The sequence below is a fragment of the Hippocampus guttulatus genome, chromosome 13 (assembly GCF_054856545.1).
Source record: "Hippocampus guttulatus isolate MCC_2025c chromosome 13, RoL_Hgut_1.0, whole genome shotgun sequence".
Taxonomy (NCBI): Eukaryota; Metazoa; Chordata; class Actinopteri; order Syngnathiformes; family Syngnathidae; genus Hippocampus; species Hippocampus guttulatus.
The window spans coordinates 7,037,507-7,559,739 of record NC_141273.1 but is presented as its reverse complement, the minus strand read 5'-3'; the positions used below and the strand labels follow the sequence as shown (position 1 = coordinate 7,559,739).

Below are 522,233 nucleotides of genomic sequence, written 5' to 3'. Positions count from 1 at the left end.
ATATCCATCGTAAACTCGACAAGAAAACTGACAATCCTCCATGAATTTGCAAAGTTGTTCAAAGTAACAGTGTTGACTGTATATTTGACGTTAATTTTATCTCACTTGGAACATGAAGCACATGATAAACGCTTGTGGTGATAGCCGTAGTTCATCTCCATGAAACGAGGATATTGAGGAGCATCGCCCCATATCTGCAAAACATTTCTACCTCCTCCCGCGTCGCTACTCTGTTGCTATGAGGTGATTAGATGAGCCCCTAGAGTCTAGGGGTGTCCAAACTCGGTCCTGGAGGCCCGCTGTCCTGCCCGTTTTCCAGCTCCCCCAGCTGTAACACACCTGAATTCAAATGATCAGCACATCACCCAGCTCTGAAGCAGCATTAGAACAAACCTGATGATGTGAATCAGGTGCTCCTGGGAGAGCTGGAAAACAGGCAGGACAGCGGCACTCCAGGACCGAGTTTGGACAGCCCTGCCCTAGACTGAAAACCTGGTGTTAATTTACACCAAAGGTGTTCATTTTAACATTGGCAAAATGTCTAAATACATCCACACTTTCTGGTGCTAAAGTAACATCAATGAATTTTTTAATAGACGGATTGATGTCTCTTATTAAATCCAGCTCATTTCACATGGCTCATAAAACCGTAGGGCACAAAGTACAACATGTTCTTTCCTCATTTTTATGTGAAAACTGCCTACCATGCCAATAATAAAATCAGGGCAGGCACACCAATAACAATCAACAAATCCTCCTCAATTGTAAATGCATTTAGGTTGTCAACATAGTTGTCATTAAAACCCACAGCGATTCTGCCTGATTGTCATGAAGATGGAAACAATTTTCCTGAAAGTAGGGAATTCATCCGAAACAGAAGTGGATCCCACAAATGCAGACCAGGATAAGATCCATCCATCCATCTTCTGATCCGCTTGTCCTCACAAGGGTCGCGGGGGGTGCTGGAGCCTATCCCAGCTGTATTCGGGCAGTAGGCGTTGTACACCCTGAACTGGTTGCCAGCCATTCGCAGGACACACATAGACAAACAGCCAATCGGGCTCACATTCACACCGAGGGACAATTTAGAGAGTTCCATTAACGTGCCACGCACGTGTTTTGAATGTGGAAGGAAACTGGAGTACCTGGAGAAAACCCACGCAGGCATGGTGAGAACATGCAAACTCCACACAGGAAGGCCGCAGCCGGGATCGGACCCACGACCTGTGCACTGTGAGATCGACGCGCTAACCACTGGACCACCGGGCCGCTCCAGAATAAGATCAATGACTTACTTTAACCAGAATCGCGCATCACGTTGTGCCCAACGGTACAATAGAATCCTGGTCAGTTATTGCATCTTTTAGTGCTGGAAATAGGAATTCCTTGTCCTTGCAACATTAGTTGCCATGAGTACTACTACTTCTTGTTCTTCTTCTTCCATTTCTTTTATCTTTTGTCGGTTGGCGAATACTTTTTGGTGAATCACCCCCACAAAAGTTAGCCTCCAAAAGTATTTGCCAACGCTAAAAGAAAGTCAACATGATTCGAGAATCGGGATTTTCGAGCTCTCATTTTAAGATCCAGTATACAAGGCGTAACTGATTACAAGTCGCAGGACGAGCCAAACTATAGTCCCCTAAAATCTGGTGTGTGTTTATGACATTAGTATATTCAATGACTCAAGTATTTGTCGACTTGATTGTTCCCCCGACTGCTATCTTAATGAGAAGTTTATACCTGCCTCCTTCCTTTGCCTCATTATGTGCTTCCTTTCCTTTCCCTTCATTATCATTCATATTCACATTGTGCTTGCGACACATTCCCTTTTATTACTAAGCAACCGTCGTGAATGTTCCACAGAGGACTGTTAAAGTGAAAGCTGTGAGGATCTTGGGCATTTATGAACAAAAGTTGTTCCATTGGAACAAAAGAGTCTTGAAAATAGAAAAGCTGTGAATGAGTCAGTTCCAATGGCATGACTGGTTGAGTAAATTGTTCATTCAAAACAAATACCTCAGAGCAGTGTAACGATTATCACTTGGCAGTTACTGTGTGATCTGAAGTCTCCTGCTACAGTAGATGGCAGTGTTCCGCTTTGTGTTGTCTGATTTGATTTTTTTACACATACTACTGATTCGGAGCCAACGGAATGTTATGTGGCTGCTATGTCCACCCAGCCCCTGGGCCCACAGGATAATGGAGGGACAAATGTGAGTTTGCAATATTTTCCTTCCCTCAATTTTATAGTGCTGCTATTAAATTGATGTTCAGAGTGTTTGTGTCAGATGTCCTGTTCTGGTCAGCTGTGTGTCAAGAGGCACGGGATCATCGATCTCTAGTTTGCGGCTTTTTTCCAAAACATATTCAAAGGAGGCATTTTGCATTTTCTCCCACAATTTAAAAGAATTTCTAGTTATCTTAATACCGTGTGCATCTATGACATTCTTTTGTCAAAAGACAACAAGTATCAAGGATTATCATTTACACCTACCTGCTTTTTGGTCTCTGTGAATTTAGCTTGTTTTGAGATGGCAGCATGGCAATGAGCCGGCCGTCATCCCAACTCACATTCTACTGGGCTACGTCGACTCGGGCTGGATCTAGTGTAGGCTCAACTTAGCACTATTTTTTAAAAAGCCACCGCAGTTATGTGTGAGCTCCCGCAAAGACGGCATAGATTCTTTTTTCACTCGTAGAGGCAGCACTTCACCACCAAGCGACCACATTTCATGTCAATGATTAATGTGGACCTGTTTATCTGGCGCATGTCGTGGACATTTGCCAAGCGCAAACAATGCTTCCTCCTCAACTCCAGTATGTGCTGTTAATTTCATCAAATGTGTGCATTCAACATGGCTCACTGCAGCTTCGCTTAGTGTTTATCTATGACAAGATAGAAGGTGTCCATGAGGAGGTTTGGATGGATATTTCTGCATGATTGTTGCTCTGCACGCAAGTGTTTCAGACACAGTCGTCCGGCCGTTGCTTGAAAGTGGCCTAGCTGACCATGTGAATAGCAGAGTAACTTTGTGTGTGGGCGGTGACGTAAATTTACTGTTGTGTAACCGCAGTGCAGGAATTCAGAATGGCTTGCTCACAGATGTATTTTCAGGAAAGGGCAGATAACAAAAGCTTTACTTTTGTTTCCCATCTATTTGTAAGCCATCAATTAAAAAACACATTTTCAATCATTTTCCTTGTTGCCTTTCATGCAAAATAATGATTCGTTGGCAAAATGGATAAGAATAGATGATCATAATGACAATCATAACTATTGGAATATATTTCGTTTCAAATATGTCATCGATGCAATAAATTAATCATATATTATTATTTGTAATGTTTTAAATGTCCACAAGCGGCAGAACGACTTGTACAGCGAGGCTATACGGAACCGTGGAACAGCCAGTGTGGATGTGGACATTTTTGTCATGTTGCGTGATGGTTGAGGACCCAAAAAGCAGGCAGGCAGAAGAAGCAGTGTGGACGGAACAAACGGTATCAACAAAACATTGGAAACAATAAAACCACTGCACTAACAAAGTCTTGAAAAGATTGAAAATTGAAAGTAACAGCAATACATCAGGAACTAAAATGCCACTATCAGAAACAAAACATGACTTCAACAGAAACAAGACAACATGACATTAACACAACGATGGAGCACAAAGACTGACAGAACCCAGGAAACTCAATACAAGCAAAGTGACGAGACAACAAGGAACACCTGGACAAGACATAAAGGGTTGAGGGAGCTGACTGGTTGACACGAGGGACCCGGATGACAACAGGTAGAGAAAAGACAAAAAAAAAAAAAAAAAAAACGAGGAAGACAAAAAAATATGAGGTAACAAAAACATCATGACAAATTTTGACTGGCAAATACGTTCAAACTATTTACAAGTACGCTGGAATGAATTGTTTCAAGTAAAATTTAAACTTTGTGCAATAGTTAATAATCAAACAAAAATGTAAAAAAAAAACTCCATTGAGAAATTCGAATAGGCCATTGCAATCAAATGTTTGTTGTGTTTTCAAGAAATTAGGAAGGACTATTTTAAGGACTTTTGAAAGACCGTTTTTTGTTTCACTACAAATATGTGCGCATCGCGTTATTAATGTTGGGGCAATAAATGAAGACTTTAAACGGGAATGATGTTTTCGAGGCGAACCGACGTCAGAAGGGATAGCAAGCGCTTTTCTCCCCCGAGTCCACACCCGGGGAGGGCGGAGAGGATTGTGGTAGTGACGTCAGTGCGGCAGCATCAGCATCACTAAAAACCTCACCAAAAACATCACTACACATCGACCAGTGCCGCACGTCGGGCCAACAAGCGAGCAACCAACCAACGGCCGCCGCAACAGCCCGCCACGTCTCTTGGGGCCGCTTGCGTGCGTCTCCTCTACGGCTACATGAGGAGCTAAAGGCGCCCGACCGAACAAGCGCGGGGGGACTCTTGTTTTGTTTTGTTTTTTTGTTTGGTGGGGGGGTGGACTTGTCCACAAAACAACGGAGCCATGGACGATGTTAAAAAGCAAAGTGCCCTTCTTCACGTCGCCTTTCTATTGAGTAAGTGCTAAGTTTCATCAGTCGATTGCCTCCTGAATCTGAAACTTTTCTCTCTGAACCAGCTGCTGAAATGTCATCTTTTTCTATTTTTTATTTTTGCATTTTAAATATGAAAACTGTCATTTTGGTCCAGACTTTTAAACGCATTTCATTTGCATTTATTATGAAAACAAATAAAGACAAAGCTTCGAGGCATATTCATTTGGGGCAAACTTGAAAGAATTGAAATTATTATTCGAAATTGATATTTGAGTGGTGAGACCCGGCAGAAAGTTAGGGAAGTTGACTCAAAAGGGGAAAAAATATTTTTTAATCAATTAGTTACCTACAGTATACTTTCTTCACAGTGTAGACTGCAGAGGGCACCGGGCATTTATTAGAAACCTTCTTTTACATTGCCTTTTTTTAATCTTAAAAAAATAATCAATACCATGTATTGTACATTTTAATCTTATCTATATGTAAAATTAGAGTGAAGTGTTAATCTGATCTAATGATTCAAAAATAAATGGGTATGGTGAATGAGGAGAATTCACCTTGAAATTCCAAACAAAGTTTGTGTTGTTATAGTTATGTACGGTAAGCTTGCTGCTACTGTACCTGCAAGTCATATGAGTGTTGTTCCAAGCATGCTTCCTTATTTGCATTGTTGATTTTGTGTCTTTTAAAGTGTTTTGCACAAAGCTTGATTAATTTTGAAACGCTGGACCTGAATTTTTCATCTCCATTTCTTCACGTATTGGAAACCTGTGTGTGTGCGTGTGCGTGCGCGCGCGTGTATAAGAGAAAGCTACTACTGGCTTTCTCGTTGGATTTCTCATCAGAACATTTGGAGTAGCATTTGCTGGAGATCTGGGCTAAATTGCATCATTCGTCATGTTGGAGAATCATCAAAAATGTATTGGCACCATTAATGAAGCAGGCTTTTCTGTCTGTTTTTCATGAAATTTTAGTGGACTTTTCAATGGAATTCCTCCATCGACTGCATACTATCTAAAATCCGTCAAACATTTCCATGTAACATTTACATACAGTGTAGAATGTGGAGACTTAAGTTTACGCAACCCAGTATTCGAGTATCAAAATTGCCACAAATTATGTTTTTTAAATCTGTTGAGGAATATAAACATGGTATTGATATTTGAACAAGCTACAATAAGTCCAACTGCAACTCCCTGCTATTTTGGGTCAGCACTCCATGCTGCGCGGCCTCGATTAACAATAAAAACACGTCTGTTTTGTTCATCTTGGAGTGAAATTTAGCGTTTGCAACTTATAAATCTTCTGCTCCCTTCGTATTGCGCTTAACGTTGGAAACAGTTGTATCACCAATTGGTCCCATATTGAATTGAAAAACAAAAACAGAATTTACGAACTTATTGTTCTGTTGTCATGACTGTGAAGCTCAAAGCTTTTAGTTGGCCTGAAGCTGGCAGTATCCTTTGACTGTTATGGCCATGCCAAGCATCATAATCTTTTTGCCGAGTTTACGTTCTAATTACCAAAAGCTGTTTGGCAAAACGGAGTGCCATACTTGGTAGAAACCAGAAGAGAGCAGTGTCGATTGTCTCAACATATTTGCCTGCTAAAGAAGTTGAGTTTTGTTTGCTGCCAGCTAGCCCTTGGAGCAGACACATTGTTGAACTCTCCAACTTGAGTGTCAATCAAACACATCTCTCTCCATAATTTTTAATCACTTGTCGTGTTTAAACTTGTGGGAAAGTCTCACTTGTTTTCTGCCATTTAAATGCCATGCCGTGACAATTGAAAAAGCCTAGTTTGGCATTTTACACGAGATGTCATCGCCTGTGATTGGCCCGCAACCAGTCAAGGTTGTACCCTGCCTCTTATCCAAAATCTGCTGGGATAGGCTCCAGCACACCCACGGTCCTAATGAGGGTAAGCGATATAGATGATGGATGTCCTAATTGTGAGAACATGACCTCGTTTGGCCCATAGCTAAGAAAATGGCCTTGTGACTTGCAGTGAGGACCCAGAATGTCTCCCGTGAATGTTATCTGATGCTGGAAGTCAGCCAGGACAATGTCAGAGAATGTAGTAGTTTGATCGTCGAATGCATTCTTGTTTTCAATGGCTCACTGTTTAGCTGATATCTTCTTTTGAATGGCCGCTGAACACCATTGCAAAGCTATTGTTCTGATTGGCATTGTCGTAAAACCAAGTTGTTTTTGGGAGAATAGACAGTCCATCGCACCCTCTCGGCACCATCCAGGAACGGGTCCATTGTTTTTCTTTCGCCTCTTTGAACATAGAAACAGTGCACATGCACATAATGCCTCCCTTGACATGGCTTTGACAGCTACTTGTCCTGCCTCTCCAACAAACGCGTGCCGATGAGCTGAATCTTGACGGAAGCACGGTGATGACTGGTCAGGGTCTGGTCGGTGACATCTCGCCCGTTCCAAGACAAAGAACGATATCGATCTGGTAGTTTGACAGCGCGACCGTCGTGACCGGCAAAAAAAGTCGTCCGGTTTGACAAGGCCAGTAGACAGCAGCCAAGTTGCCGCAATGTCCTCAAAACACACTGAACCAACAACAAACTCCACACAGTGAGCGAATTCAAAGAGTGCAGTTTAGATGAAATTGTTTGTCACTATAAATGTGAGCGTGAATGTTGGTTTGACCTGCGACCAGTTCAGGCTGAAGCCTGCCTCTCACCCAAAGTTGGTGTATTATATTATCCTTGTTAGAGTGGTGGGGGAGCTGGAACCAGTCCCACCTAATTTTGGGCGGGATACACCCTGAACTGGTTGACAGCCAATCACAGGGCGCATATGGACAAGCAAACATTCACACTCGCATTCACTCTTAAGTACCCAGAGAAAATGCTTGCGAGGGGGGGGGGGCATTCAAACTCCTCACAGGAAGGCTGAGGTCGAGATTTGAACCCCAAACCTCGGCAGACGTGCTAACCATTCGTCCTACTGTGCAGAGATTGCCTTAACCTTTTCATGCACCTTCTAACCTAATACATGATAACATGTCCGCTGTAGTAACCGCTGTCCCTGAAAGGGTTAAGATGTAAAACAAACAAATGTATTATTTTGAGCTTTTTAACTCAACTCAACTCAATGCGATGCTGAATACAAGCTTATGAAATCGCCGGTTATTTTTCAGCAAGTGGCCATGATGTGCACCGATCCAGCAATAGCTCTGACTTTCATTCAAAGAAACCTCAAAGAAATTCTAATGCAGACCACATTGCTGCGCACAAACAAACAAAATATTCTGTGTTGTTCCCCACACACATTCACCGCATAGCTGTAGATTTGGAGCAAGTTTTATCCATGGTTAGGATAAATATTTTGACTCAGCAGATTGGGTTGAAGATTGGCTTAACCAAATTTTCAACCCAATTTGGTTGAATTTTGAGCCAGCAATTTTAAGAGTGTCTACTTGTTGATGCTGTCCAATCATTTTCCTGAGAAATATACCCATTAGCCATTATGCTGCTCATTGGTAATGTGATTACCAAGCCTGGTAATTACCAAAGAGAACATTTGTCATTACTTTACATGATTTGGAGGCTTCCCCTGCAGCGTGCGTGAATTGGTTGCTTCGCACTGTCAGCGTTTGTCTGGCCCGCTTGCTTTTTCAGCTCTCACTCTCGCGCTGTATTGCCATGTTGCTCCAAAATCTGCAGCAACCTAAGTGCTCGAGCCAAGTAGCTGGATGAGAGCCAGCTTGATGTTGCAGATGAAAGCGGCGCTTCCGAGGCATCGCTCGGCCGCCTGCTTCACAGACACGTGAACGAGCCTCCGCTCCTTGTTTTGTGTCACGCACTTGAAGGTCCTTTTCTTTATTCTGGTCATTAGGAACAAAGCATGGAAAGTAAGCATCTTTGATGGCTGGAGAACACTTGAGGCATTTCCAGTTTGAGTCAAAAGCCTCGCACTCCTGTTCGGATTGTTTTCTGTTCGCGTTGGATTTTTTGATTAGTATATCACGCTTGCGTTTGGGCTTTTGTTTAAAAAGTGTTCTTTGTTGTCTTGCAAATTGGTATTCAGTTCTCCTTATGATTTTTTTTTTTAAGTGTCAAATGTGTGTTGACAAAACAGCAAAACAAATGGCTACCTTTTTATTAGCTCCTCTTTGGGAGAGAGGCAAGTTACACTCTGGACTCTGGACACGGAGTTTTGATTATTGTTGACCGGTTTAGTATACGCCCTGCCTCTTGCGCTAATTTTGATCTTTTTTAATGTGCCAAAATGAATTGTTGGCATTATACTGCCATAAAAATCATGCATTTTCCTGCCAATTCAGTACCAGCAAAAAAAATCCAATAACCACTTGTGGGGATATCGTTTGCCTGTTCACCACACGCCGAATGTTACAATTCATTCATTGGCGTCGCCAGTAAATTAGATGAGATCATTGCCGCAGGCCTTCTGCTGGTGACAGTAATCCAATCCTGGTAAATATTTCAAAGTGAAAACTTTGCGTTGTTGGTTATTTTGGTCTTCCATCATAGGAACGTCTAAACACATCGGGGTTGTCTTAAATACAAAAGCACATTACATCGAGCAAGACTCATGGAAGAAACGTGAACTATTTCTAATTCAGCAATTTCGTAGGGCTCTCTCTGGGGTGACTTTGCAACTGCTGATGAAAACAGACTGTTTCAAGCACATACACACAAGATGCTAACAAAGTGGCCAATGTCAATGGCTCCATGGCCGCATGATGTATCACAAGACTTGAGGGCAAGTCATTTCAACGCCGCATCGCGTTATGGCCAAAGTTGTCGAGGTGGAATTAGTTTTTTTGCTCAAATAGGAAATAGACACGCTCATTCATTCATGCTAAAGCGCAAGCGGTGACTCACACTTGAGACATGCCGTGGACATTGGTTAGTTAGTCATAGTGTATGTTCTGATCCAACTTCAGAAGCAGACTTCAGCTGGATTTACACTGCAAGTCCAAGTACCCTATTCTGGTTGACTGCATTTACCCATTCTCCATGTACACAAGTGAAACACATCGGATCTATTATATACTGATCTAAAGATAGCACAGTGCGTGCACCCCCGACATTGCCAGGGCGCCTATCACACTTGGGCTACTGGAGAACAAAACTTTCAATTTTGTCACGTGAACCGTTCAGTTGTAAATCCAGCCTCAGAGACTTACTTTATGGAGGTATGTGCGACTGTGAGGCAACATCAGGCCAACTTTGGCGATCACACTTCAGTCCTGCAAAACTGTCATTCTCCTCAGCAAAGTGCTAATTGCTAACATTCGCATCGAACACTACATTGTGTTGTTCAACATAGCTGCTTAACCACATAAACCAGACCGCGAAAAAATACAACTAAGAGTCACTGGGTTTGTCCCCCCCCCCCCCCCCCCCCAATTTTTTTTTTTTTTTGCCTGCCTCATTTTAATTAATTAATTTATTTTACGCTGGGGGGAAAGAAAAATGCAAATTTATTGGACACTAACATCTTGTCATTATAACTTCCTATAACTGGATTGCTTCTCTCCACTCGGTCCACGGGCCTTACGAGTCACAAGAGGGCACTCTCTGAAAACCATTAGCAATCAATTTAGGTGGTTCAACAAACAGTCTTTGTTCTCCATGTTAGGACAGTTGCCATCTAATGAAATTTTATTCTCACTGCCAAGACCTTTACTGCATGTTTTAGTTTTTACTGCAACAAAACACCAATGAAGTCACCCAGTAGTGGTCCACAGTGGATCCTCGCTATTTGAGGGGAAAGGAGACCAATCCTTGTCATCAATGGGGAAAATGGACAATTTCCACTCCTAAAGCGTTTGTACCCACCTATAGATGCAACAAGATGTCAGCAAAGAACTTTTTTTAAATTAGACAAGGCTATGACTTGAATTAATGAAACTTCCACCCTCCAGTTCAACAGGTACCACCAGATGGCACCAAAATTATATTTTTATATTAGAAATAGCTTTGACCCAAACACAAACAGAGCAAAAAGGTGAGATTTCAGCAATAAATATAAATTATAGTCCACATATTATGAAAAACTGACTTTTAAATGGCTGGTATACAAATTGGTCTGGGCAGTGCCTGCCATTTGATTCAAGGTACTGTTGTTTAACTGGGTTTAAATCATACCTCACAGCCAGAGGATTTTATGTTACCATGGATGCAGACTCCGGTTTGATTTGTGGTGTACCCCAAGGGCAACTTTTAGGTCACATTTGACATCACCCTTGATGGTAGGCCAAATGTTCAAAAATTGTGCCCACTCCCACGAGTTTTGGTGTACTACGCAACATCAAGGATGTTTGACTTAGTAGAAAGCGTTTTGCTTTGTTTTTGCTCCAGTTATGAATGTCTGTCTGACATCGTCTTGCTGTGTTCTTGCCGGGTGTCGCTATCCTTTCACTACAGCGTGAGGCAAGTTGCCATAGCGACAGCAGAGGCAGAGTCACTTTAGTTTGATACGTTACGTCGTGATTTTTAATTGGCAAAAAGTGGCAGGTTGCTGTTTGTTAAGTTGTGAAAGTTCTGCATCATTAGTGAAGTTTTATAATGAAGACATCTGCTCCTCCATTTTTCTTCATAATATTGCTCCTGGACCTGTTTTAACTTGTACATTTTAGACGCATGCTTTCCGAAACGTGTACTCCTCCTCTCGCCCAGTCAGCTGGGATAGTTTCCCCACATTGATGTGGAAAAGTAAGATAGAAAATGGTTGGCGAAATTTGCAAAAAACAAGTTCCTCTTCAAAAGTGATTCTGCTAATCGACTGCGCTCCCTTGTTGAGGCGCTTGATATTGGATCATCCAGCGCTGGGCATTCAGTCCCTCTTTATAAATTTCAGCCACACTGATCAACATGCAAAAAAACATCACGTTAATGTAAAGAGGGCACGTCACCATGCCGCTGAGCTTTTACTTTCGAATAAGATCAACATGCCAGCTCGCGGTACTTGTGCTGAGTCACCTTGAATTAAAATTTTCTTGTATTAGTTTATCTTGTGCTGCCATTTCTTATTAAAGCTGATTTTCATGGACTTGTGTGACCACACACACACACACACACACAAATTTAGATATAGTGTAGCAGATGGCCAGAAGCAAGGGTTGGTTCAAACAACTGCATCATGGCACATTTTAACTGTTAACTGAAGTCAGGCTGCAGCCACTTGGGTCATAAATGAAGTCATGGGACTTGATTAGTTTGGGGAGGCCTGATTGATTGCACATGAATATTTGTAGGAGGTGTATTCAAAGGTGGCAAGGTCACTAATTAAAGCAGTATGGACTGTTTGGACAAGAATGTGCATACTCGCAGCCAATGATTCATCAAAAGCTGCTTAACTGGAGCTTAAACAACTTAAGTTTGAATGATGACATGGCTGTGAACTCTCTTGCCCCCCTTCGCATCAAAGTCTCCTAAGGCCCAAACAATTGAGAAGTACTTTGTGTTTCATATATCATGTTTGGCTTGGAATTGCAGGAATCCTCAGCAGAAACCGAAAAGAAGTAACAAAATAAACACAATAACTTATGAAACAGCTTTTATAGCTACAGCTCAAATTTTCTATTCCAAAATTAATAACTTAATTAAAATTTTGGGATGTACTCGAAGACAATATTCGGACCAAAACGAAAACATATATAATAAATATAAACGAGTGTGGGCAGCCCGGTGGTCCAGTGCATACAGGAAACTGTGTACAGTCAAACCTCGGTTTTCGAACTCGGATGACGGCCGAATTTCGGTTCTCGAACAAACTGAGCGCACTCGAATGCGTCACTTGACTCACCTTCCTTACACGAGGAAGTGACGCTTCCTCGGGTAGACGAGGAAGTGACGCTTCCTCGTGGAGCGTTCCATTGTGAACAGACGTGTTCAATAAAGATTTTTTTTCTAAAAGAGCGTGGTTTCGGTTTTTGAACAGCCTTCTGGAACGGATTATGGTCGAAAACTGAGGTATGTCTATTTTTAACACAAAACCCGACTAAAACCTTTTTGAATTTTCATCCGCTAAAACTAGACTAAAACTATCATGAATAGGAATGGCTAAAATGTGACTGAAACTAATAAGCATTTTTGCTAAAAAAAAAATAAAAAAAAATCTAAGACTAAGACAAAATCTAAATTGGCTGCCCAAAACAACACTGCTGGGTTTCAGTACACTCGGCGGACACGCTCTCATCATTTGAGAGCAGAGACAAGAACTTGATTTGTTTCCCATGAATGAAAATTCTTCATTTTATCAATCAAAGTAGTTTGTAAACGCCGACAAAGCAAGGTCTATAATGGCATGCTTGTGACTTTGTCATATGAACGGACTTCCCTAACTACGTAAGAGGCTGACTAGAACAGAGACAGTGTGCAAACATCATTGACTTTGCACTGCGCGGGCAATCAAAGCCATACTCATGCATTTTGTAACAGTCTTCCCTGCCGAATAGAAGCTGTTTTATCTTCAGAGGAGACGACCGATCATTTGTGAGCTCAGAATGGAAAGGCATGCAAATTGACCTTGGCTCTTTTGCTTTGGGGGAACTTTCCATTGGAATCAAGCCACAAGATGCTCAAATAGAAATAACACAGTGGCACGTTTTTCCTCTTGAAAAGGGCCAGCCAAATTTGGAGTCACTGAGCTTCAAAATAGACTCATGCATTTGGCACTAGCGAGAGGACATTTTGGCAGCTGACGTGACAACTTTTACAAAGTGATGTTATCAGCTGCTGTTTTGTAGTGGACAAGGCCCTAAAGATACACACACAGAACCCCCTGTCCCCCATGTAAACTTGCTCGGCAAGTGCCCCCAAGCTTTTCTGTCCTCTTTCGAAAAAGTCTGCTGCAGTATTAACATTTGTCTCTACTATGTCACTGACTATATTTACTGGAAGACGTCAAGCATGCCATGCAGTATTCCAGTCACATTCTTATGTGTGTGTGTGGTGGATGATGAAGTCAGACAATGTCATTTAGCAGCATCATTGAGTTAGCGGAGCTCCATCACTGAGAAAGCGCTGTAATCGAAATGAAGAATGATGCTTGTGCATTATAATTGTTCTCTCCGCCTCAGTAATAAGATATACACGGTACTTGTACATCCATATTACTTCTTACCTTCTTGCGTGGATTTAGTATCCCTCTCTAACTGCAGGAAATGCACAGTTAGTCTGAGCCTGAATTAGTTTAGCCGCAACCCTGGCCCTGTCCAAAGAAAATACCATTGAGCAGTTTTGAAACTCTGAAATTAAAGAAGAAAAACGTTTCAAACGGATGTGATGTCCTGACATGTGAGTGTTGCTCTGTCGTGCTACTGTAAACCAGTAACGTGAATTTGAGGCAAGGCATAAAGTTTATCGTGTTTAACCCTTTCATAGACCCGTAAGCCAGGGGTGTCAAACTCATTTTTGTCGCCCGCCACGTTTCTGTTACCGTTGCCCTTGGAGGGCCGTTATGACTGGAACCACATAAAGAAGAACGGTTTATTCAACTATTGTTTAAGTTACTGTCATGAGGGGTTTGGTAACAAGAAAATGCTTACACTACAGTATCTCTCTTATTTAGTACATCTAAGAATTTTAAATTTTTGGAAGAGATCTTGGCAAGCATCATGGAAGTAGACATGTTTGATTGGCTTTTGTGGGCCACAGAAAATGATGCGACGGGCCAGATCTGGCCCCCGGGACTTAACTTTGACACATAGGTTGTAACCTGCTAACATGATACGCTGCCCACTGTAGTGACTGCTCTCCCTGAAAGGGTTCATTTTCTCATTACCCCGGTAATGTGCTGTAAGAAGATGGAATATCTTGGAGTCCATTGCTTGAGGACGGAATGCGGGGTAGTAGATACAATCATAATATGTGCAGATTAAGGCTAAAACAGTAACAATTCTGTTCTGGTCAATTCACATGTAAGCAGCCCGACTTCTGCCAGCAGCCTACTTGCAGTATACGGCAAAGTTGTCAGATGCACTTTTAATTTAACATGGCTCAGTGGGAATAAGGGACGTGACCCGTCAGGGTTTTTTTTTTCTTTTTAAATGGATCAGGGATATGTTAAGCAGGTGGAGGGACAGCAAAACATGGTTCTAGTCCATGTAAATTCATGTTGCTGTGTATTTTCAGTTGTGCTATACAGTATTGAGGGCATTACGTTAAGGACTCCACTTGTAATTGCCTCCAACTGCCATCCTGTGACAGACAGATGAGACTTGAATTGAAGAGTAGAACTCGGACTCGACGCCATCACATTCAAAACAATGAAATGAGAGAAGTGTCAAAAATGAAGACACGAAAAAATGAACTCAAGTAGATAAATTTTGAAGTCTTTCATTTTTGGAAGACTGAACAAATTCACTTCTAAATTATGAACTGAATTGGTTCATTTTAAAAATTGGAGGCTGAAATTTGAACTACATTGCATTGAAAATGAACTTTCCCAACACTGGGCACTCTTAAAAACCCAACGGCTCATTCCAGTAACGCTGCGAGTTTCCGAACGGTCGGAGTGGAAGAGTATCAACGCAATCGGAATCGATCCGCCCAACCACCTTTAGTTGTCAGGATTTTTTTTTTTGTTACTTTCTCTGACCTAAGGCTTAATTTGTAACATACGTTTCACTAGTAAAGTCATAATAACAGTAAATGTGTGGGAAAAAAACATGTCTTGGCCATAATAATAACATGGATCTAGCTTTGTTTGACTCCTGGAAATTAGCCACACGAAAGATTTGGTCAAGATTTTGAAATGAATCTGCGATGTCTCATGGATAAAACACAATCCTCTGAACACGATACTCTGTGGGTTACAATAGAAATGAGCAATTTACTGGTTGGTGGTCTGGACCAGCACTATGTTTCACTTCAGAACCAAACGCTTGAATAAAATTGAATGAGAACCGTGCAACCACATTCACCACCGCTGGGTAGTTTGAGGCCTTCACCCTCAATCAGCATATTATATCATGTTGAATAACAGAATGAAGGTTCAAAATGTTGATCCGTTGCTGTTTTGACTCAAACCAATCGGATTATTTCCTCCACTTTTTCTATTTCAAATTTTCTGGACAGAACAAGTAGATGAGCTGATGGTTGGGAAAGTTTTTTTGAGATTTGAGGCGGATTCCAAATGTCATTAAATTTTAATAATACCCCATTTGTGTTTTAACATTAGTGTTTATATTTAACCCTTTCATGAATCCTGTAATCTGATAACATGATAAGTTGTCCACTGTTGTAGCCGCTGTGCCTGACAGGGTTAATGATGTCCCTTTTTTTTTTTTTTTAAACAATGTCATCGTGCTTTCTTGCATTCAGGAGGCTCCATAGCTCAATTCATCCTACAAGCATAACTACCATTTAATAGCTTCACGCCCTTGTTAGCTCTCCTGCTACTTTTATTAAATAATTTCATTTGTCACGCTTGCCCTTTTTGCCCTTGCCCCAGGGGTGTCTTTGCACAGTAACGTGGCTGTTTAGAGGCAATAGCGAGGGCTTATGTTGCAGTGATACCATCATCGTTTTCCTTGTTTGCCGGTCATGCTCCTTAAATGTCCACCATATCACGTGTGGCGTCATGTGCCTTGTCAATTCGGCGTCATACCCCACCCCCCCCCCACACACACACAAGCAACATGTTTACAACAGAACCTCAGTGAACCACCACGTCTAGAGGAACAGCAAAATACTGTATGGCGTTTTCTACTTTGACCTTGAAAAGCAGATTACAACATCTCCTTAGCAGCTGACCTTTGCTTAGCAACCTCTTCCAGATGAGTGCTATCACTGGCGCCATGGCCAGGTACTAAAGTCAGTTGACAAGAGCTTAGTGGTCTCATTCATCTGGATCGGCTATTCAAACAGTAAATGAAGCCACAAAGACAGAAAGGCTTTGGTAGAAGACGGTTGATCGACGGATTGCTGCTGGACTGATCAAACCTGACTACGTCATCGGGGAGACAATGGCGGTTCGAGACCAATTTTACTTAAGGGGCCTGCCTGGGGCCAGGGGTTCTGTCAGAGGGGGTACAATTAATGTGGGCCAAGAAAGATAAAAAAAAATCTAAAGATGACAATTCAATCGACCTGTTTTGAATATTGAAGCCAGGAACTTGATGTGGCACCAAGCTGTCTTGAAGCTCTTCCTGTCACGTACCAAGGTAGTGGTGGACCCCAAAAAGCAGGCAGGAGGGAGGAGCAGAGTGTATTTGAAGAATTGTATTTAAAACAAAGAAAACTAAATCCAAAACAAACAAAGTCCAAAGTATCAAACAAAAACTATGACTAAAGCTAAAACATAACAATGAACTAAACATGACAGAAACTAAGAGAAAACAGCAACACACATGACAGTAGCAATAAGCAAACACACATGACAGTAGCAAGAAGCAACAATGACCCGACACCGAGTGTTCGGGCAGGAGTCCTTTTATACAACTAATTACCAAATGACCAACAGGTGTGCAGCTGCCGGGGGAGCCCTACAGTGCCACCTGTTGGTCCCTAAACCGAATCATGACACTTCCTCCTGTCCGCCATCAAGGCCTTCGGGAAGTAATTTAGGTCAAACCGCATTGGTGGCCCGGGACGAAGACTGCGAATTAGCTGAAGCTAGACATCTTTAAAAGAAAAAAAGCAGTAATTTATGTTTGTCCCTTCATACATGCAATTTTTTTTCCCAACGTAAACTTGTGATGTTGTTGAATGATGATACTGTGGTGTTGAAATAGTGCTCGTTGTTTCACATTTATTCTGTCTGCTTTTGTCTCACTCTCAGCCTTGTCATCCTTTTCTTTTACCTCCGATAGGCCCTCTCTCTAAAAAGCAGTATTTCCCAAGTCTTCTGGCTCTTTCTCAGTGGTGCCCTCAACTAGTGTTGGCTTGAAGCATTTGATCAACTCATGCTAGCAACTTGTTTGGCCGGCTGCTATTAACCCTTTCATGCACCAATAATGATAACCTGTAACCTGTTAACATGATCGGCTGTCCACTGAAGTAACCGCTGTCCCTGAAAGGGTTAAACGCTTGGCTAATTACGAGCTTGTCTTTCCCCCCCCCCCACATCATGAAAACTTGATTGCCCTTTTTAGTGGTACGCCAAAGGATCTGGCTCGAATGCTTAGTCACACAATTGAAAAAGGTTCTGGATGTCAGGAAATTTGTAGGTGATGACGTAAACTCATACATTTGGCCTCCCAGTGATGGTTTTCTCCCTGGTGAGCCGCAGTCCTGACTTGTCTACGATGATCACTAATTATCATATGTGATAATAGGCCGCAGGACTGTGAAGTTTTTGATCAAGTTTGAACATGCATGCACGGAAATTAGTGTACTTTAACCCTCCATCTACAGCAGGGGTCACTAACTCCAGTCCTCGCTTTCCTGCATGATTTAAACGTTTCCCGTTTCCAGCACACAATTTTGTCATAATGACTGAGAAAGAGTGCTGACTTCCTTGTTTTCTTTTCTTTCTCCTCAGTCTGCAGCCACTGCCACGCTTTTCTGGATGGTTTTCTAGAGGACAACCCGTCAGATCAGCTTCTCCCTCGTCACTCCGACTCACAAGAAGACAGTCAATGTAAGAGTTGTACACATGAGGACAGGCAGACACACAACTCTTTTGAATTAGGTTGATTGTTTTCATTTGTCGTAGTCAGGAATATGGGACTCTCTGAAAAAACAAAATGCACTTTGGTCCCGACCACATAAATGCCAAGAATTTTAAATACAATTTTCGAGGCAGCTCGGTGGTGGGGTGGTTAGCGCGTCGACCTCACAAAGATACGGAGTTCGATTCCGGCCTTCCTGTGTGGAGTTTGCATGTTCTCCTCGTGCCTGCGTGGGTTTTCTCTGGGTACTCCGGTTTCCTCCCACATTCCAAAAATATGCATGGTAGATCAATGGAAGACTCAAAACTATCCCTAGGTGTGAGTGTGAGCGCGGATGATTTGTTGGATGGATGATTGGATTTTTGAGGCAACCTGTCTGCCGTGGGGCTTTACGGTTGTCAAGTTTACCCAAGTTAAGCAGGATACACACTAGTTTTAATGTCTGAACGCCTTCTTTTTAGACAAGCAAAAAATATAAATGTTACTGCTCTTATATTTTCATATTTTCACCAACCAGAAGCAAAGTGGGTTTTTTTTCCTTCTTTTTAACTCAGGTAATCAGCATGATAAACGATCTCAATGCCATGTGCTTACACGGGTGTGTGAGTGCACTCGCGATTCTGACCCTCTCTGTAAATGAGAAGTCCTTGTTTACCATCACAACCACACTTACTGTTTTGTGAAATAAAAAGCACAAATATAAAGAACTTTTCCCAACACACTCATACAGGCAAGAGAAAGTAAAGCAATGTTTTGCTAAACTTAATATACTAGATACTGCTCTGCCATTTCCTTTTTTATTTATTTTTTTTTTGCCGTTGCTTTATTTTATGTATTTATTCATAGATTACTTGTGTCTCATGCACGGATTTGCTAGCTAACAGCCAATCAGCGTGATCCCAAATGGCCTACGCTACTTTGCATACAGCGATGGATGGCTCGTTCATTCATACTGTATAACTAAAAAGCACAATGACACACACATCCCATAATTTTTCACACGTCTCAACGTTGCTTTTTAGTCAGGTTTGTTCCTGCATGTTTTTACGAACGTCTTAGGCAAGATTGGTATACGTTTGCATTTTATTTCATGAAACCAGTCCTGTAGATGGTATTGTATGATAAACGATGACTTCTCGGCCATATTGGTTATTTACTTTGATATGAAAGTCATGGTGTTGAGTGAAGCAGACCCTAAGAATCAAATGTTTTGGCCTAAAGATGAATTATTTTTCAGTTTGCATGCAGATCAATTGTAAATATATTCTTTCAATATACAATTCATATAAATTCATTGTGGCAGAGTATCAACGAATCTAATAATACCGCATACATGAAGTCACACGTATCAAAGTCTTCCTCTCGATGTGTGACTGGCCAGAGAGTGACCAGAGATGGCCACCACGTAGTTCCAACCCCATCACTGATGATGCGAGTCTATTGTCATACCAAGACTGACCTGTGAAAGGCGGCATGGTGCCAAAGGGCATACACACTGGGAAAATGCAAATTAAAGATTGATGTAGAAGCATGGCAACAACGCAATCAACTTGTTTTTGACCATCCACATAACATATTTTATGTATATACGGCGGCATCTACTATTTTCTAAGCAGGGAGGAAAAAAAATCACTTTTAACTCCCCCTCCACCAGTGAATAATCATGAAGGATGCTCCTTTGTTGCATTTGAGAAGAGAAGAAAAATGCTCAAATTAATCCAGAATGTTGGTGTACCCTCACACTACACTAGTCCCAAATTTCTATGAAATTAGTCTGGAAGTTATACACAGCAGTATTACAAATAATTACACTTTGTTCCTCAATCTATGCCAGCAAAGTATAATAACAAGCGAAACACATAACTGCTCTCCACCAGAGGACATACAGTTCAGAAATAACCCGTGTATCCACTTTTTGGGACATTGTAATTTGGTGGTGTGCTGTTTGATTTTCCTCATGTAAAAATATGCCTTGGCTCAGTAAAAATTGGGATATTAATGTCATGCAAAAGAGAGTTCACAGTTTAATTTAAGATGAATTTCTTGGAACCTTTTTTTTTTCCTTCTTATGGTCCATATCATGGTCCATATACATTTTTTCATCAAGAGGATGCAAAGTGGGACACTTTCCAGTTTATTCACGAAAACTGCTCAATAAAGTAATCCCTTCAAATTAAAACTATCAGAAAATGTCTTCACATAAACCTCTTGCGTCAGAAGGCAATAAAGAAGTTTTACGCAGATAATGAAACCTGATTCTTTTTCAGCCCTTTGTGAGCAAAGCATTGACTGTAATTAAATCATGACGGGAGGAAATGAAGTCCGTTTTTTAAAAAGAAAGATAACACTCCTAATAATGGACCTTATGTTCTGATTATCCCCTCAGGGAATCCGTTTGCCAAATTAGCTGAAGTGCCAGTTTCCTCTCCAGCCGTCACATGACCAACGTGTTTATCAATGAACTGTATGCCTCTGACATGGGCACACAAACAATCGTTCAATATGAACAGAGTGCTGTTATGTTTCCTAATTTTATCCAAAGGAATTTAGGAGCATGGCCCAAGGGATGTGCTAATTGTTTGGTTGGTGATTCATTATTTAACATTCCGTACATTTCCTGCAAATGAAATGACTCTAGTACATTAAGATATCCTTTATTTGTCCCACACTGGGGAAATATTAATTAAAAAACATTAATATGCAGCCTTGAATTAATGATTCTTAACAAAAGAAATTTCCCCTCTTTTCTGATAAATCATATAGTTTGGCGGCCATTGTATTTGAGTATTTGTGCATACATGCGGCGAGCTTGTTAAATTGATGCAAGATTTGGTAATGCGCGTGATGAAAGACAAAAGACATTCTGTGGGTTTTGGCTTGAAGAGGAACACTTCCACTAATCACTGTAATTTCCCTCTGACTTCCATTCTGGTTTTGAATTACACTCTCACATGTTTGAATGATAAGTGCTTCCTATCTTGCAGTTTTCTCCTGTGATTTCGAGTCACCCTGTATCTGGACTTTATCAAATCACAGTCAGCAAAGTGACTGGTTGGCGGTGTCTGCACGGCAAACCGAGCGAGCAGGTTGGATGCCGGAGGCGGACTACTCAGAGGGGAGCTCTGATGGTGAGAGTCTCACACTTGCGTGCTTCATGACATAAAATATTTATAGGGGAAGAGCTTGCAGTTTTCAGTTATGGCCCTTTGTCATTGATATTCAAGTCCACTGTTTTTCTCAAGCATGGATAAAACCGTTTCGGTGACATTGTTATGAAACAGCTCTATATCGACCGTTTAACGTCAAACTTTGTTTTTATTCTTTCAGGTCACTTCCTTCTCCTAAGCCCTTCCCCTGGTGCCGAGGCTTCTAAGAGATGCGAGTACCATTTAACCAGCCCGATCATGCCGAAAAGTGCGCACCAATGTATTTTGCATCTGGCCCTCTATGAGACATCGCCATCGGCAGGAAACCTCACAGTCCTGATCAAGCCACTTTACTCCAGTTCATTCACGAACATCGCCGTGTTCAAGCCTGAGAGAAGAGAGGACCTCAGGTCAGAAAACACAATGCAATCGTTATTTTGTTGACCATTGGAAGTTTTAAATCAGATTTAATGGCTATGACCATGGGGACACCCAAGGGTCAGTTCATGCACCCCTTTTGTTGAGTCTGTATGCTTCAGGATGTCAATGGAGATGTTACGCAGCTACATCTGTCAATGTCCGCGAGTGACAACAGTTTAATTAAGGTGCTCTGTGACTGTCTAACACAAATAAAAATTAGATGAAAAAAAATCCTTCAACAACACCACCCCCAAAAAAAACAAAGGTCTATTTAATTTTTTAATTTTTTTTATACAATAAAGCAAAAAAGATTGCTGTTCGTAAACACTTCAGTCCCTATTTTCGCAGACTGACGCCTATGCTCTCAGCATAAATGCACGATCAGGTGTGCAAGGCTGTCTTCAATTAAATATGCCCAAGTCACATGCGCGGGCAAATACATCATCCGCAAGGGGAGATCTTGCAGTTTCCCGGAAGAAACGCATATGGCATGTTCCAATGTCCATCCATGGACCCAAGTGAGTCAATTTCACATCCGTAATGTCATGCTGAGTGTGCACCTCCATCATACTGATTTTAAGGAGAATTAGGGGAGCAGCTTCGATTGGCCGGACGTCAGCTACGTTAAATCAATAGAAAAAGGATAGATGAATGGATGGTTGGATGGATGGATGGATGGCTGATGCATGAATAGGCATCATTCCGGCAAAACTCTCTTACAGAATTTTCCGTAGTTCTTTAGTTTCAAACTCAATTTGTTAGAAGCCACACTGTTGTCGTTTTCTCCAAGGGGCTGTAAGGACTGCAACACCATATAAATGAATAACCTTCATCCTATATTTCCCGATCGCATAGTGAGTTGTGAAATCAAAAGTCATTCAGCTATTGTTTGATTTATTTGAAAAGGTTTTTTTGTAACACACAAAAAAATAAAAGCTCAATGTTTTTGAAAGAGGAGACATTTCACAATTTTGTTTTGATTTTAGGAAGAAACATAAAGTAGATGCACGAGATTTCCATGCCAAGTAGCCCCGATCTTAATTTTGACAACTGCTTTAGTCTGATAACCTTTTATATTCTATTTCCTATCCCCATGCGATGTTATCGATTCTATAAAACTTGCAACTGCAAAGAATGGTAACTATGTCGTCAATTTAACATGAATAGAACAATCTCAGTATTTGGAAACTTTGTCCTGCTCGTGTCACACTGTTGCCAGGTAGAATTTATTCGCTGTGCCTTTCCAGAGGACAATTTGGTGCCTCAGAAACATAAGAGTAGAGCCAAGATTCATCCAACTGTCCCTTCGAGACAGAACTTACCAACATTTTGGATCTGAAGTGCTTCTTAAAACACCCGTTGTGGGTTCACAGTGAAATAATTAGATGTGTGGCAACATCAGCGCCACCTTAAATGCAGGTGGCATCCTGGCTCTATTATGCTTCAGAGGTCATCAAATTCACAAGACATGGGAGAGAGAAAACAAATTTGTGGGGCACAATTGTTTTTGCTCAATGGGCCAAGGAAGAAAACGACCCCTGCTTTCCACACATTGTTTGACTGCAGATGGGAATTGTGCAAAACACATGACACACATGACTCCAAAACAAAGTATCTTAAGAGATATTTCTATAAACAACATAATTCTAAAATTCAATTACTGCTTTGGATGGTTCTTTTCCTCTTTGACCCAGAGGACACGATGTCTGTGATTCCAAAAAGCAATTAGAAATGGGACCATAACACACTTTTCCACTCTGTCAGTCCACCTCAGATGACGTTGGGTGCTTTTGAAACACGGCTTTCGAGTTTTAAGTTGCGTTTGTCGATGTAGCAACCACCTGTGTTACCCGACAATAATTTTTCAGTTTTCCTGCGCTCACCAAGATACAATCGTGGATGCTCCTTTTAGACCCGATCATGACACTCACCTGTTTTGAATATAGGTTGAAAAGAACTTTCAAATCATTCTGTTCTGTTGATATTTATTCATTTGTTACATATTTATTATTTGACACGACATCCCAACATGATGGGAATCGGGGTTTGTATCTGACCACACTTTTTGGGAACAAATTGAATTTCTGTTGGAAATGTAATCGACTGCCTCGGGCTAGGAAAGAAGGCTTGGCTGGCTTTGACTGCTCTCACCACCGCTGCAACCAAAATAATCTCGAAAAACAACAAAACATGATCATCCTTGAAAGAGCAGAAATAGCTGCTACGTTTCTTGTATTGGGTATCAATAGATGTCGTAAGTTTTCATAATAGTGTGGCTGGTCAGTGAGGTCTCCATCTTGCCCATTTAATTAGTGTGTGAGGGAAACGGAATGCAATGTGGGGCTGGGGGGGAAGCCAGGAGAATTGTTTCGCAGATGAGAACAGGTATTTGCTATTGATTTAATGCCATGGTGCAGCCATCTCAAGGGCAGATCTTTCTCTCAATAGGGACTCTGGAAATTAATTTATATAATCTCTCCGTGTCATGATTCGGTTTAGGGACCAACAGGTGGCACTGTAGGGCTCCCCCGGCAGCTGCACACCTGTTGGTCATTTGGTAATTAGTTGTATAAAAGGACTCCTGCCCGAACACTCGGTGTCGGGTCATTGTTGCTTCTTGCTACTGTCATGTGTGTTTGCTGTTTGCTCTTAGTTTCTGTCATGTTTAGTTCATTGTTATGTTTTAGCTTTAGTCATGGTTTTTGCTTGATACTTTGGACTTTGTGTGTTTGGGATTTAGTTTTCTTTGTTTTAAATACAATTCTTCAAATACACCCTGCTCCTCCCTCCTGCCTGCTTTTTGGGGTCCACCACCACCCTGCATCGTGACACTCCGGACAGAAGAAGGGTGGGTGGCATATGGAATGCATTTGTACAATGGTGGGGGTCAGTGTCTGCACGACTGGAATCAACAATTCTGATGTGCACACAGAAACACTCCATGTAAACCTGTCTGTCTAGTTTTGGGTGTGTATCACACTGTTGCATAGGTACTTCAACTACATCCTATGATTAGCACAAGTGTGTCAATTGTGATTGTGTACCCATCATTAATTTGCTTGCCTACAAAGCTGCTAAACATGAACATATTCATAATTGTTATGGGCAACGCAAAAGGACAGAAATGTTCCCTTGGTTTCAGTTTTAAGTTTGATCGTTCGAAATGTGTCCTCTATATTTCCGTTCGTTTCTATCCATAATACAACACGGTTAAAACTGCTGGGTCAAAAATAACAACTAGCCAGTATTAAAACAAATCAAAATATTCAGGTTGAGGTTTTTTGCCCAAAAAGTTCAAAGTTCAAGTGACCCAAGTAGTGTGTCAGTCTAATTTTGGACAAAAATGAGGTTACTGTATTTTTTACTCAGCAGTTTTAAGGGTGGAGCAAATCTGATCAGTCGATACATATTGACGCTTCCTCCTCAGCTCAGGAGACATCACATGTCATGCAAATGTCACGTCATGCACTAGTCAACCCCAACATAGTTTACTCCAAATGACCCACAACCAAATCTGTCCGTATTGTCCAATTTGTTGCCGCAGGGAACGGTGCATCGTGCGCCCTTGTGATTATCCCAGCATGTGCCGATGTGAAAAATACGGAATGGATAGAAGCCAACTAAAATAGATATTAATTGGCACATCAGGGGGCGGCCCGGTAGTCCAGTGGTTAGCACGTCGGCTTCACAGTGCAGAGGTACCGGGTTCGATTCCAGCTCCGGCCTCCCTGTGTGGAGTTTGCATGTTCTCCCCGGGCCTGCGTGGGTTTTCTCCGGGTACTCCGGTTTCCTCCCACATTCCAAAAACATGCATGGCAGGCTGATTGGACGCTCTAAATTGTCCCTAGGTGTGAGTGTGGGCGTGGATGGTTGTTCGTCTCTGTGTGCCCTGCGATTGGCTGGCAACTGATTCAGGGTGTCCCCCGCCTACTGCCCGAAGACGGCTGGGATAGGCTCCAGCACCCCCCGCGACCCTAGTGAGGATCAAGCGGTTCGGAAAATGGATGGATGGATGGCACATCAGGAGATAGATGTTGTTCAAGACAAAATGATAGAATCTTAAAGACACGAGTAAAGCTCAGTTTGATTATGATGACCGTTTAATAATAAACTAAGAGGTACTCTCACTTTCACTTTTCGCTCACTGAAGCTTCCGACTTGCTTTTTTTCCCCACTTCTTCCTTATCTGATTGGCTTTTGTTGTCATTACAAATTGAATTAATTTTGCAGGACGGAGTGGGAAGCTGTAGAGACTGGAATAGGCCCAGTGGATGAGCCCTTTCAGGTGACTCTGAGCTACACTGGATGTTTGCAGAGTGGATCCACTGTGGCGCTCGACTCACTGCACTTCGTAGACTGTCAGTCGGGTGAGTTCATAGACTCTATTTTCTATAGCGGGTATCCTCATCAAGGTTGTGGGTGAGCGGAGAGTTCCCACCTGACGAATATGCTAACTCCGCACAGGAGGTCGAACAACAAAACTGTGAGCTGGACACGCTAACCGCTATCCACCGTTCTGACCGAGAAAAGGGACTTTTACGCGTAACGTTGAAACAATAAGTGGAAGCTCTCCTCTTATGCTCAACATGTTTGATCGTGTAGAGCTGAAAGGCAAATCAGTAGATGCATCAAAGAAAAATTTATTTGCGTCTATCTTGGATGTGTGATTTTCTGTTGTCTGTCCTGCCTAAGATGAAGACAATGAGGTCATCCCACCGGATGTGGACTGTGGCGATAATTTCTACTGTGAACACTCTGAGTATTGCATCGAGCAAAATCATGTGTGCGATTTCCACACGGACTGCCCTTTAGGAGAGGACGAGGGCTTCATCTGCGGTAAGGATTATTTGGCAGTGATAACATGTCAATAATGAGCATGCATTTGTAATGCACTACCAACAGATGTGCGCAGAGATTTTTGGGAGGGAATGCTTCAGCCAACTCCCCCCCAAAAATGGTACCCGTTGCCGAAAATTTAGTCACAATCAAGAATAACAATCATGGATACTTTACTGTAAATCGCAATTATGCATCATTTTCTATTAATACAATCAACATCTTCAACAAACCGAACAAAGGAAGTGAATGGAAGCTTACAGTGGATATAAAAAGTCTATATGCCCCAATGGTGGAGGCTTGTGTGCACTGCAAAGCTAGGGGAGCAACACTTATAAGAACTCAAATGAATTCCAGTATGATCCCAAAACACTTTTAGGAGGAATAAATGAGGCTATTTTGTTACTTTTTAATTACTGTTAAATTAAAAAAAAATAATGTCAAAACCAGTTCAAAATGGCTGATGCTGGAGCACCACAAGGGGGTATATCTATGTACGGGCCTGTATACCAAATAATGTGATTTAAAGTATGGCACAAATATATAATATCCAACCTATACTTGTTTTTAATAGCTGCTGGGAGCATTTCATGTATGTACTTTTTTTTTTTTTTAAAGAGTATGAGGATTTTTTTTTTTGGTCTTCTCTCCTCATCGCCTGTCAGCTTCAGTCACCTACACACCGATGCACACACACAATGGTACCATTCGCAAAGCTGCTCTGAATAATAAAATAATTTGATTATCTGAGTCATGTCACGTTGGAGTAGTTACTATGCGCATGATTGGTCTGTGTGTTTGCTTCACAGGCACTTTTGCCATCGTAATGACCAAAAAAAGCTGCTCGAAAGTTGCATCAGGTTAAATGACAAATGTTGGCTCAAATAATCTAATCATTGGTCGAGATTGAAAGCGGTCATTTTTTGAGGATTCGAGCTACGTGCCATGTTTTTGCACTTCATGCAAGCGCCAAAAACCCAACCTCTTTCATCATTACCGATTGAAATGAGAAATTGTAATCAATTGAATTTTACTGTTTACCCTTCAGTACAGTATAACAATGGGATGAAAGAGTAAGGATTGAATTGAGCGGCTGTGGTTTTTATTTTATTTTATTTATTTATTTTGAGGCCTGTGTACTACAAGTTAATATTTGGACAGTGCCATTTAATGATCTTACGCTCATATACACAACCACAGTGAAAATGAAAACTTTTCAGATGTGGGTGAAATGGAGACTTTCGTTGTTAGTTTAAGAGATTTCACCGAAATAGCATATTTAGGAATTCCACCATTTTTATACAGAGCATTTGGATTAAATATAACCACAATTTGTAATCCTGGGAAGTAGTCAGTGAGTGCCTCAAGTCTACAAGCCATGGTTATCTCTTCCGTTGAAGCGGAAAGTCATCACAGGCAGTTGGCTCTTGATTGCTTTAATTCCATTGCGGTGAGGTGTAAACACAGTCATAAAAACTGATGACGACAATTGCCATAGCCGTATCAATAACAAGATCCCTGAAGCATTGCACGTGTCCTAATTCTGAATTTACAACGCACTCATCGCCTTCCACTGGGAAATTAGCATTCTGAGGTAGGAATAGGGTTCTTGGTAGCAGCTGCAGTCTTTTGTTTCAATGAGTTTTAATGAGAATCTGCTGTCTTGCTCAGGTTCACTGCCATTTGGCACACACTGCTCATTTGAGCAGGACGCTTGCGGTTGGTCCGTGTCCAAGCAGCAATCGGCTTGGAGGAGGGTGGCCGGTGAGGAGCTGCTGCAGAGAGAAGACATGCACAGCCTCACCCTGAGCAGTACGCCCGGTAAGCAATATGTGCAAGGGGCATGTTGACACCAGGTGCTTGTTTTACAAGGTTCCTGACATACGAAATGTCAATGTTCCAAACACCATGAATTCGTTTGCTGAGCCTCGTAAGAATATGACTTCCCATTTACCACAGTACTGACTGTTTTCCCATTTTTGTTCTAATATTCATGGCCTGAAAGGATAGAACAAAATGCAAAACGGGACCGGATGAGTATAGAATACAAACTACGATATTCAAAGTGACTGGATACAAACAACTTGACGATGAGAGTTGTTGAGATGGTGTTGTGGTGGAGTTCAAGGACATCTTAAAAAAAGGCAGCTGCTAACTTGTTGGATGAGATACAGCTGCTGGCTGGCTCCCACATGTCTGTGTCCAAAGGTGAAATTACACACCTACACATACATACGCACACCTGGGAAGGAGTGGTACACAGGATGGAGACAATCAAGCCTGCTCTTCACTGGAGTTATCTGCCGAGCAAAAGTCACACGGAGACCGTTTGCTCAGCAGTTAGCTCGCTGCGTGTAGGTAATTTACGGTCCGTTTTCTACCGCACTTGGCCTTGAAATGAATATCGAACATGTTTCATATTTTTGGCCTTTGACTGTTCCAACCAGTTTTACCGCATGCATCCCTCGAATAAATCTGCCATGCACTGTCCAACGTTAAATTTTAAATGGCCAATAAATGGCTTGCTCTCACTCCTCCGTGTGGCTCGCTCGCTCGTTCGCTCTTGCTCGTCCGTGTGGCTCACTCGTATGCCTTGGGATCCCCCATGAAGAGCTGAGTAAAGTGGCTTGGGAGAGGGAAGTTTGGGCTTCCCTGCTAAAGCTACTGCCCTGGCCAACCGAAATTGGATGAGGGGAAGAAAATGGAGCGATGGATGGATGAATAAATTAGTGTGTACATGATGGTATGCCTTGAGAGATTATTACTGAATTTCACTTAATTTATTTGATAATTATTTACATCCCACAAATAAAGTGTCTTTTTTTTCATCAATATACTGCAGCAAAAATGTTCATTTTATTTTTTCCAGAGAGCAGTTTTGCTAATCAATTACTTCATCTGAGGAACAATTTTTATGCAGGCTGATCCCAGGGACCTGACACAAGGGTTATAATAAACAATAATAATATGACAATAGAGCGAATAAACATTTGATGTCCTTTTTGTATCTCGTCTCGAAACATTTTCAGTGGGACAATTTGAAGCATAATTATGAATTTTGGTTTAAATTGAATCATTCTGAATGGGTTGTATGCTCCTTTAGCTATGTTTATATTGATTTAAAAAAAAAGATAATATCTAAGATATGCTGTCGTGTAATTTTGAGATGTATCACACAGATCTCAAAAGTTTAAATAAAAACGCAGGACTGTCTTGAGACAACAAATAATATTACTGACATTATATTGGTGAGCCGATACAACACCGTACTGTACTGCTCATTTGCTTCCACCACCGACTTCCTACGGATAGGTGGCATAAGCGCGTTGCACCACACTAATATGCGTCCATCTAGCCCAATGAAGCTTTTTGGGACCTTCTCGGAAAAATCTTTAAAATCTTCGATTCTCAGGTTTTCTACTCGCTGTGTTGTAATGAGGCACAAAAGGTGAATTTTGACTCGAGCCTTAAAGTTTATTGTCTACCGCCAGGACACTTTTTGTTTCTGGAGATCAGAGAGACACATACGCTGCAGAAGGCATCTGTCGAAAGCCCCTTTTTCCCTCCTCTTGTCGCTAATAGAACTTGCCAGGTAACTTCACCTTTTACTTCCCTGTCATACACCTTAAATGCCAACTCCTTGTTTGAAATGACATTTCTTTGTGCAGATGCGTTTTTCTTTTTATCTCTTTGGCTCCTTCAATGGCTCCTTGGCGGTGGCTATAGAGGAGAATGGGACGTCCACAGCACCGCTGATCTGGGAGGGACGTGGTCAGTGGAAGGATGACTGGGAGGATGTTGTCCTGCAACTGACAGACCTTCATCATGGGTACTTTATTCATACACCAGACACTTTATTATGAGCCTTGCTCATACTGTGTTGAGCATTCTGTTGCTTTCCACTCAGCCTTAAATCTTTATAGCATATTTGTAGATGCAAAAAAAAAAAAAAAAAAAAAAAAATGCTGCACCTATTGAGTTCCAAAAACTGTTTCTGATTATTTCTAAAGTGGTGGATAGTCAATACTGCATTAGTACATTGTCTTTGAGGAATACACATGATCAGCAGCATCTACTTAGATTGCTTTTTGGCAGCGGTGGGTTATCAGAAGCACTGACTTACATGTACAACCTACATTTTAACCTTTGCTTCATGGAACAGTAGTTCTTTGAATTTGTTTGTCAGATTTCATATTTTCCTCAGAGGGCCAGTTAGCCGGTCCGTACTAAAGTCAGCATTTTCCAAACTTCTGGTCGATTGGTCATAGCTACCCAAGTTCAACTCGCAAAAAATATCTGAAGTAATCATAAGGAACATGTTTATGATACTTACAGGGTCAAACAAACAAAAACTTAGAATGAACTTTGTTGCCTTTGACAACATTTTTTTTGATTCTGTCATTAACCTTTCATCACTGATAAGCTTTTGATAGATTTTCATTTTCATTATGCATTGTTTCTTTTCCTTGTCCATGCGACAATGGACCCCTGCTGTTTGAGCTGGGTAGGGACTGAGCCCAACAGCAAATTGCAAAAATTTGCAAATATTTGATTTGATGCCTATTCCTTGGCATTACACCGGTTGACTCTGCATTGCACAGATTGAGTCCTGGCTGCTGTCTGATAGCCAATATCTCTTGGATCTTTGAGCTTATGTCAGAGACTTACAGTCGTTGCATTGAAGCATAGAAGAGAAATACATTCCTCCATCCTGGCAAGGATCCCCACTCATCTTTACTGGATTTCAGCTCTTTTCTTGACGGTTCTTTGTGCGTCACTGCAGAAATTGTGCCATTCGTCTTGTGAAGCTGAAATGCTGACTAACACGCTGCTGCCATCCACCAACTTCCCAAATAAGATCTGAACTATAATAATGATGCTTATGATCATGTCGTTTTTGTTGGGATTTTATTTTTCGCATGTGATGTCCTGATAAACCGTTGGCTTATTTACTTATGAAACCTTAATGACTCTTAATTTGATGCAATGTGTGTCTTATCACACACACACAAACCTTTTCCTGTCTTATGGTCTGACTGTCTCGGATCTAGAATTCTGATGATTTCTAATCTTATGCCATTACTGTTAGCAGTTGTTTTTTTTTTCCTGTACTTATGTAGTATTTCATTAAATCACTCCTCCTGCTCAGAGCCGTTGGCTTTTCATGCCTCACACTGCTGGTCACTATGCCGCTTTCGAACAGCTCTGCCGTCGCTCTGGCTTAACTTCTGTAAACACAGAGGAGCTCTGATCCTGGTTTGCTGAACCATTCTAGACTCTGTGGCTCCATTCAAATCCGAGCAGCCTAAAACAAAACCAAAGCCTGTGCCCACTGAAATAATTCACACAGCTGAACAGGAATACTGCAAAGATGAACGCCAGTGGAAGACGGACAAGCTGAAGGTTTCTTAAAAAATCCTGAAAGACTGTTGTCGCCACTATCAGAGCAATGTTAATGAGGCCAAAAACACCTGTCACAACCACGTGTCCTATTTAAAACCATTGACTCTTTTCTTGACCATCCTGAGCCCCCCATAGTTGATCCCGCTGACCCCGTTTGTTTTGGCTGTTTCATTTGAGTCTGTGCCTCCTCACTTTTATAAAGATATTTGATCTAGTATAGAATCGTCAGTTCTGGTTATCATGAACAACAGTCTGTCTTCTGGTCTTGACCCCCAAAGTTTTAAACATGCTGTGGTACCACCCCTACTTAAGGAACCTGGCCTCAATTGATTGTAGTCTGCTAGCCAAGATACATCTCCATGCTAACATTTTAATAAAAAAATGTTGGGCATTTTAGTTAGTCATTTCTGTATGCGCATGATGTCCTGGAGGCCTTTCAATTTGGTTTTGGAACACTGCATCATTGAGAGTATTTATTATTAAGATTGAATTATGTCTTTCTGTCAAATGACTCTGAGGACAACGTGTGTTTTTTTCTGCTGGACTTGACTGCACCATTTGATATGGGAGACCCATAATAGTTTTGTGGCTCTGTTAAAGCACCGTATGGCCATTAGTGATAATGCTTTAGATTGATATACTGTAGATACAACCGAGCAGAGAGCGCTCCATGTTGGTAGAGTAGTTCTGAGTCCCTCTCTGCACAACTGACTTATGGAGTTCCACAGCGTTCCATTTTAGGGCCCCTGCTATTTGCTTTATATTTACTGAAAACATTGTACTTCCTTCAATTGCTATGATGATTTTAAGTGAGATTTATACAGTACTGTATGCCACTAAAAAAAAGATTATTTTCTTCTTAAAACCATTTTCATCATCTCTGGATGGTTGACAAATTGATGCAAGTCCCGCTCTTTTTCCCTATTAGCTTTGGGCAGTGCCAAAGTTGAAGCCCTTTCTTACTCAAGGGCATATTCAAACAGTCATCATTGCCTTCGTCACATCTCTACTGATTTACTATCATGCACTTTATTTTAGAGTCTGCCAGTTTTCCCTCAGAAATCTTCAATTGCTGCTGTTCACCTCTTAACAGGAGCATCTAAGAGATAGCACGTATCTCCTATTTGGCCTCCCTCCACTGGTTGCCAATGCACTTTAAATGTTATTTTAAGAGTCTTGTATTTGTTTCCAATCTTTAAATAGTCCCCTACTTACCTCTCTAAGTCACGCCATCCTTGTCCGGTGTCTAAAGTCAGTTGAGATGGTCATATGGCTCTGTTTCATTGCTGCTCCTGGGGGTACCAAATTCTAAGCGGAAGCTCAGACGGGATCTACCTTTTTCTGTTGCTACCCAACTTTGCTCCCAGTGGGCCTGGCAGTGTCTTGCATGGCAGCAGTCACCCATTGGTGTGTTAATGTGAGCCTCTCTAAAGTGCTTTGGGCACCATGATGGTGGAAACACAATACAATAAGCGTACCCAAATGACCATTTCTATTCTCTGCCTTTCAACTCAGCAAGTTGTTTGCATTGTATTTTTGTTTTATTGCTTAGCTTTGTTACTGTTTGTTTTTAACTTTATTGTTTTGAATTATTTTGCTTTTTGTTGAAATTTTCTCCAATGTACAGCACATAGAAATGTAGGAACGACTTGACTTCAGTGCAGTTAAAGCAACAATTATCTAACCCTAAGCCCACACATATGGAACGGGTTTTTGTGCAGGTTCCGTGTTATGGTGACAGCTGTTTGGCTCCAAGGCTCCCGTGCTGATGTCGCCTTGGATGACATTGCTCTCGGGGCAACCTGCTTTGACACAGGTGAAAAAACAGAAATTATTCAAAACCTCCACTTTTTCCACAAACCCTTTTGATTACTTGACTAAAGCATCTTACAGTATAACAAGGGTTCTCAAATATTTTAGGTACAGTGACCCCTTACATGGGAGAAATTATTCCATTGACTTCCCCCCACCCCCCTGCCCCCTGTAATCCTAATGCCAATTAAACATAATTACCATTTGCACCCCTAAATGCCCTGGGCACATTTTTCCCCATCACAACCAAAATATTAGTGCTGTTTTATATAAGAGAACTTAACCAAATTCAATGGAATTAAATATTTTTCAATCGTTGCTGACATGCACCGCTTCCACTAACAGCATGGCTGCCAATGGAGTTATTGTATTTTCCGCACTATAAGGCGTTTCAGAGTATCAGGCGCACCTTCAATGAATGCCCGATTTTAAAACTATTTTCATATATAAGGCACAGCACATTATAAGGCGCATAAAATAGAAGCCACAATAGTGAATGCGGTTGCGTTATGCATCCACTAGATGGACCTACGCTAAAGGGAATACAATACAATACAGCTTTATTTACAGTACATAGAGCTTTCACAACTGGTCGCAGCTGTGACAAAGTGCTTTCCAGAACATTTGAAATACTACGTCCAAGAAATCAGAAAACTGATCCATATATAAGGCGCACCGGATTATAAGGCGCACTGCTGGATCGTGCGGAAAATACGGTCGTTTACAAAAGGCAAACGCATTGTTGTCAACTTAGCCATTTGACTGATAATAAGTGACTTTACAAAACCTTCTAGCATTTTTCTTAAGTGACTTGCTAATTGTGCTCGCCCTAAAAATCAAACAACATGATTTGAATTAATGTCACATTGTTTTGCGTGTATGAGAAGCACGCAGCCCAGTTGAAGGCAATTACGGATTTAATGGTGTGCCACACATTTTCAAAGACAGTGCCCACTTACATGTTGCATAAACAGTGATTTATCGATTTTGAAAACTTTTGCCGAGATCGCCTTGTCTCATCTATACGCCTCTCTCTACATGAGAAAAGATTGTGAGAGCGCAAGAAATGCTTCAAGGGAGTGCGAATTGTGTGATTTGTCACAATGCTGTCAGTGATTTTAATTGCCCCAAAGCGACTGTAGGAGGGGAGTAACTGGTCTGTTGTGTTTGTTTCATTGCTGCACCAAAAATATTTTTTGCCCATAGTATTTTGCAAGCTATGACCCAGTTGGAGAACCACTGCCTCATAGCATTGCAATTTTGACGGTGGACACGTGTGACCGTGCACCAGCTCATCAGACACATTCTATTCACTTCGGTGTAGAGCTGCACTGGATCATATAGTGAGCTGTTTCTAATATTTTGTCCCCCTGTGGCTGCAAGGGCAGGCTCATTCAATTTAATGTTCCTAGTTTCTTTTGGAAGAAAAAGATTGGATGTGTGATTCTTCACCTTTAACGACACCCTTCGTTCCTGTCTCATCTCAGATCTCAACTCTATCCAGCCGATGGCCGACCTGAGGGATTTCTTTAGTCCTGTTGCAGAGCCTTCATTTTCAGGTGATTTTTTTTCCAAACTCTGCGCTGCATCATTTCTAATCCATTATGAATGACAAATCTTATTATCATGAAATGGATTGTTTTGCTGGTGTGTCTCTTGATGCATGAAGCCTCCAGAGAAGCTGTTAATCCATTCTGCATTAGCACCCATCTTCCAAGTGCCTCCTGGAACTTTCTTCTCTCTTCCTGTCCAACGTCTTCTAGAAGTGTCACTGAGGACGTGGTTTTTTAACTCGTGCGGTGCCAGCGGTCCATACGGGCCGACCCAGGCCCAGTGCGACAGCACCTACAGGAACAAAAATGTCAACGTGACCGTGGGGAAGGAAGGCGGCTTAAAGGGTGTGCAAATGTGGAGGGTCCCTGCCACCAACAGATACCTGTAAGTCACATGGTGCTTTATGCTGAAATAGAGTGATTCCTATGTAAGGTGTCATGCCACCAGTTTTCAGTGGCAGGTCATCAGCAGGTGCTGCGGGAGATTTACAATTCACTTCATTTATAGTACAATTGCATATACAGCATGGAGGTGTTCATTTATTTACATGTATGTCAGAGACATCTAATGACAGGCAGAATAATGAAATGGTTTTCCAGTAGCTGGCAGAAGGTGCAATAAACCTTTGTATGCACCTGTTGCCGTTCATATAAAAGAATACGTCCCAGGTCTCCTGCGAGGATATAATCTTTGTTTTCAATTAAACAGGCCAACATTTCGCATTGAGCAAGTCAATTAGTCAGCAAATTGAGATGAGATCATCATTAGCATTTTTTTCTTTTTGTGATATTTTTTTTGTTTGGCAAGAGGTTTTGAATGTAGACTGGGTGTCGTGACTTAATAGAGGTTGGGCTCTAATAGCAGGTTTTGTCTTGCAACATGGATGTGAATGAATGTGCGGGAATATAAGATCCAGCTATGAATGTGTAATTCTGAGCGCTCCGTTGAGCTTATCATATGCGTCTTAAATGTCAAGTCACCATGATGAATAGTACTAATAAAGGTGGCAGAGTACATCCTGTGCCCGGAAACTGTAATAACTGTTCTTAAAAAGTTGGGTTATTGTTTTAACGACTGGAGTATTGTTTTAATGACTGGAGTAGGTTTAACTGACTGTTAACTTGAACTACACTGTTATCTTTTTGTTCAGAACCCGGTTAACTTTAACCGACTGTGAACATGACGTTAACCCTTTCAGGGACAGCGGATACTACAGTGGACAGCTTACCATGTTATCAGGTTACAGGGTGCACGGAAGGGTTAAAGCGAACACATTCATGATCCTTTCATTCATTTCAAAGCCGAAAGATGATTTGAGATTCAAATATTTTGATCAGTTCGTGTGGTGAAAGAACAAATCAAACTCGTATCTCAAGGCATCACCGTACTTTGTTACTTTGCGCCACTTCCCACCAGAGGCATAACCCGTTTGCATCATTCCATCATTCAGGATCTCGGCTTACGGCGCCGCAGGAGGGAATGGAGCCAAAAACCACAACCAGCGCAACCATGGAATCTTCATATCGGCTGTGTTCCCTCTTGAGAAAGGGGAATTACTTTACATCTTAGTGGGCCATCAGGGAGAGGACGCGTGCCCAGGGGTGAGTGTCACTCACAGCTGAATGAATATACTTGAGTGAAAAAAAGTGAAAAAAGGTAAAAGGATCACCTGGATTCCAATGAATGTCTTGAGTGTCCTCCCCTCTTTTGATGCAGAGAAATGCCCAAACCCAGAAGATCTGCCTAGGGGAGTCATCTGTGATTGACAACAGGGGGGAGGCTAGCACAGAGTGGTCTGGAGGTGGAGGCGGAGGAGGGGGAGCTACCTACATCTTTAAGGTGACGCGTCACATTTACAGATGACTTGCATGAACATTTCCATAAGCTTACTAAAAAGAGGAAAGGTCATTTCCGCTTTGAGGACATTTTAATTGTTGTGGGAAAGGTGAAGTTATTTTCCCCATTTTTTTTTGTTTTGAAATATATTTATCCTTACACATTTCTCAACTAATTAAAGCTATTCAAATTTCCAATTATTATTAAAACTCAGGTGCTATTTTGCAAATTCCAAAATGACCAGTTCACTTAGGTACACCTGGCCAGTCTAATGGCATTTGATACAATCTTAATTTTACAATATATTGTACTTTGTTGGGGTGTCACCCAGGAAGAGGTATCAAAAATTGTTGACTACATCATGATACATAACAACAGAATGGGTAAATTATTCATAGAACCCAATTTCAGATTGATGCAGATTAGTTCTATACCTCCATTTTCTAATCGGTGTGTGTGTCAGACAGGGCATAGTTCTATACCGGTCCAAGAAAAATGGACATGTTGTTAAATGAACACCCCATTGGCAGTGTCAATCAAAACTGAGCATAAGTATCTTTGTAAAATCTGAATTGGATGATTTTCAGGTTCTCTAAAGTTGTGGGTGCAGCAGGATATCACGTGAGTAGATGAAAATGCCAAATGATTTAGGTGATGCTATTTTAACAGATGGAGGGAGATGAGATGGTTCCTCTGCTGATTGCGGCCGGCGCAGGAGGGAATGCCTACATGGAAGACCCAGAGTCCAGTCTGGATCAGAAACCACTGGAGCAGTTTGAGAACAGCACCACAACGCCCAGCACCAATGGCCAAAGTGGCGCTGCAGGTAAGATGATGGCTGCGATAGAAAAACAATCCATACATATCTTCTCATTTAGCATCTGCATCCATTCCAATGTCATGAAATGTCAGCTTGAATTTCTCCAACTGTCATGTTTTCCTTCCTTCTTATTTGTAGAATCAATGGAAATCAAATCAGGTTTTCACTTTGGCTGCTTTTTATGCACGGTTAGCTCCAAGTTTGTGGTTTTATTGACGTTTCCCATAATAAGGATAGTAAACATTAACGCACCGTTCAGTGTAAATTACTTGTACTACTTTTTCAATGATTTAAATTTTGTCTATTTTGGGTGACTTTCAGAGAAGTTTCAGGGTCAACAATTTCCTCTGCTAATTAAATGTCAGAACGGGTCAAAGTGGACTTGAATGGTGTGTTAAGGGTAAAAATGCTCCCTTTGTAAATAAAATAATCATTTTTTTGGCACTGTGAGAGAGGTATTATTTAACCATTTGTTTATGATTGTGTTTGTCGTGGCGTACAGTTGCTCCGATCATATGGAGATGTTTATAATATTTTGCCCTCATGCTCGCAAGGTATTGCGTTTTGCCTAATTTTGTCTGCCAAAAATCAAAAACAGGCACACAGGAACATGTAACACACAATGCAATGCTGCTAATCGTGTCAAAAAGCAAGGCCAGGAACATAAATGTTTAGACAACCCCAATGTATTCCACCGCACACCTTCTTGATTTTCACATGCATTCCGCCACATGTTAAGTGGGTGACAAATGCAATAAGAATGGCACTCAGTCGTGCAGAGGTCTGCCAAGAATCTGTCCAATGCTTATGAAAGGAGAGAGGGAAATATAGTGTACAGGCAACATGTCATCCCGTGTAGGAGAATTAGCTGCAATAATAAACTTGTGGCTGAATGAATATGTCTCTTACGGTGTCCTCAAAACTTTTAAAGGCACCTGGAGCAAACCCAGTCCCATTTTAGACACCAAGCGTAAACTGCATGGGTCGTAATGGATAATAAGCATGTCGAGATCATATGCACTACAGAAGGAATTTCATAAAATTTTCACTCCAACCTTCTGCAAAACATCATCAACAACAAAAAGCTCAACTATTCTCAGTAATAACCATAAACATTGAATTCTCACAACACATACCTTACTTAAATGATCATATGATACATAACAATTTGCACACAGTCATTCAGTCAGTGTCTGTCAGTTTGCCCCTTTTGTTTTTTGTTTTTTTTTCAGTTGCTCATCAAAGTGAATAATGTGTTCAGCAAAGGCCCTCAAAATAAGACCCCAGTTTTGAGTTTAATAGGACCTCAACAATAGCCAGCAAGCAAAGCAGTATCACTCAAGTAACGAACACAACTAACGGTATGAAGGTCCAGGGTTCGATCCTAGCCCCTGAACTTCCTATGTGGAGTTTGCATGTTCTTCCCGTGCTGGTGTGGGTTTTCTCTGGGTACTCAGGTTTCCTCCCATATTTCAAAAATGGTAGGTTAATTTATAACTGTAAACTATCCATAGGTGTGATTGTGAGCACAAATGGTTGTTTGTCTTTGTGTGCCCTGCAGTTGGCTGGCAACTAGTTCAGGGTGTACTGCCTGAAGACAGCTGGAATAGGCTCCAGCACACCCGCGACACTTGTGAGGATAAATTGCTCAGATAATGGCTGGATGGATATGTTATACAACATCATTATATGGAGTGTAAAGAACTTAAACTGTTTTTACCACTTTTTTTTGCTTCAATTCAATGTACATTGTGCTGCTTCTTCTGCTGTTCAGGCCTTGGCCACCTAAGAGCAATGTAATACAAACATATGGATGGTTATAGAGTACTGTACATGGAGACAGTCTTAGCTCCTGAGTAATATTTGTTGTTCTTCACAGAGGATAAAAAACTATACACCTGCGACTATTGTTATATTATCTGTCTGCATGTGTTGCTCCACTGTTTGTGTTCAAACGTGTTGCTGAAAGGGATATAACACCACAACACAGATGCTTATAGGTTTTGTTAGTGTGGGGTGGCGAAAATGATTGGTTAATGTAAAATTCTGATAATGACTGAACGTATGTAGACCTTGTTTTGCAGTGGTCAGTCCTGTTTTCTCACAGCACACAAGTTCTGGCAAAGAACAACAACTTCATGTGTATGGCTTGCATATTGTTGAGGATTGCATAGTGCACACATGACTACATACGTTCAATTTGAATCTATGTACCCTATGTTGACCATCCCGTTATCCACTATGAGGCCATGTGAATCTCTTAATTGAATGAGAATGTTTCTCGGTCTTTTCTGCGGAATAGCAGGAAATATAAATTTTCCCACACACAGCGCTCAGTTTGCTGGAGTCGGTGTGCTCTGTCTAAATGAACGCCTCAGGCTCCACTTGTTAAATCCAATAAATGGAACACCAATAAGGGCTGACCAGCACTACTATGGCCAAATACTCAGAAAAAAAAGGGCTCTCTGGTAATGTAGTCATTTTTCCATAAATTGAAACAGTTTCCAGGTCTGACATTTTTCCCATCAAATATAGGGTGACTCAATTTCTTTACAATTCAAAAAAAGCAAATGAAAGAATAAATCAGTGGAAATTATTTCAAATTGAGAATCGTATGTTAAAGGTTTTTCCCCTGCTAGTCAACATCCAAATTTGCCATTTGTTTTGGATCCTATTCTCTAATACCAGTCGGTATTGCTTTGACGCCATTTGTTGGAACTTGGTGCTGTGAGTTTAGACAGCTTCAGTGACTTGGCCATTTACAGGGGATAGTGACCAAGCCCAGAGAAGTTGATCATGCCTCTTACTGGGCACCGTTAGTGACTTGATTTTATTGGCATGTTTGCTGTCGCATAGCCTCATCACTGGCTGCAAAGGCATTGTGGATCTTTTGCCTCAGCTCATTGATGTTCCGTGTGCTTGATGCACATTATCCTTAACAGAACCCTGAAGAGATGTGCACTAGAAATCACTCGGTTTTTGAGGGTGTGTTTCTTCTGCAAATGCCAACTGCGTCCAAGCGAGCGGCTATGAGGAGTTGTAACTGAGTGATTTTGATGAGTTTTGTTTAAAATAAATAAAGCAATGAGCAACTGATTAAGTGGTGCTATTGGAGACTCCTGGAGACTCTGAGAAGCGGGTTTTCGATCCTCTACCTCTGGCTGAGACAGGAAATGTGTTGCTTGTTTTTTGTCACTCTTCAACTCCATTAACTTTATTCAAAAAGCACTTCAATAATGCAACCATAGTTGAACAAAGTGCTATTCATATAGACTATACAGAAATGATAAAACACAATAACAATTGCAAAAACCAAAACAAAACACGAAACTCTCCCAGTTCTCATGTTGGTCGCCTGCTCTTCAAAACGAACAACTATGAAGTAATATTATGCATGGGTGATCTCGGTGTCTCCCCAGGTGGTGGTGGAGGCTGGAAAGACTCCTCTACCGCTCACCTCGTGGCCGGCAGGTCGCTCTCAGAGGGTGCTGGTGGGGGTGCAGCGTGCCTTTTGTCCCAGTCCAAACTGGGTTGGTCCACCTACGGGGGATTCGGAGGGGGAGGTGGCGCCTGCACGGCCGGAGGAGGGGGAGGTGGCTACAGAGGTGAAAATATTGAATCACGATGACTTAGCGATAACGTTTCATTTCATATCTACGTAGTCATGTGTTGATCACAGATGGCCCTGAATGAAGTTGAATGCATTGTTGATGTTGTATAATGGCATTGTATGCCTCCATACATTCGTCCAAAACAGAGCAGGTTTTGAACCACCCTTGTACATCAATTCTGTGATAGGCGGCGATGCTGCTCTGACGGATGACATCAAAGCAGATGGACGTGATGGGATCTCCTTCATTAATCCAATTGGGGAGATTTACCTGCAGCCTCTGGCAGGTGAGTTCAACTCATTCCATCCCACAATTTTCACCTGTTCAATTGCTATTTATAAACACGCAGCCCTACCAAAAGAAAGATGAGACGCTCCTCTTTAAACTGAAAAAGGAAAAGTTTGTTTCTATCTTTTTCCATAGGTTTACGCGATATAATAAAGACTCATGGACAATAAAGACAAATGAACCATGAAGTAATATGAAAGACAGTTGATTTATCCCCTTCAATTAAAGTAGTTAACTTACGAAATACTTGCCGTCTTTTCAGCGTTCATTCTGACGACTTCGCAAAAGTCTACCAAACAAGTGTGGCGTAAAAATAAGTCAGTCTGTCATAAATCAGATCACAAGCATTATGCAAACAAAGTGGCGGCTTTCTCGCTGTTTCACCAAACGGTGATATGTAAATCCGTGGACGGCACTTCTGGAAGCACTGAATTTATTGAGGCACTATATAAATAAACAAATCAAGACGATCACATATACATATATGTAAAAGAAGATGAAGCCTTCCGGCTGATCGAGTTTTGTTGTTGTTTTTTTCTGTTTGAGCATTCCACATAATTGATGCATTCTGTCATCTGTTTGTGTTCAAATATCTAACACCCTCATGTTTGGTCAATTTGTTTTCTTTTGTGGACCCAAGCCTTTTTTTGTCTCCTTGAGACAACTTGCCATCTGACTCTGATTATGTCGTGGCTGGCACACTAATTCACAACCTCATGCAGCTAGTTGCCCTTCCTTCAGGACTTCAAATTACAGTCCACATGACATGAAAGACATTAGGAGTATGATTTAAGGGAAAACAAAACCATGAAACAACCCTCAGTGATGTCAATGTCATCTACATCAAACGTATTACCGAGTGAAGATTTTTGTTTTGTGCATTTCCCCCAAGCCATGGAGAGTCACGGCGAGTGTGAAATCAAAGTGCAACTGAACTGCAGCCACTGTCAGTCTCAGAGCTGCAAGCGGGATAAAGACACACACCTCCTCCTCTGCCTGTGCCACGGCGACGAGATTTTGGCCAGCGATAATGTCACCTGCGTTGATACAGCAGGTGAGGAAATACCTTCAAGTGTTGGTGACCGTGTCCAACATCGCTGGCTCTACTCCCCACGAAGTTGAGCTACCTCCTTATTATTTCCGTCCACTAAACACACAAGTCACCCTGCCTTTTTCATCTTGAAGCTCCTCCAGTCCCGCCTCCTCCGGGCCAGATGTCGGCCGCACTGATCCTGGCTGTGGTCACCTCCACCGTCGTCAGCGGCGTGGCGTTGATCTGCCTCGGCGTCATCCTCAGTAAGAGACTCGGGCAGTTTTGCGCTGGCGTGGTGCCCGCCACCTTTCATCGTCTGTGAGGCACATCCATGGGAGCAAACCCACTCTTAAGCTAATTGTTGTTCATGGTGATCTCCTCCACAAGTCGTGAGAGGAAAAGGTGGCATTAGAAAGAGGGCATTGCGTTACCATGTGGAAATACAAATGCTCTTGATTCACGGACTGATACAGCGAGACCTGACTCCATTTAGGTGACGGCCAATTGTTCATTCCGTTTTGAAAGCAAACACACACAGAGCAGCAGTAAATGGCATGCGTGTTCTAAAACCGACAACAAAGGTTTGGCATTTGGATCGAGAGTTTCCAAGCTTGGGAAGTGCCGCTGATCGTGGTTCACAGAAGAGGAGGGAAAAACATTTTCTATTGTCTTAGTTACAATGCACAAAATGACAGTTTCTGGATTTTATGCACCCATGGGCATTGATGTTTTGTTACATGTGTAGATCAGAACCATTTGCAAAAAGCCACTTATGACTAACTAGAGTCCTACATGCTCTAAGATATTTTACTTATTATTCTTGCTATCATTAAAATTCCTAAAATAGGAATATACTGTGTAGGGAATTAACATCATGTCTGTCCTGTTAAAATGTTTTGTCAGGAGTGAGATGTCAGAATCAATATATAAACACTGCTAATACATCTAATGAGGCATTATTATTATTATTAGGATTATAACTGTACTACGCTGCCATGCTGTTAATTTATATGCTCGCTGCGAGATCATATTCACCACTTTTGTAGTTCATATCCAGCACCAACCTCGATGAACAGTGTTGGTGTACATAGATGTATGAATCTGCGTAAGACAGTGAGTGGATGCCACTCTGTTTGAAATACAGCTGGGAAGAATAAATGAGATTTTCTTTGTTTGAAGAGGGTCTGGAAAGTGATGTAGATATACCCTCACCTTCAACATAATTTGGGGGGCCAAGATGCTGTATATTAGACATGACCAGAGATGGACACTTAACCCGTTTTGCCGGTGCGTCCTCCGTTTACGACCTGAGTACCCTTTCGTCATCGTCCCTCCATCCTTATTCATATAATAATCTTCCTCTGACCGCGTCCGTTCTCTTCCTTTTAAAGCGCTTCCATCCCAGCCCCCACACCCCCACCTGAAAAAAAAAAGAGGCATGAAGAAGTGGGCAATTAATACCCTACAGATGAGACGGCACTTACTTTGCTCCATACATTTGCGTAGCACTGCTGATCCCATCTTGATGACGTTGACAAATGCCGAAGCACGCTGAATCATTGCAATCTGTTCCTGGTGCAAACCGTCAACATCATAAAACCTTTATTAACGCGAGAGGAAATTTTCCCAAACACATCCTACATACAATGGTAGCTTTCCCCTCTGCTCACAGCATACTGTGTAATCATATGACATTGAATACACGCACACAAAGAAAGACAACATTTATTGTCTACTTGTGTAATTGAATAGAATTTTGTTTTCAATGAAGAAGTGAAAGGAAAGCAAAGCTCCACAGGTTAATGGTGTCTCTTCACCTGAGCTTTCCCCCATGCAGGGAGGTAGTCTGTTCCCTGACCCGCCCCGCTCCCCCCACCCCAATGTCCTCCACTTCAACCCCAACCTCCTCCTCACCATCCTCCTCCTCCACCCCTGTCCTACCTCCATCTCTACCATCCCCTCCTCATCCCCCTCCCTCGAGACCCTCGCATCTGCACCGGGCGCTGGCTCGACGGCACCTCTTACCTGCACGCAACGCCCCCCCCCTCACTGGCAGACTACCAACCTGCATCGGGGCCGCGGCGGGTGAGTCTCAGCTCACTGGTGTAGTCGAGGATTTGTAGATATGGAGGAGCACCCGTATATGCGCCCCTTGCATATAATGTGGAACGCGGCAATACAGTATTCCCCCAGCTGTATTTGCTATTAATGTGTGTAAGAAATGTGTTTTAATACGTTGAAATGTGTTTCAAGCCTATGTAAGGTCATTAAGAAAAGAGGTCCCTGAGGCGGTGGGTCAGGAGCGCAATAGGCATGGGTTCACTGTATTTGCATAGGAATGTTTTCAAGGGTTGTTTGTATTACCGCTTCCTTATCCAAATTCCATGCAAGGGAACTGATACTTTTCTCGACTATAAACACATTTTAAGAATCGTTCTTTTTCTCTGTAATTGTCCCCAAGTGTGGCATCGCTGGAAAAATGATCTGCAAGCAATGAGGGGCCACCTGCAGAGCCCCGAGTACAAATTGAGTAAGATCCGCACCTCCACCATCATGACAGACTACAACCCCAACTACTGCTTCGCCGGGAAGGCCTCGGCGCTCAGTGAGCTGAAGGAAGTACCGCGCAAAAACATCACATTGCTCAGGTATAACTCCGCTGCAAACGTTCCACCAAACACAGGTGTTTTAAGACTTTTAGTGAGACTTCGGCACCCTTATTTTAATCATGAAAACAAACATTGGAGAAAGGATGGCTCATCAAGGTACATCAGTGAAAAAGAGACTGTGGGGAGCTACTTTTTTTTTTTGTGTGTGTGTCCATTAGTTTTAGTAAGCAGGCTACTTTCTGGTTTGTGGAAGGCCTTATAGATAGACTGATAGCAACATTTTAATTTTGGGCAGGTACTTAAGAGTTGAATGTACAGTATTTCTCTCTGTCTCTCTCTCTCTCTCTCTCTCTCTCTCTCTCTCTCTCTCTCTCTCGTGTTCAATTAACCTATCATGCATGTTTAGTTGGCTCACAGTATTGAGTATATGATTGGCTGGCAACCAGTTCAGGGTGTCCCCCGCATCTACAGCCCGAAGACAGCTGGGATAGGCTCCAGCACACCACATGACCCTTGTTGAGGATAAGCAGATCAGATAATGGATGGATGGATGGATGCACATAGACTATATGGCAATTTGCGAAATTTGTCATTCGAATTACTCTGCCCACACTTTTATCTCGAACGGCACCAAAAGTGAGGACTGTATTTTCCTCACGATAAAGCGCTTCGGAGTGTAAGGCACTCCTTCAATGAATGGCCTATTTTAAAACTGTTTTCAAATATAGGGCACACCGCATTATAAGGCACATAGAATAGAAGCTACTGTACAGTAGTGGCTGCGCTTGCGGTATGCATCCACTAGATGGAGCTACGCTAAAGAGAAAACAATACAATCCAGCTTTATTTAGATGGAGCTTTCACAACCGCTGCAGCTGTAACAAAGCGCTTTACAGAACATCTCAAATACTACATCCGAGAAATCCGAATATTAATCCATAGATAAGCCGCATCGGATTATAAAGTGCACTGTCGGCTTTTGAGAAAATGAAATTCTTTTAGGTGAGCCTTAAAGTGCGGAAAATACGGTAAATACCACATTTTACAATCCCTCCTAACATCTATGAATGTCCACTTTGTGCTTATTTTTTGTGCTTTGTGCTTGCAGAGCTCTTGGCCACGGCGCCTTCGGTGAGGTGTATGAGGGTCAGGTCCTCGGAATGAATGCAGATAATGGCCCCATGCAGGTGGCCATAAAGGTCAGCAACCATTCACAATGTGCACCTAAACACTAGATGACAGCTCATCAGCGGGAGTGATATTCATTACACATAATCCACTCTGCAAGGGTGTTCCTGCTCATGCAAAGGTCACACGTGCGGAGGAGACACATTGAAGTGATGCATTTCATTTCATGAAACTCACCTGAAGATGGAGTTTATTTTTCCTCCTCTGCAGACTCTTCCAGAAATCTGCTCAGAACAGGATGAAATGGATTTCCTTATGGAGGCACTGATTATGAGGTACACATCCTGCGTCAGCATAATCATACAAAGTGCACTCCGAAAAATGAATCATGGCATTGTTAAGAATTTTCATCAATTTAATTTCATTTTAATATCAGATTTTTTTCAGATGTACTGTATTTATTTAGATTTCCTTCAAATCAACATAAATCAGCACATTTCAATACTAATGAAGGTGAATCAATTAAAATGTATGAAGAGAGTATACATATGGAAGGCTGTGGATTAACCAAGATTCATTTACCGTAGTTCAAATTTATGAAATTACTTTCCATTAGGTTTACATAAATATTTCAGTGTGTCGACACTCCATATTTCCAGACGGTAGCAGTAATGCAACCTGTGTGTCAACAACATTTACAATTGACAAGAAGACATTCCCAGCATGCCTAGCAGCATTTGTACATGGATACAGGCTGTGTCCAAATTCACAGGCTGTATCCTCCCAAGGCTACATTTTCGGCTTCTTTTTTTTCGGCCGCATGACGTGACTTTCGGCCCAACTCGACCGCACGTGTTTTCCAAATTCGAGGAACAGAATTCGCACGCTGGTTCCTTCCACGCCTGCAAAGGCTCCTGGCTTAACAAGAATTTGGACACCACGTGCGGTCGAATAGCGCCGGAAGTGATGTCATCCGGTCGAAAATGCATCTTTTGTGTGGGCCCCACCACGCTGTGAATTAGTACACAGTGATAGTCTTCTAGCAGCTTGTTGTGTAAGAATAGGTGTGAGTGTTTTAAGTATTTCATGTGCATAATTTTGTGACACACAGGTAAATTTGCTGTTTACTTTAATGACTCCCCTGATCATTAACCTTTCATATGTAAATTGTGAGGGAGCCATTAGCAACTATTGACATATGGAAAGAGTTCTGTCTTTAAGTATGCCAAGGCAATCCTGACGTTTTGCATGACAAATTTTTGCTGCAATAAAATAGTGTAAGCCAAAGGTAATAAAATGGCAATGTCTGATTAAAGCTTTGAAATGCATTGGTTTTAGATATCTACAAAAATGAATACTACTGCTCTATTAAATATCAAACTTATTAAAAAATAACCATGCCATCTGATGGTACACTGTCCTGTTATGCGATCACCGCTGTGGACTGATGACTGAGATTTATAAATAATGTCCAGGGATCCTTATTTTACGACAGTGGTTAGAAATTGACTGCGAACCAGTTCACGAAGCCGCACCGTAATATGTGGCACAAGAAGTCAAGCCCAGTTATTGCCCTACTTACCTCTTTTATATCTATGACCTGCAAGTGTTTATCTTCCAGATATTTACCATACTATGACTTTACGGCTGCACTAGTTTACGGCACATTCCGACTCCAAATTCAGGTTAGGCGTGAATGTTATCGTGAATACGTGCCTGTTCACTGTATCACGAAAACATCTAAGATGGATCCAGCTCTTTTTCTCTCTCCAGATCAAGCAATTTGTCCCCTCTCCAAGCTTCTGTCACACATTTCTAAGCACATGCTTTTCTTCTTTACATCACAGCCTCTGTCCTTATTTGGCCTCATCATTTATTTTACAGCGACACGTCGTGTTTTTATTCTTCATACACGTCCATCATTCCGGCTATAGTCCAACGTCAACATGAACAGGGATCCCTCTAGGGCTATTTCATGTTCGCAGGCGCTCGCCCCTAATCGCATTTCTGTGCATAGTGGGAGCTTTGCTAATGTGAGCGTGACTTATTATCTTCTGCGCAACGTCTTCAGGATAATGACTTACTCGTCTGCTGCTGCGCTCAGCTTTGCTGCCATCTACCAAACGACATAAAGATTGGGTCTTAATACTCCTCCTGTCAGTGCTCCAGCTGCCTCGTGGGAGCTTTGATAATATACATGCACGTGTTGGACATTCACTCCAGGTAGTCACGCAGCCTATTCTCAAAGACTTTTTGGCAGACAGAGCTCATTTTCCTTCATCGGGCAATTCTGTCTCGTATTTTTCGAAGTCATTTTTTTGAAATCCCTCTGTGATATAAAGTATGTGATTCAATTTATGAATTGTGCAGTCTGTCTGAAAAATGGTTCAGCGACGGTATTTTTTCATCAACGTGAAGTGGGGGGGGGCAATGCATGTGAATGCTGTTGGAGTGAAAGTGCATGCGTTTGTGTCTGAGGGGAACGTACACAACGCTACACAGAAAGGCTGACGGGTTTGAATATGAAATATTTAACAGTCAAGACGTCATTGCTGTCAGCACAGTTGGCAAATGTGCTCCAACTCTCTACTGAAGTAAAAATGCAGATACTGGTGTAAAAAGCAGACTGGGGTGAAATTAGAAACACTACTACTTACCTAGAATTACTCACCGCAAATCTATCGCACAAGTAATACATTAATAGCTTAAAGTAAAAGTAGAGAATGCAGTTAGTTCAATGTAATGGAGTAAAAGTGCCATTTATTCTGCACACACACACACACACACACACACACACACATATATATATATATATATATATATATACTCACGTAAATGTAAAAAAAATACTGTATGTTGCATCAAAACTACTCTGACAAGTACAATTTATCCCCAATGGAGTGAATGTGGTGCCTCTGGAGGTATGGAACCTCAATCTAAAGCAGATATACACTGAAAAGAAATTGTGGACATTTTCACTAGACAGACAGACAGATATTATGGCTTTGCGTGAATAAACGTTTAAGCACACAGTGGAGTGGGGAAGTGGACGGACATGTGAATGACCCCTTGTGAGAGAAGCCTTCCTCTCACCTCTCAGTCGGTCGAAAGGTGCTGCTTCTTGTCTCGCAGTGCTGAAATCATCCGCTCTGCGGATCACAGAGATCCAACGGAAAACCTGACTAGCCTATAAATGATTCAGCTTGGTTCTGTTTTGTTTCTTATTCTTCTTTCATCTGGTTGCGGCTTTTGTGGTTATTCTCAAAATGGCCATGAACTTTTGTCTTGTTTTATTCATTAGTTTCTTGGTTTTCCTCAGAGGCGAGACACGGAAGAAAGACGGCGTTTTACTTTTCTGAATTGAGCGGCTTTTCTCGGACTGGGTTTGAAAGCAACATAATCTAAAAATGGATTTTTAAAAGAACGGTTTCAAAATTGTGGTGAAACGCCGCCTTGGCATAACATTTATATCGTTGCCTTTCACCTTGGGTTACCTTCTTGAAGCAGACCATCTTGGATGGTCATATTCACCGTTATGGACAGATTACCGTCTTCATTGCAGCAGGAGATAAACTCCACATCGGACGGACTTAGCAGAGATTCAAACCTCTGAAGCGCTACTTCTGCCTTCAACCACTGTTTGAAGAAATAATGAATCTGTGTGACTCTGTTTGCCCTCAGCAAGTTCAACCACAAGAATATTGTACACTGCATTGGTGTCAGTCTCAACATCTTGCCACGTTTCATTCTGCTGGAACTCATGACCGGAGGAGACATGAAGAGCTTCCTGAGGCAGAACAGGCCTCAACGCGTATGTCATCTCACCCACGCCTCATTTTAGATGCATTGCACAATTTTTGACAAGAGCCTTGTGGCTTTCAGGGCCAAGCTCCTTCTCTCAGCATGCACGAGCTGCTGCAGATGGCCAGGGACATTGCATGTGGTTGCCGCTACTTGGAAGAGAATCACTTCATACACAGGTACCGGTACTGACAAAGTAGACAACCACCTTGAAGCCACGCAACAATTATTTACATTTGCATGCTGTTCAGGTCAAGTTTGACCCGTTAGGGTGATTTTGTTGCTGTCAAATTTCCAAACGGCCTATTTCAAGTGCAGTCTAACTGTCCGCATGGGTGGAGTTTTCTTTCTTTTGGTGTTTTCATAGACAGGCACAGATAAGAAAGTGGCGAAGCGCTGTTGTGGGAGTGAACACAGCCGACTTACTTCCTGGCCAATGACAGCAGCTGCAATCATTCCCTTGAAATTCAGCACCGAAGAGGCATGCACATAGTCAGGCAGAAATACACACATCAGCATCAGCTTGAGTTGATCTGCGAAAATACCAAAGCTTAGTCTGGGCCGCCCCCGTACAGATTTGTTCCATGCCTCGTACCAGACTTGCACTGAAAGTTGTTTGCAATATTACTGAGTGTGTTTTCATTAATATGTTCATATAGAGATATTGCAGCTAGAAATTGCCTTCTTACGTGCCCTGGACCGGAAAGGGTGGCCAAGATCGGAGACTTTGGCATGGCCAGGGACATTTACAGGTTTGTACGCTCATGTGCTAATGCAATATCCCATCTCACTGTCAATAACGTTGTAATCTTACCAGAAAAAAAAATCATTTAAACAGACGTGTGAGAATTTGGGGGAAATGGAAAAAATGATTAAACCATGGTTACTTTAATGCCTCGTACAAGTAAAAGCGTACAATGTGACTAACTGGCACAAATACTGCTACAAATCACTGCCAATACAGTGCCACAGATATTGATGTATCAAAGGGGTCACCAACATTTTTGAAAGTGAGAGCTACTTCAGAATATTTTATCTTCGTGAAGATACTGGTCAAGCTAATTATCACAATTAACATGGTGGAGACCTGGTAAAGAACAATATGCAAGACTTTGTTTCTGCAAACGTCTGCAAAAATTAACATTGTCAAATGATCACTTCACTGGTGAGCTTTTTTTAGAGCTACTCATGTGATCCTTGGAGGCAGTACATCAGTGACCCCTCATGTAAAAAATTTGAGTGATTTTGGTCACTGTGAAGAAATCCCTGGAAATGGCTGGATATCAGCACTTACATTTAACTCTTATGAGCTATTTTCATTATGATTATATTTGTCAGAACAAATGTACCGTACCGTTACTTGTACCAGCCATTTAAAATGAACAAGAAAATTAAGAAACTTGGTCTCAACATTTTTTTCCATGACTGTGTATGGTGGGCCTTGAAAGAAAGTGCGCTCATCTCAGAGTGTTGAGTTGGTTGTGTGGGGAAATTGATATTCACGCCAATACATGTGTGGCTACGGACTTCTTTTTTGCATTTTCCCCCTCAACTTGAGTGATTTGAAACCACATGAGAGGAAATGTCCTTTGATTTGTCACCTGTGGAAACACACCAAATTCACACTAAGTTTTGTAAACATAGCAGACTAAAAGTCATGAAACATGGAAAATTATCATGTCACATGATCGATCTTACTGGGCTTCTAGATTTGTAATGAAATACAAAAGTCACTCTGACATACTATATCAACTTTGCCTTGTCAATTTCCCCTGAAGGATTAGAATCATAATAAATAAATAAAGCAAAACCGGTTGACTTTATGATTTTTTTTTCTCGGTCCTTTTTAATTAATTTCTATTGACTTGCCATTCATGATTTTTTTATTTTTGTTGTTTAGAGCCAGCTACTACAGGAAAGGTGGCCGTGCCATGCTCCCAGTCAAGTGGATGCCCCCTGAGGCTTTCATGGAGGGAATCTTCACCTGCAAGACTGATACATGGTGAAAACCCACCCTCATAATATACTGTACTATATACTTACTGGACACAACATTAGGTACCCCTGCACAAACATGTGAGATACTATATAAAGGGAAAATGGCGGACTACATTGTAGTTGGATTTAATAATGACAATATTTTTACTTTTGAAAGATTTGCATTGGTATAGAAGTGCTCTCCATCACAATGAGAGGTGTTTTTAATATGGTGGTTGGAGTTTAGCTTTCTCACCAATGTTTGAAAAGCCTGAGTCAGAGTATTTATGACAATGTCCTTGCTTTAGACCTCATTAATGTTCAGCCATCGCCATTTGTCAATGCGTCCCTCTGAGGCAGGTGTCATATTCATGAGTGCCGTATGTTCACTTTAACGTCAACTTTGAGGTTTGGCGTTCAATCAAAAACATCCAATAAACTCATTTTATACACCCACAAAAAAATAAAGAAAAAGGGGTGAATTCCGATGGGAAAACATAGTAATGAACATAAACCAGATGTTGCTTCATAAAGTAAAATCCTCCTCTTCGTGAAAGCAAATGTCTGACATCTTCCAGTAAATGACATCATAATGACCAAAGCCTATTTAGGAACGGGGCAAGTGTGGCTGAAGAGGGGGAAAAATAAACACGATGAAGAACAGCAACCACATGGACGTAACTGTCAGGATGTGAATGCAATTGAACAAGCCAGACATAAAGCAGAGGCTAAATCAGGGGTATCCAACTCTGGTCCTCAAAGGCTCCTGTCCAGCATCTTTTAGATGCCTCCTCTCTTCAACACTCCAGATTCAAACTATCAACTCTGCAGAAGCATGATAACGATTTTGATCATTTGAATCGGGTGTGTTGGAGGAGGGAGACATCGAAAACATGTTGGATAGGGGCAACAACATTTTTTTTTTTTAAAACTACTCCTGTTTTGGATCACATTCGACTGCTTTTAGAAAATGCGGATTGTTAATGGTATCAATACTCATGCGTGAATGAACAAAGGAACAAATGCAGAGCTGCTGGGGGTATTTTTATTTATTTTTTTGCTATGCGACTCAGCCCTCACATGATTGTCACAATAAATGAGCGCAGTATGACGCTATGATTCCACATTCACTCCATCTTGAGCTTGAATAACCATCAGCGACATAGACTTTTATTTAGCAAGTCATTTCATCGAAGGGAAACCTTCTTAGAGAAAATCTGTTGCGTTTTTTTTCCAGGTCTTCATGGAGTTTATGAAAATTATGCCACAAGCTTTGGTCAATATATTCCAAGTCTTATGAATTATAGTACACTTAACACAAAATCAGTTTTACACCTGTGGACTGGAATAACTAAAGACTATCAAAGCATTATTACACATGGAGGAAGCACTTTCTGCTTACTTTTGACTTTAAGATGATTACTGAGGTGTTTGACATTGTGTAGTTGAACCACTGCTTCAAAGTGGCTATACATCTTCACCCTGCTGAGTTGACCATGTCGCAGGAGGAGAAACTCAGTTTGGGGTGGTTATCATCAGGTAGAGTGCAGAAGAGCTTGCACTCTACCTGTGACAGAAATACTGTAGTCAGATAACAAAAGACTTACTTGGTTGTTTCATTTTGCACTCCAGAAACCCAACTATATATAAACAAACAATTAAAAAGTAAATTTTCCAGAACATACATGTATATCCATCCATCCATTTTCTGACCCGCTTATCCTCACAAAGGTCGCGTGGCGTGCTGGAGCCTATCCCAGCTGTCTTAGGGCAGGTCGTATGGTGTTCCACAGGGTTCAATTTTGGGCCCCTGCTATTTTCATTATTTGTGTTGTTGTTATATGTGTTAACTGTAATTAATTTATTATTTTAATTGTCAGATGTTTCTGTTCATGTACAGCACGTTGTATACGTGCTCAATTGTAGAATGTTGTCCCCCCCCGCAGGTCGTTTGGAGTACTGCTGTGGGAGATTCTCTCTCTAGGCTACATGCCATACCCATGTAAAACAAACCAGGAGGTGCTGGAATTTGTTACCAGTGGAGGTCGGATGGACCCCCCAGAGGGTTGCCCCGGCCCTGTGTGAGTGCTCACAGCACAGTAAATTGGCTAAGTCGAGAACTTTTAAATCCCAGTCAAGCCAAACAATTCATAGTCGTGTCTGTGTTTAGTTATCGGATCATGACCCAGTGCTGGCAGCATTGTCCTGAACATCGGCCCAACTTCTCCACTATACTTGAGAGAATCAACTACTGCACTCAGGTACACTTTTTATCACTTCATTCGGTACACCTGCCCATGCTGATCAGATCCAATTCAAGAGTTGTGTGAAGCATTCTATTAACTCATTCAGTACCAACCAATTCTGGACCAAGTCTGAAAAGACGTTTAAAAACGTCTTTGGGAGTGAATGAGTTAATGCCCATTGTACAATTTATTGGCATTGTGTGGTGGAGAAGAACCGTATGCTACTGAAGGCTGTGTTTAATAGATTACATGTGAGTTGAAATATTAGGCAACAGTCTGTGTGGTTTAGTGCAGTTGTACAACACCGCAAATTACAATAATAAGCAAACTGTTACATTAAATTATAATTTCCCTGACCGGGTCAAACAAATGTGTGCATGATTATCTTTACAAAGAAGGAGTGTTTGATTAATCTCTAAGACTGGATTTGATAGTGTAATTGGTTCTTTTAATATTTTCACCACCCTCAGGGCTTCTCTTTGTTTTCAGTTTGGTTGTCAATAGCTGCTACATTTTGGACTTATGGCTGTGTTTCATCTTGGAATTTTCTTGAGTTTCATTTATGTACTAATTCAATAATTTGCACATAATACTCTTTCATTACTTCAAATGGTGAATATTACATTTTACATAACACATTTTTTATATAGGTAGGAATTGGTGATCTGAGAGCAAATGTTTCTGTGTATAACAGTATGGATTTCACCTATTCAATATGCCAACTGAAATACTGTATATATTTTTTATGATATTCACACAATAAAGTGCTCCATTTTACTAATGTTAAAATTTCCTGGGATTCTGGTTCCAGTAGATAGTCCATTTTTTTGGGCTTATCTGAAACATTTCAGTAGGGGACAATAAAGCTCCTATTAGACTGTGTAAACCAGGAGTGTCATTTGCGTCACGGGCCACATCGTAGTAATGGTTTCCCCTCAGAGGGCCTTTGCAACTGCATTTGGTTATGATTACAAATTGTTAACAATGATTTGATTTTAAAAAGTTCACAAACTATCTTCCACTTTATGATGAAGTAGGATTTGTTTAGTTTTTTTGCAAGAAACATCAAGTAGATGCACTTTGTTTGCTTTCGTGGGCCACAGAAAATGATGTGGCGGACCAGATGGAGTTTGATGGTTTAAGCGGTCAGTATGTTGTGGCCAGTTGGTATGGAGCATTTCTATGAGATGTACCAAATGAAAAACGGTCCTTTCATCTTTCTCGTTTGATCTCACTTGTCACATCAGGATCCGGAGGTGATCAACACACCTCTGCCAGTGGAATATCGGCCCACCACCGACGACGATAGCGCCGCAGTGATCCGTCCCTCCGACCCCACGCCTACCAGCTTCGCTCCTCTCCTCTCCTTGGCCTCCTCCTCCTCCTTGAGCCTGGCACCCTCGCCTATGTTCCCTCAGCCCGCCAAACCTCGCTTTCTACAGAACGAGACGTTGCCATGCCGCGAGGTGCTCCCGGATCCCTCCTGGGCTGAGGCGGCCCCGGCGGCCAATGCGTGCACGGGTGGCCTTGTGCTGCAGCCCGAGCCTCCCTTGCGCCAACCTTGCTCCACAAACAAGTCTCGTTCGGGGAGCCAACGGCTGAAAAACAAAACCAAGAATTTGTGGAACCCAACGTATGGCTCTTGGGTCTTGGAAAGCTTCAAGGGCAAGAAGACCTTGGCTCACACTCAGTCTGTGCCCATCTCAAGTCCTCCTTCCTGCAACACAGCCGCTCAGTCCTCCTCAGAGTTCAACCGAGCAGGCTACTCCAATTGCTCCCTCATTAAACCTGCCGCTCTCTGTATTTCTGCGTCCTCTTCTTGCCAGCCTCAAACCGTGCTTAGCGCGTCCCACAATAAGAGCCAAAGCAGCGGCGCCCCCTCTAAGGGGGGCATTGACCTAGCCAAGCTGCAGAGTTTCCCCTGCGGAAACGTCAATTACGCCTACGACGAGCACAGCTATGAAGCAGAGAGCATGCCCTTGGTGGTCCAGACCAAAGCTCCAGAAGCTCTCAAAAACACCAACTCTGCCCCCAGCATGTCCTCTGGGCTGAGCCTGGGGCTGACTCTGGGCCTCTACACGTCCTCCTCCTCATCCACTTCCTCTTTCTTCATGCCCAAGCTGCTGCTCAAGCGCCACGCCAGCTACGGGCACGAGGACGTGAAGAGGCACACTAAAGCTGAGAAGCCTTCACGAGACCGAGACTCCGGCTTCTCTCTGTCTGAGGATCTGAGCGTCACACCAATCTGAAAGTCAACATAGCAGGTTTTCTTTAAAAACAAAATGAGACCATGATAACCCCTTACAAAACTTTTTGTTTTTAATAATGTGAAAATGTTACTTGTATATGCTGTCTACAGTGAACCAACACTTACTATATTTGCCTGTTCGTAGATTTGACTTGAAGCGAGGGCCTATCCTCCGTTATTTGCTCTAAATAATTCAGACTGATTCAAGAAAACTCACATTTTTTGTTTACTGTTTTTGCTTTGGTCTAAGTTAGGGGTCAACAACCTTTTTCTCTATCAGCGGCCATTTCAATTCTCAGATGTCAGTCTCAAAGGGTCGCACTAAATTGAAGACAAAAAAATGCGTCCATGACAAGTACGCGAGTGGTTAACTCATCTGCCTCACAGTTCTGAGGTGTATCCATGAACAGTACAAGTGGAATACAAAATGGATGAATGGGTGCATTGTGCAGTTCATATAAAAACATGTGAGGCTAAGCTGTGTCAGATTTTTCCTGACCCTGTATTAGATATTTAGTAACACTTAGGAGTTAAGGGGTAGGTTCAGCATCTAGTAGAATTTTTTTCTGAAACGTAACCATAAATTACAACCTATGGCAAAATCCGTACTGCGCAAGCTTTTTATAAATTAGACTTAACAACAATAACAAAAAATGAACTCAAAGACCTGATGTGCTGAAAACAAACGTAAACACATTTTAAAATCAGAGTCAAAAATACATTTAGAGATGCATTAAGCCATTTCTGATTGACTTTCTATATCCACTGTGCCAGCCAGGTAGTAAATGATGAGCTCATGTAATGGTTCTGATGATTACAACGCTGGAAGGAGACTCCTCTGCATTGGGATTCAGAGAGCAGGAGTCTTTCATTTCTTCCTTTCTATTTTTTTTTTTTAAACCTGTCCTGTTCGGCTGCTTGGTTACGCAGTGCGGTGGATATGTACGCCTTTTTGATATTTGAGTAGTTTTACTGAGCAACTGGGGACTTTGATATCCAAGTACTCCCCCTGTTGTTTGGAGCAAGATGGATGTTTACTGGACATTCATTTGAATGTTTGAAAGGGGTCAGACAAAGAGAAAAGAGAACGGAGCAAAAGCAACATAGGACAATATCAGTATATTATAACCTTATTGTGTTTATTCTGGTCACATTGTCTCCAAAATGCTGAAATATTTTCAACTTTTTTTTTTGATTTGATTTAATTTTTGTCTCCGGGAAGCTTTGGCACTTACAATTGTGGCCAGCGGTTTGGATGTTGGAGTATCCAATATAAGAACCTCGGAGCATTTTGCTTTGTTGGAATTTTGAATCAACAACAACAACAAAAATTCAGGTTTCACAGAAGAGTTTTTGGGACGTTCTGAAGGAATAATGTGAAAAATACCAGAGTTTTGAAAGAAGAACGAAAGCGTGCCTCATTTTTGGCAATGTTGTCCAGGCGACGACTTAATGATGATGATGTAGCTGTTTGTACACCATGTAGCGCTTTTCTTGCTGGCTTTTAAATTTTAACTCACGTGGGCTTGGCCCACGGGCCACATACGGCCAACTTTTATGGTACCTTGACCTATGAGTTCAATTCACTCGAAGCTTGCTCGTACCTCAAATTTATTTGTGAATGAAACATTTCGGAGTAGACTCATAAGTAGAGGTGCAGCAATTGGTTAATCGACAATTGTTTTTGACAATCGAGCAATCGTTTTGAGACATTGTTTACCCGAAAATTGTTGGAATTTTACCCTCTCAACAGTAAATATTCTCATATTTCTGTCGTCTCTTTTTGATTATCTTTGTGTTTAATCAAAATATGACATTTGCAAACATTTACTTTGTAAAATAATATCTTTTTTTTCTTCTATTTCCTGACATGTTATGGACCAAACCAATAACTAAATCATAATCAGTTTGTTTGCACATTTCCTGCACTGTCAATTTGAAATAACATTCTGTTTTTAAATACAGAGAAGAAAAAAAACAACTTCAATCAATTAATCAATTGCAGTCATACGCCTAAGTCAGGATGCCACCACAGTTTTTGCCGAAAATTGGTAGTAAACATGTTTTTCTTCATTTTGTGTTCTTTGATCTCAATAAATAATCTGTTGTAAATAATCATTTGTATTCACTAATTAGTTGATTACCGGTAAGTATAATTAAATTCATTCTGAATAATAAAAACTTAAAATGATCATTAATTTACCAGTATTAATATCAATTATTTTACATACACATTTTCATTTCGGTGAGGTTTTTTTTCTCACACATTTGAGTTTGTGTGTGTGTGTGTGTGTGTGTGTGTGTGTGTGTGTATATATATATATATATATATTTTTTTTTTTAAATTAAAACACAAGTCTGCTCAAATTGCTGGACAAAACCCGATGAGCTCCTTTTGGGAGTTCAGGAGCTAAACTAGGGCGGCCCGGTAGTCCAGTGGTTAGCACGTCGGCTTCACAGTGCAGAGGTACCGGGTTCGATTCCAGCACCGGCCTCCCTGTGTGGAGTTTGCATGTTCTCCCCGGTCCTGCGTGGGTTTTCTCCGGGTACTCCGGTTTCCTCCCACATTCCAAAAAACATGCATGGCAGGTTGATTGGACGCTCTAAATTGTCCCTAGGTGTGAGTGTGGGCGTGGATGGTTGTTCGTCTCTGTGTGCCCTGCGATTGGCTGGCAACTGATTCAGGGTGTCCCCCGCCTACTGCCCGGAGACGGCTGGGATAGGCTCCAGCACCCCCCGCGACCCTAGTGAGGATCAAGCGGTTCGGAAAATGGATGGATGGATGGAGCTAAACTAAGATAAGATAGTTAACCGAGTTAAGCTAATGACTACTGTACAAGAAAGTATAAATCTTTGACATAATGCTGATATTCCACTTGAAGGAAAGATATGTTTTTGTGCTCATTTATGTTCACTCGGTGTAGCATGTAGTTATGAAGTTGTTTCAGCTTTAGGCATCTTGACTCAAAACAGAAGATGACAGCTGTGAAGTATTGGATGATTTTTATACTGAACTAGATAGAATGGACTAACATTTTAATTTGATTTTAACTTCTCATAAATACATACTGTATATATTGCACTTTTATTTGAAGTCAATCACTGCCATTGGATATTACGACAAGAGTTGTACTAGCCACGTTTACTCAGCAGAGGGAGTTCTTTAGCTGTGACATGGACAATGAGCTGCTCTATTCGTGTGCCTGTGTTCTTTATCACACAACATATATTATGTTGATTATGAGTATTCTTGTGAATTGTTCCTCAGCAATCAATAATAATCTGCAACTATAAGTGTCTGTATTTTTACAAAATGGGTTATATGTATACAGGTTGTGCTTTTTGTCTGCTTTGAGACGCAAATGTTTATTTGTTAAGTGGGGTATACACATAACGATATTTAATATGTGACAGACACCACACGACAAGTTAAAAAAAAAAATCATTATGTTCCTGCTCTATACTTTTAGGTGCATATTCTTCTGTTTGCGCTGAAGTCAATTAATTGCTTAACTTTCTTGCGACCGTTCTCCCATTTAGGCTTCTGAAACATCCACCATACGTAAACTGTGAATCCCATTGCATTCACCAAAGAAATTAAATTCTGAGGATTCCTGCAAATCTCGGATTATGGAGTTTTCCTTTGACATTAATTTCACAGAGCCCCATTTGGAAAACACTTTAAATGTGAAATTAACTCGCGTAGTAGATGTTTATAGGGGTTCCCAACCTTTATTGAGCCAAGGCAGATATTTTAAATTTGTAATTTCACACCTTTTGACATATGATAGACCATTTATTTTTTTCTTTCTGTCATAAACGTTGTCAGCATAGAAAGAGGGACAAAGACACATTTGTTATTGCTGAACAATTTTGGGAGAATGTCCCAGAGTTGTCCCAGATGTTTTGCAAACTAAAAGCGATGAGGGCAACCAAATATCGAAATTGAAACTAAACCTTGATTCAGACCTGTATTCAATTTAAAGACGAGGTTAACATTGTTTAGCCCACTCCAGTTCTCAGTGACTCACTTAGTAGAAAAGCACCCTATATGAAAAAGAAGAAATGTTCCCTTACCTGATAATGATATGGCGGTTGCAAACTATTTCGACACCTTACAAACACTCAACACAACCAATTGTTTAAATAGTGAGCTTCCTCACTGGCTATTATTCGTTCCATTTCAGGGAACGATATACGTGCCGCGGTACAACTCGGTTTGACCACACTTTGACCATCTATTATATAATTTCCAAGCATATCGATGAGCAGAAATTAGTCTAACACATCTCATACCACAGGATAATCTTACAATAAAATACAGGTAATGAAATAATCTGGCCTCTGCCGATTTTTGATCATAAAGGAAGAAAAATGCCCAACTTGGCTCTGATTGCATGTACCTCGAAATGCCCCCCGCCCCATACGTTGCCAAACGCGGTTTATGCATTCTATATTCCATTGAGCTGTCATATTTGCTGAGTGTGAACACTATGCAATGTAATTGTCTTTCACACTTGCATCTAACCAAAATGTGCCCAGAGTTAATAAACATATACAGAGCTTAATCGTGTGTATTTGTTGTGTGTAGTTACTCTGTGTATAATTCCTCACCAAACAAGAAAGAAGCAGAAAGAAAGAAAATAAATGCAAGCGAACCCATTAGGATGCCACAATAGTGTTTTACTGTTAAAAGGTAAAAATCAACGGCATTTCCCTCTTTACTGTAGCCCCACATACATTCGTCTGAGCCATTTGAATAGGCCTAAATCAATGTGTTCATTAATAGTATCTTTAGACATTTGTCAAATCATGACACACTGTTGAAGAAAATATGGGAAATAAAACAATTTGACTCAGATTACCTAAAACTCGAAAGGCTCCTGACATTCAGTTAGAATATATAAATGTTTAAAGATTTGGTACATATTTTATTCAAAAGCTGTTGGCTTTTTGCTTTAAAATACATTTTAAATGACCATAATGTTTCCCGTTGATCACCGTCTGGGAAAGCACGATTAAAGTGGTCTTGCGCTACCTAGTGGCAGAGTAACTGACAGACTTACCAAGCCCCGTAGCCCAATGTTGAAATCTCTCGTCCTGCTCTAAATATCAAATTTAAATGTGTTTTCCGAAATAATATTCACCTTGATCGAAATGATACTTAGATTGATGCCCTTTTGTCATGATCTGGCTTTGTTGACTTTGGTTTGGGTTTGAAATTTTATTTCGCGTTCTCCTTGTGATCCATTGTCTGGTGTCACGCTTGGTTATTGGGTTCACCTGTGCTTTTCATTTGGTCCCTTGTTTTAATCGATCAGCTCCCTCCAAACCTTCGTGATGTGCAGGTGGTTCTTGTTGTCTCGTCGATTTGTTTCTATTTAGTTCCGTGCTTTCACTCATTCCTTGTTTGTTCGGTGACCTGTTGCCCATCCCGGTGGCAGTTTTTTGGTTCTTGTTTTGGTCAAGTCAATGCTTTAAGTTTTTCCTGAATCTTATTTTGGACTTTCATATTTGTTTTTGTTTAATTTTGAGAATGAACACATTTTCTTTTTTTCCTCCTGCCCATTGATGAATTATTCACTGTGTTAGACTTATTTTTGCAGATCTCTCAAAATCATGTTGAACCTGTTAACAAGGCTCAACAGAACTTGCTGCTCGTTCCAGTAAGTCTGTCCCAGAATTTTGTTAAAAAAAAAGACTAAAAAAGCTAAACCCACAAAATTTAGGTTCACTTTTAGCAGGGATTGTAGAGCTCTGTGAAACGGTGTCGAGGTCATGAAACTGAGGTCGTGCTTGAAATGGAAACTTAATGTTACATGAAAAACATTAGCAGATGGTTCCTTTCCATTTTCAAACGAACACTGCTTTCTTTTGGTCATATGTTATGAAAGCTGAATTAAAACTTTCAGTTTGTTTGCTCGCCGACTAGTTCTCTGGATCCTTTGTGGCAAATTACATAAACTGAATCTTAATTGTTCTTCTTGCCAAGCCCTTTTGGATAATTATGTACCTTCAACCCTGTATTTTGTCGCTGGGTCTTAGTTTTGTCCACATGGTGTGCACACCTGCTGCCTTCGACATAAAAACCTCGGTCCGCTTTCATTGCTCTTTAAAAGCCTGGCGACCTTTCACCCACTTGCGTGTCCACTTTCCAAGCCAGACTCATTTGTTGCTTAGGGCCTCCATGGTGCGGATGAGGTTTTGCAGGCCCAAAAGGTATCCGTCCTCTCGGTTGCCCTCTCGCCAGGGAACGTCGTGCTTTAGCACGTGGCCCTCCGGCAACGCGGTGGTCTTGCCAAAGTCAATCATCCACACCTGAGCGTTGCCCGTGTGGTCGTGGATGAAAAGCAGAGAACTGCCGATGACCTGGAGGGGGGAAAACGACACCTCTCACTAAGGGGCCGCGCAACTCAACAGCGCAATAATAAACGGACTGTTCAACGAAAGGCAACCAGATGCGTGCGCGGAGACCAAACCCTAACAAGACCAGCGGGAATGAAAACGAATGGATGGAAAACGGTACGTAAATGCCTACAGAAAATTAATTCATTCCAATTTCAAACTTCAAATGTCCATTTAAATTTTTACAATGAATCAATTAACCAATGATTTAATGACAGTATTCAAATGAACTTATTTTGCTGACAATATGGATTGTGAAATGGTGCAGTGGACCTAAAATGACCGAAGGCCCTTTTGCAAGCACGCCGTTACTACTCCTCATCATCACCTCATGCTGCTTGAAGAACGCCGATGTTTTCAGCGCCTGTTGGATTTCCATCAGTCTGCTCAGGTAGGACTGCTGTGAAGAAATCAAGACATGCACATGACATTCATTAAACTTGCCATGAGCAGCTTAATGTGACAGTACCGCAGAGGGTATGAGTGAGACCACAGGGCAAAAGTGTGGCGATAGCCATAGAACACGGAAATGCATAAGAACGCGTCTGGACATTGAGCAACACAATCGTTGACGTTCTAATATTACCAAGAGTTCCTCCTTTCTACTTGAGTAGTTTTACTTTATGATAGTGGTTCATTTTTCTTTATTCTTGTGACAGTTTAAGCCACAAAGACTACAATTTTCCCTATGAGATAGTTGTTTTGAAATTAGAACTTGTAAGTCAATCATTGTGATAGTTGTATTCGAATTTGGAGCTTCCCCTGTCATGACACTTTATATGTGACGTAAAGCAGATGTGGACACATCGATATTTGGGTAGTGTGTGAATATTTGCTTTGAGCTTGGAATCCTTCTGCCAGTTTGCTAATGCAGGTCAAACGGTATGACTTGGCTTATTTCACGTACTTTTTTCCACAGCGTAACAGATGTTTGCAGATGTGCAACCACATCCTGCACCCATACACACGTTCACCAGCCGCAACATTAGCTACACTTGAAAAATGTCATCTACTATACTTTCGACGATAACTACATTTGACTCTCATGTCGTGAAATACCAGGACCACTGACTTCACTTTCATGGAGTGATATATAAATTGTAAGCAATAATTATATTCATTTTTTAAAACTCACTCTGATCTTAAATTTTACTAAAAAATCATTCCTCTAAATTTCCATATATATCCATTTCCTTTTGTATTTGTCCTCATTAGGGTTGCAGACCACCCTGCGCAACAGAAACAGTGGCCTGTCGATAGCAGGGCACATGTAAACAACCATTCACACCTTTACAATTATTGACAGTTTGGCCTGCAATTAATATAACATTCATGTTTTTATTTCATTGTATTGTAGCTTTTATTTATTATCAGGGTTGCCTTGTACGTGTCTGTCCTTGCGTGCAATATTCCAGTGTTCTCATCTTTGTTTGCTGCCACTTACTATAATGTTGACGTTGTCACCAACAAAGTCCTTGAACGACTCGATGATATCCTGCTCCGACCTGGTTTTCTTGAAGTCGGTCCGACACGTGCCGTCACATTTCTGAACACAAGGAAAAGACGCATAATAAGACAATAAGGTTACCGTGAACGCATGCATGTCAGGCAAAGCTCCAAATGATTTGTTTGACTTGACCTGAGAAAAACAGAAAATACACTTGATTTAGAAGATTCCGTTGACAAATGAATTTCCGATCTGAAAAGCACCCGAGGGCTTTAATATGAGCTTTGGCACGATGAGCTTTGATGTAAATACATTTTTGACCTGGATGGGGCAACTTAATGTACTTCGTTTGAAAGTCAAATGGTTACTGTACTTAAGTAGATTGCCAACTTTAGGGGAGTATGGTATTTATTTTTCTAATGGCTTTTAACATTTAGCATTTGGAAACAGATTCTTTTTTTTTTTGTCTGTCATATTTGGAAAAAAGGGACAGCGTTGATATGGAGGAATGTTAACCAGGTAGCATTAATGTTAGCAACGCATTTGGAAAGACATCCACCATCAAATGACCTTATTTAAGTGTTTCATGAGGTTGGCTACAAGAATGATTATTGGTGAATATGTTGAATGGTGTTGGTATTTTTATCGCCTATGAAGTCAAGGTTATCATGTGGGCGGCACGGTGGGCGACTGGTTAGCAGGTCGGCCTCACAGTGCAGAGGTGCAGGGTTCGGTTCTGGCTCTGGCCTTCCTGTGTGGAGTTTGCGTGTTCTCCCCATGCAAACGTGGGTTTTATCTGGGTACTCCGGTTTCTTCCCACATTCCAAAATCATGCATGGTAGATTAATGCAACACTCCAAATTGTCCCGAGGTGTGATTGTGAGCGCGAATGGTTGCTCGTCTGTATGTGCCCTGCGATTGGCCGGCAACCATTTCAGGCTGTACGCCGCCTACTGCTAGACTCCAGCCCGCCCGCGACCCTTGTGAGGTTAAGCGGATTGGAAAATGGATGCAATGGATGAAGTCAAGGTTATTATGTGAAAGTGTGTTACAAAGTGGCCGTCTGCGTGTACCTTGATGCCGTCTATCCTGAAGCCCATGGTGTTGCTGGAGCTCAGGCTTTCCCTCCACTGCATGTAGCGAGGTTTAGTGACTCCACAATGGGAGTGTTCCTGGGCTGTCGGGCCTTCGGTGTCAACCTCCACCATCTTCCTGTACAGGTCCTCCCTCGGCTTGGGCCGCTCCCGCGCTCGAACCAGTTCTTCCTCCAAGTAGGTTCTACAAGCAGGAGGAGAATGTTTACACGCCATCGGCATTGAAGGCCACACTCCAAAATGTCAGAGTGTTTGTGCAAGTGAGCGGTTTTGAAAGTGTGTGGTTCACAAACAAAGGGGAGTCTCCAGGGACACCCAGAGCGTGTGAATGTGATGCAAATGTGCCGCCGCACAGCTCGCGTGTGGACGGGTACTTTAGTTTTTGAAGACTTTTCCGGAACAAAGGGGAAGTTAAAGGGTGCAAACCTGTTTGTGCATATTTTGTGTGTACTTGCACATCATGCTGTGGGAGGAAGTCAAGAATAAAGTGTGCAATTAGAACAGGTGTTCCCTTATAGAGCACTTTACTCTAAGCAGAACATACTGTCACCATTCTCCACGTCTCACACACACACACACACACACACACAGAGAATTTTTAATTCATATTTTCTTATAACTATGACTATACAACTGCGTTGTGGGGGTTAGTGACTTCTGCCGAAATTTGCGTTACCTTGGCAACATGGGCTCACTGTAAACTGACAAGCTCCTGTAGATACTAGCATGAAATGTTACTGTTAATATTTTTAAATGATAGTCAAATGTTTGCATCAAATCCATTCAAAATAAGAAAATAGGTGAAAGAAATGACCCTTTAGACATAGCTTAGTTACCTTACTCCCATCTTGCAGTCCATAACATTTGGAAGGTCAAAGGCTGCCAGCAGGTCAGCCATGCGTATGAAGGATTCTCCGTCTTTCTCCACCACGCCGTGGTAAACGGGCACGAACGGCAGCAGAGCGTCACCGCTCAGCCTTTCAAAGCACCGCACCTCATTCTCAGAAAATTTCTTCAGAATGCTGCCCTCGTCTGCTGCTTTGAAGTTACCTGGCATCACATGTTCAGCCTCCACTAAGTCTGGTTTTATGATTAGGAATGACATTAAGGGTGGGGAGGTGCGGCGGGGCTGAAGGAGGGTCATGGGAAGTGATTCAAGTGGGCCAACCTTACCTTTATGACCAGCGAGCTGCACCCAGTTTAGCTTTCTTCTTTGGGCAGCGCTAAAGGGCCAGTGGACGATAGTCTTCAACTTCCACCATGGCCTGGTCTGATGAACATAGACATCATCACAATAGAAAAGATGTTATGTCATTTAGAAAAAAAACCCGCAACTGAACCACGGAAAAAACAATGTCTGTCCCTAACTCAACCATAAAGAGTGCCCTGAAGAAGGATAAATCACTGCCCAAGTTTAATATCAGATGCAGAAAATGAAAGGATGGATGGTCCGATATTTTTTGAGGGGAGTGTATTTTGTTTTTCTACTTGCGTCATTTTCACACAATCATCCAGAGCGTTTACTTACGGTATGGAAAGTTGTCACACAATTTCCTAAACCAAACCAGACATGAACATAACCTAAAGACATGACAGTGTGTAATTTAATTTTTTTTCTCAACACATTTCATAGTTTCATGCTCAGTTGGCTGAATCAAACAATTAGAACTACAGCCCATGGTACCACTGATGTAATGTGGCTTTCTTTGCTGTCTGCAAACTGTGTCTGTAACTCTAGGGAGCTGTATCCCCCCCCCCCCCCGCCCCTCCCCCCCCAAAAAATCAATTGCTCTGTTTTGACAATCAGAGGTATTAATGTGTATGTGTATTTTTGTGGTTGTAGTTTGCAGATGACAACTGTACTGCAACCAAAACTAAGCATTGGTATCTTTATAACCGCAGAATTGTAGGACAAAGTTTTTCGGGGCATAATTCTCCTTTCGGACTGCGCCGAGTTGCTGCTTTACTTGGCAGAAATGTTTATTTCATATGCTTGTTTGGAGGGCTCCTTCTTTCACCGCTGCTTTCTCGCCCCTCTCTTGTCACACATGCGAATATGCAAACAGACACAAGGAAAACAAAGTGACAGCTTGCATATTTCACAGAGACGCACAGCGGTGCTTCACACTTTCAGGGAACTGCGTGTTTTATTTCCCTGCAATAAAAGTGGCTCGAGCTGAAGTGTTCGAAATGTTTAGTGACATTATCACACTTCTCAAAAACGCGACACACTCGATGCTAGATAATTCCCAGTTGTCTGTGTTCAACTTTGACATGTTGTCCTCTTCCACTGGCATGACGGGGGCGTCGTGTTGTGCTACGGCGACGTGATGGAAAGAGGAAATGAAACACGCGCTGTTGTGTTGCACTGATTACTTCTCAAATAATTGTTCTACATGCAAAATGTTTTAAAAGTAAAAATGGATTTGTCTTTTTTTACTTTTTTTTTTTTTTTTTTTTTTGCTTCAAGTCCTTCGGCCCTTCCTCTACCTGCATGTACCAGCTGCATTAGTGTATTATTTATACGTTTATCATGTTTATGTAATGATTGCAATATTTCACAACACCAGCATATGAGTTACTGGTCTGTCAATAGCCTCGATTTTTCTTTTTTAAATGCGCGTATAGATAACATGATTATATTACATTATATAAATAACAGTGGTTCAAAATGGTATTGCTTCTGTCAATGTTGAATTTATGACAGGCAACTGAAGGGTTGGGTAGAGAAACTCTCGTTGATCCATCCACTCGTTAGGGTCATGGGTGAGCTGGAGTCTATCGTAGGTGTGATATGAATTTTAGTTTGTTCAGTCATGTCTCGTGATTGACTGGCAACCATTCCTCTTGTGTGTAACTCGAATGAGAAAAGTCAAAAGATGGAGCTTCATTGGGGGTCATTTATAACCATCGATCTCTGTGTAACTGTCACTCCAATCGGTTGAGGTAACTGCCTCAAAACTCAATTGCATTTGCTTATTTAAATGTAATTTCATATTTTGGTTTGTTCTCGCCAACTTGCACATACTGGACAGATTCAATGACCAAAGTCTAAAGATGTTTAGGCTAGGTGTGAGTGTAAGCACGGATGGGTTTTTTTCTTTTCTTTTTGTCTATGTGCGCCCTGCGATTGGCTGGCAATTGGTTCATGGTGTCCCCCGCCTTCTGCCTGAAGACAGCTGGGATAGGCTCCAGCACTCCCCCCGCGACCCTGGTGAGGATAAAGCGGATCAGAAAATGGATGGATGTTTCATTTGGGCCTTTATTTATTTATTTATTTATTAGCTAGCATGATTTCCATACTACAGATTTCTCCTTATTGTTGTTTTCTCATCTATAACATACTGACTCATGTTTATACCACCCTAGTTTGGTAGAACTTTCCGAATTTGTTGTAGTGAACGCTTAAAAGTCTGCAGGCGTTTACCGGTAAGTTTACTCAGAATGAAGTGGATACTGGAAATAAACTGTTGTATTCATGGTTCATTTGCTTTTGCTTTCGAGTAAATCTAACCTATAAGACTAAAACGTGTGCATAATAAACCTCCAATTAATTTATTGCTTACATGAGAAGGGGACCTTGAAAAAAAAAACCCACATCAAATTGGAATATTGAGGGGGAAAAAAAAACAATTAAAATATTTTTCCAAATCCTTCAGCCCTAAACAATCCACTGCAGTCATTTACAACTGTGCATTCCTGTGATTTGTCGCTAGATAAGGTGCGTTTGACATGTCTTTCCCGATCAGCACTGCAGCTCCTTTGTGTCTGGCCAGAGATTCCTGGCATGTGGGACACCCAGGCTGGCAAAGCAGAGCTGATCAAAGCGGTTGCCCATGGCAATGCTGCGAGCACAGGCTACAGAGGCACTCGCATCCAAGGGAAAGAAAGTGAAGAGGCAGGCGTGAGACAGACCGACAGGCTCTGTGACTAATATCTGCCGTATTAAAGTGTGCCGACACCTTTGACAGGGCGATACAAACTCAGCATGAAAGCAGTAGAAATGATAAGTCTCTTCTGAGCGCTTAACTTATGAAATACTGCAGCTCTATAGTGATGTGGAAGTGATATTGACTTCCTGTAACGGTGCCTTGTTAAATGTCAAAGCTCGATTTGCTAAAAAGGGGGGTGGAAAAAATGAAAAGAGCATTATTGCATAATGCCATGTTCGCCATTCAAATGTGTGTGTGTGTGTGTGTGTGTGTGTGTGTGTGTGTGTGTGTGTGTGTGTGTGTGTGTGTGTGTGTGTGTGTGTGTGTGTGTGTGTGTGTGTGTGTGTGTGGGCGGAGAAGGGCACTAAACACTGTCGCTCCGATCCGATCTGGCGATGAAAACATTTCCCTTTGAAGCGATGGTTCTATATTCTCTAGGAATGGTGAAACCCGTGTGAATGTGCGCTCCTATCGGGTCATTTGTATTGACGATGTTGAAGAGAAAATGACAAGCGCCGACCTTTTAATGGAGAAGCGAGAAGGATGAGTGAAAGAGTAACGTTTAGCGGTGACACTGTTGACCTAGAGAAGACGAACCACCGCAGTGTCTATGAGCACAGTCAGCCTTGCAATTCTCTTACTATCGTGAGAGAAATTCAAACCTTTCGTGGCCATTGTGTCTCGCAAACTGCGCTCAATAAAAGCACGTCAGGTCTGACTGAGAAGCATCGACAAACAAAAATGTTCTTCGACCAAGAAGATTAACATATACACACAGACACCCTCGGCCTGTGTTTAACTTGAGGCCGCTCCCGCAACACCTGCAGTATGTGTCTAAGGAGGGACAGAGCAACATTGAAACTTTAAAAGGCTCGACGGTCGGGATCCTAATAGAAAAAAAAAGTGTTCTAGTGTTCGTGTTGTGGCGTCATCACAGTTGAATATACTTTTCAGTCATGCGAGCGTTACAAAAAGTAAACTGCTGTTACCTTTGATGACAAGTGATGGAAATGTAATGTGATGTGGAGAGGAACGTTGAGGCAGGGAGAATTTAGCCAAACAACATTGCCTGCTGCCACCGAAGCGTAAAAAAAAAATCCAGAGTGGACCCAAAAGAAAAAAAAACAAACTTAAAAACAGTCACCATTAACTGTGATGATGAATGACGGATGCATTCCTGAATACAGACAGAGCGATTGCTTAACACGGAACGTTAATTTGCAAGTATGCATTGTCGGAGTGTGCATGTCTCCAATAAATGATGATTCGATACATACCTAGTCAATACATAGTGTCCGATATAAGTCAAAAACGGTACCGGTACGTTTTCAAATGTAATGATTTAGTTTGATTCAGTGGGATTATGATTCATTTCAAAGATGTGTGGCTGTAGTTTTTGTCATGTTAATTTTTTTTCATGTAACATGTAAAAGCTTTCCAAAGCCCAAACTCTGAGTGAATTAAATTCAGAGAAACTACAACTGGTCATCAGCAACGTTGAATCAGAGATGGCTTTATGTGTCAGTGTCACTCAACATTTGTTTGACACCGATTTAAAAAAAGTCTCCATTTTTTTTCTGCCATGGGATTTTGTGATTTTAATTTTTTTTTAGCTTGTGAGTTTGACCTATAAAAGCATTTCAGCATATAGAATAAATTATAGCAATGACATTTCAGAAAAGAAAGCGCACTGAATCTACCTATATTACATATTATTTTTATTATTATTAAAACCTCATGTGCTAGAGAAAAACCCAGGGCTTATTCGGAAACACCCCAAAAATAAATAAAATGTAGAAAAATTAACTTGCATCACTGATTTTAAAAAAAGTATTAAATTGTGGACCAGTATTGTATTGTTGCGTTGTATTGTCAAAAGTATTAAAGGTTATGGTTGGACCTTATTGTGACAAAGTGCTATTGTCAAAAGGTGCCCCGTGGTCAACAAAACTTGTTTCAGTTCGTGAGCACTGCAAAGCTCATTACGGTGATGGAAGTCTTTGATAAGTTGAGGCAGAGATAACCTAATTTCATTGGTTTGCTTAATGACATGGCCAGACGATTATCTTTTGTAATAGGAAGGAAACAAACAACGTCGCGAGATTTTCCCAATATGTCATTATGATGACCTAAAACAAGACAAAACTTACATAAGCAGAGGACAGGACAGTGGTATATAAATAACCACAGAAATGTAGAAGTGGCTTCTTTCCCGCAATGACGCCTTTGCTAAAGTACTCACGTTGACATTTGATGGCACTTTAAAATCAAGCAGACAAACAGACATTTACCACGGTATAATGGGCCCCGTGTTAATTGTCTGAAAGAGATCCTTTGGGAGGATGTGCTTTGCTTACTGCTGTTTATGTGATGCGATTATGTTGGCTTTGGCCTCAACGCTGAAGTGTTCTGTCATGTGGGTAATTGTACCAAAGGACAACGGAGCGGGTCAAGGATTTCATTCAATTCATTTGCACTTTTGCTTTCAATTGATTGATGCGTGGAATGAAATTAAGCCACATCAATCGACATTTGTCGAATGATTCTCCAACAGGAAAATCCCAATGGGAAAGTCTACCTCCTTTGGAAGACTTTGGTAACGTTAAAATAGACTGAGATATATACTGTACATGCATTTTATTTAGGTTTTCATTTAAGGGGTCATCATTAAGGCCAGATCCAGCCTTCCACATCATTTTTTGTAGCCTTGCATGACTCAACTTTTTGTTGACTTCTTCAACCCAGGAATAGAGTCAACCCTTGTTATTTGCAGAGGTAAGGGACTAAAACCTGCAGAGCAAAGATTTGCAAATAACATTCAAATATTTGTACTTGCCAATATAAATAGTACAAAGCCTAAATGAAGACGAAACGTTGACTCCCAAACTCTTTCATCCTCTGGCCTTGTTCAGTTTTACAACTCATTCAATTTTATGTGGCAAATTTTACAATAGTCTGTTACTTTTCTGTTTTTTCCTGCTTGGTTTTTATTTTTTACCTTTAATAGAATAATGTTTTTCCACTGACATCAGTTCTTGTCAATAGTATAACTATCCATGTTTTTGTTGTTGTTCTTGTAACCTTACAGAGTCCAGTTTTATTCGCGGCAATGCACATGTTGTAAAATACACCTAAAAAAGTGGCATAGTACATATATTCTTCCTACATTGCTAATAATATAGTGCATAGTTGCTATTCACCGGGGCTTGGGACCAAACTCAACCATGAATAGCAAATTGTCTCGACTCATTTAAATGTAAACATCTGGTAGAAAACATGAAGTAAAAAAAATAAAGAAATCAAATGTTACATTTGAAATGTCACTCATTTCCCACACATTATATAATTTAATACAATTGAGAACAGAGAAGTGAAAAAAAATTGGCTTTCAGGCATTTCAACTTGCCAAACGTGGCCATGATAGAACCAAAAGAAAGAAAGAAAGATGTATTGTCAAGAGAACTTTATCTACATATCAAGAGCTGACATTGTAAATAAGAAAATTCCCACCCTTGGGAAGTTTCATTACATTTGCCCAAATGTGGCTAATTATCTCCCCACAAAAATAAAAATAAAAATAAATAAATACTGGGTTATTTTCCCAACCCTCTCGCTTGTAGGTAACTGTGAATTTTGTGCAGATTGGGTTACCAAGGTTGGCTCAATTGTGTTGACCCAGGAGACTGGGTCACATATCGATGATCAATTGATAGATATGTATATACCAGTTCAGGTATGATATATAGATTTGCATATACCAGTTCAGGGTAAACCGCCCATAGACGGGTTGAATGGGCTGCAAATCGCCCGCGACCCTCCTGAGGATATAGTGGTTCAGAAAATGGATGGATGGATTTACTGTGATTATTGATGCAGTTTCACCCTGCTCTATTTTCTGTAATGGTGCACCCACCTCTCCACTGTCCACCAGGGGCTCCAGAGTGATGATGCCTTTACTTTTGCTCTCGTTGTCGCTCAGGAGGTCATCCTCTGATTCCACCGCAGAGGAGCCGGTGGAGGAGACGGAGGAGGTGGACAGCTTCCTCCGCAGGCTCCCGTCCACCGTTTCGCCGTCCTCCCAGTCCTCCTGTTTCATCTCCCGCGAGAAGCCGCCCCCATCCGGGGTGATGGTCACTTGCGGTACTCGATGTGCTTCCATCACACTTCCGAACGCGCTCGCCGGTTCAATTCGCTCGACAAACTGTGGGAGTTCATCGCAACTCTGTAGGAAGCACTTGCCAAAAAAAAAAAGTCAGACCCGAATCTTTGGAGTTCCTACGCTCTTTTGGGTGACATTGAACGCGTCCTGGCAGAGCAAGACAAAGACTTCGAGGCTCGTGCTGCCTTCAGGAGCTTCACGCTTGTGAGGAAGCTTTTTTTCAGTACAGTATTCAAACAGTTCAACCCACACTTCCTCGTTGCTTCTTTGCAAGAGTCGTCTCCACTGAGTTGTGTGCTGGTGCACGAACCGCGTTCATGTGGTTCACGCCTGCGCACTCAATCCAAAATTATGTACAGTGCGGGCGAGCAAACTTTTTTTTTGCAATTAAATAAAGAATTATGCCTTTAGTCACACTTATTTTGATCTAAATAAATTAATACAAACAAATCATAAAAATACCAAATGAATACAGTACTGTATATGCTAAATATGTAAAGTAGTTACTTTTGATAAAATTATATATTCTCCTGTTTTATTTCATTGTTTCATAAAATACATAGACAAAACAGTGAATGAATACATTTTTAATTACACAAATTCATAAATAATAGGTAGATATTTTATTCATAAACTGTAATTTTCTGTTCTAGTAATTGTGCCAAAGATGAGGTTTTATTATTCTTATTTTTAAAATGTAGTCACGCCATTATTACGGATATTAGTAAGAATCCATATGCAATGATGAAAGCGCTACATAAATAAAGATTCATTTTATTGTTTTGTTATTACAATACAGTAAATAATTTCGGCCGATACCCACGCCATCCTATAGATGGCAGTAATAAATGATCTCACATTTAGCCACGCGTCTTACATGCCGTAGAAGAAAAGCTGCGTCAACCGAGGTTTGCCCTACTATTGTAAAAGTAAGACCTCCAGTGTTCCGGCAATAGAGTACTTCTCTTGAGTTTTCTCCGTGGACGCTCGCGTTTAATCCTCTCCATCCGTTCACACATTGAAGGGGAACGCCATGTTTGCTGTCAGAAAATTTCTCCGCTTCGGTTCGAAGCTGTTGGTGCCCTTCGTATCGAGGCGAGGATGCGCTGGGGCTGCCATCCCCGTGGACGATGTGGTGAACGGGCTGACAGACGAGCAGATCCAGGTTAGCCACACGGGTTAAGGTAGCGCCACCAAATGCGCAATTTTGCTGCAGAGAATTGGCTACTTTTAACATTTTCCGTCTTCTTATATTGGCATTAGGAGACGGTCCGCGTGACAAGATTACATAACAGCTAACTACAGTAACATTCCATACTTTGGAAATAGCCGACAGAGCACAACGCTGTTGCTAATTTGTTTTTTATTTGCATCTCTGCTTAAAATATATTGACCAGTGTTATCTCTGAAAGTCTTATTTTTTTTGTTTTGTTTTATACACTATTGTCTTGTAGGATGCATGTGTGCACTTAACCTAATGTAAATTTAAAAAATCTGGAAACACATTCTTTTAATTTGACACCATACCACCTTGTGTGGTCCTCTGCTGTTTAAATAAAGGGACAAAATGAGAAAATATGATTTCTTAATCATTTTTGCCAAATTGTCACAAGTCAGTGTTTTTTTTCCCCCTTTGTTTTGCACAGCTCAGGCAAAGTGTTCGTAAATTCTGTGCAGAAAAACTTGCACCCCATGCCGACGAGATAGACAAGAAGAATGAGTTTGCTGGAATGCGGGTGAGTTTCAGTGCTTTTAGAGTGTATGAATATTGGAGCGATGATACTGAGCATTTCAACGCTATTATTGGCACGCTGCAATTTGTTTATTGTGTTGTGTTGCCAGGAATTCTGGAAAGACATGGGAGAGATGGGGCTGCTAGGGATAACTGCACCAGGTCCATCAATTATTATTCAACTTCTTTTAATAGTTTTTATCAAATTGACCATGAAGGGAACTTCATTGGGATTTTTTTTTTTGTTTACATTTATTCTTTAGTGACTTTTTTCTCTCTGTGTGTCTTCCAGTGGAATACGGCGGCACTGGATTGGGCTACCTAGATCATGTCATTGTTATGGAGGAAGTCTCTCGCGTGTCGGCGGCCATAGCTCTCAGCTATGGCGCTCACTCCAACCTGTGCGTCAATCAGATGGTGCGCCACGCCACCGAGAAGCAGAAAGAGAAGTACATGCCAAAGGTTCGTACACGGGTGCACACCGGTTAAAGAATGGCCTCACAAAAGAAAGTTAATGTTCATCTGAAATTTGCGGTTTATTTGCAGTTACTGACAGGAGAGCATGTAGGCGCTTTAGCCATGAGTGAACCAAACGCTGGCTCTGATGTCGTGTCCATGAAACTCAAGGCGAAGAAGCAAGGTAAGTTTGTTCAGGGTCGAATCTTTGACATTTCAAAGGAAACTCAATTTTTCTACTGCAAACGTTTTCATCATAATACTGTTGGCTCATTGTGCTGAGCTTTGAATGGAAAAAAAGAAACCCCGATTGGCCAAAGCAAATTACTTAGTGCAGTGAAACAAATGACAGCGTTCCGTCAGTAGCGATGGGGGAAATGTAACGATAGATCGACTACAGATTAAAAAAAATTTGAAATTATCTTTCTGCTAAATCTGGTGCAAGCGTCTCTTTGTCATTTTGATATTGGTTAAAGTATATTCACATTGTCCATTAACAAAAAAAGTTATGCACGATATAAACAATATAGAATTAACTGATAGAATTAAACCGTTTATATTGATGATTTATATCTTTGTAGCACACAACTGAGTCCTAAATTCAACACGCTGCCTCACTTTTTAACATTCTCATTCATGGTGTGTACAGATAGAAATAAGTGAATCACATAAAAACAAAGTGAGCTGCTTTAAAAGTACGGTAAGTCTTATTTGACAACCCTCTGCCGTACATTCAAATGCTGTACAAAAAAATCCCAAAGAAAACCCAAACATCAAGAGTTCATTCTTCTAATACTTGCTGGAGTTAGTTCTTGAGGGCTTGTGTTGCCAAAAAAAAAAATACAAATACATCCATACCAAGAATGAACCATTGTCATGCTTGTTAAAATGCAGATATCTTTTGTCATACATGACGGTAGTGCAAATTGAAGTTGAAATTGTTTGGAACTACTGTTAATTGTGCGACTTCGACTATTTGATGTTCGAAATTCCACTTAAGTTTGTGTGCTATATCAAGGACAGCGATATCATTTTTTTTTTCTTCTTCTTCTTTTTTTTTTTTTTGTGGACTGTATCCACCTATCTGTCACGGAAATTTCTTCTGAATTGCGGAAATCCAGTTAATAACGATTGTTTTTCCAATAATTTTTTTACAGAACACTTATTTACTGTGAAACCATCGCCTGTGGGAAAGGACAACCACACCGGTGCACTTTTCACTCCTTCATTGTATGACAACTGCTTATCTCTAAAATTTATTGTACCTCAGGTGACTACTATATTCTGAACGGTAACAAGTTTTGGATCACAAACGGACCAGACGCCGACGTCCTCATTGTATACGCCAAGACAGACCCAGAGGCCTACCAGAGAGGCATCACTGCTTTCATTGTTGAGAAGGTGAGTCAGACCATGTTTATTAAGTGCAACCAGTATTTTTGATTCAATCACCGATGCTGTGGTGGTCCTCACACTTCCATGTGGTCCTGTCCTGTAGGGGATGCCAGGTTTCTCCACAGCACAAAAGCTGGACAAACTGGGCATGAGAGGGTCCAACACTTGTGAGCTGATCTTTGAGGACTGCAAAGTCCCAGGTGTGCGTCCAAGAAGCGTATGCTGGAGAGGAGAGAGAACAAAGATTCTGGTTTTTAATCATGCATGTTGTTTTTTTTAGAGAAGAACATCCTGGGGCCATTGAACAAAGGAGTTTACGTGATGATGAGTGGTCTGGATCTGGAGAGGCTGGTACTTGCAGCTGGACCTGTTGGGTCGGTACTTGATTGGTTAAACCTAAGTGGATTTGATGTTGTTCATTGAAATATCGATGAAATCTACATGCATTTAACACAATTACTTCTGTTCAGCATCATGCAGTCCGTTTTGGACTCTGCAGTTCCCTACCTACACGTCAGAGAAGCTTTTGGAGAGAAGATTGGACACTTCCAGGTTGGTGCATTTTTGTCTTTATCTGGAAGGAAGAAAACACTTCAGTTCATCACGTAATTTGTTTGAATCTGTCTTTGAGTGAAATCAACCCTATACTCTCTCCCAACAGCTGATGCAAGGCAAGATGGCTGACATGTACACCAGGTTGAGCTCCTCTCGGCAATATTTGTACAACGTCGCCCGGGCCTGTGACAAAGGACACTTCAGTGCCATGGTCAGCCTCTCATACTTCTTTTGGAACGTTTGTACACTCGTCATCTACAATATTCGGTACCCCTGCATAAAGTAATGGAATCGAGAGTTCTACACCAATGCAAACTACAAATATACAAACTGGTGAATTACTGTTTACATGAAGGCCGAACTCCATCATTTTATGTGCCCCCTGAAAGCAACATTTGTCAATATTTGATAAATAGCATTGACATATTGCAAGCATTTTTGGCAACCTGTTTAATACCGTGAAATAACCTCCTGAAGTCATTTTCCTGTAATTACGCCCATGTGAGTAATCTGAAGCAGAAGTGACAATGATTGTTGCTTTGTGTTGCCACGGCAGGACTGTGCCGGAGTCATTCTGTACTGCGCTGAGAACGCCACCAAGGTCGCGCTAGATGGCATTCAATGTTTGGGTGAGTCATAGGACCTCTGCTTTTTCATTAACAATCAAGGAATCATTCTGTATTTGTGGAGTGTGTGAATTGTGACCGACTACGAAGGGGTTACTCAAATAAAATGTTTTACAAATATTTTGCGCATGAATGTATGACAAACTTAAACTGGAGGAGAGGAAGGTGTTTTTCTTCACACAAAACACAAGAGCTGGGTGAAGAATGAACGTGACATTTCACTGCTGACGTTTTTAGTCATCGTTAAATAAATAAATGGAAGAGAGGCCAAGGCTTCACAACAACTTAAATGATAGTGCTGCACTAACTGTGTGTTAGTAGTACGTTGTGACATTTAAGGCAGCATGCCGAGCGCTGACAACCCTACACATAATGCCATGTACGTTCACAGCTTCAGCCGCGTGTAAGCAAGAGTTGTACCTGATCTTTTAATCTGTTCATGGTGAATTTAATTGATTTAACCTTCATATCAACGAGATTTTGTGTTTTTTATTTTGCCGCAGAAGACTCATCATAGAGTTTAGTAGTTGGCACAACCAACAGAGGGTGCAATAAATTCAGACCTAATTTGTTTGCTCTCTTACGGGCTGCCATACAAATCAAAACAAAGCACACAGGAGACAAAAGTTGGTGCCGGGCAGTTTTTAACCAAGACATTGAAATGTAATACACGTATTATACAAAATTGTAAACATTGCAGTATTTTTATAATTATTGATCAATTATTTGATTTGCTGGATACCAGTCGAGGGTGTACACTACCTTTTTAACCAAAATCAGCTCGATAGGCTCCATGATGCGTTCAATGTGGCTTGGTTATCATATGTTTCTGCCGACTGTATTTTGAAGTTGACTACCATGCTACTCGGAGAACATCTGATCTTAGGAGCTAAGGCAGTTCATACAATGAAACAGGCATATTTCGGCATTTGCCTGTTTGCAGATTTTGGGGACGTAACCCGTCCTCTGTTTTTGGTTAAGAAACACACCTGTTTGCTGTTTTTGTGTTCTCAGGCCAAAGCAAATTGCAACAAATAAATACTGTAGTTGTTTGGTGAGAAGCAGCCACGTTGAATTGAGAGGAGAAATTTCATTTAGTCAGGCTATAGCTTTGCTGCCACCTTGTGTCATCTATAGGTCATGATAATACTTTATGGTTAGATGTCATTTTTTTGCGGATTTTATTTGTGGCAGGGCTTGACTCCTTTCCCCCTAAATAGTCGGGGGAAGGTTTGGCGTCAGGGAGGGCACAAACAAAAAATTAAAAAATGCCAAAACTTCTTTACAACGGTGACCCAGAATGCATTTTGAAGTGGAAAACATACTGCTCCAAACTGAGGTGATCTGAGTCAGGCTAGTACTGTGCAGTAGCATGCTAACTAACAAACAAGCTAATGCAGGCAATGCAATGATCAAATGAACTTTGTTTGCCAATGTGAGAAATACTCCATCTGTGGCTCTGTTATTACACACCGGTTCATTCAATTGCTACCCTGCCATGGAGCAAGGCCACATTTTTCAGCTGCATCAGCGTCACTGTTTTATCGGCAGGTGGTAACGGCTACATCAACGACTACCCCATGGGACGTTACCTGCGGGACGCAAAGCTGTATGAAATTGGCGCTGGCACTAGTGAAATCCGCCGCCTTATTATCGGACGATCCTTCAATGCCATGTTCAAGTGAGAGAGAGAGAGAGAGAGATAAAAGAAGAGAAGCGCTCGACGAAGTGAGCAAAAGTGCAATTTTTGTCCACCAGAAACACTTCTTCACACCCCCAAGGCCTTGACTCATCACTGCCGCTGACCTACATTATGTTTGGGTGTCTCTGTTCTTGTTCTATTTTTCTCATATCAATAACTTGATTGACTCAAATACCAGTCATAGAGTTGTGAAAATGTCGCTGTTACAACAAATCATTTGTGCAATTAAAATTCAATTAGCATTTGAAAGTCTTTTTCACTTCACGTGAATGTCTGGCTTCATTTTAATTCCAGAACCTCCCGGCTAAACGAACCAGATTTTGCAAACGCGCATATTTCCAGTATGTTCACTACCTCTGCTCGGTGCATGGCAATAATGTGTCAAATGAATCATGCGTTTGAATCTGTCATTTTACGGTTTATAAGTTAAAATTCTTCCTGTTACAGTACTGTGAGAGTGAAATAGCACACAGGTGATTATCGAGTATACGTAGGGGTCTGATTGAGCTTTTGGTCTCATTCTAGGGCACTTGGTGCCAAGTCCTGACGCTGAAATCAAACAGTCATGATCGATATTGACTTTTGTCCAGCTTTCCAGGTTTCCGTTGCTATCATAACCACTTATGATTGGGCACTGTTGATAAAACAATTCAGCGCACACTCAAAGTGCTCGTTGGGCTTCTTTTGTGAGTAAACAATCTTGAATTCATGTTTTAAAAGAGGTAAAATTATTTTAATCTTGCATTGTCGCGATCAGGCTCTTTCAAATGTTTTGTCTTCTCTCCAATGCTCTTGGATTTGAATGTGTTGATTTATATGATGTGTGAACAATTTTGTGTGCAGTAAAAAACATTTTCCACGTGTGTTAGTTATTATGTGCTGCTGACCCATGACAAACAGTTGTATGGTGTAATTATGGATGCAACAAAATATTCAGTGGTGTAAAAAGGAACTATGCATGAGTGTAATTATGGTATAATAAAAGCACAATAAAAAGCAGTGGAATGCCAGTGAAGTGGTACAACAAAACAACTAAAGGGTAAAAATTCAGAGGGACATCATGCATGATGTCACGTGAGATGTTAGCTCAAAATATAGGTTTTGTTTTTTCTTTTTTTTTCTTTTGTTGGATTTTTATGTGATGGCAAAGAGGAAAAGTGAAGCCATAATGCAGTATGACCAATACAATTCATTCATTAAATACCAAATCCATACATTCATTTTACAAAGCATACATTATGTATATAATACCTATTAAATGCTTACAAAATCAGTCTGCAAACACTTTCCTGTTCCCTCTCCATAATGCGTTTTTCAGGATGAGTATTTTTATTTATTTTAGTTGTACTTTACTGCAGTTAGCTTCTCTGTGTTGTATGACAGTTAAGAATGTTAAAATGTTATGTAAATGTTGCAATATTAAAACACATTGCTCAGTTAAAAATGGGTTTATAATTGCGATAATTCTAGCCTGGAACATATGAATAACCTTGGAGGTCAACAGCATCAAGGGACCAAGGTTCCTCAGTAAAATCCTCCTAAATCTTCAAAATTACCCGTTCACTTACTTATTACTATGCATTATCACGGACACGAAATGGAGAAAATGGTTAAATTCTGACGCATTAAAGGTATTTTCAATATTAAATGTGTACAAAATGCAAATTTTAATAATGTTAATAACTTGTGGCCACCAAGTATATGTTGTGTGCATTATCCAAGATGATATTAATGCTCTAGTTTGGGGGGTGCTCATATATCTATATTGTGGCCCATTTCTTTTTTCACCATGAGGCTCTGGTGCTGCACAGCATAAAACTCCTTCCAATTCGATGTCGCCCCCCCCCCCCCAGTCACATTAACAAGGGCTCCATTCCATTAAGTGCTGGTGAAAGCCATGAAGCTAAGGTAGCTTGCACCCAAAATGGAATGTGGCCATGAATAATGTAACCACACTTGTGCTTTTTTCCTGCTTTGCCTGACAGCTTGCAAATATGACAGGAGGGGAAATTGACATGTCACATGACCACCACCTGTTAGGGTGAGGTACCTTTCTCCAATTACCAAAATAATAACTGAAGACTGAAAATGGTTTTCCTCTCCCCATTTTTTTGACTGTGAACTGAATGCACTGCTGAAAGAGGCTTGAACTATGTTCACAGATATATTTTAAAATGATTTTTCCTTCATGAAAAGAAGAACAAAGCTGTTACATCCTCAGTGAAATGGGATTTTAGTGAAAAATAAGAGTTAAGTTTCTCAGAGAAATGAATTATGTTTTTGGCCCTGGCCAGTCATGCAGGTATAGATCGATCATTGTTTTACTTATCACATTAATGAAATGAGTCTAAACATATTACAGGAGTGACATGTTTGACGAATAGAGGTGGCCTATGTAAAAACTTGAGATGTGACCAATGAAATCAGTACCGGTAAGTGTTATTTACCATGACATCAATTCGGTTTTTCCGGCCCCCTTTTGGACCGGGCTAAACGAAAGAGCAGATTTATCTGCTGAAGGCATTACGAAAATGACAATGATGGGAATTCATGGATCAACACTCAAGAAAAAGTTGTTTGGCTTTTCCTCCCCTGAAGAATTTCAAAGATTTTCCAGATGAATGAAGCCGGTGGAGCCAATAATCAAATTTCTTTTGGCTCTTTTCTTTTCAAGGAGCTTTAGCATTGATTTTATTATTACTCAAACATTTGTGCTTAAGTACATGTAAATTCGCTATTGAAGATATGAGGCAGTGAGACTACGGAAGAGGATTAGGGCCACTGAAGAAGAAAAAAAATAAGGTTGGCAAGATTCTCACTTTTATCTCAGAATTTTGACTTTATTCTCATGGTATGTCACACTACTTGGTCATATCAAATTTTAGCTGAAGCTATATTTGAGTCATTTGATGGTTATCTGTCTCATTCCTCTTCCGTAGTACGATGATAACTTGACCTAATGTGGTATTTTAAACAACCACATGCAAGAATTGTATTTTTATACAAAATTATACCATATACTTATTTATAAGTGCCCCTTGATTGGTACTTTAAAAGCCAGTGAGCCCTTTATCAGCCATTGGTCAAAATGCAAACCTGTTTCCAAAATACTAGTCGTGTCCAAGGAAAGGTTATCCTGAAAATGTTATAGAAATGAGCCTTTTTATGGCGTCACAATTTGTCGAAAATCAAATTGGCTTACGTAAAAAATATTACTTCTCAACTCAACTGTATTTACAGAGCACTTTATAACAACCACGGCTGTATACAAAGTGGTGTACATGGAGCAAAAATAATTCACACAACATCAAACGATAAAACAATAATCACAAAGACAGTAGAAAACACAAAAAAAATCAAGTCTTATGCAGATTTAAAGCCAAAAAATACAAATGAGTAAGACCAGTTTTAAAGATGAACAGTGAGGGGGCTTGACTAACGTTCAGTGGGAGGTCATTCCAAAGAGAGGGACCGGCAACGGGAAAGGCTCGATCGCCTCTGAGCTTCCGGTTAGTTTTTGGTACCGTTAATAATATTTCGTCTGCAGACCTGAGGCACTGGGTAGGTACGTAGGGGCGCAGGAGCTCAGAGAGCTAAAGTGGGGCGAGGCCATATAAAGTTATGAAAACAAATAATGGGATGTTGAAAAGAACTCTCAAATTAATAGGGAGCCAGTGAAAGGATGCCAGAGTAGGAGTTATGTGCTCCCTCTTGCGGGTACCAGTCAAGTGGCGAGCAGCAGCATTCTGGACCAACTGAAGACGCTTAATGGAGAATTGGCTTACTCCAAAGTAAAGTGCATTACAGTAATCCAGCCGGGGTGTGACAAAGGCATTAATTACTGTTTCAAAGTGCTCTTGAGAAAGGAGAGGTTTTACTTTAGCCAGTTGCCAAAGATGAAAGAAGCTGGATTTAAATTTAAGAATGCAACCAATTTTCTGGTCCAATTTAAAATCGCTGTCCAATTTAAGTTCGACACTTTTGTTTTAACCCTTAATGACTGGGCAGGCACCTCTATTTGCTGACAAGTCTTGAAAAACACAATTCCAATCAAGCCCTCCTTGGGTAGGTCATTGGGAAACATTTTGACTGTCAGAGACAAAATAATCAATCGAAATGTCCTCTTTGCTTGTTTCGACAAAGGATACACAAGGGAATAGTTATAGGCATGACAACAAGATAATAGCAATGGCTGTCATTTCAACCACTCGAACCATTTATTACACAATTGCATTTTGACAACAATGATTTGAAGTGCTTTTGAATAAAAATTGGTTTGATGGTGTTCCTTACTGTCATGTCTGTTTTTGCTAACAGGTTGTTGTTGTTGCTCATGCTGTCCAGATATCAAACAGATAGTGGACTGTAGATCTGTTCATCATCTTGCATTTACAAGAGCACCTATTGTGAACAACTGTGCCACTGCAATCCTGCTTTGTATAATACAGTACCTGGTACGTCACAATGGACATTGACTGCATGTGACATCGTCGAATTGTGGTCAAAATGTTCTTCTGCCTTGACAATGGTCACTCAGCACATAGAGGTTTTAATTACTGAGGTTCTGGAACTGCACCCCATCAAAGGTGTTTACATTTACCGTACATCCTGTGAAATTAGGACATCTGACAGTGTCAATTTGTCAGTTAACTTTGTAAATATTTGATACATCATTAGTGTGCAAGTGTACCAAATGAGGTGTTTTCCTTGAGCACTGTTGCCTCAGTGACTTTATTATCTTTCCCCTGCAAAGTATCTTGAGCCATTTGTGCACACAACACATGGAAACTTGTGGAACCCTTCCTGACAATGCAGCAGAACCGAACCAATGCTTCGAAAGCAGATGACGATGTGAATGCTGTGTAAAGCTATCATGTGCAGATCATGACACAATTGAAGGCCCCCTCAAATTACATTTCAAATACTGTAATCCATGCATGAAATGCAGAAACATCATATTTTTATTTCTCCAAAAATGATACAATTGGTCAGTCCAGATATTTTTACAAGTTGATTATTATTGACCAATATAAAGTGTTAAAAATGACATGTCATTGGCTGAACATCCATCCATTTTCTATTCCGCTTAGCCTCACAAGTGTTGTGGGAGTGCAGCAGCCTATCCCTGTCTTTGGGCAGCAGGCGGGGTACACGCTGAACTGGTTAACAGTCAATTGCAGGGCACACATAGACAAAGAACCATTCTCCGTCACATTCACACCTAGGGACAATTTAGAGTGTTCCATTAACCTGCCATGCATGTTTTTGGAATGTGGGAGTACCCGGAGAAAACTCACGCAGGCACTGGCAGAACATGCAAACTCCACACAGGAAAGCCGGAGCCGGAATCAAACCCTGCTCCTCTGCACTGTGAAGTGGATGTGCTAAACAGCCTTCCACCGTGCTGCCAACCTAATCCTAGGCTATTTTTTAAGTATACCATAGTTTCCCCAAGTCATATTTAAAAGTTTGAGGTAAACGAGCAAAAAGCACAACAAATTAATAACAAAGAAAATGTCCAGTAGTCTTGATTCAACCTTTGCTAATTACCATGACATGAATGATTGAGAATCTACAGGGCAATTTTTTTTTTTTTAAACCCAACACACAAAATAGCAAGCACGTGGGTAGTTTTTATGGATATCGTGAATGACTGTGCTATTAGGCTAACACAGGGGTGGGCAAACTTTTTGGCTCGGGGGCCGCATTGACTTTTAACATTTGACAGAAGGGCCAGGTCAGCACGAGCTATGGTAATTAAAAAAAAACTGTTGACAGTCCATATCAAACATCAACAGAACAAAAGCATGAAAGTACGGCATTAATATACTTTTTTTAAATGACAAAAGTGTTGTTGATGACCTATTTTAGCCTGTGCATCGCTGCAGATGGGTTGTGATCAGACCAGTAGAAGTAGAGCGATACAGAGGTACTAGGTGGTCGAAAAGATTTCCCCGCACCCGTGTTCTGCAACTTCAAGTCAATGCGCCACCTGGCGGTGAAATGCCTGTCATTACAAGTCCAATTGAAATGAATGCAATCATTCACATCGAACCTTAATTGTGGACCAACCTTCGGCGGGCCGGATTAAAAAGACCAACGGGCCGGATTCGGCCCGCGGGCCGTAGTTTTCCCACCACTGGGCTAACACAAGGTTGGAGCATAAATTATCGTCCAGTTGTGGAATAACCCCTACAGTAATAGTGTGCACTATTACTATTCACATCTAAGTATACTGTACATGCGAATGAATGTATGATGGCCCGGGCAAGGTGTCGTCCGTCCGTGTGGCCCTTTAAGAAACTCCATGTTTTCTCTTCGTGATGCGTCAACATAAAAAGCGGATGATGCTGTTATGTAAAAACACGCACAAGTGAGCCGTACTTTTTTCTCTTTTTTCTTCACGCCGGAGACGACACACAGCGACTGCTCGACTCTAAATCGCACGCCGCCGCCGTGTGTGTGCGCCATCCACTCGGATTAGCTGTCGGAAGTGTAACGACCGGAGCTTTGGCCGTTCGGAGTTGCCTGAAAGGAGCTTTAAGTGAACATGAGCGGCCGTGCACGGGAAGCGTACACCTGACACATTCCTCTCCTTGCCCCTACTGGAAGACTTTCCTTTCCACAAAGAAGAGCTTTTGCTTCAGAGGTAAGACACCGAGCCGTCAACGTCAAAGTGTCCGAAAACGATGCGAGCAGCCGGGGGTAGTGCGCCGAGCTACACGCCGATGTAGCGACCCGCGTAGCTAGCAACTTTTTTTTCTTCCAAAACAGTTTGTTTCTTTTAGTTGCATCCCTTGTGCTCTCTTGTTTGTTTATTTCATCGAAGTGCTTCGGGTGAGTGTCCACGGGGTTGGAAATGTCACTCTTAGTTGTGTATGTTTGACAGCTTTACCTCAAGTTTGAGCCTCCGCTCAGGACGAGAGCTGATGGGTTTTGCTGTTAAGAATGTTTTTAAACGGAGCCTCAATGCTGTTTTACTTTCTTTTTGAATGCAAACACTTGATGAACCTTTTGGTTAATTGTCCTTCGTGTTATAAGGTTCATCTTGACCCGTTTGACATAATAGAAAATATTCTAAATGGCATTCTTTCATGCTGAAAGGTGATTACTTTTGCAAAAGTAACCTAAAACACATCACAATGAAAATATTTTAAAATGACCTTCGTGTGTGCAAGTGCGACACTGTTTGTGTACACTGAGGCTGTTCCAAGTCAAATTTGACCGTGTCTACTAAAATTGGATTTTTGATTTACCAGTGTGTGTTAAATCAAAAGAAATAGTAGTAATCTTGAAACTATACATTCCATAAATGTTTGTATTTTTTATGGCAGCAGTAACAATGTTGGAAGGGGAGCTTGAAATAGCCATGAGAATTGTCTATGTTCCACCACATTTGCAAAGGTTCCCACCAAAACATGCACTCGTTAGTCTTTGAAGGGTCATCAGAATCAGAATCGCCTTTATTGTCATTGTATAGAATACAACGAAATTTGGGTGCCACTCCTTAGTGCATTTCGCAAAAAAATAAAATAAAATAACGGTTTAATAAATACAAAACTCAACAACACACAACAACAAAAGCAGCAGTAGTGGTAGTGTGGACTGAGGCTTATATCATGGATGGTCATGGATGGATAAAACGAAAAGGGACGCTTTGACTTTTCCCTGAATATTGATTAAGGATTAATCATTAGCGTCAGACAGGCATTTAATACATTTTGAAAAGATCTGTAGTTCATAATTTAGCATAGACAATTATCATTTGGAAATGTTTGACCAAGGTCAAAATTTACCTGTACTGTAATATGCTATGTCAGCATGGGAAATAAACACATATAAGGGTTCAGGAAATGTCACTTTCTGATGCACATCTAATGAGGTCCAGTGTCATTATCAGTACCGGTAATTCTGAAAATGACATTTCTGTTTTAATTGACACTGTGTGGAGGGTATTCATTTAGCAATCAGTTCATGATTGTGGATGTCGCCAAAGTTATGATTAGCCTCCGTTCAGTCCCTGTTCCGATCAGTCCTCATCAGAAACAAAGTTACAGCTGGAGTCCATTCCTGCCATGTGCTACACTAATTTATCATAAAACATGAATTTTGGGGTTTCATGTCAGGTGTTTGTGGTTTGTCCGGAGACAAAAATGTGGTGAAATTAGTATTTAAAGGATGAAACCCTAGTGACAAGACACTGTCACATTCCCACATTTTGGTGTGGGAATATCTGCTGTGCGACCACCCACCCATCCATTTTCTTTCTGTAGGGCTTGTCTTTGTAAAGGTCACAGGTGAACCGAGGCTTATCCCAATCGCATCAGGGTGAGAGAGGTGGTACACTGGTTACCAGTCACCTGCAGGCCAACAAACATGTCAGGCTCGCACCTATGAACAGTTTAGTCTTCAATGAACTTAACATGCATTTTATTTATTTTGTTGTTGTTGTTGCTTTTTTTGGGGTGTGGGGGCGATGTCTCTACAGTATATGAAGTGGAGTGGCCTATAAAGTCCTATTTAGGATGCTGCCATATTTTTACCCCCATAAAAACGTTTTGGAAATTGAATTTGTTCAATCTAGAGCCACCAGAGTTGGCTTTGTAAAACCTGAAATAGATGTACAGATGTGTTTTAGTTGGCATTTTAACATTAACTGTCATACAGTCATTAAAACAGGTTAACTGCCGTGATACTTATCTCGAAACAATAAAAATGCCCTTTAAAGCTCTGTTAGCTTTTACAGAAAGGGTGAGGAACCTTTTTTTCTAACAGGTGCCTTTTAAAACCTCAGATGTCAGTCTTGAAGGGCCTCACTACATTTCATAAAAACTATGATGCATCAAAGGCAGCATGGTCAACAAGTGGTGAGCACGTCTGCAAAACGTTGCAGCCCAAGGTACAAATCTCCGCTCAAATCTCTCCTCCCCACGACACAAACGCATAAATATTCACTGCTCAGTTAGGACACTGAGGAGGACAAGCACCATCGAAAAGAGATTGATGGATCATGCATTGATCAAATATTTATTCTTAAATATTCTGAGAAATTGTGGGTGCAATGTTTTAGTGCTTTTCACAACAGTTCCTCTGAATCTGTATTCGTAGAATCGCAGGGTGGGCGAGATCAAATGCTCTGGCCTGTTTTAACTTGGGAATTACTTTGAAAGTAGGCAAGAGGTAGTTACTTGTATTTTATTTATATGACTGCTGACATTGTAATTGTTTGATTGCCATCCACTGAAACACGTAATGCAATGTGTTATTTTTGTTGTATGTGCAATGCCTCAGAATGAACAAACTATAAAAACACTTGACCGATTCTGACCGTTTGGTCAGCTTTCATTCGCTGCAGGTAGCTCGCTTGCTATTTGTTGGAGCCCACTCGTCACGTTTAATGAGGAACTGAAATTGCGATTTTCTTTCATGTGTCAACATTAAAAGTGTATTCACACAAGCTAAGTTGTTTGGTTTGATTGTTGGGTCCGGACCAAAATGGACCAATTTTTGTTGTTGTTGTTGTTTGGTGCGGTTTGTATTCACACTGCAAGTGAACTATATATTTTAAACACAACGATTTGTGTTACAAACGGTGCTCCCATTGGACGGAATTGATGAAGGTGGCACTGAAAGCACAAACCCAGAAATGAAGGCAGATCTGCAATTCCTACGGCTGCATTCTTGCTCTCCACATGTTGTGCTGTTATAAGAGCTGCAAAATAATTTTGAATGTCAAGAGCAGGTCATTCAATCCACAGAACAGCGTCTGCAAATGAAATATAGTACTCGTTATACCAGTGGTGGGCATGTCACAGTCATCTTTCCATTATTATTTCAGGCTGGCCCAGTCCGATCTGGCCCGCGACATCATTTTACGTGGCCCGCGAAGGCAAATCATGTCTGTTGACCTCATGTTTCTTGCAAATTGTCTTCACTTCACAACATTAACATATGAGATACCGCAAGATTATTGTTTTTTTTTTTGGTTACAAATCCAGCCGTCAAAATAAACTGAAACATAGTCGAGAGGAAAGAAATTTCATCTGTGCTGTGTGTTGTACATAGAGCAAATTTGACAATAATGCTGACTTGACTTGATTTGACTTGACTTGAAGAAGGCAGCACGGTGACCGTCTGGTTCGCACGTCCGCCTCACAGTGCAGAGGTGCAGGGTTCGATTCTGGCTCCAGCCTTCCTGTTTGTAGTTTGCATGTTCTCCCCGTGCTTGCGTGGGTTTTCTCCAGGTACTCTGGTTTCCTTCCACATTCCAAAAACATACATGGCAAGTTGATTGGGCTCTCCAGATTGTCCCTCGGTGTGATTGTGAGCGTGAATGGTTGTTCATCTCTGTGTGCCCTACGATTGGCTGGCAACCGGTTCAGGGTGTCCCCCGCCAACTGCCCGGAGACAGCTGGGATAGGCTCCAGCATGTGCGTGACACTTGGGTGGATGAGCGGATTACAAAATGGATGGATGAATTGACAGTTGAACAAACAATTTACAGACTTCTGATTTAAAAAAAAAAAGTTATCTATTGATTTAGTGTGCAAAAGTCATGTCATCACCTGATGACATCGCTTTTTTGGGTTTGCAGCAATTCAATGAAAATAGAACAAGTGGGGAGTCTGATTATAAAGAATTTTGGTGTTGACTAATGTATGTTTGACTAGTATGTTTACAAAATAATCAACATATACTGTAGTTGTCACCACTGTGTCACTCAAAACATGATCGATTCAGTTCTTGTAAAGTGTGGCTTCTGGATTTCATGTTTACGACACGTTTTTTTTGTTGTCGTTATTTTATTTGTTGGTCACATTGGAGGCTCCATTGAGAGCATGTCGCTGTTAAATTTGAATGGCTCTTTCAGATGTATTTTGATTTGGTGGGCCACATTTTGCAGGTTGTGCTCCAGAGAAAAAAATTAAATTGTGGCGGAGAAATAAGTCTCAAGTCGCAAAGCAAATTGAAACGCCTTTGTTCTGTGAGAGGATGTTCAGCTGGACACAAATACGGTTTCATACACGACATGTTACATTTGCAAGCAGCCAGGCCAGTTCTGTTGTCTAAATGCTGTGTGTAAAACCCATTGTGCACACAAAAGCCTGTCAATGGCACTTCAGCTTTGTGGTCCGTCCTTGACAAGCTCGTCATGGCGTGCCGGCCGACTCGCAGCGGCCGCATGTGAGCTATAAAGCTGGAGATCAATCCTTCTCGTAATCCCATTATTTCCCAAGAAGCGTCCTGTTGTGGCCATTAGACGGGGGAGGGACGGGCGGGCGGGCTGCTGCTTCACGTGCCTGCTGTCACCCGAACGCGCCGTCCCGACGGAGGCGCACACACACTTCCTGCTCGCACACAAGCCACATGTGATGGAAGACAGTAGAATAATAGAGAATGTAACCCAGATGATGCATGCACACAAGAGAGCAGTTTAAACATCAGTGGGCCATTGTTGTCTCGCCTGAATGGCAAACAAACAGTTCAGAAAGTGAAAACAACATGCCACCCTGCATGAATGAGCCATTGTTCATCAACTTGCCCGTAAAGTGCAGTGGCACAACCCCTTTTTTTGTCTTTAAATCTTCTCGGTGTCACACGCCCCATTTTTACCTCCGTAGCTGATTCCCCCCGCCCCTTTGAATTCGCAATAATACAGTTTGAAAACTATTTCAAGCTTCAAATCTTTAAAATAGCTATAGACAAATACATTTGGATTACTATACAGTTTATTCCCGGACAAGACCTAAAGAAAAATGCAGCAACTCACTTCTTTTAAAGTAATTCGTGGTTAGCATGCGTGCCTCACGGTCGGGTTTTATGCTGCTGATTCTGATGTATTAGCTGCACATTTTTCAATTTTAGAGCTGCTCAATAATTATTATTTTAATCATTGATTAATCTGTTAATTTTTTTTGGATTCATTAATGAATCAGATGAAAGTTAAAAAAAAAAAATCCAAATTTCCATCTCCTTTTTATACCAAAGCAGGACATTATTTCAAATTGACAGGGCAGAAAAAGCGCCTACGTGTGTTATAATTCAGTTACTGGTTTGGTCTATAACATGTCAGAAAATGCATGCTTGTTTGGTTTCTTGCACACCCGTGCAGTGCTAAGCAAAATACGAGGGGACGCTTCACAGCACACAGGCCTGTCTCGAGTTGGCCGCAGGCTGCAAAGAACAAGCTACAGGTGATTTTTTTATTTTTTTTTTGGAAAGCCATTGACCAGCACACAATTACTGAACATGTAACAGTGGACCAATGAAATGTCATATTGAATATTCATTCGCCATTTGCAGTTGGAGCGCGCACACGGGCTGCCTGAAATTGAAAATAAAATTCCTCTGAGTTCATTATCATGATTTTCAAAATAGGTTTGACGATTATCACTTGTAACACTTCAAATTCTATTGAGAGCAAGTTTATTTGGCTGGCTTAATCATAAATATCAACGTTTGATCAAAAAAGAGCACTTTTGGAGCCATACGTCCCTTCATGCAGTCATTGCTCACATTCAATGCGTCAGCACTTGATTGTGATTGGTTAATCAGGGTACAATCATTAACCAACACTGCTTACATCACCCAAATTCTGCATCTGTATTAGTTTTTGAAATGCAAACGTCATGGCTCCAGAGCGTCCGCTGCTCTGCACTCTGCCCTACAGTACGTAGCATCGGAGCGGGTGACTGCCGTAACACTCAGGCGACACAACAAATATGATAATGACATTCATTGCCAGCACTTTCAATTCTTGATTTTCATCGATTTTTATCAGATTGTTGTTGCATCCCTACTTTGCATTACATCCCACTGTACTTGGTGAATAAAAAATTGTAAATGAGGTCCTTCACAAGTACAGTGATCATGTACAGTCAATATATCCTTCACTTACTTTTTAAACTTTAAGAATGTGATCACCGAGGTGAGTTTTATGAAATGTGATTGTGAGTGTGAAGTGTTGTTAGCAATCGGGTGTATCCCTCCTCTTGTCAAAAGTTGGCCGGGATAGGATCCATGATCCTCATGAAGTTAAGGTTCCGCTTTGCTGAACTAACGCAGCACATTAGTTGTATCACCACTATTTCTGAAAAATGCTTTATATATGTGTTGCGCGGAGTCCACCTACTTCTGGCCCCCGTGAACTGCTCTTCCAGCCAAGAAAAAAATTGAGCTACATTTCACACTTTCTGGGCCTGTATTGGTTTTGCCATAATCGCATTTGTTTTTGTCACTTCACAAGTTCTCTATTGAATTAAGGTCTGGACATTGGGCAGGCCACTCCATTTCGTTAATCTTGTTGGGCCTCAACCAAGTAGCCAATCGCTTACTGCGCTAGAGTAGTAGTTGTTTTCTCGTTTGCGTGGACACTTTTTGTTTGTCAGAGTTTTTGGTGCACCATCATTTGTGCCCCACAGGCCACTGGGAAAAATGTGTAGATGCAAGCCATGCCCTCTAGGCTGTTTGAATAAGATAGAGAGGAACAGGAAGTCAGACTAAGGAAATGCAATGCTTGGTTGTAGACGACCACAATGCATCCCACCGCTTCCTTCGTTTGTTTATAATGTACAATAAAAGTCAGGCTCCAATAATGTGGGTGAAAATGTTAATTGTCTTTTGAGCTATGTTGCATCAGTTTCATTTAATATTAAATACTATAACTTCAAATCAAATTGGAGAAAGAGTTGTCTGGTTTCGCCCAGGTTGACATCTCACAAAGTGTTACAATGCAAATAAAAACGTGACTTGTATTCTACACCAAAATAAAAAAAAAAAAAACTTGCATGGACCAAACACTCGAATGCTTATTTATCAAGGGATATAATAAACGGCACATAAAGATTATTGACAGATTTTTCCAACAAAATCATTTACTACCTGGAGAAAACCGATGATTTTCCCCTATTATGGCTTCCCGAAATAAAACATGTTAAAGATCCATGATCAGCGCAGCCATAAAAAAAAACCCCACAAGATGCCTCCAAATATATTTTTGGGGTTTTGTTTTATGATCCATAAAGTTAATTTTCATAAAATAACCCATTTGCTCATTAATTAATGTCTTTTACTGTGATGGCACTGCATCCCCCCCGATCTCAGCGTCTACCGCCACTTGAATGATTTCAACACTGCATAACATGAGCCGACATGACAATCTTAAACCCTAAAGGTTCCAACTAGCACAAATATACACCATGAGCTATAATTTGTACTTGGTAATAAAGCGGGATTATCCTCTGTGGCTGTGCAAATTCCAAGACATTGTTCTTGTTTTAATGCTAGGTAGTTTTAGCCCTGTTTCCACCATCGGATACATTCAGTTCAGTACAATCTACCCAAGAAAAAGAAGACGGTATACCTTTGTTGGTGTAAAAAAACTGTTTCGTAACTGATCTTTGCAGAACCAGTATGTACAATAGTACAGTACCAACGTTCGTTGCAAATAGACATTCCAGACTCACTCATGATAGTTGACAATTTGGAATGTATATAGAGACACATGGAGAAAAAAAAATTTATCGTTTTATTCTTCCCACATACACTTTAAACACATTTAAAGAAACTTTCCAAGTACGACTGTTTATTTGACTCATTTTGCTTGTGGATTTATTAGCGAGTGAAACAACTTGATTTGCGTCAAGAGTCAGTCAGAGATGGATGTAACAGAGAGAATAACAGCGAGAATTTGGTCCATTTTCAAAATAAAATATTTTTCAGCCTCGGATAATAAATAAACTGGAAGTACTTTAAGGATTTTTTTTCCTTTCATGGCATGGCCCGCGGCCCCGTGGTTGGGAATCAATTATTTAAACTAAGTTCTCCCATTGCAGATGTGCTCTGGTAGGATGTGTGGGACACATTTCTTTGCGAATATCTCATGTTTTACGTGGAGACCCATATGTGTACATATTTATTTTTACGGGCAAATTTAGTTGCGGCTTTAAATCAGGCGTGCTTTGTGGTTTAGAAGTTACGGTCGTTTGGTTAGTTAAAAGGTGGCTTTAATACGGCACCTTACTCCTGCTCAGTTTCTGGATTTGAACGAATTGGGACCCTTCGGTGGCTTAGGTTGTGGAAAGCTGTTCTGGAGCCTCTCAAAGCCATTAGCCATTACCCCTCCCGCTCTCCTCATCCTTTCTCTGCCTGCCTCTCTCTGGCACAGCGCCGAAGACACAGCTGTGAAAATTACAGGTCTGCTTTGTGGAAAGCCAGAAGAAGAGAAGGCAAGCCCGGCGGGAAGGAAACGACAACCATGGCTCGCTCTGCCTCAGCTGTTGGCTGCTTCACAGCTGCAGTGGATGAGGGGGCCTTACGGAGCCTGGGTGTCTCTCACTTATCACACACAACTGGGATTGTTTACGCGTGTGTGTGTGCTTAGTGTGCTTGTGTGTGCGTGTGTGCGTGTGTGCGTGTGTGTGTGTGTGTGTGTGTGTACAAGAGCGGGCGCGTTAAACCCTGTTTAGCTGGGGGAATGGAACAGAAGGCCTCACTGTGACTGACAAATGTCACACTGAAAAGCTCGCGGCACCAAAGCGTCCTTCAGTTTGGCAGACGCCAAAGACCATAACTGAGGTCCTGGCGGGTGAGCGGACGGGCAGGCGGCAGCCCCTGATTTGCCTCTCACTCAATGGATTGGGAACACAGTGACGACGGGCCTCCTTTTTCAGGAACTTTTTGCTCACCATGACGACGATGACAATCTCTCGCCGTCTCCACTCACAGCACTATCTCAATCCATCACTACCTTGTACTCTCCTCCCTCGGCTCCCGTAAACTCTGCTTACTTTTCTCGGAGGCTTGTTCTCGCCTGCCGTGCTCCCCCTGTTTGCGTGTATCTCCGAGGGCCTGTCACGCAAAGAAACGCGGCAGGCCGAATGTGAAAAATAGCCCCGGTGATTCACAATGAGCCTTCCGTTGCTTTTTTTTTTTTTCTCCTGCTGAATGAGACGTGCGATTCCCTTTCCGTGCCTCCCTGGCGCTCTGCTGTCTGAATGCAGTCTTCATCTATTTCCGACTCGCTCGTCGTCTCTCCTCCTCCTTTCAGTCAGGCTGTCTGGCATGTCATGTGAGGCGTCTCCTGAAGCTGAGCACTAGAAATCATCGTTGGTGATGAAACAATGTATGACTTACGGCTTTATGTCACAGTTTCAATCTTGAAGCTCACTAAAAACGATACACTACAGCAGAAATGATTTTTAAAATGTGAGAGACCTTGTATATGACAAGGAAAAAATTGGCAATTGTACGCATACTGCTCTTGAAGTGGTGTACTTAAAATGACCAATGCTGCAAATGACACACATACCACTTTCTCCACTAACAATGGCAGATCTCCTCTCCTAAGCAACATTCCTCTACCAAGCAGTGCTGGTCCAAGCCTTTGTGGGGTCCTACAGACTGTTTGATTTAAGGATGGGTAGCGCGATGCTTCTGTTTAGTGTATTAGATAATCCTCACGTTTTTTGGAGGGGCTCCTAGTGGCCCGGGCCCCCGAGTATCCGTTTAGTTCGCTTATACCTCGTGCTGCCTCTGGAAGTAAGACTGACCTGTGCAGCATGTTGCCACAGGGTATTCAGACTGCAGGGAAATATAAAAAAGATTAAAAAAAAAAAAAGAGGAGTGGCAGTGATAGTGTAGTAGTTGTAGAAGAGATAGAAGTAGCTCGGTTAAATGTCAGTTTATTTGGTCACTACTCAGTATGTTGTGGGTGCAAACTCTTGATCGTGCTGTTTCTATGGTCGTAGACTTGGTTATTAGTCATATGTGTCTACTCTGTTTAAGCGTTTCCCATCTTTGAGCGTCACTCGGCACCTCATTTACAACTTTTCAATTGTGATCACTTCATCGCTCTATTTTCTGTTAACAGAAAAAAAATATCCTTTGAATCCGTTGGATTTACTTAATTCAGACATTTAGTTCGGTTATGCGTGATCAAAAGGTGTTAAACATCTGTCATTTGAATATTTTTTTGGAAAAGAGTTGAAAATTACGTCCGGTGGCCACATTTTAATGACGTGCAACCGAAAGTGAAGTACTTTTGTTTTTCAGCGTACTCACTACTTTTATCTGTATTTCCATAAAAGTTGGCAAAGGGTTTCAGTACATGCAAAGAAAGAAACAATTGAATTTTGGTGCACTTTGGATAAAGGTGCTGATTCAAATGAGTGATGTTTGGCCTTGTCTGTCAAAGACATACCAAAAATCGGGCCAATTTTCAGACCGATTTGGCTCTTCAAGATTGGCTCGTGGTGGGGCAAGTAAGTAAGTTTTAGTTTCTTTAACAGGATTGCTCAGGACTAAATTGCTCTGAAACTTTGTGAAGCAGTGGTGCATGGCTCAAAGAAATGTTGATGCTGGTCTAGTATTTTTTTCTTCTCACGACAAAAACTCAGATTCAGAAAAAAAGCTTCTTCACGCTCACTTATTTGGCAAGTGCAAACCACTTTGAAGTGGCTCACCAATGACGGCAAATGCGAGTCAACTGGTCGATTATAAAGCCTGACTCTGTCAGGCATGATTGTTTGACCTTTGCGCAGGTTTGAACGCTACCGTGAACCATTCTTGCTTGTTTGTTCGCAACAGTTTTTTTTCGACAAAGTATTACTTCGAGAACGATTGTTTCAACAATTATCGTGCGTCACTAATAACATTTCTGATGCCACGTTTGCCTTTTTTCTGACAGCAAACTTCTTGACATTGATGTGACTGCTCCTTTGCTGGTAATAGACAGGTGGTGCACTCTATTATGCCTCAGTAAACAATCAATTCGACACAGTCAACAGAATCATTGAGCATTTCATCCATTACTGTGCTCATACCAAGGTTTCGTCATTTTCACTTGTTTGGTATTTGAAATATTTCAATTTTTAATGAACGGAAAGAAATTTTTGGGCCTTGGTGAATGCCCATTTGTAATGCTAAAGCATTCACATTTAGCCAGGTTCATACATGGCCGACTGTAATTGGCACAGTGTACATCAAATGTATGCCTGTAATATAGTGTTCCTCCGCTATATTGTGGTTCATTGTCGGCAATCCCAGTTATATCACGTTTCCTTAAGGTCATCATTTTTTTATGTTTTTAACGGGGAACAGGACACCTACTTCCTATTATGCCTGTGCCTTTGGAAAAGGAGATCCACAGTCACTGGTGCACATTTCAGCCATTTTTGGAATGCCAGGAGAACAGTAAAACACATAAACACGATGAACACAGACCCGGCCCTCTACTAGGCCCCGCTTCTTAAATGCACATACATGTACTCTGACAGCACGTTGCATACGATATATTCGATCAGTTTTATCCTTGCATTTGTGTGTGTGCGCGCGTGTGTGTGTGTGTTCAACACACCTAATGTGTTTAAGGGGTGTTTAACTCATTCACTGTCTGCCCATGGTAAAACAAGGGTGCTGTTAACTTCCAGAGCCGTCAATGGCAGTGAATTAAAATATGTTGGCATTTGTTTAAAGCGTATGGGAGAACTTTTTCAAAAGTTTTTTTTTCTAAATGGTCTGTCTATATTGCAGATGTTCACCTATTGCAAGTGGATCAGGAACATATCCTCCCCAAAATCGTTCACAGTTCATGTACAACTTTACTTAACGTATTTATGCTTCTCAAGGCTCTAAAGCAGGGGTGGGTAATTATTTTCCCGGGGGGGCCAAATGAGAAGTAGAAAATATTGTGGAGGGCCGGGCCAAAAGTTAGAAATAAAAATAGAAAATGAAGATAGCACAATGTCTTTGTATGCCAGTAATAATGTAACATTCTCCTCCACCATCACACTCAGCACCGGTTCTCCTCAAGGATGTGTACTGAGCCCCCTGTTGTTCACGCTCTACATATTTGACTGCTCTCCGACTCTTATTAGCGGTCCAGTTTGCGGAAAGTTTTTAACATGATAACAATCAAACCATTCTAGGAAATGTTCATTTACTCGAGCCACAAGCAATTCACTCTGAGCATGGAAATTGCCAGAATCGGACTGAGTAAGAATCGCTTCCTTGTTTTTCAAAGTCTCGTAGATTTGAGTCTTTCCGACTCCAGGCGTCTCCTGAATGTTTCGTACTTTGTTACCCGCTTCGTTTAATCAGATACATATCACTTTCCCTTCCATGGTCATTACTCTCTCCCTCTTTCTTCGTCTTCCCCTCCCTCCCTGTGCTCTGCAACTTCAAGTAACTGCGCCACCTGGTGTTGAAATACCTGTCATTACAAGTCCAAACGAAATGAATGCAATCAAACCTTAATTGTGCACCAATCTTCGGTGGGCCGGATTAAAAAGACCAACGGGCCGGATCCGGCCCGCGGGCCGTAGTTTGCCCACCCCTGCTCTAAAGGGTACGGCTTTGTGCATTGTCTGTATCGAAGTCTTCATAACACCAACAGTCCTCTCTGCCCTGTCCTGAAGAGAGCTTCAGTGTTGCAGAGTCAAGTTTAGCTTTTATTGATTTGGAGCGCAAGGTTCTTCTTGTACAACTCCGCCCCTTCATTTCCTCTCCCTGGATGTCAAGTGGGACAGAAGGCCTCCTGTTCCTCTCCACCCCGTGCTCACTGCTTTTTGCAGATGGTGAGCTTGTCTCAATGCACTTGTTTCAGTCCTCTGTTTGTCTCGTTGGGTGCTTTCTCATTAGAACCATTTAGTTAGTTCTAATCTGACTCTTGTTCATAATCCTGTTCAGTTTGACTCGTGTCAACACCGTGCACAAAATCCATTGCAGACCAAATCGAGAACTCCTGCAAGAGGTGGTCTCGATTTTATTCAGATATTTACAGCACGCCTTTTCGATATGCAAACGAGGGGGATATGTTTGAGTTGTGCTTTTCAAGTGCACTTGGCTTTTTGCTTGTCTGCTCGTTGGTCCAGATAATTATTCAAATATTTAACACTAGTTTATTCCCCTATCACTTGCCAGTCTCGACAGCCAACCTTCATCCTGTCTACATTCTCGTGACCATCAGGAGAAGAGTGCGACATCACGTTGTTCGTTGTGACGCATTTTGAATCCAACATGAGGAATTTTTACTCTATGAATACAAAATAAATCAGTAAGGACACTGACATTGTTCACTATGCAGGTAATTGATTTGGACCAGGGAAAGCAAACTGCTTGTAAAAGCACCCTGAGGCGGGTGATATATAACCTGATAAATGGCCAAATTTGACACCCCCGCCCCCCGGCTTTCCTGTGTGGAGTTTGCATGTTCTCCCTGTGCCTGTGTGGGTTTTCTCCGGGTACTCCAGTTTCCTCCCACATTCCAAAAACATGCATGGCAGACTGATTGAACACTCTAAATTGTCGCTAGGCATGAGAGTGTGAGCACGGATGGTTGTTCGTCTCAGTGTACCCCGCCGACTGCCCAGAGACAGCTGGGATAGGCTCCAGCGCGCCCCGCGACCCTTGTGAGGATAGGCAGATCAGAAAATCGATGGATGAACCCAATCATAGAGGTATGCTAACACCAAGTGGGGCCATGTTATAAGCACCGTAACTGCGATGTGAAATGCCGATTAAGAAGCAACCTCAAGCCAGACAGTGATTTACCTTGTGGTGTGTTCAGAGGGGTTTTCCCTCCCTGATCTGTTTGGAAATTTTTGGTGAATGTTAAATCTGTTCATGGATTTAGGTTTCGATAGGTGTGTGGGAAACATCAAGTTAGGCCGAGTCACGGAAGTGCTCTACATAATCAAGGTCGAACATCAACTTAAATCACAAAAAATATTTTTAATAATATGAGGATAATAATACGAGTAAATTGATCAATAAATGGAGTCTTTATTTTGATTTGATACCCTTCTTTAGAGAGGTTGACAAATGCTGTTAAAGCTTGTTTATGTAGCCCTTCCCAACGGGAAATGAACATTCGCATAACAGGCCATGTTTGCCTTCCATCATCCTCAGGTCAACTCAATTAACCCTGAGTAAAGTCAACCTTTCGGCATGTCGAGAGAAGCATTCTTCGAGCAAAGGTGTGTAATTCCAAGGCAAAGAGGGAGATGTCTGCCCTAGCGAGCTGACACGGTATTATCTCTTATATTATTTATATCATATTACTAGCCCAGGTGTTTGCTCCTCCAGGATGAGGCCATGAGGGTGTGTTGCCGCGGCGCACATTTGGAACAGTCAGGAAATATTTGCTTGATTCTACTAAGTGTTTTGGAATGAGAATTTCTGACTCCAGTCCAATTCATCCCGATTGATTCCATTCATCTCGAGGGCGCAAGCTGATGTTGCACAAACACGCCAGATCACAGAGCGAGCAGCACTTATAAGTTGTACAAGTGGCGAATACAGGCTGGTTGCTCAAATGTTAATTGGAGATAAATGACTCAACTGCCTCGATTATGACTGAGTCATCAGGCCTGTGTTTAATGTCATGCTGTATACAGCGTTTCCGCTCCCGCTGTTTGCCGGTACTGACGGTAAACAGCCACGCTCGCCTGCACTAGTACTGACAGTCCATTTTCAGCATTGAAGATGATGATGATGATGATGATGCCGACGACGATGATGATGCCCAGCTGTTCTGCGCTTAGCGTTCTCTGTGCTCCAGTAAATCTCACTGACAGGTGGGCGGAGCTCCATTACTTCTGGTTAAAAGCTGTCAAGGTGCAGTTCAAGGTAAGGAGGTGGAAAAAATAAATTAAACAAATGCAGTGGAAGTTGAACACAATCACGTCTGCTGGTCGATCTGATTTGAACGAATAAATAATTTTTTGGGGAAACTGAAAAATTCGGTTCCTGCAGATTAACTTCCAACAAGCAAATACCTTTTATGTATTATTCGTACAGGCAGTGTTTTGATCGTTTAAACATTTGGTCGTCCGTACATGTATAAAAAGAACCACTTCTAACAGTAAAATATAAAACATAAGTAAATGGTTACTACATGGGCTGGGGGACTGAAGTAAAAAAGATTTCATAAAAATAAGATTTCTGGTGTTAATAATTTTTTTCCTGTTGATTATAAAAAAACAATTGATGGAAAAGCAAATAAGTTTGCCTGTTTGTTTTTTATTCTTCTAGGATTTGTTTAGAGGCGCAACAATCAATTAATCAATCAACTAATCGATTACTATATTATTTTTAATCGGCTTTTATTGTGATAATTGGGTAACCGTTTTGAAACATTGTTGAATGACAAAAGGCAACTGTCCAGTCTCCACACGAATGAATGACCAAACTAATACAAAATGCTGTTTGGACTTAGTGAAGGTCTGTGCTTTCTTTCATTTCAGGATTGTTGCTCAATATTTTAATTCACAGTTTACCACTATTTCTGACTCTGAAATCCCACACTGCTGCATAAATTCCCAAGAGCAGAAGTTAGCTGGTGTGAGCATGCATGAGAAAACAGCTCAGGGGAACAAGAAGATCCAAACATGAGTCACATTAAAAAATAATGTCAGCAGCTTCTCTGTGCATGATGCAAGCTTTTGAATAAAAGGGAATATACGAAGCAATCTTATTTGATGTAAAAACACAAAACAAATACTTTTTTACACATTGGAACCGGAGTTTGAAGGCCCCTGCAGGTGTGTTATCGCTTGGTCTGTGATGTCATTCTTATTTACTGCGCCAAGCTGATGCCTGTTGATGGATCTCTGTCCAGGCAGTTCAGTAAAATTGGGTTAGTTGAGTAGTAAGTTAATAATAAAAAAAGAATGGAATGTACAATTGAATGTGAACTCTGTTCATGTTCATGCCAAATGGAAACCCCTCTCCCTTCCATGTGCCATCAACGTTATAGGAGGTAAGGCGTAGAAAAAAAAGTAGTGTGTTTCCGGTAACCCGACCGACCGAGAATTTCTACGTCGAAAAAAAAACTTTACGGTCGGAATTTTTTTCGAACAACCATCTACATTTTTGTGTAGAGGATTTACATCGGTGCAAACTCTCGCGATATTCAAGTTGAGCGCGTGCATCGTTTGCCCTGTCAAAAAAAACTTTGTCCGACCTACCGACCCTATGCTGAAATTTCATGTTACCGGAAACACACAATCTTTTTTGTTTGGCCTAAAGATAAAGCCCATAAATCTGTACTATTGGTGGAGGTAGAACAGTTTTCCAGAATCTTGGTTTTGGTACGTACTTTGGTTTTAAGGCCATGATGCAAAATTCAGAGACATTTATAATGAAACAAGGACTGAAATCTTTCCTTTTTAGGAACTTCCGATTTGTCTGATTTTCAGAAAACGCAGAATGCAGACACGTGTAACTGTGAATTATTGTGCCATAAAAAGCAACAAGAAACAGATCTTATGGGGGTTTTTTTCATCTGTGCTGCACCTATTTACATTCACCTAACGCCATTTCAAATGTTGACATGTTTCACAAGCATATGTCTCGCCATGGCATCTGCTTGCCAGAAGCTGAATTCTACTGCGTTTGTTTGTAGATTGAGTGCGAGGCAGTTTGACCTCGGTGCGGGAACTCTTTTCTTTCTCCTCTCATGATAAATATTTGCCCCTGAATTTCATTAGCAGTTTTTTTTACGACGAATGACTGGTTTTGAATAGTCAGGTCAGTAATTTTTTTTTGACAAGCTGGTTTCTTGAAACTATGTAAAGGGCCAAGTCTGGCCCGCTGGCCTCAAGTTTGATGCTGGAGCGTGCACTGTATTGTTAACAATTTAATAAGACCTTCTAGTTGTGCTCTCTGTAATTGTCCTGGTCAGTGTGTTATTAAAGTGCAGGTCAGCACTCAGCAGTCAGTCGCCCACGCCTCATTAACCCTCGACACACTCAGCTGGTTTACAGCCGCTAACTGTGCACTGTAAAGCTCGTATTGACTAGGGCGGCCAGCTTTATCACAATTAACTTTGATTTTTTTTGGACGACGTGCTGACCTGATCACATTGTGGCTTTTTTTTTCCTTTTCAATTTTGCACATCCAATCATCTAAATATGTGACTGATTATTAGATATCATGTGCCAATTAGAGGATATAAATTCAATGAGCCCAATAACGAGCGCTGAGCTATGTTTATTATGGGCTGTCATCATCCGACAATTGCTGTATGTTGTTAATTAGAGAGCTGGCATCTCTCATATTTTCTGATATTATCACTGGGACGTGCGCTATGATGCTGTGTTACATAATCATAATTTACAACGTTTACACACAGCCTGGAGGTAATTATTGACATTATTGATTACACTTCTTGTTTTCAGCGGATCCCTTTAGACTACTGCACACCTGCAAATACTGTATGGAGGAAAAGACACCACTGTGGTGTCGTAAAAGATCTTATTTTGCAAACGGCTGAATATGACAAATCATTTTTGGTATGTGAAAGAATATGTGGAAAGATTTCACCTCATCTTATGCCCCATCATTTCGATACTGCTTGTTAAACAAGAGCCACACTTGAAAGCGCAAGTCCTTTAAGGGGAAAATACCATTGTTTCCATGAATAATGAAGCTTGCTTTGCCGTGTTGCATCATCTCTTCCATCCTGTGCTTAGTGGAGATGAAATAGATAACAAAATATGATTGTGTACTAGAGTTGTGCGATATTCCGATTTTGACACCATTTCAACGTGTCCTCATTACACCGGGGTGTACGATAATACCGTTTGCTAATTTTAGACTTATTTTGTACGTTTCGCCCTTTGCAGCGAATCTGTCTGAATTCGAAGCACAAATCCGAAATCGATGTTTGTTTACCTTTTAACCAAGTTGGAATGGATTACTAATTGTAATTCTGCTGTGAAACATGAAATAGTTAAAAAAAGAAACAACCAATTTGATCATAATAGTGGCTGGTGAATGAAGTGCACTTTTATAGTTATTTGTATACACTATAGTTTTATTGTTTTATGTTGTCTTGAGAGGGAAGAAATTTCATCTGTGCTGTACAGCACATTTGACGAAGTTGTATTTGACTTGACTTGACTATAGGTTGTCCAAAAGCACTTTTTTGAAAAGATACCAACACACTTATGACAACGCAGCAACACCCTTTGATTTAAATTCATTTACCGCCTTAAACTTTCGAATGGCAGAACACAGGGTGTTTTTCCAACTACCGGTATTCATCCATTCTTTTTCTGAAGCATTCATCCTTTTGGACTAATTTTAAATCCATTTGCTTGACGTCAAGCTGCTATGTAGCGCTAAGCAACCGTGAATATTTTCATCTCTTCTCCATCATAGAAATGGCTCTCGTATACCGCGGCGGCCAGCAGACAAAAATGTAAATAAACTGTCTCGTGGGCTTCAGTGACTGGTTAAGAGTTTAATTTAATCCTCAATCGCAACTCCAAATTTTCTTGCTCAAAGTTGGGCTTCACAGAGCCTTTCTCTTTACTCTTAAGCTATTTCTAATTTTTGGGCGATTTTCACACAGAAGGGTTTGTTACAAACATCAGACATGCAGCTAGGATATAAGTCACGCGCAATGTGTCATTTCAACACGGCAGCCACTCAGAATGAAGACTATCTACCGATAGCTATGCTCTATCTATCAATCAGTATGCACTGAAAGCAGCCTGACTGAAGAGTACGGATTTTGCTCCCTTTTTCTAAATGATTGTCAGCCATTGTAGCATTATACAATGTCTTGCGAATGTTGTTATGCTGATGGTGTCTGAACTAACAACCGAAAACAAGATGCCAAATTGCAATCGTTGCATTTGCGGGAGGAGGTGAGGGGTCAAAACGCTGGAGTTGCGAGCTGTGTGACGGCCATCTTGATACGTTTTCGGAAATCAACTCTGCCGCTCCGAACACATTCAATCTCATCAGAGTCGTGCACAAGCGTCAGAGTGAATATTCAAACGTGCCCCTTTGTCTCGTGTGGTCTTATGGGCTGTCAGGTGACTAATAGAATGTCAATCCCCGTTGCAGTTACAAGAAATATTTCTAACCTTCTATTAGTTAAGAGTAATACTGAGTTGAAAACACAACTGCATATTTATATGTGCGATCAAAAAATCTTATTTAATATCATAATAGATCCCCATGGGCTGCAGTTATTTGTGACACCGTTGCTATTTTTACACACCGCGAGATACTCTCACCGAAATACCGCCCACTGCTATTATATACAAGAAATTTCCCATCACCTTTTACATTTATTTAATTTTGGACAAGGCAAGGTCAAGAAAAGGCTGCTTTATTTACCTGTACATAGCATGTTTCATTCACAAGGTAACTCAATGTACTACACATAATTAAAAAGACAACATTAAAACTAAATAATTTAAGACATGTCAAAGTAAAGACAAAACACACGAGGAAGAATTTACTACATTTAAACTCTAAGTAATGAAATAAAAAGTAGTTTGCTGAAAGTACTGAAAGAGCATGTAGCGCGAGAACAAGATTTTGGGCAAATTGATCATAGAAATGTTTTAAAAGTCCTTACGCATTGGTATGTGAAAACAAGCACAGTTTTTCCACCTGGATTTGAAAGTATTTACACTTGGGACTCTAACAACATCTGTTGGCAGCGTATTACATTTACGTGCAGCATAACAGATAAATGCTCATTCACCATGTTTACGTTGAACTCTGGGCTTCACAAACCAGCCTGAGTTGTCTTACCCTTGTCAGCTTGTTTGTGCCCATTTTTTGTCTGCAAATCAAAATTGTGTCATTGTGTACATTGCCGTGAGCCATGTAAAGCCTCTTTCAGAAACTCGGAATATTCCAGGAAATTGCACCCTTATCCAAAAATCCGATGAATAGTTGAATCTGGTAGAACATAGAAAAAGAATGTTTTGAGTGTTGAATGAAACCCATTCAACCCAAACTGTACAAATCAGTCGCTAAATAATAATAAAAATAAGTTTCAGTGGGTTTCAGTTGGCCCAAAAGTACAATTTGAGATGAACAATATATTATTATATTCAAAGGTCTACATTTCGAATTTTTTAGAAAATCAAGGCAAAGGAATATTTGGTTATATTGGCATTAACTATGCTAAATGTTTCACAAAAACGGAAATGAGGTGGGCACGAGTGGCCAGCATGAAGCCTCAAAGGTTAAAGCAGGGGAAACAAATGTGAGTACCGGTACTTCCCCGGCACATTATAGCAGTGCTGAGATAGAATGGCCAAGTGTGTGAACTCCTGAGTGATTCATTATTGATTAGGTGACATGCCTTAATGCTCTTGTCCACGTTGTGTAATGTGATGAGCTCTTTGTGAATCCACAGCACCACTTTTCTGATCATGTGACAATGTGATCGTGGAAAAAATTGTGATTTCTACTTGCCCTAAATCAAGAACAAAATTGTTCTTGATTTTCCACCTGTTGCAATACTACAGACTGTGTGAGACAAAATATATATCGGTGGCACGGAGCTGAAGCCAACACACTATCTGCACAGTATCAGTACTTTGACTGCTTGACTCAAGATTTACATAGAGTACTGTATCATAACTTTGAATGATTGACTCAGCATTCAAATATCGTTGATGTGCTGAAGAATTCGTGACTATCTGTTACCCAGGATCATTCCTTTAAAAGCTTGACTTTCAGCGTTCACGTCATGTATTTGAGAAAAGGCAGCGGTGGGGATGTGTTACTCTCAACATTTTTATTATATTTTTGCCTACTGGTAATCTTAGTTTAAGAAATCGTGGACTGACTCTCAGCATTCAAATATTTTATGTCACTTCTTTAACATGCCCACAACCCTCGTGAGGATTAATGGTTCGGACAATGACCGTGCCTTTTTTGTGTCAGTGTTTGAATCTCTCAGCAGTGGTGCAAATACTTGACATCAGCATTCAGATCATATTTTCCATACCCAGTATTATTATTTGAGTCAGTCAGCATTCGGCACAGTATCATATCCCTCGGTATTATTACTTTGAAGTCTTGACTTTGTCATATTCTGCAAGAAAGCATCATCCTGAATGTTTGACTCTTAGTCATCACCTAATAACATACACAACTTACTCCTTTAACCATTTACATACAATATGTTGATGTGCAAAGCCATTGCTTTGACAGTGTTCCCGTATTTTTCATGACACGGGGTCATCAGTTAATATGCTTGACTTTCAGCATTCAAAGATATTTCTTCCTCCAAAGCATTTCGTTGCGAATGCTTGACTCGGAGCTTTCACATGTTGGATTCCCATGAGTAATGGTGTGCATGCACGGCCCCACTACAAAACGGGTGTTCTTTGGGCATGAGTGTGGAAGTGTGGTTGGTGGTGAGTGCATAGTGGGAGTGATTAGGCGTTGGAAAGACGGGGGAGAGATGTCCCGGCGCATGCACGCAGCCGCTAGCGCATGAATATCATCTCCACTGTGCCACTTCGGAAGTAGGTCACCCACCGCACGCCGATTTGTTCGCCGCGTTTCCTGCTTCTCGCTCCGCCGATCGACACGAGAAGCGTACCGAATCTAAACCAGCAGCGACGAAAATCGGATTATTATTGTGTGTGTGTGCGCGCGAGTGTGCGCGCGCGTGTGCGTGCGTGCGCGTGCGTGCGTGCGTGTGTGTGTGTGCGTGTGTGTGTGTGTGTGCGTGCGCGCGCGTGCGTGTGTGTGCGTGCGCGTGCGCAGGGTCTAGTTGGCAATCGCGACGGGACACGGAAGCTAGACGATGAACCGCGGCGGTGATTCCAGGCGGAGATGATCGCATCGGAGCTTCTCTAAAAACACTCGCCCGTGATTCGTAGCTGCGTGCGCGGACTCCTCCGAGCCTCCGTGATGGATTGATCGACGATCTGCCTCTTTTGCGCTCGCCTTTTTCTCCCCCCCCCTCATCTCAGCACTCCTGCCCCGGCATGCTGTCACACTGACCGCGGCCAAGTAAGTAGGCGAGTCTCTTTCCACACACCCATGACAACACATGCTTATATCCCCACCTTTGCTTGTAATAATATAACGCGTTTAGAAGAAAGGATGTGAGTTGTTTGCTTGTTGCGTCGACCTACAAGGTGGTGAGGGTGTGTGATGATGATGATGATGATGACGATGATGATGATGGGGGTCGTGGCGGTGATGATGGTGCTGGTGGTTGCGTTGAGCACTGTTTCCCAACCTTTATTGAGCCAGTGCACATATTTTACACTAGAAAAACGGTATTATGGCACACCGGGAAAGAAATATGTTTCAAAAAGTGGATACACAGGTTTAGTTTGTACAAATCTCATCTAGTGGAGAATATTTAACTCTTCTGCCTGTCACAATAAGTCTCTGGTGTAGATCGAGAGAGGGGGAAAAAGATTAACTATTTGATGTAAATGAATTCTTTCCTAACCAATGATGTGACTTTTGACCATTTTCTGCTGCACACCTGATGAGTCTAGTGGTTTTTCCCCCCAACCTTTGGTGAGCTCAGGCACCGATTTTACATTCGAACATTTTCAAGCTACACCACCAAACAAAAATGTTGCAGAAAAGTATATAAACTGAAATATATTCTTGTTTTACTTTCAGTTGCACCTACTCAATGTGCATTAAGTTGTACACAAAGCTGATATAATAAAAGGAATTGAAGAAAGACTCAATAGAGCTGAATAATTTTCTGACAAATTGGGCTAAAATTAATATATATATTTTTGCAGTGCACGGGAGGATTTGTTACAGTGCAGTGGTTGAGAATTACCTGTGTGGAGAGCTTTGGATGGCTCAGGCAAATCTATTATCATAGAAATGATCTTGTGTTTTGCATCTTCTTATCTCTTGAAAGTTCTTTATTTTGGCGCCTATGTGGATGGCACAGTAAGAATTTATTGCGCACAGGGAACATGTTTCCCCAACTGTTCATATGACAATAAACACTTTGAATCATGGATGCTGAAAAGCGGACCTAAGCTGCACACCAGCTGTGATGCTCCACAGCTCTGTAGGGGTTTGACCCCCCCCCCCCCTCCCCCCAACCAAGCTGCCTGCCTCCTCCCCCTTGGTGGCAGTCACCCATGTGGTGTGCTCTCACTTCACTATTAAATAGGAACATGCATGGCAGATCCACTTCTAATAAGGGTATCGTTTCGTTCGTGTCCCTCCCTGAGCAGTGGATTTTTATTTTCAGCACTTTTAAATAATCCCAGAGCCCCCACGGGGATACTTCTGACAGGTGTTACAATTTAAACGGCTGATGTTATCCCCTCCCACACACACACAGCTCACCCCATACATCCCAAATATAGCTGACATAAATTTTGTCTTCTCAGTTCACTTCTCAACATTTTAAAATGCATGGACATGTAAATAAAATGCCTTTTAAGTGAGGGAATGTGAAATTAACGTAATTGCTTCAAATACACAGCATGGTGGTCAGGCACAGTGTTTAACAAGGACAATGTGCATGTACAAGTATATATAAATATAAACACAATGTCAATAAAACATTCTATGCCCTATATTAATAGTTGAATCCAATAACTTGTGCACAGGAGGTCCTTCTATGGTGGGGACATGCCCCAAGTCAGAATGTGCCACAATCTATCACTAACCACGCACTAACACAGTGGTGAAGTCATAATTACAGTAGGAAAAACACTTGTAGGCCATGAATATCAAGCAATCCAATGTAAAACCGTTACGCCGCTTTGCAAACTTGTTCGTGGCCCACTGTAGACCGGGACCCCTTGTACTCACCATTTGCTGACACGGTGATATAAAGACGAAGTGTTTTTTTTTTTCCATTGCTCTGCTGTACATGCCGTCCCTTTTATTATTACGGTTGACTTACTGTCGCTTAAACCAGTGATTACCAACCTTTATTGAGCCCAGGTACATTTTTTTTTTAAGTTTGAAAAATCGGACAGCACACCACCAAACAAAGAGGAGACATATGTCAATTTCATACTTTTCACCATCTCATAGATGATCATTTATTTGTTCTTTCTATAACGATAAGTTGCTGGCATAGATAGATAGCCAAAGATACATTATATGAATAAATAATTTTCCCGCCAATTAAGTGAAATTTGATAAGTTCCCGCAGCACACCGTTAGAGCTCTCACGGCACACTAATGTGCCCCGAACCACTGGTTGGGAATAATTGGCTTAAACCATATTGTATGGAGCAGCTAGGAGAGTGTATGATTTTCGGATCGATGGTCATTATCAGATTTTACCACTTTGCCACCAAAAAGCAAATCTCATTTTTGGAGTTAATCCTATTCGATGAGGTCCTGTGAGATATGCTTAAGTCTAAATGCCATGCATGACCACTTAGAAGTTTTATTCAACTTTAAAGGTGTGCAGAGAATTTGTGAAAATCGGCCGCCGTTCCACATTGCTCTTTACTTAGTTATAAAAATTGAAAAGCGCCATGTTTTGGCAGAGAAAAATCCCACATGGTTTAAGTTGATTTAATTTTTTTTTTTTTTAACAGTCGATTAAAAAGTCAAACGCTCCTTTTGAAATGCCAGGTTGTTGTGATGTATGACAGTGAAATGTGAAGCCTGATGAGAACAAGATAAATCATGTCAAAACTTTTCACATTCGGGTGAATAAATTCATAGGGTGCCTATGAGCAAAGTATCAATCCTGAATTTCTCATGTTTGCGTACCCCGGTCAACTTAACATGTCTCCCTTGCCTGCCTGTCTCTGGAATCTCTGTGCTTGTCCGTAATGGGGGTGTGACTGTCAGATTCCAGGAATAACATTTAGACTGATTAACCCCAAATAAGGTGGAATTCTGTCATTTTCCTGACATTTACTCGCCCACGGCCCTCCATAAACACAGCCGCACAAAAGCCACGAAAGCGACCTAATAGATCAAATTAGGAACGTCGTCAGCAAGTAGATAGAATGTGTCACAACAGTAATTGGACATCCCTGCAAAATTTATGAAAGGTCAAGAAGAAAACAGGTCAGGGAGGACGCCAAAAGGAGGCCTCCAGCAACATTAAAGGAACTGTAGGAATTTATGGTTAAGTGCGACGTGCATTTCTTGTATGTGCCGTGTTTCTTATTTTGGGGTATGATCGTGATCATGGCATACCATAAGCCTGTTGAAATTTTGCACAAACATAACCGTGCTTGCCAAATTTACTAGACCCCCTGTCATTAAAAATGAGAAGAGACCAACCAGTAGTGTGGAGTGCTTTGATGCAGACTCTTTTGATTTCGGTGAGGTCTCCGCATTTTATCATTTTGAACAGGAGGAATTTCGAGCCGCATTCACGATTTATGGCCATATTTGAGCCGGCTCACTGGGCTTCTCTATGAAGTCACAACTATATTGAGCATAGCATGTTTCTGTTCACGAATTCAATTAACTATAATTTGACATCTTAATCAAGAACTAATAAATTGCTTTACATTTTTGCCATGGTTTTTTTTTTGTTGTTAAACACATTTTAAAATTCATAAATAACAATACACCCAGTAATCCCTGTATATTTGCGGTTTACTCTTCACAAATTCACCTCGTTTTTTTTTTTTTTTTTTTGATCTGGCTGAAAACATTCGCAGAAAAACTCACCTAATTGTGTTTTTTTTGTGGGTTTTTACCGCCCAGCTGAGAGATTAACTTTGTATATCAGGGAGGCGTTAAATTTAGTGTGGGTTGTTAGTAGCAGTTATGGAGAGTCTTTGGCATATGTGCAGGTACACCCACGCATAGGGTTCATTTTCTCAAAATCATAACTTATTTTTTAAGGGTAATGTTGTCGAATGCATTTGAAATGTTTTTGTGTCATCCAATCAAAGTTTGGTGGTATAATTAGGTTCTATTTTAATAGACATGCACATGCGCTCTGGCGGAAAAACTTGCACATGTTGATTTTCGTTCCGATGCAAACCTTGTTGAGCGTGTTTGGGAATTTGGCAGATGGCGCTGTGCCATGCTGGGTGTTCCAGTGGACCGAGGCCATTTCTTTTACATGCCTTCGGGTCACATGACAATTTGGTGGCTTAAAGTAAATGAAATGTTACGCCTGCTGGAAGCGGATCAAAGTTGTGATGTGGTGTGATGAGGATTTTGGTGAATTTGATCAAAGTGCGGGCCGGCAGATTCTGTACCACAATGGTATGTGTGGTGGATGCCATCATATTTCTTTCATAAATATAACAGCACCCTCGAAACCCTCTGAATCATTGTTGATATGTTAATTGAACACATTATTATTGTGTGTGTGTGTGTGTGTGTGTGTGTGTGTGTGTGTGTGTGTGTGTGCGTGCGTGGTGGGAGTCACACACGGAGTATCGGGGTGGGAGGCGGTCTCCAAGTGCCTACTTGACAGTGGAGATCTGTGGTCACCCTGGCCAACTTTCTATCATCCGCAAGTGGAGATCTTTCCAATTGTAATTTACGTGTGTTGATCTCCTGTGTGGATTCCACCGAGTCAGATCTGGTGCCGTCATGTGAAACCCGCACCTCTCCTCCGCTGAACTTAAAGGGAATGAGAAGAGCTGCTTCCATTGGCCAAGAAGCAAAGTTGGCTGAGTTCAAAAAACTTGTCACTTAAATGTACGAAAACCATGATTGATTGTCACCAAAATGTATGTGCACATGTTACATGCATGCCCACTTCATATTCCAAAAATAGTAGAACTATTGCAACGTTATTTTGGATTTTGTAGACCTTACTAAACTGTTGCCTTGTCTGGTTAAGCCATTGCAATGGCTATAAAATCCCAAATTTTGGGAGTGTGTGTGTGTGAACAGTAATTTTGGTTATGAACCAAACCAGTAACTGAATCAGTCTATGGGGAAGAAATAGTCAGATCAATCTCGGGAAAACAACAAAAAAGTTATTTGCTGCCATAGTATGAATCAAATTGACACCTGAAGTGTTTATCACTCGAGTAGCCATTGGCATTAATCAGTACCCTTTCAAAAAGGTGAATAACGATATTATTAGTCCCTCAAGTGTGATATTTCTTCATCGTTGCTTATTTGGTTGATTGTTTGGCGCAAACTAACAGTGCACCAAAACAACTAAGAGAACCACAATGAAGTGTGGTTGTGCCGCTGAAAAGTTTTCGGGCTATCGTCATTTTTGCCTTCAAATCCTCAAGGATCTGCGACAAAGTTGAAAATTCTGAGGAGTTAATTTTTTTTTTAATGGCTTCACTAGTAAATGATGACGGTTGCCTCAAAGATATTAGAGCCCGAGTTTCAAGAATAAAACCGTAACGGAATACGTTGCAAGAATAGACGACTTTCTTCTCACAGTGACTGCAACTCCATTCTCACAGTATAATGTTAAAGTAATCTTTTTTGATATGCATGTGATGAAGAGGTTTTGGTCTTGCCATAAAGGACTAATTGTACAGAGCAAATGTATAAAGTACGCGGGGTCTCCTGACAAACAGCCTTTTAATGCTTTCCGCATCCACGTGTTCCCATGTAATGTAAATATCTCCATCCACCCGTGTGTGCAAGGGTCCGTGCAGACACGCGGTGGGCGACCGAGCGCAAGCGGTGTTTTGCAACCACACAGACTGAACAGCGACCACACGTTTGCAAAGCAACGAACAACAACGAATAGCTGCTTCGCTTCATGCTTGCGTGAGGAAATCCACGATTCCGCTCTTATAATAATTCAAATTTAAAATAACTTAAACATAGACAAATAGCTCCACCTCCAGATGCAAGGAATAGGCCGGGTTGCATCAACAAGGTTTAAGATTAGCCCTGATAAGATGCATTCATCATTGATGAATAAAGAGTCTGGAGCAACAGAATTAAATTTAAATTTGGTTTAAGAGTACAAATCAAACTGCGCTTCAAAGAGAGGTTTCAGTTGAATCTGTCTTCGTTTTAACTACGTAGTTTTAAAGTTAGGTGCAACAGAATTTAAACTCAAACTATTTACTCTACTTTTAAAGTTAAAGCTTGTTTGTTTAATCTGCCCATGACTTGATTGATTGTGCCGTGTCTTTAACCTTCTTGCGCTGCTTCGAATCAATCCAAAGGAATACCTGGTGGCTGGTTAGCTCCCTGATTTAAACCATGCAAGAAATGCAATTGAGAATTGTTGGAACCGAAATCCAATTGAGAAATTTGGAATGAGAACCGTCCACATTGAAACGATGCCCAACCCTACTTGGAAGACATACAAAACCTGAAGTATAGAATGAATGGAACCGCGTGTGCATCTGGGGTCTGCATGCAAGTCCAAAGCGGTCTGTGGACGGGCAATGCAGAAACCGTACAAGAGCCTTAACACGCCAGCTGCTGTCACGTTGAGCTGCCTTGTGATCAGAAATATACAATTGTTTACCATTTCTTGAAATATCCATCCATCCATTTTCCGAACCGCTTGATCCTCACTAGGGTCGCGGGGGGTGCTGGAGCCTATCCCAGCTGTCTTCGGGCAGTAGGCGGGGGACACCCTGAATCGGTTGCCAGCCAATCGCAGGGCACACAGAGACGAACAACCATCCACGCTCACATTCACACCTAGGCAATTTAGAGCGTTCAATCAGCCTGCCATGCATGTTTTTGGAATGTGGGAGGAAACCGGAGTACCCGGAGAAAACCCACGCAGGCCCGGGGAGAACATGGAATCGAACCCGGTACCTCTGCACTGTGAAGTCGACGTGCTAACCACTGGACTACCGGGCCGCCATTTCTTGAAATAGAGCGTTTAAAATCAATGATGAATAAAGAGACCCATCAGAAAATCAAGACCCTATCATCTAATCACGTTTGTTACATACGATATATTCTGGTGAATTCCCTTTTGTCTTGATCGTTTTTTTTTTTTTTCTTTCTTGTAATTGTTGCAAGAATCAAGATGTAATTTGTGTGGCAGCTCCCCTGTAAGGACTTGGTCTTTGGATCTGGAGGGTCAGAGTTTGAACCCTGTTGCAGACAGAAGTTGCAATTAGTTGTTGGAGTGATGGAATGTCAATTCTCCCCGCCCCCCAACACACACACACACGTCCCATCCCCTTCCTTCGGTAAAGGGCCACAGTCACTGTTTGCGCGCCGCCTCTCTCCGTCTTATTTCCTTGCATGCCTGCATGTGTGAGTCCTTTGCTTGTCTCGGTGGTGTGCAGCAAAATGCACATCCGAGTGGAGATTGTTTTTTTCCTTTTCCTTTTAGATATTATTGTCCTACTATATTCACAAAACGCCATTTTTTTCTGATGATATTTACGCTTTATGAACATATTATGTTGTCTTTTTGGGATGATCAGATATTAGACTAAAATCTAAACAAAAATGTGTGAGCTGATCTGAAGGGGCTTGTGCTGTGCCCTCATAATAGAACGCATTTAGAATGCTTTTGCATGCAAGAGTCGGAGAATGCTGATAGACTCCTACCCGAAAAGACTGAATGCTGTAATTAAATCAATAGAGGCTTTCACCAAGTATAAATTTAAGCGCGTTTCTTTTTTAGGTTTCTGGATTGAATAGTAGAGGTGCTTTTCTGGCAGCACACTGAACATGTCTGCCTCACAGTCTGGAGATCTGGGTTCGAATCTCCTTTGGAATGTCATTCTGTGAAGTTCACATGTTCTCAAAAAAATCCCTAAATCATGTTTCTTCAGGTTCAGGTCGAAGACAAGCCAGATGTGGATGTGTTTTTTGTCCAGTGTCTGTACAACCACAGTGTTAGATGTTGACAAATGGTTACTGGTCATTGAGCCCCCGTCCTTCCACTGTACACGTCTGCGCTATTCAAAAGGAGCGCCTTGATTTGATATCCCCGCACAGAAACTTGACGTGCGTCTCCCCACGTCCTCTTGTTATCTTCAAATTACATTTCTCTCTGATGAATTGCATTTCACGCTTCACCGAGTCGTGCGACGATAAGGGCAATCTCAGCTATTAAAATGCTTTGAGAACAGTTGGTGGCACCTCAAGAGTTCGTCAGTTATTTCTGTATTTTTATCAACTTGTAGAGTTTCAGAAATAGTTTTCAGAGATGTAAAAGGCTGCTGCTGTTGATGAGAGCATAATTGGACACTGCCGTGTCGAATTATTGCAGTAAAACGAAGCACTTTTGTTATTAGAGTTGTGCGTAAGAATGATGACTCAAGGTCATTTATCTGTTTGGATGGTCGAACAAAATGTAAAAGTGGCAAGTTGTTTTTGGTGAGATGTTTGTATTTTTTTTTTCTGATGATTGTTGAGGTGCCCTTGAGCAAGGCCACACCCCACACCATACCCGCAGCTGAAAGGGTGCCGCTGTTTGCGCACTTTCTTTCAATCTCACATCTCTTCTCGTGTCTCCGCATGTGTGATTTGGTTGGTCTTTGTTGATGGCTTTAATTCACTATTTGAAACATTTTGGTGTCATCTCACGAGAGATGCCCATTTTGCTGCGACAAAGTTTGTGAAGATGCTTTTACGGAGGGAATTTTCGATTGGTTCAGAAATCCTTCTGACTGTTACACAGAAGTCTCCAAACTGAGCTCACCATGCAGGATGTTGACGTACGGTATAGAATCATCGGCCTTGTCAGTTCTATCCAGTCTTTTTTTCTTTTCTTTTCTTTTTTTTAAGCGATACACCCAATGAGCCACTCTTCGGGAAGCCACTTAAGTCATTCAGCTGCAGGCTGTGTCCATGTGACGTCAATTAAACAGTGTGGCATTGAAGCACAGATCCAAACTCATCCCTAAAAGCATCCGTCAGCTAGAACAAATAATAATACATCACTGATGTGTGTTGTTGTGCTACACTGGGTGAGTGAAATGTGTTCCTCGTGGGCTAGTTGAGTCATCAATCTGCGCATGGAATGGTGATAAAAAGGCAATGGCTTTTGGCAGCAATGTCATCATATCATGTGGGCAAATTTGCACGTTAACTAGTGCAGTCGTGGCATATGACGACAGTTAGAGGAGCGCAATATGGCCTGAGGCATTAATCTATACCCGAAAGGAGTTATCATACCTTGTGCACATTACATTTATATTTAAAGCCACCGGGCCTAATCCTCTTGGGATGTATCTGGGAATTGGTTGCGAATGAAGTAAAATCTGTTGCTAAATCATACAGGTATATGTCTATTACGTTCACGTCACACTGTAAGCGACTCCTTCCGTCTCTCCCCAGAGAGCGCGCGTGTGGCCCCACTTGACGTTCCATGATGATTGGTGCTGACGGGCCACTCTGAGTTCCAGCCGCCGTCATAGAATCCCGTTGATGAAGACGAGGGGCGTACTTTCCGCTCCAGGACGAGATCATGGTGAAAGCTCAGACACGCCAGCCAGCAAAAGATGGGAAGCGAGGCAAAGAAAAGGGAGGCGGGCTGAGAAAAGGTAAAGATGTAACAAAGGAACTGAGGAAAAAGAAGCAGAAGAAGAAAGAGTCACACGCATTTCGGAAGAAGACTTTGGCGGGTCAAGTTCAAGATGCACTGGATTGTTGTGTTCTGCTCACCCGTCTGGAGGAGAAATGTGCCGTGGGTAAGCCGAAGGATGCGCAGAAAACCTGCAAGCAACCAAGTGTTAAGACCAGTAAGAAACCGCAGTCTTCTCAAAACCGGACCAAAACTCACAAGTCTCCTAAAAAGTTAAAGAAATCTACTTGTCAACAAGCACTGGAACCAAAAAGTAGCAAATCTGACACCTTACTGATGTGGCCCCCGCTTGTTCCGGAGCCTCGCAGGAGAAGAATGGCTTCTCTCAACGCAGAGGCTGTCAACAGCCTGCTGCTCTACAGGGCCGATCCCTTGGCATCCAGTCTCATTAAGAAAGAGCAGTCTTTGAATCAAGCGCCGTCTAAAGGTGAATGCAGACCCCATAAAGCCAAAAAGGTTCTTCGGGGAGGGAAAACAGACCTGAAAGAAAGTCGTAAAAAACAAAAACGGCCCACGGCGGAGGCGCCGCCGGTCGACTGGTTGACTTTGTTCGCCCCGACGCCTCGGCGACAGGCGGGCCTCACTGCCGCTACGCTGCTCAAACTCACCGGTTCCCTCTATGGAAACAAGCGGCAAAAGAAGCAAGAGGCCAAGCCTGCCGGCGAAAGTAAAGCGAAGGCTTTAACTCAGGTTGAGATTAGTGGTAAACCTTTAAGTGGAGCAACACTGCAGACCAAAAGAAGAACAAATCCAAAACACAATGAGCAGCTAAAGCACATTAAACAGGGTAAAGAGGATCCAGGCTTTCCGGCCCAGGGATTCTGTAGTCTTTGTAAGACGGAAGCTGTGGATCCCGAGTGGAAGTCTAGTGGACAGGATTGTTTAAAAACCCCGCTCCACTGTGGCTCGGCACTCGGATTCTCCTTAAAAAAAATCAAAGAGGAGCAGGAGGAGACAGACGTCTCCTCCTGCTACTGCTGCAGCCAGGAGAGATGTGTGGAGTACTGTCACAGACTGGCCCTCTTCCTCAAGGATAAGGCCGTCAAGGAACCCGACGACGAAGGTTCACTCTCCGAGGTGTTCCACCACCATCACCACCACCACCACCATCACCACCTCCACCACCCGGCAGCCATAACCATCACGCCGCACGCGTACGCCTGCTTCCCCAGCTACTGCGTCCACTTCAGCCACCCGGACACCTCGCCGTCCTCCATGACGCCCCTAGCTCTGTGTCCAAAAAGCAGCAAGAGACCCAAACTGCTGCCCAGATCTGGCCCGCAGCCCTCAGGGATTTCCCATCCAGTCTACTGCTGCACCTCTGTGGAAGCGTGCTACGGAGAGCCCTGCAGGATCAACGGCTATTCCACCTACAGCAGTGTGATTCCGGCCATTTCCAGAGGAGATTGCGCCAAATGCACCCGTGGCATCAACAGAGGTGAGTGCAATGTTTTGTTGGCGCTATCTGAAATGTTACAGTTTTGTAGTCTTGGATCAAATACACATCAAGCTTGAAGGGATGTGTGGATAAGGAAGAGTTATTCTTCAGTACAAAGTCCCTCTGGAGGCATTTCCTGCTTTTCCATGCCTAAGTCCAGTCACCGAGAGGCTCCCATTTGGAGATGCAAAATTCCATTTCATTTCAAGGGGTTCAGATTGGCAATTCTTAATTCAGTAGAATTAAAAATGTTTTGCCCAATTTAGTATAAATTTGCCCTGATGATCATTTGCAAATGAAAAGCGGTGGAAGCTCTGAAAGAGAAAACAAAAAGCTTCGGAACGTTGGCTGATATTCAACCATTTTTTTTCCCCAATAGGAAATAAGCATTGCAAAGTTAAACTGTCACCATGATAAAACCCTCATTTTGTTTTTATACTGAATCCATTTGATAATTTTTTTTAACATTACCCTTGAATATAAACGGCATAATTGGAGATAATTTGGTTTTGAAAATGTGAATATGGCAATGATGCCCCAATAACTTCCGTGAACAACCCAGGCCAAACTTATCTCTTCCCTGAGACACAAAGAGTTTATTTGTCACTTCAACAATACTTCCTTGACAGCAATGACTATTATCCTATTGGCGTGGTCTTTGGCGCCGCCTTGTGAGAGCTTGGGACATTAAAGCACAAAAAGGTTTTCAGCAAACACCTGGAAATAGTTTCCACAGTAGAGCTGAGATTATTCGCCAGGCAGCACACCCACGATACAAGTGAGGATAAAGCAGTACAGAGAATGAATGCATTAATTGCGCATTCACACAGAAGTTGTAGCTTGTCCCATTTAGATAATCGGAAGCGTGGGGACAACACCGACAGCTTTCAACACAAAGTGGCGTGTATGCGCCTGCCAGGGTTCCACTTCTGTTAAGTCTCTGATACGATATCGGAAGCCGGCAAAGTAATGCTTCCAAGTCTTCATCATTTGTGTCCTCTTCACAATTAAAAAAGAACATCAAGAAATAGATGCTTCACGATGCTTGAGTCTCCATTTTGTACAGCTGCTGGAGGTTCCACTGAAGTACTTTTCTAAAGGATGCAAGAACTTACAAAAAAAAAGACTTCCATAATATCTGTTACAAAGATTGGGGTCGTAAGAAATGTCATGTTTGTTATTTTCTAAACCACAATAACATGGCCTTAAATATTGAACTGGAACAATCTTCCTTCACTGTGCCAATACAAATAAAAACGAGCCATGAGTTCCAATCAGTTCCAGTCATCTAAGATCCACTTGATAGTCGCAGTGTGAAGCCTGTTCAAAAGAAGTTGTCTATTATTTTGGGGGGGGGGGGGACTCGTTGAGCGAATCCCCTACAGTGCTGACTGCATAAAAGCGTCGCAAATTGTGAACAACTCCAGTTTTTCTCCGGGCGTGCTTCTTTGTTGTTCTTTGTTCGCATCTGCCTTCTTAATTATTTGAGAGTTTACCTCAAATAATCTGACAAACCAAAAACGTCACTGCAACAATACTGTCGATCTGTTTACTCGGCTACATATTGTCCCGGGGCAGGCTTCTATTTTCAATTTTTTTTTATTGATTTATCTAAAAGGCAATTTATTTACTGTTGTGCTGCTGCTTTGCTTATTAACAGAATTAGAGCAAAAGCCCTGACTAACCGAATGTCATGGCATCCCCAATGCAATTCAAAACTTTTCAGGGGCCGTCAATTACTTGTGGTTGTTTGCTATTTCCAGCAGGATTCAGTATTTGCACTTCTTTCATGTAATTTTCTTTTGGGGGAAAAGGGAGGCATCTATTTTGTCTTGATTGGATGATAGTCATCCTTTGTGATATTGTGCTTCACTTTTCATGGTCTCATTGTATTGCAGATTTTTAAGTTGCACATTTGTTTTTCTGTTGTGGATTTTTCACTCCATTGCTGGATTTTGCTATGATAGTTTTACCACACAGACTCTTACTGCCAACTCATGTAGCAGAAAAAGCGAGACATGAGAAAAGAGTTTATAAAAGGCAAAGAATGTTCAAAGTTTGGGAACATTTCACACTTCCAAAAGGAATTGCACTGAACTCACTGACAGTAATGTAAACATCGTCACCCAAATTCAAGAACACACTGCAGTACTAAAACGTCACTCTGCTGACAAACTGTGATGAGAATACACCGCCATCGTTGAGCAAATTTGACTTTTTCAGCCAGTAGTGAAGAATAAGAGGTTGGAGAGTTTTGTGTTGACATAGAGCCTGAAGCGCGCTGTTGAGTGAAAAGTGACTTATCCTCTGTGGCTGTTGTTCTGAAAGTCATGTGCCCCACATAAATATGCCATTGTAATGTTTGAGGCATTAATCTCCAGAGGGGACAATGCAAAAAGTGGTGGACGCTCTGCGTTGTGTTAGCAGGTGGTGGCCGAAACAGCGAGCGACTTCGAGCATTTTTGTCTTTGGCTCGATGATTTCTCATGTGCCTGCCACCATACTAGCAGGGTGATGATGTCTCACCAATAAAAAGTGCTTTAAAAAAATCTGTGTCCACCCACTCAGGGCACTACAGGGAGAAGTAACTTGAGATGGGGGGCATAGATAGGTTATGAGGAATAAAAGAGATGGAGGAAAAACGTAGAGTTGTAGCAGAAGAAAGTGCTGGGGAAATCTATATGACTGCTGTGTGCACCCCTGCCTTTTAAAGTCACATATTTAAAGCCACAGATACGACAGTGTAGAATGTGAAAATGGTGGACAAATATTAAAATGAGGATATGCCCACGATGAGTTTTACTCGAGTGCGTGACAAATGATTGACGCTCTTTGTGTCTTTTATTGGTTATAATGTTTCCCCACAAGATAGGGCTAGAGACGGCAGATTTTGTTTTGTAGATCATATTTATTATGCACCACTGTTAAGTTATGTTGTCAGTTTTAACAAATCTAATATTTTTTATTATTATTTGCCAAGTCTGAGACCTCATATTTATTTATTTATTCCCCCCAACCCCAATAATTAAAAGACACTCACTGGTCTATATCAATTTTTTTGTTACAAACATGGTTATGGGTGATGATGGGCCAAAAAAAGCCTTGATTCGGCGCGTCGGTTCCAAGATAATCGTGTGACCGATGACAAAAGGCTTCAATACAATACAATATCCATGTACCCATTATCCAAACCGCTTATCCTCATGAGAATACATATTTATTTATATAGTGCTTTCGCAACAGCTGCAGCTGTAACAAAGCGCTTTAATGATTCATGAAGCTTCATTTCGCCATATTCGGACACTCTTAACATCATTTCAAGATTTCCTCTACAACAAGTGTCAGTAGAGAACTAATGTGAATGAAACATCAAGTAATGATTCTTAAGCCGAAGCAATTCCCCTGATGGTTCAGGAGGCTTCATTTTACCCATCACTAATTATGGGCAGTTGCTGGCTGTCTATTTATTTATTTATTAAATATCTGAATGGCTCCATCAATACTGGTTTTGGAAATGCAGTGAACCAGCACCACACATGTCGGGGATGCCACCCTGGCAAAATGACATTACATTACAGAATGGGAAAGGTGAAAGTGATCAGCAAGGTGAGCAGCATGCTGTACGTCTACTGACAAGAACACAACTGCCAATCAGTGGCTGGCAAAACAATAGCGACACTGATTGAATCAGTAGGTATTTTTACTGACACCAAAATGCCGGCAAATGGTGAAAACCAAAATGAATAACATTCATACAAAAAATATGCGGAACTCTACACCCGCGAATCCAGAACTCACCTTGTAATGGATTTTACTGTAGTGTATAGTATTAATCAGAGAGCTTTTGTGCGATTATTATATGTGTGATTGGCATGGAATGTAATAGTATAATTGCACATCTGGATTTTCGAATCCTGTTTATTATTAGACATGTCACAATATAATGAAGAATGAATAACGCTTTGGTTTCTCAATGCATATGTTATCTCATTTGGGTTTTGTGTTCGATCTAATTAGATTGTGCGAGTGTACTTAACAGAGTGCCCATTATCTTTCTTAGTGTCTCGCTACCTTCTCTGTTCTTCCCTTAGACGACTACTCATCAACCCTCAAAGACCACCACAGCCCGTCCTCCGTCCCCATCTGTCCCAGCCCGAGAATCCTCACTGGCTGCCCCATTCCCGCAGTGCCTCCAGCCAGCCAATCAGTGCCCCTTGTTCAGACGCCTCTGTCGGACCCCAGCCAACCGCAGCCCCCGCTGCAAGTGGCCAAGGAGTGTCCGCAGAGCGCCAAGCCTCCCAGCGGGTCTCGGTCTGGCGCCCGCAGCACGGGAAGCATCGGCTCGCTTGTGTTCCCGCTCAAAAAGGAAAAGAAGCAGAAGTTGGGCTCTGCCGGAGCCAGAGGGCAAGCGCTTGCCAAGCAGCCCAAGAGCGGACGTCAAAAAAGTACCAACGGCTGGCGCCCCGTCGGCCTCCCCTTTGAAAAAGAAGTTTTCTCTTTGGTACGTAGACAGAAGTCACTCTGCTACTTTATGACGCTGCCAACATGCATCACGGTCCCTTATCGTCTTGACCCATCTTCAGCTTTGATTTGTTTAGATTTTATATTCATTTTCACCTTTCAGAATGACTGAAAATACCAGTTATTTATATTGAATTTATCTTCTTTATAAAACATCTACTGCAAACGTTGTATCGGTAATATTTGAAGTCACATCATTTTAGCATACGTGACTGTAAGTGTTTACTGTCATTCTGGCTTTGTTAATTTGTGACCGCAGCTCAGTGATAGTGTACTGTGCACTCAGCCTTTTGGGTTATGTCGGCACTTTTGGAACAGAGCCCCATCCAAATTGGAAGGCAGTTAGAAGGATGCACTGAATTCACATTTCTGTCGAGTCACAAGAGTCAGTCGGTACAAAAACCATCCTGCGGTTTCTTAGCCGCAGCCCCTCACAACTTATCAGTCGCTGGTTGCCAGACAACATGACTCAATGCTTCCTGCCGCCTGTATTATCCCAGGGAGAGGAAGCTGTGGTGCCGAGGAAGTGTTTCCAGGGAGTCGAACGGGACGGAGAGCTGATCCGGGTCAGGGACACGGTTCTGCTGAAGTCCGGGCCGAGGAAAAAGTCTCTTCCTTATGTGGCAAAGATCTCAGCACTGTGGGAGGAGCCTGAGACAGGTATTAGAAACGCTGTGTTGTGAACTTTGACTTGACATGGTGATCGAATGAAGACCCCCTATACAAGTTCTAGTTCTTTTAGGCTTCTCAAACCTTTTGTGACAAGTATATCATATGCATGTTTTTGTTGTGTTTCTTTCCCAGGAGAGTTGATGATGAGTTTGTTTTGGTACTACCGTCCAGAACACACACAAGGAGGACGCAACCTTAATGTACATTGTCAGGTGACGAGCTTATTTGCCCACTAAAGTCATCGACTGATAAATTGAATCTATGCACAGCCCACAGACTATAGCTCAGTGGTGGGCTTTAAAACATTCAATCTGTAATCTATTGTAGCTCATACTCATTTTCATTTATGTGCAGAATGAAATCTTTGCATCCCGTCACCAAGATGTGAACAGCGTGGCCTGTATTGAAGATAAATGCTATGTCCTGACACTGGCACAGTATTGCCGGTAAGAAACACATCGAGTTCATTTTCTCCTGTTGATCATATGAACACATACACATCATTTATAAACACGTGTCTGTGCTTCCAACACAGACACTTAATTTAAACATGTGCATTCACATAAACACTTTGGGCCCTCGTTTTGTGCCCAGCCTAAGTCTAGTGTAAAGCGCAATTATGCAAATTGGGTGGAATTTGGGTTGGGGTTTTTTTTTTCATGGGCAAGCGCAGTTAGAAAGGGGCGTTTGCGCCGTGGTCAAAGTGAACACAGCTGACTTTGAAGCAGTTCCTCTCATTCCTTTTAAATTCAGTGCAGGAGATAATCACAGAGTCTTTGACATACTGAAAGCAGAAAGGGACTTGGTGGAGTCCATGCAGAAGAGTGAAGCAGCCAAGATCTTCACTTGACCACTGTGAAGTGGGTACTTGGAGATTGCCTTCCACTCCAGTCGTTCCTGTCGGTGTCCGACCCCCCTCGCATAGCTGTCTGCCTCAATTTTGAAGAAAATATGCTTTGCACCAGAGCCTAGCTCTGTGAGCTATTTTCCACCAATAGTCCATCATACTCATACCAGATATCATAAGAAATCGGACAATATTACATGAATAAGTGAGAGTAAAATGCAAATGTAAACATTTCTTTTCAATAAAACGTCCTTTCACATGTAAATATGTCCATGTATTCTCATAAAACATATAACTGACATTTGTTCCTAGGGGTGTAACAAAACACTGAATCGGAAAAGCGATTTTTGATTTCAAAGATGCAAGTGCGTGCAATCAAACCGAATCGAATCCTTCCACTTGAAAATATATGAAACGTATCGAATCATCTTTTATTGGACCGTTATATCTTAGACAGTGTTGGGGTGGGGGTGATGCGGCGGGATCCTTTCGCCGTCCTTCGCGTGTTCGTTTGAATTCGGGTTGAGTTAATGTGTGAAATCAGAGGCTGGAAATGGAGAAGTTGTTTCATGAAGATTTTATCAGAACGTTCTGGGCACAAGTGTGATACAAACAATGGTTGTGATCAGAGCACAAATGCGCAAAAGCAATATCTCAAGGCAAGTCTTATACTGTAAGCAGGGCGTCGCTTTCAATCGATACTTCACTTTCGTTTTCCCGATGACTGTTATAGTGCTTTCATTTTTCCAAAAACGGTTCCAATATTTTCGTTTACAAATAACATAACTGTTGCAGCGCTTTTGTTTCTCCCAAAACTGTTCCAACACTTTCATTTACGAATAACATAACTGTTGCAGCACTTTCATCTCTAGCAGGTTTGAATAAGACTGGGGGTGTGAAACCGGAAGTCAGCAAAGAGGATGCATGCACAGCGCTGTCTGTTATTCATCTGCAAAGTTGTCAAAAATAGTCTCTTCGCTAAGGAAGTTCAAAGCGAGGTCACACCATCAGGGTCAAAGCGAGGTCACACCATAGTCAAAGTGTGTCTGTTCGTAATATGCCGTCAAGCTGATAATGCACATCGCTAAATAATGGCTTCAATATCCACCATACTAGCTGTACCGAAATCGAGTAGTACCACTTTCAAATCGCATCATCTGTGAATCGTTACGCACGACTCGGATTGAAAACTATACCGAATCGTCTTTGGTGGAGAGTTACACAGCGCGATTTGTTTCCCATTTCCAGATTTTGTGCCTTGGTAAAACGGCGCGGGGAGGGCGTACCCAGCAGCGCCGCCTCCCTCCTCGTCCCCGCTGCCGTCGGCCACGCCGCTCCCAGCCACCGCTGCGTGCCAGACGACGTGGATCCAGAGCTCGTCTTTTTCTGTCGCCACGTCTACGACTTTCGCTACGGGCGCCTCCTCAAGAACCTACAGTAGCGGCCGGCAAGCAACGGAACAGCACAGGGACATGAGATAAGGTGGTTTCATCCGCCTCGACTTAAATGAGCTCTCAGCCCCGCTGCCTTCGAAAGGGAGGGCGTGGACGTTTGAGGATGAAGGAACGTGAGATTACTTTCTCTTTGAAATTTCACAATGATACGACACACACCTGTGAAGTAAACGTTAAGGTCTGACGCGTTGCATCGAAGCGATAATGGCTGTCCAAATGAGTTTAATCATACACTGCTTCCTGTTTTGAGTGCGCTCTGTGTAGAATGTTCTCCTGCAGGTCTTAGAAATGTGCCATTTGATGGATTTGAAGGAGCTTATACGCGACTAATGGAAGTATCTGCCTATCACTCGCGCACAGGCGCAACATCAGAGGCCTTTACTTCCATCATTGCTTCCCGTGAATGTAGGACTTTCCCCTCATGCAATCATTCAAAGATCACACTTTAAGACGGACGGAGAGAGGATTGCTGCCGTTCAGATATATCCAGAGGATTGCTGCCATTCAAATATATCTCTGTCATCATCGATAAGAAGTTAAAAATGTACGCAGTGTCACATCTTTATTTTGAAAAATAGAAGGAAAAAAAAGACAAAATCAGACAATTATTTTCCTTAAAACACATCATGACATATTTTTACTTAGTGTTTGGTGGACATATCTGGCAGCCAATGGAGAAACTCAGAGAAAGTATGAATGATGTAACTAAACCTAAAATTTGAACAATGCATGGAAAAGGTCTTATTATTTAGTTGCTGACCCGTGCGGTGTTAGTAGGTTGTTAAAAATTCCAAATTGTCTAAAAGTGGGCTTTCAGGGTTGTCGTAGCACAGATACCAAATGCTAACGTAGCTTAGCTTTTAAAACAAAAAACAAAAACAAATCAGGAGCAAGAAAAATATCTGTTTCATACAAAATTGTCTGAAATTGGACTTCTCTGGTTTTCTTGGTCGATATGCTAACTTAGCTTAGCACCTGAAACAAACCGATTCATATATCCTTAACACGCAAAATAACAGCTATAAAACAGATTTTATTACTTTGTTTTTGGCGACCAACGGGGATTCTCGGAAAAAATATATCAATACACAGGGTTCTCGCAGCAACCAAATGCTAGCTTAGCACTGGAGAAAAATAAACAAGACCAAAACACATTTTTAACACTAAATGATCAGAAAGTGGACTTGCAGGGTGTTTACAGTAAACAAGCTAACTTAGCAATACATGCTTGAACCAAATCTAACAGCATAGTGATCAACTCTACGCAATTGCAAATTATTTCCTTAAAACACAACACAGAAAATATTCAAGAACAGAATTCTGACTTTGTATTTGGCAGACACATCAGGTGGCCAATGGAGGTGCTCGGTAAAAACACAACACAACAAATAACATTAAATCGTCGATCAATCCGAAAGTGGACTAACTCAAATTTTAATGCAGACTAGCTCCTAAAAATACAGCATACATTAATGAACTGATTTAGACTTAGTGTTCAGTGGACACATCTCGGCTAAGAGCAAACAATGTTTTAAATAAGCTGTGTTTAATGAGTGCATGTTAATAAATTACACTTTAAATGGTTGCGCTATGCTCAAATCATCAAAAAATGTGGCGTTCTAATGATAATACCGTGATGATACATTTCTTCACCTCCACTTTTAAAACTGAAACTCCTCTTAAAATGGCAAATTGATGACCTTCCTCCGATATAAAAATGCAAGACAAATAGATATAATAGTGGCTTGAGTTTGTGGTTTGTGGACACATCCAGTGGCAAATTGAGATACTTGACTGATACTATGACCGAATGATAATAAATTCACAAATGTTTTTATTGAAAAAGGCAAACCCGGTAGAACGTGTACTTACAGGGTTATAATCAAACAGTGATGATATGTTAACTTAGCTTCACATCTGGAACTGAAATCCAACTTCAAATGGCTGAATAATGGTGGACCTGAAAAATATTTTCTTTCAGAATTTGTGAGCACAAGGAGCAAAGACCAGATTTACGACTAATGTAGATTCTCGCTGAAATGATAGCAAATCTGAATGAATTTACAGAGTTGTGGTGGCACAGCAACAATACGTGAACTTGGATTTGCATCAAAAACAGAAACCAGGCTCAACAGCCCAACAGTACTTTCAAAGAAGCCATTGATTATTATATAAATGTAAGTGTTTTCATGTGCAGGTAGTTGCCAAAAAATCTTTGTTAAAAAAATAAATAAAGATTTCATGTCACATTTTTAAGTGACCTCAGAAGAAAATTTCCACCGTGTGACGCACTCGTACACTCAACAATTTTATTTTATTTTTTAAAAGAGTCCTACTAAGTTTATTTGCTGTAATGGGAAAAGCAAACGTAGCTTGTGAAAAGGCAGACTGTGTATTTGCATCTTATCTGGGTTGACGCCCGACTGCAGACGGTGTTAGTTCGACACTCGGTACAGTATACTCTTATTCTCCATGCGCTGAGTCGACATGTAGAGGCTTGCTAGCGTTTGGCTGACGTGATGGATGATGTGTTCCTGGACGTTTGAGAGAAGATAACCTATTTATTTATTAGAGAGAGAGAATAAAAGTCAAATTAATTTTCTAAATGTCATTTTAAAAGAAGACTTTTTTTTTTTTTTTTTTTTTTTAGACGAGAAGAAATCTCAAGTCGCCTCCCCTTTTTAAGCTCCACTGTCCCAGACACATTTTCAATATGTACACTAACAAATTTGGTATACTCAGCTTTGGGGTGAAATTTCAGCATGAACCTAAAATGACGTTTCCAGGTGAACTCAGTTTGACCTTCTTTAATCTTAGGAACGTGTTCAGCACTTTTTGAATAAATTGTTCTTGAACAAAAAGCTGAATGACAAAATATGACAGCAGATGCTCAATCAATTAAATGACCAATATGTTTTTTTCTGTTTGTTTTTTTTAATGCCTTTCTGTGACTCTTCCATTTTCTCTGTGGCAACTTGCTCATGGCGCAATCCATGAGCGGAACAATACATACCCAGTCCCTTGCCAATGCGAGGCTCTGAACAAGACACTACAGTGGTGCCTTGGAATACAAGATAAATTTGTGCCATGACCACGCTTGTAATTCAAAACACTCATCTCAAATTATTTTTCCCATTGAGATGAATGGAAATGGCTTGTTCCAGCCCCCCCCGCCTCGCAACCCCTCCAAAATAAAAGCTATATTTTTGTAATGTGTAGTTTGTTAGAAAATCCGCGCGATTTTGTGACCCCTCCCCCACGTTCTTTTGTTTAATTATTAAAAAGAAATTGTAGATCTTGGAGATGCATGCTTTTTATTGGGTGGATATGAAGCAGCCTTTGAAATATTATTGAATCCTTTCTCACAAAAAATTCGTAGCAAAGCGCAAGCAGTCATGGCAGTCATGTGTGCGTGCATGCGTGCGTATGTATGTATATATATGTGTATATATACTGTATATATACACTGTATATATATACACACACACACACATACAACATATTATACATTATTTTAAAATTGAAAATCAGTTCTCTAAATGTTGGGTTTTTTTTATTAATCAACCCATTACAGAAAATAATTTTCCCAACCTCGTTTTTTTTCCAAAATTAAATGTATAATACAAATATGATGTTTGTTTGCTTTTTTCTTGTACAAGAATGCAACATTTTACCATTTATTTTAACGGCCTGCACAAAGCTTGTTTCGATGTTTAGGAAAGTGGCACATATTTTGGATATGATACAGCGCTTAACTTTTTGTATAATTTCCTACTAAATTCCAATGAGAACATTTGATTGATGTGATTTGATATGAATGAATAGTAATGGATGGATGAAGTACGACCGCTTTGCTAAAGCGCCATTAAATTAAGGAAAATCCCACTCAGTGTTCTTACAGTACAGTAGAGTGCAGCATACATGCAGTATGGCCTTAGAAGTCGCTCAGCTCTCCTGATGAATCAACGTGTGATACTAGATGTCTTAATTGGTCCTCTGTGCCTGTTCCTGTCAACCCCTATTTAATTACAAAAAACATATATATACAGTATATATATACAGTGTATATATATATATATATATATATATATATATATATATACACATACAGTATATTCAGAGTGTTTTTTCCAAGAAGAGAAATGTGAGCAGTTAGTTTATTTTTGATGTAACTTCCAAATGCCTTCTCTGTCATATAAGTCAGATGACACTGGTCTCATGTTTAATTGCACCAAAAAAGAGAGACAAGAGGGAGACAAGAGTGTCCCATATGGAAAAGAAGAATTTATGAAGATCATTCCTCTGGGTGTAGAAGAACGTTCAAAATCAAATTGCGACATTGTTTCTGATGTGAGCTGTTTTCTGTTTGTGTTCTCTTGCATGGCATTTTGGAAGTATCTTGGAAATATTAATCACAGCACAGTTTATTTGTATTGATTGAAATGGACCTCTGTAATATAAGACAAATATTTAATTGTAATAAATAATATATGAGCTCAAAGTGCCTGTGTGTGTGTGTGTGTGTGTGTGTGTGTGTGTGTGTGTGTGTGTGTGTGTGTGTGTGTGTGTGTGTGTGTGTGTGTGTGTGTGTGTGTGTGGCGGGGTGTTAAAAAGAATTATGTCTGCGCAGTGTGAGTACCCTTGAGGGGCTATATGGGCCCTGCGATTGGCTGGCAACCAGTGCAGAGCATAGCATGAAATCGGCTCCAGCTCATCCTGAGGACACCCTCTGTTGAAATTCGATGGATGCCTTTTGTTTGGGGTAGCCCGGTGATCCAGTGGTTAGCATGTTGACCTCACAGTGCAGAGGTGCAGCGTTCGATTCCGGCTCTGGCCTCCCTGTGTGGAGTTTGCTTGTTCTCCCCGTGCCTGCGTGGGTTTTCTCCGGGTACTCTGCCTTTCTCCCACATTCCAAAATCATGCATGGCAAGTTAATGGAACACTTATAATTGTCCATAGGTGCGAGCGTGAGCAAGGATGGTGGTTCGTCTGTGTGTGCCCTGCGATTGGTTGGCAACCACTTCAGGGTGTCCCCTGCCTGAAGACAGCTCGGACATGCTCCACCACCCCCCGTGACCCTTGTGAGTCTAAAGCGGATCGGCAATTGGATGAACGGATGGTTTACTTCACCCAGCCAAGTTGACTGTTGTCATAATAGTTGTAGTCCACAAGAGGGCTCTCTAGCCAAAATCATCATTTTACAGGAGACGAAAAATAAATGTAATTGCATTATCAAAGAGAGCAAACTATTTAATAACACACACACACACACACACACACACACACAAGCATGTTACAATATCCAAGCACCACAAGTGAACCATCGGCGACTTATAAAAAGGAAAACGTTAATATTAACAGCAACTACTTGTCAAAATGTAGCAGGGATTGACTTCAACATCATTCTTTACTGCGGTAGCTGAAATTGGCCTGTTTTGAGGGGGTGGTGCTGTCACATGCAAATGATCCATCAAATACAACTTTGGCAACGGGCCGGCATATCACTAGTGGCACACCCTTTGAGAATCACTAGACTGTGGCGTATCAGTGTATGTGACATTGCCAAACACAAGTACGATATACAGTCCAACTATTGTTTGATGACTTACTTCGTTGCTTCATGTGACACTTAATGGGTGTGCCAAGACTTTGGACACAAGCATAAAAAGTCAATGACGCATGATTTCCCTTTTAAAGGGAAACAACTGAGACAATCGCGAGAATTTGAATTGAATTGAATTGAATACAACTTACCGGTAATTGTAGGTTCGATCACCAGGACTCGAAAACACATAGACCAGTTTTTCCAGGATCTTACTTGAACAGGTTGAAATAGATATTCGGCGGTAGTTATCAAAGACCTTTGGATTGACGGTTTTGAATACTGGATAGGACGAGCAATTTGGAGTCCTTGAGGGACTATACCAGATGAGAAAAATACCATCATGGCCTTGGGTAGAATTTTTTTATATTCCTGATTTATTTCATATAGTTTCTGCACTTGAGGGATCAAAATCCCAAAGGGAAAAATACAATGTACCCTTTTTTCAAGCTACGTGGAGTCACATCAGACATCATCCTCCTTTGATCTGTTCTAAACATTCTTGCTTTGTGTCTTGAGGGCTCGTTTCTCCAAAGTGTCTGTGGGTCGAATGTTTTGGGGTTTTATTTGTTTTTAGACATGCGCGATGGGGGGCAGCTAGGCCACCCCTCACCGAATGAATGTGAGTCCTCCAACTTTACAGCTTGTTTGACTCCTCATCATCTCAAATAGAGTTCTGTACTTAGGCTGTCATTTCCCATTTGCTTTCTTTGCGGGCATGGCTTTTGAACATGGTCGTAAATGATGTTTCACTTGACATTTAAGCGCAGCACAGCTTACACATGAAGTGCAACACTCAGCAAATGTCACAGCTGTGGCAGAGAGCGCTAAAAGTGTTTAGTCACCAATGCTCCTTTTAACCTTTAGCTGCAGGAAAGTGAAATATAGACATGATTGAAAATCAGCAGACTTATTCAGGGAACTTTTTACTGAAATAGGATGATTGGCACCTAACATCACACGGTGTGTTCAAAATGTTCCTTGACTGTACAATTCAATTCATTTACTCCAAAAGCAATTGGGTATCATGCAAATCTGTGGAAATTCTTTAGACGTGAGGAGTACATATTGAAGTTGAATTAAGTATGTAGAGCAAATCAGATCAAATGTTTAAAAAACACGATCAAGATTCATGTTAGGTAATTGTGTTTTCGGGCATGAACATGGTCTCTGAAAAACAATTAAAACCCTATTTAATGACACCACTTTTCTGAAGAAAAAAAAACATGTTTATCCATGTGTTCTTTGTTTGAATAGCAGTAGCACTTGAATTTGTACAGATCCACGACGGTGACATGGAAGAAAAAAAAACTTTGCATTCCTTCACAGAAGACTGCGTTCCCTCGCGAAGAATGTGTTCTTTCGCAGTTATTGCGAAATAACGCTTTATGCGAGGGCAATGCATTTTTTTTGGAGTGTTTATGTACTTCCAAGTAATCTGCCGGTAAACCTATTTTAAATGCTCTTCGAAAAAAGTGAGAAAACGCAATCTGCGACAGAACTTTAGGTACTTCTTTTACTACAAAGACTATCCTCATATTCCACCTACAATTTGTAACATACACAGCTCTTGGCTCTTTTTCAATGGATTACAACTTTATTCTTGTACTTTTGCAAAGAAATAGATTAGACGCTCATAGTTTCGTCTCTTAGGCACTCAGAGTTTCTTCGGCACTCATCAGCAAAGGCAGAAACTTTAACAGGTAGAGAGGACTGTTTTTAGTGTTTTATTTTTCCTGTATTTTTCATTTGTGTGTGTTAAACTTATTAACAAAGGATTGAAAAATGTTTGTACAAGTTTAACTGTGTTCAAAGTGTGTGACAGGAGTAAAGCTATATAAAAATATGATTTTGACTATCATTTTATAATTGATAATTTTACAAAGAATTGGGTCAGTCAACCAGTCACGTAACAAAATTGTCAGTCTCCTTTTTAATTTTTTGTTTTCAATTGGCAATTGAAAAACGAAAGAACGAATGATACACGGATTCGTAATGTATTGAGGTGATTGTTGAATTCATTTTCATACACCACAAAGTGAAAGCCATTCCAAGGTTTTCAATGATACACATACTAAAATGTCTGCGTTTGTGTATTACTTCAAGACTACTGATGAAGACGTACATCTTTTTTTTAAATTGAAAACATGGGTCAAACATCATTATGATGCGGGGTAAACATGAACACCTTCATATGGATGCACTTTCACATGAATGTAAGCATCATATTTTACATGTTCATACTGCAGGTGTTCCTTCATTAGCATTTCTGAAGCTCGAGCATTCTAACAGATACAAATGGCATCACAAATAACTCTTGTGGTTAAAAAATGCAAGTAGCACAGACAAAAACAACAATGACTATCAAACAGGAAAGAGCAGCTGATGACCTGCGAAAGACGTTTTTTTTTTTGCATTCCGTATTTGACTTTCTCTTTGTTTTAGTGTCATTTCTCCGGACTGTGAGCCTCTTCTTCCACAGTGTGACGCTCTTCCTCCGCATCCCCGTGTCCCGCCTGCTGGTCCACTTGGGGGGGTTCCTTGGTCTCAGACGGCCTGAGCAGATATTCCAGTTCCTCAGCACTGATGGCCACTTTCTCTGGAACCAGCCATCTCTTGAAGTGTTCAACAGCACTGCAAAAGAGTGACACACAAGTCAACCGTATATGTATGTGTATTTTATTTAAACATTTACGTGTTGTTCATTTTCTAAGCACAAATAGTATATTTCTGCTCAATTTTGACCCAGACCAACATCATCTTTATAATAATTGTCTATATCAAATTATGATCTACAGACCCTGTCCAAGCAATGTGCCTGTATGATTGGATCATCCGTTAAAGTGAAAGCCTCAAATGTTCTTTGCAAAAATATGTTCCATGTGCCGCCCCTAGCCTAAACGCGGTATCCTGATTAATATTTTATTGGAGGAATAAAAAGTAAGAAGATTAATCCATTCATTTTCATCCATCTCATGGTTCAGCCAATTTGACACTACACCACCATCAGGTGTCTACTGGAATTGACGTCAATTAATACTGTCATGTTCATGCATTGAGAATATCTGGCTTTCACCTTAATACCTTTCATCCATGTTGTTGCTCTGGAAGAGCTCAGAGGCCTGAGAGTCATGCAGGAATCTATCCCAGCATTCCTTCTTGGCTTGAGACAAGGAGCGCAGCATGTCCCTGGAGGTGACGTCGCTGGACTGACCCTTGAGCTTTTTCAGGCGATTCTCTGAGACAAAAAAAAAACAAAACAATGTTTCAGCGACCTACAAATAGTATTAAATATACTTTTTGGCACTAAAACTTATGCATCCTTTTAAAGGCCATTTAGGTATACTATACAATGCTGGTTGGAGAACTCAACTGTTTTTGTAGTAGTACTTAGTGTAAAAAGTTGGAAAACTTTTGATCCAAGACATTTTTGAAAGTGCTAGAAACACTTTGAACCACTGTGAGAAGTGTTTATTAATGTTTTCTGGGTAAAATCATGCAATGTTTTGGTTGAGTAATTCCCATCCATTGTAACATGACACATTGGTGTACCATGAGAGATCATGCGGTGTACCGTGAGGAATTATCCACTTCGATGGATCGGTTGGGGGTTTTCAAATCCCGTCTTTAGCTGACATGCTTTCCGTCGTTGGGGGGGGATTAAGGGGTGAATAAACTATGCAATCAAACCTAAACTGGCAATGTAAGTCTCTGAATCCTCCATGGGTTCCCATCGACCACTGGGGAAAGCGCTGGTGTGTATCCCATCAGACTGGTCATTGCCGTGCCCTCCCACCGGATGGAAAGAGTCGTGGAAGTCCGTGCTGTTGTCCGGGGAGATCTGGGCTTGGATCTCAGGCAGGCTGGGGCCACAAATTTGGGACCAGAGCTCCCCGCTGCTCCGAATCTCCTGTTTCTCGAAGTCGTCGATCCTTCTGTTGCAGTCTGTCATTTTGACAACCTACATACGTCATAATCAGATAGATTGAGTAACGTTAAAAAAATGCATAAACGGCTAAAATAGATGAGCGAATGTGAGAACAATTTCAAATTTAGTTCATTGTAACATGAACACACGTGTTACCTGATGGGAAATCTTGACCAGGCTGCCTGTTTCCTCTGCTTATCTGTTTTTGTTAACAGAAAATGTTTAGCTTTACGCGCTTACTGTCTCCATGATCTACTAGCTTCAATGAACGACAAAAAAGCACATTTCCGTATTTTGTGACATGGGATTGGACATAGACACCATCAGTCAACCTTATTGTGATGTGATTGGATCACTGGTGTTTCCGGTTAAAAGCGAGCCAGATGATTGGCTAGCTACCGGTTAACCCAGAAGTCAGGTCGCGGTGCTCGTTGTGATAGCTCAGGTAAACCAAAAGAAATTAAACTCTACTTTGCAATTGAGTAAGCGCGTATGTGAATTGATACACGCCTAGCTTTAATTATATCATCCACTGAAGTCCGGGGTGACTGTCAAACGTTTGCCGTAGGAGAGAGACTGGCAGAATTCGTATACGTCCCAGTATGTCTGTCCGTCCAATAATTAAACCTTCCCGTATCTTGCGTGTCCTCTGTCTAGGTCCGTGATGTCAGTTCAGCGAGATTCGTTGTAGAAGATGCGAGCAGCGTTGCGGCTGGCAATAGTGGCGATCCCGATGGGGGTGCTGCTCTCCCGTACCATGGGGTGGATGTCTAGTGGCAAAACACACCAGGAGCTCATAACCAGGCTCGGGGGTAAATTCAGTCACTATAATGGCTGTTTAGAAATTTTGAAATTAAGTGCAAAGTCATCAGAAAAACAAATTAATCAAGTAAACGGAAATAAAAAAGTACTGCTATACTGTGTGCACTTGGTGCATGTACATATCACCAAACACTGCTCTGTAGTTTATCAGAAGCTAATGCTAATTTTTGCAATCAGCAGAAATCAATGCAGCACTGCCTACCTTTAGGCTTTGACTTGACAACAGAGACGTTGAACCTGTGGGGCATGTGGGCGTTTATTTATGAGTGAACAATGAATTAAATCGAATTACAAAGGCTGCAATATATATATATATATATATATATATATATATATATATATATACATTTTCTTTCACTCGACTGGGGGTGAAAAGCAAAAGATGAGTGGAATTGCCAATGTTGAGTAAACATTTTGACTAGCTGTACGTTCAAATGTACTTGCAAATGCGCATGCACAACTCCATACCTCATGAAATAATCGGGAAAAAAATTCTGAAAGGAAATCGTGCACATAATAATAATTCGTAAAGAATATGGATACACGCTGTTTACTTACTTAATTTTCAAATGTATTGGTATAATGTAGGCCAAATGCCTTTAAAAAAGCATTCTTTTTACTTGTGTATTTTTAGCCTACAAGTACTTTTAAATATACTTGCAAATTGATTTGAACGTCCTTGCAAACACAAATGTTTACTCCACATTGGCAGTTCTACGCTTCCGTAGGCAGCCAACTTATATACATAAAACGTTTTTAAAAAAACAGTAAATATTTTCCATCATCATATGAAAGGCAGCCTTTTTGGCTGTTCCTCCTATGGGCAGCTCATAAGTCACAAATCGCCATAATGTCATCCTGTCATCTATTTGCTTATTCAGATCATGGCGTTATCCACAGCGACAGAGTGTTCAGTGCCATGCTGGCCACAGACAGAGCGATCTACTCCAGGGATTATCCATATGCAGACTCTCCTCAGTCCATAGGTCTCCGTTTGCAGGCTTTTCTTTGCAAACGCACCAACATTGCCGCACACGTTTGTTTGATGAAAGTGACCGTGTGTTTCCTGTCACAGGCTTCAGAGCCACCATCAGTGCACCACACATGGTAAGAGTTTGAATGACGTCTTATATTTGTGTGTAGCATCATCAGATACGCCAACAAGTAATTTAAATCAAAAAAATGAGATGTTTATACTGGATCAAAGCAATTTTTCCCAAACTGTGCAAGAAACGGCGAGTCCATTTTGGATTATGGGGACATTATCTACGGACATGACTCTCTTTCCACACACTAAAACCACTTGATTCAGATTTCACCCTGCACTTTCACATCACTGAATTTTACATCACAAGACGTGATGGGCACCTTTATCTGTACATTACACACTGGCTCTTCATTTCCAAAGTCTGAAACGGGAACATGCCACCCCTAAACCTGTTCATGGTCTTGGGGAGCTGGAATAGATTACAGCTTGCTTTGGTTGAAAAGTGGACTACATTTGGTACTGGACACTTTATTTTTTAATCTGTTCTGTCTGCCTTGCCCTCAATTGTTTTTCAAGGTTTAAATAAAGATTTGGAATTAAATGAAATCCCCCCCCCCCCCCCCCACCCCAATGTTCTCTCATCCTGACAGCACGCCCACGCTCTGGAGCTATTGAGTGACAAACTCACAGAAGGGGCATCGGCCCTGGACGTGGGCTCAGGAAGTGGCTATCTCACCGCCTGCTTTGCAAGAATGGTAAATGTCCAAATCAGGTCAGATTGTTCCTTCGTAGTGTGGACGCTTCACTCATTTGGTTCCCTCAGCAGCTGCCTTCCTCTCTCCTGCGTGCAGACAGGAAGCAATGGGAGAGTAGTGGGAGTTGACCACATCGACGAACTGGTTCAAAGTTCAATCAGAAACATCCAAGCTGACGACCCGGAACTTATTGCCTCAGGACGCATCAAACTTGTGGGTGAGTTAAACACAAACCACATTTGAATATCTCAAGTGGGCTACCGACAAGAAGGCTGATTTTCGACAACAACTCCACCTTTCTCAATCAATGGAAGAAAAAACGCTCAAAAATATTCTGAGCAGTTATCCGGTGGTGTGTGCTGACCAGACACGAGGTTTGGAGAGTGGAAATGTTGGGGAGACTCAGCAGCCATCATATAAACGTGAGACCCACATAGGAAGGGTTACTATTTCATTTGAATTACAAAAAAAGGGGCATTCATTTGAAGACAACAGTATGCAAATGTTGGCGAGGGAGGACTGCTTGTTTAATAAACCAAGTGTGAAAGAAGCCATTTTTATCTCAATGTGTCCGCAGTGGGAGATGGAAGGCTCGGGTACCCAGAGGGAGCCCCTTATGATGCAATTCATGTTGGTGCAGCTGCGGCTACTGTTCCCAAGGCCGTATGTATGCATTTTAGCAGCCTGTAAATGGACTATATTTTTCAAAGTACATTTTTTTCTTCTTCCTGATGCATTTTTTCACTGGTACGACTCATACTCTGCAGCGACTTGTAGTGCAGAAAATATAGTCATACCTCGGTTTTCGACCATAATCCGTTCCAGAAGGCTGTTCGAAAACCGATTTGTTCGAAAACCGAAACCACACTTTTTTTAAAAGAAATCTTTATTGAACACATCTGTTCACAATGGAACACTACACAAGCAAGCGTCACTTCCTCGTCTACCCGAGGAAGCGTCACTTCCTCGTGTAAGGACGGCGAGAGGAGTCAAGCGACGCATTCAAGTGCGCGAAGTTTGTTCAAGAACCGAAGTTTGTTCAAGAACCGAAATTTGGTCGTCATCCGAGGCATAAAAGCTCCAAATTTTTGGTCGAAAACCGATTTGGTCGAGAACAGAGACGTTCGAAAACCGAGGTTTGACTGTACTGTAATACCTGATAACCTTCCACATCAAATGAATTTTGAGTTGTACAATTTTCCAATGTAACCAAAACTTTCTGGAAAAATATGCCTCAAAAGATGATGATCAGAAAAGTACCAAATTATGAAATCTGTAAGCTTCACTTCATTTTTGTAGCTTTTGTTGCAACATTTTTCCTCAATGACACACGAGATGTCAGCATATCTCGTTAGACTTAAGCATACCTTATAAAATCTCAATTCAGTGTGCTTACTGTGAAAGGATCTGTTTGCTTTTCAATGTGCATTTTGCAACACTTATTCCAAAATACCGAGAGAGAAAGGAGACACACAAAAAATGAAGGGCATGTCATTTTGCGCCCTGTAATTGGCTGGCAACCTTTTTCAGGATTTACCCCAATCTCTCGCTCAAAGTCAGCTGGGGTAGGCTCAAGCTCACTTGCCACTCTAATAAAAACAAGCGCTGTATAAAATGAATACTCGTGGAACCACTTCTTTTTATTGCCATTGAAAAAAAAAACCATAACATTGTGTTTACCTTCAGAGTTTCCGCTGTAAAAAAACTATAGAAGCCAAAATAGGCTAAAATTGAACTGAGCCTCTTGAATTCCCTTTCCTCCTGCTGTAAAGCTCCTGGAGCAGCTGAAGCCAGGCGGGCGCTTGGTGCTGCCAGTCGGCCCCAGTGGTGGCAGTCAGGTGCTGGAACAGTACGACCGTCAGAGTAACGGCACCTTCCTCAAAAGAGCTTTAATGGGAGTGGTTTACGTCCCCCTGACAGACAAGAGACGACAGTGGCCGGGGTATATCGAAACACGATGTTCACCCACATAAGCTTAATGATGTTCAGTGAACATGTCAAGTTCACACACCCAAATGCCAGTTTTTTAAAACGTTTCTTTCATAGATATTCCCAACATACAGATGTCAGTTTGAAGCTGACAAACCCCCTTTGCTCATTTTGTATTCATTTTAACAATTCTCCGTCATCATGAGCATTGGGCCAGGAATCAGCAGGATTTTCCATAACAATCCCCATGAATTGAGTTACTGCTATTTTAGAGATCACGACCCCAAAATACTGGCCTCTGATTGGTCGATTGCCATTCATTAGCGTAGCAAAATGCTCGCTCAGTGTCGAAGTAGACACACTGACTCAGCTTGCTGTGCCAGGTGTAAATATTTTCTTTACGTCACAAAAACCTGGCATTTGAACAGGGGTGTGTAGACTTTTATTATCCACTGAATGTGTACAATATTAATGAGTGAAACTATATCATGTTGCTTTATTTGTCTTCTCAGAGGCGAGCTCTGACTACAGTGTGGTTGCCCCACCCCTGCAGTAGGTGGAATTGGTGCTGCATGTCTTCAATTCTTTGCTGGCTTCCCCAGAAACTTATGTTCACTTTTTCTTGCGGAACTGTCACCTAACTCAACATGCACAAGGAACATCTTGTATGGTTTTCCTCACCTCATTGTCTTTCAAGAGCATAATACCAAATTGAAACAGTGAACATTTGGCCTGAAAAGGGTGTCAAAGTAGAATTCATTGGAAAATCAATTTGTTCTAACAAGTGTGAATTTTCAACTTTGCACTTCAAAGTGTGTTTTGTATGAATGCTAGTGGGAAGTCAAAGTTTTGGTCTGAATCGTGTAAGCTTGTTGGCATTTTTTATCCAGTCAAAGTTAAGGGAAAACACGCCAAAGACGTGTGTGTGTGTGTGTGTGTGTGTGTGTGTGTGTGTGTGTGTGTGTGTGTGTGTGTGTGTGTGTGTGTGTGTGTGTGTGTGTGTGTGTGTGTGTGTGTGTGTTCGACCATGCTACTTTGAAGAACATGATGTATTGTGCCAGAACATGCATCGGTATGAATTTTCACAAGCATATCAAAATACTCATTATGTTGTCACTGAACCTTAGTTTTATAGGTTACATAAGCTATGAATAGATAATAAATTGTATTCGAGAAAACCTTTTTCTTATGGGGGGTTTCCCAACCTTTGTTGTGACTGAGTACTTTAGTTCCACAAATTGAAATGAAAATTTGATCATTAAATATTACTACATAATTTGTGGCTTTGAGTTTGATATGTGTGCTGTGAAACTTTATTTTACTGTAATTTAATTACACATTTATAAGATAGACTTGAATGTACTATGAAACTTAATATAGAAATCATATACTGTCATTTATGATGGTATTTATACATTACAGTATTTTGTTCAATTATATACAAATAGAGCAATGATTTTCAAAATATGGCACCAGGTCCACTACTACACGAAAGAATCGCTGAATTAAAAATACAAATAAACCATTGATTGAAAACATGCAATACTGTACAATTAAACACATCAGAGTAAATCTGCATACACCGGTTGCTTTTTGTTTTGTTGACGGTACACTTCTAATATTCAAAATGCACAATGTCACGATGCCTTGTTATGATCGACACTTGAGCCTTACAGTACAGTACAATATCTCAATGTTGTCATTATGGTGGCATTTAGACAATTTTATTTTTTGAAGTGGTACCTGTACTTAGAATTTTTTTTTCACCAACTCTTTATAGAACAAATTGTAAACTGCATATAGAAGCAACACAGGGGAAAAAAACATTAAAACAGTAAAATAACAAATTAAAAACATTAAAATCGGAACACAAGTTCAAGGTTTTGACCGATTTCTTATTTTTAGCCCCAGCATTACTCTTTCAAATTGTAACCGACGTGTTTATTTGTTCGGACTACATAATGACGTCACATACGTGCGCCGGCTGTTGGGAAGACCCTCCCAGCGATGCACGCGGCGTGGACGGTCGTAGCATTTGGAAAATTAACTCCACGCTTGTCATTTTTACTTTGCGTTGAAACCACAAGACATTTGGTGAACAAAACGATATATGTTCAGTACAGTTCTGTATCTTTTAATTTCCGTAAAAGAGCTATTTCTAGTCGTAGTAGCCTCACATTTTGGCCAATTTTTACACAAGAGAACGTCACAATTCGTTGTGAGTCTTCCATGGAACTGGAAGCTATCACACCGGTGGAAGAAAGCAGCCCGGTGTCAGCTGAGGGAACCGCGGTGGAAGAGGCTAAAGTAACCAGCAAACGGAAAAGCGACGAGGTGAGCGGCAGGGGCAAAAAGCGCAGAGGAGACCGAGGAAAGAAGCTTCGTCCCGGGGAGAGATATGTGCCTCCTCCGCAGAAGCGTAACCCTGGTGTCAGTTTCAGCCAGGAACATTTCGACGAGACCTCGTACTACTTCGAGGACGGCCTGCGGAAAGTAAACCCGTATTACTTTGACTTTAAGACCTACTGTAAAGGTCGCTGGATAGGGAAGACCCTTTTGGAAGTGTTTCAGAGTGAGTTCCGAGCAGAGTCCATTGAATACTACCAGAAGGCTGTCAAAGAGGGTCGCATCCGCTTGAATGAGACCCCCGTGGAAGACCTGTCAGTGGTCCTCAAGGTCAGTGCCATGATAATTCTAAATACAGTACAGCATTTAATTGCATGCTTAGGATATGCCAAAACATGGAATCTGTCTCTCAGTTTGTGGCTTTCAGTAAGGCAGCAAGGTGACCATTTAGTACAGTTCATTCATTCATTCTCCGAACCGGTTTATCCTCACTAGGATTGCGGGGGTGCTGGAGCCTCTCCCAGCTGTCTTTGGGCTGTAGGTGGGGGAAACCCTGAACTGGTTGCCAGCCAATCGCAGCCATTTAGTACATTTGTATCACAATTACTTACGACTTATAATTAACAATGCTTTATGTACCACCATAATGACTAACACTAAAATACACTAGCCGAATAGTCGCAAGGCTAGTGTTAAAATAAACTCAACTACATTTATAGAGCACTTTAAAAACAACCCTCGCTGCAACTGTCCATGCAATAAAAGTTAGACCTACAAAGACAGTTAAAACATTAAAACAAGATATATGCATAAACAAGACAGGGGTTTTATTGCTAAAATGTATATTTGGGTGTGATTGTAAGATCATAAAACAACTCTACTAAGCCATTCCATTCAAATGTAGTGCACAATAAAGTTTCACAAAACATTGCACCAAATTAAATGTTCAAAAACAAGCAGCTAAAAAAAATAATTGCAAAGTTGAATACAACCGACCTGTTCTTGACAAATGTACTGAGCATGATTTAAAAAAAAAAACAAAACAAGTTTAAGCCAGTGTTATTATGCACATTTAATCAAGTATTTTGTCTCATACAACTCTCGAGGTGGCAAGTGTACAACACTTGCCCTAGATTAACTTTGACAATAGGTGAAGATGGAGTCTATTTGCTCTGACTGTCAGTCTGCTCAAATCAGGCTGTTCATCCGATGTGTTGTGAGTGACTTCCTTCAGTCCAAGTGGTCCTCTGTTTACAAAACAGTTTGATGAAACCCAAGTTAAAATCGGTAATTGTTTCACATTAACGTGCGAACACTGAGGCTACTGCATTGTCCCTGACGCAGAACAATGACCACATGGAGAACACAGTCCATCGTCACGAGCCCCCTGTCGTAGGCAAACCTCTGGAGGTCCTGGTGGACGATGGAAAAGTCGTTGTGGTTGACAAGCCCGCTTCCATCCCCGTCCACCCTTGTGGCCGTTTCCGACACAACACGGTGATTTTCATCCTGGGCAAAGAGCGGGGGATCTCGGAGCTGCACACGGTCCACAGACTGGACCGGCTCACCTCGGGAGTGCTGCTCTTTGCCAGGACTTTGGAAATCTCGAAGAGATTGGACCAGCTGGTGAGAGACAGACAGGTAGGTTCTTTCCTCCAGACTTGTTTCTGCCACTTGTGCGTGGAGAGCATTTAGAGCCTTGCATTTTCCCCTAACAGCTTGAAAAGGAATATGTGTGCCGAGTGGAAGGTGAGTTTCCAGAGGGTGAGTTGGTCTGCGAGGAGCCCATCCTGGTTGTGTCCTTTAAAATTGGGCTCTGCCGTGTGGACCCGAAGGGAAAGGAGTGTCGGACGGTGTTCCAAAGACTTAGTTTTAATGGCAAGACAAGCGTGGTGCGTTGTTTGCCCCTGACTGGCCGCACTCATCAAATCAGGGTGCACCTCCAGTACCTGGGATTCCCCATCCTCAATGATCCCATCTACGGTGCCTCCGCTTGGGGTCCTCACAGGGGAAAAGGGGGGTTGGTGGGAAAGAGTGATGAGGAGCTCTTCAAAGCTCTGGTTGAGGAACATCAGGGCCAAGAGGTCCTCCACCTGCTGGATGGAACTGACAATGGCAGCATGTTGTCTCAAGAGGGACAGAAGGATACTAATCTGGGAGATGGTTCACGTGAAGCTGAGAGGAGTGGAGAAACTCACCAGTCGCAGTCTGGTAAAATAATACCGCAGGCCAATGTGAAGGAGGCGGCATGTGCTTCAGATGTTGTCAGTGACAACACCTTTCTTAAAGAATCTCAGGACCCTCTTCCAGATACATTACATGAAGATCAAATGCAGACAAGAACAGACCCCCTGTGTAGTGAGTGCAAGCTAGTACGAGCTGACCCCACCGAAAAAGAACTCATCATGTACTTACACGCTTTGCGTTACAAAGGACCCGACTTTGAATATTCTACACGGTTACCTGACTGGGCCAAAGATGACTGGTTGGAAGTGGACTGATCCAAGAACTCCACTGAAAAGAGTTATTGCTTTCCACATGAGATGAATTTTGCCGTGATTTCCATGTGGGGTGGACTGGAAAAATATTCCAAAATATGCATTTGTTTTATTGCCTTCTGTTCTTACAAATTAGCTTTCCCATCTGGTACCAACCACATTTGTTGGCCATGCTACAAATCACATGCATCCAATGAAAAAGATGGCATAGGATGAAGAAAGGACATTAAAATTTTATTTTTATTTTGTACTGGTATGTGAAAATGATTGGCCTCTTATGATTGGGCCTTAGAGTTTCATTAGTCTGCTACATTTTCATAATGACAGGGTAATTCTGTTGAGGACACCAAGGACACTTTATAGTGACAATGACCAAGTTTCAGCTCCAGAAATGTTTCCGCCAACCTTTATGGAGTGTCTCTGATCGTGAATGTTCAAGGAATATTTTCCCATGATGAATAAATCCAGTTACTTAAAAGGCTTTTTTATACTAAGCTTGTAACAATGTGTATCAAGATGAAATTAAATGTTTGGGTTTACATTTTACATAGCCTAATTTTTCAGCCACCTGATTTTCTCTCAAATATAACTTCCCAATATTGCCACATTAAAAAAAAAAGTACCGGTAATTCATTTTCCAAAGTTGTGGACACATGGTTTATTAAAAGAAAGTATGAGCAATCAGCTCTTATCTTCAAAGTGAATGGGAAGGTGAGGTCTGAAGTGGAAGTACTGCATGTGTTTGAAGGGCATGTATGAGAGTCAATGGAGATGCTCATTATTTTTTTTTCATAGTTTCGCTGCGCAATAGTGCGTACATGCAGCAGAATCTTAGAAATCCTGATAAAGTGGACGTGTGAGGCAATGAGAATGACAATGACTTTTTCTGTTAAATTCTTTTAGCTTAAGGGTAATAAGTTGTAAATGAGCTGTGGAAAAAAATAAAAGCAAATAAACCTCGCTGCAGGAAAATGTTTAATTTCATCTGAATGGAAAATGTAACCGTTTCAGGACCTGTTAAAGGCAGTGCCCTCCATGACCTTAACTTCAGAAGCGTGAAATAAATGAAAACGTTCTACATGTCCGATTAAGTTGTTGCGAAGGCTCGTTAAATTGTCGCAAATAGGAACGTCCCGATCCAATCACGTGATTGCAAATCGAGGGCGATCATGTGATTTTTTTCAACGGAGCCGGTATCTGATGAAAAGGATTGTTTATTTATTTATTTTATTATTATTTAAACGTTCAAGATCAAAACGCTACAAAATAATCCAAACGTGCTAACACAACAAAGTTTGGTTTTACATTGTACAATGTCATGTTTCTGACTTTTTATGTTTTAATTAGAAGCGGGGTAGTTAGTGACGCTAACAGAGCAAGTTTGAGTTGATTTTGGGAATGATACACAAAGCAATTGGCACTGATTTGGTGGAAAGTACCATATAATATAAATTTATATAAAACAACATACAACACATACAAAGTGATATGTATACATATCTGTATGTATATTTCGCTATTAATTTTTGAAAATCTGATTCACGTTCTTTTTTTCTTTATGCGTTGCCAAATGAAGTATCGGACTTGGTCTCGGCAGATACTTAAAACGAAAGACTCGGACCCGTGTGGAGAAAAAAAAAACATGATCGGGACATCCCGGTTCACAATGCAATCTAGGTTTCCGAGACAAGTTTCTGAACCTCAAGACAGTATACTTCAATTTTACACTCACTATTGTAGTACTGTATATGGTCATATACCATACTGCTACATAATGTTACAGCAGTGTCGCAAAGTAGCAGTTGACTGAATGCGAATACCTGTTACAGCAGTTGGAATAAAGACCGTTGGCAAAACAAGTCGTAGTCGTCACATTCTCAGACACAACTATGACATCACAATACGAACACTTTCATGTACCTTGCGCACATAAACAGCTATTTTTGCATATACGATTCATGATGTTTGGCACGTTTTGTTCTTTTCTGTTTTGTAATGAAACACGATATGATACTCTTGGAGTTTGGGAAAAGATAAAACATTTCTGTTCCAAAGAAAATTGCCCCCTCACCCTCTTTTTTTTTTTTCTTTTTCAACAACGCTGCAACAAAGTCAGCAATGACTCTTCTTTAATTATCATAACTCGATTACACTTCATGGAGTCTTATGATATACTGAAACCCACACATACTTAAACGTTCACTTAATAGCACAAGCACACTTTGCCAGCAACTCTTGACAATTGACAAACATTGAACTGATGGCTTCCTCAAAGGCCAGAAGAGACAAACATTGTGGTCCAGCCAACTCAAACTGATGCATTTAGAGTCTAAATGCATTAGTTTGATTACAAGTCCACATGAAATGAATTCAATCATTCACATCGAACCTTAATTGTGTACCAACCTTTGCCGGGCCGGATTAAAAAGACCAATGGGCTGGATCCGGCCCGCGGGCCGTAGTTTGCTCACATCTGATTTAGACCATCACACTTACTTGCCGATTTGAATCAATTTTGATTGTAGTTCAGACTGGTTTGTCTGAACTTTAGCAGACTACACAGATATTTAAACCTGAAATATAAATACAGTACTGTAATCTTCAAAAATCTGGATGTGAATACGTTTGTTGCTTTTGCTGGACAAGAGCACCCCCTATTGACCAATGTTGTAACTACAATTGTGTGTTATTTCACGTTGCTTTACCTCAATCGGCCTTCCAGTTGACACTCGGGGTCTTTGGAGTACTACGTCGATGATGTCTTACTGTTCCTTCTGATTGTTCCTCCTGATATTGTTTTGTTGGTAGTCTAGTAAGGTTTTGACAGTGACTTGACCCAACTTTGCGCAAGTTTTATAAACATTAATTTTGGAAGGAAGTCACTATTGTTTTGATTAAATGTAATCTGCGGTCAAATCTTTCCATTTTCTTTGGGGGGGTGGGGGGCTGTTTATAAATGTAAAAGGCCAGTGATACATGTGCCAGTGACACAAGCTTTTGCAATACGTGATCATGCTCGAGTGGATGGTTGGCTTTAGTTTTTTGTTGGCCAAATGAGTTAGTTTCCATATACTTGCATAAAGACACCAATTAAGTCTATTCATGCATGTCTTCTGCTTATAGCGCATCATTCCGTTGTCCATCTCTCTTTATCCAAACATCCGGGAGGTCTGGCTTACTGTTGGGTAAAATAACAATTTCCTCAGTCTGACTGCTCCGACCTTTACCACCCATCTCATAAACTGTCTCTTTGAGTGAAAGACGCAGAGTGTCTCTCTTCCTATTCAGGTGTCCCGGTTGTAACTGAGCTTCTCCGACGCTTTGCTGGGCATTGGAAGACCCGGGTTTAATGTCACTCAAACATGTTTCGTTGGAGTCATCCAGAAACTCGCAGGAGCTCAGAGACTGCGAGGAGGGCTGAAGGATTCTTTCTTCTGTGATTTGATCCTCTGCGCACAGACATGGCTGGTCAGTGGTCTCCAGTGTGTGGCTAACTACAGTTTCATCCATGCTGGAGGAGGATGAAAATGTTTTATTGGTCCACTGCTGCAGCGTATTTGAACGATTTTGGCAGGTTTTACAGAGCCTCTTGCCACTGGCCATGTCATCTTTTGCCAGGCATACGGATCGTGTTGGGTTCTCTTTGTATGGTGATGAAGTCTGCAGAGCTGGAGGCGCTTGGCGACGACACATGTCCCCACTTTCCCCATCCAAGGATGCATCCCTGCCACAGTACTCGATCTCATCAGAGAGCACGGACGGCCTATTGGACAGCTTACTTGTGCAAGTGCTGTTCTCAAAGCTGTCACTCAGTCGATAGGCCAAAGGCTGCAGCTCGTACTGCTCTGGCCCCCTGACTCCGCCTCCTGTTCCCGTCTGTTTCAGCCTCTGTTGGTTTGGATAGAGGTAACAACCCGTGTCTTTGTCATAAGTTTGCTTTGCGCTTGCTCCTCCTAAGGCCCCGTGAGTAGACACGGGGCCCGGTTCTGCTCCTGAACAATATGACAGCATTCCCCCAGACGGGTCAGACAAACACGGGACTGGATTTTTCCCACGTCCTTTCTGAGGGCCAAAAAAGCAGCACAGTGACTGGAAAAAGAAGGTTGCAAATCCACATGCTACGCATTTCACCAAAAACAAGAAAATTCCCAATTTCCTGAAGAGCAAGACTGTCGAAGGCAGCATGATGATCCCAGTACAGAAAAATGCGCCAGAAACTATTGCTACAGGACAGCCCATTCTTTTAGTCGAATGTGCTACTTTCCCGATTTTGTCTGAGTGCGGTGCAAAACAATAGGACATACAATAGTTGGCCACAAAGTCAACAGATAACCCGGCTGCAGATGAGATGAGGAGAGCCTCGATGCCACTCAGTTGCCACTCCAGGAGAACCAGGAGTCCGACAGTGACGAACACGCTGCCACCTACTGCCACCGTCCCAAACAGGCTTAAGGGAACATTGCAGGTGGTTAAGAGCAGCAAAACAAACGTAAGAGACACCGAAGTGCCAGCTACCAGCAACATCTCCGAGCTCAGTGCTTGTTGTAGGTCAAAGAGAGACAGCTGACTGATGAACCAGCCGTTTTCCAACCCTGCCGGCGCCCCCGATATTTCTTTGTTAAACCACGCCAGGGTTTCTCTGTAGAAAACCTTTGTTTGGCTGAAGTTGAAGCTGTAGCGGTATGTGGTTTTGAATGCCAGCACGAGGGCGGCAATCCGACCATCTGGCTGGAAGTACACCCCGCCGCCATGTGTCAAACGGCCCTCGGCGTGCCTCTCCGCCAACATCATGCTCAGGCACTTCTCAAAAACACGAGGAGGGAAAGGGAACGTGACATTGTTACAGCAAATATGGAGTGTGACGTCACTCCCCGCGCACCTTCTGAGAGAGACCCAATGCAAGAGCTGCTCCACAAAACAGATATTATCTGTCATGGCTTCTTTGTCCCCAGGGGAAGGCGCAGAGTAAAAACTTTGGTTTTGCACATGTCCGCACAGGTCCCTCAACCAAACCTGAGCGTGAGATCGACTCATTGTAAAGTCAGGATCGAGCACCAAAGAGCCGTTACTTTTTGGGTTGAAGTGATCGCCGTTATCGGTGGCTTTGATGCCCCAAACAAGCATCAGTGTCACAGGCCGATCTTCTCCATGCATCTGTCGGTCAAACATAAACATGTGACGATATTCCGCATCGTATCGCTCAAATGGGTGACTGGAACGGAAAAGCTGAGTGATTGTGCTGTCGAGTGTCGGCAGTTTCATTCCTGGATCAAAGCAGGACATGTAGGTGCCACCCGCAGCCAGCACAGCGAACCAGCACACCCAGATGTATCGGAACTTGACCACTCCGCAAGGCAGGATTTTGAGGAACACTAAATTGGACGTGTCGGCGAGACCTCGTTTTAGTTCTCTCAGCTTCTGCCCAAATGTGAAAAGGAACCGCTTGCGTGAGCCCGCATCCCAGAAGCCTTCTGGCTTTTTGACACAACAGGGCTTCCACCCCGGCGGTCGAGCGGATGCTTCCGTGTAACGTTCACGCAAGATAAAAGAGCACGGCAGCCACACAAGTGCCAAGAGGGAACTAACAAACGAGGCGGTTCCAAGATAAACCGCAAAGCATCTGATAGCCGTGATGCTGCTGAGATAACCGGAGCAAAATGCTGCGCTGGAAGTCAACCCCGAAGCTAATATCAAATAGCCCATTTCCTGCAAAACCCTGTGTACTCTCTTCTCCAAGGCCGCCGAGGGCTTCTGGGACAGCTGCATATTCCAGAAGTCTGCAAAGATAAAAACGTGATTGGAGCAACTTCCCAGGAGAATAAGCGCCGCCGAGAGGTTAACCGGTGGGAAGAAAGTCAGGCGAAATGCTACTTTATAGAGGAAATAGGAAGTGAGGAGGGACCCGCTGATTGCTACCACAGATAATGCCACCATGAAGAGAGAGTGAAGATAGAGAGCCATTGTGATCAGAAGGGAAATGATTGCGAGAATGGGGAACACCGAGTCTCTTGCTAGATAATACTTGAACAGTGTTTGCTTGATTCCGAGGTCCATGCCGGTGATCGTCGTGTTCTTATACGTCAGATCTCTTCCCTTTAGACTCCTCATGTAGATCTCCAACATGCGTTCCCCCTTTTCCACCGGTAGAAAGAGAAGACTGTATTTGAGGGTGGGAATCTGATACTGGGCCGTCTGCGGTCCAAGGAAATCTTTATCAACCAGGAAGTGCAAGATTTGGAACACTATGCGGGACTGTTTGCAGCGTGACGGGACAGAAGAGCAGCTGCCATGTTTGGGTCTCTGAAAACAGACCTCCGCTAGATGTCCATCATGGTAGTACGGCGCACACTTGCGGAGGAGGTGAAGCGCCTCCGAGACCTAAGGGAAAACAATTCATTCGACATGAAATGGCTTTCAATCATGTCAAAAAGGAATCGCTGGGCCAAATGGATCCCCGATGTGTCGGCAAGTCTGTGTTTGCTACCTGTTGTGCGGTGAGGTCAAGGCAGAAGGAGGCGTTAGTGAGGGCGGCTAAGTAATTTCCCAGGGACCAGCTGGGACAGCAGCCGCTTCTTGATGCCATCTCAGCCTCGCCTCTCATATGTTGCTGGCACACATCCTGGAACGGAGCCTTGGAGCGTATCTGAGACAAACAAGGGAGACGTTTTTGAACGCGTTCTGTGACTAATTATCCAGTTAAGTTTCATGGGAGCCAACGTTCCCAGGGATTTCACAACGGCTTGTCAAAATGGGATGATGATGCTGGTCAACAACAAATTTGAATCAGAGATGGCTTCACTTTTTGTTCTAACACATTGGCCTTTTGAGATATTTTCTTTTTTTTTTTCAGAAAAAAACAATTCCACCTTTTGCTGAAGGTAACACCTAATTCATAAATATTACTGACGTGCTCACCATTACATCCTTTTAAAGTTATTATTATTGTTATCATTATTACTATTATTGTCTGAAGTAGCAGTCATACTAATTACTGTAATATGAAAACCTGACGTGCTAGAAGTCAAAAAACAAGGGCAGATTCTTAAGCGGTGCAAAAAAAATAAATAAATAAAGTATACTTGCATCTCCGATGAAACAAATTAGTATACATTTGTTGACCGGAGTGATTTGAGGAGCCTAGGAAGCAAGCAGATGGCTGAAGAATAATGCTGAAATGGATGCACGAGTTATAAATCAGATCATACCCTGGATTGCTCCATCTCACACATGGCATGGATGGCCTTCAGGCTCCAGAGACTGGCTGAGCTTTCTGAGCGGAACACGAGCTGCGCCAAATGCTCGCCTGTGAGGAGGAGACGGATTGACTCAACATATAACATGACAACTGAGGAGTCATCCTTTTCTTCTGGCATTTAAAATAATTCGGTGATTTTGGGCATTCGATAAAACAAAACGCGTCGCGCTAAGCCTGTGAGGGTTCAGTATCAAAACAAAAAATGTACGGTAAGACGCAAACCTGCGTCGCCTCTTCCAACTCCCAGTTTGTGCCACGTGAGTGTACGGTTAAACAATCCATCATATAATTAATATGAATAATTATTCAGATATATTTCTTCAGTGAACCTCCAACCAACAGCGTGTCATGTCACCACTTAATTTGTTGCCGGTCATTTGACAGGAGATAGCAAAACTGTGGCTACTGCTAATGATAGTTCAACTATATAAGTACTGTTTAGCTGAGCGGAGCAAAGATAGCTAGTTTAACTAATAACCATAAAATTGCGGCCCTTCCAAGCTCATTTAACTCAGTTGTATGCAAAGAAGGAAATTGTGTTATCAGCAAGCCTCATAATGTGCTTCTCCACGTCACGGGCAACACGTCTTAATGTGTTCATGCACCTTCAAAGACACCGTCCCGAAATTAATTCAAGTGGGGCATAGAAGAGAACACAGTCTACTCAGACAAGTGTATTCTTATACGGATATCTATTTTTATAAATAAATAAATTAATTAATCTCACAATGTGTTTATGGACCCTTTCATGCACCCCTGGAACCTGATAACACGATGTAGTACTGTAGTAACCGCTGTCCCTGAAAGGGTTCATTTGAAAAAATTGAACCATATGCCAGAAATTGAGATCTGAATCGATCAAACCGCTAGATGGTTAATTCTGCCTTTACAAAGATAACGGTACTCGACAGAAGCCTCACTACCCATTTTGCCTCTCAAATGCAAACTACCCCCCCCCCCCAAAGAAATCTCTTAGTGTAATGCGAAAACCCCACAATAACAAACATACAGGATTGTTACATGTGCAAAAATAAAAATGAGGCAGACTTCTGATCAAGACTAACTCACCAGGTGCGTCACAGAGGAATGACTCTGAACTCGAGTCTCTGGCTAGCATCCTCTTGAATCGAAATCCAGTAGTGTTGTGGACGACATCTCCACGGCTGCAAGTCACACAAGACTGTCCTATTGTTTACTGCTTTACCATCTCAAAATGATGACCGCCAAGAACATCATGAAACTGTAAAGACTTGTAACTTTCACAGCACTGAGAGGGAATTGTTCTCATGTCATCTGTAATATCTGTCCGTGCGAAATAGCGCTGGTTGTCTCGAGAAGCGTGCCTTCCGCCCAAACTCTCCGCTGACCTTTTGCTGAGCTGCTGTGGCAAAAGAGACAATGGTTTCCCCGGGCCGGTGTTCTCCTGCAGCTTGGACAAGCTGGATTGGCGAACTGCGATATTTGTTCCTCGTGGCTCAAAGCCCTGAAGAAACAACACACACAAAACAACAATAAAACCCCCCCCCCGACAAATCAAAACAAGGCGACTCTGTGGATGCCCGAGATCGGCTTCTCCGCAGCAGTCACGCAGCTGTTTTCAGTTACACTTCAGCTACACGTGGATTGTCCTCAACTGACACCACAAACAGGACATTTGATTTTCCCTATCAATTTATCTCCAGTGAGAATGCCTCGCTTCTTTCTTTAATTAAAATTCATCAAGATCACAGAGCGTGTCACTACATCTGATGCATTGCGAAGAATGATCAAGATGTGACCAAAGTCATTCTGGAAAAAGTTAACCATCGACCCGAGGTGGTCCGGAATTGGTCGTATTTCAATTTCAAAGAGATGGTTCCCAAGGCGAGTTCAATTTTACAGGCTGTATGCTTTGGCGTAAACAGCAAATTGTTTCCTGGCTGTGAATGAGTTTCCCTGAGAAATCCGTTCTTATGAGAATTGTTTGAAAAGGACTGCACTGATTTGTGTGGACAACTGAAATGTTCTGGTTGCAGTGGAAACTGGAAATTTGAACAACCCAAATGTCTTCCAATTTCAAGTTTGACCAAAGTTTCCAAGAAAAATAGTCCTGGTTTTAAAGCCGGTATCGGGCGGACTTGAGCAAATCTCTAAACTTCAGATTCGAAAGTGTTTTGTGTTTTCCATTAGATTTTTTTTTTTTTTTTGATGCCACCACAGATGGGACTGGGATGGCAACAGCTGTGTTCAGTGACTCCAAACATCAAAGGGTGAGTACGCAATTTGTTGTTTTAACATGCTATTTTTGAAGCAACATTTATCTTCTTTTTACACTTGTGTCGCAGTGAAGAATGATGAACTTTGAAGCAAACCATTGACAAAGAGTTGGATGATGGTGACAGTTTAACTCTTTCAGGGACAGCGGTTACTACAGTGGACAGCCTATCATGTTATCAGGTTACAGGTCATCATTGTTGGTGCATTAAAGGGTTAATACAGCCAATTCTGTTATTTCTGGTGGGAAAAAAATGCGATTCGACATTGAACGCATCAGAGCTCAATAAGCTGACTTTTTCCCTGTGCTTGAATTTGTACCGCGATGACCCCAACCGTGACCTACTGGTCTCATTTGAACATGCAACTGCTTGTCTTTTTGTACGTCAGACAAAATATTCTGACGGGGACAAAATTCTCAACCACTCACCAGCAGAGGCTCGGAGAAGTCTGGCAGTGGTCCAATGAGGAGGCCGGCCAGAGAACATCCGAGTAGCAGCAACGCACATCCCAGCAGAACCTCGAACGGGTAGTTCACCAGCATCTGGGAATAACTGTCAAGCGGAGGTAGGAATGAAGACCGCAAATGATGAAGCTGTCAATGTCGGAGTAAGTGTTTCTTTTTTTTTTTTAATTTTTTATGCAAACAGGCACAATGGGACACTACAATTCAAGACCAGTAAAATTTACAAAGACATTGGATTTCTGCAAATATTAGCTAGGGGTCTTTATTTACCCAGCTGCAGATGGATAAAACTTCATCAGTGGCATGGCGACTACTTGAGGAAATATCGTGAATATGGTCACTTCACAAATTATAAGTGTGACTGTTGCAGTTGATTTGGGCCTTGCAAGTGGGACATGCAATAGATCTCTCTCTCTCTCAAAAAAAAGCAGTCTTTTCTTACTTTCTCACAAAGCAGTCAAGTCCTCCATCCCTGTTCAAAACAGCAAGACGCTTTTATTTAGATAGCACGTTTCAAACGTTATTACAAATAGAAATAAAGTCGGTAAACACACCCAAGTGTTACCACGTGCTGCTGCGTCGGTCTCTGTGCGCTGCCTTCACTGGATCCATGCAGCCAGTGGCAGTCCATCGCAACGTTCTGGTGAGAACGTTGATGGGTTGAACTACAGCTGTGGCCCACTCGCACCGCCGCACTTGCCCCTGTGTGAGCGCCGCTGGTGCTGTTTGACTCGCAGCACGCGCTTGCCTCGAGTGCATCGTACGGGCTGCAGTGGGGGCATTTACGGAGCTCAGCTTGACCCCGAGGAACCTACATGCAGGCGAGAGAGAGGGAAAAAAATGCTTCCAGGCAATGCAAAAGGGACCTCGGAGAGACGTCTATCTGGTAAGACCTGCGTCTTTACCCACACAAGTCAAGCTTTCAAAAATGATTCTGGATCTTAGACTGTTGCAATATTATGACCCTGTTAATCGACGTAGAAGTTAAAAATGTTACAGGCTAGCCCTCTCACTCCATGAAGTGGTCTGACTTGAAATAGGAGTCCACCTCAGTTCACAGAATTTGACAGAACAAGCTCATCACTTTATGTTAGACTTGAAAACTCTCAATCAAACTGTTCTCGACAAGAAATATTTTGGGCAATAAAATTCACAAGACTGTAGTGCTGTGATTAGATTTGAAGACGACAAACCTGACAGGCCAAAGCTGTCACTCCAGAGATCAGACTGCCTTGAAATCTCTCACAATTCCACTCCACTGTCCTCCACAATAAATCATTTCGAGATTAGAATTGCACCAGATGGTGGTGCTATTTGAAGTTAGGTTTGACAAACTAAACCTATCCTTTCATAAAATGGGATTGACTTGATTAATTAGCCACCCCATCACAGAAGCGCCCCCCCCCCACTTTTTTCAACCCCCCACACCCCCCAAAGAAATTCTGGGGGGGAAAAACAACTGGTAAATACTCATTATGGCGAATGTGGAAAAATGATCTAGCAAAACAGAAAATGCCCCCCGCAGAAAATTAAATACTGAAAAAAATGCAAATTCTTGGGGAACAATCCGTGAGTATGCAAGGAGTCGACTGTAGGAATAAGTTGTAATATCACCATTCAGTACGAGATGGTATACATGACTTGGTTGCACTTACACCGGTTGTTGTACTGCGAGTAGGCCTAATATTTTTTTTGCAGACTGGGAAAAAAAAAACCTGAGTGAGTTGATTTTTGGGAAAAATGCACAAAATTAATTGCTTTGCAGTTCAGCAGTTTTGTGTTGTCCTTGAATTGTCAATTGTAAGCAAGAGAGCCCTTTGTTTGCTTTAAACCCTTTGTTGTTGGATTAGGATCGCGGATCTTTTATACATGCATTGAGAAATGTATTATAAAAATGAAGTTATGAAAGAGCCTGTATTTTGTGCACATAAGCACATTTTTTATCCATAGTTAAAATGGCATTTTTGTCACACATCTGTTTGAGAAGCGTGTGATCCTATGTGGCCCCACCAAAGTAGCACTGATGAAAAATCGGGGTCCCCTTCAACATTTAAGTTGGCCATCCCCATTTTAGTTCATGGAAATTCAAGACATGGTGGTTCTTTTATTACGTAGATTTAAAAGTTAAAAATTGGTCATGCCAAGTCTCTCACTCCATAAATTGGATCGAATTGAAATGTTTCACTCCAGTCAAGATCATTTTCCTTCATAAAAAGTCATTTCACTTGATGGTGACACCGTTAGTAGATAAGAGAATTACAAATTTGCCTGGCCAAGCCCGTAACTCGTACACGAGTAAGCCTGACTTGAAATTTCCCATATAAGCCCATCTTATTGTCAGCTGGAGGATTTTACCAGATGGCTCACTGACCTCATGCCTAATGCGTGGCCGTCGTCGTATATCATAAAACACAACACTAGCATACTTGTGTTTCATACATACTTGGTGATAAAGCTGGCAGGATGAAGAGGGTCCATCGAGGCTGCTGTAGCTGTCACAAAGCTCCCGATCAGCTTGGATGGCATTCAGATCGGTCTGTTCCGGATACCCGCTGTCGGGAGGGCACAGCGACAGCACCGGGATCCCGCTGTGGAGGACGGGTCACGGGAGCGATGACAAAATCAGTAGTAGTTGTGAACAGAGCTAATGAGGCAAAGAACGGAGCTCCGGGTGTCACGCAGTGACAACTGGAAGCAGGTAATTAATGAAGAAAGCAGGAAATGGGAAAGTAAGAGAGTAAGCAGATGTGACTCATGCGGTGTCACGTCTAATGATATGCTGATACACCACATCCTTGGGTATCCATGGACCTTGAGCTTTTATGCACGGCAACTGGCTGGCATGGGTTGTTTTGCCAGCAGCCGGTCTTGTAAACTAATCGGCGAACACAACGCCACCAGGCAGCGGCAGGGCTCGTTTTCTTATTGTTCACGTGAAACCAAAAAAGACACACCGTGATGTAAGACTGCATACCGGCTTCGGGATAATGTAATACGAGACAAATGGATGAAAATGATGAGAGCAAGCTCCCTAGTCCCAATTGAGTCGGCAAAAGAGAGCTCGGAGTAGTGTGCCGCCTGTGTGGCACTTGCTTGTTTTTCCACAGTGGACTCGATGCGACCGCACTTCCTATCGTGGCGTCACTATGGCAACACGGTAAATCAACACAGGCAAGTGACCTCACGGTCTGTAATGTGCGTCTCTAATAAGGCACAGAATGGAGAAGAGCACCTAAGCGCTGGTCTGAGTTGTTTGTCGCACATTAACCAGTAACGGAGACTCTTCAAATTTTAACCACGTTTAATGTCTGCTCCTTTTGAGCGGATTACTGAATCATTATTAGATGCTCCCTAGCAGAGGTCTTATTTTGTCTGCCATGTCGAGAGGCGGCAGTAATGAGCAGAGAAGCGTACGACGCAAGCAATTTGAGCAAGTCATCAATATTTCAGCCAATGAGTCCAAAAAGAATCCATGGAGATTTCAGCCAGCGTCACACCGTGCTCTGAATGTAAATTCTTATTGCACCCTGACGCCGGGCCAACCCAATTCCACATCACAGCATGCAAAAATACACAAAACAAAAGGTTCTGTTTTATTAGGTACACCATTCCCAGATGTTGTCAATTTGTGTGCCTTTTTAATTACGAAGGAATCGTTTTATATTTACTGCCGCTGCCCTGCAGTTATGCAAGCTTCTGTAGCCGGTAGCGGAGCAAGCAAACTAGATGGAACATTCAATTGTATTTACATTTCTTCCATTATTCTATACGTTCATCTTTTTTATTCCACTTCCCACACTTTAGGCAGGATACTCTGTGCACGGTTTGCCAGACAATCACAGGGCACAGTGATTCACAACCACGGTAAGAGATCATCAAGTATGCCGGTAAGTATGCAATTTCACTTAATCTACTAATTGTATCTTTGGTTCTATTGATCCTAGCGATGTATAGTGACAGCCAGAACAACCGAATGCTCTTACACAAGATGGCAGAAGCGACAATTAATATGCTGTTGTCATATCACACAAAGTACATTTGGAAATAGAAATACAATCACTTCAGTGTACAGACTTCTTCTGATATTTTGCTCAGGGATGTGTTGTGAGATGCCCTGCGACTGACTGGCGACCACTTCAGTGAGTTCGCCTTTTGCCCAAAGTCAGCTGGGATAGGCTCCAGCACCCTCCCGCGACCCTTTTCAGGATGAGCAATGTTGAAAATGGATGGATGGATGTGTTGTGAGATTTTTGGAATGTAAAAAAAAAAAGAAGCTACACTTGTGCCATCTTGCATCAGTTACAGTGTTGCTTAGTTTCAAATAATTGTACTGAGAAGTGAGTATTGTTTTACTATCATATGCATACCCAAGACGGTTCATGTTTTGAATCTCAGGGTCAGGCCTGCCTGCGCCAAGTTTGCCTGTGTGTGTTTTTTGCTCCAGCTTTGAAGAGTGAGCTGTATTGGGTCCAATTGGACTGCCTAGGCTGCATTTACATTGAGAGGTTTTCCTCGTAATTCAGTGGAAAGGGTCGGAATATTGTACACAAGTGCATAATTAAATAAAACCATAAATAACCACGGTTCAATAAATGCCTTTTTGACACGCACTGATCAATTGAACAGTATTGTCTTCGCAAAGGCACTATTTGCGATCTCTTGGATCTGATTAGGTGTCGGCGTACCTAATTAAGTGTCCAGCCCGGTAAAACAATAGAAGCTGTCGGCGCGTGCGCTTAATTGTTCACAGCAATGTGGTTTCTTTAATCGTGATAATAACACAGTGACTCCACCTGTGATAAGCCTCTTGGGTGTCCCTTTCTTCTGTAGAAGAATCATCCATCACTATCGCATCCGTGCTGTCCCCTGTGGTCGAGCCAGCATCCATCTCCTGCTCGCTTACATTTGCCGAGGACAACCAAAGTGGATCAATGTGAGAAAGGTTCGAGCAAATAACGAACACTCCCCGTCTGCTCTGGACGCGAGCCTTGTTTCTGGGGCGACTACGGAGCACCGCCGGAGCTCTGCGGGTTAATCTGCCCGGAGCTGAGCTCCGATTGGCGGATCCATTGTGATGCTCAGAGGACGCCGCCCGGTGCTGTCCAACCCGCCCGAGTCGCACCGCCACTGACGGATATAAGTGGCTCTCCGTTGTACGGAAGCGACCCGCTGCTTGAAACGGTTCCACAATCGGTGATGTTACATTAACCTAATTAATTGACGATGACGTCATTGGAGTAAAGCGATCGCTTCGATGTGGCCTTAACATTAGGTACACTTGCACAACACAAGTGTCAATGATTGTGTCTTTATAGAGATAGTAATACACCGTTTTCATGGTGAGTCATATAAACTATATTATTGCAATTAAATGCATTTTCATCGTGGACTACAGTGATGTTATCACTGTGAACATCCATAATGTAGATTATCTCCTCCAAATATAAATACTATTGTTCAAATTACGGTAAAAAGGGATTTGATGGAAAGAAATGCCTGTAATTTCTAAATAGTGGTGGGGGATGGGTAATTTGTTGGTCGGCCTTTCTGTGTCAAAATCCATTTTGCAGTAAAAATGGAGTGGACAAACTTTACTTGCTTTCATGGGTGACAAAACTGATGTAGCGGGAGAGATCGGTCCCCCAGTGTGTTCAGCAAACAGATGCTGGATAAACACCAAGAGGTATAGAAAGACTTGGTTTTTGTTTTGCTTTGTTGACCTGGAGAATGGTTATGATTGTATCCCAAGAGATCTTGTATATTGGTATTTAAGAGATTGAGAAGCTGATCATCAGAACAGGAGGAAGGGCTGAGTACAGAGAGACGGATGAGTTTGGTTTCGACCTGGTTTCGGTCCTGGGCGCTTTCCTATTTTTTGTAGTACTGGGTATGATTCGTGAAGAGTACAAGCGCTGGCGACCCTTGCTTGTATGGGGCCCTGTGCGAGATCCCCTTTCGTACTCCCTACGTAACCCTGCTGTTCGGTGATATTGCTCCTTATCTACTGCAGTTAACCGTTCTCTTGGCATACCCTTCATTCCCTCAATAACTCATAAGCCCCCTCAAATACAGAGGTCTTCAAACAACGAAGATGTCAAACTTATTTGATATTGATTCTATTGATTTGGGCAACACGCTGGTCGACTGATTAGCACGTCAATTGGTGCACAAATTGAATGGTATCATTTTGAAAGTATACCTGTCATTTCAATGACTGCTTGTAATTTTTCCTAGTTATAACAATACATACCATATCTGTATATGTAGCAATTTATTGAAAGACTATGCTTTTTGTAAATACATTCACGTAAGATAATTTTAAATAATATAGACAAAGTTGGGTGGCACGGTGGTGGACTGGTTAGCATGCTGGCCTCACAATACAGAGGTGCAGGGTTCAATTCCGGCTCCGGCCTTCCTGTGTGGAGTTTGCTTGTTCTCCCTGTGCCTGCATGGGGTTTCTCCGGGGACTTCGGTTTCCTCCCGCATTCCAAAAACATGCATGGCAGGTTAATGGACCGCATGTGCCCTGTGATTGGCTGGCAATCAGCTCAGTGTGTAAACCGCCAACTGCCCGAAGACAGCTAGGTTCCTGCACGCCCATGACCCTTGTTAGAGGATAAGTGGATTAGAAAATGGATGGATGGATGATGTTGATTAGCAAAATCTTTGACAGCGCCTTATATCTCCACAAGGGGGTGCAGATTCTCCATAGGAACACCAGCGATTTACATTTTGGTGCCAGTTTAAAAAAAAAAAAAAGTTCAAATATGCTGCCCTGTGCGGTCACACATTCAGCTCATTCTAGAAACCACTGCTGAGTACAGGGATGGTTTGCGGCAGGAACTACTGTTTGCAGAAAACTCGGTTTGGTTTCCTGACAAATGAGAAGAGCTGCAACAGAAGTGGCTGACATGTATGGTGTTAAAAGCACTGAAGTTGCACACTGCAGATGAATGGATTGTGTTCATCCTTAGAGGCTCCAGTCTGTAACCCATTTCTGTTGACGTGAGAAGACAAATATGATTACACAGTATCATGTATTGCAAGGTACACAACTACAGAGCCCAGGCAAGATTGCCAGTTGTTAAAAGAAATATGTTATTTTCTGATTGAGTTAATGTAGAAATTATGTTTTGAGTATCATTTCCCTTAAAATGAGTGCTCAAACCTCAAGATAATACGTTTTTCGGGTGCGCTGGCTTAAACAGACAAGCACGAGTGTGACAAGCAAGTGGCCATTAATGAGGGCGGCTGGCAGGATGGATGCCGGTCTGGCTCTGCTTCCTAATAGGAATCATGGCACCCGACCCTGGCAGTCTCGCGGCGGCCACTTGAAAAGGCATGGACCAGTAAAAGGAGAGATCAAAGTCAGTTTAGCGGTTTTAAATGAGAACCATAGCAGGGATGAAGGCTTTTTTTCATCTTTGTAATGTGACCTGATTTCTATTTATTAGTGTGCATCACTGAATCACAACAAGGAACTGACTCGTGAATGAGACTGGCTTGAAGGAAGCACAGTCACTTTGATTGGGTAAATTCATCACTTTGTACAATGTTTATCATCAATTACATGGTAATTTTTGTAATATCTGGTTAGGAAGTGTGTGTGCGTGTGCGTGTGCGTGTGCGCGTGTGCGTGTGTGTGTGTGTGTAACTCAATGAGACCCACCAGTAGCACTGATAAAAAATTGTGCCCCTCCCCTCAAGCTTAGCCCTTGTGTATGTATGGATACGGCATAGAACCTTTGATATTGCTCACTGTCTCAGCATGTAGCATGTGGCAAGTAGCCAGCGAATGTATGTTACTGGCCACATTTTTATGTCATCTTCCAACCCTGCGACATTCGCAAGAAGCGGGATTGAAATGTTTTCTCTTAAAAACCGCAACAACCAGCATTTGTACATTGTTTAAGCCTCACTGCCACAGGAAGTGGACTCAACACAAATGGTTACTAGGCAAACAAAACATTACTTCCGGTTTATGCCGTAAATTGCACTCATAAATCACATAATATAAGGTGAATACACTTGAATATCAGTTGGATCAAAATTAACTCAATTATTGGTCCTGCTTCTTGGGTCAATTTGACCCAACATTTTGGGTTATTTAGTACAAATGGCACTATTTGTCCAAAACAACCAACCAAAAAAAGTTTCAAATCAACCAATCTCTTTTCGACCCAGCATTGGGTTATTTTTGATGTAACTGTTTCAACACACGCAGACCGAGCAAACAACAATGCTCACAGGCATATATTCTTTATCCTCCGTAAATAACAACCCATGTTATTGCATCTTAGCTGCACCGCGCTTCTGTTTCATCATCAAATTTGTGTCGTTATGTCTCAGTGTTAGCAATGAAACATACAGCAGATGATGGTTGGTGGTGCTGACGAGAACTCCTGCTGGCAGGCCTGCCGGGTGTAAAGTTACGCGCGCAGGACACACCCTCCGCTGGGAGTTTCCACGAGGAGTAGGAGGAGGAGCGACGGAGCTGATCACTTTTCATTTCCACCCTCTAATCACCAGCAGTCGTCCTCCTCGCGCTGGCAGTGGAACATGCCCTCCGCCGTGGGCAAGTCGTTACGCGCGGCCGCCGTGCTGTCAGTGGCGGTCCTGTCCTTTCTGGTTTGCTTGCTCCTCGGCAGCGTGCGCCGCCTCGGAAGCGGCCACGGGGATCTGGATGAAGAGTTGGCGTCTCTCCGATCAGCGTTGAGCCACCAACTCGCGCAAAGACACCAAGAAATCCTCCCTCTGCTTCCTCCCGGCCGCGACAAGGAGCTTTTCTCCACCTGGGATTCTAATCTGTGGGCCGAGTTGACGCGTGGCTCCTCCAGCAACGGGACCCCGCTGGGTTGCGGAGCTCTGCGGGACATGCAGCCGCTGGAAGTGCTCGGCTCCGGGTACACCAAGCTGGTGGTGAAGGTGACGCTGGCCGGAGGGGAGCCGGTGGCGCTCAAGATGGTCAACGAGCACGGCATCGACATGGGCAAGTGCGTTGAGGGCTTCAAGGACCCCCACGGGTGCCGTCAACTGGTCTCCTACAAGCTCAGCAAGGAAGTTGTCCTCCTGCACAGGCTGCGGCATCCCAACATCATCAAGGTGCACCTTCATTAAATATTATTGTGATTGTGAAGACCTTCTCATTCGCTTTAACTGACTTGACAGTGCTTTTTAAAATGTAAGCCCTATCGGGGTATTTGAGTCGTCTCCCGCAGGCTACCTTTGTGAAACCATATCATGCAGAAAGTGATTGCTGTATATTGCGAATATTTGTGAATTCGTTTTACATGGCTTGTCAGAAATACTCTCACGGGCCCATGATCTTAAAAGAAAGAAAGAATAACAAAAAACATTGTAAAATGTCCAATTTAATAAATAATGCAGCCCTTTATGCCAAATGTCCCAAAAGTTTTGCAATCAAGTATTTCTATAGTACTTTTCCATCTCTAAAGTGCTTGAAACGGAAGTCGCAGAAGGCACAGAGTAGAATGAATGTGATTCAAAGCTGTGCTTTATCATAAAACGAGGCGCAGTCATGCAAAATGTCAGTTTGCAAAAATCAATCAATTGATCGATTGATCAATAAAAATCCTCTAAAGTGCACATAATGTATTCATACTTCATATTGCAGTATAGCTAAAAGTGAGAAAACAACAAGAAACCTATCACAACTTTGCAACTTAACTGGATGAATTCAGCATTCACATCTACCCAATTACCTCTCCGGGAGCCGTCACCTTACCGTGGTGGAGGGGTTTGTGTGTCCCAATGATCCTAGGAGCTAAGTTGTCTGGGGCTTTATGCCCCTGGCAGGGTCACCCATGGCAAACAGGTCCTAGGTGAGGGACCAGACAAAGCACGGCTCACAAAACCCCTTATGACAGACAAAATCGATGGCACTCAGTTTCCCTTGCCCGGACGCGGGTCACCGGGGCCCCCCTCTGGAGCCAGGCCTGGAGGTGGGGCTCGTTGGCGAGCGCCTGGTGGCCGGGCCTACACCCATGGGGCCCGGCCGGGCTCAGCCCGAAGAGGCAACGTGGGTCCTCCTTCTCATGGTCTCACCACCCGTGGGAGGGGTCAAAGGGGTCGGGTGCAATGCGAGCTGGGCGGCAGCCAAAGGCGGGGACCCTGGCGGTCCGATCCTCGGCTGCAGAAGCTAGCTCTTGGGACATGGAATGTCACCTCTCTGGCAGGGAAGGAGCCCGAGCTGGTGTGTGAGGTAGAGAAGTTCCGACTGGATATAGTCGGACTTGCCTCCACACACAGCCTGGGTTCTGGTACTAGTTCTCTCGAGAGGGGTTGGACTCTCTTCCACTCTGGAGTTGCTCATGGTGAGAGGCGCAGAGCAGGTGTGGGCATACTCATTGCACCCCGGCTCAGTGCCTGTACATTGGGGTTCACACCGGTAGACGAGAGGGTTGCTTCCCTCCGCCTTCGGGTGGGGGGACGGGTCCTGACTGTTGTTTGTGCATATGCACCAAACGGCAGCTCAGCATACCCACCCTTTTTGGAGTCCTTGGAGGGTGTGCTGGAGAGTACTCCTGCTGGGGACTCCCTTGTTCTGCTGGGGGACTTCAATGCTCACGTGGGCAATGACAGTGAGACCTGGAGGGGCGTGATTGGGAGGAACGGCCCCCCCGATCAGAACTCGAGTGGTGTTTTGTTATTGGACTTCTGTGCTCGTCACGGACTGTCCATAACGAACACCTTGTTCAAACATAAGGGTGTCCATATGTGCACTTGGCACCAGGACACCCTGGGCCGTAGTTCGATGATCGACCTTGTGGTTGTATCATCGGATTTGCGGCCGCATGTTTTGGACACTCGGGTGAAGAGAGGGGCGGAGCTGTCAACTGATCACCACCTGGTGGTGAGTAGGCTCCGATGGTGGGGAAAGATGCCGGTCCGTCCTGGCAGACCCAAACGTATTGTGAGGGTTTGTTGGGAGCGTCTGGCGGAATCCCCTGTCAGAAGGAGTTTCAACTCCCACCTCCGACAGAGCTTTTCCCATGTTCCGGGGGAGACGGGGGACATTGAGTCCGAGTGGACCATGTTCCGTGCCTCTATTGTTGAGGCGGCCAATCTGAGTTGTGGCCGTAAAGTGGTTGGTGCCTGTCGTGGCGGCAACCCTCGTACTCGCTGGTGGACACCAGCAGTAAGGGATGCCGTCAAGCTGAAGAAGGAGTCCTATCGAGCCTTTATGGCCTGTGGGACCCCAGAGGCAGCTGACGGGTATCGACTGGCCAAGCGGAACGCAGCTTCGGTGGTCGCCGAGGCAAAAACCCGAGCGTGGGAAGAGTTCGGTGAGGCCATGGAAGCCGACTTCCGGACGGCTTCGAGGAAATTCTGGTCCACCATCCGACGTCTCAGGAGGGGGAAGCAGTGCACCACTAACACTGTGTACAGTGGGGATGGGGCACTGCTGACTTCGACTCGGGACGTTGTGAACCGGTGGGCAGAGTACTTCGAAGACCTCCTCAACTCCACCAACACGTCTTCCTTGGAGGAAGCAGAGTCTGAGGACCCTGAGGTGGGCTCTCCTATCTCTGTGGTTGAAGTCACCGATGTGGTTAAAAAGCTCCTCGGTGGCAGGGCCCCAGGGGTGGATGAGATCCGCCCGGAGTTCCTCAGGGCTCTGGATGTTGTGGGGCTGTCCTGGTTGACACGCCTCTGCAACATCGCGTGGTCAACGGGGAGAGTGCCTCTGGATTGGCAGACCGGGGTGGTAGTCCCTCTTTTTAAAAAGGGGGACCGGAGGGTGTGTTCCAACTACAGAGGGATCACACTCCTCAGCCTCCCTGGTAAGGTCTATTCAGGGGTGCTGGAGAGGAGGGTCCATCAGGAAGTCGAGCCTCAGATTGAGGAGGAGCAGTGTGGTTTTCGTCCCGGCCGTGGAACAGTGGACCAGCTCTACACCCTTAGCAGGGTCCTCGAGGGTATGTGGGAATTCGCCCAACCAGTCTACATGTGTTTTGTGGACTTGGAGAAGGCGTTTGACCGTGTCCCTCGGGGAGTTCTGTGGGGGGTGCTTCGTGGGTATGGGGTACCGAACCCCCTGATACGGGCTATTCGGTCACTATACCACCGATGTCAGAGTTTGGTTCGCATTGCCGGCAGTAAGTCGGAATCGTTTCCAGTGAGGGTAGGACTCCGCCAAGGCTGCCCTTTGTCGCCGATTCTGTTCATAATCTTTATGGACAGAATTTCTAGGCGCAGCCGAAGCGTTGAGGGCGTCCGTTTTGGTGGCCTCAGTATTGCATCCCTGCTTTTTGCAGATGATGTGGTGCTGTTGGCTCCTTCAAACGGGGCTCTCCAACTCTCACTGGAGCGTTTCGCAGCCGAGTGTGAAGCGGTTGGGATGAAAATCAGCACCTCCAAATCTGAAACCATGGTCCTCAGTCGGAAAAGGGTGGAGTGCCCCCTCCGGGTCGGGGGAGAGATCTTGCCCCAAGTGGAGGAGTTTAAGTATCTTGGGGTCTTGTTCACGAGTGAGGGCAGGAGGGAGCGAGAGATCGACAGGCGGATCGGTGCAGCGTCTGCTGTGATGCGGACGTTGTATCGGTCTGTCGTGGTGAAGAAGGAGCTGAGCCGAAGGGCGAAGCTCTCAATTTACCGGTCGATCTACGTTCCAACCCTCATCTATGGTCACGAGCTATGGGTCGTGACCGAAAGAACGAGATCCCGGATACAAGCGGCCGAAATGAGTTTTCTCCGCAGGGTGTCCGGGCTCTCCCTTAGAGATAAGGTGAGAAGCTCGGTCATCCGGGAGGGGCTCAGAGTCGAGCCGCTTCTCCTCCACATCGAGAGGAGCCAGATGAGGTGGCTTGGGCATCTGATTCGGATGCCTCCTGAACGCCTCCCTGGTGAGGTGTTCCGGGCATGTCCCACTGGGAGGAGACCCCGAGGAAGACCCAGGACACGCTGGAGTGACTATGTCACCCAGCTGGCCTGGGAACGCCTCGGGATCCCCCGGGGAGAGCTGGAAGAAGTAGCTAGGGAGAGGGAAGTCTGGGCTTCCCTGCTAAAGCTGTTGCCCCCGCGACCCGGCCCCGGATAAGCGGTAGAAGATGGATGGATGGATGGACATCTACCCAATTACTTTCAATGAAAAAGCAAGTTAAATGTATTGCAATGTTACTTTTTAAAGGCCAAATGAGAATACAAAAAGAGTTTTCGCACTTTAATGAATTCAAAGCTTTACCCTTTACAGTACCAGTAATGATGAACTCCTTTACATCACTCTTTTAAGTAAAATGTATTTAAAGTGCAACTTTCATAGAGCCAAAGTACCCCACTGAACAAGTACACAGAATGAGAATTTTTCATCGTCAGTATGATAATTAACTGATCACAATTGATGGTTGGATCCTCCCAAAGCTAATGAATGTCAAACCAACAGTTTCTGCATGTGAATGGATGGGGAATTGCTCAATTGACAACGTGTTTAAATATAGAAAATGCAAACTCGGCTTAAAACACAAGCATGTTAAGCAGACTAATTTTCATCCCACCACTTTTGGAAATATATATATATATATATATATATATATATACACACACAGTATAATATATATATTTATAAAATATAATATAATATATGGGCGGCCCGGTGGTCGAGTGGTTAGGTTACCTCACAATGCAGAGGTCGTGGGTTCGATTGGCTCCGGCCTTCCTGTGTTGAGTTTGCATGTTCTTCCCGTGCCTGCGTGGGTTTTTCTCTGGGTCCTCCGGTTTCCTCCCACATTCCAAAAACATGCATGGCAGACTGATTGAACACTCTAAATTGTCCCTAGGTGTGAGTGTGAGCACGGATGGTTGTTCGTCTCTGTGTGCCCTGCGATTGGCCGGCAACTGGTTCAGGGTGTCCCTCGCCTACTGCCCGAAGACGGCTGGGATAGGCTCCTGATTAAATCACAGCGTATACTATGGGAAATATTTAACACTGACTTATGTTACCCAAACTGGTTGATTTGTATACAGTATGTCAGATGGCTCTTCTAGGGTTAAACATTTTTATGCAAATTGGTCTTTTTTTCTAGCTATTTTAGACAATTTTACTTCCAAATTTGACGAAGGGTTTTGAGAAGTTGTTTTTATTTTGTTCCAGCATGCACAACAAAGCAAGGTCCATGCTTAGTGGGGTTTACTGTTTTCACAAATTTCGAACAAATGAACAAAAAAAATCCAGCAGGCACACTCATCTTATTATGTGCCCATAACATCCATGTGTCTCACATTGGGCCTACCATCTCACAATCCCAGTTGCTGTGCAGCACCCTACCATCTAATTCAATTAAATCCATTGACCCCTCCTGGCCTTTAGGGTGACATTTTTCCACGGGCAGACAATGTGCCTCTGTGCTCTCTCTTTTCCATCCACTCATTCCCGTCACAACCCACTTTTAGTTTTCCCAAATCCCCAAAATATGACAAAGTGCCGTGTCATTCCCTGACATTTCAATGTGGTTTCAACAGTTGCGCGGTCATTGTGCTGGAGACGAGGGAGGCCGAGTGACCGTCATCCTGGAGCAAGGGGACCCTCTCCAGATGCTCCACCTCCTCCAGAGCCCCTGGGAGGACCGCTTCAGGGTAAGATCTTAATGTTATTTGCATACTTTGTTGCTGAACCACAGTCCTGTTGGCTGAGCGCCTCTTGCTGCCCATATTTGCATGAAGGCATGCCCAGCCCTCCAGATGAAGGCTGAAACTTTAGGAGCGCCGACATCTGTCTCTCAATGTATTTGATGAGGCTTGAAATGGAGATGGGATAGGTTAATCCATTGCAGGCCAGGAATGTCATCTCGACGCGTGCGCACACACACACACACGACACACACACACTCTTTTAGCGCAACCCCCATCACAGGTATTCTCACAGTGGGAGTCCACAGAGGCCGACTTTATTCTGCAACGAGTGTGTGCTGCTGTGTTTGAAATAAAAAGAGCGACTTAGGGGGAAAACACTCAGAGCGAGCACTCATCTTGATTTTGGAATATAAAACGCAATTAAAAGTAAGACCAAAGACCAGAAAACTATTTTGAACGGAAAACACATGAAAGTGGCGCTGATGTCAATAGTTTTTCAAAAGTAGAAAATGCAAACTTTGTTTTCAAATGCCATAATTGTTTGACTGATTATATAAAACAAAAAATCTGTAAAAATAAATGTCTTCTAAAGTGGACTCACTAGAGAGAAGGGTGTTGTTAACAACCTTCCAAATTTGAATGATCACGAAAATCACCTACTATACAAAATAAGACTTCAAAATCAAAATCACGCCAGTGGTTGGATTTACTGTCATAGCAGGTCTTTTCCACGGCACAACAACGAGTCACTCGAAAGCAGTGACGCCAGCGTGAAGCCCTTTCTGTACATGCTGGCGATATCAAGTCAGACTTCATTTTTTTATTTTTGTACCCTCGCTGTTCCATCTTTCTCTGCATGCACTCACAGGGAAGAACGAGGCACTCAAAAGATTCCACGCCAGCCCGGGGCCCCTGTCCACACGCTGGCTGTAATGTCAGACTTTTTTTTTTTTTTTTGCCTGTTTCCTTCTTCCACTTTTCTCTGGGTCACGTGCGCACACTCAAGGCAGACAATGAGGCACTCCAAAGCAGCCCTGCCAGTGGACTATCAGAAGGGAAGATGCATATTTGTAGGCATAGCTACCTAGCAAGCCTACTGCATGTTGCAGTTACATCACATAACCACTGATGCGAAGAAAGGCTCTCAAGTCCATATGTAATGACGGAGGGATGACTCATATAACGGCCGCGGTGAATCACTCTGCACCGTTTTAGCCATGCCCCAAAAAAGTCTAGAAAATGGTGGCAAACAGTTTAATGCTTTCTCTTCACAATCTGGTCCTACAGTCTCGCTTTTTGCACATGTTTTGATACATGTCAAATCTCTGGCTTCACGTGAGTGTTAAAAATCAATCATTCAATACGTATGAATGACTTTTTATGTCTGTCAGGATTGCATTGAATGTTTCTTTACTCAGTGACCAAGCTAACTACTGGCCTGATAAAGACGGATACAACATTTTCAGTTGTTATGACGTTATTTTGACAAAGTTGTATGTTCATTGAGGCGTCATGTCAGGAAACAACTGCGACCCCATACACCAATTTCTTTCATGGTTCGGAGAGAACCAAGAATGAAACTATAGTACATTGGCTCATTCATGACTTCACCTGTTCCCATTTCTCTCCAGTTATTGCTGAAAACCCCAACCTATTCATGTTTTTCATGCTCTTTTGACAACACCCCAAGCTGCCACAAGATGGCACCAAAGCCCTGGTTAAGTCGGAGAGTCGTAATTGGTGTCAAGGAGGTTTGTGTGAAGTTATACAGAACATCTCGACTTAGAGAGAGGTTTTGTATGTCACTTGTGTTTAGATAGGCTCTCAGTGGAAGTTACGGCGAGTCTTAGCCGTATGCGTTTACACGCACGTTTTTGGTGCGTTATTCACATTTTAGAGAGGCCCTAATTATGCATCTTACAGAATCTTTTGTCATGTTCACTTTGTTTTGGGAGCATGGTCATCTGTAGTTCAAAGACCTTGAGGTTGTACGAAGTCATTGTCATGTACATGTAACCCTCACAATTTAGAAAAATCAGGGTGTCGATGCTTTAGTCTGGTTGTGCTTGATACTTGACAACAACAACAACAACAAAAATCCTGAACCACCATGCTGCGCAGGCCACTCGGTGTCAGCTTCATGTGTGAGGCGCTACACTAATCCAAGCGGTGTCTGGTTGCACCCACTGCCGTTTTTACTGTGCCAGTGACGTACAACTCGGAGCTTTACAGTACCCTCAGTATACTTGGACTGTCACACTCGTTGCATGGTTTGTGGGTGTGCAGCGGATACCTTCATTTTGCTGTTTGCGGCCGTCTTGTTTTTCGTTTTTCAGCCTTGAGCGAACATACTGAAGATAATGAAACTTGATTACAAGATTCTGTGTATGAAACCCAAGTAGCTTGGCTGACTCACAAAAGCAAATGATCATGTTTTCCTGGTAATCATTGGCTATATGAAGTAGCAAATGTTTTGATATGTTTTGAGAATTATAATCCAAAATGTATTGTTATTTTGTTTGATTCCTTTCTCCACCCTATTGACTTTATTAATCTCACAAAAAAAGGGTAAATGGTGTGTGTGTGTACATGGTTGCACAAAATGAGATTTTCTGGATCCAGTTATATTTCATAAATTGACAACTACTCAAAAAGGTTATTTGGACCCACATACTTTTATTTTGTGCAACCAAGAAAAAAAAATATGTGTAATCAGTTTGAAAAACTGGCGAATTCGGCACTCACAGAGGAGAACATATTCCGTCATAATGATACTAAGCACATTTTGCAGCTATTCAATTTTCTGGAGAACCCATCTTCCAACCCATCACGACTTTTCACTCAGGTCAATGCAATAACATCAATGCTTTGGCATCATCCGGTGACATCTCAGTGCACTGAGGTATATCGAAGTGAGTTGAGGAGTTTCATTTCGACATACAGTAGGCAGTGCTTTGCTGACATCTTCTGACACCTAAAGGCAATTCTAAACCTTCTTAGGGGTCTCAGTTTGCTTCAAGGGCGAATAGCAGGGTTTCACAGTGAATACCGTGCCAAAGCGACTTGTGAAATAAATACCGAATAGGGATTTTAAAAAAAAAGACACGATGGGATCTATAAAGGGGGAAGAAAGTAGATTACAGTAAATTACCTTTTAACATCAATAAACAACTGTCTGATTAATCCCATCTGACTATCTTAACAGGATTACCTCTCTGCAGCTGAACAAACAGTGAAGCAGATAATGAGAAGGCTTTTGTCTTGTGTCCCTGCAGGTTTGTCTGGACCTGGTTCGCCTGCTCCATTTCCTCTCGCGCTCTCCACTGGGATCGGTGGCTCTGCTGGACTTTCAGCCCCGCCAGTTCGTCATGGTGTCGGGCGAGCTCAAGCTCACCGACCTGGACGACGCCAGCGCGGCCGACACGCCCTGCGGCCGACACGCCGATTGCTCCCTGCAGTTTCCGCACCGAAATTTCACCCTGACCTGTTCAGCCCGCGGAGTGTGTGAGGACCTCAATGAGAAGATGAACATTTACAATGCCTATAGGTAAGCGGAATTACTTGCACGCTGCACCTGTAATTTCCCCATTACGGGACAAATAAAGGGATGTCTTATCTTATCTAAGCAGAAATCTAGATACTTGAAAAAAAGACTGGTAAAAGATTCAATAAAATCTGTAATTAAAAGCAACCATATAAACAAGATAAATTACATAGTTTTACCTCTTTCAGGTGCTTTAAACATGATGAAACTTAAAACACACTTAAACTGATTAAAACACTTGAAAAATATTTCTTAGTTGCCTGTTTGGACTCTCACATATATCCTGTTCTGCATGGTACAATGAGAGGACAAACGTGCTTTGCTTCAAGCTGTATTTGCACTCCAATTTGAAGTTAACTGTTAAAATGTCACATGAAACAAGACAATGAAACATTGTGTATTTACAAATGCTCAACCAGACCATATAATTTCATCTAATATGTGTTTGTTAGCTTAATGCTAAAATATGCGATACGCTATTGCTGGACTCACAGGAACGAGCATAGATGTTACGGTCATCATTAATCTTGAAACAACCGCTACTTTAACACACGTGACACAGCAACATATACAAAGAGCATACAACAAATCTCACAGGCAGATATTTGCTCTGCTCTGTTGGAACAACAGCGGCTACTAGAGCTTAATTGGGTGCTACTCGGCAGGGGCGGTTCTGGATCAATTTCACTGACGGGGCCGGGCTGGGGCCAGGGGTTTTGATGGGGGGGGCACATTCAACCCAGGGCTAAAAAGACAGATTCAAAATCTTATTTGACTTTTTATTTCTTCAGACTTTGAAATTGTAGTCATAACATTACAGTGATGAGAAAAAAACAGTATTAGGAGGGCTAAAATGTCTGCAAGCGTAACAATATATCTGTTGAGAATATTCAAGCCAGGGGATGATATGGTACCAGCCTGCCAGGGACAAAAATTGCAAATACACTGAAGCTAGATGTTTTACATGCATATAATTATCCAAATTTTAAAAGGCAATGTCATATATATTGATCCTTTTAAATAAAAATTAAAATAAAAAGGGAGACTAAACAAGTTACACACACACGCACACACAAACACGCGCGCGCACACACACGCACACACACACACAAATAGCACTCGTGTCGTGGTAATTTCCTTCTCTGCGGACTGCTTCTCATTTTCCCGCTCATTTTTAAATGGTGCAGCGCACTAAAGGGTCAGACTAGAATGTTAAATCACGCACTTTGGTTCCACCTTTCGCGTCGGCGACTCGGCACGACTGCGTAATCTGCGCTCGGAGGGGGGCCACAGGGGGGGCCAGAATCGGTGCTACAGGGGCACTGCCCCCCCCCCCCCCCCCAGAACCGCCACTGCTACTCGGCCTGTTCTCCTTGCTCTTAATTACTCTGCATCTCTTGCAGTCGACCTTATTCCTGCCCGACGCTAAGTTGTACAACAGTTAGGGCGCACACTTCTAAATTTGGACTTTCACTGTAAAAGTAAATCAATACAAAAAGCAGTCGCAGTCAAATAGCGCCAACATTCCTCTCAATCAAAATCAGTGCTAGTACACGCGTGCAGCGTGAAGGCCTAACCATCACGCACAGATACTTCTGTCCGCAATGGGTCCACACGAAAGACAACAAACACCATGTGACAGAACAAAAGACTAAATCATTTACATTAACCGTTTCATGCACCAATAATGCTCACCTGTAACCTGATAACATGATAAGCTGTCCACTGTAGTAACCGCTGTCCCTCAAAGGGTTAAATTAGCTCAAGTTATTCAGTGCATCCGCCACAAAACAGTCTTGTCGGCAAAAACATCAAACGATTCTCTTAAATAAGGTCTTGCTCCTTCGTATCTGTGGCATCATTCGCAGTAATGCACCCCGCGGGGTTCACATTACTCCGTGTGGCAGCTGTCCCTGTTCCGTCCGCCGCATAAATACCGTCCCCAAAATCAATCAGTCAATGAATCAATCTAAATCTCAATCGTGCTTGACTTCACCTCTCTGGGTTTGGGGAAAAAAGCCTCATTTGACAAAATAATAAATTAGAAAATACAGATCTGTTTCCTTCAATATACGGTGTAATAGTAAAAAGGGTGTCAGAAAAATAAATACTCAAGTTTCAAATTCCTGAAAAATCTTCTCAAGTATAGTCATAAAGTATTTGTACTTTGTTTCGACCTACCATTGAGTGCTGTGTTGACACAACGTTGCTAGTGAAGGCGTACAGGAGCTGCAGATTTGAGGTTTACGGGTGTGATTCATAAAGCGGCGAAAAGCGAGTCCTGTCGCGTTTGATCAGCCCTTCAGATCCTTGACAACATTATGGTGTCGAGTCACGTTCCATGATGGATGTGCTCTTTTCCTTTTTTTCTTCTCATGCCTCCCAGGTACTTTTTCACCTACCTGCTGCCTCACCAGGCCCCGCCCGGCCTCACACACCTGGTGGCACGCATCATGAATGTCACAGGTGAGCAAAAGAGCAGCGCCTTAACACAGCATCGCTATAACTTCACAAGCTCACGCATCACTTTGTTATTGTGGTCTTGTCATGACAGGCCCCTGACGTGCCCTATTTAACACTCCACAGCGAGCTGACAGGTGACAAGATAATGAATACAAGTTATGAGGAATATATGTACAAAAAGATTCCGACACGCCTTTCAATTGAGTACAGAATATGCCACGGGGGAATACATTGGATTCATAATTGCCATTTTTGGGTACGAAACACATTTTTGTGTTTGTAGCGGCACTGTGGACTTGTTAGCTCGTTAGTTTTGAATCCTCTCGTGCCCTGCACATTTCAAAAGCATAATTTGTCAGGCATCAACTGGATAAATAGTAGCCTACTTTTGTGAATACATAATTCAAAACATTATCGCAGCATCAGAGTCATAGTACATTAATTTTTATATAATATAGCATTGATCGCTAGCTTTGATTGTATGTACTGATAACGTGCTTCGTGAGTGGTTTGTACGTCTGCCTTACAGTTGCGAACTTTTGGGTTCGAGTCTCGGCTCTGGTCTTCTTATGTGGAGTTTGCATGTTTTCCAGTGCTTGTGTGGGTTACTTTCCTCCCACATTCCCCAAAACCTGAACGTTCAATTGAAAACCCTAACTTGTCCGTTAGTGCGAATGCGAGTGTGAATGGTTCTTTGTCCGTATGTGCCCTGGAGAATGGGATGTACCACATGTCATGTAATGAGGACAAGCACGACAGAAAATGGATTTATGGATGCATGTAAAAGGCATGCCCAAAAAAAAAAAGTATTTCTGCCTTTAATCTTTATGAAAGCTTTTTTCCCTCATGGATGCAATGTCATTCAATAGCCATCCGATAGTTTGGCCTTAAATTGATTGATTTATTTTAATAGATGTCTTTATTTATTTATTTTCAATGCTTATTTAACAAGTTGGACTGTAGCCTAGTTAGCAGCATAAACATTATAATTTTGCAAAAAGGCCACATGAGAAAATAAATGCTTGCCAAGGGCCAAAGCAACATGCAAACCTCAACTTGGTCCAGCCATTTTCCAATCCGCTTAACCTCACAAGGGTCGCAGGCGTGCTGGAGCCCAACCCAGACATCTTTTTCGGCAGCAGGAAGGGTACAGCCTGATTTGGTTGCCAGCTAATCGCAGGCCACACATGAGACGAACAACCATTTCGCGCTCACACTCAAACCTAGGGACAATTTAAAGTGTTCCATTGACCCGATAGCTCGCTCGCTAGATAGATTGATTGAGAGATAGACTCAGTGGTTCAACTCCTACTATGAAGCTTAACTCTTCAGCTTGCCAAGACATTTTTGACAATCCTACACTTGCAGATTCCAAATGTTTGGCCCTACTCCTTAGTGAACTTTAACCTCACAAATGTTCTTCTAGATGAATGGACAAACATTCCTGCAGACACACTTCATATCATTTTCCCAAGAGAGAAAAAGTCCATATTTTCTTCCTCCTTGTGTCCAAATAATTTTGTATACATAGCGGGACTGATTGCTGTGCCGAATGAATTGTCCGTTTGCAGGTGAGCTGAAAGCCGACATCAACGAGACGCTGGATGCTTTCGAGCACATTCTGCACCTCTACCAGTCTGGGCTGCACCTGGACAAGCTGCCTTCATCTGTACTGCGAGGTAAGCCCGCTTTTTACACGCTACACCGACCCCACCTTCAGCGGACACAATGCCGGGCCTTATTTGAAAAGGCGGCACAGTCTGCACCTCTGTTTTCATTTTGTTTCAGAGGCTGGGAGCGTGTGTGTGTGTGTGTGTAAGGGGGTGAGGGGTCCGGTGGTCTCTTGCTCGCTTGGGTTGTTTTGACAGGTTATTAGGCGGCTGGAATGAGAGGACAAAACCAACAGAGTGAGATTAATCCTTCGTGTCTCCAGCTCAGAGAGTCTGTCGGGATTGGGATACACGGAAAGTTTGGCCACAGTTTTTAAATAAATAAGAACCACTCAAGGCTACGTCCTGACTTATTTTACCATATAAAGCCTTTTTCTTTTGGAGGTTTTATCCTCTAACTGTAAACATTTAGTAATTCTAATGCAAGCCCTCCTTACTTGCAGTCTATGAAATATTAATAACAAAAAGACTGGCGACGTTCCTGTGGTGAGATTTTTTCCACCCCCCCCAGATGCCGGACTGTTTATATAGCAGCTCTTTGTGAATTTAATCGTCGATTGAGGGGAAAGAGGACACGGGCGCCGAAGCTAACAACCAGCAGGGAATGTTTTAGCTTCGCAGGAAGGTGCCACAAGTCAAGCCTCCGCATGGTTGATTGGGAGTGCGATAAGCGAGCCTCAAAAATGTGTATATTATTTCACATTTTTGTGTGGGAGTTTTTGCACCGGTGTTGTCTGAAGTGACTTAATATGCGGGCTCAGTTGGGTTTTTTGAAATAGCAGGCTAAGCTGTGGGAAAGTGGAGCGAGCAGGTTGTTTCCATGCGTAAGGTGAGAAGGTCACAAGCAGTCACATGACATCCAGTTGGCCACTTTCACTTAACACTAACGCGATCTTGTCTGAAGCTGCTTTTTCTTGTTCAAGTGTACATGGAAGGAATAAACCAGATCAAAATAGAGCAGCTAATTGTGATTTTTTTTTAAACTCCAGCAAACTCTTGTAGCAATTCACAAAAAAATGTTTAATAAGTACATAAAGAAACATGGTGTACTGTCTCAAAATTCTGATATTCTATGTTTGAATCCCTGGGCACTCCATCTTTCTCCCACATTACAAAAATATACATATTAGGTACATTGGAGACTCTAAAATATGTATTTGCTGATCTCCATTACTATCATTTCCTGTATTTACCGATTGGCTGGGATCGATATCGTATAATGATATGGCTCATGATGATCATGTTTTTAGCAGGGTTCTCAATCAAAAATCCTGCCTTTGCAAAGACAGTATTGTCATAGGTATGAATTTAGAAACTTAACCTGAAGTTTAATATTGAGATATGAGTTTGCAGTGGTGTACAACTATCCCGCAATAATATGGTTATTTTTGCCGTGACTTACCAAAAAAATTATCAGGAGGGGCGAGGCTAAAATTACTGAACTCAACCTTAAATTCATAAATATTACTATATCACGTTTTATATTATCCTTATTATATTACTATTATTATTATTATTATCAAAACCTTATGTGCTACAGGAAAAATGAAGGCAGTTTTGGAATCGGCACAAAAAAAAAATCTAGAAAAGTTTACTTGCACTCACAAAAAATGGAATGAAAATGTGTTGACCAGTGTTATCGGTATGTGGGTACTCCTGATTCGACAGCAAACTAGTTGAGACTGAATCAACAGCACATCTGCTCGTTGCAGCCAAGTAATGCGCTACATTTTGCTTCAAGATGTGCTATCGATTAATATACAGACTTTTCCTGGCAAAGATGAAAAAAAAAAGGGGGGGTGGCTGGATGATGTCAGTGTATGATCAAAATGTGTGCGAGAGAGACAGAGTGAGTGTCAACAGGTGATAAGTCTTATTTTTCAAATGGCTCGCAGATGTAAAGTACATTCTCCACAGATGAGAGGCACAGCTGAGGCTAATACGACATTTAAAGTGAAGCGTTGGAAAGGAAGATAGCTTTTCTATGCATTAGACCGTTTCCCGCCCTAAACGTGAAGCACAAAGGGAGCTTTCATCCATACGTCCCTGGTGCCCGAACAGCTGAGGTCGGTCACCTTTTCGCTCCACAACAGGCCTCATTTCTCCCCACCCGAGTAAAGATCCTCTGAACACTCCTTGTTCTTCTCCTTCTCTCTTCATCCCCAGAAGGCTGACCCTCGTGTCTTTTTTCCCCTTTAACAACACACACACACACAGACACACACACACACACACAACCCATACTATTTAGTGTCTCCTCTCTATGAACTCCCAGACTCAGCTTGTGGCTGTGTGCAGGCATGTGTGTGTGTTTGTGAGTGTGTTTCTCATGGCTAATGTGGAGCAGATGATTTAAGACAGGCCGCCTGACTGGAGGAATTAGAATGATTAATGTAAGGCAAATGTTTGGGTCGAAGCGGGGGTGATGCGTTCAATGTGGCGCAGCACGCTGGGAGAGGAGAGCTCAAGATGTTCTGGATAGGCATGGTGCAATTACAAAAGTTGCGGTAGGCTAACGATATGTTGAGTAAAGGGAGTGAAAAAGGGGCCACTAAAAAGGACCAAAGGCAAGCGTTTATTTTGATTGTAATTTGCTTTTGTGCACGGTGCAGACGTGAGCCACAGTCAAACACAATCTGTTTCTAATCTGGAACAACGGTCATTGAAAGGAATATATTTTTCATTCATCTACTTTAGAGCCAAACTGCTGCCATCATATAAGCTTTTACTACTAAGGCAATGTTTGAAATATAATACAATAGTTTTTCAAAAGTGCTATTAATGACACGAGGTGTCAGTGAAATAAGAACTCATCCCTGGTGCAGAGACAGAGAGGAAGTCACTTTCACTTTGTAAACAGTCACAACAGCAAACACTGTCAAGTGTGGCTGGCATTTCTGTGTAAAACAGTTTCTACATCATATTTTCCATAACTGCAGTGCGGCAGTTGTTTTTCATAATGACCAAAAGTGCAAATCATGGTGTCTTCTTTTGGCCATTCAGACCACAGAACAATGTGCTTTAACTCTATACTGTGCATGTTTGTGATGCTACATTCAAGAATGCGTGGAAGGCAGAAATGGCCAAAAACAAACAAACGACAGAGCAAACACCACAATAAACTAGCATTTGTTTGTGACGAGACCTTTAGCAGTCCTTTTGCGCAGCATTGGTCATGTCAAAATAATATTTAGCAAATAACTTCATACAGAGAATGTGAAATAAATATAGCAAGTAGTATAATCATTGTAATTTCGCAGAACCTTTGTAGTTTGCTATGGCAGTGGTCCGTGGACCAGGCTGCACAATTCTATTAAAAAACAAAGGTTTTTTTTCTTTGTTTGTTTTTCGTAAGGTACAATTCCTCTCCTTGAGTTACGAGCATTTTTTCCTTGAGAGTGCAAATCTGGAATGCAAGTGCAATTAGCAGCACGTTGTGAAATAGTCCAAAAGAAAAATCAACCAGAATGATGCCTGAAGATGTTGAATGCCACTTTCAGTTGAAGTTTCATGCCAAAATTCATATAAAACTAGGAGAATTACACGTTGTGTCTCAAAACAAGCGCATACCTTAGCCTTTAGTCGGCTAGCTTAATGCTAATGCTAACACATAATGGGAAACATGTGTCGCGAGATTTTTCTGTTTTCACTCATGACCTGAGTTCCTGTGTAGTTTGCTCAGCGTAATCCAGCTTCTTCCCGCATTCCAAAAACATACATGTTAGGTTCTTTGAAGACTTGTCCACAGGTGCGAATGTAATCTCAGTGTGAATAGTTGTTTGGGATCGGCTCCAGCTCACCAGTGGCCCGAACGAGGCGCAAAATTAATGGTTGGGCAGACAATCAAATACTTGTGGGGATTTTTTTTTTCTTCTGAATTTCTCAGTGACTAATGCGTCATGCATCTTTGACATTGTTTTATTACTTACATGAATGCCGCCGCTCGCCTCTTGACTGGTACTCGTAAGAGGGAGCACATAACTCCTACTCTGGCATCCCTTCACTGGCTCCCCATTCATTTTAGAGTTATTTTCAAGATCCTCTTATTTGTTTTCAAATCTCTGAATAATCTCGCGCCACCTTACCTCTCTGAGCTCATCCGCCCCTACACACCTGCCCGGCGCCTCAGGTCTGTGGACCAGACTTTATTAGAAGTACCAAGAACTAAACTGAGGCTCAGAGGGGATCGAGCCTTTTCTGTTGCTGGTCCCTCTCTCTGGAATGACCTCCCACTAAACATTCGGCAAGCCTCCTCGCTGCCCATCTTCAAAACCCTCCTCAAAACTCACTTGTATTCTTTGGCATTCGACTCAGCATGACTTAGATTTGTTCTTGGTTTTACTGTTTGGTGCTTTCTACCGCCTTTATTACCGATTTGTCTTACTGTTTATTGTGCATGTTAAATTGCTCCATGTACAGCACTTTGTATGCAGCGATGGCTGTTTGAAAGTGCTCTATAAATACTGTTGACTTGACTTGACTTGACATGAGACTGTGTCATGTTGTGTTCAGACTACAACGTGACGCGAGGAGTGACGACATCAGGAAACACAGACTACCATTGCTGGCCGTCCTACAGCCAGCAAAGTTGCGTGCTGTCCGTCCACAGCGCCAGTGAGGCGGCGCACATCTGCAACTCGCACTCACAGTGCACCAGTTTCACTCTGACAGGACAGAAAACATGGACAGGTCAGTCAAGTTTACCACTCACTTTCATTTGTCTTAACATTTGGCTTCTTGTGGCCAAACACTAAAAATAAGTAGGACTTCATTGCAATGGGTGATCAATTTGGCAAATATACTATCGACCCGAATGCCTTCTGAACAACGTCGATCGATTGAGCATACAGAGTAAATTGTTTGCATGATGATTTTAAACTTCTTCCATAGTGCCGTAGTTTGAATGTGTGAATTGTCAGTCAGAAAGAGTGAGGTGGAACACAGGCCGTAGTTTGTTTTACCAACTGGTAAGTTTGTTTCCCAGTCTGTTCCTGGCTACTAGGCCACCAGGCAGCCTTGCAATTTTCTCTACATAGCTGTTTACACAATTCACACAATTCATCACACAAGTCCAATCACTTCCTGCCACACCCGGTGCCTCTTGTTTACAAACGTTGAAATGGTATAGCTGAAATAAAAATAAAAAGATAAAAAATAAAAAGATGACTGGTAATTAATATGTGTTTCTTGCCCTACAGGTAGGCCGTTGGCTACTTTCAGGAGTAGCTTCAGTCTTCTGGTGCCTGACGAAACCTCTGAGGTGTATGTGAAGCACAGCACTGCCGGGTAAATGGTACGCATGGATGGGACTTGTAATATCAAAGACTGTATGGAGCGAGCTTATGTACTCCCAATGATGTGAAGCAAAAAGCAACATGTTGCGCTTAAATTAGACGAGTCCCGCTGCGTCAAGCGGCGCCCCCAGCTTTGCGGGAGAGAATTCACAGCCAAGGCGGGTAAATGTGACTTATTTCTAGGCCTTACGCATATTGCACTCATTTCATGCGTCTGCCAACTCACCGCCTCTGCCAACTGCTACTTCAAGGGATTTCCCTTCAGATACAATTAGGGAAAGAGAGCCTTGTGCTTTTTTTCCTTTTCTCTTTTCATGTTGCTACCTTGACTTTATTTGCTGCTTGTTGTGAAGCCAGCTCCCCTGTGGTGGGCTTGTTGGTTAGAAGTCGAGCCGCGGCATCAGCCCAAAAAGCCAGAGGACAAGGAAAGAAAACAAGCTCTTATTCAAGTACAGGCTGATGCGCTGAGGTGCCAACTGTTTTGTCACGGCTTTTGGGACTTAGCTGCACTGTGATCTGAATAGGAACTTTACAACCCCGCTTTTAACTTGGGGTTGATGTCTGTTTGTACAGCTAATGTAGCATTTGAAGCTACAGCCAGGAGCTTGTTTTAGCATTGTGCAGTGAATAGAATGAAGTGCAACATTTCGTTAGCGTATAAAACTACAACTGGGAACTAATTACAAATAAACCTATATTCAGCAAGTAGTTAGCATAACCTAGCATTATGATGTCACAGCCGACAGCTAGTTAGAGGAAAATAGCATATAACGCTAAAGCCAATCAGCAATTATAACTCAGTCTAGTGAATAAAACTAACGGCAACACCTAGCTAGTGCAAGGCAGCATATGACACAAAAGCTGGGTGATAATTATAGCAAAGTCCAGCGAATCAAATTGAGCTAAGACAACAACTAGTGAGCGCAAGATCATATTTGAAGCTCACACACGGAGTTTATAGCTCAGTCTAGCGAATAAAACCACTAGTTAGCACAAGGAAGCGCATGCAGTTAAAGAAAGGATTAGTGGCAGTGAGCCTAAACTAGCATTACGACACCAACAGCTAATTACAATAAATGAGAGCAAGCTAAACGGACATTTGAGTTAATGACATTTTGGGGCCTGAAATTTTAAATATTCCAAAACTGGTTTCCAAGCAAAGTTGTTTTCAAACTTTCACTTTTACAGTGGTAGTCTGTAAAAATGGGAAACGTACTTGCAAAGTAATTGTGGATAAAATGATATAGTATTTATGCCTTCTCCAACAAAGTGTATAATTTACTGCACTATTAATTCACTCAGTGGGGATGCATTAAGTATGTCAACAGTGTGACATCATCAACTGCTGGCCTGGCATGCACATAGCAACACTTTTGTAAGTTCAGGTGAATGTTTTTTTTGGGGGTGAATATGACAACAGCCTAGTGAAAAGTATTTTTAATTGGCATTTTTCAAAAATATGCCAATTAATAAATAAATGCAATAATATACATGACAGGCCAGTAGTTACCAATTTCACTATGTAAAGAAACACCTCAAATGTGTACCATCTGATCTTCTTCCTTCACAGAAGCTCCTGTTTAATGACCTGTGTGATATCTGAATGAAAGTAATGCGACTATACTGGATGTAGTTTGTTGCGTTAAATGCGCTTTGTGCCGACATTGCGCCGACATGATAGTTTTCGCGTAATACAGCTTTTTAGCATTTCTCAGCTACTAGACGTGACTGTTTTAAAAAATCTGAACATGAATTGAAATCGTTTTTTTCTGTTCAATACAACCGCTGTAAACTACCACTTTTTACAGCAAAATAATTTCAAATCATTCCATTTTGTTTACATCATTTTATAAACGAGTTCATTTAATTTGTCTGAGGTGTCATGATCAAATGTAATTGTTCTTACATGATTGTGCTTTTAGAGTTTTATGTGCACCTTGTGGGTGAAACCATTATTTTCAATGGAAAATGAGTCAGTCTTTTTTTTTTTAAATACTGCACCATATGTAACTGCAGAGTCTTATTTTATAAATGTGTACTTAAATTGTGTCTGTGTTCATTTTCTTCTTTATTTTATGAGGTTTAACAATAAGTAGCACCTGTGTTTGTTTGTCTGTACGTGCTTGTATTTGGGGGCTCAAATGTGGTTTAGTTTGTGTGCTTGTCTTTTACGCCCCACGCCTTGAACATGCGGCCTATCTGAATGAGTTTGGCCCGCAAAGCTCCGGAGCTCAGCATAGTTTGCACAATGACTACGGAATGCATTGAAATGCCGCGTCATGCTGAGCTCATTATGGGCCTTAATTAATACTAATGTAAATGAGCACACCTACTGGCTCTTTCTCATGGGGTGAGAGAGTTACTGTAAGGCAAAGGCACAGTGTTTGCACAAGAATGGGGTTGAGGTTGAGATAAGGGCATGGCTTGCTGGGTTTTGAGAATTCTTGACTCACATCAACAGATGCCAAACAACTTCAACAGATTATTTAAAAAAACAAAAAAGAAATACAATTTTCACTGAAGTGGAAAAAGCCCGTCTAGTCCACAAATTACACTTTTATGGTGGCGTCAGCGGGAAGGCCCAAGGGTTCAGTTGGCCTCACATTGGTCCCCGGCTGTCTGGACAAAGCCCATTGATTAGTCAGATTAACATTAAGATAAGCAGGCTTTCATTCGATAAAAAAAGAAAACTGGATCAACGTATTTTAACTAACTAGAAGGACTGGTTGAGTGGTAACATAAAATTACTGGCGACTGGGGAAGTTTTCACTCATTGCTACAACAAATAATAAAGATAAAAATCTGAGGGTAAAAACTGTTTCTTGTTTTTAAGCAGTGAAAAAAAAACTTAGGCTCATTATATGAACAAAGCACAACAAACTAGCCAGCAGCTATTAAGCACAATGTGGCACATAAAGCTAAATTCGCTGACTCCCTTACATGGCATAATAAAACTACAGAAAGTTTTCAATCGTGTACTTGGGATTCGTTTGTCCGACATGTTGAAGGTTGAGATTGGGAGCGTAAGATAGACTTGCAATGGAAAAACTAATTGCCTGACTTGTTTTTGTTTTGTTTCTGGCTAACCCTCATCACTTAATAATAATAATAATAATAATAATAGATTTTATTTATAAGCGCCTTTCAAGACACCCAAGGACACTTTACAATAACAAAAAACACAAAACAATACGGGTAGCATTGTTATACATGTTCTCATCTCCTTAGAATGTGCTAAGAGAAGAGGAACTTTGGATGCAGTAGCAAAGACATGACACGATGACAAAATATGAGTCATAAAGAATTAAATTACGATCCCTACAAAATTCTAACATCTCTCACTGACTGTGTGTGTGCAAAGACAGTTACAAATAAAGTGGCCGACAACGCAAGAGAACTACCGATCCCTTAGCAATGACAATGTAGTACAACAACCCACTATGAATTGAAAACAATAACGCTAGACTAATAATCGCAGCCTATATAGCTTATCATTCTTCCAATCGTGATGGGCTACGTCCCCACTCTCCATGTCCGGTCGTTCGGGCACACCATTTTCCAAATCCTGAGCATCTGGCTCGTACATGTATGGTCCAACATAAATATTGCCAACAGCCTCTTCTTCGTCCAACTCTTCAAACATCTGGATCCCCTCAGACAAGTTTAAAAATCGCTTTCTGACTGAATTTCAGACTGGCTTTGTCCACTTTCAATACTGAGTTATACCATTTTGTTCTTGAATTGACGTCAGACATCCGGGTTTGTCGCTCGCCAGTGTTTCACTTCAGGAAAACGATTACTTTGTCAAATTTATGAAAGAGAAGTAATTTTTTTCATGCTTTATTTAATGTTTTTTTGTCTAATTACTTTATTGGTGACATCAAAGTATTTCAGTTGGGATTTTCTGAAATTACTTCACAGCTAGGCTTTAAGTAAGACTTCAAAAGAGAGCTTCGATGATGTTTTTTGTTTTATTTTCCACCAATACAAAGAATGCATCATTTAAAACAACAACATATTAAAAATATTGTCATTGTGATAATGATAAGAATGTGGTTTTATTAGCATACCTAATTGATACTGGAAGCATAAATTTAAGATGACGGTGAGGCTAGCTGACCATCTTTTGTCTTTACAGGCACATCTGATCTTTTTCACTTTGTGTTCTCAGAGAAATGTGAAGTATTTCTTGGAGAAAAAAAAAAGCACGCTGATATTTCTTCCAGTAATAAGATGTGATTTATGGAAGTGTGCAGCTGCGGTTCATCCTCCTCCACATTAGCAAAAAGAAGAAAATTTCTGCCATCTGGTTTGTTTTGGCTGTTCTTTTGGGAGCGACTTAATGAACGTTCCGTCTTAGCGTGCATGCTGCACTCTGCACACTTTCATATTGGTCTCATATGGAGCAACTTTTATTTGAGAATTAGAAAAATAATATACAGGTGACTGTTGGGCCAAAAGTGGCGAAGAAAGAAGGGCTTCTTTCAAACGTCTTTCTTGCCATCCTTTCCACCTTCCATCCATTTTTCCTTCCGTCATGATTTCATCGTTCCTTGCTTTCCTCCTTCATCAGCATCATCCTCCCCTTGTTTTCCTTCCTTTCTTCAATAAGTGAATTCAAAAATGCAATGTACATATTAACTATACGCTCCTTTTCGCCCACTCCGTAAACTCTTCTAGTTAGTTTGTTTTTTACATTCCCTGTTGAATCAGAAAGTATTCCTTTTTCTCCTGGCAGTGTTTATTTAGTTGGAAATGTGCGCGGAGCTTTTACGCTTCGGCTGCTTCAAGCCTTTCTCTGTTTTGATATGAAAGTCGCGTTTGTACTGTGGAAGTTTTCATTTTTGCTCGGCGGTCAAATCCTTTTCGTCAGAACATGGCAGCGCTGTTTGTGTATGGCACAGTGTACCTCTGTGTTTTTTTAACCGTGTAATTGACAAGCTCTTTTTTAAGGTTCAGAGAAAGAGAAGGAGGAGGAGAAAGTCTGCTTTTTTTTCTCAACACCAAAGACGTCAGTTTCTGTTTGTTTTTGTTTTTTTTAGGTTTCTAGTTTCACCTTACTTGTTTCCGTTGCGTTTTATTCATGACCTCCATCTGGAAATAATATATGTTCATGAAAACAAACCATCAGCAATTTTAGGGAAGAGTTGCACGTGTGTGTGTGCGTGCATGTGTGGGTGTGTGCATCGTTTGTGTACATGTGTGAATGTTAGAGAGGGGACATTAGGGGACTCTTATGCAAGTTTAACTTTGTAATATTGGCTCCTTACACACTGCGTGTAAATCCCCCTTTTTTTCTCCCCCATGACATTGTTCTGTAGAAATGACACCAACATGGAATGCAGGGAAGAAGTCGTCATGGTAATCTTACAACGTTGTAACATCGTAGTATCCTAATCCTCTTTCTCAGACAAATACTGTCATAACAGAAGACCTAGAATCTTTCCACCTTTCTATTTTCACACAGAGCCCAGTAAATTTCAAGTTCAGGTTTGTAAAACCCGGCGAAATGGGAAAAGCAACATTTTTCCAACACTTCATCCACACAGCCCCGCACACAACCGCTCCTCACCGTCCAAACTGCATTGAGTAAACATGGAAACCATCAGAAAATAGCCAGAAACACTCAGCTCGCATTTGGTCTGACCACACAATAGGTGTAAACATTTCACACATTTGTCCCTGAATTGTCGCTTTAGATCTTGCCCCTTTTTTACATTGACAATGATTTGAGACAGACGCAGAATGGGGACATAAAATCGGCCCGGGGGTATTTCTAGTTTCGGAGGTAGTCTACCACACGATTCTGAGGGTTGAAGTTTGAGCTGGCCTTCCTGTGGGGTGTTTGAATGTTCTTCCGGCACTTGCTTTAGGTTTTCTCCGGGCACTCCTGCCTCCTTCCCCATTCCACAAACATGCACGTTAGGTTCATTGAAAACTCAACACTGTCCATAGATGTAACTTTTCGGGGGGTTGCCTGTATGCACTCTATGATTGGCGGGCGATCAGTCCAGAGTGTACCCCGCCTCTCACCCAAAGTCAGTTCGGATTGGCTTAAAAAAAGGGAACATTTTATATTCATTCATTTTTATTATTACACTGATTATGATCCCTTCAGGGTAAATTCAGTTTACACCATGCCAGATTTATTTTTCACACCACACACATGCAGGCATGGAAAAAGAGATGGCAGAATGAAAGGGACTACAAGCTGTGTGCTACCTCTTGAGCTTGGTGGGCTCGGTACGGTGCCTTGCTCAAAAGCACCTTGACAGTACCCAGGAAAAGGCAAGCATCTGTCCAACAACTCCTAGTAGGCATTTATACTTGAATGCAGCGTGACTTAAGCCGTCACTCTCTCGTTCCAAAGCCAAAGTCCTTACAGATGACCTACTGCCGCCCCATTAATGAAGAAAATAGATAAATGTGTAGACTTAATCCCCTCCATGTAGAAAAGTCCAATGGCTGAAAAATGACTGATTTTTTGGTTGTGTAAAAGAGGCTATTGTTAGTTCAGGACGAGAGATGCTTGACTGAGCAAAGCAGAAAAGCCTCCAACATCCTCTCTGTAAAGCTCATTGCAATGCACATGCGCTCAGTCTACATTCTTTGATTCCAGTGCAAAGTTATTCATGAAAATATTTCAAACGCAGCTGCAGGGAGAAATGATGCGTCAGGCAGCTCTTTGGCAAATGCTTTAACCCTGGCTCAGGTTAAAAATATGCACTGAAAGCCGGTACAGTCCTCTGAGGAAAGAAGATCTGGCTTGTGTCGGGGGGGCTTGCGACCGTGTGAGCGGAGAGATAGAACAGATATTCACTCAAGTCGGGTTTTACCGAACAATTGCTTGTCTGTCTGGAAGCAGGCTGGTCACACCTGAGAGCCTCTGTAGAGCAGCTAGACATTCAGCAGCTGTGTGTGTGTGTGTGTGTGTGTGTGTGTGTGTGTGTGTGTGTGTGTGTGTGTGTGTGTGTGTGTGTGTGTGTGTGTGTGTGTGTGTGTGTGTCTGTGTCCACCCTGACCCTCCAAGCACAGCCGCCTCTAAGTGCACATGCAGGTCATTGTCTGTATATCTAACTAACTATTTGTCAGTCTGCCTGGAGCCGATACAATCTCTTTTAAAGCTATAATGGCTTCACCAGGCCCTGAAGGAGGCAGCGAGCAGCGTGTGCAAGTGTGACGAGAGGTTTGTTTGCCTCGGGGGTGCAGCGGAGGGGTGTGAGTGGTGGTTGGATCGTTTTTAAAAGCCCCCATGTTAACCCCAGTGCAATGGGTGATGCCTGCCACGAAAGCCACAGTGCCCTCTGAAAGGTGTAACAGCAGAGTGTCGTATCGAGTGGCATTGGCAAGGAACCACTACGTATCAGTGAAAAAATCTGATTTTGGAAAGTGGTAAATACTATCCATGAAAATCCTGTAAAGTTTACCAGATTATTTTATGTAGCAAAGGAAAGAGTAACTTCATTGATATCAATACTTGGCGTTTCTTAGAAAAGTTTGTAAAATATTCCTGCAATTAAAAAAAACAAAACATCTGTAGAATAATGAATGTGTATTGTCAAAACAAAATCAACCTGTAGAATGTACCCCATAAATACAATGTAACAATTTATAGCCACTTTAATTGGGTGAATGTAAATCATATATTTTGGGTAGAGTACCTTAATTACATAAATTGAGTAAAGTTTACTTCACACTGCAAGTTACCTATATAAAAAAAATTCCTTCGTAAAGGAATGCATTCATGGCATTCATTTTAATGGGCTAAGAGGATTTGAGTTGCATATATTTTTAAATAAAGCATGGTTATAGAACAAAGTAAATTCCTAAGTCAAGGTATGACTGTCTCGAGATTTTTATGTAGCAGAAAATTATAGTTCACTTGTAAATCAAAGGAAAATTAGCTTTCAAAGAGGATTTTGGCACACCGTTTATGATGTCATTACTTTTTGCAGAATTACCTTAGGTAATGGATCTTTCCTAAAAATTGATTAATAACCTATTGCACAAATAAATACATTACTTATATTGAAGGTATTTCTGCGCCACAAATCATGAAATGACACAATGGGATGAATTGCTTTTCTGCTGCTGATTGTGAAGTACGTTGAGTTCGCTGCCGTCGCAGCGCTCATATCTCAAGTTTGTGCACAAAAGTCAAAGCAAAAAAAAAAAAAAAGTCTTACGTCACGAAAAACTCAAAAGTCTGGTTATTCATATCTCAATTCCCGAACGGAGCCATATTCTTCTTGAGAATTTGGGATGAATTCCAAACAATATGACATAGTCAAGACATTCCACTTTTGCTGCGGTTCCACTGCAATTACGCTGTTTACCCAGCTGCAATAGCTTTACAGCACATTTGACTAAAAACAACCCCCCCAAAAAAAGGCCTAAAAATAGTCCTGTTCTGTGTTTAGTCTTCACCGAGTGTCTGTATTTGGATAAATTGGTCTTGCAGCCACACTGTGGTCTTAGTGCAAGCCCTTCTGGTTTGCGAGATTCGCATACGTGCTGCTGTCTCACATACCCCTATCATGGCTCTTCAATAACCCCAAACGCCCCCCTCCCCCCAAAACCAATCTTTTGAAGCGCCTCCGCAGCCAATCCATCATACCCAACCTAGCTTGGGATTGTCTTTTATTTCACCCCGCCCATGCACGTCTCTTTCCTGGCCAATGTCCTCCTCTCCACGCATGCCAAAACCCTCAATAGCCTTGCTATTAATTTAAGCCTTCACCACTACTGCTAAACGTTTCCATTTCATACATAATTCCAACCTTCCACTCGTGTCCTCCTCCTCCTCCTCCTACAGCCACTCTTCCCCAACTTTTTTTTTTTCATCCTTTCCTTGCAACCGCTCACAACTTCTGTGGAGCATCTGGAGTTTCCCCCCTCTGTCAACTGGCTGGGACCTGAGGGCAGTGCCTGTTGAGGATCAAGAGTGTATGTGTGTGTGTGTGTGTGCGCGGGTCCGCCACTGCTGTTCAAATCAAAGTGCCTTTTGTTGCGTGCTCTGGAATCCCCTCTGTCACACCTCGGCCCTTTCTCATATTGGGGTGGGGGGAAGGGGAACTCTTGTCCCCCAGCCAAAGGGGAACTTCCTTCTCCTCCACGGTTAATCTACTAGAAATACATCCTGTGAACCCCCTCCGAGTTACAGAATTCCACCCAAAATGCATAAAGTGGATTGTGGAGCATGGCATCTTCAAAAGCCACGAGGTTGTGTCATTTTCTGTCCAAGGAACCAAATTTGGTTACTGGGTTGGGTGTTCAAAATATGCCCAGAAATTTAATTATTGTCCCTTTTCCATTGCAACAGCTTGCTTGCCATCGCTCTCCCTACTCGCTTTTCGTGCTTTTCTCTTGAAAAAATAACAGTTACTCATTCTAGCATTAAAACTATGTGGCTATAAATGACAAAACCCAAAATTGAACTTTAGCTTTGCTTAACTTTTGGTCTTTTGAAAATGTAGAAATACTCAAACCGTGCAAATAGAAATGATCTGTCCAGTCACTGATTGTACAGGCATATTCTGTTAACTGCTTCACAATTGCACTTTAAAAACAACCACAGCTGCATACAAACGTGTGTACACATATGAAAACAAAGACGATTAAAACAATAGATAACATAAAACAGTCAACACAATAAAAAAACAAAAACAATGGCGTGTTTCATGCTGCGTTGAACGCCAAAGATTAAAAATGTGTTTTAAGGCGAGTTTTAAAGATGGACTGAGAATCAACATACATTTACTAACCTTGTGGCCAGTTTAGTCACATTTTAACTTTATTTTTCTTACGAGTTTAAAAAGTAATGACATTCAGTTTGTCCTAGAATTGGAATTTTATTAGTTTACTGGAATTCGTGGAAATAAGAAATGAGCTGTTCCTTTATTAATTGCACATGTTTTTTTTTTTTTAATTTACTTGCACCCTTTATGCGATTCGCTGTTCCCCAGCCACTGTTTTGGGAGGGTTGTGTCAGAAAGGGCATCCGGCATGAAAACTGTGCCAAAGATATCACGCGAGTCACTCACTCTGGCAACAGGTGACTAAAAAAGGGACTCGGCTGAAAGTCAACAATGTTTAACTCTTTTTACTGCCAAACGTAAAAGAACTAATTACCGATTGACAGAAATACATGAACAACACTAAATAATGAATGACAAATAAATGAAGAAAAAAAATTGTTACAGAGGTGCCTCTACTATAATTTTACCTCTCATGCAAGTGTAAAAAGATGTTAACCAATGCATTACAGGCGAAAAAATAATTTCACCACTGGAAAAAGTAACAAGGAAAAACAAATAGAAAAATGTTGAATTGCTTTGTCTTACTTTTTTCACATTCTTAACTGACATGCAATCTTAAAAAGAAGTTAACCGCTCACTCTGTACCTTAGCTAACCCAGCTCATCGCCCAGAGTCAGCTGGGAGAAACTCCACTTCGCCCGTGACGTCGTGGGTAAGCAAACACATTGTCTTTTAATACACTTCAATAATTGACTTTGTCTAAATGTAAAAAGTACTTTCAAGAGTGTCCCTTAAGAGTTCATTGTATCCCAGGTGCTAAAAAAGACAGCTCTCCGCTTTATTCAAAGCTATAAAACAGTAGTTGTTTGCCATCTACTTGCATAGTTGTAACATAACATCGTCTTGTAATCTGGTGAGGCCTGAATGTCTGGAATGGCCAAGTGCAAAATGAATTTAATGGCTCGCTACCATTGTAAAAGCAAGAATTGTTTGTGCGCTCTGTCTGCGTTTGGCAACAATGAAGTGAAGCATCAACAGTAACCCCCCCGCCCCCGTTCAGGTTGTTAAACGCAAGGAACACCGCGACTGAGCTCTCTGCCACAGGTCCCCAATTAGGGTTCTGCCCACAGCGTCATAAAACAGTTAGCGGATTCATTCAGAGGCTGTTAGATTTAACACTATTAAGAGTTCATTAGTTGCTGCATTTCACAAGTGCTGCTGCCGCGAGAAGGTCATTAACAAAGAGTCATTAATGGGCTCCATTTCACTTAGATGACTGAATGACGTACCCTTTAGCTATCACCTGTAAAAACAGCAATGGGGAATTTTGTTTTATGTTACACGAACCCATTTCGGCTCTTCCATGTGGCATTTGATGCCCATTTAACACAGACTGCGGGTTTTAACGTTAAGATCCAGCTACAAATAGAAACAGATTAACAGTCTTATTTGGAGGGTTCTGGTTTATCAGCACCCTTGACACTTCAACAACAAATGTGAAGGTATTGAAAGAAGGCATGTGATTTTTTTTCAACCACAATTTAAAACAATTCCAAGGTGTATTAACATCATTTACTTCCTCGTTTAATTTTTTTTTTTTACTCTTCCTCATAACAACTATGTACGACAACAATAACATTAGGAGCTGATCCCTTCATGTTGTTTTTGTTTAGGAAAAAAAAAGCAACATAGTTATAATCTGGAATTGTTTGTTTTTCCTGAATGTGCAACCTTTGTTCAACTCTTTCGACGTAACGGAGCAACCAGAGAAGACTCTTTCCAGCCACTCAGTCACAATCTCGTTGCTACACTTAATTTTCACTCAATTTCACGGTCGTTGCCTCTAGGCGTTCTACTTTCTCACAAGTAATCTGTTCCAGTCCCACTTTAGAGTTGTTTGGATTTTCCAAAACTATTTTTCCCATTGAAAGTGTGGGACTGCATAGAATTTCCCCTTTCACTTTCAAAACGCCCTGTCAAGTGATGACAGAGATTTGTTTACAAACATATTTATATGTTGAAGATAATTACTGAAGACCTGTACAAAACATGAACCACGATGAACATCCAATCGTCCATCATTAATCTTGCAAGGAACTGCTGCTCATCTCAAATGACTTTTGGGCTATGTTCACACTGAAGGTCATGATGCCCAATTGAGACTTTTTTTTAATTTAATATTTTTTATGTAGTCATCCATGTTTCATTGACAAATGTTGCAAATAATATGAACAGAATTCAGCCGCGAAACTCAGGCATGCACACAAAACACAATGGCAGGTAACGCCGTTTCTCAATTTGCTTTCTAGTCCATTCTTACGTCCTTGTGATCTCGTGAAAGATGATCAGTCGTGGCACAAATATTATTCCAATTAAAATCATTAACAAAACTAAAAATAACTTTATATTACTACTATAAAAATAACAACATGATATGTCTCTTTCATGGATTTTGACCTATAACGGGTTGCTATGGAACCTACAATGAATGGGGGCTAGCTGTGATATGGGCCCTCTGTTTGAATGATTGAATATTAATTAAGTCAAATTTAATGACTTGGATAGACACACTGGCAGATTGTCTGTTTGCCATGCAGGCAAAAGGGTCGAGAGGTCCTAGCAGGGTGAAGGTTGGGGTTATGTTTGGAAAGACCCTCCAGCTCTTCTGCAAACAAGAGCAGCAGATCAAACAGTGCTAGGGTGCTGTGTTACATCCAGGTTTGGGACTGGGGGGGGTAGGGGGAAGTCTGGTGCACAGATAATACCCCCCCCCCCCCCCCCCCCACGGACTTCTTCCACGCACTTCTTCTCCGGTGTTGTAGGCCTAGATTAGCATTGTGTGCCGACACTTAAAACCTAACCTCTGCGACACTGCCGTATTCCTCGGACATCTTTACCATCGGACCCCTCCCCAGTCACATGCTGCACTTTTCCCTCTTGCCATAATCCTCATAGTCAAGTAACAGTGAGCCAATTGAATCCCTCAAGAACGACTGAATGGAGATTTGAAGAACATTTCACTCTTTTAACAACTCGCATGTACTCATAATGAGAAAAAGGAAAACAAAAATCATGTTACAATCGCATGTTATTCAGCACTAGCTAGCATTCAACAAATTCATCAAATCGCATTTGGCTACCGATGCCGCTCTTTCGACGTGGCCCGTTTTACATACTCATTGCCTTTTCATTTTCTTGACGTGCATGCGCCTCATATAGACATGAAACTTATGACCTCTGGTTAATTGATAAGAAAAAAACCCAATCCGTTATGATTGTTTTGTTCAGATTTCTTTCTGGATTCTTATTTTGCTCAACTCGCATTTATTTGTTTCGAACAGTATCAGGTAGCATTCTCCCCATAGTCATTTTATTTCTAGGCGTGCAGTCATGGTATACAAATGGCTCTTTTGTGGACCGATGGTTGGTTTATTGGATACAAAACACATCATCAAGATTCTTTGTTCAAATATGACTTGGCTTGGGTATTTTGCTGTTATATAGGCCACTGGAGAGAAGCTGTTTATTAGGTTCTAGCGCCTTTCACAGGAAATTCCAGTTACTACAACTTGTGGAGCACAGTTATGCCAGGTTTTGGCCAATTATGTCCCAAATTGAAAATAAATAGAGCCACATGAACTGACCTAATATTTAATCAGGGATCTAGTGAGGACACGTGTGCTGCATTTTATTTGAATGGTGCAAGCGATTTCATAAAAGGCTTGTCATATCTGAAGGAAACAGTATCCCAAGAGAGGGGGCTGTTGGTTACACATTTACTGCCCAATAGGATAGAATGAGGTATTTGATTGACACGTGCTTAGGCCACTGCTGATGCTGTGCAGGGAGCCAAGCGAGAAAGGAAGGAGAGTGAAGGGGGACTGAAGTATAGTTACAAAGTTAAAACAGAGAGTGAGGGACACCGTGGAATAGTTGAGAGGATATTTTAAAAGTTAAAGGCCACAGCAGGCACTAGTGGTGCTGTCTGCTGCCATGTCTGACTGCGAGGGTCTTCCGCTGGGTAAGTCAGCCTATGTCTTTATGGAAGTGTGTGACTGAAAGATGAAGTGCCTAGACTTTTGCAAGTGTACGTTTTCAACTATTGTGTGTGGTTGAAGGGGAGAAAGGAGGGGCTACTTTTTGGCCCACTCTGTTTTTGGCACATGTCCCCACTGGGACATTACACCCGGCGAGTATTCAGCTGGTTTGGTTTGGGCCCTTATATGGACACTTGGAGGCATTTCCCTTATGGAGATGGACTTTCCACTTATCTCCAAAAGTTGATTATACGCTGTCAGTCTCACTAAACCGTGAGGAAGACTTATGCGTGTCTTGGCAGCTCCTATACTATCTGATTAGAAGAGATGTGAGAAAAGTTGGCTTGCACTTGCAAGTGATTTCTTGTGTGTTTCTCAGCTGACCATGAGAGAAGGTAGGCTAAATCTCTGCAAAGAGCAGCCAAGTTGAGAAGGAGAAATAAGTCCCTTTATGCCCTGGTTGACAGATTAACACCGACAGTCATTGGGGCATAGCAACATTCCCCTTTTGGCTTATATTTTCTCTCAGCCTTTTACTTAGGCTTTGACTCATGATTCCATCTGTTGCCATTTTTCACTATTAGCCCATCCATCTATTTCCCCCACCTTGTTCATTGTACAAAAGCTATGCAACTCATTCTGTCTATCTGTGTACTCTGTCTATCTATCTATCGATCGATCGATTTATCCATTCAACCATCTCATTTCCTCGATTTGTTTTTTATTTTATTTACTCAAGCAGTAAGGCATTTGAGTGGAGCCCTAATTGTATGATTGCATTTGTGTGCGTGCGTACGTGTGTGTGTGTGTGTATATATATATATATATATATATATATATATCCATCCATCCATTTTCCGAACCGCTTGATCCTCACTAGGGTCGCGGGGGGTGCTGGAGCCTATCCCAGCCGTCTTCGGGCAGTAGGCGGGGACACCCTGAATCGGTTGCCAGCCAATCGCAGGGCACACAGAGACGAACAACCATTCACGCCCACACTCACACCTAGGGACAATTTAGAGCATCCAATCAGCCTGCCATGCATGTTTTTGGAATGTGGGAGGAAACCGGAGCACCCGGAGAAAACCCACGCAGGCCCGGGGAGAACATGCAAACTCCACACAGGGAGGCCGGAGCTGGAATTGAACCCGGTACCTCTGCACTGTGAAGCCGACGTGCTAACCACTGGACTACCGGGCCGCCCTATATATATATACACATCTGACTTGGCGGCTGAGACATCCTATATATTTTATATATATATATATATAGGGCCCGAAGACGGCTGGGATAGGCTCCAGCACCCCCCGCGACCCTAGTGAGGATCAAGCGGTTCGGAAAATGGATGGATGGATATATATTTCTCGTTTTTTTTGTTTCAGCTGGTAAAACTTGCAAATAATTTTTAAAAAATAATTTATAAGATCATAACTGGGACAACAGTATACATAACGGTTCATATGGTTAAGAGTGCACGATTGTCTGCGTCTCATGTGTTGTTTTGTATTATTTTGTCTTTTTTTTTTTTGTTAACTTTTCTTTTGATAGCAGCGCGGACACCCGCAGCGGCTCCTCTTGTTTTATGTTGAGAGGGAAGAAATTTCATCTGTGCTGTATGTTACACATATAGTACATTTGACAACAAAGTTTATCCAATCAAATATAAATTATGACGTCAGAGTGCAGGTCACCGTTACCCGTGTTTGGAGTTTCAAGAGCAGTTCATCTCATATTCCTGCAGATGGAACTGTGAGTCCAGCTTTTGTGTGATTGTGCAGTGCGAGGAAGGGTTTCTTCAAGCACGAGACAACTTGATGCAAGAAAGAGTTGGGGTCATTACAAATACTGTTGATGATGTGCCTGGAGTAGAAAAGGTAAGGCCTCGGTCGGGCTGAAGCATTTACCTATGAACGTTTGAAAGAGTATTTGCTTTAGCTTGTCATACACGGAGTCATATTCCTGTGAGTGGACGTTTATGGCATTTGGATTCAATGTTTAAAGTCCCCGTCAAATGTAAATATATTTACAAAGATCCTAAATATGAAACAATAGGGCTGGTTTGCATAAAAAATATGGAAACAAAGAAGCCAACAACATTTTCGGATGTAGAATCCGAATACAGTATCTTAGTTTTTCTCAATATTCCCTTTTGCCTGCCTGTGTGCGTGCGCGCGCACACGCGCGCGTGTGTAGTTTGACGTTTTATTTCAGTGAAGGAAACTTTTTTTTTTAATGCAATTTGGATTTTTCTACAGTTGCAAGGCATATTAAGGTACTGTATGGGTAAAGAGTACTTGAGATGCAATAATGAAGATAACAAAAACTACTTGCTGAAAGGGTGCACATGGACATTTGCTCACAGTTTTTCAGCTTTTCCACGTAAATGGACAGTTCATGCACTTCATTGTACTGTATAAGCAAATTGTACATGTGCAGCGGTAACTGAGAATGCCCTCTTTTGTCATAAGACAAGAACGTTTGGGAAAGCTGAAATACTTCCTCCTGCCAACAAACTGGATGAAATGTGTGTGCATAGGCTGCAGAGGAGGAGATGAACGGTTTCCTTAGCATCTTATTTTGGGCTTTATTGATTTAAGGTTTGACTTGCTCTGAAATCGAAAGGATCAAGAGGAGGAGAAACAGGGCAGGGTGCACAAAATCAAACCATTTTCTACAAACTATTTTCTAACACAAAAAGAAGTGAAAGGAAAGCAATAGAACGCTCGTGCTGTGCGAAGACGTCTGTTTCGACTTTTGCAGAGAGGAGAAAAAAGGTTGTTCAGGAAATAGGGGGAGGGTGAACATGGATGTCTCAGGCGCCAAGTCAGATGTGATTAATGTTGTTACTGCTTGAGAGAGTGCAGTCTTGTACTCTGCAACATATACTTGTGTGTGTGTATCTACCCCGGTCAAGGATGACGCCTCGTACTGATGTCCAAAAACGTTTACTCGTGGAACACCGTGAAAACTAAAACATATTTCAAACAACAATCAAAATTAAATATCTTGAACAGGACATTAAATAAATAAACACAAAATGACATACCGTGTGCACCTTGGTAAACCGAAAGTAGATCAAATTACAGTAAATCACATAGACCACACGGCATCGTAGTTCTGTCTCTCTCTTTCTCTCTCTCTCTCTCCAGTTGTCTTCTCGATCTTTCTCTCATTCCTCGCTATCCACGGCACGTGACCCGGAAGTGATTCTTAACAAAACATTCCAAATACCTATTCAGAGGATTCAAAGAAAAAACATATATGGAAGTTCACATAGAAATACAAAATACTTTGCAAAACAACAAGCCTAAAATAAATTGTATTTTCGTTGTCATGGCAACCAACAACTCAGTCTTGGCGCCAGTTACAGTGTGTGTGTGGGTCCATAGAGTAAAACATCACAGATCAAAATCTATCCGTATCCCTGTGATGAAACACTCTTTTCCCCTTTTTTTTTTTTTGCATAGGCATGGTCCAGAATTGTGCCACTCTTCAGAGTCCAAGTTGTGGTTTGTAGATTGCAGTCTGAGAAATCGATGTACCTGTACTGCATAGATGTCCTTTGTGTTCACTCGCTTCTATGACTTTGATTCACATTTAGTATTACTGTCTGCCACAGGTGGGGAAAATGTCCCTTTTGAACATCTCGCGCCACCTTACCTCTCTGAGCTCATCCGCCCCTACAGACCTGCCCGGCGCGTCAGGTCTGTGGACCAGACATTATTAGAAGTACCAAGAACTAAACTGAGGCTCAGAGGGGATCGAGCCTTTTCTGTTGCTGGTCCCTCTCTCTGGAATGACCTCCCACTGAACATTCGGCAAGCCTCCTCGCTGCCCATCTTCAAAACCCTCCTCAAACCTCACTTGTATTCTTTGGCATTCGACTCAGCATGACTTAGATTTGTTCTTGGTTTTACTGTTTGGTGCTTTCGACCGCCTTTATTACCGATTTGTCTTACTGTTTATTGTGCATGTTAAATTGCTCCATGTACAGCACTTTGTATGCAGCGATGGCTGTTTGAAAGTGCTCTATAAATACTGTTGACTTGACTTGTCTTGACTTGACCACAAAATGAGCCATTGAAACTGTGTTTTATATGCCATGTTGGTCAGTTATGGCTCGGAACAACTTAGCATCATAGGGCTGCAGCTGTCGAATATTTTGGTATTCGGATATCCTACTGAAAATTCTATTGCATATTTGGCAACAGTTTGTGATGACAGTTTAAAGTAGCCCCAACTCAAGTCTGTAAAACGCGTTAAGACGGCGTTAGCCATCACGCATCGATGAGCTGCTAGCAACCGCCTGAAAATAAAGCTGCACCAAGGCATTGATGTCCATATATTACTTGGTAAGGTTTATTGTGTTAGATGGCCAAGCATACCATGAACAGTTGTTGCTTTGGTTGGCTTGACCTCTTTTCCTGAGAGTCTCCACTAAATAAGCGGGTACCCAAGGCAGAAAAGAAATGCCTCGAATATTTTTTTGAACTGAAGTACTTGAATCACTCGAGGACTTGTTTCACCCTCAAATGTATCCCTACCGGCTCATGTTAAATTGTGCAGGTATGGCAAGGGGACTTCTGCAAAATATTTGTGGCTTGGAAGCACATACTTTAGGTCAAGTTTCCAATTTCCAACATGTCCTTGATCACTGCCTTTGCAGCATATGAATTGGTACCTTTGAAACAGTGTGATTGACCCAACGACTGCCTTCAACTGTGCTTCATTCTTGCTACACAGAAAGCAATGTAAAAATGATTCCACTCATGTTATCTTTCTTTGCAGAGATTAATCGGCAGTCGCTTTTTTTGGGGGGGGCGGGGGGTCCAAAAAGTTGCTAAATATCGTGACAATGTTGCTAAATACTGACTTGTGCTTTTGTAAACTAGCTCCATTCTGTTTGCAGCCATGTTGTTCGTGGAAGTAGTTCACGTTAACAGGGACGTGCTCTGTATAATGGAGGCAGATTAAAAAAAGAAAAATCGCCCTACCCCATTGCAAACTTTAGCACCTGATCACACAGTCGTCTCACAGGCTTCGTCCAAATGTGAATCACCGAGGCACCAGGTCAGATTAATTCATGGTGTAAACCAACTCAATAACCAGGACAGCACGCAGATGGTGGTTGGATCACCCAGAGAGAGGATTGACCTTGTTCTCTCCTTCGTTCTAGATTTGGTTGTGTTTAATCCCAGCCCATTGGCAGACTGATTGATCGTCTGTGGAATTTAAAGAACGTCAGCAGTTTTTTTTCCTTTGGACAGAAAAGAAATGAAAAATCTGCCTAATTTGATTGTGGCCTTCAGTAGCCTCTTGGGAGCTGACACCATCTAAATATTTATTTTCATTGCTCATGCATTTGCAGACACTGAAATGTTTTTACTCTACTTCACACTATTATTAGTTGCAAAATGTATTTCTCTTATTATTGTTCTAATAGTAATAATAGAGCCGGTATTCATTTGATGTCTTTCAGACAATACTCTTGCCATTTCTGTGCGCACATTTATGCAGCTGATGTCTGTGTGTGAGTTGTGATTTACTTTGCAGTTGTGACTTTCTTTGACGATTAAACAGCTGAAAGTGCATCTTCACACTGTGATTCCCACAATCCAATTCCGTATCATTGCTTTCACACAGGACAGCAACCGTAAGCAAGACTGTAAGACGTAATAAGAAGGGCAGCACGAAAAGGGCTCTCGCTTGTCACAGTATACGAGTCCATTAATAGAATGTTATTGAGCAAAACACTTTCGCCACACCGATGGGGCGGGAGAAGTGAGTGCCATACGTCTCACTTCTGTCCTGGCGTTTCCTGAAATACAGCTACGTTCTACCTATGTTACAGCTCTGATACAATGCAAAATACATTTTTATCCGATTACTCGCTTCAATCACTGGTTCACCTATGGAATACTTGAATTGAAAAATATTGCATAGTTGCCGGCCGAGTGGGATTCATACTGAACTTTAGACTTGTGAAAAATGGCCCAATAATTCATCGAATGCTTTAATGGTTTATTCAGTGTACCGTACTATAATTCATCATTGCCATAAGTGAACATAACTTAGATAAGATTTGATTCCAATCAAATGTATTTGGATTATACACTTTTGACTTCTGTCTTTTTCCTCACCGTTGTTGTTTGTAGCCATAACACTCAGTTGATGGGGGTTTGTGATGTCTGTGCAGAAGCAGAGATACACTGATTGATAACGCAAGAAAGTGTGCTGGTACAGCAAAGGTCTCAAATGGTTCTTGTGTTCCATCGAATTAAACATGAATGGAGTTGGACGCTCTTCTTCTCGTGTGTTTATTACACATGAGGGTGAGGCACTTCCATTTGTTACTAGGGGTGGGATATCATCACACACTTTGTTTATTTTCTAATCGTGACAGAGAGAGAGAGAGGGAGAGAGAGAGAGAGAGAGCGAGCTATAGGGGAAACAGTAGGGATGGGAGACCTTTAGAGCGGAGGGCCTGGAGCAGCCGTTGTCCCACCACCTGCCACCCACTGTGTTGTTAGTGTGGGTTGGGGAACAAGCAAGGGTGGTGCTGTCGGTGGCGGGGGAGTAGATCAGATGCTTATCCTGATCCCAAATGTACGCCAGAAAGAGATTTACAATAATCTGAGCCTCTTTTGACAAAAGGTAGCTCGCACAACAAAACCCAATGGCATGTTTGCACGGTTGTGTTTGACGCATGAAATTCATGAATCTGAATCTGAGGTGATTGCCTACCTACTGGCTAAAAATCATGTTTTATCTGAAATAATTCTTGATGCTATTTTTGTAGTAGCTACTTTTGTCTATTGATGCACAAATGTTGTAACAGTCGAGGTTTAATCCTGCTTTGCTTCATGTGGCTTCCCGAATGTAACCCCCATCTGAATTCCCACACCGAAATGCAACAACGCACAAACAATGCCTTGTTTTCCCCCTATAATCCTCTCTGCTGATAAACGAAAATCCGCGAAGTGGCGACCAATTAACATATTTTAAAAAAGAATTTATTTTTTTTTGTCTGCAAACGGTCCGTGAGAAGCTGCGAAAGTCAGCAAAACAACAGCGAGTCACATAGAGCAACATATACAGTACTGTACTGAGTACAGTACTCAGTACAGTACTGTATATGTTGTATTCCATGTATATGAAAAAAAACAGTTTTTTTTATTTTTATGAATATGTTTGAAAAAATCCGCGATGCACTGAAGCCGAGATAAACGAACCGCGAAATAGCGAGGGATCACTGTATCCCAAATTCTTGATTTAAAATTTATGAACGCTTAGAGGTGTTCATTTAACAATTAGTTTCATCGTGAGTACAGTAATCCCTCGCGATAAAACGGGTCATCTTTCATGGATTGGCTGTTTCACGAATATTTTATTTATTTATTTATTTATTTATTTTTGGACGGTGCATTGTGTTCTGCATCCTGATTGGCTCAAGGACTGTAGACTCCGTGCCTCATCGCTGTATAGCTTGCCAAATTTTCTTCATGATAAAACCCATAATGTCGATGAAATGATCTGTACAGTATTTCTAAAAACGTTTATATATTTTTTAATGCTTGGGCCTGAAAAAAAGGTTTAATCTTTGGTTTCATTCAATACAGTATTGTTAGAAAGCCCGCGTTGTTTTACTACTAGTAGTTGTCGGTGTTGTTACATTTTCTGTATATTTAAGATGTCCTACACTGTGACGGGGCATTGAACGCACCTCGAGTCTCATGCTGAGTGATTTATCCATAACGGAATAACCAACCACCAAACTGCACTGTGTTGTACAATCAGTTTCATAAAATTTGTTGGAACATGCCAAACAGACACGGGTCAGTGAAGCGTAGCCACTGTTGAGTGACATTTTAGCCTTTTGTGTTTATTTCGGTCCTTAAAAGTAGGCCGATGTCTTCACATGAAAAGGCTTTTATTATTATTTTTTTATTGATTAACTCTTTGAACCATGAATATTAATTTTTTCAGTGCAATTTCATAATTTTAGTGAAGTTAGTGTACAGTCATAGCAATTAATGCAATTCTAAAGTTAAAGTTTTTTTCTCCTTTTTTATTTTGGTGAAAAAAATTATATTATGATAAAGTCAGGCAAGACCATCTTCCTGGGGCGATAGAAAAGAATGGTCATCAAACAGAGCACAGTCTGTGTTCAGTGAATATCCAGTAATACACATTTAAAAGACAAGCGCAGTGACATTGTTTTTTGAAGTCATGGTGTAAGCTGATTTTGCAATGTGGCTGTTGTTACTCCATGCAAGATTATTCAAGTGTAGCCACGTTTCCTCGATGTTAACGGAATTTTAACTCTTAACTTTTCTTAATATGTCATTTATCAACAGCGTCTCGCAAGATAGTGTAAGTGTGAATATAGGCCATCAACACTGTTTACTTGATTACTCTTCCAAGCAAGCGTGAATTATAAATAATGCAGTGCCCCCTCTTTTGTGCACATACAACCCCCTGTCTGAATTAGGAAACACTCACTTCAAACCCTTTTCCCCTCAATAAACTCCCTCCCTGCTCACTTTTTAATTTGATCCTGCTCCCCCCCCCCCCCCCCCCGCAAGCCCTCTTTCTCTATTCCTTCTATTCTGTGTCCCCCTCCCCCTCATCCCATTTATTTCCTCACTCTCCCTTTCACTCTTCCCTCCCACCTCTTGCCCTTGTTTTAAGGATTCCTCAGTATTTGCGACATCTGCAAAAGCCGATAAGAGACACAGACAGACAACAGTATGGTAATCTCGTTGAGGCCGGGCAGCGACCCCGGAAATGTACCGCTAGAAGGTTCTGTTGCTGAGTGCAATGTGACGTACTGTTATAACCTTGCTGTGCTGTCCTCGTGTGACTCCCAATCCTTTCACTGTGGATGATGTCACGTTTGTGTCTCGAGGCCCATGTCTACACGTGTATTTAATAAAACAACAACAAAGAAAAAGTCCACTCTTCACACTCTCTCTCAACATGAATACACTCGACTGTACAGAACCTGTGACAATATCAATGAATATATTTTTCAATATTAATAAGTGGTGGCCTGGTGGTGGACTGGTTAGCACGTTGGCCTCACAGTGCAGAGGTGCAGGGTTCGATTCTATCTCCGGCCTTCCTGTGTGGAGTTTGCAAGTTCTCCCCATGCCTGCGTGGGTTTTCTCCTGGTACTCCGGTTTCCTCCCACATTTCCAAAAACATTCGTGGCAGGTTAATGGAGCACTCCATATTGTCCCTTGGTGTGAGTGTGAGCGCGGATGCTTGTTCGTCTGTGTGTGCCATGGGATTGGCTGTCAACCAGTTCAGGGTGTCCCCCGCCTAGTGCCCGAAGAAAACTGGGATAAGCTACAGAACGCCAATGACCCTCTTGAGGATAAAGTGGCTTGGATAATGGCTAGATGGCTGGATGGATATTAATAAGTTCCATGTGTCTGTCATTGCGTGAAATGAAATCAATGTGTCATTCCACAGAAATCCTAAAATTGTTTAATGATATGAGATATTGGCAGCTCAAAAAACAGGTGAGCCATGATTGGTCGTTACCTGAGTCCTTAGGCACTTTGATGTCAGTGGCAAAATGGCTGTCTTCTGAGATGGATAAAAACGTGGATTTTGCCACCTACTTCATATTCCACAAACAGTAGTAATCCAAATGCTGTGTTTAGACAAACGGGGGCGGCATAGAACATTTTATTGGAATATGGATTGTAATTTTTTTTTTTTTTACTTGACTTCCCCTTTTAAATTAAATGATTTACAGATTATTTCATTTTGTAAAAAACATGCATGCAAGTGCATGTTTGCATATCTGGTGAAGACTCTGTAACTTCCACTAACAACCCAAGCAAAACTTAACTCCACCCCAACATACAAAGCTTGTCTCTCAGTTGAGATGTATCACTTCATCATAGTTACTTGACACCGAGGGCCTACAGAGTACTTTTTATTACACTTGTCTTTGATGCCATTTTGAGGCATTTTAGAAAGGGCACAATAATATGTAATAATTGTAAAAAATAAACATAACCCCCACGATAAATGAGGGATGACTATATACTATGGCATTAAATTCGGCGTTGGGCACTTGGACCTGCAGTTTGAATCTAGCCTGACATTTTGGCGACTACCAGCGCCACTGTTGACATTTAATATTTTTCAGAAAGCGACGCTTGCTTTCAATACAGCACACCACTTGCTTCTGTTACAGCTTTCTCTCTATCTTCTGTAGGCTGACGATTGCCTTGTCAGTGCGTTTTTTACACAACTGTTTTTTACACAGGAAAAAGGTTGAAAAAGCCACTTTTCTACCAGCAGTCTCTCATCCTCCGTGTAACATCCTTCCCAGTAGCTTAAAATTCCTCATTCTCATCTAATTTCATTTTCCCCATCTCATCTGCTCTACCTTGTTCTGAACCACCAAGCAGAAGGAGGACGAACCATTCCACAAGCCACGCCCCCCCCCCCCCCCCCCCCCCAGCTCTGACTCGCCTCTCCTGTGTGACAGTGGGAAAGGCTGGGCCCTCCCTAGCATTATCTAAACACACACATAAGCGCGCAGCCACGAAGCAAACGCCTCTGCCCACTCAGACGCTCCTAAAGCTGTTTTTCTGCTGGAGATCAGCGAGAGGGAACAGCTGCTGAGGACAGGCGAGAAGAACACAGAGGAGGAGGAGAAAGAAAAAAAACATCCTCTTGAACTTCTGTCATCCCAGTTCAGTCAGTCTTCAGGGAGAGAGCCTTCTCTTGGAGTGGTTTTTTTTTTCTTCCCTATGTGACACAAGGTGGAGAAAAGAAGAAGAGGGAACTGGAGTTCGCACAAGTGATTGGGTTGCCATGGATACTCGCCCAGGGAGCCTGACTCGTGCAGAATGAATGGAGGCAGAGCCAAGTGAAAAGATAAACTAGGCAAAAGGAGTCACAGGAGAAAGAGCGAGTGACTGAGAGAAGAGAGGAGAAGCGGTGGATAGCAGAGGAAGTGGAGCAGCGTCTGAGAATGGAGGACGGCTTTTCCAGCTACAGCAGCTTGTATGACACCACGTCGCTGCTGCAGTTCTGCAATGGTAAACAATTCTCCCACTTTCTGCATGATGTTCCTCCGGGCTTGACACGTCATAGCAGGGGTTAGCTTGATTGACCTCTGCCGAGAAAAAAAAAAAAACATTTGGAAGTTTCTCCAGGGCCACATTCATGTCAAGTCTGAGCCTAGCAGTAGGCAGTCATCAACAAAGTGCGTGTGGGACAGCAGTGATGTGTCCACTGGGTGGAGGCTGTGGGGTGGTAGCCGGTGACTCAGGAGAGAGGGTAAGCAGCATGACGCATCAATATGACATAAGTTTGAAAAAGATTTACTCCCGAGCAAATTGTAAGTTCTTGAGCCTCAGCTATGGCGGACTGCTTGAGAATATTGGCCGACAGAAGCGGTCAAGGATGTATTGGAGTGCTGGTGCAACACATGCACAAAGGGGATTATCCTTAACAAACTGAGGGACTTTTGAAGCAGATGGACTTAAATCTGCTGTTGTGTTGATGACTCATTCTCTTTCTGTTTCTCCCTATCTCTCTCTCTCATATCCTCATCCTTTTCATGTGGAACCCTTCCCTTGCTCGACTCATCTAATGTGGATAATTTTATGTTTGCTGATTCGTTATCCTTGCTACAGAATGTTGGTGCCCCCTCCTACGACGATAAATTATCTTTATGGATGGACTGTTGCTGTGGCGATAGTATACGACGTTGCCACGGGTATGACAACTGACATTGCTGGATAATAAAAACATCAACAGTGTCTACTTCGTACATGGTATTAAGCACAACCATTGAGGGGGTGAGGGCTTTAATCCTGTCTAAGGGCGCAAGTCATGAACGAGTCTTTACCTTAAATCCAGTTATTACTAGTACTAGCCAGTATTGGTGGCCAGCCAGGGCCAGCTGGGCCTTTGGTGCAGAACACTCTTCGAAGCGGCAACCTGAATTCTATTTGTTTCATGAAATTGCAATCATTTATTCCAAACAAGCGCCTCTCTTCATTTCATAGCATTTCTCTTGACTTGACTACAAAGTACTTCCAGTGAGTATGTGGATGTTGGATTATTTATTTATTTGTTTATTTGGTCCAATCAGATTTCGGCCTCTATGTGTTGCCATGTCATTCTAATCTGCCCAGGGCCTTCACAATCAGGTGTATTGGCTGAATTAATTACAATTATTGTACTTGGACACGGAAGTGACTGACGAGAGGTTTTATGTTATTATCCTAGCACTTGGACGTTTGATGTTTGTCTTCTACTCACGTGATCATTTTGCATGTTGGAAGCAGGTTCAAGTCCCCCAACTTAAGTGTGTCAATTGACCCGAAAAATAGTTGTAGCGGTAATGATGGAACAGTTATACAACAAGCTTTCCGTAAACGATCGACTGAATTTACCTGCAAATTGTATTGTAGGGGCAAGAAGTACTGTACTTTGTTTGTAGCAGCATAATTGGCCGAGAGGTTCAGTGGTTTGGTGACAGGTGAAAAGGTTTTGCTATTCGAGACATTTTTTGCGGTAGTACCAGATTCGTGAGTAATGTCTGGTGAAAGCGTCTTTTCTGTTGCATCATGCATAAATCATGATTGAAAGAAGCCCTCCAACCACTCATCGGAAGAATTACAAGATCGTAATACCTTTTTTTTGTAATATGGTGTATGTTCTAATGCCATATTTAAGTGTGTGAAAATGGAATGGACAGGTACCATCCGCAGTCTGCTGTAATTGTCCAGCTTCAATTCTCATTGTCACATAACTTGCAAGAACACAGACATAAACTTCCCATTTTCAACTTGAGTATAAAGGGGAGTAGCTTCTTATTCGTTCTTCTGACTTCTTAATTTATTGCAGGTCTGTTTGAGTAAGCCTGTGTGTCATTGTTGCGCCTCCAGGCCAGAGTGACATCATAGCAGCAGTTGGACTTGACCAAAATACAACGATGTCATCCGCTCCCCTCTCTGCAGCGCCATGTGTTGTGGAGCATCCAACCACACTAATGTTGAGAGACTAGGTCAGCTAAACTGCCGGAACACACGCAGGCTGCACGTTTTATCCTCAGGAGGTCAGAGCTAGCTTGCTAGTTTATGCCAAGGGAAAATTAGCCTCATTATAGACTCAGGCACACAGACAGTGATTTCATCTCTTGGGCTGAGTTACAAGGCTTGACTGAAGTGGTTTCACATCACATTTTGTGAGGCAAAATTTGCAAGGAAAAGGCGTCTTTGGGCACGCCTGTCGCTCCCATCATCTACCACTGAAGTCGAGGCAAGCTTTGTGTTACTTATGCCTTACCAGCTAGCTAGAAACGAGCTTCGGCTAGCTACTACTCCGGCTAAATATGCTGTGGAGTTGCTCTTCATTCATCATCACCTCCATGGTGGCATATAAGCAATGTTTTGTTCTCACAAAGCGATGATGAGGAATGATGAGCCGCTTTGCTAATTGCTAAGCTAAACTAATGTAATGTAATCATGAGACACTGGATTTAAGTGCTTAGGTGATCGAGTACACTTTTTATACGAGTCTGGATGGAACCGCGTTAAAGCGTTGGGTACGCAGCAAAATAACAAGCAGAGTGTCTGCACTCTGGAGAGAAAATCGACTAAACAGAACCCGAAACCGGAAATGAATTCAGCGCTAATGCAGCATAATGTCAACCAGGAGGTGTGGTCTATAATCTTAAAAGTATTAAGATAAGATAAGATAAGAAAACCTTTATTAGTCTCGCAATGGAGAAATTCCCAATTCACAGCAGCAAAGTTATGAAAGGAAGAAGTAGAACAACAAAATATAGGAGCTGCTGGAAAGGCAGCCACTCTCGCGGCGCCATTTTGAAGTCAAAATAACAAAAATAACACAACACAACACATAGGACACAGATAGTCGTGCAATCTTCACCAATTTTCTGCATGCACTTTGTAGTCTGAAGCAGTTCTAGATGAAAGAGGAGAGGATCAAAGTGTCCTTTCACCAGTGGATCAGAGACGTCATGCTGAAAATGTGCACACGTCTGCTACAAACTAAGTTTTGAAAGCAAACACGAAGCTGTAGCATCCATTGACGAAAAGAGATTAGTTCACTTCTCCTGTCCCACGTAATCCGCTTCAAACTCCAAGCCGCGACTCCCAGTTCCAAATCCGCATCGGCGCTCCGCGCTAACGCTCCTTTCTTCTCATCGTCGGCTCCTCAAGACTTACATCCATCCAGCCGCAGACCGTTCAACAGCACCGATCTCTCCGCTGAACAAAGCGGGGCTGTGAAAAATGCTGCCCATTACAGGCGCAAGACACAAGCGCCCCGGGACTGTCCAGCAACGAGTCAAATGGCGCTGACATTCCTCCCAGTCAAAAACAGTGCTGGTATACCCATGCTGCCGAGAAGGCGCAACCACCGAGCACAGAGTCTCCTCCTTGATGAATGTCGTGGCCAAAAAATGCTGAAAAAGTCCACATCAATATATACAGTATGTATGTATGTATATACAGTATATATATATATATATATATATATATATATATATATATAGATATATAGATAGATAGATAGATAGATATATTGTAATATAAATATTGGTAATATCAGTCATGTTATTTGATTGTTTTGACAATATTTTTGAGTTTTGATTTTGACCCAACTGTGCTTTGGCAAAAGTCTTTTGTATCTCTCAGAGTCTAACACGAGTATGTGGCTCACTAGTCAGGACTCTGTGCTGACAAAGCGGAGACATGTTGGTAGAGCGAGTTAGATCCCTGAGTTGGCTAGACGCCACAAGAGTAAAACGTCACCAGTAACACATATCCAACATGGCCGATCACAAAAAAGGTTGTGAACGTTGCTTTAAAGCAGCATATTTTGTTGCTTTTTCTCCATAAAGAGTTCCAATTTGATCTTGAACAAGATAATTCTGTTGGAGTGGCACAAATATCCATCAAGGCCATTGTGGAAAAACACATCACATATGATCCACTACAATCATGTAATGGGTTCCTTGTTGACGTGTGTGCATTCCTCTTCTCATTCATTTCTAATACCCTTGGTATACATTTTCTTGTGCTGTTAATAAGTCAATGCAGCATTTAAAGCACTAAATCATCAGTGGTTTTCATGTTTATTTCGACGACACCCCGCACCACCATTTGAACAAATCCACTCCCCCTCAATTCATCCCGTTAGCCTTTTCAACTCACAGTGTGTGGCTTCATGTGGATCCAGCATCCCTTTATCTCTTTGCTCCATGCAGTTCACCGACAGGCACACTTGCAGAGACCCCCACCTCTCACTCTTGCAACATGGGGGTTAGTTTGACACACTCCATCTTGCAACCCTTCTTTGGTCCTTGGTCCAAAAAGCATGTCTGATGATGGCATGTGTGCATGGATTAAGATTAAATCCACGCCGCGCACGGCAGGGAGGAGGAGGACTGGATATTAGGGCAGCAAAAACACCCTGAGGGGTTGAACAGCCAAGTTTAGCATCCATTGTCTTCACGTTTCTGCAGTTTGGATCCAAATTGTCACTCTGGTTCACATAGCCTTTCCTTTTATTATGTGGCGTTACTGAGGTTGCTCTATTTCGGCCAGATTTCAACTATTAAAGTGGAAACCAGGACCCGAAAAACAGGGATGTTTTTGAGGCTCAGGCCAATTCAGATATTTGGGAGAATAAAATTCCAATCAGTAATAAATCTGACAATTACATAAAAAGTATGTAATTAATAAAATAGCTTATTTTTGGTCCCTTCATGCTTATAGTAATAAACATATTACCATATTTTTTGGACTATAAATCACAATTTCTTTTCATATGTTGGCTGGTCTGGCGACTTTTCCTTGGGTGCGACTTGTAGTTGATGTTTAAATTAGAGCTCAGACTGGCACCCAAAATCCCAGTTGCCTCATCGTGTTGACTTTCTTTTGACAGTTGGCAAATACGATTGGTGCGTTATCGCCGGTGGCCAACGTGGCGCTAAAGCATGAAAATTATTTGCCAACTGCCAAAAAAAGTAGAAAATGAAATGGAAGTAGAAGTAATAGGACTCACTCTGTGACCTTTCGCAAGTTTAGCATGCAGCTTCTGCCGTAACAATAATTTACAGCAGTGAAAGGTGCAACAACTGCAAAAACAGAATTTAATTTTAGAAAGTGATGCGGGATTCTAGTTAAGGTAAGCCATTTAAAATAAAAAAGAAAAGCTTTGCGGTACTCGTTCACTGCCGTAAGCACGGGACCAACACCACTCTGTTTTGACTGTTTTACAATATGTTCTTAAATATTTGTGAAGCTTTACATCAAATAAAAAAACAATCTGTATTTTTGTGGTGGGATGGAGGGGTTGAATGATATATCGATCGATAAATCAGTCAGGACCTTGTGGAAAATTCAAGAGATGTTAAACTTCTTCCTCATCTACACTCTTCATTTTTACCGGAAAACGGTAAACTCTTTAAATTAATCAAACAATCTGTTGTGATCACTAATTGTTCCAGTGTATATTCCTTTTCTTCTCGAGACTGGTCCCTTTTTCTTTTTTTTCTCATCTTTTTTCTTTGAAGAACTTTGATATGTTGTGCTATTTGTCCAGTCAATCAATGTTGCGCAAACTCAACTCCGTGTGCATATGTCCCCAGGTGTCCACTCAATTAAGATCATATACTTTTGTGAGGGGTTTCAAATACTGTATATCAACACATGAAAGTTCTGCTTGACTGTATTCTCTCTCTCTCTCTCTCTCTCTCTCTCTCTCTCTCTCTCTCTCTCTCTCTCTCTCCTCTGTAATATACACCAGAGCAGCAGTCTGATAAATATCCGATTGATCTGGCGTATCTCTTCCACTACTGCCGAATCATTCGCCTGACATGAATTTCCCGTAGTCCAGCGTGCTTACACCACTTTCCATTTCTTTTTAGCTTTCTGCAGCCACGCTCACTCACACCCACAAATTTCCCAGGATTCCTTTAAATGTTCATACTTTTCTTATCAGCCCTTCATTTGCTTTAGCTCCCAGGCATTTGTTTTTCCTCCTCATTTTCCCTTCACGCTCATTTCTCGCTCTCCCACACGCACTGTTTGATCTTGGGAAAATGCTGTAGCTTCATTTTTAATACCTACAGAAACACCGTCATTTATAGATCTGACACATTGGGCGCCGAAGATCTAAATCCATCTCATTTGTTGGCAAAAAGCTGGTCTGTACTGGCGTATCAAACAGAATGCGAAAGAAAAACAAATTAGAAAACCACAGAATTCAACCCAATTGCATGTGAATTTAAACAAATAGGCTGATATGTATTGCATAACAGAATCTGTCTTTGTTCACCACAGATAATAAAATGGTGGAGATGAAAAAAAATCAAAAATACTAGTCGCAATATATATATATAGTTTAAATTTATTAACCTTTTCAGGGACAGCGGTTACTCCAGTGGACATCTTATCGTGGTATCAGGTCACAGGGTGCATGAAAGGGTTAACTTCAAAAAAAAAATTCCAGCATTTAACTGGAGAGGTATTCTTAGAACAGGTTTACGGCTACTCGGAGACCACGTTGATGACCTGCCTTAAGGCTTTTAATTTTGTAAAATCTCCTGTAGCTCTACAACACTTCCACCCGCATTCCTCTTATCCCTCTCTGCTCTGTTTTTGATCTTGGTAAGAGTTCACGTTGCACTTTCACTTTTATGGTCACGAGTCAAGGTGTTAACACTTACACAGAGTGACAATGTGCGCTCATTACCGGTGCACACGGTGCAGCTTGCGGCAACAATAAATTAAAATATAGCTCAAATGCTGTTGGTGCTGCAGTGCTTGTCTGTTGTCAGGTTGAGCAAGCTAAAGTTGGGACTTGATATCTAAGGCCGGGTACACATACAAGTGAATGTCTGAGGTGTGCTCAGAGTGGATTTGACTCTATAATAGGGTCAAAAATGAGTCGCGGCGACTATTGAACACCTTTATTAATTATGACCACAAATCTTCATGTGTGTGGGGAAAGCCGAAAGGTGGGTTCTCCAGACGGTAGGAAGTATTTTCCATTGCAAGTCTTTTCTTGCTGATGCCTCCAGTCCTCTTCAGAAACACTCAGCAACCACCGTCGCATACCCAGAAGTATCTGCTCGTTTTCGTGTTGGTGAGCATACGTGCGATCACGTGAGCACTCTTGTTCAGAGGATTGGATTCTAGACTGGTGTCGGAGAAGAATCTTTGTGTGTGGTGTTCTGCGTTGAAGTTATCGGAGAAGACCATCCCATACAACCAAAGCTGTTAAATGTCCGACTGCCTGTCTTTATGTAAGGAGTCTGTCACAGATTTAAAAACCAAAATCTTTACACGTGTACCAGTCCTTAGGCAGTGATTGTCAAAGTGTGTTACTTGTCCCATTAGTGTTAAGAATTGCTGCCCCGGCACAGTTCACTTGTATTTAACTTTTTAGTTCCAACTGCCTAATGTTACGGTGACTTGCAATAAAACTATATTCATATATTTTAATGTTGGTCACGATGGTGTTACTTGAAACACTCAGTATTTTATTAGGTGGTACGTGGTGATAAAGGTTTGAGAATGACTGATATAAGGTAGTAAGAGTCCTTGGCCACTTGATCCTCTTCACTTTGGCCGTGATGCATCTGGTAAATTCTGAAGGCTGGCAATTGGATGGCCATCGAAATGTGCTTCTCGGTGAGCAAGCGCTTGCAGAGGAAGCCTTTTGTTTCTCCTTCTCTGCTTTTATCATTCTTGCTGTCTCGAGCTCGCCTTTTGCTTTCATCGCTCTTTCTGTCGCACTCTCGCCTTTTCCTGCACTGACACACATTCGTGCAGCCTCATCATCTGACCCACTAAAACAATCATGCATGCAAAGGAGGAATGTGGAAGGTCCTGCGTTCAAATATAGCAACTGCACCATCATCTGCGTGTGTGTGTGTGTGTGTGTGCGCATGCATGTGTGTGTGTTTTTTTTTTTTTTTGCATGTGTGTGTGATGTGGCTCTTTGCAGTAACACAGGGAAAAAATTAGCTCTTTGTCTCTGACTGGTTGGCCACCCCTGGTGTAGGGCAACACCCTCATGAGTCTTTGAGCGTGATATCATGCATGCATTCAAATCTCATGAAAGAGCCATAAAAAGCAAGCACTGCATGTGAACACCAGCGGTCTCAGCCTCATCTGTGTCATCCTGTACCTGCGGTGGGGGGAGGTTTTGAGAAATAAATCACACCAGTCGATAGAATCCCAAAGAGATTATTTTTAGTTACTGATTGTAGTCCCTTTTACACTGCCTGTAAAAGTTTTTTTTTTACCTTATTTTATGGAACACTGGAACGAGATGCAATTTTCCACCTTTGTAGTCAAGATGAAGACTGCGGGGAAGGGAAATTCACAATGGCAGCTAATTGTGTGTGTAGAATTCCAAGAAATGTTGAAGTTCTCTTTCCAAGTTTTTTTTTTTTTTATTTAACATCACACCAGATGCTAGCACTGAAATTGTCGCATGCCACTGTCTGATTACATGATGTCAGCGGCAGCAGTATACGGCCAATAAATGTTAGGGCCTCTGTTTTGTTCAGATGTGCCAATTTTGCGGCTAAAACATCTAAGTCTGATTTGCTCTCTAGGTGCTCGGCAGCATATCGTATGCGATACACAAACATGTACATTTAACCTCTCTGCTTGTACAGTGCAGCTCCTGCAGCCTAATTGGTCTCTAACGTCAGGAAAGAGGGAACCTTCTGATCCAAGTGCGTGTCCGGTTTGCGTGTGTTTCAGCCTGTTTCCAACATATGGAGAGGGGGAAAGGGAACGGTCCCATTTAGAAAGCCCATTAAAAATGGATTAATCAAGAACACAGGTGCAGAGATGCGAGGGAGGAAGACACGCCTAATTGGGTCTTGGCGTATAATGAAATTATGAACGAGCGCTTGCAGCGTTGCTCAGTTGACCGGTCTGATTTAGAAACGTGTCAAACTGGACGGACATCCATGCAGCTATTAAGCCATAAAAAAGACTTCTAGATGTTATTACGGGTGTGTGAATCATGCTGGTGGGGAAACGACCCAAAATATGCCCAACCACAATCACTGGATGATGACTGCATTTATTATGCTTGCTTTTTTTCTTTCCCCCCCCCCCCCCCTCTTTCAAATGAGCTCTGATAATCACATGCAGCTGAAAACAAGTGAAGCATGAGTGTCATCATTACAAATAGCTGTAAAACAGAGTAATATTTCAAATGCGTTAAAACAGATACATTTTGTACTCTTGGACAATGTACTCGGGGGTCGAATAAATTCCTACACTATTAAATCAGCCGTTAGGCTGCCAGTTGACAGTCAACTACCGCAGAGCAAATCTTTTGACTTTGGACTCGGCTATCAGTTTTATATTCCGTTGTGTAACAAGGATGTCGACACCCAGCAGCACGCACCACTGTATGTTCTCAACCCTCCAGATGGTGGAAGTACTGCTGGCTGATGTTCAGCGTGCTGACAGTGTCTGGCACTGCAAGCGTTTCCCATAACAACAGTGTAAGTGGACGGAACAAACAGCGGTTCACACAAACCCTGGATGGAACAAATGTCTCATCTCTCGTTTTTGGTTTGTTTGTGACTTGGGGACAAAGGCTCGTTTCATGTGGGCAAAAGGTTGAGTTTGACAGAGACGTTTGTGTTGGTGCCTGGAGCCGCCGCCAAGCTTGACTTATGGTCTGAATCTCTTCTTAAATGGTCACACAGCAGTTGGACCAGTGTCTCTTAGTCTCACCTTGTCACATTTTTCATTCAAGTTGAGTTGTGTACATTCAATTCAAAGTGGTGAATCACATTTAAATCCTTTGCTGTATATGCAACTTCTAAAAAAATTGGTGTTACCACACCCAACGAAGAAGAATCAAATTCCCCATAAAACTGCAGATAAAGGACGTTTCTCTTTTGACGATTTATGTCGCTATGGAACTATTCCCTCTGACGCAGACTTCAAATTAAAGAGGCCTGTCTTAAATCATTCGCCACGGATTAGAAAGTAGCTTGATAAACAAACACACTGGCACACAACCACAACTATGGCATACCCATATTTCTACACTTTTGTCCATAATTTATTTTTGTTTTGAGTTTTGATGGATTCATTCTTCCCCACCCAGAATGCAAATAGCCCCATCCTTCAGCTTTAAATCATTCTTCCTGATCCACATGGTATTTTTGCTTGCTAGCAAAAGGAAGGACAAACAAAGATGCTATGCTTCATTACTGGGCGTGGGGGAATGTAATGGAATTTATTGACCATTTTGGCCATTTGAGTCACGACATGACCATTCTGTCACTGGTTCATGAAAAAAGATACTGCCTCTGTTCACATCTTACACCTGCTAATAAACAGTTGACATAACGGCCATAAATCCGTTTCGCCACGACAGTCTTCATTTTCCATCGTTCAACACTTTGGTGGAGGCCTGCGCTCAACTAAGTGGTATTCTAGTTATGTAATGATGTGACAACAATCTGTTCCCCACCAACTCTAGTATAGCCTTAGCCCATGGTCGAACATGTCTACATGATGCACGGCATCCCAATGGAAAAGAAACATTAATACTTGGCTGTGTTGTTTTCACATTCCTGACTCTGAATTTTTATTTTAAGACATAATGGAATGTTAATTTCGAAGGACAAATAACTTTCCCAAAATTGGAAAATTGGTATCACTTGTTATTTAACCTCATCCACTTGTTGACCTCCCATTCTTTGGCTCTTGACTAAACGCCTGACTTGCTCACTCTTCAGATTTTTGGCATCAAATGTGAAGGCCTTACGTGGCTTACCCTTACCACTTGCTTTACAAGATAACAAAGGGCAAAGGCGGAGCAATGCCGTATCTTTTGTTACGATTGTGACGCGCCAATTTTGAAGGCTCTCTGTCTAAGTGTGTTGTTGTTTGGCAATAGCATTGCTGTCAGTTTACCCTTTGTCTGACCTCAGGAAGGATACAGGAAGGGAGGCTTTAACAAGCTTAGAAGACGGTCAGTATAGGATGCCACATGGGAGTCATTTGGCCTCCCTTCAGGCTTTACTCTCTTTATGACCTCTCCATCCGCTTGTCTGTGTTCCCCAATGTCTGGTTTTGACATGAATACAAGCTTAAGAAACCACGATTTCCGTTGTCTGGCTCTTTAATGCCCGTCCAGGTCGCCTGTTGTAGCTCTTCTTCCTGTTGGCCACCTCTTGTTTATAAATAACTCGAAAAGCCTCTGTCCGGCAGAGTCGTCTGGAAGCTCAGAAAAGCAACTGCCGCCGTCGAACGGCTGATTTAGCTAATACACCTCTTTTGGGTCATCCTCACAGTAAAACATTTCTTGATCAATGAGCAGGAGAAATTCCAAGTCCAACGCACCTCTCACAAGTAAACATAATACATATCATCCTCTCCATCTGGTGATCACACGTGATGAGCATATGGCAGCTTGCGAATTGGAAGCGAGAAGCTTATTTCAGGGCTCCTTCCTGACAAACATCACAAACAGACTCAAACACCTCTCACAGACAATTCAAATCAAAGTAACTCATTCAGTACCAGCCAATTCTAGACCAAGTCTGAAAAGACGTTTAAAAGCGTCTTTGGGAGTGAATGAGGTAATTGGGTCAATATCTGCTTCAACTGAGCAAGTACAGTGGAATGTGGAAAAAAAAGCAGGAAATAGACACCTACCAAAATACAAGCAGTTAACAGTGCGAAACATCGCTCTGGGTCAGAATAGTGTCAGAAAAAGCCGGAGGGAAAAAAGTTACGTGAAGTTCATCTACAATGTTTTTGGGAATCAGGTTTTTGTTTTTTGTCTGACTGGTGGAGGAACTCTACCTAGTCATAATTAAAACATCCTTCAAAAAGATCGATGATTTGAATGGCCTCTTGAAAAAAATATTGTCTTGTTGTTGTCACAGGCTGTTTCCCAGGTTGTTGCCTCACTCTCCAGTTCTCTTCCAAATGTTTTAAAATGTATTCCCAGATGTGTGTAAGCTATTATAGCTGAAAAGTGTGTACCAAGCAAGTCTATATTCACATGAATTTTCAGTCGCTGTAATAACCAGGCGTCCCAAGACACCACAAGTATACTCCAAAATGTGAAAGTGCCTCCTGTGCGTTATCACAGCATTTACCATAAGACAGTCCTTTGTTGTTGATCCTGAGAGTGCTGAGAGGGGAAATGGATTAGAACCCATGTGCCGCTCTACAATTCAATTATTGATGAGAGCGAGGTCAGTGCATGACTCAGGAAAGTGCTTCTTTGTTTGTTCAGTGATGGGAAGATGGATGTGCCAAGTGCTTGTTCACATTTTCCCCCGTTACTTGATCCAAGGGAATGATGCAAAGTACGGCGATGTGTGCCATATCAAATAAGGATTCAAATAATAGTCTAAGATGTGTGCCCTGTTCTCACTTGGACTTGAAAACGAGGCAAGAAAAGATCAGCCAGAGAGGAATGATGTCATAGAAGCAGCACCGCCTGCAGTGAGATTGGTTGGGCGCGGTGTAATAATGTGGGTTCATTGCATTGAAAGAGAACCACCGGCGTCCCAGGGTGTGCATGTTGATTGATTTTTTGCGAAATGGAGAGTGACACATCACTGATGGCAACTACACAGATATTTATATACCTGGCCTCAACCTCAGGAACTTGCGTCCAGTTCCTTTTCTTGGGTTCTGTCACACGACTGTGTGTTGTGTTTGAAGCTTTCCTTTCAAGACAGGCAGGTGTCAGGCATTGGTGCGCAGGGAATGGCTTGTGTGACAATCCGTCTTTGTACGCCCCCGTCAGGGATACTGTTGTGCGTCTTTGCTGGGAGCAGAAAGGGGCAGATGCTCATCAGATAGTTGCGGCTTTTTTTCCGTGCGATTCGTCATATTCACAAATGAAGATGAAGAAGCGCTGCTTCAGCGGACGCACCTCAGGTGAGCACATTGTGTTCTGGGTAAAGAAAAATAACCGTGACAGAGAATTTTTGCATGTTCTTTGTGCGAAAATTCACCTGTGAATCCCAGTTTATTTAGTTTTTCACTGAGAGAACAAGCGCTATAGAAGATGGATAGATGGATCGTCCATATAAAGGCACTTTCGAAACCCTATTCAAAACACTGTTGGAAAATGCAAATTTTAATCAACATACTTTCATAGAAATGTTTCAATTGTTCTTTTAGTTCAATGTGAAAATTAACAGTAAATATATTTGGTAATAAAGTAAGTTAGTGACGCCAAAATATAGGACAGTAAATTGTTTGTTTGTTTGTTTATTGAACATAAAACATATATACAGTAATAATTTGACAGAAAATAAAGTAGATAAAAAAAAAAGTAAAAAGAAAGAAATCAATCTTCATTCAACACAGTTATTATGTTCAAGGGAGTAGGAAGAAGTAAAAAACGTATCTAGTCCTACCCCGTTATGTGTTTATATCTAATAAATCATTTTTATATCAATCAGAAAAGAAAAAAGTAAGAAGAAAGAAGTCTCCATTAAGGCTCATACTTTACCCTTAACCGTGATATTTTTACAACTTTTGGTTTGTATCGGGATTATATACTTCCACACCCTGACACTCTTGTGTCAATTTTCTCTTGTATTCATAATGGAGATTTATATACCTTTCTCTATTTATCAACTTAGTTCTGATTTATCATTATATTTAATGTTTTGAATTTATCATTTTAACTCTGATTGATGTAGGTTGTTTGTACTATTTTTTTGAATTTGTTTTTGAACTCGGCAAGCGATTTACTCATTTTCAGGTCCGTTTCGAGATTATTCCACAGATTAACACCTTTGATAGATACACTTCTTTGCTTGATGTTTGTTCTTGTTTTGAGTTTTTTGAATAAGTTGGTACCTCTTAAATCATAGTACATGTTCTAGATTTTGATTTCTGATTGAGGAGCCTAAAATGTAATCTGTGAACATGATGATTTGTTTGAACTGTAATTGAATGTCTTAATCCATCAATATGTATTCATTAGATTTTTACGCTTTCAATCATTTTTATGAGTTGCATGGAATGTGACTGGCAACCTGTCCAGCGTGTACCATGCCTCTTGCCACCTAGTAGTCACCTAGAACAGACTTCAGCTTTCCCGCAACCCAAATGAGTACAAGCGCTGTAGAAAATGCATCTGCGTGAAATAGCCTCAGATCCACATTGTGTCCGTGTTTCTTTTCTTTCGCAAAGTAACGTTTTATTGAAGGGTTTGACAACATTATTTACACAAGTCAAGAGCTCCCACACATTTACATCATCTGAGCAGGCGGTCTGGCTTCAAGGCAAATCCTCGGAGAACGCACATGCCGCAGATGTCCGATGCATCCAATGCATTATTCATCTGACTGTTAATGCCGGGGAAACACAGCGGTGATTTACATGTATATTTGATCAAAGTCATCGTGTGTGTGTGTGTGAATTGTGTACGTTTAAATATCATAAAAATCAATACAATAAAAATATCATGTGTTTAGTGTAGCCCCGTGGCTGTTTGTCTTGTTTACATCTTCATGAATGAGGTTTAACATTCTTTCTAATATTGCGGTGTTGCCCTGCGATATCACAATTCACCTGTAATGCCCATGTTGGGAAGTCCTCTCTACATTTTTCAGCTGTTTAGTGGATGCTGCGGGGAAAAGTAAAGCATATAAGCACAATGAGCTGTCGGCCACAGTCCATGCCTAATTGACTAAGTCAATGCCGAGTTGACTAATCTTTTCAATAACCATGAAAGTACACACACACTCACATTACCCTTTGTTGTGTCTTGAAATGACGAGGCACACACACGCGTTTTACCCTTATTCCACTCAAGTGCTTGTATGTGCTTATGTGCCCTCTGAGTGCATCTGCCGTGCTGACGATTGGAATTTCCACGTATAGGGTAGGGTATCTGGAGATATTTCCACCGAGGAATGGCTGTACCACTAGCTGAGAATACGTCATCCACTCTGAGTGTCTTTTGACAGCAGCTCATCTTGTTTTCTCAGATGACAGCGCGTCAGCATCAAGCAGCATGGAGGTCGCCGACCGCATCGCCTCCCTGGAGCAGAGGGTCCAGATGCAGGAGGACGAGATCCAGCTGCTCAAGTCCGCTCTGGCCGACGTGGTTCGCCGGCTCAACGCGTCTGAGGAGCAGCAGGCCATGAGCTCACGTCGAGGGCCAACCAAAGGTGAACAATCGCGTACAGTACTAGGCTGAATGATTTCTACTCTCTGTTAGGACTGGGCGATTCATTGGAGTCTACTCGTTAGGAAATTTTTCTGTCAAATTGCAAATATTATTTTTGTAGGGGAGTAAAAAAAAATAAAACAATTTTTAAAAAAAAAGGCCAAATCGCCCAGGTCTATCCTCAGTTTGTTGCTGTCCTTCCACTAGACTAAGTTGGGTTGTCGTATTGTATTGTGCGTCATGTGCATAGAGCCTGCTTTGATGAGAAAGTCTCCCTCGGCTGACAGCCATGTTGGGAAGTCAGGTAGGCCGACTGTCTGCGCTGGCCAGGCCTGGTGGCGTTTGTATGAGCAAGCACATTTCTATCACTGCCTGCTAGAACAGTGTCCCGTTGTGTTCACGTTGATAAACACACGTACTGTTGTTGTGTCACACTGATGCACCGCGACTTAAATTGTGTCATGTTTTTATGCAATGGTGAGACAAATTTGATAATTTTGTCATTTCTCAGTGTCAGCAACTGTAGAATAAGCATGGGCAGACATAGATGAACAACCATTCGCACTCACAATCACACCGAGGGACAATTTAGAGTGTTCCATTACCCTGCCGTGTTGTTTTTGTAATGTGGCACGGGGAGAACATGCAAACTTCACACAGGAAGGCCGGAGCCAAAATCAAAGCCTGCACCTCTGCACTGTGAGGCAGATGTGCTCACCAGTCAACATTTTAAATTTCCGTTTCACGTGACATCAATAGTAAATGCAGGAAATATTTATTATTACAAACACGCCTCTCCTGGGAAACGCCTCTTTCAACTCTTGTTGCTGAACATGACTTCACTGATAAAAAAAAAAATAGATTGCAAATGGCTGAGCAACTATCAATTATGGAAATGTCCATCCTAAGTTTATTTACAACCTGTTGCCTCAAATGTCACATTTGCTACAAATGAACTGTAACGGAAAAAAATGTGACTGATGATAAAAAGCTGCGTTTTCATTCTGGGCTAGTTTTGACCTACAAGATGATTGATGCGCAGATTACCTGTTTGGATTTTGACGCGGCCTTTTTTTAAGATACAGCACACCGGGCAGCAGAAAGACTAAAACACAAGCACAAGCTCATACAACTCCCTGCTGCGTAATTACTGCATGAAATATGATCGAAGTACAAGTGTGAGTGTCTGCCCCATGAAACTGCCTATTAAATATTTATCATTGCAGAAAAAGCTGCATCCTGGCTTTTAAATTCTGGCCACAACTTCTGGCACGTGTACTCTTTGTTTGTGTGTGCATGCGCGTTTTTGACCACTCATACACCTTATGCTGAAAGTGCATGAGCTAATTTTGCAATTGCTTGTCACAGAACAATATTCTGAAAAATCCATTTGAGTTTTATGTTTTATTATCGACGTTTTTTACGTGAAGCAATGTTTTGATGGGCTGGCATAGAAACAAATGAAAATAAATGTTAGCGTTAAAAATACAGGTCACCAATGTACTAAATGCAGTCATTGTAACTTGTAGGAGCCCCACGCTTGTTTGTCCTCAATGAGTCAGTCCCATCTCTCATAACATGCAATGTGTGTCACTTATTTCCAGTCCGCTCCATCATTTTGTTTTAGTTGCCGTCAAGTTACTGCTTCACAAAAATATAGGATATTAGAAATGGAAGCGAGGTATTTTGTTCAATTTTTTTTAAGGAGTATTTTGTTGGCTCCTAAACTCCTTTTCTATTGTCTTCATTGCCTTATTCGTGAGCCCACGATCAAACAGAACTAGCTCGGTGCATGGAAATCACTTGTAACGAGAGAGACATTTAAAGTAACGATAGGACTGCTGATATTGTCTCTTACATGCGGCTTTCTTTTTCTTGAACGTTGCAGGCTCCTCGTCTTCTGCCTCATCGTTTGGCTTTTTTCCACTTTCCAAAAAAGCTCTCCAAAGACCTTTATACTCATTTTTTCCACAGAGGGCTCTAACAAATGTGTTAGTATGGACTGTCGACTTAGCGACTCTGTTCCCTACCGGGGAGCCAAAATGCTCCCATATTGCTGAATTAAATTAATTTGCGGCGTCTGCAATATTTGAAGGATGATTAGTTGTACTACCCATACTAGTGGGAGCCAGCGTTTTGGTCACTCCAGTCTGAGCGACTGTCATGAGAAAAAGTAGTCACATGACCTTCAGTTGGAGGAGTCCTACTGAAGAAATTCATCTTCAGTATAATAAAGTATTAAGGTTCAGTCTCTGTGGGTCGTGTTGGTAGTTTTCACTTATAGATGTGCTGCTTTTTCCCCTTAACCGACTATTCTGTTGCGTTTTATGTGGCCGGCCAACCTAGCGCCATATGCCAAAGTCATGTTGACGCTCTCTCTTACTTTTTCATTGGCTGATACGGACCACGATAACAGATGACAAACACAGGAAGCGTTTAGCCCATTTCTGTCATTAAGAAACATAACCTCAGTCAATTATTAATCTACCGGTAGTTGCGACATTTAAAAAAACAACAACAACAACAAAAGTGTGTTTTTTGTAATGTTCTTTTCTCCTGATTTTTTTTTTTTTTCGCCAGCCCGGCCAATGATCGCCACCCTGCCGTTAAGACCCTCGGTGAACAACGGCACCATCCTACCAAAGAAAGGCGGTGGCACTCTGCCCTCCCCGTCTGGGTCCGGATCCAGGAAAGACACGAGCACAGCATCCACCAGGAGGTGAGCAAATGAGAAAGGATATTCATCACATTCACCGGGGAATTGTGATGGTGAATTGGACTGGCTGTAAATGGGCCACTTTACCAGATTGTAAGCATTTTACTTGTCTGGTGTTGTCATGTCTGATAATTCCTGCTGTCAATCCTCCCATCTACCGCTTTGTCAGCCAAAGCAACTGACATTTAGCAGGGCTCGTAAACGCTGTGAAAGAGTGTGCGTCTGTGTGTGCAGTATGTGTGTGTATTCATGCATATAATCGCGGTGCCAATGTTATCAAGGGAACACTAAGCATCTCCCATCCCTGGATGCTATTCCCATAATCAGGTGAACCTCGGCAAACAGTCGTGACCCAAAAGATCAAAACTGTTTTGTATGTCTTTCCCCTTTGCACTTTCATTTTTCAGTAAGAGAGTCAAAAATAATTTTTTTTCAAATGTAGGAAATATCTCTTTGAGACTGACGGAGAATGGCAGATTGAACTGTACTGTAGTTGAAATTTGTTTTCACCAATTCCTCCCAATGGTTTGTGGAGGAGAGCATGGTAATATTTGGTGGTTACCCAAAAAAAGCATTATTAGGTCTTGACGGGGGTCAAGGTTGCTGATTATTTTCCCCCCCTCTCAAAATGTTCACAAATTTGATTAACTGTCTTTTTCTATTTACACGTCATTTTCTTTGACGCAGAATAAGCTCAGAATTGTGTTTTACTTGAAAACAGAGTTAAAAATGAGGTACAACTTTAGCATGCCTGTATGGGAGTATGTACATTTACTGGAGCCTCAATTTTTACACTCTAAAACTCCCAAAAATTGGAGATCAACCAAAATGTTATCTTTTTTTTCCCCACCCGAGCCGGAATACATGCCGTAGCTAATTCGTCATAAGATGCGTATTTGCAATTTTCAAACTACAGCTCCAATTCACCGCACGGTTTTCTCTTGAGGGAGTAAGACAAGATCATTAATTATAACAAACGTATTGAATGTTAGTCTCAAGTCCCAGTGGGATACTTGTCCATTTCTCTTTCCAATTATTCCCCTTCTGTGACTCACCAAATGTCAGGCAGCCAAAGTACGGCCTGTCGCCTTGTAATAAGATGTGTAGTTTGTCTCCTTTGTCTCTGCCGTCCAGAATTCTTTCACCGCTGCTCAGGTGAGCATGTCAACATGTTATTACTTTCAGTCTAACATGACTTAACCACTAGGCTGACAACAAACCTTGAATGCTTTTTTTTTTTTTTTTTTTTGCAAATCACATACACTGGTAATATTCACATGTAATCAGTTTCATAATTTTACATACCGGTACTTAAAATGCATGAATTTGACAACACCCACAGTAATCTCCCATTTGGTCCACTTAGTATGATTCATCTCTGGCTAACGCAACAGACACGAGCTTCTGTCCTTCTTTTTCACTCCATCCCGTAGCAAACAAATAACTCCTAAAAGGACTGGCCGTTTTTGAATGTCAACAGGGTAGATTAGGTGAATGACTGGGCCGACGGGCCAGCGGACTGCTGATGGAGTCTTTTTATTGTGTTGGAAACCTGGCTTTCAAGCGACCCAATTCATCAGGTTTAGCTGGTGCAAGGCCATCCACAGGGGAGTCAAAAAGCCAACCAATGAACCCCTTTTATTTTTGGGCTTTCATGCCATTTATGTCGTCGTATTACGAATGAAACTATCCCAAATAAAAATAGGGTTAGCCTCATGGTTGAATAGATATTTTGGAGACAAGGACAGCAACTGGCAATAAATGTGTAGCCCTGTAACTTTAAACTTAATCCAAAAGTGTCCACATATCTAACTGCAAGTTAGGAGAAACAGGATAAAATAAAAATGTGTTATTCAATATAATTCATAAAACGTATATCAATACTGGGCGGCTCGTTTGGTGGAGTGGTTAGCGCGTCGACCTCACAGTGCAGATGTACTGGGTTCGATCCCAGCTCTGGCCTTCCTGTGTGGAGTTTGCATGTTCTCCCCGTACCTGCGTGGGTTTTCTCCGGGTACTCCAGTTTCCTCCCACATTCCAAAAACATGCGTGGCAGGTTAATGGAACACTCTAGAATTGTCCCTCAGTGTGAGTGTGAGCGCAGATGGTTGTTCGTCTGTGTGTGCCCTGCGATTGGCTGGCAACCGGTTCAGGGTGTCCCCCGCCTACTGCCCGAAGACAGCTGGGATAGGCTCCGGCACCCACTGCGCCCCTTTTGAGGATAAAGCGGATCGGAAAATGGGTGGATGGGGGAAGATATATCAATGTTCTTTGTGATTAAAAAGGTATTTTATTGTAACCCTTTCATACACCAATAATGATAACCTGTAACATGATAAGCGGTCCACTTGAGTAACCGCTGTCCCTGAAAGGGTTAATCATATATTGTTCAAAAACGCAAACTGGAAGTAAACAACTTATCATTCCTGACATAAACTGCATGTTTTTCTAACAGTGTTTCTACACGTTTTCCTCCTAGCACGGTGAGGAGAGCCAATTCCAATGAGCACGTTGGGTCCCTCACGCGGAAAGATTCGGGCGACTCCAAGGGCAACCGAACTCGTGCGGGGTCCACAGGCAGCAATTCCAGTGGCAAAAGAAGTGACAGGTAACAAATATCTGACACACGAGCGAGCTCTCTTTTCCCGTGACGTTCATCCAAGTCAACAAGATGTCCATTGCGAACATGTGCAGGAACGAGGCTGATTGACAGTTTGCTCGTTTACTTTGCAGCAAGCAGAGGGACCCAGTGTTCAATGCAGGTAAGCGCTCTTTTCTTGTGACTTTGCTAGTTTAGAGCAACATGACACAAACCGATCATAGCTGTCACACACATTCTGTCATGTATTTCTATTGATCCTTACCATATGCACACATTGTGTTATTGTTTAGTCATTTCCTCATCACATTTCATTCATGCTTCCATTTTCATCGTTCATCTTTTCTTCCTGATGCATCTTTCCTGCATTGTTTAGTCAAACAATATTCACTGTGACGATTTGCTGAGGTTTTTCATTGGAAAGATTTGCTGTAGTTGTGCATTGCTCTTCTTATGAGAGAAAAAAAAACAGGATGGTCATCTCATTTGTTGCCTGACCCTTTGGACAATAGCGGGAAAATAACACATACGAGAGAAACTACACAAATGGAACGGAATATCAAATTAGAAGTGTATTGTTCACACCTTCCAACGCCAACATGCTATTGATCTTTGTGGAAATTGAACAGCACCTAACAAAGCACGTAGACCGGAATCAGGAAAACCTTTGTGCCCAAGGGCCACATTTGCTCTCAAAAGGGGATAAACAGGACAGTTGTTGGTATTTGAGGTTATTGGAAAAAAAAAATCAAAAAATTAAATTAAAAAAAATATATACCGGTATATATATATATATATATATATATATATATATATATATATATATATATATATACACACACACACATACATACACACACATATACATACAGTACATGCACACACACAGTAACATTTAACTGCCTTGAGTGTACTTGTACTTATTATGATAAGCGGCGCCAATGCGCGTTGGTACTGACCGGGTGGGATGCCATCACACAGCACACAAGTTGTGGTGACCAGCACAGCAGCCAGAACATGCGCTTACCTATTGTAACAGACCAGGAAGTGAGGAAGCCATGACACCCCTCACCTGGTGCTTGTGTCTCTCTCTGTGACCTTTACAAGGGATGCGACGTGTGACACACTGCAAAGGTATGCTCCTCCCCCTAATGGCCCCTCAGATACCCTTCACCTTTCCTCACTCCCCACTGAGGACTTCACAGCTCTCTGGACTCTGCTGATCACTTAATTCACACAATAGAGTGTAAAAAAAATGCCTGTGGTCAGAGAGCTGTCAAGACAGGAGTGGTTTACTAAACTGTGAGTGTGTTAGCTTCATTGTTTTGAGAATATATTGTATTAACACATGCATCAGCAAACAAGCAGTCTAACCTGCACTTACTATGTCCCAACGTGGCGACACTTACTCAGCTGCCTCACTTCAGCTCCACTTCAGACAATGCTGTGAGTGTTTTGTCTGGCTTATATTTGCTCTGTTGCCTTCGTAACCACACAAAGACTTCACGCACACACACTCAGGCACCCTCGCTGAGCTTTGAGTTCGCAGAGTTTGTAGATTCGCCACTGCTCTAGTTACCATACAGTAATTATTTGCACCGCCAACAAGCTCCTGTTTTTGTTCGCTTGTGCTTTTAGATTTTTTAAGTTTTGTCTGAAGTCCTCTTCATGAGTTTTACATTTCTGAACAAAAACCTTTATTTGCCATTCTAGTTAAATGAGCACCTGTATTTGGGAATATATACTGTATATAATTTTTTTTGGGGGGGAGGGGTGTTATCCATACAAAGCTAGTGCAACTCTTGTGAAAGATTTGTTTGTGTGATTGCACAGAGGATGATAAAATAGCAAAACATGTCCTTTTTTAATGATGTGATGGCCAACTCAGTTTACCCTCTGAGACCCTTAAGTGAGGCCTCAAAGCTCAGGTTGGAAACCATAAAGCTTACCCAATTTCGAATGACTTATTCCAAATGTTACTTTGTACATGGCCCCGTTGTTGAATTTGGAATCAAGATGTATTTTATGATAGAAGTCGACTCCCTTGACTTTCCTTTTTGTGTATTCATGATGTTAGCACCACAATGACAGGAGCTATCTAACATATGTTACTGACTTCCTCCAAACCCTTCCTCTTGGCCCCTGTTCCACACACCCCCGCCCCCCTACAACCTCCATGGCCCACCCTCACCAGTTACAGTCCAGATTTACCTCAGCCGCTGCGCCACACCGACGGTGACCGGTGGCAGTGCTCCAGCTTCGGCTATAATGACGCGTTCAGCTGCAAGCCTCTGCCAATCCCCAGAAAGCATCAAGGCTCGCATGGCCAGAAAAAGAGCCGCTGCCAGGATGCCACCTGTCAGAAAAACTCCAAGTGTTAGTTTCCAGTTGAGGAAGACTGGGAATCAGTCGTCGCACTTTGGCCTCAACACACCAAGTTACCGCAGCCCCATAAAATCCCCCAGCCAATACCTTCAGATTTGTTATTAACCGCAGCCCCTGGAGTAACCACAGTAGAGCCCCAATTTCTGCTACATTATTCTACTTAATTTTAGCAGACCAATATTGTTTCATACCAATTACATGACCAACAAACTTACAGGTCTTGCATTCCACATGTCCTCTAAATCAAAGTGTTATTTTCGAGCAAACTTCAAATATCTTGTCAGCATCGGTGTTTCACTTGGTTTGTCTCGGTGTTTGACTTTTCAGTTTTACTATTTTTTTTTCCATAACATTTTAATCTGCTTTTGTCTGCATTTTCATGTTGGTTAACCTCTGCTATGAAGCCAAATGTTTCCGCGTTATAACAAGGTTTTCTATTAATTCGTTTTTTTCAGTGTTGGTCCAAGAATGTGTTTGAAGTGGCTAATAAAGTCCATTTAAAAACTCATTTGTGTTTTCTAGCCTATATCATTCATCCTCTTAAGAAACCCACACCATCAATCCTTTTCATACATCACTGCCAAAACATTCATGCAGAAACCTTCAATCATTCACCAAATGTTATAATCCCGCTAGTCATTATTGCATTTATCAAACTGATCCCCTCTCTTTCTTTTTCCAGAGGAAGGTTATGTGAAAATGTATTTGAAGGGCCGTCCCATTACCATGTTCATGCCCAAAGACCAAGTGGATGGCTACTGTCTGGAAGCGAGAACAGACCTTCCGGCCAGCAAGCTCAAACTGGACTGGGTGTATCCTTTTAAAAAAATAAATAAATAAATAAATAAAAATAAATGCATCCCCATCATGAAAGCAATGAAAGTAGCTTTTAACATGTTGAGATCTTTTTTTTTTCCAATGCAATATTACCGCTGCTGTTTTATTTTCTTGACCTTAATCATGAATAGATATGGTTACCGCGGTCGAGACTGCCGCTCAAATCTTTACTTGTTGCCCACTGGAGAAACTGTGTACTTCATTGCCTCTGTGGTTGTCCTCTTCAACGTGGACGAGCAGCTGCAGAGACACTACACTGGACACACGGACGACATCAAATGGTACACAAAATGTAGCCCTGATTAACGTACTGCCGAAACGAATGATTCTCAACTACCGTGTCATTGCGTCGCCGTGCGTGATTATCTAATTTCACTCCATTGGTCCGAAAAGTAACTGTTTTCTGTTCCTTGTTCAGAAATCTTTGATAGTGGTGACAGTGAGAGGCGGAAGAATTCCACTAGATGGCAGGCGGTACAATTGACCTGCGTAGCTACCTGTTGCCATTTAGATAAGAGAATACTAGCTTTGTGTTGAACTGAACAGGCCCAGATTCCATAGCATGTAAATTTGTTCCTAAATCAAGATCATCATATTTAAGTGTGCATGATAGTTTTTGGGACATCCATCCATCCATCTTCTACCGCTTATCCGAGTCGGGTCGCGGGGGCAGCAACTTTAGCAGGGAAGCCCAGACTTCCCTCTCCCCAGCCACTTCTTCTAGCTCTTCCTGGGGGATCCCGAGGCGTTCCCAGGCCAGCCGGGTGACATAGTCTCTCCAGCGTGTCCTGGGTTGTCCTCGGGGTCTCCTCCCGGTGGGACATGCCCAGAACACCTCACCAGGGAGGTGTTCAGGAGGCATCCTTATCAGATGCCCAAGCCACCTCATCTGGCTCCTCTCGATGTGGAGGAGACTTTTTGGGACAGTTTTTTTTTTTGTAACGTGAACTACAGTGTGTGTCTTGGCTCAATATAGCTTGGGGACCATTGGCTTAAATATACAGACATTATGGACACTTGACCTTTTGTAACCGTCATTTCTGGGATATTCGCAGCTAAGAAATGTGTCTCTGGTCCCAAGTTAACGTTCTCTACCGAATTCTACTGGATCTAATGAGAAAGTGTCTTCGAAAGTAGGCTTAAGCAACATTACATCCACAGAAAAGCAGCTCCATATCCTTCGTTTATCCCTATTCACTGCTACAGAGTAACTGAATCAAGCTGCTTGGCCTCATTCACATCTCTCATGTTGTGTGATGAACGACCTTGTGATTTTCATATTTACACTGCAGGTTTACTCAGAGTTCAGATAAATCCTCCACGATTTGGATGCATTTGAAGTTGCAAAAAAGCGGTTCATTTATCTTCAGCCTGACTTTGCCCACATAACAGCAAATGGAAGTGAAATACTGTGTAGCCGCGGCTCTTAAATCCTTTTGCGCGCATCTTTATTTAAATGCTCCTTTTGATGAATTGATGCTGAAAGATGTTTTCACTGTTTTTATGTGTTTTCACATCCTCGTCTCAGCTTGGCAGTCCACCCTGATAAAATCACCATAGCGACCGGGCAGGTAGCGGGTACGTCTTTAGAGGGGAAAGTAAGTGAATTCCAATGTTCGCATTTCATGACGTTTTGAGACGCATGTAATTTGCTGCTCTCCTCTTATCACATGATGAAATTGTTGACACCTTTCTTTGTGGGTTTTTGGCTTGCAGTTGGCGCCACATATTCGCGTGTGGGACTCTGTCAGCCTCAACACCCTCCACGTTCTGGGAGCCGCTTACTTTGAGCGAGCCCTCGTCTGCTTGGCTTTCTCTAAGTCGGTGAGGAAAAGGATGCAACGAGATTAGTCATCGAAAAGTGACGCTTGACATTTACATCGAAATGTCATGTTGTTGTTTTTTGTTTTTGTTTTAGAATGGAGGAAACACATTGTGTGTTGTTGACGACTCTAATGACCATGTGCTGTCCGTATGGGACTGGCAGCGAGAAGACAGACTGGCTGAGGTCAAGGTGGGTTGCATGCGGATGTGCATGCATCCGTCCGTGGCCAAGTATGGCCCGCAGACGGCATATGGCTCGCGTACTTCTCTGTTCTGGCCCCACGGTGCGTTTACATTATCAAGATACTTGTGGTGTTTGCTGCATTTTTCGACATAATTGGTGAATTAAAATCAATGAGTTCATTTTTATTCAGCGTTCATCCATCCATCTATTAGTCAAGCCTTTTATCCTAACGAGGATTGTGGGCGTGCTGGAGCCTATCTCAGCCATCTTTGGGCAGTAGGCGGAGTAAACTGGTTGCTAGACAAACAACCATTCATACTCACAGTCACACCTAGGGACAATTTAGACTGAGTCTTCCATTGTCCTGCCATGCATGTTTTTGGAAGTACCTGGAGAAAACCCACGCAGCCACAGTATTTTATTGGAACTTGGGTTTTGTGCGCCACTTAACCGAGCAAACTCATTTCTTTGGTTTACAGACATCCAACGACACGGTGTTTGCTGCAGACTTTCACCCGACTGACAGCAAAATCCTGGTGACCTGCGGCAAGTCGCATCTCCATTTCTGGAGCTTGGAAAAAGGCATGCTGGTCAAGAAGCAAGGACTTTTTGAGGTAAAACGTCACACCACGTTCGTCCATTCATTCGTTTTTTGTTCTTGTTGTTATTTCTATTGGACAGACCAGATGAACCAGTCCAAACTAGTTCATCATTTCATCCTAATCTTACAATATTACCTTTAAAAATGGCTTGCAAGCAATTTGATTTCTTTTTATTATTTATTTATTTTGTTAAAATGCACTTGAAGTAGAGGCGTATGTGGCAAAGACTTCTTGTGCTAACAGCCCAGGCTAAACGTAGCTCTTCCTCGGAACGCTTGTCCCTCATTTGAGGTGTATCATTTCGACAGTCCAACAACAATGTACTACTTTCCTCTTAGACAGGGCTTCAGTGCCATTGTGTGCATCTTTCTGAATGAAAGCCCAAAAAAACCAATAGAGGTGAGTTTTTCAACTAATGGCTGGCAATGAGTTCAACATTTAAAAAAAAAAAGAAAAAAAATGAATAGGCGGCTCTGTGAATAGTGCTCACTTGTAGAAAGGTGGCAGTTAATTGTATTTTAACTGGGCCCATGCTTGTGTTTTGGGATTTACAGAAACAGGAGAAGCCCAAGTTCGTTTTATGTGTGACCTTCGCAGAAAATGGAGATACCATCACTGGGGACTCAAGTGGAAACATCTTGGTGTGGGGAAAAGGTACATAATACTTACTGGATATCTTGACATGGTTGTGTGCCGACTTCCAGGAAATCCAGCTAATCAATATGTTTATCCTTCTAAACTCATTATTAGCTCCAAAGCCACCTATTTGTAACAAAACAGGGTCATCCTGGGGACTTTCCGAAGCAGAGACACACCATTCCCACTCCTTCCAACATAATCTCTCACTGATCCACTCTATCGATCGACCTGTCTGACTGTCGGCCATTTTACGAGCCTGCTTCCAGCAAGCCGACTTTCTCTGGGCTGAAAGCCTCTCGCCCATCTTATCCCGTCCGTCCGTCTCTGTCACGCAGGCACTAATCGCATCAGCCACGTCATCCACGGAGCTCACGAAGGCAGCATCTTTGCCCTGTGCATGCTGAGGAATGGCACTCTGGTGACTGGAGGCAAAGACTGCCGCCTCATCTCCTGGGACAGCGGCTACCAGCAGATCCAAACAGTGGAGGTGAGAAATGGGCCTCCACTATACAAGCACAGGAATACTTGTGCTCTGGAAAAGTAAATGTAGCTATATCTGTTATGTGTCACTGGAAATGTACAAGGAAATTGATTAAATCCAGTAACCCTCCACGATTTGCTATTAATTGATGCCCCTCCCCAAGAAATGTTATAATTGTCTATCACAATAGTTTAAGCCATGAAACTTCAATATTGTTTGAAATTCATCTTACAACCTTACTCTTAAAAATAAATGACTAAAAGGTGTTTTCATGGGGATAATCTGGTCTGCATGCATATGCAGCGAAAACCTCTGTACCTTCCACTAACAACCCAGGCTAAACACCTCCTCTCGGACATTCGAAGTTTATCTCTCAATTGAGATGTATCACTTCAGCATACTTCCTTTGAGCAATTACTGCACTACTTCAGTATGTAGCCATGGCTTTGGTGCCATTTTGGTGGCATCTTTGTGCATTTCAGGAAAAGCAAAATAACTTCAAATCGGTGAGTTTTTCAGCAAATAGTTAGAGATTGGTTCCGCCGTGAAACCTGCGAGTAATGCAATGCGCGAGATTCCTGGAACTTTATAATTCTGCTTCCACACGTAAGTATGCATGCGAGTTTTGCTTGTTGAGCATCTCATCGTTAGATGGAAAGAGTCGTCTGAATGCTGTGATAAAATATTAAACACTCTGTACCGTCTGTACTGGCTTGAAAAAACCTCTGCTGCTTACACTGGCAAGAAGCAGCACTCCTGCAGGCAGTAGATTTTGCACTTCATAAATAAAACATATTATGTCTTCTTTTGCTCATGAGCAGGATCATCATTTGCAGTAAAAGATGAATGTGACTAAAGACTCTCCAAATAAATAGAGAGTATACATGGTTTGTAATGGTTTGGTCACAGGTGCCAGATTTGTTTGGTCCTATCCGGACTGTCGCAGAGGGCAGAGGGGAGTCTGTTCTCATTGGAACCACAAAGAACTTTGTTTTGCAAGGCAGCTTGGATGGAGAGTTTGTGCCCATTACTCAGGTTAGTCACTTTGCCCTTCAAACATTTCTGCCTGAGAGAGCACACCGCAAACTGTCAAATAAATCTCTTTCTTTTTTTTCCCCTGGTTGTTAGGGTCACACTGATGAGTTGTGGGGTCTGGCCGTACATCCCTGTAGGCCCTATTTTCTCACATGTGGCTATGATAGGCAAGTCTGTATGTGGGATTCCAGTTCACATCAGCTGATCTGGAGTAAAAACATGGAAGTAAGTCGAGTCAACACTGCCCCCTGAAGGCCACTTAAACGATCACATCTAATGCATCGAAATTAGACGCCTGGCTTGTGTTGGTTTTGATCTGAGTAATGCAACTGACGTAATCTTGTTTCTGTTTTCATTTTGCAAGATATTGCTCTGCAATTTTTTTCAAATTTCTGTTCAACTTTCCTCAATGCCCGCAGGACACTGCCCAGTCAGCAGACTTCCACCCATCTGGAACGGTCGTTGCTATCGGAACCCAGATTGGCAGGTTGGTGGGGAGAACCCTCCTTGAAACTGACAAGTCATTAAATATTTGATGGTGCACTGACAAATCTGTGTTACCCTCCACCAGAAGTCATATTTTAAATCAATTATATATTTATCAACACGTTTTTATGTGTGTGGTTGGCTCTGCAGGTGGCTGGTACTGGACACTGACTCAAAGGATTTAGTCACGGTGCACACAGATGGAAATGAACAACTTTCTGTGATGAGCTTTGGTCGAGGTTTGTACTTTTTACATAGAGTAGATATTGTGCAATTTATTTGCAATTTGTAGGACTGCATGTTGTGAACAGTAATATTTTCTCACTAGAGTTTATGACAATTTACATGTATGCACTGTAATGAGCAGAGGTGGACACATCAGTATATCAGTCATCCTTTCGTCATTGTACGAGGCCAGCCCAGTCTGTCGGCATATTCCATTCTCTTCTTTTAATATTCTAAATGTTTTTAATAATTCAAATTTGACAGCGTTGTGAACAACTCCCTCCTCTGTTATGTGTTAAATTTAGAAGACAATTTCCACTTTACTTGGCCACTCTTCAAGTCCAATTTAAACTAAATCTTTTGCTTTAATGTACATGTAGATATGTTTTTGACAGCTTAGATGGTTACATTTTTGCTTTGTTTACCTTTTAAAAACTGCTGTAGACGGCAACTTCCTGGCCATCGGCTCTCATGACAGCTACATCTATATCTATGCCGTGGCAGAAAATGGCAGGAAGTACAGCAGAGTGGGGAAGTGCTCAGTGAGTGTTTCGTCATTCCATTCACCTGCAATTCAATTTTGAAATTAGATACAGTGCAGGATATTGGTATCAAAAACTTGTTGTAATTGTTGTTGTTGTTGTTTTTTTCTTTTTTCAATGTGTAATTTTTGCAGGGTCACTCGAGTTTCATCACCCACCTGGACTGGTCGGTCGACTCCCAGTACCTGGTGTCCAACTCAGGAGACTACGAGATACTGTACTGTAAGTGCACACTAGTGTCAACCTGGGTTGACCAAAAAGATGCAAGTTTACTTATAGTTGAACACAGAGGTCCACAAACGTCATTAGGACCAAGGATCCCTACTCAACAACAATGTGTACCCCTCAATGCTAGAAATGATTTTTCTTTATTGAAAGTTTCAACCTGAATATTCGGGAAGTATTTAATAGAAAATTACTTAACCAAATCAAACTTAATTATCGTTGTCACTAACTACAAATGCTATGTAAATGTATTTACCAGATGTCATATTTGATGATATAGCAATATATCAGAACTTGTATTTGCCCTTGAGCTAAAGTAAGGAGGAATAATTGGCTTAGTATTCTTTTATTGAGAATGTCATCCCTATATGCACTATAGGTGTGCATTTTTGAAATTATATGATATTAATTTACTGCAAATTGTTTTGCGGAAGCTGACAGCTCCCAGACCCCCAGTGGTCCGGAGACTCCAGTTCGAGAACCAAAGGCTTAACAGAACATGCACATGCAATTAAAGAATCTCAAACGAGATGATAATACACCAAAATTACAGTCAGTGCTTGAAATATAATTTTTGACTTTTGAAGTGTTTTTGTTATTCCTGTCGTATGCATCTGATCATTTTGTGGAAAATGGACTGCACTTATATCATACTTATTTACACCATATGGTAGTGATGGTAAAATGAAGCGTCAAAATGCTTCACGAACCAGTTGTATTTTTTGATTCCACTAGATGGCAGTGTTGATATAAAGAAAGGGGTTTAAGAAAAGGCAAGTAAGTGTGCTTTCAGGTCTACATTGAGCAGAGAGTTTACTTTTTGGAATTTCACAGACCCCCCAAAGCACAGTCCAGTATACTTGTATGAGTTTGATGTGGAAGAACATGACTTGTAGAAGCTGTATTGTGCGCAAAGGGGAGGTAACTCCATCTTTGTTCTTCTGATTTCTGAAGATGCCATGGCTAAAAATGTGTCCCAAAACTTCTCCATATGGTACATCAACAAATGCAGACAGCAAGATTAAATTGTATGTTGTGTGTTTTGCGCGCGCGCGTGCGTGTGTGTGTGTGTGTGTGTGTGTGTGTGTGTGTGTGTGAATGCATGTGTGCGTGTTTACGCAGGGATCCCCTCCGTGTGCAAACAGGTGGTCAGCATGGAGACCATCAGAGATATTGAATGGGCCACACACACCTGCACTCTAGGCTTTCAGGTGTTTGGTATGTTTTCATTTGTTTTCATAATTTCTTCTCTTAATCATAGGAAGAAACGGTTACTGTTAACTTCGTACCTCCCCTTCAGGCATGTGGTCTGATGGCTCGGACGGCACCGACATCAATGCTGGCAGCAGATCCAATGATAAGAGCCTCCTTGCTACCGGGGACGACTTTGGGAAGGTCCACCTCTTCTCCTTCCCCTGTTCTCAGTTCAGGGTAAATATTCTGCACTCTGCTATGTGAAAGAGTTTGTGGTGGGAGGCAACAAAGTACTTTGTTTCAATACATAATACATGTTTGAAGATAATTGCAGAAAATGTGCATTCTCCTGTAGAGGAGACTGGCTACCATTAAAAGCAGCTTGTATGAACTGAAAAGCCGGAATAACTGAGGTTGAAAAGCAATAAATAATCGAGTCATCTCTCAACTCATTTCAACTGTATTTATAGAGCACTTTAAAACAACCACCGCTGTATCCAAAGTGCTGTACATGGAGCAAAAATAATTAATACGACAACAAAAAAAACACAATAAATTAATAACAAAGACAGTAGAACGCACAAAAATAGTCAAACGAAAAAAATCAAGTCTCATGCTGAGTCAGGGCTCATTCTGTGTTATACATCATCGTGAAACCTGACTGGAAGACCTCCAAGACGTTATGTTCAACCAAGAAAGATTTTACGTCACTTTTTCCCAAATTTTTGAAATGAAAGGCAGCTTGGAATTGGGCCTAAAATTTAGTACATCTTGATCAATTTGGAGAGATAATTGGCAAACCAGGCAGCTGCATGTTTAAATATGGAGTAGAGCTTTTAATAAATCAATTAAAAAGCACACCATTTTTTCTGTAATGTAATATTTCTGTCATTTTATATTTGTTGTCAGTTTTATTGTATATAAGTGGCAGGGAGCATTCATTTGTTGGTTTTACTATTACACTTCAATACATTTCAGTCTATATATTTTTTCCGTTTATGTGCTGCCACTTATGTACATTGTGTGCATCTTTTGACACAACGTGACAAGTTAATGAATCATTTTGAAAGTTGGCTAATGTTAAAAAATCTTGGCTGTGATCATAATTTCAGGCTCCCAGCCATGTTTATGGAGGCCACAGCAGCCACGTGACCAACGTGACCTTCCTGTATAACGACAGCTGCCTGGTGTCGATCGGAGGGAAGGACATGAGTGTGATGCAATGGAGGATAGTTTGAGCGACAAGACTTGGAACGAGGACTTCCCTCTGCTGTTGCTCATGCCAAGTGGAAGCAAAACCAGATTGCACTACGAAAGAACCAATTGAAATGCCTAATAATGTGGATCTGAACTGAGGTGAATTAACAGAGGGTTTTCATTGCGGGTCTGCTTTCAGGTCTCGGGTGAGATGATATGGTGAAGTGTGATGTGTTGCTTCGTGTTTCTCCCTGTTTTTTTCTTCATTCAGTCGCACTCCATGGAAAATCCCTCCAACATACTCTAGTCCAGTGTTCCCAACCTTATTTGAACCATGGCACATATTTTGCATGACAAAAAAAATCTCGCCCACACTGTCCCTTCAGCCATCGAGTGGAAAAGCATCAAATTCATTCTGCTTGTCACAATACATTACTGATGTCGAGGAACCAAGATGAATAAAGTTTGAAAAGTTCCCGCAATATCCCGCAGCCCATCTGATGGTCTCGTACAGCAAACTGGTTTGAAATCACAGCTGTAGTCCACTCACGTGAGACGAATAACCCAAATTTTAAAGAAAAGAACCAAAGGCTCATACTTATGACACCATTCGTGCAATTGCACATACTTCTAACAGTTTCCGTATGGACTGAAGTTTTTGTATTTTTTGACTGACATTACACTAATCAAGCCAAAAGAGGAGGATTGGATGGCAAAGTGTGCATGGAAATTTTTGTTGTTGTTGTTTTTTGGGTTTTTTTCTATTGTATTGAACCACTCAGGAAACTCCCTGGACAAGTACACCCCATCTCATGACTACAACACATAAATTTGACAAATCACGCAACTAAATACCTTTTTACTGTCAGGGGACATTTTCAATTGTCCGAGTGCCATTGATCAAACAAATAGTGTTAAATACTATGAGCTTTTTCAGGTTAAATGTCTTTGGGGTTTTGTTTTTTTTAATCACAGTTCCTCTGTGGTTATATTTACTTTGACAATTGCATTGGTCTGGATCAAACATTGTAGCGGGGCCATAGGTTCCACACCTCCTACCCTAAATATATGTTGCTAAATTGCACTTGATTTATGTGCATTTACAAACTGTGGATCTGATATTTAATTTAAAGGGCATTTACACCACAAATAAAAACACTGAGTGGGGAGTTGTTTGTAATTCCAAAAAGACATCTTGTTTCTGAAATCAATCAAACAAAAGGTAGGTTTATTTTTGTTTTTTTGGGGGGGCGGGGACTGGGGGGATGCCACCTACAGTAGAGTATAGGAGGATTCCTTTACATGCTCTGTTGCGTTCGACATTTAACAGCATCTTTCTACTGTTGACTGCAGCCATGGATTGGAAGCATGAGACCAAATCACTGTAACTGCCTGATCAAGTCGAAGCATCATATTGAATTCAACTTAGTTGTTTTTCTATTTAATTCTTATACTCTCATATTAAGGCTTCATTAAGCTTTCCCAAAAAACAGTCATGGCTTTTTTTTTTCCAACCCTCTGATCTGTGAATTATCACCAGTACTTTTCGCACGCAAAACGTTGCTTTGATTTGTAATCAAAAGGATAAGGTTTGATGATGAGCTAATGCTATGAACTGGTATTTGTCTTCCCATGATGCAACTGGTCCCACAATTACCACTGATCATTTAACATTTGTCTGACAGCACCAAATAAAACTTCCAGGATTCTGTGTCCAAACTGCACGCCTGTGACTCAAGTTTGTTAAAAGCATCATGTAATGTCTGTACAGGGAACCCTTACAAACAGCAAAAAAGTACCGGTAATTGACAACCCCCCCCCCCCCCCCCCCCCACACACACACACAAACACGCACACGCTACACTAAAATAGGTTTACTTGACCTTAATTACATATAGATGCCACACGGTGGTGTCAAAGGACTACATTAGTCTAAATGAAGCTTGCCCACTCATTCAGCACCAAGATGGTGCCAAATCAATCCTGATGTTGCGATTTTTTTTTTACTTTTGTGCAGAAGTTAATTGCAGTCAAATTGTTTATTTGTTCTCATTTCAGCAATTGAAGCAGTACTTGAGCTTTTACCAACCTTTTTTTAAAACAAGCAGCTACAGTACTTGTACTGAAGTACAAAGGGAGTACTTTGGCCAGCAGTAAGGTTTCAGAGCAACTTTCGCGAATAGGCGGGGGTTCACTGTTTAAAAAAAACACTGAATGCCTCTCAAGGGGGAGGGGGTCTAACTGTATGCCTGCAGTTACGCGTCTTCGCCACCGGTGGGCAGCATTGAGCGGACTCCTCCGCACGCCGCATTGTAACCTTGCCAAAGCTCTCCGCCTCGCTTCTCCGACCAGCCAACAACACTCCGAACGGGAAGAAAATATGGCGTGAAGGAGGCGGCAGCCACTGACGACCACTGTTACCCGCCCGGTAGCTCGCTTTCAAACGAATAGAAGACAAAGAACATGGATGTAAGGACACGCCGTGGAGCATGTGTGCAGCTGAGACGCCGGAGCACAAAGCGGATGGGAGAGACAGCCTGAGCCGTAGCACGCCTCATCACACGGGCCCTTAAAACACGCTTTTACCACGTCTGCGAGGCATCCTCGACTTGTTATATTATAATTGTTTTCCATATAACCGGCGAAAGCACTTCCATTGGCTTCGTCGTCGTCGTGTGAAGAAAAAAACGGCGACATGAGGTAAGCTAATCCCACGCGCCCTATTTGACGCGTCATGACAGATGCACATTGGCACTACATTTTACATTTTCACTCTTAACATAAAATATATTTGGGTAAGAAGCCTGCACAGTGCATTACTGTATCAACATTAACGAACTACATCATTTCGTTTTGTGTGTGCATGTGTGTGTTGGTGGTGGGGGTGTCACCTCCGTCGCTCCCCACAATCTATTTTTGCTATTTCCTCAAATTTAGTAGCCTCCTATTGTCACGATGTGACCCCGCCCCAATTGTTACAGATGTAGCTTTAAAAGTAGTCATGGCAACGACAGCATCACTGACTGTGCACCAGGTGGTATGGTGGTGGCTGCAGGGGAGTGAGAAGCACGCATGCAGCGATGAAGACCAAGAAGCAGGAGGTGTTTATTCTGGTAGTTGCCAGGCAGGTTAGGCAGCCCCCTCATACCCCAGTCTGACTTTTTTTTCCTTCCCAGATGACACACAGTCACACACATACCTAAGCTCATGTCCTCGTCTGCTGCCATCAGTCCAAATTCTAAATTTGAGCGTATGAGTAGAACTCGGCTGCCACTTACTCGCCTATGTTGGTATGCAGAGTGAAGCCGGGCCCCCAAAACCTCCAGCCTAAACTTCTATTTACAGTTTAAAAGCTTCCCGCCTGTAGTTTGACTCCTGTACTGTGGCCAAAGTACATAAATTAGGTACAAGTTTTGTATATATATATATACCTGTATATATATATATATAAAGGAAATAAAAATATCAAAATTTAGGCACAAGAAATGGTCTTAAATTTATTTGTTTACACAGCTGACAGCACATTAAGATCACCAGGCAGACATTAATATTTGTCTATCTTCACCCAAATTTATCATTAATGCTCACATCTATGATAGTACTCAAATATAACTTAAAAGTTAAGACAAGTCCAAAATTTTCTTTGTAATAATAAGTTCAATTCACCCCCACTAGCTAAAACAGGAGATTCTGATGAATAATGTGTTTGCGGACAATTAATTAAGTAACAAAATCCACCTTTTTTTTAATATTTATAACGGGGTAGCCATTTTGCCACTTGCTGTCAACTGAAAATAACATCAGAGTTGCTCAGGTAACGAACAATCATGGCTCACCTGTTTTCTGAGTTTGGTCACGTGACCTTTACAAACTGAACCGTGATTGGTCTTGACTTGAGCCCAGAGCAACTGTTATATCATTTTAGTCTACAACAATTGCAAAATGGCCGTCCCCCTGAGATGGATAAAAACGGGTAGATTTTGCTGCTTAAGTCATATTCTACAAACGTAACCACAAACGCTGTCACAAACATTTTTTTTTGGAATTTATTACTCTGGCAATTGACCCCTCCCCCCCACCGCCACCGCCACTGCACAGAGAATGAAACAATAACAAGCCTATTTTGACAACGTTGAAAGTGTAGATTTCTGTTTTTACATGTAGGTCATAAAAGCAAAAGGGTCGTCAGAAACCTAAATGCTCGAGAAAAGTACCTGAAAATTCCTTAAGTATATAAAGTATTTTCAACACTGGCATATGAGCAGTACTTGCAGCCTCCTTCTCAGTTATGTTGGTATGCAGCGTAAAGCTGGGCCCCCAAAACCTCCAACCCTGAGTTGGACATATTTTTATGAGGCTCCCTCCTGCCTGGAGTTGGACTCCTGTGAGTGTCTGAACATGCGCATTGTGCACTTGACTATTTTGCAGTTTCTTGTTGAACAGGGCAGCTCAGCTGTAGGGATTTTTTTAGCTGGTTTTACACTCCTTGATTCAAGGGCGGCATGGATGAGTGGTTTCACAGTTCTGAGATTCAAGGTTCGAATCTTAGCTCTCTTATGCCTGTGCGGAGTTTTCATTTTCATATTGTTTCATCCTTTGGCTTTCTCCTTGTACAGTAGACTTCAACTGAGAGCGCTAATAAACAACTTGAAGCGAGCACTTCTTTTGGGAAGACCTTTTCACTCTCTGCTCGGGCTGTGCACAAAGTGTTGATTTGAATTGCGATTCGAGTATGCATGGAAACGCAATCAGCAAATCTGAATTTTCTGACTCGAATCAAAACAAATCTCAGAATACTGTTGTGGATTATTCAAATACAAATATACAAATAAAGGATATCTTATCTTATCTTATCTTATTCTGAGACTTGAACGTGAAGAGCAACTCAGTGTGTCAAACATCGACCAAGCCGTAGCCCGGATTTTGAAAAACGTGTAACTTGTATCGCTCGTATAGTCGAGGTATGTGTGACTGGAGGTGAAACTGCATACCATACAGCGAATAGCTGTGAATTTGCTGTACTTCTTTGGACAGCAAACTCATTGAGACTTAATCAACAGCGCCTGTGCTGGTTGCGGCCAAATAGTGCACTTCATTTTGCCTCATCTGCTAGACAGAGCTTTTTAGCGATGATGGTGACTCCACAAAGCCACAGACAAGAACAATTTAAGTCGGCGAGATCATTTTTGGGGGGGGGGGGGCGTGGTTGCTTCCTTTGTAGCATAAATGCAAATATCCGTACACGAGAGTTATTTTTAGGCAGAGTGCTTTTATTGTCTCGTAGTGCTTCTCTCTTCTTGTCAGGCCGGCTGCTATAATTTGCTTGGCAATGTGTGTCTCTATGCGTGTGACTTTGGTTTTGAAACGGGCGCAAGGGGCTCAAATGCGAGGCGTCCGTCCTCATATATTAATGCGGGCTGACCGCTGTGGTGAGTCACGATAGGAAAAGGTATAAGTGCCGGCGGGATGTAAAACGCTGACTCGTGAGTCTCTCCTCCGGATGCTGCGCCATCAACAAAGCCAACCTGCCCCAGTCCTCCTGTCATTTCATGAACAAGTTCAGTATCAGTTCAAGCTGGCGTTCCAGGAGAAAGACACGCTTTTGAAATCCACTAATTAGTGAATGGGCATTGAAGTGTCACAATTCCCACTCTGTATGTTAAATTAGAGACGGTTCCATGTAAATTTACTTGCATGCATGAGAATTGAATTTCACTGTTCTTGAAAGCAGTCTCTTTTTTTCCATCTGAGAAGACATCAATTGTTTAAATTGGCGACACATAAGAAAATCAGTGTTGTCTCTTACTTTCTCGCATCCTTTCATGTTGTGTTATGAATTATGTAAATATAATGCATCAGGAGCCATTAGAAAATTTTACATGTGATTTCAAATATTAACAAGCACAGGGGTTCTCAAACTTTTTAGGTCCAGTCCCCCCCCCCCCCCCCCTCAAACACCACCTCGTAATCTAACAAAATTATTTATTTATTTTTTGAAGAACGTTTCATCCTTCATATTTATGAACTGTTTCATGGATATGAACTTAATCAGAAAACATTGAATTAAATTTAGGATTTATCCATCCATCATCGTACTTGCACTGTTTCCACTAACGACATGAGTGCCAACAGAGAGGAGCTAGTTTACGAAAGCACACTCAGTGTTGCCAATTTAGGGATATGGTTGCTATATTTAGCAACTATTCCATCCGCCATTTTTCTAAAAAGTGACTTGTGATTCAAATTCCCGCTAAGAAACAAACAACATGAATCAAATCATTTTCACATTGTTTTCCATTTGAAAAGAAAAGAGGCCAGTGTGGGGCAGTCCCGTAGTCAATTGCACTGAACATTGCCAAAGACACGGGGCCTATTTTTACAATGCAAAAGCAGTAGTTTATGCACAGGCTGGATTTTGCTGAGGTCACCTTGTCTTACTTGGACAACTCCACAGAGAGAAAAGAACATGAGAGAGCTCGAAAAGCAAGGTTGTCATATCGATGTGATAAAAGCTCTTTCATTTCAGAGATTTTAATTCGCCCCAAGTTAAGATAGAGAGAAGTCCTTAGATTTGTATGTTTATGTAATTGATGCATGAGTGATACCACACCAGATGCAGCAATTTTGATTCCCAGAATGGACCGGCGTCTTTAATCTTGGACTGTTACGTGTTGCTAGGCAGAATTCATGGAACACTACAATCGGTCAAACTGGAGTTTGGTAGACAAGATAGAAATGACTCCAAAAACAGCAATGCAAATTGATTGCGTATCACCTTCACAATTTGAAAACTGCATTCTTCTACAATGCAATGTCAATTTCAATTCATCACAACTGGTCCAACATAAATACATCACTCCACAGTTTGATATATTTTTTTCCATTTGTTAACAGTGTTGAGCCTTGGCGAAGGTTTGGAACATTGCAGTTACCGGTATATATTGTCGTAATGAAACACGGCCAATAAATCCGGAAACACTGTGGAGTGCTCCAAATAACAAACGAAAACCTGGTACATAAGAACAGCAACAACGTTGAACAATTTATTATGAAATTATTGCATTGTTTGGATAAGACTGACCGGCAACAGTCCGGACGCACGTCACATATGAACTGTTTAGAAAAATTTTGTTGCCCGGCTAATACTAAAATATTGTGTCCTCCAGACACACGAAATCATATCCGATGTTCTTGTGACACTGCTCTCAAACTTTAAGAGGTACCCAGGTAATTTTCTCTGGTGATTGTCGTAACACAAACGTAAAATCTGTACACTTAACGTTGAGATGATCTTTTCAGGAAAAAAAAAATTCCAGCCTACTCCTTCTGTATTCCTCATCTCCGGATGGGTACTGGAAATTGTAACATCATGTCTGCGCCCAGAGTGCATGTTCAAAACACTGCTCTTTGTCATCGCCAGCGTCTCAACTCCTTCTGGTTGTTAGTACAACAGCCAGCAAGTTCCCAAGATGTGTGAGACATCTTTAAATGCTATTGGGTGCTTTGAGGTCGTTTCGAAAATGAACCACAAAATGTTCAAACCAACCGCTCTGGGAAACAAAAGCCATTGTAACAAATGGTTCGCTGCGACTTGCCGTGTCTTATAGGACGTTGCGCCCATAACTGTTTTCACATCAGAGCCTTCAGGAATAAAATGGATGGAAAACTGGTTTTGTGTGATATCGTGGATAAAGGCATCATAGCTGTAATGTCTATGCCGCGTAAAATATTCCCTGGAGGCAGAAAGTCAGCGTTCCTCACAAACAAATGGAGTGAGGTGACTGGTCTTTGCCGGTCACATGTTCCCTCCCTCGCTCTCTTTCTTCCTGCCTCCCTCCCTTTCTCTGTCCCTCACTCTCTCTCTCTCTCTCTCTCTCTCTCTCTCTCTCTCTCTCTCTCTCTCTCACTTTCTTTCTCTCTCTCTGACTTGCATTCCCTCACTCTTGTTGCGACCGCCTTCTTCGCAGCGTCTCAGGCTCTCTGCTCTTTGGAAGATGTGAAGAAGGGAAGCTTGTGACGCCGGCAGCATGCACGTCGCTCTCTCCTCTCAGATTAACACCTCATCTTCCGCTCCATAATCTCCTCCTTTACACCTGCCTCCATTATTTGCCATCAGGACGGGACGGCCAGCAACATGTATTCCTTTGATGATTTCGGGTAGGACAACCCTATCTTTGCTTCAGTGTTTTGTTTCAGTGAGTGTGATAGAAGATGGCTTTGGAATGTGTCTGTTGGCTCCTCTTTCTTTAAGCTGCGTGACCACAAAATGTTCCCTGGATGCAATTCCCTTGCTCTCCAGCCACGGATTGGAAAAAATACAGCTTGTTTTTCTGCCTTTTTCTGTCCAATCTCTCTCTCAAGTGTGTTTCTTTACCCCAGCCAAGCTCCAGTTTGTTTTATTGGCTCAGTCTTTTCCCCGAGTAGAGGGAATGACTTACCTCCGTCAGCTGTTTGCAGAGCCTCGCGGGATCTCTCCCATCTGAATTGCACGCGAGTGTGAGAAAGTCGGTACAGGAAGCGCGGGATAGAAAGCGCTTAATCGCTCAACAGCAGAGTGAGTGGGACTATGGAACCAGATGACGGCGTGATATCGGGACCTTGGCAGATTACAATGTGATGCTCCAAATACAGATGTGTGGGACGTTATTCCTACTTTGTGCTTGACTGCGCGCGCTCCAGTAATCTACTGTCAAGTCCGGCATCATCTTCTTTGACTCCATGGCTACAACAATCTCTTCTTTATTTATTTATTTATTTGTTTTTCATTCAATGACTTCCACCTAGTGGTCATCACATCTGCCTCACACTTCTGAAGTTCAGGGCTTGATTTTGCATGTTCTCCACATGTCTGGCTTGTGCTGGGTACTGTGGCATCCTTCCCTGTTCCAAAACCTAAAAAAACATGCATTGTCAGCAGGAGTAAAGATGCGTTTGAGCGCTTGTTTCGCTGGTGATCAGTCGAGTGTGTGTACCCCACCTCTAACCCAAAGTCAACAGGGATAAGCTTTAGCTCACACACAACCTTAAAGAGTACAAGCGCTATAGAATACGGTATGGATGGATGGACTTTGCATGCTATCTCGGAAGTATTTTCTTCCCGGAATGGAAGCAGCCTATGTCTTTAAGGATCAGGATTAGAATGTTGAGGAAGGTGGAGTGGAGAGCGTAGGAGATGAGGTGGGGGGAGGGTTGCTTGTGTCGATACATTGCATGTGTCCATAACAATCATTCAAGTTGAAATGAGCGATTGATAGTCAATATCAATGTTAACATGCTGGGATGAGTCATTGTGTGTCTGTTGTGTTTCTGCAATTGAAACAACCATTTATAATAATTTTACACACTGAAAATTTGAACTGGAGTAATGAGAACAGTTGTTGCCATGGGGACATCATCACCCACATTACCCTGCGCACCTACCGTATTAGCTCATATAGTGGTCAGAGGTGTTTATATCCTCAGCTGCACAAAGTACCAGGCATTTATTGGGCTAAGGCAGGGTTGGGCAAATTATTTTCCAACGGGGTCCGTCCTGTGAAGAACTGGAACATGAGTCGAAGGCCACCCAACATGCTAGTCTTGACTTCATTCCTTATTATTTGAATGTCTTAATACATTTAGTATTATACGTCATATATTATTTCAATAAGCTGCTATTTGCGTTGACCTTGTATATGTAGTTATGATTAGGAAATAATGGAAACAACAGTCATTTAAGCAGTCATTCAAATCAGTAATTTGTTAACATTCCGCTAACAAACCGCTAACTCATACTGTTACGGTATTAGTTGTTCCAAGTTGGGACTCCCAAATCCTTACAGTACGTATCACGCTCTTCCCTCGAACGTGCAGAAAATGAGAATGTTGCTAACACGAGGACCGTTGCACTGAGTTGTCTTTTTGAAAAATAGTCACCAGAAGTTGTTAAAAGTGTGACATACAGCAAAGGTGACAATAAATTGACCACAGTGATGACAAAGTACAAGTCACTAAAAATAATAATATGCGAGTGGTACCACGTGATGTGTACATCAAAATAAAAGCCCCATGAGTTTATGTTTTAGTTTCGTTTATACTTCGTAAAGACTGCGAGTATCGGTCAGAGAGTGTGGACGGGCTTTACTGTCTCAAATTTCCATAAATGATACTTAATTTAAATGATATAGATTACTATACAGTATGTTGGGTTGGCACAGTGGTGTAGTGGTTCGCACATATTCTTAGCATTTCTCAAATGTGGACTCCAGCCTTCCTGTGTGTAGTGGAACTGTTGTCTCTTGCTTGTGTGTGCGTGTGTTTCGCCAAATCCTCCTGCTACTTGACACATCAGTTTTGTTCATGAAACACTCCAAACTGTCCATACTACCAGGACTGAACATGAGTGTGGATCGTTGTTTGTGCCCTGCCATTGACTGGCAAATAATCCAGAGTGTACTTTGTGTCTCTGCCAGAAATCAGCTGGGACAGGCTCCAACTCACCCACAACAGTAATAAGGACAAGCACGATCGAAAATGGATCAAATGAATTCTGGCTTCTATCACTCAATTGTGGCTGTCTTTCTTACCATTTTACGGACACACCACTTGTGGTGGTGCCACATGGGATAAATCCACCCTTGAGACTTTCTGTCCAACTCCTCGCTAACTTCACCTCCAACAAACTCTCTTCCAGTTGGTGTACATCGGGTCATTCTTTTTTTCAATTTCTAATTAATTTCAGGTCCATGTTCAGCTATTCAGTTGTGTTTTTGGGGGAATATTTACAGCACTTTTACTTTAAAATCCATACATAATGATGGTTTACCGAATACGGCTGTATCATACGGTGACTACCCCCTGTTGTTGTTGTTGTTTTTGTTTTTTTGTTGTAACTAAGCATGTGGTCAGTCTCGTAGGATAGGCTAGTACAGGAATGGAGGGGAATAAAGTTTGTGTCTAATTGAGGAATAATGTTACCGGTATTTATTTTTTTTTTTTAAGGATGAATAATTAGGGCAGAGCATTTATTGAAGCGGAGGCCATTGTTTCATGACTGCCGTTGATTTTTGTTCACTTAAAAGTCAATTGCCTTCCCCAACTACTGCACATCAGGTACCTTGGAGTCATTTTCTTATTGATTAAATCAGCGTTACCTGCTGACTCGCATGATTTGCAATACATAGATAAACATTGGTTTGATATGACTTTAACGATGTAGAGAGCATCATGTGAAAGACAAGGTTGTGAGCGTACTAAGTTTTCCCATTGGAAGTTATTGCAGCTTATTTTTGTCACGTTCTGGCGTCTCGTGGGCTGACAAAACCAGCAACATCTATTTATATTCCTTATTTCTTATTCTTTTAAATTTACCTGACCTGGCTTGTCAATTTACGGAGCATAAGTTGAAATGAATTTCTTTCTTGAAAAAGTCTGTGTCCATGTCCCTTCCTCAGGGTAACATCTCACTCTAAAAAGGTGGAACTTGTTATCATTTACCCCATCTGTCACAAATGTTACACAAGCCAGCTGGACCCTCTTCGAGAGATACTGTCTATGAGTCACGGGTAGCTTGGTGCTGAAAGCCACATTTTCTATTGTTTTGTCCATGGGACGTATCAAAGCAGGGAACTTCCAGGGCTAAAACGTTAGCTTGTTAAAGAGAAAATAACAACACGCTACATTGAAACCAATCAAATAAATCATTGCTTTGCTAGACTGTTGCGAATGTTTTGCCTCTACATTTGGAAGTTTCAATCAGCCAATCGCTGCACTGCATGTGGAAGACCTGAATTGAGTCTGAGAGGAAATCAATTACTGCATGTTAATGGACACTTAGCATGCCGCCAGTCTCGGCTATGACTGACCTCAGAGGTCCAGCCCATGTCAGTCAATAGAGCTCATTTAGAATGAGCTTAATTGCGGGTTGCTTTGGCAACATTGGTTGGTGATTGCGTGTCATTGATTGTTGGTTCATCATTTCTAGAAGTAACTGAGACATAATACGACATGTTTGCAACCGGCAGAGGTGCCGGTGTTTTACTGTCATCTAATTGGCTGTCGAAAGATGACATGGTGGCAAGTAGAGGAAGTTGAGCTCCAGCCACACACAACATCGACTTTGGCACAACTCCCCTCGGAGGCATTGTTCTGCTCAATACGACGCGGGCAGGGGCTTCAGCACGTTCGGGGCTCCGAAAATGGTTGCTTTGACACCCCTGCCCTCCCTACTGGGTCCGACAAAGGCTTCTTCTGGGGCGGCGACCATGTTGGGCCACCGTGGGCCATGTTTTGGTGGCCCTGCTAGAACAGTCACTCGCCCTGTAAATTCATGATATAATATGATAAGTTTCAATGTTTTTTGTTGTGTGTATTGTGTTCACAGTTTATGAAAATATTAATGTTGAAATGTTGCTTCTGTGAAGTTACTTTTTTATATGTTATTTATTTATTTAATGTATTTATTATTTTCAGTGTAAAATCTAACTGAATACTTAACGTTTGACATTTTCTGGCCACTATTCAAGCCATTCCTTATGGAAGTGTTGAAGCTGATGTGCAATAAAAATTGTGCACAGTACAGTAAAAAGATCAATGATTTATTAATTGAAATGGATAAAACTCAAATGATTGAATATGAAAAAAAATCAAGAACAGGTTGATTTCTTCATATTTATTCACGAAATTTGGTCGGGCCAGTGTTTGTGAACTTCAGGGGGCCAGACACAGTCACCTAGAGTATTAACAACTTTTTTTTAAGATCCTTTCAATCTTCAAATACCCATTCCACATGCTTTAACCACTTAAATAAAACACATTTTAAACACATTGCAAATGTATTTCAATGCAAGAAAAAAAATTGTTGAACGTGTGCATGCAAAATATTGTGATAGCATCCTATCAGGAGTTACTCTGCGATTCCCATCATCCATCTGCCATGCCCTTCAAAAAATAATAGTGTAATGAAATGTTCATCCCTCGTGTGGATACGAGGGGGCTGGGCATTAGGATCTGTTTGAGATGGATATGAGGTAATCTCCCCTGGGTTAACACAATGAAAAGAACACGGAAATTTTAATGACACACACTCGCACATACACACACGGTCGTCTGTTTTTTAGAGCGACATCAGGCCAGTCAATGACTTCATCTGTGCCGCCTGTCCATCCCTCGTCGCTTTGTTGCCGGATGGACATTCATCACTGTCATTGTGTAAGGCTTCACTTGGACAAGTCGAGCCTTTTGTCTTTTCTAAATTATGTTGCAGGATTTCTGGGAGAGGATTAGCCTGGGTTTCATGAGATTTTTAAGAGGGTAGGACAACCAGCGAGGTTATATTACATACAGCAGTTGACCAAAATGGACGTCCAGCGGGTGCGGGTGCTGCGTTACGGCCTCCCTCAGAGCGTCAGTGACTCGGGGCTGTTTTACAACCACATCTCCGGCAGGTTGGTGCCAGCACTTTGGGGTTTTTTTGTTTTTATTTTTTGCTTGTATGCTCGCTGTGATTGATGTCCAAGTCGGAGACATGGAAATGGGCTTTGTTACCATTCGGATTATGTGGGGTTTTCAGGCAAAAAAATGCTGTGTGTGGAGAGAAGTATTGTGATCGGCCAACAGCACAGAAGGCAAATCTTTACTTGTTGTATTTAATCAGATCTGAAATACTAATCTATAATCTTAATCTATCAAACTGTTGTTTAGCCTAAGAATTTATTTCGGATGAGCTTCTGTGTCCTTAGATCATTTTTTACAAGGTGTATATATATTTTTTTTGTCATCTAGTGGACAGTTTTTACCTTTAAGGTAGGTTTACACTCTGTTGTTGTCTCCCACCATCCCAGTTGCATCCTTTCTGTAAAATCCAAAAAAATCTGAGTAATGGAGCCACTCCACCAAGCATCTTCTCCATCCCAAACACTCTTCATACATGTATAATTCACATACACATTGAACTCATGCGTGGTTTCTGGCTACAGCGGCACTATTGCAAGCCAGTGCCTCTTTGCTTTATCTGGTGCTTTTTCTTCAAGCATCCGTCGTAGTCACAATACGCAGAATGGGGGATGTAATTGTAATGTATGCAAATCACCTAGACAGGGAAAATGTTATGTAGGTCACATGTAGACTGTAACTGTGTGGTGTGTGAGCTTTTTTTTTCTGACTCGAGTAGATGTAGGAGTATAGCAAACGGATGCTGCTTGAGCTTTTCCACATACAACCAAACAACGGGACATTTAGCTAAGAACATAAGCACATTAATGTTGGCATTAATGCCATTAAGGCTTCACTACTCTGCTTACTACACACACACACACACACCAGGGGGCTTAGTTGCAGCCCATTCCGCAGGGGTTACACTGCACTTTGTATGTATCAGCACTTAGATAAAAAAAAAAACAAGATGGAACAGCTCAGAGGTCACTACCTGGTCATCAACAGGAGCTTGAAAGGCTTTTGTGACAGAATTTAGATTACAATTCTTATGCGTCAGTATGTAATGTACTTTTTAGATGATGGATTATGCCAGTATATGTTGCGCCAGCGGATGAAAACCCTCAAAGATCCAGTTAGTGATCCAGCAACCGGCAGCCCACAGGCTGCACACTCAGAGTGACCCTCCATTCATTTGTTTAAATAAAAATGTTTGCCTTGTGTCAAGTTTTACTACTATAGCATTAAGAGTTAAATATTTCAGGTCAACAAAGACTGCCTTTTTGTAATATGTATTGGAATTTTATTTATGGCAAAGTCTAGACGCACTTATTTTCCTAAAAACATATAGGCAATTTATGTTCAATGAAATCCAGAATCACTCTTTTTTTTAAAATCTAAAAACAACAAAAAAATGTCTAGAAAACAGCAAAAACAACTATCATTTTTATATTAAGCCAAATTGTCATATCTGCTAAAAGCAACCCTTAAAGTAACTTGTAATATAAGGTAACTTTTGTAACACTGGCAACCAGGACAGACTATCTGGTTCTGGACCGAACCGAATAATGTTTTTGGATTCCAGAAATGCAGGCTGAGACAAAGTACGATAAGAAGAGTATTTATTTACAGAAAAGCGCCCCGATAAAGTACAAAAAGAAATCGCTGCTCACAAGGAGCCAGCAGAAACAACGCATAAACAGAAGCGCTTGCAAAAGGCAAGGTACTTGGGAACGAAATGTCTAAAGCGAGTAACGTGAAGCCAAAGATCAGGAGCAAGAAGAAAAAATAAAAATACAAACTAGAATCTATGAATAACGAGAAATCTAGAAAGCAACACTTGAAGCACCACAGCGAGCAAGGTCAATAATCCGACAAGAGACAAGGCAGCTTGGCGGTCCTTAATTACTTGTCAAGACTGATGAGGAAACGCGGAACAAGTGCAACTGCTGGAGAGAAACGCCCTTAACTACAGCTGGGGCGGAATCATAATCGAAACAGACATGACACAGACACTTATGGACAGCTTCTGTCGATGCACAACCACTATATCGCTACAAATTCCATTTCTTGCCATTTTTGTCTTTGTCTGGGTTTGTCATGATACATTTTTCCTCTTTGCCATCATTGGTACAAGTTCAATTTCCTGTTCTCTGAATATCATTTTAGACTTTGTCATTATTGGTACCCTTATGTGGTGGCATAACAAAAGAATGGCAAAAAGACCCCCAAAAATGACATTTTTCACTGTGTATTTGACCTTGGGTGCGTTTTAATTGGCATTCTGCACTCTGTTCATCAACAGAAATCCTTTTCTGCTGCATCTTGCTGTTTGTTTTCAACAAGCGCGTTGTTTTGTCATCTTACAAAGGTGCAGAAATAACATTGGTTTGTGCTGTTTTTAGCTCTTGCAGGCGTCCTGAAGCACTACTTTCCCCCTTGAGCAGATTAGAGGTCTTGGATGAGAGTTAAGTCCTGGTTAATTTAGATTTAAGACTGCAGTGAGGTAATGATCGGCCTGCCGCACGACGCCTCTAATCCTGCCTGTCAGACCGACCTCCGTTTTCTTTCAGATGAAACCCCACTCCTCCCCTTCACACACACACGCACACACATTCCTGCACTTGTGGCACAGTGAGGACACACACACACACACACACACACACACACACAAACAAACATGGGCATCCATACTGTATGTGCCCATACCGCTCTTGCCCCAAAAATGGCCTCGTCAACTTGAGAGGCTCTCCTCCCCATGGTGGCGCTTAACTCAATCCATACACAGTCACCATTAAAGGTGTGTGCATTTTTGAAATCGTGCATCTATTATGCAACCGTCATAACATTGTTTGATACATCATCTTGTTTCAGCCCTGAGATAAAATAATAGCAGAGCAACACATTGCCTCAATTTGTGCAGACCCTGATGACTGTGGAAGTAGCGCTTTGGTTTCACTGAGGCCCGCTGACATGAATGAATACGAACAAAGACAAGAAATTCCCCTTTTTTCCCCCCCTTGCTCTATACTGATAATTGTATATCGCTGTTACCTTCACCAGAAGGCAGAAATGCATTGCAGTGCCTAATTACCTCCCACGCCGCCCAGGAAGTTTCCTCAGATGGTGTCATTGCTCCCAGCTGACTGACTATTGTACCAGAGGTCATGATTTATTGAAGATGATTAATTAGAATGAATAAAGTCACGGTCTGCTGGAAGAATTAAATGTTAGGTCTCTGTTCTCCAATCACTTCAGCTCTCTCCTTGTTACATGAATGTGCATTCGGAAATATCAGTCACTCTGATCCTCTTTTTGATGCACAAGGTCAGACAAAATGGTCCATTTGGATTTCTTTGCAGCTTCATCCTTATACGAAGTGAGAAAAAGATTTTAGTCAGTAGCCCGACTTCGTCTTCCAATGGATACAGGGTCTTTAACATGCTGAATGTAGTTTACATGTACAGTAGTTTAGCACAGGAATACCAAGAATTTGATGCAACACTTTTTTAGGAGCTTCCCCGTCTGTTCATCTGGGCAATATAGGACAGTAGTATCTCCATGTAAGAGTGACTAAACTTACATGTGTTTCGACATACAAATCTTTTTCTTGAGTTGTGAGGAAAAATGTGAGTTAGAAGTCACAATGGTGACAGAGAACATCACAACAAGCAGCAAATGGTGAATAATCCCTCCAAAAAAGAGGTGGAGTGTGCCTCAAGCTTTGCCGTTTGTAGTTAAAATTTCATGAATACATCCTAAATTACAGTTCTTAAGAGACTTCTAAATTGGAGTAGATTTTATGCAGAAGATGCCAGGTAATTTTTCATTACAGCAGTGTTGCGCTGTTCATGATCAGTAAAAAATGTTCAGGAGACGAAATTTTACATGGCAGGTTCACGGAGCTGTATGAGTGAACAAAATACTGTAGATCTTAGTGCAATATAAAAACATCTCTCATATCCTTTATCGTTGCTGTTGTTGTTTTCTGTGTGTTGTGACACTAATGTAGCCTCCGTGACATTAAGACAGCAACAACCGCTTTTCAATTACATCATCCTTATGCCTCACTCTCCAGGGAAGAGTAATCAATTTACATTCCATCCTAACCATAACCCATTAAGTGTGCATTGACCCGCATGTGAGCTGAGTTCAGGAAACAGAGTCTGTGCAATGTACTTGCAAGAGCGTAAGGCTGGGCGAATGAATCGACCTTTAATCATGACTTTGATGTTGGATTCCCACGATCATAAAAAGATTCTAATCAAAGAAACGATTCATGTTAAACACTTCCTACGTTGTAAAAACACCCTGACTGCACAATGGCGCCTGTACTAAATCAAGGATACCCCCCTTGCGTGAGAGAGTTTTTGGTTCCTCTTGCACTCATGACAAGCTGACAGCACATTTCTGAGACTTTAGCGCCTTGTTCATGAATGGGATCATGAGGCGGCCGCGTCGGGCCTGGTGACTCATCCAAAATTGCGACGCCTTTGTCCGCAAATGAGCAGGACAAAACATTTAGCTAATTGCCACTGTAATCGAAGTCCTGTCCTCAGGTGGGAACCAAGCAAGGCCTCCTGCGCCTCACCGACCCGAGCCCATTGAAAAATCCGTAGCCCGGCCAGCTATTGCTTCTACATGACTTTGAACTGCTATGCATAATTTGCTCGTGTCTTCATGTTGACGGAGAAGGGAGCACATATGTCAAACCATGTGTGCAAGCTTTGCTTTATTCAAAAGCCTTGCCCGGCCGGCATCGTGGCCTCCTTTTCCCTACCCGAGGCCGATTTGACACAAGGAAGCGCTCAGTGTGGCAGAAGGCTTTTGTGCCATTGCTTTGTTGGGCTTTATTTTCCTGCTCCTCTGACATTTCCTCTTCTGCTCTTCATCTTCATCTTTCCACGGCCTTCTCATCTTCACGCTGCGCTCTCTCTCTCTCTCTCTCTCTTCATGTTTTCTAGCCTGTTAACTTCCATGCAGTTAAAAGAAGAATGCATTTTTGTGCTCATCATATTTATCATCGGGTACAGGACACAAACTGTTCTCGTTTTTTTTTCTTTGACTCCCCAGACGCTAGAAAGAAGGAACTTTGTGCTTCACCTTCAACCCTTTTGTATTCCAACCATATTTTCAGTGTTGCTTTTAACTCTTACGCCATTAAAGTCAACATAGCCAAGGCCAATTCACATAATTCCTCAAATAGTGTCCGTCTCTCTAATACACGCTGTGTCCCAATAAATCGCCCAGCACGCCAACAACTTTTAAGGCTTAAAGACCTCCTTCCAAGACTTAAAGACTTCCTTCTAAGAATAAATGCCTACTTTTTCCCCCCATCCGAAAAAAGGAAACTGTTATAATCTCAGTTCCTAGACAATACAAACTGAAATTCACAATTTATGAAAACAAACTCTCTGAAATTCTATGACCTAGTTGAGTTCCTAAGAGTACAAATAACGTACAAAGCACACAATAACCTACTCTGCCACAATACTGTTCAAAATGAGAGAGCTTTGCTATGACGTGACGGGCACCGGTACAACCGTCTACAAGAAAACCCAAAAGGAGAACAAACATTAAGCAAAGGTGTGTTTCTGTTTGAGCTGTTAAGTTGTGGAACTGACCTGAAAAGTTGTGAATCACTTGCTGTCTTCAAAAAGGGTTGCAAAGTATAAAGCAATGATCTAAATAAGGCACTAGTCGGTGAAACTGAAGACATTTCACAACTTTTGGGACGCACTAGTTTGAGTCTAATTGAAATCATGTGCGAGTATGAGGGTATGATGATTTAGAGATGCATTCGGGTGTGTGCGTATGTACTGCATGTACTTTACATATGCTGTTGATTCATCCAATTAATTGAATGTCACTGAGTAAGATTTGAGCAACGCACGACCTTTTAGCGATGATGCATCTCCGTCGTCCATCATGCACGTGTACTCTCGTCACCTCCTGGCACAAATGTGACCAGAATCGTACTTGTTAGCAAAAACGTCCCACTGCCTTCTGTCTTCATTAACGCCTTGAAAGTATCAGCATGTATGTCACCCGCTGGAGATGCTTGCCAGTGAAATTAGACACTGTGGCTAGACGGGAACGTCGCTTTATTTGTGACTTGCTTAAAGAGGCGTGCTTAATGTCCAAAAGAAGAAATGAAAGCATCAGTCCATTCCTCTGCTAACTGCTCCAGAAATAGTTGCTGCTTTTGTAAGAAGATCGTTGCGAGCGGCAGTAAACATGATGTCTGTATGTTGAACTTACCCTCGGTCTAATCAGTTACAAATCCATTATGCTGTCACTCAGGATGGCTCTATTTGTATGTATTCAAGTAACCTCTCATTGACACACTGTGCTTTTTCTTTGTATTGTGTAATGACACAAAAATGTCGCCAGCCATCAGCATCTGTGTTCACTTCTGCCAGCCCCGTCTCAATTGCACAAGTCTCGTAAACAGATGAATCATACCTTTTTCCACGGTCAGTTATGGTAGCATTAATTGGTAACTATATGGTTGTCTTACTCCAGCAGATCATTTTCATCTTTGTGACTGCTAAATACCGTGACCGTTTCAAACGTTTCTCTGTCTTGCCCGCAGAGCGGTTTATTCCCAAAGGGCGTTGGCTCGGGGGGCAAGGAGCCCAGTGCATTCTGGTCACTATTGGTGTTGAGCAAAAGCGACCACAACCACATTCTGTCTCCAAAATATTTCTGCAGGGAATGCAAAAAAAAAATAAAACATTCTGCCTGTGGCCAATGACAGAGAATGTAAACTCACCATTTGTTGATGGTACTGTATATGAGGTTATTTTTTGATTCATTTTATGAATATTGTCAATCCCAGTCAGTGATTGCTGGAATCCATGCAGGAGATATGAATAACTTCAAGACGATCTCCGCTTGTGGATGACGTTAAGTTGGCCAGGGCGATCACAGATCCCCACTAAGTGTTACAAGTAACGTAATTGCTCTCGTGACCTGAGAGAGGGTGTTGAGCCTCCTTGTCAGCCACTGAGCAGCAGAGAAGTGACTTTTACTCGCTCCTCACACAAGTCACTCAACGCTATTCTAATTTTCGCCGTCACGCAGCCTTTTTCCAAGCTCCATTTGTAAAGCTGCTCACATTAACAGGCTGAAGGTGTGAGGACCAAGGAAAGCAGAGGGAGGTGAAAAGGCTCAAGTGTGTCTATGCCAGCACTTGACCTATCTAGCTAGCTAGCTAACTAACTAGCTAGATATCTAGTGCTTTTTCTATATCTCATAACATCAGAGGCATTTATTTATTAATTACTGGTTTTTGTTTGTTTATTTGTTTGTATTATGCATCAGCATTTTACACATGAGCAAGCTTCAGATATATGGTTACTTGAGTTTGAAATAGTGACTGCAGTTGAGTGCTGTTGAGTGTGGCGTAGCGAGCAATCAATAATGAGTGTCATTTATATCAGCATGAGTGTTAATCTGCAAGGGCCCCCGCTTCAACCACTAACTGCTCAGGAACCCGTGGCGATTCCACAAAAATGTAGCCTCGTGTTCCAAGAAGGCATGAACTGATACATTTTAACGGTAGTCACCTGGAATCTGCTTTGCAGTTAAAGGTAACTGGTAATTTACCAGGAATTTAGGAAACGAGTAGGCAGCTTCATTAGCTTCATTATGGCAAGCGTACAGGAGCCCTTAATTGGCCGATGTATTACCAGGCCAGTCCTGGCAATCTCAACCGCTAGCAGGCACCCCCCACCCTTTAATACTGTGCGTGGGACATGTTTATAACATCCTAGTTGTGTCCAGAGCAAATCCACACTTCAAGTTAGCTAGGCGCTGTTGTTTTGCTTAGAAACAGTTGTCTGAATGACAGTGTCTGTTAACTGCGGTAATTGCAGTTGCTACCCAGGGTTTTTTTTTTTTGCGGTAAAGGGATGTAATAGACAAGAGGCACTTTTTTGTGTGAAACGTATCCAGCAATTACTTGAGACAGGGCTTCTATTAGAGTTGAAGTCACTATTTAAGGAAATCCTGTCTCTTTTTTTGAGGTTGGTGCAGTTAATATTTGTTCTCAAGGGTTGTTGCCTCAAGACAACAGTCACATTAAAATACCAGCAACACCCAACTTTTCCTTTGAGGTATTTTTGGAGGCATGGGACTTGCCTCTCAGCCCTCTCCGCTGTTGCAGCAATATTTTGATACAAAATACAATCATTATTTCCTCATTGTTGTTCTTTCCTTCCCAGCTTCTGCTCTTTTAGTCGAAGTCTGAAGCTGGCTGTGCTCTTGGTGATTTTAATAAACTATATCATTACCACACACACACACACACACACACACACACACACACACACACACACACACACACACACCCTCATCCCCAGACTGATGTGAGCATGTGTATGTGCTGTATCAAACCACACTAAAGACCAGAAGGGTCATTTTCGTCATTTGAGGTTTTGAGCTTTTTAAGGCAACAACCCACCCTCTTCTTGTTTTATTTAATGTCAGACGTTACATTTGTGTGTTTATTGCGGAGTCACCACATACGGTAACTACACTAAACTCATGCTTCATTGGATTTATGCACAATTATACGAGTAGAATCTGGAATAATAGTGCAGTGCTATTTGTGCTTTATAGCAAACGTAAAGTATATGTTGCATTTGTCATCTTTCACTTAGCATATCCGCAACAGTTTTTGGTTTTTAATTTGAAACATCGCCTTCACTTCAGATTCATGTGTCTATAACTATATGTACTTTGGGTCAAAAATAACAGCAGCCAACATATTTTGACAAAATGCTTTTTAATCAGAGATTTAAGTGAACTTCTCTCGATGAATGAATTGCGCTGATTAGGAATCCGCCCTCCTTTTTTCTCGAGCACATCAGGTTTTCAAAGTAATAATTAAAAATAATTAATAGTTATAGTCACTCCATTGTTCATATCTAATCTAAAAAAACATCTAAAATCTTTTATTTATTTATTTAAACATGAAGAGTGTGCTTAAATACAGGAAAATAAGAATCTGTCGGAAAATGAAAAATTGTACTTAAATATTGTAATAATAAATGAATTTATTTTAAATGTATTTTACCTAAAAGTTAACTACAACATAACAGTACTTAAACAAATGAAAAAAGTTTAAGCCACTGTCACATTATATTCAAAATGGCGCCGCGAGAGTGGCTGCCTTTGCAGCAGCTCCTATATTTTGTTGTTCTACTTCTTCCTTTGATGACTTTGCTGCTGTGAATTGGGAATTTCTCCATTGCGAGACTAATAAAGGTTTTCTTATCTTATTATACAGTTGGAACTAATTCATTGATTTTTTTTTTTTGTTGCGTACCGCTAGAGGGAGTGCGTGTACCACTGACTTGAGAGTCGCTGTTCTAGTGCATTATTGATTGATCCCATCATTAAGGATTTGGTCAGTTGTGTGGTAAACTTATCTGGTAACAACAGAGAAGTTGCAAGTGTTTTGTTTTTGTTTTTTTTTGTTTTTTTATTGTGGTGAATAACGTGTGAGTGAGACACATTATACAAACACAAGCAGTTGCTCTTCTATTTTTGTCGAAGCAACAGCGCGAGCTTCTGACCATTTCACGTCACAATCACAGAGTCAGAGTCAAACTCTGTGTTGACCACACCCTTCAGGTTTTATATTTACTAAATATAAAACCTGATCAATATTTCAGATCTTGTAAATATTATTTACAAGTATCACTCCTGACCGCATTCTGAGCAGATCGAAGAGGAAAAATCACTCAACACACCCCACACTGCAGGATAATAGTTCAAGACAATCTTTTCGAGACATGAGAGGACCACTGGGCCTTTGATGATTGGGATCAGAAGGGAAGAAAAATGCTCAAATTAGGCTGGATTGTTGGTAGTTACTGTATGTGTCAACCCACTTTATGAAGCACAACAAGACATTGGGGAAATTAAGTTGCTTCCATGCATCAAAGGCCACTTCAAAGCGACTTATTGTGCTCAATTCAACACTGCTATTGGAGCAGGAGTTAAGAACATTCTCAAAGACCATTCAGACATTAAATAAATCAAAGAATTGATCATTATTTCACCCCCGTTTGTCAGATTGTCAAGAAAATGTAAGTCATCCATTTCACAAAGAAAGTATGAAAAAAATTCAGATGTCAAGTGCTTGCTTTCTAGGTTTTTTTTTTTTTTTTAAATCCAATCGCTCTTATTGCTTGACATTGCTCATTCTCTTGGGCGGATGTATGATAGTTTTGATCTATTATGTTAATGTTATTTGGTCAATATTGGTCAGGACAATCATAAAAATGGCTGGCTAGAGAAACAGGATGTGATTGAATCCAAACCGATGTGCCATTTTAAATGTAAATTCTCCCTCTCTTTCCTTCACTCTCTTTCCTCTGGTTACAGCGAGCAGAGCATCTGCCAGGCCCGGGCCTCTGTGATGGTCTACGATGACGCCAGCAAGAAGTGGGTGCCCATCAAGCCGGGCCAGCAAGGCTTCAGTCGCATCAACATCTACCACAACACTGCCAACAACACCTTCAGGGTGGTGGGTGTCAAGCTGCAGGACCAGCAGGTGAGTGTGCGCTGTCGCTGCGTTCACGCTCACACGCCACATTTGCATTTTCACCCTCCAAAATTCCCAGTGGAGTGTTTTCTCTATGAACGTTCCAACAGACGTGTGGATCAGTGGTGAGAGTCAGAAAAGCTGCAAATACACTGGCACCGCTGATGTTCAGAACAATTTGTTATGGACGGTGGACATTAATTTGTTTGAATTTCAATGCAATGTTCCCCCTTCACAATAACTGAAATGAAATCAATCAATCCATTCCTAAATAACCTAACCTTTATGAATTGTACAGGGACCCTCGGTATATTTCTCAATATTGTTTTATCAGCCTATCCTCCAATTTGCTGATAACAATATTGCTTTGGCGCCATCCAGTGGCGCCTTGGTGCCAAGCAATCTTCAGTAAGACAAAAGTCGTCCCTTACCTTCATTTTGGGGCCTCCATAGGCAATTACTAGAAAGTGTCAAACCTATTAGCGGGGCATCCATTGGGGGAGGATTTTGCTAGTCAAGGTAGGGCTCTGTCCCTATCCCACATAAAAAGCAAGATTTCACTGTTCGTGGTGGTCACGTAAGTGTAAAAATAAGCTTCTCCAACCTGTCTGTTGTAGCAGATGCCCACTGACTCTGGGGAAGAGGTGAAGTGCACTTTGGATTCTAACCTCAAACCTTCGGAATGTGAGGCAAACATTCCAACCAATATAATTTATTTGTTAAAATGAAATACCGTTTGTTTGATTCAGGCTGGCGCTGCGTCCATCAATACAAACGTGACACTGTCTGTACATTACAATAACAAATATTGAAACTATAATTTATTTACAGTTACAGTTATACACACAGTAATGATTATGTTGTGCGGTTAACCAGTAGGAAAATTATACTTCAACTTAAAAATTTTTATGTTTTTACATATCATTTCAATTTGAGATATTTTTATCATGACAAAAACAACTAATTGAACTGCATCATATTCTGCAGAGACGCTGATTAAAAAATAAATATATATTGTGCGCAGATCACTTTGCATGTGTTTTGCAAAATGAAATTGCTTTGAACAAGTTTTGCTATGACCAACAAATCAGAGGAAAAAGCTGATGTCATTGAGGGCCAGCACTCTGGCACTCTGAGGACGAATTTGAAATGGAATTGGATCAAAAAAACGCTGCTATGTCGGTGTGAGTCACAAGGGTCAGCATTACTGATCCCAAAGGCTTTGAGCAGATTTGAATCACATGGTGGAACATTGAGGCTAAAATTCAACTGGACAAAAATATCTTATGTCCACGTACACCTACGAGAAGCAGCGTAATCGAGAGTAATGGTTCTTAACCTGGGTTCGATCGAACCCCAGGGGTTCGGTGAATCGGTCTCAGGGGTTCGACGGAGCCTCTGCCATGAAGGTTAAGACACACCCGACTCAACATGTCAATTAGTTATGACCCGCTCGCTTGGCCATCAGTGGCTGTGGATGATCATCCATTGCATTGCTTGTCCAATCAGTGGTGCGGGAAATTTAGTTCGCTCAGTAGTCAGCGTGTGACTGTCGTGATAGTGCTAGGTGTGATTTATTTTTCTTTTTTTTTTAATGTTTTAACACATGCTATGTCGAGCAAAAACAGTAAGCGGTCGGACGAATATGTACAACATGGATTCACATGCATCACGGAACGTGATGGGACTCGGCGTCCTATCTGCATGATTTGTCATGCCAAGTTGAGCAACTCTAGTCACGCACCGGCAAAACTGAAGGAACACTTCTTGAATCTGATTTTTATTTTTCACCAAGGGTTCGGTGGATCTGCATATGAACTGGTGGGGTTCGGTACCTCTGACAAGGTGAAGAACCACTGGTCTCGAGAAATGCAATGAGATGAAAATCATTTACTGTGGGGAATAAACAAATACTATTTAATTCAATAAATATTACAATTTCAGTTGTAATGGAGGTCAACGCTTCTGATAACATTTAGGCCAGCGAAAAAGATCTTGGTGACCCTGACCCGTCCACCACTGTCGGACCTCTCGTGAACAATAATTTTTTGTTATTCACAGTCTGTAATTTGAACTCATTTCTGCGCTCAAAGGTGGTGATCAACTACTCCATCGTGAAGGGCCTGAAGTACAATCAGGCCACACCCACTTTCCATCAGTGGCGTGATGCTCGCCAGGTTTACGGGCTCAACTTTGCCAGCAAGGAGGAGGCCACCACCTTCTCCAATGCCATGCTGTTTGCCCTCAACGTGCTCAGCTCGCCTGATAGCGGAGGTAAAAATGGAAATCTCACCTCATGGTCTTTTTTTTTTTTTCATACCCCTTAAACTAAAAAAAATCCACGTTCTCGCTGAAGCTTGATATGCACTGCTTTGTTCAAGTGATACAGTTCCTATTTTTTGCTCTGAAATGGCACAATTCAGTAAACGGAGTAGATGGAAAATTCATCATGGATATTGATTCTGTTCAGATTATAATCTGGCCTCTTCCAAATATAGAATAAAAAATGTGTTGTAAAGTTGCTTTGTTTACTCCTGTGTTGTCAAGTTATTTAACTCCGTTGAAACATTACTCCATGTGTCACTTAAAATGGGCATGGACAGGGGCGATCGAAAATGTTATATATCAAGGCATATACTGTAGACCTGCGGTATAAATCCAAGAGATCCTGATTTTCTTTGACCTTCTGGCTGTGTGACAGACTATTTAAGATATTTGCTGAAGGTTATGCTGACATTTGATAGCTCTACTCCAAAGAGCAACAGAAAATTAATGTGTCTTTTTGTGTCTTTTGTTCGTGTTGGTACGGCAGCTGTGTGGAACTTGGACTGGAATTTGGGCTCGCGTTGCAACCACCCTGCTTTTATCATCTCACATGAATGCCAGTTAACCACTATTAAATTGCTCCGGATGGCTCTGTTTGATTCCCACGAGCTCTTTTAATCTGAACATTGACTCTAAATTATTACAGACGGTTCCCATTATGTTACATTATGAGGTATTCATATTTTTGTCGGGTGTCCAAAAAGTTCCGGACAGAATCGGACCCTACAAACTTAAACTCATGAAAGTTTATCTCACAAAATATTTATTGACAAAAAATACCCGCAAGGCCGACAAAGTACAAATAATGACGCTGGACATCAAGCCAGTAATAATGCAAAATAAGCAAAAAGCGCTTGCGCAAGGCAAGGAAAAAACCCGAACGAAAATAGGAACAAAAGTACAAAAAAGACCAGACCGCGTGGGGGGGAACAAACCGTGGATACACTTAAACACACCAAGAACTACTTATTTGAATAACGATGAACATAATAAAAGGCAAGACTTGACATGCGTGAATTTTGACACAGTTACTTGGGACTTCCTTGAAACTTGAAGGTTAAGAATGACAGTCTGACTTACAAATAGGGTATGTGACTTACTCCCACCTATGGTAAAATGTTTGTGAATACGAGAACAGGAATAGAGAACAGGAGTTGGTTTTTGAAGTTGGCCACAATGTTGCAAGGGGAAGGGCAGAAAAACAAAATGTCCACTCTTGGATTAAACCATCCCGTATCGAATGTAAATGTGTTGTGATCGATGTTTCACACAACCTCAGCCAATGCCAAGGAGTTTGCAAAACATATTTGTATATATTTTTTCTTATCATAAAACAGTTCCCCACAGTTCCCTGAACAACACACAAGAGTTAAACAGCACAATGACACTTTTTATTCATTTTTGCTTCAATACTCACGGACATGCACAGACGTTGAGCTCTGTCTTCCATGAGCTGTACTACCCTCTAGTGGTGAATCATTTTTGGGGCCAGTGGTGATTCATATTTGGGCCCCAACTGAAAATGTATTTTTATTTTTATTACAAAACGTCACTGTGAAACACTTTATACTGTATGTGGTCTTACATAGTAAACATATTTAGTTGGGTGTGCTTGTGGAGTCACCTGCTGTGCATTTCTCAGCCTCTGAGAAGCTCCGGTTACCACTTATTTTAAAGGGGGTGGTGTGTAAAAGAATGTGTTTGTTATATTATTGTTATTTTATGTGAAATGTCCTGGAAAGTGTTTTTGTTGATGCTGCAGCTGTTGTAAAAGCGCTATATAAATAAAGATGTATTGTATCGTATTTAATGTCGACATCAGGCCAGACTGCCCTTGTGACTCGAATGGTGGTTAAAATATCACTTACGGAGACGTAATGTCCCGGCACTCCTTTATTGAGAGCAGTGGGGTGTGAAGTGTGCTGTATCTGTTACTTACTGCTTGTTTTTGAGCTGTAACTGAGTCAAAGCTACTGCATTTTAAACCTAGACTCACTTACCTCACTTGTGCAATAATGAGCAATAACTGAGCCATTTCATTTCATGTGCAATATGTGTCCTGCGTGCAATATAAGCCTCAGTCCACACTACCACTACTGCTGCTGTTGTTGTGTGTTGTTGAGTTTTGTATTTATTAAACCGTTATTTTAATCATTTTTTTTACGAAATGCACTAAGGAGTGGCACCCAAATTTCGTTGTATGCTATACAATGACACTAAAGGCGATTCTGATTCTGATCAAGAGCTTCTGCTTGAACTACCGGTAATTAGGGAGAGGCATTTGACCAAATTAACTCTGGCTAAAATGAACGATAGATTTGTCAATAATTTGTAAACATCCCTTTGATAGTCATTTCAGATGGCAGACAATACAAATAGTTTGTTTTCTATAGTTTTTCTCTAGTTTGAAAAGCCAATAATAATTTATAATTTAATGTTTTGTCAATGTTGAGTACTTGAATTCCGTGCCACCATTCAAAATCAACTCCCCTGCAAATCTTTTTTTACACCTGGTGAAAGGTCATTTTTATTTTTCATCTGCATGAGTCCCCTGAGTTCACTGAAAACAAGCCTGATCAAGCCCTCCTCAGCTTCCTTCGGGCCCTTCATGCTCGACCTTCACCATGGCAACAGCCTGGCACCTTTTCACGTCAGCAATACAAACGCACATGCATGGGCGCACTTGCGGCACCAGGCAGCACAGGGCGATAATTGTCTTCATTAACACGTGTTGGTCGAGCACACCAGGTTGTGCAGGGACACGCTGCCTAGCAAATTTTGTATTCACCTCCATGTTTTTAATGACTTCACTTCTCTGCCATGGACCGTGGCTGCTGGCTGAAACAAAGTGTCACTGCGATGCCTAAACAGTGGACGGGCTTAACTTGACTGTCATGGGGTCTTGCTCATTGTCATACATTACGCTTTTAGTTCTATGCCCTAGTTTGCATGTGCCAACATGGCCGAAAACTGATCTCAAAGCTGATATACTAACTGGACCCACCGAAGATCGCTTCTGCCAAACTCACAAAATTTCTGTGCAGTTCGTTTTGCGGGTTTTTGGCGGGGTATGCAAATAGATTAATTTAGCACATGTCTGATTTTGCATCTTCAAATACCGCGTCAGAAAGGCAAGTGCAAACAAACAGCACAATTGTGCATAACCGTGAGGAGGCAAATTGAGAGACGGCGGTGAGAATGGATCCTTTTTTTTTCAAAATGCCAGAAACCAAAATGATTGTGGCATATTGTTTATTCAGTCATGCAATATTGGAGTTTCTAAATGATCTGACGGTTTGTCTTATTAACTTTAACGTGTCTCATTTGTAGACGTTTTTCAACATTATTTGAAAATATAAACAATATGTTAAGGCTTGCCTGACTGATTTTAGCGTGTTTAATAAATTAAAGTTGCAGAAATGGCCCCTGCATCCTTGCATTTTTATGAATGTGGCCCTTAGACAAAAAGTTTGAACACCCCTGATTTAAAAAAAACAACAACCTCAAATTCGACATGAAGTAAAGAGGTGTTTTTCTTCATATCACTCTATCCCACGTTCTGTCTTTCAGGTCCAGTTGTCCAACGCCAAAATGGACCCTCTTCAGAGGAGAGCGAAGCCCAGCGGAGGTACAGTCACTAGCTATGCTACGCACTCAATGGCCACTTCATTAGGAATACCTTGTACAAACCCAATTCCATTGAAGTCGAGACATTGTATTCAACATAAATCAAAACAGACTACAATGAACAATGATGAATGAACTCGTGTTCGCTACAAAGAAGATATTTCATGTTCAAACAGATCAACTTTATTGTTTGTAGGAAATAATCGTTAACTTTGGATTTTTATGGCTGCAACACGGTCCAAAAAAGCTGGGACAGCGTCATGTTTTACATCACTGTCTTACATCACCTTTTCTTTTAAAAACTTTCAAGAAATGTTTGGGAACTGAGGATGATAATTGTCGAAGCTTTGGAAGTGGAATTCTTTCCCATTCTTGCTTGATGTACAGCGTCAGCTCTTCAACAGTCCGGGGTCTCCGTTATCATATTTTACACTTCATAATGTGTCACACATTGTTAATGGGAGACGGGTCTGGACTGCAGGCAGGCCAGTCTCGTACCCACACTCTTTTACGACGAAGCTTCGCTGTTGTAACACGTGCAGAATGTGGTTTGGCATTGTCTTGATGAAATAAGCAGGGGCATCCAGAAAAAGATGTTGCTTGGATGGCAACATTTGTTTCTCCAAAACCTCTTTGTACCTTTCAGCATGAATGGTGCCTTCACAGCTGTGTACGTTAGATGTCAGTCCATTGGCACTAAAACGGGCCAATATCATCTTTTGAACTTTGCGTTCATAACAGTTAGGATGGTTGTTTTTTCCCCTTCTTTGGCCCTAAGGACACAATGTCCACAATTTCCAAAAACAACTTGAAATGTGGACTCTTCAGACCACAACACACTTTTCCACTTTGCATGAGTCCATCTTAGATGAGCTCGCGCCCAGAAAAGCGATGACGTTTCTAGGCGTTGCTAACAAATGGATTTTGCTTTGCATGGTAGTTTTTTTAAGGTGCTCTTATTGATGTAGTGGCGAACAGGTGTTTGATGAGCATTCCTCTTTTTTGACACCTGTCCCAAACCTTTTCGAATGTGTTGCAGCCATAAAATTTGAAGTTAATGATTATTTACTCAAAACAATAAAGTTGATCAATTTGAACATTAAAATCTTGTCTTTGTAGTGTCTTCAATTAAATATCGGCTGAACATGATTTGCAAATCATTGTATTCTGTTTTTCTTCCTCTTACTAAATATTCTGTTTTACACAATGACCAAACTTCAATGGGATTGGATTTGTACACTCTCATGAGATCCAATGCAAAAGATAAATGAGCAGGAAACTATACCAGCTTAATTTTTAGAATGTTTAGCCTCAAGTAGCCTCCGCGGACTGCATAATCCGTGACGAATTTGGACCTTCGGTTAATTTTGAGCTTAGCCATGCGTGTGTCCGTTGGGATCTGAAACGGAAATGGAGAATCTGTCACTCACTAATGAATCTTTATGAACGACCGTTAAGTAGCAGGGGTCAGGCTTAGAACAGACTTTGCTGAACCTAATCCAATGCTTTTGGCGTTCACGAACAAGTGAGCGGAAATGTGCTTTGAAGTAGCCTTTGCTCTATGGAGACGAATACCAGATTTAGAGGCTAGATTTGAAATCGATTTCAATTCGAATTGATTGACTCACAATTGTACTCTTTAAGAAATCCGACCCCGTTTAATTGAACGTAAAGCTGAAATATGCCATATAACACACACTTAGATCTTGAGTAATACATTTCAGACCAATTAAACAAATGCCCCATTGCGGCACAGCAATCGATGACTCAGTGCAGTCAAGATGCGAAAACTAAGAATTCTGATCCCTGCACAGATTGATTCATACGGCTTTTATATTGGACCTCATTAGATTGTACACGCGTACCCAATCTTGTGCAATAAAAGACGCAAAAGCAGGACGAGGGTGTTATTGACAGTCAGCGTTAAGCAGCCACGTGTTGAAGTGACATTTAAGCATCGTGGTTGCTCTTGAAAGGATGATGGAGCAGCATCAGATGCAGGCGCACAAGGAGAGGGAGCGGCGGACGTCAGGATCAGGTGAGCCTTCAACAAACATACACACTCCAGCCGGCTGCCGCGGCAACCGAGATCGGCCAACTTCCTGGTAGCATTTAAAACGCACACGCAAACTTGAAAGGAGCAGGCGTGTATTTGCTCGTTGGCTTTTTGCTCTCGGTGTGTTACCAGGCGGAGTAAACATTAGAAGTGATGACTTGATGAATAAAGAGCAGTCTGCTTCCTGTTCCCTCCTACTAACCCTCATTCCCACGATGTCCTTTTCTTCATGTACACACAAACGCACACGCACGCACGCACGCGCACACACACACACACACACACACACACACACACACACACACGTGTTCAAGTCTTTCTAGAGAAACAGACTTCAACATCACCTTGGTCCCACTCGATGATATCGGTGACCCCCCTCCCCTCCCCGAACCCCCTAACCCTTAACCCTGAACCCCAACCCCCCACCAAGCCCCTGCAACATGCTCTGCTGCCATCTCTTTCTTCCAGCTGCTGTTGGGGGGGGAAATGTCATATGCTTTTCTGGTCATGTTGCATTCTGCTGCTTGATATTTTGAGTCTTTATTTGCGGTTCTCAGTTTTTTGAATTATGCTCCTGATTTTTTATCTTTTCATCTTGGCTTGGTTGCTTTTCATTCTTCTCACGTTTTTTCTCTTTTCTGTTTTCCTTTGTTTGTCGCCCTGCTTCGTCCGCATCTCCTTCTGTGTCTCCTCTCCTCCCCCCACCCCTCTGCCCCTCACAGTCGTTTCCACTCTCCAATACAAAGTGTGTGCACCCCCCGCCCACCCCGACACTCCGCCCGAGTACAGACAGTACAGAGCTAGCACACTGCCCCCGTCCTACGTCCGCGTGGCCTCCTCCTCCCCGCCCTCCGCTTCTTCCTCTTCCTCCCAAGAGAAAGAGGCAGGGGCGGCGAGGGACAAGGCCCAGCTCTCCTCCCAGCTCTCCACCTCGCTGGCCTCCGCCTTCTCGCCCGTCCAGGCAGGAGTGACCACGATGGGCCGCCAGGTCCGTCAAATCCCCCTGTCTCCTCCCACCGTGGCCCGCCACGCTCACCAGCACCACCAAGACATCGCGCTCCCCCCCAAACACGGCACATGGTCCGCCTCTCAATTGCAGCAAATGTATGCCCAGTGCCCGCCCTCCGCCTCCCCTCCGGTCATGATGGCGATGCCTGCCAGGCAGGGGTTAGCGCCGCCGCAGCCCGCGCTCCCCATGGCGCACCCCATCCCCGGCATGAGGATGAAGCCCCCGCCACTTGACCCGAGCGCCCAGTACCCCCAGCACCAGCCCCACCCTCACGCCAACGGCCAATCAGACGACTCCTACTCCCCCCACTCCCATCAGCTGCCGCTCACCCCGCAGTACTGCGAGGCCGTGCCCATGCCGCCCCTCGCGGGCCAGCCGCCCGCAGGCCCCGCCCCTAATCACCAGTACCCGTCCACCTTCCACCCTCAGCAGCAGGCACATCATCAGCAGGGCCAGCCCCCCAGCAACACCAACTCGCCCCCCTATTACAATGACAGGGGCTCGCCCAAGGAGACCCCCTCCCCCATCCCTCAACAGGTCCCCTTGACCAACAGCAGTAAGTATGAAGAAGAGGGAGGGTGAAATTCAGTCTATTTTTTTTTTAAGGAATTGGTTTAGCATGTCTCAAAATCAACAATATGGTAGATGCAAATTTGCTCGCAGAAGCAGGTGTCTAGGGGTTGGAATCCACTCGGCGATCGGTCTCGGTCGCTGACAGCTTATCCCCATCATGTCAACAGCTGAACGCACCTGTTCCTCCAGCCTCACAAAAAAAGTAGACAATAGACTAACCATGGCAGGCCGTGCATTTGACAGCTGGGCCGTTAGTGGGCACTTACCTGACTTAATCCATCCTGTAATAGCACCACTATCACGTCGCAATACTGTACACAAATACAAAAACGGAGTGTAACAGCACCCAACAGTGCCACATATATCATCTGTTACCAATTCACAATTTACAGTATGTTTATTGAGTAACGTGACAAAAACAGTTTACGTAAAGCGCATAATACCCAAGTTGCTGAATTACTAAACGTATTAAACGTTTGCAGATTGCTACAGAATGGGTTACGCTAGTCAAACTTGACTGTAACATATTTTACTACAGATTGTTTCTTTGTTGTAACAACGCTTCTTGGCAATAACTCTTATTCTGTTAGAAAGTCTGTTTGTAATATTACCTTTCAATGGTGCGGCATTTGTTCGTAACGTGCACTTGGGGGATGAGTAGCACAGCTGAGTATGTGGGTTGCACCCAAGGGGGGGAAAAAGGCAAATCTCTGCAAATGCCAAACAGCTTGTTTTGCCCTTGCCATCAACTCTTTGGTGGTTTGGATGATCAAAATGTAAAAAAAAAAAAAAAGACATATTGACCATTTAACAATTTTGCAATTAATGATCAGGAGCCTCAGTAGCATGTACTGTGCCACCCTGGCACAATGGCACCTCCGGCTTGTCACAGCCTTGGAATGTAATGCCCTTTTTCAACCAGTATTTGTTGCACGTCATCCACCGTGGTTGTGTCGCCCACTGTGATCAATTCCATGAGTGTTCAGTGAGGTTGTGGTCTAGTCAGGACATTCCATCCTGTAATCAGTGCAGCGTTCTCAGCGTCTATCCCACACTTTGACCCGACGATCCAACTGACATCAGCAGAATCTGGATCTCCTCATCAAATATAATATTTCGCCCACCACATATTCACGTTCCAGTGCACATGTTGCCGACAAAAGCTCAAAACGAGAGTCGATGGCAACAGCACAATTGGTTTTGTTTGGCATAGCCAGAGAAGATTTGGCAAATCTTTCATGAGCGCAAAATGTATGTTCCTTACAAATGTCGCACTTTTGAAGATTGGAATGAATTATCCCTCCGTCCAACCATTTTCTAATCCGCTTCTCCTCTCAAGGATCGCGGGAGGGCGCTGGAACCCATCCCTAGCCATGAACTGGTTGCCAGCCGATCGCAGGGCACACATAGACGAACAACCATCCGCGCTTACAATCACACCAAGCGAAAATTTCGAGTGTTTTATTAAGCTGCCACGCATGTTTTTGGAATGTGGGAAGAAACTGTACCCGGAGAAAACCCACACTGGCACGGGGAGAACATGCAAACTCCACACAAGAAGGCCGGAGCTGGGATCGAACCTTGCACCTCGGCGCTGTGAGGGGCCGACGTGCTAACCAGTCAACTAACGCGCCGCCTGGAATGAATTAACTTTCCAAAATTGTAAAGGTTATTGCGAAGAAGCATTGCAAAGAAATAATATAATCTACCCTGGTAGAATACCCAAATAATGTTTTCCACTATATTCAAATGTATTCAAACCCGCCTGTAGCTACACTCAGCGGGATAAAAGTCAAACACTTGTATGAAACAGTGCTGCTCGACATCACCGTAGCAGACTGAGCGTAACCGCCTCTTCCCAAATGTATGGCTCCCCTCTTTTCTTCCAAAACAAGAAACGGTAACTGTATCTCCCATCCGAGGCTCTTTTGTACACAAATAAGCGTTAAAGAGTGAACTGCAGGAAATTTGAGCTCCAACAGCCGCGCCTTCCGAGGCAGTCGCTGTCTCTGCCTGTGCCGTATTAAAGATGATCTTATGCTAAGTATGTAGCTACGACTTTTAACAAATATGCATTCCAGTTGCCTCTTTGCTTCTTTTACAGTTTTCTGTCCACTTGAATTTTTATTTTTTTATTTTAATTTTTTTACTGCACACTTATTTGTACTTATCTTGCTGAAGCGGAATTTGTGATCCTGCTCTAATAGTGAATTTCACTGAGATGTGCAGTTGTCTCAAACGCTGTTGCCAGGAAATATTTGGAAACTGCTCTCTTACCATCAATGCTACTCTATTATTTGATTTGCATTCAATTATTCCAGTTAAAATAATGTGTAATCTTTATATGTCGTATTTATTTTATTCCTAATAGTAGTACTTAATTTTGTGTTTAATTTTTTTTCCCTGTGGGAATCGATCAGTTAATTGAAAACTTGAGCTCACCCATGCGCAAATGAGACTGTAGCACATTCACACAAAATATTACTTGGTACAATACCATATAAATATGGCCCGATGTCATTTGGTTCCAGAAAGAAATGTGCAGAGATGAAACTCGACAGTGAATTAGTTGTGAGTAGTTTCTGAGGGAATTCATCAGCAGTCTGACAGTCAAACAACACGTGAACTGCTCAGCTCCGATTTTAGCACCCAGAACCCTTGAGATCAACCTTCCAGGGAGTCGTCGCCGTTAACCGAGCTTGAACTCTGCCCCTCGCAGGCGCCCCTGTTTCCGCAGGTCATCCCGCTATGCTGTCCGTGGCCCCGCCCCCAGCCGGCGTCCCAGCACCCATGGCCGGCCCTCCAGCGCCTCCGCCGCCGCCCGGTCCGCCGCCCCCGATGGCAGTGCCCCCGCCCATGCCTCCTCCGCTGCCTACCGGCGGGGGGCCTCCCGGGGGTCCCCCTGGCATGCAGCAGCAGCCCTCGGGGTTGGCGGCCGCGCTGGCCGGGGCCAAGCTTCGTAAGGTTCAAAGGGTGAGCATCCTCTGTGGGCTCGATGCAAAAATAATTACACACATATCTTTGAATAGTAGACATGCTCCAACAAGGCCTGAGGGGGGGATGAAAGGAAAGCCAACCAAACACCCGCTTGTGCGCCTTAGGACGAGAGCAGTCCGCCAGGATCCAGCGGCAAAAGTGACTCCAACCGATCGAGTGGTGGTAGTGGAGGTGGTGGAGAGGGTCTGATGCAGGAGATGAATGCCTTATTAGCTCGCAGGTAAAACACGAGATTTACTCATCTGCCTGCCGATGAATATGTCAAGGGGATATTAAATGGACAGGGTAGGGGGGAAAAAAAAAACAATAAAAACGGACTCACTCCTTGACTGGCCATTACATTTTGTTTTGATGGATATGTTTCATGATGTACCGTATTTTCCGTACGATGAAGCGCTTTGGTGTATAAGGTGCACCTTCAATCAATGGCCTATTTTAAAACTGTCGTCATGTAGAGCGCACCGCATTATAAGGCGCATAGAATAGAAGCTACAATTAGTATCCGCGGTTGCAATATGCACCCACTAGATGGAGCTACACTAAAGAGAATACTAAACAATACAGCTTTATTAATATAGAGCGTTCACAACCGCTGAAGCTGTAACAAAGCACTTCACAGAACATTTAAAATACTAAGTCAGAGAAATCGGAATATTGATCCATATAGAAAGTGCATTGGATTATAAGGCGCACTGTTGGCTTTTGAGAAAATGGAATGCTATTGGGTGCGCCTTATAGTGCGGAAAATACAGTAAATACAAGTCTAATGAGTTCCATTCAGGAAAATAAGCTTAAATCTGAAATGATTTCAAGACATTGAATTCAGTAAGCATTCCTCTCCGCTCAATCTAGTCTACAGTTGATAATGTGCACCAATAGAATTCACAACATTGCGGCTCATCTCATTTGGAAGTCTTCCAATTTCTTCTTCTTTGAACTCATCAACTCTCACTCGTTCTAAGATGTGTGGTGAACACCTCATTGCAAGGTATACATTCCAGACCAACATGCTCTAAGTGAAAATGCACAAGTTTTGAGGGGCCATTTAAAGCCTCCCACGTGCTTTAAACCAATTTACATTTTTTGAAACACACTTTTTAATCACAAAACGGATTGCAAAAAAAAAACCTAATTGCAAACATCCAATGCTTGGAATCTGTAACGGTGTGACATCGGCGACCGTGTGCGCGAGTGTCTGGGTGCGAGCAGTGGCCGACAGCAGCTCCTGCATACGTGAAAAGTGTGTTGGTGACTGTGGCTCTCCTTTCCCACATGCAAGGGCATTAAAGTATGTACACTGTTAAAAGCCCTTTTTAGAGTTCCAGTAGCACTTGATGACAAAGGCTCTTTCTTCCAAAGCTGATTGTTGCAATTATTTAGAGCTTATTTATAAAGGTAACAAAGAATTTGCAGTCAAAGAGTGAGTTTTGAGGGGCTGGGGGGAAATATCCTGTATTTTGCAAATAATGCCATGTTTCCTCTCTCTTAGACGGAAAGCTTCGGAGAAACCTGATGAAGTAAGTCTTTCTTTTCATTATCCTTGTAAAGCAAGATTACGTTGGTTGTTAAAGCCTTAAGTTAATAATTACATGTCAACTATTTTCATGATTTAGTCAACATTTTCTCTTTCGCCTGCAGGATGACTCTGGTGGTCGCGGGCCTGGTCAGAACTCAACAGGTATTTCATGTCTTTGAAAAGTGACACGTTTTAAAATTCCCCTTTATAAAGGGTTGGGGTTTTGCATGCTAAACTCAGACTTTTGGGTGATCTCCTCTGACCTGAACTAATTGAACTTCCATCCATTTTGTAATCCACTTATCCTCACGAGGGTCACGGGCATGCCGGAGCCTATCCCGGCTGTCTTTGGGCAGCAGGTGGGGTACACAATGAACTCACGCACACCTCGCGACAGTTTAGCATTTTCCAGTAACCTGCTATGCACGTTTTTAGAATATGGGAGAAAACCGAAGTACCCGGAGAAAACCCACGCAGGCACGGGGTGAACATGCAAACGCCACACAGGAAGGCCAGAGTCTGAATCAACCCTTGCACCTCTGCACTGTGAGGCCGGCGTGCTCACCACTCGACCACGTGCCACTTGTAATTTAACTTGTCTTTAAATTAAACAAAAAAGACTTCCTGTACATGAACAACTGTAGTGTCCGGAACATCAGTCAGTATGGAGATGGTCTCAAAGCCTTTACTTTTAATGTGCTGAATGTCCCGAGACAACGCTTACATTGGCTTCCTTTGACCATTATTTAGTGTAGTACGCACCAGGTCACCAAGCCTCAGAGCCACTACTTCCATCCATCCATCCATCCATCCATTTTCCGAACCGCTTGATCCTCACTAGGGTCGCGGGGGGTGCTGGAGCCTATCCCAGCCGTCTTCGGGCAGTAGGCGGGGGACACCCTGAATCAGTTGCCAGCCAATCGCAGGGCACGAGCCACTACTTGTCACCCTTTAATGATGGATTACAAGTTTGAATACACCTAAGAAGCTAGTGATGCTTATTAGAGGATGCACATGTCCCTATGGTCAAATTATTTTCGGCGTTTTCAAAGGATACCATTTAAAAAATAATTTTTTTTTACTGTACAATAAATACAGGAGCACACCTTCATTGTTTATGTTTGTGAACATGTCTTGTTCCGACAGATGCGTTCAATAGCATGCTTATTACTTTAACCCTTTCAGTCACCCTGTAACCTGATACTACCGCACAACGGTGCCCTTACATTACGGAATGTCTTTCCATACTTATTTGTCATGTCCTTGTTTATCATAGTTGCTTGTTATTGATGATAGTAGGGTAGCCTGTACTACCGGAGAAAAATTCCTCGTGTGTTCGACATACTTGCCCAAGAAAGAGGATTCTGACTCGGATAACATGATAAGCTGTCCACTGGAGTAACCGCTGTCCCTGAGTGGAAAAGTGACTCCAAAGCAATTTGCTCCGCGCAGTGGAAAGCAGCGACAGTGCCACAAAATTGTAACTCCCGCTTTACTTCCCGTCAGATGCTGTGAAGAAGCCATGGGAGCGGTCCAATTCTACAGAGAAATCCTCACTGGTGTCGAGGTGCGAAAACAGAAAAAAAGAAATGTCGGTACTGCGGTTAACATGCGAGAGCTCATTTGTTTTTCCTCTTGTGTTGTAGAGTGAGACCTATTGGCAGCACGAGTGAATCAGACACCGAATTTGACAGGATGAAACAGGTAAGTTTGATGCTTCTGCGTCGCTCTTTTGCTATTCTTTGAAACAGTTGAGTGCGGTATTAATGAAATGTGAGTTTCCTCAAGTAGGACAGAGAACAATCGCTGAATTCACCATTAAAACTGCACAATGTTACAGTGACATAAACCTTTTTAAAATGCACTCCAGTACATTTTGGAAGTACGGTTCGGGTGAATTTAGCTTTGATGTACAATGAAAAAAAAAACTGTTTGGACAGTTTTAATGTTAATTTTCTGCACACTTTTATTTGAAGCATTACTTAAGCTTTCCTTTTTTTGTTCTATTTTTAAGTGTAGTGTCAGTGTTGTAACTCAATTTCTTTACATAGTTGAGGTGCAAAATTGAATACAGTGGACCCTGGCATACCCATGGTTTAGCACCCGCATATTCATATACTCGCACATATATATTTTTAAAATTGTTTTCAGTATTTTATATTTTGGGTTTGTTTTGGTGGAAATGAGGGTTTTTTCACAATTTTCCAGATGTTTTTCATGGAAAGCGCATATTGAATTAGCGTTTTTTGAGGAATTCATGAGCCATCCATGTCGCGTGCTAATAGCGGGAATCCTCCATCCTTTTTGTTGCAATTAACTTTGAATGTGGTTTTCTCCTAGGAGATTTTGGATGAAGTTGTACGCGAGTTGCATAAAGTGAAGGATGAAATCATTCATGGTAAGCAGCTTTGAATCCCTAGATGACATCCTTATCTTGTCCTGGTGCAAACAATGCATAAGTGGCTTTGTGCGTTTGTCTCTAACTGACGTCAGTAAATGATTTTCACTCACACACACACAAATCGGTGTTAGCTTGTCTGCTGATAACTTTTTATTGCCGATGCTAATGAGCTGCTCGAAAGAGTCGAAGATGAATGCAAACACGGTTAAACCTATAACAAGGTCGAAAATCAATTTGCACCAAAACCACTCAGATTCATGTCATATTAACACTTTCATGCACTCTGTAACCTGATAACATGGTAAGCTGTCCACTGTAGTAACCGCTGTGCCTGAAAGGGTTAAAGCCCTCTCCAGATACTGTACGTCATATTTTGTCCATATGTCATAAATAACAAAACAATGAAGCAAAAACGTACAGGTAAAAGGTAGAAATAAAATCTGTTCAACAAACTACTTCGAATACACTGAGGAGGTATTTTGACTTTTTTTCTTCCCACCACTGACCGTTCCATGATTTAGTGACCCGAGATGTGTAAGATATTTTTGTTATTGTTTTCATGTCAGCCATAAGACAAGAAATAGGTCGGATCAGCACATCCTAATCTCAGCTGAGCGACGTTTGGGAGGAGAGCAGGAGGGGCTACAGAATGACGACGAAGAGGACTAGGAGGACGTCGGATGGACACAAGCGGACTCGCGAGGAGAAACCCCCCCTTTCCCCCACAATGTTCTCTCAACGTTTCTGTGAAGTCGCGTCGCAGAGATGTTATGCCAACATTGGAGTCTGCTGGACAGCAAAGTATACGGAAAAGACCGAGACGAACTCAAAGAGAGGAAGAGAAGATGAACTGTCGTGCTGAGTTCGGTGTGTTGTGGTTGTGCGTGCACCTCTCGACTCAGACTGCCCAGTGTTGCCACGTTTTCTTCTGTCCCGTCTTCAAAGGAAAATATTTTGGGTTTTCTAAGTTTGTACTGTTGTATTATTTAAAAACCTGCGCTAATGTTGTTGACGCCGAGTATTCCAGAAGGATAAACGGAAACCTGCACACCATCTGTGTCAGCCTTTTATACTTCTCTGTTCATTTGATCCCAGACGATTTTGTTTTTAACAAGCACATCGTTGGCAAAAATGGTGCCGAGCTCATATTTTGATCGCCATGTTTGTACTGGTGTTGTGCGTCTGACCTTTTCTTCCCGCACGCAGACAAGTAGCCACTGAAAATACGCCTTCTCCATTCACCACCAAGGCCACACCACTGAGCGGCCATCAGCTTGGTAAAAAGACCTCAGGGGTGAGGAACCCCACGGCCCGCCAGAGATTTTCATCCAGGCAAACGTGCACGGTTGTTGTTTACCGTTTCCTAGGTTCGGAGAATTCATTACATTTCGTAGCCATATTCCACCCATGACAAAAAAAAAAAACATTGACAATGGAATGCCTTGTCAAATATCAAGTGGTGGGTCAAAATCTGTCTTTGAAGGTGCCTTGAAAAGAGGCGAAAGTGAGCCTGAAATGGCCACTTGAAACCAAAATGTCAGAGTTCCTAAGTCCTTCCAGGTATGTGTTTTGGAGACTTTTTGTTGGTTTACTCCAGATACACATCTACCAAATTTTATGTTGCTAAGGGAAACGGGATCCCAGTGCCGTATTGTTATGCAAAGTCCGTTTTTTACAGAAATGGCCCCAGAAAGGTTCCCCATCCCTGGTAAGCGTTCAGTGGTGTTTAAAAAAAAATGTCGATGACATAACAATGTGGTAGTTTTTACTCCCTCCTGTGTTTATGGCCCTCCCAGTTGTGCATGAACCCCTGCTCTCTCTCAATTTATTTGGTTAAATGGGTGTGGAGGGGGTGAGGGGGAAAAAAAAAGGTGGTGCATTTAAAACAGTGGTTTGTTTCCATGCTGAATCCCATTCTTTGTGTACGAGATGGTACTGATAATGATAGCAAGGTGGGGAATGTATTATAATAATTTAAAAAAAAACATTGAAAGTTGTTTCTGTGGAAAAGTTAGCTCCGAAGAATGTGCACAAATGGAATGGTCAGTCAATGTTATGGTAGCTCAAAGTGTCTTTGCAGGAGTTTGGATTGTTGCACTTGCAATGTCTGCTCTCAGCGGCGTTCTCATTAAATAAATAAATGAAAAGCTGGATGTAAAAATTAATTCAAACACTCCCGCGTCAGACATTTCTGCAACACCCGCACACATGTTTTTGAAAGTACTTGAAAAGAAAGGTTTCCTGAAATTTTTGTCAAGTATTTCCAAATTACTCTCAAGTATTATTGCTCTGGCCGGTCCACTGGTTAGCGTGTCGACCTCACAGTGCAATTCCAGCTTCCTGTGTGGAGTTTTCATGTTCTCTCCGGGACTGTGTGGGTTTTCTCCGGGTACTCCGGTTTCCTCCCACATTCCAAATCAGGGTTCCCATGGGTCCTTAAAGTTCATGAGGCAACTAAAAATGTATAGTCAGGCATTTTGACTTTAAAAAAAATTACCATGTCTTGTCAGGCATTTTTAACCGAAAAATCGACCATGTATAGTAAGGCTTTTTGAGCTAAAAAAAAACAATGACCATGTATAGTAAGGCGTTTTAGCCGAAAAAACGACCACGTATAGTAAGGCATTTTTCACCCAAAAATCGACCATGTATAGTAAGGCATTTTGACTGAAAAAATCACGACCATGTATAGTGAGTCATTTTTAAATGAAAAATCGACCATGTATAGTCAGCCGGTTTTCATCAAAAAATGACCATGTATAGTAAGGCATTTTTAACCGAAAAATCAACCGTGTATAGTAAGGTTTTTTGAGCTAAAAAAACAATGACCATGTATAGAAAGGCGTTTTACCCCCCAAAAAAACGACCATGTATAGTAAGGCATTTTTAGCCGAAAAAAACCGACCATGTCAGGCATTTTTAACCGAAAAATCGACCATGTATAGTAAGGCATTTTGAGCTTTGAAAAAAAAACAAAAAACGACCATGTATATTAAGGTGTTTTAGCCGAAAAAAACGACCATGAATAGTCAGGCGTTTTTAGTAAAAAATTACGACCATGTATAGTAAGGCATTTTTAACCGAAAAATCGACCATGTATGGTAAGGCATTTTTAGCCAAAAAAAACGACCGTGAATAGTAAGGCATTTTTAACCGATAAATCTACCATGTATAGTAAGGCATTTTGAGCTAAAAAAAACAATGACCATGTATAGTAAGGCATTTTAGCCAAAAAAACGACCACGCATAGTAAGGCATTTTTAGCTTAAAAAAAAAAACAATGACCATGTATAGTAAGGCATTTTTAACCGAAAAATTGACCATTTATAGTAAGGCTTTTTGAGCTAAAAAAAAAAACAATGACCATGTATAGTGAGGCATTTTTAAATGAAAAATCGACCATGTATAGTCAGCCGGTTTTCATCAAAAAATGACCATGTATAGTAAGGCATTTTTAACCGAAAAATCAACCATGTATATAAAGGTTTTTTGAGCTAAAAAAACAATGACCATGTATAGAAAGGCGTTTTACCCCCCAAAAAAATGACCATGTATATATAGTAAGGCATTTTTAGCCGAAAAAAAACCGACCATGTATAATCAGGCATTTTTAACAGAAAAATCGACCATGTATAGTAAGGCATTTTGAGCTTCAAAAAAAAAAAAAACGACCATGTATATTAAGGTGTTTCAGCCGAAAAAAACGACCATGTATAGTCAGGCATTTTTCGCCGAAAAAAAAGACCATGTATAGTCAGGCGTTTTTAGTAAAAAATAACGACCATGTATAGTAAGGCATTTTTAACCGATAAATCGACCATGTATAGTAAGGCATTTTGAGCTAAAAAAAACAATGACCATGTATAGTAAGGCATTTTTAAACGATAAATCAACCATGTATAGTAAGGCTTTTTGAGCTAAAACAAAAAACAAACAAAAAAACAACTATGTATAGTAAGGCATTTTTAACCATTTAGGCATTTTGAGCTAAAAAAACCAACAAAAAAAATAAACAATGACCATGTATAGTAAGGCATTTTACCCGAAAAAACCGACCACGTATAGTAAGGCATTTTAGCCGAAAAAAAACGACCATGTATCGTAAAGCATTTCTAACCGAAAAATCGACCATGTATAGTAAGGCATTTTGAGCTAAAAATAATAATAATAATAAACGACCATGTATACAAGGCAGTTTTAACCGAAAAATCAACCATGTATAGAAGGCATTTTGAGCAAAAAATACATAAATAAATAAAACATGACCATGTATAGTATGCCGTTTTAGCCGAAAAAAAACGACCATGTATAGTAAGGCATTTTTAACCGAAAAATCGACCACGTATAGTAAGGCATTTTGAGCTAAAAATAAATACAAAAAAAAAACAATGACCATGTATAGTAAGGCGTTTTACCTTCAGCTCAAAATGCCTTACTATACATGGTCGATTTTTCGGTTAAAAATGCCTTGCTATACATGGTCGTTTTTTTTTCGGCTAAAAACCCCTTACTAGATATACATGGTCATTTTTTTCAGCTAAAAACGCCTTACTATACATGGTCGTCTTTTTTTCAGCTAAAATTTTCGGCCAAAAACGCCTTACTATACATGGTCATTTTTTTCGGCTAAAACGCCTTCCTATACATGGTCATTTTCTTCAGCTAAAAACGCCTTACTATACATGGTCGTCTTTTTCGGCATGAAAATTTTTTTCAGCTAAAAATGCCTTACTAGACATGGTAATTTTTTTGGCTAAAATTTTCAGCCAAAATGCCTTACTATACGTGGTCGTTTTTTTCGGCTTAAAACGCCTTACTATACATGGTCATTTTTTTTCAGCTAAAATTTTCGGCCAAAAACGCCTTACTGTACGATTGGCTGTACATCAACACATGTTGATGTGTGTTGAAATATGGATGGTCATTTTTTTCAGCTAAAAACGCCTTACTATACACATAAACGGGTTTTTTTCGGCTAAAAATGCCTTACTAGACATGGTAATTTTTTTGGCTAACATTTTCGGCCAAAACGCCTTACTGTACATGGTCGTTTTTTTCGGCTTAAAACGCCTTACTATAAATGGTCATTTTTTTTCAGCTAAAAACGCCTTACTGTACATGGTCGTTTTTTCGGCTAAAAACGCCTTTACTATACATGGTCTTTTTTTTTCAGCTAAAAACACCTTACTATAAATGATTGTTTTTTTTCGGCTAAAAATGCTTTACTAGACATGGTCATTTTTTCAGCTAAAATTTTTGGCCAAAACGCCTTACTATACATGGTCGTTTTTTTCAGCTCAAAACACCTTACTATACATGGTTGTTTTTTTCAGCTAAAAACTCCTTACTATACAGTACATGGTCATTTTTTTCGGCTAAAAACGGCTGACTATACATGGTCGTTTTTTTCGGGTAAAAACGTTGCATGGTCGTTTTTTTTGGCCAAAAACGCCTGATTATACATCGTCGTTTTGTTTACTAAAAACGCCTTACTATACATGGTCGTTTTTTTCGGCTAAAAACGCCTTACTTTACGTGGTCTTTTTTTTCAGCTAAAAACGCCTTACTATACATGGTCGTTTTTTTTCAGCTCAAAACGCCTGACTATACCTGGTTATTTTCTTCGCCTAAAAACGCCTTTCTATACATGGTCTTTTTTTTTCTTAAGTCAAAATGCCTTACTATAAATGGTCGATTTTTCGATTAAAAATGCCCTACTATACATGGTCCTTTTTTGATTAAACGGCTGACTATACATGGTCATTTTTTTCAGCTAAAAATTCCTTACTATACATGGTCGTTTTTTTCGGCTAAAACGCCTTACTACATCGTCGTGTTTTTTTTTTTTTTTTAAGCTCAGAAAATGCCTTACTATACATGGTCGATTTTTCGGTTAAAAATACCTTACTATATATACATGGACGGGGTTTTTTTAAGTCAAAATGCCTATACTTGGTCATTTTTTGGTGAAAAACGGCTTAATATACATGGTCGTTTTTTTCAGCTAAAAATGCTTTACTATACTGTACATGGTCGAGGGTTTTTTTTAGCTCAAAAGGCCTGACTCTCCATGGTCGATTTTTCGGTTAAAAATGCCTTCCTATACATGGTCATTTTTTGGGTGAAAAATGCCTTACCATACATGTTCTGGTTTTTTTCGGCTAAAAAGCCGTACTATACATGGTCATTTTTCGGTTAAAAATGCCTTTCTGTAGGCTATAGGCTGAGAAGTAACTGGGAGGAACTCAGAGTTGAGCGCTGCTCCTCCACATTGAGAAGAGTGAGATGAAGTGGCTCGGGTATCTGCTTATGATGCCTCCTGGATGCCTTACTGGTGAGGTTTTCCGGGGATGTCCCACTAGGGAAAGACCCTAGGGACAACCTAGGACAGGCTGAAGGCACTCGCTATCTCCCAACTGGCTTGGGAACACCTTGGGATCCCTCCGAAAGTGTTGGAAGAAGTGCCTGGGAATATGACTTCTCTTCTTCTGAAGCAGCTGCTCCTGCGACCCGACTGTGGATTCGCGGTGGAAAATGGATGTATGCATCGTAATTAATAATCCCTTCCCCTTTCTCGTCTCGGTAAAGTCTTAACTAAATGAATGATAAGAAACAAAACACAAAAGGCATGTTTTTATCAGTAATCTTTTTATAAAGATATGTTTATTTTCTTTATACATTTAAATAGAAACAACAACATCACAAAATCTATGTAGGTATAATATAGTATAGTATAGTATATAGTACAGTACACGTAGGCCCGCAGCAGGTCTGATCCAGCCCAAGTGTTTTGATCGCAAGCACAATCCATTCGCGCCAACGTATTAAGTCATCATGAAACGTTTCGGGACTCTGAACTCGGCTTCTCAGTCTTATCATGCTTTCACTGGCGACTCCAGTCTCTGAACTTCTGGTTGAGGTAAATAAAGTTCAGCATCGTCATTGAAACAGAGTAATCATGGTGAGCCTTAAAAAAAAATAAAAAAATAAATAGCCGAAATGACACCATTGGGACCAATCGCTTGCATTTCAGTGCTCATTTTACTACTGTGCCCATCATTTAAGACCCTTCACCATGACGTCACACATACGTCCGGGCAGCAAAAGCTCAGATGTCAGCAGTTAGTCAACAAACATTTCTATTGACCAAGGCGCAGCTATTGAGAAACAGTGTAAATGTCTTGAACCTTGATTTTATCCTTCTCTTCCCTCACACTTTTATTGTTTTAAGTGTCAGTAGGAAAGATGTTATGTGAGGAAAGGGAGACAGAACGCTGGCTGTAATATACATTTTAATTGAACTGGTTACAAACTAAACGTGCGAAACTTTATGTCACTATTCCAGGACTGGCTAATTGTTTGGACTTGCTTGGAATAATGGCGCGGACGTGTTTTTTGTTTGTTTGTTTTTTAACGCTGAAATGGAAAGCACACTGGAGAGCTGATGATGACTACTATGCCAGTCATTGTTTTTATAAATCACGTCCCGACAACCCAAGGGAGCATTTTATTCCATTTCAAAGAATGTCGTGGCAACTAAATTTACATTTGCAATTATCCACTCCATTTAGGTTCTGCTGGATTCATTTCGGTTCGGTTGTAGGGTTGTCATTTCTTTTTTTTTCCAACAAATTGCAGTACAATCCCAAACAAGTTTTTTGACGTCGTTTTCAGTTCAAGACAGCGGTAGCCCTTCTTCGCCCCGAAAGTACGTTGGCGCCCATTGTTTCCAAACATTCTGAAAAGGTCTACGAAGGTGTAAGGCCTGGCATCACACTGAGAGGCAGCACAAGGAACCATACAACAGTACTCGTGCAACGAAAAAAAAGGATGAAAATGTAGACCTTACAAAAAAATAATGTTCACTGTTGAATGCTATTAATTGTAGTCTCGAATGGCATGCATGACAGGCCAACTCTATTGCATGACAGAAACAAGTGGAACTTGGTGCACAGTGAAAGAAGGAAATGACAATTGAAGGTGAACGTCACGCGGACTGCGGTGTGAAATTCACATTGTGGCGTCGTGGCGGTGGCCCTTCCTGGGACGAGTGACACGTCTGCTCTACTCCAGCTTGCTCGGCTTGTATTCACGCTTGATTCGGGCGTACGGGCCGATGGTGTCGTCGAAAACGAAGTCCCAGAGCACGCGCATCCACGACGTGTGCTGAGGCAGGGAATCATAATACTCGGCCGCAATCTGCTTCACCTGGAGACGCAAACGACAGGGTTCAGTAAAGAGTGAAGCTGTGTGAGCTCGTCGCACCAACTCAGGGGTGGGCAAACATTTGTGCTCGAGGGCCACATTTATTTATCGACTTATTTTGAAACGTCCAGATAGGGCAGGCCATCGATAGTTACATATCCTCTGACTGATAACCAAGCTTGTAACTTCATTTGAGCAGACAGTAATGCCTTGAGATACGAGTTTAATTCGTTTACTCAGCAAAAATAAGAATCCATATTGGCCGAAGCCTAATTGGGCCATCCTGAACAGCCTGACTGTTCATGTTAAACTGAATCATTGTCTGGACAAGCCAATGTTTTAATCAATTATTATTTATTCCATAATGCATTCAAAGGTATTCCTGATCTCATTGGAAGGGGTGGCTGAGGAAAGAAAAAAGAAAAAGAAAAACAAATAAATGACGGTGCACGATTTCACTAAACAAGCAGCACAGTATCTTTGTATTTAGCACGTCTGCCTCATAGTCAAGACATTCTGGCTTTGAACCTGGGCTCCGTTCAGATGACTGACTCCCAATACATTGCAGCGAATTTGTCATTTCAGAACTGCGTGTCAAACTGGTATCCCTTCATATAAATTAGTTCCCAAGAAGTAAATCTCACCTTTAATGACCACTTGTTCTTGATTCTCCGGAAGTGTGGTTGTGAGTGCGAGTGGTTGTTTGTCGAAATGTGTAATACTATTGCCCGTCCGGTCCAGGGTGTACCTCAATTTTCGCCAAAAGTCAGCTGGGATAGCCTCCAGCTCACCCGTGAGCCTAATGAGGACAAGCGCCATCGAAAATGACCGACTGGGAGATTCACATAGCACTGCAGGCATCTTATTTTCCAGTGACTCTGTTGACATGCAAATGCACATGGAAAGAGAATGGGAGCTCTTTGCTGGAGAGGCGGATGAGGAGTGTGCACTTTGAATACATTGAACTGAGGTAGTCAGTGCATAGTTGCGTTCACTTCCTCATACATTGTTCCATAGATGACTTTGGCTGTTTCTTTATTTAAAAAAAAAAAAAAGGCTGTGGTCCAACAGGTTTCGAGACAGACAATTAGTTTCATTGTGGATGTGATCTCTTGACATGCAGCCCGCAGCCTTTTTTTTTTTGAGGCATGCAAGCGGTATTGGTTAATCAGTTACCCGGTGTGACGTTCCATCTGATGAACACCTTTTTGTTTAGTTTAGTCCACGACGGGCCGCACCTACTGTAAGTCCCAGTCACGCAAGCGAACCCAGAAAGCCCAACAGCATGCTTGCATGGTTTTGCCGACACGCACAGACTTCATCGAGAGGACAAACTTGTGGAAAAGACCCTTGGAAAACTCACACTTGCTCTCGTGTAAAGTCAAGTCAGAGAGTTTTTCATTCACAGCCTCGTCGCAGACTGAGATTTTGCAAAAGGATTATTTACAAGACGGCAACTCAATTCTTCTATTCAAGCATTATTTTCCCGACAATGTAAACTTTCCCCATTCTTTTTTTGCCGGTGTTTCCCCAATGTCCGTGCCACTCTCACGATTCTTTGCAAAGTTCCCCACTTCCGGATTTGTGAGCGCTCAACTATTGGTTGGCGTTTGTGTCACGTCACGCAATGAGCTATGACTTGTGATAATATCCAACACGTCTGATTTTATCGTGAGGCCCGGACGAAGGTAAGACTTATCAAAAACCAGCAGAGATGATCATCCATCCAACCATCCATCCATTTTCCGAACCGCTTGATCCTCACTAGGGTCGCGGGGGGTGCTGGAGCCTATCCCAGCCATCTCCGGGCAGTAGGCGGGGGACACCCTGAATCAGTTGCCAGCCAATCGCAGGGCACACAGAGACGAACAACCATCCACGCCCACACTCACACCTAGGGACAATTTAGAGCGTCCAATCAGCCTGACATGCATGTTTTTTTTGGAATGTGGGAGGAAACCGGAGCACCCGGAGAAAACCCACGCAGGCCCGGGGAGAACATGCAAACTCCACACAGGGAGGCCGGCGCTGGAATCGAACCCAGAACCTCTGCACTGTGAAGCCGACGTGCTAACCACTGGACTACCGGGCCGCCTAGAGATGATCATCTTACACTAAATGATCGAGATAACAGGAGCTGGCCGTGACTCCAGTGAAACTCTTAAACTTCCTTCTGATTTTCAGTTTTTAGTCTGAGACTGTGGAAATCGTTGGGTGTAAGCCCAGCATTAACTAGTGCAAATGGAAGATAACTGGTGACAAAAGCAGTGTGGCTTCAAGCACTTCAGCAGCTAAAATTGTTTTTCGTGAATGTGTTTGTTGTGGAAGATTTTAGAGGCATTAAATTGGGGAGTGAAAATTCCAAAACGATGGCAGCCGCGTGTCACGTCGCCAATATGATGATGATTTAAAAAAAAAAAAAAAAGACCATGGCCTCACCTGAGGTAGCTTACTGCCGGGTATGCTTGGGAAGTCGTGGTGCTCCATGTGATAGCCAACATTGAAGGTGATCAAGTTGAGCGCTCCGTAGTAGGAGTACGTCTCGTGCCCTTTCATGAACATGTAGTGTTCGGCGATGAAATGTCCAGAGATGGGGTGCAGTCCCATGCACAAGATGGATCCGGCGATGAGGTAAACCACCGGCTTGAGTCCCCACAGATAGTAGATGACGCCATCCGCCGCCAGCTGGACCGCAAAGTTCTGGACCTCCAGTTTACAAACGGGTTTAGGGTTGACCAGCAGCGGGCGCAGGGTATAGAAGAACGGCTGCAGGAAGAGCCACACCAGCTTCCTGGTCGGGGTGCAGAAGAACCAGCCCTCAAAGTCCGTGGGAATGTCCACGTCCAGCTTGTCCCCGCCCAAGTAGCGATGGTGGTCAATGTGGTACTTCTTAAAGGAGGCCGAGTAGGGCACGCCGATGGGCAGGTTGGCCCACATGGCGAACCAGCGGTTCCACTTGGCCAGCTTATTGCCAAACGCCACGTTGTGCGAAATGTCGTGGATGGCCAGCGTCAACGAGTGGTTGATGCAGCCGCCGAAGGCGTAGGCCCAGAACAAGATCCACTTCCAGGGGAGATCGCGCACCAGGTAGCAGGCCAGGAGCTGGGACAGCACCATGCCCGACACCACCCACTTCAGGTGGGGGTCCGGACCCATCAGGGACTTGATCTCTGGGTACTTGGCTGTGGGGAACACCGAAGAGATCATTCCATTTAGAAGTCATTGCTTAGGCAAACTAAAGCTCTCATGGTCACTGGTAGCTAAAAAGTCGTCATGTGCAAATGTAAATATATTTCAATCATAGCTTTCAGAAACACAACTTTTTGAAATACAACGAGACTATTGTACCATTCCTTTCAGATTACAGTACATGATTGGAAAGTGGGTCTCTGATGGTTTAGTGGTGCCTTGATCTGATTGCGGATTCACTTCCCAATCGTTGACTAAGGGAATGCCAGTGTGAATGGCTGTCCATCTCCACATGTGCCCCGCGACTGACGACGGACCCCAAACTGGTTGCATGGCTCATTATGGGACTAAATATGTCAGTAGTCATTCCATGTATACAAACTAGTAGTGCTCCGATTTGTCAGCCACGGATCGTGCTTGCCCAATTTCCGTAGAAAAGTACGTGATTTGTTTATGTATATCAATGCCTTTCATTGTCGAGGACAAAAAAAAAAAAAAAAAAAGAGATCTCCCGCAGCTCCTACTTGGCAGCCTGCAGCCAACTAGAGACCAGCCCAAGTACAATGTATTGGTTTTGTATCATAAAAGGGTGACATTTATGCTGGAAATGTTTTTTTGAAATCTGATTCATCAAGGAATCGTGACAATTACTGACATAAATTGATTATTAACTCATTCAGGACCAGCCAATTCTAGACCAAGTCTGAAAAGACGTTTAAAAACGTCTTTGGGAGTGAATGAGTTAAAATAATCGTTAGCATGCCGCTCCAAAACTGATAAATGTGCAGCTAATCCATGTGATCTGTATCAGAATCAAGGGACGAAAACCTTGGTCAGATCACCCATAATATAAATTAATAATAATAAAACATTTTATTCATAAGAGACTTGTGAGGCTTTTGAAGTGCACAACAACAACAGACTCATACAAAGATAAATATTATCCCTGAAATACAACTTATTCCGCTGCCTGTCAATTTGTTACTTTGGAAAAAAAAAAAGTCTGACATCAATTGAAATGCAATTTTTTTCAAAGGGATTTGCAACCCAATAATGACAATTTACTTTGGTATACTCTTCAATGGATGAAACACTGATATGTCCAAAAAGAGTTGAAGGAAGCTGCCCATTCTTCTTTTTTTAATTTTAATTGGCAAAGTTGTTCCTTTGCTGCTGAACCGTGACGAAAAACATTAGAGAAGTAACCCTGATTGGAAAGTCAATATTTGAACGGTTTGTGTATTTTGTTTGGAGATTTTCAGGAACACGCACACACACTTCTCTTCGAATTGGAGAAATTTAACACCATATATAATAAGAGAAATCTTAATCTTATTGTCGAAATCCTCATTGGTTACTGTTGGTGTGTGTTACCGCCTGACCAGTAAATTCCCCTGACCTAAACCCCATCGAGGATCGATTCATTTCGCATGGTCAAGAGGAAGATAAGCGACACCAGACCAAACAAAGCGGATGACTCGCAGGCCGTTACCAAAGCAACCTGAGCTTCTGCAACACCTGAGCAGTGCCACGGGCTTTTTGCCTTCATGCCACGCCCAACGGACGATGTCATTCAAGCAAAAGGAGGCACAACCAAGTATCGACTGCCTGGAAATGAACATACAGATCCCATGTCTGACATTTCTGTTAAAAATATTGTTCTAGGATTGCTCTTAAGTAGCCATGTAATTTTTGGAGATGTGCGGGAAGGGGGGGTTTGGGGGGGGGGGGTGTAGATGCACCTGCATGTCAACATAGGTGTGTTTTTATAACTAATGAACATCCGTTGGCCCATTGACCGAAAGTCCTTCAAACACAGAGTCAATGGCTCCAACATGAACCAAAAACCTGAATGGCGAAAAAAAAAAGTGAAAAGCACCAAGACTTGTAATATGATTGAATGGCATTTCTGTCCCCAAGATACGATCTGCCTTTCATTTGACCGATCCTTCTTAACAGTGTTAATATTTAACTCAATTGCCCTCCTTGCAACTATTCCTTTTTTCACAGGAATGATGAATTAAACTCTGAGTGTATACACATAACCTCAACCAAAGAATGTATTCATTTTGAAAGGCTGTGACGCACTATCACCACTAATGGACTTGTTTGTTTGTTTGTTCTGTCACACAGGCGTGTTGCTAAATCTTTCATCTTGTATTTGTTTTGTGTGCGCTATGCCATCCATGTAGGGCGTGAAGTTAAATGAATAACCAGATGTCATAAAAACACGGATTTGACTTCTATGATTTTAGCTCATCTAGCGTGTAGGATGTGGAAGTCATCCTCTGCTTTCATCTGATCGTTAACAGCGGATGATTCACGGCACCCAAGCATTGTTGAACTGGAAAAAAACAAATGTTGCCGTCAGATAACAGTCAGCGCTCATCACAATAGCCACATGATAAGGTGAGATAACTTCGAACATAACCTTCTGGATTTTCCGCTCCGCGGGGTTGAGGAGGATTCAAAATACAACCCTTTAATATTTAATGGTTTCGAGGTGTCAAGCAACCTATTGTGTTCTTTCACACCTGCAAATATAACAACAACAAACAAAAAGGACACTGTTGGTGTTTTTCTGGCGCCAATTTGGAAAAATAGGCAATTTAGGAAAAAGTCAAACACTCAAATCATAAGAATTAAGTTCAGTGAGCATAAAAAGAATGAAGCCCACTCAGCAGTTTTGCTCCCCCCCCCCTTTTAATTGTTTTCTTTTTAATAATGCTGCCACCCAAGTAATGGCAAAAATAAAAATGAATATCTTACTGCACCACCGTCAGTTGTGTTTCCAAAACGTATTAATTCAAAGCACCCATTACAAAAAGCTCACAGTATAACCCCCCACCGACCCCCACCCCCAAACAAAAAAAGTCACCAAAATGGCAAAGAATCATTTACTCACTAATTGACTTACTCAGTCTAAAATCTGGGCCTTTTTAATGGAACAAAATGTCCATACTTTATGACTTATTTTGTTTTATAAATGGCAGGTGGTTTTATTGTACTCTCTGCCAGGTGATGAAAGAAAATATTTGTATTGTTGATTATGAATTATATATAGTAAAGCAAGTCAAATTGGACTCACACAGCACTGTGTTTCAGAATCACTGGGTTAGTGGACTATTGCGAAACAAGATACATTTTAGGAAAGGGAAGCAAAGAAAAATCAAATTCGGTCTTGAGCTAAAATTTGAATGACGACATCATTCGGTTGCATTAATAAACACATGATAACAGCTGTGGTTTACACATAGAGTCAGCACATTTGACATTGTGGACATTCTTGTGACCTGTGGTCATTTGATTGCCATATACGCCATCTTTTCATGCATAAAATTGTGTGTGTGTGTGTGTGTGTTTGTCAAGAGCAGACCTAGCGGTAAAGAATAGAGAGTATGTGCCTTGTTACCAAGCCAGCTCAGAAGCATTATCATGGCTCAGGCTGTAATATGCTGCCATTGTGCAACTTGGGTGAAAAGACGGGTCAAACTGCTGTGGGAGTTTTTTGACAAAGCAAAAATAAAATGTAAATGGCCACCTGACAAGTATTGTTTTTAATTTACAATCACAATATAGTATCAATAAAAATGATAATACACTTGCTAAAAAATGTGTATGTCTGCCTGTGATCTACACACTCCGTGGTAGATAAGGTTGAATTGAGGCAACTGAACTCTACTTATTCATTGAATTTATAGTGTTTTGTCTTGTTTTCCTGAAGGAAACAAAAATGACTGACAATCATAGTGTTAGACTACAGATATGCCTGTTTGAATTTGTTTATACAGAACAAGATGACATCATTACCTATGTCATTTTTCTTTTTTTTGCAAAATAACTTGATTTGTCCAAACTGAACTATTATCTCAAATTTTTGCCCATCCATCGTCCTTTTTTCAGGGTGGGGGGCCTGGGGTTCCTTCTGTCCAAGGGCCCCAAGAGGGTCTGCAAACGCCCCTGGTCGCGAGGTTTTTCTAATGTCAAATATGTGCTCAATAAAGGTTAGGTAAAGAGTGACTTCAGACTTCATGCAGGTATCCCCAGTGGCGTTCACTTTCTTTGCATCTGGTGAGCAGTGATGACTGGTTGAGTCAGAGCTAGTAAACTGGTTCAACCGGATCAGAGCACTTGTTCCTTTTTTTTTTTTTTTTGATAAACCAAAAAAAAAAATGCTCGCGTGTCCTTGACCGCGTTATGTCTCACTCACCCAGTATCTCTTTCCTCCTGGCCGTGTGTGGCTGGTCGTTATAGACCCATTCGAAGTCGCCCCTTCCACCTGTCTTGTCCATGTCGTCCTCCCCTGCCGAGTGAATGGAACGGAGTGGAGGCAAGTAGTGGAGCGAGGAAGTGCGGTGTGGCTGGCCTAGCCCGCACCGTTCCAACTTGTAGTACAACACACACACGCGCGCGCACACACACTGGCGAACACTGACCACGCCCACTCGAACAGGTAGGACGCCGTAATTCAGCAGGTGTGTCAACTCAGCTCCCTCCACCTTACTCTCGTCTCCTCCCCTTGTTGCTCCATTTGGCGCTGCACCTGCTCCAATGTGCCTGTAACCTTACGCTTGTTAGAGGGCGAAAGCAAGTACCTCGAAAAAAAAAAATCAAAATAATTATTGCCCCAATCTTTCAGCAGTGCTACTTGAGAGCCACAGAGGACCACGCATTTACTAATGAGATGCCAAATAACACAGTATTTAGTGTGGACAAAATATGTGCACGTGTAAAATGCGTGCTCTGAATATTTTTCCTCATACGTTTCTCAACGCATGTATAAAAAACATCGACAAACCTAACCCCAAAACAGAGGATTTGAAACAAACTACACCATAACCTGGATTCTATTCTTCCAGTGCAAAGGTCACTTTTGCATTAAAAAAAAAATCTTTAATTGCTGAAGAAAAAACACCTCACCACAAAAAAAGAGAGAAATAAAGCAACATTCAAAAGCAAAAACAAAACTTCCTATCATGTTTTGGAGGGCGATATTTCCACTTCATTAAATTGAGGTGAGTGTAATAGTGTGTAAACTAGATGACAACGTTTTTTTTTTCATTTTTGTGGGGTTATTTACACTTTATTGAAAGCCTCCATTGTGCAAATCTGGAAAAAAAAGTAACTTATGAAAAACTTTTAATTTTACATTGAACAGTACATCATAAGTGATCAAATTATACAATTATTTCTCAAATGAGAAGATAACATTTGACAAGATAATTGTCTTACAACCTTTGTTGTAAGTGTGTGACAACCTTTTCACGAATGGTAGTATTTCTTTCTTCAAACATCTATCAATCTCGCTATCTACCGACATATGACCAAAATCACGCGAGAGTTGCTAAGTGGAGCAGAGTGGCGACGAGAGTACACGTTGTGACTGTGAGTTGTCGGAGAGGGAGGAGGCAGCAGAGTACACAGAGGAGAAGGCGCAGTTGGACTAAATAAAGCGTTCGAAAGTGGAGGGGATACAAGAACGGAATAACAAGTCATGGCTTCGGGGGACACCTTGTACATTGAGGCGGACGGCTCGGAAATGCCCGCCGAAATCGTGGAGTTGCACGAGATCGAAGTGGAGACCATCGAAACAACTGTTGTCGGGGATGACGACGAGCACCAGCCCATGATCGCTTTACAAACGCTTGACACGGACGACCCGCACTCGATCCTCCCGCACCAAGAGGTGATTCTGGTGCAGACCCGGGAGGAGGTCGTGGGGGAGGACGACTCGGAACTGCACACGGATGACGGCTACCAGGACCAAATCCTCATCCCGGTGCCCGCCGTGGAAGAGGACTACATCGAACAGACTCTCGTCACAGTCGCGGGGAGAAGCTCGACAGCCGGCCGAATAAAGAGGGCTGGAAGTGGAAAGAAATCGGGCAAAAAGAGCTATCTAAGCAGCGCGGACATGGGTAGGAAATGGGAACAGAAACAAGTGCAGATAAAGACGTTGGAAGGGGAGTTCTCTGTTACTATGTGGGCTTCGGGTAAGTTTGGAGTGAATTCCTGTAATGGCTTTGTTCTCGATATGTGTGTGTCGTCGTTACGAGGCCTCCACCGAGGCCTTTTCCTCCGTCAAAAGTTAACTCGCAATTTACAATTCGAAAACACCGTTTGGACTTCAATTGGAGTGTTTTTGTTTTTATGGGAAGCCATGTTTTCTGTGCCGATGGGCGCCGCCATATTTCCCCGGTCGAGAAAGTATGGCGGCCCGAAAAAATGGCGTTTATTTGACCCACGAAGATGGCGGCGAGTGCAGCCCCACTCCCGGATCCGCTAGCTTGTAGCTAGGCCTTTATGGCGCACTTCATTCTGGTGGAGGCGGTGCCTTCAATGACCCTCGGTTTTTATCCTTTTTCAACCTTCACTGTTTATCACGTTAAACGCCGGCAGATTATAGAGACGACCTTTTTAGAATTTGCATGGAAACACAGAAACAAACATTTTATAATGATTATGATGCATTAGATCGTCAGGTATTAATTATGTCAAACTAGCCCTTTGGATTGTTTTCCAAAGCGTAGTCTTGTCGTGGTTAACGTTCAGCAGCCATGCATCTTGCATACGATACAAAGCAGCGTTTGCAAACCGTTTTGAAGGGAAGGAACATCGACTGCCCACAAAAAGTTAGGAATATTAGGAGCTGGGGTTTTGAATTTCAAGATGACCTTAAAACCATGAGTACTTTTATAGGTGAATTTGATTTACTTTATCAAATCTTTGAACCCGTTCAGTATTTGAGTACTTTGTGCACAGTTTGTTCTCTAACTCAACTTAATTTAGAGAGCAATGTCGAACAACCATCGCTGCATACAAAGTATGTACATGGAGAGAAAATCAGTCATGCAAGAGCAAAGACGGTGAAAAACATCAAACCAATAACACCATTACACCAAAAACCATAACACACTACAGCAACACCGAGCCTCGTGTTGAGTCAAAAGCCATAGAATCAAAGTGTGTTTTAATTGGAGTTTCGTAGTTCGATGATCGACCTTGTGGTTGTATCATCGGATTTGCGGCCGCATGTTTTGGACACTCGGGTGAAGAGAGGGGCGGAGCTGTCAACTGATCACCACCTGGTGGTGAGTAGGCTCCGATGGTGGGGGAAGATGCCGGTCCGTCCTGGCAGACCCAAACGTATTGTGAGGGTTTGTTGGGAGCGTCTGGCAGAATCCCCTGTCAGAAGGAGTTTCAACTCCCACCTCCGACAGAGCTTTTCCCATGTTCCGGGGGAGACGGGGGACATTGAGTCCGAGTGGACCATGTTCCGTGCCTCTATTGTTGAGGCGGCCAATCTGAGTTGTGGCCGTAAGGTGGTTGGTGCCTGTCGTGGCGGCAACCCTCGTACTCGCTGGTGGACACCAGCAGTAAGGGATGCCGTCAAGCTGAAGAAGGAGTCCTATCGAGCCTTTATGGCCTGTGGGACCCCAGAGGCAGCTGACGGGTATCGACTGGCCAAGCGGAACGCAGCTTCGGTGGTCGCCGAGGCAAAAACCCGAGCGTGGGAAGAGTTCGGTGAGGCCATGGAAGCCGACTTCCGGACGGCTTCGAGGAAATTCTGGTCCACCATCCGACGTCTCAGGAGGGGGAAGCAGTGCACCACTAACACTGTGTACAGTGGGGATGGGGCGCTGCTGACTTCGACTCGGGACGTTGTGAACCGGTGGGCAGAGTACTTCGAAGACCTCCTCAACTCCACCAACACGTCTTCCTTGGAGGAAGCAGAGTCTGAGGACCCTGAGGTGGGCTCTCCTATCTCTGTGGTTGAAGTCACCGATGTGGTTAAAAAGCTCCTCGGTGGCAGGGCCCCAGGGGTGGATGAGATCCGCCCGGAGTTCCTCAAGGCTCTGGATGTTGTGGGGCTGTCCTGGTTGACACGCCTCTGCAACATCGCGTGGTCAACGGGGAGAGTGCCTCTGGATTGGCAGACCGGGGTGGTAGTCCCTCTTTTTAAAAGGGGGGACCGGAGGGTGTGTTCCAACTACAGAGGGATCACACTCCTCAGCCTCCCTGGTAAGGTCTATTCAGGGGTGCTGGAGAGGAGGGTCCGTCAGGAAGTCGAGCCTCAGATTGAGGAGGAGCAGTGTGGTTTTCGTCCCGGCCGTGGAACAGTGGACCAGCTCTACACCCTTAGCAGGGTCCTCGAGGGTATGTGGGAATTCGCCCAACCAGTCTACATGTGTTTTGTGGACTTGGAGAAGGCGTTTGACCGTGTCCCTCGGGGAGTTCTGTGGGGGGTGCTTCGTGGGTATGGGGTACCGAACCCCCTGATACGGGCTATTCGGTCACTATACCACCGATGTCAGAGTTTGGTTCGCATTGCCGGCAGTAAGTCGGAATCGTTTCCAGTGAGGGTAGGACTCCGCCAAGGCTGCCCTTTGTCGCCGATTCTCTTCATAATCTTTATGGACAGAATTTCTAGGCGCAGCCGAAGCGTTGAGGGCGTCCGTTTTGGTGGCCTCAGTATTGCATCCCTGCTTTTTGCAGATGATGTGGTGCTGTTGGCTCCTTCAAACGGGGCTCTCCAACTCTCACTGGAGCGTTTCGCAGCTGAGTGTGAAGCGGTTGGGATGAAAATCAGCACCTCCAAATCTGAAACCATGGTCCTCAGTCGGAAAAGGGTGGAGTGCCCCCTCCGGGTCGGGGGAGAGATCTTGCCCCAAGTGGAGGAGTTTAAGTATCTTGGGGTCTTGTTCACGAGTGAGGGCAGGAGGGAGCGAGAGATCGACAGGCGGATCGGTGCAGCGTCTGCTGTGATGCGGACGTTGTATCGGTCTGTCGTGGTGAAGAAGGAGCTGAGCCAAAGGGCGAAGCTCTCAATTTACCGGTCGATCTACGTTCCAACCCTCATCTATGGTCACGAGCTATGGGTCGTGACCGAAAGAACGAGATCCCGGATACAAGCGGCCGAAATGAGTTTTCTCCGCAGGGTGTCCGGGCTCTCCCTTAGAGATAAGGTGAGAAGCTCGGTCATCCGGGAGGGGCTCAGAGTCGAGCCGCTTCTCCTCCACATCGAGAGGAGCCAGATGAGGTGGCTTGGGCATCTGATTCGGATGCCTCCTGAACGCCTCCCTGGTGAGGTGTTCCGGGCATGTCCCACCGGGAGGAGACCCCGGGGAAGACCCAGGACACGCTGGAGTGACTATGTCACCCAGCTGGCCTGGGAACGCCTCGGGATCCCCCGGGGAGAGCTGGAAGAAGTAGCTAGGGAGAGGGAAGTCTGGGCTTCCCTGCTAAAGCTGTTGCCCCCGCGACCCGGCCCCGGATAAGCGGTAGAAGATGGATGGATGGATGGAAAAATTGACAAGAGAGGAGGACTTGCCTAATGTTGAATAGGTCATTCCAAAGGGAGGGACTGGCATTGGAAAAGGCTCAATTACCTCTGTGCCTCCACTTAGTTCTCGGTACCTTCAGTACCTTTTGGTCCATAGACCTGTGGCAACAGGCAGGTATGTAGTATTGGAGGAGCTCAGAGAGGTTAGGTGTGTACAAACCATTAAAGGTTTGAAAACAAACGAAATAATCTAAAAGGTAACTCTGAAATGTCCGGGAGCCAGTGTAGGGAGTCCATCATTGGAGTTTTGTGCTCCCTCCTATGAGCATCAGGTAGGAGGTGAGCAGCAATATTTTGGGCCAAAATAAAGTGCACTACAATAATCCAGGCAAGATTGTAACGAAGACGTGGATTACTTTTTTAAAATTACTTCTAAATGCACCGGAAACCAACTCTGATACAATATTCACAACGCACGCCTATATATCTGATAGTATACAAGTGCTTTACTTTGTGATGGGGTCCATTTGTCTTTATCTGCATTTATTGAATTACAACTATGTGATTTAGATGACAAGAAGGACATTGACCATGAAGAGCAAATCACGGGTGAAAACTCTCCTCCTGACTATTCAGAGTACATGACGGGGAAGAAGCTGCCTCCAGGTGGCATCCCGGGCATCGACCTCTCTGACCCCAAACAGCTGGCAGAGTTCGCGAGGTACGTATGCGCTCATTCGAAATACCCTGGAAGCGTTATCCACAGTCAAATCATGATTATATTTTGTGTTTAAACTTCCAGGATGAAGCCAAAGAAAGTGAAAGAGGATGACGCGCCCCGGACGATAGCCTGTCCACACAAAGTGGGTGCCCTGCTCTTCATCTGTCATGTCATTTTTCTCCAAAAGCGTTAACACATGCAAATTCAAATTAAGAGGTAAAATTGATAATTCACCCAATCTAAAGTAATTCATCTGTTGTGTAGCTACTCCGTCTGGGTGGTATTTCATTATTATATCTAGATTATGACATTCAAGATATTAATATTGAAAATTAAATCGATGTCAGTCATGTGTAGACTTTGCGCGCCGTGGTAATTGTGCACATGAGCGGTGCGTACCTCACTGGGTAATGCAAGCGAATTCAAAATCAGTACTGGTACACGCGTGCTGCCTAGAGGGCGCACCCATCAAGCACAGAATCTTCTCCTTCGACGAATGTCGTGGGCAGAACACTGAAAACAGTCCACACAAAGGACAACAAACAGCATATGACAAAACAAAAGACAAAAACAGCAAAAGCACAAAACAAAAGCTCTTGATGAGCTCTTGTCGACAGCTGCCAACTACGGTGCCATCTTGGATAATGGTCTCAACTTAGAATACGGAAACACGTGCACACACCTAAATTGCACGTCATTAACTCCACAATTGTCAACTGGGAAGTTAACAATAATGCATAAATACTTTTGAGAGTAGCCTTCACATCGCCCCATAGGCCGCCGTCTGCAATTCTGTAGCTTTTTTCGTGATGGGCACACCTACACCAATGTAGCATATTTAGAGAATATTTTATTGGCAATACTCACTTTCACTGTTGTTTAACTTGTTAGGATAGAAATAAAAGAAAGCAGTAACAAGAAAGTACTGATACAAGTATAGTATGATATAAATTATGGAATATGGTAGGTTACAAACTTGCACGGGTATCCCTAATGTGTGTTGTCCTCAGGGCTGCACCAAGATGTTCAGGGACAATTCTGCAATGAGGAAGCACTTGCACACCCACGGGCCTCGTGTGCACGTCTGCGCCGAGTGCGGCAAAGCCTTTGTGGAGAGCTCCAAACTGAAAAGACATCAACTTGTACACACGGGAGAGAAACCTTTCCAGGTGGGTCACTTCATTTGTAGCGTTCTCGACAGCGATGCTTCTCAAACTGGGGGTTTTATCTTATCTTACCCAGACCTGCTGGCCTTAGATTTGTGTGGGCACAAAATAATTTGTCATACATTTTGTTCTGTTTAAAGTGCCATAACTCCACAGTTAAACAATTGTATTGAACAATTACTCCTCCCTGCTCTCAGAATTATGCCAATGAAAAGCGTTGATGCGGTTGTGATGTGTCATCACATAAATCGGTCATTGCTGCACAAATACAGGTGAATTATTACTGGGTAAAGTCCCGTAGTTTGCTTGGGAAAGGGGCTTTTTATTTATTTAGTTCATTTTTGAATCATCAATTCAATGGGTATCTTTTCCAAAACAAAAGGCATATATTACAATAAGGTTTGAGGTATATTTTCAATCCACTTATCCCATAAAATAACAGACATTTATCCTGGGGAAAAAACCCGATTGTTCTGATCAGATCAGTTATGTTTAAATGAAATGGGTCCTTGTTCATGTTAAGAGTTTGAGTACGATGTTTTTTAATTTCTTGGTTCGTTTGATAGGGATAGATACAAAAATAGACGGATTGTAGCACAGCAGTCTGATGTGTGAATTGTAAGTCTCAAATTCCTAGCGCTTGTTCTTGGATTGGCTTTAATAAAGGGAGGAAAAACAGGAGGTTTGAAAAGCCAGTCACAGTTGCACAGCGCCGTGACATTTACACTTTGCAGGAAAAAAAAGAGAAAAAAACAAAGCAAAGAGACACATGCAGCCTTAAAGGGTGGTCCTTGGAAAAATAGGGCCGCAAAAGTTTGAGAAGCCCTGCTCTAAATAAACGTACGTAATCCAAATGTCTGTGGTGTGATTTTATTTTTCTCGTTCCTAGTGCACATTTGAGGGCTGTGGCAAGAGATTCTCCCTGGACTTTAACTTGCGCACCCATGTGCGCATCCACACGGGGGACCGCCCGTACGTGTGCCCTTTTGACGGCTGCAACAAGAAATTTGCCCAGTCCACCAACCTCAAGTCTCACATCCTCACACATGCCAAAGCAAAGAACAATCAGTAAACGGATCCCACGGTGAAACGAGCATACACTGGAGGACCCACACGGCGTCTCCTTGACGGACAACTGATGTCCCGTGCGGCCTGCTTGCTTGTGAGATAACAAAACGGATTGCCCTTTGTATCATTCTTCGACAAAGACTTTGTCCTTATGTGTGGAGATGGGAACACTGACGCTCGAGGCTGTCCAACTCGAGCAGACTCTGACGCTCCTCGAATTGAACTCTTTCTACTTGATTCTCTTATTTATACCTGAACAGAGTCATCTGAAATGTTTTACAGTGAAAGTCGAACATTTGTAACGCTCCTCAGCAAGCAGTGACCCTTTTTTCAATTTTCTATTCCTCCCAAGTGTGCATATTGTACACAGATTGACATTAGCGCTGTTGCTCTTGCCCCCTATGTGAGCTTGTTTGAAAAAGAGGAATTTAATTATTTTCATTTTGTACGATGTAATATCAGTCATGTAGATAATAAGCCATGTGATTATCCATAGAGATCGCTGATTAAAATGTTTTTCTCCTGAACATTTTCTTTCTTAGTATGTCACTGACTTTTCCACAATTGCATGTCTTTGGAAAATGAATCCAATCCGCAACAAATACTGTTTATTAGTCAGTAATGAACAAAAACGACTGCACGGCAGCCGTTTCATTTGCATTTCCTTCAGTACTACAACCCTTTGGCACAAACCAACTAATCTTTTGACATCACACCACAAAACAGCAGCACTTGATTTTCAGCTTTGGGAGTGGCACTTTAAAAAAAAAAAAGCAGCACATTTTGAATTACTATTATTCCAGTGATGTTCTTGCTTTATGGCTTTAAAACATACCGCCCACTTATGTATGCGTGTATAATTATGTATGCATAGCAAATTAGGACTGCACAATCATTCAAATTTTAATCGGGAAAATGATTTTGGCTGTGATGACGAAATTAATCTCATCGTAGGTGATATTTGGGGGCTCTCCTGCATATATAATCAAGCACTTTGTCCATCTACCGGCCAACCACCAAGAGGGTGAATGCATGATTAAGGCTTCATTTGGCTTCCTGAATAACAAACAAGCGCATTCTGTTAAATCATTGTGAGTTTGAAAGGGATCAGCTTCGTTTGCCTGCACTTGTTTCAGATACAAGGCAAATTATGTTAAAGAAGACAGCACATTTTGCTTTTTATTATTCTTAAACCTTTCAGGGACAGCGGTTACTACAGTGGACAGCTTATGTTACAGGGTGCGTGAAAAGTTTCATTTAGCTTTGAAAACTGTTAACATACTGGTTGAAAAGTAGTGCGGTAAAAATAAGCTTTCCTTAATTAATAGTTGTGATTAATAATCATAATTACTGGTACAATATTGATCAACATCAATTTGGCGATAATTGTGCAGCCCTATGTCACATTGCTGTGAACATTCGTTAACTGATTGCAAAATTGTTTGCAGAAAAATCTGGGTCAGTCACAAGTCGGTGTAAATAGGGAGCAGACCAAATCCCTGCAGAATTCATTAACATTTTGATCAGTGTGAAAAAATGTAACATTAAAAAAAAATCTGATTTTTTTTTTTTTTTTTGGATTGACAATTGAAAAGTGCGAGAACCTATGATAGATGGATTTTATAAGCCAAGTGCAGTGGAGCTGTGAACAAATACAAACCCGTCCAAAAAAAAAAAATCTTGCATATTGAGCCATAAAATCTCACTGTAGATCTGAGTGAGTCAATGAATCACACAGCGTTGGCAGCCGATCACAATGACGACACAATGTGTCGATGTTTGGTACCTGTCCTGCAAGTAGCATCTGACTGACTTCACGAAGTTATTAGTGCAGCCAGAAGTGCAGGGTAGTTAGGTGTTCCCCAGCCTGTCACTGGGTCCCACGACGGGGCCGCACAGAATCCTTGCCCTTGTACCAGCTCATCAAGGCATGCCAGGTGACAACCTTCAGTCACCTGAAGACACAACAACACGTCTATTTTACACGAGCTGAACTGCCAAAGTCAAATGTGAACAAAAATGTAAATTGGTACATGAACAAGCTTTAGAAGGTAGAATAGAGGTTGGAGGAGCAGAACATTCACTGACATCAAACAGAGCCCGTCCCTTGAGCTTGTAGAGGCGAGGGTTGAGGAAGCCCAAAACGGGAAGGCCCTTCATCAGACGTTTGTCATTGATCAGAGAAAACATCCCACCAACCACCGGGGTTGACGCCTGGAATGACACAAAACCAGTACTTGTACATAATTGAGTACAATTGCAGCAATGTGAAGCCGCGTGCCGATAAAACAAACAGAATGAACAAATTACTCCTGCCGACTTTAGCTTTGGGCCAATTCAAAGCCTTGACATGGCTGGGATGTATCAACACATAAATATGACATTACTACATTAATTTTTCCCCCCCCCGTGAGAACAGAAGGCTTTTTATGAAAGCAAAATCTCTTAAGAAGTCGACTTTTTCCAATACTATAATTCTGTTTTTAAGAGAATAAAACAGTTTTTGCCCCTGAAATCAAAGCGTAATCAGACCTACAAGAATATTCTTGTCATTTTTTAAATTAAAACTTTGAATTTCATAAATTTGCAACTTTATTTTCTTGAGAAAAATACAACTATTCTCATAACATTCTACCTTTTTTCTTAAAAAATAGGCAAATTTCAGTTTGTATGGCTCCACATTGTGGTCATATTTGACTTTAGGAAAGTGGGAGGGTCTGTGGAAAAAAATTACCTGGACCCAAAAGGTTTGACAACTCCTCATGTTTAAATTATTTTTTATTTTTTTTTAAAAACAACAACAATCTGAATAATTTTACCGATGTCCCAGACACCCACGGCATGGGTATTCTGTTGACAACCACCCAGTAATTATCCGACAGCGCCGCCATGTCAGGATAAGCTCTCCCGCTGACATTGAAGTACGACTTCGGAGGGAGGGTGGCCGCGACGCTCTTCAGGTATCCGGCGACAGCACTGGCCTGCGGGAATGAATGTTGCACTTATTTGAATGCTCGTTTCGCTTGACTCAATCTTAACAAAACCGCTGACGTCATATTCCTGCCTGGTAGTTGGGCATCTTGAAGACGTTACTGAAGCCTCCTCCGCTGATGTAATCTGTTACTTCATAAGTCATCTTGAAAGGATTCTTGAACGAGGTACCACCGACCGTGGTCACGTAAGGGCTGCAAACAAGATTTAGATTTTTTTTTTTAAATACAGGTACAATTTGTGACCGTCATGAGTTTGATTGCAGGGTTCAGAGTTGTTACCTTGAGGCGGGAAAACTGGGCCGGAAGGAGTTTTGTTCTTTAGCTATGTGGCAGCAGCCGGCTCCGCTATCACCTGAACACAAGATCAGTCGGATTTAAAAATAACTCAACAAGTGCACACCAAGGTTATGGTAGTTAACAAAAACTATGGCAATAACAAACTAAAATTGAAAAAAACATTGTGGTTAACGCAATAAAATTGAAAATGCTTTTAACTAAAACTAACCCAAACTACATCTTCCGTTTATAAATTAAAACAAAAACTCAATTTGATTGAAAATCTCCTTTGTTGTCATCTTTGTCTATGAAAATCATACGTGAGCTTTCCTAGTTTTATTTTAAATGTATTTATTTTGATATTGCTTGCTGTACGCCCATATAGAGGAAGGAAGCTCAAACAGCTTGAGAATTGCAGTTGATTTAATACTTGCAATCGTGTTTTTTTTAACCTCACACTCAAACACTCCACATAGTAAAAAACAACAAATAAAAACTAACCTAAAACTATGTTGTATTATCAAGAGGGCATATCAGCAAAACAACTGCAGAAACAAAAAAGTCCACAACAAGGGATTTTACCCATGACATGTAATCTATATTTTGTTGAAAACCAATTTTGATCCAAAGCTCTTGAAACAAATGTATCCTCATAGACTTACTGTTATTTAATCAGCTATCCAATTTCATAGTAATGTTGCTTCATATTACTGACCAGAAGCAAAAAGCAAAGAGAGGCCCCTGACACCGGCCTTCATGAACTCGGTGTTGATGCGCTGCATGTAAGCAGTAGACAGACTGTCCTCGTCGTCCCCGTAGCTGATGGTGTGCACCCAAGGCAGGTCAGACATGTTGCTGAGCAGGACCACCCACCGTAGAAACGGCTCCTGGGACTCATGACGACCTGGAACACAACCGGGATGGTCACCCACCATGCTCATGAGGATAAGCAGAATTAAAAAAACAGATGAATAAATAGGCCAAGAATCAAGGAACAGCACACAATCCAAGAGCGACATAAGCACGAATACCTAAATAGGGTAAAAATATACATGACACGAAGTGCAGATGTGTGCTACAATGACCATTAACGACTAGATCCGACTTTGGTTCCAGACCTGGATTCGTGAAGACCCACGTGGGGATGTTGGCCCCCGTGCTCATGATGTACTCCACATCCAGACTGGCCTCTAAACCGGCCTTTCCGGTGCCCTGTGTCCCCACGACACGGTCCACCTTGGACAGATGCTGGAAGCTGCCACCATAAATGCTCATGAATTCCGCCAAATCTGCAGGCCTATAGTACTGCTCCAGGAACTGCAACAAAAACAAGTAGCCGATGCCCAAAAGTGCATTACAGTATATAACTACTGAACACGTCAGCGGGTACCCCTGAACAATCTCAGAATATTCAACAGAAGAGGTTGACCAAACATTTTCCCCTTAAAATGCTAATCATGGGCAATTTTGATTACCAGTACTGTTGTTAAAAGGTGTACAACTGCTTCTGCATCATGGCCATTTTTGATAGTTTGGTTGCCTTACTTGTTACATTAGAGCGCCACAATGATGGAAAACACTTTCACTTTTTAGATGCAAGAATAAAAAGCAACTACGAGGGAAAGGAAGGAAAGAAGACATGAAAGGAAAGATTTCAGGAAAGAACCTGGAAATGTCATGAAAGGAAAACTGTTGTCTGTCCTGCAACATTTTCATAGTGAGAGTCGCACCTGAGCTACAGCCTGGCTGTTGTTCTGAGCTGATCCCACATCAGCTGCAGTCAGATTGTAACGGGCCCTTAAAACGGCAGGAGTCACTCCCAAATGAAAGGCGCCATTGCTCCGCTGGATCCCCTTCGACTTAGACGACGAGGCCAAGCCAGGCTCGTGTCGTCTCGGAGGGAAGCGGTGAAGACCTCCCACTGTCGTAAAAGTAGATCAAAATCCAACTTCAACAACACGTGGAAGTCAGTGGCCATGTCCGATGTCAACAAATGAGCCGCACCAAAGTCTAGGTGTTGTGCAACGTCATCGGGAACGGAGTAGGGAGCTGAGGACCTCACGATGGACTGACCGTCTCTGACATAACGCTGGAACCTGCTGCCAGGTAGAAGAACCTCTGCAACCCTTGATGCACAAGCCAAGAACACAACCAATGATCAAGTAAGTACATTAGCCTCAATGCATCACTGCTAGTGTAATTTTTGAACATTTTCAGAAAACAAGAAAAAAATCGTAGTTAATTCAATTTATAAGACTATGGCTGCCTTGATCATCCTTTGCACATTACCTTGAGCCAGATGACAGACTCGACACAGACAAAGTTAAATAAATCAATTAAAAAATGTTTTAGCATGCCTATTGGTAATTTTTATTGATATTGTGAAAGTAAGTTAGAGACGCCATGGGTTATTATGCTATTTGGCTGACAAGATGTGGAATGACATTTGGAACAAAGTAATTGATCTCTGCCCACGATGCTGGTCAACCTGCAATTTCCCATCGGAAATAATAGATTTTTTATTTTAAAGTGTTACAGTAAGTGTCACAAGTGTGAAAATAGGTTCATCGCCAAAAAATAAACAAAAGGTACCCAACAAGTGATGTTTTTAATTTAAATCTGATTAATCAATTAAGAAAAAATACACAGACTAATCGATCATTGACGAAAAATCAGAAAACAAGAAAAAAAAAAAAGAAGATATTTACACCGAATCCATGAAATTGGTATCGGTAGCTTCAAACCCTGATTGGAACACTCCCGAGACATAAGAAAGACTTTCTTTAAAAGATATGCCTACTCTGCAGTCAATCTGCACTGTAAGAAGTCTTGAGTGTGAACCATCAAGCAGTTTGTGACACCATGATTCTGCAGCCAGCTGCGCACCACCTTTTGGGACGGGTCGGACGGACGCACGAGTGAGGCCACCTCCTCAAGTTGGAGGTATTTACCTGAGGAGGGAGAATTGTATCAGCACAAGCTTTGTAAAGGGTTTGGGGCATCAAATGGTGTCGATAAAAGCGCTGTGTAAGTGCAGTTCAGTTATCATTTTGTGGGGGAGGGAAAAAAATGAAGCACTGTGAATACTTTCCAGAAACAATGTAGCTGTCAATGAGAAAGAGTGCCAATGTTGTTGTTTTTTTGTCTCTATGCTAACTAGTCCAGGGTGCACCCAGTCTTTCACACAAAGTAAGCTGGGATAGGCCCCAGTTCACCCGAAATCCTAATGAGGATCAACCTATGGAAAATAGCTCACATGGTATACTTACAGAAAGAGGAATTGAAAGTGCAAAGTGTGACTCTCCTTATCTGAGGAAATGAAAGCTGTTTTTCAAACTTTATCCAATGAGAAGTGTTTCCCACAGTAAATACTGTTGGATGCTGTACAAATATTGTTGCCATTTTATCACGGCAAGTATGCCAAAAATTTGAGCGTGGTTGGTTGTCCTACCATACTGAGGTGAGTCGGGGTCAGACACCACTTTGAGTGTCTCTTCCAGCACGTCAACATTCTGCTGCTTGAGTGCAAAAGTCAGTTCAAGCTCTTCGGTTGGCCTGAGCCGACCAACACAAGTCCAGTCCCTGGGCACCCTGAAGAGAACAAAAGATGGAAAACAATTATCCTCAGGCCCTGTCAATTTGGGAAAGAGTAGCTAGCACTGGCTACGTGCTGACTGCCCCTTCAACTTGACAGCGGCGTGAGGAAAGATTCCAGTTGCGCTCCTTGTCGGGTGGATGGCATGTAAGTCAAGTCAAGTAGTCAAGTACAACTTTATTGTCAAATGTGCTCTATGTGCATACAGCACAGATGAAATTTCTTCCCTCTCACAACAAGAGGAGCCGCTGTGGGTGCCCGCGCCACCATCAAAAGAAAAGTTAACATAAAATGACATAATACAACACACAACACATAAAACAAACAGTCGTGCAATGTTAACCACTTTCCTGCATACACTTTGTTTTCTGAAGCAGTTATAGATGAAAGAGGAGCGAATCAAAGTCTCCTTTTCATCAGTGGATCAAAGACGTCATGCTGAAATGTGCGCATGTCTGCTGCAAGCTAAGCTTGAAAGCAACAAGAAGCTGTAGCATCCATTAACGAAAAAGAGGTTGGCTCTCTTCTCCTGTCCCATGTAAATCCGCTTCTATTCCAAACCGCGATTCCCAGTTCCACATACGCATCGGCGTTCTGCGCTGACGCTCCTTTCTTCTCGTCGTCGGCTCCTCAAGCCATGCATTCATCCAGCCGCAGACTAAGTAAACATAGTAAACGTCTCAAGACAATGCAGGAAAAAGTCCTGTGGTGGAAATTATCAGATGGTCAAGTGTCAATGGCAAGCTGCAGAATGTAAGCTATAGTAAGTGTTCAAAAAAAGAAGTCATTTGTGATTTATGTATCTTTTTGAAAATATAAGTATCTAAGCCCAAATCAAAACCAAGATGAATTTGCTAAAAGGAAAGTAGCAATTGGTATGTTAACAGGTTGTGAAGCAGTGACATACATGCTGGCATCACCACACTTCTGGTGCATTTTATACTATTTTAAGGATAATGTCAAAGAATTTGTTGCAATTGCTATTAAAGTGTTTTGGAATCATATGTATTATACCGAGTATTTAAACAATCAATGTAGGCAAAATTTGGGCAGGCATTATTCACAAATGCTTGCTATACAAGTGTTAGGAGAGCCCATATGTCAAAATAGGTTGTTTTGGACAATGGACGGACAAAAACAGTTAAGATTGGAAAATTTACTCACAGGACATTTTGGTCATATTCCAGGTATCCACTCCACACCAATGGGCTGAACAACAAGGAGATGACCACTGCAAACCTGAATGGGAGAGATATGGGAAATGTAATATAATATATTGTATACTGGATGTAAGCCGTTAGAGTAAAACGGGTAGCGTCAGACAGCACGTTTCGACCAACGTACATGTAATATCGGTGTGCCTTTAGTCGTAAACCGAGAAACCTACGACTGCACTCCCAATTTTTCATTTTATTCTATTTTAGTTGTGAACTACAAGTGCTTTTTATACAATATCTGCGTTCGACTGCGCTGTAGGAACGAAACCTCACCGTAGACCGAGGACTGCCTGCAATGTTGTGTGTGTATATATATATACAGTATATATATAACAGAATAACAAAATAATACTGCGGGTTACCTCGAATCACAACCAAAGCATGTGCACTTCATCCATTTTTACAGCTGTTAGCTTACTGGATTAGCTAGCGGCTAATAACCGAACGCGGATATAGGTCATGTCTAGGAACCAAAGACTTCAAAACATGTGCCTCTAAAGTCACGTCACAGCCGTCAATTCTGCTATTTCCATACTACAGGGATTGTATAAACTCGAAATAAAGTGTAAACTTACGGCGTGTCCATTGTGTCCTACGCGCCGTCTGTGTGCTTGTGAGACGGTACGTTAACTCACTGACAGGCTGCTGGAGAAGTGCACTGATCACATGAGCGTCCTCACGTGACCAGAGACCTACAAAGACAAGTGTTACTGGCCACTGTGTATACACACTCACACACACACACACACACACACATCCATCCATCCATTTTCCGAACCGCTTGATCCTCACTAGGGTCGCGGGGGGTGCTGGAGCCTATCCCAGCCGTCTCCGGGCAGTAGGCGGGGGACACCCTGAATCAGTTGCCAGCCAATCGCAGGGCACACAGAGACGAACAACCATCCACGCCCACACTCACACCTAGGGCCAATTTAGAGCATCCAATCAGCCTGCCATGCATGTTTTTGGAATGTGGGAGGAAACCGGAGCACCCGGAGAAAACCCACGCAGGCCCGCACACATATATATATATATGTACATCTATATACATATGGATATATAAACACACAAACCCACGCGCGCATACAGCCAGCTTGCTCCCAATTATCTTGGCGGATTCGCAGACTGAGACCTCCAGATACCGTCCTCCACCAGCACGCGCTCATGCACATACTTGCATGGCGGCGCCACTGTCCTGCCCGTGTCCACCTTGCAGCCGTCCCGCCTCGGGCCCTAGAGTGGGGTGGATGCAAAAGGGGCGATGGTTGGTGTCTCAGCCCCCTTCGAAGGGCAGCCCCTCCACCCTTTGCTGCTCTAGGGTACCTTCCTATGTCCAGAAAGATCAGGCAGGGATTTATAACCACTAGCCCTGTGATTTCTCTCGCATTCATTTTTGAACGTGTGTGTGTTCTATATAATTCACATCATGTTTGTGTTTGGTTTAGCTGTGTTTTGCAAGGTTGCAAAAAGGAGTGTGTTTGTTATCCATCTATTTAAATCAAGCCTGAGAGTGGCGCTGGGCCATCAGTGGGAATTTACGTACTCGATTTTACTCACCTATTAATTCCACCACTATTTTGTCATAATTGTTTAAACCACCAGTATGTTCCAAAAATAATGGTATGCAACTGTTCCATGGACATCAAAATTTATTGTCAGTCATAAAACAAAAAAAATGCAGATACTGACGTTGTATTCATGTACACACACACACACACACATATTTATATATATACACATTTTATACAGTATATATACATTCACATATATATATATATATACATACATATTCATATATATATATATACATACACATTCATATATATATAAAAACATACACGCGCGTGCCAGTATGGTCCAAAAAAAATGGTATGCATCATTAAAGGATGGAGATATATTCAACTCCCTTTGCCACTCATGTTTTGTCAGGTCGCTTATATTTAGCTCACTGGTTTCATTGAGTCCATGTTGATTCTTTGTGTTTGGTTTTGTTCCTGTCAGTTGCTATGACCCTAAGCTATGTAATGGTGAGCTTGGTGTTTGTTATGGTGACGTTTGTTAATGTCATTTTACGAGTGTTCCAAAGTGCCTGTTTTCCTTTTTGGGAAATTAAATACTTTTTGAGAGCATTTGTGCCTTGCATCCCTGCTTTCCTGCATTTGGGTCCACCCAATCTGTGCCTTAAAATGTGTGTGTGTGTGTATGTAAAATTTGTCACTTAAATTCAATATAATTAGATGTCATTTTTATTTATGATTAAATAATTTTCCTACATTTTACTTAATTCTATTTCCAATAAGTCAATTCACCAATTCTCTGAGGTAAACAAATAAAGCATATAAAAATGCATACATTAATTTTAATTTAGGGGGAAAAATGCAAAATAAAATATTAAGGACTCTTGCTTGTGTGAAGAGAATGGACCTTACGTGGCATGCGGGCCATATTCTGCCCACACCTGACATGGCACTATGCCCTGAGAGATGTGAGAGTGTGTGTGTGTAAGCATGTCAAATGTGAGTGCACGTGTTGAAGAAAATAATTCATCCTCTCTGACATATTATGCTCACTCAAACACCATGTCACATATGTTTTACGACATGCACTTCTGAAAGAAGATATTTGCTTAAATGAACCTTCCATTGTAAAGTATTCTTAATAAATTTGCTTTCAGTCAATTTGCTTCAGTCATTGTCCGAGAAGTAAAAATCCTCCTCTTCCTCACTGTCGGACAACATGGCAGCTTTCTCTGGAAACATCTCCCGAATGACAAAGGAATCGTTTCCTAGGGAGGGAAAAAAAGGGGGGTTTAAGGTGGATGCATACTTTTCTCATTCTTTAGGTCTGAAAGAACACAGAATTTCAAAACGCTATTGAAGCATTTTAATGTGTACTAACTTGGTTTGTGTATATAAAAGCAGTGTCTTCCTATGATAACATAAAAACACTTTACAGCGCCTTAAAGTTGAGGAAAATGACACTTTTTGTACAAAAATATACAAAATTTAAATGATTTTACCTCATATGAATTAGTGAGTTGGTATTATGCTAGAAACATTGTAATTGTTTAAAAAATGCGTGGGAAAAAAATCGTACAGCTTCAAAAAAAAGTTTAAATTTGATGTTCAGCCTAATAAGCAAATATTGTAAAAATGATCGTCTTGTCTTTAAATTCATGTTTTGCTTCCCAAATATATTAAAATTGGATTTGAAAGGATTTTCACATCAACTCCCCGATGGGAACCCTGCCAATGAAACCTACCTGTTTTTTCAAATAGTCTCGCTCTTCTTTTAACTGCTGGTGTGGGCACAAAGTCCTGAGAGGGATCATAAAAGAAAGTAGTAAGTAATCTGCTTCTTGAAATTGACAGACAAGGATCTAAATAGTACCTTTGCTGGAACTTTTTTGTGGTCGTTGACCTGATTTCGTTTTATCGCTTTCTGCAGTTGAAAGACATACCTGTCCTCATCGCTCCTTGAAAAAAAGGGAAGGGGGGGGGGGGGGCCACATAACGAATCATTCAGCAGAACAGACGTATCAAGGACATATCTTGAATGAGACTAATTTTGTTTCCTAATTATTGTTGGGCATCATTTGAATTTGAACGATTCCACCTTTAATGTGTGCCACAAAATTGCAGCACAGCCGCGATGGCTGCACAGCACTTTTCTACTTGCATGGTAGTCAAACTGTTTCAATACTCCTATTCATGACACACTATTAGGAACAATTGGAGGTTCACGCTCTTGCTGAAGGACACTTCATGGTCACGCCGGCTCAGGATCAAACCCACAAGCTTTGGGTTAGGAGACAACCACTCAACATTTCCATTTGTAAAATATGGTCCAAATTTCAGAACTATTTTAGGACACCTTGAAAAATATTTTCAACTGTGAAAATGTACATAATACGTCCCCTCGGTGGAAACCTCTTATATTGACACAACGCTTTCCGGAATTTTGTGGTGCGAATTGAGACAAAGCAGTCACCTGTTTGTAGAATACACCAGTCCAGGAGAGGCATGTAGACACCGAGGAGTCTTCACTTGAGGGAAATGCAGCGAAACAGGTGTCAGTGGCTCCAACTGGCTTATTTTGAAGTCCTGGTCTCCATCCGAACACATGGACGGGATCTACTTGTTGTAATGGCAACAAAATGTGGGGAAAATGTGTGAGCTCATCTCCAACTTGAATGGCGTTCGAGCAGTGTTTTCCCCAAACATGCCATCAGAAATGATGCAGTTTAGCATTTATGCATTCATTTAACATAATGTATCTTCACGAGCGGTGTTTATAATGACAGGAGGAACAGTTGAATGCTCTGTCACAAGAAGACAAAGGGTGCAATGAACTTGCGACGGTACTCATTGCCTCAGATTAAACAGAATTTTTTGTATTATCATTTGGAATTATTTCAATACATGGTATATACTTGGTGGTATTCTGTTTGGTGGTGCGCTTGGAGATTTTTCAAATGTAAAATATACATGATAAAATGTGCCTTGGCTCAATTAGTGTTCAGAAACATCGTGAGAAAAAAACCCACTGCAAAAAGAAGCGATGCCAACCTCAAAGCACTTATTGTGTGTGGCGCTGAAGGCATCGTCGGTGTTCTCTCGGGGCATTGTCTCCAGGAACTGACGCACCTGCTGTTTTCTCTTGAAGGTTCCCATGCCTGCAGATATGATGGGATGGCCTGGAAAAGAAAATTTGAATGTTTGCCCAGCGTTTGTACTCAATTACATATGCTGTAACATTTGTTGCAGGGGATATTCCGGACATTCCAGGGATAGCTGAAAAAAAACAATGCTGGAGAGCGGCCGTAGCTTTTTAAAATTTATTTTAAATACAGTATATAGTTTTTAAAAATGTATTTCAACTCATGAAAACATACATTTAAAATGTGTCATAAGTTTTACTGTTCAGTTATATTCTGGGGCTGCTTTGCGTAACCTGGCAGTGGGTGGTTTGAACCAGCGCTGCGCCTGGTCGCACAAACATTTTAAGACATAGGCAATCTGGAGCGAAATGTGTTGCCCACTGCCAGGCAGCTAGATCAAAGTTACAGTATGAGAAAGAAACAAACACAGTGAATAAATGAACAAGAATGGCTCAGAAAAAAAAGGTGCGACTATTATCGAGTGTTGATATAAAAACTTCGACAAATGTGAACAAAGCTACAACATACAGTCTGGAAAAGGCACCCATCAAACCTGAAAAATGTTGCCAGTTACCATCAATTGACAATGACATCTCAATTGCTCAGGGATCAGCTAACAACCGATCATGACTCAGCTTCAGAAAACAGCTGAGCCGTGATTGGTCCTTTCCCGAGCAACTGTGATGTCATTTTCAGTTTACAGAAGTGGCAGAATGGCAGCCTCCTCGAGAGGGCTAAAAAACATCTGGAAATTGCTGCTTTAGTCATATTCCACAAACATAATATTCATCAGAATGTCATGTTTAGACTCATGAAGGCGCACAAAACTCATTGTTGAAAATGAACTTTGGCAGTTGACTTCCCCTTTAAACAACATGAGATCATTTTCAGTAACTTTCTATACATTACTATTGTCAGTTTCAAGTTATGTCGTGATCATTTCTTTCATCAACAAAAAGGAACCAACAATTTTGTCAGCGTGTGTATGAACAAATTAGAGCCCTCAATGCACCCAACGTCTTTTTTTTTTCAATGTAGGAGGCAGCAAGAGTATCTGGCGAAGACGCACACGAGCAAGATGACGGTGAGAACACACAAAGTCTTCATAGGAAGGCTGGAGCTGAGATTAGAACCCCAAATTTCAGAAACCCAAAGCACGAGGTGTTGTGTAATTCTGACTTGATTCCTGTTATAGTGTCGTTCTTTTTTTAATGGTGGATGAATCCAACTTCACAACTGTCCCCAACAAGGGTGTATGATTATGTTCATAATATTTTGACTTTATTCCAGTCGAATTGCTGCTTTTTTTTCCTCCCCACCTCAGTATGTTTTGAACACTGCTTTGTACGCCGCTCTGTGACATCCCACAAGGAGAATGAAAAGCAAGCTTATTCTACATCCCCCTCCATGGTGCCTCATGCAAGGCTTTTGCCTTACCTGTGCCTTTTGGAGCTTCCGCCGCCTTTTTCTTTTGTTTTTTGCGGGTGCTCTCCATAGGGGTGTGGCAGTCTTGCAAGGCTAGGTCTTTGTTGTGGCACTCCTCAGCAGAGCGCGTGCCAACCATCATGGCCACCTTTGCCCAGTAGAATGGTGTGTGCAAGGGGTAGCTGGACACAGCCCTGCCAAAGAGCAAGTTACATGGGCACAGATGTGAGTTTCTGCTGTCGAGAATTTCTTGCGATGCGAGGCAGTGATTCCCAACCATTGGGCCAAGAGAATTGATCAGGTGGACTGTGGGAAATGATCCAATTTCACCTAATTGGTCTGAAAAATGAATTATTTAGAACAAACAATCTATGCGTTCAGTCATCTATGCCAACAAAGTACACTACTCTCAAATAACTTAGGTGAAATATAAGGATGAAATTTAAAATGCACCAACAACGAGGGTTAAACAGGGGTGGAAAATGTCCAGAATAATTCAGTTTTTTTCTGGTAAAATTCCTTGGGAATTTCTAAATGTGTTTCAAATTTGAGACATTCTTTAAATTAAGGGTACTTTGAGCCCGCGTCTGCGTGGGATTTCTCCGGGTACCCCGGTTTCCTCCCACATTCTCAAAAACATGCATGGCAGGTTGATGGAACACTCTAAATTGTCCCTCGGTATGATTGTGAGCATGGAGACTTTTTTTTGTCTATGTGTGCCATGCGAAATTTTCCACTTCATTCAAGCATCAATACCGGGATCTTGATCATGTCTCGAACATCCTTTTTGAAGTCGGGATAGACCGTTTATCAGCTGGGCCGATTGTCGGCGCCACTATTTGGCATTTTGAGGCATATCGGCATTGGGCTTTAAAACAATAAATAAATCGGCAGGCGAATTAAAAGATCATGTTAAAATTGAGTGAACCTCAGGATTTTTTTTTCACTTGACGTTCTCAGACATGCTGCAGAGCTTGGAAAGTTGCTGCACTTTTTGCTTTTGCTTCAATTTAAAACAAAGTGAAACATTAACATATCGAAATGATGCAAAACGACTTACTGTTGAAAATGTTGGGTGGCTATTTATTTGTTGATGTTTTCACTGAACTTTCTCAGACGTGCTTCTGAGCCTGGAAAGCACCCTGTCTTTTTGTTGGAATTTTAAAACAAAGATGTAATGCATTATTAACACGTTGCATAACTACTATCTTCCTTTTTACTGCAAATTAACATTGGCTCCAAATTACCAGCAAGATAGTAGATTTTAGGACCATCCTAAACTTTCAACGCAAAGCCAAATACCCCCGTTTTTCTAGTAGTGTACAAAGGGAGTCAGAAAATCTCCTGGATTGATCTTGTTTTGTGTTTTTTGTTATTGTAAAGTGTCCTTGGGTGTCTTGAAAGGCGCTTATAAATAAAATCTATTATTATTATTATTATCAAAAATATTAAATACAAATTATCAATCAAAAATTTTCCCCTTCAAAGTACCCACCCTGGAGCATCTTGCGAATGAGGATTTAAAAAAATAGGGTATTATGATCAGGTGTGTTGCCATGAGTTATCCTGCCACAAGTCTCATCTTTTCCCTCTTTGTAGACATGCCGGTTGATCGTGTGGTCGACACTGGAGGAGAATATTCAAAGTTTGAGTTTGAAATATATATGGTTGGTGACCCCAGTACTGGAAGCTTTCTGACAGCCCATGTGAACCTCGGATCCAAAAATGGTTGGGAAACAAGCATGTGGGTGACTGTGAGTCTTACTGTTGTAGTTTTGCCAGCTCATCCTGCGTCCACTCGTCCTCATCTTGGCCTTGAGGACAGGCAACGGATCCTCCGCTGGAAAACTTTTTAGATTGCGGCAACTGCGTTAAAGCCTTTGCAAGCGACACTTGTTTGAGGCTCTTGGTTTGAGGATTCCCGTTTTGCTTCCTGGGCCTCCTTTTGCCCTGCTGCTTCCTCTTTGGAGAAAGCGCCGCCTTCTTTTCCAGAGACGAAGACTCAGATAAATTTTCATGAGCGGCAGAAAGGTGAGGAGGAGCGCAGTTTCTCCCTGACTTTGTCAGTGGAGGAGCGTTGGACGTCTTTGGTTTGGACCCTTGTCGACGAAGCTTTTTGGATTTACTTCGAGATGACAGTGTGTTCTCAACATCTGACTGATCATCAGAGCTGGTGGTGTGATGACTTTGCCTCTTGTGCGGCTCCTCCTCCTCAGACTCTGACGATTCGTCATAAACAGCAAAAAAACCAAGGGGAAGGCGTTTCCTCGTTGACCTCACTAAAGGTGGTGTGTTGAGCACACTCTTTTTGGACCTTTGTCCAGGGAGATTTTTGGGCTTACTCGGAGATGGCAATGTGTGTGTGTGCTTCCTCTTGTCCTGTTTTTTCCTCTTTGTCGAAAGCACCTCCTGCTTTTCCAGTGAGTCAGACTCTGATAATTGAGAATCTGATTCATCAAGAGCAGAAAACTGAGAAGATGTGTGTTTTATTCCCGACCTCTTTAATGGACGAGCATTGAGCACCTTCTTTTTGGATTTATGTAAAGGAAATTTGGGGGGTTTCGGCATTGTGGCCTCATTGGACACCTGTTCATCAGCGGGAGCAATGTGATTGGCTCGCCTTTCGTCCTGCTGCTCATCAGGCTCTGATAATTTGTTATTAATTTCGGATACTTGAGAGGGCGTGTGTTTTCTCCTGGGGTTTACTGGAGGGGCATTGCACACTTTTCCTTTGGATCCTCGTGGGGGGAGCTTTTGGGGTTTGCTTGATGGTAGCGCATCCCCATTGCTCGACTTTTCCTGAGAGTTGTCTTTTGTCAGTGGCAGCGGCTGGACGCTCTCTTTGGTAGATTCACGAGGTTTATGACCTATAACCATAAGAGAATTGGTTGCCAGTATATGGATTCGATTCTATTTTTTAAAATGTTTTTGAATAGTCTTTTCAAAGGTATTGGAGACTATCTCTCTGGATGATATGAACTCCTATTTCCCTGTCAGACAGATGGTACAGTAAAGGGCTGTGTGGCTGTAAGTGCACAAGTGAACTGCGATACAGTGACGGACAACTGCATTGTAGTGATGTGGCTTGGCAGCAGCTGACAGGATCAGGCAAATGAGCATTTACCTTTATCGCTGAGAAGAAAAGCCTGGGCAGGTTTTCGAGACTTCTCCATATACACTTCTGGAGCAACATTCTGCAGAAATTAACATAACAATCAGCACTAATTGCAAAGTAATCGCACATTTTGTATGTGCTCCAAATGTACAATAAAATTGTATTTTTCAATGTTTTTAAATACTTTTATTAGCATACGAGTGGTCGTTGTTAGCATGACTTAGTCCCGATGCAGAGTTGTGTCGTTACCCTTGTTTTGCCTGTAGAGTTGTCCAACTCATTCTTTTTGAAACTTTTGTTGCTAACCGGTAGTAAATACCACATGTAAATAGTCAGGCCAAGAAAATCAGCGTTATTAATATTATATATTTTATGTTAGTGTCCACTGCACCCTAAACATCCTATTAGTTTCACTTTTAAAAAAATAAATAAATAAAACAAAGCAGGTCACCTTTAACCTACGGTAGCGCGTGACTTGCATCACTGGAAGTCATTAGCAGTCAGCAGTCTGCACTCGAAGCTTGCGCTCAGGGCTGTTGCATCATCTCTCTCTGTCTTTTTCTTTTTTTTTTTAAATTCTCATTCAAAGTTTGTTTCATCTGCAATTCTTCAATGCCACTGGCAAAGAATAGCACCAGGAGAAGCATTTTAAAAAAGGGTACACGTGAGCTCCGATTGTGATGTTCATGCAGTTAACACACTGCAAAAGTGCATCCCATGCCTCAGACTAAGGGTAGGACTGATTTCCTTTTCACAAACTCTTGTATCTATTACAGTTTTCTGTTTTGTTCATATCAGTGGCCGTTATGTTATGTTATGTTGCTCATCATGGCATGTGTGCGGACAAATTTTTCTTTAATAATTTAATAATGTATCTTTGTTCATTTCTCTATATGGGGAAAGGGCAGAACAATCACTGGAAAGGCTCCTCCACCAAAGGACAAACTACAACTTTGTGTTCAATTAACTCTTCCAATGGTACAACCGACATTTTCAGTTGATTTTATTTTTTTTACTTTATGTGCAACACTTTGTATGCAGCTGTGGGTTTTTTTTAAATAAAGTTGTATAGACTGTAGAGTTGAGTTATTAGGGTAGGTAAAGTCAGCATAACGGATGCAGATGAACAGTTGTCTTGAATGGCATACCGTAGCTTTGTATGAAATAAATCATGACGGGGCAAAATGTTTTCTCATGAACAACAAGTAAAAGCTGTCAAAAGAGGTCCATTATTTTTGATAAAAGGAAGACACGCTGGAAAAAAAATTGTGGTACTTACAGGGCCGAGGACGACAGTGTTGTAACAATTAAATATGGTAACATTCATGTCTGCGTCCAGAATGACCCTGCCTCCTTTCCAATAATCAAGGGGTGGCTTGATCAACCGACCACTCCGAGTCACTTGTTTGTAGGACGTACAAGTGTCCGCTGCAAAAGAAAAGCACACGTATGAATGAAGAAAGTAAAAAGAGTCTGGAATGCTGCAGATTGATCAAATGATAATTCACCTTGAGGTTGTTTTTGTCTTGTACATGTTTTGACTGCATTTTTCTTAGGTCTTTTCATCGTAGGTTTGAGAGAAGACGTCTCTGTTGTTGATTTGGTCATTTTGCTTCTCTTCTCAGTGTTCACTTTTCTCCTGCTGCTAGAAGGAAACAAATCCGGCTCTTGATTAAAAATGTGTGTGCGTGCGTGCGTGCGTTTTTTATATGGGGTGTCCCAACCAACCAAGACGGTCCTAACATGCAACATTTTGAGGTTACAAACGGCACACAAGGCAAGAAGCCAAACTCACACTCAGGTGCAACCATACTTAGCGGCTTTTAATATATACCCAAGAAGTAGTTTTGAGCAAATATTTTCCATCACTACAATTTGCAAAACCTGCAGAAATTACACAGGACTGCTGAAGGGTTGATGTTTGACTGAAATGCTGTTGAATTAATTAAAATTGAAAAATGGTGAATGTCAGACTGAAAAAAGATGACTCATTATGGAAAATGCGGATATCAAAGTAGTTTGAAAAGCCGGCTTATTTCGAACGCTTTACATTTTGAGAAAAAAGCAGAGGGGCTATTTAGGATGGGGTGTGGTTATGTTATTATCAGCCGTTTATCTTCAGTTTTGTGGATTTAACCGTAAAACCAAATGTGAATGGAAATGAACATCATCCCAGCACTGTTGGTGCTGTTTATAATGAGTACAAAATACTCTCTCGGGACAATTATGGCTTTACTACCGCCCTAGTGTTGGTTAGAGGGACTACAAGATGTTGGGATTTTCTCACAAATTCGGGTGATGCCGCCACCTAATGAAGCAAAATCCGTCATAAACAATGAAACCCATGTACTGGTTTCCAATCAAACATCTTCAGAAGAACACAGTCTGTACATCTAAAATAGTGCAGAAAAGTCTTACTCTTTTAATTCTGACAACCACTTCTCATAAAGCTCTTTCCAGTTTGAAGGGAAGCCATGTGCAAACATCCTCAGAAGCCAGCGGGGAAAGTCTATCACAGAAAAATGTGATACATGGGTCAGTGGAAAGATCTTTCGACAGATCAATCACAACATTAGAAACACCTTCCCAATTTCACACTCCATCCAGCTTACCAGTATCCACATACAGATTCATCTTCCCCACCAGCATGTAAACATTGCCGGACAATGTCTTCAACACAGTGCTGGAAATTCTCTCTACAATAATGTTACTGTTCCATGGTATCCTGTCCTCCCTGAGCCGGATGAGACACAACAAAGATGCTGTCAAGTCTTACATTTGTAATTTGAAAGACAAAACTGTCCTTTTACACAGTCCCAGTATTGAAAACAGGTACAGAACTAAATATTTAAACAAACAAAATAAAAATACCTGTAAATAAATAATAATAAATAAATTGACCTACATGCGGATTCCTTCCACAAACAGGCCATTACGATTCCTCCTTAGGAACCACTTTTCAAGACGAAAGGCACTCTCCTGCCGGGGGGGGAGACAAAATTAAAACACACACACACACACATATATAGTTTTCCTTTTAGAGAATTCCATTTATATTATATTACTACTCACATTGGGTTTTTTTGTAGAGTTTGGCCTTTGCTTGTCCTTGAACATTGAGTTCTGTTTCTTGGAAATGGAAAAGGAGGGCCGGTTGAGGAGGATGGGATCAAACAAAATATGGTCCGACTCTACAGCGAAGGGAGAGTCCTCTTCAGGATTAAGTGTGTCTGACTGGCTGTCAGCAAGCTCTTGGGTGACTGGACTCTCAATTTGCAGCATCTGACATCTGTAGCCAGTGTGGACAACTAAAATACAGTAATAAACACTAAGTTTTCGTAGATTTTGTTTGTGCGCAGACATAGACTTTTGTCATTATGCTTACCTTGATCAGGGGGTTCACTTGGTTCCTGGCAGTCTTCGCTGTCTTGCTCTAGCTCTCTTCTGCATACCCGCTCTTTCATGTAAGCAAACATCTTTGCGGGAGACATGAGTTTTTCCAAAGACACAGTGCACCCTGTTAGAAACATACTGTACAGTCATTAAAACGGCTTACTAAAAACAAGTCGTGTACAAATGACAATATCATTACCGAAGAAAGTTTTTGCTTGACTCAGCTGCATTAACGGTCCTTTTTCCACAGACTACTATATGCATGTGATGATTATTATATGGTCTGCCTACATGTGTTGTGATCCCTTTTTGTTGAAATAGCCATTGCTTAAACCAGGAGCGCCCAATCTTTTTTGACCAAAGATCTACTTTTCAAGCAACCAAGATCCCGCGAATGACCTGTTACCGCACGTGCGCGTATACACACACCCACACATTTTGGTGTTTTGTCTTTGCTTGTGTGAAGCACATTGAGTTACCTTGTCCTCGAAATGTGCTATATAAATACAATCGCCTTGCCAGAGGCACGGCTCATATCTCGAAAGAAAATCGTAAATCAAGGCAACACTGTGTTCATTAAAATCGCCTTACTTTTCATGCTGCATGTGCTTTTCTTTGGAGTGTAGCGATATCCCACTGCAATCTCCGTGTTGTCATCCTCGATTTCTGATGTGACGTTTGCCCCGATGCAAACTGTGTTCATCTCCTGCTCCTCCAGTTTTCTTTTCCTCGAGTTCTTCCTCGCGGGGGAAAAAATGGACACTGGGGGCATGCAGGCGTCGATAGGAAATAATTCTTTCTCGAATCTGTTGACGCTTTTGTCAACAATATGTCGAGGGTCTCTGGTTGAACTTCGGTCTGTGTCCACGCGTAGTGGAAACGCCGCCGTGGATTCCATAAAAGGTGTCACTGGTGATCGAAATCGATGTACGGTGTTGGTTGTATGTGGAAGCTGCATTGCCTGTCTGTTATAGTCCGAGTATGCATCGCCAAAGCCTTCCTTGGGACTCTTCATCGGCGAAATAGTCGACGCCTCCACTTCACCAAACCTGTGATGTAGTTCACTCGGTTCCCAGGCGTTCTCTGTTCGGCTCAAGGCTGGTTTCATTTGCGCGACGTATTCTTCGCCAACTCCGCTCGTCGTTTGTTCTCCGCTCTGTACTCTCGATTTAAGCATCGCGAATACCTTCGCCGGAGATTGGAAGCGAGTGTCCGAACATTGCACGAAATGTTGATACGACGCCATTAGTTTTAGGAGTCCTGTGCTAGGCTAACAACTGAACCTAGTAGCTGACGACTAACCTGCTTACAAAAGTAGGAAGAAAAAGAAAAAAAATCATAACTGCCGCGTGTGGGCGGAGACGCCTGACGTATTTTGAAAAAAACACGTCACTTCCCTTTCTGTTCTTCATTGATATACTGTAATAGTCCGGGAAAATATATATATAATAGTCCGGGACTACAGTATACAGTAAAACCTCCTGATAGGATACAATACGTCATATTTTGTTTATTATTTTTATGTATTTATTCTTTATTTCTATAAAAATGCCCCTGTATGTTTATAAATTTAACTGGATAACAATATGTAATGTGTTTGAATGAATTTAACTGTTTTTGTTTACATTTTGTTCTAACGTTTTTGACTGACATTGGTTGCATTAAAATGTATTCCTTGATATAGATTTTTTTTCAATAACTTGTTAGGATAAGTTGTTCAGGGAATGGATGGATGGACATAATGTTCTGTTTTGTTGGTTGCATTAATTCATAAATCTGGCTAACATAAGCTATATTGATTATGTATTATGTATTTATCACATTAAATTTGTTAATAGATTTATTGTATATAATAACACAATACCTTTTTTAATGCTCCAGTTAGCCACCAGAATGATGCTGACATTTTTGTTAATAGATTTATTGTACAGTCTATAATAATATGAAAGTATTAATTATAATTCAGGGCGGCCCGGTAGTCCAGTGGTTTGCACATCGACTTCACAGTGCAGAGGTACCGGGTTCAATTCCAGCTCCGGCCTCCCTGTGTGGAGTTTGCATGTTCTCCCTGGGCCTGCGTGGGCTTTCTCCGGGTGCTCTGGTTTCCTCCCACGTTCCAAAAACATGCATGGCAGGCTGATTGAACACACTAAATTGTCCCTAGGTGTGAGTGTGAGCGCGGATGGTTGTTCGTCTCTGTGTACCCTGCGATTGGCTGGCAAGCGGTTCAGGGTGTACCCGCCTACTGCCCGAAGACGGCTGCGATAGGCTCCAGCACCCCCTGCAACCCTAGTGAGGATTCAGCGGTTCGGAAAATGGATGGATGGATAATTATAATTCAATATGTTTTTATTTTATCAATTAAGTGGTTACTTAGAATTAAACTAGTTAGATTATAAAATGTAAAAAGCAACATGAATTCAATATTTGTATGTACCTAATGACCCGGCATGGGTATACATCTTCTTCTTGCCAAAGTCAGCTGGGATAGGCACATGACGACAAGCTCTATATAAAATGGATGTATGTAATGTATACGTATATGTGCAGATTAGAAGTTATAATCGTATCATCCACTATTTGCAGTAGTCAGACTAATGTCTTTCAATAATGGAACCCTGATACACGCTAAACAAGAAGAAACACATTGATGATGCATATGATGATTTATTTGCATTTAATCATAAAAGAGATACTTGATTTTATGAGCGCTGAAGTGAGGGGAAAAAAACAGTGACTCTTCCAATAGGTCACATGTTAGATTTGGGTTGGAGCAAAAGGGGGTTCGACTGTGGCCGTAGCTGTGTGGTTAAACCAAAGGTGGTAGTTGACATAGTAGCCATTAGTGTACATGTATAGCTTCTGATCAGTTGGATTGTAGTCCAGGTTGGAATACTTATCCTGGAAGCGCTCAAAAATTATACTTATGTAATAAAGTCCAGTAATAAAGTATTTGTACTTTCCACCACTTACTAATATTTGCTTGGTTATGTAGCAGAATGGTTTCTATGCACGAACCATTTCCACATTTGGGCTACGACGGTGCGCTAACTTCCGGTCCATCCTCAAATGCAAAGCCATAACATTGATAGCATCAAACTATAATACACTCCCTGTCTCCTGGAATGAAATCAAGTTAATGTAAATTACATACTACCTTTCTAAATGCTCCTGGTATCCAACAGAATGATGCCGACATGCTTGTGTTTATTCAGTTTTCTGAGGAAAACAGCCTCTACTGGTCAAGCTAATTACATCGCACCAATATTGAGACACATTGTTGATTGAAAATTTTAAAATGTCTCTGGATTCTTTGAGTACTTCACCACAAGTTTCTTCGCTTTAGATTTGTTGCCTTTCTTGGCTTTAATCCCAAACTCCATGGTGTCAAGAGCAGGTCTGGACCTGGTCAAGTGGTTAACAGTTGGTTGTTTAAGCTTGCTATGGCCCGTTTCTGGATTGGAACTTACAGCCCGTGCAGGGATGGATCTGCCTTTGGCAGACCGAAGGGAACAAGTCTGCAAATTGGGTTGAGAACGTGAGTGCAAGTTTGGAGACTTGGTGAAACGGTGTGGCGTCCTGCCTGCCAACACGGGCAGGTGGATGTGGCCACTGCTGGGGTTGGAGATTGTGCCACTGTTTGACATCACAATGTGGTGGCGAGAGCTAAGGAAAGTGGCCGAAAAGCGATTTGACCCAGTGGAATCTTCTTTGGTGTCCTCTGGAGAGATGACCGCAGAGCCGTGTGGCGTCAGTGCCTCCACAGCGTTCTGGAAGGTCTTGAGGATGCGGTCGCTCTTATGCTTCTCTTTCTTCAGACGGGATGCGACCTTGCGCAGTTGTCGGCGGTGATTCTGCATCATCTGCTTCCTGGTATCGACCAGTCCCCTGCAGAGGAGCATCAGCACTGCTTTATGACACACTTTCGGAATTTCAACTCTCCCAATCGGAGAGACTCGCATGTGGTTGACGCCAGACAAGATGTGGTGATCTTAGAGATCTTAGCTTTTTAAAGCGTTTGTTTCCCCAACCATTTTGTGCCGTGAGAAATCATCATGTGTGCCACAGAAAACTTTCCGATTTCACTAATTAGTCCTAAAATTATTTATTTCCTAGAAATATATTTGTTCATCTATGCCAGTGTTGTATAGTGATAGATAGAACATTGAAATGCTTTTTTTTAAAAATCTGAATGTACAATTAAATTCGGTATCCTCCTCTTGCCATTCATACACAGAATTTGTGTTCGGCTCAAGAGGGCAAAATTCCATAATTAATAGTCTAAGTAAATTTATGAGCAAATCACCACATCACATTCAGTGTAGTTATTTTACACTATACATTTTTGATTCCACTAATATTCACTTGGTTGGTTGAGTGGCTCCACTACCGCAATATTGAAGCATGGTGGGTCCATTTTGAACATCCGCTTATAGAATTAGCTTCCTTGTCCAATAAATGGTTACAAGACAAAATAAATGATGCCATTTAGAAAAGGTGTCAGAATTTCGTCAAGTTATTGAATAAAACAGCTGTTTTACTTCTCCAAGGCATCAAGCTAAATGTTAAGCATTAACTAATCATAACCATCATTTTATATTGTGTTTATTCAGTGAAAAGAGTAAATTAACCCCAGGTGGGAATACTTAACTTTTTTTTGTTTTTGTTTTTTACTATGTGCACAAAAATCTCTGTGCCATATAGCAACATCAGCGAATGTGACTACAAAATGTAACAGGGTCATAAATTAAACAGTTCGACGGCATCATACCATAAGTCAAACACTTATAAAACCAGTGTTTGACAACAGGATTGCCAGCACACAATGTTTTATTTCAATAAACCAAGAGGAGCAATGTAAATGAAAATATCAGCAAAAATGATGGGGCATAGTCACCTGTAGTCCACCATTCCTGTCCTGTCGCGATCGAGCCTTTGGATAAGCTCCTCAATTTGGAATCGATCCAAGGGAACAGTTGATTGCTGTTATAAGAGCAAGAGCAAATATATTAAGTCTCTGGGCTCTATTTTCGTGGACAAGGGCATGTGCGGTAGATGTAAAAACACCCACATGTTCATTTTCCTGGAGGGACAAGTGTAGTTTATCATGTTTTGGGAATTTTCAGAAATTTTCAAACCGCATTGTGCTTTGCTCGGTGTTCTGGCGGACCAAGGGCATTTTCTTTTACACACCCCAGAGCACCTCACAATTGGGTGACGGAAAGCAGAGCAGACTTTAGTCTCGGCCAAACCAGGTCTAAATTGTGGTGCAGTTGATGTAATGTGATTTTGGTGAATCTGATCCAGGCGCAGGCAGTTTCTGCCCTCCGCTGATACTGTATGTGTGGTAGATGTCATTGTATTTAATTCATAAATATGACAACAACATGCATCAACCCCCCTTAATCATTGTAAAACTGAATTAATTGAACACATTATTATGTGTGTATTTGCACTGGGCAGCGGAATATGGTTGTCTGTGTCTTCTATTATATTTTCATTGCCTGTTTTTGGAACTTTGGAAGAACTCATTACATCTTTTTTATATTGCAAAATAGGATATTATTCCTAAATTCCTCAGTGAATGTTTTGTTAATCAACTTGTGAAAATAGGAATATGCAAAAAGCGCATATGACTGACAGTGTTGTGTTCCAGACAAGGCCAATTTGAAATGCAGTCAAATCCAAGATGATCCAATCCAAGACTTCTGAACCATTTAGTGCTCAACCCAGAGTGCATTCTTGGCCAATAAAATGGCCAGTAAATGCTCAAACCTGTATTGCGTTCCTGAAATCAATCACAGGAACTCGCATTGTGGCATCTTTGTCAATATTTCGGAAGAAATCCCACAGACGGAGCTTGTGTTGATTCAGATAGTCCTTCAATAGGAGAAAAATACATATAGGTGAGCCCGATTGATAGAATGCGTGTCCCAAAAGGCATTTGACAACAAGGCTTTGCGGGTTTTGTTGGCATGTCAATCAGCATTGCAAAAAATGTCACGTGACAAGAATTTATTCTTCACAGTTGAGTGCCAGTTTGAGAAGCTTTTTTGCTGTCAAACTGCTCCGACGTGGAGTACAATTTACGTACCAAATTCAGGTGGTTAAAACAAAAGGACTTCAAGTTTTAGTACTCTCGGAAGCATCCGTTGAGTCAAGCTTTTTTAGATGATGACGTCCACTGCAGCCCTCTGGATGGACTTTCCCTGGCTTTGCGCAAACCTCTGCTCTCAGATTTTGATGTTTTAGGGAATATCTGGCCTTTATGCTGCATTATTTGTCCAAAAAAAACGGATTTGAGAAATACTGTAAACTAAACCACACATTGGAGCATTTGGCCTATAGAGCTTCTCAAAAGTGACTTTTGGGAACAGAAAACCCTATTGCGAAGCCACAATTTTGCAACACTCCTCCAAAGTCAACTGAAGAGCTACGGGCAAAGGAAGAGAATTCAAACAAATAGTCCAGAGCCTAAACTTTTAATGTTGCTGACCACTCGTCTGTCTGAATTATACCTCAAACAAAATACCGGTAGAAAAAAAAAAACAGTTTATAGGGACTTTTGGGACACCCTGTATACTATCAGTTTTGGGAAATATTACTTTCAAACTTTTCACTTAAATACATGCTTTCACAAACTAATTATGTGACTTGTTGAATTGATGACAGACATTGGCGATACTGTACAAGTTTTCATGAGGACATACTGTATAACCAACCTGGATGACTTTCATTGGGTCGATGTGTTTTAATGGTTTCTTGGCAATAAACCCTCCAACACCTGCGTATTGTACATTCACACCAGGATGCTCTTTGCATGTCACCTCCAGCAGATGTAAAAAGTTTTCATTGACCAACACATTCTGCTTGGAGGGGGGACCCGAGGTGGAAAATTTAGAAATAATTCATGTCAGTGAGGACTTCGACTATTATTATGTCGAATGGATGTGAAAAGATGCACTTACACTGATGTTAATCTCCTCCAAGGAAGTTCTAGGCATTTTCTTTACCATATAGACCAAGGACAGTGCTCCCGCTACTGTTAGTGAATTGTAAGCCAGCTGGAGGAGAAATTAAAAAACACGATTTTGGATAAGACAGCACAGAATGTAGACTGGTGGTGACCATTTTACTCACCATCAGCACCTGCAAGGTGTCGTTGTACTTAAGGCCCCTGCAGAGCATGCTGACACCCCCATTGGTGATACGGTTGTTGTTGAGATTGAGGTGCACCAGAGTGTGATTGAATTTCAGAGCTTCGCCTATTGCGAGGGCCCCTTCATTCCCAAAACCATTCCATGATAGGTCAAGGTGCTTTAACATCGTGTTCACCTAAATACGAAGAAAACCAATATTCCACTCTGAAGTCCGTTTATGTCCCTACAAGTGCACTCTACCCCTTGTGGGCAAACATGATTGCTCAAGATCCACGTTTGATTTTTAAAACAGAGAGATGACCCAAGTCATTTGTAGATGATGTAAGAAAAACAAAACAAAAAAAGTCGATGTGAGATTTGTAAAATAGTTTGTTTTAATAATAAATGGGCATCGGGGACATGGCATTTGGATTGGCACGACAATAATTAGAGATAATTATTAAGACTCCTGTTTGTAATACTGCCATAATATGTATCTAGTGTACCCCTAAAAGAACAATGAGAGTATGATGTAGGGCCAAAGGTATTGTCATGCAGTGATCGCCCAAGTACCTTGAGTCCAGCACTGAGAGCAACAGCTCCTTTCATTCTGAGTTGATTCCAACAAAGGTTCAGCACCTCCAGACACTCGTTGTTTGCTGTAAATAGGACTTCACGTTGTAAAAAGGACTTCATGTTTAACTAGCCACACAAATGTGACAGCATGGAGGTGAGTTAGTGTTTGCATACCTAACAACAGTCCTAGATGCTCCCCTCCTCGTCCACAAAACTTATTATGGCTGAGGTCTAATTCCTTCATACTTACATTGACCTTCAGGTAAAAATGAACGCAACTTAAGAATAGAGCACAAAGAATTCTGTCCGGTGTAGATGGATCAACTACTCACAGACAAAGCCTCTGCAAAATACTTTGCATCATCATCTGTAAATCCATTTCCTTGTTGGATGCAAAAAAAACATGACAATGATGAAATGTTGATAGGTAGATAGATAGATAGATAGATAGATAGATAGATAGATAGATAGATAGATAGATAGATAGATAGATAGATAGATAGATAGATAGATAGATAGATATTTATACTGTATAGTGTACATTACCTGAAAGTTTGATCGATTTTAGTGAAAGGCTGTCCAGCAACATTTTACCCACATGCTCAGCTCCAGAAGAATGAAGATGGTTGTCCGACAAGTCCTAGAAGATGTATACATACACAAATGCACAGACATTTATTTATTATTTATTTTTAATATTTATTATTAATATTTTCTTGATACCAAATGTTGAATGGTGAAATTAGCTTTCAGCATCTCTGACAGGTCCTTGGCTCCCTCTGCTTGGATGTAGTTGTCTGCCAGTTCCAGAATGTTGAGATGCGTGTCACTCTGAACACAAAAGACTCATCATTAATGTCCATCTGTCCATTTTCTATCGTGTCTATCACAACTGACTTTGGACGAAAGGGCGTGCTACACCCTGCACTGGTCGCAAAGCCAATCACAGAGCACATGTAGACAAAACAAGCATTCAAACCGGTGGACAATCAGCTTGTTCAATTAACCTAACATTCATGTTTTTTGGAATGTGGGAGAAGAAGCAAACGCCACACAGAAAGGTCAGTGCCGAGATTCAAACACTGACTCTCAGAACTGCGAAGCTGACGTGCTAATCAATAGGTACATTTTAATTATGTTGCTCCTAGTGACATGATCACATTTTGCGACTCACCACCAAGGCAATAGCGAGTGCCTTGCACCCCAACGGTCCAAGGCCGTGGTGGTTGAGGGTCATGGTGCGAGAGTCGAGGTTCCGGATGAAGTAGGAGACTGGAACAACACCCAGCAGCTTGCAGGCTTGTAGGTAGACATCAGCTACAGATGCTTTATTGCTTCTGACTTCTTGTTCTGTTTTATTGAAAGCACAGTGCATCAAACAGCAAGGAGCATTTACAGCGTGACATGGAAGGCAGACACAAAGGCAGTGCATTAGGCAGTGAAAGAACATTTGGATGAATATAATGTTCAGAAATGCATATGCTGATCCAAAAATTGTATAATCAGCATAATCTGCGTTTAAGAACCCATGGTATAATGTACTCACCGTCTAAGTCTGCGCCAAAATCCTCCTCCAAGCCTCGTCTCAATGTCGTCGCTGGATCATCATCCTCTAAAGAGAGGGACTCAAAAGACAGAGTTGACATTTGCGTTAGCCACGAAACTAAAAGCATACAGTACAATCAAGAAACAAAGACTTTACTGTCCAAAATGAGGCATACTTTTCATGAATGCAAGAGTCTGTGAGGTGAAATAAAACACCTTAGTGTAATTCCATCTGTCAGCCAACATGTGATTATTATTGCATACCGCACTAAATAATGTACATGCATCTTGGACTTATTCAGAGTCTGAGTCATGACATTATATTTTCTCATTTCATTGTATATACAGTATCTAGAAAAATATTAATGATGGCATATCAAGGGACCACTGAATGCTGTATATATAAAATATCCCACAAAAGTGAGTACACCTGTCAAGATTCCGTGCTGTATAGTCTCCAGCAGGTAGCAGGAGTGGACCTTCCTTTCTGATGCCAGGGCCATAATTCCTCCACAGCAATGTGAAAGACTCATCACCAATTATCGCAAATGCTTTATTTCAGTTATTGCTGCCAAGTTATTGCCAATCATGAGGTTTCGGGGGCAATTCCTTTTTCATATAGGGACAAGTAGGTTTGGGTTTTTCTTCTGCCTCAATAAATTAAATTGGTACGGTACTGTGATGTTATGGGTAAAATAACATTAAAACTCCATTACCCAGCATTTCTATCCAACACGCCTTGTCTCCTTCATTATATGATTAGAGAGACAACACAGGTACTGTACTGTATTTAGAAACTGCATTTTGTATTTCCTTGGGTTGTCTGTGTGATATTAACATTGGTTTGATGACCTGAAAACTCTAAAATTACAGTTGGGTTGAGTTGAGAATTGGATACATGTAAATTGTTGTAAATTCAACTAAGCTTGTTGGGGAATACTTTTACTGAAAGAGGGCAATACTTAAATGAAGTAGCCCATAAAGTGCTGTGAATGCAACAACTGGGGACACCCCTTACTTAAGATGGAGAAAAAATTTAACACTTGTAAACTTGTGTGTATACATGTTCAAGGTTGAACTTGAGCAAACTGTATTCCACTCATATACTGTACTGTTAAGTGCTGTAACGGCGGTAACAAAGCCTGCACTGCATTAGTGCAAGATAGTGATTTGCACTTGTATTAAGCATGGTTTATCCGATGATTATAAACTTAATAGTTAACTGTTCAATTAAACCCCATGAGAACGATCACCATATCTGGTTCGATGTTTAAAAAAATTAAGTACATAGTTAAGTACAGCTAAGCTTGCGAACATTTCTCTGGTGAGTTCGTACCTTCAGTGCATTGACGTTTCCTTTAATGTGGAAACTTATAATTGAGCCTCGTAATGTGTACTACTCTGGAAAACAAAGCCTTTCAAGTGAGCTCCGATCGCGCACGCGCAAACTGGAGAAAACAAGCATGATCGGCTGCCTGTTATTTTACGCTCTGTATCCGCTATCACGTTACTTGCTTAGACGACCCTGGGGTAAGCACAACTGGAAAGAAAGCATGTGTCTGCGTTGTATTTAATGCAAACATTATGTCCACCTTTGTCCAATGCGTGGCGATACAAACACGGCTAGGTCGCTAGCGCTAAGTTTATAATGCATTTTGTTTGCTGAATTGACAGCTATTGTCACGTGCGCGAGTTAAAGTTGTTGTTTTGGACCCAACGTTCCCTCGCACAAAGTAACCCTATCAATGCGTTACTGTAAAAAAAAAATCGCGGGTTTGGAGAAAGTACTATTTTTGGGACGCAAGCTGTCGAGGTTGTGGAAGAGGACATGCTAACTCGTTAGCCTGCACCTGTTAGCACAGCTCTTTGCTTGTGACGTCACGACGACAGCGCGTGGCAATGTTTTGAGGCAAGTGGAAACACACTAAATTGAAATTTACATACAAGAAACATATTCGATAGGCCTCTCATACGATAACAAAATAATTGACTGGATAAAAGTGTTAACTATACTGTACCACATTTAACATAAATGATTTTGTTTTATGTGCAAAGTTGTGCACAACCTTTGGAAACCTGGCCAAACACGATTAGTAGTACATTATTTAATGAAGCAATCAATTATTCATTAATGCACTCCCTTAAATTAAAAATTGCTATGCATTTCCTTTTTTTTTTAAAGCCAACAAAGCGTGGACCAAAAAAGTCTAACCACGACTTGTTCTCCTTTTCTTTTCGGCTTTTCCCCTCAGGGGTCGCCACAGCGAATCAGTTGCCTCCATCTAACCCTGTCTTGTGGATCCTCTTCTCTCACACAACGACCTTCATGTCCTCTTTCACTACATCCATAAACCTCCTCTTTGGTCTTCCTCTCAGCCTCCTGCCTGGCAGTTGAAGACTCAGCATCCTTTGACCAATATATTCACTCTCTCTACTCTGGACATGTCCAAACCATCTCCATCTGGCCTCTCTGACTTTCTCTCCAAAACCTCTAAAGTGAGTTGTCCCTCTGATGTACTCATTCCTGATCCTATGCAACCTGGTCACTCCCAAAGAGAACCTCAACATCTTCATCTCTGCTACCTCCAGCTCTGCCTCCTGTTTTTTCTTCAGTAACACTGTGTCCAGTCCAAACAGCATGGCTGGTCTCACCGCAGTTTTATACACATTTCCTTTCATCTTAGCTGAAACTCCTTTATCACACATCACATCTGACACTTTTTTTCCCAGCCATTCCAGCTTGCCTGTACATGCTTCTTGACCTCTTTTCCACACTCTCCATTGCTCTAGACAGTTGACCCCAAGTACTTAAAATCCTCCACCTTCTTTATGTGTTTTCCCTGTAATCTCACTCTTGTGCTTGGGTCCCTCTCATTCACACACATGTACCCCGTCTTGCTGTGACTGACCTTCATTCCTCTCCTTTCCAGGGCAAACCTCCACCTCTGTAGTTTCTCCCCCCTCTGTTCCCTGCTCTCACTACAGATGACAACGTCATCTGCAAACGTCATAGTCCATAGATTCCTGTCTAACATCGTTTTCCAGCCTGTCCATCACCATAGCGAATAAGAATGTATTGTATGACTGTCAATTCCCACAAACATATTGTAAAAACACAATTTTTAGCGAGCAAATTTAAAAATATATATTTTTCAATTCTTTTATTTTTTATTTTTTTAATCCCAAAAGTTACTTAGGTAAATGTGTCGCAGTAAATGTAATGCATCACTCTTCACCTTTGTCAAGAATCCTGCACTTTGTTGCCTTTCTGCAGCTGTCAATGGCACGTTGGTGTGTGAGAGTGCTGCTGCCACAAGCCCGATGTTCAAGTCTCCGAAAATTCCGCCGGGCCAACAGCTCAGCCAAAGCAATTTGTCAACAGGACAAAAGGAGAAAAAGGAGAGCGAACACTTATCCGGTAAGGAAGACAAGAGCTCCGATAAAGAAAACAAGACACCAGATGGAAAACGGGACCTACCTGTCAGTTCCACACACACCAAAATGGAGGCACCTTCAAACATGTGTGAGGCCCGATATGCAGTGACGGGGAACAACTCAAAGGGAGAAGAAGACAAAAAAGAAGAAGAAGTTGAGCAAATGCACGATGGACTTAAGCAACCCAACTGTGAAGAAACTGTAGCGAAAGACGATGACCTACGTGTCATCTGGTTTATGGGGGCTCTTGCGAGGATGGAAAGCTCCGAAGACTCGGGAAATGCAGCTGTGGGCATTGCACAACAAACAGAGTGCTGGGATGAATATGCTGATGTAATGCTCACTGGTGGAACAAATTCAACTCCAATGCAGACATCACTTCTCTCCCGTGCTGAAAATCAATGTAAGACACCAAGTGGATGGCATTTTCCAGCGGGACTCGGTGGTAGAGAGGAAATCTTTTGCCCGCGCTGGCAGTTTCCTACTCTGAGCTATTACCCTTCACTGGAGCAAACAACACCCTTTGAAGGTACGATTGTGACATCTTCCTTGAACTGTCTTCACAGATTAATTTAGTATTCTTGAATAGTTAACGTATGCAATTATCGATTCCAACAGTAATCTGGCGGTTGTGGCAAGACATTTCATCAGAGCAATCCGGCACTCTGGTGCCTTTCACAAAGCCTTTCATGGACTTGACTGTCATGTCCTACAACATCTTGGCCCAGGACCTGCTAGAGACAAACATGGAGCTCTACGCACACTGCCCTCCAGAGGTACTGGAGTGGAGCAACCGCTGCAGCCTGCTTTTGGAGGACATACAGAAATGGATGCCAGATGTGAGTCAAATACCACACAAAGTTAACAAAGCCACATTTTAAGATAAACCTGCACAAACTATTAAGATATATATATATATATATATTAAAAAAAGTTGACTAAAGTACTTAATAATATGTGATCAAACCCACACATTACGTTGTTGCTATTCAGATTCTTTGTCTTCAAGAGGTCCAGGAGAACCACTACCAAACGCAGCTACATCCTTTCCTGACTCAGATGGGTGAGTCTTAAACGGCACATACTGATTTTTGACATTTAAAAAAACAACAAAAAACAGTCCCCACCCAAGCAATCAATGTAATTAGTACTTGAGCGGCATTTGGTGGAATATCAACTTTTAAAGACAATCGGGGCCTTTCCTGACATTTAGCGTAAGGGAGGCAAAGTGCTCACATTTCGCCAGATTGTCGTTATGTGTGTACATCACTTACAACCAGACATGTTTGTGGGTATCAAGTTACAGATTTCCTGAAAATGTTCCTTTGGTGCTTGTCCAGGCTACAACTGTGTCTACAAGCGGCGCACAGGGAACAAGACAGATGGCTGTGCGACTTGCTATCGCAGCAGTCGCTTTTCTGAGGTGTCAGTCACTCCCATAGAGTTCTTCAGACCCCAAACCGAACTTCTGGACCGACATAACGTGGGCATAGTTGTGGTGCTTCAACCCGTTGTCTGCCAGGGCTCCAAGGACAAAGTGAAGGGTTCCCTGCTATGTGTGGCCAACACGCACCTGCTGTTTAATCCCAGGAGGGGTGACATCAAACTGGCTCAGTTGGCCATAATGCTGGCAGAGATCAACAGTGTGGTCAACTTGTGGAAGGCCAAAGGTGAACACTGTAATGTTATTTTGTGTGGGGACTTCAACTCTGTGCCACATATGCCTCTTTACCAGTTCATCACCACTGGGGAGCTCGACTTCCAGGGTGTGCCGGCATGGATGGTGAGACTCAACTACGGAATCACATTATGTATGCTTAATGAACAGGCCATTTGGTACATTGGCAGTTTGGGACTGAACCCTGAGCCTCAGGACTGTGAGGCAGATGTGCTAAACACTAGGCTGCCGTGTTCTCATGTTTTTCAATAAAAATACAAAGAGCTCATATTTAATAATAATTTTGAGATTTTTTTTAAGTGAGTTATGTATGGTACTTAATATTGAGGGATGGCTTGATCTGTTCATTTTCCCTTTTCCTATATACAACAGGTGTCAGGTCAGAAAGATCTTTCACACAAAGCCCCGTGTGACATACTATGTGCTCCTCTCTGGCCCGTCTGTCTGGGAATTTCTGACAGCTGCCAGTATGTCTCTTCCAGTGATGTGGATGCAAGCCACAGTCCAGTCACAGGTCAGCATTCGGGCCCGCTTTGTGTTCTGTATGAGCAATATAACAATCAATGACAAATCCGAATTACTGCTTGACTCTAATGGTTCACGGATCTCCTGCAGGGAGACGTCGCTTCAGCCTCGACTCACTCTTGGAACTGCGCTTTTGTCCACTTTCTTGCATTCATCCATGTGATTTACCATTCATTCCTGGTGTCACCGACAACAATCCAGGTAGTGCAATAAACTGCAGAAATACACGCCTGAACCCCCCTGATGCGGAATATACACGTGACTGATTTTCTTCTTTCTTTTTAAGGGGCGTCAAGCAGAAGTCATTCAGCTTTTAGGTTAGTTAAACCTAAATACTGTCGACTTGGCCTTAAAGAGAAAACCTCTTCGTTGTGATGCACAAAAGAATTTGTATGTTGTCATGTTTGTGTGTGACAGTTTTCAACACATAATCAGACACCAATTAGACCTGGAGTCCACCTATAAACACAGATTCCCTCACTCTGGCAACCCGGAAGTCACAACACTGCACTCTGAGGGGGGAGCCACTGTGGACTACATATTCTATTCCCCTGAGCACATCTCAGATCAAGAAGGTAATTGAGGGAATCCCTCTTTGTTGCACATCATATTCTATACTTGCACAATTATTTTAAGAATACTACTACTCGTTTCTTTGTTTTTCTTACTAGGCAAATTTGGCTGTGAAGGTCTGAAGTTGCTTGGCTATCTCTCACTGCTTTCTGAGGAAACCTTGTGTTCCATGAATGGTCTCCCCAGCTATATATTCCCATCTGATCATCTCAGTCTTGTGGCAAAATTCCGGATGAACTTAAATGCAGCAGCGTGTTAAAAGAAAAAAGGCCTTTGGATAGAATTTTATTCAGCGGTTAGTCCTGAAATTTTGCAGTGTCGGCCTTGTGAAAATTGCACTCTATAAGTAAAACAGTTGGGTCAAAAATAGACCGATCCACTCCTTGGATCAATTTGAAGCAAATGTCTGAGTAGTTTTGGACCAAGCAATCCAAAATTTGGCCTCAATTATAGATCAGTCCAATTTTTACCCAAATTGAGTTATTTTTGACCCAGTTGTTTTTAGAGTGTGGACAGTATTGCTCTGTGTTATTGTGAAATTATGCATGCGCTGACTTGGGTGCGAGTCACAAGTGCAAGGAAGGAACAGTTTAGAATATTTCTATATAGTGTAGTATATACTCATGACTGTAGAGAGTATGGTTGCTGTTTACAAGTTGCACATTTAATTTATTTAATTTGAAGTATTTCACCAAAAATGTTATTGTACTGAGTAAATTGTTTATTTTTTTTCATTTGCTTTCATTAAGATTTGATTCAGCAAACTAATTACTCTTGGGTCTGGAAATATTTGACTGATCATGACTGATTTTTATACAATGGAGATGTGATTCAAGGACTGATTAGCTATTGAAGAATATTGAGTTTACACCATTTCCTTTGCAAAGTCTTGTATATTTAGGATGCCGCCATCATATTTGTCACATAAGCTTATACCCTTTGGCATGTGAGCGGTTCCTGTCCTCCATACTTACCTCGTCCATTCATTCAAGTTGGTCTTAATTTCATCCATCATTCACATGCACAAAGGTGTCTCATGATTGTAAATTTTTGATCGACAAACTGTGATTGGCTGGCAACCAGTTCAGGGTGTGCCCCCGCTTACTGCCCGAAGACAGCTGCGATAGACTCCAGCATGCCCGCAATCCTCGTGAGGATAAAGCAGTTCAGATAATGAACGGATGAATGAAATTAAGGCGTGCTATGAAGACAAAACCATAAAATATTTGTCATTGTCCTAATACCTCTGGATCTAACTCAGTTCTAACATATTCGAGCATTGTCCGATCAGATCAAACAAGCAAAAGTAAGCCATGAGGACAAAACGGTGACTGTTAAAAGGCAATCCCTGCTGGGTGTACCAAAGACTATCTCATGAATGTGTACTTCAATGTGTGTGTGCTAGTTTGACCTAAATGCTGCTTGGCCCTCCATCCTATCCTCAGTGAGGATATGTTAGTGTGCAACTTTTTCAAACCTGGATCATTCAGTTGATTAGGTATGCATGCATTCATTGACCTCTATTTGCAGTCCTCATAAAAAAAAAAATGTTTGCATTCGAAGAATCATTCTTAGTGGTTTCCCTTTTGAATGGTTTCAGAATGGTATAAATCAGTTGTGAGCAAAACTCCTGCATGTATTGTATGCATTGCCTGTGTGGCATCTAATATGTACAAGGAAGAAAGAAGTGGGTCAGTAGATTTTTCTTCCCAATAGGGTGCCGCGTCTGTTTCTCTGTGTCATAAGCACTGTTAGAGTGTTTGGCACCTGGAGACCATAAGAATGGCGGTTAGAGATTTGTTTATTGAAGCTTGCTTTTTTTTTTTTTTTTTTTTACTATGTTGGAAATAAATCACCATTTTTCTCAACCCAAGAACAATCCTTCGTGTGTATTTTACATATCAAAGTTGGCTGCTATCCACCAACTGTAGCAGCCAATCAGTGGATGTCCACTAATTTATGCGTGGGTACAATTTGTTGATCACTCAAACAAAAGACAAGACGCAAACATGTCTGTGGCAATTTATTGACAATCGCATGTTTTAAATGTGTAATATTTTACAGATGACAACTGTGACATATAAAACAGCAGAACGCAGCAGTTCTCAAAACTACAAGGATAAAAAGTGCCATCAACAAATACCTTGACATCTTTTTGGAAGTGATCACTTTTTAAGGCAAGTGAAAAATTTAAAAAAAATTGCTACAAAGAATGCATGTTTATATACATGAGCAAAGTCGCTGGAGAACAAGTGGGAGAGAAAAATCCACAGTATGCTAAATGGTGCCTTGTCCTTGATTTACTCAACCCTTCTCTTTATAAGAATGACATATTCACAATGATGTGTCACTAAGGTCCATAGCTCTCTAAGCATGCATCCTTGAAGGTGTTGACATTTGAAACACTTGCATACTAAAATATGAAAATTCTAATTTGCATTTAGTCAGGTGATGACTAGGACTTCTGTTTTGTTTTAGTCTGGTCACAAGGCACAGGGGGTAATTTGTAGTCAACACACAAAGTAGTCCATCACACTTACAGTACAATGACACACATTGATATGTCAAGGAGCACATTTATGCTGATTGATACTCTTACCTTTTTTTCTGCTAATGTAACGTACACTGATTGTATAAAGTTAGTAAAAATGTTTACACGCAACAGCACCAGTTATGCACGTACAATGCTCTAGAAGTACCGTAATTTAAAAAAAACATGACAACTTGACAGTGAATGAGGCTTTTTGGGGATGTGGAGGAGGAGATGGGTGGTGGTTCCCTATTTTGCACCCTGACAATGGGCCAATGTCGGCCATCGATGAAGCCTCATCAGTGGCTTTGTCAAAGAAACGAAAAAAATATTCTTCACACTCGAATCTGATACACGCTCATCTCTCCAGATGCTTTCTGTTCCAAAGCCTTTTTCTCTCCAGATGGACTGAAACGAAAACAAGTTTAGCATCATCAGTAGTCAGTTATTAGGTAAAACCACAAGCATGCGATGGGTAATCGTACCGTCTCTCAACACGGCTGACCCTGCGAATGGGGCTTCCTTGTCCTCTGAGTGGTGAGCCCATGCTATTTTTCCTGTCTTTGGTGGGAGAGGGAGGTGCAGGCTTTCCTATCTGCAGACAAAAAAGGCACAGCCCTCATCAAAATGTAACCGTGATCGAAGAGAGGTAATGTCATTGCGCTGAGTGCTGGCGGTAAAACGCAGCGGCGATTGATGGAATGAGAAGCTGTACGAGAAAGTGTTCCGAGCCAGCCGCCACATTAGTCACATTACATGCAGAGCTCAGCAGCAAGGCTGCCATCATTTGTTTATCATGTGGCTGGCAGCGGGTGGTGGTTGGGGGGGTACTGCGTCGTTGGAGAGGAATTGCAGGTCAACTCAGTTTCATGATTAGTCTTCAGGGATGTAACATGGAATGCTGTCAAAATACAGTGGACCATTTGCGCATTAAAAAAAAAATCTGTCTCTCTCTTTCTATACACGTGTGTGCGTCTTCAAATATTTTTTTACATTTTGTTTTCATTTCTGGGGAGCCAACTTGTTTTTCATGGAAAACGCTTACTGGCAGTATCTGCCCCAAATTGAGTTTACTGAGTACTGTATTTCTTTTCCAGTGCAATTATAATAATTTGCAGATTTTCTGTATTTGCAGAGCAGCCCAGTTCCAAGAATGGCATGGGTTCACTATACTCAAGACGAATGAAATCCCTCCTGATGGAAGAACTTCAGCGTACCCCTGTATTACAATACATCTTTATATAGCGCGTTCAAACCAGTTGCTGCTGTAAAAGGAAGGAAAACAGATTTACAGAGCTCACGTAGCTATTAGTGCCCCTAACTGACACACAAACATTGGAAACGTGTAGCAAATCAAGATGAAGGGTACTGAACCAAATTTTACCTTGAGCCTCATGTCTCGAGTGTGCCTCTCAAGCTCTTTCCGGAGCTCCCCCTTGCTCAGCCCGTCTACATCCAGGACGGAGTGCTTCCACTCGATCTGCTCCACGCTGTGAGGGTCGTGCGACACGTACTGGCCGATCTTGACCTTTAGCAGGGTGTGCCAATAGCCCCTGTAGGCCCCTTCAAAGTCCTGCACCAAGTCCATCAGAGAGCGGTGCTCCAGGGGCTTGAACATGAGGTCCTCTCGCCGGCTCATGCCCAGCGCGCCGAAGCGTCCGCCGCTGTGGACTCCCAGCACAATGTGGTAGAAGTGGGTCCCTGAGAACTGAGACTTAAAGCTGAGGGGGAAACGCTCCACAGACGGCATGCTGTTGGTGAGGTAACTTTGCCAAGCTTGGTCAAGGAAATGGACTCAACAAAAATAGTCAAGCAACTTGTTCGATTTTACCGAGCTGTATTCAAAGATCTCAGACTTTTTCTACCTTTACTATATTGGTGAGTACTGGGGGGTGGTTCAGAAAAACAGTCAGTACAGTATCTAGCGTGATTGACTTAACAGGATATCGTCTCGACGGTAGTGGGCTCTTTGGTTTCATTCTTTGGCCTTTTCTCCTGTTCAAAGCTCCCCAAAGATGTTTTTGCTAGATTGTGTTTTTAATTTGTTTTATGACCGTATATCATGTGAGGTTCGTCACAGGTGGAGGCGCTTGAAAATGTATTTCATACTGATCAATAACACATTTTTTTGGTTCACTCTCTCTGTGTGGCCCGGTACCAAATGTCCTGTGGCCCAGTTATGGTTGGGGACTGCTGCTTTAGGGAACTGATGATCAAGCAAAAGTGTACTGTAGTAAAGATACATTCCCAGGATCACCGCCTCCAGGCATTTGATTGGCAGGGCTTCACGCGTCATCTCCTTGGCAATGTCCATCAACCTGTGCAGCACAATGTGACAATAAGATCACAGTGTACCATGTGCTTTGAGTTTCACATCACGGTAGTTATGTAACAAGATAACAGCACAAAACAATGTTACCATTAAAATGTACAGTATATGTGTCAAAAATGTGTCAATATAGTGTATCAAATACAACAATTTTGAGGACAAGTAACACCTGAAGATTTATTATTATATATGATATATAAGGTGTTTGCATTACGCATTTTAGGTGCACATTTAAAGATAGGTCATTTAAGTTCATAACAATGTTTAAAGCTTGGTACTTCAGTTCAGTGAAAGACTTTCATTTCTCCCAACACAATCAACATAGCTTTAACATTTCAATTTCATCACTTTTTTTTGCCCCGTGTTCCTTCCAACTGATATTGAATGAATAAAAATATACTTGACCTCAGAATTTATGAGTATAACTATGAGTGTACTGTGTGGTTTTGCTTTAACATTACACCTTGTTTGGTATCGCAGAACTTCCCTAGTTTTGTCGTATTTGGCAAAAAACGCTTTTCACATGCATCACCTCTTATACAAAGGTATCCAAAGTCAAGGCTTGCATAAGATTCAGTAAGTCACACATACGGGTAATTTAAAAGAAATGTTTGCCTACGCAGTAAGAGGGCGGCTTTTCTTGATTTCAAAAAACTGTGTCCCGGTATGATTGTATCTGTAGGTCAGAGTTAAGGCAGCATACATTAAAGTGTCTTGTGATATTCATGGCCGGTTAGTTAATTATGGATGAATTCAGCCATGGCTGGCAATTGGTGTCGAATTAAAGTCATTTTCGATGCACATTTTGACCCATTATTTTTTCATCAAATGGAGCAAGAAAGACAAGGCAATTTGTGTTCGTCATGAAATTTCAACAAGTATAGCAATAGTTAAATATACTGTACTCAAAAACCATTGCTCTGTTGTCAAAGGATACTGTAATTCCCTGATATATTTCTGTATGGCTTCTAGGCGCAGTGGAATTGTGGTTGTAGGCTGGTATGTAGGCACACTTGGTATTGGAATCTGCAAGACAAAAGTCCCTTTGCGTTACACATGCAGACCTCCATGCAACGTGCAGTTACAGGATACAGTGGGTGGAAAATGTCTGTGCTTGGTGTACACGTCACATGGACAGTATGTACAGTTAGGACAAGTCTTCTATTATGTAAGACCACATCAGATGATCAACGACATGAGACAGGCAAATATGTATTTTGAGAAAAGCAATTTTTTAAAATGATTTTCCATGCATAGATTTTCCAACATGCTTTCGGAGAAATTGTTTTTTCCTGCCTTTCTGTGCTATGGTTCTTTCTTTGCACAATAACTCACAGTACTCATGAGGGAATGGAAGCACTAATCATCCTCTCTGAGAACCACCTCTTTTCACACATTAGCCAATCACAGTGCTCATTCAGATCCAGACACAATCGAGCATACTTTTCAAACACTATAGACAAAAGTGGAGACACCAACCCAAATGGTGATATCAGTGGAACTTCAGGTCAAGAACGTTCATCCAAGTATTTAATGGTTAATTACCTAAGTTTTGTGACATCTTTTAAAGATGAAAGTATTTCACACTTCAATCCCATGTTAATTACTTCAAATCCATTATGCTGGTGTAAAGACACACAAACGTAAAAACTCTGTCTATGGTCCAAATATTTCTGAACTAAAATTAATTGAAAAGTTCACCTTGGGTAGGTCAGTTCCACCCCGGATGCCCTTCCCCAAAGCATCCCCGTGTGGGTGGATCCGAGCTACATGGCGCCACATCCTCTCCCAGGTGTCTTCATCCATGGGGAGGCCACTTCGGTTGACGTAGAAAGGCACCCCTCCGTCCCGCAGCTCTTCATCTCCTTCATCCTCCTGCTCATCATCCCGCTCCTCCACTGAGTCCACCGTGGCCCTCAGCATCTCACTGGCACGGGGAATGTACTAGCTGATGGTTTGGACTGCTCACTGGTGCCTCTGCTTGCAGGTTTTAGGAGGTTTGCATAAGGGACGGCCAGCCTCTTACATCCTCCAGTTTATGGATCCAATATCTTTAATGGGTTTAGAGGTATTATGACTCATAATGAGATGATCTAGAGTGGCAGCAAAATAAAGTGCACCAGTGATTTTTCTCACGAAACGTTACTTTACAGTGACTCTAGAACAATGTGAAAATATACTATTTTCCATTCAGTCGTGAAAAGGAGTTGTGGAAAGCTAGATAAATGAATGATTAACCTATTTAAATGACTAAAGGTCCACAAAACAGCCCGATATTTAACACCTAATTTAAGAGGATTTGGCAATCAGACAAAAGTCTTTTGGGAATGACTAATTCCCAGTCCCTTCGGATGTCATTCAAACAAAAGATAGCCAACAAATGACCTGCTAGTCCGACAATCTCATTCCCAAAACAGACGTTCACTTCATTTGCATTTCTTACGAAAAACATGTATTTCCGTCATCGGGTCATTATTTCAAAAACGACGCCGGGTCGATCCAAAGCCATAGCGTGAGGCTTCACATCCGATTAGGCGCACCGGTCGACACTCCCTGACTGCCCCCTCCTGCGCATGCTCAGAGCCAAGACGATGAGCTCAGCTGTGACGAACGGTGCGTTCAATGTCACCCGGAAAACGTACGAATCGCTCATATTGTACACGACTTGTGACGTTGCTAAGTACAGCAAATTTTAACACACTTTGCGTTGTGATGAGGATAAAAACAATAGAAAAGCGTTTATCGTTTTGAATGGGAAAATAATTGAAACAATGACGATTAAAGTAACGTTTTCCATGAGGTGATTTGAGATTTTTTTAAACTTGAGTCATAACGTCATAATACACCAGATGACGCTAGGGAGCTAATGATCATTTTTAGGGAAGGGAGCCAAGATGGCGACGTAAGCGGTTGTGCTTTTGGGAGCTGCTTACCTGACTCGATATAGTTAATGGAACACAGATAACGCTTCTATTTTTTTCATGTCAGAAAATTTTAATTTTTTTTCCTCTTGACTTTGCTGCACTCACGGTAACCTATCCTTAGCGCAATCCTAGTTCTCTTTCTTAAAAGTTGCCTCGACACGTGCTAAGCTAGCAGCATTATCGGCAGCATTGACTAAATGGAGCTGAAGTCCGCACCTGAGAATGTGCTCGTGGATGGCGCGCACGCCTACTGCCTGCAAAACCAACCCGTCCTAACGGTTATGGAAACTGACTTTCCCGCATTGCCCGTCTCGCCGTCCAAGCCACCGGCGTCGAAGAAAAGTAAGCAATCTCGCACGACCGAAGGAGAGAGCGCGACCATGTTGCAACAAATATCAACGCTGTTTAACACCAGATTTGATACGTTGGAGACAAATGTCAGTAAAATGACAAAGGACATACAACGAAAATAGAAAACCTCACGAAAACATTGAATACAGCCTGCGCCGAATTAAGAGATGTAAAAGCAAATCCAAAACAAGTCGACAACCGCGTTGGACTTATGGAAAAGAAAGTGAGCATGATGGAGGGGCGTCTCACTGAACTTGAAAACTACTCACGACGCTGGAATCTACGACTCTATGGTGTAGCTGAAAAGAAAAACCAAAATGTCCGTGAGGAGGTAATCTCGATCTGCCAAGCGGTCCTGCCCGGAGAGAGAAAAGACAAATTTCTTCACGCCATTGACACTACATCGACTGGGACAGCTGAAAAATGATGCATCCAAGCCTCGAGGGATCATTCTCCAATTCACATCGCGAATCTTCCGAGATGCTGTCTGGAAGGCTGCAAAAAAACCCAGTTTTCTTCAAAACAACAACATGCGCTTCGCTGAGGATTTGTCACCATCTACAAGGGAGAGAAGAAAGCTACTCTGGCCGCTGGTGGCGAAGGCGCGCGAGGAAGGAAAAACGGCGTACTACATCGGTGATCGAGCCTTTGCTAACGGGACCAAACTGCTTTCTATGGCTTAATTCCTCCTCTCCAACCTCGGCTGATGGGCGACTGACATTGGTAATTCATACATCCTAAAATTTAAGGAAACAGAATCCTTCTCCAGGTTCACCTGAGTACCTCTTATGCAGTGGCGGTTCGGGGGGGGGGGGGCAACGGGGGCCAGTGCCCCTGTAGCACCGATTCTGGCCCCCCTCCGAGCGCAGATTACGCAGTCGTGCCGAGTCGCCGACGCGAAAGGTGGAACCAAAGTGCGTGATTTAACATTCTAGTCGGACCCTTTAGTGCGCTGCGCCATTTAAAAATGAGCGGGAAAATGAGAAGCAGTCCGCAGAGAAGGAAATTACCACGACACGAGTGCTATTTGCGTGTGCGAGTGTGTGTGCGCGTGTGTGTGTGTGCGCGCGCGTGTAACTTTTTTAGTCTCCCTTTTTATTTTAATTTAACAGGATCAATATATAAGACATTGCCTTTTAAAATTTGGATAATTATATGCATGTAAAACATCTAGCTTCAGTGTATTTGCAATTTTTGTCCCCGGCAGGCTGGTACCATATCATCCCCTGGCTTGAATATTCTCAACAGACGTATTGTTACGCTTGCAGACATTTTAGCCCTCCTAATACTGTTTTTTTCTCATCACTGTAATGTTATGACTACAATTTCAAAGTCTGAAGAAATAAAAAGTCAAATAAGATTTTGAATCTGTCTTTTTAGCCCTGGGTTGAATGTGCCCCCCCCCATCAAAACCCCTGGCCCCAGCCCGGCCCCCTCAGTGAAATTGATCCAGAACCGCCCCTGCTCTTATGTACTCCACTGAGGAATTGAATTAAATATTACCCTAATTATTAAAAAAAGAAAAAACAAAGGCGTTCCTTCAACTATGGCCATCACAATCACAGCAAGGTCCAGATCTGTTATGTTATCAACCTGTTTACTTAGTTATTGCTAACTGGCACTTTTGATGCCCAACACAGTACTGCTAGTTTGGTTTATTGCAGTAATAATGTCTTAATTAGAATTGAACGACTGTTAACGAAACTACTGACAGAAAATGTATACCTTTTGTTCCGTCTTAACGTTATTTTCCACTAATTTGCTTAAAATAGATAGATTCAAACGGTACAGCCCCAAATTGTATAGGGTTAGTGTTTTAGCACACGATCACCCAGTTATATTTCTAAGTGTGTGTTTGTCGTTATTAATATGTCTATCTATTATTACCCTCAATGCCAGGGGGTTAAGAAACATTGTGAAGCGTAAAGCAATTTTTTTTGTTTGCTAAGCAACACAGAAATGATTTTTGTTTTCTTCAGGAATCCCACTCGATCACTAACGATTTACGGTTATGGAAAGCTCAATGGGGTAACGATTTATGGTTGGCACATGGATCTGAACACTCAGCAGGGGTCGCTACGCTGAAACACCAGTTTTCTGGGAGTATTTTACATTCTGTATGCGATAAAGCAGGCCATTTCCTTTTACAAGTAATCAACACGGGAAACGTCAATATAATAATGGTTAACACATATGGGTACAACTCAAATTACGAAAATAATAACCTTTTTGAAGAATTAGAAAAACATATTCAACATTCACTCGCTAAATTCCCAAATTCCGGTATAGTTATAGGCGGTGACTTCAATACGATATTGCACCATAACATGGACTGTTGGCCTCCTTGTAATCAATCTTCTCTAAATAAGACCCTGAAGATATTTATGCAGACATTTAATTTGATTGATATATGGAGGAGCAATAATCCAAACAAAAAAGAGTTCACTTGGAGTAATAGAGATGCCACCAGGCGGTCACGTATCGACTTCTGGCTCATATCTCAAAATCTTAACATCAATCCAGTTTCGGTTGATATCATTACAACACCTTTAACTGACCATAATGCGGTCCTCATCTCCATCCCTTTACACTCAAACTCTCCTAAAATATGTAAAAGTGTCTACTGGAAGCTGAACAACTCTCTATTACAACATAAAAAGGTTCAATCTGATATTGAATGCCTTCTTAAAAAGTTTTGGAACAAAGCAAAAGTTGACAATTCTTTTCGTAACAACTGGGAACTATTTAAATTTGAGACTTGTCAATACCTTAGGAAATATGGCAGCAATTTAGCTAAAGCGCGTCGTCGATTAGAAGAAGACACGATAGTCTCTAAAATAATCAACTTATCCCTAAAAAAACCCTGATAACATGTCAGATGAAGACAAACTACTACTAAGCTCAGAACAGGCTAAACTAAATGAAGTATATCTTAGCATACATTTCTTTTTAATAGGGTAGTAAGTCTCTCAATGAGTGAGACTGCTGAGGCCACTGCAAGCCACTATGATCTGCCCTGCAGCCGTTGAACCAGCCGCCACACATTGGCAAACCCAGCGGGGGGCATCCGAGGCTGGGCAGATATGGAGCAAAGTGTGGGTCAGCTTGTGCCCGATGGCACAAGAGACGGAATGTTCGTCCATAGTGGAGTGTGTTTATTACTCACTGGGTTTTTTTTCTCCCCCTGTCCCTCCCTTGTTTCTGACTTTTGGGTTGAGTGAACGCTGGCGCGTTTTGGCTGCCGCTGCTCAACCCGTATTATTTTGTGTTTTTTGTTTTTCTCCCCCTGTCCCTCCCTTGTTTCTGACTTTTGGGTTGAGTGAACGCTGGCGCGTTTTGGCTGCCGCTGCTCAACCCGTATTATTTTGTGTTTTTTGTTATTGTAAAGTGTCCTTGGGTGTCTTGAAAGGCGCTTATAAATAAAATCTATTATTATTATTATTATTAACAAAGCTTAGAGAGCGTTTGTAAGATCAAGGAAAAGATGGATCGAAGAAGGTGAACAAAATTCATCGAAAAATCAACTTGATACAGCAACTTAATGTTAATGGCATCATAACTGACGACCCAAAAAACATAGCCAATTTCTGTTTTAAATTTTATAGTAACCTTTATCAGTCCAAATACTGTGAACACTCGGCAACCTCTTTTCTAAATTCTATCAGCATTGTCACACAGATAACTCAAAGCGACAAAGACTTCTGTGATAGGAATATTAATTTAGAAGAAGTAGTTTTTGCTATCGAACACCTCAAAGCGAACAAATCACCCGGAGTTGATGGCCTCACAGCAGAGTTTTATAAAACCTTCGTAAAAGACTTGGCTCCATTTCTCCTTGAAATTTTTGTAGAAAGCATCGAGAAAGGTTGTCTTCCCCCTTCTTTAACACAGGGATTGATTACTTTGATACCAAAACCGAAACGAGATCATACCTTCATTGAAAACTGGAGACCCATTTCTCTATTAAATAACGACTATAAAGTGTTTGCTTCCATTATAACGAGGAGAATCAAAGGTGTGCTCGACCCAATTATTGATGAGGTTCAATTCGGTTTTATGAGTAAAAGACACATTTCTAATAATATCAGGCTCGTCCTAGATCTGATTGATTACTCATTCCTCTGCTCTGACAATAGTTACCTCCTATTTCTGGACTTCTATAAGGCATTTGACACGGTCGAACATGAGTTCATTTTTGATTTCTTTTGTAAAATTGTTAAGACTATGTATGCCAATGGCAATAGCTCCATCAAACTGCAAAATGGCACCTCTCCAAGATTCTCTCTACATCGAGGTGTGCGCCAAGGCTGTCCGGCCTGTCCATTTCTCTTTCTATTGTGTACGCAACTCCTCACCTGTCATATCAGAAGAAGTTTCCCCCCACAGAAACCAAATATTGTATGTGTCCAAAGGGTCCAACCGGCGTCTCCTCTTTGCTTGTGGCACCTTGGCACCCCCTCTTCCTCAAATGCAAACAATCTCTCGTTTACACTCAGAAAAACATCATTATTTGCAGTCACACATTCCAATCCTCCACCCGAATCATCTACAACCATGAAAACAGCACTGGAACAACAGCAATATTTTGTGACTATATGAAAAACTGCGATGCAGCAATATTAAAGTGTATACTATGAATGAAAGTCCCTTCAATATGCAGATGATAGTTATTTTTACCCATAGCACAATATTGCTTTTATTGTCCATAGAGGGCATCTAAAATAAATAAAAACTATATATATGGATAGGTCTGATGCCACTGAAACTCTAATTGCCCCATGGGGAAAAATAGTTTTCTGAATCTGAACATTTTGAGTGGTCGCAAATAAAAAAATTCAAGAAATGACTTTGATATTACACTTCAAAGCAACGTACGCAATGGTACGTTTAGGCCTGTGCCGCGAATAAATAAATAAATAAATATAATTCTGCACAAAAGGGTTTTAATGAAACACCACAATCAACTGTTGTCCAATTTTTTGATAGAAACATAATGGATGTTCAAACCACTGAAGAATTTTAATGTTCACAAAAGAAAATGTATATTTACAAGGATAGCAATTTTGTATAAATAACTAAAACCTTGGAGCGCCGTAATCATCTGGCATCCTTTCAATGTTGTACCTGTGTTTAAAAAAAAAAAAAAAATTAAAAAAAGTTAGCGTAATTGTATTTGGGAGTCGTATGAGGCGCAGCCGTCGACGTATTTTACCTGTGGTTTGAGATGTACATAATGGGCACTCCAGGGATCTTTCTTACCCGTCGCTTTAAATCTCTATCCACAGTAGCCAGGATGTAACACTTGTGCTGCAGAAATATTATGAAACTGTTTTCACACCAGTAACTACCTATAATATATGTTGTTCTGATAGCATAAGAGCTCTTATTCCAAACAACTACAGGCAGGTGCTTATAAAGATACAGTACATGGATATTATTACCTGTGTTACCCTTTGGACCAGACAGTCATCAGCATATGTTCCTGTGTGTGCGCAAGGTAAACGCTCAAATCTTGGATCCTTTGCTATCCTGCAACCAGAAGGAGAAAAATATCAATTAATTAAGTCGAAGTTATGCACCCTTCTGGTCAAAGTCAACAAAAGCTAGATTATACGATGTGTGGCGCATTTATGCTCCCTAATGTGCTTGGAAAATGGTGAGGATGAAAATTGTAAAAGTGAACCCTGTTCACCATGAACCAAAGCAAATCTTCAAGTGCGTTGAACACAGAGTTGTGACATGAAATGAAACGAAAGCCAAATGCGAAGCTAACACTGTTGCTGTACACCAATCGAGGAGCAATTGGTTATGTTGAATGGTTGTACATGTCTACCAAGTCACTGACAAGAAGAGGCGGTGACTAGATAAGCTAACAACATTGTTTCTTCCATTTCTTCTTTGTATATTTTCAGTGGTTTTGATACCCTGTGGCAACATGCTGCCTCTCACAGGTCAGTCTTTGTACTACAACAGACATCAGGTTAACAGGAGGAGACTCACGATCGTCAGTATAGATATCGTCGTGTGTGGTGCAGTGTTGAGCATCATAAATACACCATATAAAGTACAATAAGAGCAGGGAGGACACAATGTAAAGGTAAACATGTGTGGGGTCTCTCACATTAAAGAAAGGGTGAAGATGTTGAAATTCAGCCATGTGTGTACGACTTGCTTGTGTAAGAGGAAGGTGCTTGTACCTGAGCGCAACTCTGTATTTCATTCCAAGTTTTTCAATTTCAGCCATTACACAGTCGGTTATGTAAGGGATACCTGGATTGGAGCAAAAATAACAACTGTTGTGAATAAATCTCCATAATAGAACTACCAAAATGTGACAATAACGCTTACATTTGGCATATAGGCAGTCCATCATAGACTGAACAATGTCCAGTTTGGCCTTGATGGAGAAGTTGATGAAATTGGTGTCGACCAGAATGTGGTACGGTGGACCAAGCTGAGTGTTGTACTGAAAGAACAGACAAGATGCGTACTTGGGCCTGCACAAACAGATAAGAGCAAACAAATCAAACAGCCACCAAATACTGGTCAATTCATAGTCCAAATTAAACTGGACACCTACACTTCTCTCTCCTTCAGCTTTGAAGGATCCTTTTTCTTTTTTTCTTTGGCTTTGGAGCGATCTTTCTCTTTTCTGCAAGCCAAAAAGGTGTCTTTAAAATTCAAACTAATAACAGTAAGGGCGACGGAAAACGAAATCCAACTCACATTCGTTGATCTTTCAAATTGATCATCCGTTTCATGACAGCAAATTTTTTGGTTTTCTGCTTCGGCTACACGAGCAAACAAAAAAAAAAATCACAACGGATATAAATTGAAGTGCTCACTAGTAGGAGACGGCAGTACACAATACATTTTTATTTCAGCTGTAATGTTGAAATAGACATTAAATCACATGAAGTTAAAAAGCTGCAATTAGAATACTTTTGAAAATCCAGCAGCCCTAATAAAAACAGAATATCAAACACACTGAACTCATGTAATTTAATTGTGATAAAAAAAGGGGACTTTAGCCTAAACTAAAAAAAATGTCCTTTACTTCGAAAATATAACGAGTATTAGGAAGAAAGTACAAAAAAATGTTTGACTACTTTTTCTTAAAATAAAAAGGATGCAATGCTATAAGAAATCAAGCATAATATGAAAAGGGAAAAACAACATGTATTAGATTTTTATATGGAAGCATCGTGTGAAAATCACATTTTATGGAAGCATGAAAAAGTCCTACTTTTGAAAGCAAAAATGTGCTATGTTCCAAGAATAAAGTTTGAATTTTAACAACTGAATGTCAACACAAGTTTGAGACCAGCTGCGAGTTCTGGGGATTTGCCTCGAATTATATATTTATTACAGATTCTACTTCTGATTGGATTAACAAATGAATAAATTGCTTTGTAATGGACTCAAAAGTTCAGACAAAGAAATACAATAGACAAAAAAAAAACAAGACCATACAAATATACACACACGCCAAGGTAATATACTAAAAAGGGCCAAACAAAGGGCAAGGAATGAGTTCCGCGAGTGCAAAATCATTCCCGTTAAACGGTTACCATTAATGATGGCGTTAGATTGGCAATATATAATTATTTTTCGTGTACATCACAAAAATGTCAGCCTCGGTTTAATAACGTGTGTAACTTGGCTGGTAAACGTATGCTCGTATTATTACCAATTTTTATTCCCGCATGGTACGACTTTATTCGTACGTCCATGACTGTATTGTCGTAGTATTTCCACATTATTCTCGTGAATGTACGACTATAAGATCATTGTTACGTGTTCCTTTTCATTAAAGAGAGCATACACTTACACTACGGGCAGGCTAGGCTAGCAGCGTTAGCTCCAAGACTTGTCTGCCAAAGCTTTGACGTCCAATTAACATAAACGAACGTAAGGAAAACAAGACAAAATTCTAGCAACATTATGCATGTCCTACACACGTATATATCGTGTACATACCATTCTTGAAAATTATTATTTAAGCCCCTTTACGATCAGATTACGGTACGCTACACGGTCCTCGTGCGCTGCAATAGGACTGGTGACGTCATCAAGCATCGACACGCTCGTGCGTATGTTCCGGTTGTTAGGTACACAGACTGCGTTGTGGTGATGCGAGAAATATCCGAGGTAAAATCTGTTACTATTTTTGAAATTGTCGATACACCGAGTTAGAAGACTGTAGATGTTTTCGTTTATGCATACGATGCGCTTCTTTGTAAGTCCCTGTGTCTTCTGTTGACTTATTTGTCAATTCAACACTGTTGTTAGCATTAAAGCTACCCGGTTTCCACGGTTCAGCCAATCGTAATTATAATATGTGCCTTATTTGCATCTATTTTGGAAAGTCACAAAAGTCGAGTGTTTAAACTAAACGATTCCCTTGTCAAATATTGTCTAAGAATGACCTATTATCACGTCATGTAAGCGATTTGTGACATCACAAGCACCTGTGCTCATTCTGTTGCAATTTGTGGAGGTTAATCAGCTCATTTCCTCCATATAGTCACGGAACTTATGGCAAACAAGAGTGTTGATCGTTCTAAGGAACCTGTCCTGCATTTAATGCAGTTTTCATTGCGGCGCTGATGTTATTCTCTCATTAGACTGGTTAGTCACTGAGGGTGTGTCATTAATATTAATATCGGTGTAGTTTAACCAATCACAATGCGAGTTTCTTGGAAATGTTTTTAATATGTTGAGAGAGAAGCGTTTACGAAAAATCACTTCTGGGCTATACTCCATACTCAACGTGCTTTGTGGGTCAGTCATGATCTTGTTTTTGTTAGGAAATTAGATAGTCAGGGGCACTATGGTCTGATGGACCGCCGTTTCTTCCTGACCTTTCTCATCTGCTCCGCACTGTGGATCTTCTTCTGGGAAGTACGCTGGAAGAAAGGCAAAGACGGTCAGATTGAGGAATGGCTACGAGGACACAGTCTTTCTCAATACAAGCATTTATTTGAAGGTCAGTGAGTGGCAATTGTCCTATTAATATGATATGTAATATACCATGCTTGACGTATTTGTTGCATGCTCTTCATAAAAATGAGAACAACAATCACCTGGTCTCATGGAGTTCTTTAAAGCAGACATAATTTTGAACAGGAATTGGCAGTTGAACTTTCAAACATGCTTTTTTTCTTGTCAGGATTGCGAGTAATGAATAACATTTTCAAATTTTGTTTTTTATCCACAGGTTTTCCCCAAAACATTCCCCAATTTTAAACAGATACACACGTGGACAAAATTGTTGTTAACCCTCTGTTAATGAAATAAATCCCCACAGTCGTCACAATTTGAATCTGACAAAAGTGATGAAATGTAATCAATGATAATCAGACATTGATTTTAAATTGTGGTTCAATAGAACGAGTAAAACAAGCAAACAAACAAACCAAAAAAACCCCCTCATGGACCAGGTCTGGACAAAAATGGTAGTACCCCAAGAAAATCACAGATAAATTCTAACTTGGAAAAAGCAAAATGTTTACAAAAACTGATGATGTATGAAGGGTTACGGTAGCCGTGGGCAATCAACGGGCGGAATGGCTCAGTGGTAGAGTGGTCATCTCCTAACCAGAGGTTCAATTCCTGGCCATTGCGACCTTGTCCAAGTGTCCTTGAGCAAAACACTGAACCAGTTGCTCATGATGCTGCATCATGTGGAAAATGAGGAAACGGTGTAGAGTGCTTTGAGTACCAAAGGTAGAAACGTGCTACAATAGTGAGAGCCCATTAAACGTTACCATGTAAGCCAACTGTGATAGGCTCTACCCGCTTGAGGATTCGAAATGGGGAAAAAAAAGATTATTACTATGAATACAGAAAGTGGTTTGACCCCTTGAAGAAAAAAAAGGTCCCCACAAACAACCTCCTTCCGGGGCTTAGCACAAATTTCTGCTTATCATGCGTTTGTTTATTCTGTACAGATACTCGACTTTGAACGATGACATAACTTAACATTTTAGAAGAATAAAATCGCCTTTTCTTCGTGTCCCTCAAGGGAAGACTTGATTTAATATGTGAAATTGTGCATTTCCTGGCTTCTTCCCTGAGGATTTTCATATGGTGCTCTTTTAGATGTGCAGACACTGGAGGAGCTGAGTCTGAGTGTACTGAGTCGCTTGGAAGAGGTGGTGAAGGAACAACAGAGCTGGAGGGAAATCGCTGAGGCTCATATTCGGCTGCTCCGAGACTTTGCCTTCCAAGAGTGGCTTTGTTCTCAGAACCTTGGACACTTTTACAAAACGTAAGTTCATCGGAATTCTACTGGATACAGCTGGTCGTTTCAAGATGTATTGTAGATATCTACTGAGGGAAGTAAATTAAACTAATAGGAAATAAATATTCATTTGTTACAGTGATGAAACTGTAAATTAAAAGTCAATGCAGCCATGTTCTTTATACTTTTGTACTTAATTTATATCTATAATTTCAGAAATTGCATTTTAGTTCATGAATGGCTAATACATTATTCCACATTTTTATTGACCTTATATATTTAACCAACCTTAGATTTCATCCATGAAAAAAATGAAAAAGCTTAATTACTCTCAGATCATAATTATTATTGATTGCTATTTATTTGTTTGTTCAGTTATTCATTCAATAAGTAAAAAGAAGTTGAACATGTTTTAACAAGTACCATATTTTTTATAATATGTCGCATCGTTCAAACAATGCATCACGAAGAAAAAAAACGTCGCACTGGACCTTAGGTTGCGGAAATTGATTTTACAAAAATGCAGACCGAGAACAGTCGAGCTTGGACTCCCACCCAAAATCTTCGTTTCCTAATCGAGTTGACGGCAGACAACGAATTCTGGTTGGATTCAAAACTTCCCTTCTAACCAAGGAAAAGTTTTTCATAAAGGTTGCGAAACACAGAATTAAGTAATCAAAATCAATTAAGTAATCAAACCACTATTTACATGAAAATAAAAACACGCCTGTTTGTTTATTTGTTAGAGCGTTTGTTAATTTCATTCCCAAAGCACAATCAAGGACTATTAGGGCCACACAGAAAAAAAGTACATCTTTATCGTTGTAATATTAAGTAGATAAAGTGGTATTGTTCAGAAAAGTCAAATTTTTAAGTTAAAAGGTTGAATGTTTTTGATTGTATGAAATAAAATGTTTATAATGTCAACACAATGCCACCTTCCAGTTACCGCAACAACACCACAGTGGATGTAATAAAAAAGGAGATCATATGCAGGTTGAGTGAAGAAATATTTTTAGTGGTCCTGCTGAATTGGGGCATCAATAATATTTGTGTATAAAAGTGATAATTGTATCTTATATTTCTGATCCACTGCAGGCTGAAGACTTTGGGTTATATGAATCTGGATGACCTGTCACAGTTCGACAGTCAGCTGCACCTCTCCCTAGCCGCCTGGGGGTACTATTACGAAGACTACATCAAGTTGTCGACAGGCATCAAGATCCTCCAGACCTCACGGAGGAGTCGGGACCAGGACTACGAGATCCAGCTTGTGCACAGTCTTGCTGAAAGGCGTCTGAATGAGAAGTGGTCAATCGGTGAGATGATGAACTAATCTACTCACGAGCTTCGGCTGCTCACCATGGTTGCATACGACATTGGAATCGCCAAAATTAAACAGAATCATTTTATTTTTAAACATTTTTTTAAGTAGCAAAGATGGATTTATTCCATGCTGTACTGTCACCATCATAAAGCTTTATATCATTCACTCCCAAAGACATATGTCTTTTCACATTCCACACGTTCAACCCCAGATACTTTTTTTTTTTCAATTTTTCCAAGATTTAAGGTAAAAGAAAAAGGGTCTAGAATTAGCTGGTACTGAATGAGTTAATATCCCGTGTCACATTTTAACATTCCAAATTGATGTACAATTACAATGAGACTTTAAATAGTTTCGGTTTCAGCGAAAACAAAAGTAAAACTTACTCACCCATTGGTTAATAGTTCTGACTTCCATAATGCAGAGGAGGAGTTATCAAAATTTTGAGGCGCTGGGACAGACTTCTCTCCCCAAGAACCCCCTGATAATCCTACTGCTAGTTAAATGTAACTACCGTGTGCACACCCAAACGCTATGGTAATTTTCTTTTTTGGACATTTCAATCTGAATAATAATCTCGTGACCCATTTAATACCTGATTTCCTCCACACCTGTTCAGTCAAGAAATCAACCACATAGAACCCGTCTGACAAAAATGAAGTTGGCCAAAAGATCTCAAAAAGCAGCTGCAGCACTTGAGAAATAAAGTAATTGACATCTGTCAGTCTGTAAAAGCTTGAGGACTCCAGCACACCACAGTGTGAGCCTTTATGCATGAATGCCAAATTGTCTCACTTGTGTTTTTTTATTGGCAACAAATTGGTTGGGTGCTCATGCGTGTTGAGCACTCTACACTGAACCCCCAAAACTCTTGTAACGATGACTTCATATCTTTTGCAGCGGGGGCACTCCTATTCGGCTGTACTGTGGCGCTGTGCTTCTTGATAAGGGACCTCATGTTTTACGTGATTGGTGAGTTCAGATTGAACACTTGAGTTCTGTCGTCACAACTTCTGCTTGAGCAAACGGAGTACTTGGTGTTGTCTTGTGGACATAGGCTGAAGACTGCAGCATTTCCACTTTGAGAATTTTGATTGTTTCAGAATATTTCCTAAATCTTGGCGAGAGAAAACTATGAAAGAAATAGTCTGCAGTAGAAATGATTGTCAGACTTGACTTCGGTGAAAATACAATCCACTTTTCTCTTGTAAGATAGCAATCTCATGTTCTAAGTTTTTGTCCACTAAGCTAATTGTTAGAATTTTTTTTGTGGCTTTCTTTCTCGTTTTTTTTTTTTAGAGTACACAGAGTTACAATTAATTCTTGAAAGGACACCAGTAACACAGTTTTGCTTTTCTGTATTCTCCAATTAAGTTGAACTTCGTAACCTCACTGCCAGGCTGATTAAAGGACTCATTTTAAAGCTGCATGTTTTGTAATGACAGGAAATGGCTTTTTGGTTTGCTCGATACTCGGTAGGACTGAATGACTTTACTTTTATCATGAACTGCACTGACATGTCTCTTGGAGGCGCGGGGTAGTCCAAGAAATTGAATTTCATGAAAACACAACCTTGATTTTGTTTCCTTCGATTAACTTTTGCTGCAAAATCAATTACACTGGTCAACAACTTTGTACTTCTTCTTTTTTGCTGCTTTGGACCATTGTCATCTCTGTCATCTATTTTGCCTGGGTATTTATTATGTGCTGCTATAACTAACTGTATAATACAGACACATCTCTGACCTAGACAAAGGAGCTGAGATGGCAAGAATCCAAACATCTAAACAACATTCTCTATTTGCTTTACTCAAGTAATGTGTTTTTTTCTTTTTAATCCTGGTCAAGTATTAAAAACATATATATATATTTTTGTACTATATCTTCCTAAAAGCATGTTCTAGTAGTAATTTCCTCCTCTGTGTCTCACCTCATCTGGCAGGTGGAATTACTGTTTCCATCATTGCATTTGTCTTCACCATCAAGTTCCTGTGTGAGCTTGCAGCCAGGGTTGTCAGCTTCCTGCAGAATGAGGATCCAGGCCGCCGCGGCGACCGCAGCATCTACGATTATGTGCGGGGCAACTACTTGGATCCACGCTCCTGCAAGGTGTCCTGGGATTGGAAGGAGCCACAAGAAGTGGGGCAGACGATGAGCTTCAGAGTGCAAGTAATGATCTGTCCTTGGTTATAAATGTGAGATTTTGTCAGTAGGGTTAGGTGACTAGTATTTAGATGGATGTCTTTTCTGACCCTTCTAGTTATTTTTTGGGGGGGGGGGGGTCCCGAAAAATCAGTTGCTGACTTTTATTCTTGCTAAGAAACCGACAGCGCAAGTGGAATACACAATGAAATAAAGGGAGAAAAAACCCCTGCCCTTTTGAGCGTCATTGTCATTTGCCTTTTATATCAACAATGGGAAAGCAATCGCTAAACATATGAAAACTTATTTTTGTATGGCCATACCTCCCAGTTAGACTTCTCACTCAGTGGGATGTTCAAGTGATGTCCTGATATGCTATTTCCTTTCTTCTTCTCAGCTGTTCTATAAGAACGGCCAGCCTTTCCCAGCCCATCGGCCAGTGGGGTTGAGGGTCAACATCACCCACATTGAATTGGCTCTGGATATCCCCGTTACACAGGAAGTCTTACAAGAACCGGAGTCAAACGTGGTCAAAGTAACTTTTACCGTGCGCAAGGCTGGCCGCTACGAGGTCGCTGTCAAGCTTGGTGGCCTCAACGTGGCCTACAGCCCTTACTATAAAATCTTCCAGCCAGGTTGGTTTTAATGGATTCTTTTCTATTGAATCTATTTCAACTTCTTGCATTTTCTCCTATGACCGTCCCTTTTTTTTTTTTTTTTTTTTGCCCCACTTCAGGTACAGTCGTTCCATCCAAGACTAAGATAGCCTACCATTTCTCGACGCTGGTGTTAACACACAGCCAGCAGCACACTCTGCAGATTGAGCCTCGAGATGAATATGGAAACCCTACCAGTAACTCCACATCACTCACAGATGAGGCCAACTACAGCATCCTCGTGCACTCTGTAAGGGAGTGTCTTCTATTTATAAGCGTTTAGAAAGCTCCCAACACTGCTCTGTTATATTTTGGTTCTAAATCGCTCTTTTATGCCTGCATTATTTTGTGCAGCTGGGCACAGTGGATGAGGACAGCACGGAGGGCTACTACAGTAAGACAGTCTCCCTCAACAAACAGCAGTGTCAGGTTCTGATGAAACTGACCCTGTGGAGGACCGGCTGCTTCAGGGCCCGCATCGCCTACCTGGATCAGCCACTCGGCAATGGGGAATTTGACATTATTGTTCTCAATGGTGAGTAAAGCTTGACTTCATTGTGTTCTCCAGCTATAAAGCTATTCTCCTAGCGTGGCCCCACTACGCTCTCGCAAAAATAAATTCTGGAATGTATCTTATCTGTTGTGAAAATTTGCGGGTCACACTAGCGATTGTTGTTTTTTTGGAATACATGTACTTGCTTCCTGTAATGCCCTTGTATTTGGGAAAGGAGAGCCACAGCCATTTATTGAATGCCTCAAGAATTTGTATTTTTGTATTGAGTACATTAGTGAACGCGACACCTTATTGTGCACATCTTTAAGTTTGCCACATTAATATAGCCAAATAGACCTAACTTTCCTGAGTATCTTTTGGCATTTAAAAATAGATTTTAGCTACCGGTATATATTTTTTAAAAGAAATAATTTCGAAATAAATAATTGATTAGCCATTTCCTGCACGGTTGATCAAGCGTGCTGCAATTTTTCCTCGTCTCGTAGAGAATGAGAAGGCCTACGTGGAGAAGAATGTGTCTACGCCGGGCAACAGCATCTACTTTGAGGCGTACCTCTACAGCAACGGGAACTACAGCAGCTCCCCGTGGCAACTACCTGCCTCGTCTTTGCTGGCACCGCAAAGGAGGCCGTCCATGGGTGAGGAAGAGGACGAGCACGACTCTCCTGTGGAGGGCCAATCCGAGAAAGTCAAGAAACCAAAAAAGGTCTATTGTTACATATCGCCAAAGGTAAGTGCATTGACCGAGCCGACAACTTGATTGAAATCATTTAGAACAATACATGATGTTTATGCGGATATCCTTTTTTTATTATTTTTTTTATTTATTTTTTTTTAAACAGCAACTATCTGTGAAGGAGTTTTACCTGAAAATTATTCCGTGGCGCCTTTTTACCTTTCGAGTTTGTCCTGGAACAAAGGTAAAAAGAAAATCTAGTTGGGTTTTTTTCAACCTTAAACTTCACCCTACCTTAGATGTACACTAATTACTTTCTATTCGGAGAGTGTCAATCTCATGTTCATCGCTGGCATCATTGGAGTTTTGTGGTTTTCCTCAGAACGGCCATTATGACTGTGGAGGATACACAATTGGGACTGATTATTATACAATGCAGTTAAAAACAAATTGAATTTGAAATCAAGACATGCAAAATTTTGACATGCAAAGTATACAATTATTGTTCAATTTATGTTAAAAAGATGATGAAACTTTTGGCATAGATTTTCTGGCCAATTGAAAAGAAACTCATAACAGTAAACAGTACACACACTATATTTGCTTCAGAAAGTAGGATTTGGCCCCCAGGCCTTGACATTGACACGTGGTCACTGGTCCAATTTCCCTTCCTTCAGTTTAGCTACCACGGTCCCGACCCTGTTCACAAATTCCTAACGCTCGTGGTCGATGATGGAATACAGCCACCCGTGGAGCTCAGTTGCAAAGAAAGGAACATCATGGCCGCTACATTCATTCGCTTTCTCCACAAAAACATAGGTTTGTTTTTCCAGTCCAGGACACACATTGCTCTCGTTAGCGCGCTGTTTTCAAATTGTTAATGTGTCCGCAGGTGGCTCAGAAACATTTCAGGACAAGGTGAACTTCTTTCAACGTGAACTCAGGCACATTCACTCCAAGCGACCTCGTACCAAGACCTGCCTAAAAATCACCCGGCACTCCATTCTCGATTCAGTGAGTGGTTTTTGTATCCAGGATTCGACAAGGTTATTTAGACAAGGTTATTTTACCAGCTCATTGTGAAAATTCTATCTTCCTATCATTCTTTCAGTCCCTAAAGGCAACGCGGAACTTCTCAGTGTCAGATTGGAGTAAAAACTTTGAGGTGATCTTTCAAGATGAGGAAGGTAAATCATAACTAAATAATTGCCGCATTTTGCTGGAATACCAGAGTAACATTTGGATGTTGCTCTACAGCTCTGGACTGGGGAGGCCCCCGCAGGGAATGGTTTGAGTTGATATGCAAGACCCTCTTTGACACCTCCAACCAGTTATTCACCCGCTTCAGTGACAACAACCAAGGCCTGGTGAGTTGCAGCCACTTATAAAATATATTCACTGATTTCCTTTGTGCGCTGTTTAAATGTGTGGCTCAGCATTAATGTAAATTTCCCAGAACTGTCTTTCAAAACACATTCTGTACCTCCACTTTATAACACCCCTCCCTCATTCACTTTGTATTGAATGAAACCAAAGAGGCAACAGCCATTACTTTATTTAAAAAAAAAACAAAAAAGGCTCACAACATAGAATATTGACTTGTGTTTTGAAGAAATGATTGACAAAGTATGTTTTCTTTCAAATGAAAATTTGAATTGGGTTTCGAAATAAACTAAATTGTGTTGAAATGCAATTTCAGGTGATTAATTTCTTTTGAATAGCCACTCAAAAGAGCGAAAAGATGTGGTTCTTGTAACTTCTTCCACTAACAACCCGGGCTAAACTCACCTCCACCATAACGTAGACAAGATTATACGACACTATCACTTTACCATTCTTTTTGACACAATGACAACTTTTTTTTTAATCTTAAAAAAAAGCACGCCAAGCTAACGCTTGTCATTCAGGTACACCCGAATGCCGACCGACCGCTGCACTTGCGACTGAAAATATACGAGTTCGCTGGCCGGGTGGTTGGGAAGTGCCTGTACGAGTCTGCGCTTGGCGGGGCCTACAAACAGCTGGTCCGAGCTCGCTTCACGCGCTCTTTCTTGGCCCAAATCATCGGTCTAAGGATGAATTACAAGGTATGAAACACAAGCAACCTTTGCACCTGTTCTACTTGTTTATATCTTGGTCGCCAGCTGTTCTGCACCCTCCCCAAAAATATTTCGGGCAGAGCACAGAAACTTGATGTGCCCTACCTTGTTTATATAGCCACAGAAAACAACCCTGCTCTTTATCCTGAGCCAATGCATTTCAAAAGCAGACGCAATCACCAATCAGGAGCCAAAATGTTGATTTAAACGTTTCATGTCCTCCTCCACACGTGCAGTACTTTGAGACGGATGACCAGGAGTTCTACAAGACCAAAGTGTGTTTCATCTTGAACAATGACGTGAGCGAAATGGATCTGGTGTTTGCCGAGGAGAAGTACAACAAGTCCGGCCAGCTGGAAAAGGTGACCCATTCCCCAAGACACATTGTATTTTCATTATTTTTAATCAATGACATCTTTTCACAGGGGACAGCAACCAGCAAAGAGGAAAACATGTTGTTAGTTTGGCATGAACCTCATTATTCCAAATTTTGGCGCTGATGTTTCCCATGATGTTGGATCACTGTAGCTTAGCATTCTATAACAATTCAGAAGCAAGGGAAGGCAGCACAGTGGCGAGCACGTTTTGCCTGACATGTAAAGTGAATGCGTGTTCTAAGATTGCTGTTTGGAGTTTGAGCTTAAGCGCGAATGAAAATGAATTGATGAATTTAACTCTTCTACCTTCTCTCCCGTTCTATCCTATAAAGAGGGGGAGAGAGAGATACTGTGATTGAATGTTGGCTGCTGTTTTCAGTGTTTGTTTCTGGCGCAGGTGGTGGAGTTGATCTCAGGGGGAGCCCACATTGCAGTTACCAATGAAAACAAGATGCATTATCTCAACCTGCTGGCCCAATACAGGCTGGCCAGTCAGGTGAGAGATGAGGTTGAACACTTTCTGAAAGGTAGGGAAATGCTTCCTGCCATCAGCCCACCCCTCCAACTCCAATGCATCATCTCTGAGATCAGGGGGAATGTGCACCGAATGAGTGTAATTTTTTCCAATGTCTATCGCAGGTTTGAATGAATTGGTTCCAGAAAACCTGCTTGCCATATTTGATGAGAACGAGTTGGAGGTGTGTACTGTATTTATTTTGAGATTGAAAGGGGATGTATTGTTGAAAAGCAAGTTTTGATTGAATTGAATGCACACGTTTGGGAAAGTTGCCCATGTCAGAAAATATGCATCTCATAATGCTATTCACATGCTGGCCCTGTTGTCACATGCATCCATCCATCCATTTTCTGACCCGCTTTATCCTCACGAGGGTCGCGGGCATGCCGGAGCCTATCCCAGATGTCTTCGGGCAGTAGGCGGGGGACACCCTGAACCGGTTGTCAGCCAATCGCAGGGCACACATCGACGAACAACCACCCGCGTTCACACTCGCATCGAGGGACAATTTAGAGTGTATTGTTGTCACAGTGGGGATACATTCGAATAATATTGCTCTCAGACCCATCACTTAGCTAGCTAGGCAAAGAGCAACTGAGCTGCAGTGTTGTTGGAAGCTGGAACACTAGCTTCTCATTCAAAAGCCTTGTTTGAAAGTCTATATTTTATTCGTTGTTTTCAGCTGCTGATGTGTGGCACCGGTGACATAAATGTGCAGGACTTCAAGGCCCACGCTGTGATCGTGGGTGGATCGTGGCATTTTCGGGAGAAGGTCAGCCGCCATCTCGCACTGTTGTCGCCTCGCCTGCTGCAGCCCAATGATCAATGTCCGCTTTGACAAACGCAGGTGATGAAGTGGTTCTGGGCGGTGGTGTCGAGCTTCACCCAAGAGGAGCTGGCTCGCCTCCTGCAATTCACCACCGGCTCCTCCCAGCTGCCTCCTGGAGGCTTCAATACCCTGTGTCCCTCTTTCCAAATCATTGCTGCGCCGACACACAGCACCCTTCCCACCGCACACACCTGGTCAGTGGGAAATACAATGACTTGAATGATTCTAACCATTGAATATTTAGTGGGGGGGGGGGGGGGGTTCCCCCATTATGGACTTTAGGTGCACCCACACAATCTAATGAGATCTAATATGGGCGCACCTGGATAAGTAAAGTTTACGCCCGTAGTTCATTGGAATGTACTCTCACAAGTGCTTTGTCCCAAACTTCTACTTTTTAGAATTTTTACCACAATTCTGTTGGCTTCCCGCTCCATATAGAATTCAATTCAAAATTGTTTTACATGCATTGATGACAATTCAACTATCTTGGCCCTCCTCATCTGTACGACCTTCTACCTGCCACTGGCATACATACAGTAGATGAATGAAGACAGATTTTGAGTAAATAATTGTTTTTGGACCAATTAAGTGAAACTGTGATCTCTTAAGACATTGCTTAGTACAGTAATGATGTCCCCCTCTCTCCCACTCATCATGTGGCCAGGGAAAGATTAGAAATAGCAGATTTCATATGATACAGTGCAGTTCTCCATGTTGTTAAGATTGTGCAAGTGCTCCAACACAGATGTTTCTCCCGTATGCAGTTTCAACCAGCTGTGCCTGCCCACCTACGACTCATACGAGGAGCTGCACAAGATGCTAAAGCTGGCCATCAGCGAGGGCAGCGAGGGCTTTGGCATGCTCTGACCCGACCCAGGAGGAACCAGCCACAAATCTGCATCTGAACAGAGAATCCCCCAACCTACTTGTCAAGTCTTGTTGGGATGGTAAGGTGTCACCAGAAGCCTTGCCAACGACTGCGCTGGAATCCCATGAACTGGTGTATGTATATAAAAACATATTTCTTTTTCAAGAGGAACCCACAGACTGTCAAAAAAGGGGCTGAGGTTTAAGCTTCTTTTGTTGTCAATGCTGAGGTTAGCTGATTTTTTTTTTCTATGTGTGAATGTTAATGACATTAGAGCAAAGGCCTTGAGTATTATTGTACAAGCTGAGGAACACTAAAGTTGAGGCAGCAGCTTACACGTGATGTGGGTGGAATCTGCATCACGAGCACTTTGGCCTTAAACCATCAGGGACTGCCGTGTGTTTGTAAATATAGACCATCACTTTTATTTCCTTGTACATATGAGTGTGCACACAAGATGGGCCACACCGAGTAGAAACAAAAATAAATCAAGGTTTGCAAAATGAGCCGAAAAGTAGGAGTTCAAAAATAAACCCATAATAATTCAAGAATGAGGTTGAATTTTTATGAGATACTTGAAAGGATAAATGTGACCAGCGATGAGTGTTTTTTCCCAAATTAACACGATTGCTTGTCCAGATGTAGGAATTTTTTAGATTAAATAAATATGTTGCAATGGATCTAACTTATTTAACAATAACACAACTTTTTTTTAAATCAAGTCTGTTTTGGGGTTTTTTTTTGGCAAACATTTCAACTTCAATCTTAAACATACAACCCATAATCTACCGGTAATTCTAAGATTAAGATATCCTTTATTTGTCCCGCAATGGGGAAATTTACATTTTATCCTCATGATTTGGAAATTATTTTCCGACTGTTGTGATATTGTCATTTTTCTTAACTTTGAAGTTGATTCTTGAAAAATGACTTTTATTACTGTACTTTTATTATTTTTTTCCCCCCTTCCTGTTATAATTTTATTCTTGAATATTATTCCTCTAAAAGGGAATATTTTCCAACCTTATAACTTAATTTAAAAAAATCGAAATCAACATTATGCCTTTAGTCTAAAAAAAAAACTTTATTCTTGGAGCATTGCGGCTTTTTTGGCCTGTAACATGGCAGCTTTTCTGGCTTTATTCTCGAAATACAACTTTTTCTCCTCATATTCATAACTTTATTCCCCCAATAAAATGCATCTATTCTTGGTCATTCATTTTTTTTCAATGCACTAAATGACTAATTTTCTTTTTTTCCTTCTTTAATATTTCTTTTTGTTTTGTCCTCATACTTTTTTTCCATTTGAGTTTTTGAAGAAGGGTTTTGATTAATTTCAATGTAATAATTTATGGAGAGCTTTTTTTGTGGGTCATATTTAAAAGAATCCACTCTATGGTTTGTGTATGTTTTTAGCTTGTTGTGTTTCGAGGAAATATTTTTGTTGAATCCACCCTTCCGTCTTAGGAGTGGTAACGGGTTATTGTGTTGAGTATTTTTAAAGGCTGCCTTATTCATGCTTGGCCTCTGATTGTATCCAGAGAAGCGTACAACTGAGCGGCGCTCAACTACGACAGGGCTCACGAGCATGTTTTTATTAGTCAGAGCCTCTTCTGGGTTTACCTCAGCACGTCCTATCGGCCGCTTGTGCATCCCAACACAGGTGTGCGGTGGCTTTGAGCAAACACGGACAATTCATAGTTGCCTCCTTTCCCCCAGCACACAACTCTCACGTATGTTGTTGTTGATCCGCCCCATCGTATAATGCTGTTGAGTTAATTTATTAGAAGAATCTGCCCTATCTTTAAGGCCATTCTGTTGAGTTGAAATGTAACCGCAGATGTTAAGACATAAAGTCAAACATTAGAATGTTCCCCGATCCCCTCTAGGTTTTATTGAATGTAGTGTTTCAAGTTGAGCACCTAAAAGATCTAAAATTGGAGCTTGCGGTGTGACAAGAAGTAAAATGCGACACGCGAAGTAAAATCGGACACGCTTTTGCTGCCGTGTTTTTATTTTATTTTATTTTTTTAAGGAAAGGGTTTGTTTTGGTTTTTGCCATGTAGGTTTATTAAAAGAAAGCATCACACCCAACAGCAGTGCTAGCATACCTGTATTTATTAAAGGGGCTCTGTTACCTAAACTTCTAAAGCCCCATTGAACTGAATTAAGAACAAAATGGAGATGTGCAAGTGATTTCATGACCACTGACTGCTCTTGTTTCCCAGCATAAAAACGTTCATCTTGTCTTTTTTTTTTTTTTTTTTAATACCAGGCTTTAGATTTCTTTTGTTCAGATACATATTTTTTCTCTTAGCTTGCGGACGTTTCCAGCTGTCATTCCAGCCTTCATCAGAGCTCTCTACTGGATAAAAAAAATTGTCTGAACAAAAGAAATTTTTAAACTGGCTCGAGTTTCAATAATTTCTCTGTGAACTATTAGCTGTGTATATTTCACCTATGACATTGAAGATGAGGAGCTTTCTTACTTGTTTATTGTTTAATGTCAGGCCTCTGATGATGAATGTTTGAGATTTCCTGCAGTTGCTGTTAATGGGAATAAAAACAACAAAACAATTGACTTTTAAAATGCATGCTTATTCCTGGTGGCCTTTTCATTGATTTCATTTTTACAACTGACATACATTCTTCGGAATGTATGTGAAATAAATTGCAAAGGAAAATCCACCTAATTTTCTTGAGCACTTGCCCTGTTAAAGTCGTGTTTGTGTGTGTGTGTAACATAAAAGTGCATTGTGTAGACAGCAGGGGGCAGTGGATCCACATGGGAGTGAAGTCCTATTCGCCTACTCTTGAGCAAACGGGTCTTAAGGTGACCTTCAATCTTTTCATCACAGCCAGATGAGACACAAACAACAACACACACACCGTGAACATACATACTGTACATCGTGACAAAAGTTATTTTTTGTGTGGGCCGAAATGTCCCGCACGTTGCGTGCAAACAATAATTGAATTGCATTTCCAGGAGATGGATATGCTGCATACATCCTTATTGTGGTCTAAACAGACAGACAAGCAGATAGGCATCTTGAAGTACTTGGGAGGCATGAGTCCTGTGTTGTTTGGTCTCGGCATGCACCTGGTGATTTGCATGATGGTCCCTCTCAACTTTCCCTCAGGAATGTTTGCTAAAGAGCGTCCCGCAAATCAGTCATCCTTTGGCACTTGGACCAGGAGCAACGTAGCATGCTGAAATACTTCCTGTTTCCCAGAGAACCTGTAGGCTGGACAACTTTTTCTTTGTTGTTTCTTTGAAGACATTTTCTAAATTTGGGTGATTATGCTGAGAATCATTTTATACTGTATTCTTCATGCACCAATGATGGGAAGAAATGAAGTAGAAATTCTTTGTTGTTGGACTCAAGTAGATTTTTGTTTTCAGGTGTCTGCACTTGAGTATTACTTTTTTGGGCCGACTCTATACTTTTACACCCTACATTTGAAAACATCTCTACTTTCTACTCCTCAGTCAAAATGGACTTGTTGCTGTTTTTAGCCTCTAATGTAGAGCAGGGTTGGGCAACTTAAATGCTGGAGGGAGTCCACGAGTTCTCATCAGTGCTACTACAGGGTGGGGAGCACATCGAACCACACACTTCATAACCAGATGTATGACAAAAATACTATTTTAAAAATGGACAAAGTAGGTGCAAAATACATTCACTCAATATATTTCGTTTTGATAATACATTTTCATTGCACGGATGAAGATCCGCAACCCAACAACAAAGGGTGTGAAGCAAACAAATTACTGTAACCTCATACTGTTTTGTTTTTTTCACTGCCAAGGGCTCTTTTTTTTTAAATTACATTTGCTTTTATTCCAGACAAGAAAATACAGTTTGCTGGTATAATCAATATGATTTTAAGAAATAAAACTGTTGATTATATATTTAAAAAACACACATATTTTCAGTCTTTAAACTGTCATATTTGTTTTCTTGATTAAAACCCTTGTTTCAGGTGCCTGGGATTAACCTTAAAAAATTGAAAAATACTCCTCAGGTGAACTCAGTGATACACCAAACTACATCGGAGAGAAAACAAAATATTGTGTCTTGATGCTAATTGTTATTTCATATGTCTATAGAGTTTCCCATTGTATGTTAGCATTAAGGTGGTGGTTGCTTTGTGGTTGTTTTAAATAAACATTTTTGTTTTGTATACATATAGTTTGACAGTAATCTTCAGATGAGAGTGGCAAAAAAGGGTTGGAAGAATATTAATTATATCTGCTACACTGCCACTTGTGAGGTGAATTGAGTCAACTGATGCAATGCAGTGCTCATATCTCAAGTCAGGTCACTCCTATCTCAAGGCACCACCCGCTCGAATCAGTGACCGACAGCTGAGCTCAAAAATAATTTTCTCCTTTCGGTGTAAATCGGTATGCCGGCTTTCCGGCTGCAGATGGTGTTGAGCGCTTGGGAAGGACAGCTGCGAAAAACGCGCCAAGGTCTGGAAGTCGATCACAGGCCAGGAATGTATGGATTCTCGCCCCTCCGACATCGATGATGACATCATCTGTCATCGTGCAGGAGAGATTCCTAAAGCATTATGAAGACAGGGTGGTATGCTATCGCTCTACTTGGGACTCCCAGTCTTTGCCCACCAAGTTTGAAGCAACCGCAGTCCATAAGCGAGGATTCGGGGGGGCAGTGTTGCCCAAAGAGAGGCCCCCAACTTTCCATTTGCCTCTTCCAAATTCTGTCATTTAAGTATTGTGACCTGACTCTCAAAGCCCACGAGTCCCCACCGAGGTGGCCTTATTAGATTATATCCCTCCATGTGAAAAGGAGCGCCTACACGTGCTTTGTTGCGAACATGATTTAAAGTGTGGTCAGAAAAGAGCAGAAGCTTACGGCCACAAGTGGTTTGGAGAAACGGCCTTTTTGCAAGAGATTAAGTGTCCCGCAGCTGGTGGCTGCCTGTATTATAAATGACCTTAGAGGGAGGCTGATTCAGAGAGTTCGAGGTCCTACTGGGAGGTGAAGCCTGATCATACTCGATGTGTCATGAAACATTTCAGGCCGTGTGCTGTACTTCTTGTGTCAGGTTTCTAATGTACACTGTGGTGCTCTCATGCGTCAACTTCATCATTTACGATGTACGACTCAGGGCTCAGAGCAGCAGAACTTCAAGGTGCTGCGTTTACGGCTGTCTTCCTGTCTACTCGTTGACTTCAAGCATTCCCTTGGCCATTGAGGTGCCAGCTGCAGTTTTAAACATGGAATGTATGAAATGGGTGTTTCGAGCCACTGGACATCACCAATCACTCAACCACCTCTGCTGGCCTAAACACTATCGGAAGCATGCAAGACTGGAGGAATATGCTCTGATCTCTGGTGTTGTGGTCAGAACCCGAGTTGCAGCATTCTGAAAGAGCTGCGGCTGTTTGATGCTCTTCTGAGGGAATCCAGTCAGAAGACCATTACAATAAGAAAATAAGAAAACCTTTATTAGTCTCGCAATGGAGAAATTCCCGATTCACAGCAGAAATAACCTAGTTTATTGGAGATAAAAGTATGGATAAGCGTCTCCTGTTCTGCTTGGAGCATTCAGCACTTCATCTACAGCACAGGTGCCAAACTCTGGTCCTTGAGGGCCACTATCCTGCACGTTTTAGATGTCACCCTCCTTCAACACACCTGATACCAAAGATCAGGCCCCCTGCAGAGCTTGCTGATTGGATTGATTGAATCAGGTGTGTTGCCTTTCCATTGAAAAACCGTTGGTTTGTAGTACCATTTGTTAGGTTTTGCCTGGTGGTAGAGTAGTTGAACCCCAAAAAGCAGGGAGGACTTAACAGGATGTATTTAACAAAAATACAGACTCAGGCAGACACAAACAATGATAAACACAGTGACAAACACAATGATCCGACACCGACTGCTCGGGCAGGGAGTCCTTTTAACATAACACTAACTAATGACATAATGACCAACAGGTGTGCCACTGCAGGATGAGCTCTACAGTGACACCTGTTGGTCACAAACAGAACCACCCTAACACCATTTTAACATTTTACCTTTACCACATGCTGAGAGGTACACACAGGACAGCTATGTTCGCCAGCACTGTTGTTTGAAAGCATACCCGAAGCAAGTAAAGGTGAGTCAAGCCCGCTTTTGTCGGGGTTAGGTTCATAAAACCAGTCATAAACTCTGTGCTCCATAGTTAAACAAACCTTGGTGGGAGTCTTGCCAGGTCTTACATTATGGATGGAACTAGCCAGTAATGAGCCGATGTTGGTCCCTTGTCAGACTGTTGGCCATTCCGCAAGATCTCCTCACATGGACTGGCTGTCTTCCCTTGAACTGGTCTTGCTGGGCCATAAAAAAACGCAAATTGCACCCAAGTGACCCGTTGATGAATAGAACCCCTAAAGTCCCGCCATACCGAGACTCAGTTAGCGCTCGTTGTATAGCTTCAGTCATTGTTTTCCACATACTGGGGCATTTGTGTATTCCTTATTTCCAGTTAAAATGATTTCCACAAATGTATTCGCATCTGGCCAGCACATGTGCAAATTCTTCTTGTGTAGTTGTGTAGTTGGTTGGCTATAGACCGTGTTTACGGTCCGAAGTCACAGATCATTTTAAGCTTCATCCTCCTTGAAGTCTGAAATGAGAGGCTCGCGAGAGGACCATCTACAAGCAGGAAGATGAGATTCTGTACATCATTTGCTCTTTCCATTTTCATTTTGGCCTTCAAAAATCAAAAACCAAAAATGTGAATGACTATTATTCTACCCGGAGAATTAGTAAGGTATTTTAAGATATAAGATATCCTTTATTTGTCCCACACTGGGGAAATTTACATAATTTTTAATTTTAACTTGCCCTCTATAATCACAACCACACGATTCGCTAAAAGTGATCCATCATCAATATAATTATCCGGGACAAATGTGTTTGAAGCATTATTCAAATCAGCTTCATGAATTACATGCGACGATATGGGTGACATGCTTTCACTGGTGTTTGTCCCTCTGATTGGTTTGTTTTCAACACATTCATGTTCACACTCCGCACGGAATACCACATGTTCACTAGTATAGTAAGCTTGGCGATAATCACTTCAATAAGACAGCTTTCTCATTCTTCTTTCAACCACTGTACAATGTGAGGAACTGTGTGTATATATATATACAGTATATATATATATAGATAGATAGATAGATAGATAGATAGTGGATTTCACCCTTTCATGCACCCTGACAACATGATAAACTGTCCACCGTAGTAACCGCTGTCCCCAAAAGGGCTAAAAGTCTACACACCGCTGTTTAAATAAGTAAATCAAATTTTTGGGATGTATTTAAAAATAAATAAATTCAGCAAAAAAGATTCAGCAAATCTACTCCAAAACCTTTTCCATCATTAATTTAAAATATAACCTATCCAACTCACTTGAAAAAAATTAATCTTTTTGAGGGGGGAAGTAATAATGAACAACCGAGATAATGCGGTTGCATAAGTGTACACAGCCACTTAGAACTGGAATGTTGCTGTGTTCAGAATTAACCAAGCACTGTAAAATTCATGTTAAATGGGAGCTCAAGGGAAGTCATGATGTGAGGTTTGTTGTTGGGGTTTTTTTTTTTCTGTTTTCTAGCTGAAGCTTGAATCTTTTCCTCTAACATTGATTGGTATTTAAACCTGTTTCTAAATCCCCTCCACCTTGAATTATGGCCAATATGTCCAAACCTGCTTGCATTGGACCAGAACACATTTTTGGGATGGTTCAAGTGTGATTTTTTTTCTTCATAAGTAAAGGCTTCTGTCTTGCCCGCTACCCCACTTTTCAGACGTATGAAGAAGACAGGAGAATGCTGTTCCATGTGGGCCTACTAAACAGCCAGTACTTGCCATAAATTTCTGCAGTTTGTTCAATGTTGCTCTCATCCTTTTAATAGCCTCTCTGACCACTTTTCTTTCTCATCTTTTCATTATTTTGGAAGGATGTCCAATTCCTGGTAATGTCACCGTGCTAAACATGTTTTCTCACTTTGTTGATGACTGCCTTCACTCTGTTCCATTATGGTTAATGCTTCTTAAAAATGATGTTTCCACCCTTCTCCTGGCTGAAACAAGATCCCTCTGATGCTGTGTAAGCTCTCTTGTGTACATGAAAGGTTTCAGCAGAGGAGTTCAGGCAGGCACTGCGTGCCACACGTTCCATATGCCGTCCTCGAGGTGAACTGCTTTTAAATGTGAACGTGCCTGAAAAACGGTCCAGTACACCCGCGACTGAGAGGAAGCTTGTTCCTGTCTGCCAAGTCATCGTGAATGTGGATTGCTGGTGTGGTAAGAGACCACCCCGGTGAGTGAGGAGGAACAGAATGCGCCTCTGTTCTTGACTGACAGAAAGATTGACATGGTCCTATCAGCCACCGCTTCCAAACCTTGTCCGGCGCAGTTTTAAATAATAGCAAATTGGCATCTAGTAAACATTGGTGGTGTGTTCTCGGCTTGATTTTCTTGCAGCCATATGTTCTCATGACTCTTCATGAAACTACTCACCGCCACATGTGATCCAATGGCGTGGTGAGGCACTAATACTACAGTTAGATTTACACATTTACGAGGCAAACAGAGTGGTGTATTTGCCGTCACATTAGCGGATAAGCTCAGCAATTTATTTTCAAACATGTATGATGTATTGAGAAGCCTCTCTGATGTATGTGATCCGGGCTCGTCTCTGCTTTCTTTGTTAAGACCTAATGGGTGACAGGAGGAGTCTCTCATGATCTTCAGATCTTAAATGAAGGAGACAGCGACAACATTGTGTGTGTGTGTGTGTGTGTGCGTGCGTGTGTGTGTGTGTGTGTGTGTGTGTGTGTGAGCTGCCTGTAAATGTGTCTTTTTGGCAACCGGTAGTAAAGAAGCCACGCCATCAAAGGTCACCACGGAGAGTTCTGGGCGAGACACAGGCAAACACAACGGCCATTTTGCTTCTTCTCATTTGTCTCAGGGCATGACTTCACAGTCGTGTTTATGCGATGGCAAAAGTGACTCATTTACCTTGGAAGGGAGGCGTTTAATGTTCACGATGAGCAAACGACGACCTCCTTGTGTTCTTTTTGTCTTAATTTTGTTTATTAGGCTCTGACTATTTCAAATTGTCCATTCCTAAGTGAAAGCTATGGAAAATTGCAAATACACTTTACAGTAGATTGGCTGCTGGTCAGTAAATACATCAAAATAAAAGGGTATTGACCTTTACCTTATACGTACATGGAGTGGCAAAGAAGGCACAAGCATTTGTACAATTAAAGGGCCCCTCTCAAATCAACACCTCCTTCAAATAAACCTCCAGTGCTGTGGGCATTTGAGTAAATAAATGCCCCCTTGGCACTAGTTGGGGAAGTACAGTAATTTTGTTTTATGCTGGTCGAACACAAAGCTGAGAAGAAGGCCCAAGAGTGACAGCGTCCAGGCAGTGATAGCCTCTAGGGAATAATAATAATGACGTCCTCTGTCATCAGCGTCAGACTGGCCGCCTGCTAGGATGTTGAACTTCCTGTACCTCAAGCAGGCCAACATATTCCGCAGACCTCGATGGATTCCTCTGACGTTTGAGGTCGCCCTTTCCAGACGTGCACTTTACAAGTCAGGCCAAAGGCTCCATAAGGACGGATGCATTTTGTCAGATGTGCAACTTTATCTGTGGATTGCGGTCGAGAGAGTTTTCCATCCGTAGAGTCAGTCAGTCGTGTTGCAGTCAAAAAGGAGGCAGCAAATTAAGATGACATCAGCATCAATTTTGCCTACAGAAAATTGTGGATTTTTTTCAGTGGTGGGGAGTAACAAAGTACAAATACTTTATGACTAACTCAATGCAAATTTTTGCGGGATCTCTACGTGACTCAAGTGTCCATTTTTCTGGTGACTTTTTACTTGTACTCCATAAATTTGCAAAAAGATACAGTGGTATATTAGTACCTCAAAATTGGTACCTTAACCAAACCACATAACTTGCCAAAGTACACAACCTGAATGCTAACACACAATGCTCACAAAACCACCATCAATGTTGGAGTAGTTATAACCCTTTGGGAAAAAAAACTGGTAATTGAAGAGGAACAGAGACACACACGCACACGCACGCACGCACGCACGCACGCACACACACACGCACACACAGACAATATAGCAATACTCACAGGCATATCTTCTTTATTGGTTGCATAAAAAAAGCTAATATTACTGCAGGTTACCGAGTCACTGAGTTGCGATGCTCGTTTTTTTTGTGTGTGTATATTCTTTGTGTCTGTATTATACTGCTCCCTAGTGGCCAAGGCATGCACACCTGAAGGAGCACGTTTTTTCTTGTTCCAAATTATCAACACGGATATTGGACATATACTGTACCTGAAATTCATTTAATATTTTTCAATCATATACATTTCTGCATCTGTGCTTTTTTACAGTTAAATCAGACCTTTATTTTACCAGAGTATTGTATTATTATTATTATTATTTATCTATCTTTACAAGTATCTATATTTCTATTTAAGTACTTCTGCCACTTCGAGATTTCGTGAAGGAAGCGCACGGCATGTCCATAACTCATCACAGCCTTCACGAGAATGTGGAATCACTCAGATCTTTTTGTTAAGGAAGCAAATGACATGCTAAAGAGCCTTACGCAACTCCAGGAGTTCCTGCGTGCTTGCGACGAGGAGATCCAACTCCAGTTCTGTTTAGGTTACTGATTAACGGTGTCCAGGCTGCCTCCAGATGTGGTGTGACCTAACTGCACACCGTCGACTTCTCTGATCAATGCCGCGGGAAGGGAGAGAGTGAGAGAGAGAGAGTGAGTGAGAGAGAGAGAGAGAGAGAGAGAGAGAGAGAGAAAGAGAGAGAGAGAGAGAGAGAGAGAGAGAGGACCATCCTATTCTCCACCAGCCTTCATCATGAGGTGTGACAGAACATAGTGAAGAATAGAATGGACCTTCTGAATCATTCTCATTGCGAAATGGCAGACAGCTGGCCCCGGGCCCAAGCAAGCAAGCAACATTGACCATCAATGATTACCAAAGCTTTCATGCACTGTCAACAGATCAACAAAAGCGGCAGAAGTACTAACACTCTGTACTTGTATACAAGTACAAATACTATAATATTTCCATATTGACTCTCGCTCAATGTGTGACGTGCACTGGAGCGTCCTCTTCAAAGCAATACATAGGACCAAGGTGGGGTGCAACATTCCATTTGGCCATTGTGAAATCGTATCTATGGAATGACCATTTTCTTACAAGTAAATATTATGTATGTGTATATAGTATATAAAACAATAAGGTGGGAAACGAATGCCTTCAAAATTAATCCGACCTCATGTGCGAGGGATAACATCAAAACACCATGTGTCATTTTTCCTTCACTTGAGCAACACAGTGTTTATTTTCAAAGGCAGGCTTGACATAATGGATCAAGGCTCAATGTGCAAATATCCAACAGACACTGGTTTATTTGTGAGTATCAACGCTGTCATTCTAGTCTCCGTTTGTCCCGTTATGAAATCCCCTGAAGCCCTTCCAAGCACAAAACCTGCTGCAGAACAAAGTGTGCGAGCCAAACTTTGCTAAACATCTAAACATCCCGCACAGAGAGGACGTATATCGGGTTCATTCGGACACGTTTTGATGCAGAACCACCGCCGTTCCCAGCTTTAATCTTATCTGAGGGCTCACGGGGTTAAATCAGTCCAACTGAGGTATGACCTTGTGACCTTTACGTTACCTCATTGTCAAGCCTGTCGTCGTCATGGTTCTCCGACTTGTTTTCACTCATTGGGTAATTGACTGTTCCTTTGATGAAAGCCGTTAGGAAGATTGGTGGCTTTCACCCCCGAGATTAACACTGTGTCCGTTATCGTGCATGACCCCATTCGCAATGAAAGAGGGATTAAGTGCAACCTCTTTGGCGTTTCATTACGTAATATATTATGGCTGTTTTAGAGCTCAGCAGTTGTCATAGGAAACAGACAGATGCTCCCACTCTCTTCTAATCGATGGAATTTTTTATAGGGTAATTTGTTAATGGAAACCTGTTCCAAAAGCTTGTTGATTGATATGACAGTTAAAGGTAAGATGCAATGGACTGTTTAACAGGTGTTTTTCTTGCAAACCGAAACCTCACAAGAGCAGTCCAGTGGTTTAGCGTCTGCTTCAATTGTGAGGGTTGAGGTTCAAATCTCTCTGTCGTAAAAGTGCTTCCTAAATATTTAACCCTTTCATGCACCCTGTAACCTGATAACATGATAAGGTGTCCACTGTAGTTACAGGTTAAGATTCCAAATACTTGAGCATTCCCCAAAATTGATTTTTTTCTTTTGATGAACTTACACATCAAAGTGCATAAAATCATTTTTAAACCAGCTTTTTATGTTATGATTTTGTTCATGGCGGCCCCGTGGTCAAACACATCAACCTCACAGTGTAGAGGTACCGGGTTCGATTCCAGCTCCGGCCTTCCTGTGTGGAGTTTCCATGTTCTCCCTCGGCCTGCGTGGGTTTTCTCTGGGTACTCCGGTTTGCTCCCACATTCGGAAAACATGCATGGCAGGCTGATTAAACACTCAAAATTGTCCCCAGGTGTGGGTGTGAGCGCGGATGGTTGTTCGTCTCTGTGTGCCCTGCGATCGGCTGGCAACCGGTTCAGGGTGTCCCCCGCTCCAGCACCCCCCATGACCCTTGTGAGGGTAAAGCGGATCAGAAAATGGATGGATTTTGTTCATGTCATTCATGTAATTGATAAAGCACTATTTTACTAACTCTACCGGTATTTTATCAGGCATTTTTAATAGTTGTAATTGTGCTCTGAAGCTGTGTCACTCAACATACACGCATCCCTTGAAAAGATAGCACAGCATTATCAAGGCAAATGTCCCATTTCTTAAAAATGCTCCTACCTTAACTGTCCTCCAATTCTGAAAAAGACTCAGTTCCACCAGTAGTTGATGCTGTACTGTGTAATCTATTGCAGTAGCTGATAATTCCTCTAACGAGTCAACATCAACTCCTGAAAAGTCTATTCCCTGCCCTATGAGGTGTTCTGTGCAGCGGGTATGTTTTTAGTAGCTTACGTTACCATGTGAAGTCATGAGGATCAGCAAGATAAGCTAACTCACCTCTCCTGGCATTTGAGACTGTTTAGCAGCATGTCTGTCTGCGGGCTTATTAAAACTTGGCTCCCTAATGAACATTCGCCCTTGAAGCCTGCTGAGCGCTTAGTTCAGCGCAGGAGACGAGGCCTTGCACGCACGGGGCGTCTTCCTGCTCCCTACGGAGAGCTGGGGTATAAAAGTCAGCTGTAGCGGCAGGCTGGGGGTCGAGTCATATGAACATTTTTACATTACATTACACTGGAATGTTAATAAAAGACAAAAATACGTTTTGGGGGGGGGTTCATTTTTATTTTTTTACACAGAGCATATGGTAGAATTTTTGGTCCTTTGATGACATGATGAGTGATTAAATCCTCAATGCCGCTGCAGGGCTTGTCCATGTGGGCTAAATTTGAGCCAGAAACTGTGCTACATCAACACACCCTCGTGTTAGCATTTGCATGGGAAGGCTGGACAAAGTCGAGATGGGTTGTGTGGGCCTGTAGACAACAATGTTGCACAACAAGCAAAGAACACCTCCCCCTGAGGTTCAATTTATGAGCTAGGTAGCAATGAAAGACATCCAAGGGCGATGTGACCTAGTTAGTGCTTGTGGACGTCCTGTGTTGCGTGATCTATTTATCGTGTAAATGATAAAAGACAATTATTTACACTCCTGCTACTGTGTGTTGAAATTATGCATTTCACTCATCATTCTTTCAACATATCATGCTTAATAGCAAAGCCACTGCTCAGTGTATTTGAACTTCATTTTTGAATAAATGTATGGCTCCAAGTAGCTGCTTTCCTATAAATTACTCACAGGTCATTACCGTCTCCCCTGTTGTATTTATGGTTTATTGTTTAGGTGTGGAAGGCCCGGTGGTCCAGTGGTTAGCGCGTTGACCTCACAGTGCATAGGTCATGGGTTCGATCCCTGCTACAGCCTTCCTGTGTGGAGTTTGCATGTTTTCCCCGGCCCTGCGTGGGTTTTCTCTGGGTACTCCGGTTTCCTCCCACATTCCAAAAACATGCATGGCAGGCTGATTCAAAACCCTAAATTGTCCCGAAGTGTGAGTGTGAGCGCGGATGGTTGTTCGTCTCTGTGTGCCCTGCGATTGGCTGGCAAACCGTTCAGGGTGTCCGCCGCCTACTGCCCGAAGATAGCTGGGTGAGGCTCCAGCATACCCTTCAACCCGTGTGAGGATAAAAGTGGATGGATGGATGTTTAGGTATGCAAACAATGTTGTTTCATCACTGATTTTTTTGTGGAAAATATCTACCGCAGAAATACATCCGGAAGCACTCAGCAATTTAACGTTTCGATGCTCAAGACCTGTGTAATGAGTTATGTTTTTGTTTAGATTACATTTGGTTTTGTTCCTTCATGTGCCCTTATTGTCTCCACCTGTTCTCATCATCTGGGTCCCTTGTTTTTAACCAATCAGCTGCCTTAACCTTTTGTGTCTTGTCCAGGTGCTTCTCGTTGTCTCGCCACTTTGCTTGTATTTAGTTCCCTGGGTTCTGTCAGTCTTTGTTGGATCATTGTGAGTGTCTGTGTGCTCCTCTCATGTTTTGTTCCTCTCATCAGTTTTTGCGACTTTGGTTTCACGGGATTTTCATGACTTTGTTTGTATACTTCAGTTAGTTTTTTTCCCCAGTGTACTCCTGTTTGTATTTTTGTTAAATACATTACATCTTTATTGTCCCGCCATGGTCCTCCCTGCCTCCCTGCTTTCTGAGGCTCTCCACCTGCCACCACCTAAAACGTGACTGAAGGTATGTGGAAGTGAGTGAAGGAGCGAAATTAGTCATGATTTGCTGCCATCGACCTTTTTTTGCAGAGGAGTCGATTACTCTCGGATGTTTTTCTTTTAGTAGCAGTGCTCTGTCCCTATCCCCCTGTGAATATCAGGGGAACACTGCACTACACAGTCATGCCATTGCATGTGGGAAAAGAGAGCCACAGTCGCTGCACTTTTCGATAATTTATTTAACACTGAGAGAACAGTAAAACACAATGAGCTCACTCACACAGGATCTGCTGTCTGCCACAGAGTTGTCGAGACGCCAATTAATGTTACGTTTTTTTGATTGTGTTCAAACATTGTTAGTGCATGTTTTAATACGTTTAAATGTGTTTCAGACATGTGGCAGTGGTAAAACTATGAACATGTATTAATACAGTCCTTGTGGTTTGCAATCTTTCGATACATGTATCAAGGCCCAAAATAACTAGTAGTTTTTCAGTCAGGTGCAATTTTGCTCATCAGAGACTTCATTTGAGGAGCGAATAACTCATTTTGAGGAGCAATTTTTGCAGGTTTGTAATAGGGACCAGCAGGCCTAAAAAAATAAAAAATATGATCATATAAGTGAATGTAGATCTGCAGCTGTCGAATACTTCAGTAGTCGAGTATCCTACTGAAAATTCAATTAAGTAATTGTGTGTTCGGATTCACGCACACGCACACTCACACACACACACAACGGGCTCTCTTCCCTAATTGGTTATGCGAGATTGTTTTTTTAAAATGAACAATCTGATGTGAGATGGGCGTAACAAGTTACCATTCACTCAGTGAGTCCACCGCTACATCACCGTGCTGCCCCACTTTGAAGCCAAGTCGGCTAATTTGCTTCGTCTTTGGGTAAGGTTCAGGCAGGTTGGCGGTTTGTTCCGACTAAATGGACTATGCGGAAAAGGTTTAATGGATTGAAAAATAACAAATTTATCATGCTTAGTAGGAAGCCGGTCAGGTCAAATTGACCACATGCGGAGGGTTAAATCGCATCATAACTTTCTGGTTGCTCGACCTTCAATGTTAATTGGGGGCAGCGAAGAAGACATTTCATTCATCGTGCAGAGCACATGACTCTGAGCTCCGCAGCTAACCAAGCGTGAGGCCTGTCCAGTGGGACTGGCACTCGTCAAACGTGAGCTTGATATGAAACTGAACGCTACATATGTGAAGAACGCGGCTTGAAAACGGAGCCAAAGATTAGTAAGGCCCCGACGCACTGCACCATACCAAACCAGTGTGCTGTCAGTGGTGGGGGTTGCTGGAAGGCACGTGTCATCCGTGAGTCAACCGCTAAATGGGTTTATGCATCATCTGTTCCGCGCAGTAAACAGCCTTTTAAAAACGCGCATTACTCAACGGGCTGAGGTTGGCTATCAAAACAATCGACGGATTTGTCAACCTTTTGTGGTCTTGCGCACAGTCGCCGCGCTTTGCGTGAGAGAGGGTGTGATTTTAATTGTGAGAAGATCAGAAAGATTGAAGAGATTTATGGCAGACAATGTGGCATCTGCACAAAAACATTTCAAAGGAAATATTTGAGGCTTCAGCGTGGTCCAAATTCCTTGCCGTTCTGTCATTGTTTGTGCCTGGAGACAATTAGTGTCGTTAAATGAGGAGGATACAACACATTTTACAGGTACTGCTTCAAAACCTTTTTAGGACCTACATGACAAAGATACATCACTGGTCTTTGAAAAGTGGTGCGCTCATATTCCTACATAATAAAAAATTCGAGGAGGGTTTCCTAACCCAATTGCTGAGTAGCTTTGGATTTCGATCAGATTGGGTTGCTATTACCCAAGGTTGGGTTAATTATTTTGACCCAGCAGATTGGGTTGAAGATTGGATTTGGGCAAGCTGAAGTCCAGAAGCGGGTCGCCAGATGAAATACATTTAATTTATACCCCTTTTAGAAAATTCTGGCAGTGGCTGAATGGCTCAGTGGGGAACACTGCTGACTTGGAACACAGATATTGGGGTTCAGATCCGGGCCAGGGTGGACGGCCTATTTCTGGCAAATGGTTGTGTTGTGTTGCATCTGATTTAAAGACTGTTCTGGACCTGCTGTGGTGATCCCTGGCAGCGGAAAATTGCTTCTTCTTAAAAGAAAATGGTACCACTCTTCTAATTTTTAACCACAGCTTTCATGATACCTAGTACCGGTAACCTATTTCTGTTAAGTCAGATAAAGATCGCACACAAAGGATATAATATTCCATCCATCCTTTTTCAATACCGCTTATCCTACTCAGTGTCACGGGGAGCCTATCCAACCTGACAATGTGCACCGACGGATTATACCCAGAATTTTTTATATTTTTTATTTTTGTCAATCACAGGGCACATATAGCAACAGACAACCATACACGTTTGCATTCACACCGTCATTGAGTGGGAACTGAACGCACAGCCTGCACAGACCTCAGGCCTATGTATCAGTAAATCATCAGTGAAAGGGAAGAGTAATGCAAAGTTGTTTCCAAAACATTTTTTATCGACCAGCTGCAACATGATTATTCCCAATATATCACAATATCCAGTAAGAGGCATTTATCCCAAATTTTGCTTTTACAAAGACAACGTTTTGAATGACTTGCTAGAGGGGTCCTCATTCAACAATTTTTATTACTAAGGTTGTAGTTTGCAGCTGTGTTGAATAGCACGTGTCATCATGAGATGTCTTATTTTTTTCTTTTCTCTCTCTCATCTAACATATTGGGGGTAGCTGCTATTTTATACATTTTAATATAATTTTAATAACACTGTTATTAATACTTTATTACCATTACATTTTACATGTACCGGTAACTCTTGTATTGGGTATCATTCTGGACAAGTTGACATAGTGGTCAGTAATGGTGTAGCAGAGAGGGAGTCAGGGGAGTCGTTGCCTCTACACTTTTCAGGCTGTTGGAAGTGTCTATGAATCTCTTCAAGATATGTTTGCTCCAGTACTTGAGCAAACATATATTGGGGAGTCATCAGATATTTGTGTTTTATGGCAAGTCGTCAAATTTAGCTGGCCCGCGGTGTAGATAAAAACACAAATTGTTTGCAATTTAGTGTCAGCCGTCATCGTTCCTGTACTTATTGTTTTTTCATTTGATTTGTTTTATAGTTATGGTCTTGAAGAGCAACCTAGTCCGTCTATAGGTTAGTGATAAACGGCATCATATTGCAACTCTTTGGATTACATTGGTCCTCACGGGGGACCCTCTGTCAAATTCTACAATTTGGACAATTCACCGGAAAGTCAGTGGACACTCACTACCAGACATGGTTTCCTTTTTACCTTTCAATTCGCTTATTCATCATCATTTGGGAGCTCCTGTGGTAGGATTTGAGGGATGTGGGGTAGTGACTGCACATATCACTTTCTATCCTCCCGGTAATGCGGAAAATTCTCAAGATTCAATTTTCCGTGGCTTTTTCGCCATGAAGGACATCGTAACAAGGGCTCCGGCAGGCCTTATTACAGTTAGATCAAAACCAAGCGGGGTGATGCACTGGACGGCCTGGAAAAATGAGAAGCCAGGTGGATCTCTCTCAACGTATTTTTTTTGTAGAGTATTTCTATTATCCCTGACATCTTCGGAAAACAATTGCTTCCTGGAACGTTGCCGTCTTCAGTCCGAGACTGCCAGCGCACCCCTACGCCTTTTGAATCGGCTCCAGTGGCATGTATCTTTCGATGGTGTGACATCATTGTGTGTGCATTGTTCACATGAGGAGGTGCTTTTGAAATCGCAACAAGTTAAAGAGACAGAAGGGCGGCACCACAAGATCTCTTTCCTGAACCATTCATCACGTTGGGCGGCTTTTACATTTCTAGCATCATCCTTTCGGAAAGAACACTAAATATAGCTCTTGTGTGTTCTGTCTGTAGGAAAAAAAAAGGGCTTTTTAATCAACACAAAAAATGCTGGATTAATTCTTACTTTTACCCAAGGTGGGTTAGCTATTTTGATCCAGTTGATTAGGTTAGGCAGATTACATTTTGTGTACTCAAGTGGAAGTAAATTTACCCCTTTCAGGGACAGCGGTTTCTACAGTGAACAGCTTATCATGTTATCAGGTTACAGGGTGCATTATTTTAACAAAAATCTTGATTCATCAATCCAAATTCATGTGCAAGAAACAGAACTCCATAGAGTTTTTTGTATATAATAAAGCAATGTTTTTTTTCCCCTTCACATCGAACTGCATGAACCAAAAACAAAACAAAACCTAAAAGCAGTTTTGGCAAAGGTTACAACACATTTATTTAGGGTTACATCCTATCCTCTGTTTTATTTGCTCCATATGGATCTTTTTTTCATCCTTCGTAACTAACCCAGCGTGTGAACTTGTTGAATGAGCTTGGGCTTTCACTTGTAGTGCTCTCAAAGCGCTTCACTTTGACCCTTCAGCTGTACTCTATATGTTAACATGACTTTCAATTCAAGGCAAAACAGAGACATTGAGTAACACTATATACCACTGTTTTCTAAGCTTCATTCTTCATTCAAGCTGGGAAAAATCCACATTTTACGATTCTCCTGTTACATCCTCATCTCACATCAGCGCTAAGAATGATGAGGGTCTTCTTGAATATTTGGCCAGAGGAACCATGGTCATGCTCAATGAAATAAAGCACGAATCAAGTACATCATTTCAGCTTTCATGAGCTCTGCCAAAACGAATCCTCTTTCTCCCACCTTTTCCCTCGGGTCCCGACTGCTGCCTTTTCGGAAACAATGTTGGTATTATGTTTGTTCCGAGCAGAGAGGAAAGAGAACCCGGAGAGAGCTTTGATACGAACGGAAAAAAAAAAAGTAGCTCACGAAAAGATTGACATTCCTTGGTGGTGCTCTCCATTGAAAGCCATTACAGAGGCCGATTGAGGCGAATCACTTAAAATTCAGGAGCGCTTGGTTGACACTCTCGGCTTAAAATGAGAGCCCCACATTTGGGCTGTAGTGATACTGTTTGCCTTTTTAATAGGGACACTTGAACTCTAACCCTTCTCCCACTCAGCGCTGACAAGGCAGTCACTCAAGACGTCAATGGGCGCCCGCGTCGCTCTCACTGCACAGTCGGAAAAAGTACATCAGTGTGGAGTATCTTCGCGCTGGGGTATACCCTTACCTGTACAGTTACCATGGAGTGCAATGATGGATCCTCTTGGGTGCACTAGTTAAAGACCTGTATTAACCATAGACCGTGGCAAACTCTCATTCACATTCAAAACTAAATTGGCCGGCGACCAGTCCAGGTATACCTCGTATCTAGACAGGGCAGCACGGTGGAGCTCGTGGTTAGCTCATCTGCCTCCCGGGGCGTTTTGAATCTCTACTCCGGCATGTCTGTGCGGAGTTTGCACGCGCTTCCAGTGCTTGCGTTGGTTTTCTTCCACATTCCAAAAACATGCATGTTAGGTTTATTGAAGACCAGAGTCACGATGCTTGACATCATCAAAACTTTATTAACTGTACTCACCATGAGCAATAAATGTTGTAACATTAGTCAAGGTGCGGATGAGCAGATGTTATCCTTTTAATAATAAATCCATCCACTTACTAATCTTCTTATCCTGACACTCTATTCCGCTTGTGTAAACATTTTTGAAATTCTGGAAACAAAAATTATTGAGACATATTTCTTCAGAAATGCAATTTTGGAGCTCCTGAATGATCGAAGGCAGGACATTTTTGAAAGTGCCTCCAAAAGACCGTACTTCTTTTTTGACAAGAACCATTGACAGTTCGTTTGAAATGAATGAGGAGTGGCTAGATCTGTGACTTTTGTGTTCTCCCAAAACATGGCTATATTCAATGCTTGAACACTACCACTACTGCTGCTGTTGTTGTGTGTTGTATTTATTTTATTCTATTTTATTTTTTTATTTTTTGAAATGCACTAAGGAGTGCCACCCAAATGTTGTTGTATGCTGTACAATGACAAGAAAGGTGATTATGATTCAGATTCAGATTCTAAAAGGTGTTAAAAACGCATCTGGACCTTAATTGGATAAGTGGCTGCTGTGAAGCATGGCACACCACACCAGGGCGCCTACTAATTGGAGGATTTTGAATAACGTGCAGGACCAACATGAAGTAATATAAGATTTAAATCAGTTTTTTTGTGAAAAATGTGAAGTGCAGGGTCCAATGTGGCCCCTTCAATGTAGCACCAATGAAAAATTGTGCCCGCCACCATCGAAGGAATCACAACATATAACCTTAAAGTTTTCTTTCTGGGTCGTTTCACTAATGTGACAATTGGTACTGCCCTATGCCAAAGTAGTTTTTCAGGTGCGGCGTCCCAAATCTTAAATGCAATATACTAAAGGATGGGCAGATCAATCCAATTCCCACACACTTGGGACTAGTTCAATCAAACTAAACATGGCTTTTATGCGGTTGCTGGCCTACTCACGATGATTATTGCACTCATATGCAACTTGTTCCCCCCTCAGACAGGGCGTTTATACACTGCGGTTGTAAGCACACCAATTCTTTGAATGACCTGAAGCTGTGTTTGAGTCAAAAGGGGCCTTAACAAACATTGTGGCGAAATATCCAGGCTTGATTTGCTTCTTCCATCAACACTTCCAATTCAATCACGTCAAACGTCATTTCGTGCTTGTGGCGCTCTCCCATATTTTCCATGGTGAAAGGCATCAGGACTATCTAGAGCGCAAAAAAAAAAAAATAGGGCGGTTTCCATCATTTCACACCTGTTGCCAATTGGGCCGCAAACTTATGAGATCACACACAACAAGCCCACCAACAGTGTGTGAAATCGATTCGAGTGAGTGCACAATTTAGCTTTTTGGGATCTCGACAAATCAGGCCTTTAAGTGTTCCTCTTGTTGAACTGAGCAGAAGGCATCACATGAGTGAACTCTGTATAGTCGCAGAAAAGCAGCGCATTCACAAAGTGGAAGCAATTAAAACCGCTAAGTACTCTGTGGAAGAAAGCCAATCCACCTTTAAGCTTGTTTACGTCAGTGTGACTTCCAGACTTGAATATTGTTATTGTGTGCTTGGCTTTGGAAATGCCGTAATTGTTATTTGTCTGCTCTACATTTGAAGGTTTTGGGGCTGTGCTTGTTCCAGTGAGACTTTATGAGACATCCTTCCTCCTGATGTTGCAGATTGGACCACGTGAAGAAGCAATTTCCGAAGAAGACACCTGTAGACAAACACTAAGAGCGCAGAGAGATGGGCACTCATCAGAGGTCAGGTTCCACGATCTGTTAAGGAGTGGCCACAGTCTTGTGCAAAAGGGTGGATGACTACACAGTCATACGATAAATACATCCTCCTTTCTCTAATTTGATTCTGCTAGGCTGCGAGATTAGCTTTAATCAGCTGTGGCACGCAGCCTCAGTCTCTTTCAAGAAGTTTGAAAATATCCGCTCTGCTTGTCTCCCTCTCCAGCGCTGTGTGTTTTGGACCGCTGTGCTCAGAGTGCGGTCAGGTTGCTCGGGGAGCGCTCCTGAGCGAGGCGGCCGTGCATCTATTGCGCCTTGAAAGTACAAAGTGGGAGCCAGCTCTCTTTTGGCTCGTTTGAGATTGAACAGTGGTGGAGAAATGTGTTGTTTCCAGACAGTTAAGGGGGGGGGGGGGGGCGAGTGATGATGCAGCATAGATGACAAGAGGCCGTGAGTGGGATCTCTTACATAACCTGAGCAGTTTTCCAAGGTTTCCGATGCGCTTTGAAATGTGACCTTCATCGACTACATCTGTATGCCCCCGCATGCCAAGATGCATGTTTACAATTCTGAATAAACAGCAGCATTCGGTTTAAAAAAGCTGCAAGCACTTGGCCTTGAAAGGGGTCCCTTCAATGCAGTGTTTCCAAACTTTATTGAGCCAAGGCTCATTATTTTACATTCGAAAAAGCTGACAGAACACCACCAAACAAAAAGATTTAAAAAAAAAAAGCCATGCTCCATGTACTGAAATAATGAATGATGTAAAGCAGGGGTGCCCAAGGCTGGTCCTCAAAAGCCTCTTTCCAGCATGTTTTAGATGTCTCCTTCCAACACACCTGATTCAATCGATCAGGATCGATACCAGGCTTCTGCAAAGCTTGCTAATGAGCTGATCATTCGGATCAGGAGTTTTGGAGGAAGGAGACATCTAAAACAGGCTGGATAGAAGCTCTCGAGGACCGAACATGGGCACCCCGATGTTGGAAGTTAATTGTAACATCTGCCATCTCGTAGGAGAGCGATTAATTGTTTTGCCTGCAATGATATATATAACTAGCACAGATAGGAAAGAAAAAATATTTGGAAAAATACATTTTTTTGACCAATGAAGTGAAATTGTTGGGGAGGGAGACTCCTTCCAAAATCAAAGGTCAATTTTACATAACTCCACAATGTACAGGCACAGTATAATAAATGCACCCCAAATTTGGGGGGGAGGGGAAAAAGTAATCATTAGCCAGTGACAAGGACAAAGAAGTTGTTTTTTTTCCAGGATATGAAGTCATAATGTTATGATTGGTTCAGCAAAATACGCCTTTTTCTAAAAAAACAAAAATCTGTCATGTCATAATTGGCCTGTTTTAAGATTGCCATCCCCTACCATTTTCTCTTAACTAACACACTCAACACCACAGGATAATCGCTTCGGAAAATCGTTCAGACACGTCCGCCAATCGGATTAAATTTTATTGTACCACACTTTTAACATTCGCTTAACGTGATCTAAGCTGGCTGCCAAGATCAGTACAGTATTGTGGAGTGGAAGCAACAATACGGTAGACAAGGGGCTGTTTCTTTCCGGTGACTCCTGAGGCAAGGAGGTGGTGATATTCATGGGTGAACCACACACACACACACACACACGCATGCACACAGTCGCACACATGGTCTCTCCTCCGCTTCTCACTCACATTTGGAGCTCAGCCTCAGCAGCTCGCTGCTCTTTTTGGCGCCTCACTGGAGGAATAAAGAAGGACTATGCTTATCTGATGTGAGAAGAAAGTTTTTTTTTTTTTAATCATAGTTTTGAAGACATTGCCAGCAGTTTTACCTGGTCATCATGAGGAGGTATCCACTGAAGAGAGAGAATGCCGTCTAAGTGAATTTGAGAAGCAGAGTCGCGGACTTTTTTTTCTCCCCTTTTTTTTTTTTTTTCCTTTAAGTCACATTACAGTAGCTCCCAAGTTGAATTGTAAGGGCATTTTTGGAGGGGGATACTTCTTGTAAACAAAATGGAGCGTACCGGCTTGGCTGTTATTGTGCTTTTGGCCATAGCGCTGGTTCACGTAGGTGATGGTCAGACGGACACTTCGACAGGTGGGAAGAAAAGAGTTCCTGGTACCGGGCAGTCGCTCAGGGGCCACTCGGAAGGTGGTGAAAGAAGTCCTCCGGAGACCACCCACGCCTGGGGGGATGCCGAACTCCCGTCAAAGGGTGCAGCGAGGACCACCAGACACCGCCGCAGCGTGACCACTTCGCAGCCCAGAACCAAAGTGAACCGGAGGCAGAACAGCAAGTCCGGCCAGGCGAACACCAGGCGACTTGTAGGGTAAGAGTGGGAACTCCAATTGTCCATCAATATGTGCATGGTGAGCGAAAATGATCATTGTATTTCAAATTAAATACGTTCGTGCTCATTTTGGCAGAAGTCTCATGCCAGGAAATTATAACAAATCACAAGCTTCATAGTGAACGTTCAAGACAGCTTGTTTGTTGACTGGTCCTTTAATTTACAAATTCAATTTGTTTATTGACAAAGCTCGTAACTCTTTAACTATTTACATATCAAATCAGCATTGCCCGTTGACATGAAGTAAAATTTAATCATTTTCAATCCCTTACAAACGCAGCACAAAGAAAAAAATCAAAGTTGTTGTGTTAACACCTGTGTATCAAAATAGAGGATATAATGGCCAGCGATTTGAAACATGAATAAAATGAGCCGTGGTTTGAAAAAATCAGTTAAGCATGAAGGTTTTCATGTCACTTTATCTTGTGAATCATCCCAAATTAACTTGTCCACAAATCAATGTAAATCCGTAGGAAATTTCTGACCGAAGCTTTGAATCTTCGGTTGAAAAATGGCCATATCATTATTAGTTGAGGCAAAAATTTCAAATATGATTTGGTAAAGGAATTTTCCACCAACGTCACTGACTCGAAGAAGGATTTGCTTGCATGAAACAATGAGAAACACGATTTTGGCGACTAAATCCAAGTTCAGAAAATTTGGCACAGCGAAATGGAAAGAAAATGGCAGCTGTGTATCTGGATTTTGGAACGTACCTGTACGTAAATAAAGAAAAATAACTCCGTATTGTGTAAAACGGAATCCAACATCAAGAGAGTGTAAAGACATAAATGGTTTTAAGTGTATCATTAGACCACTTTAGGGGTCTAATGGGGATCAAGAGGGAAGTCACATACACAACTGTGCGCCTGTGCCTTTAAGAGAGGCATGACCTGGTGAGTGATGCCAAGAACATCGACAGTTGGTCTCTCTATGAGCCTCTACTATAAGACACAACCAAACAAATTGCGCAGGCAAGTGTGTGTGTTCTGGCTAGTGTTTGGCCATTCCCACCTACTCCTCACTTGGTGGTGCGTGTGCGCTGCTTGCTTGCTACTTGAGAAAGCAGAGCCCAGAGTGGGGTGGGGGGTGGGGGGTAGTGAGTGCCCCAAAATACAACTTGTGGGGTAAGCTCACCTGTTCATACACTATACGGTGTGGATTTGGCACATGGACACATCAGCAAACAGAAATCGGGGCCCCTCCAAACACTGAGCCACAGCATCAGGAACTTTACCGAGTAATCAAGAAAACCTCTGCTTATCAAAAGTAGCATCTCCTCCGTTGACCTGAGGCACCAGGCAAGTACGTTGAGGTACCTTACTTGGAGAACTTACTTACCCCTACCTTACTTAGAGAAGTAAGGTAGACTCAGTTGCTGGGTGTGTCTCTGCTGAATGCGTGAAAACCATACCTTGCTTACCTGTCAACTGTCAATCAAAAGCAGTCAAACCCCGCCATTTGCGGAGGATAGGGATTGGGCTGGCCTCCGAATAGCAAAAATCCGTACATAATTGACACCCATTGAAATGCCCCTGAAAATCAGTACAACTGAAATGGTGAAAACATGTTTACGCACAAATGAGTATGACATGGTTCTTAGTTTTTCCACATGCTTTCAGCAATTTACATTCAAACATCCATCCATCCATCCATTATCCGATACACTTATCCTCACAAGGGTTGCAGGCGTGTTGGAGCCGATGCCACCTGACTTTGGGCAGCAGGCGGGGTACACCCTGAACTGGTTGCCAGCCAGTCGCAAGGCACACATACTGCAGACAAACAACCATTCACACTCACAATCACACCGAAGGATCTTCAAACATATACTAGTAGAATATATTGTATTTGGACAGAAATCTCAAAATTCACTTGACAGTGTCTTTATTGTAGTGTTGTGGCGCAGATCTTTGCCATTTCCCCCAACCCAACTCCATGTTCACAACTTTACCAAACATTCTGTATGTACTTTGGCTTTGCATGATGTGCTTCAGGAGCTGTTTGAAAGTGCCTCTTTCAGTGTGGAACTTCAGCCAGGCTATTTTTCAAGTTGTGGGCAGATTTTCTTCTTTTCATTCTTTGTAAAATGTCCATATTGTCCCCTTTAAGGAAAAAATGTCTTCCTATTGGTGAAAATGGATGGCTGACCCTAAGTATCCCCAATAATCAAACAAGAAGCTGTCATTTTGAGAGCAATTGTTAATATTAATTACAGTGTATATTGAGAGTCGTGGCAGGATGTGATGTAATAGCCGTTGTTGATAACTTGAAGAAATGGATCATACACAGCGAGTCAACATAGGGGTGCTAAAACTCCCATTGCAGTTTCCCCAATGTTTGAGATATTTGAGGCATGGCTGCAGACGACTTCAGTGTGTGTGTGTGTCCTTCTTTTGTGCACGGTTCCTGTGACCATGTGTTCTTGTGGCTCGGCTCGCCTGGTGAACATTTGCAAAAAAAAAAAAATCTGCTGGGCGATTAGAACCACCTGTTTTGTCCAATGAATCTCTGTTTCTTTTCTTGTTGTGTGTCTCCATCAAACTCCCTAGCAGGAAGATGGCTTGTTTCCATATTAAAGCTCTTTTCTTTTTGTCTAATGAACCCTTGATGCATCCAGTTCTGTTTGTTCCATAGGGACAAAGCATGATACTCACAGAAGCAGGGGGGGGTGTTTACATAATGATCAGAGAGGGGATTTGAGTGGCTGCCCTTGAATTGCAGACACTGAAATAAAAGATCCTCTTCAGGATTTTTTTTTCAATCCAGCTAATTTAAAGGAGGTATTTAAGAGGTGATAAGTTGATCCGACAAAATGTTTTACTGTACCGTTATTGCCTTGATTCTGTTAAAATAAACATTCTGCAACCCACAGTGTGCAAAAATTGTCTCTGAAACTCACGATTAATCAGCACAGTCTAACTTATTCACAGTTGAACTGAACTAAACTGCCTGACATAACCGTGATTCCTGTTCAGTATTTACGAAGTACAATAATGACTCCCTATGTGTGGAGTCAACACTGACATGAAACAGAACATTAGCCAATTAGGAATAGCACTGAAGCTGGCTCTATAGCTGGACGCAAGTGGACGAGTAACTGGTTGTGTTGAGTGTTTTGTATCACGCTTCTCCCAAGTCATTCAAGACAATAAACATGATTGAATTTGTCATTCCATTCACTGTACCAAATATTCGGTGGTCGACCGGTTAGCACTTCGCAAGGTCATGGATTCGATTCGGGGCCCTGGCCTTCTTGTGTGGAGTTTGCATGTTCTCCCCCGTACCTGCGTGGGTTTTCTCCGGGTACTCCGGTTTGCTCACACATTCCAAAAACAAGCACAGTAGGTTAATTGATGACTCTAAATTGTCCTTAAGTGTAAATGGTTGTGTGTCTATGTGTCCCCCGCCTACTGCCTGAAGACAGCTGGGATACCTGACCGCAACCCTCGTTGCCGTTCATCTAATGGATGGATGGATAGATAGTAGCACAACAAACATCAAAACATGGTTTGGGGTGGAGACTCCCAATAGTTGGTGGAAATATATTGTATGCTGTGTTGTGTTGGTCATCTGGAGTATAAAATATAACAATACTATGAGAGAAGTAAGCACGCGCGTTAGTGGAGTCTCTCACTTGATTTTAAAGGTCAATGTACCCCACCTAAGTATCTTTTGTGTGATTCGGCTGACAAAGAGTTTGGCATGTTATCAATGAGATCCTCCGTTCGTGCAACAAAACAGGCCTCCATGATTGGGTTGAATCCGGGAACCCCAGAATGAGTCAAAACAGTCAAAGCTATGCGTAGCTGAATTGAACAAGTGCGTGTGTGTCCCTTAGCATTCATGCATGTATGCTTACATGCAACAGATGTGTAAGGCATTGCTTGACATTGCCAACAATGTAATAAATCAAGAGTGATTTGACCACGTTGATTCACTCAGCTTTACATGACTCTGTGTTTTTTCATGCTCAGAACGGTCGCTCAGCTTCTTCCCTGCAGCCTTTTTTTTCACTTTCACACTGACTCACTATTCCTGCTTTGTGCAGGTGAAACATAGCTCCTTGATTTTGCAGAGGCTGGGTAAACCAAGATTGGAACACAAGATGATTTATCATTTTAATTGCGACCTGTGATATTAAGGTGTTCATTCCCTAAGTAAATCATATGATGGAATTTGCACGTGCTGACTGATGACTTTAGCGTGTTTGATCAACGCCAAGCCTCCCAAAGGGCTTCAACAATTACTATGCTACTTACGTGGCACCTCAGCACAACACGCAGATCTTAATGAGTAAAATCCAAGCGAGGTTGAGAAGTCAATCCGTGTCCTATCTTCTCAAATCTCCATGAGTCAGAAATCCATTTACTGTAATATCTTGAGACGGGGCCCACGTCCATGCCAGCACAGCGCCTACAGTGTTACCTCAGAGTTGCTCTTAGGATCCGCTGCGTTTTCATCTATTACGCCCCCCCCCAAAAAAGAGCCTCAACTGCAAGCGAGGATTAACGAGTGTGAGTATACCATTATAGTTAAAAAAAAAAACATGTCGTCTCTCATTTGCTCAATGATTTATTGAGGATGCAGGGTGCTTTTCATGTCCCATGTGTCTCACATAATCCCTGCAAGGGTCAAGTAACTCCCTGCTTGTTTTCACTGTGGACTCTCGCACGATGGTAAGCGGGATCCACGCTCAGATCGAGTTTCCCGACCCTCCCCTGATTTTCGTATTATTGCCTTAAATTCTATTAAAGACTATTCTCCAAGGTGCCTTGTAATTATCGATCGACCACCCCCTTCAGAATGTTTTGAACCCAAAACATTAAATCGGATTGATTTGTCATGCAACGGGCCAAAGAGACACACACTTATTCATGCACACACGTGTTTGCATTCTGTGAGCTCTGTGAGTTCTCAGTATCTTGTTTCACCATTCTCTTGTGTGTGTATATGTCCCCCTCCATACAGGCCAAATGTGTGCGGTGGTCAACAGTGCTGCTCTGGCTGGGCTGTGGCACCAGGAACCAACCGCTGCATCAAACGTAAGCATTCTTTTAACTTGTTAAGTCTCACTCGATGAGAATAAGTTGGCACAATTCTTTGGTTCAGTCTTGGCTCTGGGTGCTCCAGGGCTAATAAAAGAAAGCTGTAAAGTACTTAAACCTAAATGACAGAACCAGATGGAGCCACAACATTAGGTACACCTGAAGAGTGTAATCCATCCATTTTCTAAAGCGCTTGTCCTCATTTGGGTCACTAACTCGGGATGGGCGAGTACTGATAAAAGGTATGGATTCGAGCTGATACCGGCCCTATTTTAATTAAGGAATCGGGAATGCATGAGGGATGCCGATACCATTACTGAAGGGCAAAAATAATCTGATATCCTCTGCAGTGGTTGGCGCTAAACTGCGGCAGACTAACACATCGGTGAATCATCATGTGCGTCAGATAGATCTTTGCTCTCAAATTTTTGTCATCGTGTTGAATGAAATTTTACATTTCAAAAGTACTAGAGGTATCGGGGACGGCCCGGTGGTCCAGTAGTTAGCGCATCGACCTCACAGTGCAGAGGTTGTGGGTTCGATCCTGGCTCCTGCCTTCCTGTGTGGAGTTTGCATGTTCTCCCCGGGCTTGCGTGGGTTTTCTCTGGGTACTCCGGTTTCCTCCCACATTCCAAAAACATGCATGGCAGGCTGATTGAGCACTCAAAATTGTGGGCGCGGATGGTTGTTCGTCTCTGTGTGCCCTGCGATTGGCTGGCAACCGGTTCAGGGTTCCCCCCGCCTACTGCCCGAAGACGGCTGGGATAGGCTCCAGCACCCCCTGCGACCTCTGTGAGGATAAAGCGGATTGGAAAATGGATGGATGGATAGAGGTATCGGTACTCTCGGTCTGTGAGTACTCAAAGAATGATTACTTGTACTGGTTTTTGGTGTACGTAATTTTGTGTTTGGTGAGTCTCTCACCCAAAAGTTCCCACCAGTAACCTTTGTAGCGAAGCTTTACAACCCATAAAAAATAACATAGGTAATAGTGACTAATGGCTGTCCTGTCAGGTGAAATTGCTCCATAAAAATGTTCTTCTTACTACCCTGATGGTCACATTCATCACGTGGCATTTTCCTATTTATTATATTTAGTATTAATACTATTAGGAACCTGACATGGAAATGACTGGCACTTTCATTGATTTTCATTTGGGCTTGAGCAGCATCTTTCTTTTATTAGACCACACCATCGTTGAATAGCCTCACCGGCGCCTAATCACAGGCAGATGAGAGTGGAAAACATTAACTTGAAATGAATTATCAACAACAGATTACAAGTGTTTTTTGTTTTTGTTGTCATCACATTTGCACGTGTGTGCTGAATTTAAATGAGGACTGTCTCATTATGTTCTCCAGGACCTGCTTCAAATTTTCACAGTTATTCTTCTGTCTCTATCTTATGCGTGCCGACGTTTGAAAGGGAAATAACAGATTATAGTTGTGGCTATTTTTACATTTTACAAATGAACTTTTTTTTTTTTTAAACAAGGCTCGATATACAGCATCTGTCAGTTCATTTGTTTACTTCTTTCTCTCCGACACACACATTACCCAGCAAGTGGGTTACACAACAAACTGATTGGCCCCAGCAGCCTCCTACTTCGTTCCACTTCCTTCCTTCCTACACACCCCCTCAAGTCCCCGCTAAAGGCACACTTAGTGAGGTGTTAATTACGTTTAACGTCAGGCTGCAGCTGTAAGTGTATGTACTTGAAATCTACCAGAAAGTAACAGGTCTGGACCATTTCATGTCAAGCCTTTGCTAGAGGCAATGCGATCAACATCAGTGAAGCCCGCTCGAACGGCGAGGTGCCAACACTTTGGCCCCCAGGCTGGGAAGGGGGCCTCTAAGAAGACCTCTGTCGAGGAAAAAAAAAGGGTTATCTTCCAACTGTTCTCGCTTAAGTTGCCTGCTTTGTTGGGCATTGGCAGCAGGAGAACCCTTCTGACTCTGGGGGGAAACTTGTTGGCTGGGAGTGAAATATGAAAACATATCGGGGCTGAGCTGTGTCGAGGAAATTCCCGCTGAAGGGATTGAAGTAATGTCTAATATTAAAAGTGTCAGCTTCAGGCTTTACTTAAGAGACCAGATTGGGTGTCGTGGGTTATGGCTTCTTAACAGTACTTCATTGTTCAATTTGGTTGAGCTCAGAGCATATACATGACAGTAATTGGACCACTAATTGTCCGGGAAGTCCACCTTCGCGTCATTATTTATTGCAGTTTGTTGTCCAGCGACTAAATCCTTGTTCATGGGAGGAATTAAACACCTCTGTTGGAATTTCGACCGGTACACTGGGTCCTCGGTTTACGAAACAGATCTGTACCTAACCTGAATCTGAATGTAAGACAGAACCCACATTGGGCTTGATTCAGTAAAGGTTTGCAGATGCTAAATGGGTGCAAACTTAATTTGCCAGAGCGATCACTCAATTGAGCATTCGGTCTTTGGAATCTTACCCTGGGGCCTTACAAAAATGTATACTTTGGAGAAGAAAAATGAACCCCCTACACTCCAATCCCCTTCCTTCTGAGCATGAATGCTAAAGCAGTAGGAAAGTCATGATGACATCCTGTTGCTGTGTTGGAGTGCTATACTTCACCGTCTCCACTTTTCGAAAGCGTTTAAGTAGTATGCTGCCCTCCATCTCCTCTCGACCGATGTGGTTTTGGCAGTTTCCGGTGGTACTACTTTGAAGTAGTAAACCTACATTTGGCACATTGGGCATCGTGATATGTTGATCATGTCACTGTCAAATGCAGGCCTCCTCATTTATAGTTCTTCCTGGTGGGTAAGCAGATTTTGCACAGAAGGAAGATCTGTATACTGCAAGTGATGGTAGCAGTGTATTTTGATCCATTAGGTTTTGTTTTCTCTTCAGTCTGGTGTAAGTGAGAATATTCACTGTGAGAAGTAAGTTGCTTTTATTATTGGTGGCCAATAACCAGATGCATGCCATTGGTTGGTTTAATGAGGACATATGCAGGCTCAGCTGCACTGTATCTTTCAACCGGAAAGCCAGAGATGAATGTAACATCTTGTCTTGGTGGCAGGAGGACTTACTGTCTTGAATTCCCCACTGCCACTTAATGCACATCTGTAGCTTTGTTAGTGAGTTGAGGGAGCCATATTTTAGCCTCACCCAGTCATAGCCCAGCAGTTGTTCTGCCTCAGTTATCTGCAGCTGGACGACTCCACAGATACAATACATCTCAGCTAAAATTAGCTTCAGTCAAAGTGTTTCAAGGACGTTAGGAGCACTGTTTCACAGAACTGCTCTGATCTGCAGTGGGGATGTTGTCAACGTTCATTATACGAAATGCTAAAGCGAGAAAGCGTGCCGCTTCAGCCGTGGTTTGCATTGGGCGGAATGGCCACAGAAATCTGTTTACAAAACCGTAAGCTACTTAGCAGTGGAATTAAGATGAGAGTTGAATTGCTGACATGTTTTGGGTTTGTGCGGACTAATCCTCAATGAGATCTTGTAGGTCAATTTGGAATTAGTTTTGGTTTGCAATATCTTTTTTTTTTTTTTTTTTTTTTTTTTTTTTTACAAGAAAACAGAAGTGGCAACTGACGCTACTGTTATTTTCCAGCACGTTATTCATTGTGATTTAAATTTAATTGAGTGGGTGGGTAGTAAGTCAAAAACTATTTTGCTGTGCAGTTGCCCCACCTGGTTTCTCAACTAATAAATGGTTCTAATAATGGTTAGAGGAAATAAAGGGATTATACCAGTGTATTTAATATTACAGACCGGAATGGGCATCCTAACTCATGCGGGTGGCATGGCTCAGTGGTAGAGTAGTCATCTCCCAACCCAGAGGTTGTCGATTCAATCCCCGGCCATTGCGACCTTGCCGAAGTGTCATTGAGCAAGATACCAAACCTCCTGTTGCCCCTGATGCTGCGTTATCAGTAGGTAAATGAGGAAACAGTGTAAAGAGTACCAAAGGTAGAAAAGCGCCACATAAGTGACAGCCCATTTACCATTAGTCATGTGATTGATGGTTGATTAATCATGTCTTCAAGCGACTGAGTCAAAACGGAGCGCACTACTTGGCTGCAGCAAGCACAGCCCCTGTTTATTCATCTCTGTTCGCTGTCAAAAGAACAAAAATATGGCCAGTTGAGCTCCCTCCACAGTGGTACAACTTCTCAGGACATTCTTCCCAATGCAAGACGAGCAAAGAGATATTTTCCCCATCCAATTATTTTCATTCACAAGGACATTTACTCAAATGCCCAGCCTTAGTGCAACCATTCTGGCATGTACAGTATTTATGAAGTGACATTGGGGCACAGTTCATGCAACAGCCCCCTTACCATTGACCAACGTTATCTGGTTCTTCATCAGGTATATTTTACGAGCCTACACAACACAATATAGTTTACTTCATCTGGTACCAAGCTGGAAGGCAAGCAATTCCGGGATCGTGACCGACCTCTTCTGCCTAAAAAAACACATTAATAACCACTGCTGTCTGAGAGAATGCAGATAAAAAGTTGCATCATTCATGCAGATGAAAACATGTTGATGTCAGTATCTTGAGTCGACTTTTTCAGTTTGACCTGATGGGCCCCATTCTTAAAAGCCTTTCTTCAAAAGCTCACTCCAGCTTGGAATCATTTCACTTTGAAAATAAAATGTGACATAAATTATTGCATGTTTCTCGCCAGTGGCATTTATGGGAGAAATTGATAAACTGTCTGTTTCGCACAAGTCGTGCTCAGCGAATATCAACTGGCTGGGTTTATAAACTTCCATTCAAATGGATGGCAAAAACACCCCTACAAGATGATCGCTTATGGCATATCCATACAATGCCATCTCACATCGACGTATTACGAGCACGTGCTCCCTGCTTTAGACACGTAATTAAAAAAATGCAGTTGTTAATCATCAGCATTTTTGTCCCCAATTCCCCCTCCATGTTGGGATGCTTTTCCCTGAGCTGTTTGTTGTTGATGGATCAGATCATTTACCAAGCATCGAAACACACAATTTCGACTTCTCAAATTCGCTTTGGAATTTTCAAAGCAACAGGACACGCTCATTGTTGTCTTCAACATGTGTGAAACAGCTGGTGAAGTATCAAGGACATACAATACATCTGTTAAAGTTGCCAAAAGGTCTTAAAAAGTGCATTTAAAAATGTTCGGCTGACCAATAGAAACAAACCATCATCTCGACCTCCTCGGCCCCACTATCCCAAAATATTATTGCTACTTATATGTAGTGTAAAAGGCAGGAAGTGACTACATTGGGCCAATCTCCTCACTTACAATCATGCGTCTATTGTAGCATTTTTTAAATTCTGTTTGTTTGCTTAGCAGGAATTCATCCTGTAACACGTTTGAAGTGCAGTGTTAAATGTTGGTCATGTACATTCACAGGCAACCACAGTATATGGCATGCAGCTGGAGGTCATGAGAAGCACAGCAAGAACAAATAAGCAGGAAATTCTCGCCAAGAATGTGAAATGTACATATCACATTGTTTTCATGTTGGTTTGTTAGTTAGCAGGATTGTAGAAAAACTACCAATTGATTTCCACAAAAGGTTTGTAGAAGACAATCGCATCGGCCAATGATGAGTTTTTTAATTAATGAAACCCTAAGTTGGGCGTAGGTTGCCAATGAGACTTCTCCACATCACTTGTCTTGGGCCATAGTATCTGTCTGGGTGGTGTGGTTTGACCTCCACAAGTTATTTTGGTCTTATTGTCCTCACTTTCCTTGTAGATTTCACTAGTGTCTGATGTGTGTGTCTGAATATGTGTCCCATCCATCCCCATACTCGCTCCTTGATTTGAGTTAGTTTTTCTGTCATCATTCTTCATTGGTAATTTTAACAAACCATATGATGTGTGGGATTTCATTTTTATTTTATTTTGTTTAGGTTTTTTGGTAGCTGTCGTAGTGGTGTGCAATGTTTCACAGGCATACATAGGACTGATCTGTTGTCTAGGACTGGATTTTGATATCCCTCTACTCAGCATGCTTTGAGACTTTGTGGGATGTTCAATAGAGTGATGGCATTGGCATCTTTTTGTTGAGTGGGCATCCTCCTTCTTGAGGCCACGACACCTCCCTAGGGTTCAACAGTAAATCCCAGCGTCCCATCGACACAGTTGAAGGCCAAAGTGTTGTGGTCATTTCTCTTCCTCCACAGCCACTGGCTCCCCATTTCATCAGCTTTCTTGAGCTGCTCCACTTGCTCCTTATCTTTGAGGGAGGCATCATACCGGTGAATAATGCTCCTCTCAATCTTCTCAGAGATCATTGGGATGGGGTCTTCGTCAATGCGGAAGCGGCGGTCTGGCAGCTCCCCCTTGGTAATTGAGATGCTTTTGTATGTGCGAGCCCGCTCAATGTTTTCCTGGAGCTTTCTTTGCAGCCATGCAGTGCAGGGCTTGGTCGTAGTGAGCATCATCGTGAGGTCATCAATGTAGGCTCGGACTGGAAGTTGCCTCAATTCAGGCCTTAATCACTATTCATCAAACACTCATGGAGAGGCCTGGATGATAACCTCCATGGCCAGGTTGAAGGCCACTGGACTTACATGTTTGTGTTGAAATGTTTTATTTTTAAGGATGCATTGTGAATTTCAAATTCCTAAATGAGGTCTTCTATATGCTGGCGATTACGTTGTGGTTTCTTTTATTAATTTTGGTGCAAATCCGTCAGTCTACGGGCTTTGTTTCTTGAAAATGCTTGAATCTTAACAAAATTCTGAATTATGCGAGAGGTTGGCGCTGTATCCTTGAAGGTGTGTCAAATGACTCACATCCAAAATACAATCGTCGGGGCTAAGGTGGATGTTTGCCTATGTGCTTCAGGCTTGTTTGTGATAAAAATGAATCCCAAAATGGCCACCCAAACATTCCACTTTTAGGTATACCTTCATTACAGATTACAAGCTTAGTTGATCACACCGAATTACGCACTGTCTCACTGTTATGAAGTCATACTATTTACAAAGATGAGTTCTATCAGGATTGACACAAAATGTGAACTGAAATAAACTACACTGCTTGGTGGAATCCATTTGGCTGCAACACTCTTGCATTCACAAAAACAAGGGAAACATGAAAGAAGGTTGTTTTCGAAACTGGTTAAAAAGATCATTATAGATGATTGGCAGCCATGTGTTTAACAAGACCAGGAGGAGGTTTTTAAAATGCCTTTTAGCTTGTGATTTCACTGAGCAGAGGGTAAAATTAGGGCTGTGCAGACAGTCACAAACCCCTCGTTCCCATTATATGTTTTGAGGTGGGGGTTGACACAGTTCACAGTTCACACTCCCCTGTGGCAGCCTTGTGGAGAGTTATGAGCCATTAGGCAGATCCTGTTATCCATACACATGCCACCGTTCCCAAAAGCTATCATTAACATTGAAGCTGGACAACCGGTTCTCATTTGGTCCTCTCCAAAACCAGGAGTACTGCTTTCGCCACTCCAGCTGGTGTGTCTGTTTGTAGCCTTCACTTGCGCCACATGTTTCTCTAATTGCTACCATCATTGAAAGTGTAGTGAAAAGAAGTATTACTCAATGTCTGGACCTACAATGGATGGAATCCTGCTTTTGGTTATTTTTTATTGACCCATCTTTGGTTTTCAGCTGATCATCCCTTTTTTTTTTTTTAAGATAGCAAGTACAGACTGAAGAGGGGAACAGTGCAACAGTGTGGCTGTCCCTGTAATAGACGTCCATTACAATAAGACACCCACTTGGGATCAAATTAATTCCTCTTTTAATTAGATGCATCCTCTTAAAATAATCAATAGCACAGCTCATAGATATTATTTTTCACTGAGTTGACTATTCTTCTGATCCCATAGTTGGTAACTTTTTCTTCACCAAAGCAGCAGCACCAAGTTTGATAAGCCTCTTTGGTGAATTCATGTGCTGAGATTCGGTAATGTTCTGAAATTATCTGGATTAGGGTGGATCCCACAAACGTAGACAAGGGTAAGATTATGGTACATAAAGGTTTAACAAAATGCAAGACTGACATAGTACAAATAATTCTGCTGGTAAAAAAAAACAGGATAAAATAAGAACAAAAAGCGCTTGCAAAAGGCAAGGACAATACAAACAGAAATAGCTTGTCTCAAAAGGACAAGAGGATCAAAACCTGTGAGATACAAACCGAGAATAAATTTACAAACTGAGCACAGTACTTACATGAATCAATACAAAATGAGGCGAGAGAAATATGCAGCAAAATATGCAACATTTAGAAAACTGCAACTTGAACAAGGGCTTGACCAAGGTGAATTTTCCGATGCTGAATGGCCAGAGTGAGAGTCCTTAAGTAGTCCGTGATCATGATGAGAGACAGGTGTGCAGCTGGAATGAATCAGGCCACCTCTGCCACCTGCTGGAGACTAATGGAATGGAATTATGACAGTAATCGCCCCCCACCCCCCCCGCGCCATGCCCCCTCAACTGACGCCTCCTGGTGGACGACCTGGCTTGGACAGATTGGATGAGTAGAAGGTAAGAGGTCGTGACAGGTCCGGTAACAAGGTGGCGGAAGCAGGACATGTGCCGCTGGAAGAGATGCCGGAACACTGATGAGTGGCGGCTGCTGGAACAGTGAAGATTTACGGCTGCAGGATGCGTGCCACCGGAACAGTGACGAGTGATGGCCACAGGACACACGCCGCCAGAACAGTGACGATTGATGGCCGTAGGACACGCACCGCCAGAACAGTGATGAGTAACGGCCACCACCCATCATCCAAAGTGATGGGTGGTGGCAGCAGGACATGCACCGCGGGAACAGAGAGCGTCAAGTCCTTGGCTCCGTGACCCTTGGAGTCTTTTCTGGCTCTTAGTTGTGTCCATCTGAAGGGCTCCAAGGTGACTAGACTTCTCCCGTCTTTGGTTTACTTTCCCTCTATGTTTAACTAACTGTTGAACACTTCAGGTCCTGAAGCAAATGAGGCAAAATGGAAATCACTACTTGACTTCAACCATCAGAGGCACCATTGATTCAGTATCCAATAGTGGTGGCAGCTATGGGAAGATGAGCTTCATCCACGCAATGGAAACTCTCCCAGAAAAATTTACTGTACTAAAAACATCGCTGGCATCAATTTTACTGCCATGCATCTAGTCAACTGTCCCTGTAATTGAAGATCTGTCAGTTGAGTGGCTGTTGTAGGACATTCATAACATCATGAATCTCAAAGAAACATGTAACTTACCATTGATTGATGCTGCAACTGCCACATTAAAAAATAAAAAAAACCCAGCCACAGGCCCACTGATGCAGTGCCATTGTCAGAAGGGAATCCTTCATCACAGCACCATCGCAGTTGAAGACCATATGGAAGCGGGTGTTTATACGCTCCCTCTGGGGAATTAAAAGTTTGTGAATTTTGTTTGAGTCAGCTTTACAAGTCGCTGGAACATGCCCCCAGATCCAGATATCTTCCTCAGATTGACCCGGCATGTGACACGTTAGACGTTGAATGCGAGAATATAAGGTGCACAATGTAGCATAGCTGAAAGTAATGTACACAGAGTTATGGGTCAGCTGTAGGTTAAGAAAATCCCCCAATGAGCCAAAGGTGGTGTGGAGAATTAAAAGCTCCAGCTCCTGTTTGAGACAAAAACACTCGATTCAGAAACGTACACAGTATGCTGAAATACAACCTGTGTAAGATTTACTCCAAGGAGAAAATACATGATCATTTGTCATACTGACGTCTGTTTCACATTAGAACAATTGAGAAGTTTTATAGTCAATGCAGTTTTGCTTGCAGGACAGCGACATCAGGAATTGGCAGGCCTGCGCTGATAGCACTGAACTGGCAACCATGTGGAAGTCACATGCTGGAAAGAGATTAACGCTCACTTGGAATGATTAGCCAAGTCCGTCTATTAAATGCTCAATAGAGCTTTTTTTTTTTTTTTAATTGCCTCCCATTACCTGTAACACTTGACTTGCTTCACAGGACGTATCAAATTTTGTGGTGATTCCTCAAGCAAGGTCCCCGCTGGTTATCATTACCGGAGGTTCATCCATCCATTATTTTTCTACTGGGTTCACGGTCACAGCAGGAGACGGGGTTGAGCCAAGCTGATTTATCGTGAATGGCAAACGACACCCAGAATTGGTGCTCACCTGCTATAGTTTCGTGTAGCTGTTATTTGTGGTCAAATTCCTAACAGTGCGTCCTTTTATGACAGAACTTCCCAGCCACTGAGATACAGGAAATGATCTAGTTTCAGTTAATTGGGCCCGAAATGATTATTTCCGACAAATAATGTAGCTTTGTCTATCTTTCTATTTCAGCGGCATATAGTGAAAGGTAGAATAATTACAGTAAATGATCTTCCAGTAGATGGCAGACTGAAATTAACTCGAGTATCCTCTTGTTGCCATTCATACAAAACAAGAAGAGCTTTGTGTTCAAATAAACAGGGTCAGATTTAATACAAAGTACATTAGTGACTAAATTAAGAAGATCTCATTATTATTCCAAAAAACAGTATATTCTTTTGCGATTTCTTTTGTTTCGTTTGTTCGTGGTGTTGATTTTTTTTCGTAATTTAAAATACCGGTATATATTCTTAGCTAAGGTCGGGAAACACTGCATCAGGGCATTTAAATTTCAGATTTTTTTTTGAGCTATGATGATCTTGCCCGATGCCAGTGATAGTTTCACCATGATGGCATGAGTTGATCACTGGTAGGAGTGTCAATGCTTGTGGCTTGTGACACCAGGTCAGGGTGGATCCTGTCTCTTGCCCAAAGTCAGATGGGATAGACTCCAGTTACTCGTGACTCCAATGAGGACAGAGCCTTATAAATGACTAATGGATGGATTTAGGCCTATGCGGTACACACTGAGTATGGATTGTACCTTGAAGCACAATAATCGTCTCCTTTTATACCACTTTTACTGCCAGTAAAGCCAATGCTACATTCTTATTAGTGAACTCTACTTACCTTTAAAAACACCCCCAAGTTATTTGACCGAAACCTTCATATTAATGTAATCACATCAAATCCAACCACCTTAGCATTGCAAATACTTTGTTTGCCAGTTATTTTATTGGGATGAGGGCATTCATTGATGCTTTAGGCATGGTACTGTGGCACTAAAAACCTTAAACCTAGCTTAGGTTTTGTGCACATGTGGATTGCAGAGGACTTAAAGGGAATTGGAGTCTTCACCTCAATATGAAGTGGAAATGTTGCAACAAAACCCAGAAAAAATGCTAGGTCCATATTAGTCTGTGTTTTCTTGCTAATTCGGCTGCATCAGCATGTTTGTTTGGGTTGTCCCTATCTGCCAACAACAATCTTAATCGTCTTTTCAGATGACTGGATTTGGACACAACCTCCCAAAATTTGGCCACTCTTTCTCCGTAATAATTAAGGCCAAAGCGGCAATGTCAGGAATGTTTGCCATTTCTCTTTTATTTCCAACAGATTCTGGTTTTATTACTCTCTCGGATTAATGATCACTGCACATATTTGTGAAATGGATGGAATGTGAGGCAATTAGTTTTAATGATGTGCAAGACAAATCTGCACGACAGCAATTACTGCGACAATGTGCTCACCAGGCCAGAGGCAGGACCCGCTGAAGACGTAGACAGGCTGCAGCGCTGAAGGCCGAGGCCCGCCAAGAGGCTTCACGTGGGGCGCATGTAACTGACCTGTCCATGTCAGTGTCTTTGTTGGAGGTTCTGTCACAATGTTGTTACTGAAAGAATGGCCTTTCACACATCATTGAAGACACACACAAACACTTGAGGATTCCAATCTTTTGTTCAGCCAAATTTCATGTAGTATAAATTAACCACCATATAAAAAGAAGAAGACAATAAAAGAGGAAAAATGAGCTATTTATTGTTTGTTTACCAATAGGTGGATGTCTGGAGTGCATGTCCACACATTTAATGTGAATTCAACAACCCCATTGTTGAACTCTTTTTTTTTTTGCTACCGGCTTATTTCCGAAAATGTAGTCTGTCAGCGAACCAATTTGTACTGTGCTGAAATTTCAATGACATATTGAGCAAAATAATCCGTAGCCATGGTGGATAGTGGATGTGTGTTTGGATGTTGCCCAACATCCCAGAGTTGACAATGTGTTGCCCTTTTTCAGACAGCAAATGAGTTGTGACATTCCCAACAGTGCCTCGTTTGGTTGGAAATACAAAGTGCGATAAATGTCAAAGCAAATATGGGAATCTCTCACGTTGGCTGATATATGCTCTTGCCCGATATCACATTTGGACACCGAGTTCTTCCTCATAAATTGGCTCAGATTTCACAATGGCTCTAAAATATCATATTTTCAGTGACCTAAAATGCAATTTGCATGATGACAAGAGGACAAATCTAAACTTTTTCTAACTTTTTGTCCTCTCCAAGTATGTGAACATTGTTGGGGAGCTCCAAAATGTCACAGAATCTGTGGCCTCGGTGTTCCTCCCCAAAACTTGAGCTTCAACAGAACAAGACAAGAAGGTGGCACATAGCCAGGCCATACAAGCTTGATGATGTATTGACCCCCTTGCCAGACAGAGCCCAGGAGTCAAGACATTCCCATTTTATCCCATGATGGAAAATTCCCATCACCACAACTGAGCGGCACCACCCTATATTTTACGTAGTCGTACAATTTATCAGCGGAACAGTCTGACTTTTCCTTATAGTCATTCAAGATTTGAAAGAATCAATTTGGCTTCACCACAAAACTCAAGAGAGTGTGATATTCAATCCCCAGTATGTTAGCTTTTGTCATCACATCACACCATGACTGCAGATAATGGGCTGGTCTTTCAATTACCATACCATTTTGGTGAGAAAACCTAAACATAGACTTAAGTTTGTCTTTCCAGGTGTATTGAGATTACAAAAAACTCATGGGGGAAAAAAATCCCCAATGTATGTGAGGTGTACTATAAATGACATAGAAGGGCCACGGGATCGGAGAACTATGGCTATATCAGGGAGTAAATGGCAAGTAAGAGGCAACTGAGCCTTTCTTAATTCCAGGAGCTGTGCTAGTGTTTCGGCCTGCGATCTTTCAGTGTCCACAGCGTCTATGTCAATAGCATTCCATAGCCGTGTTGACAGAGTGCTGCTCTTTGCTTTGTGGCCCGATTTACCGTTAAAAAGGACAATGTCATAAATCCCCTCAAGCATCCTCTATTAAAAACCAATGTGTCACAAGATGGAGAGGCTGTTTACTTAAATGGCATGCCGCTGGGCTTTCAGGGCTTGAAGTATCTGGAGTGTTATGGGAGGATGTGGAAGTGGGTCAGTGCACTGACACAGATTATTTTTCCATGACCGCGCCATGACCTCAGTACAATGTATTTGCATTACATTTGATAAATATTATGCGGCCGTTTATCTTCAGCGTACAGTAATCCATTTCAGATGAAGCTTATTTTTTAAATAAAAGCTACACTTCAACATATTTCGGGAAGGTGTCACATATTTCTAGGTTCCTTTTCCACCCCCATGCATTCAGTTTATGACCTCTGGGTGTACAATTGAGTCTCTATATCGAAATTTTTAGGGTTTGTCTTTTGACAGCTTTATCACAAGTCCTTGCAGTGTTTATGTTGAGTGAGCAAATGAAACAAACTGTATGTGCTCATCAACTAGAACCGTTTCGATATCGGGCAACAGAAACACTTGTGTGTTTCTGTTGTGTGATGGTCCCAGTGCGGCCTCACAAGCGGACACAGTGTGATGGTCTGGGGCCGCTTGCCTGTCTCGGGACAAGGACAACTTGCTGTGATTGATGGGACAATGAATTCTGCTGTTGACCAGAAAATCCTGAAGCAGAACATCCGACCATCAGTTTGCGCCCTCAAACTCAAGCGCTCTTGGATCATATGCAGCAGGACAATGATCCGAAACACAACACCAAGTCCACGTCTGAATGGCTCAATAAAAACAAAATTAAGGCATAGGAGTGGCCAAGTCAAATTCTGGATTTGAATCAAATTGAGATGCTGTGGTTTGACCATAAATGGGCAATTTATGCTAGGAAGCCCTCCAGTATGGTGTAATTGAAGCAATTCTTTGAAGAAGAGTGGACCAAAATTCAGCAGCGATGTTATAAACTCATCACCAATTATTGCAAACGCTTGATATCAGTTTGGTTCAGGAGGCAATTACTTTTTCACATAGAAACTGCATTTTGTATTTCCTTGGGTTGTCTCTGTGTGATATTAAGATTGGTTTGATGATCTGAAATCTTTGCATGTGATAAATATGCAAAGAACACAGAAATCAGGAAGGGGGCAAATACTTTTTCACTGCACTGTATGTCCAACTTGTATTCATATTTTGATGGAGCCTGATTCCGATCTAAGGATAGCTGATTTGTCTTTACACTGCCATGACCCCATATACAAAATTATGCCACTTGGGAGCTAAAAATTTTGAATCCTGTCATTTACCCATCTACTTTAATCCTGTCTAATTTGCAATGACGATACACCCACCAAATTCTAGATCTGTGATGAAATTGCTCCCTATTGCCCTAAACAGAACCATGAACCTTGATTACAGTCTTTTACCTTAGCCAGAAGTTGGATAAGTGGGTGATCACATGTATGCTTAAGAAATTGAACATGACAGCCTCCCTCAGGCTTTCTACTACTTAAAAGGTAGAGAAAAGGCCCAGAAGTTAAGCTAACGGCCTCTTGATTGAATACATTTAAAATGGGCCTCAGTGCCCAGAATAAGAGGAGACAGTTCTACTACTGATTCTTGATACAACTGAGTGCAAAACGTTCTAAAATGACCTGCTGAAAACTTGAAATCCATCTGTGTTCTCTCTTCAGCCGACTGCCAGCCCCCCTGCCAGAACCGCGGCTCCTGCAGCCGGCCACATACCTGCGTGTGCCGCTCGGGTTTCCAGGGGCACCGCTGTGAGGAGGTGGCCCCCGAGCAGGTGTACATCCATGACCGAGGGTCTCTGAGGCGTGTGCAGCCGGGCAGCAACCCTTTCCAGAAAGACCAACCGCGGAGACGGCCCGCAGAAAAGCAGGCCATTGATAGCACCAAGGTCCAGACCCCGCGACCTGCGACCACCAGGCAACCAGTCCACACTGCGTAAGTGATGCAGCTGTGACTCGCCACCTGTTCTGTTTGTTGCAAGAAAACTGATATTGACAGACCAAACAAGGAGGAAGGCCCAATTACATTAGTCTCCAGTAATAAACTACGTCCTATGTACGTGGCCTATTGTATGCTTAATGTTCGGCTTCAAGCTACCTGCTACCCGCTTTCTGGCATAAGAAGCTTACAAAAATGTACTGTTGTTCATTATAAACTCTAGTGGAAGCACATTTTCGAACTAGTTACAAGTGAAAACTCTTCGAGCAAGCATTAGCTAGAGCATCATTGTTAACGGGCTTTTCTTATGTTAAAAAACAAACACATTATGCCTTAAAACCGAGTCAATCAGCAGAAGTGGGAAAGGAAATCTATGGTGCTCTTAACATTTTAGCTTTTTTTTTTTTTTTTTTTTTTGCTTCTTAGCTTCTTGTCTTTGTAGTCATGAGATAAAATTTGGTTTCTACAAAAACATAATGTCTATGAAAAATTCACACCCATTTTGAGAGTGTTACGGATGTATTTATCTGAAAGAGAAAAATCCCCAGAGCAGTTTGTTTAAAGTATCTTTACGGTCATAGAGGAGGGCCGGCAAAAAAAAGATATAAACCACCCGATTACAACATTTTTTAACTTTCTTGGAGAAACAGTCAGTTTAATTACACTCCTCTTCAAGTGCCCGTGTTTACATGCGCAATAAATCCGTCCAGATGAGTCAATTCAACCCTTAATCTTTGATATACATGATGTAAAACAAATGTCAAGGCTGATAAGAATTTGCTTCCATACTAGAAGTATTAAGGTAAATCCCTAAGATGTGGAAACATAGCACCGTTTACCAGACAGAAGTATCAAACGGGCTATTTTCTATGAAAATAGACTGGGGCAATTATATTTTCTTGGTGTTTGACATTTGCAGTTTTTCTTCCCGATTTTAGAATAACTACAACCCGTCCAACTAGTAATTGCCCCGATGAACATGTCTTTTCAGTTAATTCTCCAAAGACTGCTAATCAGACAAGCCTAATAGTTTCTTGGCTTGTATGCGTGTGACTGTTTTAAGTCCAGTCTGCTTAGAAATAACCTTGTGGTCTGATTAATCACTCGATCATGGATACAAACGTATTATTTATTTGGGATGTTGAACTGTTTCCCAAACAAATGCATTCTGGGAAAATCTTAATGGTTTATTATTGCTTAGAGCAAGCATTTGTCATATAGTTTAAAATTTTGAACCTTGGCTCAATCCCGACTTCTATTTGCTCAGGTTTCTCAGAGGGGCGGGGTTGTTACAGATATACCAGTATGCTTCTTGGGCATTGCGAACTCAGAGATGCGCTCACTACTGCAATAATCGCCAAGTGAGTTCGTTTGCTCATCTTGATTAGTCAAGGGAGAGTTGCTACTTTGGTGTTCCACTCAAAATTGAATTGTGCCATTTAATTCTTCTTCTTCTGGTGAAACGTAACCATCACGAGCAATGTGCATAACACATGTAAACCAGCCTCTCTCAAATAGTGGGGCGAGCCCCTCCTTGGAAATAGGGGGTTGCGTGTGCTTTTTTGCTGTACTGATTGAACCCATTCATGCACCAATAATGATAACCTGCAACCTGATAACATGATAGGCTGTCCACCTCACATTGTCAGAGTGTGCGCAAGGAGAATAAACAATGTTAATAATGTTATTCAGCAGATTTATGTTCCTTTTTTGGTTTTCTGTAATGCTAATAAGGATACAATGTTATGTAGAGGTTTGAGAAACACTGTTGCAAACAGAAAAGAAGCCGTGTTCCTCTGTGTCAGAAGGCGGAAATCTGTTGCACATGTAGGCGGATGTTCCGCTCCCGCATTCTCAGTCATCCAACCACAAATGATTTACATGCTAGACTGATAGAAGTCATCTATTAGAGTCTTCCGTGGGGCTTCTCATCCTAATTGTGTTGTTCTTTTGATATTTTGGGCTCTATTTTCATAGACAGCCACATGAGTATATCTTAATTTTTGTGGCGGGGCAAATCTAGTTGACCATATTTGCGATTTTGGCAAACCACTCCGCCATGCTGGGCATTTAGGCATTCAGACCGAGGAATTTTTCCATTACAGGCCCCCGGCGCACCTGACAATTTGGTGACAGAAAGTAAATTAGACTTTAGACCTGGTGAAACCAGGTCTAAGTTGTGGCGCAGGGGGCTTAATGCGATTTTGTTGCATTTGATAAGGATGCAGGGAGACAGACTGTGTATGTGTGGGAGGTGGGGGGGCATTTCGTTGCAGCGAACTTTATATCAACCACAAGTGGAGATGTTCTTGCAGTTCCTTATCAACATACTTTTGTACGATCTCTTGCACGGACTCCAGCGAATCCATAATCCTTCCGCCTTTCACCTGCGCCCTTCACCTGCCCTGAATTCGAAGGGGACGAGAGGAGCCAATTGGGCTTTGTTCAGTCCCATAACGGCGCAAATGGCCATTTCTAACTGTGCTTCTCTACAAAAATGCCAAATGAAAGAAAACTCAACTCATGCTCACAATTAGACTGTACTTTGCGGTAGACCTGCGCTGAGCACAAAAATAGGGCCCCTTGTGTATTTGCCAATGTTGCAGTCATATCCTAGCTTCCCCACAGTCATGTTTGTGGTATTTGCGATCAATTTTAAGTTTTGGCAGAAGGCTCCTAGAATAGCCTTGCGTATCCCACTTTCCAAAACGGTTATCTTTGAGTCATAGCCAATCTAATTGCTATTCCGTGAAGGTCGTATAGTTGCCATGCGTGTTCCTCTTTGTTCTTGCTTCTCACAATATTTCTGCTTCCTGACTCACAGCTCTGGGTCAAAGAGAGTGATAGTAAAAGGAAGCGAGTGTTGCTGAGTCACGCGTGCCCTCATTGTGACCGCTCACCCTGATGATTCTGCGAAAGCTGACTAACTACTTGTACTTGTAAGAAGTGCGGTTAGGTTCCAGGATGAGACATTTCCCCCTTCCGGAATTCAAGATTTCCCAGCATGCAGCTGAGGCTAATTATTCGATGCGGTTGTTGCGTAAAGCCCTCAACATGACAGGTGGAAATTCTGCCAACATCGTAAATCATCAGCGATTTATTGCTTTTCCCCGTCCTTCCAGCAAGCTTTGAGACAAATTAGAGTGCAAATCTCAGTTCTCATGCACAGACAGAAAATGTTCTGCGTTCTTTTGGCCCAGACTTGACTTGAAAGGGTTGAAAGTGTTCCCCCTGGAGAAGAAGTGGAGGATGCAAGACTTTATTTCATATATTTGATTGATGTTTCACTACTCCAAAGCCAGGAACGCACGAGCAACATGAAGTCATAGAGTGAGATAGTGAAAGAACACCATTGCCCAGTCTGGCGATTAAGGAGTAGGTAGGGCTGACGTTTACTTCAGGAAAATCATTGTTGTATTTTTTCTTCCCAAAATGCCCAGGGAATAAATTCCTTCCCATATGTGCAACTACTTTCTTTCTAGTTTCGTCCTACTGGCGACTGGCAAGTGTGTCAGGTACTAAATAAGTCCGTCGTGGTTCACATTGGACGTTTTACATCCGCAGCACTTTTTTATTGACCTCACCTGTCAAATGGCGCCATAGTAACAGTTTGGAAAATGAATTAGACATAGAGAGAAAACATCCAAATAAAGAGTTTAACCCTTTCATGCGCCCTGTAACTTAGAACATGATAAGCTGTCCACTGTAGTAACCGCTGTGCCATAAAGGGTTAAACAAATAATCTCTACACAGAAAACGGAATAATCTAGGATCACCTCTTAGTCACTGTCTGTTGTTATTTTCATTTATCAAGTCAAAGTTCTTGGCCATTAATGCTTATCAATGGGCACCAATTGTAGCGATTGCTTAACAGTCTGCGTAATGGCCACCATGACAGTCTTAAATAGGAAACTTTCCTTTTTCCACTGGAGTTTCTTTTATTTTGACTGCGTCAAACGTGAGAACAACTTCATTGTCATTCCTTATGTTCCCAGTGACTTTGTTGAAGTTAATAATTCAACTATTGGTGTGACTTGTTTTCTGATCTGTTTGTAGGCACTAGATTGGAAGTCATTGTCTTCAGTGTAGGAGCCAGGCATCTTTGAGGCCTAGCATAATGTCATCAGTTGCTAGCATATTTTTTTTTCTCTGAGTGAAACACTATATTAAATGTAGAAATTGCACAGAACAATACCCCATTTGGCCCGCTGCCAGCATTTGGCTCGATGCACAGTGGGGACAGAGTACGGTTACAGTTAAATGTACTAATAGTCTGCTCCATTAAATTTGCCCCGGTAACATGACTATCATGTTAAAATAATAAAGCACTCTTTAAACACTCCTTTAACTGTAATGACATAGTAGAACTGCATCATAAAAGATGCGTCACGACTTGCACGAGTGCGTGTTAGCTGTTGACCCCAGTGCCTTGACTTCTGTCTCTTTAGCCTCTAAATCTTCACTTGCGACTCCTTCTGCTTACTCATCCCCATGTCTGTGGATGATCATTTCCTGTTGGCATGGCGTGACGCTCCATTGGGACACATTAAGGTTTTGTGTTTACTGCTCTTTTGAATGTGACTTGGCTTATTTCACAGAGCTTCAGCTTTCTTCTGTTTTTCTCTTCGTTACCCCTTTATGCAGGCCCTTTTGTTGGGACTACCAAAACTTTTTCTCAAATGTTTGAGAAGGTGTTTTGTTGAAAATGTTGATGCTGTTGCTCCGTTTGTATCTTTGGCATCAGGCAAAGCAGGGGTCACCAACGTGGTGCCCGTGGGCACCAGGTAGCCCGTGAGGACCACACCAATAGCCCGCCGGTGCTAGGCTTGTGATTTGCTCGTAGAAATTACGATTTAAAAATGCAAACACTGGCAGTATTGTGAGACATCTTTAAGCCTGAAAATTAAAATCATTAAGTATTAAAAAGAACACATTCTAATATTATTACATGTAATTTGTACAAATGTTATTTCAGATGTGTATCAATTTGGTAGCCCTTCACACAATCAGGACACATGAAGGTTGGTGACCCCTGGTCTAGAGTGTACCTGTATAAAAAATTTTTTTAGGGCCCATCTTTTACTTCCTGTCTCCTAATTCCAGCCTGGTGTTAAAAGTCTTAACACATGTTGGACTCTGGGACACAGGAACAACCCTTCACCTTTTTTGACATAGTTTTAGTGACCCTTTTCACCTGTGGATATCAAATGCCTCGATGGCATGTGCTTGGGGACTATAAATTGTAGATTTTGATGGAGGTCAAAAATGCGTAGTTGTTTCCTCACCTGAGGTGTGACGTGTTAATACATTTCATTGTGACATTGGCCTTTCCTGTAAGTCATGACAACAGTCATGAAAAACTTGTCACTGTCAGCATGAAACCCCATCGATGACAGATGGTCGCTGTAGGAAGGTCATGGCCAGTGATGAACTCCTCTGGCTGAGCTGGAATGATAACACATAAATCACCTTCTCCATTGAGGCCTTCATACCACCTCCACACCCCCCATTAGCCTATGACATCAGTCGTCTGCAGGAAACAGAGAGGGGCAGAACAGGATGTGTGTGCAGCATGTACATCATCCCTGCAAAGGTCATCTTGCTCTCATTTTCGCTTACATAATCGGGCTGAAGAAATCACCTGGAAAGTAGTTGTAGCTACAGTGATAAAGGTAACTGATGACTGGGTGGTTCAAATGAAAATTGTTTTTGTTTAGGCCCTTTCTGAGCTTATCAAATAAACATGTAACAGAGTTAAAAATATTGGTAACCTGTATGAACTAGGTCATCTGCAACAGCCTGGATCAGTCCAAATTAGTTATTCTAATTCCCTTAGTTGATCCATGAAAAAGGAGTGACTGAAAGGATTCAGTGTTCAAGACTGTAGCTTGTAACTTTTTTTTTCTTGAAGCATACGCTGCTCTTTTAAAGGCCTTATTTTTGCTGCACTAAAGCAATTTGATGCAATCCAGCCATCCACTATATTGACTCATAAAAAGTTTACACGGTAAAACACTCTGGCGGAGAAAGTATGGGGTAAGTCCGAGGTAAATAGTATTCATGACAAGGATGCATGACTCGAGTTTGCTGAATAAATCGGGACATACATTTTGTTTATTTGTTTGAGATTAAGTTTGGCTTTCTCACAAAACTTTTTGGGTATGTCCGCCTGTTCCTGAGGCCGCTGAGAGCACGTTTTGCTTTTCATCTTCTTGGCTTTTCACATCATATCTGCAACACTCATTATGAAAATGGACCACCATCATGCATGATGTAATGCGAAAAGCCGACATATCGAGTTTGATGAACCTAAGAAGTTCATGTACCTCGGTTCATTTTAAATCCAAGACAAAGTTTTGAAACCTCAGTTGTTCCGCTATATATTATTTTATTCTCCCAATTCTTCCCAATTCTCCCAAACAATTGTAAATAGTACAGCCACCTATCTATATCTATATTTATATTGCACTTAATTGAACGGTGTACATTGAAACTGTAACATTTATTTTGTGAATGCAAACACTTTGTTTTTCTTCTTTCTTCTTTCTACCCACAATCTTGCTGCTGTAGACTGTAAATTTCCCCAGTGTGGGACAAATAAAGGATATCTTATCTTATTTATCTTATCAATAAATCATTTATGAATCTCAAATGCATATTTCAGGTATATGGTGCTCATCCAAATCAGGTTTGTTCAGCCCTTGCAGAGGTCTACTGTCCATCATTCTCCTCTCTGATCTGTGTCTTTACTCAGGGTTATTATTACTGTACAGATTCATTGTTACTTTCACGATGATTAGGAATTAACAACACGGAACAAATAATTGAGATGAATGGCCCTTAATTGTCCGATCTCTGCATTCACTGTTCTTACCTACGTACAGTATGCCTAATGACTAAGGCCGAGCGCTTGTGTGTGGGTTGTTGACTCTCGGATTTGCACATAACCACACGGCCGTTTCTCAGAGGAAACTGTGGTCATAGTGGGAGTTCTCCTTGTTAATCATGGATCACTGGGCGCTTTCACTCCCATTACAGACAAACCACACCAGCAGCAGTAGCACAGACTGGATCTGCTGTCAAAATTCCGTAGGTGACCTCGACACCTGTATGGGAATATAATTCATAAACAGTGGTCTTGTCACTACTCATTATTAAATAGGACAAAGCGCAACAACAAAAGCGGGAGCGGGTTTGAAGACTTAAAAAAACAGTACAAATCCTCCAGTATCTCTCCAAATGAACCGCATTTTCCGCACTTAAAGGCGCACCGAAAAGCCTTCCATTTTCTTAAAAGCTCACAGCGCACCTTAAAATCCGATGCACCTTGTGTATGGTTATTACGGTAATGTGTCGACCCCAAAATGGCTCCTTGCTCGAGACATGCTTACAGCGCAGAGTTCAAACTTAATGCGATCGGGTTACGCAGTTGAACACGGAAATAGAGCAGCGGCAAGAGAGTTCAACGTTCAATGATATAACTTGTTGTTGGTTCAGTGAACTGTGTCGCTGCTTTATTAAATAAGTTTTACTGACATCTTATCGTTCTGTTGGCATTACCTTGAGTGTAGCTCCAGCTAGTGGATGCATTTTAGATTGCGTTTTATAATGCTGTGTGTACAATATATGAAAACAATTACAAAATAGGCCATTCATTGAAGGTGCACCTCATAATCCAGTGCGTCTTTTTGTGTGGAAAATACGGTAATTAGTGAATTAGCATTTGCAATGTTGTAGTGACACCTGACGGTCTGAATTGCTGATCTAAAGAAAGGACGGGTCGAAAATCATCTCTTTATCTTTTGGCCAGCAAATGGCAGTTTTTATCCTGCAAAACATGACACATTTCCACTTGTCCAGGGTTAATTGTACATGGCATGATATGCTGTAACTCTCACACCAATATGGCATAAAACAATAGCCTGTCTTATCATAACAGGAAGGTTTAATTTCTGTTGGTTGATGTTTGATCATTAAAAATGTCTCCGTGTTCGTTTATTGTAATTGTTAGTCAATCGTGCATTAGAAGTGGTAGACACAATGAGGAAAGTGAACAAGAGCAGGAGAAGTCAACGTGGACTTAATTCACCAGTTAAAGATGTTTGTTTTAACTAGGGATGCACAATATATTGAAAACAATTTCAATAACACGATAATGGCCTATGCAACATGCATTATTGTAACAAAATAACCAGGATAAGAACGAGTCTAACCAAAAGCGCTTGCAAACGGCAAGGAATATGTATAACGCAAAATCACTTGTCACAAAAAGTTCAAATCAAAACCACCTGAGGATAACGCTATAAGCAAGAACAAGACAAAAGCCGAACAAACAGAAAATATAAACCCAGACTATGACTGTGATCGAGAATGACAAAGGTCAAGAAAGTAAGTGCTTGGATATCTTGGACATGAGACGTGAGCAAGGCGAACTATCCGACAACTGGTGACGGCTTGACAGTCTCTTAAAACAGGTGGGAGATAATGACATGATGAGGAAAAGGTGCATAACTGGAGGAAAAGCCCTCCATTGCCACCTGCTGGAGACAAAACAAAACCGAACCATGACAATTTTGCCGCATGGAAAAAAAAAGTCATATCTTTTGGTGCATGTTAAATATTGCAGTAATATCGATATTGCTGTCGTGAACATCCATATCACATATCGCATGTTTTTCTAAATATCGTGCTGCCCTATTCTGCAGCATCAGGAGCCGTCATTTCCAACCAAGTTCTATCCAGATAAGGATCCAGATCGCATTTGACAACAAGCCCATTCATAGTAATTAAACATTTGCACTACAATATTGCTTGACAAGTGTAACATATATGTTGAAGACAGTCTAAATGTACTGTAGACTGAATTTCAGTAAGCGGAACACAGCAATATTGACTCAGTTGGGCCAGGAAAAGTAGCTAGCTGTGTTTTTGTCTAAAAATACAGAGCCAAATGAGTCCCATGAGTGTTTGGCTTCCTGCTAGGCTAGGGGGAACAAAGGACCATAGAGAATTTAGCACTCAGCGTGGGACAGATACGTCTTTCACTTCCACGTCCCATTCCTCTAAAAGCCTTGTCTGCAACACACTCTCCGGGCAGCAGTGTCAGTTGGCCCAATTTTTTTGGGCAACTCAAGCAAATTGGACCAGGGGACGAATCGTTTTTAGTGCCTTGATTCAAGCAGACTTTTTTTTTTAATATCCAAAAGCAAACACCTTCAATGTTGCAATCTTCTTTAATTGTAAAACATTGAAAAATAAGTGTGGAACAATACAAATGAGCTGTTTTAACTGCACATGAAGTAGACCCCAAAATGAAAATAAAAAGACTATTAGTCATCTCACAGCACAAGAGGACTGTCTGACTTTTTAAGACCTCTCCGGAAGAAGATGAGATCGGTGGACAAGATTTTTTTTTTTTTTTTTAAAGGGATCAGCCAATCACTGATCACCCAAAATTAAGGAAATCAGCACCGATCTCAACCCCGGCCGATCGATCTGTGCACCCCTAGTAGATACCCAAATACAGTTTGAAATGATCCTGTCAAACATTGTGGCTTCCTCTCGGCTCCAGAAACCTTTCTTTACTGTTCTCTAAACTGATACAACCATGTTTAAAAGTTTGTTCCTTCAGTTGCCATTTGTATGGGAAACCCACTCTGGCTTACTGTCAGAGCAGTCTGACATGTGACACTCACAGCAATAGCTGAGTCAGCAGTGGCTCTTCCTGCTGACCTGTCCTGTGGCATTTTGCTCAGTGAATGATCAGAGTGACTATAACAGACCAGCGAGGATTGAATTACCTCTCAGCTCACAATGTCTCCAGACATTATGATTGTAACCCCTGAACCACAGCAACCGCTCCACTGTGCTTACATCCAGGATCAGACCTCTCTGGATTTATTATGTCTTAGGCGCCCTAGGAGACAAAAAGGGAACTGTTTACCCCACTACAATTGTGTGTTATGTTCATGTCTAACGCTATTATATACTGTGTAGTCAGTCATCCAGGTCATGGTAATCCTCAAAAATTGAATCGAAGGCAAGGTGAACTTTTGGTAGCAGTGTAGCGGTGTTCATTTCCAAAACTGAAGACGCTTTCAAGAAAACCAAAACGCCAAGTTTTCTTTCATTCAATGTTCATGAATTTATTATAGACTATGTCGTACTTGCACTCAAATCATACCATTGTAATTAAATTGCATTCCATCTCCTAATTTGTCAGTGTATCGGGTCCAACTAATACACTTTTCTATAGTTCTTTCTCAATAACCTTAACTGTTTTCCCTTCTTCACTAGACCCATTTATATGAGCCCTATCCCCAGTGGGAGACAGAAAAGAAACCTGCCTTATCCAATCCAAACCCACAGTAATTCATTTCACCCAGGATCTGGCTGCTACTAGAGACATTCTTGGAAGGCTGTCCAGACACTGAGAACATGATTTAATCCAGTCTCAGTGGCGGGTGCGATAAGCCATTGGACACACCCAGATTTTCACTAACAGAAATATTCTTCCAGGACCGACAATTATCTAAGTCATAATGACTGGAGATGTTATCAAAAAAATAAATACATACAAAAAAAATAAAAATACTAGTCCTTAATTGCTCACTGATGTTTGGCCTTATCCCTCCACGTATTTCAGAAGAAAGTGCCTGTGTGTAATCATTTTCTGTGATGGAACTTACTCATTTTAAACTACTGGCACAACCTTCAATAATGTAATTTCCAAAGAGCACGCATTTCAAACAAACCACTTCTTTGGATGAATAACACAGCCGATGGGTTGGCTGGAAAAGGGAAAATAGGTTTAGTTCTGCCAAAAATGAGTACGGCACAACTACAAACATCCATTACTTACAGTAAGACTAGTGTAAGGGTGTGGCCTTTAGTCCATTTTAATTGACCTCAATGGTAGTTTGTTTTTCCTACTTGGTTTGTTTGGTCAGGTGCGCGAACTCTGGTGTGGAACAAATCAATATCAAACGAATTTGCCGTGCTTTAGTTGTGACAAGAAAGTGTTGTGACGCTTGATCAACTGTTAAACAAAGAAACAAACCTGTCACTCATCATAATGTTGCTACAAGTAGTAAACAGATGAGGATGGTTAATTATTGAACACGTCTTTGGTTAGCATATCTTCTTTTCACTATGTGAAGGAGAATAATTTACTCTTGATGCCTCTTAAAAGTGTAACTGAGAATTTTCTGGTGTACTATAGCATGAAAGTTACCAAAGAGGCTGGATTTACCTTGTAGTATGAAAATTTACACAATAAAATGGTTTTTTTTTGTCTAAGTAGTAACAAACATAATACACAAATTTGTAATTTCTTTAACATTAAGCTGCATTTACTCGCTTCACATTTCTCCACAACAAATGTGGCTGTAACTAATACTTTAATAGAAATCATTGAGAAGAATTGTTTCATATAATCACTCACTCAAAAAAAATCATTGCATTTTCATTTACATTGTACAATTATACAAACAAGTGCAATTACCAAAATACATTTTGGAATTTACACAGGTCGGCGCGTCAGTAGATTTTTCTTGTCCGCCATTTGTCATTCGCCAGTGGCCGGGCCACCCTTCCGTCTATGTTTATGTGCAAATCAATACATATCCACAAAATATTAGACTCAAACAAAGAGTGTAGATTTATGTTGTCATGGTAAGCAACCAAAGGTAATATGATTGGTAGCGCACCTGCAAAGTTATGTAGCGTAGCAATGTTGATATTTGACCTTGATTTAAACTCTCATGCCCTGCAGGTACACATCATGTACAACTGACATGCGTTGTGTTGCAAAAAAGAATGCATGCCATGCATGGGTTTTAAAACCCTCGTGGGATGCATTTGTTTTTGCAACACAACGCATGTCAGGTGTACATGATGTGTACCTGCAGGCTACGAGGGTTTTAATGACTACCTCTTCAGGCTAGTGTGGATGATTCAGTCCTGCACAATCTGTTGTGTTGCAAATTGCAGCAGTGCCTTTACGAAGCATCTTTGTCCCATTCAGTACTCATAGTGGTGTTTGTTTACATCAGGTTGGCTGTCAGCTGTGGCCTGGTACATCTTTTTTTATGGTTCACAATTCCCTTATTAAATATTTAAATACAATTTTAAATGTAAATGTATTTACCAATTGATTATATTTATTTAGGTTTTCTCTTGCTTCCGTTCACAAATGTTGGAAACGTTTTGACTTTGAATCATGAATAAAATCAAGAGTAATCATTTGTTTTTATCGAAATATACATTCCACGCCACCCACTTATCTCGCCAAATGGGTGAGCTGGCCCTGAATGGGACCATTTTTTAATGGTTCTAACATCTTAATATATACAGTAGGTGAAACACAAATGCCTGCAGTGTTTGGCTTGGTAAAGCTTACAATTTAAAGTGAAGGTTTACTACCAGAGATTAAACTTCCAGAAAAGAGCTGTAATTTTAAATCAGATTTAACTGTGAGAGTTATTTTTGTATTCCCAATCAGCATAAAGTCTGCCACTGGCGCTTTACGTGAGCTTGTTGCTAAGAGAAACACACAACAACAGCGTAATGAAAAGTTCCCCAGGGTCGGATATTATGCTGGGAATCAAACCTCAGGATTTTATTGAAAGAATGACACGGGGCCTTGGTGGCAAATGATGATTGGATGCGTGCCGCGTGAAGGCTGAGAAATGAAAAATGTGACCACAATTGGTTTTGACTGCCGCTGGTGCACATGGTGTGATGCACTGACTTGTGTGTGTATTTAAAAAAGGATTAATTTATTTTTCTCAACCCGCAGAGACTTCTTGCACCTCCTAAAATATACCGAGACAATCCAAATTCCAGACTGAACTATTTTCTGTGGCCTCTGTGTGGTATATCAACGGTTGGAGAGCAAACATATCTTTTCAAAGTTAAAGCAAATCGATCTGAAATACCGAGATAGCCATTACTCTCTCCTCACTTGTCAGATATAAACGCTGTAAAAACTTGATCCTAAATGAAATTCTGCACGCAACATGTCATACTTGGCAAGGGAGATTTAAACGTACGATAGCATCTTCACAGCTAATCTGGAATGTTTGCACCTTCCACAATACATTGTTGTCGATGTTTTAGACAGGGATATAGAACAGTGTTGGGCTTTGGAGAGCCCAAAAAAAGACAAGCGTGTATGTAACTCTTTGAGTACTTGAATTACACCTCCCGGGACTATCAGTGAAGGCTTTCAGTCATCCAGGTCATTGATACAGGATCTGAGAAAGGTAGAATGGAGTGCAACATAATTTTTGGAGATCATCAATGACGTATCACTCATCATCCAATGACTTCTTGGTTTTATACAAATCGTGAAGAGACACAGTTCTTTCCAACTCGCTGATTTCATCAGACACTGCTGGTGTTTCTTTACAAGACTAACATGTCTGATGACAAAAGCGACTTAAGCACTTAATCCTTTTAAAGAAATACCAAAATTGCACCGAGCAACATTTACAGTATACCTTCATCTCTAACTATTTTCAAGCTATAACCTTTTCATATTGTGATATAAAAACTGAATATTGGGGGGAAAAAAACGGAGCGGTGAAGGTTTGCAAGTGTATGCGGATATAGCGAATGTTAATTTGTCAGGGTTCGTTCAGTGTTGCAAACAGTTATGAAGACATTCGCCAGACATTCCCAAACAGTTTTAATTAACCCATTCAGGGACAGCGGTTACGACAGTGGACAGTTTATTATGTTATCAGGTTACAGTGTGCATGAAAGAGTTGATGTTCGCCATAAGACTTTGTGCATGTTCAAAATTTCTTTGCGACAAGAAAAACAGTTTGTGACTATTAAAACTGTTGGCGAACGTCTTTGCTACCATTTGCGACCTTGAATGAACCCTGACGAAAAAACACGTGCTACGTGTGCGCACACTTGCAACCCTTCTCCGCTCAGTAAGATACGGCCATAAAGGGTTGAGTTAAGCATGAATGTTAGATTTTTCAAGTGTTTGAGATGGTATAGAAGTATTGCAGCAGACCTACAATACTTCGAAGTGCTTGTTTGTCTATTTTGAATAAAAAAAAAAACCCCAGAGCTTGGCATGTCAATCCTTTCTAATTGATTATTGCGTCTAGAAGCAATTAAGGCAAAAAGGAGTGCACTATTTAGCTGCAATCAGCAGAGGTACTGTTGATTCACTCAAAACTAGCTTGTAGTCTCAAAAAGAACTATGGAACGTTGTGGCACATCAACCAAAAGCTCCACCATGGCAGCACCTCAAGGGAGCGCTAATCTGCTTGGAACAGGAGTTCAGAACATTCGGAGAGATTCTTCCGTCCCATTTAAAACGATGTTTGGAAGATCACGACAAATCCATTTACTTAATGGAGAAGATTTTCAGATTTCCTTGATGAAGGAAATTCAGTCAAATGCCCACCATAACAGAGGCCTATGAGTCATCTAGTAGTTCACATAGCTAACCCAACCACTCCAGACACCATTCCAAATTACTCTGAGAAACACACTTGTATGTTCCCCAGTGCCCAAACACAGAAGTAAACAATCATAAATATGTGATGAGATAATGTTGCATGAGGCGGCCCGGTGGTCTAGTGGTGAGCACGTCGATCTCACAGTGCAGAGGTACCAGGTTCAATTCCATCTGCGGCCTCCCTGTGTGGAGTTTGCATGTTCTCCCTGTGCCTGCGTGGGTTTTCTCTGGGCACTCTGGTTTCCTCCCACTTCCCAAAAACATGCATGGCAGGTTGATTGAACACGCTAAATTGTCTCTAGGTGTGAGTGTGAGCGCGGATGATTGTTCGTCTCTGTGTGCCCTGCGATTGGCTGGCAAGCGGTTCAGGGTGTCCCATGCCTACTGCCCGGAGACGGCTGGTACAGGCTCCACCCCCCACCCCCACCTCCCGCGATCCTTGTGAGGATAAGCGGATCGGAAAATGGATGGATGGATAATGTTGCATGCTACCCACCCGATCCATTCATAAATCAGTCCCTTTTGCTGAAAAATGGTTTTGCACAGGTGATCGAAGTAGTACAACATTTCCATTGTTTCTTCTGCTCTTTGCGCAATTTTCTTCATTTCTGCTGCTCCCTTCAGTGAGACTGATGATCACCTTATGTGACTGCGAGCTATGAATTGAACTTTAATGCGCTACTTAAATGAGATGAAAATGCCTAAACTTTGAATTACACTTGTAATGGCGATCATTTACTTTCCCATTTTCCAAGTAGCCTTTAAATTGCTCTCATTTCATACAGCACTTCCATAAAACATGTTTTGGTCGACACTTTTAGTTGGAAAAAGGGTAAAGTTATCCTTAAGTTTTAAACAAATATCTCACATTTCCCAAGGTGGCTCATGCAACTTGTGTGGTGGTAATTTTTCTGGCTGCAGAGGTCTGTCACTCATTCCACTGTAGATCATGCCTGCAAAACACCAAGACAAATGTGATGGCCAGATCCAAACGTTATTGAGTTGTGTGTTGTGATCCAGACTGGGATGCCCATTCCAGACACTTTTTTCCCCCCGCTGTCAGACTGTTTTGTTTAGACAGTATGTTCCGAGCCAAATGACTCTATCCAACATCCAGGCAAGCCCCTAATATCAGTCTATTTTCTGCACTGGCTTCCATAAACCTGCAATGGAAGCCATTAAACATGGTTTTGGACGAGGCAACTTTGAAACAAATGGAAATTGAAAATGGGCATTGCCAAGAAAGGCCGCGCTGATCTTCAAGCGCAAAGAGGGGAAAAGTAATATCGAAATAACATAAAGTACCTCTTTGTCATGGCCTTTTACTGTTGGAAAAAGCAGGTTGTACTTCTGAAATGCATTAGCTGTACCTTTATTTCAAGTGGAAAATTCTTGGGAGAGACAGTAACAAATGCCACCGGACTGGGCTCTGAGCAAATGAATCAACCTATGGAGATTATTTGAGATGTCTGGTCACTGTCTGTGTCTTTGTGTGAATTTTTGGACTGAACAGGATCATCAAATGAGTCCAGAGTTTTCCTATTCATCCATTTCCCGAGACTCCTGTTTCCCGGCCGACGCATCACTGCTTATATCATGACGATTTGTGCTGTCCAAGTCAACTGAAATAGGCTTTACTGGAACACAGTAAACCAAACCACCTAACCAAATAGTTTGACAAATCTTAGTGGACGTTCAACAAAACTTCAAAGCACACCTAACGATTTGGCCTGACAGGGTACTGCTTTTGCCACGATTCCACACATAGTTTGTGTTTAGTATCAGCAGAAGCTCAAAGATCAGAGTGTTTTTCTAGCTTTTTTTTTTTTTTTTTTTGAACTCGCCTTCCAGTTTTCAGACCTGGCCTCCTTTCACAGCACTCGACTTTGCTCTACTGCAGCTCCAAGACCACCTCCTTTCCAGCCCCATCTGGGTTTAGGACGTGAGTCTGGAACTACCATTCGATGCTGCTTGTCATGCTTTCATGAGTGGCGAGTATCCGCATGCTGTAATACCAAAACAAGTTCAAAGATATTTATTATGACTGAACGCCAAGTCATGGTTGTGCAACGCGTTGGAAGATTTACAGTCTTGCTCAGTGTAAATTCTTGGCTCTAGTCGTGATTTGTAATTTCCGTAAATGTGATGAGGTTTAATAGCTTTCCATATGACGAGTGAAAGACGACCCGAGCAATAGCGCTATGTCTCGCAGGCCTTCCTCGCAATCAGATATTAAACGAAGGAAGAATAAGATGAATTGTTTGGATTGCGGTTTTAATTTCGCCCAGTGCAGTTTATAATGTATATATTTCTTCATTCTATCTTGAAAATTCTGATACTTTTACTTAAACTGTGTAGACACTTCTCGCAAGATACATAGTGTAGTCTAATTCTAGACCACTTCATACTATGTCCACTAAATGGTGTGCAGCTTGTATGTACTATGTTAGTACTTCAATCAATTACTGATACGGCGCTTGCGTTGGATCCCAGTTGATTGTATGGATGTGCTTGACCCTTTCATGCACCCTGTAACCTGACAACATGATAAGATGTCCACTGTAGTAACCGCTGTCCCCGAAAGGGTTAATAATGTACAGTATGTATGTTTAGATCAGGCTATTAGCATCACTTGTTGTAATGACATTGAACATCATTGATAAACTGGGCTAGTGGTCAAGCTTTAACATCTTCTGTTTGGTGTAATTGACCGTAGCTGCTCGGAAACATGAGCTTGTTTTACTTCCAGCAGACACAAAGCCGAATAATCCTGTTCCCCGTCTGCGAACTGTGCTCACTTTTAGCGGTTTATTCATTGGGATCATCAGGGATTTAATTGAACATGCATGGCCATCATTTGATAGCCTAAACATTTTTCCATGTGTCTTTTAAAATCATGTTCAGTGTAATCTTGGCTGAGGTCTTAAAATTGCTGTCAAGTCACCCAGAACAAGGAGGGGGAAGAGTTAGTTCCTCTTTGGCTGCTTCGCTGGGGCCTAATGATGACATCAAGCAGGCCGCGTTGTGCTTGCTCTCGGTGGCCCCTGATCTGCAGGCTGAGGGGGCAGCTGTGAGCTCATGTTGGAAGGACGTCACTTCACGATTGGAAGTCAGTGACAGTGAGAGCAACATCTGGCTAAGGCCAGGAAGAGAGGCAGGATGCGTGCGAGCCAGGTATCATTGTAAACGATGGAAAAAGCTCATCATGATTTGGAGCTGATGCCGGAGCAGCATTTGCCTTCCGCCTTTTCTGGCGTCCCCACCTTGACTCGAGCACCTTATGTTTCCCAGTGTCATATCCTAATCCACGGGAGCCGCCCGTGGAGGTTCGGGATCTAGGTCAGCAGCTGTCAACTACAGTCTGCTGCCTTTTCAAAAGATGACGCGAGAGAACACTATCAAATGTTTGTCTCTCTTTCACCTTTTCCTTTGACTTCTTCTTCCTGCCGGCAGCGGGGAGGCACTTTCTGGTCTGCTCCGGGCATAAAGAGTCATGTATTGACTTGCGTTGCATTTGTCACCGCTTGGAATTTTGTGTGCGTGTGTGTATTCATGCGTTTTATGGAACGTGTTTATTTATCTGGCTCTTGTTGTGTTGTGTTGTGTTGGGAGCTGATTTACTGTATAAATACATGGTGTGTGGCTCTGAATCACGTGTAACTACAAAGTCGAGCGCGGACCTCTGCCAAGGTTGAAAGAGTCTGATCTGCATGTCAACACAAAAGATTCCTGCTCAAGAACAGTTTCATTAAACAAATGTTTCTCTCTGCATTGTCACATGTATAAAAGTGAAAGTACAGGGCCAAACAAATATATGAGACCACCACTCAGAAGATTCACAGTCGCTGTAAATTAGCAGCACCGGTCATCAAAATTGGTGGTTACACGTTTCCACAAACGTTAATACAGTGGTATGTAGAGGTTAGTTTAAATGCTAAAATAAAATGATTGTTGTTGGGATTTATGACAAATTTAGTTTTACGAAAAAAAAGGAAAATGATTATAAGTGGTTAACTCATTAAAATATTTTGTCACATTGGATGGTCTCTAGAGACAAATAGATATTGGTGGTTTAATGAGCACTGTACATACAGACAATTTATATGAATGCCCTCTGCCATGTGTCAATGGAGGTTATGACATAAGCATCTAACGCAAACTTGCTGTTGCCTTTATTTAGAGGACTCCATAGAGGACTTTAACATAGTGAATTTTTAAAAAGTGTATCCTCACTAAAATGAAATAATCCATGAAGAAATTACCACAAAGTGGAGATCTTACCATGTTATCAGGTTACAGGGCGCATGAAAGGGTTAAATCACTGTTGATGCCATCTGCTGGATGGTGTGCTAAAATTTCAATGAGACTTTGCCATTTTGCTTCCAGGACGTGACCAGAGAATTACTTACTGGTAACGAACATGCAAACATTGTCATCCGAGGGTAAGATTTATGCCTAAATCACCTTGCAAGGTCATCGGTGTGCTTTGCAGAACCCCTCGACTGATCTAATTGGTTTGTCAGTATCTTGCCCTGCTTACTATCTGACAGGCCGGATAAGTAGGATCCAGATGTGTTTTTTGCAAGAATGAATGTCAGAACGGGCCAACAATACTTCCTAAGCCCCTGCATCCCAGGTACGACTGTCTGCCTGTCTGTCTGAGGCACGCGACTCCCCCAATTCGCTCACATGAGGTCAGCTTCCAAGTCGCACAACACGGGCTCGAGTTATTGACCCAAATCAAAAGCTGGAGAATACAAAAAGTGTGCCCGGGTCAAGCTTTGTTCTTCGACCCTAGTTTTAATACTTCCTGCGGCCCTGTTTATCGCGCAGGATGTTGTTGCAGTCCAGACAAGTTCATTATCTACTCAGGCAGACTAAATGGGTGCCGGGCAAGCTAATGTAGGCCTCACGGCAACATCATTTTCTCTGGGAGTCTGGGACCGGCATCATTTTTCCCTGGTTGTTTTGACTTTTAAGTGATGAATTATCTTTTCTTACCAAATGTCTTTTGTGTCATCAAAAAGAATCTTTGTGGATGAGTAAGGGTCACGGCATTGTGAGACCCGTAGCAGATGTTAGTTGAGACAATGATGCTTTTATTATAAATTTAATTTGTACAAATTTATTAATTAAGCTGAGTTATGACCTAAGACACAATGCTCGTCTCTCAGGAATATTATTTTCTGTTGGGCAGGCTCACCACGCTTAAACCAATTTCACGGTGATGCACACGCAATGCTGATTGCGTATATATGTGAGGGATGTTCCCTTTACTCTGAGGTCATATGTTTGTGGTCTTGTGATGATGTGACTGACAGGGCCCAAGTGAGACGGGGACCCCCTGAATCCTCCCCTCAGCTGACTGGGACCTCCCGCACCGTGAAGCGTTATCCGTCATCCTCTGGACCGATCACGTCCAACGCTCTGCCCAACGGAAACACGCACGGAAATGAGCACAGGAACAATGTGCACTACTTCAACACTCACAGGCCAACGAGTAACAACCAGCTACATGGACAATTCAACAGTGCTTTATCGCCAGCAGGTAAGAAACAAAAGAAGAAACATACCATGTATGCACTGAAACAAAATGTCATAAATTGCTTCCTGTACATGCACACTTGACATTTGCGCCCAGCCTTGCCACTTCAAAACAAACAACCCATTGCTGAGGTCAGAATGCATACTGACGCATCCTGCTGTGTCACGACTAACTGGAACATGGGCCACAGAAAAAAAAACAAAAAACAAAACAAATATTGGCAGCGTCCCAGACTGTACTTCACGCCTGTGCTCAGCTGTGCCGCTCATCTGCATGCTTGCTTCTGCTGAAGAGTGTGAGCAGAGGTAAACACTTGGACATTCTGGGCACCCTGCCCAGTCCTGCATAAAGAATATCCTTAAATTTCATTTTATTAGGTAAGTTTGAAGTGCAGTTGAAGTCAAAATTAGTCAGAGTAGCAATGGTATGCTTGTTGGTTTCTTTAGATCATGCTTGGGACTAAATCGGCCCTCTGTAGTTATTGGCTCCTTAAATATTGGACCAAGTTGTAATGGTTGCCGTGCTCTGATTTGTCACCCACTTGCTTGAATTAAACACCACAACTCAAAAAGACCCTAAAGAAATTAGGTGGCAACAATTACCTTGATTATCACATGTGATTCCATGCGACATCCACCTTGGCCATATTAAGTATTCCACAAAAAAAGGGTTAAGTACTTAAAAAAAAAACCCAAAAAGTACAAAAAATACAGTTTTCTCAGTCTTTATTAATAACAGATGAGAACATCAAAGTTTCTTCAGAGTGACTTGTTCCTCTCATTTATCTCCATGGTACTTTGCATTGTCATGAGCCTGAGCTATGGTAGCCTATAAGTGATGATAAGAAAAATTGCCCAGGGCAACGTCACAAAACAAAACATGGGGGCCACACAAACATTAAACTTTTTAAACTTTTTGGGCAAGTAGTGGGCCGCAAAATATCATCCTGCGGGCTGCAAAAAGCCCCCGGGCTGTGAGTTGGAGGCCACTTTTCTAATGTCTGAGCAACCTTTCGTTAGTGACTACTATATTTCCTCATAAAGTACCCACTGCCTCGGTTGTTCACCGAATGCATTGTCCACTTGCATAAACACTCCACTTCACATAGTCCCAAAGGAAACTGCCTTATGTCGCTGTCGTGCTACAGCACGCATACACTGGTGAAGGGAAATTATTTGAAATTATAATATTGTTTGTATTTGTATTATCCATCATCAAAATGGCTTATCTTCACGAGGGTAGCTGGCATGTTGGAGCCATCCCAGCTGTCTTCGGGTCGTAAGTGGGCTATACCCAAGACTGCTTGCTCGCTAATCGCATGGCACGTATAACCATTTACACTCACTTTAGAATCTCTAATGAACCTTTCGATTGAATTCATTTTGTACCAGAATAACCCCAGGCCCTCCTGTCGACAACATTGACTTGCCCTCACCTCTCTCTGCCCCCTTCACTCATACAGCCATCTGAAACACCCTCTCGCAAAGATAAAGGCCCTGGACACTAGCCACCTATCTGCTCCATGTTTGCTGGCTTGTATTGCAGTTGCTCATCCAGTTACTGCGTGCCAATGCCGATTATCGGCACACACCCTTGTGCTCTTATAAATTGCCCGTTACTCCGCCAAGAGATGAGTAGAGTGTCACAGTGAGGCTGAGGAAGAAGGCATGGAGCTTGCCTCCACTCTAACTCTGATGTTGCTCCTGCTCAACCGACTGTGCGTGTGCTCTCCAGGGGCCAACCTCACCTCCAGCCTGGATCGCATAAAGATCGTGTTTACGCCTACCACGTGCCGCCGGGTGTGCAGCAACGGCCGCTGCTACAATAGCTGCGAGAAAGGAGACGTGACCACTGTCTATAGTGAGACTTCGCACCACCAGCAGCAGCTGCAGCAGCAACAGCCAAAGACGACGGGCTTCCGACTCTGTGAGTGTCGACTTCAGGCCCACACGTTCATAGATTTCTTATCTGGTGTTTTTGTCTCTCTTTCTCGCCTCTTCACTTTCCCTTGTTCGTTTTCCGATTCTCACATATAGTCCCTACATCTCCATTCTTGGTCTTTTTTTTTTACAGGGTGAGACTGACAAAATGGGTTCTCAGTGTCATGCTGTCTGCCCTGAATACCAAAGCTCAGAGAGCAGGAGATGAAAAAAAATCTTAACTGTCAAAGAGAAAGAAAGGTTGGGGGAATGGGAGAAAAAAGGAATGGAGCAGATTAAAAGAAGGGTCTGTAAAGGAGGCCTAATCCCCCTAAACACACGCACACTTAAGAGATGGTGGTCCCACGCTCCCACCACTTATCTCCATCTCGCTGCGGTTTACACCTCGCTGTTGGCCCGGCCGCTACCCATTTAATGTGCTCTCTGGGAGAGCGCGTTAGAGTGAAAGACGAGAATGGGCGCGCCGCTAACACACAACGAGCAGCATGAACAGGATTTTACAGGGATTACATTAAACTTGCGATTTATCCGGGGCGCTTTGCATCCAATTCACACAGTAGTGTCCATGGGAAGGGAGGCGGTGGTCAATGCCAAGGCCAGGGGCCTTGACCCTGCATGTTTTTATTACTTCAGTCACAAAGGTCCAGCTAAGGCCCAGACTAATGACTGCTCGTGGATTAGTGGTGACGGGTGTGCGTACCACACTCATGCAAAGTCTCACTAGTTCCATAAAAACAGGGAAACAGCCTTTACCTGAGGTCGCTATTATATGTAATGTACCATTAAAGGAGCAATTATTAGGCAACATTGGGTCCTTCCATCCATCCATCCATTTTCCGAACCGCTTGATCCTCACTAGGGTCGCGGGGGGTGCTGGAGCCTATCCCAGCCGTCTCCGGGCAGTCGGCGGGGGACACCCTGAATCAGTTGCCAGCCAATCGCAGGGCACACAGAGACGAACAACCATCCACGCCCACACTCACACCTAGGGACAATTTAGAGCATCCAATCAGCCTGCCATGCATGTTTTTGGAATGTGGGAGGAAACTGGAGCACCCGGAGAAAACCCACGCAGGCCCGGGGAGAACATGCAAACTCCACACAGGGAGGCCGGAGCTGGAACATTGGGTCCTGCTTAGCTCTATTTACTAGAACTCGAACTAGAAAGGCGCGTTTGGCCACAATGGATCCCCGGCAAAGCGCACATCTTTTGATTCACATTGATGCATGTCCAAAGCATGAGTGAAATTGCATTTGTGACCGATATGCTGTCTTTCACCATAAATATTGGAGACTTTCTCTCTCAGTGAGCAAGCAAGTTTACCATTCCAGTAGAAGATTAAATCATCAATTCCCTCACTGCATCAAAATCATTATCGCAATGCAATTGGATCTAGTCCCGCTGTACAGTGGTACCTCTACTCACGAACGTCTCTTCATATGAAATTTTCAAGTTACGAAACGCCTCAACTGGAAAATATTGCCTCAAAAAATAAATTCAAGATATGAGAGGTAAAAATACAGTATGGGCTGCTTCTCGCAGCTCCAAGTTTCCTGAATGCAACATTCTTCTAGCTGCTCTGCCACTGGCTATTGCCTAGCGTCTTCCTGGCATCCCATTGGCTAAGAGGGACCTCTACCGTACGTGTCTATGTGTGCAAATAGATGGATATGTGCCTATGACGTGTCCTCGTCCTCTGCCCCTCGGGCCATGAGGCGTTTCAATAGTTTTACATAAATGTGAATCACCCAGAACAAATGTTCACCAATCGGGCGATCACTTACTATGCTGGTGTTTGTCTTGGACATTTTCGAAGGATTGTTAAAAGCCGACAAAAGCAGACGTCCTTGGATCAGTTCATTACAAAACGCCCGGCAAAAACCACTCCAGAGAGAGAACATGAACTAAAGAGGGCAAAAAACGATGAGGACGTAGTTAAAAGTTAAATGACCATCATTTTTATTCTTTATCTTTGTTTTTCACATTATGCGCAACTCTCATTTGTTGTGCAATAATCTAATTGTAACATGTATTTGTTACATATTTTGATGCATTATGATTTATAAAATAATTTATGTCAGAATTTTGGGCGAGCTTGGAACGGATTAGGGCATTTACATGGAAAGCGCGTCTCTACTTACAAAATTTTCTGGTTCAGAAATTTCTTCCAAAACATTAATTTTGTAAGTAGAGGTAGCTCTGTAACGTAGTTAACATGAAGGCTTTTCAGAAAAGCATTCATAGAGTACAGGCACCCGCCACCCCGCCAAGGTTTAAAATGTGGTCTGCAATTACCAGATCTTGGCTGAGATTCACATTTGTACATCTATCAAAGTGTCAAGAATAGCTGTGTCCCAGGAGCTGCGCCTTTCGGAGGACAGAGAATTTGTGCTGGTCATCTCTCACATCACGTCAACGCTTATTAAAAGATTCCGTAGTTGCACCAGATATTCCAACCCTAAACTTACCCTAAAGCTATGATGCTATGTTGCTCCTCATTAGCGTGACAAAACGGATACATTTTTGGGCGTTTTGAAGGAGAGTGTGCGAAACGGGGCAGCTTTTGCTCACGGGTGAGCCCTCAGACTGGGAAAGAACTTAAGCTTATGATTGTGCTTGAATTGCTGCAAAACTGAGTTGGAGCGTGTTTTTCAAAACGCAGCATTATTATCTTTGCAGAGGTGGAATTTTAGGATCACACTGGAGTGTGCAGACCCACTGAATGGGGTGTTTGGTGACCGTTGGGTTTAGTACAATAATATACAGTCATAGATTCAATAACGTTGGTATCTTGGCATCATATTCCTGCCACCTCCTCTTTGCGAATCAGAATTCTTTTTATTTGCCTGAAAGCCCACCTTTATCGTGTATATTAAAAGGAGGTGGTGTGCATCCTGTTATCACTTGGGCGTGCGTTTTCATCAAGGAATGTCAAGAGGACCGCAAACAGTTATCTCATTCGCTTGTTATGCTCCCTACGCTGGTGTAGTAAAAAAAAAGGTTGCGTAATTATAACAGGCTCCCTTGTGCACAGTACTTGCTGTACTTTAAAGCATGACATCACACGAGGTGGACGTCTGTTTATGGAGTGAGTAACGTGAGCATGTGCTTTGCTCTTTGGTTGTTTTAGTGTTTTTTTTTTTTTTTTGACTGGACGCACAGATTGACAGACACTGCGTGCAGTCTACAGTAGGGCTATGAATAGTTTCTACCCCGGGTGGGACTGGCCTGACGTCGACAAGTGGGGACCTGCATCCCATACCGAAAGAATTTAATAGCCCCCTTGAGCTGATACTATAGCCAGCATGTCTAATCAGAGGAGGCCTTTCCCTACTCCTGAACAATAACATTGGTAGGAAATTTTGACACATATGTTCAAAACCGGCTATTGTTAAGCTTTTGAACAGGTTTTTCCGCCCCAAATTTAAAATCTGTAAAACGATTACCGGTAATCTTGCCATGCCATTTGTTGTGTATGGACTCTCTTGAGCTTTTATTCAGCACGATCAGACTGAGCCATAAAAAATTTTAACAGGTGAAATACATTTGGTGTATTTTTTAATGACGGCGAGATAAATGTCATTTTTATCCAAATGGATTTATCATGGTTTCGGGGGGGGGGAAAAAACCAAAAAATTGTTATAAATCCAGATTATCCTACTCCTCATGTACCGGTAGCTTTTTTTTTTGGTCTGTTTTGGATGCTTTTCCGGAAATGACTTTTTTCAAGTTCCTGATTGGTGGTTCAAAGGATTTACTACCACTAGTTGCTTTAGTATGTATATAACAGTCTGAGGATGCCTTTAAAATGTCGTTGGTGTGGAGAGATGCGTTCTTATCCTGGAATGTGCACATACAGTGTAGTTTAGTGTCGTTGGCCTTTTCAGAGATGAAGTAAATGGCACTGGGCAAAAATCTGCAGGACACACAATTGTCCTATCTTTTCAATTCCCTTTACTTTGTTTTGTCTTCTGCGCATATTCCATCCCTCCTGGCTGGCTTTGTTAATGAATGCCTTGTGACACAGGAGCTCATTCTCATCATGCCAGTCAGACCCAGCAAGCAGAATCTCTCTGCGCGTCCGTGAGTGTTAGTGCCTCCAATGCCCTCCATGAAGACACTGCACACCCTTCATCATTTCCTCTCATAACTAATCCTACTTAAACTGTGTTTTGAAGCAGGTATATGGTATGCAGTGAATACGTATACCTGCAGTATATGGATAGATTTTTGTTTCCTTCTTGGATATTTGAAAGTGGGTGAAGTCAGTTCATAATATTCACATTTGCAGATGAGAGTGGGCTGAGTTATGTTAAGAGTTGTGCTGGCATGCATCCTTCATACAAATAGATAAGTACCGTATTTTCTGCACTATAAGGCGCGCCTAAAAGCATTCCATTTCCTCAAAAGCCAACAGTGTGCCTTAAAGTCCGATGCGCCTTATACATGGATCAATATTTAGATTTCTTTGACGCAGTCTTTTAAATGCTCTGTAAAGTGCTTTGTTACAGCTGCAGCGGTTGTGAAAGCGCTATCTAAATAAAGATGGATTGTATTGTATTTCTTTTAGCGTAGTTCCATCAAGTGGATGTATAACGCAACCCCCAGCCACTATTGTAGCTGCTTTCTATTCGCCTTATAATGCGGTGCGCCCTACCTATGAAAACAGTTTTAAAATAGGCCATTCATTGAAGGTGCGCCTTATAGTGCGGAAAATACGGTGCTTGAAGCAATGCAATCAAACATCATCCAGCCAAAGCTGCTTTTTCCTTTAGTCTTTCATCCCTCCAACCCTCCATTCATTCTTTTCCCTTTGTTCACTACAGGGTTACAAAGCGTCCGTTCAGTGAATGGAGGTTTTATTTGCCTGCCAAATTAAATACACAGTCTTAAAATAAGCAAATCAAGAGTAATTTCATTTAGCGCATGTTCCATCAAATTAGTGAAATGTGAAACATCAACAGAAATGATTGCATTGGGCCTGTTTATTTAGTCATTGTCACGCTAATATTAAATAAGTGTAATAAAATGTGAATTCATTCAAATGCGAACTAATATGTATTGCATTTCCCATCGATGAATTCAAATGTGAACTACGTTTAGAAATAATATCACTGAAACAATTCATTGCAATGTTGGAATGGAAGACAAGTTAAGTTTTGTACTTCCTCCTACTGCTTTTTGAAGATGGAAACTGCCACAAAGGATGACAGATGAAATTTATGACCGCTTTCTTTTTTTTTTTTTTTGAGAAACAGTTTCTTCTTGTATTGTACCTTGTAGAAACTATGCGTATAATTGAAACCCGACCTCTACCTTCCCCCCTCGTTTTCTTCCCTGCAGTCTTTTGTCAGATCCCCTGTCTCAATGGAGGCCGTTGCATTGGCAGGGACCAGTGTTGGTGTCCAACCAACTCAACTGGGAAGTTTTGCCACTTGCCAGCTCAGCCTCACGCGAAGCCCAGCACTCACAAGGACTCCAGAAACTCTGGACACAAATCTCCTTCCCATTCCACGTACACTCTACCGTTGTCCAATCAGCAAGGTAACTGCACCACACTTCTGGAGCCGAGGGAAGGGCAGCTTCTGCATTGCAGCCACATGGATCTGCGCATCTGATGTCCTTGAATTCCCCACTTGAAATCTTACGGAAATATTTGGCTTTGAAGCCATTGTTTCCCATCACAGGGCAAAACATTTCCAATTGTCTTGGTTTTGCTGTTTTATTTCTTCGAAGCAGAAGATCCGAATCAGGGAATGTCAAAGCTCATCAGCTGTGCCGGCATCCGTTTTGAATTTCAGGGAATGTCAATAAAGAATTGAAATGTATGATTCCAGTGGCTATGAAATTGTGTGAAAACGCGCTCAAATAGATCATTCTTGTGAGAAATATACAGAGGCAAGTTTGTTGTTCAAGTGCTCTTAGTAAGGTCTACTTCTAATGTCACACTTTGATTCCTAATCATGGATTCTGGGAAAATGCCCTGGAACTCCCCAAAGATCGTTGCCCTCAAGTTCAAAGGATAAAAATCACTCTTTCTCCACATTGCAACAGAACAGAACTGAAAAAAAGATTTGTAAGGTTATGTCAATTGATTATATTCTTTAATTAAGAGTATTTATATATACTGTAAGTTACATCATTTGGCTTTTGGTGATACTTGCATGAGAATTAAATGATAAAGCTGCGAGCGCTAAATCAAGGGGCTCTCGCACTCCATTTTCATGGTGAATCCTTGAGTTGATCATCAAACATTGGAAATAGAAAAAAAAATCAGCATTGCCTATCTTTTTAGGGTATCGGGTTCATCGGGGTTTAGAAGGTCAAATTATGTTAACCTATAGAGGAACCAATGCATTTTAGCGTCATCCTAAAATATCACCCAAAAAACGAATAGCCCTAGCTTTTTGTGAGTAGCATATAAGTTAGCATCTTTCTCTTCCAGTCTCACTTCACCCATCCTTGGTCAAGGTCCACATCCAGCACCCACCGGAGGCCGAGGTCCGGATCCACCAAGTGGCTCGGGTCCAACCCGGTCAGAGATTGCCCACCACTGAAGGGGCTCACTCTGTCCAGCAGCGCTCTCAGCCTGGCAACGGCCACGAGCCCGCTGTCGAGCACGACGGCAGACACGTATACACCAGGATGGACGGCCACGCCAGAACACACCACCGTCAGAACGGACATGTGGGAAGATGCTTCCAGGATACAGTTGATGGACAGGTATTATTAACACCATCTGGTGTACTGTGGTCTCTTGTTGGTCTTAGAACCATAATTGTGTTGTGCCACATTATCTTCCCATTGCTTTCTCTGTCAATGTTGCCCTGTGTTTATGCTACATGTCATCTTCAGGACTGATAAAGCCTGACCACAATGGTCAATGTAGTGTTGCGTCACTTCTTCGCTCTGGACATGTTTTCACTTAGGATGCATTTGGAGGACAAACTCTTGGCTTAGAATGCTCTCTTTCCAAGCGAGGCTCAGATGGTATGAGTCGCAAGCAATAGAATACAATAATGTCTTTTGTGGCAATTGCAGGAAGCCATGGATAAGCCTCTCAATGCACCATAATTGAAGCAGTGCGGTACTTTTAGCTGTTAGTGTTTAAGATTACAGGTGGAGCAAAACAGTGCAGCTTATTTGGATTTCATACAAAAGGGAATACACTTTATTGAGGAGAAAGCCGACGACCAAATTTCTTCAAATAGAGGTTCCTACAGTAGTCTTTTGAAAGTGCTCTATAAATACAGTTGAGTTGAGTAGTCAATGGCATATCTAAATTACCTCACACACCTGTAAGAAACCCCCCCAGCTCTCCCTTAAAAAATCAATCATATGCAGAATACACTATTTCAGTACACATACATTAAATACAGTAGTTCCCTGCTGAGTCCATTTGAACTTTGTTGCTGACCAAACCAGCATCACATAGAGAGGCTGGGTTAGATTGAGAGTAAATTGGTGCCATGCTAGCTAGCTACAATGAACAGTGGTTAAACTTTAAGGTTAAGCTTTTATTTGTCTACTCGTGGGATGATTAATAAAAAAAAAATAAAAAAAAACTGAGAAGCAACTTGTATGTTAAATGCAACTTTGATTAGTTCACTTTTTAACATGTTCACTGCATTGACTGAGCCAATTGTGACTTCAAAGTGTATTCATATCTCTAAGATATGACGGCCAAAAATTCTATTTCAATTAGAATGAATGAAAAAAAAAAGATTTCGAAGTAAACCATCGTTACGCTATGAACTGTGTTTAACTTTAATGATGATGGGATGATTTCCTACTCAATAGTCATAGTATAGTAATACTTTAGTCCATAGTTAGTCACATTGGAGGTGCGGCTCCAGCCTTACACGAATGTTTGTGTGTATTAGATTACAGCTCCCCATTTTGCACGGTTGTCTTCACTTCTCTTCCCAGTTTAGCCATTTGGTGTTCTGCAAAACAATGTTTTCTGTGTTTTCACTTGAGTTTTATAAATCTCTACTGGCCACAATCCACTCGGTTCTGCAAGGAATTTCTCCTTATTAGCCAAATGTCCATGATCCAAATGCCAGGAGGTTGATAGTTGATAGTTACTGAAACCAGTCCTCCAAAAAGCTAATGTCTTCTAATTTTCTCTGCCTCTGCAGATTCATGGACAAGCACCTACAATTTTGCAGGGACACTTATTTATCACAGATGTGTGTTTTTGCAGTGTGGTAAGCCTCTGCCAGGCCTAACCAAACAGGATGATTGCTGTGGAAGCGTGGGAGCCTCCTGGGGTCTCGACAAGTGCCATAAGTGTCCAACCAAACCAGGTGAGCCACCACTGACCAGCAGTAATTGAGCTTTACCATTGATCAATTTTCTAATTTTGAACATTTACTCCGTCCTTTGCTGACTTCAGAATCGTCTGCATGACTGATAACCAGTAAATACACCACGTGGATAGTTGTCTTTTCAGTGAGATGTCAGCAACTGGATTGAACGGTCACATTACACAAACAGATGAATGCCATCGCTGTGATGCTCACTTAACTTTCATCTGCTGGCTTACACGCATTCGCGACATTTGTGTTTATATGGAGCTATTTTTACCAGCTGTAATGTCTCAAAGAAAACAAGACCACACAGATGGAAGGGTGTTCCATGTAGTGTTCATTTCACATGTTTCCATTGCATATCTTCCTTTGACTAAACCACAACCACTGTAATTGACTGGTGACCAGTCCAGGGTGTGTCCCATTTTTCACCCATAGTCAGCTTGCAGTAGCCCTCATCTCAGTCATGACCCTTATGGGGACAAACAAAAATGGATGGATACATAACCCATAACCAGTATTTCGTTGGATTCCGATCCATCCAATCAGATCATTGAAAACTGTTGCAGACATTAAACGGAAACTGATAAACATCTGTTGACGTATACTCTATGAATGATAAACAGTTGGATTGATGCCGGGTGGAACATTTCCGACCGTGCATTTGCATTTGTTTGGAGCTTTATTAAGTTCGTCATGTTCAGATTTTGTCTTGCACAATCAATCACCCAAAACCACGAACCACATTTAGGCCCTTCTTCTTCAAGTGGAGCTTCACATCCGGGTTTTTTGTTTCGTGTTGCCTTTTTGGTCAGTGGCAACCGTTCTAATTTTCAACTGCAGTTGTTTCTAACTGGTGGATATTTAGAGCATTTATCACCGACCTAAACACCACTGTGGACTGGGGAGGGAGGATAAGTACCGCAGTCAGTCGTCATTAGCTGTACGAAATGACCGCATAACGTAACTATCCCCAGAGGAGTACAAAATTAAGTGTTTTATTTTTGCTTCCATAAAAACCGAAACTTGGGAACCATATGAAAGCATGAAGATGAGAGTCTGGAGCAAGCACCACCCACCCAGGGGGCATAAGGAAGCAGTCGTTGAAGAAATGAACAGGCGTAATTTAGCTACTTTCCAACCCAAGCTGCGGTAGGTTTGAGAAAAAGCAGCAAGCTGGTTGCATGCTGACAAGCTGGGTGGGTGGTGACACCTCTCACTGTACACTGAGACTCTTACTCGACCTGACAGTCCTGTGTGTTATTTGGGCAGGGGGGGGGCTTGATTGTGTACCCGCATTGGCCCAGGGGGACCTAAGCAAGCGAAGCTTGGTGGAAAGCAGCAATAGTGGCACGTTTGTTTTATGTATGTTCTTGTCTTTCTTCTCAATTGTATTGCAGCCAAAGCCACAAATGTCAGTTGGCTGTCAAAGTCCTCAAGCTGTGTTTAATATATAACCAGGCCTTAATCAGAAGCAGACATCATCCCTCTGCATCCCCTCCATCCATCATAGATCTATTCTTTACTCGTATCCTGCTCCTCTCGGGGCAACACTCTTCCCTGAGCTCCCAGATGTTCTCCTCTGGTCCTTTGAAGTTCCGACAAGAAGCACAAACGCATGCTCCTCTTCGTCACGTTTGTGGTATACTGTAAGCCTGGGACGCAGGTCACACGCGTGCTGTGAAGAAAGTGGAAGGAAAAAAGAAAGGGGAGGAGATGAAGTCATATTCGCTGTCCCTCCAGTCATGGAGGGAGCTTTAATAAGAGAAGTGCTTTGAATTCCAGACTGTTATTGTGCTCACTTTTGACACTTGGCTAGATCTTTAAACTGCGTTCCTCCCACCATGGCCTGTGTTTGACAGGAGTGATATGGAACCAGGGGAAAATGGCCCCTGAAAAATGTTGTTGCTCTTTTGTTCTGTTTCACTATGAGAGGGTCAGTTGTCAGTTTGCGATTTGGAAAGAGTCCTCTTGCATTTTAGGAGTCTCCTGTGTGCCCTGTTTACTATGTGCTAATGCACAGTTTCCATTTGAAAATCTGACATAGTCTAATCTGGGAGTTCTGTGGAGGGTGCCTCGGGAGTAGGGGAACCAGAACCACCACCAGATCGGTCCCTGTGTGACTGGTGTCAGAGTTTGGTCAGCAGTAAAGATTTGTTTGCAGGATTTGAATCCTCCAAGTCTACGCTTTGTCACTAATTTTGCTCATAACCTTTATGGACAGAATTTGTTGGCAGAGCTGAGATGTTGGAGGGATCCTGTTAGGTGCGTCTCAGCCTTTTGCAGATAATGTGGTTCTGATCGCTCCATCAAGCCATGATCTTCAACTCTGGAGCAGTCCATAGCCAAGTGTGAAGTGGTTGAGATGAGAATTAGCATTTCCATGTCTGAGCACTTGGTCCTCAGTCAGAAAAGGGGAGAGTGAGGGATAGGTCAGGGATGGGAGTGGAGAAGTTGAAGTATCTTGGCGTCTTGTTCACGAGTGATGGAAGAACTAAGAAGGTGATCTCTTTCTCTCGGTGTCTGTAACTGATGCAGACTGGAGTCACTGTCTCCCGGCTGGCCTGGGGACATCTCAGGATTTCTGCGGAAGAGCTGGACAATATGGCTGGGGAAAGGGAAGCTGGAGCGCTAAAGTTACAGCCCCCTCCTAAATATGTGGAAGACTATGGATGGATGGGTAGACTTCAACAAAACAACAATGTCAAAACAACAGACAATGAATATATTTTTGCACCTATGACCGACCTTACTAACTAGTGCCTGTTAGTAGTTAAGGATGAGTGACATCACGACCAATCAGTGGTCCTGCTATAATGACGGACACGTGGATGGCCCCAATGATTGTGCAAGGTGAAAGAGCCTCCCAATGACAGTTCAGTTACAGTATGATAGACGGGACTGAGAGAAACCATAGTGAAGTGCGACGACAATACCTAAGTACTGGGTTAATGGAATTCTGTAAGCAGCACATCAAATGTGTCCAAAAAGTGGACATGCCTGGAGAAAAGACATCCTGTCGCTCCATGCTTCAATTGCATTGCTTTTTAGGTCGTAATGAGTAAAACATATAATAATAATAATAATAATAATAAATCTTTAATATGCTTTACCTCACATTTGTAAGGCGTTACTTCCAATACTGCACGGGCTGAATGGTAGTGTGCGTGGATACCAATGCACTGCAGGAGCTTTTAATAAATTCACATTAAGGATTGCAGGCTTATGATAACATCCATATCAACCAGACAATCAGGACCTTCCCCCTGGACTGGTTGTGGAGGTGGATTGGAGAAAAGCTTTCCCTGGGCCGACAAAATTGTTACTCATCAATTTTGATGTCAGGAGACATAAAAAGTTAACATGAGAATGGTCAAGCAAAGGGTGAATATGAAGCAATGATATTTGAGTGCATAGGTTGCCTAAACCCATAAGAGCAATTGAAACCTTTTAAAGCTCAGGGACAGGATTGTGTTGCAATGCTAAGGGTTATATAGGAATGTCCTTTTTGTTTTTTTGTTTTTTGAAAAAAATAAATTTGTATCAGGTTCCCAGAGCAAACTTTTGCTCTGCCTTTGTGTGTCGAGCGTGAGCATGACTCTTGGCAGGCTCGCCTTTCATTCTGTATTCAACAGCTATTGGAATTCCACAATCCATTTTTCTCTTCATCTGTCAATGCTGGGCAGCTTCCCTGTTTGAGACTCTCCCATGTATGAGATGATGTTAAGTCCCATGGAACCACGCCCACATGAGCCCTGGTTCGCTGTACCCCCCTTGGCCAACCAGGTCTTTGCAGTGTCATCGCCTGACTTTGCCCTGCCCTTCCGTTAAACTCCCCACTGTCCAGCCTTGGGAGTTGCCTGGCTGCTTCAACTTCCTCCTCGCTCAGCCTCACACAATGATAGAAAGTGCCCACTGATGTACCACTCACATGACGTAAGATTGAGTATGAATTTGAGGACGGAGGGAGCCAAGATCTACATCCTTCTATGTGAATTCATCCCACCCTCTTCTCCCATCAGCTCCGCAGACATGTGTTATAACATTCATAGAAGGGGCCAAAGTTTGTGTTTGGAACTGCTTTTCATTTGCTTTGACCACCCTCTTCTCCCATTAGATCCTCAGACACGTTTTCTCACATCCATGGAAAGGGCCAAAGTTTGTGCATGGGACTGCTTTTTATTTGCTTTGATCAAACACGAACACTTGTAAATGGCCAACGAGAACCAGAGGTGCTACATCTTTGTCTGGGAAGATGACAATAAGGAAACAGATGCCCCAGAGCTCCTCCACAGAAGCTTCCAATTAAGATTTAATGATACCTCAAATCACGCTTACAGTGTTTGATTCGTTATCATTGACTTGTTAATGTATCATGCTAATACCGATGGAATCTATCAGCTGTATGGAGCAATGTGGTTATTTTAGAGCTCTGTGAGCTCTGTGAGTCTTACCACAACGAGAAATAAAGCCTTAGTTAGACGTTGATACATTTTCAAACTGGTGTTGCATTTCGTAATTGGATACATGCGATGTTGAGCAGATTTTTATTAGGAATTTTCCCTGGCATGTCTTCCTTTGGAGCCATCCCAGGTGGTTAATGCGCCACAGTGAATAGGAGATTAGGGAAGAATGTAGGTCTGTTTTGAATGTGTGTTTGATGCGGACTGCACACCCATCAAAATTAGGCCTCTGAGCTAAATTGTCACACTAAATGCTTGGAACCTGCTTTTTACTTAAGATGTATGAAAACCCCTATGGCAGTTGTTATTTTGGGGAAATATATCTCATGGGTTATTTCTGATGGTAAAATATGGCACATACTGTATGTAAGGAAACATGATGGAAACCAGCAAAGCAAATAATCATTGCACGTGGCATCACGTCCCGGTTATGCCTGTATCAACTGGAGAATTTTGGTATTAAATGTCATAAAATTCCAAACTGATCAGTATTGTAGTTTTAAGATTAGCCTGCAAGGGAAGCAGGGACCTATTATATTCAAGAGCTCTGTTATGCAGAATTGAATGGCAAACTTGACGCGTGCCAAGGAGACATTTGCCTTTAAAAGCAAACAGCTTCCCTTCGAGCTGTTCCCTCCAATCAAATGTTGACTCCAAGGTCAGGCGGAGATGGCTTTGGCATCTCTCAGAGTAAAAAGATTTAATCCATTCATGGATTAGTTTGGTGTGGGCCCCTAGTTTTCTTTGTGTACCATCGGTTTGTTCCATGGCAGCATATCAGAAAGCAAATTACTGGAAAAGAGTCCTGGGGAGGTCTTGGCCGAGATGTTGGTTGTTTTCCTATAAAGTGGCCTTCGGTGGAATAGATGGGTAGACTTCCTCCATTTGACCTTCCTTTACTTTTTTCTTCCTCCGTCCAATATGGTCACAGGTATTTGTAACTAGAGGATAAGTATGCTCTCCAGACAGATACTCAGAGACGTACCCAGAGACAATCATTGACCCACAAGAACACATTCTAGGCAGGGTGGTCCTGCAAAAAGACTGAATTAAAGGACGATTTGGGGACAGCGAAAGTACCCCTCTGAGCATAAAATCAATCTCCTTTTTCACCCCCTTTGCCTTCAGTGTTTACTTGTATTTTACATAAGCCGTCTTTTCTTTTGCATACCCTCAGTAGGGTCTTCCTTGATCCGAACAGCAGACTTTGAACAGATTTAGGACCGAACCACCAATCAGGAACCCCCAAGGGATTTGAATTACACCACACAAGTCAGGGAATTCAACCAAATATTATTCAACAGTTGCCAGTGGTATTCACAACACAATTGAATGGAGACAGACAAAATTAGTGAGGGGTGACAAAGTCTTTTGTTAATCAGGGCTAAATGGATGGACAACAATTGGACGTGTTTCTCTGTACGTTCAGTGGATACAGACCAGTCTGCGCCAAAACTCATTGTAACCAAGGGCGACACTAATGATGCACAGCTTGAGCTCACTCTTGCAAGTCGCTGCCTGTGAAACTCTACACAGACATTTTCTACTCAAATGATCGTAGGAGCCAGCATGAGACAGCACGCATCATTAAATGATCCGAAAACAAGGTAGCCCTTAGATTTGTGTACGGCACCAGAAACAACTTGGCCTTATTTTTGCAGCATTAGACGCAACTTTACACAACTCTAAACAATGAGCTACTACACTCCAATATGTCCAACGCATTACGGGAAGCTTTGTTAGGTACTGCATGCAGATGTTCACAAGCTGGATTTTCGGGGCTTTCGAGAGCACTTGCACCTTTGAAGCAATCATAATGTCGAAATGAACCCACTGAACTGAGCCAAACGCTTCTTGATGCAACGCCCACAGGTTCATGTTCATGACCATTTCAGATACGTGTCAAAGTTGTTCCTGGATGAGATATTCTCCTTTGTGTTAATAAGCTTTATTGAGACAGACCTCTCCCACTGGGTTTCCCTTGGCATGTGCGCCCTGCTGTCACTCAAGCCAGACTTTCCCTGATCCTGTCTCTGCAGGAGGGCATGCCCAGCACCCTGCCACAACAGCTCATTACGCAGAAATTTTGCAGGCGGATTAGGCTGGTGTGGAGGAACATGATGAGGTGGGCAGACAGGAGTACGGGCGTCACTCTCACACAGTCCCCCACTTTTTTACATGCCCCCTTTCGTACTGACCCACTTCTGCTCTATCGAACCTTCAGGTACGCTGAACCTGCTTGGTCCACTGGGTCACAGCAGGATCAAAACATTTCTCATTCCCTGAAAGCTTCCATGTGGCACATTCCAGACACTCCTGGGAAAGTGGCACAGATTCATGACTGATTTGGGTGTTGTCCTGATTGGACTACATGGAATAAATCACTGGGGAACTAAAAAAAATGGCCGCTCCCTCCTCAACAACTTTCACTCTTCTGGAAAGACTTGCTGCAAGTTCTTTCACAACGTCTGCCAAAACCGACTTTTTCCTGTCACTGTTTAGTGTGAAAGATACTGACACATGTCGGCTTGAACTCCACTAACTAATTCCCTGGTTCCCTAAATAGTATCAGAGGTGTAATTTCGGTGTGGCGTCTGTGTAAACAGGAATAGTGAATACTGATTGAACTCTTTAACTTCATTGCAAAAGTAAGAACAAAAAGTTACTGTTAATTATACATGACCGGTTTTGATTACTTGGCACAACGGGAAAGACATTTCTGCACACAAAATTGTTTTTACAGAATAAACGCAGATGGAAATAACACCATCAATGAATTAAACCAAACAACGAAGAGGTGTTGTATACTGTCCAATTTAATCTGGATTTCTGAGGTCACCTATGAGAAAGTGTGTTTTACAATCTCTTTTCATAGATCGTTTAAAAGGTTGTTAATGGGGTTTATGCTCGTTAGGGTTTTGGGTGATTCAGAGAAGAAGCTTCCTCAAACAGTTTCCTCAAAAGCGGACGCACCAAAATATCTTTGTAAAATCCAAGAATCTGATTAAAGAGAACATAGAATTCATGGCCAATCCATGATTGAGTCATTGTGGATTTAGTCTGAATGGCATTGGTGTGTTCTGTTGCAAAGTGTGGAACATTGATTCCTCAGGGTCTGATTGTTAACAGCAACTAATTTGTCACCCGTTGAAGCAAATTAACAAACACATCCCAATGGCGTGCAGGCTGTGTCTTCTAATCTGTGATGGCAGAAGGAGGCTGATCGTAGTTGCCTGAGCCTGCACCGTGCAAGATCAGAGGATCGCGTCTGGCCTTGTTAGTCGACAGTCACAATCCCGATAGAAGTCACATCATGCCCAGAGCTGCTGAGCACGGCGAACATCAAACATCTGGTTTGCGGATGCTTGCGCCCGCATTCTTAACATTGAGGCAAATTTGATGGGAGAGGGCATTCATTGTGTGCTGAACATATGTATATCTGATTAAGCTATTGACACTTGATATAAAATATGGTTTTAATGAAAACAAATGCCATTCTCAACTCGGAAAACCAAAAACCCTTTCAAATGCGACCTAATGTATACCTACGCTTGAATGATGTAGAAAAATAATGTCATTATATGAAACGGGGAACTGTATAAATGGTATAAATGAATAAACACCGAATATGAAAAAAAAATTGTGATCACCTCTTCCTGCATGCAATATGTCAGAAAAAGGACCGGTGCCACAAATTATATATTTTATACACGAACTACAAACTTAGGGGTGTATAATATGGCCTAAAACCAATATCTCAATATTCTTAGGCCATATTTTGCAATGCACAATATACGTCTTGATATTCTGATTCCTCCGATTATTCACTACATAAATGTTAATTTCAGCTCTGGTGCATAAAATGACAATGCTGTAATGTTTGTGAGCCAATCTCTTTTTCGTCAATGGACGCTACAGCTTCGTGTTTGCTTTCAAAACTTAGCTTGTAGCAGACGTGTGCACATTTTCAGCATGACGTCTCTGATCCACTGGTGAAAGGACACTTTGATCCTCTCCTCTTTCATCTATAACTGCTTCAGAGAACAAAGTATATGCAGAAAAGTGGTGAAGATTGCACGACTGTCTGTGTCCTATGTGTTGTGTTGTGTTATTTTTGTTATTTTGACTTCAAAATGGCGCCGCGTGAGTGGCTGCCTTTCCAACAGCTCCTATATTTTGTTGTTCTACTTCTTCCTTTCATAACTTTGCTGCTGTGAATCGGGAATTTCTCCATTGCGAGACTAATAAAGGTTTTCTTTTCTTATGTTTCACGCAGATCCAACATTTTCTGCATAAATAAAATCATGAAATATTCATCGGGTTGATTTGCATAAAAAAAATCACAAAACGCTCACATTTTTTTTACATGCATGAGGAAAATCATGAGATGCGGTATTAGATATAAATACCATTGTTGAATAAAAATAAAAGATGACTATTTTATTATTTACTCGCCAATTACAAGTTGGAGCCGATGGCCAAAACATTGTAGTTTTGTCTTGACTGTTGGACACTCTGTGAGCAGCCACGTTGTCACGGTCAAGCAGCCACAAGTTGTCCCACCACACCTCTAACCCCTTCCCGCGCACTGAACGAAGCAAACGCTGCAGGATGTCTTTGTCGATGTGCTGATTAATCTTCTGGCCCTGATGCAAGAACTTGCAGTGGCTGAGTGCCCTCACATTGAAAAATACCATCAAAATGTCTTGGACTCGGGACTTTGACGGTCTTGCTTTGTTCAATCTTGACAACGTTGGACTCAAATGAATGCTCTGGCGTTTGATTTGCGCTCGGAGATCCGTCATTTGTCACTGGTTTTGAGTCACCCTGACAAGTCTGGCCTTCTTGCTTTCATCATCGCTCACTCTGCCCTTTGCTTGTATTTGAATACTTAAGCTCACGTGGAAAAGGTTCATGGCTGCAGAGAGCTCAGGTCAGAGCTATATACTACTGCGTGATTACATGGACATTCTTACATTCTTTGAATTGGGCTTTGAACACAGATGTGCTGGAGTCATATCCCAGCTGTCTTTTGGGCGAGAAGTTGGGTCACCCTCTCTCTCTCTCTCTCTCTCTCTCTCTCTGTATATCCATCCATCCATCCATTTTCCGATCTGCTTATCCTCACAAGGGTCGTGGGGCTTTCTGGAGCCTAACCCAGCTGTCTTCGGGCAGTAAGCTGAGGAAACCCTGAACTGTTTGCCAGCCAATCGCAGGGCACGCATAGACGAACAACCATCCGCCATAATTACTCCTTCAAAATATAATATATATGATCTCTCAGATGTATTTATTCAATTATTCAAGTAAAATAGCTTCTTTTGTTTTCAAAATTGATGTGCCTACTCCATTTTTTGGATTCACGAATATGACTACCAGAGCTTGGATCCGACACCGATGACAAGAAGGACAGAATTACATAATGGTTACTGTGGAAGAAGCATGCAGCATCGTGACTCATGTTGCATGACTCAAAAGCAAGATAAAAGACGTTCTTCCGTAATTGCTTTAATGTGTTGGCGATCTAGCGCACATACACAGACACACACACGCACGGTGTGACTTTTTGCTTTTGCCACATGAATGACCACATTGACCTGTACATTTAATGGTGCATCCTGAGGCTTAACCTGGTGCAGAGTGACTAATGACCTGGGGGTTTTCAGGCGTCTGTCACCGACAATATGGCCGCACTGGGGCATGAAGCGTGGCGCTGATTTATTTACTGCAGGGCTCTCTTGACTTTCAAATACACACACAAGATCAAAAAACAAACAAACAACATATTGAATATTTTCGCAACACAATCCAAATCACCATACTGCTTGCCATTCATTTGTCTCCATTGTTGGTGTGTCTTTCTTTGAACGGCATTTGCATCGTGGTTCGTGTTCAAGGTGATTGTTGTCACAGGTTCAATCCGTTTATAAATGAGCATGTTCTCCTCATATCCCACACCAATGCCGAGAATTATAGGTAATATGATTATAGATGACGTCGAGTGTTATTCCAACACGCTGGTGGATGGCAGTGCTGTCTTATAATTTCGAAAAAGTTTAATGGGGATCCATTACCATCCCTTCACTCTTGAGGTTCCATGCGGCCCAGCTGTAGGTCCCCTCATTTTTCTGTTGCCAAGCTGCTCACATCTGTAAGTTATATGTTCCTCTCCTACCACGAGCTCCCTGTCTAGCACTGTGATGAATGCAACGCTTTGTGTTGCAGAGTGTTTTCGTATCCCTCAAACATTGTCGTCTCTATTCTCTCCGCAGCTTATGCAGTGATTGCAAATGGACAAGTGGAATGTCCTGCTGGATATAAAAGAATGAATATGACTCACTGCCAAGGTAAGAATCAAGTTTTTATGGAGAAGTGCTACAGTGTGTTCTGTGTGGGATAAAAGTCCATATGTTTTCTACATACGCGGACCCCTGAGGACTTCACTCAAGTTTTTCTTGCTGTGTGTACGCTCCCTGTGGCGTACAGGTCAAGACCACAATTAGCCTTTCTCCAGCAGGCTTTGATTGGGTTCAATGGGTATCTTTAAGTATGTAGAATTGTGTGCTGGTGTGGCCCACACCGGTGGTAGAGGAGATGCGATGAGACTTGCTAGCTTGTCCATCCATCTGTTTAAAAAAAAAAAAAAACAATAAACATCAAGTCACTCCTGGAAAAGAAAACAGCGTATTTCGCTTCATCACAACATCCCAGAGGGGGCTGGGTACCAACTGTCTGGCAGGTCATGTCGAAAGAGCCACACACAGTGTCGAATGTGTGGACATCACAGCATTCTGACCGTTGACATGACATGCTGTAAAATCTGAGGTTGGGCACGACAGCAAACCAGAATGATGCAGGAAACATGTTTCAAAATATTGAACTGTTGGAGACATTTGAGTTGGCAATTAAAACAGAAGAAGCAAGTTGTTCTAAATTGATCGGAGCTATTTGGAAGAAAAAGAGTTGTTGGCTTCTCTTCAAGCAGGTGCAAGTTGTCCAGTTGAATTACTGACCTGCTTAATTGGCCAAGACTCTCAGGGTTTCATTGAGGGGCATTTAAAAAAATAGAATGAAATAAAACTTTTTGGGCTGGGGTAGACAAGGCACCCTTGTCTTTCAGTAGAATGTCACCCAGCTAAAATAATGTATCTTTAATACTTTCATGTTTTTCTTTTGCCATTGTTTCAAGATGTTCCTCCGTTGCAGCTGCGTATTTCTTTCATTACAAAAACAGCCAAGCTGCTAGTCCCCCAATTGTATTTTATGGAAAATCTGATGTCCCTTTCAGCTGGTGCTTCATTCCCAGAGGCTTTGCTGCAAATGCCAAAGAGGAAAAACACAGATTTTCACCAAATTTTGTCTTTGCTTTTTCAATGGTGGCGAGCCTGCCAACCTAGACCTTAAAGCTCCACTACTGTTGCACTTTCTTGGGTTCATACATAGTGTATCATATAACACATGATGTAGCTATGTGCTTCGCTAAACATTTGACACTTTAATTGTTGTTGTTGTTTTTTTAATAATTGAGTCTTAATAATTGGTAATCTGACAAGTACTAGTACCGTATTTGTACATTTTTGTAATTCAAACATCAAACAATACAATCGCATTTATTGTATTATTTATTTTTAACATCAAAGACTGCGTTAAAGGTGTTGTCAAAATGCACTTTCCCTTTTTGCTCTGTGTATGGCGTATGCCTAGTTTTAGACCACCTAAGTAATTTTATAATCCCGCCTGTGGCTAAAACAGTTGATTGCCAATTTCCTTTACAGAGGTGCTATGTAATACTGCAGGTGCCTATTGTTTTTAACAATAGTTAGGAGTACACCAGTAAGGTCGGAAGACCCCATCACATAGGTGTTACATCTGTCTTCTTACTGTGAAATGTTGGGGTGATCAACCACGCATTGTAAATCAAAAATGATGTTGAGATTAGTGCAAATCATGGCAGCATGTCATTGAAAGTCAGCGTCAATCCCAGTCAACCCAGCAGCAGACTGTAACAATAGCGCTAATCTTGGACTCAACCAAACCATGGATTAGAGACCCCATGTGACGAAAGCTGAGCCCAATGCTGACCTGAACTCTGACCAGAAAACCTGCTGCTTAAACTAAATCCACAGATGTCCCTTGTGGAAAGAATATTTGATAAAATAGATTCAAAACGCTAACATTGCATATCCCAATAATATCATTACAGGTATGAAAGGATTGAGCGAGGCATATCACTCTGATGCTCATTTCACACAGAGGCATTCATTCCCACCTCACTTTTTCCAAGCAGCACACAAACAACAAAACAAGAGCAGTTCATTTGGAATTTAGAAAATGTGAGGTGGAGTTGAGAAAAGACCTAATAATGTTCTCATTATTTTAAACTTGCCCAGTCCGGTGGGACTGCGATGGCTGAGACGGAAAAAAAATAATTTAAGTGTCTGACTCCTGGCTCCTGGCTGGCACTTTAACTGGCCAGCTTGTTTTATTGCCTCTGGAGCTGCACTGGAACTCCACTGCTTGCTGAGTTCCCCCATTCCTGAAAAAAAAAAAAAGCCTCCCTGCCCTCCCTGAACCAGCTGAAGATGCTGGGATGTGTCAAGGATAGAAGGTGATGATGTAAATTAATTAATCCAATTCTGCCTGATTTCAAAATGAATGACTGCTGCAGTCATATCATGGTCAATTCCTCCGCATGTGCTTTCTTCATGTCATCGCTCCTCCTGTATTTCATACCGTTGGGTAACTAAAAGCATTCATTCATCATCACCTCCAAGCGGCTGGCAATATTTTGTCACCTTTCAATGTGTAAACGATTCCCAAAACTTAGATCATTGTTGGTCTTACAGCATGACAGCTTTGCATACTCAATGTAAAAGAAATGCGATGTTGATATTTCTTTTCGAGGAGATCATTTGCAGTTCAAACACTCCCTGTCAGGGGAAAACAATGCTTCGAGGCTGACACGTTGCATATTTCACAGACATCAATGAGTGTCTGCTGCCAGGAATCTGCAAGAATGCGGAGTGTCTCAACACCAAAGGAAGCTACAGGTGCACATGTAAACCTGGTTTCATGTTGGACCCTGCCAGAAGCCACTGCGTCTGTAAGTATTCACTTGTGCTCTTTAAAATTGGTGGCGGCAGTAGCTCAGCCTGTCAGGCTTGTACACATGGGGATTGATCGACAGCAAGTTCAAAGCCCAGAAAATCTGAAACTTTGGACTGCTTGTTGGAGAGAGACTTGTATGTGTGAGAATGTCAGTAGGACCTGGACAAAAAAAGAAAAACATCCAGAATCTATGTACTTAGCAAGCGTTACTATGTGCTAAGAGAGAAAAAAACACATTTTGTTTTTGCAGTTTGAGGCGAGTCAAGTACATAACTTGCAAAAGATAAGGCATATTTAGCTTTGGGGTGAAATTTCAGGATCACTACAAAACGTTCAAGTGCGCCTGATCACATTTTACGGGTGTTGATCCACAGATCAACCTCTACATAGTCAAATAGAAGTGTTTTTTAACAGTATTCCTCTTCATCATGCTGTTCATATTTTGACATCATGGGACCAAGATAACACCTAACAATTGATAAAGGAGTACCTCGCCCACATTTGAGTCTTCAAAGAAAGATGTTCTCGGAGGGAAGCACCCACTGAGCTGAAGCCTTTCAGGGACAGCGGTTACTACAGTGGACAGCTTACCATGTTATCAGGTTTCAGGGTACACGGAAGGGTTAAAGAAAAGACCAAGGGAGGGCAAAAGGCAGTGTCATCAGCAGATTTCTGAAGAGATATACAGAGACTGGAAGAGTCACAGAAATGCATAGATGTGGACCTCCTTGGAAAATATCTATTAATAAAGGTTATAGTCCTAAGGTTGTTTCTTCAACCTTTCTTTTTTTTCAATGACAGGATATCTCCACATGCTTTTTTTGAGTGACTTGCATTCTAATGGTGTATTCTGACACCGGTTTATGTGATCTCCCCAGCTGACAAGGCAGTTTCAGACCAGAAGGCCTTTTGCTACAGATCAGTATCAGCAGGCACATGCTCGCTGCCACTTTCTCAACACATCACCAAGCAGATCTGCTGCTGCAGCCGCGTGGGCAAAGCCTGGGGAGATGGGTGTGATCGCTGCCCTTTGCCCGGATCTGGTATGTGTGTCAATACAAATACTCAAATATCGTACAAGGTCATGTCCTCAATCTGCAAGCACATCATTCCATCTTGAGTTTGACTTGCAGAACACATATTTGTTCAGTTGCTGTTGTTTGTTGGTGGAAAATGCTACATGTAAACGCATGTCAAGTTTGTCCGTGTTTTTGAAAGACGTCTCAAAGACTCAGTCAGTCCGTCAGAACCCTCCTGTCTGCCAGCTTTGCGATTGAGTTCGCAATACCCAAAATTTGTTTGAAGTGGAAAAAGAGCAAAAGCATAACAGTTGTCATATTTTGGAGGCTGCACAAGAGTGGGAGTCAGTTTTTGGGTTATCGCTCGTGTCCACTGAGAGAAATCCCACTAGCAGACAGGCAAAACTCAGGAACAGAAATGAATAGCTTGGCCAAAAGAAACATGGGAAACTGTCAACATTTTTTCATACAAATCCGATATTTAAAGTTCCACAGGGGGGAGAATGGGATGAGTTTATGGACTTGCCAGTGATTAATAAGGATCGTCATAGATCAAATATCGTCAACTTCCATGGTGCTGCTTTGACCAGGACTGATCCATAGCCTCTGATCCCTCAGATCCTGGCTTTTGTATGGTCTTTGTCAAACCATGTTTGAATCATGTTCGCAGCAAAGCACTCAGTCCGATTCCTTGTGAACAGGTAACAGTATCCTGCCGACTTTAATTCCAACTTTGAAACTGAGCTCCTGCGATGTGCTGCGGATCATATCAAGCCCAATTTTCATCCACACCTCCATCAGTCGATTGCCTCTAACATCCATGTTTCCCGATTTTACCTCCACCATATTTAGCTGTCATTACGTACATTGTTTTTCCAGATTCTTTTGGCATGAGGTTGCTTTTCTTAGGTCAAATAGGGGACACTGTACTTTTCGCTTGTAATGGATTCCCCATCTCTGAGGTTTGTTCGGCTCGTACATGATTATCTAGGCTATTTGGCTATGCAAATATGCAAATTTCTTTCCAAAACCCTTTGTTGGTCAATGACTCCTGCGTCTACCATTATACTGTAACACAGCCCATGGAAAAGCTCATATGAACACAATTACACAAATGGCATTTGAGGATGAAATATGAGTCACAGTTGTATCCTGAATGTCTATTGTGGTAGTGTTTGGAGCCTGAGAAGAAGCCTACTAGAGCAGTTCAGACAAAGTCAAGAAGCATGTTTTGTGAAACTGAATTAACCCTTTCAGGTACAGCGGTTACTACAGTGGACAGCTTATCATGTTATCAGGTTACAGGGTGCATGGAAGGGTTAAAGAAAAGACCAAGGCAGGGCAAAAATAAATATTGTACTTTGAGAAGTTGTGACCAAGGAGAGACTAAGCCTTAAGGAATTGGAGAATAATAATTGGGCAAGGTGGCACTGAGTCAAAATCAGGGACTGTCAAGACGTCACACATGATTTTGAAGAGTTCAGTCCAAGTCGGTACCAAAAAGTGAGGCAATGAGAGATGGAGCCAAGAACAAGCATTATTATATCTGGATAAATATAAATGTGCAATTCTCCAAGAACAACAACAAAAAAAAATCTGTCTCAAGACCACAATGGGAAATGTTAATTTTGTATTTGGTTGCATTCCAGTAAGTGAAAAATCGTGTATAAAGAGGATATTTCCGTGACCTTAAAACGCATGAAGGGGTCTCCTTGTATCATATGAATTTTTGTCAAAACTATCAGCTGGTAAACGTGCCATTAGCAATATGCGTCAATATTGGCATCTGTCATGTTTTATCCAGACAGATCCTGAATGTCCATCCATCCATCCATCCATTTTCAACACCCCTTATCCTGAACAGGATCGCGGAGAGTCACTGGAGCCTATGCTAGCTGACTTTGGGCGCAAGGCAAACTACACCCTGAACTGGTCGCCAGTCAGTCGCAGGGCACATATAGAAACTAACGACCATTCACACCCACACCGCCCGCACACAAGTCAGGCGAGAGTTCTTTTTAAGGTCCTATTATTTGTTTTCAAATCTTTAAATGGCCTCGCTCCACCTTACCTCTCTGAGCTCCTCCACCCCTACGCAACTGCCCGGTGCCTCAGGTCTGCGGACCAGACATTATTCGAGGTACCAAGAACCAAGCAGAGGCTCAGAGGGGATCGATTCTTTTCCATTGATGGTCCCTCTCTTTGGAATCACCTTCCACTGAACGTTGGGCAAGCCTGCCCCCTCACTGCCCATCTTTAAAACTCGTCTCTAAACTAATTTGTATTCTTTGGATTTTGACTCAGCATGACTCAGGCTTGATCTTAGTTTGACTCTTTTTGTGCTTTCTACTGTCTTTGTTAATTTATTGTTTTATTGTTTATTGTTATATACTGTATATGATATTTGCTCCATGTACAGCACTTTATACACAGCGGTGGTTGTTTTAAAGTTCTCCATAAATACAGCTGAGTTGAGTTGAGACAAACAAATCATATGCATTGTAGTTGAGGCGCCAATTTCTGTCAATTGCAATCATCAAAGAGTTAGCACTCCCAGTTTGGTTTCAGTGTCTTACATAAGAATTGACAATGTCTTGATGGTTTTTGCTTTTCCAGATCATTTCAAGGAGATCTGCCCGGCTGGTCACGGATACACCTACTCCCGTTCTGATGTGCAGATTTCCCTGCGGCAGCTAGGCGAGGACGATCTTCAGAGTACCGGATTATCTTGGGAGGAGCAGAACCCAACATATCCTCAGCAGCCATCCTCCCAGCCTCAATATCCCAGCTACCCACAAACTCCTCAAATACCCCAGTGGCCCGAGTACCCAGACTCACCACAATCACCCCGGCACCCGGTCAGTCCCCCTCATCCCTTTATCCCAGACAGTGAAACACCTCCACAGCCAGAAGGTGAGAACATGGTTGCTATCGTTCGGTGTGTTTTGTTAAAAAGAGTTACGAAGCATGCACAGAGATCTTTAGAGTTATGTACAAGTTATTTTATAAAACCACTTGACCACAACTCTTTAGAGTCTCAACACGACAAGGCAACAGAATGATTCAATCAAAGTCTTATGTTTCCAAGAATCCAAACCTCAACAGGACGTTTTGATCCCACCAAGTAAACGCAACATGGAACATAATTGAATCCGTGGCTTTCAGCTTTTCTCATTGATGTTTGATGTTCGCCTTCATCCGGATTTAATACTTACGAATTACTTGCTAGTGTAAGTACAAAATTGGGATTAACACATTTGATCTGTAAATATTTATGGACAGTCATATCATTTATTTTCCGTGTCGCTGGATGTTCTTTTGGCCTCTTTTCAAATACGGCTTCGTCTTTTCGGCTTAGAGCAGAACTTTATATGGCTGCATTTGCAGTTTTTTGTTTGATGTTATCCTCGCGCTTTTGGAGGTTTTCTCTTGATTCTTCTGCATCCTTCCACATTGCAAAAGCATCCAAAATCCGTTTAAATCCATTAAAGACTAAATTGTGCTGTGGTGTGAGTGTGAATGGCTGTTCGTTGACTGTATATGTTTTTATTTTTGCTCCCATTTTTCATGAGCTGAACTCATAAAGAGGTAAAAAAGTCAAAGACCTTTGAATAGAGCCCATGAAAGAGGGAAACCAAATCTACAGTGGTGCATTTATATTTTGTTTAGTGTATATGCACTGTGGACAAAAGTCTTAGGATGCAACTTTTAATCATGTGTCTACTGCATCTTTAGTTGAAGTAAAGTAAATACAAACGTAGTGGCATCTATGCTACTAATTAACTTCCTCTTCTTGTCATCTACCAGATGTGGACATTGAAAGACCGGTAAGTTCTTCCTCCCGGTTCCAACACTTTTTGCACACAGTATTCTTTTCAAATGTTTACGTACCATCTATTCATTTTGATCACATTATGCACTCCGGTCATATTTTTTTAGAAAATGTACATATCTAGTGGTTGATAAATCTGAAGCAATGGAAAAGAGGAAGCATTAATATATGGTGGTGTTAATACACCGGTAACCAAAATGTGTCTGGATGTGTGCTTATTTTCTAGCCAGCTGTTGTGACGGACTCACCATTGAAATATCCAGGTATGATTTGCCACGGCCTTTTTTTTCATCCATACGTCTACGTACTTCAATTGCTGTCTTTAACATTCTAATTTGGTTTATTTCTAAATATCAAAAACCTACCATCATCTACTGCCATTTCAGTCTCGTGATGTATTTTGTTCCGTTTTCATTTCACTTCGTATTTTCAGTTAGTCTTTGCATGCTCTGCTCCCGTGCCAGCAAAAACACCGACAGTCCAATTGCGACTGTTCTAATTCTGCTATTGTCCGATTTTTAACATGAAGAAAAGTAGAGATCATTTTTCTTTTTAAGTTGCCCGTTGAGTGACAGCGAAGGCAGTGGAATTTTGTAAAATAAGCAATGCATAATTTAGGGACTGCGGTCGTGGTTGTATCTTTTTATACTAGGTCCAAATACATCACAGCTAACATTATTCTTCCTTCCAGAAGTTGCTCCAGACTCACCAGCCAAGCCTGATCCAAAGGAAACAGCCTCCACTGACTCAGGTAAGACTTGCATTACACAAGTCGACCCCACCCCCAACCCCCACACACATACCACGAATGCTGCTGTATGGGAATGCTTTTTAAAAATATATTAAAGATACAATCAGCACTGCAAAGCGGATGTGCTCACCACTAGATCACCATGCTGCCCAATAATAATTATACATACTGTCACCAAATTGTCAGGTGCACTGGAGGCATATAATACAAAATGCCCTCAGTCTATCAGAGCGCCCAGAGAGCCATTGCGCGGTCTGCCAAATTCCCAACCATGGTAAACTTGACTTGACCCAACACGAAAATTAAGATGCACCAGTTTTTAAACCGAACGTGCGTGCGCCTGTCTATGAAAATAGGGTTCTTATGTATGCTTAAATTTTAATTAAAGATTGTTTAGCTGGAAATGATGCAAAGATAGCAGCAAAATTGTAACACATTGGACCCTATTTTGACTCGCATGCTCCCACACTTTCACATTTTATCTATTTATTTTTTGTTGGATTTTACATCCTGGTCTGTCTACCACATGTGCCAAATAAACTTTTCAATTTCTTTATATGAGACCAATATGAAAATGCCAAATGCGAATACAGCTTTGGATTTTTTTTTCATGCGCAGCAGACGTCACATCAATGTAAGGCTTGACTTGCATTTTCTTCATGATCTTTGTAAGTGCTCAGCGACCCACATTAAAGCACTATGCAGTGTTGTTAAATATGTCTTCTCATCCAAGGCTACCACCCAATAAAACATCAAGGTGGCTTCTATAGAGAAGCATGTGTTAGGGTCTGTATTTGTATTTTTTATTATTTTTTTACACTTTATAGCATTGACCATAATGTGTAACTATAAGTCAACTCGGTCGTTTTATTGTCCAAGTTGCATTTCAGATCTTATATGACTTTGTCTTTTAGCGAGTGTTGACAAGTGCGCAACCACCCCCTCCATTTGTGGCCATGGGAAATGTGTTCCTGTGCAGACTGGCTACACTTGCCAGTGTGAACCGGGATTTAAACTCAATGCTCTGCAGACCACTTGCATAGGTAAGCAACGAGAATACAGAGGGATGAGTTGCTTGTGGATGACGACCTTATTACCAGTGGGACTTTTTATTTAACCAATCGGATTTCCAATTCACCCCCAACTCGCTGTCCCACAATAAGTTGCTGAACAGCTCCAGATGATGTATGTTAGCTCGGTTCCACGCTGTTGTACTGCATTTTTGTATAAAGCCGATGGTTCACATTATAGCAAAATTATCGTGGAGGTATTGAGAGGTGGATTAAACCGAATTAAGCCTCCCCGTTAAGGCCCGCCACTGAGACCTATATCGATAATGCCGTGAGATGTCTCTTGTCTTTCCCCTTCGCTGACTCTGTAGATGTGAATGAATGTGAGGGTGATCCATGTGATGGAAAAGGCCGTTGTACAAACAGCTACGGCTCCTACAGTTGTCAGTGCTTCAGTGGCTACAGCCAAGTGATCACCCAAAACAGGAAGTTCTGTCAAGGTGAGCGCACTTAACATTCAGTGTCACGTTTGCGATGGATGAATGCCAAACATGAACTGCAATTTTAGGTCTTTTTGGATGTGCCTGTGATTGTTACGCTCGTCCTTCTTGCAGACATTAATGAGTGCAACATGCCCAACAAGTGCCAGAACGGCCACTGCGTCAACACGGAAGGATCTTACACCTGTGAATGTGACAGTGGCTTTGCCAAGTCCCGGAGAGGCCAATGCGAAGGTGACATGTCCAAAAAGTCATCTTGCATCCTGTTCACATGGATTTTGCTTGACAACAGCTTCATATGTCATCGTCTACTTTAACAGATGTAGATGAGTGTCAAGATCCCAACGCTTGTCCCAGTGGTGGTTGTGTCAATACCGTGGGCTCCTTTCAGTGCCAGGTCTGCAGCCCAGGCTTCAGGCCTGTCAGTGATAGATGTGTAGGTAAGGTAACACAGCCGATCATCAGCAACATGTGCTTGTTTGGGGTTTTAGGTACCGGTACTCTGGCTTCCTCATTTATTCCAAAAGCAAGCATGTTAGATTCATCGAAGACTCGAAATCGTTCCTAGGTGTGAATGTGACTGTCAATATGTCCCCTGAGAGAAGTTGGCTCATTGCAACCTTAATGAGAATAAGCGGTACAAAAAAAACCCCCGGATGGATCGATGCCTCCATGAAAATGGTGAAAATGTGTGAAAACATGAGCTGAGCAATCATGTTCAGTTTGCAGTCTCGGGATGTCTGAGTACCAAAACGATAATGATGGAACATGGCCATGTAGTAGAGCTTGTGCTCAAAATGCTCCTCTATTTCTACCTCTGTTGTGTCCACTGTCCAGCATTACTCACCAAAAACATCTGTTGCACCTTAAAGACTGACAACTAAGTAAGCTTGTGCACACCATAGTAGAGACCAAAAAAAAAACAAAACAACCAAAGTAGAGGGAAAAAAAACTGACAACAAGGAATCCTGAAGAATGACAACTGCGGTATTGGCCAAGCCTGCATTTTTGAACATTTGTTGTGATTTTTGCTGATAAAACAACACTTGTTTTGACAATGCTGTCGGATGTAGGTGAAAACTACCAAAAACACAAAGAAAGATTTTGATGGATCACTGGCGTGTAAGCGTTCCTTCAGACCCACAGCAATGGAAATCACTCAGGTGTTGTCAAACCGTCTTGTATTAGGTTCCATTTCAAAGCTGCATTTTCCAAATGGAATTGCCAGACCCAACTGAGTTGACATGGCAACAAGCCCTGGCGGTAATGACCTGCCGACAGTCTGTGATCCGGCACCAAATTTAATCTGCGTTGGTTTGCGTTTCATTGCTTTTTTTTTTTTTTCGAAGACATGCTTCATGTGTTAAAATGTATATAAAATACGTTTGTTTTTAGACTTCAAACAAACTTGCCGTGAATGTTTCATGTCTGCCATACAGCGGTTTAAGTCCAACATGACAAGTAAAAAAACCACAGTGATGACGGCTGGATTGTACCCGGCCCGCCTCTCTCTGAGTCCATTCAGTGCCTTCATGTATGAAATATCAGCTCAGCAGCCCCGGTAATATCTACAATATTGTTTAAACATCTTCACTGTTATTGTTGATCTTCTGATATCAGTGGCCCCCCGAAAACGAAAAGATTGTTTATAATACTTCAATTTGGTAGAGTCCAAATATTTTCTCTTGGCCACAGCCTTGAACAAACAGCATGTTATTGTTGGAGAGCTCTGACCACTGTACTGTTGGGCCCGCTGGAGGCCGGCAGGATTTGATTAGCACTACTGGGCTGGGTGAGGGGACCGGGCAGTCACTGGAGATGTATGAGGAGGGTCAAATGGTCAACTCCCAACTGTGAAGAGGTCCTGACTTGCAAACAAATCCTCTCACCCAACCACCGGGTCCTCTCGCTGTGGTCTATTAGATTCGAATGCCCGTTGCACATGGTGTGTGTTGCTTTGTAACGAACGCTGAGCCCCAACGTGGCCCAGTTACATAACAACCTGACTACTGTGACTTACCACATACCCTCTCCATGACCTTACACATCTCTAATGTGTTTGGAAACCGGAACCCCTGTGTTGAGTATTCCAGACATGTGAAAGATTGAAAAACGAAATTAAATTGACTTCTGCAGTGTTTCTTTGGAGCACCTTGCCATCTTTTTTTCAATTTCCCCATTGCGGGAAAAATAAAGGATATCTTATCTTAATTAGTTTGATGTCTTTCTTGAAGAAAGTCACTGGCCGATGAGCATCATGTAATTGCCAGATTTCCACACAGAACCCCTTGTGAACTACTCTGATAATCCGCAGCTATCTATGAGGAATAAATAGCAGATGAGAGGTTAAAGGAAAACATTTTGTCAATATAATCCACATCTAGGCCGATTGGCGCTCGTCCGGTTTCAACAGACTGTTTCCAGTTTTTGCTCTGGCCATCTGTCGGGAGTACGGCAATTTGCGCTCAATTGGCCGGGTCGCGGATAAATTTAATTGCCGTTGTGATAGTGAACAGCTCCATTGCCTCGTCAAAGATTATCACACAGGCTGAAGGGAAGCCGCATGACTGCATCGCGCCAAGCACAACTCAAGTCCGTGACTTTGCCCTTTTGTTTTCCACGTATCACCTCTTTGTATTGTTCTTTCTCCACCTCCTTTGCAGACAAATGAGCACCTTTCCTTTTCGTGTTATGTAATGTCCATTCCTCTGATTTTGCATTGTTCACATAATCCTGTCAGACATTGTAATCGTTATTAACCCTTGACAAAACATTCCACTGGAACATCAACAACCTCCCTACACCACAAGGTTTTTCCACAAGTAGCTTGGACTCAGAAAGTGAAAAAGACAGCTCCTGCTCCAAATCGTAAAAAGCTCCTTAATGAGTAGCACTATTCGGTCCATTTAAAAATAGCTTCTTTTTTTTTTTAACACATTCATGATGCTTTCACAAATGTTTTCCCTTTTAGCGCAGTGTAACAACCACAGCGGCAAATTATATTGACATTTTGGCAAACCACTTTTATTTTTTCCAAGGCACATATTTGAAACCTGTTAAAAAAAATGCTAACAATAAAGCGCATGCTTTGTCCTTTCATGTCCGCAGATGTGAACGAGTGCTTGAACCAAAACATTTGTGGCCGCGGAAGGTGTGTCAACAGCGAGGGCTCCTATAGGTGCAACTGTTTCCAGGGATACAAACTCGCACTGGACAACGTATGCCAAGGTCAGTCGTCAGTGACCAGAGAGATCCATGACAAAGTAGCAGCTGTATAAATAGTTTCCACGCGTGCTACTGCAGAAGCGCCGTGGCAAATTTGAAGCTTTTATTAAAAAAGGTTACAAAGAGTGCGAGTGTGTCTTTCCTGAGGTCCGCTTCCATTTTCCACTCTGTCATCTTTCCAGATGTGAATGAGTGTCTGCTTCCGGGGATCTGCCTTCACGGAGGCTGTGTCAATCTAGAGGGTACCCACAGATGCACCTGTAACCATGGTTACCAAGTCACATCAGATAGCAAAGCCTGTGAAGGTCTGCCATGTGACGTTGCTGTTCTATGCAATTTACGGCAGCCAAATTACACATGCATGTTTTTCCCCCCGCTCTTTAGATATCAATGAGTGTGCATCTGGTAAAACGTGTCCTGAAGGAATTTGCATCAACACGCCAGGTTCCTTCACATGCCAGAGTTGTAATCCTGGTTTTGAACCATCAGCTGATGGGCTGAGATGTGAAGGTAGAATTTCTTCATTCAGTTTTGACCTTCCTTTAGCATGTGACTGTTTTGCATTATTTTGTCTTTCTGATACATCTTAATAGATTATTCTCTTTTTCTTTCTTTCTTTTTGAAGAAAATTCTACTGCCTTAGCTGTCAGTCATTAGAAAAGTGAACATTCCGAGGTTGAACAAGCTCAATGGGAAGGCAGGCTCTGTCATGGGTCTGGGTTTGGATTGAGTGGATAGACTGCTGGAGGAGAGGACGCTCCCTAAAATGGGGGCCATCCTGTCCAGTGAGAGCCACCCATTGTGCTTCTTTATCGTCTCCCTTCAGAGGAGCTTCCGTGAGCTCCAGGTTCTGCTCACTGGGGGGCTCTACGAATAGACTTAGGGTCTCGTTTGTCCCTCGGGCCATCACGCTGTATAGCAACTTCCGGAAGGAGCATTAGAGCATGTTGTCCAAACATTGCTTCACCCTTTCATGCACCAATTATGATAACCTGTAACCTGATAGGCTGTCCACCATAGTAACCGCTGTCCCTGAAAGGATTAGTAGTGCTCTGATTTTACTTTATTTGTCTTTTGCATTTTATTGTATTTATAATTTTATTGTTTTTGTGTTAATGCAAGCAACAGACCAATATATACTTTGCCTCAGGATTAATAAAGTATCTATCTGCATTGGAGACAAGTTTGTGATACACTGCTGATTTTTGACGTTTTCCCACTTAAGAAGCAGGTAGAGTTCTGTAATTTGTATCAAAGGTACTCTTAAACTATGAGGAAATGAGCAGTGTATCAAATACTTGTTCTCCCCACTCTATCAATCCATCCATCTATCTATCTATCTATCTATCTATCTATCTAGCTAGCTAGCTATCCATCATCCATCCATCTATTTATTTAGTTATACATTGCTCAAAATGGCGACATTCATCCTAGCGCTCCATGTATGGAATATCATCAGGTAACAGGGTGCATGAAAGGGTTAAACTGTTCCACTATTTTCTCTCACACCTTGCCCCATATTTGCTTGTGGTTTTATAACCAATCATGGCACTCACCTCTTCCCAGTTAGCCCGTTCACCTGTGGGATGTTCCAAACAGGTGTTTGATGAGCATTGCTCAACTTTCTCAGTCTTGTTCGCCACCCGTCCCACCTTTTTGGAACGTGTTGCAACCATAAAATACCATCAAAACACATGATTATTTGCAAAAAAAAAAAAAAAAGTAAAGTTCATCAGTTTGAACATTAAATAGCTTGTCTTTGTTGTGTTTTCAATTAATTATAGGTTGAACATGATTTTTTTTGCAAATCATTATATTCAGTTTTTTTTAACCCAACGACCCAACTTCATTGGAATTGCTTTTGTACTAATCTTGATGTGTAGTACATTCCGTTGCTGCTGACCCACAGAATTCCTTGGTAAAGGCCTTAAGTAAAAATCTTGACCAAAAATGGCAATATCAAAAGGTATTTGCTGGTAAACCCGGATATGTGTGTGTCTGCAGATGTGGATGAGTGTTCTCAGGGTGACTGGTGTCTCGGGGGCGTGTGTGCCAACACAGCTGGGTCGTACACCTGCACCAGGTGTAAGGCAGGCTACAGAGTGTCTCCAGATCGACGGCGATGCGAAGGTAGGCTCAATCCCCCGGCTTCACTGCTCAGAGAAAACCATTTGTTCTTTCCAGGATGCCTTTTGACACATACTTGGCACCTTGACAAAACAAGCTCTGAAATCCGTTGCATTCAACTTAAGCATTCCTTTCACGTTTTATCCAAGTGAGGTCCAAACATGTCTCCGATGTTTTTGCTGTGATCCACCCAGATATTGACGAATGCCAGTCGCTGTCAACCTGTGCCAATGGCATCTGTCTCAACTCAGAGGGCTCTTACACCTGTGAGAACTGCCCCACAGGCTACGCGGTGTCATATGACGGCGAGCTCTGCGAAGGTTGGTAACTCAAAACTCATCTTTAACGGATCCATGCATAGCTTCATGTGGAGTATCAACACCGGAGAAGATCTGTCATGGTGAATTAGGTGTTTTTGTTGGCGGAAGAGATTCCTCTGTTTTTTTTCTCCAGTGAATGGCTAATATCCTGTGCTGTTTCGTTCCAGACATTGACGAGTGTGCGCTGCCCACCACATGCCCGCGGGGAATATGTACAAACACAGAGGGTTCCTTCACATGTGTCAGCTGTCAGCCTGGTTACAGAGTCTCTGAGGATGGACAGCAGTGTGATGGTGAGACTTTTGGCTGCCTGGTTGCTGGCTCATTTCATGTTTGTTTACTTGCACGCAGATGTTTGTCTCTGGCGGAAATTTATGTGTCAATATGCCGTTTCCTGGGGTTCGATCTGGTTCAGGTTTGCCAATGCAACATGTCCCATCTCTCAGACATCACATCATAGCTGGCTGATCAACCCCATTGCCTTGAGCGCTGATTGTTTAACTCTTGCTCAAAACAAAAACACATCTGTCTCAGAAGAGTGCATGATGTCAAAGAGTCTTCAGATAAGTCAACCAGAAACACACACATGTTGACATTTCCGAGCTTCACTGCTTTTTAATCTAGCTGATTTAAACAGGCAGGATGTATTTGTTTCAAGCCAGAGATGGCAATCTGGGTTATGATGTGTCCATCCATGTTATTTTGTGTCCAGATGTGGACGAATGCTTGGAAGCCAAAGTGTGCCCAGGCCAGCTGTGCTCCAACACCCTCGGCTCTTATACCTGCAGGAGCTGTGGATCCGGCCTGCAGCTGTCGAGGGACGGTTATGGCTGTGAGGGTAAACCGACCTTCATGCTTCCCTTTTCATCTTGGCTCGTTCATGCTGTCATCGTAGTAATTATCGAACCGGCTCTCGGCCACGATAAAATAAGATTGCTTAGACCCTCAACATGATTACAGAGGAGCGGCACAGTATGCCTTAATATATCATGGCACGGTTTATGAGATCAATGGAACACAGCGTCGGCTTTGACCCATCCAATGAGGTTAGCTTTGCTATGACTTCATGAGAATGAGAAAACCGGATGATTGTTTAATTCAAACGCGGCCTCGGTTATTCACATATACTGTTCTGTGTTTTTTAATGGAAGTGGGGATCTAGCCCGAGAGGATGATCCCCCACTGATGTGTGTCTCTGCGCTGGGAAAAAGTTTCACAAAACAACCCGAGGTCCAAGTCCGCCTCTGATAGGATTTAAATGATATGATGGAAAATATTATGGCCTTAATTTGAAATTAAGTCAACCGCTTTGCATCCTTCCTTGTTAAGCTCGCTATGTGGAACTCCCTATGTTCACCCAAAGGCAAAACTGAGCCATCACTTAATGGTGGCCCACACTCTTTTCCCCGTAAAGAATATAATCTGTGCTGGGCCGCGGAATTTTTAGTGATTGCATAACAGCCATCTCAGTCACAGTTTGTTTATCTAGAAATGACACACCACCTGTAATAGCTTGCTTTTTTGCAAACGATGATCGTCTTGCATACTTATCTCTCCGTTCTTTTTAATAAAACAGTCAGTGCGATCAAATTAAGTGAGATTTACATACTGCACCAAATGCTAAACTGCCTAATGCACTCAGGCTGAAGCTCACTACGGTATGTCATTAATAATATTATCAGACACAGAAGATATAGCATTTCCACAGTGTGGATTCTTGGCCAAAATAATATCTTCAACTTTTCTTCCGTTGTCTCTCAGATATCAACGAGTGCGAGACCCCAGGTCTGTGTCCCACGGGCATTTGCACCAACACAGAGGGCTCCTACTCATGCGTGGTTTTTGAGCCCGGCTTTACTGTTGCACCCAGTGCTCGCTCATGTCAAGGTATGGGACCATTTGCAGTGGTTGTGTGATGTCATGTGTCTTACTGTACATCAGCCTGGTTGCATGATCTATGACAGCAATGTGATTTGCACCACGCCCCGAAGAGTATGGGATGTCCTCAGTGGAGGCGCATCGAGAAAGATAAAGAAACACCTATTTTGAAAGTACCCAAGTTAACTGTATGTTCAAAGCAATCAATCAATTTCACTCGCCAAATCCCATGGATCAGTTCTTCTCAAGCTTTTTACACCAGGTTAACAATATTTACTTATCTCTCCAAGGGTTATCCCCTCATGTGATCAAACATACAAGAAAATGGCTTAACGCATGAAGTGAAACCACATGATTCGATAATGAGTAATAATGATGTCAAAATGAAACATGAGCTTCAGTAATTTCCAGGTGCAGCAATTTCAATTGGTACACTTTCAAGGGTTGATTTGTAGCTGAAGATCTTCCTGAACGTGACAAAACATTTGGAAAAGAAAAGAACACACTGATCTCGTGCTGGTGAGACAATGTCATCGTCATGACGTGTGTGTCTTTGAACACAGATGCGAATGAATGTGAGGACGCGGGCCAGTGTGTGGGAGGTCAGTGCACGAACAACGTTGGATTCCACAATTTTGCGTGCCCTGCTGGCCTAGAGCTGATCGAAGGGACCTCCTGCCGAGGTATATGCATTGTAAAGCAGAAAACTCAGCTTTGACTTACTCTGATGCCATGCGTAAATTTGTCCTTGCGTGTCATCCTGCAGATGTCAACGAGTGTTTGACCATCGCAGGAATCTGTGGGGAAGGACAGTGTCTGAATACGGAAGGCTCCTACATGTGTGTCTGTCCTGAGGGATATGACACCCTTCATGAGCGGACGGGCTGCCAAGGCACAGTAACACGCAGCAGCAAAAACACGAAGCAATGCATTATCAATTGTTGTCTGACCTCCTTATTGGAAATCTTTCGAGATCAGTTGTCATTGATTCAGTGCATTTCAAAAGACAACGAACATGATTTGAGCTAACCTAATCGGAAACTGATGGTACATACACGTTACAAATGCGACCTGCGCAGTGGTATAGGGCAGCTAGCCTCAATCAACTGGTTTCACGTCAAGCAATATTTAGGCACTATTTCGACCGGCCGGCATAGAAACAGATTTTAAAGAATGCAACTCACCAAATGTACAAAAGTATTTGCCCCTTTCCTGATTTCTGTGTTCTTTGCATATTTATCAAACACAAAAGGTTTCAGTTCATCAAATCAATTTTAATGTCACACAGAGATGACCCAAGGTAATACAAAATTCAGTTTTTAAATTCCAATTAAATTTATTAAGGCACAAAAAAAAAAATCCAAAACCAGCATTCCCCATGCGAAAAGGTAATTGTCCCCCGCACCCCCCTTGTTAAGTCACAAAGTAACTGTGAGTAATGACAGTTTTGGGAAAACTGAGTTCAGGCAACACCCTAGCACCACAATTGTTGAATCAATAAATCACATAAACAGAATCTGTCAGATCTCAAGAAACAAACGCATCATGCCACGTTCCGAAGAAATTCCAGAAAAAATTTGAAAACACTTATTTAACTCTATCGGTCTGGAAAAGGTTACAAAGCCATTTCCAAGACTCGGAGGCTTCCGCAAACCACTGTCAGAGCCATTATACACAAATGGATAAAACTAGTAACAGTGGCAAACATTCCCAAGAGGGGGCAACCAGCTAAAATTAAGAGTATGACGTATAAGAGTAAGAGTATGGCAAAGAACTCCAGACCTTGCTGGCCTCATTTCAGGTCAGTGTTTATGACTCTACCATAAAATACTTCACTTTATGAGGGTTTCACTAGCTTGTGAGCTTACTTTTTTAAGATATCATGTGACCATGATGAGCGATTTGACGTGTACAGAGGCAGTGGTGGACAACCTAATTACCCAAATTAAACTTCTTTCAGACTCTGATTATTAAAAACAGATTTATTTTTTTTTGTTCACCTTGTGCGGCTCCAAATATCACCCTCAAACCCGGTGGTTGGGAACCACGGGTCTAGTGGTTAGCACGCTGAGAGCTGTGTTTGCATGGGTTTTCTCCTGTAACTCCGTCTTCGTTTGACATTTCACAGTCCAGGGTCAGGGGCGTAGCCAGAATATTTTTTAGTGAGATGACAAAACGGCAAAGTCAGATGGGATGGGTTCCAGTTCACCGGTGACCCGAATGAGGACACGTACTGTAAAAGATTGATGCACACATACACCATATTGTTGACAATTAGGATTCCTCAGGGAATATATTGTGGTCTTCTACAAACATGTATTTTTACGTCGTTCAGAGACTTGAGACAATTGTACTCCGTCTCACCATTCTGTTTTAATTGCCCATAACCTCACCATCAATCTCACCACCAGCTTCAGTTTTATATTATTCCAGCCGCACCCAGTGACCCAGTGCTCATAGCTCTGGGGGGAAATAGTGTTGCTTTGTCATCCGTTATGGAGGACAAGCTTCTCTTTTCAGCAAATTTGCTGTCAAAATAATTTAAAAGGATTTGACTGGAATGTTACAATTGAAGCCGTGTTATTTCGAGTGTGTCTTGCCAATACAGTAAAGGGTGAAGTTAGATAAATGACGCCTGTGGGGATGGGCTGGTCCCATGGTCCAGGCTCTTGTGTTTGCTAGTACAGCCCTGGAGTGAGTTGAGAGATGAACTCGCTAAGGCTCATTTCTTGCCTTGGGAAATACTCCCACTGAGGCTTTGGAAAATTGGTATGCAAGCCTACCAGCCTCCGTCAGCTACTTTGGCTGCCTGCCGCAACAAATCATCGACGCTGATTATCATATTAATGAGAAGTTGGCTCATATTTTCTTTCATTTATCCATTTTTGCAACAGTGCTTGGCACAGACAAAGCCAGATCCCTCTCACGTGGGTCCGTTTGCAGCTTTAGAACAGACCAGTTGAATTGACATTTTGCCATCAGTTCAAAGCAGTTAGGGCTTAACGTTTCGCAGCCTTTATTGAGCCAAAGCACGTATTTTACATTTGAGAAATCTCACCAAGGTATATACACATTTAAAATTAATTATGTAATTGTGACTCACTGTGAAATCAGAGCAAGTTTAGATGAACACACAACTTATACGTTATTTGTAGTAAATAAATCACGTTCTGAGCAATGAAATGAAACTGGATCATTTCCCACAGCTCGATTCATGGCGCACAATCACTGGGTTGGGGTTTATCTTAGAATGAGAAATTTGTAATAATATTTTTAGAGGAACTTCTCTGCTTGGTATGAATTGTATTGCATTACTTAAATCCTACTAAATTGTCACGCTCACCCTGTTGTTTTGCTCAAAAGTTCGGAAAAGGAAAACATTCTCCCTTGCCTCCCGTCTGAAACCCCCGTTCAATACACTGCAAGAGTTGCGCTGTAAGCTGCAATTTTCCTCCATTGTGCCTCGAATCAATCATTAGCATTCATGATCAACATTTATGGCTCAGAAGGAGCCCTGAGGTAGATATTTTACTTATCTTTCCTTCCTGTTTGCCAGTGTACCATGACATGATCCAATGTTCAGACAGATTGACTGCACGAGTTTATTTTGTAACGTGTAAGTAGAAGGAGTGCTCTCTGTAGACTCATTGAGTTATGTCTTGTGATGTGATAAATATGTCATAAATAGTAATGTATGTCATTCTGTAAATCTCTATTCTCTCTGTACAATAGATGTGGACGAGTGTAGCAAAGACAACGTGTGCACTCGGGGCCAATGCCTCAACACCGAAGGCAGTTTCATGTGCTTATGTGAAGCTGGTTTCAAGTACAGCGAGGACACAGCTGACTGTGAAGGTAAGGCTACTATCATGGATAGTAGAGGTCAGATTAGAGAACAGCTTTTGCCAAAGATTCAAGCCACCCACCACCTTTCCCCAACACGTCCTCCCAGAATCGGTTCAACATAGGGCTGCATTGATTTAATATCACAGAATAGCTTTTGCGCCAGAATATGAAACCAAACGTCCACTGTAATACCCCAACAGAGTTGGAATATTAATATTATAAAACAGTTGGGCCTACAATTTGGCATAGCCCGTTCCTCGGCATCACAAGGGCAAAGGGAAAAAAAAAATCATAAAAAAGAACAATGTTGGATATGGTTACGTGCCCCCTTCAACAACAGCCCGACAGAGTCGCCCTGGCACAAAAAAAGCCATGTGTAAACCAATGCTCTGTGTCAGAGGTGTCAAACTCATTTTTGCCGCGGGCCCCATTTTAGTTACCCTTTCACTTGAAGGGCCGCATTGACTGAAACCATATAAAGAAGTCAAGAATAACTGTTGATTCAACTATTGTTTAAGTTACTATCATGAGGGGTTTGGTAACAAGAAAATGCTTAGAATATATCTCTTGTTTATTACATTTGAGAATTAAACATTTTTGTAGACATTTCAGAAAGGACCATGGAAGTTGACATCTTTGATATGCTTTCGCAGGCCATATAAAATGATGTGGCGGGCCAGATCTGGCCCCGGGGCCTTGAGTTTGACACATTTCTTATATCAAAAGTCAATATGCATGTTAACATTAGGTTACCCATTTGCCTGAAGTTTTATACGTGCGCAACAGTCACGATTTTGCTGGGGGGTTCAATTTTCCAGTTTCCTTCCGTCGCTTCATGGCTAAATTTGTCTTCTAGATACAACCAAGGCCACGTGTCGAGAAGTAAATACAGGAGACTCCTGTTCCACTTCCATTATTGTTAGCCTATTTAGTTCCAAATGATGCATTCATTGCTACCTAGGTTTCACAGTTTACCGCGGTATTATTTTGAAGTGGAAGACAAAATGTTACTAATCAAGTCTTGTAGTAGGGCAACAAGTAGAGACAAATTCTCAAATTGGCTAAATCATCAAAAGCTTAAACAAATTCACTCTTGTAGAAAATCATTCTAAAAAGGCGGAATCTTATAGAAATGCAAAGCAGAGGTCAACATTTTTCAATTTTGAATACATTTCCAAAACTTAATAGCATATGCTTATGTCAGATACCTGATGGTTGCGCAACATTTAGAGTCAATCGTTGATAGGGCAACGCAGTTGACCGTGACTAATTTTTGATAGGCATTGTGAAGTGTCAAGTCTTTCTGTGGCTTAAAGAAGCGAAGGGTTCCTGAATGACATGGCTGGAGGCCTGCAAGTGTCTTTCCCCCAAGGAGAAACATGAATGACCCCATTGTGAGTGGGAGCCGTTTCTCCCTCTGGAACATCTCCCTTTAGCTCCTTCGCAAGTTCTTGGGTTGCTGTGATAATATTGTTCTTGGCCATTCCCCTTGCCCGCTGCGTTCACTGAGGACAGCTACACCGCAGTCTTCCTGGACGACTCCAGCTGCACAGCCACCACACTAGAAGCTGAGGGAGGGATAGATGTGTGTGCGGGGTGGGGGTCACATGTGATTGCATTTGTGCCCCTGATCGTACCCTTTTCTAACCTTCCGATTTCTCTCTCTCTGCAGACCAGAATGAGTGTAAGGAGTTTGGAAGTTCGGTGTGTGGTACCTGGCGCTGTGAGAACACCATTGGGTCGTACCGCTGCTTCATGGGCTGCCAGCCTGGCCTTGAGAGAGAAGACGCCACAGACTGCGGTTAGTGGTCAAACCACATGTAGTTTAAGGAATAGAGGACACAATTTACCACATTTGAGAAAAGACAGGCCGATTCGGAACCCTTCTTACTGAAGCATGGGACCAGACATACAGTATATTTTGAGTGTTCCACCTTTCGCCAATACGTATAGCCATGGGTGGTCAACGAGGCCAGACATTATCCCCCACCCTGTCAACATAAATGTAATCAGGTATGTCACCAATCAATAATAGATTCATGCCCATGTAGAAAGGCCATCTTTCAGGGATAGAAAGGCCATATTTTTCCAGAAGGGTCCGTCAGCTACAAACCCATCAATGAAAAGTATTTCAGGTCATGTGTAAGGATGCCAGCTTGACCTTGGTTGGAAAACCTCCTTCTAATCGGGTTATGAGCAGGGTTTACAGCCCAGAGTTTTAACTCAACAGTCTGTGCTCCCACAACAGAGGTGCGGGTTCGATGCCCGAATTGGACAGATGTCGCAACACATTCAAGGGTTGTGCTGAATGTCGTCCATTGTCGTTATTTGTTCCACTGTGTTGCACGGCTGTGATACGCCATTTACGTAGCTGATGCCACGATCCACAATCTGTACTTCAGACTACAAATTGGGGAAGGGAAAAATAATTAATGAGTGAATCAATTGGTGTTTTAGAATTGTGTCAATTGTGTGAAATAGTTTTAGAGGTAGCATTTAATGAACTACTGGGCCTTAACCAGCAGAAGCATTGTTGATTCACCCTCAACTAGTTTGCCATCTAAAAAAGTCCAAATGTCATCAGCTGTGGAAGGTCAAGCCACATCCACACTATTAGAACTTCTCCGTGTCGCATTAGGTCATCGAAACAGGTGTTCAGAACATTTGGAGTTAGCTTGCTCCTTGTGGACCCCTATACACAGGCGAAGCATGCGTTTGTCATCAATGAGATTCCTCCACACTACTTTGTCCAGGACCATCTGGGTCCGGGAAAGATCCAGTAGCCGAACTTCTTTTTGGGTTGACTTCTTGTTGTCTTTGGTCTTCGTCTGCCTTTCTTTCCTCATGGATACCCTTCAGTACCAGATGTGCTATGTATGTTTGCTGTTAACTTCCCAAGTGGGTGTTCTCGCTCTTCCTATTTTCATCTCTTGTTTTTCAGGTTCTACTGGATCTTGTTATTTAGTGAATCACAATAAATGAAAAACCTCTTCTGAACTTGTTGAGCACAGTTTGTGACTCACAAGGGGTTAGCTTGACTGGGGCAGAAAGAGCTCATAAGCCTTAGCTGGTCATTTTATAGGACAAGGAAAAGTCCCAAACCAAGTTGATGAGGCTTGATAGTCGTGATTGAGAGGACTATTCTAGGAGAAGAAAATCCCTGACCTCAAACAATGGGTAAACCCTATGAATTCATTGATTGTTCAAATATTTTGTCAAATGGCCAAGCCAAGTACAAACCATTTGGTGCAAACAGGGTTCCAGCCACGGTTGTCTATCAACTTAAGAACCGAATAAACAAACATCGAAGAATCCAAGGGCCGCTTTAATATGCGCCAATGTAAATTTATTGAACAGATTAAAGTCAATCCGGATATATTATGGCCATTTTGAAAAACTGCAACATCACAGCTTTCTGATGAAGAGGATAAGGCAAAGACATTGGGATCGTTTGGGATTTTGCAGTGCCCCTCAGCCGTGTATCCAACTGAATTAGATCCACCCCTGCACTGCACTGAAGTGGCCCTTAAAACCCGGGCATTTTCAAAAGAAAAACTCTTTTATAGGAGGCAGTGAGTGAGGCCGGTAGCTCACGCAAGTCATGAGTGTGTCTGAAAAAGATGTGTTGAAACCGAGTCATTGTTTTTATTTTGATTGGGGAACAGGACTGTTCGCTTAGATATCCACATACCTTCACTGTCCTCCCGATGGAACCAGGTTCCAGTTCACCTAGTTTAGCTGGCCGTGTTTGTGCACTTGCTACAGCTGGGCCACTCAGCTGTCCAACTACAATAGAGACATCTCCATGGCATCCAGAGTACACCGAGTCTTGTGTGTTTACTGGCACAGACACCTTGGATTTTTGATATTTGGGTTTCTTGCACAACCTTTGGATTTCCTTGCTCACTCTTCATTCTCCAGCGCAGGATTCATCTTTGTTACTCTCGGTGTAAAGAAAACAAAGTGGCTTATGAGGTTATTGAGAGATAAAAGGCCAAACATTTATCTCATCCTTCAATGGGATTCAAACAGTCACTGGAGAACGACAGGCGAAGAGAGGAAAGAAGGCTGAGAGCATCCCAATGGAATGATGCTGTCTGAACACAGATGGAAGCTGTCGGTGTTAATAGTGGCTAGTATATGCGATCGGAGCGGTTAAATGCAGCATTGCAAATACGGTGGAACCTCAAGAGTCGAACGCCCTAAAGATTATACAATTTGGAAACCAATTGCTTTTCTGGAAAAATAAATATGCCTCAAAAGTATGAAACCTTGGAAAATTGCACAAGAGTTACATCTAGAGCATAGTCAGTGTGGCACATGTACCATTAATGCTAGGTAGACTCCTAGTGGTGTGAGAAAGAAATGATCGAAAAAGAAGTGGAAACGATTGCAGGTTTGGAACTGCATTTGAAGTATGATGATCTTTTTATTGGGCTTTTGCTGATAGATTGATTTTAGGGCGGAATAGGCCGCACTGCTTCATAACAAATTATACTCCCTCACTTGGGTCTGCTCTTTTAGTTGTTGTCTCTTGGGGGCCATTAGCACCCTTTTTCAGGATAAGCGTAGAGTTCGTTGCCATTGTCGTCTTGCTAAAATACTTACTTCCTCTAGGACATGTTTGTCTGCTTCTAAAAATCATTGTCGATAATTCAAGAGAAGGCCATAACATGCGGTTTCTGAACTCGGCGTTGCTTTATTTTTGAAACGGCAGTACTTTTCTTTGCCTCTGTAAGCGCTCCTCTTTTAGATTTATAAATCATAATAAAGGGGGGTCAGGGGGGTATGTATTGTTTTTTTCTTCTTGCAGTGGCATGTTAGCCGCAACTGTGCTTTAAGGGGTCATTCAGGAACCCTGTCAAGATGATGCGACGCACTTGGCCCTTTTGGGCATGTTACAGCGGAACTATACATCCATGGATGTGTCATTTAATCGTCTTTAATAAGACCTACCTCGGGGTGGAAATTGTACGCGGTCAAACCCATGTCAGTCTTCCAGCTCAGTGAGAAAAGAGACAATTTGCCATGCGTGTGTTCGGTGACCATGTCTTCATGCCCACATGCTGTAATAAAATACAGATTATTGTGATCTGCTGTGGTCATTCCAAGATAGGATAAGTGATTGACATAATGACCGTGAAAGCACACAAACGAGAGTCCCATGACATTTCATCGTTCCTCGTTGTTGCCCACGTGTAAAATGCGTCTGCATATGGGTTCAATCAGGCTCAGGGTTACCCATGGAATGTAGTGGAAATGTGGGTTGCAGGCTGTCATTGACTCCCATGCTTGTGTTACTGGCCTTACACCATGTGCTGCGGATTAGTACATGGCACAGAGCTTTCAGACCCCGGAGGTGAGCGCCCTTTGGTCCTGCTTTGCCCCTCGAACTTACCCTCAAGGTAATTTACATTTCTGCACCAGTCCTGATTACTACTGGAAAGCGCAAGAAACGAAATCTCACACCCCGCCGGTGTGTGCTGTCGTACCGCCAAAAATATTACTGCGATGACCAGCGTGGATTGAGACACGGTGATAACGGCAGGTTGAGAAATGCGAAGGAAAAACACATTTATCATAAAAATGATTGGGGTCTTGATGCGTTCATCCTGCTCAGAGATGATACTTTGATTACATGTGGTTTGCAACACATTTTGTTCCACATGAATGAGAAGCTTGAGGGAAACATTCCTGGATCCACTTTACCTTTCTTCCTGGGGGAATATTCAAATAGTGTGAATCGTGTACACTCACCAGCCACAGAACTTGCTACGCACGCACAATCCAGTGAGATTCAACACATATTAAAGCATTCTGTTATTATATAGACTTTTGATTAAAACTGTCACGGAATTGTGAACCATGATTATTAATGTGTTCGCAGTTTGCAGTGGTGGACAACTGTACTTCTTTTTTTTTTTTTTTTGAGCTTTTTTAATCTCCACTATCCATCAATTCTCCTTGCTTATTTTGAGTTCAGGTCTCAAGCATAGGAGCCTGAGCAGTGAAGTCCAGGTTTTCTCTGTCACTGATGACCATGAGGACACTGGACTGTGAAGCCTTAAAAACAGGAGGCATCTGGCATAGATGTATGAGAAACCTCAGCTGACTCTTTCTGATGTGAAGTAGCAGTGGCTTTACTGTTTTCCAACAGAAGCTTGTGACCGTAGTTGGCTGGGAGCAGGAGTCTTTTTTTTAATAGTCGGAACTGAGTCAGGACCACAGGATTCAGAACCCTGGGGTTTTCTGGGTGAATCTCATCAAGACCTCGGGTCTCGACGTTTTCACACTCCCTTGGTTGTCTACATTCATTTCCTCAAACTTTGCTTCCTCTATTGAAAGTATAATTGTGGGTTTGAGGAGATGTTCAAGGTTTTGCCTCGACCACCAAAATACAATGAACATGTGCCAGCCAGTAGGCAAACTACAATTTCAAATGATGAATATACTGTTCTTAGCATAAATTTCTGAACACAGCCGCACCCCACTCCCAAGAGGGTCTGCGTACTTTTGCGACTACATTGTCTCAGTTGTCTATTTTTACTTTCCCTCTCGAGATGGTTTCTCCTTCTTCTTCTATGTAGTGAAGCCATAAAAGTTGAAGGTCACACTGATGGTGCTGAATGTTTTGAAATCATTTATCTTTGTCTCATTTTCATCTCACAAATCCTGGCGTTTGAACAGGGGTGTGAAGAACTTTTATATCCACTCTCCAGTTCCTCACAGTACCCCAACAAAGCTGCTCTGAACGTGAAGATGGCCGTGTCTCACTCATTCGCTCTCCCCTTGCTGCCATTTCAGCTCACAATCCTGAAATTTGGGTCCTTCTCAACGTTTCTCTGGAAAGGACAAGACCGTCTTGTCTCTGTTTTATTAGTGTGTGGGAGATCCACTCCCTGTCTCATGTTATGGAAGCATCCAAGTGAGGATGAGCCTACCAGTAAGCCTGTGAAAGTGGTTGTCTATGTGGCTGTGCTGAAAGAGGAAACAGGAGGCCGGCCAAATACTTTGCTCAAATCAGATGGGTTTTTGGCCCATTTTCCTCCTCTCTTCAGTTGAAACGACCTTATGAGTCCTCAGGGTCAAAATAAAACTTGCTGTATCGTGATCACATGTCTTTCTCGTGAGTCATACAGGAACAGTAACGTCTTCATTGCGATTGATCCAAATGTTGTACGAGTTTGGGCACTGTTGTGGTTTTATAGGCTGCATTTTTGTGTTTGTCAAAGGCCTTCCTGTTTTCGAAGCCTAGTTCACATTAGTCATGGAAACTTTTAGACGGCAGTGCTCATAGGGGGTGGTTACGAAGCTAAGGTCAACAGAAACCAAGCTGATTGCACAACAGGGTGATGCTTTCTCTAATTTTAACTCAACACATCATCACAGCCACTAAAAATCTTCATGTGTGTCGAAACAACGACTAAATGGTAAACTTTGCAGTCAATGCCCAAGTAAACAACCCATCCCTGAGTATTTAGTTGGGCGTTACGCCTTATAAAAAACACTAAACAACCATTAAGTTTGACAATCCAAAAGGCATCCTCTTAGTAGTTATACAAAGAAAGTCTCTTTTATCATTAAATGTTAAAGAAGAGAGAAGAGAAACAATACATCGGAGTTATTTGTAGAATACGCCGTAACTACGGATGTCTTTTCATGGCTAGTTACTGACATCACTGTTGCATTAATCCTTTCCTCTTGAAAGAGGATGTGGCCGCCGACAGGCACAAGTGGCTTGGCCGCATCCTGTTCACAGAACCACTTTTGGACCGACTACCAGCCAGCTCATTGTCACAACATATTTTGCCAAATGTGACGAAAGGCTTTTAATTACAAATGCCACCAAAAATACTTCACCACAATTAAAAAGACACAAAATTGTCAGACTCAATTACCCTCTGGAGTTGCATAATTGAATATTCATTTTCAAAACACTTAAACCCCAATGTTTCTGTCATGTCTCTTTTACTATGTTTATTGGCCACAACAACTCATTGAGGAATGTTTTGGGCCAAGACAGCGCTGCAGTATTTTTGTTTTTGTCTTGTCTGTGATTCCTGCCAGGTTTATGTCAGCCCGAAGCTTTCCTGATCCCATCTTACTTATTATGTCCATGAATTGTCGACTCTCGATAAATAATGAGCCATAAATGTGCTCCACAAAGTATTATTGCTCATTGGATGTAGAAGTTCGAGACTCCTGAGCTGACAGCTTCCACTCTTCTGGGAAGACTTTAAAGTCTGTCTGTGGAGTGCGGTGTGTTTGCTCACAAATTTCAGTTGTAGCTCATCCCAAAGGTGTTTGACAGGATTGAACTTAGGGTTCTGTGTAAATTCAATATAATCAACGTCACTGTTCGTTTTTATGATGAAACTCTGGCAACACAGCATCTCGCAAGCCGGAAAGTCAACATCGCCCCTCCATCGGTCCTTCATCCCTCATCTATCAATCCTGAAAGAATGAAAAAGAATAAATAAAACAATAAATAATCATGACAATGGCAGTAGTATATAGTAATAGTTATGTGGTTAGCGCGTCGACCCCACAGTGCAGAGGTCGTGGGTTCGATCCCGGTTCCGACCTTCCTGTATGGAGTGTAGAGTGTGGAGTTTAATAAGATAATGATAAGATATCCTTTATTTGTCCCGCAATGGGGAAATTACAATCAGAATTCAGAAAGGAAAAAACGCTCGGTAGGGAGAGGGGAAAAAAACCCACGCTCGAACTATCCTCTTCCGAGGATAATTTAAGTCCAGGATAAAAAAATAACCCTAGCACAGAAATAAGCATATGACAGTTACAACAAGTCACAAGACATAACATGTAATAAGGGGGAGGATGAATGGGAGGGGGGGGGGGGGGGGGGGTTGAGAGGGGTAACCGTGACGCGGCCGAAAATGACCAGCTGCACGGATTCACACGAGCGCTCTGCATGTCGAACCACGTCACGGGGGAAAAAGAATCGGAGCGATGAAGACGGTGATAACAAGGATGTGTATGCGCGTGTGGTTGTCCAGTTATGTATGTGTATGCGTGTGCAGGTCATAGCTGCATCGTCGAGGTCTGCTCATCGTGAAGACAGTGCATGTTCTCCTCCGTGCATGTTCTCCTGCCTGCGTGGGTTTTCTCCGGGTACTCCGGTTTCCTCCCACATTTGGAAAACATGCATGGCAGGCTGATTGAACACTCTAAATTGTCCCTAGGTGTGAGTGTGAGCACGGATGGTTGTTCGTCTCTGTGTGCCCTGCGATTGGCTGGCAACCGGTTCAGGGTGTACCCCGCCCACTGCCAGCAGACAGCTGGGATAGGCTCCAGCACCTCCCGCGATCCCTGTCAAGATAAATCGGATCAGAAAATGGATGGATTGATGGGTGGATAATCATGACAAATAATCGTTGTTTTCATCAACAGGGTATCTGTTCATAACACGGTCGGTGAGACTGTATGCCTCTAACATGGTTGTTTATGTGTTCAGGAATTGGTTCACCATTTCGTGGTAACCCCCAGCCCTGCTGGCGCCCTTCCCCCCAAGAACAACGTTCAGGCATAGCTTTTTTCTTACTTTTAAGTCATGCATGTAGCATCACTTCTCTGGCCACGCCTCATACAGAATACAGTACTATAAATCACAAAGTTCCTTTCAAGTGGCGCCTGTCCAAGTTGAACAGCCACTGTTCCTCTGGATTTACTTAAAAAATATATTTTACTCCATTTCTTTGAATTAACTGACAAACACTAGTGTTTGAAAACCCCGTCACTGAACTGTATAAATACATATGTCCAAAATCTCTGACATGTTTTAAAGACTGTGGTTTTGCTCGTTATTGGAAGTCAAACTGGCATTGGAGTGGAAGTGAGTTACGTTTCATCAAACAGACTTGTGCTGACTGCGTATTCTCCTGTGATTACATTGCAAACATTTAACTCATTGTTCCTCGCTTTGGCTGCTCTCCCTCACCTTCACAGATATTGACGAGTGCCTCAATCAGACCATTTGCGGCAGCCACGGCTTTTGCGAGAACACCGACGGATCCTACCGCTGCGAGTGCGATTTGGGCTACACAAACCCACCCGGAGACACCAGCAAATGTGTTGGTGTGTACCTGCACTGATTTATAAGTCTAACAGCCAACGTGAATTCACTCTTCTTTGGAGGTTTCACTCCATTACCGATGTTTAAAAGGTGTTATGATCATACAGTACTCAAAGAGCTGAACGGTTCATAGATACGCTGTCACAAATGAATGTACAGTATACACTGGACCCCCGCTTTCTCCCTCCCGCCGTGAAATTTGGTTGAGCAGGTAACGCGGTTTGATGTTTTAGTGCCGTTGTCACGGTCGTTGTTTTCATTTGTTGTCTCAATTTCAGAGACACCACAATATAATATAAGAAGTACCACTCATAATGTAAACAGAATTTTGTCATGAAAAAAATATTTTCATACTTTTTGCCACTTTAAGACAAGTTATTTTCTTTGAATACTGCAGTATAGGTTTCAAATAGGCATAGCTCGATATTAAATTCTGATGGTATGATAACGGCAAAAATGTTGCCGTATCACGGTATTCAAATTGCAGCTCAAACATGTCCGCTTTTGAAATAGTTGGGTAGATAAAACAAACATTTTTTTCCCCATTGAACACAAACTATTTTATTTTTAAACAAAGTCTAGAATATTTGGTACAGAAAGAAACATATAAAATAAATGAATAAATAAATGCATCCATCCATTAGCCAAAACGCTTCTCCCCATGAGCTGTCTTCGGGCAGTAGGCAAGGTATACCCTGAACTAGTGGCCAGCCAATTGCAGGGCCAAATAAACACATTAGATCAGTAAATAAATCAATCTTAACATTCTTCTCCTGATTTACTTATTCTTTAGGTCACAGTGTCCCATCACTAGTGAGCTATATGAAGAAGAGATCAGAACAGGAGGCTACTTAACTTGACCTTGAGGCTAACTAGCACCCTTGGGCGCCATGTTTTGGGGTTTTTTTGTTTGTTTTTGTTTTTAGGACAATGCACATGAATCAGTATGCTGGAGTTAGCGCAATTACTCTCTGTCATCTCCGTCCATCCGTCTTTGTGCTCTGTTCACCCCTCCCGTCTCTGCTCAGCTGAGAAGGAGGGCGAAATAGCTGCTGGTCTCTCACCATTAAGTAAAAAAAAAAGGCGCTCATCAAACTGGTAATCACACCGTGCCTAGTTCATATGCGGGGGTCCATTGTACAGCAACAATATATTGATATCATTTCACGAGAGGGTATGTATTTAATTAATCAACTAAGCATGAATAAATGACTTCCACTGATTCTGATACCCTGTATGTGCTACTGTGTCCTTCTGGACCACAGGCCTTTGTGTATATGCCTGATCCTTTTATTGACCTCGCGACCTCTCCCTCAGACATGAATGAGTGCGAGATGAGCTTGGCGCTGTGCGGGGAGGCCCTGTGTGAGAACTTCGACGGCAGCTTCCTGTGCATCTGCCCCAACGACAATGAGGAATTTGATCCCATCGCCAGCCGCTGCCGCTCCCTGGGTAAGAGAACGCCGCGAGCGCCCACAGAGCCTCACCGGACTTAAATCTGTATCGCTTCGACGGGAGACTGAGTTTTCCTTCATTTAATGAGCCATGTCTTCATTATCTAAACAATAAGGGTGATGAGGTGGACACGAGCAACTCCGTGTCTTTTAGAGTATCTTTTTGACCTGGCTGCTTTCATTTGTTTTGCAGGCTAAGTGCTGCGGTTGGTTGGATGGCCTGCAAAATTTGTATGAGTCTAATCCCCCAGACAATTGGTGCTGTAACTCCTTCAGTAAAGCCGAGCAAACACCCCGAGGGCCTCGTTACTGTAGACGTGCTTTCCCACCAAGACAAACAATGATGGACTGTACCTACTGGTAATCGATGCTTTAGGCATCTCTTCTAAGATAATATCTCGGTAGCGCTTAACTGTTATGAGGCACATTGTGATTGCACAGAAAAGTACTTTGACTCATGGAAACATCATCACATTCCCCAGTTTGGTCCGCTTACAAGAATTGGGCGTATTTACATTATTAAGCGGCGCGCCCTCGGCAGAGTTGTTTTTCATCCTGCCCGGGCACTAAACCCCAGCTATGCCTCTGTGTACATTTTTGCCACATTCCACTGTTTGCTTTTGACGTGTGTTAATCAATCATGTGAACGTGAATGGTGTGTTGACTCACATGCCAGTGTTTCCATTTGGCTAAGCCGGCAGCTTATGGGCAAAATGCCTGAGCCCATGCCTATTGGACAAATGACTGAGCTGAGCAGTGGCGGGTGGGGGTGATGCACCACCTACCAGGAGGCATGCAGACTCATTGACTCATAAAGCCACTTGACAATGTTGCTGCGTGATACCGGGCAATTATACATTCGAGCGTCAAAAGTTGAAAACAACCGTTAGCCTCATAGCATCATTGTGCAAGTCGTTTTTTAAAGGTTTCCAGACGACAAGAAAAATACCCAACAAATTCAACAAATAAGACACGTCTAGTTGCCTTGACTTAACCTTGATGGATTGTAAACAGAGTATATAACAATACTCACAGCCGTGCGGTCATTATGCTGTAGAAAAAAATGACAAATAGAAGGAGCCCCGCAATGAATAGAATTTAAGAGCTGAAGTCTCTTTTTTTTATGTTGGCTAAAAACTCAATATTATACCATTTTCGGGGCATTCCATTCTTCCATATCATCCTCCGTCACTCCCGATTTACCTCATGTAAACTATGTGTTTGTCCACCTGTAGCTGACACAGAGCCAAAAACTCCAGCGCCTGCGGCCCACTCTGCCGAGGAGAGGAAGGAATGCTACTACAACTTAAATGACGTCAAATTCTGCGACAACGTCTTATCCCGTAACACCACCAAGCAGGAGTGCTGCTGCACCGTGGGCGCTGGCTGGGGCGACAACTGCGAGATCCACGCCTGTCCCGCTCCAGGAGGAGGTGCAATGAAATGTTTCATGATTCCTTGGTGCATTTCAATTAAGGACAGGCACTGGACCATCGTTCCCTCAGTGACTGTGTGGAGTATTAGCAAACAGTTTATCAGCTTATTGTTTTGTTTTTTTAAATTTGTGTTTTTTATTTTTAGTTCCAAAAACAGAAGACTCTAAATTCAAGAATAATTGTTTACCCATGAAACGCTTTGATACAAAAGGCAAAAAAAAAAACAACAACACCACAAATAATTAACTTTGCTAGCAACCTGCTAACTTCGCTAAGCAGAATGAACACTTTATTTACTTTTGAGGGATGGGAGAATATCTTTTTAAATGTTTTGCACTCCTGTTTCCATGCCGCTGTTGTACCAAGTGGATTACTGCTGCTTTAGTGGCGGTCTCCGTGGAAAGTAGGCCTTAGCGAACACTCCTTGACGAGTTGAGATTGAATCGACATGCAAGTAGTGCATCTCCAGTGACTTCAAGATCAGGTCAAGTCAAGTGCAACTTTATTGTCAAATGTGCTGTACACACAGATGAAATTTCTTCCCTCTCACAACAAGAGGAGCCGCTGCGGGTGCCCGCGCCGCCATCAAAAGAAAAGTTAACATAAAATGACAAAATAATACAAGACACCACATTAGACACAGACAATCGTGCAATCCTAACCACTTACCTGCATACGCTTTGTTGTCTGAAGCAGTTATAGACGAAAGAGGAGCGAATCAAAGATGTAACGAATCAAAAATCAGTTCCAAATAATCATCGGCAATGATCAGTTAATCGGCTAATCGGTTGTTCTGCCCATCTCTAAATCAATCCGTGATGTCATATAATAGCTGATAATAGCGCAATTTCTTTTCCAGATGATTATCACCAGTTGTGCCCTCACGGCAGCGGATCCATCCCCTTGCCAGCTTCGTCTACCCAAAGTCTCGCAGAACAGCGACTCTACATAGGTACTGATTTCATGAACATTCCAAAGTTTTAATAGCTTCCTTAACATTGGCATCTATGTTTTATTTTCACCTTCTACCACTTTTGAAGCCAAATAAACAAGCATAATCACTTGCCTTCTTTTACAAGGCTGCCTCTGCCAAGTCTCAGTAGGATACATACCTGTTTTAATCCTCTCATCACAGTGTCTTCATTGCTTTCCTGAAACAGCTTTTTCATGGTTTTTTTTTTTTTTTTGTCATTCCAATATGTGTTCTGTCTTTTTTTCAGATGCAAATGAGTGTGAAATGTTCGGATCAGACATCTGTAAGAATGGGCAATGTGTCAATCTCTTCTCCACCTACACGTGCTACTGTCGCTCCGGTTTCTACTACGACAACGTCAGGCTCGAGTGTCTTGGTAAGAAAGCGATGCTTATTTTTCAAGTACGGAATCATCAGTTGATCAGAATCACTGCGTTTCAGCCGTACAAAGAGATGAGAGCTCTCTCGTGTCTCAAGCCATTGTTCTGACTGCTCTTATTGACACCACATGTTCCATTAGGCTTATTGCTTTCAGTCGCAAAGTGCATTTTTGAACTTTTTGTTTTGGTGCTTCATTCTTCTGCGCCTGTAAATAAAGCCAGCAGTTATTTTTATTTAAAAAAAAAAAGGGGGGGCAAACATTTTTGTTTAACTCAATCAATCAATAAATAAATAAATAACCAACAAACTAGTTTTTTGCATGTCTGCTTCGCAGTTCTGACAGTCGGGGGTTCTGTCAATTCTGTCGATATCACAATAATGACCATAGAATAATTGACACTGTGTTTTTCAGATTATGATGAATGTGAATTTGGAAATACCTGTATGGATGGAGCGTGCGTGAACACAGCGGGCTCGTTCAACTGTTTCTGCAGTCCGCCATTAGTGCTGGACAGCACGCGGCGGCGCTGCGTAAGTGCCAACACAACAGAAGGTATGATGTGCAAAAACACAAAGAGAAGAGATTGTATGAAAACAGATGCTGGCTTCTGAGTGACGATCGCCCCAGAGTCAGCTGTGATAGGCTTCGGTTCACTTGCGATCAGAGATGGGGACAGTTGAGTCAACTCGAGTCACTGCTTTTATGATTTGTGATTTGACTTGACAAAAACTAAAAGCTTTGGAGCCTTTACTTTCACTTGTGAGTTGAAATAATTGGTACTTGACTTGAAACATGATGAACAGCTTTCTACACTACATACTCGACATACGGATTATTTAAATTGGCCTGTAATATAATTTTCAAAGACTGTCTTTCCAAAGACAATGAAGACTGAAATAATAAGGTAACTTGACTGAGATAACCAGTGACTTGACTTGTCCACGATAAATGGCTTGCATAAGACTTGAGACTTGCATGTGTGACCTGATTCCATCTCTGCCTATTATCCTAATAGATAATCCATTTAAATTTGATCAATGGAAAGTGAATTCTTTTTTTTTTCTTTCCAAAGAATCTGTGGAGTCTAACCTCGACGTCCACATGGACATCTGCTGGCAGCGTTTGGAGGGAGACAACATGTGTTCAGAACCCCTGCAGGGCCGCAGAACTACCTACACTGAGTGTTGCTGCCTCTATGGAGTGGCCTGGAGTGGACAGTGTGCTTTCTGTCCCAGAAAAGACTCAGGTGAGAACAATTCAGGAAATATACTTCTTGTGAGCTTTTTCTTTCGTGGTTGGTCTGGAGATTTTTCTAAACTGTACACCTTGCGTCATGGGAAAGTCATATTTGTCTATCATAAGTGCAGATAGACAAATAGTGCATAGTCGGATCGAGGGGTCAGAGATGTTTTTTCATGTTAGAATCATAGTTTCCAATGGTGACTCTGCTCTGTTGCTTTCAGAGGACTACGCAATCATGTGCAACCTCCCTCTGAGAGAAGGTTCGGACAGCCTGCGAGAGCGGCCGGGCTATGAGTATGGCGTGGACGGGCCCGAAGATCCTGCGGAACCTTTTGCTCCTCCCTACTGGGACAACTATGGCGGCCCAGCGGGACCGTACGACGTTCCCGAGAGCGTCCCTCTGTTCAACGACAACGATTACACTGCGCAGCAGCCGCCTGTTCGAGTCCCTATCCACCGACCTCGTGAACACCAGCCTCGGCCGGTGGATTCCTTCTCTGGTAGGTGGGAACACGGCCCACTTGGACAATGACATGATGTCATTGAACCAGATGTGATTCATGATTTAAGGGTGGTTCATAAGTTTTTATTACCATCATATTAGTTTGTAGGACAATTGGATTGCATCATACTGAGAGAGTTTTTCAATATCTTCAATTTGAGAAAAGCACAATATTAGAAACTGTTTGGATCAGTTGGTTTCACCCTACCATTCTAGTGCATGTTGACCATCAACTTCAGTGGTGAGGTAATCTATTTTATAAATCCTTTTAATACATTATGCAAAAACATTTTTGTGTCTTGTGTGTGTGTGTGTGTGCGCGCGTGTCATCCCAAAACACAAGCTCTTCCACACCAGTCTCATTCACTCAAAGGCTGGAAAATATTAGATTTTTTTAAAAATGGACAGATGGGCCAAAACAGTCATGGATGATTAGGGTTTTTTTTTAATTTAATTGAACTATTTCCAAGAAACCAAGTCTTATGTACATATGTAATTTATTTTTTAATTTTACACACCATTTGATTTTATTAATAACTTCTTAGATAAGAGAAGATAAAATACCCTTTATTTTTAAATTGATATATCCAAATATATTGATATAAATTAACATAGAATAAACACATTTTAATTTACCACTTATAGGAGAAAGTGGTGAATTACTGCACCAAATAATACAGGAAATTTAATGATGTAAATGATCGGTGGGCTTTTTATCTGGCTATACTTTGCCTATCTATGATGTAAGACCTCGATTTGGAATTTTAAAAAAGGGGCCTTGTCCTGTCTTGATAAGACGGACAATTATGCTTCAGGGAGACCCTTTGTTGATTGATCATTTAGAGTTCATCCCAAAACTTTTGTCTTTGTAGTGTGTGCGTAACTAATGCAAGATGGACATTTTTTAAAAGCATCTAGTCATTCATTCACACCTCCCCTTTTGTGTTTTCAGAGCGCTATGATGGCTTCGAGGGTCTCCGGGCAGAAGAATGCGGCATTCTGAACGGCTGTGAAAACGGACGCTGCGTTCGCGTAAGGGAAGGCTACACCTGCGACTGCTTTGATGGTTACGAGCTGGACCTAAACAAGATGGCCTGCATAGGTGCGCTCTCATTCTGACATCTGACATCTGCAAGCACTTGTAGGTGTGGGCGCCCCACCCCCCCACATCTCCATGTGGCTCTGAGCAAACTTTGATTTCAGCATCCCCTGCTTCGGTCAATAATATTGATTATTGGGCATTCGTAAACCTACTCTAAACTAATTTCAGGGCTGTGGTCTGGAATCTCTGTTCACACTATCCTATTGTCACCCTGACATGTCTTATTCACGAACAATACATGATGGTTTTCCATCTCAAAAGAGAACACATTCAGCTACAAGACTTGACTGGTGTTGAGGGTCATTCTGCAAGACGGCGTGCAATCCATCAGTCTGTTTAATTGTCTCTAAAAATGTTGAGATCAGACTTGGGTGAGCTCTGCCTTCGTGTTTAAAACCTTGTGGAGCCATGCTTGAGATTTATCGCAGTGAGGCAACTCTTCGTGCGGCTCAAGAAGAAGCTTTGCATTTAACAACCGTACATTAGCTTGTGTTTTATGGCAATCTAATGAAAGCGGTGTACTCCCCTCAAGCATTGTCTGTTAGCCCACGGTCTGGCCACTCGCTGCCAAGGTTAAGGCCTTGAATCTCCGGCCACTCACTCTATTACATTGGGCTTTTATGTCTTTTAAGTGTGCTTTATTTTTGTGAAAAAAAAGTGAGACTGTCTTGTTATGGAATGCGATGATTACAATATTCCGTCTGCATTTGGGCTTAGCAGCTTCAAGGTCGATGCAGAGCCAGTGGAAACATGTGACGCAACACATGCTATTCCTCCTTTTACCTGCATATCGGTGTCAAGATGAGAATATGGGGCTCATGCAACATCATGAGCGTGAAGGCTAAAAGAAGGCATTCATGAAAAGTTAAAAAAAATTAAAAAGCGCGACAGTCACTGATGCACATTCATCTGTTTGCAAACTGCCTTTCTGGCACAAGTACGACATGAAAATACTCAGAAGGACCATAGAGAAGGGACACTGAAACTGGGGTAAACGGCCGACGAGCGAGAGTGACACCCTTAATGCCACTCCCTTGCCCGCGGCCCTTAGAGCCTCGATTACGACAGTGTGTCGATGTGTGACTTTCGGCTAAATGACACTTAACTCATTCAGTACCAGCCAATTCTGGACCAAGTCTGAAAAGACGTTTAAAAACGTCTTTGGGAGTGAATGAGTTAATGAAAAAAGTTTATGGAACTGTTTTGATGTTTATATTTCACACAGCAGTGCTATTTTTCTTTTATTCTTATGTGGGTTTTTGCGGGGACTAGAATGGATGAAAGGCATTTAGGGTGGCAAGATAACGCCCTACAGATGCGCTGGGACACACCGTTTTGGCTCAGGATGCTGGTGTAGATTCTCGATCGGTTCATCCAAAGTACAGTTTATGTGTAACGGAGTGATGCATGAAGTTATTAAATTATGACGGAAGTGACGCAACAGCGCATAGTGTGGCAACTGCTTCCTCGTCGCTTATGTTCCACTTAAACAAATGATTTTTTTTCTTTGTTTTTTTTTTTCCTCTATCTGTGCGGCCCAGTAGAAAATGACTACCGGTCCGCGTTTCGATTGTTAAGGACCACTGCTATAGAGTGCTATTTTTATCATTAAAAAACAGAAATATTGTTGTCATTTTTGTTGTTCGTCATGGAATGCATAAAATTCGAACTCCCACTAGTTATTTTATTATTTCTGACGTGATGCATAGATGCTCATTTTTAAAATATACAGTCATACCTCGGTTTTTGACCATAATCCGTTCCAGAAGGCTGTTCGAAAACCGATTTGTTCGAAAACCGAAACCACGCTCTTTAAAAAAAAAGAAAAGAAATCTTTATTGAACACGTATGCTTACAATGGAACGTACACGAGGAAGCGTCACTTCGTCGTCTACCCGACGTCACTTCCCTGTGTAAGGAAGGCGAGAGGAGTCAAGTGGTGCATTGAAGTGCGCTCAGTTTGGTCAAGAACCGATTTTCGGTCGTAATTCGAGGCATAAAAAACTCAAAATTTTTGGTCGAAAACCGATTTGGTCGAGAACAGAGACGTTTGAAAACCGAGGTTTGATTGTATTCAGCACAGTACTGTATATCACAAACGAGAGCTGATCAGCTGTTAACTTGCGCCACTGCCGACAGCGACCCAGCACTTTTTTTGCATCATTTCCAGAGGTTTACCAAGCTAATTTTTTTGGCATCAACCCCACAAGAAGCCTGGTCTGGCTGTCTGACCTCCACTGGAATCTTCCATCAATACCGGCCATCAGCTGTCGACCAACGCTAGCTACTCCTCTGCTAACATAGCACCATAGAAGGAGCAAACAGGGCATTTGGGCGTCATCAAAAAATGTATTGTAGTGTGTGTTTACTGTGCAGTGTTTCCAGTCAATCTTTCAGGTCCTCTATCCAACGCTCGAAACTCTTGATAAAGGGAAAGAAAGTATTGTTTACAAATATGCAAACGCTCCTACGCTTCCTCCGACTAACACTTCATGCCTCCTTTTCTCGCAGACATAAACGAGTGTGAGGACATCAGCGACAAGGTGCCGTTGTGTCAGAACGGCCACTGCAGGAACACAGAAGGATCCTACAAGTGTAACTGTTTGCCCGGCTTCGTGGCCTCGGCTAAGCCACACAAATGCATCCCGGCCATCCCGTTGGCAGAGTTTAGGGAAACGGGGAACTGAGATGAGGGACGGGACGGACGAGTGCTGATTTCTCCTGCTTCCTTTCACCCCTCCTCTGGCCATCTCTTCCTCAGTGCCTGGCGCAGTTATGCTGAAAAGTCCAGACTTCAACTCCTTGCAGCACATATTCATTTGGCTCACAACACAGGAATCACTGAATCTTAGATCTGAACAAGAGGAATGAAGACATGGCAAGGGATTCTGAGCTTTTTCATTCCATAACACCCACCAAGAAAATGATTGGCTATATTTTCCATAATTTATTTTCTCCTTCACTTCTTTTTTTAAGAATTGTGTTACTGATTTCAAGCCACTTCTGACTTGCTAGCAACTGACCTGAGAGGACTCAGAAATAGAGCATTATTGTCATTTTGCATGTCACTCATACATGCGTGCTCTCCGAGTAGTCCAGCTTGCACGTTAAATTTATTGGAGACTCAAATTTTGTTTTCCGACTTTTTATTGAGCCACGGCACATATTTTCCATGAGAAAATATCACAGCACACACCACCAAACAAAAACGTCACAAAAAGTAACGTGGATATAAAAAGTCTGCACAAGAAACTGCTGAAATCCATTTGGGGTTAATCAGATGCACTTTGATAGTGGCAAGTGTGTGGCGACCCCTGTTCAACTTTGAATGTGATTGGTTAATTCTGAACACAGCCAAATTTTTAGTCATAAAAGGCACACTTTTGCAACCACGTCTCCTCTGTTAATTTTTAATGCCCCTCTTGAAAACATTGGGGGGGGGGGGGTGTTGTTAACTAAGATGGTCAGGTAAGAGGCTGAAAACGTTTTGACATTTATCTTCCTATTTTTTTGACATCACAAAAACCTGGCATTTGAACGGAGGTGTGTAGACTTTTTCTATGCACTGTATATACACAGAAACTATGACGATCTTGTTTCAATTTCCTCATATCTGTACTAACTTGGTGTGAAAATCTGTTTAGTTGAAGCTATTACAGTGTTCCCTGCCATGAGTGATTCACTACTCACATGTTATCCTGTTATTTGCTGATAAACTCACCTATTCGCTATGCCTGCCCACAAAAAACTAAAAGTATCACTTCCGCGCCATCTCGTGGAATCTTACTACCAATGAACTGTGTCAAAGTGAGTTGAGGAGCTACATGTAGTGCTTTGCCACCATCTTGTGGCATCTTGGTGCCAAGGAACTACGCTGAAGTGGGTTGAGGAGGTTCATGTAATAATAATAATAATAATAATAGTGCTCTGATGGTAGTTTGTGGCGTCTGTATGCTCATGAAAGAGAGAAGAATCATCTGTCACTCTTTGTCGCTAGCATAAATAGATGAATAAACGTTTGGACAAATTCCATGAAATCGTTTCTTGTGGCACAGTGGTTGGGGATCACTGTTCCAAATTGTCCATAGGTGTCAATGGTCGCTTGTCCAGGGCGTCCCCCTCATCCCGCCTCAATTCAGCTGGGATAGGCTCCAGCTCACTCGTGACCCTAATGAGGACAAGCACTATTGAAAATGGATGGATGGCACTTAACAGATATTAAAAATGATTTTCTTATCCTTCATTACACTTCTTTTCTTCACATTAAAATGGAGCTGAACAGCAAAGTGTAGAATGTGCAGACCAAGACAATACAACCAAACGTTTCAAAAAGAAAGGCTTAGCCGCCACCTTTAAAGACTCGAGATGTATATGAGGATCTGGTTATATGATGTTCTGTACAGGTGCAATAGTTGCCTTCATCTGTTTTGACCATTTTTATTACAACTTCCAAAAAGAAAATCAAACTAACAGTATTAACTTATTTTATTCTCTTGACAAAGGAGCAAGCGTCTCGAAGCGTGATACTATATTTTAGTCTCGTGTCTAAAATAACACCTGATCAACAAATATCACTGCTTTTTAGTAAAAATGTTGCTTTCGTGTACACAATTGTAGCAAATGTTTCATTCCCACTAAGACAAAGGCTCCGCTGGAGAGGTTTGGTATATTTCGTACAGCTCTAGTACTATATATTTTTGTTTAATATCCTTTTAATGCCTCCTACATAGCACAACCAACATTTTTGTTTGACATAAAACTCAAAATCGGGGGGAAGGGGTGGAGGGGGGCTGATATTGTAGCTTTGTAGATTTATACATGTGTAAAAAAAAGCAAAAACAACAAAAAATATTTTTTAAAAGCAAATCTTTAAATCTTTTTATGTGTGAGGGGAACAGCTGACACTGTACCAGAGGAACTGTGTGTATAACCTGCCCTGTGGAGCAGAATATGAACTATATATATTCTTTGGGAAGTGGCAGCATTGTTCTTAATCTGATGGCAGACATTTTCCATTTCATTACCAAGACAATATTTTTTGAATTGTAAGCACCAACCTCTGTATGTTGCAACTCTATGGTTAAATATTGTTAATTGTGAACATTACTTCTTTCAATATGTTGGCTTTTCTGAGTCATGAATGTATCATAGACAGCCATGGCCTACTTGATTTTCTTTATTTGAAATTGTTATTATTGTTATCATCATTGTGGTTCAGGTTTGATTTAATCATTTCTTTAACTGGCACCTGGAAAAACCCAATCGTGGCAGCACATAGATATAAAAGTCAAATTCCAATATCCCCTTAACCTGCATTAATTGAACTATAAAAGCTACAATTGCGCAAATGTTTCCATGCGACATGCACTGTACTTTGATTGTGCTGCTCTAATTATCACCTCAACCAGACATGAAGTCAAACATTTGAGTCGAAGTTGGAACAATCGAGGTCCCTGTAAAACTCTCAAACAACCTAATGATAATGTCTACCTGTTATGTCATCGGAAATATCACTCTCATTCATTTTGTTTACCTTTTGACTGTAATCACTGTCAGTCATCCAAATAAAAACAAAAAATAAACATCTGTGTGGTGTTTTCTTACACGGAATGCATTTTGTTCCTGCACTGCGCCTTTTTTGATTAAATTGGTTATTTTCTTGTACAGGTATATATTTGTTTAGTCCAAATACAACAGTCATTTGTTAATTACTCATTTTTATGAGTAGTTTAGTTAGTCGATTTAGCTAATATTAGGATGATTTATTTTGGTTATTTAGATTTTTTTAAATTAATTTCATGAGTTAAATTATTCACTTGATGTTTTAAAATTCACTCATTTTGTTCTTCAATTATTCAGTCAATGAATATTAATATATGTACAATATTTATGTATTTATTTTAGATGGTTGTAAAAGCCATTTTTTTTACTTATTAGTAAGGAGTCATGTTTTGACTGATTTTGTGGAGTCAATTTAACATTCTTGGATTTGGATTTTTAGATGTTTTTTAAAGTGATTGAAGCTACTTTTTTCGAGTTATGTAGTTCATGTTTATATTAGTTTATTTCATGTTCGTGTATTTATTTCATTGATTATAAGTGTACTATGTACTTTGTTAGTTATTTTATGTAGTCAGTAATGCTGAATACACATCAGGAACCCAGCAGATTTGAAAATAAATAGACATGATGAAACATTTTTAATCCCAATTAAAATAGAAACTCCCGCATGAATTAACGGCATCGAAAGAAAAAGTCGATTCAAAGGAGAAAAAAAAAAGAACAATTATGTTGTACGGCCATCTTGTGGTCACAACTCAGCTACACAGCGTTGTCTACCACGTCTTGCGATTGGTTAACACGGAGCGATTTTGTTTACCGTGTGGACACTTGGGATATGTATGCTTTTTGGACATTCTAATAATAAGTCGAATATGACAGCGTACTACAATTCCCACAAACCATACCTAATCTGGTGTCACCATTGCTGTTGGTTCGCGCTAACGTGACCAAACGATATACTGTATTGGTTGTGGTCAATACAATAGTACAAAATAATGGTTGTATTTAATAAGGCCTTAAGAACGTAAATAATAATTTATATTAAGCGTAAACGTCTTTGTAATTGTTCGGAAGGACCACTTTTGTTTAACTTGTTTGACTGGATTTAAACACGACCAAGCTAGGATAAGTATGCGACAAGTGTGTTTTATAAACCGTGCTACATATTCAGGGACAGTACTGACACACGTGGCCGTCAAGAGAGCGAAATATGATGCTACTCATATATCAGTGTCCCTGCGGGCTATATGATCAAAGTTTGCATTATAAAAAACATTTTTCAACTTGCTAGTTCGACATTTGGAATGGACGTTTTCTTCTAGCGTTCTAATGGAAAAGGAACAATGCTCAACACAGTTCCGAAATACAGGAGACTCATCAGTAAGACACAGAAAGACCTTTCGGGCCCCGACCCCTAAGTCTACTGACAAAAACCCCAATAAGGATGGAGACTTGACAGAGGATAACAGTCAGCAAACCAATGGGAGTTATTCCAGAAAAAGAAGCTCCACCAGTGATCAGCCCATCAACAGAACACTGCTTCTCTTGTTGGTTGGATTGTCCTTCTCCACACGCCTCTATAAAATAAAAGAGCCTCCTCATGTGTGGTGAGTGTGCAAAACATCTCTCTCGAGTTCCGTACATATTGTTTGCACTGTATTAGAGTCGTGAGTGAGCTGGCGCCTATCTCCGCCTGAATTAGGGGGAACCACTAGGCTCACCAACCTGCGTTATGAAAAGCGTCTCATTGTTATTTTTGGTGCTCTTTTCTGTGGTCTTGAAGCTGGGACGAGACACACTTTGGGAAAATGGGAAGTTACTACATCAACAGGACTTTCTTTTTTGATGTCCACCCACCTCTGGGGAAGGTGAGATCTCAACATTTTGTCTAAATTTGACTCCTGAGAAGAAAATTTAACAATTATAGGGTTTCTGGGCTATTTTCCAGATGCTGATTGGACTAGCTGGATACATGAGTGGTTATGATGGCACGTTTCCATTCACAAAGCCAGGAGATAAATATGAACACCACAACTACTGGGGGATGAGAGGGGTATGTAATTTACATAATTTGGGATTCATACCTTCCGAGAGACAGAGTGTGTGTGTGTGGGTGGGGGGAGGGGGGGGTTAGCTTGTCCATGCACCACATACTCACTGGTGAGTGTATGGACTGACAAAAACTCCACTCAAGAAAATCGCCTTTCCAAACATAATGTTTGTTTTCCTCCAGTTATGTGCTGGTTTAGGCTCCTTTCTCCCCATTTTTGCCTACCTCATCGTGCTGGAGCTTTCTCACTCGAACACAGCCGCTCTCATTGCTGCTTGGCTGCTCATATTTGGTAGGTCTCTCAACTCAACGTCAATTGAGGTGTGCTATGTCAATTATCATTCACTTCCTATTTTCCGCTTCTTCCTGACAGACACGGGCTGCATCACTATTTCTCAGTACATCCTGCTGGACCCCATTCTCTTGTTCTTCATCATGGCAGCAGTACTCAGTATGGTCAAGTTCAAGCAGCAAAACAGGTTCCCAATCATTTGTCTCACATGCTTGCTTGTAATACAAATGTATGTGAGTACACAAAAGAGTATAAGGGCTACACTAAAAGAAAAATTATGATGGAAAAAAAATCTGGAAGTTATAACATTTTATTTTACATCTCGCATGCATGTCATTTAGCGGTAAAAAAGGTTACTGGGTATTTCCTTGTTTGTCCAACTTACTTGGCAAGATGCTCAACAGGCTTTTATCAGTTTTCTTTTTGTAAGTCCCGACTTTTCGTGAAATATCACAACTTTCATCCATCCATCCATTTTCAACACCGCTTATCTTGAAGAGGGTCGCGGCGGGTGCTGGGTTCTGTACCAGCTGACTCCAGCCAAAAGGCGGACTACACTGGTTGCCAGTCAGTCGCAGGGCACATATAAAGACGACTGAGTGGGAACCGATCCTATGCTGCCCGCACACAAGTTACGCGAGTGTACCGCTACACCTTCAGCAACTCTATTACAACTGTATTGCCTTAAAATAACAACTTTTTTTTATTCTTATTCTTAACTCTCATGAATTTCTGTATTTTACTGTAATATCACCTGTCTTTTATCACGTTCTTTGTTGAAATATTGTGAATATATTCTATTCTTGGAACAACTTCACAATTTTAATCTCTGAAAATTGTTTTTGTAAAAGATGTTTGCCTTTATTCTAATTCTAATTTTAATCTGCGAATCCACAGATAGATAGATAGATTAGTAATTGCATCTTTATTTTCAGAGTTTTATTATTTTATTCAAATAATATTTTTCTTTTCAGTGTGGCCCTTAAACTCCCTCTCAATACTTGTCAAAACAATGAAAAGAAATGTATATGTTGGTCCATGTAACAAACACAGAATCATTTTTGCTCGTATGTTTTCCAGGCCTTTTTCTGCTCCCTGGTGGTTTTGGATTGTACTTACTGGTGTCAATCTTGCCGGAGCTCTAGGGGTAAAGTTTGTGGGCCTTTTTGTCATCCTGCTGGTGGGATTGAACACGGTTTCAGACCTCTGGAGGCTTTTAGGGGATCTGGACCTGTCACTGGTAAACGGCCACGTGCAGTAAACAAAAGTAATGAAAGTGTCGACCAGTCAAATGTGATGGTTTTTCCTGCCATTAGGTGGACGTTGCAAAGCACCTCTTGGCTCGGGTTGTGGCGCTCATCTTGCTTCCCGTCTTCCTCTATGTTACAATATTTGCAGTCCATTTTGTGGTGCTGAACAAAAGGTGAGTATTGGATGCAGTTTGATCTCATCCATTACATTGTTGGATTTATCACAGTGGCACTCTTTATAAGTGGGCCAGGAGATGGTTTCTTCAGTTCTGCCTTCCAGTCTCGCCTCATCGGGAACAACCTGCACAACGCATCAATGCCTGAGTGTAAGTGTGATGCAACATTTATTATTTTGACCACATGAGCAGACAGTTATGTTAGGTTAAAAAATAATAACATGGGTGACTGAGTTTAAAAGCAAACTGTAGAATTGTAATGTTATGCTCTGTGACATATTTGGCTGTTTTGCCAACTCATCTGTAAATGAAAAAAAAAAAAAAGCTGTGATTCTATTAAATGTTTTGGAAAGAAAAAAATCCTTGTTTATGTGAGGAAATGTGTTGTTCATCATCTGTAGACGTGGCATATGGCTCCACCGTTACGTTGAAGAACCTTCGCATTGCTGGAGGCTACTTGCATTCTCACTGGCACTTGTACCCAGAGGGAGTTGGAGCAAAGCAGCAGCAGGTCAGGAGCGCACGGTGAAACATTGTCATCATGTGTGCGGTAATGCCGGCCGAATAAGTCAGTAGCTCACAAAAGTGTCTACACGCACGGGATTGAACCGAAGAATAGCAGTGAGCCTCACTAGCTTCAGCTATTCAGCTATTCCATTCATACCAGCATGACCACAGCACTCGTAGGAACAAGTGCAGCAGCGCAAAATGAAGCTTCTGCTTCGACTCGTATTCTCAAATTCAATAAAAGGAGAAGTGAAATGGATACAGTGAAACAGAAAAATGCCTAGTTTTTTTTTCGGGGAACCTGGAGACAGTGGCCGCCAGTTGGCCATCCCTGCTGCATGGCATATGCTGTCCAAACGTTCTACTTTTTTTTTCCTCTAGGTTACAGCCTACCTGCACAAGGACTACAACAACTTGTGGTTGGTTCACCGGCACATCGATACAAACTGTAAGGAAACCATCCAAACTGTGTATGTATTTTTCAATCAAAGCACTTATTACATTTTTTATCGTGTTGTAGCTCAGTCCGAGGCCCCTGAATTGGTTCGCCATGGTGACATCATCAGATTGGAGCACAAAGAGTCAGTGCTTAAGATGGAAATTGCTTTGTATCAATTGCTTCAAATAAGTCAATAAAACGTATACATCTTTTCCCTGGTTTTCTCAGAACAACTCGAAACCTTCACAGTCATCTCCACGAGGCCCCACTGACCGGCAAGCACTTCCAAGTTACGGGGTATGGCATTGTGAGTAGATAACGTACCGAAGATATTCACATACATGCATTACATGGGGAATCTCCAAATCGGAATACAATTTATTCCGTTGTGGTGATTGAGCTTCATGTTCTAATTTCAAAACAACTGTCACCATATTCAGCGACTGTTTTCCTGCTGTCATTATAAGGTTTTATTGTTATAGTGGTTCACTACTTGTGAATTATCCTTTTTGCCAAAAAGCTCACCATTTTGTCGCTTTTGTGGTCTTTGCAAAACTCGCTAAAATGGTTCAACGAGGGTGTTAAGGCCTAATATGAAAGTTGTACTTTGTCGACATCGTTTTTAATGACAGAGCAATAATATATATTTTTTGTTGGTCTTGTCGTTTGTTTGTTTTTTCCGGGGCAGAGACTCATATAGATCAGTAGTAGGCAAGGAGGCCGATAACCGGTATTTAGAGCCAAGATTAACTAGCAGTCGAAGTGAAAATGTTGATGTCAAAATTAAAAAACAAAATAACCCAACTCTTAATTCTGTTGAAATGTCATTAAGCATTGTTGTTCAAATAACTTCAAATTTGCAGCACGATGAAGGTTTTTCTGTTAATTTTACATATGTTGAGAATAGACAGCTTTGCTTTGGAAGAAGAAAGTGCAGTAAGTGCAATAAAGTCCCAGGATCATCAGCATGTTGGAAGTTAAATAAAAACCCAAACAGGTAAATAGCTCCCTAAAGTTTTTAACGGTCAATAAAGTTTTCCAAAATTTCAATAACTGAAATGTCAAACGCTCCCTTATTTTCGTTTTGTCATTGAAACGATAACTAAAAGTGCAGGGAGTTGCCAGTGTCAGCTGCATCTCTTATAAAGTTGTATGTGTGAAAATTTTAATCAAGAAACACTGTAGTTCCCTGCAGTTAATCTATTTTTAAATTGATCTCGTCTGCCTTTAGATTTTTTAAATCATTGATCGTCTACCTGGTCAAGATGCCTGTCTATCATGTGGCATCTTGGTACAACGGTGACTGATGTTGAAGTGATAGGAGGTGCTTCTATAAGACAGGCCGAAAAACCCGTCAAGGACAAAAGTAATGCTCTGCTGCTATCTTGTGGCATCTAAGCAATTATAAGCTTTTTTGGGGGAGAGACGGAGGTCAATTACTGGTGTTTATTTTGTATGTTATTCACGACAGGGCTCTGTCTCCATCCCACACCTTATTTTCAATCTTTATGGTGTCTCTCATTTTATTGCTCATGTTCTTCTGAGCATCAAGACCCAAGTTCCTATTCTCTGACTATGTACCGACACGGAAAGAATTCTGTCCTTGTATGTCTGAGATAATTGCAAATGCAACTGGGGTTTGGGTCTGTCCATAGAATCATACTGGTGACAGCAATGACCTCTGGCAAGTGGAGGTGTGCGGAGGTCGCAAAGGTGACCCCGTGAAGGTGCTACGCAGCAAAGTCCGCTTTCTGCACAAAGCAAACGGTTGTGTGCTTTTTTCTTCTGGGAAAATCCTCCCCAAGTGGTAAGGATGAGCTCATCCGCCTTGGACCATCGAGTAATTCCACTTTGTTCAAGCTGGCCTCCTGTTTGTGTTCAGGGGCTGGGAACAAGTGGAGGTCACCTGTAGTCCTTACTTGAAGGTGACTCCCAGCTCTCAGTGGAACATTGAAGATCACGTCAATGCCAAATGTATGAGCCGCTTCTCCGTTTCTTCTTTCTTTTTCAAGTCAGTCATTCACCATTGTTGTTTTCTTCTTCTGTTCTTGTTCTCTTGACAGTGCCCAACATCAGTCTGTCAGTGCTGAAGCCCCATTTTCTCGAGATCCTAATAGAGTCTCACATTGTAATGATAAGAGTAAGTGAAAAAAGAAAGTTATCTATCCTGTAGTTGTCTGCAAATGGAAAGATTATTAATGTTCCTATTATTATATTATGCTTATTTTTAATTAGGGTAACAGTGGTTTGAAGCCCAAAGACAATGAGGTGAACTCCAAACCCTGGCACTGGCCCATCAACTACCAGGTGAGCTGTGATGAAAGCGAGTGACTTGCAAAACCAATTTCAAGTAAACGGCGCTTGTCTCTCGTGAAGGGACTGAGATTCTCAGGAGTGAATGAAACAGAGTATCGCGTGTACTTACTTGGCAACCCTGTGAGTATTCGGCTTGACTTCTCTCATCCATTGTGGGGTACGCGTCACCAGCACACATTAATATGCTTGTGGTCCAATTTATTTTTAGGTGGTCTGGTGGCTAAATCTGGCGAGTTTGGCATTATATCTGATACTGGTAGCAGTCGCTTCAGTTGCCTTCCAAAGAGGCATCTCATTGAGCCAAAGGAGAAAAGGTAGGATTAATTTGGCAGTGGTACTCAGTGGAACTGCTTTTGTGCAAATTCATTAATGCACCTTGGGAATAAACCAGTCCACTTTTAGACCTGGAATGTGTAAAAACTCAGCCTCATGGTGAGCATTAGTGTAGCTCACCCAAATACATGCATACATACATAGTGTATGTGTAGAAAAATAGATACACGTTAAGATGATTATACCTTGAGTGACAGAAGTCCCACTGTAGCCCTCGATCTGTGCGAATAATTATGTCCTATAAAAATGCCCATTTTCTGGTGTTCAGGTCATTGTTTTGTGCTCACGAGGGGAGGGGGCCTCCTTTTCCTTGGCTGGCTACTTCACTACGTACCTTTCTACACCATGGGCCGGGTCCTCTACTACCATCACTACTTCCCTGCAATGCTCTTTAACAGCATGCTGACAGGTACCACGACCCATTCCGATTGTGCTCAAGAGGATACAAATATGGAGAAATGTTTGCTGATCACAGGAATTACACTGGATTTCCTGTTGAACATGGCCGACCTTATGCTCCAGCCACCGTATTGCGACTGGCTGCAGAGACTTGCTAAGGCGTTACTTCTGCTATTTGTTCTTTACAGGTGAGACCAAATATAATTTCCTGCTGCACCATTTGTGCACAAGGTCGACATTTAATTTTTACAATGGACGGCTCGGCCGGGTCATTCTTTGAAGGGGGAAATAACTAATGTTAAAATGCGCCTGTAAATATAGCTTATTCTAATTATAAAATAAGAATTCATTTTCAAATTAGATTTCATATATAATTGTATAAATAATTTTATTAAAAGAAAAAATATATAAAAGAAAAAAATATTCCATTTAATTTGCCAATTGTTGAATTAAATGATTTTTTTTAAAGTTAAAAGTAATTTTTTTCCATTTCATTTGCAATAGATCAGATGATTGAGATTTTTCTTGTTATTGTTTTAGTTTTATTGATTATGACCTTAGAAAGTGATATGAAACATGTAAAAGGGTTTATTTGACCCATGAAATAATTGTCACGTTAAATATTATTATGAATTACTAATTAACCCGTTATTTATGAATAAAGAAAACATTGTTAAACGTGTGTTTTATTTCTTAATCAAGAATTTAAAATTGAATAAATGAATACAAAATAAATTACATTGAATAAATACATTACAATGAACCATTCTGAGGAAGAACTTTTAAATGAATGCAACAGGTATTACAGCCATTGATAATAATAATAATAATAATAATTAGTAGTCGGGATTAAAGATTGGTGTGGTTCGCAGGCCATGCTTTTCCCTCCCCTGCTTTGAAACATGAATATATGTTTCGCTATTTTTCATGTATCTTGTGTAATGTTTCTCTTTATCAGTTTCTATCTGTTCCACCCACTCACCTATGGCATGACGGGGCCTCTGGCACACGAGCCGGGCAGCTCAATGGCCGGACTGAAGTGGATGGAGTCCTGGGAGTTCTAACAAGTTTTCAGTAAACATGACACTTAATTTATAAAACGAACCCTTTTTTTATTTCACAGTCTTACAGTGTTAACGAAAATGTCTTGTCACAGTTATTGTACCCGGTAAGGATTTATTTGAGTTTACTGTTTTAAGATGGAGGACTTGAGGCCATACGTAATTAGCTGCAACCTGTCACGTGTTGCGTCATATTTTTACTGGATGTTACAAGGAGGATCTTTAAGTGCCTCAAAAAATGTGGAAATGTGTCAATAATTTCTATGGTAGTTAGTTGGAGACCATTTATTTGTATTGTTATTTAGATCTGGATTTTATTGTGATAACGCTTTTTATGGCGTCTATATATATATATTGTAGTCAATGTTAATAAACTATCATATTCTTTTAGCCTGTGTGTTCCAGAAATTCAATTATCATGATTCCCAGCCATTTTCTGATTAGGGTCGCAGCTAAACTAGAGCCTATTCCAGATGACGATGAGCCAGACCTGGGGTACACTCTGGATTTATAGCCAACCAATTCAGGTCAAATGTAGACAAACAACTGTTCACGCTCCCATTTATAACTGTGGATGTTTTAGAGTGTTCACAATCACTCCTATTGTTTGGTCGAACCCTAGAGGCAGATAAGCGAAATTGCACCATGAACGTTACTTAGAAAACACCTGCTGCTATTGGTTGACTTCAGTCACGTGTTCTTTTCGAAGATGGCGTCTCCAAATGGAGGTAAATTCTAATTCTTTACTCAGACATTCAGTGTCTGTGTTTGTATTTCGGTATTGTTTCGTCCTAGAACTCATCCAGGACCTCACTCGAACGTCATAATGGGTCAAAGTCAACATGTTCGTTGTGTATGTCTGCTGATCGAATTTCTGTTTTACGCAAACGATTCAAGTGGACTTCGGTGTTTGTTTTTGTCGAATGTACGTTCAGCAGCAACAGTGGATATTTGGCACACGCAAACGGCTAAATGTCCTTGTTGCTTAACTGCTAAAAATTTACGTTTCAGCTGGTGACATACTGCAGTTAAGTCACTTACATTATCGTTTGAGGTTAAGTCACTTACATGATCATCTCAGGGCATACGTACACTTGTGTCCATTTTCGACATATATGTTCGGGTTATCAATGAATATCGGATCTTAACGAGTTGTGTTGGTGTGTAGTGTTACATTCTTGTGGGAATGCTGAAAACATTAACTCATATTGCCACCCTCCTAAAATCATGTTCCAAGTCATTTTTTAAGAAAACATGAAAAACTGAAACGAAATCTAATGAAATAAAAGTCATTAATCATTTAATTTCAGAGGTAGTAATGAATAATCTCTTTCACTAAAATGTAGCTGATTTTGTCAGTAGTGGCCAGCATCCTGAGGAAATGTTTTAAGCAAAACTTTTTTTTTTCCCTGCGGAGGGGGGCAGGGTCAAAATATGATGTGGGTCATTATTTTTAAAGGCTGACGATGTGTTACTCATTCTTTGTTGGCATTATACATACATAGGTTACCAGTTTCTCACATGTTTGCAAAGGCACAAGGAGTGTAAACGCCTTCCACTCTAGCCACATGCCCACTCTGTAAACAAACACAGTGCAGCTCAGCTTCTGGTTATCAGACCACATGGCTCGTGATGTTTCTTGGGCAGATTTGTAAACTTGTTAATTCATTATACATGGCATGCAAATTTGAATGCCAGTGCAGCATGAATACAAACGCAGCACTATACAAACCAAATGGGTTTGTTTGCTTGCTTAAAGTGGACAAAAGATGCGATCTGAGTTTTTACTCACAGCAATTGACAAGCAGTCTTCTTAAACTACTACCACACAAACAAATGTTTCTGACTTTTTAATGGAAACACCATACCCAGTTAATACCCATGCAGGATGGAAAAACGTGAACCCCCAAGATAATAATAACTTCTCTCAGAACTAAACAGAGTCTGGAGACAACCAATCTGGAGTCCACTCAATTTGGATCTATTGGAAATGTTGGTGAAAGCTGTCTCACCTTATAAAAACCCACACACCAGTTTAGATTTTTTTAAATTAATATTATATAGAAGCATTGCCTGATTTTAAACCATACCATGCACAACAAAACTCAGCAGTTAACGTGCACAAAGCTAGAAATGGTGAAGCCTTGATGTTCACCAGTCCATGGTAAGGCAAATTGTCAACACATGGAGAAATTTTAGCATGGTTACTGTGTCTTCTTACTGCTTTTCCTGTCTTGATAGCTGAAGATTTTGAAACCTCTTTGCTCAGTTATGAGAAGCTGGACAGAGCATCGCCCGACCTTTGGCCTGAGCAGCGTAAGGCCTCATTTTCTTTTCTCTTCTTTTACGTCGTCTTTCGTTGGTTTTGTTTTCAATCCAAGTCCTCTTTTTTTTCGCAGTGCCCGGAGTTGTTGAATTTGCTGCGTCTTGTAAAAATGTGAGTTTAATCTCCCTTTAGCTCTTTCGATCTTTTGAATGGTTCTTCTAATCAAATGATTGTTTGTGACTCTGCAGCCCATCACAAATTCACCGCCCAAGTGGATGGCTGAGCTCGAGATGGAAGACATCGAGATGTTAAAAGGTAACACACCGAACATTGCAAAAGGAAATTGTGGTAATGTTGGGAATCTCGAAACTGTAAAACTGTGCAGTACATGCCATCAAAGGGTGTATTTTTTTAGGAACCAGTGGTAACCTGTTAAAGAGGGAGATTGAACCAGTTCAAAGAACCGTTTGTTGTGACTCCACATTTGCACTGGCTTCCTTATCGAAACAAGGAGGAAGGATCACCCATACAAAATACAAAACGTTTGAAATTAAAAAAAAAACGGATGGTAAAAAACACTTTCCATTTTTGTGGAAACATTGTTTACGGATTAATCATCCATTTATTAATGACCGACAGGATATTAATACAGTTTGAAAAGCTCTGCAGTTCATCATTTGATATACTGTAGATACAGGTTACATAATTGTCATGAGGATATTCATGGCCTGAGTCAAAATTGATCTGAAAAATGTTGCGTGTGCATGGAAAATGAACTGTATGTAAGGATTTAATGTATTTCTTCCCCCCGACCCGCCCCCACCCATCCCCCTTCTAGAGTTGGGTAGTTTGACAACAGCCAATCTCATGGAGAAAGTCAAAGGCCTTCAGAACCTCGGTTACCAGTTGGGCTTAGAAGAATGTGAGTACCACTAGCAACTCAAGCTCTTTGCAAAAATAATTTTCATAACAGTGGCTATCAGGCAAGTATGAAAACATGTCTAAAGTTCAATCTTTTCTGTTAAACTTGAGTTGAAAGGTCTCTCACACACACACACACACACACACACAGGTCTTTTTCGTCCACTAGATGGTGCCCGTTGCCTTTAAATTGCAGACAATCAGCACAGCATGATCCTTGGTACAAATATGTATTTGCAATGCGTCAAAATCACAGATTTAGGTCAATCTTGTTACAGTGCGAAAGGTTATAGTAACACGGGCATGGCTATGAGTGCTGATAATAAAACAAGTGCTAGATGCATGTGATGCATGATAAATCGAGTTTTTAATCTTTTCCCCGTTTACTGCCTCCATTGTCATAATCCCGCTGGAGTGTGGATTAGAGAGCTATAGCTAAGTGCTCAAATTTTCTGAAGAGAAAATGGCTGTTTATTTTTGTCAGGAAATAACACACAAGTTGAGGCCAGTGACAGAGACCGACTCGTTCATCGGGTGATATTTTTCCACTTTCAGAACATCAGTTTAATTCAAACAAGTTCTTGGACAAAGTGGATGTAAAATGTCTACACATCCCTAGTTAAATGTCTGGGGGGGGTTCTGTTTTGTTTTGTTTCCCTTTTTTTTTGTGATCGTGACTATTATTACTATTTAACAGCATTCTTCTTAATGATATGTCAAATTTAGAAGCTATTTTTCATTTAATAGCGACTTTAGGTCACATTATATCATCCTCAAATGTTATGCAAATGTAACAGACAGTGAACCACCACAATTGACCTGAAGCAAACAGCAAACATTTGCATACAGCGGATTCTCTTTCCCCAAATTGTTTAGAATTGCCTCTATTGATTGTGTAGATCCCAAACTATAATCTCAAAACAATTTTATACTCATCACACATTTCCCGCTTAAAATACATAATTTACACCTTCCATAGAGAATGGCGGGCACAGTTTCTTTGCACGCCTGGATGATATTGCCCTCCAATGAGACGCTGCTCTTTTTGAAGTTGGTAATCCTTACAGCCAAGTCCTTGCTCTGCTTATTTTGCATCATACCTGCACGACTGCAAAAGTTAGCTTCTACGATCTACTTTGTCACTATTTTGTTGTCCTTTATGTACTGTACAGTATTCTCTCTCAAGCCATCATGGCGGGTTAGTGTGACATTTTTTTTCCTTCCTTTGAGCATATCCAGGTTTACCTTCTGAGTGCATCGTAATCTTCTGTGGGGTTGGGCTGTTTGCCAAAGCCTCAAGAGGAGCAAAATGGGCAGCATATAAAGATGTTAGTCTCTCAGTTAGCATCACTTCAACATGATTCCTTCACACCACTACTGCTTTCAGTACAAGCACACCTAATGGTGGTTTTTGTGCTCTTTTTGAGAAAAGGCTTCACTGGAAAAAAAAAAAAAACAGTAGGTTAGTTTGTGGGCACGAATATCTATAACAATTAAAGGTTGATTGTTCTACTGATAATACCGTCAATGAATCGCTTAATCATACAAAATAATTGTTAATTATTTCACCACAAAATGTGCGTATGAGGCGTAGGTTTTATTGTCGTCTTGGGGTCTGCCTCCTTATGCTCCACATAATAACCTCTGTGACTTTGAATGTATGTGGCTTTAGAAGTGGGGCCTGGCCTGGTTTTTGACGAGGGAGTCAGCGAATGAGTGTTGAGTTGGCTGCGGTTATCTCATTTTAGCGGCCGACAGCCATTAAAATGGGTCTTGATCCTAACCCTTGCCCTAACGCTCACCCTTCAATGACACATGACGATTGTGTCATTGAAGCCATATTTTCTTGAAAAAGCTGAATATGGATTGCACACCTTTTGTTTCCTGCTACTAGTCCTACTACTAACCTGAAGGAGCAAGTAATCTAGTTGGTATAAAGATGTGGGTTGTCACAGGTGGTGGACTGCAAGATTTGCAATCCTGTTATGTTGCCTTGCTTGACAGGACACGATGATGGTTATTATTAGTGTCGGAGCTGCCCCGTAATGGGGGGCCTGTTTAAGGCTCTCTGGTTTAATTTTCTCCTTTTCCTGGCTGTCAGGGGAGAGCTTGTAAATCTCAGCTACTTTTTCATCACGTTTGCGGTCTTGCTCAGGACCCATAAACGAGACTCGGTCGAGGGCGAGGGAACAGGATTTACTGCCCCTCCCCCATGGGCATGTGGACCATTAAAAAAGGAGGCTGCTTAATGGGGCAGGACACAATCAACTAGTGAAAACTCACCCAGCCTACAGTAAGAAAAGGCAACCCGAGCCAGTCCTTTAATAAAACACATAAAAACCATTCCCTTGAGCTTACGGAATAGCAATTGAGCCCGTGTTGATTTTCTTTGCTGTACACCCATCACGCGCTCATGTTAATTCATCAGCTCTCATGCACTGGGAGGATGTAGCACATCCCTAGTCACCCCCCACCACCCGCTTCCACCAGTGCCTCCAACAACGGCCGCGTGACGCTGGCCTAGTCTATTCCCATTGGGGCTTGACGCGTGCCTCTTCCTTGGGCCCAGCTGTTACGCCTCCGTGTGATGAATGCCTCTGTCGCGGGCCGCTGAGTGTGGGCAGCGGGCCTCGCGTCTCCCGGGAAAGCCCAGTGCTGTGGTAAGTGCAGTTATTGGAGGTAATTGAAAGCCGAGTGTTCCTTTGGGAGGCTGTGAAGGGCCCCTGCTTATGATTTTGCCGAGGCGGCGACGGTGGTAGTCTATCCTGCTCGTGTGCTCGAGGGTACCGCTGAACACTTGCACTGGTAAACATGCTTTTAATTAAAAGTATCTCGGCTTGGCTCTTCTCATCAACTGACATTACTTTTCATTTGTGTCTAGTTGCACACTTTCTATTATAGGCTGGCTGCATCACAAGGGCCTTCAGTATCACCCCTAAAGAATACTAATAGACTCACCTGTTGACTGCTTTCAACCAACCAGTAAATAAACTTGCAAGCACATTTTGAGTGAGTCTGAAGAATGAATTCGCAGAGCAGATGTCTATGAGTGCAACAAGAAGCGTGCCAGGGTGCAAAAGTACTTTCGGATCTTTCGTGACATCTCCGGTTAGTCACAACAATAAATAGAGGGCCAGTGTGGGGCCCTTTTTGGAGTAGGAAATGTGGGCTCTGATATTTATCCAAAGTTTATATATTTTCTTAAATAGTTACTCTGGGTTCATGTTGTAATGATTATATCAGTTTGTGTTTAACAAAAAAAAATCAGGAAAAAAATTGACTATGTAACAAAATCACTTTTTGCCACAAATGCCAAAACTCAATTAGTGTGCACTCCACTCGAATAAATAAAGGCCACACAAAGAAATAAAAGAAGACCCCCTCAGGAGAAAAATAACGGGCAATACCACCTACAGTACCTCATGTATTTGACCTCACGACCACAATATGTCGTGGTGGAAGTTGTGACCGCAAAACGCACTGCCTGTATAGTGGACAAAGCATCCGTAAAGCCGATGTTTGCTCTCGAGTTTAAGTACGAAGGTGTGCAATTTGCCGCTTTTTCACATTTACACACGGAAGTCAACAGGAGCAAAAGAAATCCCAACAAACCTTAAAAAACGTTACCGGTACTTGACATCCATTGTTATTCAACTCTGCTTAGTTCATCTTTAGAAAATAAATACCAGACCGCCTGTGTATTGTTAAAAGACCAAAATAGAATCAGAGCAGCCAACAAGAATGCCCGCCCTCTGCTTTCCTCATCTTGATGCCACCCCGTGTAGTCCCCGTGCCGACCCCTGTTGCTTCCGCTTATGTGAAGGTGAGCCTGAAGGTCACCCTACCCTGACAGTTCCAAATGGCCTCGCTTTGGGCACCTCCTCCTCCGCACCCCCAGGATCAATCGCTGGCCTATTAGAAGCGTGCCGTCGTTGAATATGATTGCATTCACTCGGCTCAACTGGCACTAATGTGCCGCCATCAATCCATCAGGGCGGGCTGACCAAAGGACGGGCGGTTATGAAGTGCCTAGGCTGACAGCCGCTGAATGAGGATACCCTTCTTCGCCCTCTTCCTCCTCCTCTTTACCACTCCTAATACGCTGGGCTCATCTTTTCACCTCTAGCCAATTTCTTCACCGGCTCCATACTATAAATGCTTGTGTGGTTTGCTGCAGAATTTGGCTTCTCCATTTTCTCCTGACTACTTTTTAATTTTTATTTTTTTTTAATCGCGTTACACTTTTTTTTTACCTGCACTGCTGTTTGAATTCAACTCTAGTGACCTGTTTTTGGGAAAAATAATTTGGCAAACGTTGTCCAAGCAAATGACCCAAATGTGTGCAGCAGGTTGCGGCTCTGTCTGCAGCAGCCTGATCATATCCCAGACAGCATCAGTGTTGGCGCTGTGTGAAAGGAAAAGAGGCACAGCTTTATGAACACACACACACACACACACACACACCTCCTCATCCTTGCCTGCCTCCTCCCTGAGCAGATCGGAAATGACACCTCATTTCCATAAAGGCATTAGGAATTCATTGAATTTTCCTTCCCAGCTAATCATAGTCGGGGTGTAAAACCTTTTAGGCTTTTTAATGAATGATTCTTGACTGATTGCCTATTAATAAGGACACCTCTTGAACAGGCATAGTAAGGGGCCGGGGCTGGGAGGTGCAGGTGTGTTTGTTTTTGTGTGTGCATGTGTGTGTCAATGAGGCGCAAATGCACCGAGGAGGAGTAGCCTCCCCCCTGCCGCCCTCCCCGCCCCGACTGGGACATAAAGAGGAACCAGTGGCTCCCTTGGGAAATCACAGCTCGTGTCTGCATCTTAAATATCCCTGTGAAGTATCAATAAGTGGGTAATTGAATTTTGAACACAAACATGAGCGTGAGGTGTATGTGTCGCTAGGCGGGGGGGGGGCTTGAATGTGGTGTGTGAATGTTTCCATGCTTGTGTGTTTCATCTCCTCTGTGTCTCCCCCCCCCCCCCCCCCAGGGAAGAGGGCCACGAAAGTGGATGTTAAACCCATTAAATAAAGCTTACAGGCCGTAATAGCTGAGCAGCACTTGGGAGACGTGCAGCGAGGGTCAGAAAAGTCCTCTTCGCTCTTAATGAAAGTGAAACAAGGGCACATGGGGCCGGGGTCCAGGACTCCTCTTAACCCAGGTGGTCATCTGTCTTTGGGGCTAACGGGGGTCCCGCATCTCACTGGAAGCGTGCCATTCAGAGAGGTTCACGGTGGACTGATGATTACTCTCATTTCATACGCAGGGGAATTGCGGTCAGGGTAGGGTGGGGTAGTATTGTGACAATGACACCCAGATCAATCACCATAAAGGCGCGGAAGTAAGATGTTCCACTGCAGCGTTTCCTTTTCATTTACATTCCAACCACTTGTGATTTCCTCCAAATGAAAATGATTTAATGGTGCAGAGCATGTAGAATACATTTCATTTGTGACACCGAATTTCTTTTCGGTGTATAACTCTGTGCAGGTCTTTTTAATTTCGGAAAAAGATGCCATTTTAAATAGCAGCAGAACGCATTCTGTTTGCACATATAGTTTAATCTTCTTAAGGACGATGTATCTAAGAGTAAGCTTGACTTTTGTCGAGGATTATAACAGTCTGAAGGCAGTGTACAAGTAGTCAGCCCCCATTTTGATGATGACCCTTCCACGCTCTCTTTGCAACTTAGCACAACCTCCAAAATCAAATGCCCCAAAGTCAAAGTACCGCAAAAATCATCAAACCATCATCATGCATGACAACATACAAGACTTCATAATTAAAAAGAAAATCTTCATAGTTAATATTGAGTACATAATACAAAGTTGACTCACCTTGATTCACGTTACAGTTAAAAATGTTAACATTGCATTGCCTGTACAGTTAATAACAGCTTTGTGATGTGACAGGTTGTCCGAAAGAGATTTTACATGATCTCTCTTCCTTTTAGTGTCCCGGAATGGATTAGGTTCAACTTTTTTTTTTTTAGTTCCCCTTTATTTGTAGCCGGAAATAACGACAACAAATTGCTTCTCGGCAATACAAGGTGGAGTGTCAGTAATTGCATACAGTCTACTGTTCCCCGATGGATGCGCATACCAGTTAAGTGATAATGAGATGGTGCCAAATCAGCAGGGCAAGGAACAAGCCCTGGCAATCCATAAGGGTGTCATTTAGCCGTAACAAGATGCTGATTAACTTAACTGCAAAATTAGTAATTGACCTTTCTAATCAACTAAACAAATCTCTAAGTTCCCCTAATCAGTATTGATCTCGCCTGTTTTATGACAAAGCGTGTGTGCGTGTGTGCGTGTGTGCGTGTGTGTGTGTGTGTGTGTGTTTTGAGTGCTTACGTTTTAGAGGTGAGGGATTGTGATTGGACTTTGTGCGTCTAGTGGCCTGTCAGCATCGTCCTTTATCTTTTTGCATCATTTGTTTTTGAGCCATTTTCTGCTTTAAAAAAAAAGCCAGATAGAAAAAAAATGATAGCTGTCTTCATTCAACACTATTTGCCGACATTTGTGCAATAAAAATCTAATCTATGAGGCAGCATTGAACTCATTCTGAGTTTCTAAAAGGAAATAAATCCTCATGTTTACATTTTTTTTGCAAGTAGTTTTTGTGCACCAAAAAGTCAGATTGATGCTGCTTCTTCGAAATTACACAGACCACGACGACTCATTGGCAGGTATTGCTGTCGTAGCATCGCGGTTGACAGGCAACATAAAACTAGTTTCCTATGACAATGATGATTCGATAGTTAGTCGGAGTTTCTCGACAGGCTGCACGTGAAAACTAAGTGCTGATTTATGCAAGGAGTTGTAATTAATGAGACTCTCGGGCCTTGAGGCGTGGCACCTTCAGCTCGGGCTCATCAGAAGGTGAAGCTAAGACGTGCGGAGGGAGAGAGATCACGACATCATAAATGAAATATAAAAATTAACTGCTGCAGACAGTCCTCAAGCATAACTGCCTTCTAATAAGAAAAGTGCAGGTTTGGGGTCACCCAAGTGTAATTGCGTTCAACCGTTTTGATGACTGTTTCAATCAGACGCATCCTGTGCGCGTCCAGCTGTGCCCCAGATGTTTAGGGCGATGGGAAGGGGTGGCAAAGTGCAAAAATTAATTTGTGGCATTTGAATTAGCATCGTCTTAAACCTAATGGCAAACACCTCAAGGTGACGCGGAGCCCACGAGAACGAGTGCCATTATAATTCTCGACTGGGCACCTCATCAGAATTGCCAACTGGGCCCAGCTTTTTCATTAGCCGCCATGTGCAAGGGGGCGGGGGCGGAGAGTCTTTTTAGCAGCAGACCGTTGTCTCTTGCAGGCATTATGAAGGTGGATGACGTTCTGCTTAATGCCATTTTGTAATCAGTACTCACTTATGCCCCGTACATTTATATTGTGTGATGTGCAAAATGAATTCACGGAGGTAATTCCAGCTCTGCAGCTCATAAAAGAGCCCGCGGAGCCAAGAGCTTGTTCTCATCTTCAAAAAAGATTGATTACTGTACCTGGATGCTGCCTCTCCGAGCTCTGTGATGATACTGGAGGAAAATCACAGAAGTTTCCATATCGGTCCACAAGGAACTTAGTAATGATCGGCTGCCTTCAAGACAACTTAAAAATACGGACAATTTTGGTATTGATCCCGAGTGTTAGTCACCTGATACCCTTTTAAAAACATGCATTTCTTTAAAATATGACCCCAATATATTCAGTGTCTTCTGTTATTGGGCCTGGACCGAATTCCCATTTTCCTCTGCACGGTATTCACTGAGCTCGCCACTGCTCTCCAGCTGACAAAATTCCATTGGGAAAAACCAAGTACACGATGTACACTTTGGTGTAGGTCGTCATTTATTTCTCCCCAAACTAAAATGCGTCGAGGCACATGGAGCTGAACAATTTCTTTGACATTTTTAAAGTGGAATTTTGTTCCTATTCTTGTGAGTTTCCCAAATATCCAGTGCCATTCATTTATCATGCTCTCACCATTTCTCTGCATTTATTTTATTTATTTAGTAAGCATACATTTTACACTGTGTCTAAGCACTTGGTGTATCTGGATTTGTTTTGTTATTAGGAATTATTGAGCGAACAATTGCTCCATTGTTTCTGTTTAACACGATAGCAGTCAGGAGCGTCAAGTACTCTCACCACAGAACGAAAGGTGAAAACGTGACAACTTTCCAGCCTTTATCTGTCGTAATACACTCCACAAGCTACCATGGTGGATGGATATTCCGCCCAACATTTTGTCTCACAAGTGCTAAACTTTTACACACTGCCAGTAGTTGGTGTGAGGGTTAGGGCATTTTCTTTCTCGGAGTTGACGTCTTTCGATGACCACGCTTGTAATTGAATTTACTGTCATACCAAACCATTTTCCCTTTCGAAATTTATTTCAATGCCATTCATAATCGTAAATTCCAGTCACACCAAAACACAATTTTTTTCGTTTCGTGTTTAAAAAAAAAAAAAAGAAAAACGTTGCCTTGTCAGAAGTCGCCGCAGCAAGTATATCCAGAACAGGTTTTTTTTCCACTGGATGTCCTTCCTGTCACAACCCACCCATTTTTATCCAAACTTGAGACCGACTGTGGCCGGGGAATCAGCATCTGACATAAAGGGCCTCGCCAACTGGACGTTACTGGATCCAAACCCCGATTCTCCTTGTCAGAAAGTCAGCCGTATTACCCACAGAGCCATCCAACTGCTCCGTGATGCAAAACTGCATCCAAAATTACGACCAGCTTCAGATCTTGACTTGCCCAAATCAAATCGTCAACTCAATCTGCCGGCCCCAGAATAATTAACCCAACCTTGGTTAAAAGTAAGCCAATCAGCTTCACAGAGAGTGGGTTAGGTCAGGAAAACAACCCAGCATTTTATGTAGATGTGTGTGTGGGTGTGTAACGACAAAAATTCATAAACCACTGTTTTCATTTGAGACCTACTTTAACCCTTTCATGCATCCTGTAACCTGATAACTTAATAACCTGTCCACTGTAGTAACCGTTGTCCCTGAAGGGGTTAGGACAACCTCAATATAACATTGATTTTACTTTTTCCCCCCTAATAAGAGTTTACAGTATTACTTGATCCACAATAGTACACAATTCTGGTGGGAACAAACTCCGGCCAGGTATGAGCGCGTAAAAAGTGTTGTCCAATGCAGTGGTCTGCATCCCCCTGCAGTCAAAAAGCATTGGTGAGAGAAAATCGACTTCGTTTCTGTCACTTATCTCGCACATGATCATGCTCCTTAATGATGTGATAAAAACAAATAGAGACATTTTGCCTCTCAGTATTCCGCTCTTCTTTTGTTGATGCTTTGCATATATAATGTTCATGCACAAACACATCAGAACGCGTGCGCAATCAAGCGAATCACAAGGCTCCTGGGGTTTTTTGGGGGGTTTTTTAATGTTGTTTACCGTGTTGTGGGTGAACAGATGTTTGTGTAAATTACCTTCCCAGGGTGACACCGCACGTATTAAATTCATGCTTTGCATCACTAATGGTGCGGCTCAAGAATGGATGGAGCTGCAGGCCAATGCTGATCACAGATTGCCTGAAATAGCTTGGTGCTTACTTGTCTTGATGTGGCTGGTTTTTTTCCCTCACACTTTTAATTTTGTTTTCTCTTCCCCTCCATCCCCCTTCTTTTTTTCAGCTCGGGAAATGACAAGAGGCAAGTTCCTGAACATCTTGGAGAGGCCGAAGAAATGACATCAAATATTTTTTAATAGCTGAATCCAACTAACTGATTAACTATTGCCCCAAAATATTTTTTAAAAGTACAGTCACACCTCGGTTTTCGACCATAATCCGTTCCAGAAGGCTGTTTGAAAAACGATTTGTTCGAAAACCGAAACCACGCTCTTTTAAAAAAAGAATAATAATAATCTTGATTGAACACGTCTGTTCACCATGGAACGCTAACCGAGGAAGCGTCACTTCCTCGTGTAAGGAAGGCGAGGGGAGTCAAGTGGCGCATTCAAGTGCGCTCAGTTTGTTCGAGAACCAAAATTCGGTCGTCATCCGAGGCATAAAAAATCGAAATTTTTGGTCAAAAACCGATTTGGTCGAGAACAGTGACGTTCGAAAACCGAGGTTTGACTGTACTAAGAAAAGTGTTTTAATGTAGAAAACCAGTCGTATCAAAAGATGAATTGCAGAAAAGCTTTCTCTGGCTGCGGTCCGAGATCCTGTTGTCCTCTCATATTCTATTTTTATTTACTTAAGTACTGTCTGCTTAGGTTTAATCCTTCTTTATTTATACGTATTTCCATTTTATCGACGCATTAAATAGTTCTGCTTGTTTTTGGGAAACATTTTTCTGTTTTGAATGAGAAGGGGGGCGTTCACATGATTCAACTTGGACAAAAGCTGAGTTTGAAAGTGAATGTTTAATTAGGGCAATAACTAGCGAAGGAAGAAGCGTCTCGCTGTGCCACCAGTGCAGCGCTTTTCTTTTAATGAGCTTTGGAAGCAGGGTCCCTTATACACAAAACATTGCGCAAAAATAATATTGCTCATTGTCGTCACCTTTAATCAAAGTTGACATAATTACTAGGACCATTTCTCTTCTAATTAGCACACTTCAGCATTGTCGGAGCAAGCGGTCAGGCAAAAAGAGAATCAG

The 522,233-nt window shown here is 42.0% G+C and overlaps 23 protein-coding genes and 2 long non-coding RNA genes across 47 annotated transcripts; 15 read left to right on the top strand and 10 right to left on the bottom strand.

Moving 5' to 3' along the window:
- Positions 1–2,095: 2,095 nt before the first annotated feature.
- Positions 2,096–61,504, top strand: ltk (leukocyte receptor tyrosine kinase). Of its 2 annotated transcripts, none has more exons than XM_086127372.1 (29): positions 2,096–2,213; positions 18,034–18,132; positions 21,148–21,291; positions 21,491–21,719; positions 25,960–26,096; positions 26,422–26,565; positions 28,237–28,386; positions 30,057–30,157; positions 30,234–30,394; positions 33,690–33,784; positions 35,268–35,339; positions 35,544–35,718; positions 36,785–36,935; positions 37,051–37,173; positions 37,840–37,996; positions 41,410–41,595; positions 41,789–41,887; positions 42,782–42,943; positions 43,075–43,185; positions 45,384–45,570; positions 46,640–46,730; positions 46,930–46,994; positions 50,341–50,470; positions 50,542–50,639; positions 51,120–51,212; positions 52,361–52,462; positions 54,384–54,518; positions 54,608–54,698; positions 55,931–61,504. In XM_086127372.1, exons 3-29 carry the CDS (start codon positions 21,255–21,257, stop codon positions 56,930–56,932), a joined length of 4,284 nt encoding a protein of 1,427 aa, XP_085983498.1. In that variant the 5' UTR covers positions 2,096–2,213; positions 18,034–18,132; positions 21,148–21,254; the 3' UTR covers positions 56,933–61,504. The 2 variants fall into 2 exon arrangements, with proteins under 2 accessions (XP_085983498.1, XP_085983497.1); XM_086127371.1 differs by lacking the exon at positions 2,096–2,213 and adding an exon at positions 4,330–4,573.
- An 89-nt stretch (positions 61,505–61,593) lies between these two features.
- Positions 61,594–74,244, bottom strand: itpka (inositol-trisphosphate 3-kinase A). The gene is made up of 7 exons (XM_086127373.1): positions 73,723–74,244; positions 67,051–67,147; positions 66,714–66,927; positions 65,857–66,061; positions 64,781–64,882; positions 63,665–63,736; positions 61,594–63,300 (listed from the first exon to the last, which is right to left on the bottom strand). Exons 1-7 carry the CDS (start codon positions 73,966–73,968, stop codon positions 63,097–63,099), a joined length of 1,140 nt encoding a protein of 379 aa, XP_085983499.1. The 5' UTR covers positions 73,969–74,244; the 3' UTR covers positions 61,594–63,096.
- A 594-nt stretch (positions 74,245–74,838) lies between these two features.
- ivd (isovaleryl-CoA dehydrogenase) lies at positions 74,839–81,444 on the top strand. The gene is made up of 13 exons (XM_086128057.1): positions 74,839–74,897; positions 74,993–75,133; positions 75,615–75,704; positions 75,811–75,862; positions 75,993–76,162; positions 76,247–76,340; positions 77,427–77,557; positions 77,655–77,751; positions 77,832–77,925; positions 78,022–78,103; positions 78,213–78,317; positions 78,663–78,735; positions 80,284–81,444. Exons 2-13 carry the CDS (start codon positions 75,002–75,004, stop codon positions 80,415–80,417), a joined length of 1,254 nt encoding a protein of 417 aa, XP_085984183.1. The 5' UTR covers positions 74,839–74,897; positions 74,993–75,001; the 3' UTR covers positions 80,418–81,444.
- A 5,338-nt stretch (positions 81,445–86,782) lies between these two features.
- On the top strand, positions 86,783–132,061 carry bahd1 (bromo adjacent homology domain containing 1). Of its 2 annotated transcripts, none has more exons than XM_086127186.1 (7): positions 86,783–87,083; positions 118,382–120,066; positions 124,158–124,567; positions 125,088–125,247; positions 125,392–125,471; positions 125,614–125,705; positions 127,355–132,061. In XM_086127186.1, exons 2-7 carry the CDS (start codon positions 118,512–118,514, stop codon positions 127,545–127,547), a joined length of 2,490 nt encoding a protein of 829 aa, XP_085983312.1. In that variant the 5' UTR covers positions 86,783–87,083; positions 118,382–118,511; the 3' UTR covers positions 127,548–132,061. The 2 variants fall into 2 exon arrangements, with proteins under 2 accessions (XP_085983312.1, XP_085983313.1); XM_086127187.1 differs by lacking the exon at positions 86,783–87,083 and adding an exon at positions 108,811–109,216.
- A 3,019-nt stretch (positions 132,062–135,080) lies between these two features.
- ccdc32 (coiled-coil domain containing 32) lies at positions 135,081–137,376 on the bottom strand. The gene is made up of 4 exons (XM_086127190.1): positions 137,247–137,376; positions 136,853–137,123; positions 136,247–136,400; positions 135,081–135,796 (listed from the first exon to the last, which is right to left on the bottom strand). The coding sequence occupies exons 2-4, from the start codon at positions 137,112–137,114 to the stop codon at positions 135,610–135,612; spliced, it is 603 nt and encodes a 200-aa protein (XP_085983316.1). The 5' UTR covers positions 137,115–137,123; positions 137,247–137,376; the 3' UTR covers positions 135,081–135,609.
- Positions 137,377–137,480: 104 nt separating this feature from the next.
- On the top strand, positions 137,481–142,879 carry pcmtl (l-isoaspartyl protein carboxyl methyltransferase, like). Of its 2 annotated transcripts, XM_086127189.1 has the most exons (9): positions 137,481–137,535; positions 137,748–137,902; positions 138,794–138,898; positions 138,988–139,019; positions 139,551–139,655; positions 139,752–139,872; positions 140,233–140,318; positions 141,428–141,597; positions 142,097–142,879. In XM_086127189.1, the coding sequence occupies exons 2-9, from the start codon at positions 137,785–137,787 to the stop codon at positions 142,107–142,109; spliced, it is 750 nt and encodes a 249-aa protein (XP_085983315.1). In that variant the 5' UTR covers positions 137,481–137,535; positions 137,748–137,784; the 3' UTR covers positions 142,110–142,879. The 2 variants fall into 2 exon arrangements, with proteins under 2 accessions (XP_085983315.1, XP_085983314.1); XM_086127188.1 differs by having other exon boundaries at positions 139,551–139,872.
- A 712-nt stretch (positions 142,880–143,591) lies between these two features.
- rpusd2 (RNA pseudouridine synthase domain containing 2) lies at positions 143,592–146,906 on the top strand. The gene is made up of 3 exons (XM_086127442.1): positions 143,592–144,260; positions 145,275–145,571; positions 145,649–146,906. Exons 1-3 carry the CDS (start codon positions 143,592–143,594, stop codon positions 146,429–146,431), a joined length of 1,749 nt encoding a protein of 582 aa, XP_085983568.1. The 3' UTR covers positions 146,432–146,906.
- A 169-nt stretch (positions 146,907–147,075) lies between these two features.
- Positions 147,076–161,337, bottom strand: disp2 (dispatched RND transporter family member 2). The gene is made up of 10 exons (XM_086127441.1): positions 161,196–161,337; positions 158,846–158,990; positions 156,957–157,213; positions 156,845–156,874; positions 156,367–156,490; positions 155,051–155,166; positions 154,752–154,846; positions 153,634–153,731; positions 152,913–153,071; positions 147,076–152,806 (listed from the first exon to the last, which is right to left on the bottom strand). The coding sequence occupies exons 1-10, from the start codon at positions 161,288–161,290 to the stop codon at positions 149,546–149,548; spliced, it is 4,380 nt and encodes a 1,459-aa protein (XP_085983567.1). The 5' UTR covers positions 161,291–161,337; the 3' UTR covers positions 147,076–149,545.
- A 1,505-nt stretch (positions 161,338–162,842) lies between these two features.
- Positions 162,843–186,013, top strand: pkdccb (protein kinase domain containing, cytoplasmic b). Its single transcript, XM_086128026.1, has 7 exons — positions 162,843–165,507; positions 170,884–170,997; positions 174,270–174,541; positions 176,925–177,004; positions 178,573–178,680; positions 183,184–183,360; positions 183,870–186,013. Exons 1-7 carry the CDS (start codon positions 164,965–164,967, stop codon positions 183,959–183,961), a joined length of 1,386 nt encoding a protein of 461 aa, XP_085984152.1. The 5' UTR covers positions 162,843–164,964; the 3' UTR covers positions 183,962–186,013.
- Positions 186,014–197,613: 11,600 nt separating this feature from the next.
- On the top strand, positions 197,614–242,864 carry eml1 (EMAP like 1). Of its 5 annotated transcripts, none has more exons than XM_086127308.1 (23): positions 197,614–197,744; positions 223,793–223,975; positions 226,555–226,693; positions 229,170–229,298; positions 229,424–229,452; positions 230,397–230,423; positions 232,357–232,486; positions 232,643–232,792; positions 234,040–234,109; positions 234,228–234,335; positions 234,430–234,525; positions 234,999–235,133; positions 235,676–235,775; positions 236,096–236,247; positions 237,151–237,276; positions 237,370–237,501; positions 237,696–237,763; positions 237,913–238,001; positions 238,432–238,529; positions 238,664–238,751; positions 239,877–239,972; positions 240,055–240,185; positions 241,061–242,864. In XM_086127308.1, the coding sequence occupies exons 1-23, from the start codon at positions 197,717–197,719 to the stop codon at positions 241,184–241,186; spliced, it is 2,430 nt and encodes an 809-aa protein (XP_085983434.1). In that variant the 5' UTR covers positions 197,614–197,716; the 3' UTR covers positions 241,187–242,864. The 5 variants fall into 5 exon arrangements, with proteins under 5 accessions (XP_085983434.1, XP_085983432.1, XP_085983433.1 ...); XM_086127306.1 differs by lacking the exon at positions 197,614–197,744 and adding an exon at positions 208,300–208,826; XM_086127309.1 differs by lacking the exons at positions 197,614–197,744; positions 223,793–223,975 and adding exons at positions 224,225–224,278; positions 227,798–227,845.
- LOC147196153 (uncharacterized) lies at positions 199,447–203,351 on the top strand. The gene is made up of 2 exons (XR_015102686.1): positions 199,447–199,634; positions 201,228–203,351. It is a non-coding gene; the product is annotated as an uncharacterized LOC147196153 (long non-coding RNA).
- On the bottom strand, positions 200,690–201,229 carry LOC147196154 (uncharacterized). Its single transcript, XR_015102685.1, has 2 exons — positions 200,807–201,229; positions 200,690–200,728 (listed from the first exon to the last, which is right to left on the bottom strand). It is a non-coding gene; the product is annotated as an uncharacterized LOC147196154 (long non-coding RNA).
- Positions 239,807–297,408, bottom strand: degs2 (delta(4)-desaturase, sphingolipid 2). 7 transcript variants are annotated; one of them, XR_015102671.1, is made up of 4 exons: positions 297,222–297,408; positions 292,262–293,004; positions 290,467–290,700; positions 289,723–289,825 (listed from the first exon to the last, which is right to left on the bottom strand). XR_015102671.1 is itself a non-coding variant. In XM_086127318.1 (3 exons), the coding sequence occupies exons 1-3, from the start codon at positions 297,301–297,303 to the stop codon at positions 240,181–240,183; spliced, it is 849 nt and encodes a 282-aa protein (XP_085983444.1). In that variant the 5' UTR covers positions 297,304–297,408; the 3' UTR covers positions 239,807–240,180. The 7 variants fall into 7 exon arrangements, 6 of the variants coding, with proteins under 6 accessions (XP_085983444.1, XP_085983446.1, XP_085983443.1 ...); XM_086127318.1 differs by lacking the exons at positions 289,723–289,825; positions 290,467–290,700 and adding an exon at positions 239,807–240,204; XM_086127320.1 differs by lacking the exons at positions 289,723–289,825; positions 290,467–290,700 and adding an exon at positions 239,807–240,201.
- Positions 243,440–283,782, top strand: evla (Enah/Vasp-like a). 4 transcript variants are annotated; one of them, XM_086127313.1, is made up of 14 exons: positions 243,440–243,845; positions 264,954–265,122; positions 267,207–267,387; positions 271,009–271,066; positions 273,042–273,103; positions 273,844–274,686; positions 277,423–277,676; positions 277,805–277,920; positions 279,190–279,217; positions 279,339–279,378; positions 280,723–280,783; positions 280,863–280,920; positions 281,557–281,614; positions 282,184–283,782. In XM_086127313.1, exons 1-14 carry the CDS (start codon positions 243,841–243,843, stop codon positions 282,219–282,221), a joined length of 1,971 nt encoding a protein of 656 aa, XP_085983439.1. In that variant the 5' UTR covers positions 243,440–243,840; the 3' UTR covers positions 282,222–283,782. The 4 variants fall into 4 exon arrangements, with proteins under 4 accessions (XP_085983439.1, XP_085983438.1, XP_085983437.1 ...); XM_086127312.1 differs by lacking the exon at positions 243,440–243,845 and adding an exon at positions 249,102–249,302; XM_086127311.1 differs by lacking the exon at positions 243,440–243,845 and adding an exon at positions 254,126–254,569.
- Positions 297,409–298,377: 969 nt separating the features above from the next.
- yy1a (YY1 transcription factor a) lies at positions 298,378–305,776 on the top strand. 2 transcript variants are annotated; one of them, XM_086127176.1, is made up of 5 exons: positions 298,378–299,004; positions 302,931–303,015; positions 303,097–303,157; positions 304,026–304,184; positions 305,071–305,776. In XM_086127176.1, the coding sequence occupies exons 1-5, from the start codon at positions 298,506–298,508 to the stop codon at positions 305,251–305,253; spliced, it is 987 nt and encodes a 328-aa protein (XP_085983302.1). In that variant the 5' UTR covers positions 298,378–298,505; the 3' UTR covers positions 305,254–305,776. The 2 variants fall into 2 exon arrangements, with proteins under 2 accessions (XP_085983302.1, XP_085983301.1); XM_086127175.1 differs by having other exon boundaries at positions 298,380–299,004; positions 302,865–303,015.
- A 59-nt stretch (positions 305,777–305,835) lies between these two features.
- tpp1 (tripeptidyl peptidase I) lies at positions 305,836–314,122 on the bottom strand. Its single transcript, XM_086127174.1, has 13 exons — positions 313,906–314,122; positions 313,278–313,352; positions 311,970–312,109; positions 311,319–311,469; positions 310,523–310,644; positions 310,249–310,439; positions 309,637–309,835; positions 309,234–309,422; positions 308,522–308,594; positions 308,314–308,434; positions 308,069–308,230; positions 307,338–307,463; positions 305,836–307,204 (listed from the first exon to the last, which is right to left on the bottom strand). The coding sequence occupies exons 1-13, from the start codon at positions 313,914–313,916 to the stop codon at positions 307,064–307,066; spliced, it is 1,701 nt and encodes a 566-aa protein (XP_085983300.1). The 5' UTR covers positions 313,917–314,122; the 3' UTR covers positions 305,836–307,063.
- An 854-nt stretch (positions 314,123–314,976) lies between these two features.
- Positions 314,977–327,244, bottom strand: mis18bp1 (MIS18 binding protein 1). 3 transcript variants are annotated; one of them, XM_086126986.1, is made up of 16 exons: positions 326,515–327,244; positions 325,916–326,047; positions 325,603–325,838; positions 325,436–325,509; positions 325,143–325,264; positions 324,949–325,039; positions 324,039–324,175; positions 323,810–323,958; positions 322,540–322,609; positions 321,181–322,282; positions 319,428–319,609; positions 317,899–318,026; positions 317,321–317,463; positions 316,721–316,805; positions 316,593–316,647; positions 314,977–316,115 (listed from the first exon to the last, which is right to left on the bottom strand). In XM_086126986.1, the coding sequence occupies exons 1-16, from the start codon at positions 327,167–327,169 to the stop codon at positions 316,015–316,017; spliced, it is 3,462 nt and encodes a 1,153-aa protein (XP_085983112.1). In that variant the 5' UTR covers positions 327,170–327,244; the 3' UTR covers positions 314,977–316,014. The 3 variants fall into 3 exon arrangements, 2 of the variants coding, with proteins under 2 accessions (XP_085983112.1, XP_085983113.1); XM_086126987.1 differs by having other exon boundaries at positions 324,039–324,172; XR_015102651.1 differs by lacking the exon at positions 314,977–316,115 and having other exon boundaries at positions 316,595–316,647; positions 317,877–318,026.
- Positions 327,245–328,627: 1,383 nt separating this feature from the next.
- Positions 328,628–335,789, bottom strand: lrrc74a (leucine rich repeat containing 74A). The gene is made up of 13 exons (XM_086126991.1): positions 335,185–335,789; positions 334,813–334,988; positions 334,362–334,469; positions 334,185–334,278; positions 333,971–334,020; positions 333,813–333,894; positions 333,636–333,721; positions 333,064–333,258; positions 332,892–332,987; positions 332,646–332,789; positions 331,699–331,803; positions 330,821–330,906; positions 328,628–329,811 (listed from the first exon to the last, which is right to left on the bottom strand). The coding sequence occupies exons 1-13, from the start codon at positions 335,309–335,311 to the stop codon at positions 329,217–329,219; spliced, it is 1,944 nt and encodes a 647-aa protein (XP_085983117.1). The 5' UTR covers positions 335,312–335,789; the 3' UTR covers positions 328,628–329,216.
- Positions 335,790–336,611: 822 nt separating this feature from the next.
- On the top strand, positions 336,612–343,426 carry angel1 (angel homolog 1 (Drosophila)). Of its 2 annotated transcripts, XM_086126990.1 has the most exons (11): positions 336,645–336,713; positions 337,560–337,679; positions 338,458–339,147; positions 339,237–339,457; positions 339,612–339,681; positions 339,959–340,401; positions 340,669–340,810; positions 340,912–341,022; positions 341,108–341,138; positions 341,239–341,396; positions 341,493–343,426. In XM_086126990.1, exons 3-11 carry the CDS (start codon positions 338,505–338,507, stop codon positions 341,651–341,653), a joined length of 1,980 nt encoding a protein of 659 aa, XP_085983116.1. In that variant the 5' UTR covers positions 336,645–336,713; positions 337,560–337,679; positions 338,458–338,504; the 3' UTR covers positions 341,654–343,426. The 2 variants fall into 2 exon arrangements, with proteins under 2 accessions (XP_085983115.1, XP_085983116.1); XM_086126989.1 differs by lacking the exon at positions 337,560–337,679 and having other exon boundaries at positions 336,612–336,713.
- vash1 (vasohibin 1) lies at positions 343,405–350,935 on the bottom strand. The gene is made up of 7 exons (XM_086126992.1): positions 347,955–350,935; positions 347,191–347,279; positions 346,873–346,929; positions 346,168–346,242; positions 345,309–345,690; positions 344,410–344,519; positions 343,405–344,332 (listed from the first exon to the last, which is right to left on the bottom strand). The coding sequence occupies exons 1-7, from the start codon at positions 348,174–348,176 to the stop codon at positions 344,260–344,262; spliced, it is 1,008 nt and encodes a 335-aa protein (XP_085983118.1). The 5' UTR covers positions 348,177–350,935; the 3' UTR covers positions 343,405–344,259.
- Positions 350,936–354,454: 3,519 nt separating this feature from the next.
- Positions 354,455–357,605, bottom strand: fcf1 (FCF1 rRNA-processing protein). Its single transcript, XM_086127626.1, has 8 exons — positions 357,509–357,605; positions 356,255–356,319; positions 356,109–356,180; positions 355,877–356,025; positions 355,726–355,798; positions 354,970–355,057; positions 354,741–354,835; positions 354,455–354,652 (listed from the first exon to the last, which is right to left on the bottom strand). Exons 1-8 carry the CDS (start codon positions 357,509–357,511, stop codon positions 354,604–354,606), a joined length of 594 nt encoding a protein of 197 aa, XP_085983752.1. The 5' UTR covers positions 357,512–357,605; the 3' UTR covers positions 354,455–354,603.
- Positions 357,606–357,619: 14 nt separating this feature from the next.
- arel1 (apoptosis resistant E3 ubiquitin protein ligase 1) lies at positions 357,620–372,363 on the top strand. 3 transcript variants are annotated; one of them, XM_086127624.1, is made up of 22 exons: positions 357,620–357,679; positions 358,347–358,517; positions 359,633–359,801; positions 360,873–361,093; positions 362,002–362,073; positions 363,044–363,270; positions 363,641–363,878; positions 363,980–364,149; positions 364,254–364,434; positions 364,899–365,143; positions 365,256–365,333; positions 365,767–365,908; positions 365,982–366,103; positions 366,201–366,276; positions 366,347–366,456; positions 366,997–367,176; positions 367,425–367,550; positions 367,963–368,092; positions 368,205–368,263; positions 368,765–368,854; positions 368,930–369,105; positions 369,679–372,363. In XM_086127624.1, the coding sequence occupies exons 2-22, from the start codon at positions 358,370–358,372 to the stop codon at positions 369,779–369,781; spliced, it is 3,063 nt and encodes a 1,020-aa protein (XP_085983750.1). In that variant the 5' UTR covers positions 357,620–357,679; positions 358,347–358,369; the 3' UTR covers positions 369,782–372,363. The 3 variants fall into 3 exon arrangements, with proteins under 3 accessions (XP_085983750.1, XP_085983749.1, XP_085983751.1); XM_086127623.1 differs by having other exon boundaries at positions 357,629–357,679; positions 358,339–358,517; XM_086127625.1 differs by lacking the exon at positions 365,256–365,333 and having other exon boundaries at positions 357,629–357,679; positions 358,339–358,517.
- A 21,291-nt stretch (positions 372,364–393,654) lies between these two features.
- LOC147196141 (latent-transforming growth factor beta-binding protein 2-like) lies at positions 393,655–499,581 on the top strand. The gene is made up of 41 exons (XM_086126841.1): positions 393,655–394,257; positions 399,250–399,323; positions 414,176–414,446; positions 434,253–434,479; positions 436,211–436,402; positions 441,761–441,961; positions 442,863–443,140; positions 444,624–444,726; positions 455,465–455,539; positions 458,173–458,295; positions 459,179–459,343; positions 461,936–462,232; positions 463,127–463,146; positions 463,378–463,414; positions 463,843–463,902; positions 464,817–464,945; positions 465,284–465,412; positions 465,527–465,646; positions 465,733–465,852; positions 468,521–468,640; positions 468,820–468,942; positions 469,022–469,147; positions 470,642–470,767; positions 470,959–471,084; positions 471,252–471,377; positions 471,797–471,922; positions 472,846–472,971; positions 473,526–473,645; positions 473,729–473,854; positions 476,695–476,817; positions 478,481–478,609; positions 486,778–486,906; positions 488,222–488,356; positions 489,594–489,791; positions 490,654–490,746; positions 491,015–491,143; positions 491,561–491,701; positions 492,222–492,395; positions 492,613–492,891; positions 493,846–493,995; positions 496,507–499,581. The coding sequence occupies exons 1-41, from the start codon at positions 393,941–393,943 to the stop codon at positions 496,680–496,682; spliced, it is 6,039 nt and encodes a 2,012-aa protein (XP_085982967.1). The 5' UTR covers positions 393,655–393,940; the 3' UTR covers positions 496,683–499,581.
- Positions 499,582–500,490: 909 nt separating this feature from the next.
- Positions 500,491–508,770, top strand: pomt2 (protein-O-mannosyltransferase 2). Its single transcript, XM_086128163.1, has 21 exons — positions 500,491–501,164; positions 501,341–501,425; positions 501,506–501,610; positions 501,791–501,899; positions 501,981–502,086; positions 502,980–503,139; positions 503,216–503,322; positions 503,393–503,475; positions 503,727–503,836; positions 504,214–504,280; positions 504,353–504,413; positions 504,500–504,578; positions 505,927–506,078; positions 506,154–506,245; positions 506,335–506,411; positions 506,507–506,578; positions 506,648–506,707; positions 506,796–506,901; positions 507,189–507,329; positions 507,396–507,507; positions 508,278–508,770. The coding sequence occupies exons 1-21, from the start codon at positions 500,887–500,889 to the stop codon at positions 508,381–508,383; spliced, it is 2,268 nt and encodes a 755-aa protein (XP_085984289.1). The 5' UTR covers positions 500,491–500,886; the 3' UTR covers positions 508,384–508,770.
- Positions 508,771–509,081: 311 nt separating this feature from the next.
- lin52 (lin-52 DREAM MuvB core complex component) lies at positions 509,082–521,920 on the top strand. Its single transcript, XM_086128191.1, has 6 exons — positions 509,082–509,108; positions 510,622–510,696; positions 510,780–510,817; positions 510,895–510,961; positions 511,485–511,568; positions 521,262–521,920. Exons 1-6 carry the CDS (start codon positions 509,090–509,092, stop codon positions 521,315–521,317), a joined length of 339 nt encoding a protein of 112 aa, XP_085984317.1. The 5' UTR covers positions 509,082–509,089; the 3' UTR covers positions 521,318–521,920.
- The last annotated feature ends 313 nt before the right edge of the window (positions 521,921–522,233 follow it).

What these genes read in the sequence shown, in the direction of transcription:
- ltk (XM_086127371.1), top strand. Translation starts at nt 4,522, where the DNA reads ATGGACGATGTTAAAAAGCAAAGTGCCCTTCTTCACGTCGCCTTTCTA. An exon ending in CTTCGTAGACTGTCAGTCGG is followed by an intron (nt 26,097 to 26,421) that starts GTGAGTTCATAG and finishes GTCCTGCCTAAG; the next exon opens with ATGAAGACAATGAGGTCATC. An exon ending in CTGCCTCGGCGTCATCCTCA is followed by an intron (nt 43,186 to 45,383) that starts GTAAGAGACTCG and finishes ATTGTCCCCAAG; the next exon opens with TGTGGCATCGCTGGAAAAAT.
- itpka (XM_086127373.1), bottom strand. Translation starts at nt 73,968, where the DNA reads ATGGAAGCACATCGAGTACCGCAAGTGACCATCACCCCGGATGGGGGC. An exon ending in CCCTGGTGGACAGTGGAGAG is followed by an intron (nt 67,148 to 73,722) that starts GTGGGTGCACCA and finishes TATGTTCATCAG; the next exon opens with ACCAGGCCATGGTGGAAGTT. An exon ending in GACTGCAAGATGGGAGTAAG is followed by an intron (nt 66,062 to 66,713) that starts GTAACTAAGCTA and finishes TCCTGCTTGTAG; the next exon opens with AACCTACTTGGAGGAAGAAC.
- ivd (XM_086128057.1), top strand. Translation starts at nt 75,002, where the DNA reads ATGTTTGCTGTCAGAAAATTTCTCCGCTTCGGTTCGAAGCTGTTGGTG. An exon ending in ATGAGTTTGCTGGAATGCGG is followed by an intron (nt 75,705 to 75,810) that starts GTGAGTTTCAGT and finishes TTGTGTTGCCAG; the next exon opens with GAATTCTGGAAAGACATGGG. An exon ending in TGAGGACTGCAAAGTCCCAG is followed by an intron (nt 77,752 to 77,831) that starts GTGTGCGTCCAA and finishes TGTTTTTTTTAG; the next exon opens with AGAAGAACATCCTGGGGCCA.
- bahd1 (XM_086127186.1), top strand. Translation starts at nt 118,512, where the DNA reads ATGGTGAAAGCTCAGACACGCCAGCCAGCAAAAGATGGGAAGCGAGGC. An exon ending in CACCCGTGGCATCAACAGAG is followed by an intron (nt 120,067 to 124,157) that starts GTGAGTGCAATG and finishes TTCTTCCCTTAG; the next exon opens with ACGACTACTCATCAACCCTC. An exon ending in GTGGGAGGAGCCTGAGACAG is followed by an intron (nt 125,248 to 125,391) that starts GTATTAGAAACG and finishes TTTCTTTCCCAG; the next exon opens with GAGAGTTGATGATGAGTTTG.
- ccdc32 (XM_086127190.1), bottom strand. Translation starts at nt 137,114, where the DNA reads ATGACAGACTGCAACAGAAGGATCGACGACTTCGAGAAACAGGAGATT. An exon ending in GACTTACATTGCCAGTTTAG is followed by an intron (nt 136,401 to 136,852) that starts GTTTGATTGCAT and finishes TTTTTGTCTCAG; the next exon opens with AGAATCGCCTGAAAAAGCTC. An exon ending in AGCAACAACATGGATGAAAG is followed by an intron (nt 135,797 to 136,246) that starts GTATTAAGGTGA and finishes ACTCTTTTGCAG; the next exon opens with TGCTGTTGAACACTTCAAGA.
- pcmtl (XM_086127188.1), top strand. Translation starts at nt 137,785, where the DNA reads ATGCGAGCAGCGTTGCGGCTGGCAATAGTGGCGATCCCGATGGGGGTG. An exon ending in GCTCATAACCAGGCTCGGGG is followed by an intron (nt 137,903 to 138,793) that starts GTAAATTCAGTC and finishes TTGCTTATTCAG; the next exon opens with ATCATGGCGTTATCCACAGC. An exon ending in CCATCAGTGCACCACACATG is followed by an intron (nt 139,020 to 139,550) that starts GTAAGAGTTTGA and finishes TCATCCTGACAG; the next exon opens with CACGCCCACGCTCTGGAGCT.
- rpusd2 (XM_086127442.1), top strand. Translation starts at nt 143,592, where the DNA reads ATGCACGCGGCGTGGACGGTCGTAGCATTTGGAAAATTAACTCCACGC. An exon ending in ACCTGTCAGTGGTCCTCAAG is followed by an intron (nt 144,261 to 145,274) that starts GTCAGTGCCATG and finishes TCCCTGACGCAG; the next exon opens with AACAATGACCACATGGAGAA. An exon ending in AGCTGGTGAGAGACAGACAG is followed by an intron (nt 145,572 to 145,648) that starts GTAGGTTCTTTC and finishes TTCCCCTAACAG; the next exon opens with CTTGAAAAGGAATATGTGTG.
- disp2 (XM_086127441.1), bottom strand. Translation starts at nt 161,290, where the DNA reads ATGGATGCTGGCTCGACCACAGGGGACAGCACGGATGCGATAGTGATG. An exon ending in CTTGACTGCTTTGTGAGAAA is followed by an intron (nt 156,491 to 156,844) that starts GTAAGAAAAGAC and finishes TCCGCTTGACAG; the next exon opens with TTATTCCCAGATGCTGGTGA. An exon ending in ATTCCTCTGTGACGCACCTG is followed by an intron (nt 153,732 to 154,751) that starts GTGAGTTAGTCT and finishes TCCTCCTCACAG; the next exon opens with GCGAGCATTTGGCGCAGCTC.
- pkdccb (XM_086128026.1), top strand. Translation starts at nt 164,965, where the DNA reads ATGCCCTCCGCCGTGGGCAAGTCGTTACGCGCGGCCGCCGTGCTGTCA. An exon ending in AACATTTACAATGCCTATAG is followed by an intron (nt 174,542 to 176,924) that starts GTAAGCGGAATT and finishes CATGCCTCCCAG; the next exon opens with GTACTTTTTCACCTACCTGC. An exon ending in ACGCATCATGAATGTCACAG is followed by an intron (nt 177,005 to 178,572) that starts GTGAGCAAAAGA and finishes GTCCGTTTGCAG; the next exon opens with GTGAGCTGAAAGCCGACATC.
- eml1 (XM_086127306.1), top strand. Translation starts at nt 208,760, where the DNA reads ATGGAGGACGGCTTTTCCAGCTACAGCAGCTTGTATGACACCACGTCG. An exon ending in GCTGCTGCAGTTCTGCAATG is followed by an intron (nt 208,827 to 223,792) that starts GTAAACAATTCT and finishes TTGTTTTCTCAG; the next exon opens with ATGACAGCGCGTCAGCATCA. An exon ending in CATCTTGGTGTGGGGAAAAG is followed by an intron (nt 235,776 to 236,095) that starts GTACATAATACT and finishes TCTGTCACGCAG; the next exon opens with GCACTAATCGCATCAGCCAC.
- evla (XM_086127311.1), top strand. Translation starts at nt 254,481, where the DNA reads ATGGACGTCCAGCGGGTGCGGGTGCTGCGTTACGGCCTCCCTCAGAGC. An exon ending in TCAAGCTGCAGGACCAGCAG is followed by an intron (nt 265,123 to 267,206) that starts GTGAGTGTGCGC and finishes CTGCGCTCAAAG; the next exon opens with GTGGTGATCAACTACTCCAT. An exon ending in AATGCCTTATTAGCTCGCAG is followed by an intron (nt 277,921 to 279,189) that starts GTAAAACACGAG and finishes CCTCTCTCTTAG; the next exon opens with ACGGAAAGCTTCGGAGAAAC.
- degs2 (XM_086127315.1), bottom strand. Translation starts at nt 297,303, where the DNA reads ATGGACAAGACAGGTGGAAGGGGCGACTTCGAATGGGTCTATAACGAC. An exon ending in CAGGAGGAAAGAGATACTGG is followed by an intron (nt 293,005 to 297,221) that starts GTGAGTGAGACA and finishes TGTTCCCCACAG; the next exon opens with CCAAGTACCCAGAGATCAAG. An exon ending in CCGGCAGTAAGCTACCTCAG is followed by an intron (nt 289,826 to 292,261) that starts GTGAGGCCATGG and finishes TTGCGTCTCCAG; the next exon opens with GTGAAGCAGATTGCGGCCGA.
- yy1a (XM_086127175.1), top strand. Translation starts at nt 298,506, where the DNA reads ATGGCTTCGGGGGACACCTTGTACATTGAGGCGGACGGCTCGGAAATG. An exon ending in TGTTACTATGTGGGCTTCGG is followed by an intron (nt 299,005 to 302,864) that starts GTAAGTTTGGAG and finishes TATGTGATTTAG; the next exon opens with ATGACAAGAAGGACATTGAC. An exon ending in CGATAGCCTGTCCACACAAA is followed by an intron (nt 303,158 to 304,025) that starts GTGGGTGCCCTG and finishes TGTTGTCCTCAG; the next exon opens with GGCTGCACCAAGATGTTCAG.
- tpp1 (XM_086127174.1), bottom strand. An exon ending in GAATATGACCAAAATGTCCT is followed by an intron (nt 312,110 to 313,277) that starts GTGAGTAAATTT and finishes TGTTCTCTTCAG; the next exon opens with GGTGCCCAGGGACTGGACTT. An exon ending in AGGGACGGGCTCTGTTTGAT is followed by an intron (nt 307,205 to 307,337) that starts GTCAGTGAATGT and finishes TTGTGTCTTCAG; the next exon opens with GTGACTGAAGGTTGTCACCT.
- mis18bp1 (XM_086126986.1), bottom strand. Translation starts at nt 327,169, where the DNA reads ATGGCGTCGTATCAACATTTCGTGCAATGTTCGGACACTCGCTTCCAA. An exon ending in GAATCTGTATGTGGATACTG is followed by an intron (nt 325,040 to 325,142) that starts GTAAGCTGGATG and finishes TTTCTGTGATAG; the next exon opens with ACTTTCCCCGCTGGCTTCTG. An exon ending in GAGCTGGCAAAACTACAACA is followed by an intron (nt 319,610 to 321,180) that starts GTAAGACTCACA and finishes GCTCTTTGGCAG; the next exon opens with GGCTGTGTCCAGCTACCCCT.
- lrrc74a (XM_086126991.1), bottom strand. Translation starts at nt 335,311, where the DNA reads ATGCTTTTAGTTTCGTGGCTAACGCAAATGTCAACTCTGTCTTTTGAG. An exon ending in AAAATCGATCAAACTTTCAG is followed by an intron (nt 334,021 to 334,184) that starts GTAATGTACACT and finishes GCATCCAACAAG; the next exon opens with GAAATGGATTTACAGATGAT. An exon ending in TGGAGGAGATTAACATCAGT is followed by an intron (nt 332,790 to 332,891) that starts GTAAGTGCATCT and finishes CCCTCCAAGCAG; the next exon opens with AATGTGTTGGTCAATGAAAA.
- angel1 (XM_086126989.1), top strand. Translation starts at nt 336,647, where the DNA reads ATGATCGGCTGCCTGTTATTTTACGCTCTGTATCCGCTATCACGTTAC. An exon ending in GCAAACAACACCCTTTGAAG is followed by an intron (nt 339,148 to 339,236) that starts GTACGATTGTGA and finishes CGATTCCAACAG; the next exon opens with TAATCTGGCGGTTGTGGCAA. An exon ending in GCACATCTCAGATCAAGAAG is followed by an intron (nt 341,397 to 341,492) that starts GTAATTGAGGGA and finishes TTTTCTTACTAG; the next exon opens with GCAAATTTGGCTGTGAAGGT.
- vash1 (XM_086126992.1), bottom strand. Translation starts at nt 348,176, where the DNA reads ATGCTGAGGGCCACGGTGGACTCAGTGGAGGAGCGGGATGATGAGCAG. An exon ending in GTGGAACTGACCTACCCAAG is followed by an intron (nt 347,280 to 347,954) that starts GTGAACTTTTCA and finishes TTTGTCTTGCAG; the next exon opens with ATTCCAATACCAAGTGTGCC. An exon ending in AAATATATCAGGGAATTACA is followed by an intron (nt 346,930 to 347,190) that starts GTATCCTTTGAC and finishes TCTGACCTACAG; the next exon opens with ATACAATCATACCGGGACAC.
- fcf1 (XM_086127626.1), bottom strand. An exon ending in GGACTGCCTATATGCCAAAT is followed by an intron (nt 355,799 to 355,876) that starts GTAAGCGTTATT and finishes GCTCCAATCCAG; the next exon opens with GTATCCCTTACATAACCGAC. An exon ending in ATGTACATCTCAAACCACAG is followed by an intron (nt 354,653 to 354,740) that starts GTAAAATACGTC and finishes TTTTAAACACAG; the next exon opens with GTACAACATTGAAAGGATGC.
- arel1 (XM_086127624.1), top strand. Translation starts at nt 358,370, where the DNA reads ATGGACCGCCGTTTCTTCCTGACCTTTCTCATCTGCTCCGCACTGTGG. An exon ending in CTTGGACACTTTTACAAAAC is followed by an intron (nt 359,802 to 360,872) that starts GTAAGTTCATCG and finishes GATCCACTGCAG; the next exon opens with GCTGAAGACTTTGGGTTATA. An exon ending in CCTCATGTTTTACGTGATTG is followed by an intron (nt 362,074 to 363,043) that starts GTGAGTTCAGAT and finishes CTCATCTGGCAG; the next exon opens with GTGGAATTACTGTTTCCATC.
- LOC147196141 (XM_086126841.1), top strand. Translation starts at nt 393,941, where the DNA reads ATGGAGCGTACCGGCTTGGCTGTTATTGTGCTTTTGGCCATAGCGCTG. An exon ending in TAAGTGTCCAACCAAACCAG is followed by an intron (nt 444,727 to 455,464) that starts GTGAGCCACCAC and finishes TTCTCTCCGCAG; the next exon opens with CTTATGCAGTGATTGCAAAT. An exon ending in GGATGGACAGCAGTGTGATG is followed by an intron (nt 471,378 to 471,796) that starts GTGAGACTTTTG and finishes TTTTGTGTCCAG; the next exon opens with ATGTGGACGAATGCTTGGAA.
- pomt2 (XM_086128163.1), top strand. Translation starts at nt 500,887, where the DNA reads ATGGAAAAGGAACAATGCTCAACACAGTTCCGAAATACAGGAGACTCA. An exon ending in GGGAAAATCCTCCCCAAGTG is followed by an intron (nt 506,079 to 506,153) that starts GTAAGGATGAGC and finishes GTTTGTGTTCAG; the next exon opens with GGGCTGGGAACAAGTGGAGG. An exon ending in CTGCTATTTGTTCTTTACAG is followed by an intron (nt 507,508 to 508,277) that starts GTGAGACCAAAT and finishes TCTCTTTATCAG; the next exon opens with TTTCTATCTGTTCCACCCAC.
- lin52 (XM_086128191.1), top strand. An exon ending in TTGCTGCGTCTTGTAAAAAT is followed by an intron (nt 510,818 to 510,894) that starts GTGAGTTTAATC and finishes GTGACTCTGCAG; the next exon opens with CCCATCACAAATTCACCGCC. An exon ending in AGACATCGAGATGTTAAAAG is followed by an intron (nt 510,962 to 511,484) that starts GTAACACACCGA and finishes TCCCCCTTCTAG; the next exon opens with AGTTGGGTAGTTTGACAACA.